At 42.7% G+C, this 576,716-nt stretch overlaps 3 protein-coding genes across 3 annotated transcripts in view; 2 read left to right on the top strand and 1 right to left on the bottom strand.

Moving 5' to 3' along the window:
- The window catches only part of PBRM1 (polybromo 1), a 64,380-nt gene extending 55,936 nt beyond the window's left edge, over positions 1–8,444 (top strand). The window contains exons 26-28 of the mRNA XM_063426974.1: positions 3,695–3,765; positions 5,785–6,001; positions 7,908–8,444. Coding sequence (XP_063283044.1) covers positions 3,695–3,765; positions 5,785–6,001; positions 7,908–8,080 — 461 coding nt within the window. The 3' untranslated portion in view covers positions 8,081–8,444. The remainder of the gene's footprint in view (positions 1–3,694; positions 3,766–5,784; positions 6,002–7,907) is intronic.
- Positions 8,445–101,681: 93,237 nt separating this feature from the next.
- Positions 101,682–114,748, top strand: LOC134568401 (ubiquinol-cytochrome c reductase complex assembly factor 5). The gene is made up of 3 exons (XM_063426977.1): positions 101,682–101,752; positions 106,220–106,384; positions 114,293–114,748. The coding sequence occupies exons 2-3, from the start codon at positions 106,234–106,236 to the stop codon at positions 114,373–114,375; spliced, it is 234 nt and encodes a 77-aa protein (XP_063283047.1). The 5' UTR covers positions 101,682–101,752; positions 106,220–106,233; the 3' UTR covers positions 114,376–114,748.
- Positions 114,749–120,012: 5,264 nt separating this feature from the next.
- On the bottom strand, positions 120,013–546,813 carry STAB1 (stabilin 1). Its single transcript, XM_063426973.1, has 69 exons — positions 546,564–546,813; positions 526,874–527,007; positions 525,718–525,833; positions 498,263–498,348; positions 487,672–487,741; positions 487,408–487,503; positions 484,931–485,047; positions 481,366–481,562; positions 478,810–478,940; positions 475,630–475,757; positions 475,080–475,159; positions 472,328–472,450; positions 451,313–451,447; positions 447,285–447,347; positions 445,966–446,079; positions 442,025–442,078; positions 439,932–440,012; positions 438,814–438,972; positions 437,662–437,718; positions 437,493–437,576; positions 436,274–436,360; positions 435,275–435,386; positions 434,103–434,289; positions 429,775–429,868; positions 423,181–423,339; positions 407,381–407,476; positions 396,125–396,220; positions 393,781–393,828; positions 386,806–386,936; positions 377,260–377,371; positions 370,631–370,708; positions 369,267–369,368; positions 368,737–368,847; positions 361,391–361,522; positions 360,369–360,497; positions 340,895–340,951; positions 331,952–332,044; positions 331,673–331,868; positions 320,695–320,790; positions 318,513–318,558; positions 299,264–299,343; positions 286,748–286,873; positions 282,229–282,302; positions 280,846–280,917; positions 279,956–280,075; positions 278,540–278,587; positions 278,375–278,458; positions 274,190–274,336; positions 266,279–266,416; positions 263,978–264,037; positions 260,795–260,971; positions 253,385–253,471; positions 249,908–250,054; positions 242,925–242,984; positions 230,549–230,720; positions 198,107–198,256; positions 197,185–197,289; positions 195,224–195,331; positions 187,019–187,212; positions 170,428–170,572; positions 169,524–169,657; positions 167,687–167,852; positions 155,119–155,225; positions 151,855–151,974; positions 136,107–136,256; positions 135,677–135,778; positions 133,922–134,065; positions 121,265–121,396; positions 120,013–120,889 (listed from the first exon to the last, which is right to left on the bottom strand). The coding sequence occupies exons 1-69, from the start codon at positions 546,630–546,632 to the stop codon at positions 120,875–120,877; spliced, it is 7,620 nt and encodes a 2,539-aa protein (XP_063283043.1). The 5' UTR covers positions 546,633–546,813; the 3' UTR covers positions 120,013–120,874.
- Between the last annotated feature and the right edge of the window lie 29,903 nt (positions 546,814–576,716).

Genomic DNA, 576,716 nt, shown 5'->3' with positions numbered 1-576,716 from the left:
TCACTGACAGACACACACTCACTGACAGACACACACTCACTCACTGACAGACACACACTCACTCACTGACAGACACACACTCACTCACTGACAGACACACACTCACTCACTGACAGACACACACTCACTCACTGACACACTCACTCACTGACACACTCACTCACTGACACACTCACTCACTGACACACTCACTCACTGACACACTCACTCACTGACACACTCACTCACTGACACACTCACTCACTGACACACTCACTCACTGACACACTCACTCACTGACACACTCACTCACTGACACGCACTCTCTGACAGGCGCGCACGCACTCTCTGACAGGCGCGCACGCACTCGCTGACAGGCGCGCACGCACTCGCTGACAGGCGCGCACGCACTCGCTGACAGGCGCGCACGCACTCGCTGACAGGCGCGCACGCACTCGCTGACAGGCGCGCACGCACTCGCTGACAGGCGCGCACGCACGCACACATTTACACATTCTTGCACTCACATAATTTAATTTATTGTTACCTACCTTTGGGAGCTGGTGTGGGGACCTTCTGTCTGGAGATCTCGTTCCTGCTCCTCACTGCTCTCTCGCACGGTTTAGTGTTGCTGGGTGCCGGAATATGACGTCATAATCCGGCGCCCGGCTTCACTACAGACAACGTGTGCGAGGGAGCAGGAATACTGAGCTCCCTCGCTGCCAATCCTCCCCGGCCGGGTAAGTGTTAGCAGAGTAGGCACCTGCAATGTGGGGAAAGCAGGTGCCTACCCTGCTATAACACTGAGCATGCACTCGTGGCTCGCTGGGCCACAAAGATGGTTCTTGTGGGCCGCACGCGGCCATGCGAGTTTGACATGCTTGGCTTAATGTATTTGTTCTGGTGATTATAGCATGTTCCTGCAGCCTTTTTGCTTTAAATACTGCCTTTTCAGAGATAACACAGTGTTTACATTACAGCCTAGGGACACCTCTGTTGGCCGCTACTCAGATGGCCATTGGAGGTGCTGCACACAGCACCTGAAGAGATGCTGATTGACCATTGCAGTGTTTGTCTCCAACCTCAATCTACCTCCCTGGCTGAGATCATCAAACTTGACTATCTCAGCCAATCCAATATTTTCCTATGGGAAAGCATTATGATTGGTTAAGATCATCAATTCTGATGATGTTCGCCAAGAAGGCGGATGGGGGGTGGACAAAGCACCGGCAGAAATCAGATGAGTTGTACTACCTTGAAGGGGGACCAGGGGGGTAGACAATGATTTTACACTATAGGGTCAGGAATACATTTTCCTGACCATATAATGTTCCTTTAAAGCTATAATATATGAAAATATATTTTTGATTGACTCATTTAATCAAGAGATATTGGTAACAGTTCTGATCATTTCTCATTGACAATTTTTGGATATTGGTTGCTTCTGTCATTTCTTTATTTCAATTGTGTAAGAGACTGGCTTTCTATTTATTGCAAATGTAGTTAGCAGTTTAAATAGAACTGTTCTAATTTCTTTACTGGTCCAGTAAAATCACACATTATTTTTGGAAAGTATCCTAAACTTTCTGATGGTTAAGCTCATAGGCTATTGAATTATTAACATTCTTTATAGGTTTATTAAAGCAGCATGTTGCATCAGGGCACTGAAGGATTGACAGGGATAAATTAAGTTTAATCACATAATAGTAAAGAAAGATAATGTATAATTTCCCTATGAAGATAAAGTTTGGCTCCCTTTTTTATCGTTTTTTTAAATGGCAGGATTTTGTCCTACTCTGGTAAGAATTATGATTTCAACATCACTGTAGGCCCTATTACTTTTTCAACTCAATACATTTGTTATAGTGCCTGGGATCCCATTCAGTTTTTAACAATTTTCTAACTTTTCAAACACTAAACAATGGTCACTGACCACTCACAACCTGGCCCCCCAGATATTACACACCTTTGTTTAGCTTAACCAATTCATACCAGCAATGATTGCTGTGATAGACTGAAAGAAGTCAACTGACACTCAGTCACCCATTGCTGCGAACACTAATGCATTTTCATTACCCCAAGCTTGGGTCTCTCATTTAACATTTGAATATTAAAAAAAAAAAAACTGTTTAACACTGAATGGTAGGATGGCGCCAAAGAACTTCAGATACTCTAACCACTTCAATGAGATGAAGTGGTTGCAGTGTCCATTTAACTATTTCAGAACATGACCACATCCATCACCTAACCTGCAGCAAGTCTCTCTTACCAAGGCAGATGCCCAGAGATTTCATGTGTACTCGTGCATTAACCCTTTGTTGCCATGGAGATTTACCTATTGTAGTTGAAGAAATTATCACATAATATTCTAGAACTGAAAATTAACCTTATTCTGCTACTAATTCTTATTTTCATCTATGTAACATTGTTAGATTGCATTTTCATTAATGCCACCAAACTAACTTTTTTTTCTTCCCTACCAGACTAAAACAATCCTTGTTTAGCGCATGTGTTTATTATTAATCCATTCATATTGCATGTTACTTATGCATGTCTGACATTTGTGTTCTTCAAGGCATGATAGGGGGGTACCCGCCTGGCCTGGCTCCCATGCAAGGCTCTGTTGATGGCATTATTAGTATGGGCAGCATGCAGCCTCATCACCATGGGGTGATTCCACCACCCCATCTCCTTCCACCATGTATGCCTGGCATCTCGAACATCCCACCACAGGGTAAGAATGTTCTAACCATCCCATCATTTTCACCTTTCATAGCTAAAACCACATCCATAACCCAAGCTTGAACGTGTCTTCTTAAAGAACTGATCCATCGGGTCACTTTCTTTTTAAGCTATGTGACCATGTGATTTTATTGTGTGACGGTAGGTATGTGACTGTGTAGACCACATATACAATTAATCTACAGTTTAGACTGTAGTGTAGAAGTTGGTGTATAGTTTGAAATTAAAAAAACATTCAATACTCTTGTATAGCAACACAAAAGGAATAAGCTAGAAGATCTTCTACAATATCGAACAGCGGAACAGAAAATTAATTTTAAAGGCTGGTTATCCAGGAGCAATGATTGGTTGTGTAACTTGGACCCATCTCTATCCTCTCACTGCACAGAGGATAATTTGCTCTTGGGATATGGTACTCTGAATGTGTTTTTATACACAGCACTCTGCATAGTTGTGTGTTGTTTTGTGTTTTATTCTCAATATTAAAAATAAGAAAATGTTCTTTTAATCTGCCTGAGAACGAACGTGTGTTTCACTGCTGAGTAGCAGCTGCACATGTCAATCAGACGGAGCATTACAGAGAGAATAATGTCGGATGATATGACACACATCACTGTGTCATATGGATTTTGAAAATAGGATTTACAGGTTTAAATAACCATTATAATAAAAGGATATTCTCATTTCTGCCATGATGTCCTATAAATACAAAAGTTATTTGCAGCATAACGCCTTATATTGATTTTATATGATTTCATGTTCTATCATTTTTGTCTCCCCTGTTTATTTGTACTTGCTTAAACATTTGACAAATGTTACATGCCTATACATTCTCTACTTACATTCTTATTCTAAAAGTTTGCATGTAAGTGCCATTTTTTTTTACCTTTGTCAACCCTATCACACTGTTTAATTGTGTGTTTGATCAAATTTAAAAGTAAGATTTATTTTATTTATTTATATATTTTTTTAGGTGTAATAGCACAAGGTGTCCCGTCAATGGTTGGCTCATCTGCAACTGGGAGCAACCCTTATAATCAACAGGTAAAGGCGGGCTGTCATTCACAGAGATTGGTACATATACTGCAATAGAAAACGTTACGTATAAATTATCGGAATCATATAATTATAGGGTAAATCAGATACAGTCCATAGAACAAGCGTTGGGCCCGTGATACAGCAATGTGTGTGTGTGTATATATATATTATGTAACATTCAAAAAAAGGTTGTGGTAACTAAATAAATGGTTATGCGAGAGAAAGCTTCACTCACTTAAAACAAGGGGAAAGGTAATTCCAATCCTGGGAATCAGGTAATGGACAGTACACTGAAAAAAACAAAAAACATGCCAAAATAATGTAAATGGGGAGAAAAAAAAACTTTATTGGCAACAAACAAAAAGCAACACGGGGGAGCCATAAAAAATGTTGTAATGGGTTTAATGCCCATAGGTCCTTAATTATAGTAATTAATTGTTTGGTGCAATTAGTAACTAAAGGATCATGGTTTACTTTGATTGCCTCTTCCAAAATTACAAAATTAAAAACTAGATCAGTTGTTGCCCAAAAAAATTTAATTTGTCCCATTACTTGTTTATTTTGTATGTTGGGGGGGAAATGAGGAACTCATCTGTAAGCACCTTCAGGATATGATGAAACGTCTGAATTAAATAGACATTTTCAGTCTTGTAATGAGGTAATACATATTGGCTGTCATTTTAGGGGGATTGAGAAATGGGGATGTAAAATTTTAAAAAAACAAGAAGACTTTTTGATGTGCACTCTGATGAGACTTATTATTTTTGCACAGAATTGATATTAGGCAGTCCAGAAGAGAGTACTAGGCTGCCTAAGTCACGTGTGCCAGGGGGTGTAACTAGCCACCGGCACACAAGTGCAAATATCTAATTGTGCTTTCTTTGGAGCCAAGGCACTGCACATTCAGACTCCTTCCACCATTGCCTAAAAGCAGAAGTGGTTATGGTGGTTGGAGTAACCCTTTAACAGTTTCCTTTTAATAGGACCCAATGGTTTCCTTGCCTTTCACGGTCTCTCCATCATTTCCTGGCTAATTCCTGACAGCTTTACAATATTATTAGCCAAACTCACTCTGCAGCAATGTATTTTGTAGCTTTTAGGGTGTCCGGTAGGGGTTATGAGGGAAATAAACATTTTTATAAACTAGCTGTGATAGAATTTATAAGTTTAACAAAAAAAAAAAGTAATCCATGAACTTTGTTAGTTGTATGGTAAAATGTATAGAACTAACGTTTTATTTGGGTAATTAAAAGGAACTGCATTACACAAATGGTTCTAAAATAAGAGCAAATGAAAGAGGGATAATCTTTAATGCATGCCATTATTGGAGGAAAAAGGGATCAGATAGAAAGCAAGAAGGGAGGTAGCTGTTGTGGTGTTTGGATACAATATGTGTCTGTGTTCTGGTGTCTACAGCCTGTCCGTGTAGGCTTTTTAATGTAACACCTCTAGTGGCAATCACTCAGACAGACGCCAGAGGTGCTGCACATGATGTTCAGCATCTTCACACTCCCCATAGAGGTGCATTGATCCAGTGCTTGACTATGAGGAGATGCTAATAGGCACTGATGTTCAATAGACTCTAAACATTGTATTGGCTGAGATTGTCAAATTTGATGATTGTAGCTGGGCCACCCACACAGAGACCTGCGCTGTGCTGGAAAAATGGTAAGTAAAATACCTTATTCAAGGGAGGCATGGTGGTTCAGGCACATTTCTTCACACTATAGTGTCCCTTTAGTGACCATCTTCACACTATAGTGACCATGTCTGGAATTTTTTGTCCTTTTGTGAGGTCTTTAAAAAGGAAACACATTTTTATTGGTCAAAAAGAACAAAAAAAATTAGGGAGGTCAAATCATATTAGAAACATGTATTTTTCAAAAATGCAGCATCAATGTCTCTGAACAAAATTATGCATTTATCAATTAGTAAAAAAAAAAGCTAATATTTTCAGTGCATCAGTTTATAGTGGTTGATTTTTAAAATGCATTATACTCTGTGACATCTTTGTTTGCTTTATAGATGGGAATTCTTGTTCCACAAAGTCAGCAGGCCCCGCCCCCTTATCCAGGTCAAGTTCCAATAAATCAACCAGTCATGCAGCAACCTTCCACCCCAGTATTTGTGGCTCCTCCTCCACGGACTCAAAGATTGCTACATTCTGAAGCCTACCTGAAATACATTGAGGGTCTGACTGCAGACTCAAATTGCATTAGTAAATGGGATCAGACACTGGCAGGTGAGAATGCATACAAACATAGGTCATTTTGCTTGGAGAAAACCGTAGGTTTTGAATGAGTGAGGAGTGATGTACTATTGTTGAGCAGGTCATCCAGTAACATCCTGGAGATCAAGGTTTTCGGACCATAGACATTTCCAAATTCTCAATATGGTAAAGGAGCACTTAAGCACCATAAAGCTTGGAGTGTGCCGGTGCCAATGAATGATCTGAACACTTCCAGAAAATGTATATAGCTAATCCAGATACAGAATGTACACTTGAGTAAGGAGTAGGCTGAAAGCAGCTGCGTGCATTGTAACCCTTTACTGAGGTACTGCTCCATGGGAATTTTGGCACCATAACCACTAAAGAGAGTTGTAGTGAATATGGTACATCATGCCCCTTTAGATGTATTTAGCACGGAAGACATCACATTACTTGTATATTTATATATTATGAAAACATACATCTCTGGTAAGTGGGATATCATAGGAAACGATATTGTAAATGTGTTTTGATGGCTTCTCGTGTGATTTCTTGTGTGTTATGGGGGGCTGTTTGTGGTGTAGTATGTGTAGATAGATTTATTTATTTTGTGTTAATTGTGTAGTATATGTGTCTATGGACAGTTGAGAGAGGTGAGTGTGTGTTTATATAGGAGATGCAGTGTATTTATGGAATATAGTGTGTTTTTTGCTGGGGATGTAGTGTGTATGTTAAGGAGATGTAGTGTGGGGGAATAAAAAGAGATACAAACCCACAGCCAAATATAATAAGATGCATTCTATCTATATGATAAAACCACAAGCAAACAATAGAGCCATGTGTAAAATAATTATCATAGTAAAGCATGCATAATAATAAAAATTACATTACATACATACGAGAACTAAATGTACTTACCTAGCTCTACATGGATGAACTACAACATAGCATGTCATAAGCAATGTTTCTAAAAAACAAATGTAAGACATATCTAAGTAAATAAATCAAGGCAACAGTTCTGTTTAGTATTTATGATGCTGCAATATTCTTATGCATATGTAATCATCACTATATGATCATATATTAGAGATAACAAACCTCATGGATAAGAATCGGTGAGATAACAAACTGTATTAGGGTCCACTTAATAATAATAATAATAGTAGTGTACGATAAAATTCCATATGACCATATGCACAAATATATAGCTAACGTAAGAAAAAAATAAAACCCCAAAGGACTTCTGAAAGAAATGTGCGTGCTGTATGCCGAAGTAAAAATATGTGTGAAATCAATTGGGTCCGTGACAGAGCACAAAATCAGAGTGCAAGAGAATACAGAGAATGGACAACAGCTCAAGTAGCCTGCCCTTCGATGGGTGGCTGCTCAGATCTCAAGCTGGTTTTAGTTTATCTTGTGCCATTACAAACCTAGGCCAGTTACATGTCAGACTGATGTTACACAAAAGAGCCTCTCTCTCTCTCTCTGCACAAGAGATACCGCAACCCCAGAGGATCATTACAGCCTTGTTGGGCCTTGTCAGTGAGGTATAGCTGATACCCCTCTAGGTACCGTGAACAAGGGGTTCACGTCTGGATTCACTTTTAAACTTAATCCAGAGCAAATAAAAAAACGTGCAAAACAGCTCCGGTAGCTTGCCCTTCAGTGGGTCCGCGCTCACATCTCTGGTGATCCAGTATGGAGAGCTTATAGTCTCACCATCTGCTTGGTGCAGACCTTGTGTAATGGCGCTCACGAGGTCTCTGTACTGCCTTGAGATCATGGAGACATACACCAGATCCGCACCCCGCAGAGAGTGAGACCAGAGGCTGCACTTTCCCGTCCAGCAGTGGACACAATGGGCACTCTGCCCTACCCTAATTGATGCCTTTGATTAGATAAAAATGTAATTAGCATGTTTTTTTTTTTTTTCTTCCAGCTAAACGTCGAGATATCCATTTGTCCAAAGAGCAGGAGAGTCGGCTTCCTTCCCACTGGTTAAAGAGCAAAGGTGCACATACAACTATGGCCAATGCCTTATGGCGTCTGCGAGACCTAATGCTTCGTGACACACTAAATATACGCCAGGCATACAACCTTGAAAATATGTAATTTATGCGAAACCAGGATAAAAAGGAGTATTGTGGAACAATAGTTGTTTTTAGCAACTGGGAAGCCCAGGTCATTTTTTTTTTTAATTGAATTTCTGTACATTGTATACCATTTTGATATAAGGACATTTTTTAATATGCTTATTTTGACTGTCTTGTCATTGTTATATATTGAACCACCATCATCCTTCGATACAGAATTTTTTTTACATCTTGTTTTCTGTTTGTGTTTGACAAGTAATTGGATAATTTCATGTCCTGTACTCTTGTTTTATTGCTATAATAAATACACACAGAGGAACGGGATGGACTTAGCTGTACCTTGCACTGCCGTCATTTTAAATTAAACATTTGTTACTTTACAACGACTTAGACTCTTTTTTGATTGTAAAATGTTGAAAAATTTAATTGTCCTCCTTATTTACATATAGTTCATGCAGAAGGATAAAAAATAGTTTTATAACACGTCTCATATCTCAGTCCCAAGTGGCTGCAAGGACCTTAACCTGTTTGCCCCAAGAATGTTCCTTTATCCACTGGTCACCACAAGATTTTTTTATTTTTATTTTTTTTTACTAAACAGGTAATTGTAGAAAATGTATAAGGAAGCTTATTGTAGTGGTTATGGTGCAAGGAGGCTGTGGCGGCAGTGCTTCTGGTTTATTGTCAAATATTTTTGATTAAAAACAAGAGGATTCCCCAACATCCGGTGTCCTCTGACTCTAAAATCATAATGAGGCGTTTCATCTCCAGATTATTTTTCTACAAATATTTGAATGACCAAGCATGCAATTTGTGTTGATTCCAGCAGCCCTTTACATGATCCCAGACAACCAAAGCCCTTTCTGTCAACAGTGATTTTGCTGTGCAAAAGGAATGCAACTAACAAGTACAACCACATTCTGCTACAGCACTTGCAGCTTATTATTGCAATCCTTTCTTATTCCATCCATGTAGTTATACAGTTAAGGTTTCTGTACAATCCCTCCTTTTTTTTTTTTTTTTTTTTTACTGTTGTCCAGTTGCACCATAAACACTACAAAGCAGGGTTTTTTTTTTTGGTTTTTTTTTGCTTTTTATTGCCTAATTGGAATTTGTGGGATTTTACAATGGAAATGCACATCTAATTAGAAACATACCTACAGTTCTAAAGCGTTTTCCTCTGTGGGTTACCACTGATAGATTGAGAGCAGCAACTGATGCTCTCAGCCTATCACCACAATCTAGGGATAGACAACCTTTGGCACTCCTGATGTTGTGATGCTCTTGCCGCTATAATGCTGGCAAAGCATCAAGAGAGTTGAAGTCCACAACATGTGGAGTTGTGGACTACCGCAGGTTGGCTACCCTTGGTCTATGGGAAGGATTCCACATTTGAGTCTCAGGAAACAGAGGGGCCAGGAGAACGGGCACAGTTGAAAGCATTTTTGAGTTAAACCCCTGATAAACTGTTTAACCCCCAGAAAGGGATACTCGAACCACCAAAACATTAGCTTAACTAAGCAGTTTTGACGTACAAATCTTTGGCCTCTGCCGTTTCACTGCTCAAGTCTCTGCCATTTTGGAGTTAAATCTTCTGTTTATGCAGTATTTGCCACCACTTCCCTGTTTGTTATTCACACAGCCTCCATGAAAAATGGTTTAAGTTTCAATCAGATTTTACAGCACAGTGTTCTTTTAGAAGTTCTTACCTACTGTTATGTTAATTGAACTTTAATCATATGCATGAGGCTCTGGAGCGCTATTAAGAGAGTAAGAGTAGGAAATTCTAAATTACACAAAATGTGCAATGAGGGAAGCAAAATATATTTAGACACTTTTTAGGGCAGGTAGGCCAAGGGAGCTGTGGCTAGGGCTGCGTAATCAAAGTCATTTTAAGGGGACAGTCCAGACCTCTAAAGCACTTTAACTTGCTGAAGTGCTTAATGTTTGAAAAGTGTGTAATCTGTTTTTATTTCTTAATTTTACAAATGCAGATTTCCATTTAAATTGGCACTTTTCTAAACTTATAAACCTTGTTACACTCCCTGGCTGTCAATCCGATGACCAGTCCTGTTACTTCTTAGTTGTTTAGCTCAATGGAGCATAACTCAAGCGGCAGACAATTGCTCAGAGTCTTGCAAAGATTTATAATTGTAGATTATGCTAGCTTTAGTGTACCTATAATCTTAATTTTATTAATGACAGGAGGCGAGTATTTGCTTAAGTCTCTCTTTACTAGAACTCCACAGCAGCACAGAAAAACAACCAATCAGAAAAAAAGTTAGGTATTATAAAACTCCCCTCCCTGTGTATCATTTCCTCTTCCAAGCTGCGACAAAAACAGAAAAAAGGCAGAAAACATAATGGGGAAGAAACGAAGTCTTGGATACGATGAATACAACAATGTCCACCATCCAAGAAGAACTGTCACACCAGATACCGTTGATGGACTGTTAACTGAAACGAGAGAAAAACAGAATCGAACAGGTTGATTATGCAATGAAATGTACTCTGAATAAACATGTAGGTACTCAATGTAGCAAACCAAAATTCCCTTAAAAAGAAGATATCCCAACCCTGCTTATGAAAAACAGACCTAAGAACAGGTGACAGGTAGCAGAGACAACAAGCAGAGTTGCATACGTACCTGATTAATCCAAACTATTCAATTTAAACAAGGGAGTGATAAGAACGGGTGGGAAATACTCGCCTCCTGTCATGAATAAAATTAAGATTATAGGTACACTAAAGCTAGCATAATCTACAATTTTATAACATGACAGGAGGCTTCGTATTTGCTGTTTTAACGCTCGGTCAACAAATCCAACGCTGTTTGTTTCTCGATGAGGATGCCAGCTGACGAAGCATCCTATATACGGAAAAAACACTATCCGCAGATAGTTCCATTGTACGTGGGGTTGCGACCTGTTTCCTAGCAGCCGGTCCATGAGCTGCCAAGCTGACCTCTTAACCATTTCCCTGTAGTTGTAAAATGTCGAAGGTCATTTGCGGACTAAGGGCCGCGAGAAGAAACTGCCACCATGTCTCAACTCTTGATGTGGAAGGTGGCTCCTCCGATCGTGCCAGGGTCACCAGGCGACGTGGCCTTGCAGGCAAATCTCCAACCACAAGGAATGCGTCTAAGTCCACCACCAATTCCGTAACAGAACCGAGTAGGACCTTTCGTTCTCTTATGACTTACCTGGTGAGATGTCTCATCCGAGAATACATTTATTATGCAGGCAAGAGTGTGGTCAAACTAGCCGTATCCTAAGTGATTCCAATATTCTAAATTAACTGTGCAATCCGCAGCTGTGGTAGAGAAAGGACTCCTAAAAGGACGTCCAATCAAGGTCCCAAACTGAACTTGTGTAGTGGAACGGTGACAACTATTCTGGGGATTGTTAATAGCGGAAATATTCAAAAGGATGGGAACGTAAACCGGAGTTGAGATTTCCATCTAGATATGTCATCGTCTAAGAGTGATAAGATGTCCGGATCCAATGGTGATTGGGACCTGTATAACAAGGAAGAGTCCTCACATGCTGTAGTGAGAGAGTAAAATAACCTGATTACCCATTGTACGATCCTGTTCCATGCCAGACTTGCCAAAATTCGTGTAGGGGTTCCTTGGCTACACTCCACCAACAAGATCAGGTCTAATATAGTGGGACCCCTAGTTCCCTGTACCCCTGACTGTCCGGGCACGTATCTTCCAGGGTAGGCCCTATGTCAAAGAAACGAGGAATGTGAGAACCAAAGTCCCGGCCTCCCTATAGAGGGATACCTCCCTTCTTAACTTGGAGTCCCGCGAAAACATAGCGTTCTCTAATACTCAGGCAATGCGTAAAGTCCCTTCACTCTTGACAGGTGGCTCCAGAGAGTAGATAACGAAAAAACAAGGCTCCATTTTCAACCGTCTGGAGCAAGTGTTGTCCTGTTTGAGAATGCCGGTTGCCCTGAGTCACATCCTGAGCAGTACTCCAGCGTTAGCCTGCGTCCCAACTTTGACATCCGTGTAGGAGTCGGGAGCACACCTGGTTCCTCCATAGAGTCCACCGTAGGTCTCCTTGATGGTAGTTGAAAAGGTGGGTTATTGATAACCCAAACCAAGACGGTTCCTTTGACGGCCCTCCATCTCCGAACCATGTTCTCTTAATATGTGCTTAGAGGAGTGGGGGCAGTCCTGTCCTTTTATCCCAAGATTGTAATCACCAGGGAACCCCCGTCAACTGGGGTTCCGGTCTTTCCATGTGATCCATGAGTACGGTGTACCTGCAGATCGGGTAGTGGCCTTCCCTAGTCTTGTTACCCGAGCACGCAGTGCCCGTTTGCTCCATGAAGGCCTCAGGATCTCATGTCCCCTTGACATGGGAAAAATCTGTCTGCGCAGTCTGCTCGCAATGGTCCGGATATCTGAAACAGAATGCAATTGTCTGTTAGATATAGCGCAGAATATATGAAAACCTGCACTCTTAATACCCGTTGCTCATCCGTTAGCTGTACCGCCTCCAGGAGTGTGTGTAAATACGCGGGAAATCTCCCCCCGTAATACCTGTGGGATACAGTGGTCCAGATCCAGTAAATCCATTATAGGAGGTGAAATAGAGGGATCCAGTCTAAATATGTATACCCTGCATGATTAGGCAGCCCTCTATAACGAAAATCGGTAGCACGGCCGTTAGGTATAATAGAATGCAGGAGGGACACATGCAGTCATCGTTGTCCTGTACAGGTACAAGCCTGTGTGATGAACAAATGGACGGTACCGTAGTGCGTTGAGTGTGTGAGAGAGCCGCACTCTCTAATAATGTGACCGAACTCTGTGTCAGCGTCCGGCTGATAGTATGAGCGGGCCCGACCCGTTAATAACCAAACATTAGAGTGTACATCCGTGTCCGGTTCCCTCTACGAGAATGTGTCACTCAAAACGTGTCCTCTGCATCCAGCTCAGTATTCGGATGAGGTAGAGGGAGGGCCGCGCCCTCTAATAACAACTCAGTGTCCGGTTCCATATATGAGAGGGGTTCGTTCTCTGCGCATGAAAATAAAAGATATCAGTCTCGGGTCGAGGAGATGGGGGCTGCACCCTCTAGTAATCCAGATTAGAGTCCTTTAGAGACTCAGGGTGACCAACAGCAGGGGTACACCATTTACTAATACCAGCATAAGACTGAGGTGGGTCTCTCTGTGACCACGAGACATCTTTGAATCGTTCACCTGAGAGATGGAATCAGCTGGTAATAAACCAGACCGACGGTAGATGGAATAGTATACAACCTCGCCCGTATCCATCCTTATAACAGAAAGAGATGTTGAGAAAATTCAATCTTCGGAAACAATGATGGAAACTACCAACGGACCGCCCGGATCCCGTGCACGTGCGCGGGATCCAGGATGACCATCGGTAGTCTGAGGAAAGCTGGAGACGTTCTCCGCGATCCACGAGAGCTCGGGAGGTCAGAGGAGGTCAAGTCAGGCCTCTCGACGACCCGAGCGCTAGGAATATAGGAAGGCACGAAAACAAAAATGTAGATATAGGACAATACGTACCTCAGCGAGTCGGTAAATAGCAGACCTGAAAAGCAAGTCAAGTAAACTCAACTGAAAGGGCCAGAAGCTAAACATGACGTAGGAATAACAACCCATACCTAAGAATGATACCGGAAACTATGCTAAAGGGTAGTTTTCAAAGGTAGGGAAACCGTGCTCCCCTGTCGTCGTCCGAGCACTGGACCCTGCTACTGCGAGAATCCCCTTGGAGATGTGCCGTCGCCGGGTTGGAGTAAACCATGGCTGTGTGCCCAGGATCTTCATAAAAACCTTACCCCCCAGGGCATGAGGTTTAGGGCCTTCACCCTTCCAATCATACTCAGGTGCCCCTAAACTGGTGTCCTTTTAGATAGCATGGCAGTAGTGTTTGCCTGGACATCCACCCATCTCCATGTCAATAGTGGGTACTCAGCTCTCCTCCATGATATTCCCCCAGGCCTGCGGCCAAAAGGGGGCTGGGCATAGATAGATCAGGCCAACGATGGGCACAGCCATAGCAGGGTAATCAAATGGGCACAGACATAGCAGGCCAATCAAATGGGCAAAGACATAGCAGGCCAATCAATGGGGCACAGACCTAGCAGGCCAATCAATGGGGCACAGTCATAGCCGGCCAATCCTGGTTGCGTCTAAATGAGTAATAAGGGACCCCTGTTTAGGCAGAGACCCCTAAATATCTGTAAATCTACAGGGTACCCTGTGACCTAGGACCCCCAGACGCCAACCCTCTTAGACAGTGTAAACTGTGCGAATAAACCTTAACTGGGACTAGCAGTCCCTAAATACCCAGCAGGCAAAATAGTGGTATTCCAGCTGTAGTGGATATATGTAGTGATTATATTGTCCATTAAATCACAATATATTGGCGATTTTATTTATTTTTAACTGTGAAACTGGGTATGCATATGAACATGCTGACCTGTTTGATATTCTTCATCAACATTATGCATCCTCAGCATACCACCTGAAGGGTATTGCACCCATGGTATATTACAGTAGTAGGGTAAACAATTGCCAACTCGATGCACCCCCTTATTGGGCTTGGAAGGGACCACCTTCCAACTCCCTTAGTCACAGAAACCTGATAAAATTGAATTAATGTCAGCAGAGACTGGTCTCCCATACCAGTTGGAGCCAGAGACAGGTTTTGCCAATGACAGTGAATATCATACTTGAATAGTCTCATCTCCGCTACAGAGATGAACCAGGGCCTAAATGTTGAAGCCCAGGGATTGGGACATAAGAAACCCCTGATTAACCCCTTAAGGACCAAACTTCTGGAATAAAAGGGAATCATGACATGTCACACATGTCATGTGTCCTTAAGGGGTTAAGTGTGCAACCTAAAATAAGACTTTCACACATCCTATGCTTCAGTCTTATCCAACTGGTAAAAGAAGTGCACAAAGTGTGCCTTAATAGAACTTGAACACTTGGATATAGACACGGTGGATCCATTAACCTAAATAAGAAAACCAAATGCGATCTATCTGGCAAACTGGCTCAGCATGCACAGCCAGGATCCCCGCGGGAGAAAAACCCTTGATGTCCGACCACCGGTCGGATCCACGTGGCTCTGTGAGGGAGCCGGCCGTGAGGTGGCCACGTGCGCGAGCTGGTCCGGCCGCCGGGAAACTTGCGTACGGCCGCGAGAGACCACGGGCGCCGGCATGCGGCTAGTCTCCTGACACCCCGAGCGGAGCGCCCGTAGCCTGGCTAACAGAATGGCGCCATGGAGTGGGGGCGGGCAAGGGGGAACAAACTGACAGGAACCCCCCTAAAACCACCACCTGAAGGAAAAAAACATCCCCAAGAACAGGGGAAGCAGGAGTAAAAAAAACGGGTATGTTCATATCTACTAAACAGTGGGGTAGTGAACACATGGCTCAAGACGTCCAAACAGCCACTGACGGGTAATATTAATAACTGTCATTACGATGGCATGTATCAAACAAACCGTCGGTTCTTGAATTTCATGTTTTGAAAGCAGGAGAAATTTGCAAGTGGAAATATCTGAGTGACTTTGATAAGGGCCATATAGTGATGGCTTAACAACTTAATGGCAAGTCTTGTGCGGTGTTCCTAGTATGGAGTGGTTAGTATAAAGCAAAAAAACACAAAATATAACAACTTGAAAATCAGCTTCCCAAGGTGGCCCTTCCGAAGGAGCCAACTTAAACCGGAATCGGGTAAGGTGTAAAATAAATGAATTTTTACACCATTCCTGATTCGTTTGGCTCCTGGAAGTCCATAAAGAGCAGGAAAAGGAAAGTCTTATTTAGCCACGCAACTCCACCCAGGGAGGCATCCTACAGACGACTACATGCTGTGAGCGTGCAATCTCAGCGTGTCATACCTTGTATTACTAAACAATTCTACACTATTCTGTTTGTTATATTTTCTTTTACGTACACAGCTGTATCCCATATTTTGCTATACTATTGTATATTTATGGAATCGTTCGTGCCTACCAAAAGTGGTGCAGGTAAGACAACAGCTGTCAGGGTCATGGGTGTCCAAATCAGACATTGTAGTCAATGGAGTATATTTGAAGCATGGGCTTGTCACCAGTGGGGTACCTCAGGGATCTGTACTTGGACCCATTCTCTTTAATGTTTTTATTAGTGATATTGCAGAAGGTCTTGATGGTAAGGTATGTCTTTTTGCTGATACTAGATATGTAACAGGGTTGATGTTCCAGGAGGGATAAGCCAAATGATTTAGGTAAACTAGAAAAATATGGCATTTAATGTGGATAAGTGAAACTGGCATTTAATGTGGATAAGTGCAAGATAATGCATCTTGGACGTAAAAACCCAAGGGCAGAGTACAGAATATTTGATAGAGTCCTGACCTCAACATCTGAGGAAAGAAATGTAGGGGTGATTATTTCTGCTGACTTAAAGGTAGGCAGACAATGTAATAGACCAGTAGGAAATGCTAGCAGAATGTTTTGTTGTATAGGGAGAGGTGTTAGCAATAGAAATAGAGAAGTAGAGAACATTGGTGAGATCTCACTGGGAGTATTGTACGCAGTACTGGAGACCGTATCTCCAGAATGATATTGATACTTTAGAGAGAGTTCAGAGAAGGGCTACTAAACTGGTTCATGGACTGCAGGATACAACTTACAAGGAAAGTGTAGCGGAGAGCTGATTTCTCACAGCTATTCTCCACTTTGGATCCCAGGGAGGCTCAGGAACAAGTCAATAGTAAATCCACAGCAGAGTTTCCAGCAGGTAAAAAGGTACAGCAATATCCCCACAGCACTCCCAATAACTGGACGACACACAGTTTCAGGAGTAGAACTGACAATCGTTTATTCCAAGGTTTCTTATAAAGCCTGCTCCCATGCAAGGGAGGGAACTACAGTAATTAGGACAATAACCAATACAGTGCTTGTTACCTCCCACACCTCTCCTCCCCTCAGAGTGAGTCATAATCCCCTTAACTTGTACAGTACTTTACCCCAAACCTGGATGTACCCCTAAACCATCACATAACATTAATATTAGGGTACCGCTAGGTAGCCCTGATCTGGGTGAATATAATATCCAAAATTCACCCAGATCGGACCAGTGGTTCGGTAGTTACGGGAAGGTGAAGTTTGACCGACCGCACACGAGTTGGTATCCGAAAAGGGTTCCATGAGATTGGGCCCTGCGGTCGGTCTCCGTTCGGCAGTTAAAACAGACCTTTATAATTGCCATCCATACTTTAATTCACATAGATAGTGATTCCCTCATTCGGTACTTTATTACTACCGAATGGGGATTCGTTATGTCTCTCCGTTCGGCAGTTACGGAGCTCTGGAGGTCTCAGCGGTGTTTGGTTGTCGAGTGTCTGGAACTCAAATCGGACACTCAAACAACCGAACACCGCTGAGATTTTCATGCGTAAGATGGCCGCCGCCACGTGTACGCATGCCGAATGGCGGCCACCCAGATACAATGTTAATGAGCCGGTTAACTTGCGGTTTGGAAAGAATGTGAACCTTAATTGCTGGCACACTTCTCTCCGGGGTGGTCCCTCCGTTCGGTAGTTTCCATAAGCATATAGTACGGATGGAAACTACCGAATAACATACAATTCACATATTAAATAGACGAATAGCAATTTCAACATAGGAAAAAATAGAACGAATACAGTCACATAGACATTTTGCAGGACAGGCTTACTGCATTCCGCTACAGAAAGGTTAAAGGAACTTAACATGTATAGCTTGGAAGAAAGACGAGGCAGGGGGGATATGATAGGAACATTTAAATACATAAAGGGAATCAACACAGTAAAGGAGGAGACTATATTTAAAAGAAGACAAACTGCCACAACAAGAGGACATAGTCTTAAATTAGAGGGGCAAAGGTTTAAAAATAATATCAGGTATAGAGATGTACCTCACCCCTCCCCCCCCCCCCCCCCCACAAACCCAACCCATCTCAGTACCCCTCTGGAAATACACACCACAAGGCCGCATAGTGCTGTCAAAACTGAAACTCCTCTACTTGAAACACCTACCGACCCATATTTTTGGGAACGAGAATGACGACTGACCGCAACACTTAGCATTTAAAGTAACGATATTCCAGCCTATGTGACCTCTTTTCATAAAAATAATGATTGACTCACTGTATTGAAAGACTCGTATTTGTACCCCATCCCTCTTTTACATTCTGTATCCCTCACATACGTCTGAAAGACTTAAAACTCTGAAAATAAAGAATTTATAAAAAAAAAAAAAATAATATCAGGAAGTATTACTTTACTGAGAGAGTAGTGGATGCATGGAATAGGCTTCCAGCTGAAGTGGTAGAAGTTAACACCGTAAAGGAGTTTAAGCATGCGTGGGATAGGCATAAGGCTATCCTAACTATAAGATAAGGCCAGGGACTAATGAAAGTATTTAAAAAAAAAAAACTAATTGGGCAGACTAGATGGGCCGAAGGGTTCTTATCTGCCATCACATTCTATGTTTCTTGAAGAGCTACTGTAGCACAAATTGCTGAAAAACATAATTCTGACTATGAGAGAAAGGTGTCAAAACACAGTACCACACAGTTTGCTGTGTATGGAGCCACAGACTGGTCAAAGTGCCCTTTATTCATCGCTGAAAGCGCCTAACATGGCGACGTAAGTGTCAGAATTGTACTGTGGAGTAATGGAAGAAGATTGTCTGGTCTGATGAATCACGTTTGTGTTGTTTTTATTAGATCAGGTGGATGTTTGCATCATTTACTTGGGGGGAAAGATTGCAGCAGGATGAACTATGGGAAGTAGGCAGGCTGACAGAGACAGTGTTATGCTCTGGACAATGTTTTGCTGGGAAACTTTGGTCCTCGTATTTATGTGGATGTTATTTTGACACATACCACCTACCTAGAGATTGTTACAGACCATGTACAGCCAGGGCCGGCCTTAGGCGCCTTGTGTGAAAAATCTTCGCAGCGCCACACACACACAGGTACAGACAGACCGTCACATACATACAGCCACACATACAGTCTCTCTCACACACACACAGTTACATTCAGACAGTCACACACACGTACTCACACACCCAGAGGCAGACAGCCACACTCACACACACACACAGAGGCAGACAGTTGCACATACACACATACTCACAGGCAGTCATACATGTTTACCTCTGTCCTTTATGGTCTGGGAGGAGTGAAGGCAGTGCAGGCAGCTCCTGGGGCCTGTTTTTTTGTGAAGCAGGGACTCCTTCCTGCTTCCCATGCAGCCGTCATTTTAGCTCCTTCCCGTCGTTAATTAGCTCCGCCCCTACCGCAAGGTAAGCCCCGCCGCAATGCTGGGAGTTTTTTTTTTTTTCTAATCCCGGGTGGAGAATAATGAAATCCTCCACCCGGGTAGCCGGCCATGTGTGAGCTGTATCGGCCACAGGGCTCCCCCTGCTCCACGGCGTCCTGTGCGGCCGCACAGCTCGCACACCCCTAAGGCTGGCCTGTGTACACCCCTTTATGGCATTGGTGTTCCCTGATGGAAGTAGCCTCTTTCAGCAGGATAATGCACTCTGTAACACTGCAAAAATTGTCCAGGAATGGTTTGAGAAACATGACAAAGAGTTCAAGGTGTTGTATTGGCCTCCAAATTCCACAGATTTTAATCAAATGAGCATCTGTGAGATGTGCTGGAACAACAAATCCAATCTAGACTTAAAGGATCTGCTGCTAATGTATTGTTGCCAGATACCACAGGAAATATTTAGAGGTCAAAAGGGTGACCTATACGATATTAGGCAGGTGGTATTATTGTTGTGCCTGGTCAGTGTATATTTCTACTAAATAAAACATGCTCTATTAAATATATGCCCCCCTACACCTCATGACATAAGAGGGAATAACTTCCCTATATAAATTGAATCATTCACACAATAGCAGTATGTATAGGGACAGACTTCCTGAACCTCAAACGGTGTTTCTCAGGGCCGGACTGGCCCACCGGGATACCGGGAAATTTCCCGGTGGGCCGTCGGCACCTGGGGCCGGTAGGCCATGTGGGTGTCCTGCGGCCGCATGGAGAGCTTAGATGTCTGCCGCAGGGGAAGCTCTTCTTGCAGCCGCTGGGGGAGCAGGCTGTTCTGTCTCTGCTTCCCCTCCCTCGCGCGCTAGAAAGAGACCGGGGCAGGAATATGACATCATATTCCGGCCCCGGTCTCATTAAGCTGCACGCGAGGGAGGGGGAGCAGAGACAGAACAGCCTGCTCCCCCAGCGGCCGCAAGAAGAGCTTCCCCTGCGGCCAACATCCAAGCTCTCCATGCGGCCGCCAGCACAGCTATCAGTGCCCACCCACAGGTACCAAAAAGTATGTATGTCAGTGGGAGTGTGTGTGTGTCATGCTGTGTGTGTCTGTCTGTCATGGTGTGTGTGTCTGTCTGTCATGGTGTGTGTGTGTCTGTGACATGGTGTGTGTGTGTGTGTGTCTGTCTGTGTCATTCTGTGTGTGTCTGTCTGTGTCATGCTGTGTCTCTGTCTGTGTCATGGTGTGTGTGTGTGTCTGTCTGTGTCATGCTGTGTGTGTCTGTCTGGGTCATGGTGTGTGTGTGTGTGTGTCTGTCTGTGTCATGCTGTGTGTGTCTGTCTGGGTCATGGTGTGTGTGTGTCTGTCTGTGTCATGCTGTGTGTCTGTCTGTGTCATGGTGTGTGTGTGTGTGTCTGTCTGTGTCATGCTGTGTGTGTGTGTGTCTGTCTGTGTCATGCTGTGTGTGTCTGTCTGGGTCATGGTGTGTGTGTCTGTGTCGTGTGTGTGTCTGTGTCATGGTGTGTGTGTCATGCTGTGTGTGTCTGTGTCATGCTGTGTGTCTGTCTGTGTCATGGTGTGTGTGTCTGTCTGTGTCATGCTGTGTGTGTCTGTCTGGGTCATGGTGTGTGTGTGTCTGTCTGTGTCATCCTGTGTGTGTCTGTCTGGGTCATGGTGTGTGTGTGTCTGTCTGTGTTGTGTGTGTCTGTGTCACAGTGTGTCTGTATCATGGTGTGTGTGTGTCTGTGTCATGGTCTTTGTCATGGTGTGTCTGTCATGGTGTGTGTCTGTCTGTCATGGTGTGTGTGTGTGTGTCTGTCATGGTGTGTGCGTGTGTGTGTGTCTGTCTGTCATGGTGTGTGTGTGTGTGTGTCTGTCATGGTGTGTGCGTGTGTGTGTGTGTCTGTCTGTCGTGGTGTGTGTGTGTGTGTGTCAGTCGTGGTGTCTGTGTGTGTTTTTAAAAAAATAGTGTTTTACTCACCTTTTTTTTTTCCAACGTCGTGCTGGTCTCTGCCTCTATGACTGAGATCATCAAGCTTGATGATCTCAGCCAATCTGCACTGACACAGGAAGCGCCTCTAGTGATCGTCTGAGTGTCTGTCACTAGAGGTGTCACTAGGAAGCAATGTAAACACTTCCTTTTCTCTGAAAAGTCAATGTTTACATTCAAAAGCCTGCAGGGACAGGCTACAGACACCAGAACCACTACATTAAGCTGTGTGTGTGTGTGTGCCTGCTAGTGAGTGAACTTGCTTGCATGTGTGTGTGTGCCTGCTAGTGAGTGAGCTTGCTTGAAGGTGTGTGTGTGCCTGCTAGTGAGTGAGCTTGTGTTTTTATGCCAATGAGCTTATGTATATTAGTGAAATTGTTTGTCTATGAGACTGTGTATCAATAAGTCAGTGAGATTGTCTGTGTCTGCATGTGAGTATGCTTACTGTATAATTAAATGTTTTACTCTGAAAGGACCAATATTTTATATTAGAAAAAAACTATATATATATATATAGAGAAAGAGAGAGAGAGAGAGAGAGAGAAAGAACAAAAAGTTAACTGTGGTGCTATATTACACAGAATACCTAGGGTTTTTAAAGTGTTCCCTTATAGACACTCACAATATAATAATGAAAGAAAAGAAAAAAAAAACCAAAAGGAAAAAAAACGTGTGATTCACCATAAAGTGATAATAAAAATTGATACAAACTGGATATCTTAGATGTATTCAATATGAATATCTATAGAAAGAATATAAAATATATATAGTGTAATATGGTTAACACATATGAAAGGTGGGGGTGGTAGAGAACTCACAAAATCAAGATGAATTCAGGCGTATCTCCCCTAATAGGGAATAATAGCGATGGAATGGACTTCCAGCGATGTAACTCCTGATGTAGAATGATCAATATTCTTTGCTCACTCAAAGTAAAGGAAGAGAAATGATGGTGCAGATTGTATAAAAAGTATTACAATTTATTACAAATATTGCACTTACAATGTTGCAAATAAAAGACAGCTTGTCTCCACACCAAGGTGGTCTCCATGCAAATCAGCCAATCGGATCACGGCAGGAAATAGCAGACAGTTGCAGCAGTCAAAATTAAAATAAAGTAAATAAGTAAAAACAAAAGTTCATGTGAACTAGATGAACAGGTCCAACGCGTTTCGTCCTTCTTGGACTTCCTCAGGGATATGAGATGATACTCCAAAGGGGGTTCTTCTTATATGACCGCCGGAAAATGAAGAAACCGCTTATAAATGATGGCGTGCGTTCCACTCTGGAACGCATTCGGTACTTCCGGGTGACGTCATTTCCGCTATTGCGGACCAAGTGTAAAGCTTTCTATCGGATGTTTCGTCAGAACAGTGTTGCGAAAGTGCATGCGAGAAATACAAATACAATATAGTAATACAACGTATTTGATAAGTATTGGGCCAGCTTTGCCAATCTTTATGTTTCCCATTGGGAATCCTGTCATATCGCATTGGGCCAGACTCTTTAATTAATATAGATTGTGAGAAACTACTTGCTAAATCAAATGTCAATACTCTAAAATATTCAAAAAACTTATATTCCTATATGACCGCTGGAAAATGAAGAAACCGCTTACAGATGATGGCGTGCGTTCCACTCTGGAACGCATTCGGTACTTCCGGGTGACGTAATTTCCGCTATTGCGGACCAAGTGTAAAGCTTTCTATCGGATGTTTCGTCAGAACAGTGTTGCGAAAGTGCATGCGAGAAATACAAATACAATATAGTAATACAACTTATTTGATAAGTATTGGGCATTTTAACATCTTTAGTTCATTTGAAATAAAGACAGATCAGAATTAATATATTTTCTCAGTGAATTTGGGAATATGTGGATTTAAGAAAGATTATACAGGAACACATTACATGCAAAAAAATTATATATAAATAAATGTATGCATAAAGAGTTACAGGGAATGTATATATATATATATATATATATATATATATATATATATATATATATATATATATATATATATATAAAAATACACATACACATATCTACAAATCACATGCACATACTTGTATATACATAAATCCTCCAAAAGAAGGCATATATTCCTGCATATAAAATGATATTCATATAGAAAAAAATCCTTATCCACAAAAAATATATATATATATATATTATATTTTATTTTATGTTATATTTTTATATATTTGATGGAAAATCTCTATAAAAAGGGAGGGGGGGAAATAAGAAAGGAGAGGGGGAGAAAAAATGTGTATTGACTTATAAAGGAAAAAGAGAGATATTATCATGCCCAACACTTGTACAGAAGACATGAGGGAATATACTTCATAATACATCAATGTTTCAAAGGAGATAAATAATCTATCTGTAAATAGAGAACAGGTATTAGTTTCGTCCTTCGAATATATCGGAAAAATGAATAAAAACAAAAAATTAAAATGAGTTATATTTAAGATGAAACAGGCTTGAAGAACAGGCGTATAAAACAGGCTTATAAATCAGGCTTGGAAAACAGGCTTATGTCTCAGGCTTATGAGTCAGGCTTAGAGATCAGGTTTAGATATCAGATTTAGAAATCAGGCTTATAAGACAGGTTTAGAGATCAGGCTTATAAAGCCGACTCATAGAGCAGGCGTAGAGAATGTGTCTCATAACATATTAACGTTTTAAACAATGAGGCTTAATTGGTTACACATGCTTATAACACACAAAAAAAAAAAAAAGGAGTTAAAAACTAAAATGTTTCGCCAGCTTATTGGGTGCTTTAGATCTGAAATGCCAGGGGATTGTAAGTTGCGGCATAGTAAATCAGGATGGGCTCTACTGCAGGTGGCCCTTGGTGGTGAGGGCGGCAGGGATGCCTGACAGAGTGGTTGCGACTGGGCAAGGGGCTGGTAATGCTTTCCTGATAGGTGTAGTCCCCGGGTCAGTCCGTGCCGTCAAGCCCTTATCTCTTGTTGCTGGGTCGTTCCGTCTTGGCTGGAGGCTAGGAAGGGCTGGAGCAATATGCTCAGGTGTCGTACAGCCGCCGCTCCTTTCTGTGTGCAGGTGCTTGGCATTTAGGGGAGTGAGTGAGGCTTCTTGTCGTAGGGCACTCTCCCCTGATTGCTTCTGTGGTTTGGTTGCCACCAGCCTCCTCAGTTTCTGCTGCTCGGTCGCTGCACAGCTCCTGTAAGCCGCTTGCTGCATTGATATGTGAGTCAGCTTTGTCTGTTTGAGATTTCGTGATGAGGGCTGCCGCCATCTTAGACGTGTGGCCTGCGGTTGTGTTCAGGAGAGTGATGGTGCTTTCCACACGCACAAAGAAATTTTTCCGCCCCACACATAAGCCACTAACCTCACTTTGTGTAACGTAGTGTAGTGAGCTGACACATCCCTGCAGCAGGTTACTGTGGTGCTCAGATGGCGCTGGATGGTGTCCTCTGTGTGCAAGTTCCAGTCTGTGGGTACTTCAACATGTGGCTGGCGTGCGGCGGCCATCTTGGGAGGGTGCTGCCGGTGAGTTTTCCCCAGCAGGGTGATTGTTTGCCGCCTGGCTTGGGGTGATAGGAGTTGCTGGTGTAGATGTAGACCGGGATGACCCCCCCGGTCCAGAGGGGGGGGAGGAGGCCGGACCCCAACCGGAGACCCAGGAGAGCGGCCGTCTCTTCCCGGCTCAAGCTCCAACACGCTTCGGGCCTTCTTCGGGTTACTGTAGGTCCCAGGTAGGGTCTTGAGGGGTATCTCCTCGTACCCCAGGGTCTGGGGCTCCGCTTGGTCTCCGTTGCCGGTTGATAGGGAGAGTTTGCCTCCAGTTTGCGCCGATTTTCGGTCCCCCAAAGCGGGAGCTCAGACAGAGCACGTCTGATCCCGTTGGCGGTCCGGCCCCGCCCCCCAAAATTAAAATGAAAATAAAAATAGAATAAAAATACAATAGAGTTATGAAATGAGAATGAAAATAATAAAAAATAAAATAAAAAAATAAAAATAATAATAAATATAAAAATAAATATAAAAATTAAAATTAAAATTAAATATTAAATAAGTCCAGCTAGATCTATTTCTTGGTTTAGGCCATATTTTAAAGTCTTCAAATTAAAGATCCACTGAGCCTCTTTTGTATTAAGCGTAGTTATAATGCTTCCTCCTCTCCAGTGTTTTTCTATTTTGTCTATCCCAATTGCCAAAAAAGTATTCAATTGAAATTGTGGACAGTAAGTGCAGTGTTTTGATACACTATGATCTAGTTTTTTATTTCTTATATTTTGAAAATGTTCTAATACTCTGACATGAAGTTTTCGAATAGTTCGGCCAATATATTGTGCTCCACAACCACATTGCAATAAATAAATTACATGGGTGGTGGAACACTGAATACATTTTTTTATATGGTATGTTTGTTGTGTATATGTACCTACAAAAGTGTTGGTATTCTTTTTTTGAAAGGTACACGTGGAACATTTTCCACATCTATAAAAGCCTTGTAATATTTTATTAGAAAAAATCTGTGTGGGTTGTGTAGGAACGGTTTTAACTGCAGGAAGTATGCTTGGAGCCAATTTGCTTTTTAGGTTGTCAGCCTTTTTATAAATTATGGTTGGTTTATTAGGTAGAATATTATTCAGAAGATTGTCTTTTTTCAAAATATGCCAATGACGATTGATTATATTTTTGATCTCTCTAGCTTGGGAGTGGTACTTGGTGACAAAAGCAAAATCAAACTTATTTCCATTTTTATTTTTGTTTTTTGAATATTTTAGAGTATTGACATTTGATTTAGCAAGTAGTTTCTCACGATCTATATTAATTAAAGCAAGTTCTGATTCCTCAATCATTTTTGGATCATATCCTTTTTCTATATATCTCTTTTTTATGATTTGTGATTGGGTTTTGAAGGTGTCTATATCTGAACAATTGCGTCTTAGACGTGTAAATTGTCCTTTTGGGACATTTTTTAACCACATAGGGTGGTGAGAACTTGAATAATCAATAGCAGTGTTGCAATCTGTATTCTTAAAGAAAGTTTTAGTTTTCAAAATGTTATCTTCTATATAGATAGTGAGATCAAGAAAATCTATATGTGTGGTATGACAAGTAGAGGTGAAACTTAAGTTATATTCATTATGATTAATATATGAAATGAAGTTGTCCAAACTGGTCTGATCTCCCTCCCAAACAATAAAGACGTCGTCTATGTAGCGTCGCCATAGGACAAGATTCCCCCCCCAGCGTCTGGCCCAATGCGATATGACAGGATTCCCAATGCGAAACATAAAGATTGGCGAAGCTGGGCCAATACTTATCAAATACGTTGTATTACTATATTGTATTTGTATTTCTCGCATGCACTTTCGCAACACTGTTCTGACGAAACATCCGATAGAAAGCTTTACACTTGGTCCGCAATAGCGGAAATGACGTCACCCGGAAGTACCGAATGCGTTCCAGAGTGGAACGCACGCCATCATTTATAAGCGGTTTCTTCATTTTCCGGCGGTCATATAAGAAGAACCCCCTTTGGAGTATCATCTCATATCCCTGAGGAAGTCCAAGAAGGACGAAACGCGTTGGACCTGTTCATCTAGTTCACATGAACTTTTGTTTTTACTTATTTACTTTATTTTAATTTTGACTGCTGCAACTGTCTGCTATTTCCTGCCGTGATCCGATTGGCTGATTTGCATGGAGACCACCTTGGTGTGGAGACAAGCTGTCTTTTATTTGCAACATTGTAAGTGCAATATTTGTAATAAATTGTAATACTTTTTATACAATCTGCACCATCATTTCTCTTCCTTTACTTTGAGTGAGCAAAGAATATTGATCATTCTACATCAGGAGTTACATCGCTGGAAGTCCATTCCATTGTTATTATTCCCTATTAGGGGAGATACGCCTGAATTCATCTTGATTTTGTGAGTTCTCTACCACCCCCACCTTTCATATGTGTTAACCATATTACACTATATATATTTTATATTCTTTCTATAGATATTCATATTGAATACATCTAAGATATCCAGTTTGTATCAATTTTTATTATCACTTTATGGTGAATCACACGTTTTTTTTCCTTTTGGTTTTTTTTTTTCTTTTCTTTCATATATATATATATATATATATATATATATAACTCAATCATCTGGGGTGGCAAGACATAGCCCTACATATTACATGCGACAATATATGGCACAATGACTTATGGGGCTGGCATAGATTTTTTTTTCTAGGGCTGCTTTGTATCCCCAGTCCGGCCCTGGTGTTTCTACACCATCGGAAACCTTGTCTTTCTGTTGCGGCCTACAGGAGACGGAGCTGGGGAGAGGCTGACGATCTCCTCACTTCACAGACCCTGGTTTGGCTCAGCTATACTCCTGCCTCCCCCCCCTCTGGACCGGTGGGGGATATCCTGGTCCCCACTGGACACACTGGAGTTAACTACCTTATCTACTCTGTACTTCAGGTGGAAATAAGCAACACATAGCCTGCACTTGGTAATCAAGATGGCGACTGCCCTATTGTCCGACCAACAGGGCATACAAGCGCATCAATGTTACTCAGCTGACCTCACCTCGCAGCGCCTGGATGCAATATTCCAACACTTTTGGCAGAAGTTAGAGCAGCGTAACCAAGCTTCTGAGAAAGAGTGGAAAAAGGCTGCGCACATCAACAAGCCACCGGACTGGAGTGTTCCTTCACAGAGAGAAAGTGCACAGCAAGCTCCCAGGCGCAAAGATACCCGCCAACCTGGGCCGAGAGCTACTCAAGGCCTCCCCACCAAGCATCAACCACGAAGCGGAGGAGCAACCACAGAAAGCTTCATAGACCATCCAGACCCCCTGCTCTTCCCAGAGGGAAGATAACCTTGGTATTGGAGAGGATCTAAGCCTACAAACAAGGGATGATAGCCCTCATACAAGCATGGGGTTGGAGGAAAGCAAAGATATGCTAAAGCATATTTCCCGACCGTTCCTGCACACGCATCAACCCTGCCGATTGCAGGAATTGGATGATCCTTGGACTGCACCTATATTCCGAGCCTTTCTCAGACAGCGGCGGAGCTGCATACCCAGATGACTCCTCATTGCTTTTCATGTTTCAGTTTTCTGCTATCGGTTTTAAATTATGTTTATTGTGTTCCCTTATATTTCATACCTAGACAAACACTATCCCTAGTATGGAGTATCCTTGCATTAGCGCTAGTACGCCCCAGGGTCCAGTGGCCTTAAGCGTTAACTGTAACTCAAATGACCACATGTGCTCATATGATTACCTTAGGGTAAACATGCGATACCACCATGATCTCAGTTTGTTCCCTGCATCATAACTCTTTCCAGTTATACCTGCTAGTCGTTACACTGACTGCAGGATTGAATAACTGAGCACACTGTCTTACTCAAGCCTATTAGTTTCTACAGTTATTGAATACTATGGTGCATATAATACTGTGGTGCATATAATATGTAAGAGTTTTATTCATATGGTGACCGCTTAAATGTGCTGTCTTATATGTACACTTCATCTGTCTGACAGACCAACTACTGGCTATTTACTCAGTGTATTTTGTATGGCATACGTTGTTCCTATGCATAGCAAAAATAAAGATTTTTTTTTTTTTTTTTGTCAATCTGTATTTTATTGAGGCATGGTAGTTAGGGTACAGAATAGAGAAAGGGAAGTGTGCATTTAGAATACAGTATAGGGTTCGCTAACAATGGTAACTAACATTTCCTGAGTATTCGTGCCTCTTTTTTATATATTATGGTTCAACGTCTGCAGGCAAGCAAAACAGTAAATAGTATTAGCAGAGTCAAGCATGGTCTCGGCTAGCTAGTATTAGTGAGTGTTTCAGTCGTTTAGTTCCAGTAGCTGAAGGGTGATATAATTTGTCGCTTTAACTTTGTCGCTTTAACTTTAGACGCTTTAACTTTAGACGCTTATACATTCGTTGCTTTGTCCTTAGTCGCTTTAACATGTGTCGCTGTAACGTGTGTCGCTGTAACGTGTGTCGCTGTAACATGTGTCGCTCTTAACATTTGTCGCTCTTAACATTTGTCGCTCTAACATTTGTCGCTCTAACATTGGTCGCTCTAACATTGGTCGCTCTAACATTTGTCGCTCTAACATTTGTCGCTCTAACATTTGTCGCTCTATCTATTGTCGCTCAAACATTTGTCATATTATCGTCAAACTTTTTAGTAGCATCAGAGCTTAAAATAAAATAATAATTCTGGTCCAAGCTATGATGTAGCAGAGAGCGGTAAAAAACGGTTATATCCAGTTACCAATAAAACAAAACAAAACAGAAAAAGGGAAATAGGGAAATACAAGCACAGAAATCATAATCATGCATGGCAGGTCAAAATGCTCGTTAGTTTCATAGTCCATACGGGACCGGTTGTCCACAGCCGCGGATCGGTAAGTCCATGGGACGCATGGTGAGACTGCCCTGCTACACAAGTGAGCCGTCAGCCTATGCCCTGGGTCGTGAAGCTTAGCGTGGGCAGGTGTGTATTCCGGGTGGTGCGGTCTCTGTGGGTGTTGGCGCGTGTTTGCATCTTTGTTGGAATTGCTGTCGGGTTTTGTGATGTCTCCAGCATGGATAGTTGTGCAAGCCGGTTTCCCCTTTCAGGCTGCGTAGTGGGTTGCAAATTAAGTCCGTTCTCTGGGGTCGACAATGCCCGCGTGTTCAGTGACTGCCACCGGTGCGTTGTGTGTTGCTGTATGTGCCACCATGTCGGGGCGTTCTCCCTTGCCGGTGTCCGCCTCTGCAGCAGGTGGTTCCGACCACTTGTGGGTGAGTTCTCACTGCTATGTTGGTGGGAGGTCAGGCCGATGTGCGTCCGCCTGTGTACTTGCCGGTTCTCTGGGGCCTTTGGCGTGATCCTGTAGCCATGTTCAGGTAGAGTGCTGGGCCTTGGGGCCTGTTTGGTTGGGTTCTTTGTCTGTGATAGGAGGCAGGTGTGTGTGCCTGGTTCGTGATCCCGCCGTGCCGGCCTTTGATGTTTGCGCGGCCTGGTGGCCGCCTGGAAGGCCAGAGCTGGGTGTGCATAATGACGTCTGCGGGTGGTTGGTCTCAGCCACGAGGCCACTAATTGTGTAGCCCGCTGGTAGGTCACCCCCCTGTCCACCAATGTTGTGCAGAATTTCAGGCACAGCTGATCTAGGGCCACCAGAGGGTGGAGTGCGGCATGGCTGACCGCTGGCTTTTTTCTGTGTCTTAGTTGGGTGGCCATTTTGGCTGGGCCTCAGGTGCCTCGTGCGTGTGCAAGTTGTGTGGTCTGGGTATCTCGCTCACCGTTTAGGTTTGCTTGGGTCAGACGTATTGTGTCCGTCGCTTGGTGGTACCGGGATATCCCTCACCGGCCAGGGGGGGTGAACGGGGTCTGGAGGGTTGCAGCGTTTTCCCGCTGAGCTGTTGGCGCGGAGGTCGGCCGCCTCTCTCGCGCCTGCATAGGTTGGTAGGCCGCAATCCTATATCTGCCCTATGCCGCTTCTCCGAGCTCGGCGATCCAGCAAATTGAGTTTCGGGGGTCACCCCACTACTATGCTGTGTCGTTGTGGAAGGTTTGGTATGGTAGTTTTGGGGGAATGTCGCTTGTTAGCCGGTTTTCGCGGGAGCTCTGCTTGAGTGCGACCAGTCTGCTCGGCAGTCAGGCCCTGCCCCCAAGATTTTTTTTTATTAAGTGTAATTATACGCGGTAATTAGTGAATAGTTTTTCAATAATATTGAACAAGATATGGCATAGTACAGTATCACAATCTCAGTAAAGCAATTTTAAGCTAGGATAGGATTGTTCATTCATGACAAATTCAATCAACCGGGTTAGTATATGGAATATGTTCTTAATACACTATTGATTGAGACAATCAACAAATAGAATGTTACTATTTGTCACATTATAGGGAACCATATGAGTTTATCAGCATATGGATTATTTTAATTTTAAGACAGAATTTTGCAGGAGTTTTTACTTCTTAGTACAACTTACAAACACATATGGATTGTTTGCTTATTGTAAACACTAGATTAGCTGGACAGAGATTAGATTTAGCTGGACAGAGTTTAGATTTAGCTGGACAGAGTTTGTTATTTATTCAGGTGATCTATACACAAAGTTCTATGACAATGTCGTATCAGCAGGCCACATAAATTTTAACCAGCTCAGTGCTGTTTCAGAGTAATCAATTATGAATAATTCATCCAGTAACTAAATTCTTGCAGGTTTAGCTAAAACAGTTCTTATCTGATAAATATTTCCTAGATTGTTATAGGAGTAATATTTCTCTGGGTAACTTGATATTCTATTTGTTTTATTTCATGATTTCATTAATATTCCAGTCTGCAGTTTGAGATATCAATCTTTATCATGAGCTATCATAAAACCCAATCTGGCGGATTTCGTATCAGCTTTTACCCAGAAAATAGAGGAAAATGTATTCATACTTACCGTAATTTTCTTTTCCTGGTCATAGGCCATGGCAGCACAACAATGGGGTAGCTCCTCCCCATCCCTAATTAGACAGGAACTAATTAAAATAAGGGTATAAGTACCCCCTCCTACCACTCCTACCCTCAGTTTTGTATTCCAGCAAAATCCCTGGGCGGGATCTTTGTCCTGCCATGGCCTATGACCAGGAAAAGAAAATTACGGTAAGTATGAATACATTTTCCTCTTTCCTGGCCATAACCATGGCAGCACAACCATGTGTAATACCCAAGCACAACCAAGGGAGGGGGAAAAAAAATACACGGACTCAAAATATTTCGTAATGCAAGTGTATTAGCACATCTAGAAGTGAAATCATACAAAAGGAGAGACATTAGTTGGATGCTGAAAGGACACTTTTACCAAACTTGTCCCGTTGACCCGCTCTGACACCTAGTTGATAATGTCGAATAAAGGTGTTCACCGAAGACCATGTAGCTGCTCTGCAGATAAGTTCTGGAGAGACTCTCGCTGCGGCTGCCCAAGAGGAGGAAATGGACCTGGTCGAGTGAGCCTTTAGGCCGCCAGGTACTGGATCCCCACTGGCACGGTAAGCATGAATGATAGCGGAGACAATCCATCTGCTCACGGCCTCTTTAGAAGCTTGGCGACCTCTCCTAGCCCCATTCGGGATGATGAATAGCTGATCCGAAGAATGCCAGCCAAGAGATCTGTCATTATAGATTCTTAAACATCTTACCAAATCCAGCGGAGAAGCACTATGTCTTAATTCACATGAAAGGCCGTGGTTACCTTATCGGGGATGGTTCTTAGAATCACCCTGACTCTGTGAAACACCGTGAAAGGCTCTTTGACTGATAAGGCACTGGGCTCCGAAACCCTTCTCCCTGATGCTAACGCCACCAGCAAAACTGTCTTGATGGTAAGAAGATGAGGAGAGATGGACTCCAAGGGTTCGAAGGGAGCTGACTTCATGGCTACCAGTGGTAGATCCCATGGGGGAGCAAATGGCTTGATCGGAGGTTTAATCTTGAGTACTGCAGAGAGAAACCTGGATACATCCGGATTAAAGGCCCATTTGTGGTCAGTGAGAGCTGAAAGAGCGGAGACATGTACCTTTAAGGTGTTGTAGCTCAAACCCTTATAGAGACCTGTTTGTAGAAACTCCAAGATGTCTTTAATAGCAGGATGCTGTATGTTCACCTGCTTAGGAGAGGCCCAGGAAGAAAATGTGTCCCAAATTCTATAGTAGGTAGAGGAAGTGGAACGCTTCCGAGCCTGTAACAGGGTATCTGTAACTACAGCCGAAAAACCCTTCTCTAGAAGCCTTTCAACCTCCAGGCCTTCAGGTTGAGTGATGCTGGGTCTGGGTGTATGATAGGACCCTGGTGCAGAAGAGAAGGAACTGCTGGAAGGTCCCGTAAGGTTCTTCTGTGCCCAAGACATCAGGGGAATCACCAACCTTACCATACTGCGACTTCGGGTACCTCCTTAATGATTGATATGTGCTACTACTGTAGCATTGTCCGTTCTCACCTTCACCCACTTGTGCTGTAGTAAACACTGAAAGTGTTTTAGTGCTCTGAAAACCGCCAGAAGTTCCAGAAGGTTTGAGTGGGTCTCGTGTGTAGGAAACTCCCATTTCCCCTGGGTGACTTTGTTCTGCAGGTAGGCTCCCCAACCCCAGTGACTGGCGTCTGTCGTTATAGTAATCCAGGGAATGTTCCCCAGGGGGAACCCTGAGAACAGAGCCTTCTTGTTCATCCACCATGTTAGGCTTAGGTGGACTCCTCTGGAGTGTTCTCATTCTCCATTGCGCCCATCTTGTCAAGCCTATGATGACATGGATCCTAGCAGGCTCATGACTTTCTCTGCTGTGGCGACCTTGACTTGTCGTATCTCCTTCACCTTCCTAAGGAGTTTTACTCCTCTTTCTCTTGAGAGCTGAACTGTCCCCGGTGCAGTGTTGAACAGGGCTCCTAGATAAAGAATGGACTGTGAAGAAATAAGGTGACTCTTTTCCCCATTTATCTTCCAGCCGTGTACCTGCAGGAACTGAATGCAGATCTGTCCCTGTTGATTGAGAGTGTACCTGTCTTCTGACAGCACCAGGATGTCCTCCAGATAATGAAAAATTGCAATACTCCTCTTTCTTAATTCTGCGATCAGGATCACCAGGATCTTTGAGAAAGTGCAAGGAGCTATACTGAGGCCAAAGGGAAGGACTCGGAACTGGAAGTGCCCTCCTTCTACTGCGAATCTCAGATATCTTTGATGCAGTTGAGCGATCTGAACATGGAAGTAGGCATCTTGCAGATCTACAGACATCAGCCATTGCCCTGGGAAGACGGCTTTGATGATGGCCTGAAGCAACTACATTTGGAATCTTCTTACGTTCAATCGCTTGTTGAGAGTGTGAAGATCTAGGATGGGTCTCCATGCTCCTGAGGACTTCCTTGTGAGGAATAGGTGAGAATAAAACCTGTGTGTTCTTTCCTCCTTTGGAACTTCTATAATGATGCCTTCTTGCTGCAGGGAAGAAATAAACTCCAGACGAGCCAATCTCTTGTCTCTGTCTCCCGGCCATCTTGTAAGTTGAAAACTGCGACGAGGTGGGGCATCTCTGAATTCCAGAAGATATCCTCTTTTGGTGATGTCCAGCACCCACTTCTCTTTGGTAGAAGACTCCCATCTCTTTTGGAATAGGAGGAGGCGCGCTCCTACCCCTCCAGGCTGGGAGATCAACCCGTCATAAAGCTCTTGTGTTCTTGCTGAATGCGGAGCCTGTGGATCTTCCTCCTCTGACTGAAGACTGCTCCCCTCTCCAAGGCTGGGATCTTCCATATTCTCTACCTGGTCTGTAGGATTTGAAGACTGATCTGAAGGTCTTTTGGGTCAAAATGATCTCTTAGGCCTACGATCTTGGGGTAGAAAAGCATTCTTGCCATATGCCGCCTTCTTCATGCAATCATCCAGGTACTCACCAAAGAGCATGTCTCCATAGAATGGTAAGGAGCAGAGGCTGTTCTTAGATGAAGCACTTGCTGACCAGGATCTAAGCCACAAAGCCCTTCTAGCTGAGATGGAAAACGCCATGTTCCTGGCCACTGCTTTGACCATATCCACTGAGGCTTCAGTAGTGAAATCTACGGCCAGCTTAATGTCTTGCAGACTCCCCATGAGGTTGAAACTGCTTCTGCCCTCTTTGATATCCTCCTCCAAGCCCTCCAGCCAGATCTTCAAAGCTCTGGAGACCGAGGTAAGGGCTACCGCGGGGTGGAGGCCTGTGCCTGCTGCCACATAGGCCCTGGACAGGTTAGAATCCATCTTCTTATCCATGGAGTCTCTTAGAGATCCTGCATTATCCACTGGCAATGTGGTGCGCTTGGCCAGTCTTACCACCGCTGCATCCACTTTAGGGGCTGACTCCCAGTGACCTGCGTCATTTTTGTCAAAAGGGTAGAGGCGAGAAATTCTCCCCTGATTGGGAAGTTTCCTCTCCGTCTTGGACCATTCTTCCGTAATGATGCCCTTAATTGCCTCGTGAACCGGGAAGGTAACCCTCTTTCTTCTGAGGTCAGAAAAGTAGCGACTGGATGTAGAAGGCTCTTCTCTTGAAGATTCCTTCATGCTCAGAGACTTGCAGACCCTGGAAATTAAGTGATCCACTTCGGTTGGGTCCAAAGTGTCAGGAGCGTGCTGTGTTTCCTCCTCCGAGGAAGATGACCTCTCCCTGTATGTCTCCTCCATTGATACATCTGAAGAGTCGTATTGGAAGTAGTCGGGAGGATCTGGATATCTAGGCCTTTTGTGGGCTCTTCTCGAAAACGGCATGACGCGAACAAACTGTTCGCGCATGCCCAATATCGAAAACCGGACGCCAAGCCAGCAAGGAGACCCATGGTTTCCCAAACTATTGCGGTCAGCCAGAACTGCGGCGTAAATGCCGCAAATAGGGACAGGGGGGAACCTAGATCACCAGGGAAGCCCTTGCACTCCCTCAGAAGGGAGAAATAGACACCAGGCAGAGAACTGCAGAAAATAAAGAGGAGGAATGCCTCCAAATCAGAGAGAAGGCAGGATTAACCAGGTAACTGAAATTGAAGGTAGAAGGGGGTATATCCGTAATGCTTATGCCTTGCCCATACCTGCTACCCCTAGGGTCACAGCAGTCAGTAGGGTAGTGGCTCCTTATGCTTGCTACCCCTAGGGTCACTGCAAGCTTTCCCCGGTCACTGGGGGGTTCTCCTGGGGGACACCTATGCACAGGGCCGTATACTGGAGCTTCCCAAGGAAGAGAGGCTTAACTCCCCTGGGGCCATGGGTAAAGACCCTTAAAGTAAGCCATTAAAAAAAATAGTTCTCAGTCTGAAAAGACTAATCTGTCCTAGGGATAGGACAGGAACAAAAGACTGAGGGTGGGAGGGGGTACTTATACCCTTATTTTAATTAGTTCCTGTCTAATTAGGGATGGGGAGGAGCTACCCCATTGTTGTGCTGCCATGGATATGGCCAGGAAATTAGCTTTTAGCTATGTAATTTTATAACTAGTATAATTGGCTTATATTTACTGATAGATGTTCTGGATGTTATTTTTAAGATTGTTTCAAGATGTCTTCTTGTCTGTCTCTTGTGTACTATCTCCGTTCTCCTTCTGTGTGTGTCTCTGTGTGTATCTTTTGGGGTTATATGTCATTCCTTATCTGTTAGTCTTCTGACCTGGTCCTATGAAATTTTGGGGCAAGTCATTATGTTAATGGTTATTGATGTAATTTTGATATACCGTGGGACCTCAGTTTACAAACGCCTCGGTTAACCTAATTTTCAGTTTACAAATGAAAATCCATTAACAATAATGCCTCTGTTTACAAAAAAAATTCGCAATACAAAGCAAGTTTCATCAGGATGCATTGCACCTGGGAGATTTATTTCTATATGTCTTAAATGGCAGGTGGAGTTGTTGGTCTATGTCATGAGTGTTACCAGCTATTATCATATAGGGTTAATTCTTGTTCAGGACAATTTAGGAATGTTTAATTTCAAGATGCTTTGGTCAGCGTTTCTTCTTTTCTCTCAATGTGGACATTGGTCTCAAACCAATAAACCAATGTGTCCCTGTTCACCTAAGCATTATGGCAATTTCAGGATATTTAAGCTAACTTAATTTATCTCATTACTAATTAAATTTTTATATGTATATAGTTTATATATATATGTAAATTGCTAACTTAGGATATATTTTATTGACACATGTATTTACTCAATGTCTGGCTTTTTTAGCTGACAGGGTCATACTTTGAGAAAAACATCTTGTTTCTTCATTTTAGCAGCTCATGGCATATTAGCTAAATTGTGTTTTTGCTATTTTGCATGTATTATTTTCATCACACACTATATATGTATTTCCTTCCTATATAATATCTCTGACAAGAGCCAGGAGTCTTTGTACTGCAATATCTCTACAGCCACTTGACAAACAATACAGAAAATGTATTTATACTTACCGTAGTTTTCTTTTTCTGGTTATATATCTGGTTATATCCAGGGGGAATACAAATCTATCAACAAATCTTTTAATGCTCAAATTATTTATTTTCAAAAGGTAACAAAGGGTGACATTTTTGCCAAATTCAGTAGATTTTGGGTTCTCACATCCAATGCATAATGAAGGTATTAGCTGATGCCCGAGTGGCTGCTCTGCAAATGCTGTCAGTTGCAGTGTTAGTTGCAGCTGCTCAAGAAGATGGCATTGAGCTAGTAGAGTGTGCCCTCAACCCAGATGAAACGGGAACTAATTAAGCCTGATAAGCAGCCGAAATAGCCAAAGTGATCCATCTACTTAGAGTTGACTTTAAAGTTGGCATTCCCCTGTTCTGACCTGAAAAGTTTACAAAAAGCCTGGTAGATTGTCTCTGCTCAATTTTGGATAAATAAATAGTAAGACATCTGGCAACATCAAGTGAGTACCATCTTTCCTCTTTCTTGATTCCTGGCATCTTGAAAAAAAGTAAGGCAATGTAATCTCCCCATTAAGATGGAAATTTGAGATTACCTTTGGCCTAAATTCCAGAATTGTTCGAAGAACCACCTTGTCGGGGTAGAAGATGGTATAAGGCTCAAATGGACAAGGCCCTTAACACCAAAGGCAAAAACGAATGAAAGCGGCACTGTCAAGCCGAACTTACCTTTCCTCAATTTCTTCCTCTTCTCCCCCTCTCTCGGGATCTGTTCTTCTTTTCTTCCTGTCTTCTTTAGTTTTCTTTAAAATCATAAGACAAAGTAGGGATTCTTTGCCTTATGGAGGATTCCTCCGCTTGACCAGCTCTGACCAGGATCCCTAGCTTTCCTCCCTGTTCCCACGATCCTTCCTGTCATTTTAGCCGAAACTGCCGAATTGCGTTCTAACTGAATGAGAACAGTATGTTCGTTTGTTTTAGAACGCAATTTGGCACTTTGTTCGGATCGCAATTTCATTCAAATGAATGAAACTCCGATCCTATTCATCTTGCAGCCGCTTAGTAGATAACTCCCTAATTCCCACGGTAAATTGGTCATCTAAATTGGTCTTTCAGCCACATTTAATAATACTAAGTAAAGATTACTTAGTATTAGTAAATTATGCCCCTACTCGCTATACCGCGAGTAGGGGCATGTATATTAAACAGAGTGCTCTGTGTCATTTTACACAGCGTGGGAAAGTTCTTTGGAATTTTCCCACGCTGTGTAAAATGACACAGAGCCCTGTGATTGGATGGATTTCAAGCCATCCAATCACAGTGCTCTGTGTCATTTTACACAGCGTGGGAAAGTTCTTTGGAATTTTCCCACGCTGTGTAAAATGACAAAGAGCACTCTGATTGGCTTAAACCCACCAATCAGAGTGTTCTTCGCCTAATTGCAGGGCGGGGCAAGGCTTTATAAGCCTTCCCCCGCTCTGCGGAGCTCAGTCTGCGCGGAGCCCTCCATGGGTGAAGATGGATTATTTTTTGCACTCGGGGTTTTTTTTTTTTTTTTTTTTTAAGTTCAACGGGTATAATGGATTTTTATTTGGCCTTTTTTGGGGCTGAAAAATGAAGATTTTAGAAAAAAGAAGACGTTGAATGGTAAGTTTCATTTTACTTTACAGGGTAGGGAGGACAGTAGGACCCCCCATTATCCTTATGGCCCCCACCCGCCGCCCGGGGGTGGTGGCCGGGGGGGAGGACAGTAGGCCCCCCCTCATTATCATTATAGCCCCCACCCGCCGCACAGTGGTGGGGGCCTGGGGGGGAGGACAGTAGGTCCCCCTCGCCCTCATTATCATTATGGCCCCCACCCACTGCCCAGGGGTGGGGGCTGGGGGGGAGGACAGTAGGTCCCCCCCTCATTATCATTATGGCCCCCACCCGCCGCACAGGGTATGCGGGCCTGGTGGGGGAGGAGAGTAGGTCCCCCCTCATTATCATTATGGCCCCCACCCGCCGCTCAAGGGTGGGGGCTGGGGGGGGAGGACAGTAGGTCACCGTCCCCCCATTGTAATTTATGGCCCCCACCCGCCGCGCCTGGGTGGGGGCCGGATAGTAGGGATTTTATTTTACAGTGAGCAGCCGTGAGCATCGTATAGCGAGTGTGTGCATTGGGGAGATTTTAGTCTCCTTTATACTATTATGGGGGTCATATTGACCCCCATAGAGTGAGGGGGGGACCTGGGGGGGCTTATGAAGTGGTGGGGAGCACTGCTCCCTGCCGCTTCTATTTTTACATATTACAAGGAGGGAGCTGTGTGCCGGTAGCTCCCTGCTTGTAATAAACTGAACTGATTTTTTTCTATTCATTCATTTGTCTGTCTGACGAATTAATGAATAGATGAAATTCCCGTTCGCAGGTCCAGGTGTTTCACTGGGCATGTGCGGGAATCTCAGTGCTATCTAGTGTGGGCAGATGACGTGTCCCACAGGGACTTCACCTACCCACACAAAGATGGCGGCGCCCTGAATAAAGATCGGGGCAGAAAATACAGATTAATAAATAGGTAATCTGGGGGGCTTAGGGACATTTGGGGGTCAATTGGATGTAGTGAAGGCGGGAGGGGGGTTAAAAAAAAAAAAACGGGATTCGGCATGACAGTGCCGCTTTAACTGCAGTGAGAAAATGCGCTACCATGGCATCCAATATCCATCTAGTCCCAGTTAATGCAGATAAAGCTGAAACCTGAACTCAAAGAACTCAATCTGAGACCCCTGTCCAGACCAGTCCAGATAAAATCAAAGATGTTTGAAACTGTAGGAGATGAACATGATATATTATGTGTCTTGGCCCATTCCATGAAAGCTGTCCAAATACGGTGGTATGTAGTAGATGTTGACTGTCTTCTTTACTGTAACAGGGTCTAAACCACTGATTGAGAGAAACCCCTAGATGTTAGGGGTTCAATTACCAAGCCGTCAAGTGTAGACTGTTTGGTGCTGGGTGGACTGTAGGAACTTGAATAAGAAAATTTGGAATCCTTGTGAGCTTCCACCAAGGGGTTACAGACATTGACCTGAGGAGAGGAAACCAGGGTCTTTGTGGCCAGAATGGAATGACTCCACAACCTGAAGATGTTCCTGTCTAATCTTCTTTAGAGTTTTCCAAATTAGAGGAAAGACATTGGTGAGAATATACCCCTACACGCAGAATCCAGCTAAACAGAAGGCAGTACAGAGGAGAGATACGTCTACCGGACCTTAGAATGTCCGGACTCGACGTATATAGGAGAAGTACAGAGTCAGGAACAATCCGAGGTCAAGGGCACAAAGAGACAGCGTAAACGAGGACTAGCCAGGGTCTGGTACACAGGAAACAGCAAGCCGGCAAACAGAACAGACAAGGATAAAGTGAAAACGAAGTCAGAATACAAAGCCAAGGTCAAATACGGAGGAACACAACTGAACACAACAAGCGCTAAAGGGAACTGAAACAGAAACCACGATAGGGCAAGGAACTAAGGGAAAAGGGTAAGTATAAGTAGCTTCAAAACTAATGTGATTGGCTCCTGTCACTTCCACACCCCCAAAAGGTAAGTGTATGGGGTGTGTGGGATGACAGGGGCCAATGGGAGCCTTTTGGCAATTTAGGCACCCACTGTCTCTTTAAGAGCGCGCCCGAGACTCGCGGCGCGCTCTTAGATTCAGGCGGGACATGTGATCGCATCTCGCGGTCCCTGCCCGCCTTCCTGCCAGAAGCGTCGGATGAGCCGCGCGCGGCTCGTGCAGCCGCAGGACCGCGTGCGGCTTGAAGAGAGGACCGCGGCCGTCCCCTGGGAAAGGTGAGTAGCTACAATTGGCTAGTCTGAATGACCACTAGACACATAGAGCATCTATTGTCAAGTAGAGATGTCCATGGGCAAAAAATTTGGTTTGGCACTTCCGAAATTCAGGACTTCAGCAATTCGGCACTGTGACGGTAGTCACCATCACTGGGATGGAAGACAGACACTATGGGCGGGCTCCCAAACCTTTTGTGTTTTGTCACATTGTGCCTATGTTTTGTGCAGGGTATGTTGAATGTATTGCTGCTCTGTGCATCTCCCCCTTCCCCCTTTTTCCTGTCCTCTTATTTCCCCAGCAGGGCGTTGTCCCAGGGACACTGCCAGACCAGTTTAAACTAGCTGTTCTGTCCCTCCTCAATCTCCCATCAGCCCTTGCTATTGTCTGTCCTCACCCTTCCTTGTACTATAGTAATCTATGTAACCTTTTGTATGTAAATGAGGCTGAAGAGTTGCTGTTTAACCTTCACCATGTGTCGTCTGGTGTTTGGTCCAGAGTGGAAAAGGCCATAAGTGATCCCAGTCAAGCCTCGGCGTCTGGGTCTGAAGTGTTTCAGGGTCCCTGGAAGCTACAAGGAAGCAGGCTTGGCGGAGGTACTCGGTTGGAGTACTGGAGCTCCGTTACAGGCACTTTGGTTCGGTTCGGCACTTCCAAAATTCAGGACTTCGTCAATTCGGCACTTTGGTTCGGTCCGGCATTTCTCAAATTCGGGACTTCTGAAATTCAGGACTTCGGAAATTCCTTAACCCAAATCCTACCCGTAACCCTATCCCTAACCCTAGATGTGTAGATTGCCAAGGCCCTGGGATGAAATGCTCAAGAGAAGAACCTTTGAAGCTGAGAATTGGAACCGGTTGCCATAAGGTCCACTTTTGGATTGCCCCAATGTTGTGTCAGATGACTGAAGACCTTCGGGTGTAACTGCCATTTGTTGAGGTCTAGGTGATGGCAACTCAGATAATCTGCTCTGGAGTTCTCTTCTCCCGGAACATACATAGCCACAAGCCCCAGAACCATTACTTGAGCCCAATTCATGATTGGTTCCAGTTCTTGAAGCAAGAGTTTGCTGCGTTTACCCCCTTGCCTGTTTATGTATGAAACTGCTGTATGGTTGTCCATCTTTATCTTTACTCATTTCCCCTTTTCATCCTGGAAATGCAGAAGAGCCATCTAAGCTGCTATGAGTTCGAGAAGGTTCACTGGAATATCAGAGGCCTTGTGATTCCACATGCCTTGAAAATTCCAGTGACGTAGATTTGCTCCCCAACCTGTACCGCTGGCATCCGTGGTAAGAGTTATCCATTCTATCTCCCCTAAAGGGAAACCACTATATCCACAGACGGGGATTGTTCCGTCCACGCACATAAATCTGGAGCTGAAGATAAGCTCCAGAAAATTGAAAGTGCAATTTATTTTTCTACATTTAACTAGATTTATAATATACTACACTATATTACGTTCTCTCTTCTTGTTCCCTATACTGCCTTGGATCTAAGAACAACACTACACGTGCTGCTTCCCTGCACCCTTCTTTGCACATTAACTACACTACCAGAATGAAGAGACTTTGGTTTGGGTAGCACAAGCTGCCACACATAGAGAATGCAAGCGCCAAAAATTTCACTCCCTTACAATCCAAAGATTTACCTTGTGGAGGTCCAAAATCAGCACCAAGCATAGGATAGAACCAAGCATAGGATAGAATATATGTGTAATGAACTGGAAATAGACAATGTGCTAAACTCCCTCTGAACAGACTATTCTACAAATTCACCTTTATTTCGTCCCATTTTCACAGAACGTCCTACAATTCCCTTTGGTCAGGTATTTTCGTTTAACCGAAAACTGACCACCCCCCTGGCTCTTTAACTTCAAATCAACCACAAAGGTTGGCCATGATTTGTGTAACTGAACAATACGTGCTTGTTACGACACTCACCGCCTGGGGAATGAAGCCGCCGTTTAGTCGATAATCCCCTTTCTCCAGAAATGCAATTCCAGTATAACCGATCATAAAACTCCCGAACGGAGCATACGAATGCGGTAACTCCCGATCAGCAATCCATCCGAAATCCTTCCACAGCTAGAAATAAACGAAAACGCTGTCCCAATAGTCAATCCCTCCACAAACGAGACAAAGCTCCGTTTTGAAGGTCAAGCAGTAGTGTGTTTAATGGGGGCTACCTGCCCAGTATTTATGCAGGTCTCCACCAGGTGGACACTCCCCTAGGGGACCTGGTGGAAGACTGTAAAACATTTGAGACAGTAGCCAATCACAGTGGCTATAACACAAGCCCTTCCCATTTTACCCATAATACACCTTTTCCTATCCCGGAGATAATTAGAGAGAAACCTAATTAACTCCGAGGATAGGAACCATCGCCATTTTAAAATCAAACACAAAAAATGCAATAAAATACATAAAATCAAAAGTACCGAATATATAGTGTTCGTGCAACGTATCCCCAGATAGCCTGGATCTGAGGGCATATTCCTACCGAATAGCGCTCAGGTCCGATGTACACAGTCCAATCGCCATGGAGTCAAAGTCTCTCATAAGTCCTTCGGTATACGAATGACTCCATGTGACGGCTATCTGGGTAAGTTCATACGGATGAAAGAAACTCCCGAATGGAACAGTGTTCGTATGCCTCCAAGGGAATAGAAGGGGAGACAGCCGTCTCTAGCGGTGTTCGGTAGATAAAGAGTCAGTTTTTAGATCCATGGGTTTTGCACCGAACACCGCTGATTCGCCTCGTGTCCAAAATGGCCGCCGCCTCGTGTTCGGCATACGAACGACGACCACCCGTACGGATGGAATGGAGAGGTGTTTGCGGTTAACCACAACGTTCTAATTTGTGGTCAAGGTGTTAATGAGCCGCACACTCCTCTCCTGGGTGGCCGATGTTCGGTAGTTTCAATCGGTACTTTAGAAAACGTACGAACAAAAGCGTACGGACAGGAAATCCATGAATCCAATGCAAACAGACGAACCAGCAATACAGGTCTATGCAGCAGGGTTCGTCACAGTGCTCTATTAAATGGTGGCCATTTTGTCTCCCGAATGCAGGCAGCGGGACTTGGTCATCGAGTGCCTGGAACTCTATTTTGGACACTATGCCTCGCGAACACAAGGAAAACCATACCGTTGACTGCTCCATTCCCAGACAAGCCAGAAGAGCGCCTTTCGGGGAAAAAAAAACCCTGAACGAGGAGAACATTTGCTACTTACAGACCGGGGGAAATTTTGTTTATGTTTATATAGAAACTCCCGAAAGTGGTCAAAACTTTACCCCGGTGGTGATTTGGCTATACTACACCAATTCAAGTGCTATTTGTACAACTTGGGAGCTTGGATCCGGGCCATCACAGTTGTGGGGGTTCCATTCATTCTTTTGGGATGTTTTATGTTTTGTAAGGTACCTTGAGAGCCTGGCAGATAATTAGTTTAATCAAAAGCCAGCTCTCTTATCTCCCAGACACAAAGGCCAGGACGGGCTTACTGTAAAACTGAATAGAGATCCCATGCTGGGGGTTTGTGTATATACCTTGTAATTTGGCCCTAATAAAACATTCAGATTTACCCTTCATCAAGTCTTTGCTAATGCTTGGGGGTACTAAAGCTATAACACAATTTTACTCTGCGGGACCAGGGAGACTGTAACAAACCCCTTGTATTTCGTATGGTACGTTTGTTCGCACACACCCAAACTGCTAGAGGCTTGAGTGATTATAGCCCGTTTGCATAGTACACTAGTTCGTACTCTTCTAAAATCCAAGCAGGTTGTGGAAAAATCAAGCATTTCGTAGTTCACATACCCTAACATCACTCGCGACTTGCTTAAGGGTACAACTGGAATGGTTTTATTATGGCCAGATGGCCCACTTTTATAGACAGACCCACAGCATGGGGTCTCCAGCAAAAACATAGTAAAACACAACCAGGCGTCTCTGTGTGTGGTAGATAATTGAGTGTACTTTGCATAAAATAATTATCTCCCAGGCACTAGAGATACAAAATATAAAACATAAAATACCCTAAAACATACATAATATTAATAGGGACCCCCACAAATCCTATATCCCCATATAGCCTGGATCTGAGTGCCCAACATGTCCAAATAGTGCTCTGATATAGCCAAATCGCCACTGGGTAAAAGTTTTCACCGACCGTTGAGTCTGCCCAAAATAGTTCCATTGAAAAATTGTAGCGGTCGGTCACTTTCGGCAGTCCCCATACTAACAAAATACTGAACAGTTCCCCTGGCGATTGTTCCTCTTGTTTGTGCGTACCTTTTCACCAAATAGTGCTCTCCTGGCTTGTCAAGAATAGAAGCAGGCGTACGTACAAAATCACCAGTGTTCGCTAGGTCGAGTGTATGGCTTTTCGTTCCAGACACTTGATGACCAATTCCCGCTGCCTGCTTTCGGGAGACAAGATGGCCGCTGTTTTCCAGCGCAAGTGTTGTTCGGTTATAAGAACTGTGGCAGCCCAGGGAGAGCACTTAATCTTGTTTTTACTTTGAAGTTAAATGAGCCAGGGATGGTTCAACTACTGAATGCAGGAAAAAATTTACTGGGGCCAAGGAAATACAGAGTTTGTCACAGAGACTCTTCAGCGGATATACTTAGGTGGAGCATACATTGGAGGCAGTGGCGGGATGTTCTCCCTACAGTTCCAAAATCCCGAACAGAGCCGAAAGTGAATGGACCAGCGATACCACAGAATGGAACAAACTACATTAAAGGAACTACTGGAGGTTAGAGGACGAGTGGCCAGCAATAAATAGAAAGCCACACTCATCACGGAACTTTCTGGGTGGCTGCCATTCATGTAACCGAAAAACACGTGCTCTAGTAAATTGAACTCTATTTCAGACACTATGCCTCGTGAATAATGAATGAATAATGAAAACTCATAATCCGTTCCCAGACAGGCGAGAAGAGCATTTTTCTGGAAAAAAACAACCTCCAGAACGGGGGAACATTTGCTACTTACGAGCCGGGGGAGATTTAGTTTATGTTTATATAGGAACTTCCGCTACCACCTTTTTCTCTGGAACTATTTTGGGCAAAATTTTACCTTAGTGGCGATTCGGCCATACTACACCGAGGCGAGCACTATTTGTACAACTTGGCCGCTCGGATCTGGGCTATCCAGGGATTTAACACTTGTGTGTATTTTGGGGTGTTTTGTGTATTGTAAGGTACCTCAAGTGCCTGGGAGAATATTAGTTTAGACATGGAGGCGCCTGGGTGTGTTTACTGTAAAACTGAATGGAGACCCCATTCTGGGGGTCTGTGTATATAACCTGGCAACTTAGCCCTAATACAACATTCTGAGTTACCCTTCTTCAAGTCTTCTTGGCTGATACTTGGGCATAACACACTTTCACTCTACAGGACCAGGTAGACTCTTCAGAGGATATACTCAGGCGGAGTATAAGGGATCCATTACAATATGCTTTTGGTTCTTTCATTGACAGGAACCTTTGTAATAACCCTGTCTTGAAGAAGCTTTGAAATGCCTGTTTTTTTAGAAGATTCTTTGGAATTTCTGATCTGATGAAAAAATTGTGAGAGGGATAATCTTGAAACTCCAGACGATACCTGTAACAAAACCTTACCTTTTGCCTGGGAATACTTATTGCTAAACCGGCCCTTTAACAACTAACCAGAGAGGACACAACCCTCCATATGTACCGTGAAATAGCTGACAGTGGGGGGGGATGAGCGGGAACATTTTGTATGGGATAACGACAGATTGTACAGATTGACCGAAGGTAGGAAGAGAGGCTGTGTCCCTTCGCAGAAGCACCAATTAGTGGTACCCAGAAAGTACCGGTTGGAACTTCTGCGAATTGGCCATGATATCCCCTTAGCAGGACATTTGGGGGGTAACCGCACCACCTACAGGATCACCCAGACCTTCTTTTGGACGGGGATCTCGAAGGATGTGCGGCATTACTGCAGCATGTGTGACGTCTGCCAACGAGTAGGGAAGAGAGGGGATCACCCTAAGGCTCGACTGTCACCTATGCCCGTGATCGAGGAACCATTTAGCAGGGTGGCAGTCGACCTGGTAGGACCCCTACCTAACCCCAGTCCCTCCGGTAAAAAATATATTCTTACCGTGGTGGACTATGCTTCCCGCTACCCGGAAGCCGTCGCTCTGACGAATATCCAGGCTGGCACTGTCGCCAGTGCTCTAGTCGGGATATTCACCAGAGTGGGATTCCCTCAAGAAATACTGTCTGACAGAGGGACCCAGTTTACCGCTGACTTAACCCAACAGTTATGGAAGGTGTGCGGTATTAAGAGACTGGGAGCGATTCTTGCCGCACCTCTTGTTTGCATATCGAGAGGTGCCGCAGGAATCTACTGTGTTCTCCCCGTTCGAGCTGCTCTATGGAAGGAGAGTTCGAGGCCCTCTCAACCTCATCCGGGAGCACTGGGAAGGAGAGATGGAACATGAGGGGGTCCCCATTGTGCCATATGTTCTGGAGATGCGGGACCACATGGAGCACTTAGCTCGGATGGCACGAGACCATCTCCATGCGGCCCAGGGTCGACAGAAACGTTGGTACGATCGGGGCACCCGTCAAAGAACATTCCAAGTGGGACAGAAGGTTCTGGTGCTTAGACCCGTTAAAGGGAATAAACTCCAGACCTCCTGGCAGGGCCCTTACAAGGTAGTAGCGCAAGTCTGTGACACTACCTATGTGATTGCCAGTAGCAAGGATGAAAGGATTCAGAAATCCTTCCATGTTAATCTGTTGAAGGAATATCAAGAGAGGCCAGAGGATATTGCAGCTATATGTATTCCTGCTACTCAGGATCCCGACAGCCTACTTATCCCAGATCTTTTAGCACGCACAGAACCCAATAGCTTGCTCAGTACAGTGCAACTAGGGGAGCACTTAAACCCAGCAGAAAAGGGTCAGATCAGACAGTTATTAACTGCAAAGGGATTAACGTTTGCCCAGGAACCAGGATACACCACGCTAGCAACCCACTACGTAGAGACCCCAGGACAAAACCCTCTTAGACAGACTCCCTACAGAATCCCTGAGGCAGTGAAGGAGGAAATGAGGAAGGAGATCCAGGAGATGTTGAGACTAGGAGTCATAGAGCCGTCCGATAGCCCCTGGGCCTCGCCAGTTGTACTAGTGCCCAAAAAGGACGGAACTACCAGGCTCTGTGTTGACTATAGACGCCTCAATGACTGTACAGTGACGGATGCCTACCCAATGCCCAGAGTAGACGAACTATTAGATCGCATTGCCAGGGGGCGATATCTGACCACCATTGATCTGTGCAAGGGATACTGGCAGATTCCCCTGGCCAAGGAAGATATCCCCAAGTCGGCGTTCTTAACCCCATTTGGCCTGTACCAATTCAAGATCATGCCATTCGGGATGAAGAACGCCCCAGCTACATTTCAGCGCTTGGTGGATAGACTCCTTGATGGCTTCCAGGACTTCGCTTGCGCGTACCTGGATGACATTGCGATCTATAGCGAAACTTGGGGAGAACACTTGAGACATGTAGAGGCCGTACTGGATCAGATTCGGGCCGCAGGCCTAACTCTGAAGCCAGAAAAGTGTCACTTCGGTATGGCCGAAGTCCAGTACTTGGGACACAGGGTAGGGTGTGGGAAACAGTGACCAGAACTACGGTTGAGGCTTTGGCCAACTGGCTCACACCCCACACCAAGCCTCAAGTATTGGCGTTCTTATGGACGGCCGGGTACTACAGAAAATGTTTCCCTGGCTATAGAGCCATCGCTAAACCCCTGACAGACCTAACTAAAAAGAACCTGCCTAGAATAGTCCTGTGGTCTCCCGCCTGTGAAACAGCATTTCAAGCCTTAAAGAAAGCCCCCGTCCCTAACAAAAGATGCGTCCATGTACGAACTGGGGGCAGTTCTAAGCCAGATCGGGGAAGATGGAGGGGAACACCCTGTTGCGTACCTGAGTAGAAAATTGTTACCCAGGGAATTGAGCTACGCGGCAGTAGAGAAGGAGTGTTTAGCCCTGGTCTGGGCTTTAAAGAAACTTACACTGTATCTGTATGGTCAGGAATTTACCCTTATTACAGATCATAATCCCCTGGTATGGTTGAACAGAGTGGCTGGAGATAATGGACGCTTGCTGAGATGGAGCCTAGCGCTACAACCATACAATTTCTCCATCCAATACCGCCCTGGCAAGTTCAACGGGAACGCGGATGGACTGTCCAGGCAAACAGAACTTCTACCCTGACAGCCGGCCGGACAGCCCCAAGTTGACCCGAAAAGGATCAATCCGGGTCTGCCGGAGTGTTCCACAAAAGGGGAGCAGTGTAACAAAACCTTACCTTTTGCCTGGGAAAACTTATTGCTAAACCGGCCCTTTAACAACTAACCAGGTACATGTACAACAACAGAGACTATAGACACAATGGAATATGCTTACCTGGTTCATGTGGATTATTTTTATCACAGTTCGGGACTTTTACCAACATTCGTCTATTTATGCAACCCATACGGTAGAGACTCAGCCTGCATAAAAAACAAATACAAACTACCGAACATCGGACCACCCTGCTATTCAATTATGTGGTATTTTACCTCCCAGATCGGCACATACCATCCGTATGAAAAACGCACAAACTCTTTGTTTCAGTTCCTGGGTGGCCGCCATTTCGGGACTTTTACACGTGTTCGCGGCCATCTTAGTTCACGAACAACGGTGATTTGCCGTCGAGTGTCTGGAACTAAAATCGGACATTCGAGTAGGCGAACACTGCTGAGACCTCCATAACACCGTAAATTCGTGCTGAAACTACCGTCTAGACTATACAACATACAGGGATTCCAGCGACCATCAGGAGATTCACGGATGGCAAGATTTTCATGCCTTTTCACCACATGAACGAGGACCGACCGCAAGGCCAAAACTTATGGAACTTATGGAACTATTTTCGGTTATAAATTTAAGCTCTGAAAAAATAATTAGAGGAAAACCTGCTCTAAAATAGTCAGGGCCTTAGAGACTAAGGTCAAAGCCACTGCTGGTCTGCAAGCAGCACCAGCTGCCACATAATTTTGCATAGACATTGTCAGTTCTGTGGTCCATATTCAAAGCTGAAGAATCTCTTATTAAAGGGATACATTCTTGACATTTTACCCTAAACAGTGACCTTTTTCTGGGGCTTTTTCCATTCCAAGGTAAAGAGATCTTTGAGGGCATCATGGACCGGAAAAGATGACCTTTTCTTTCTTAATTCTGGAAATAAATTCGAGGAGGATGGCCTATCCTGTTCTGAATTTTCCAGTGTGTGTGAATATATATATATATATATATATATATATATATATATATATATATACATATACACACTGCTCCAAAAAATAAAGGGAACACAAAAATAACACATCCTAGATCTGAATGAATTAAATATTCTTCTGAAATACTTTGTTCTTTACATAGTTGAATGTGCTGACAACAAAATCACACAAAAATAAAAAAAATGGAAATCACATTTTTCAAACCATTGAGGTCTGGATTTGGAGTCACACTCCAAATTAAAGTGGAAAAACACACTACAACTTTGATGTAATGTCCTTAAAACAAGTCAAAATGAGGCTCAGTAGTGTGTGTGGCCTCCACATGCCTGTATGACGCCTACAACGCCTGTGCATGCTCCTGATGAGGTGGTGGATGGTCTCCTGAGGGATCTCCTCCCAGACCTGGACTAAAGCATCTGCCAACTCCTGGACAGTCTGTGGTGCAACGTGACGTTGGTGGATGGAGCGAGACATAATGTCCCAGATGTGCTCAATTGGAATCAGGTCTGGGGAACGGGAGGGCCCGTCCATAGCATCAATGCCTTTGTCTTGCAGGAACTGCTGACACACTCCCGCCACATGAGGTCTAGCATTGTCTTGCATTAGGAGGAACCCAGGGCCAACCGCACCACCATAATGTCTCACAAGGGGTCTGAGGATCTCATCTCAGTACCTATTGGCAGTCAGGCTACCTCTGGCGAGCACATGGAGGGCTGTGCGGCTCCCCAAAGAAATGCCACCCCACACCATTACTGACCCACTGCCAAACCGGTCATGCTGGAGGATGATGCAGGCAGCAGAACGTTCTCCATGACTTCTCCAGACTCTGTCACGTCTGTCACATGTGCTCAGTGTGAACCTGCTTTCATCTGTGAAGAGCACAGGGCGCCAGTGGTGAATTTGCCAGTGGTGAAGCACAACCCCCACCTGTGGATGTCGGGCCCTCATACCACCCTCATGGAGTCTGTTTCTGACCGTTTGAGCAGACACATGCACATTTGTGGCCTGCTGGAGGCAGGGCCGGTGCAAGGATTTTTGCCGCCCCCATGTGACATCACAATGCCCCACCCATATGATCTGCCATATGAACTAACGCCAGTGCTGCACACTGCAGGGACAGGCTATAGACACCAGAACCACTTCATTAAGCTGCAGTGGTTCTGGTGACTATAGTGTCCCTTTAATGTGAGGTTAATTAGAGATTAGTGTCACTAATAATATACTAGATCGCCTACTTACAACCAGATGAAGATGGTGATGGGCACTTGCTGCAGTTTGGCTTCACTGGTCTGGTGTAGAACAGGATCCCTGGAGGCTGTTTGTAACTGCGGTCACAAAATTAAATGTTCTGGGAGAACAGGAAGCAGCTCCATTTTGTGAGGCCCTTACACAGCTCAATGTCTGGTCCCCAGGGCCTGACGGTGAGTATGCCCATAAGGCCCACCCATAAGTCCACCTATATGTTCCACCAATTAAATTCGCTCACACGGAGTGTAGTGTGTAGGGGATGTGTTATGTGTTATTGTAGAGGATCAAAATTGTGTGCTTATGGAATGTAGTGTATAGGCATACCAGTGTAGGTGATGCAGTGTGTGTTTGTGGTTGTGTGTAAGGGATCCATTGTGTGAATCTGTGTTTGTATGCATAAGGGATGCAAGGTGTGTGTCAGTAAGTGTGTGCATTGAGTGTGTGTAAGAAATGCATTGTGTTGGGGGCGGAGCTTGGCGTCCAGGCTGCATGGACGTGCTGAAACAGAGCTCCTGAGCATAATGGCACGATTCGGGGCAAAAACCCCAATAAAACTGCACGCACAGCACCTGGAGGGTGACAGCATAGTCGGGGACACCCGGGCAAACCGATTGATACCAGTCTTTAAACTGCTACTTACCGGGAACCGGCACCAGCACCAAGAGGCCTACCCGAGGCCCTGTATGGGAGAGGCGGCCGCTCTCCTCGCGGGCGACCCTGCGGATAGAACCTCCACGCTACTTACCTCTTACCCCCCCCCCCCCTCTGGACCGGCGGGAGTCATCCCGGTCCGCACTGTGTGTTCGGAGCCACCAGCTACACGAAGTCGCGAAAAAAAGATAAAGCAGTGCTGGCGCCCACACGGCTCTCCCAAGATGGCGACCATCAACAAGCTGCCTGCACTGAATCAGCTACAGCAAACGATGATCCTACAAGACACCGCACAGCGCCTGAATGCAATATTCAGCCGCTTCTGCGCGCAACTCAGAGACCGCATGAGAGAAGCACAAATCACACAGAATCCTGCACGGACGGCAGGTAAGAGAGGCAGCTGGCGGCGGGGACAGGGAAGTGTACCCTTGGGCACAGCGACAGGCGACCCACACACCCCCAAACCACAGAGCCCACCCGGGCTGAAGGCCAAAAGGGCGAAGACCGGACGCATCGCCCACACGCAAGGAGGCTTTATCGCCGCAAGTGGCCAAAGCCCATCAGGCCCTCCATTGCCCCCATCAGGGGAAGAAACTCAGGCTCCAGTAGTTGCAGAGTTTGTGGCGCCGAGATGCAGGCCTACATAACAGCCTGGGGCTGGAAGGATATCTTCACACTGCCCACCGCTGCTGCAGCCTTCAACGCCACACAAATCAATGCTCGCTGCTTCGCAAGAGACGGCATCGGCTGATAGTGACTCTCTACACAAAGCCTCCAGACAGGTCAGCGCCAGGCCCATCATCACTCAGTTTAAGCCTGTTAAACTAGGTGTCCAGGACTGACAACCATGGAGAGCAGAAAGCATGAACACTCACAACTCCGGGCCACAGTGCCTTACAAGCAAACAGTAATGCTTAATGACGAGCAAATGTTATATATATATATATTTTTTCTTTTCTGTCTACTGTTCTGATCTCACATCACGCAAGCTACACAAGCAAAGCATCAACAAAGCATGTTAACCACATAATTTCTCACTATGTCTAAGAGTATGTATAGCTAAGTACCTCTCTCTTAATCGCTAATTTAGAACCTTACCGACAGCGCTTTTATGTTTTGCTCTATGTATCTAAGCTACCAGAATCTTAAAGATAGCGTAACAAGCAACCATTTCATCACTGCATAGGCAGACAAGTGAGAAGTAACACTATAAAGTCAATTATTAGAATACTCTTATATGTACATTCTCTGCACAAGCCATGTTTTCCTCCTTTGTCTCTCCTCTACTTCTCCATGGCATGTGCATTATGCTAACATATTGAAAACTAAACGTAAACCTAAACTACTGTAATATTATAAAAATGTGCCTATATAACGAATGCCATGACATGTAATACCAATGTTTACCTATTCTACTGGATGTCACTGTTGTGGCGCATACCGGCTATTTGTTTATTCTGCGCACACCCAAAATAAAGAATGAAATAAAAAAAAAAAAGAAATGCATTGTGTTTCTGTGTGTATGTAAGATAAGCAGTGTGTGTGTGTGTTTGCATGTGTGTGTAAGGGATGCATTGTGTGTTTCTGTGTTTGTATAGGGATGCATTGTGTGTGTGTGCGCATAGTGTGAAAGAGCTCTCCCTTCTGTCCCTTAGAGCTCTCCCCTGCACCTTAGTGGTCTCTCCTCTCCCCCACCCTCCCCTAGGGGTCTCTTCTCACACCCACCCACCCTCCCTGTGTTCTCCTCACCTCCCCTTTTCCTCATCCCCTCTCCTGTGTTCTTCTCACCTCCCCCCGTGTCTTCTCACCTCCCCCCGTGTTCTCCTCACCTCCCCTTCTCCTGACCCTCCTCTCCCTGTGTTCTTCTCACTCCCCTCTCCCTGTGTTCTTTTCACTCCCCCCTCCCTGTGTTCTTCTCACTCCCCCTCCCTGTGTTCTTCTCACCTCCCCTTCTCCTCACCCCCTCCCTGTGTTCTTCTTACTCCCCCCTCCCTGTGTTCTTCTTACTCCCCAATTCCCTCTTCTTACTACCCCCTCCTCCTTTTTACTCCCCGTCCCCCCTTTCTTCTTACTCCCCCCTTTCTTCTTACTCCCCTATACCTCTTCTTCTTACTCCCCCCTCCCCTCTTCTTCTTACTCCCCCCACCCCTCTTCTTCTTACTCCCCCCACCCCCCTTCTTACTCCCCCTCTCCCCCCTCCCCTCTTCTTCTTACTCCCCCCTCTCTTCTTCTTACTCCCCCCACCCCTCTTCTTACTACCCCTACCCTTTTTACTCCCCCTTCTTACTCCCCCTCCACATGTCTTCTTACCCCCCCACCTTCCCTCTTCTTCTTACCCCCCTCCCCTCGTTCTTCTTACCCCCTCCCCCAGTTCTTCTTACCCCCTCACCTCCCCCTCTCCCAGTTCTTCTTACCCCCTCACCTCCAGTTCTCCTCCTAACCTCCCCTTCCCTGTAGTGTGGCCAAGCTCCTCTCCACCCCGCGGTACGGGAGTTTCTATTTCCTGTACCCGGCTGGACTGACAGGAATCCTGTCAGTCTGGCCGGGACCGCGGACCACAGAGGAGCTCGGCCACGCTACAGGGAAGGGGAGGTGAGGCAGTGCGGCAGCCGTCTGAGCGCTCAGGCGGCTGCAGCATTTAAAGGGCCAGCAATGGGGGCGCAGGGCGCCCCCTCCTATATGGCGCCCTAGGCGGCTGCCTAGTTCGCCTTATAGGAACGCCGGCCCTGGCTGGAGGTCATTTTGCAGGGCTCTGGCAGTGCTCCTCCTGTTCCTCCTTGCACAAAGGCAGAGGTAGTGGTCTGCTGCTGGGTTATTGCCCTTCTACGGCCTCCTCCATGTCTCCTGATGTACTGGCCTGTCTCCTGGTAGCGCCTCCATGCTCTGGACACTACGCTGACAGACACAGCAAACCTTCTTGCCACAGCTCGCATTGATGTGCCATCCTGGATGAGCTGCACTACCTGAGCCACTTGTGTGGGTTGTAGACTCCATCTCATGCTACCACTAGAGCACCACCAGAATTCAAAAGTGACCAAAACATCAGCCAGGAAGCGTAGGAACTGAGAAGTGGTCTGTGGTCACCACCTGCAGAACCACTACTTTATTGGGGGTGTCTTGCTAATTGCCTATAATTTCCACCTGTTGTCTATGCCATTTGCACAACAGCATGTGAAATTGATTGTCACTCAGTGTTGCTTCCTAAGCAGACAGTTTGATTTCACAGAAGTGTGATTGACTTGGAGTTACATTGTGTTGTTTAAGTGTTCCCTTTATTTTTTTGAGCAGTGTATATATATGTATGTCTGACAGCTTTTATTAATTTCTCCACAGTTTTAACATCTATCTGGGCCTCTACCGATACCAACTCGTCCGAGCAACCAATGTTCTCGAAATCCACATAAGGAATGTTCCATGGGCATGTCCACTGTCATCTGTATCCATTTAAACATGTCTGGAGGAGGGTCTTTGGAATGACCATCCGCATCAGATAGGCATGCACCACAACACTTCTTTCCCTCTAAGGCTTTAGCATCACAGGCTATACATCTGTCTGATTTATATGTTTTCTTTCCTCCTCCTGATGTCTCAGATCAAACATATTCATGGACACTGCAATGAATGTGAAAGGTTCAAATGAGTAGGGCTGAAAGTGCACTCTTTTCCCTGGTTAAAGAGGCTAAAAAGCTTACCTTGATTGCCTAGAAGGGAAGCACCTTGAAGATCTTGAAGCAGACATAAAGACAGCTGTATGTAAAAAAGAAGATAAAAACTATTAGAAATCTGTCCATTCAAACGTGCCCCTGTCTTTGTGCCAAAGTTTTGTTAAAGTGAGCATGCTCAGAAAACAGAAACATTATAAGACACATAAAATAAGAGAATTCACCTAAAAACAAATGAACAAATTCATGGGAAAACTCACAAATTTGAAATTCATATAAACCCAAACGAACACACTGTATTCGTGGGAATATAACGCTTTATTCAGCTAAAAAAAACCCAAAAAAACAGATTACCTTTGTGGAAAGATAAAGACTCACGAATGCTCCATTTGGCAAAATGAAATACCCATAGGAAGGGATACATTTGCCTTCTGTAACCCGGAAATAGTCCTAGATGCTGACCAAGATGGCGTATTGGCGCGCAAGAACAGCAGACAGCAACAAAAGCAGGTAAGAAAATATGAATACCTTAAACATAGTATAAAATTGTAGAAAGGGGTTCAACATAGAAATAGAACATCAGAGATATATCTAATGAATGTATTTCCATATAAATTCTCTGCTTCACACATGATCACTGTGGATAAGGCTGTCCCATAGTGAGTTATTAAAACAGTTCAGTGTGAGGCTCCCTGCCCGTTTGCCTTCCACCGCGGCTTCGGCTCCCGCAGTCCCCATCAGCATTCCTCTTGACACTACACGCTTGCGTGCAGTGTGTTTAAATATGTGCCCGAAGGAGAATTCAACCATGGCACACAATGATGACGTCCAGGGTCAAGCAGGGCATTCAAATACCTTCCACATGTTGTAGTTAATTCTAAATGGAGATTAACTATCAGAATTAGCTTATACATATTTAAGCTTACCTCTCCCGTGCCTTGTTGCCCTGTTGTGGTATTTTGATAGCTCAATAGCGCGTTTGATTGCTCGTTACCGGCTTTGTCTCACGTTTATCTTGCTCTCTCTGATCCTTGACCTCGGCTTGTTCTATCTTTGTTCTGTATCCCTGTACTCTGCTGTAATCAGCATTTATTCTGACTACTCTCTATTTTGCATAGTCCGGACATTTTAAGGACCGATATTCATTGTGTTGTGATCTGTCTGTGTGTTTTGGTTCTGGACCCGTGACATTACAACAGGGCCACATGGGACCTACGGACATATTGCAACAGTAGGCTAATCAAGACTCCAGGAAGGATAGTCTTGACCATCGCATGGACCAGTTTGCCCAAGCATTGCAGACCATCTCATTACGTACTGGTCACTTGCAACCTGGGGCGCAAGACATTGCTGCTGCTCCACTCTGATAAACCATCTATTGGGTAGCCTTGGCATGGGCCAATCCCATTTGGGAATCTGATTCCTCTATGTCTTATGCTGAGTTCCTATCTGCCTTTTGATATGCTGTGTAGAGTTAGCTCTGCTAGTAAACCCCTGTTGAGGATAAAACAAGGATCCAGATTTGTGGCAGACTATGCCATCGAATTTTGTACCCTCTATTCTCTATTCGTGTGTTTTCCCCATTCACTGCATAAATATTGAATATTGGTTCGGTAGTTTGAAACTACCGAACACCGACCACCCTCCTGGCTCATTAAGTTCAAAGAACTGACTATTAAGTGCTCCCTGGCTGGCCGCTGTTCGTATAGCCGAACGCCACGTGGAATAGAAAACGGCGGCCATCTTGTTCGCACGAGGGGAGTCAGCGGGACTTGGTCGTTGAGTGTCTGGAACTAAAATCGGACACTCAACCTCACGAACCACCGCTGAAACTACTGAACGCCAGCTTCTCTTAATTACCGAACAGCCAGAAGACCGCCATTCGGTAGTTCTGTTCGTATAGACAAGGGGAGCAATTGCTCCTATGAGCCAGGAGGATCCATTCGTTACTTTGTTCATTTTTTACCTTTTTCTCAAGTGACCGACCGCACACACTGAATTCGTAGAACTGTTTTGGGCAGGAGCCTCGTGTGTGGTCGGTAAAACATGACTTCCATACTTTTTAAAAAACCCTGAACCGATCTGGGTGAAATTTGGATATGTTTGTCCCCCAGATCGGGGCTATCAGGGGATATGTAATTTATTTGTGGGGATACCTTGTGGGGAAAGGGGTGTTCCAACTTTTGGGAAAATTGTGTGCCCTCTGCCTGGAGATAATTGATTTACTCCTTAACTTATCTCAATATCTCCCAGGCAGAGGGCAGGTGTGTATTACTGTAAAACTGTATGATGATTGGCTAATGTCTTTGCTTGCTGTGGGAGGTCCTCTTGCAGGAGGATTTCTCATAAAAGCCAGTGTGTTTTCAAAAAACCTTATTCCTGTTACACCTTTCATGAAGTCTAGGCTCATGTTTGGGGAATATTCTATTTGCTGGGGAGAATCGTCTTGGAAGCTGCATTCATCTACACTATTCCTCTACTCCCTGCTGCAGCTACAATCACTTAAACTCAGCTGTTGGGAAAGGAATAGAAGACCGCAGTACCATAACCAGGTCTTGACAACTGGTAACCACTTTTCAGAAGGGCTACCCATCCTACTTGAGGACCTTATAAAGGGAAAGGCATACTCGTAGAGAGACCCAGAAGAGGTTATACACTCATCCAATCCTTGCTCTGCCCTCCACGACCTTGCTTGCTCTACCCCCTCCTAACCCTCCACCTGAACCCATGCAATTGGGGGCTGCTAAATTAACAGAAGCCAAGAAATCATATAGAAGAAAGGGGGGTTTGTGCCTTTATTGTGGCAAAAAGGGACATCTAAGAAAACATTGTCCTAGTCTTCAAGGAAACTCCAGTGAGGGGCTGGCCTTGGGTGTTATGACTTTATACCCTTTTGCTAATACAAACAGACCACTCATTACAGTCACATTGCAGATTAATGGTAAAACCATCACCACCACAGCCCTATTCGATTCAGGTTCCGCGGATAATTTAATGGACCAGGAATTTGCCAACTCCGCTGCCTTGTCTCTGATTCAAAAGGCCACACCCTTGGCCGTTGAGGCCATAGATGGTAGACCCTTAAAAAAAAAAACCTGGTCACACACCAAACCCAGGAGTTGTAAATGTCAGTAGGAGTGCTACACAGAGAAAAAATATATTTTCAGATTTTACATTCCTCTTCTTGTTCTATTGTTTTGGGCTTCTCTTGGTTGGTTAAACACAACCCTATGATTGATTGGGTAAACGCTTACATATTGTCTTGAGGAAAGGAATGCCATGCGACTTCTGTACCTCCGCAGTATGCCGACCTCGCAGAGTTATTAGAAAAAAGGGAGGCTGATAAATAACCTCCACATCGCAGATACGATTGTTACCAGGTACTATGCTTTCTAAGGGTAGGGTCTACCCACTCCCGAGAATAAGATTATAGAGGAGTATATACAAGCCTCCTTAAGAAAAGGAATTATTCAAAGATCCTCATCCCCTGCTGGTGCAGGATTCTTTTTTGTCTCGAAAAAAGAGGGAGATTTGAGACCCTGTATAGATTATAGGGGTCTCAATAGGATCACGGTTCGTAATGCCTACCCCATTCCCTTCATTACTGAACTCTTTGATCACGTAAAATGATCAAAGTATTTTACTAAGCTTGATCTTAGTTGTGCTTATAACCTGGTAAGGATAAAGAAAGGGAACAAGTGGAAAACTGCTTTCAACACTTGTAGCGGGCATTACGACTACCTGGTGATGCCTATTGGGTTATGCAATGCCCCAGCAGTCTTTTAGGATCTGATTAATGATGTATTCTGTGATTTCTTACATTCATGCGTTGTGGCTTATTTAGATGATGCAACGGAACTGCTGGCATCCCAACTGGGTACCTTCTGTTGACGGATGCTCCTAGTGCTTTCCGAAGGCTCCAAACACTCCATCAGCCACCATAACCACTGCAGACCCCACGAACCGCTGCAGCTTGGTTGGGGTCTCACCGTCTCCACCAACTCTGGATCCAAGACCAGGGTCCAGCTTCCAGTAGGTCGACCTCTCTTAAATCCAGAGAGCAGGAACAGGAACAAGCTCTTACCAGAGCTTAGTGATTATACCATGGGGAGTATAGTGATTATAGCAATCCACAGAGTGTAGTTCTCCAATCCCCCAAACATGAGCCAAAACTTCATAAAGGTGCAAGTTGATCTGTTTAATGAGCACAAAGGCATTTCTTTTATACACATTTTCAGGCCGGAGGCACACCCCCTGGACCTGGTGGTAAACTGGGACAAAAGGGACACAAACCAATGGGAGCAAGAATTAACATAATAACACTCTCACATACACAGTAAAATCCCTCCCCTCTATCCTGGAGATAATTGGCTTAAGTGGCTGTAGTAAACTCAATTATCTCCAGGTACAGAATATATTCCTAAATTAAAACTGTAACAAAAACACATTAAAATACATAACTTATGTTTCACAGAACTGAACCCCCACATGTAGCTGGGATCTGAGCACCCAATATATTCAAACAGCGCTCAGATCCTACGAACATAGTCAAATCGCCATGGGGTTCAAGTGTCTATGGAGGTCACTTTTGACTGACAGCAGCATAGCTTTCCTGCCCAAAACAGTTCCACAGAATTTGGCTGTGCGGTTGGTCTATTTTCCATGTTAAAGTCAGTTCAAATAGACGAACGGCAACCGTTCAAATGTGCAAATGTCAATGTTAAAGTGGCGTTCGAATTGTCGAATACCGTTCGACTCCCGTCAAAGTTCAGAGAACGTAAAGTTCAGCGGTGTTCATGCAGTCGCGTGTCCGATTTGAGTTTCATGAACTCGACGACCAAACACCGCCGAACGCGTTCGACTAAACAAGATGGCCACCGCCATGTGTTTGACTATATGAACGGCGACCGCCCAACCATTCGTCAATTAGCTGCGGTTAAGCGCAGCTCCTGGTAGGTAAATGAGGGACACACTCCACTTATGTGTGGTCCGGCTGTTCGCAATTCCACTTTGAAAGTTTAAAGGGGCATTGTACCAAGTCACAATATGCCCCAATAGTGTACTTAAAGGGTAATACATCCCAGGGACCATAGTCACAGGGCAAGAGGCTGGCAAGCAGGCCTCTCCAAATTCCAGTGACGAAGGGGCTTTCGTCACAGATGACAGCCTAGTTTTTCTTCAGATTTTAACACACATCACCAACATGTAAGGATGGTACTACAAACATTGCTTCAGAATGTTAAACAAAAAAGTGGAAAAACACCCAGCAAACTTAGAATATTCTTAGGACAACCTGGGAAATAAAATATTTTCCAGGTTGTCTTTAGAATTTTCTACGTTTGCTGGGTGTTTTTCCACTTTTTTGTTTAATATTGTTTATTAGGTGTCAGTGAGGTACACCTGGGGACACTCCAAGTTAAACGTTTATATATTTTGTCTTTAGTGTGTATACTCCCTCTTCTCTTACTATATTGCTTCAGAATGGGCTGTACTGTAAGCTGGAGAAATGTCTCTTTGACCAGACTACAGTGAAGTTTCTCGGGTACATCATCTCCGAGAGAGGATTCTGTATGAATCCCTCTAAACTAGAGGCGATTACATCGTGGCCCCTTCCCCAGGGTCTTAAGGTCATCCAAAGATTTGTTGGATTTTTAAATTATTATAGAAAGTTCATAGATAACTTTTTTTATCTATAATAAGTCCTATAACCAGGATGACAAAAAATTGGGTAATCCCCAAGATTGGAAGCCGGAAGCTCTCAATGCATTCAACACAGTGAAAACTGCGTTTTCTAAAGCCCCAGTATTGCTCCATCCTGACCTCATGTTACCATTTATCATTGAGGTGGACGCTTCTGAATCTGGGGTGGGAGCATTTCTCTCCCAAACTAAAAACCCTAGTGAACCCCTGCACCCATGTTGTTTCTATTCCAGGAAGCTCTCAGATTCTGAAAATAATTATTATATAGGGAATATAGAACTTTTAGCCATAGTATTAGCCTTCACAGAATGGAGTCATAACCGATCATAAAAACCTTTCGTATATTGCTGAAGTCAAACAATTGTCTTCAAGACAGGCCAGATGGTCTTTATTTTTGTCTCATTTTCAATATACTATTACATATAGACCAGGTTACCGGCAGATGCCATCTCTAGACAACATGAACCTATCGAGATAGCACCTACAGTCCCTGAAACCATTGTTCCTTTTGCTAATATTATTGCTGCTACTCGACTTACTGTTTCTTCCGTTCTACTCGATAAAATCAAGACACACGCTCCTCCTGAAAAAGCACCTGGTTTATTATACGTGAAAGAAAACGACAGGAAAAAGGTTATGGCTTTGTTTCATAAAGCAAAGACAGCAGGTCATCTGGGTATAAAAAAGACATACAAAAACATTACGAGACAGTTTTGATGGCCTTCTTCTACGCAAATCATTAGGGATTATGTTAAAACATGTGAGATTTGTATTAAATCCAAGTCTCTTTCACATAAACCAGATGGCCTTCTTTTGCCTCTTTCCATACCCAAAATGCCATGGACACACCTTTCCATTGATTTTATAGCGGCAAAAAACAAGCAAAAAGGAGATAATCCGCACCTATGGTTTAGTACAGCCTCATGTACATAAAAGTGTATATATACATACATATATGCACCAGAATCTTGTTTGTAGATGAATATCTTAAAAAAAAAAAAGACAGAGATAACTAAGAATTTAAGAGTAGTATAAAGATTAAAGTTGGAATAATATATTTCTATTGACAGCTCACTCACACTTTCAAGAGCTATATAGAGCTGTTGAAAGCGTGGACGGTATAATCCCTGTCTAAGGGTGTAAATATAGCAGTGGTGATGGTGCAATCAGCAGTGATAATGGTGCTTTTCTTTAGTAGAGTGTGATATGAAAAGACATAGACAAGAATATCCAGTAGTGTAATATGTTTAGCACTATATGTATCTTCAAGAAAAGTAAAAGGTATCTCACTCACATTTTTCAGAGCATGAACCTGCTCTAGTACGATGGAGCTTTAGTGGTATGATCCCCACTTGGGCTATGCAGGTCCAGAATTGCAGTAAAATCCAGGAAACCAAAGAAGTAAATACCAAATAAATAATACAATTTCAAGGAATAAACTTTATTTAACAAATAAAAAGGTATATATAAAATATATATTTAAAATCCAAAAAGGGTAGAAGCACACTTAACACGTTTCACCATGGGGTTTCATCAGAAGTATTTTACAGTGGACCTTCCTCCCTCTAACAGTTTCAAACAGGTTTTCCAGAATGGCTCACTTAAATAAACTCCTCTCTGCTGCTCAACTGGCCAATGTCTTTGCCAAAGAAGTATTCAGATTACATGGCTTGCCGGTTGATATAGTCTGAGACAGGGGCCCCCAGTTCATTTCCAGGTTCTGGAGGGGGTTTTTGTGCAGATTTGGGTATCACTCTTTCTTTTTCCTCCTCCTATCACCCACAGTCAAATGGTGCTGCTGAAAGGGCGAACCAATCCCATGGAACTCTACTTGCGCTGCTTTGCTAATGAGCACCAATACAATAGGTCTGGTCTTCTCCCATGGGCTGAGTTTGCCAGGAATACTGTTTGTCATTCCTCTACTGGCTTGAGCCCTTTTAAAGTTACATAGTTACATAGCTGAAAAGAGACTTGCGTCCATCAAGCATCAAGTTCAGCCTTCCTCACATATGTTGTTGCTGTTGATCCAAAATGTCAGGGTATTTATATCGGCAGACATTTTGTGCAATGATAGAAATTAAAATGTATATTGTCAGTCACTCTGAACAGAGCAGACTCCATTTTGTTATTTTCAAGTTAACAAAGAGACTCAAAATGTCTATCCTTTCTGTTACACTAACCTTAGCTTGAACCTAATAGAATGTATAGTATAAACAAACCAAGTGATAAGAGACTGTCTAAAATGCTAATGGAATAGAATAAATTCTAAACCCAGACATAGGTGACAGAGAAGATTAAATAATTTAATTTTACTTTCTATATGTACAAAGTCCCATTGTAAGTTTTGAGGTCATACTTAGTTATAACTGTCATATTAGGAATTACTACAGAAAATGGAGACACATAGTCTGACGAAAGCCCAAAGAAACGGTTTGATCTGACAGAAAACGTGACTTATAGGCAACATATAGATAAGCCAAAATGATGTCAAAATAACCACCAGGAAAAGTTAACTCTTTCCTGGATAGGTATGTTTAGTGGGACAAGACTGCCATCTATAGGCCAAATATTAAGTTGCTATCTAAACGATAATCACACCTCTAGTGTTGTGATTGGTTTATTAGCTAGTGACGAACAGAGAATCTGTTCCTTTAAAAGTTAAGACAAAGGGAAGAGAGGAGTCAGAGAATCAGCATTCAGAGAATCAGGCAATCGGCAATCAGGGCAATCATTAATCAAGAAAGAGCAGGTGAGGAATGCAAGGGTATGCAAAGGAAGCAAAGAAGTGAGCAGTCGGGGACAATGCAGAGAGGCCTATGACACTCAGACACTCTTACACTCCATGCAGAGAAAGAGACCCATGACAAACAAGTTCCTGAGACTACCTACCAATCTGATGAAATATCTACTTACTGGTAATTATACTGGTTTAATTTAATTAAATTTAAATTAATTCATATTTTCTAGTAGCATGATATATGACTGGATAAATCACGATCAGATTTCGATATTTAGAAATCTTAGTCAACTAAGAAATATATATATATTTATAACCATTTCATGCTGCAGATGGAATTGGGATAAGTGTGTATTTCTGTGACATATCACATGTTAGCATATCGTGACATTTATCCAGCTGTATTGATTTGCTATAAAATAAGATTAGATATCTGTTTAGGCAAATAAAAATAAAAATATCAGCTTATAGAACATGTTAGATTTCTTTTTATTGGATGGATCCAGGAAATGACTAATGAACTGGGTTAAATGTTATTTTATTTAAAATTACATCAGAATAGATCTTAAATGCCTAGAAGAGGTCTAGCCAGCATTAAAAGGGTTATTCTGTCAGCTAAAGTTTTTACGACTTTACGCTGCACTTTGAGGAATTCTGTTCTCTCTGTGAAACTTTTTCTTTCTCTGTGAAGCCTATCGTAAATCTTTTTTTTTTTTTTTTGACAATCTTTATTTTCAAAATTAAATGAGTACATTACATGTGAACAAGTTGAGCTGTAGTGCACACTTAACATCAAAGACATAAAAGAGTAACTCCGGTGTGTGGCATAGGAATTTACAACACAGCATAATTAAAGCGAGTATGAGCCACATACGGAGCCTTCCATATTAAATATAGTGAGCAACTGGTAAACAAGCATATTAGTACATCTGCAAGGAACCATGATAACCTGCGTGTGGTCCGGAGTACGCAATGGTAGAAAATTGTGGGTAACCTCGAACCATTGGTGCGTACAGAAGTAAATCAAGAGTGGAGTGTATTATACAAATAGCATCACGGGCTGGTGGGAGTCAACGTTAGTGAGCTTCTGTTAGGGTTGGTAGCCCATTATAATAGATTCTTGTAGGAATCACACGTGGGGCATCTCAGCTTTGGCATAGTATGAGTCGAAATTCCCTACTATGTGAGTATAGGCTGTGACAATCAGCAGGCGGAGTATGGGGTACAAATTAAGGGATAGAGGTAAGCGCCTGTTTCGCAACACCTGGTCGAGAAACGGCTACGGGGTAGTATGGTGGGTGTGGGCTGGGGTCGTCAGGTACAGTAGTCTAGGGATCAGGGTCATTCAGGGTCCGACAGGCCGGACAGCCTACGTGAGTGGGGTCAGTGTCGTCAAAGATGTGAGGGGTCAACGACCCTGTGTCCGAGGCCGGATAATGAATGACAGATGTCCAGGGTATGGCAAGGCCTGGGTGGTATATGGCCAATACTTCATAGCAGCTGAGTAGGGAGGGGAGGGGAGGGAAGAGGGGATGGGGACGGGGGGGGGGAGAGGGATCCACGGTCCTCGGCCCCGTCCATCATGAGGTACCACAGCCATGGCATCCAGGTAAGGTCGCACCTCTCTAATCTGCCCTGCAGGGCTGCCGTGAGTGACTCCATGTGGTGTATCTCCCCTACTCTGTCTAGCCACCGCTGGAAGGTGGGTGCGCCCTTTTGTCTCCACTTGGCGGGAATTAACGCTATGGCCGCAGTCAGGAGGTGTCTGACCAAGGATTTTTTGTAGGCAGAGATAGACATGTCCGTATGGTGCAAGAGCATGGTGAGAGGGTGGAAGGGAAGGGTGATATCCGTTATGAGATGGATCGCTTCTCTGATCTGCGTCCAAAAAGGCACGATATCGGGGCAATTCCACCAGATGTGGAGGAAGGAACCGTCTATGCCACCGCATCTCCAGCATTCCTTAGGGGATCCCGGGTCTATGCGGTGCACAACGTCAGGGATTCTATACCAGCACGTGAGGATCTTAAAGCCTGTCTCCTGAACCTTAGAGCTGATGGAGGTTTTGTGTGTTAGTGTAAAGATCTTGTCCCAGTCCTGGACCGTGAGTGTGGTCCCTGTCTCTTCTTCCCATTTTGCTACATATCTGGGGTGTGTCTGATGTTCGCTATCAAGCAGTGTCGCATAAAGCAGCGATATTACCTTGTCCGGGTGGGTTCGGGAGGTGCACAGGGACTCAAACTGTGTGGGGGGTCTGTGCAGGCACTGTTTGTTTGAAAAGGTGTTATAGTAAGCCCTTATCTGGGCATAGTGGAAGTGATCTAGTCCTGTGGGAACCTTGTCACCCAAGATGTCAGTGAGGGGTCTAAGGTGTTGTCCCTGTAGGAGCTGTCGGAAGCTGAGCCAGTCGGAGTCGGTGAAGGAGCGCAGGTCTGCTGGCGTGAGACCCCCGCCCACCCTCGGGTTGTGGGTAATGGGTGTAAGGGGGCCGTCGGTGGTGGTGAGCTGATGTGTATACCGTAATGAGCACCAGACCCGCAGTGTAGCGTCGATCAGAGGGTTGCCCGTTTGCAGCGATGTTAAAGTGAGAGTGCTGAGCCACAGGCGGGAGGGGAGAGCGCCCCTAGCCTGCGCTTGTTCAATGGGGATCCACTGCTTGGCCGTGGGATGGGCATGCCAGTCTATCATCCTGAGCAGATGTGTCGCGTGGTAGTACCCCTGAGGGGATGGGAGACCTTTACGTTTGGGGCGTTCTAATAGTGCCCTGCTGACCCTGCTTGCCTTCCCATTCCATACGAATTGCCGTATGGCTGTGTTCAAAGATTGAAAGTATGTCCTGGGGATAGTGATAGGGATAGCCTGGAACAGGTACAGGAGACGCGGGAGTACATTCATTTTTACCACGTTAATTCGTCCGAACCAGGAGACGTAAAGATTCCTCCAGCGTTGTAGGTCCGATTGTATTACCGCGAGTATGTTGAGGAAGTTCAGTCGAAATAGGAGTGTTAAGTCGTTGGGCAGCCATACGCCAAGGTATTTAAGTTTGGAGTCACACCACGAGAAGCGGAACTGAGATTTTAAGTGAGCGACCCTCTCAGCCGCGAGTGATATCGGTAGGGCCTCCGATTTGCTCATGTTGAGTTTTAGATTGGATATGTCACCAAAGGTCCTGAAGGCACAGAGGAGGTTGGGGAAAGAGATTGTGGGGTTGTCTAAAAAGAATAACATATCGTCCGCATAGGCCGCTACTTTATGTTCCGTATGGTGGAGTCGGTATCCGCTAATGCCCCCATCCCGTCTGACCGCCTCTAGGAAGGGTTCCAGAGTGAGGGCAAACAGGAGGGGGGACAGAGGACACCCCTGTCTAGTTCCGTTTCGGATGGAAAAAGGGGCCGAGAGAGCGCCGTTCACCCGAATGCGGGCCGTGGGGTTTGTGTATAGGGAGAGGATCCATGAGCGGATGTGGGGGCCAAGTTGCATATGGCGAAGGGTAGCTTCGAGGTACAGCCAATCTACCCGGTCGAAGGCCTTCTCTGCGTCTGTGGAGACCAGAATTAGGTTCCTCTTCATCGACCGGGCAGAATGGATCATGTGTAGGGCCCGGATGGTGTTATCACGCGCCTCATGTCCCGGAACGAATCCTACCTGATCCGGGTGGACAAGGGTAGGGAGTGCTCGGGAAAGTCTCATGGCTATGGCTTTGGCGAAAAGTTTGAGGTCTGCGTTGAGGAGAGAGAACGGTCTGTAGCTCCCGCATTCCGCGGGATCTTTGCCTTCCTTCGGTATGACCGTCACGGTGGCGCGTAGGGTATCTGTTGGGAACCGACCCTCTTCCAGCAAAGAGTTGAAGCCTAGTACTAGGCGTGGGAGCAGCACGTCCCCAAACTTGCGTAGGTACGAGACGGGCAGACCATCCGGGCCCGGAGCCCTGTGGGTTTTAGATCTTTTGAGCGCAGTGGCTAGTTCTTCCACTGTGAGTGGTTGTTCTAGTTCCTCAGCCAGGCCTTCTGGGAGCGTGCGGCCTACGTGTTCCGTAAGGAAGTCCTCTATTTTGCGCAAGTGTTGGGGCGCATCAGTACGTCGGGTGGTATTATCTATGTTATAGAGCTCCTCATAGAAGAGCCTGAAAGTCTGCAGAATATCAGTCGGTGTCCTTTTCATAGTCCCGTCTCGTCCCTTGACTTGGTGTATGTGGTGTTGTCTCTGTCTCTGTTTCAGGGTACGTGCTAGTGTCCTACCGCATTTGTCCGAGAATTCGTAGAAGTGTCTGTTGGATTTGCGAATGGTGTGTAGTAGGTTCTGGGATAGGAGGTCTTTGAGCTGTCTTCGCGTGTCTGTGAGGCGGCGATAGATATCGTCTGTTTGGTCAGTCTTGTGTCGCGTCTCGAGGGTAGCTATTTCGCGTGTCAGGTCCTGTATCTTGGCGGTATGTTCCCTCTTTCGTCGGGTGCATAGACTGATCAGGTGTCCCCGTATGACGCATTTATGTGCCTCCCATATAGTGAGGGGGGCAACGTCCGGTGTGTCATTGTCATCAAAGTATTGGGTCAGTATTTGGGTCACGCGTGTGGTTGTTTCACTGTCCGTCAGAATGTTCTCATTAAGTCTCCAGTGGCGTTCACTGGGTTTAAAGAGCGGTGATTTGAGTGTAACCTGGACCGGTGCGTGGTCCGAATCGTGTTGTATGCCAATGGAGGAGTCTATTAGGAAGGGGAGGTATTCTTGCGCAAGGAAGATATAATCTATTCTACTGTATCTGGTGTGGGCTGCCGAGTAGCAAGTGTAGTCCCTGTCCTCGGGGTGTACCACCCTCCAGCAGTCAATCAGGCCTGATTTAGCTAAGGATTGTTTAGCCTGACGTATACAATGTAGGGGGATGGTGCTGGTGCCCGCAGATGAGTCCATCCGTGGGTCCAGGGGTATGTTGAGATCTCCGGCAAGGATCAGTGTGCCCTCACGGAATTTTTCTAACAGTGTGAGGGTTTTTGTTAAGAACCGGTGCTGTCCTTTGTTTGGGCAGTATATCGTGGCGAATGTGTACTTGTGGTCGGCGATTTCGCCTTTAACAAATATGTACCTGCCCAGGGGGTCTGCCTGTGAGGCGGAGCTGACAAAGGGGGTGCTGTGGGAGAAGATTATGGCGACCCCAGCTCGTTTGGCGTTGGGATGTTTGGCGTAATAGCTTAGGGGGAATCGTTTGTCCCTGATCAGGGGGGCGTCCCCGCCTTTTAGGTGTGTTTCCTGAATGAATGCCACGGAGGTCCTCTGAGCCCAAAGGGAGCGTAGTAAATGTCTCCGCTTTTCGGGGGTGTTGAGGCCTCGGACATTATGTGTCCTAAGGATTAAAGGCGCGGGCAGATAGCCCGATGTCATGGCTGAGCACTGGCACGAGACGCGGGGAGGGTCGGACCGTGGGATTCCGACGGGGGGGGTGGTAGGAGAAGGAGAGGTAAGGGGGAGGTGAGGAGGGGTTGGTAGGTGGGGGTGGACACCTAGTTGGAGGTCAGGGGTTATAGGCAACCGTGTCCCTAGGTCAAGTGGGGATGACCTTATATACAGGTGGGTCGGCTGCTGGGGGTCTGGAAGTCGAGTGTGTGAGAACCGTCTGGTGGCACCGGGTTTCACGCTCCCCCGGACCACATTGGGGTGGGTGAAGTGTCGTTCAGGGGTCATTCTGGTCAGTGCAAGAGGGAGGGCAACATTAGTGAAGTTAGCGGTCTGTTTGAGGGGCTGTAAAGGCGTCATGCGTCGGGCTATCCGTGTGGGCTTGTTTGGTGCGAGTCAGCAGTCAGGGCTATGGGACAGCGGAAGTCGGAGGGGGGCTTAGTCGCGTCAAGTACGTTTCCCTGGGGGGGGCTTCTCCTGGACGACCCAGGTATGGCGGTGGGGGTGAGGCGGCAATGGTGGCTTCCTCGTCCGGGCAATGTGGTAACTGCAGTCGGCTGAGCAGGGGCGGGGGGAGGGGGGGGGAGAAAGGCGCAAGGGGCAGCTGGTGGGGCAGAGAGGGTGCATACATTCTGACGAGGGGCGCACAATTTTGCAGAGAGCATACAATTCAAACAACATATCACAGATAATACAACAATGGAACCATGGCCAATCTCCCCGTGAGCTCACAGGGCCCTATGTCTTAGCTACTGGGCAAGGGAAGGTCTGCAAGATCCTTCGGGCATTAAAGACGTGCGGGGCAGTTGGTGGGTTAGGAAATCTGCGCGCAGTCCGATGAGAGGAAAGCAACTTTGCAAACAGCTTACGAGGCAAACAACATTTCACATAACATACAGCAAATGAGGCATGGTCAAACTCCCCGTGTACCTACATTTCCCCCATCTTAGCTACTGGGCAGAGGGGGGGTCCGCCATGTCCCTCGGGCATTAAAGACTGCGGCAGTCTGGTAGCGGGAGTAGAGGCTGGCCTGGGACTGCATGGTGCCCGGTGGGGCGTAGGCGGGGAGTGCGCTATCTTACATGTCTCGCTACGTGCCACGTGAAATACTCAGGCGAATGCTAAACCTCTCACAGGCCCCTCACCCCCCCCCCCCACCCCCCAACCCAGGAGCGGAGCGGCCGCCCCAATTCTAATCAGGGGAGCGTGACGGGATCGGGGCATGGTAACAACAGCATAGTGGCATAAATGGCGGCCGTGTGGGCTGTAGGTCTCGGGGAGAGCGAATTTACTGGTATCATACATAACGGGCAACAGAACAGTTGACATGCAATATAACACACATAACCATATTCTCCCAAGTCCCCCCCTCCCGCCAGCACCCAACCCCAACCTGGCACTGGGTCCCCCCTATCTAACAGTTGAGAAAGGGAATTGTTCCCGGGGGCTCTAAACACTTGTGGGGAGTCTTCCAGTCGACATGGGCAGTCGGGCGGTTGGTCGGCTGGATCTTGGGTAGCGTCCCGAACCCCGGCTTTGGCGGTAGTAGGTGCCAAGGGAAACGGTTTGCACCGGCTCCCCGAGCATGAGGAGGTCCGTTAGCGGCCGTCCTGGAGCAATAATATAAGGGCCCACACCCGTACCCCACCCAAAAGCCATAGGAAACGTGGAAAGTAGAGTCCCCCCCAGTTGCCTTGAGTGTCCCAAGTTTCCGACCCCGGGCTCCCACGGTCTGTGTGAGAGAGAAAATAACAGTGTACCCCTTGTGTAGTGTAACATGAGTACTTAGCTGTCATCGAGGCCGTGAGGTAGGTACGTCCGCTTACAGGAGCAATCACAGCGGGTCAGGCGACACCGGGGCCGGGGTTGATACGAGTTCGATTATTCTTCGGGCCCGTTAGGGCCTCCCCATCGGAGAGGCTGTGTTTCTCTACGTGCCTGGTTGCGTAGCTGTGCAGGTACCTCCGGGTGTTCCGGGCGTGGTGGAGGTTGGTCCAGTATCCAATTGCGGATGGTGACTGGCGGTAGGTCCAGTGATCTCAGGAAGCTGGGTATGTCGTTGGGCCATCTCAGGGAGCACCATGTGTTCCCCCGCTTGGCTTGGAGGCTGAAGGGGAAGCCCCACTTGTAGGGTATGCGTTTCTCCTGAAGGATGTGTGTGAGTGGCCGCAGCGCCCTCCTTGCCTCCAGGGTAAGGGCCGATAAATCCTGGTAAAGCGAGACTGCGGCATCTTGGAAGATGATAGTCTGAGCACGTGCCGCCCTTATGATGGCGTCTTTGAGTTGGAAAGACAGGAGACAGCAAATGACGTCGCGCGGAAGGCCATCTCTTCTGGGGGGGCGAAGGGCCCTGTGGGCTCGTTCAATCTGGTAGTCATCCGGGGCATCCACACCCAGGATATGGGTAAAGAGCTGCTTGAGAGCTGTGCCCAGGTTTTCCTGCTCAGCCTCCGGTAGGCCTCTGATTCTTATGTTGTTTCGTCGCCCCCTATTATCCAAGTCTTCCACCTGTCTGCAGAGCTCGAGTAGAACCGAGCCCTGTCTAGCAGTGGCATGGTCAGCGGTTTGGGAGTGCTGGATGGCTCGGATGTTCTCTCCCTCCAGCTCAATGACTCTTTCCTCCAGGGCAGTGAGGTCTCTGCGCACCTCCTGGATTTCCTCTCTGATCGCCGCCCTCAGTTCCGTTACAAGCGCAGTTTTGTCGCTTTTGGAGAGCATGTTGGCAGATATAGAGGCCAGTTCAGCGGTGATGTGTGTTAACTGGTCACTCCCCACCAGGCCCGATTCCAGGCCTGCGTTATTGTCCAGGTCCGGAGACACGGCCGCCATTTTGTCCGCGTGTCTCGCGGCTCGGGGGCCGTCCGGGTAGGCAAGGAAATCATCCAGCGGTCCGGAATTTTTCCTCGGTGGGCTAGAGCTTGAGGGTCCTGGGGTGCCCTGGCGTTTCGTTTTCCCCATTTTAGGCGTGAAATGTCGCATTTATAAGGGGCTTTGTGGTCCGGGTTCGCGGAGCTCCGGCAATGTGCGACTCACTCCATGCACGGCAAGCCACGCCCCCCCCTATCGTAAATCTTGTCTTGACGGCTAATGTGTAGATTAAGACTGTCTTAGCCATTAGGAGATGTTTTTATATTACCATAGTGTATTGCATACTCCATTTCCATTGATTATTATCACGCATGTTACTTATTATTATTTTAAATTGTTAAAAATAAATGTATCTATTTTTATAAACAATTTGTGATTTTATTTATATGGTATACATTTCACTTACACGATACGTTCTTTGGGATCTGAGAATTTAACCCCTTAACGCCGTTACGGCGTTCTATGCCGTCGCGGCTTTAAAGGGCTTTAAAGCCGTTGCGGCGGCATAGAACGCCGTAACGGCTTGCAGCCCCAGGAGCAGAGGTGTACTCACCTCCGCCGCGATCCTCTTCTGGGGGGCTGTCTGAGAGCCCAGGCAGCCCCCCTCCGGCAAATGAGGCCCCCGGGGGCCATGTGATCGCTCTCAAAGAGCGATCACATGGCCCCCTATAGCTGGCTATGGATCTGCCAGCAGGGGGACTGTTTAAAATATTAGACAGTCCCCCTGCTGGTAGGTAGTGTAAAAAAATAAATATTAAAATGTTATAAAATAAATTAAATGCCTTTTTATATATATATAATATGTATATATATTATATATATAATATATATACATATTATATATATGTAACGTCATACGTAATGTATTTTAATATTAATATTAGTATATATATTAATATTAAAATACACTTAGAATGACGTTACATATATATAATATGTATATATATTATATATATAATAGATCTACATATATATATTATATATATATACGCATAATTACAATAATAAATAAATAAAATAATTAAATAAATAAATAAAATATTGAAACAAAATATAAAATAAATTATATATTCATATGTAATTTCATTCTAACTGTATTTTGTTATTAATATATATATATTGGAAACAGAATACACTTAGAATGACATTCTATATATATCTATCTATATATAAAATACAAATAACCGCAAATATATATAGAGAGATAAATACATATAATTACATAAAAGATTACATTAGTATACACGTAGAATTTATATACCTATAAATGCATATATATTAAAATTCTACGTGTATATTTAAGTAATTTTTTAACATAATTATGTCATTTGATTAATTAAAATTTGATTGACATGCCTGACAACACAGGGAGAAAGTGCAGAGAATTTAATTCGCATGCACTATATTAGACCCTGTAACTCTCCAAGACACCATAGAACCTGTACATAGGGGGTACTGTTTTACTCGGGAGACTTCGCTGAACTCAAATATTAGTGTTTAAAACTGGTAAATTGTATTACAACGATGATATTTTAAGTAAAAGTGACGTTTTTTGCATTTTTTACAAACAAACGGCACTTTTATGGACTATATTATTGTTGTAATATGTTTTACTGTTTTAAAACACTAATATTTGTGTTTAGTGAAATCTCCCGAGAATAACAGTACCCCACATGTACAGGTTTTATGGTGTTTTGGAAAGTTAGAGAGTCACATATAAGGCTTGCATTTCATTTTTTTGACATTGAAATTTGCCAGATTAGTTATGTTGCCTTTGAGACCGTATGGTAGCCCAGGAATAAGAATTACCCCCATGATGGCATACCATTTGCAAAAGTAGACAACCCAAGGTATTGCAAATGGGGTATGTCCAGTCATTTTTAGTAGCCACTTAGTCACAAACACTGGCCAAATATTAGTTTTTTGCTTTTTTCACACAAAAACAAATATGAACGCTAACTTTGGCCAGTGTTTGTGACTAAGTGGCTACTAAAAATGACTAAACATACCCCACGTTCAATACCTTGGGTTGTCTACTTTTTCAAATGGTATGCCATTATGGGGGTAATTCTCATTCCTGGGCTACCACACCGTCTCAAAGGTAACATTACTAATCTGGCAAATTTCAATTTGAAAATGGAACGTTCTATATTTGACCCTGTAACTTTCCAAAACACCATAAAACCTGTTAATGGGGGGTACTGTTGTACTCGTGAGACATCGCTGATTACAAATATGTGCATTTTGTTGCCGTAAAACCTAACAGTATTATGACATTTACAGCTAAATTGTGAGGCGGAACTACAAATTTAAAAAAAAAAATCAAATTTCTCAGTTTTTTTTAATTTTATTCATAATAAATTGTTTCAAATACAAATATTTTATATGAAATGAAAGCCCTGTTTCTCCTGAACAAAATGATATATAATAAGTGTGGGTGCATTTAATATGAAAGAGGGGAACTACGGGTGAACAGACATATAGCGCAAATTCCAGTTTTTGTTTACGTTTTGTTTTGATCAGAACGTGTACTATTGACTCCGTCCTGAAGGGGTTAAATACTGGGAAATTCTCTCTGTTTACTATTATAAATATCCCCACAAAAAGAAGGCAAAAAAACGAGTCTGAAGCGCTTCCAATTTTGCCACAAACTAGGAAAAAATTCCTTATTGACCCCAAAATAGCAGTCAGATGTCTCCTTGGATCAAGCAGCTGTTACCCCACTAATTAGAAATTATATCCCTGTATGTTATGTTTTTGTAAGTATTTATCCAATTGCAGTTTAAACATCTGTAGTGACTCTGACAAAACCACCTCTTCAGGCAGAGAATTCCATATCCGTATTGCTCTTACTGTATAAAAACCTTTTCTTTGCCTTAGATGAAATCTCCTTTCTTCCGGCCTAAATTTGTGACCTCGTGTCCTATGTATAGCCCTGTTTATGAAAGTGGCTTATGGTATACAGCCTAGCGCCCTTCCTGGTGTATTCCCTGAAAAGTGTATACCTTGGATGCCCACCTTAAGGGGGACATTCTTCCTCCCCCCCAATGGTTTTCTCAGAGAGAACATCATCATTAAATTATCTCTCAGGTACAGAACATGTACAATTGTTACATCCCAAGAAACATATAATACAACCAGGTACCCCCACAAGTCCTATATCCCTGGATAGCCTGGATCTGAGCGCTTAAGATATCCAAAAAAGCGCACAGATCTCACGAACGCAGCCAAAACGCCACCGGGCTAAAGTTCTGACCGACCGCACAAGAGGCTCCTGTCCAGAATAGTTCCATAAGTGTGTGATGGATGTAGTGTGTGTGTGTGTGTGGGGGGGGGGTGCATTGTGTCTGTGTGTTTGAAGGGATACAGTGTTTGCGTGGGGGGTATAGTTTGTTTATTGAGGAGGGCAGTGTGTTTGTGGGGGCAGAGTGTGGTTGAGGGGTACAGTGTGTGGTTGAGGGGTACAGTGTGTGCGTGAGGGGTACAGTGTGTGTGTGTGTGAGGGGGGTGTGCATTGTGTCTTGTATGTTTGAAGGGATACAGTGTGTGCGTGGGGGGGTACAGTGGGTGTGTATTGAGAAGGGCAGTGTGTTTGTGGGGGCAGAGTGTGATTGAGGGGTACAGTGTGTGCGTGAGGGGTACCGTGTGTGTGTATGGGGGCAGTGTGTGTGAGGGCTACAGTGGGTGCGTGGGGGGCAGGGTGTGTGTGTATGGAGGGCAGTGTGTGTGTACAGGGGGCAATGTGTATATGGTGATATGGTGTGAGGGTAGATTAATAAATATATTTTTTTTATTAAAAAAAACAACAACAATACTTTTCATATACCCCCTCCCTGCGTACCTTTGCCTGGGAGGGGGGCAGTACGAATCCCTGGTGATTCAGGTGATGATAGTGAACTCCAGTAGCCTCATGAGTTCACTCTTGCGAGATTCGGGGCGTTGCCGTGGTAACGCTCCGAGCGGATAACCCGGCGAAGCTGCAGGTTAGGACTCCCCATGGGTCCTTTCTCCCTCTCCTGCTGACTGCAGCATTGCTGTACTAACGGGCGAGGGGAGAGGGAAGCACAGTTCCCAGTGCTATGATCACATGATCATATGATCATAGCACTGGGGAAATATCTGTGGGCTGTTGTGGCGCCCTGGCACACAGTTTCGGAACCGCTGGCTTAGATAACACTTTCTTAAGTAATTAATTGTTGCTTGTTTTCATGTACACATGCGCAGTAGACTTATGCTATAAAAAATATGCAATGCTCTCCCAATTAAAGCTGAGAGGATATTGAGCTACAATGAAGTGAGTCTGTGGTTTTATTATCGGTTCTCCTGAGCGCTCAAACATCTAATTAGGAGCCTCTGGTTATCTCTCGGATGTTCTTACCCATGATAAATTTCTATATCACCGCTGTTATATAGGATCAGGTAAGGACCACCCGGTGTTAAATAGGTTCAGGTAATGTCCACCCGGTGTTATATAGGTTCAGGTAATGGCCGCCCAGTGTTATATAGGTTCAGGTAATGGCCGCCCGGTGTTATATAGGATATGGTAATGGCCGCCCGGTGTTATATAGGATCAGGTAATGGCCGCCCGGTGTTATATAGGTTCAGGTAATGGCCACCCGGTGTTATATAGGTTCAGGTAATGGCCACCCGGTGTTATATAGGATATGGTAATGGCCGCCCGGTGTTATATAGGATCAGGTAATGGCCACCCGGTGTTATATAGGTTCAGGTAATGGCCGCCCGGTGCTAAAACAGGATCAGGTAATGGCCGCCCGGTGTTATTTAGGATCAGGTAATGGCCGCCCGGTGTTATTTAGGATCAGGTAATGGCTGCCCGGCTGTTAAAGAGGATCAGGTAATGGCCACCCGGTGTTATATAGGATCAGGTAATAGCTGTCCGGTGTTATATAGGATCAGGTAATGGCCACCCGGTGTTATTTAGGATCAGGTAATGGCCGCCCGCTGTTAAAGAGGATCAGGTAATGGCCGCCCGGTGTTATTTAGGATCAGGTAATGGCCGCCCGGTGTTATATAGGATCAGGTAATGGCCGCTCGGTGTTATATAGGATCAGGTAATGGCCGCCCGGTGTTATATAGGATCAGGTAATGGCCGCTCGGTGTTATTTAGGATCAGGTAATGGCCGCCCGGTGTTATATAGGATCAGGTAATGGCCGCTCGGTGTTATATAGGATCAGGTAATGGCCGCCCGGTGTTATATAGGATCAGGTAATGGCCGCCCGCTGTTAAAGAGGATCAGGTAATGGCCGCCCGGTGTTATATAGGATCAGGCAATGGCCGCTCTGTGTTCTATAGGATCAGGTAATGGCCGCCCGGTGTTATATAGGTTCAGGTAATGGCCGGCCGGTGTTATTTAGGATCAGGTAATGGCCGCCCGGTGTTATTTAGGATCAGGTAATGGCCGCCCGGTGTTATTTAGGATCAGGTAATGGCCGCCCGGCTGTTAAAGAGGATCAGGTAATGGCCACCCGGTGTTATATAGTATCAGGTAATGGCCGCCCGGTGTTATATAGGATCAGGTAATGGCCGTCCGGTGTTATATAGGATCAGGTAATGGCCGCCCGGTGTTATTTAGGATCAGGTAATGGCCGCCCGCTGTTAAAGAGGATCAGGTAATGGCCGCCCGGTGTTATATAGGATCAGGTAATGGCCGCTCGGTGTTATATAGGATCAGGTAATGGCCGCCTGGTGTTATATAGGATCAGGTAATGGCCGCTCGGTGTTATATAGGATCAGGTAATGGCCGCCCGCTGTTAAAGAGGATCAGGTAATGGCCGCCTGCTGTTAAAGAGGATCAGGTAATGGCCGCCCGCTGTTAAAGAGGATCAGGTAATGGCCGCCCGGTGTTATATAGGATCAGGTAATGGTCGCTCTGTGTTCTATAGGATCAGGTAATGGCCGCCCGGTGTTATATAGGATCAGGTAATGGCCGGCCGGTGTTATTTAGGATCAGGTAATGGCCGCCCGGTGTTATATATGATCAGGTAATGGTCGCCCGGTGTTATTAAGGATCAGGTAATGGCCGCCCGGTGTTATATAGGATCAGGCAATGGCCGCCTGGTGTTATATAGGATCAGGTAATGGCCGCCCGCTGTTAAAGAGGATTAGGTAATGGCCGCCCGGTGTTATATAGGATCAGGTAATGGCCGCCCGGTGTTATATAGGATCAGGTAATGGCCGCCCGGTGTTATTTAGGATCAGGTAATGGCCGCCCGGTGTTATATAGGATCAGGTAATGGCCGCTCGGTGTTATATAGGATCAGGTAATGGCCGCCTAGTGTTATATAGGATCAGGTAATGGCCGCCCGCTGTTAAAGAGGATTAGGTAATGGCCGCCCGGTGTTATATAGGATCAGGTAATGGCCGCCCGGTGTTATATAGGATCAGGTAATGGCCGCCCGGTGTTATTTAGGATCAGGTAATGGCCGCCCGGTGTTATATAGGATCAGGTAATGGCTGGCCGGTGTTATATAGGATCAGGTAATGGCCGCCCGGTGTTATATAGGATCAGGTAATGGCCGCTCGGTGTTATATAGGATCAGGTAATGGCCGCCCGGTGTTATATAGGATCAGGTAATGGCCGCCCGGTGTTATATAGGATCAGGTAATGATGTAGATTAATTTAGAAATAAACAAATATGTTTAAATGTCTATCTGTTCCTGTCCAAATCTGAGATGATTAAACTGCGTATACGCAGAAGTAAATTCACACTGACACACGGAGTTCAGGTTAAAATAACTTCGAGGAAATTTAATGGCATCTGAAGAAAAGCGGGCTCGCAGACCCTTATAAGAGCGAAATTACATCATCATTGATTATCGAGATATCAGTAAATAAACATCATTAATTGGATTAAATGTTAAGTGGCTATGTCAATGTCCACCCATCAATATTATTAATTGGCTCTAGAACTAAGTGGTTAGCTAGGTGTCCTCCCACCGGGAGGTGGTATTGTTCTGGACACGGGTGTGGACAGATGGCTCAAGCGCCATCTTACCCAGCACGAGGCTTACTCGGTGGGAAGGGGGGCTTGAGCGTCATTTTGGGTAGTTAGTGATGTCAGTCTCGTGGTCAGGTGCAGGGTTCTTTTATGAATAGAACATTTCATTAGGCCAGCTTCTCATGGCCTTCAGATTATACTATGTTGCAAATTACAGGAGATTCAGCAATTCCGGGGTTAGTCATGTCTTCATAGAAAATACAGTCTCTATTCATTATACTAAATGCTGTTAGGAAATTCTGTCATGTAATGTAGACAAAATGGAGGGTCTGTCATAATGTGAGGTTAAAATGGAGTTAGTGCAAAAATTCAACACAGGTTCAATACAGGCTTTTAATAATTCTACATCAGTCCCCCCTATGAAATGTTAGATTCTAAAAAGATAAACTTTATTTGTTAATACCAGAAGACGTGTTAGCCCAAAGGCACAGAAACCCCGTGGCCGCTAGCTAGGTGTTAATGCAAAGTGCAATTCTGTCCCTAGTAGGCTAACTCATCCGTCAGCATGGCTCTCGAACACTTCACTCCCATGGGTGGCCCATGGTGGCTTGTCCACCACTTCTCCACACGGGGACTTTACCCATTACTGACGGATGCTGTCCCTAAGCTGGTCCCTTCCTAGAACTCTTGCACTTTATCAACAAAAGGGATAGTATGCAGCGGTATACAGGGTGAGTTGAGATCTTGAAAATCTTGGTCATCAACTGCCAGATGTGCAAAAGTTGGTGTTGCTTGGTCTACAGTCTTCTGTAGGAATTTTCTCAGACAAGGGAGGACACAACAAACGAGAAGAGCAAAGATAAAAAGAGAAATTAGTATTGCCATACCAATATGCATTAAAGCTTTTTGCCATCCTGTCATCCAACCAAACCATCTTTCCCAGGGATCTTTTATCCCAGAATTTCTTTTTAACTCTTCAGAGAGCTCATTTAATTTTTCTATGGCTAAGGTGACTTTACCATTAGGGCCTGTGTTTTCTGGGATGTAAGTACAACATGTCATGGTGTCGGGCAAAATTTTACATACACCCCCTTTTTCAGCTAGAATCATGTCTAAGGCCATTCTATTCTGGAAGGACATTTGGGATGTAGCCTGCAGCTGTTCGGCTAATCCCTGGAGGGCATCCCTGGTGTAATTAACAAAGCGTTGTTGGTTGTAATAAATGTAATTTATCCAATTCAAATTCTTGTTTGCAGTAACTATGGTAAAAAGTGATTCAAATCCTACAGCAACTTCATCTCTTGCTTTAAATTCATTGGGCACCCCCCCTAGGCACCCCAATGGCATCAATATAAATGTGAGGGTCAAAACTGCCCTTTACTGGGGCTTCACGCTTAACCTTGGCTGGTGTGTGTTTGGACTCATGTGTGTCAGGGTGTGTGTCAGAGATAATATGTATAGGCATGATGGCTTTAGCCAGAGTACACTCCCCCCACCATTCCTTGTCCATCCTGGATCTTAGCTGTAAATCCCCACACAACCAGTAAATATCCCCCAATGACCTAGTATGGAATTGCAGCATGTTCATGCATACAGTTCTGTAGGTGGCACAATACCCTTTAGAGAAGTTACCCAAGAATTTACCAATCCCATCATAATTAGCATAACAAGTGTAGTTACCTTTATAAACTGTAACACCATCTGGGGGTTTGACATCCTTGGCTAAGAGAGGATATTCCACTGTCCATGCTTTGCAGAGGGACCTATTGAAATTTAAGTGGTAGGCAAAAAGACTCAAAACACATTCTTCTATATCTACTGGCAAGGTTAAAGGTACGGTGCCGAGGTGAGGCCGGGCACCACCACACACATAGCATGCGGTTCTGTTATGTTTGTTGGCATTATATTTAATCTATTCCAACCATAGATTAACATCATTAAAACCTGTTTCAGCGGCCATGGTATCTTCAAAGGTGGGGTTTGCAATGGTCATCATGTCTTTAAAGGACTGGATGTGTGGTTTTAATGGATTTGAGACCATATGGGTGGCCCCTTGCCACTCTGGAGAGTGGCACATATCTTTAAGGTAGAAGTGCCCTAACTTGTTATAGGAACCTTTCTTCCAATACATTCCCATTACATACTGATCTGCATCTGTTGGACTGGGATGCTCAATATTTAGGATTAATTTCATGGGTGTGCCTCCTCCAGGCTTCCTTAGGGTCATTCTTTGGAGGAGGGATCTACCATGGTCATCTACTTTAGATAAGGCAGTTTTTGGTTTGTAACCCCAGGCAGGCCCGGCATTCCATCCCGCCGCCCCCCAATGGTTACAATTGTGCCCCCATTGTTTGTCAACTACACAAACATAGGGGTCCTTTGAATGAGGAATATCTCTATAGATATTTTGAATCTGTGATGTAGGGAATGGGCATTCTACAATGTCACAGTAATCAAAAGTATAAGTAGCCACACGGGTACATGAAGAATTGTACCAGAAGGTATACCCACTGGCATCTTTGGTGATGGCTACTTGCTGGGCCTTAATTAAACTAATTAAGGAGAGGATGTACCAGAAGTACATGGTTGTGCGGTATCTGCTTCCTCTGGGGCAGGAGTCTTTTTGCAATGGGAAGCGTGGATCCAATGTGGCCTGCCGGCCAATTTGACGGAGGTTGCAGTGATCAGGAGAACTTGGAATGGCCCGTCAAATCTTGGTTCCAGGGTGTGTTTCCACACAAATTTCTTGACTAGAACCCAATCTCCGGGAAGCAAGTTGTGGGTACCCGTATCAGATTCGGGATCTGGAATTTAAGAGAAAACTTGGGCATGTATTTTGTTTAAGGCATTTGCAAGTTCAGTTACATAGTCTACTAAAACATCAGTTTGAAGCTGCAACTGTTGCGGGTAATAACAACCTAGTCTGGGTGCAGTCCCAAATAGAATCTCATATGGGGATAGTGAGTGCTTCCCTCTAGGTGTGTGCCTAACACTGAATAAAGCTATTGACAGGCTTTCTGGCCAGGGCATCTTTGTTTCTTGTGACATTTTAAGCATTCTGGCTTTTAGGGTGCCATTCATGCGTTCCACTTTGCCACTACTTTGTGGGTGGTAAGGGGTGTGAAAAGCTAGGGTCACCCCCAGTGCATTCCAAATTTCTTTAGTCACTGTTGCTGTAAAGGCTGGGCCCTGGTCACTTTCAATGACTTCTGGAAGTCCAAATCTACATACAATATCTGTAAGTAGGCGTCTTGCCGTTGTTTTTGCAGTGATATTGGCCACTGGGTAGGCTTCTGGCCAGCCTGAGAACATGTTACATATTACTAGTGCATACTCATGAGGCCCACTCTTGGGCATTTGTATGTGATCAATCTGAATTCTCTGGAATGGGTACATGGGCTTAGCCAGGTGCTTCAAGGGCACCTTGGTTGGTTTTCCTGGGTTGCATTTTGCACAAATGACACAGGCCCTACAGAAGCTGTTGATCAATGTTGTGATTCCAGGTGCTTCATAATTCTTTTGTATGAGGGCGGCCATTAAGTCCTTTGACAGGTGTGCAGGTCCATGTGCCCATTGGACAACTGCTGGATATAAATTCTTAGGAAGGCAGAATCTAAAGTTGTTGTAATATACTCCATCCTTTAGGACTGCTCCTTTCTTCTTCCATTTCTGTATTTCTTCGGGGGTAGTTGTAGCTTGCTGTTCCCGTAAGATTCTTAGGTCAGTAGGAAGAGTCTGCAAGGAAAAAATAGGAATTTCTTCGTGTCCGGACACTTCTTCATCCACTTCCTGCAATTTTCTTGCTGCTTGCTTAGCAGCCTGATCAGCCAAATGGTTGCCCCTTGCTTCATCTGTATCCAACTTCCCATGTGCCTTCACTTTCAAGATGGCCACTTCTTCAGGGAGTAGGAGGGCATCCATTAGTTCCTTGATTGCAGAGCTGTGTTTTACTGGCGTACCGGCAGTGGTAAGAAATCCTCTTGTTTTCCAAATTAGGCCGAAGTCATGTGCCACACCCAGAGCGTATCTTGAATCTGTGTAGATGTTGGCACGTTTTCCTTCGGAGATTTTGCATGCTGAAGTCAGGGCTTGCAATTCAGCTTCTTGTGCAGACATTGCTGGTGGTAAAGATGATGATTTGATAACTTCATCTGTTGTGGTTACGGCATATCCTGTGTGGTATTTTCCTTCTTCATCAGCATACCTTGAACCGTCCACAAACAGGGTGAAATCAGGATTTGTTCATGGATTCTCATGTACAGTTGGTAAGTGTATTGTCTCCATTTTCATCTGTTCAACACAGTCATGAGGTGTCTCTGGGTCATAATCATTCACTATGACCAGATTTTGAAATTCATTTTCCAGGAAGTGGCGTGGCCATGCTTCAAGATGGTCAGTTGTTGGGTATTTGACAATGCCATTTTCCTGTAGCTGTGATTCATCCATGGTGGCCCATAATTTTGCCATGGGCCCGAGATCATTCCATGATTTTGTTTTCAGCTTGGTGACAGGGACATGTGGAATGGCAGTATCCCAATGACGGTACAAGTATTTGAGTTCTCAAGGTAATTGAATCAAGGCCATGCTGTTGCCTTCAGAGTAACAGTAAAAGTCTTGGGCAGTGAGTTTCACCTCCACTAGGTGATAAAGCTCATCTTCGTAGCAAGGCTCAGGAGTGCTGTTTGGCTTATACCACATGGTACAGAAGGCATATCCTGGTCCCTCGCAGAGAGGGGCTTGTCCATCATGAAAGGATAAATCAGGATGCATTCTCTTGATTGAACCAGCAAGAAGGTAGATGTAGGTTTCATCCATGACAAACCCATAGTGGATACCTCCCTCAGGTAGTGGGAGAAGAGTGGACGGATTGAGAACTTGACATCTTTGTATGGTAATGTTGTCAGGTAACAGGAGATGACATTGGAGGCGTAGGTGTCTTGCAGGAGACACATGCTTGAGTTGTACTTGGTTGATGATGGCAGAAATGTCATGAGGGGCCAAGACAACTAGAGGGTGGCCAATGACCAGGTCTGCAGTTCTTTCAATGAGTTATCTTGCTGCAAAAACTGCCCTAAGGCAAGAAGGGGTCCCTCTGGCCACGATATCCAGCTGGCAGGAGAAAAAGCCAATAGGCCTTTGACGGCCTCTTAAGTCATTTGTTTGGGTAAGGACTCCTGTAGCATGGCCTTGTCTTTCAGAGACAAACAATTTGAAGGGTTTGGTGTAGTATGGTAGGCCTAGAGCAGGAGCAGATGCAATTGCACGTTTTAGTGTATTGAAATTATCCAGTGCTTCATTGGTCAGGCAGAATGGGTCTGACTTGAGTGCATCATAGAGAGGTTGCATGAGCAGAGAGGCTTCTGGGATCCATGCTCGGCAGTAGGAAATGAGGCCTAAGAAGGCATGTAGAGATTTTGAAGTCCTGGGAGGTGGAATATTCAGTACTGCTCTAACTCGGTCCCGAGTGAGATGTCTGGTGCCTTGGGATAGGCAATGTCCAAGGAAGATTACTGTAGGTTGACAGAATTGCAGCTTGAGAAGGGATGCTTTGCATCCTTGTTCTGCCAAATAGCAAAGGAGACTAATTGAACATTCTTCAGTTGTTGGTATGTCATCTCCACAGAGCAGTAAATCATCCACATACTGGAGCAGGACAATGTCTGGGTGGTCTGCTTGCCATGGATCAAGGATAGAGCACATGGCCAAGACATGATGGCCATTGCAAACTGACTTGGAGAGTTTTGTGCCCCTTGGGGCATGACAGTCCACGTGCATGTGTGAAAGCAAACAGGTATTGGCAAATTGGATCAAATCATTGGCCAAATCAATGACTGTGAAGTACTTTGCTGAAGGTGGGACCCCAGAGAGCAGAGTGTGTGGGTTAGGCACAATAGGGGTGTCCAGGACTGTTGCTTCATTGACTGCACGGAGATCCTGAACCATTCTATACTTCTCTGGTTCACCTTTTGGAGTTTTCTTCTTCACGGGAAATAATGGGGTGTTGCATTTTGATTCACATTTCACAAGAGCACCCTTCTCCAAGAGTGCTTTGATTTGAATTGAAATAGCTGCAGCTTGAGCTGGTTTTAAAGGATATTGTGGTTTTCTTGGTAACTTTGCTCCTGGAATGAGCTTTACCACCACAGGTGGAACCTTTAGGTGACCTATGTCCTCTGGGCCTGAGGACCATAATTTTGCAGGTACCTTTGTCTTTAGTGCATCTGGAAAATTGGACCTCTGCTCCTTTGCTTCCCCACGGGGTTCTTCTAAATGCAGCATCAGAGGCAGGGAGCACAAAGCCGAGGGAGCACAAAGCCGAGGTAGACAGTTCTACTTGTCCATCTGGAGTGAAGATGATAGATGCCTGCAGGTGTGAAAGGACATCAGCGCCTAACAGGTTAATTGGGCATGTGGAGGATACCACAAAACGAGCAAGCAAGCTAGGGTGCCAACTCGTAATGGGGTTGTTAAAGGACTGTGTCTTGGTTGGCCATCCACTCCAACACAAGAGACATCAATATTTGACAGAAATGATGGGTCTGGCAGGTCTTGTTCTCGTAGAACACTTCGGGCTGCACCTGTGTCAACAAGAAATGTAGTAGGTTGTCCTTCAATTGGTAGAGTCACAGTGGCAAGTGGCCCCCCCTTATCCCCTGAAGACACTGCCATGAGAGGGGTTAATGACACAGGCTTGCCAATTTCCTAATCATCAGGTTCCTCAACTATTGGAACAGTTTTTGAGGCCTTGGGGCTAGGGGCAGGCTTGGACACCTTTTTTGGTTCAGGGCAGTCATTTTTGAAATGTCCTTTGGCTTTGCAATTGAAACAATATCCATCCTCGGGTTTGGTGCCTTTAGGGACAGGTCCGGTGCGGGACACCATGAGAGGAGCTGAATTGGGCCTTCTAGGAGTCTGGGCGGATTCCAGACCCCTAGCAACTAGAAGTAAGGTATCCAGAGGGACTACCTTATATTCAGGGCGTGCAGCAATGATTCCCTTGCGTATGGAGTCTTTAACACCTTGGACAAATGCACCAGACAGCATTTGAGAATGGATCTTGTCTGTAAGATCAAATCCCAAATCTGTAAACAATTGAAACAGTCTTGCATGAAACCTTTCCACTGATTCTCCTTTGTCTTGCACAATATCAGTAAGGCCAGCAGCCTGATCTGCAAGTTTGTCCTTAGCCCATTCTTTTAGCTGGTTACAAAAAGTTACTCCGGAGGGGTAATCAATGTCACTTATAAGCAGATCTGTACTGAGGTGGCGGGCCATGCTGGGCCAGTATGCATCCCCGGCTTTAATAGCACAAATGCTCAGTAAATCACGCCATGCTGCAGAATAAGTCTTTTGAATCTGAACTATACCTCGGTAAAAAGGCATAGGCTGCTTTTCTGGGTCAGGGAGTGATTTCATCAGGGCACTAGCCTGAGTAGGATTAAAAGCTACATATTTAGGAGGGGCCCGATCCCCCCGGCCCGTATGTCCGAAAGGATCATCGAGGGAACGGCGGGGCGGGGGCCCCGTGGCATCCTGAGAGCCCTGGGATCCCTCCTCATACTCATCTTCATCTGTGGCCTGGACCCCTCTGATTAATGGGGCCATCTGAGGTGTCAGAACCGGGGGAAATGAGGGAATCCCAGAAGCTGGAGTGGCCAGTGGATTATGAGCTTGGGGTGAGTAATCACCGGGAAGTACCGGCATTAAGGGTGCTGGATGACTGGGGGCCGCCATATTGGAGGCGTGGAAGGAAGCTGCGTTAGGGTTAAGGGAAGAAGTGGCGGCCATGTTGGATGTGGGCACATCCGGGGCAGACTGTGCCGGACTGGGCATGACCGGGGTCTGGGGAGTGGCTTGGGAAAGGAAGTAGGCTTGGTTTGGATAGGGCAGGGCTAAGGGGTAAGGGAGGGGGTAGGGCCAAGACAACTGGGCAGGGTTTTGGGCGGAACCTGGGGAGGGTGGGTTAGTTGGGCAGGGATTAGGGAAGGAAGTGGGACATCCGGGATACGGATATGAAACTGAAGGGGTGGGAACCTGGGCTGTGGGAGGAGTGGGAAGGGGAGAGAGCGGAGAGGGATTAGCAGAGGCAGGTGTAGTAGGAGGAGCCGGAGCGGGTGTAGTAGGATTGACAGTAGCAAGAGAGGAGGGGTTAGTGAACTGGGTGGATGCAGACGGGAGGGTAGGATTATTGACGGAGAGAGAGTGTAGAGAAGGAATGGCAGATGAAATGCTTGGATTAGGCAGAGAAGGTAGTGCAGGGATGGATGAGGATGATGGGAATGTTAGGGATGATGATGGGGAAAATAATGATCCATCAGAATTCAGGACCGGACAAACAGGGGAAATCACGGGATGGGTGTTGGGAGGATTGGGAGCGGGGAACATGGTCAGCTGGCTGTCACTTATTGCTGACTGAACCTTGGGGATGGACATCCCCTGGGCGCCATTTTGGGGCGCTGGCTGAGGGAATGCCCCAGCAACACAATTATTATGGTACACAAACAATTTTACACCTTTGTGATTTATTTCTTCCTCAACCCAACCTTCCTGCTGAATAGCCTTCGCTACTCTGTACCATGCTTCAGCAGTACGCAATAAATCATTATCTGTAAGTTTGCCTTTCTTCTCTGTCAGTAATCTACGCCAGCTTTCTGGCTGCAATCTACCACATGAAGGCACAGCAATTTTACAGACTTTAGCAATCTTTTCAACTCCTTTAACCATTTCTTCACCCTCTCTATCTTCAACTAAATCACACGCTAGCCAGCCCTTACTGGGCTTACTCAATTCCTGTCCCATATCCCCCTATAAAAGGCGTCCCAGATATAGGGAAAGGAAAATGAAACAGAACGTCTACAATGCTCGACTGCCACTAAAGAAGGGTGGGTCCCCCTCAAGTGCGTCTTCCCAAAACGTAGACTAGTCACTGAATCCGCCTACCCGAGGTGGTAGTCACGGATTGGAGCGGGGTGAGAAGTGTGTGACCAATCACTTCTCTCACAAGAGAAATAGGAGTGGATAGTGTAAATAATACAGGAAGTAGAGTAAAAGTAAAAGTAAGGTGAAATTTTAGAGACAGACACAGGAGTTTGAATGAGTCCCAATTAAACAACAACAATACAATTGAAATACAGTGCATGCATCACAGTTCAAATAAAATCAACAGTAATCCCTTTCCTTTACTCATGTGAGCAAAGTCACCTCCCTCAATCTCGTAGTGTCCCCGCTCGGAGAATGACTTCCTCAAGTCTCACTACCAGCGGCCAAGGATAATCCATATGCCTCCCTCGTTACAGCAGTCCACTAAGTGTGGCCACCACTACCCTCACCCTCGTAGCGCCCCTATGAACCCACTCATAAGCCTCACTACCCCGTGGTGATGGAGACAGCAATGCCTGCCCGAATCCACGCACCACAAATAACAATTGGAATGCCACCAGCCTCAGCGCTCGAAGCTGGAGGGTACCACCTCTCTGCAAGCAGAGCTATGTGCACAATGAGGCTAGCTAGGCTATCAAAGTGACACCAGAAGGACCCCCAGGAAGCTATGAGTCTACACAACCTCCACAGATCCAACACCCTCTTTTTCCCTACAGCCACAGCCACGAGGCTCCTAAAAGAGGTAAACAGGCAAAGAAGACCCCCAGGAAAACTTCCACAGGTCCACCCCCCTTTTTCCCTACAGCCACAGCCACGTGGCTCCTAAAAGGGGTAAACAGGCAACAGAGGACCCCCAGGCAAACACCACAGGTCCACCCCCCTTTATCCCAAAAGGGGCACACAGACAAACAGAGGACCCCCAGGCAACCTACCACAGGTCCACCCCCCTTTATCCCAAAAGGGGCACACAGTCAAACACTCCACCCGGGCACTTAAGCTAAACAAGCCAGTACAAACACTCCCAGGCAACAGATAGACTAAATGCAGGTAAACAGGTGGGTAACAACAAGACACCGGGCAAGATATTACCTGTCTTTGATGTCCTCCCGGTAGCAGTCACAGACACGTGGACGGGTCAATCAAAGGGGCTGGAACATACCGGATAAACTCTGCAGTAGTCTCTACCGTGTACAGGGAGGTGATCAATCTCCTTTCCTTCCCCCCGGATTCCTCCGTCCAACAGCGTCTTCCTTAGGACGGCTTACCGGCCAGAGGCCATAGCCCGGTGCCCCACGTTGGGCGCCAAATTGATGTAGATTAATTTAGAAATAAACAAATATGTTTAAATGTCTATCTGTTCCTGTCCAAATCTGAGATGATTAAATTGCGTATACGCAGAAGTAAATTCACACTGACACACGGAGTTCAGGTTAAAATAACTTCGAGGAAATTTAATTGCATCTGAAGAAAAGCGGGCTCGCAGACCCTTATAAGAGCGAAATTACATCATCATTGATTATCGAGATATCAGTAAATAAACATCATTAATTTGATTAAATGTTAAGTGGCTATGTCAATGTCCACCCATCAATATTATTAATTGGCTCTAGAACTAAGTGGTTAGCTAGGTGTCCTCCCACCGGGAGGTGGTATTGTTCTGGACACGGGTGTGGACAGATGGCTCAAGCGCCATCTTACCCAGCACGAGGCTTACTCGGTGGGAAGGGGGGCTTGAGCGTCATTTTGGGTAGTTAGTGATGTCAGTCTCGTGGTCAGGTGCAGGGTTCTTTTATGAATAGAACATTTCATTAGGCCAGCTTCTCATGGCCTTCAGATTATACTATGTTGCAAATTACAGGAGATTCAGCAATTCCGGGGTTAGTCATGTCTTTATAGAAAATACAGTCTCTATTCATTATACTAAATGCTGTTAGGAAATTCTGTCATGTAATGTAGACAAAATGGAGGGTCTGTCATAATGTGAGGTTAAAATGGAGTTAGTGCAAAAATTCAACACAGGTTCAATACAGGCTTTTAATAATTCTACATCAGTAATGGCCGCCCGGTGTTATATAGGATCAGACAATGGCCGCCCGGTGTTATATAGGATCAGGTAATGGCCGCCTGGTGTTATATAGGATCAGGTGATGGCCGGCCAGTGTTATATAGGATCAGGTAATGGCCGCCCGGTGTTATATAGGATCAGGTAATGGCCGCCCGGTGTTATATAGGATCAGGTAATGGCCGCCCGGTGTTATATAGGATCAGGTAATGGCCGCCCGGTGTTATTTAGGATCAGGTAATGGCCGCCCGGTGTTATTTAGGATCAGGTAATGGCCGCCCGGTGTTATTTAGGATCAGGTAATGGCCGCCCGGTGTTATATAGGATCAGGTAATGGCCGCTCGGTGTTATATAGGATCAGGTAATGGCCGCTCGGTGTTATATAGGATCAGGTAATGGCCAGCCGGTGTTATATATGATCAGGTAATGGCCAGCCGGTGTTATATATGATCAGGTAATGGCCGCCCGGTGTTATATTGATACCGGAGAAACTGACGGAAGCAAAGCACAGAGAGATGGACACAGGTTTCTTCAGGAAGGAAGAGATTCTTTATTGGATCACCGATCGGGACTCAGAGGGACTAATGTCACCAAAATACAGCAAGTTCTGAGCCCCGGACAATAGTGCAGGCTCCTTATATAGGCATATAACTCCTCCCATATTAAGCTCCACCCGCACATTCTTTTGACCAATCAATACAAATAAGAATTAACTTCCTGCTTGACCGCATGGCTTGTCCAGCATAATGGAGGAGGGGAATACTACATCCTGTATTCTTGCACATGCTCCGTACACTACTGATCGTATCTTGCCTCGTGCAACCAACTGATCGATACGTCAGCATATGCACGTACACATGCCACGTGGTAATCTCGGCCTACTAAATTTATTTTTACCGAGATTCCACCACATTCCCCCCTTTGATGCCTCTTGATATTTCACAATTACTTGAGGCATCACTTAACCTTGGTTTGCATACACCGCAAGTTACCTTGAACCAGACCAGACTTATCTTATGATGTGAATCTTCAACACTCATCTTCCTGCATTGGTTCTCCCTGATCTAGAGCCTTATATTTATAAATTGCCATTATCTGTGCGGCAGCCTTCCTCTCTGCTATATTTTCTATCAGGCTTTGCACAGACCTAACTACTAAGGGTATAAGACACGGCAGGAGCAGACACAACATTAAAATCAGTAGGACTCCATCTACCACTGCCTTAAGCCCTCCAAACCACTCATACCAGCTACCAAACCAACTGCTTGGATTATACCCTTTCCATACCTGAGTAGGCACATGCGCTAGTTTAACCATATGGCTAGTAAGCTCAGCTATTGCTTGCCCTTCGTCATCTATTTGAAGACAGCAATTGCTCAGGTTAAACTTCCCACATACACCTCCCTCTACTGCCAAAAGGTAATCCAAGGCTAATCTATTTTGGTATACTGCTGTCCTCATCCTGGTATTGTGCTTCGCTAGAAGATTGAGGGCTTGTCATGTCTCGTTAGTAATGATCTCAACCACCGCCTGTAATCTTATAATACGGTTGAGCATATAAATTGGGGTTCTATAACCAAAGGTACCGTCCTCTGCCCACGTGGCTGGCCCATAATAATCTATAATACGCTGGGGAGGCCATTCATTATCTTCCCAGGCGCCTATCTCTATGGGTCCCCTTTTCTTCCTATGATTCACATCATACACTTTAACACCTAAAGTCTCACCTGTTTCAATAGGTAACAAGAAGAAGGATGGTTTGAGCATACCCAACACACATGCCCCTTCCCAGTCCTGTGGCAACTCCGAATAGGCTTTCTTACCACAGATCCAGTACAAATTTGCTGGGGCTCTCCAGGTAGATGTGATGGATAGGTCAATCCACACATCCTTTAAATTGGCGTATCTAGCAAACGGGTTAGATGGTTCTGAGACATTTGAAGCCGACCACCAAGTTGTATTCTTTGTATCATCATCATAAGCTTTTTGCCCTAGACAAGTTAATTCTCCTACAGAAGTATTATACATCATTCCTTTCCTTGCTATGCAAACATAACCTATGATGGAGGTCTTTAATCTCCACTCAGATTTACCTCTAACACTCATATGATAATCGGCTTGTGTAGATATTAATTGGTCAACTGCCTCAGAACCGGACATTACCTCCTTTGCTTCCCAAGGCCATTGGTCTCCCATGTTAGTACCTCCACACACATAGCAGTTGGTAACATTAAGACTACCGGCAATACTCTCGGCTAAATCAATAAACAGGTTTTTAGCATTATGGGGGATCTTATTATCTATGCTCATCTCTTCATAAAAGGAATGGTATACTTGATGAGTCTGGGAGGATACCGTATCAGTCTCTATCCCTATAAACAATACGGTCCCAGGATCTAAACCCGTCCCATATATTTGAAACCCAAATAAATTACCATATTTATCTAAGAACTTGTCGGGGTTATTTATAAGTATATGGATGGGATTGCATTCCATAGACTTACAATATGGGCTGGTAGGCAACTTAGTCACAATCATGTCCTTGTCTACTGTCTGTCCCCAAGTTGCCCACCCCACACAAGACCAATATGGGCAAAAGTTATAATCTCTATTTGGGCATCTAGGACTCACATATTTATTTTTACTACTGGGACAAATATATTTATCGTTAGACCCATACGTCCTCTCCCATCTAAGATCCCCACATACATTCCACGGCTTTCTACCACTTGATATCGCCTTACACGCATCAAATAGCAGAACACCCGAAGAATGTACAGATTCTAATACCGTCTTATTAATTAGGGTCCCCTGAGGATCTCCATTCCTGAGAGTCAACCAAATTGTACGAGGTTGATACTCTGGACTGAAGCACTTAGGTTCTCCTACTCCTAAATGGCACACACTATATTCTATATTTAGGTATCTACATCTTGATACATCTCCTTTACACTCGTATTGTGAATGCCAAATTAGGGTTTGGGAAATATGGTTACCTGTTCTTGTAGTCTTAATGCATACCTCACAGCTAGGAGTGTCGGTACCTCTACCTTCCTGAATATAAAAATACACATATAAAAACATTATTAAGAACACATCTTTCGTCGTCATCCTCAGTCTTCGTCCGTGCGAAGGCACCTCAGCTTCCAGGATGTAAGGGCTGCAGGGAATGGAGTTCTGCTCGTCTTCACAGGGGTCCCTTCGAGACTTTTCCTGGCTTATATACTATACGTCGGTGAGCGGACAGGCTTTATTATGGCCTTCTCACTCACTTACCAAATCTCTGAAACAATAAAATTTGTAATCCACAAAGTTCCTCGTCACTCCGACTGAGTCGTGCGTTTTAACCGGATCTTGCAGGGATTCTCTGGATCTGCTGTAACTTGCCAAGAATCGACTGCTGCTGGTTTAACCCTGGAGTGATGTATCCACGGAGTCACTTCGGCTACTTTTATCGCTGTAGGGGTAGACAAAAGAACAACATAAGGACCTCTCCACTTGGGCCCTAACGGTACATTATTCCACTCTTTAATCCACACTTGGTCTCCTGGGTGGTAACTATGAACTGGGGGATAAATATTCACAGGTAATCTATCTTGTACCCATTTCTGTACCTCCTCTATAGTCTTACCCAACTCTACAACCTGCTGCCGGGTAATTCCTTCTCCCAACTGACTCAAATCCCCCCTTAAGTTACCAAGTACGGGAGGTGGTTGCCCATACATGATTTCAAAAGGAGAGAGGCCCATCCTTCTGGTAGGTATACTGCGGATTCGCAATAGAGCTATGGGTAAGAGAACGTTCCACTTAAGTTGGGTTTCCTGACGTAGCAGGAATCTCACAACTTCTCCTGCTTTCTCTGTACGGGTAGGACATGCTTCTACCCAGCCTGAATAGGTACACACAACCACCAGCAGGTAGCGATGTCCACCAGATTTAGGCATCACTGTATAGTCAATTTGTAAATCGGACATGGGGAGTCCCCCCATAAACTGAACTCCTGGTGGCTTTACTGGTCCTTGCCTTGCATTATTTTTAGCACACGTTACACATCTTCGTACAATGGCCTGAGTCAAGTTGGACAATCTTGGTATGTAGAAATGTTTTCTGAGAGATTCTTCTGTGCTGTCTCTCCCAGAATGTGTCCCGTTGTGATAGTTTTGGACAATTTCTACCGCTAGTGATGCTGGAATGACTATTCTTCCATCTTCTAACTGATACCATTTGTTCTCCAAATACTTTCCAGGTTCAGTCTTTAACCACTCCTCTTCTTGAGCTGTATAAACTGGAGTCCATTGAGACAGTGGAGTTGGTATAAGAGCAGCTATATGCCCCACATACTCCTGTCTTCCCGATTCAGCGGCACGCTTAGCTGTACTGTCTGCCATCCGATTTCCTTTGGTTACATCACCATCTCCTCTCAGATGCGCTCGACAATGTATAATACCGACTTCTCTCGGCTCCCACACTGCTTCCAATAGTTGTAGGATTTCAGCTGCATACTTGATTTCTTTGCCTTCTGAATTCAATAGTCCTCTTTCTTTATACAAAGCTCCGTGGGCATGAGTGGTTAAAAACGCATACTTGGAGTCCGTGTAGATGTTCACTCTTAAACCTTCAGCCAATTGTAACGCTCGTGTCAGTGCTATCAATTCTGCCTTTTGTGCTGATGTTCCTTTTGCCAGTGGCCGAGCTTCTATCACCTTGTCTATTGTTGTTACTGCATATCCTGCATAGCGGATCCCTTCTTTCACATAACTACTGCCGTCGGTGTAATATTGAACATCGGGGTTCTGGATGGGAAAATCACGAAGATCGGGTCTACTTGAAAATACTTCATCCATTACTTCCAAACAATCATGTTGACTTTCAGTAGGTTGTGGCAAAAGGGTAGCTGGATTTAAGGTGTTTACAGTCTCTAAATGCACTCTTGGGTTTTCACACAACATTGCTTGATACTTGGTCATACGGCTGTTACTAAACCAATGATTTCCTTTGTAATCCAACAACGTCTGTACTGCATGTGGGACTCGTACATAAAGTTCTTGACCTAGAGTGAGTTTATCGGCTTCAGCTACTAGCAGGGCGGCTGCAGCTACGGCTCTTAGACAAGGTGGAAGTCCGCTGGCCACTGCATCCAGTTGCTTAGACATGTAGGCAACAGGTCTTTGCCATGATCCCAAGTACTGTGTCAATACTCCCACAGCCATTCTTCTTTGCTCATGTACATACAGGTAGAATGGTCGTGTGTGATCAGGTAGACCTAATGCTGGGGCACTCATCAAAGCCTTCTTCACATCTTCAAATGCCGTTTGCTGTTCTTGAGTCCATAAGAAGGGGTCGTGCTCTGTACCTTTGATAGCTGCATACAGAGGTTTTGCCAGTATCGCGTAGCTGGGAATCCATATCCTACAGAAGCCTGCTGCCCCCAAGAATTCTCGCACTTGTCTTCTATTCTTGGGTATCGGTATTTGGCACACAGCTTCTTTTCTCTCTGGCCCCATAATTCTTTGACCTTCAGAGATATGGAATCCCAGATATTTGACAGTTGGCAAACACAACTGAGCCTTCTTTCTAGACACCTTGTATCCTGCCTTCCAGAGAATGTGTAGTAGATTGTGCGTTGCTTGCTGACATATTTCCTTTGTAACTGCTGCTATCAACAAGTCATCTACATATTGTAACAATACACACTCTCCTGGGATGGACTCGAAATCCAGTAGATCTTGACTTAGAGCTGAACCAAATAGGGTAGGTGAATTTTTAAACCCTTGGGGCAGTCTTGTCCAGGTCATTTGGCGTTTTGAGCCCGTTACAGCGTTTTCCCATTGGAAAGCGAAGATACATTGACTTTCTGCGGCAATTCGGAGGCAAAAGAAGGCATCTTTGAGGTCTAGGACTGTAAAGTAAGTAGCCCCGCCCGGAATTAAAGCAAGCAGGTTATATGGATTGGGCACAACTGGATGTATACTAACAACCGCATCATTGACTGCTCTCAAGTCCTGCACAGGTCGATACTCATCTGTACCGGGCTTTTGAACAGGCAGCAATGGGGTGTTCCAGGGGGAAGTACAGAATTTTAGGATACCATACCGTATGAACTTATCCAGATAAGATTGGATGTTCTTCTTAGCCTTCTGCGGGATGTGATATTGTCTTAGGCTCACTGGATAAACCCCAAGTTTTAGTTCGATTTTAATAGGTGGAATATTGCGGGCCAGTCCTGGTGGGTTGTTCTCTGCCCAAACTCCTGGTATGTTGAATAAGGATTCATCACTCCTAGGGTTTTGGCTAGTCAACGCTGTATAAAGTCGCCACTCTTCTTCCTTTGGCACGGATAATGTCATAATACCTGAAGGTCCATTAAACTTTAAGGATGTTGTTCCATTTGGTAGGAACGTAATCTGCGCTTGTAACTTAGATAGCATATCACATCCCAGCAATTGGACTGGACATTCAGGCATATAAAGGAATTGATGTTTTACTACGTGGCCTCCCAATGTACAGAGTCGACTTTTAAGAACCGGTTTTGCAGCACTTCTTCCAGTTGCTCCTATTACAGTAATAGTTCTTCCAGATGGAGGAGCAACTAGGTCAGTCACCACCGAATGTTCAGCACCAGTGTCGATCATGAACGCACTCCTTTTTCCCCCTATTGATACATCGACCATAGGCTCCATGACCGTGTCAGCCAATCCTACAAAGTCCCTACCTTCTCTATCGCGGGACCTTTGCGCTGCTGGATAGTACCTATCTTCCCTTACACTTCCTCTGTTCCCATTACTCCCTCTATTACCATTGCTCCCTCCGGGGCCTCCTCTACCTCTCGCTCTGCCTCTAAAGTTTCCATAACCTGTCCTAGGTCTGTCTCTCTCATACTGTTCTCTTCGCGGACACTCACTTCTCCAATGCCCTTCTTCCCTACAGTATGCGCACTGATTTCTACTCAGAGGTTCCTCATTCCACTTACTATCGCCTCTATCTGGGCCCCGTCTATCTACGCCTGCGATCGCTACCGCTAACATATCAGCCTTTCTACGCATCTTGCGCTCTTCCTCTTTCTTCGTCTCTGTTTCCCTGTTCATATATACTTTATTCGCTACCTCCATTAGTTGGGTGATAGACATACCTGCAAACCATTCTAACTTTTGTAGCTTGCGCTTAATATCTCCGTAAGCTTGGCTGACAAAGGCGGAGTTCACCATTCGGGAATTATCTGCGTCTTCTGGATTAAAGGGGGTATACAAGCGGTATGCCTCCAATAATCGGTCATAAAAGACACTGGGCGCTTCATCACTTTTCTGAATCACCTCAACTGTCTTCGACATGTTAATAGCTTTCTTCCCTCCGGCTTTCATGCCAGCAATTATAGCGTCTCTATAGGCTCTGAGTTGAACCATATCTGCGCCATTTACATTCCAATCGGGATCGGTATTAGGGTAATGTGTTGCGGCCCATGCTGCTGGATTGGCTTGATTCAAAGCACGGGCTCTATCCTCTAGCGCTTTAATGGCCGCTTGATTAATCCTTGTCCTTTCCTCATTATTAAACAAAGTCATTAATAACTGCTGGCAATCAGCCCATGTTTATTGTCTGAACTATCGAGGATTATTGTCTGGATTATGTGTCTGAACTATCGAGGTGAACAGATCGGTCACAGCTTGTGGTTTCTCATTGTACGAGGAATTGTGGGTCTTCCAATTCAAGAGATCGGTAGTAGTGAACGGGACATATACGAAGACTGGGTCAGCATGTGCCATTTGACCTGCGGCATCGATATAGGCTGACCCGGGATTCAGACGAAGAGGCATCTGATAATGTTTTAATTGTTGGGTACCGGTCAGTTGTCGGGTTAGTATGGGGCTACGTGGAGGGGCGTCAGTTATGGGTTCCAGTCGGGGAGAAATAGGGCATGAGGATGTGAGAGCTTGATTTTGGGAAAAGTTAGTAAATAGAATACTCCCAGCCGAGCTAGAAGAAGCTTGACCGGAAGTTTGAAGTGGCGCCAAATCAGGATATTTAGATCTAACGGGGGTTGGTTCTGGTTCCGGAAGGGGAGGTTTAATACGAGGGGGGGTGGATTCTGTACTGGAGGAGGAAGCGGAAGTGGATGAGGGTAATGAGGGGAGGGGTATAGAACTTCCTGCATTCGCGTCATTTCCTCTTAAAGGGAAGTAAGGGGGCGGCAAAGGGATCTCGGACTCAGGGGGCGTGTCCAAAATGGGCCTAACCACCGTCCTAGTGAACAAACAAGTCCTGGCCACCATGAGGCGACATTGCTCCTCGTGGCATATCTGAATCCATTTTGGCGAGTCGTTTACGGCCTGTCTCCAACAATCAATATATGGAAACTGTCCGTAAAGTTCAGGCCTACCTGACACAGCCACGTGTACACGCTGTATCAGGGTTGGATCCAAACTACCACGTGGCGGCCATGCCGCAACCAAAGTAGGCCACTCCCTAGTGCACAAAGTGACCAAACGTACAGGAGACATTTTAACCCCAAAATCACATGTTTTGAATCCCTTTTTAAAATTCTTTACCATACAACCTAAGGGATCCGGAATCGTTGACTCCGACGCGCCCATACTTATCAATGGAACGTCGTTGACAACGAATACTATGCACGCGTACTATTCAACAGTCACACCCGTTTCCTCTGGCAACAGCACCACGTGGTACGGTTACCAAGTGAAACGTACACAATAACACAATAAACACTCAGGGAATTCCCGTACACACACAGCTGTTACACCAGTCACTAGATAATCAATATTATGCCCTTTGGCGAAACTATACAGTCACCCACGCTATAATTCTCTATATATGAATTACCCGTCTATAACACACCCCAGTAACATCGTCTTTTACAAATAGCGGTTACAGTACGGTTAGCATAGGTCAAAGCACAATTTAAGGTCACAATACAATTATTAGTGGTTATGGTGTTAAACATGCAATGGACGACAGTGATTAGTACTTATATACAGTGTCAGTAAATATACAGGGTTATGGTACCGTGCACTATGATACAGCAACACACTATTAACACTCTCGCTAGACGGCTGAGCTCGCGCTATCTAACAAGATATACACTTTACTAAACAATCTTTAACACATTTACAATCCCAACTAAACTATTGGCCAGTACCTTGAATGGACTACCTAAAACTATCTACATCCGTTTTGGTTAGCCACACTGCCCAAGCACCACATATAGCGAGCTAGAGGACCGAATTTACACAGACGCCTCTTAGTCGATTACTATCAAAAATCTAGTGGGTTTCAAATTTACACGCCTTCCCACTTAGCCAAGATAGGTTGAGAGCTAGCGAACCGAATTTACACAGACGCCGCTTAGTCTCCCGGTCCCTCCGACCTAGCGAACAAAATATACACCCTAGAACGCTAGTCTAGACAAGACACCGGTGTCCGGCTAGGGCTATTTACACCAGAACCCCGCCTGACTAACCAAATCAAACGGTCTTACTAAAGAGCGTTCGATTGAGCGGTGCGCCTTCGCTCCTTCCCTCCGACAGAGGGGGCAGATTCCATACACAATTCAAACCCCTTATGGGCCTACCGCACAATCGGTATACCCCTAGTGGGTCTGCCGTCTAAAACAGCAGTTGTCTTACCTCCTCGTTCCTGAACCTGAGTTCACACTCATCGACGGGGACACCCCAGCACTTCTTACGTAGAGGCCGATGATCTCCTGGACAACAGACCAGTGGCGCCGAGATGAAGGGAGGTCCACGCAGAAGTTCAGGGGTGCAGCCGTAGAGAACGTGGACTCAGAGGGACTAATGTCACCAAAATACAGCAAGTTCTGAGCCCCGGACAATAGTGCAGGCTCCTTATATAGGCATATAACTCCTCCCATATTAAGCTCCACCCGCACATTCTCTTGACCAATCAATACAAATAAGAATTAACTTCCTGCTTGACCGCATGGCTTGTCCAGCATAATGGAGGAGGGGAATACTACATCCTGTATTCTTGCACATGCTCCGTACACTACTGATCGTATCTTGCCTCGTGCAACCAACTGATCGATACGTCAGCATATGCACGTACACATGCCACGTGGTAATCTCGGCCTACTAAATTTATTTTTACCGAGATTCCACCACAATATAGGATCAGGTAATGGCCGCTCGGTGTTATATAGGATCAGGTAATGGCCGCCTGGTGTTATTTAGGATCAGGTAATGGCCGCCTGGTGTTATATAGGATCAGGTAATGGCTGCCCGGTGTTATTTAGGATCAGGTAATGGCCGCCCGGTGTTATATAGGATCAGGTAATGGCCGCCCGGTGTTATATAGGATCAGGTAATGGCCGCCCGGTGTTATATAGGATCAGGTCATGGTCGCCCGCTGTTAAAGAGGATCAGGTAATGGCCGCCTGCTGTTATATAGCAGGGGTTCCCAACCCAGTCCTTAAGTACCCCGTAACAGTTCAGGATTTAGGTTTTACCCAGTTTTGTATTTTTTTTTAAGAAAAAAACACTTTAGACACAACAGGGTAATCCCTAAATCCTGGACTGGTAGGGGGTACTTAAGGACTGGGTTGGGAACCCCTGCTATACAGGATCAGGTAATGGCTGGCTGTTATTGGAAGGTAATGGCAGCTGACTCCCCTGCAGCTCCCTAGGGCAGTATGAGGAGGATTAATATGAGGTAAGGCTATGTCCCCTGAATTGTGTTTCCCAGGGTAATGTTATGGTTGTCCCCTGAATTGTGTTTCCCAGGGTAATGTTATGGTTGTCCCCTGTATTGTGTTTCCTAGGGTAATGTTATGGTTGTCCCCTGTATTGTGTTTCCCAGGGTAATGTTATGGTTGTCCCATGTACTGTGCTCTGCTTTGCTAGGGTGTTGTCTCCTGTATTGTTTCCCAGGGTAATGTTATGGTTGTCCCCTGTATTGTGTTTCCCAGGGTAGTGTTATGGTTGTCCCCTGTATTGTGTTTCCCAGGGTAGTGTTATGGTTGTCCCCTGTATTATGTTTCCCAGGGTAGTTTTGTGGTTGGCCCTGTAGTGTGTTCTGTTCTCCCAGGGTAATGTTATGGTTGTCCACTATACGTACCATGTGATATTATTTAGCGTTTCCCAGGGTAAGGCGATCGTTGTCCTCATACCACGTGACCTGCTCAGTATTCTCCCCTCTGGTAACTGTCAGTATGTTTCTGGATACAGAATGTTTCTAGATCATTTAGAACGTTCTCAGAAGGGAATTTTCCCTGTCTCTGCTTCTATGGCTGGATCTGTGTATATGTATTGCTGTCTCTCTGTGTCTCTGCATGCATGGCTGCTGCCTCTGTGTGATGTGTGTCTCTGCATGCATGGCTGCTGCCTCTGTGTGATGTGTGTCTCTGCATGCATGGCTGCTGCCTCTGTGTGATGTGTGTCTGCATGCATGGCTGCTGCCTCTGTGTGATGTGTGTCTCTGCATGCATGGCTGCTGCCTCTGTGTGATGTGTGTCTCTGCATGCATGGCTGCTGCCTCTGTGTGATGTGTGTCTCTGCAGAGCGTTTGTGACCCCAGTTATTTATGGGATTCCTTCGAACTGTGCTGGAAACATGGCTTACTTGGAGAATGTCTGTTACCATCTTGGCTTGAACTCTGCATTGCACTGGTGAATTCATGATCTTTCATCATTTATATATCATCAGTGCATACTGTATGCTGTATTTGACATCTGTTCAATATTGTGTTCAATTCTTGTCACCAAGGATGCCTGACATTTGTATAATGATGCTGTTTAATGATGAATAGCGAAATACATGTTTAACCAGAAAAAAGATTCCTAAATTCTGCAAATTTTGGGGGGGGGAGTGCAAAAAAACTGATTACTGAGTGGGGGCCCGCCAAAGGCTAAGCATTTTGAGCTAAAATATTAGTAAAGTGCTGCACACATAGTTACATAGCTGAAAAGAGACTTGCGTCCATCAAGTTCAGCCTTCCTCACATTTGTTTTTTGCTGTTGATCCAAAAGAAGGCAAAAAAAAAAAACCCCAGTTTGAAGCACAATTTTGCAACAAGCTAGGACAAAAAATTCCTTTTTGACCCCAGAATGGCAGTCAGATTTATCCTTGGATCAAGCAGTTATTACCCTACATTGGCGCACCCCACATAACTATGTAAGGGCACTGGAGCACTATAGTGGAGGTACGCAAACTCCCCCATACCAATCACAGGTACAGCTCCATGGGCATCATAATGTAGGATAAGATATACATTTATTGTCGTCAAAAGGATAAAGAAATAAGATACGTGTCAGCCGTGAGGCCCTAATCGTGTATACAGAACTATGGTGAAGCAAACACTTAATACCTAAGGAGACTAACAAATCAAAAAGACCTCCAAAACCGCTATCTCTACTTGAGTGGTGTCACACACCTGTGAAACAATACTGACATAGAAGCAAAGAAACAAAAAAACAACGTAGAAATAACAGGCCTAATAGGAGCTAAAGGGCAAAGTATGAGGACCAAGCACAAATCAAAAATGTTATCACAATGTGTGGACAGCACCTGGGATTGAGAAGGCTGAGGAGAGGGTCAGAATCATTATGAATGAACATCACTAAATAAACAAAATGGTGCAAACTAAAACAGAAAAACAGTGGTCCGGAATTGGGTTGCCAAGCTTTTGTGAGCAGTCTGTTCTCAGTATTCTTTTGCACCCTGTTTTTGTTTTTGTTTTAAATCAAGAGTTTTGATCCACAATAAAAAAGACTGGTGGAGATCTATTTTTCAGATATATTGCCAACAAACTCCTTTCCTTTTCACATATTATTTGTATGCTAAGACCTTCTTCTTTCAGTACCTCGTGTCTACCAGCCCCGTTAAACATCCCACCCTCTAAAGCACAGCTACCTGAAGTGCTCTAGAGGTTAACACATTTTTCCCTCTTTTACACTTTGCAAAAGTTTGAATTTCAAACCTGCAGAATTTGTAAAAGTTTGAATATCAAATTGTATCATCAGAGTGGTCAGTGAAAGAGGGGTGCTCTTCCTGATTGTTTTGTGCTCTAGGGAAGCAGGGATTTCAATGCTTCTGCGTGAGCTCAGTGCGACGATTGCCCCACATGTGCCCTTTCTCCAGTGCTTCTCGATGAGAAGTATTCAATTGGCAGGGAGATCATCTGTACTGATGATCTCCCAGTGGGTGGAGTAAAGCTGCAACAAATGACCCTCTCGTAGCTACATTAGAGGTTAACTATTTAACTGTTAAAGATGGTGTAAAATGGGTCAAAGATATTTACGAACAATCCTTTCAGGGTTATAAATAAATGTTACTTATTTATAATACTGGAGTACTTTTAATTAGAGATTGTTTTAGCCTTCAAGCCAAAGAAGCATCTTTTGCAACTGCTCCATGATTGTGGACTGAGAATCTGAAAATCTTTGGTCTTTCACAGTTACTATTATGAGCTTTAAAGGAACACTCCACAATGCAAATGACTAAAAAATATATATCGGTTTTTTTTGGTTTTTTTTTAAATCACTGTTTAGTAGAAATACCATGCATGTATTCATTGTTGGTAAACCTTAAAAGATATTGCAAAAACTGCAGCTCTTATTATCTGCAGCCCCCTCCCCTCCAGTTTGGGTGCTCCTGCCACATCCTTTATTTCAGTGGAGCAAACAGAAGCCGGAAGCAAACCACTGGCTGTGATGTTTCATTATTTAATTATAAAAGTACAGATTTTTCATACAAATCTGCACTTGTAGTAAGTGTTTTTTAAATGGGATACTCCTCACACATAAAGCAAGTCAGCAAACTGATTTATGGCTGTGAAGTACTGTAGTCCTTTAGGGGAGATAAAATAAAAAAATAAAAAAAACATCCACCAGGCAGTTTACTTCCATCATGTACAAAAACTAAATTATAGACAGACAGCTGTGTGTGACGCCATGTGTAGTGTTTGTCATTTAGGAATTTCTGTAGCATAGTTGTCTGTCATTGTAATGGCATATCATGAACGCACCCATAACACAGGGCTTGACAAATTTGGTTGAAATCTAGGAGCCAGATTATTATTATTTTTTTTTACATAACTTAATTTTCAAACAGCAAAAATACAATTCTTAAAGGGACACAGCTTAGTGGTTCTACTGTCTGTAGCCTATTCCTACAGGCTTATTAACCCCTTAAGGACACATGACATGTGTGACATGTCATGATTCCCTTTTATTCCAGAAGTTTGATCCTTAAGGGGTTAAAGGGACACTATAGTCACCCAGACCACTTCAGCTCAATGAAGTGGTCTGGGTGCCAGGTCGCTCAGGTTTTAACCCTTCAGATGCTATGTTTACATTTGGGGTTAAGCCAGCCTCTAGTGGCAGTCTTCCGGACAGCCGCTAGAGGCGCATCTGCGATGCTGGAGGCATATTATGCCTCCATCAAGCAGAGCGTCCATAGGAAAGCATTGAGAAATACTTTCCTATGGACACTTTGAATGCGCGCGCGGCAGTGTTTACATTGCTGCCTAGTTACATTTCTAGTAGCAGTCACTCAGACGGCCACTAACGTGCTTCCTATTTCAGTGCTGCAGTGTGCAGCACCTACATTCAGCGTCTTCACGAACTGCATGCAGGCTCTGCACATTCCACATAGAAATGCACTGATTCAATGCATCTCTTTGAGAAGATGCGGTTTGGTGCAGTATTTTAACACACCTGCATAATAGGCTCCTAGTGGGGGCCAGCTGCGTCTCACAGAGTTAGAGAAAAAGTGAGTAAAAACACAATTCCCATGAGATCGGTGGGAGAGTCACCTAAACAGACACACTACCTGACAGAAGTTTATATCCACACAGCCTCCCACATTATGATGGATATTGTGCTCATAACTCCATGTCTATTTACATGCAGATTTAATACCAACATACCCCCTGATTTCCTAGTGCCTAGATTTCGTGTGTGGGTTGCATATTCACTATTTCCTGCCTGTATTTATTTTTTGAAGTGGAATTTGAACATTTAAATACAAAATAAACAGTTTGAGAATATTTTGACGAATGTTCATTGAACATATTTACTTTCTAAGCACATAAGTTAATGAGTTGCAAAACCTACCTCCGCTATAGTCATAGTTTGTCCTTCGGGGATGCTGTGATCTCCCTCCTCTGTTCCATTGCACAGTTTAATGATGCCAGGGCCAAATGACGTCATATTTCTGCTCCCGGCATCACTAAACTGTGAGAGGGAGCAAAGCAGGCATATCACAGCTCCCTCCCTCGCAGCCAGACCCGCCTCCACTCTCCCCATGCTGGCACACCTCCACTCTCCCCATACCAGCCTGCCCGCCTTCACTCTCACCATGCCAGCCGTCTGCCTCCGAGGGGTCTGGCTGACAAAACCCAGGCGCCAGTACACAATTCTTAGTCACCATGGCGACCTGGCACCTGGGATTTGTCGAGCCCTGCGGCATAACATACTTTTTGCATTATACCCAAACAGACCCCTTGAGTTGCATATCTTAAGGCTTCATCACACATTCTCGTCCTTCTTTGGATTCTTCTGCAGTGGGTTTTGCTGGCAGTGTGACCATAGCAGTGTTATAGTACTGGTGAGATATGTAAAAAAAACATTATTACAGCATTAATCTCTAATTTTCTTTCCTACTAGAACCTTTCCTTAGTATGGCAGATAGAAGCAAATTACATGCCCTGTTTGCTCTAGTCCCAGGGAAACAGCGATTTGGCATTTACCGATTCCTTCCTTTTTTCGTTGTACTTGGCGGTGCCATGGAATGGTTCATGATTAATGTTCGAATTGGCAAGGAGACATTTTGTAAGTAAAATACAAATAGCTATTAGTGTCTGTTTTGAATACTGTAGAAAATGCTTCAGAGGCTGATCTAGCTCCCGTGTTTTCTGTTAATGTGGGCACCAAAGAACTTGCATTTTGACCGAAATTCTCAGATGGGTGTGCGTCCATAGACTTAGTGCACAGGGTGTTTGATTTTTGTTTTGTTCATTGAAATAAATACTTTATTGAAAGGACCACTGAAGTCACTCAGGCCACTTCATCTCAATGGAGTGGCCTGGGTGTAATATTCTTGTCCTTTTTAAGTTTCTTAGAAACTGCAATGTTTTATTTATTTATTTATTTATTTATTTTTGTAGGGCACTAGTTGCATTGACAAGATATAGGCATTTAAAGAGGTATCATAGATATAGGTATTGTCATGCTAGACTGCACTTTTTATTAAAACATAGTAAGACGTGGAGACTTAACCTAGACAGGAATGTGCAATGTTTATTTTGCAGGTTTAAATCCACCTCTAGTGGTTGTCATTCTGCCAGCTATAATAGGCTCTTATTTGGCACTGATTGAGTAAAAAAACAAAACAAGTCCTGCGCTCAAAACCCATTGCTCCTAGGCGACCATAGTACACATCAGCTCAAATACATACAGTAAAAACCAAAGAAAAAAGTCACCTGCACTCTTTACCAAATCCCTATGTATATTTAAACAAATGGAGGTTTTTAGTTACCTGCAATGGCCATGAGAGGGTATGCCCACCTGCCACGTCAAGGCAGACCTCTTAGGTGGGTCCTAACTCTAACCATTCGCCTTGCTTCCTTGAGCTTCTGGCAAAGATATATCTAATGAGACAAAAATTGGTGTTTTTTTACAGGGAGTGCAGAATTATTAGGCAAGTTGTATTTTTGAGAATTAATGTTATTATTGAACAACAACCATGTTCTCAATGAACCCAAAAAACTCATTAATATCAAAGCTGAATATTTTTGGAAGTACCGTATATACTCGAGTATAAGCCGACCCGAATATAAGCCGAGGCCCCTAATTTTACCCAAAAAATCTGGGAAAACTTATTGACTCGAGTATAAGACTAGGGTGAGAAATGCAGCAGCTACTGGTAAATTTCTAAATAAAATTAGATCCTAAAAAAAATATATTAATTGAATATTTATTTACAGTGTGTGTATAATGAATGCAGTGTGTGTGTATGAATGCAGTGTGTGTGTATGAATGCAGTGTGTGTGTATGAATGCAGCGTGTGTGTATGAATGCAGCGTGTGTGTATGAATGCAGCGTGTGTGTATGAATGCAGCGTGTGTATGAGTGCAGCGTGTGTATGAGTGCAGCGTGAGTGTATGAGTGCAGCGTGAGTGTATGAGTGCAGCGTGAGTGTATGAGTGCAGCGTGAGTGTATGAGTGCAGCGTGAGTGTATGAGTGCAGCGTGAGTGTATGAGTGCAGCGTGAGTGTATGAGTGCAGCGTGAGTGTATGAGTGCAGCGTGAGTGTATGAGTGCAGCGTGAGTGTATGAGTGCAGCGTGAGTGTATGAGTGCAGCGTGAGTGTACGAGTGCAGCGTGAGTGTACGAGTGCAGCGTGAGTGTACGAGTGCAGCGTGAGTGTACGAGTGCAGCGTGAGTGTACGAGTGCAGCGTGAGTGTACGAGTGCAGCGTGAGTGTACGAGTGCAGCGTGAGTGTACGAGTGCAGCGTGAGTGTACGAGTGCAGCGTGAGTGTACGAGTGCAGCGTGAGTGTACGAGTGCAGCGTGAGTGTACGAGTGCAGCGTGAGTGTACGAGTGCAGCGTGAGTGTACGAGTGCAGCGTGAGTGTACGAGTGCAGCGTGAGTGTACGAGTGCAGCGTGAGTGTACGAGTGCAGCGTGAGTGTACGAGTGCAGCGTGAGTGTACGAGTGCAGCGTGAGTGTACGAGTGCAGCGTGAGTGTACGAGTGCAGCGTGTGTGTACGAGTGCAGCGTGTGTATATGAATGCAGTATGAGTGCAGTGTGTGTGTATGGGTGCAGTGTGTGAGTGTGTGTATGAATGCAGTGTGTGTGTATGTATATGAGTGTGTGTGTGTGTGTGTGTGTGTGTGTGTGTGTGTTGCAGAGCCTTGGTGGGGGGTGGGCAATTTTTTATTTTAATTTTTTTTATTATTTATTTTATTTTATTATTAATTATTATTTTTTATTTAATTTAATTATTATTATTGTATTATTTGTTATTTAATTATTATAATTATTATAATTATTTTTTTTTGTCCCCCCTCCCTGCTTGATATATGGCAGGGAGGGGGGCTCTCCTTCCCTGGTGGTTCAGCATTGGCAGTTCAGTGGGGGGGGGAGAGGGGGGCTGGCAGAGCTGTAACTTACCTGTCCTGCAGCTCCTGTCAGCTCTCTCCTCCTCCGCGCCGTCCGTGCAGCTCCCTCTGTCAGCTCACACTGTAAGTCTCGCGAGAGCCACGGCTCTCGCGAGATTTACACTGGGAGCTGACCGAGGTGCTGAACTGACGGCGCGGAGGAGGAGAGAGCTGACAGGAGCTGCAGGACAGGTAAGTTACAGCTCTCTGCAGCCCCCACAGCCCCAGTCTGTATTATGGCAATGCAAATTGCCATAATACAGACTATTGACTCGAGTATAAGCCGAGTTGGGTTTTTTTAGCACAAAAAATGTGCTAAAAAAACTCGGCTTATACTCGAGTATATACGGTAGTTTTTAGTTTGTTTTTAGTTTTAGCTATTTTAGGGGGATACCTGTGTGTGCAGGTGACTATTACTGTGCATAATTATTAGGCAACTTAACAAAAAACAAATATATACCCATTTCAATTATTTATTTTTACCAGTGAAACCAATATAACATCTCAACATTCACAAATCTACATTTCTGACATTCAAAAACAAAACAAAAACAAATCAGTGACCAATATAGCACCCTTTCTTTGCAAGGACACTCAAAAGCCTGCCATCCATGGATTCTGTCAGTGTTTTGATCTGTTCACCATCACCATTGCGTGCAACAGCAACCACAGCCTCCCAGACACTGTTCAGAGAGGTGTACTGTTTTCCCTCCTTGTAAATCTCACATCTGATGATGGACCACAGGTTCTCAATGGGGTTCATATCAGGTGAACAAGGAGGCCATGTCATTAGATTTTCTTCTTTTATACCCTTTCTTGCCAGCCACGCTGTGGAGTACTTGGACGCGTGTGATGGAGCATTGTCCTGCATGAAAATCATGTTTTTCTTGAAGGATGCAGACTTCTTCCTGTACCACTGCTTGAAGAAGGTGTCTTCCAGAAACTGGCAGTAGGACTGGAAGTTGAGCTTGACTCCATCCTCAACCCGAAAAGGCCCCACAAGCTCATCTTTGATGATACCAGCCCAAACCAGTACTCCACCTCCACCTTGCTGGCGTCTGAGTCGGACTGGAGCTCTCTGCCCTTTACCAATCCAGCCACGGGCCCATCCATCTGGCCCATCAAGACTCACTCTCATTTCATCAGTCCATAAAACCTTAGAAAAATCAGTCTTGAGATATTTCTTGGCCCAGTCTTTTTTTTTTTTTAATTCTTTATTTTTGTGTGCAAAAGGAAAAAGCAGTTACAGAGGCGTGTGCCATGTTCCAACAGCATGAGCACTCGATATAACAATAAACAGCGTTGTATCAAAGCATGGCTTGATAACACATTGCACATTTTTTATGTGGTAGAGAATTGCAGGAAATGACATTCTAGGATTTTAAGTAGCTTAAACATTCGGTTATTCAACGTAAATTTTACAGAGTAAACTCGTGTGGCGCGCTGATGCGTCATCACTATGGATAACTATGCAAACTACTGCGCGTTTTGGTTCCGTTAGGTACCGGCTTTACATGTTTTATGCTTATATTGATTGGTGGTAGTGGTATACATGTATGGCTTAAATGGATTATGGGTGCAGAACACAACAATTGAATTAAGGGACTACATGCGTGTGCGTGAGGGTGGTTTGCTAACATCGTTAGAACAATTTTGAGACATTACTTGGAACAGTGCTATAAATGTTGTACCAGAAAGCTATTAATTGGCGCAGGCTATTGCGGGTAGACTATTTGGCTGCTGGGGAACCTGCTAGTCAGCTGCACTTTAACGATAGGTGGACATAATGGGGATTATAAAGTCGCAGAGGAAAGCTTAAACTACCTGGCTCTGAGCTAAACAAATAATAACGAGAGGTAGTCTATGGCATATTTTGCAGCATCTCTGGATAAAAAAGAAAAAGAAACTTTAGTCCAAGTTATGAGTAGGACCATGTCCATGGGTGTTGGCTTGTTACATTTGTCCGTCAGGTTAAGTGGCTTTTTCTGGGTCCACTACGCCGATTTCATCACCGGAGCTAGCCTTCAGGCAGACCGGGTCTTACCTCCCTTTCATTCGATGCCCAGTCTGCGGGGAGGAATGCGGTCACGCTGCCATGGGTTTACTGTGTTCAGGCAGCATAAGGCAGCCCTCTGGCGTCTGTCATGCTGCAGGATGAATACCGCGCTGTCCAGCGTGCGGCGTCTGCTGAAGGCCATTGATAGTCCAAGCTGGGCCGCTGGTTGGTGAGCAGGTATTGATGGATGTGCACTTCGCTGGACGTTGGCTCTTGGGGCTGGTGAGTAATTTGTGTGGGAGGCCTGCTTAACAGTCGTGTTCTCTCGTGTGTGAGGGTACTTGCGTTCGCCCCTGCAATATGGCGCCGCCTCCCGCCCTAGGGCTCGATGGCGTTTGCGGGGTCTTGATGCTCTTCTGGGTGATTGTAGTGGATGCCTGTAATGGCGCCTCCTGGTTACTGGACGGACCCACGTGGCCACTAGTTTCATTGCTAGATGGCGAGCCATTCCTTGGTCGCTCAGCATTGACCAAAAGCTTGCACAGAGTCGGTCAAAGTCCTCCAAGGGGTTCATGGCCGGCTGGGCCTGCGTGCTTTGCCGTTGGGGCTTTCCCTGGGCGGCCATCTTAGCTGCTTCTCAGTGACCCGAAGCCTGCCAGCTCTGTGCTGGTTTAGTAAGGCAATCCCCACTGTGTCTTTGTCGGTGCGTCTTCAGGCTTTAGGTGCCGGGATAACCCTCTCCGGCGGGGGGGGGGGGGAGGAAGTATACCGGGGAGCCCTCTAGGTCAGTGGCTTCAGTCTCTCCCTTTGGCTGGGTAAGCCTCCGGTAGGCCTCAGGCCTATCCCCGGGTAGGGGGCCTCCGATTTCAGCCGGAATGCTTGGCTCTTGGTTCCTACGTGCAAGGGCTCCTCTCACCGGATCGCCCATGCGTCGTTTCAGCAAGATTTGGCAAGATTTTGCCCTGGTTTTGACTATTTGAGAGCGTTTTTTCACGGAGCTCGTCTCCAGTGCGACCGCTCAGCATGGCCGCTTAGCTCCGCCCCCTTCTTGGCCCAGTCTTGACGTTTCAGCTTGTGTGTCTTGTTCAGTGGTGGTCGTCTTTCAGCCTTTCTTACCTTGGCCATGTCTCTGAGTATTGCACACCTTGTGCTTTTGGGCACTCCAGTGATGTTGCAGCTCTGAAATATGGCCAAACTGGTGGCAAGTGGCATCTTGGCAGCTGCACGCTTGACTTTTCTCAGTTCATGGGCAGTTATTTTGCGCCTTGGTTTCTCCACACGCTTCTTGCGACCCTGTTGACTATTTTGAATGAAACGCTTGATTGTCCGATGATCACGCTTCAGAAGCTTTGCAATTTTAAGAGTGCTGCATCCCTCTGCAAGATATCTCACTATTTTTGACTTTTCTGAGCCTGTCAAGTCCTTCTTTTGACCCATTTTGCCAAAGGAAAGGAAGTTGCCTAATAATTATGCACACCTGATATAGGGTGTTGATGTCATTAGACCACACCCCTTCTCATTACAGAGATGCACATCACCTAATATGCTTTATTGGTAGTAGGCTTTCGAACCTATACAGCTTGGAGTAAGACAACATGCATAAAGAGGATGATGTGGTCAAAATACTAATTTGCCTAATAATTCTGCACTCCCTGTATATACATCCCCATTCCTACATGCTTATTAGCCGTTGGACTTGTTTTTTTTTGTATTTGTATTCACTTTTGTATCACACAGCTTTGTTACAATGCTGCTGCCCCATCCCATGTGTTCCCTATTAAGGGTTAATAAGCATGTAGGGATGTATATAAAAAAAACACAAATTTTTGTCTCATTAGAGATATCTTTGCCAGAAGCTCAAGGAAGCAAGGTGAATGGTTAGAGTTAGGACCCACCTAAGAGGTCTGCCTTGACGTGGCAGGTGGGCATACCCTCCCATGGCCATTGCAGGTAACTAAAAACCTCAATTTGTTTAAATATACATAGGGATTTGGGAAAGAGCGCAGGTAACTTTTTTTTGTTTTTGTTTTTTGTTTTGGTTTTTACTGATTGAGTAAAAGCATTGGGCTGGACCATTGCACAGAAGGCAATGCCTCCTCCATATTGTTGCAGAGAGCAGAGAAATAAGCAGTGTCAAGGGAGTTTCTGTGCTGGAAAAAGGTAAGTAAAAACATGTATTAAATGTTAAAAAAGTGGGGGGGGGACTTCTATAGGTAAGGACAGGAACAGTATAGTGTTAGGAATACAGGTTTGTATGCCTAACACTTTAGTACTCCTTTAATTTGAGGACCTGTCACACATTACCTCTTTGAGAAGCTAAATGTCTATATTGAATTAGACCATGAAGTGTACATTTTAGCCATGAAAGTCAAGCAAAACATAGACCTGAAAATCTGTGTATCTTATTAACATCATCAAGTTGGATACTGTATTTTAAAGTAAATCTCTTTCATATGAGCTGTTAGTTGTGGAAACACCCAAAACCTGTGCCTCATCTATATGTGTCACAATTCTCATAAGATAAAAATGACAAAGCCTGTGCCATAGTTGATTGTCCAGTATGACAGCCAGGGCCTTTCTGGAACATAACATTTTGCAATTATTTGCGTTGCATTCAAGCTTTGCCATAGGAAAGTGATCTGGGTGACTATGGTATCCATTTAAGGGGTAAGTCTAAGGACTTTGCATTACTGCAAAGTTTTACTGAAAGTGGCTTAATGGGGCATTTTTAGCAAAAAAACTACTTTAGCTAAATTTAGTCGCTTTAGTTTGTATATCATGTCCGTGCAACCAGGGACACCATCTAACACACCTCAAGGTCTGGGTCCTCGGAGGTCTGCCTCCAAGCCCACCCCCAAGTCCAGCCTCCAAATCCACCCACAAGGAAGCCGTGTTCGTAGAGTGGTTACAGGATGTGTGTTTTGTGGATGCAGTGTGTATTTGTGTATTGGCTGCAATGTGTGTTAGTGCATGTGTAGTGGATGCACTGAGTGTATATTGTGTGTGTATGTATGTATATACAATCTCTCACACACACAATTTGTGTTTGAATGTAAGCATGTTTTTTTTTTTTATATGGTCCATGTGTGTGAATGTTGGTGTTTGAATGCAGGTGTGCATGTGTGTGTAGTGGATACACTTACACATACACTGACACATTTTGTCTGCTTTCACTTCACCAGCTGTCACTTCTTCCCAGCACTAGTTGCGGCTGACATTTTTAAAGGGACAAGGTCACGCTATTATATGGCCGCAGCACTGACTGGGCCCCTGAAAATATTGAGCCCATTGGCTAGGCCCATCTTATCTCTTCGGACTGTGACACAGCTTCCCTACAAAACTCCTGAAATAGAAGTCTTAGTTTTAAGCTTCCCTTATTGCACAGTGTTAAATATTGTTACCACTTAACTGTTAACAGAGGAGGAGATAACTTCTAAATTAACGTGCCTTAGCCACACCACCTTTGGCTGTGACTCACGAAACCTAAAAAAAACAACAAAGTGCAGCCCTAGGCACAGCTTTTTAATTTAAATATTTCAATTATACTTTGCTTTAAAGTCTTGCTTTTATTTTCATCAGATGATGTTTACAGAAGAAAACAATCAGAGCGACAGCAGGAGTGGAAAGTAGAAGAGAATTTGATCGAAGAGACTCCAAAATAAAGAGACTTATTGGATTTTCTGTTAACTGAAAAACATATACCAGTAACGTGGAAAAATCTTAAAATTAGAATTTATTACATTAAAATATTTACTATATTTGTAAATGCTAGAGCTTTTTCGAAACTCAATGATAACAGGGGTGAATATGTACATTTGTGCTGGTGCAGATGCCTGTAAGGGAATGTGAAGACATTTATGTGGACAAGAGTTCATGTGTGTTTATATGCGTAGAAATGCCACAAAGAGAACCTAAACATTTATTTTGGCATGGTCAGTAGACCAAAACACACAGGGTTATTCAATAAAGTGAGTATTTAACGTTAATTTAAAATTTAAAGGACAACTGTCACCTCAAAACTATTTCTTAAAAAAAAACTTTTCAAAGTATATGTTAGGGATCTAGAAGAAGAAATGGTGGTAAATTGGCGCTAATATTGGTGTAGGATAGTGCTGCTAAAAACCACAGTGAAATCAACCACTTAATTCCACACAATACATACAATGAAACAAGGCAAAAAATTGAGGTTTAGCACTCTATATAGTAAATACAAGAGAAATGTGCCCAGTTTACAAAAAAGTGCAGTAGTTAGAATTTATACATACACTTTAAGTAGACTTTATCCAGAGGAAATTCTATAAGACAAAATAGCTCACATAGGGCAATATAGTCTATGTGGTGACCACACTGTGACTAAAATATTATTACAGAAGTTGCATCCTACTCGCATTTTCATGACCCTTTATAGTAAACTGGCTCAAATAAGCATAGGTAGGATGTAAAGGTGTACTTCCTCAGCTTATATAAAAGCACAGCAAACTACAAACAAGGAATCTTCCTAGATAAAACACAATGCGTTTTGGCTGGATGCCTTCATCAGGTGTATATTGGTAGTGTTCTAGTGTCTCCTCTTTTATTGCAAAAATTTTGCGCTGCAAATTCATAATCAGCCCGCCCACTTTAATCGCGTCACTTCCAGTCCGGCATGACGTGTACTTTCGGTTTCGGCCAGGTGTCGGTAGTAGCTTTCGCGCCTTCTTAGTACACCCTGAGGGACCTCCCAGGGTGTACTAGCTTCCCAGACAATGCTCTTTAGTCACACAGGTCCATGATATCTTCAAGGACCACTGTAGTGCCAGGAAAACACTCGTTTTCCTGGCACTATAGTGCCCTGAGGGTGCCCCCACCCTCAGGGTCCCCCTCCCGCCAGGCTCTGGAAAGGGGAAAAGGGGTAAAACTTACCTTTTTCCCAGCGCTGGGCGGGGAGCTCTCTGCCTCCGATCCTCCTCCGTTCCGCCCCGTCGGCTGAATGCGCACGCGCGGCAAGAGCTGCGCGCGCATTCAGCCGGTCGCATAGGAAAGCAAATGCTTTCCTATGGACGCTTGCGTGCTCTCACTATGATTTTCACAGTGAGAATCAGCCAAGCGCCTCTAGCGGCTGTCACTGAGACAGCCACTAGAGGATTTGGAGGAAGGCTTAACCCATTTATAAACATAGCAGTTTCTCTGAAACTGCTATGTTTATAAAAAAAAAATGGGTTAACCCTAGCTGGACCTGGCACCCAGACCACTTCATTAAGCTGAAGTGGTCTGGGTGCCTAGAGTGGTCCTTTAACTATTAACAAAATGACCGGATTTTTGATGGGACAAATCAAAGTATGTAGTTAAGGCGGGAAAACAGAAAAGAAAAGGCAATATCGATACATACAAAAATATAAAGTGTACATATATTATTTTACACATACCCCAAAACGAAAAAGAATAAAAAACAATAACTTAATCGATCTTAAACATGCAGTAAAAAAGGGTGATAAATAAGAAATAGGAGAAGAAATAAAAACCTATATTAGAAAGGAGATATTTTCTAAATGGCTAAAATTGATAGGTTTTAAAATATATTCATGCCAGCAGGAGATAGTGTCCAACTCAAAGATCTACCTCATCTCAGTTTTATTCAAGGTCTTAATAAAATCTCCCCCTCTCCATGTTTTTTTTTTTTTCACTTTTTCAGTTCATATAAAATGTAAGCATTTTGGGTCACCATTATGGTATTAGGCAAAGTGGGCGGATACTCAATGATTTTGTACTATTTTCTTAATATTACGAATATGCTCGCCTATTCTTATTTTCGTCAGAATTTTTTCCACATTTCCTTAAAACTAGTAGCATGAAAACTTTTGAGAAAGCATATATTAAAGATTTAAAACAAATTAAACCCCCAAATAAATTTCAACAAAATTTTACTGTAAAAAAAAAAATAGCTATTTTACAATCCTCTACAACAAGCATGTCAAACTCATAGGCTAACACGGGCCAAATAAACAAGGTTTACGTTTATGTGGGCTGCAAAAAAACAAAAACTTCAGTTTTCATAGAAACGTAGGTTTATTTCCCAAAGTACAGTATAAAAAAAGTACCTAACTTACATTGGATGTCTTCATGCTCGTAGGGTTTCAAAATAAACAAAAGAGTGATTTTTTTTTAGAATAGGTGCATTTGCATATAACCAATTTTATTTATGAATTTATTAAATATTTTACCAGGATCCAGAGGTCGCAACTGCAACCGGGCTCGGGAGTTCCGTCTGTCAGGGTGGCCCATTGGGGATAATGGCAGCAGGCAGCTTACTTTACTTACAAGCCTGCTTTTACTCTGCATAGAGTCCAGCGCCAGACTCCACTCCTCTATGTATCCCTAGTGGTCCAGTGGTCTGGTCCTCTCCCTCGCTGCTCCAGAGCTCACTTACTGAGTCAGAGCACAGCTGAGGGAATTCCCAGCCTGCACTAAGTGTTGAAAACACAAAGGAAAGTATATCATATAGGATTACAGCTGGGGGTATAAAGTGTCATATACACCACCAGACCAACAGGGAAGCTTGGAAGAGTGAAATCATGATAGTGGACCAGCAAGGATATAGGCAGGGCAGCAGGCAGGCTCCTTTGTTGCCAAACACACCAGGGTCTAGCCATGGGTGTGAGCAGGACTGAGAGAGAGGGTAAGTGTATATGTATCAGTGTATTTATCTGTGCATATGTGTCAGTGTTTGTGTGTCAATGTATGCACCTGTGTATGTGTGTTTGTGTGTGTTAGTGCACGTATCTGTGCATGTGTGTCAGTGTTTGTGAATCTGTGCATGCTTGTCAGTGTAACGGCTACCCAGGTTGTGAGAGGGTATCAGCCGTTGGAGACGTCCTTTTTCCCGGCAAGTTGCTGTATAGTAATGAAGTTGGTTATTCCCATCCACAAGATCCAAGAGGAGAGTCAGGTTCAGCTGTTAAAAAGTAAAGTAATAATGCAGTAAAAATCCCCTTCCAAGAACGAGACGAGGCTACGTTTTGAAGGGTCAAGAAGAACTGAGGTTTAATGACAGGGATTCTCCTTTTATGCAGTGCTCCCATGCAAGGGAGACGCCCACAACCAATTAGACGTTAACCAATCAAACAATGGTTACAACCCACAGATCCCCTCCCCTCTGCTTGGGAGATAATTGAGTTTCTTACTGTATCTACTCAATTATCTCCAAGCTAAAATTTATATTTTTTTTGCATTTTTATAACTTTCCCATTTTACATAGTACATGAATAAAACTTAAATTTTTATGAACAACATAACTTGTGGAACAACATATTCAAAATTCGTGAGAATCCGTCCAGTGGTTCCAGAAATATTAAAAAGTATCTTTGGACCGACTGCACGCCTGTTTGCATGCCCAAAAACAGTTCCACAGATTCAGGCTGTGCGGTCGGTCTATTTCTGCCTTGAAAATAACAAAGTCCCATCCGAAGGCGGCGTTCGAATCGTCGAACTTACTTTGACTTTTGTGGAAGTGTCGAAGTGGAACCGGGGCGCGTTTTAGCAGTGTTCAATAGTCTAATGTAGGTCTATTTTACGCCAAAATGACAAAGTCCCGTTCGAACGGGTGTTCGAATCTTAGTCTCCAGCCGCAGTGTCGAAGGGTAAGGGAAGGTACAGGTCCGCGTTCGACTGGATTAAAATGGCCGCTGCCACGTGTTCGACTGTTTAATGGCGGCCACTTAGACTACTTCGGCACTTCGGCTGTATCCGAAGTTCCATATCAAATGTACCAATCCTTTGTCCAAAAATAGTTAATGGGCCAGACAGTCTTTCTTTAGGCAATGTGGATAATGGTAAAAGCAAACAAAAGGTAGAGGTTCCCAGGCAACATGGTAGGGGTTTGTTACAACGGTTAAATGTCCCAAACTGTGTTAAAAGTAATCCACATGAACCAGGTAAACACATTCCATTGTGGTTATAGTCTCTGTTAATGTGCAGGTACCTGGTTAGTGGTTAAAGGGCCGGTTTAGTAATAAATGTTCCTAGGCAAAGGTAAGGTTCTGTTACAGTCAGTATGTGTCAATGTACTTGTGTATGTATGTCAATCTGTGTAACTCTGAATAGATCTGTGTGCAAAGATGTCTGTGGGCAGGGCCGGCCTTAGGCATTTAGATGCCCTATGCAAAACATCTTCGCAGCGCCCCTCTCCCCTGTCATCCACTTATAGTGTGTGTATAGAAGTGTAGTGATTGTATAGGGGATTTATTAACTTAATAATGATTTAAAAATAAATATTCATTACACACACACACACACAGTTACAGGCAGACAATTACAAACACACACAGGTACAGATGGACAGTCACATACATACAGCCACACATAAAGTATCACACACACAGACAGACAGACACACACAAGCAGATAGACACAGACATCCCCACACACACACACACTGGCAGACTGCCACACACACACACACAAGCAGACAGCCACACACGCAGGCAGAATGCCACACACATGCACACAGGCAGACAGCAACACACATGCACACACACACAGACAGCCACACACACACACACACAGGCAGACTGCCACACACACACAAGCAGACAGCCACACATGCAGGCAGAATGCCGCACGCAGGCAGACAGCCACACACACACACACAGGCAGACAGTCACACATAGTTACCTCTGTTCATTATGGAGGTGGAAGTAGTGCAGCTGCTGGATTCTGGTTGTTGGGGAAGCAGCGACTCCTTCTGCTTCCCACGCAGCAATTACCCGGGACTTCTACCCCCGCCCCCACCGGCATTTAGCCTCGCTCTTGTGTTGCAAAAACACAATATTCAGGGGTATTATTGTTAATTAGTGGGGTAATAGTTTCTTGATCCAATGAGATATCTGACTACTATTATGGGGTCAAGAAGCAATTTTTCCCAGTTTCTTCATCTACCTTATGTTGATCTGAATGGGATTACATACCAGCCTTTTTGAGGATATGTATTGGTGGTTTATTATTTCCTCCCTTTTACGGAGGAATTAGTGGGTTGACCTTATTCCTGTCACTTTTTGCCATCTGCCTTTCATATATCATTCCCTTTCGTTGTCCTTATTGATAGACTTACTTAGTTGTGGCTTATTATATATATATATATATATTCCATTCTATGTGTATTTTGATATCTATATATGACATATATAAATATCAAAATACACTTAGAATGAAGTAACATATTTTTTCATTCACCTTCATGCTCCTGATTATATTATGTTATAGCATAATAGCAGCCCTGTTTGCTATAAAATCCAGGGGTAGTAAAAGTAATAAAAAGAATAAAATCACAGAACCATTGTGTTTATTTAATTTAAAATGTACAAGATTGAATCAAACAAATAATTTTAACAAATCAGCTTTGATTAATCAGTAGAATCACGTATCCAAATATACTTTCAGCAAAACATTTTTTTAATGCCTTTCTAAAATGTAGAAAAAATTAAAATGTAGTTTTTTTTTTTTTTTAGTGATTTCATTAATTCGGAATTCTGTAGTTACATGTTTTAACAAAAAAAATCAGTCTTTTCATAAATCTTCTGCATGGGATATACACCTAGAAATGGCAAAATAGTTCAGGATTATGTAGTTTATTTACCATATGAGGTACTGTAAAGAAATAACAAGGATATTTTGAAATAGGCTACTATAGCCTAAGATTTGTAAAGAGGTGAAGAACATGCCCAGTATCTGGTTAGTTTTTCTTTCAAACCCCTGGCACATTTTCTATAATTCCTGTTTGGTGAAGTATCACTTAACATTTTAAATTAAATTACAGTGCAGACACCAGGCAACAGTTTGACTTGCTGGATGGTATACATATTATATTGCCATCATATTACTATGTCAAGAAGATGAACTCGGTTGAAAGAGGCTACGTTTTTAAACACGGTTAGGAACAGTGTCATGCTACTTGTCATGTGACTCGGTGTGATTTTTTGGAATAATACAAATTTGTAAAAAAAAAAAATCCTTGGTGCATATGTAAACAGTGTTTGGACTCAGAACCAAATATACGTTTATATTTGTTAAGTAAATATCCGTCTCCCATAGTTTTCATTGGGAACACAACCATTTTTCCAGGTTCTGTAATAAATGAGGATTGAGGTTCATGGTTAAATTTCCTTGTTTCCTATTTATCCAAGCCTATCATTCACAGGAGTCCTAGAAAGGAAAGTGCACAGTATTAGAGGACAAACTAACACCAGTAACTATTCAGTAGAAATTCAAGCATGATTTATTTGTATGGATTGGTATGCATCTCAACAATAAAGTATAGGTTTAGTGAACAAATGTGGCAGATAAGTTATAATTACTTCAGAAAGGTTGCAGTTGAATTTTTTGTAAAACTGCTAGTAGTCGGACACAGTGTATACATGAAGTATTAATATGTAAAGTTGTGTATCATATCAGGATTGACCATTAGATGACCTACAATGGCTGCCTAGGACTCAGAGGTGGGGCAGGAGCCCTCTTCTGTAAGCTCAGCTTCATTCACCATCCCTATAAGTAGAGTATAATCGTTGGGTATAATATTACCTCAAAAGGTTCGTAGAAGAAGTTGCCGTCTCCATACATTGGATTTGGGATTGACACCAGCGGAGGGTTAGCTTGTCTTGTCGTACCTGAGCCTCCATTATCAAAATCATCATCATCGTAATCATATTCAGACTAGAATGGGAAATAATATTCACGATAAGTTAAAGGAGCTATGCAATTCCAATATTTATCTAAATAGCTTTGGAACACTTTACACAGATACCCTATGACAATCGCTTCGCAGCAATCAAAAAAAAATCTTATCACGGAGAAGTTGTATTATTTAAATTTTACTGTTTTTTAAATGATATGTTAATGTATTAAGAAGTATATTTGTGTTTTAGAAAAATACCTTTTTGTTTGTATAGATCTAGACTTTGCCACTTAAAAAAAAAAACAGAATCTCACCATGACTATTTAAGAAATACAAAATACTCCAAACTGGAAATTAATTAAGAAACAGTTTGGTTGGGGGGAAAATGGAACCTTTGTTCAGATAAAACATTAGGTCCTCCCATTTATTTAATTAGGGTCCCCATCTGCCGCTCATAGGTGGGGACCTGGGGAGGGCATTAGGTCCCCTCATTATTTATTTAGGGTCCCCACCCACCGCTCATGGGTGGGGACCAGGGGGGACATTAGGTCCCCCTGTTTGTATATCCCGGACCCATGGGGGAATAGGGGGACCTGTACCAGGTCCCACCTTATTGCACTAGTGACTGGGCAGCAATAGTTTTAATGCAGGGGTGTGGGGGGTGGGGGTTGTAATTAATATTATTACAAGGAGGGAGATGGTAGCGCTGCCAGCTGCCTACCTTTTTTTTATTTTTTGGCGCATGCGCACTGTTATTTCTCCATGCTGTGGAGGTTAACTGCCCTTCAGCATGGAGTCTATTAACCCGATAAGACTGGAGGGCGTACAATTACGCCCTATTTTAAGCGGCTCTAAACGCTGCCGGGCGTAATTGTACGCCCTTCGGTCTTTTCTTACTTACCCACGCCGGCGATCGCGGTTGGGGGGACTCCCAGGGAGCCCCCCGAGGCAGATCCTCCCTCCTGGGAGCCCCCCGGCCATGTGAGAGTGAGGTCCTTTGCAGGACCTCACAATCACATGGCCGGGATAGCTGGCTGAGGCATTGCCAGCAGGGGGACTAACTGTAATGACAGTTAGTCCCCCTGCTGGCTGGAAATAAAATAAAATGTAATTAAATAAGTGTAAAAAAAATATATATACTTAGATCATATATATATATACTATATATACAGGGAGTGCAGAATTATTAGGCAAATTAGTATTTTGACCACATCATCCTCTTTATGCATGTTGTCTTACTCCAAGCTGTATAGGCTCGAAAGCCTACTACCAATTAAGCATATTAGGTGATGGGCATCTCTGTAATGAGAAGGGGTGTGGTCTAATGACATCAACACCCTATATCAGGTGTGCATAATTATTAGGCAACTTCCTTTCCTTTGGCAAAATGGGTCAAAAGAAGGACTTGACAGGCTCAGAAAAGTCAAAAATAGTGAGATATCTTGCAGAGGGATGCAGCACTCTTAAAATTGCAAAGCTTCTGAAGCGTGATCATCGAACAATCAAGCGTTTCATTCAAAATAGTCAACAGGGTCGCAAGAAGCTTTTGGAGAAACCAAGGCGCAAAATAACTGCCCATGAACTGAGAAAAGTCAAGCGTGCAGCTGCCAAGATGCCACTTGCCACCAGTTTGGCCATATTTCAGAGCTGCAACATCACTGGAGTGCCCAAAAGCACAAGGTGTGCAATACTCAGAGACATGGCCAAGGTAAGAAAGGCTGAAAGACGACCACCACTGAACAAGACACACAAGCTGAAACGTCAAGACTGGGCCAAGAAATATCTCAAGACTGATTTTTCTAAGGTTTTATGGACTGATGAAATGAGAGTGAGTCTTGATGGGCCAGATGGATGGGCCCGTGGCTGGATTGGTATAGGGCAGAGAGCTCCAGTCCGACTCAGACACCAGCAAGGTGGAGGTGGAGTACTGGTTTGGGCTGGTATCATCAAAGATGAGCTTGTGGGGCCTTTTCGGGTTGAGGATGGAGTCAAGCTCAACTCCCAGTCCTACTGCCAGTTTCTGGAAGACACCTTCTTCAAGCAGTGGTACAGGAAGAAGTCTGCATCCTTCAAGAAAAACATGATTTTCATGCAGGACAATGCTCCATCACAGGCGTCCAAGTACTCCACAGCGTGGCTGGCAAGAAAGGGTATAAAAGAAGAAAATCTAATGACATGGCCTCCTTGTTCACCTGATCTGAACCCTATTGAGAACCTGTGGTCCATCATCAAATGTGAGATGTACAAGGAGGGAAAACAGTACACCTCTCTGAACAGTGTCTGGGAGGCTGTGGTTGCTGCTGCACGCAATGTTGATGGTGAACAGATCAAAACACTGACAGAATCCATGGATGGCAGGCTTTTGAGTGTCCTTGCAAAGAAAGGTGGCTATATTGGTCACTGATTTGTTTTTGTTTTGTTTTTGAATGTCAGAAATGTATATTTGTGAATGTTGAGATGTTATATTGGTTTCACTGGTAAAAATAAATAATTGAAATGGGTATATATTTGTTTTTTGTTGTTGCCTAATAATTATGCACAGTAATAGTCACCTGCACACACAGATATCCCCCTAAAATAGCTATAACTAAAAACAAACTAAAAACTACTTCCAAAAATATTCAGCTTTGATATTAATGAGTTTTTTGGGTTCATTGAGAACATGGTTGTTGTTCAATAATAAAATTAATCCTCAAAAATACAACTTGCCTAATAATTCTGCACTCCCTGTATATGATCTAAGTATATATATATATATATATATATATATATATATATATACACACACACACACATATACATACACACACATACACTGTCTATGTGTATTTTACTATTAATATATATATATATAATTATATATTAATATCAAATTACATGTAGACTGATACTGATTAAATATATATAAATAATTATATATATAATACGTAAAAAAAATGAAAAATAAATTCTAAAAAAAATATATAGATGTGTGTTATTTTGTTCTAACTGTATTTTGATATTAATATATATATATTTATATCAAAATACACGTAGAACGAAATATATATATCTATATACATAAATATATACGTATATATCACTATATATATACCTATATATAAATAATAATATAAAAAAAAAATTCAATATATATATATATATATATATATATATACACATATGTATATATATATATATATATATTAATTCTACACATATATTTATGTAATATTTTTACATAATTAGGTATCCTAATTAATTACAATTAGCGGGACATGCCTGACAACCCATGAAAGTATAGGGAATTTAATTTGCTAGCACTTTATTTAACCCTATAACTTTCCAAGACACCATAAAACCTGTACATGGGGGGGTACTGTTTTACTCGGGAAACTTCGCTGAACACAAATATTAGTGTTGCAAAACAGTAAAATCTATTACAACGATGATATCGCCAGTAAAAGTGAAGTTTTTTGCATTTTTCACGCACAAACATAACTTACACGGACGATATTATTGTTGTGATACTTTTTACTGTTTTGAGACACAAATATTTGTGTTCAGCGAAGTCTCCCGAGTACAACAGTACCCCTCATGTACAGGTTTTATGGTGTTTTCAAAAGTTACAGCATCAAATATAAGGCTTGTGTTTCATTTTTTTCACATTAAAATTCGCCAGATTGCTTACGTTGCCTTTGAGACCCTATGGTAGCCCAAGAATGAAAATTACCCCTATGATGGCATACCATTTGCAATAGTAGACAACCCAAGGTATTGCAAATGGGGTATGTCCAGTCTTCTTTAGTAGCCACTTAGTCACAAACACTGGCCAAAATTGGCGTTTTTTGCATTTTTGACACACAAACAAATACTAACGCTAACTTTGGCCAGTGTTTGTGACCAAATGGCTACTAAAAAAGACTGGACATACCCCATTTGCAATACCTTGGGTTGTCTACTATTGCAAATGGTATGCCATTATGGGTGTAAATTTATTTCCTGGTCTACTATACAGTCTCGAAGGCAACGTAACCAATCTGGCGAATTTCAATATCAAATGTAACACGCTATATTTGACCCTGTAACTTCCCAAAACACCATAAAACCTGTACATAGGGGGTATTGTTTTACACGTGAGACTTTGCTGAATACAAATATGTGTATTTTATTGCAGTAAAAGCAAACAGTATTATGACATTGACAGTTAAAATGTCATGTAGAACTAAAAAAATAACAATTTCTTATTTTCTCCCATTTTTTCCACATAAAATTATGTTTCATAGATAAATATTTGATATTAAATGAAACCATGTTTCCCCTGAATAAAATGATATATAATAAGGGGGGGTGCATTTAATATGAAAGAGGTGAATTACGGTTGGACAGACATAGAGCGCAAATGCCAGGTTTGTTTTGTTTACAACGTGTACATTTGGCTCAGTCCTTAACCCCTTATGACCGGAGGGCGTACTATTACGTCCTTTTAAAAGCGGCTCTAAACGCCGCAGGGCGTAATAGTACGCCCTCCGGTTTTTAGTAACTTACCCGGTCGCCGACGGTCCCACGCCGGCGATCGCGGTTGGGGGGACTCCCAGGGAACCCCCCCGCGGCACATCTTCCTCCTCCGGTCCCTCCCGGTCATGTGAGAGTGAGGTCCTTGCGAGGACCTCACAATCACATGGCCGGGATAGCTGGCTCAGGCATTGCCAGCAGGGGGACTAACTGTAATGACAGTTAGTCCCCCTGCTGGCTGGAAATAAAATTTAAACAAGTTAAAACAGTGTAAAAAATAATAATATATACTTAGATCATATATATATATATATTATATTTATATGATCTAAGTATATATATACACATACACATACACACACATACACCGTCTAGGTGTATTTTAATATTAATATGTATATAATTATATATATATATTAATATCAAATTACACGTAGACTGATACTGATTAAATATATATATAATTATTGTTATATATATATTTATAAATAATATTAAAAAAATAAATATGTAAATACGTAAAAAAATTAAAAAAATAATTCAAAATAAAATATTAAAAAATATATAGATGTGTTTTATTTCGTTCTAACTGTATTGTGATATTAATATATATATATATTTATATCAAAATACACGTAGAACGAAATAATATATATATCTATATACATAAATATATACGTATATATCACTATATATATACCTATATATAAATAAAAATATTAAAAAAAAAATATATATATATATATACGTATATATACACATATGTATATATATACATATATTAATTCTACACATATATTTATGTAATAATTTTACATAATTAGGTATCCTAATTAATTACAATTAGCGGGACCTGCCTGACCACCCATGCCGAAAGTATAGGGAATTTAATTTGCTAGCACTATATTTAACCCTATAACTTTCCAAGACACCATAAAACCTGTAAATGTGGGGTACTGTTTTACTCGGGAGACTTCGCTGAACACAAATATTAGTGTTTCAAAACAGTAAAATGTATTACAACCATGATATCGCCAGTAAAAGTGACGTTTTTTGCATTTTTCACGCACAAACAGCACTTACACGGACGATATTATTGCTGCAATACTTTTTACTGTTTTGAAACACAAATATTTGTGTTCAGCGAAGTCTCCCGAGTACAACAGTACCCCTCATGTACAGGTTTTATGGTGTTTTCAAAAATTACAGCGTCAAATATAAGGCTTGTGTTTAATTTTTTTCACATTAAAATTCGCCAGATTGCTTACGTTGCCTTTATGACCCTATGGTAGCCCAAGAATGAAAATTACCCCTATGATGGCATACCATTTGCAATAGTAGACAACCAAAGGTATTGCAAATGGGGTATGTCCAGTCTTTTTTAGTAGCCACTTAGTCACAAACACTGGCCAAAATTGGCGTTTTTTGCATTTTTGACACACAAACAAATACTAACGCTAACTTTGGCCAGTGTTTGTGACCAAATGGCTACTAAAAAAGACTGGACATCCCTTATTTGCAATACCTTGGGTCGTCTACTATTGCAAATGGCATGCCATTATGGGTGTAAATTTATTTCCTGGGCTACTATACAGTCTCAAAGGCAACGTAACCAATCTGGCGAATTTCAATTTCAAATGTAACATGCTATATTTGACCCTGTAACTTCCCAAAACACCATAAAACCTGTACATAGGGGGTACTGTTTTACACGTAAGACTTTGCTGAATACAAATATGTGTATTTTATTGCAGTAAAAGCAAACAGTATTATGACATTGACAGTTAAAATGTCATGTAGAACGAAAAAAAAAAAAAAATCGTATTTTCTCCCATTTTTTTCATATTAAATTATGTTTCATAGCTAAATATTTGAATATATGAAAGCCCTGTTTCCCCTGAATAAAATGATATATTATAAGGGGGGTGCATTTAATATGAAAGAGGTGAATTACAGTTGGACAGACATATAGCGCAAATGCCAGGTTTTGTTTACGTTTTGTTTCGTTCACAACTTGTACATTTGGCTGCGGTGTTAAGGGGTTAAGGGGTTAAACGAACGAAACGAAAAGGTAATGCATGTTGTTTATATTTCGTTTATAGGGCTTTAATTTACGTTTTAGTAAACAAATGCGAAAAAAACTGAATCTTATGACAAAATCGTATTCGTATGAAACAGCACTATAAGAGTCAGCATATTGCAGATCTGGAGCAATAAAAGACCTGTACATGACCAACGTTTGCAAACCGAATCTCTGACAAAGATCAATGTCCCCATTCTACTTCTTCATGACAGCAATGTTTAGACAACTCTCTCTTTTCTAGATAAGTCTACAATGACTGCCATAATATAACTGCATATTTCACTAGTGCCATGTTGCAAACAGGAAAACAGCTCCCCTGGTTGTGACTGACACAGCCGGTATGAAAACAAAATTGTTCAATTTTCAATGAGGTGTGACTTACTTTAACCCCTTAAGGACCTTGGATGTATCAGGTACGTCTGACAAAAAACGGTACTTAAGGACGTATCAGGTACATCCGCAGAGTATTAGAGCGCTTGATCGCTTCCAGCAGCTTTAACGGTATTGCAGGGATGCCTTCATATCGAGGCATCATGCAATATCCACCCTCACTGTCCAGCCACCGGGTGATCACTCCCCCGGAGCGATCACTTCCGGGTTGTATCACTGTACTCAGTAGATGTTGCTGAACACATATTGGGGTGTTCTTTGGCAGTAACCCTTAAAGTTCTTAGTACATGTATTCTTAAATTTCTACGTGTGTAAAAAAATCACCCATTATTATAATTTGTTTTAAATTTGGCATAGATTGGTGGTAAAATGGTTGCATGAAAAGAGTCAAAATACCCCAAGTTTAATACCTTAGGTTGTCTTCTTTTCAAAAATATATACATGTGAAGGGTTATTCAGGGATTCCTGACAGATATCAATGTTACAATGTAACTTGTGTTAATTTTGAAAGAAAATGGTTTGGAAATAGCCAAGTGCTACTTGTACTTATAGCTCTATAACTTAAAAAAAAGCTAAGAACATGTTAACATTGGGTATTTCTAAACTCAGGACAAAATTTAGAAACTATTTAGCATGAGTGTTTGGCGGTTGTAGATGCGTAACAGAATTTGGGGGTCAAATGTGTTTTTAAAAAAATTTTCATCATATTTTATATTTTTTTATAGTAAATTATATGATATGATGAAAATAACGGTATCTTTGGAGATACCATTTAATGGCGAGAAAAACTGTATAATATGTGTGAGTACAGTAAATGAGTAAGAGAAAAATTACAGCTAAACACAAACATAGCAGAAATGTAAAACAGCCCTGGTCCCAAACGGCAAGAAAATTTTAAAACGGTCTGGTCACTAAGGGGTTAAACATTTTTATCGCTAGCTGCAAGAGTGAGCGGTCGCACCAAACGAGAGCTCCGGGCACAAAGCTAAAAATCGGGGGCAAATACCCTCTAAACGGACCTCCAAACGAAGGCCAGGGCCCTCCCAGGTTACCCCCAACGAAATGGGTCGGAAAAATATGAAAACAACCCCGGACAAACCATCCCCAGGGCTTACCATCGGAGAAATGTGGCGGCAGGCGCGAGGCCCAAGCGGACCTAATATGGCGGCGCTCCACGGAGGCTGCTCAGACTTCTCTGAAGATGAATCTGGAGAGGAATATCTGACAACACCTGCAACGAGACAACCCCCACAACAGCTCAAACCTAACCCGGACTCAGCTCCGGTAACTACAGCGGTCTTAAAGCAACTACTGAACGACCTACAAACGACACTGCAAAAGGACATCACAGCGGTGCGAGGAGACCTGAAGGGCCTGACGATCCGCATGGGCGCCCTTGAGAAGACATCCATAAGCAACACCAACGATATAGGGGAACTTCAGCGGGCGGTAAATGACCTGCATACAAGACAGCGTAGACAAGAACTTCGCCTCGCGGAATACGAGGACGCTAGGAGGAGAACCAACCTAAAGGTGCGTGGGGTCTCGGAGGCTATACCCGAGGCAGAACTCCCGCGAATAGTTGAGCAATTGCTTGCTACTATAATGGCGCCTTCGAACACCATCAACGTTCGCCCTGAACGCGTCTTCAGGATCCCCAAGCCACCTAAAGCGCCGACCGAGGCCACCAGGGACTTAATAATTGTCTTTCGCAGCACCCGGGACAAATTGGCAATCCTTACGGCCCTTCGGGGTAAGACACCCCTTCAATTCAATAACATGACGCTAACCTTTTTCACCGATCTCTCGAACGAGACACTGGCGTGGCGACGCACCTTCCAGCCGCTCACCATGCTACTCCGCAGACATGATATACTGTATAGCTGGCGGCCTTTCCACACGCTAGTGGTACGGCGGGGAACGGAATCCCACAGACTACAAGACCCAGCAGACTCGGCGCAACTACTGCAGGCCTTGGGCCTATCTCCAGACTCCTTCAACCAGGTAGCCCAACAAGGCACCGATTCGCCACAGCACTCCTGGGACCTGACGAGAATAGTCCCATTCCTACCTCAAGGACTGACGCCCGATCCATATGTAGCGGCCACTACATGAACGGAGACCGGCTAAGACACCAGCCGGAACATTGCTGATCTGGATCCCTGAAACCGACACAAGGCCAGAGATCCACTCGTTACCCTTAGTTTCTCACTCCTCAACAGAGAAACCCCCACTGAGCTCCCGTTGAGCCATACCACCTCACTATGGAGTTGGCCTTAAGGCTTTCACCAGCTTTCCATTTGTTTCAAGACGCCTCAGATCCCGATAGGAGACCTCATTTTTTTTTTTTCACCACAGACTCAGACCTCACCGGGACGTTTACAAACTGTATGTACAACTGACCCTCTCAGATCATCTCACTGTTTGTTCTCTGTACTTAGGTTGACCATATCTGGACTGCATAACTAAACGTTGCAAACACCTTCGCCCACAAAATGGTGTATATGGGGAAGCAGCTAAGACCCATTGTATTGCTTGGGGATGCGGGCCAGAATTTGGTTTTCTCCACTGATTACTCTGCTCTAAGGGCATGTTGTTGCTACTTCCATAGCTGCTATTGAGACTCAGAGACACAGTCGCAGTATAGTCAGACATTTTATTTTATTTCAGCATGTTTATAATTGCTAGCTCACCCAGTTGATTAATGGCAAAGCAAAGTTTCATACCATATGTTTTATGTTTAGTCACTCAAGATAAGGACAGCTAGGATAGCCGGCATTAAAATCCTCACTAGCTAAATGACTCCACACACTACCACTCTGCATCTAGGTAGATATAGCTAATTGATTTGCATTTACGTTACTTGAATTGTTTATAGCGTGATTATAGCACCGTTCTCACGTACTTATAATTCCGATCTGTGTTTAAAGCCAAATGTTTCAGCTTGATTTCAAACTAAAATATGTGTCGCACGCACTCTAAAGCGAGAGACAACCTGTCATACACACACTGAAGCGAGAGATAACCTGTCACACACACACTAAAGCGATGGACAACTTACCACACACACACACTAAAGCGAGAGACAACCTGTCACACACATACTAAAGCGAGAGATAACCTGTCACACACATACTAAAGCGAGAGATAACCTGTCACACACATACTAAAGCGAGAGATAACCTGTCACACACATACTAAAGCGAGAGATAACCTGTCACACACATACTAAAGCGAGAGATAACCTGTCACACACATACTAAAGCGAGAGATAACCTGTCACACACATACTAAAGCGAGAGATAACCTGTCACACACACACCAAAGCGAGCGAGGACATGTCACGCACACACTAAAGCATTGTTCCTATCTACTAATCGTGCTCGCCCAACTATCCCGCTGAGGAGTTTATCCTCAACCCATGACAAGAAGCGGACACTACTGAATATACCTGTATATCCCACTGCTTAACTCGATGACCTTCGCTATTTGTAATTCTTTAGAGAGCACAGACGCAGTATAGGTACAACCGTTTCAAATGGAACCTGTTTAATACGCATCTACGTTTACTTGTGTTACTCTGATGTTAGATCGTTTACTTAATATAAAATGAGGCTTCTACATATAGGAGTTGACGAAATGTGTTAGCATGTACCCAATCTGTATATCTATCGTGTACTCCCTCCTTTCCATTCTGTATCCCTAATATTGTCTGCCTCAATAAAAGAAAGATTGACAAAAAAAAAAAATGTATCTTCTCTTCTGTCATTTGAACAGTAATAAATAAGGAAGGATTCTGCAAGTTCTAGCACGCTATTAAAATGCAGGAGATAGGGAATTCTGAATTAAACAGAATTTGCAATAAAGGAAGTATAAATATTAGATGTCTTCATACAGGAAGTGTTTAGGAAGGCTGTGCAAGTCTTATGCAAAGAGGTGTGCCTAAGGCTGTATGAACAAAGAGATTTTTTTTATAAATTCTTTATTTTGAAAGATTTTTGTTTTATGGGGTGGGGGTACAGAAAAGAAAATTGGGAATTGGTTTGTGGTACAGTGTTTACATATCATCCATCTACTGTTATAGCAGTCGTTCACCATGAGTATAAGTGCTAGTCAACAGTCTTAGTTACAACAGTTGGGTATTGCCTTTTTTTTTTTTTTTATAAATTCCTTATTTTCCAAGGTGCTTATTTAGGCTTACGTACAGATCATGACATGGTGGTACATCAATTAAAGCCGGTTTCCTAACACTGTCTCGTTGTTCATGGTAGTGTTGCTGTTGCTAGCTGCTGAGCCTAAACAGTTCACAAATTTATCCCATGTCCACTCTGATTGATTTGTGTACATTATCCTTTTAACCGGGTAGGGTACTTGGTCCCGGGGTCTATGAGCTTCTCTTGTTGACAGTATCTCTTCCTGTTTCTGTTGGGGTTGTGGGGGAAGGGGGTACCGTAGAGGAGGAGGGAGAGAAAGGAGGGGGAGAGGAGAAAAGAAGAAAAAAAAAAAAAAAAAAGAGGGGGGGGGGGGGGGGAGAGAGAAGCCAGGGTCAGTGATTTGTTGTGGTGCGCTTGGCTGTCCGCCTAAGCGTGTCGGTGGTGGGGGGGGGGGGGTATTCTCACTGTTTGCTTCTTCCTTGGTTGTGTGTGGGGGTGTTTGAATGTGTAGTCAGGGGGGGCCTAGGGTGGAGGCCTAGTGTCTTCGGGGTTCTTCCCGTCGTTGTGCGGTGCGGGATCCCGCCTCTGGCCTCGGTATCTGGTCTTTGTGGACCATTGCCATGCCTGTTGTAATGGTTGGGGCCGTGGAGCTGTGCCGTGTTGGGTCCTACCTGTCTGGTGCTGAGGCTCTGGGCGGGTGTTCGTCTTGGTTGGGATTCCCATTTTCGTCCCGTGGGGTGGCAGTAGTTCGGTTGTTGTGGTCAGGGGCGGGTATGGGATCTGTCCTGGGGTGCCCCCTTTCTTTCCTGGGCTTCCTCCTCCTCTAACAACTGGGGAGTCCTGTGGTGGGGTTGTGGGTATTGTTCCCCCCGGCCGCCCGCGCCCGCCGGGGCCCCACCCTGGGGGGGGGGTGAGGGGAGTGGGTTTGTGGGGGAAGGGTGCAGACGTTGGTGGGTCCGCTGTGCGGGGTATGGACATGCCGCGAGGTCCGCCAGGTGGTGGGGCCGGCTGTCCGATGGAGCGTTTACGCTCTGACCATGGTGTCCAGCGTTGGGTAGTTTATGTCCCAGGGATCCCAGGTTCGGTGAAATGCTTTGTAAGAGTCGTGGATCTGCGCGGTGAGCTCGTCCAGGTCTCGGGTTTCTATTATCTTGTTGATGATGGTTGAGAGTGCGGGAATTCGGTGGTCGGCCCACCGCTCCGCGATCGCTCTTCTGGTCGCTAGTGTTATCCTTGCGGCTAGCTTGTTCTCGCTCCTGGTGAGGGTGTCCAGCGGTTTGTTGAGTAGTGCCGTCCACGGTAGCGCCGGGTAAGGTTTGTTGAGTATTTATGAACAAAGAGATTTGACTCCTAAATGTCAGATAATTGGGCAGTAATACATTGGGCATGATCTATACAGCAAAAATGGGTTTATTTATTATACCTTACCATCATTGACATACCTTAAAGTGACTGAATCGGAAGCCTTTACTTTGTTGCCTGTACCAGAAGAAGCCAGCCCCAGCAGTAACAATTAGTAATAAAGTCAACAGCGCTGCCACCAAACCTGTAATTATTGGATGAGTGACTTGGCTATCAGGAGTTTCCTGAAAACCACAAAGTCATAAAGTGAAAATGAAGTTAAATGATGGCAACATATATCTATATATGACTATCAAACATTGGCATTAGCACTAGCAGTCTTGAATATCTATTTAAAAGTCTCACTTAAAATCCTTTTTCTGACCACCTGTCTTTATGCAAGTGACACAAGAAAACATAGTTTTAAAGCTAAGAAATTACCAGGTAATAAATAAATAAATAAAAAAACACAGTGCACTAGTATGCACAATGAATGAGAGATCTCTGCTGCAATAAAACACTTGAACTGTTGAGAATTCAGAGTGACTCAAGTTTTAGGCCAAAATATCCAAACTAGAGGCCTTTTCCAAGTCAGCTAAGTGGCAGATCCAGAGCCTGAACTCAGAAGGTACAATGCCTGATTTTGAGGCAGACTTAAAAAAAAAGTGGACAAATACATCCATACAAACACAGATACATAGACTTATTAAAATGCATACATTGCAAATACCTACAACCAAAACGCATATACGCACCCATACACATACATATACAGCAATGCAGAGATAGATACACAGAATCACACATACAACATGACTTCCGGCACTTGGAGACAGGGAAGTAGTGGTCATCCATTCAACTCCTGTTTTCAGCCAGACAAAAATCACCATGGCTTCTCGAGGCAGAAGTTTCCCTGGTGCTGCCCCTGAATCTTCTACAGAGTTAGCTATGTTTTCAGTTTGGCTGTTTTGAGCTAACATTTTAAATGCACTTTGAATTCCTGATAAATCTCACGTTAGTAATGTATAATAAATATGAATACACTCAACAGCACAGAATTTGTTAGTAATGTGCAGTGTGAGTGAATTGCATAAACTCCGGACTACTATGTGCTCAACATTAGTGTATCAGAGTTCCACAGCAATAAAACTTGCAAACTTGTTTAATACGCATAAGAGCATTAGAGTTCAACAGCAATAAAAGTTACACTAAAGTGACATATGTATGTGTTTCATGGAGCTCAACTAATGTCACAGTAATGCATCTTCAGCATTCTAAATATAGAAATCTGCTTAAAGGGATACTCCAAGCAACATTACCATTAGTTTTGGTGCCTGCAGCCTATATGTGCAGTGTTTAACTTTAAAACGCTACACATACAGAGTTAAACCCATTTGCTGACACACATGTAAATCCACTTCCAGCAGCTTCATTGGGGTTTCATTAACCAGCCCGTGCTGGCTAATAAAAATTCTGTGAATACTGGACGTCTGTCGTCAGCACGCACAGCATGCTGAAAATAGGCATCCAATGGTGCCATGGGACTCCTCCCTCTGTGCTAACCTTATCCTCTCCCTCAGCAATGGGGAATGATGTCAGAGACAGAGAACTTGGCCCCGAATCTGGAACAGAGGTGTTAACAACCCCTCCCCCCCCATCATTAGTTTTAATGAAAAACAACTGGATTATTTCCATGGATTTCAAATTTCATAAAATTCTCTAAAATCCAAGTTTCAAATGAGTTTGTTACTGAACCCAGATTACACCCAACATTTTATAACGTTTTATACATGGCTTCTGGAGGTAGCAGGCAGTTGCCCTGGTGCTCCCCCTTGGACAAACAAAAAAAAGATTACCTGAACAAGTGGTGCTTTCAGAGGCCCCTTGATTATATGGATTATTCCATTGAAAGCTGGTATGTCCCACTGAGTAATTACTTTGTCGTTTACTTTCAGGCACTAGGAATTACAAAATATTACAGGATAAATATGCAACAAAACATAAAATGGCTAACTTGAAAAAGAAAGAGTTATAAAACCAAATATAATTATTTACAAAAAGGGACACTCTAGGCCAGGGTTGACCCAAGTAGCCGTTGAATTAGGCCCGCGGCTGATCACCCAAGCGCTCACTATGCTGGGAGGAAGTGACTGAACTTCACTTCTTCTTGGCTTCCAAACAGCAGAGGAGCTGGAGAACAGACAGCATGGCGACTGTCTGCAGGGACCTGCATGTAGAAGGGAATTCTCCCCCATAGTTGTAAATCTCTCTAGTTCAGATACTTACTGTGGAGCCAGTGCAGTTAGAGACGACAGCTGATATGGAAAGGTTGGAACCTATTTTAGAAGGTAGAACAAGACCAATAGTGAGATTTGCATATGGAAGCAGAATGTCCATCTCAGAAACATGATGTTCCAAGTCACGCCATGATAAAGTCTGCAAATTCAAGAAAATATTCACTGAAGGAATTAATACAATGTAGGTTAACTGTAACAACTACGCAATGGTCAAGTAATGTCACAAACATTTTAGTAATAGATATAACTATAAACCAGTGCAATATATATATATATATATATATATATATATATATATATATATATATATATGTGTATAAATATACACAGCTTTTGAGGAAATGCCATTATTTTTTAATTTGTTACATTTTGCTATTCCACTGATAATTTTTTCACAGGATCATCATGGAATTGTATAATCTGTTTGAATTTGTTAGTAAGTTTGGAAAAAAAAAAAAAAAAAAGCATGCTGCCCTGAGGAAAGTCCCATGCTGGGACTGAAACGTTGACACTTTGTATCACTACACACACTTTATTGAGTAAAATTTTTATGAAATGAAGAAATAAACGCTATGTTTTAAAGTGCAGACTACTACTTATTATCTTTTTGTATAAATATACACCATACTTTGCTGTTCAACTGAGCCAGTTACTAGGCTCCAGGCTTGTGAGTATTTTACCTATTTATACAAAAATATTTGTTACCAACGGTAACAAAATATTTGTATCACACTATATATACATCTCTTTCCTTGAGATACTTCATACTACTGCTGAATACACAAGAAAACTCCTAAACTACTCTTCATAAAGAAAAAGGGACAGGTCGCCTAAACGGACCTACAGGTAAATAACTTCCAAAACTAGGTTATAGCTCTGGAATATGTGAGTTTTTCAATTTATGTGTATATCACACTTGTGTACATAAGTGTACTGCACTATTTCTGTTTTTTTTCATGTTTTTCTTAGAGGTAGACACAACATTGGATGTTCAAGGATATGTAAAAATACGGTATTTATACATTCCTTGTTTGCCCAAGGTGTACCATTAAGTTTTATTCACATATTTAAGCGCTCCACTGAATTTGGTACAAAACAGCTCAATTTCTTTGTATTCAGCCTTTGATAAAGTGTGAGTACGTAAGAAACGCAGTAGGCTGCTAATGTCCATGCTATTATCATTATTATTATTTTTATTGGAGGATTGGAGGAAGGCAGATGTGGTGCCTATATTCAAAAAGGGTTCAAACTCCTTGCCTGTAAATTAAAGACATGTGAGCTTAACTTCTGTGGCTGGGAAAATATATGAAAGGTTATTAAGGGATAATATTCAAGAATTCTTTGAGAACATGGTTATCAGCAAAAATCAGCATGGCTTTATGAAGCACAGGTCATGTCACTAACTTGATTGCATTCTACAAATAAGTATGTAGAAGTATAGATCAGGGTGTTGCATGTGATCTATTTGGATTTTGCCAAGGCGTTTGATATGATTCCCCTCAATAGATCAGTGTTCAAACTCAAAGAAATTAGCCTAGATGAAAATTCTGGTTCTTGGGTAGAACATTGGCTTTAAAATAGAGTGCAATGAGTTGCCATTAATGGTAAATTTTCAAGCTGGACATAAGGGGGCAAGTGGTGTCCCTCATGGTTCTGTTCTGGGACCCCTTCTATTTAACGTGTTTATAAATGATCTTGAAAACAGCATTGAAAGTCATGTTTAGTGTTTGCAGATGACTCAAAACTCTGTAAAGTACGTTAGAAATATATTATACTTTGCTGCATAGGGATTTAGATAGGCTGGGGGACTGGGCACTCAAATGGCAAATGAAATTTAATGTAGAAAAATGCAAAGTTATGAACTTCGGCGTAAAGAAAACACAAGTAACTTGTACCCTAAATGGAAGCAAATTAGAGATAACAACACACGAGAAAGACTTGGGAATTGTTATAGACAACAAACTATGCAACAATGTGCAATGTCAATCAGCAATGGCTAAGGCCGGTAAGGAATTGATAAATGATCTTGAAGACAGCATTGAAAGTCATGTTTCAGTGTTTGCAGATGACACAAAACTTTGTAAAATAATACAATGTGAGCAAGATATTACTTTGCCCAGTCCCCCAGTCTATCTAAATCCCTCTGCAGCAAAGTAATATCTTGCTCACATTGTATTATTTTACAAAGTTTTGTGTCATCTGCAAACACTGAAACATGACTTTCAATGCTGTCTTCAAGATCATTTATAAATACCTTACTGGCCTTAGCCTTTGCTGATTGACATTGCACATTGTTGCATAGTTTGTTGTCTATAACAATTCCCAAGTCTTTCTCGTGTGTTGTTATCCCTAATTCACTTCCATTAAGGGTATATGTTGCTTGTGTATTCTTTACGCCGAAGTGCATAACTTAGCATTTTTCAATATTAAATTTCATCTGCCATTTGAGTGCCCAGTCCCCCAGTCTATCTAAATCCCTCTGCAGCACTCAAATGGCAGATGAAATTTAATGTTGAAAAATGCAAAGTTATGCACTTCGGCGTAAAGAATACACAAGCAACGTATACCCTTAATGGAAGCGAATTAGGGATAACAACACACAAAAAGGACTTGGGAATTGTAATAGACAACAAACTATACAACAATGTGCAATGTCAATCAGCAGTGGCCAAGGCCAGTAAGGTATTGTCATGCATGAAAAAGGGCATTCATTCTCGGGACGAGAATATCATTTTGCCTCTTTATAAATCACTGGTAAGACCACATATTGAATATGCTGTGCAATTTTGGGCACCTGTTCTAAAGAAGGATATTATGGCACTAGAAAAAGTGCAGAGGCGGGCTACAAAATTAATAAAAGGAATGGAACAGATCAGCTATGAAGAACGGTTAACAAATGTAAACCTATTTAGTTTAGAAAAACGTCGCCTGAGAGGGGATATGATAACATTATACAAATATATTTGGGGCCAATACAAACCATTGTGTGGAAATCTATTCACAAACCGGACTTTACATAGGACACGAGGCCATGCGTTTAGACTGGAAGAAAGAAGATTTCGTCTAAGGCAAAGGAAAGGTTTTTTTACTGTAAGAACAATCAGGATGTGGAATTCTCTGCCTGAAGAAGTGGTTTTATCAGAGTCCATACAGATGTTCAAACAGCTACTAGATGCATTCTTGCAAAAACAGAATATTCAAGGATATAATCTTTCAATGTAGGGTAATAACTGCTTGATCCAAAGATAAATCTGACTGCCATTCTGGGGTCAAGAAGGATTTTTTTTTCCTAGCTTGTTGCAAAATTGTGCTTCAAACTGTATTTTTTTGCCTTCTTTTGGATCAACAGCAAAAAAACAAATGTGCGAAGGCTGAACTTGATGGACGCAAGTCTCTTTTCAGCTATGTAACTATGTAACTATGTATTGTCATGCATGAAAAAAAGGCATTAATTTTCGGAATGAGAATGTCATTTTGCCTCATTATAAATCACTGATAAGACCACATCTTGAACATACTGTGCAATTTTGGGCACCTGTTCTAAAGAATTATATTATGGCACTAGAAAGAGTGCAGAGGCGGGCTACAAAATTAATAAAAGGAATGGAACATTTTAGCTATGAAGAAAGGTTAACACATTTAAACCTCTTTAGTTTAGAAAAATGTCGCCTCAGAGGGGATATGATAACATTATACAAATATATCCGGTGTAATAAAAACCATTGTGTGGAAATCTATTCATAAACAGGACTACACATAGGACACGAGGCCATTTAGTCTAAGCCAAAGAAAAGTTTTTTTTATACTGTAAGAACAATAAGGATGTGGAATTCTCTGCCTAAAGAAGGGTTTTTTATCATTTTTATCAGGGTGGAGCATTTGGAGAGTAGGGCGAGCCGGTGCTCCACTCCTCAGTTTACAAGTAACTGGGAGACATAAGGTCCAGGCTGTGAATTCAGGCTGTCTCCAACCCATTGCTCAGCTGCAATTAATCAGCTGCAGCAGTGGGAATAAACCCCTCCATGCTAGGCAGGTAAGGGGGATTTATGGTTTCTCCTTTGAAGGTTGGAAGCAGCAGGCTGGCTTGGAGCACTGGAGTGCAGAAAATAGATAGAAAATAAGGTTGGTGGAACCTATGTTTTGTTAAGTTTAACCCTTGATAGATAGGGATCTAAAAGTCAGTAAGAGCTCAGACGAGCTAGGTTTTCATTTGCAGGGAATTCAGTTACATTATTGTTTCTATTGTATTGCTGCAGTCTCTTGAGCGGATTTCTCAATAAATTGCCTGGAGTTATATTATTCCCAAGAGCAGGCATAGGCAACCTTCAGCACTCCAGATGTTTTGGACTACACCTCCCATGATTCTTTGCCAGCATTATAGGTGTAAGAGCATTATGGGGGATGTAGTCCACAACATCTGCAGTGCCGTAAGTTGCCTATTCCTGCCCTAGAGGACCGTGCTAATTGCAATACAGGATCACAATATGGTGGAGAATGCGGTCAAATTAGCACATAGAGGGTCTGTGGGTGTGCCAGTCATCTGTTAGTCTGCTTATTGAGGAATTTTGTTTGGCAGACCTGTTAACAAATAAGTAGCACTGTGCCTTTAAGACTGTTATCTGCTTTGTACTAAGATGGAGGAACTGGTGAAGGCTCTGGTGCAGGCGACCGCTGTACCTCAAGAGGCAAACAGTTTACTGGCTGCATAAGTTGAGAACCTGAGGGATGCTCAACAGGAGAATAGAGCTGCCCTTACTGAGGTTTTGCAGATTGCCCACTGCAGGGAGCCTGGGGACAAGGGATCCTGTATCCGAGCAACTGACATCCTGCATAAGATGACAAAGGCAGTAAAAAGAGAAATGGATACTAACACACTCATGAAAGAAGCTTAGGATGATGACTTATCTGTCACAATTCAGACTGAAGCAGCACATGAAATGGAGATAAATAAAAGTGAACCAGTTGAAGCAAATGCAGAGGCTGCACCTGATAACTTGGAGAAACAAGAAGTCTTCAGCAAGCTGAAAAGCATGGAGGCAGCAAAGTGTGATGTTGAGATACACGTAGAAGAGAAATTGGAAGGCAGAAAGGAAAAAGATGAACCTGAAAGTAGTGGTAACATGGAAGAGGGTGAAAAGCCAGCTGGAGCCTCCAATGACCAAAAGGGAAAAAGAAAAACGAGAAGAAAAAGCAAGGTTTTTGACGATGATGATGATTAAATTTTAACAAGGGTTTGAAGAAAAAGCGTAAAAATCAGGCTATTAAAAAGCCTCCTGTCACTAAGGTAGCAAAGAAACCAACTAAAGGAAAGGAAAAAGCGGAATTTTCAGGAGACCGTGATGGGACACTGATGACATCGGCCAAAGTAAGAAAGGGCAGAAGAAGAATCAGAAGAGAGAATGAGACAAACAGATTGCTGAAGTTGACAAGTGTTTATTTGAAAATCAAAACATTGCAGCGTCACTTGAAAGCCGCAAACTTGCTCTGGCTGGCATCACAACAGATAAAGGCCTTGAAAAAAGAGTTAAAGACAAACATTTTTTTTTCAAGCTTAGAGACTGAATCTTGCATGTTTCACGAGAAAGCTGGAGAGACTTTGGAAAACAGAGAGGTGTTGATAAATTCTCCCAAGGCAACAAAAGAAGGAAAAAAAAAAGGCTGACTGAGGCCAGCAGTGTTAAGCTGGTATGTGCTATAAAAAATGAGACTAGTATAAATATGCAGTTTAAAGGTGAAGAAACTAAAGCATGCAGAACCATCCTAAAAAAAACCTGCAAAGGTGAAAAAAATTGCATGCAAGGCAGAGTATTGGTGGTAAGCAAAAACCATCCATAAGGAATAAGAAAGCTAGTGGATACAGCCAGGGAAAGAAAAATTAAGCAGAAGCCACTGATTTACAAGTCAAAGGCATTAAAAGCAGACTGACTGGGGGAGTCAGAGAAGACAACCGCAAAGGAGCTGATCAAAATAGAGAGAAGCAAAGCACCATAGTTGAGCTAAGCAATGCTGTGCATTTTTTTAGCAGCAGGCGCTACCCAAGAATGCCGACCAGCTGTAACTCTGTTAGACTGAGAAGAGCAAGGCAGAGAAGTAGTGGAAAAACTAAGTCAAAACAAGAAAGGCAAAGTAGCCATTTCTGATCTATGCCAAGAGAAAGCAACTGTAACAGAACCAAGCTGTGATGAAAAGTTAGGCACGTCTGCAGCTGAGACTGAGGCGAGAGTGGCAGAGTAGGTGAAATTGGCACAGCAGAATTACATATTTCTGAGACACCTGGAATTGCTACAAAGACTTTGCATGATTGTCCGGGAGCCGTAGAACTGGATCTGCTGGCAAAGTCTACATCTACAGTGTCAGGGTCCCTTCTGTGGTGACCAGGGTTGCTCCTCATGGTACTTCACATGATGTTGCAGGTCCCCTTCATAAGATAACAAGATACGTCTTACTGGGCCTTAGAATGGCCAGACTTGACATGGACAGGCAAAGACAGAGTCAAGAACAAGCCGAGGTCAAGGGAACAGAGAGACAGCGTAAACAAGAACTAGCCAAGGACTGGTACACAGGAGTCAGGAAACCGGTGAACAAGACAAACCAGGGATAAAGAGAAAAATGGAGTCAGGTACAAAGCCAAGGTCAAGCACGAAAAAAACACTATTACACAAAACAAGCACTAAAGGGAACTGAATCAGAAACCACAATAGGGCAGGGAGCTAAGGGAAATGGGAGTATAAATACCTATTAGTTTAATTTGATTGGCCCTTGTCATATCCACGCCCCCAAAAGTGAGTGTATGGGGAATGTGGAATGACATGGGCCAATGGGAGACCTTTTTTTTTTTTTTTTTTGCTCCCACTGTCTCTTTAAAAACGCGCCCGCTACACAGTGCCAGGCAAGTCACGTGGCCGTTTCTCGCGGTCAGTGCACGCCTCCCCGTCGGACGAGCAGTTGCAGGACCGTGCGTGGCGGGGAAAGAGGACCTCGCCTGGCCCCTGGAGAGGGTAAGTACCGCTACAGTGACGTGCCGCCAAAATGTTCGGATTATGACGTTTTGGGGGCATGGCTACCATCCTTACAAGGCACAGTATAAAAAGGATTCTAAGGGTTAGGTTCCTTGCCCTGTTGTGGTTCATTTTTGTTCTCAATAGTGCTATTCAGTATTCTGTTTTTCAGCTTTTTGATCTTGGCTTTGTTTGCGAGTATTCTGCTTTCTCTACTCCTTGACCCGGCTATGGCTTACTCACTTATCCAGATTTCTGTACTTCTTGACCTCTGCTTGATATTGACTACCCCTTGTGTTTATACGTTAGTCCGGCCATACTAAGGTCCAGTATACGTTGCCTTTTATCAACATTCTGCGTGTTGGATCTCCTTCCATTCCTGACATTACAACAGGGCCTTATGGATCCTGCAGGTGTAGGTGCTCAAGGGGCTCCATACGATACCCGTTTTGGTGGAAATGGACCATCGTATGGATCAAATAGCGTTAGCCCTTCAAACCCTCATGAATTGACCCAACTCCAGTCCCGAGGAAGGTGGTAACCTTTCCCCGGCTCCGGTACCCTCGGGTTTAGAGGTTGCTACTGTTGGGGCTTCCTCACATGTTACATCACCATTACGGTGGTGCACCTGATGCATGTTGGGGTTTTTTGAACCAGGTTAGCATCCACTTTGAATTACAGCCTCGTTCTTATCCAACTGATAGAGCTAAAGTTGGTTTTATAATAACCCTATTAGCCGATAAAGCCGATTAGCTCTAACCTGGGCCAATCCTCTCTGGGAAAACGAAAACCCGTTGGTTTATAATTATTTTGCTTTTGTAGCTGCATTCAGATGCACTTTTTTTTTTATTTTTTTTTTATTCTTTATTTTTGCAGTGCATATAGACGGTACAAACAGGCCTGAGGTGCCCCAAAAGCAGTCCCCAGACGTTTCTTCGCTTAACATGTGGGACATAAAGTTAACATGCACAATTTTAAAGTATTTAATAAATACATATAGTAAACAGGGTTAAGCAGTACAGTGCTAGTCAATGATAGATTCAGGTAATGCTGGTTTGCAACGCTAGTGACTCAGACAGGCTAGTGCTATTATAACTTAAAATGACGTTCAAGCTATACACATTTTTGTAGATATAACTGTAGGTTATGACTAAAACAAAGAACAGCTTGAAAAAGACCTTTGTTGGTCGAAACGTTGCTTGGCGTTGCATTTTTTCCTAATAAATCTGCATACGGTTTCAATTTGGAGTGCCTGTGGTCCTTTCTTCTTTCGTGTAAAACAATGAACAGGACATATAATTTGTGCACATGGATCGTGCAGGTATGTTTAGGTTTCGTATTCTGCTCTTTGCATGCTATGGTACCAGACTATTGTTATACAGGTTCGTTTCTGTAGTTGAGCAATCAGCAAGAGCTAAGTTCACTCGCTGCAGATACTCAGGCTTGTAAGACAATGATTACTCCTTGTGATGAAGTGTCACATAGAGAAAGCTAAGTGTAACCCTTAGCATATGCAGACCACGTTGGTCGGGTTTGTGAGATTTGTTTACAATTACAACAAATATAAAGTTATACGATTGGGAACAAAGAGTATCAACTAGTTGCGTGCATTATATGTTTGATGCACTGCCCTGTCTATAGATTACGTTTTAACATCAGAAAACTCATGCTTTTAGAATAAAAGTAAAATTGAAAACACATTGTTACTTAGGCAGTAATAATATACTAAAAAGCAAAATATAAGTGAGTAGCCTGGATACAGTCTCGGACTGAAGAGGGTAAAACTGCGGCGAGCTGTAGCTTGGGGGGTCAATGTTAGCAGTCCTTGGTATTGTTGAGGTTAGTCGGCTGGTTGGTCGGGCAGATGAAAGGTACTGCGGGTGGTCCCGGCTATCTGATATGCAATACTGTTGCCGAACCCGGCAGGCGTGCGTGCCTTAGTTGATCGATGGTGTTGCCAGGATTGGAGCATGGGCACCTTGGCTTTGTTAGGTGGTGACCGAGGCGTATGTGACCGGTGTGGTGTTTCATGGTACAAAAGAGGCACAGTTCGCTGGGTCCCAGCTGTGAGCCGGGGTGGTGGGGGCTCGGTGATCCGCTTGGGAGAGAGAGTCCTCAGATGCACTTTTGATCCTCCTGGTAGGAAGGCTAATTCTGCCAGAACCTTACTTCATCTGAAACTGGGTACTAGATCATTGATTGATTATGCCCTGGAGTTCAGATCCTTAGACACTAAAGTAGCTTGGAACAACCAAGCCTTTGTAGATGTGTTTCTTAGTGGTTTGTCCGATGTAATACTGGACGAGATAGCTACCAGGGAACTCCCAGAGAATTTAGAAGATTTGATATCTTTTTTATCACGTATTGACGAACGTATGCGGTTTAGACAGAATACCCGAGACCGTCCTAGGAGAGCTTCTGTCCATTTGGCTCCCCCTGATTGAATAGCATTGGCTTTACCCGAACCTATGCAATTAGGGGTTACTAGGTTGTCCAAAGCAGAGAGACAGTACAGAAGGAGGGAAGGTTTATGCATGTACTGCGGACAAAGAGGACATCTCCGCCTGCACCTAAGTTCCATTGGAAGACAGGCCTTGGGTGTTTTCTCTTTGTCCTCCTTTAAAAAACATGAAGATCTCAGGCTTCTAATCACCTTAATCTGGGAAAAGAATAGAGGACAGACTATGGCGTTGATAGATTCAGGGGCAGCAGAATGTTTTATTGATCTGCTGCTTCACAATCAATCCCTTCCCGGTTAAGGAATATATCCTTGGCTGTTGAGGCCATAGATAGTAGACCACTGTCAGTGCCTGTGAGTTCTCATGAGACTATTCAATTGCATGTGATTACCGAGGTTTTACACCATGAGATGGGTGTATTTCAACTTTTCCTCTCCATCTTTTCCGGTTGTATTGGGTTTCCCCTGGTTGCTAAAACACAACCCAGTCATAGACTGGGGAAAAAGGTGATATCATATCTTGGAGTAAGAGTTGTCATCAGGGTTGTGTTATGAAGGTACGCACAGCTAGTCTTATCAACATACCTACTATGCCTCCTTTATCTACTGAAGTACCCAAACCTTTAGGTTTAAAGGCAATATTAGATAAAGGAAAAGCAGAGTTGTTACCTCCACACCGATCCTATGACTGTGCCATTAATCTTCTTACTAGTACCATGCCTCCTAAAGGTACAGTTTTCCCTCTTTCTGCCAAGGAAAACTCGATTTTAGAGGACTATATTACAGAAAACTTAAGGAAAGGTTTTATTAGGAGGTCTTCTTCTCCAGCGGGGGCCAGGTTTTTCTTTGTGTCCAAAAAAGAGGGTGTATTGATTACAGAGGATTGAACAAAATTACTATATCTAATGCTTACCTTATACCTCTAATTACTGAATTGTTTGATACACTCAAGGAAGCCAATATCTTTACCAGGCTAGATCTTAGAGGAGCGTACAATCAGAAAACGAGAAGGGGATGAATGGAAAACTGCCTTCAACACCCGTTTGGACATTACGAACACACTGTTATGCCTTTTGGGTTGTGCAATGCCCCGGCTGTTTTTCTGGACTTCATCAATGACGTGTTAAGAGATTTTCTACAAGACTGTATCATAGTTTACCTGGATGACATATTGATTTATTCTAAAGATAGGGAGACTCATCATAGACAAGTTAAAAAGGTCTTGTCTAGATTGTTACTAAACTGACTGTATTGTAAACTTGAAAAAATGCCTTTTTGATCAACACCAAATCAGCTTTCTTGAATATGTAATTCCAGAAAAAGGGTTTTCTATGGATCCCCAAAAAATGGATTCCATACTCCAATGGCCTCTACCTAATGGGTTAAAGGCTATTCAGAGATTCATAGGCTTTGCTAATTATTATGGACGCTTTATAAAGGGTTTTTCGTCCATAGTCGCTCTCATAACTAACATGACTAGAAAAGGAATGAATCCAAAGAAATGGGATGCTAATGCTTTAAATGCTTTTGAGGCACTCAAAACTTTTTTTTCATCAGCCCCTGTTTTAGTACATCCTACTCCTAGTCTCCCTTTTTTGTTAGAGGTAGATGCGTCCGAGACTGGTCTAGGCGCAGTGTTGTCACAACGACCAAGTCCTGATCTACCCCTACATCCTTGCGTGTTCTATTCTAGAAAGTTATCTGATGCAGAGAGACAATATGACATAGGAGACAGAGAACTCCCTGCCATAATTCTAGCCTTAAAAGAATGGCGACACCTATTAGAAGGTACAGTTCTCCCAGTGACCATCCTTACGGATCATAAAAACCTATCCTATATTGGAGAGGCCAAATGTCTTTCTGCTAGGCAAGTCAGATGGTCTCTTTTTCTAACACGGTTCAAAGAATTAAAAAGCCGAGGCACTATCTCGTCAGTATAAACCTGTTACAAACTGCCATTTGTAACTAGCCCTTTAAATGACAAATTGCCCTGCTTCCCTGGGTTGTGGAGAAGCCTATTTGCCAGCCTCCTTCCTCATGACTATGGCCCCTGGGAGATTGTGCCCCTGAAAACGTATGGACTTTTATTGGGTCTGTATGGCCCTTTAAGAACCGTCTGGGGACATATTGTGACTTTGGTGAACAATGCCCCTTTAATACTATGTCCCCAGATCTGTAAAATAACTTGTTCCTGGCTTTCTCCCACTTGGTTCAGTAAATGGGGCTTACTGTACCAAGTACCACACAGGCGGACCACCCAGAAGGGGAAGTGTGCAGGCAATTTACCTCCCAGGCTGGGAGCCTGCTGTAGGTAAATTGCCGAACGCTGGGTGACCGCAGTTCGTGCAAACCAACACGTAGCGGCGGCCAACTTTGTTCATTAAAACGAGGTCAGCGGTGTGTGTAGCCAAATTCATGGAACTGAAATCGGCTACACATTTCACCGAACACCGCTGACCCTTACCTTCTCCTACACTGAACTTTCAGCTGCAGAGACCTGTTCGAAGATTTTCTGCATAAAATTGACCGGCCGCACAGCCCAAATCTATGGAACTGTTTAGGGCAGGAAAATGTGCTTGCGGTCGGTCATAAAGGACTTCCGTCTAACTTTTTATCCACTGGAGGGATTTGTGTGATTTTTGGTTATGTTTATATTTAAAGTGTGCTGATTCTGAATATGTAATTTATGAAGATTGGATGTATGGTTTTAAAGTTATAGTACATGTATAAAAACTGAATTTTTCCTGCCTGTGATAATTATGTTAAACCATTGTGTACCATAATTATATCACAGGCAGAGGGGGAGGATTTTGTGTGTAATTGCTGGGAGTGTTCTCTGTAATGTACGTGTGTTATTGGTTGTTCTGTAAAACCCTGTGGGTGGTCCTATCTTAGGGAAACCTGCATAAAAGAAAGCCCTTTTGGTGCCAATAAAACAGAATGACTTGACCCTCTAACTTGCAGCCTTGACTCATGTTTGTAGGGGACAGCTATGCTCTTCATACTCCCTTAGCTAAGAGCTCTTGTTCCTGATCCTGCTTTGCTCTACAGAAGGAAGAGGTTCACCTACTGGAACCTGGTCGTAGGTCCAGGGTGGATAGCAGACGGCGAGATCCTAGCCCAGCAGCGGCGGTGGAGTCTGCAGTACTTATGGTGTCTACGGTGCTGATGGTCCTTTGGTGAGCGCTAGGGGCATCCTTTCTACGGTCCAACTTCCAGCCAGCCTGGAGGCAACCGTAACAGAACCTATTGTCAATCCTACGTTTGATGTATCTTCTGTAGTCCCTAAACAGAATATCATAGCTAACACTAGTATCAGTCTCCTTTAGTGATGGATATTGTTACTAAACAGGCTCAGGCGCCTGGGAATGTTCCAGAAGGATGTCTAGATGTTCCCCCTGAGCATCAAAATTAGATATTCATCCACTGTCATGACAGTAAAACTGCAGGTCATCCAGGTATTCATAGGACTTATTCTCTGATTGCCAAATAATTCTGGTGGCCTTCCTTGAGAAAGGATAGCAGTGATTATGTTAAGGCGTGTACTGTTTGTGCAAGAACCAAACTATACACTACCCTTCCATGTGGTTTGCTTCAACCCTTAGACATTCCTAACAGACCCTGGAATGGTTTAGCCATGGACTTCATTGTTGACTTACCCAATTCTGAAAAGAATACTGTTATCTTGACTGTCGACAGGTTCTCCAAAATGGCGCATTTCATACCTTTGGTAAAGCTGCCCACATCCCCTGAATTGGCAAAGATCTCTGCCAGGGAAATATTCCGAATCCATGGGATACCCGGATATGTTTTATCGGACAGAGGGTCGCAGTTTATCTCCAAGTTTTGGAGGGCTTCGATGTCATGACGCTAATGAGGTCACGTGCCGCCGAAATGTTCGGATTATGACATTTCGGGGGTCGTGGCTACCATCCTAACAAGCCACAGTATAAAAAGGATTCTAAGGGTTAGGTTCCTTGCCCTGTTGTGGTTCATTTTTGTTCCCAATAGTGCTATTCAGTATTCTGTTTTTCAGCTTTTTGATCTTGGCTTTGTTTGGGACTATTCTGCTTTCTCTACTCCTTGACTCGGCTTTGGCTTACTCGCTTATCCTTATTTCTGTACTCCTTGACCTCTGCTTGATATTGACTACCCCTTGTGTTTATACGTTAGTCCGGCCATTCTAAGGTCCGGTATATGTTATATATTCCTGACATACAGTGCCTGTGCGCACTGACCATCTGGAAAAGCTGCCAGATTCTGAGAGCACTGGACATGAAATTAAGGATGTTGTAGAATTAGAAGAGGGACTCTGACACCAGATACTTGGTGTTGGGGCTGTCATAATCCAGCTAGAGGCCATGTCTGCATGTCTGGACACCACCAGAGAGAGAGCAGGGAGGCCGCTAGGCAGCACCGAGGGAGATACCCAGGGGTTCACAGAACAGACTAGGGTGTTTTGGAGCCCTTCACAAAGGGACCTGTTCCAGTGGAGGCTGAGCTGGTGACAGAACCCTGTCTTGAAGAGGTTGAGCAAATGGAAAGTTCAGCTCATAAAGGAATTAGACGTATAGGAGATACAGAAAGGCTAATTACAAGTCAAGCCTTTGTAGAGTTTGAGCTACTAAGTAACTCAGACATTGAGAAAATGTAAAACCAGAAGCTGCTGCGCATGTGGAAGCAGATTATGATTGAGAGGAATTTAGCCTCTAAGGAGCCAAACCGTATTGATCCTCAGCCTAAGTCCAGATCCACTAACAACCAGATAAGCAGGGAAACTGGAAATAAAGGACAAAACCATATACTGAGCGTGGGACAGTATGGTTATGGTGGTAGAACGTACCAAAAAGTCCCATTATGGCTACAAGACCAAACAATGCAGATGCTTCAAATGCCACGAGCAAGGACTTATTGCATGTAACTGTCCTGAGCGTGAAGAGTCAATGCAGTGTGACATAGGAATAAGGGCTCTGCATAGAATTGTATAGACTTGCTTAAAGATGTGTGGGGTGACTAGTGTTGTTGTTACAGCACAGATAAAAGTGTTGATTGTGGAAGGGAAGAGTGTACAAGCATTGCTTGATTCTGGGAATGGAATTACTTTGATAAAATGGGTTCTTCTCCGGCCAGAGAAATTAGATACCAGGAAAATGCTTGATATTGTTTGTATACATGGTAACAGGCACACATACCACACAACACTCACAGAGGTAGGAAGAATCAAAAGTCCTATAGGGGTTGATGCCCCTGTTATACTATGATGTGGTGTCAGGAAGGGACATCCCCCACTTATACCCCATCTGGGAAAAACCCTTAGCTCACCCGGAAATGTGCACTGAGGAGACACATGAGGTGGAGGGAGTAGATAATTTTCCTTTCTTGTATAGTGATTGTGAATTGGGTATCGAGCAAGAGACACCCTTGGGGTGTGTGGGTAATGAGGTAGAACCTACACATACTTAAGCCCCTATAGAACATGCAGCTCAAATGCAAGAGCGATTGGGTAAGGCCTTGGATCTGACAAAAGGGTATTGGCAGGTTCACCTGACATAGAGAGCAAAAGAAAGGAAAGCATTTTCTACTCCTGAGGGGTTATTGCAATATAAAGTACTGCCATTCAGGCTGCATGGTGCACCAGCCTCTTTTCAGTATATGATGGATAGGATACTTTCGCCCCACAGAGAGTACACAGCTGCCTATCTTGATGTGGCGATTCACAGGGCGGATTGGGAAAAACACCTGATGAAGGTCCAGGCAGATGTGAATAATGTAAGGGCTGCCAGTTTGACAGCTAACCCCGCTCTTTAGGATTAGAAGAGTCTAATTATCTAGGTTACACAATCGGGCGGGGGCTCCTTAAACCACAAGTGAGCAAGGTAGCAGCCGTCTCCGTTGGCAACGTCCTGAAACTAAGAAGCAAGTCAGGGCCGGTACAGCCCAAGGTAATGCTGATGGCCTCTCCCGAGTTCACGGTTTATGGTCCAAGGCCACTCACCCTGATGGGTCTAAACTGGGGAAGGGGATACCTGATAAAGTGCAGGGTGTGATCAGTGAAGGAGTTAGCGAGCATCTGTTTGTAATATATTGTTTGCTGCCTCGTAATTGGCGAAGATCTGGATCTACATGGTAATAAAGTATCTTTCCTTTTTAAGCAGTTTAATTTTTTTTGATCCAATGCAAATGGATGCAGTCTGCTACTTTGGCTTTGTTTTTTCAATGTTAGTATTTGGACTTTAAAATATGATATATAGCCACATGTGCCTTGTGTTTTAGTTACCTACCGAATTATTCTCAAAACTGTCATCGTGAGGCACAAATAAGGTTTTCAACGAGGTTTCATTTGAGAGAAATTTAAGAAATTCTACCCCTTCATCCGTGGTATTGGCATAATTAAGCAACATCTAGAAATTGAAAGATAAAACCAAACAATATTAAAAATTTGTCATTTAATATACTTTATAACATGATTACCCTTACTGATTTCTGAAAAAAAAAATGTAGAATAAAGATGTTATTATAGCTTCAGCGTTTCAGCCATTCGTCCTCATATCTTACATTTGCTCCAGTCTGTTCACACCACCTCTAACAATTCAAGCTCTGCACCTATCTCCTCTCTAAGTACTACTCACTTTATCTACCCATTCCCACTGTTTTCTTCTCTCTATTTATCCAGCCTAGCTGCAAATCTTACTTTTCTCTCCTATGCACTATTTCTCCATTCCATAAATAGTCCATTCCTACAACAATGCTCTTCTACCATATTCATCTCTGTCCACCAGAGATTAACTGTGACCACACAGGACCCTAAGAAGGTTCACATAGGGATGGTAACTCATGAGCTCTGGAAGCATACAATTCATTAGAGTGGCCATGCAAATTCAGTGTTCCAGAGCCCATCGGTTAGAAAGGGAATTTGTCTGATGAGTAAAGAGGGGGTCCAAATCGGTATCATGCAAGAAGCTCTCTGCACTGAGCTAGCCATGGCAATGCAGGGCTTGGCTCATTGCATGAGAGGCCTCAACCAACACTATCAACCTATGAGCTGGAGTGCAGGATTTGCCAGGCTCTCCTGGTGTGGTGCATTGTGGACCCTATAAATCTGTGTTTTAGCTAGCGGTGTTCATTTAAGCAGATTGACGTGATGTTGCAGCTCGCTAGTAATAACTTCAAATTATGGTTACCATACTACCATACCATACTCTCAAAATATTGTAAAGCGCTACGGAATCTGTTGGCGCTATATAAATGGCAATAATAATAATAATAATACTGATGTTTCAAATCAATTGAGCATATCCAAATGCATCATCTAAGGCAGGGGTGGGCAATCTGTGACCCTCCAGATGTTTTGGATGCCCGGCCACCCTGCGACCCGGTATGTATGCCAGTGTGGCCACATTTTGCCAGCCTCTTCTCCTGGGGGGCCCACGAGCTGGCCACCTCAGGGCCCCCCCGAGGCTGGCAGTGGCGTTACATGGTGGGCGCGCGAGGGAGCATTCTACCATGAGCTCTCTCTGCCCTGCTCCCTAGCACGCACCGCAGTGATGCCGGAGCCAAAATATGACCTAATTCGGGCTCCGGCATCAGTAAGCTGAACAGGAGGATCAGTGCTCCCTCGCCGCCTGCAGGACTGGCCGCCCAGCAGCCCCTCTGGACCCCAGGGAAATCTGGAATCCCCTCAGCACTCCCAAAGGTGGGGAGGCTGGGGGATTAAATATAAAAAAAATAATTAGTGTGTGTGTGTGTGTGTGTCTGTTAAGGAGTGTGTTAGTTTGTGTGTGTCTGTTAGTGTGTGTCTGCTAGTGAGTGTCAGTAAGTGTGTTAGTTTTTGTGTCAGTGTGTGTGTGTCTGTTACTGAGTGTTAGTTTGTGTGTTTCTGTTATTGAGTGTGTCTGCTAGTGTCAGTGTATGTGTGTGTGTCTGTCAGTGAGTGTGTTACTGTGTGTGTCTGTCAGTGAGTGTGTTAGTTTGTGTGTGTGTTATTGAGTGTGTGTGTGCTAGTGAGTGTCAGTGTGTGTGTGTCTGTCAGTGAGTCTGTTTGGTGTCTGTTAGTGTGCCTGTTAGTGTGTGTTTGTCAGTGAGAGTGTATGTGTGTGTCTGTCAGTGAGTATGTATGTCTGTCACTGTGTGTGTCTGTCAGTAAATGTGTGTGTGTCGGTTAGCTAGAGTGTATGTGTCTGTTCATGAGAGTGTGTGTGTGGTTAAAACCCCTTCAGCACTTACCTTTCTTCAGCGCCAGGCTCCCTTGGCGCTAGGGATCTCTCCGCCCCGATCCGCCTCTCAGCTTCGAATGCGCGGCAAGAGCCGTGCGCGCATTCAAACCGCCCATATGAAAGCATTACTCAATGCTTTCCTATGGACGTCCAGCGTCTTCTCACTGTGATTTTCAGTGAGACAGCTACTAGAGGCTGGATTAACCCTCAGTGAAACATAGCAGTTTCTCTGAAACTGCTATGCTTTCAGCTGCAGGGTCAAAACTAGAGGGACCTGGCACCCAGACCACTTCATTGAGCTGAAGTGATCTGAGTGCCTATAGTGGTCCTTTAAGTGTATGTGTATTTGCATGCACTGGCGTACATACCGCGGTCACAGGGGTCACAGTCCTGCTACCAGGTGCCTGGCATCATGTGTAGCGGCCCCGGCCCGTGCAGAGTAAGCGCCGGGTGGTTGGAAGGGGGCCCACGGATCAATTTTCGCACCGGGGCCCCATGGATCGTGTGTATGCCACTGCATGTGGTATAATATATCATTAGGTATAATATATCATTACAACTACATGTCTGTTCGTCCACACATTGTAAAGCGCTGCGGAATTTGACGGCGCTCTATAAATAATATAATAATAATAATAATTAGAAAAACAAGTACTTGACTCCATGAGTCAAGTCAAGACTAGAATGCACCTGTACAATCTAAAAGATAATTATGGAGATTAAGTCAAAAAGTAAAGGGAAAGCATAGGCGGCCACTTAGGGCACGGCTTAGACAAGGGTGTCTGAGATGTTGTAGTGCAGCCCACGCTCTGAGTCAATGACTGTGAGAGAGCTATTAAAATTCAATATCTTTGAGGATTACAAAAGCTCCCCCATCAAGCCACCAGGAGTACTAAACCGTATGGCTTCCACAAACACAACACTCAAACAGAACACACAAGCATACTCAACCTCCCTCCACATACATACACAACACTCAACCACTACATACACAATATTCAGTCTACCCCATACATATACAAACACTCAGCCACCACAAACACCAAACATTTACAGAACAGAGCCCATGATTCTAGGAGAAGACCCCTATCTGGTATCCTGCACAGGGCCCTGGAAACCTTAATCAAGCTCTGGTTACAAACTGCCTATGAGTGAGAGGCATCAAATCTAAGATATCAGAACTCACTGTTTAGCAAATAAACCCCTATGATTATTAATAAAAACAATAAAAAAAAAAAAAAGCTAAATGATAAGTGTTTAAAAAATTTCATGCCTATTACACCTTGATTTGGTTTAGTTCAATATATTGCGATTTTAATTTGTAATACTCACTGAGTAGAAAACAGACAGATATGGAGTGGCTTCCAGCACCTCCAGTAAATTCCCATTGCAGAATTTCCCATCACCGACATACCCGTAGGGGCAAGAACAACTGACATCTGAAAGAGAGTAGAAAATTATGGCATACAATCCGCAGTAAGATGTTTTTGATTTCATGGCACTCATGATTTAGTTAATAAAGGGACACTATAGTCACCTGAACAACTTTAGCTTAATGAAGCAGTTTTGGTGTATGGAACATGCCCCTGCAGCCTCACTGCTCAATCCACTGCCATTTAGGAGTTAAATCCCTTTGTTTATGAACCCTAGTCACACCTCCATAAACACTTCCTGTAAAGAGAGCCCTATTTAGGCTTTCTTTATTGCAAGTTCTGTTTAATTAAGATTTTCTTATCCCCTGCTATGTTAATGGTTTGCTAGACCCTGCAAGAGTCTCCTGTATGTGATTAAAGTTCAATTTAGAGATTGAGATACAATTATTTAAGGTAAATTACATCTGTTTAAAGGTGAAACCAGTTTTTTTTCCATACAGGCTCTGTCAATCATAGCCAGGGGAGGTGTGGCTAGGGCTGCATAAACAGAAACAAAGTGATTTAACCATGTTAGCGGTATTCCCGAGCGTGACTCGGGGTTAATTTTCGCTGCCAGAAGCGGTAACCCCGAGTCACGCTCGGGTTAGATAACAGAGCTGGCAGCGGAGTCTCCTTACCTTCTCCTTGCGATCCAGCGATGTCCCCGCGCTGTGATTGCCGGTGAGAGCCCCGGCGGATGCCTCCATCTGACTTCCTGGTTCCGTCTCTGTGAGCCGCAGAGGCTCATGGGGGCGGAACTGGGCGGGTAATTCAAATGTTTCAAGCATAAAAGTGACACACACACATAAAGTTAGGTGATACAGTGAAATCCTGTCAGATTACATTGTATCACCTCAGATTTGACACAGTATCACCTCAGATTTGAAATGTGATCATCCTACACTGCCCTGCCTGCCCTTTTTGCTGTAATTTCTGCCCATAAAATAAATTTTTTACCATGGCATCAAAGCGTCACTTTAGCATCTCCAAAGCGGGTTTGGATCAGATGAGTGAAAGCGGCAGCGACACAGAGCCCCTCGCAGAATTGAGCGACTGCGATAGCGATTCGTGGCAAGATTCGTCATCCGACTCTGACAGTGACCAGAGAAGTGGCGACAGCGACGATTCTGCACCCGAGCTCAGTGATGTGCGCACTTGGTGCCTTATTGATTGCGGTATGGATGAGGTACCGCCGCCAAGATTTCCGTTTACTGGATCACCTGGGATGAAGGTAGACGTTGAGCACAATGATCCTTTGGCATACCTAGAATTATTTCTCACAGATGACGTCATTGAAAAGATTGTCACAGAGACAAATCGCTACAACGAGCAGCAATCAGCTACTCTGCATAGCAAGTTTTCCAGGAACAGAAAATGGGAACCGGTATATTATTTATTAGATTATAATTCATGATTTTATGTTTCGAACTTTATCACATCTGAGAGTACTTTTGGTCAGGTTTAAGAAAGTAATTACTGGCCTACAATACATAACACCAAATTTCCATGCAAAAAAATGGTACCGCTTTTGGTACAAAATTCCTGACATAATCATACCGCCAGGGAGGTTAACTCCTAAATGACAGTGAATTGGGCAGTGAAATTGCAGGGGAATGATCTATACACTAAAACTGCTTTATTTAGCTAAAGTAATTTAGGTGACTATGTTGTAGAATTATTAACCCCTTATAACCTATATCCATTATTAGACCCCTTATAACCTATATAATCCTTACTGGGCCCCTTTAATATTATATTCTCATATTCAGCTCTCAGGCCTCAGCCTTACAAGATTCCTTTGTTCGTAGAAACAGCATGTCAGCAGAAAATGCTAGAATCTTCTGATTCAAAGAACACACTGTAGCAGATAGTATTGATAGAGTGTATAATTGCCAAAGAGGCCTTGAGAATACTGAGGATACTAACCTTGAAAGACTAAAGGTACCAGCTACTCTTTATGGATAGCTGCCAAAATGCCCCCTCCCATCGAGAGAACTCCTCGTGCTAGCAAGATGGCGCTGAAATCTGGAGGAGAACTTTATGACATCAGTTATGATGTAAGACGTAACACCCAACAGGGAGGGCATTTAACTAACCACTTCTTCTCTTAGCCAATCGACAATGTTTATTTGCTTATATCTTGATTTTTACAATGATGTAATTCTACCTTTAAAAAGGGCTTGCAAGCCTGCTTTTGTTCAGATGCTAATAAATTTCCTGAAGTTCTTTCATTTAACCTGAACCTTGTGTCAGTGTGAATTTACTTCTGCGTATACGCAATTTAAACATCTCTAATTAGGACAGGAACAGATAGTCATTCAAACTTCTACGTTTGCTTAAAAGAATCCTTTATCAACTATAGTGTTCCTATATTCTAGAAGGATCATCTTAGGTATATCAAAGCCTGACAAAAAGCCCCTGCAGAGAAACAGAACAGCAACGTGTTTTTATGACACATTCATTTTGTTGTAGTTATTAGTGGCATAGTCACCAGCTGGATACCAAATAATATATTAATGGTTTTCTACAAAACTCATATAAAATGATAATAGCTCAGTGGTGGATCCAGATCTTACTCTTTGAAAGAGCAATCAAATATTATTTAATTGAAGAAGAAACCCCCACTCGTTATTTCTGCGTAAATATACATTGACACTCACATTCTCTCACAAACACCCATACATACACATAGAAACATAGAATGTTTTTATGCCCAAGATGCATTTATCTTGCACTTATCCATATTAAATGTCAGCTGCCACAGCTCTGACCATTTTTCTAGTTTACCTAAACATTTGCCATTTGGCTTATCCCTCCTGGAAAATCAACTCAGTTACAACACTTTGTATCATCAGCAAAAAGACACACCTTACCATCAAGACCTTCTGCAATATCACTAATAAAAAGATTGAATAGAATGGGTCCAAGTACAGATCCCTGAGGTAATTCACTGGTAACAAGACCTTGTTACGAATATTCTCCATTTGCTACAACCTTATATTGCCTGTCACTCAGCCACTCCCTTACCCATTCAACAATATTGCAAACCAAACTTAATGATTGCAGTTTATTGATGAGCCTTCGACTTAGTACTTGTTGGCAAAACCCTTGTAAGCAATCACAGAGGTCATATGTTTCTTGCAGTTGCCCACCAGGTTTGCACACATCCAGGAGGGATTTTGTCCCACTCCTCTTTGTAGATCCTCTCCAAGTCATTAAGGTTTTGAGGCTGACATTTGGCAACTCAAACCTTCACCTCCCTCCACAGATTGTCTATGAGATTATGGTCTGGAGACTGGCTAGGCCACAACAGGACCTTAATTTGCTTATTCTTCAGCCACTCCTTTGTTACCTTGTCTGTGTGTTTTGGGTCATTGTCATGCTGGAATACCCATCCATGACCCATTTTCAATGCCCTGGCTGAGGAAAGGAGGTTCTCACCCAAGATTTGACGGTACATGGCCCCATCCATCGTCCCTTTGATGCGGCGCAGTTGTCCTGTCCCCATAGCAGTTAAACACCCCCAAAACAAAATGTTTCCACCTCCACATTTGATGGTGGGGATGGTGTTCTTTGGGTCATAGGCAGCATTCCTTCTCCTCCAAACACTGCGAGTTGAGTTGATGCCAAAGAGCTTGATTTTGCTCTCATCTGACCACAACGCTTTCTCCCAGTTCTCATCTGAATCATTCAGATGTTCATTGGCAAACTTCAGACGGGCCTGTACATGTGCTTTCTTAAGCAGGGGGACCTTGCGGGCACTGCAGGATTTCAGTCCTTCACGCCATAGTGTGTTACCAATTGTTTCCTTGGTGACTATGGTCCCAGCTGCCTTGAGATTATTACTCCTCCCGTGTAGTTCTGGGCTGATTCCTCACAATTTTCATGATCATTGAAACTCCACGAGGTGAGATCTTGCATGGAGCACGAGACCGAGAGAGACTGACAGTTTTTTTTTTTTTTTTCCATTTGTAAATAATTGCACCAACTGTTGTCACCTTCTCACCAAGCTGCTTGGCGATGGTCTTGTAGCCCATTCCAGCCATGTGTAGGGCTACAATCTTGTTCCTGACATCCTTGGACAGCTCTTTGGTCTTGGCCATGGTGGAGAGCTTGGAATCTGATTGCTTCTGTGGACAGGTGTCTTTTATACAGGGAACGAGCTGAGATTAGGAGCACTCCCTTTAAGAGAGTGCTCCTAATCTCAGCTTGTTACCTGTATAAAAGACACCTGGGAGTCAGAAATCTTGCTGATTTGATAGGGGATCAAATAATTTTTTTTTCTGCTTACTATATGTGCGACAGTATCAAAAACCTTACTAAAATCTAAGTAAGCAATGCCCACTGCACCACTGTGATCTATTATTTTAGTTACACAATCAATTTGGCATGCTCTCCGTGAAGTAAACCCATGTTGTCTCTGATCTTAAAATCCATGTGATTTTTAGATGTTTAACAATCCTATCCTTTAACATGGTTTCCATCACTTTCCCCACTACTGAAGTAAGGCTTACTGGCCTACGGTTGCCCGACTCCTCCCTATTACCTTTCTTATGAATAGGTACAACATTCGCTAATTTCAAAACTTCTGGGTCTACTCCCGTTAACAATGATTGGGTTAATAAATCCGGTAATGGTTTTGCTAGTGTAACACTAGCTCACATTATTTGGAAGCAGACTCTATTAAGTAGACTCTTTCAAGTAGGAGTTAAAAAACCAGGAGTTGGAACTAACTAGGGGTTTAAACTATCAAGGTAATTTTTAATTTTTTTTATTTATATATATATATATATATAGATTTTTATTTTTTACTTATTTTTTTTTTATCTGTATCTGGGGAAATGAGTGTTAGCAAGATTGTTAGTTTAACTCAATGCACATCTTGTTGCATGTATGGATGCCTGGATGTACCCGTCCATGGTCCATACCTCTGTGATGGTTGTGTGCGAGTGGCTTCTCTGGAAGCTCAGATTGGAGATCTTGAGAAGCAAATCGCAACTTTGAGGGAGATCGACAATCTTGAGAGGAGTCTGCTGCTGACTGAGCAGAGTTTAGTGGGGACAGGTAGTGGAGAGGGAGGAGATATGACAGATGGGGAACAGGCATGTAGCTGGGTGACAGTGGGGCGAGGAAGCAGGGGGGGAGGGAAGAGGAAAGGGCTAGCTAGTCCTGATTTGGTGCAACCTAGCAGATTTGCCCGTTTGAGGGAAGATGTTGGGAGCATCAGCTCAGGAGTAGCTGTATTAGAGGAAGCTGTTACTTCTAACAGCCGAGGTGACAGCCCCTCTAGTACGGGTGGGGATCAAAATGTAAGGAAGGCAAGACAGGTTGTGGTGGTAGGGGACTCTATCATTAGGAGAGCAGATAGGGCAATCTGCCACTCTGATCGGCTCAACTGGACAGTTTGCTGTCTCCCGGGTGCTCGGGTCCGGCATGTTGCTGACAGAGTGGATGGATTATTGGGAGGGGCTGGGGATGACCCAGCGGTCATGGTCCATATTGGTACCAATGACAAAGTAAGAGGAAGATGGAAGGTCCTAAAGAATGATTTCAGGGAATTAGGTAGCAAACTCAAGAAAAGGACCTCCAAGGTGGTATTCTCTGAGATATTACCTGTGCCACGTGCTACAGTGGAAAGGCAGCGGGAGATTAGAGAGGTTAATGCGTGGCTGAAGTCTTGGTGCAGGAAGGAGGGTTTTGGGTTTTTAGAGCACTGGGCCGACTTTGCGATTGGGTACAACCTATATAGTAGTGATGGATTGCACCTAAACGGAAGGGGGTCTGCAGTGCTGGGGGATAGGATGGCTAGAAGGTTGGAGGAGATTTTAAACTAGTAGTAGGGGGGGAGGGTCATAGCAATCTACAAAATGGAGATAGGACAGAAAGGAGATGGGCTTTAGAACAGTATAAGGAGGGTGGAGACGGGGGGAGGGGCAAGCTCAGAACAGAGAAGCTATGTAATGTTGGTAATTCACAAAATAAACAAGAGACGCATGATATTAAATGTATGCTTACTAATGCAAGGAGCCTAAATAACAAAATGGGGGAACTAGAGGCATTAGCATACACTAAACAATATGATATAATAGGCATAACTGAAACATGGTGGGATGAGACACATGACTGGGCAGTTAACTTAAATGGGTACACATTATTTAGGAAGGATAGGAAAAACAAGAAGGGTGGTGGGGTATGTTTGTATGTCAACCATGATTTAAAGCCAAATCTTAAGCAAATTGAATGCGATGAGGAAAATGTGGAAGCTTTATGGGTAAATATCTGCTTGGGGGAAAAGAAGGGAAACCAACTATTGGTTGGGATATGTTATAAACCACCTAATGTTAATATTGACGAGGAACAACAGCTGTTTGAGCAAATTGAGAAAGCTGCAAATCTTGGTAACACTTTAATTATTGGAGATTTTAATTACCCAGACATAAATTGGGACATAGGGACTAGTAGCTCAGCAAAGGGAATTAGGTTTTTAAACTTGTTAAATGACAACTTCATGTCACAACTTGTACAAGCACCAACTAGAATGGACGCTTGTCTGGACCTGGTTTTAACAAACAACGTTGATCTTTTGACCAACATTCAAGTAGGTGAGCACTTGGGAAATAGTGATCACAATATAGTGTCCTTTGAAATAAACTCAAAAAAACAAAAGCACATGGGGTATACTAAAACATATAATTTTAAAAAGGCCAATTTCAATAAGATAAGGGAAGCTTTACAATATATTGACTGGCATAAACTCTTTAGTGAAAAGAACACTGAGGATAAGTGGATCATCTTCCAACAAATATTAGAAAGGTACATTTCTCAGTATGTACCATTGGGAAATAAGTATAAAAGAAACAAATTAAAACCAATGTGGCTTAGTAGAGAAGTAAAACAAGAGATTAAAAATAAGAAAAGGGCATTTAAAGCATTTAAATCAGACAAATCAGATGCATCTTATAAAAGATATAAGAAAGCAAATAATGCGTGCAAAAAGGCAATTAAACTTGCAAAACTTCAAAATGAAAAAATGATAGCTAAAGAGAGCAAAACCAACCCCAAAGCATTTTTTAAGTACATAAATTCCAAAAAACCCAAAAATGAAAGTATAGGTACACTTAAAACTGAAACGGGGGTGTTAGTTAATGAAGACCAAGAAAAGGCAGGAATTCTAAATAACTATTTCTCCTCCGTATATATTAAAGAAGAACCCATGGCAATAGATGTGCAAATGATTGCTACTAAAAACTTGCAGAATAATTGTAATTGGTTAACTCAAGACAATGTGCTGCAGCAACTAAAGAAAGTTAATATAAACAAAGCTCCAGGGCCTGACGGTATCCATCCACGTGTACTTAAGGAACTAAGTGTAGAAATAAGTGAACCTCTGTTTTTAATCTTTCAAGATTCTTTTCTTTCAGGAAGTGTTCCGGAGGATTGGAGGAAGGCAGATGTGGTTCCTATATTCAAAAAGGGTTCAAAATCCTTGCCTGGAAATTATAGACCTGTGAGCTTAACTTCTGTGGCTGGTAAAATATTTGAAAGGTTATTAAGGGATAATATTCAAGAATTCCTTGAGAAGAATATGGTTATCAGCAAAAATCAGCACGGTTTTATGAAGCACAGGTCATGTCAAACTAACTTGATTGCGTTCTACGAAGAAGTAAGTAGAAGTATAGATCAGGGTGTTGCAGTGGATGTGATCTATTTGGATTTTGCCAAGGCATTTGATACAGTTCCACACAAAAGATTAGTGTTCAAACTCAAGGAAATCGGTCTAGATGGAAATGCTTGTTCTTGGGTAGAACATTGGCTTAAAAACAGAATACAAAGAGTTGTCGTTAATGGTAAATTTTCAAGCTGGACAGAGGTGGCAAGTGGTGTCCCTCAGGGGTCTGTTCTGGGACCCCTTCTATTTAACATTTTTATAAATGATCTTGAAGACAGCATTGAAAGTCATGTTTCAGTGTTTGCAGATGACACAAAACTTTGTAAAATAATACAATGTGAGCAAGATATTACTTTGCTGCAGAAGGATTTAGATAGACTGGAGGACTGGGCACTCAAATGGCAGATGAAATTTAATGTTGAAAAATGCAAAGTTATGCACTTCGGCGTAAAGAATACACAAGCAAGGTATACGCTTAATGGAAGCGAATTAGGGATAACAACACACGAAAAGGACTTGGGAATTGTTATAGACAACAAACTATGCAACAATGTGCAATGTCAATCAGCAGTGGCCAAGGCCAGTAAGGTATTGTCATGCATGAAAAAGGGCATTCATTCTCGGGACGAGAATATCATTTTGCCTCTCTATAAATCACTGGTAAGACCACATATTGAATATGCTGTGCAATTTTGGGCACCTGTTCTAAAGAAGGATATCATGGCACTAGAAAAAGTGCAGAGGCGGGCTACAAAATTAATAAAAGGAATGGAACATATCAGCTATGAAGAAAGGTTAACAAATTTAAACCTATTTAGTTTAGAAAAACGTCGCCTGAGAGGGGATATGATAACATTATACAAATATATTCGGGGCCAATACAAACCATTGTGTGGAAATCTATTCACAAACCGGACTTTACATAGGACACGAGGCCATGCGTTTAGACTGGAAGAAAGAAGATTTCGTCTAAGGCAAAGGAAAGGGTTTTTTACTGTAAGAACAATCAGGATGTGGAATTCTCTGCCTGAAGAAGTGGTTTTATCAGAGTCCATACAGATGTTCAAACAGCTACTAGATGCATACTTGCAAAGACAGAATATTCAAGGATATAATCTTTCAATGTAGGGTAATAACTGCTTGATTCAAGGATAAATCTGACTGCCATTCTGGGGTCAAGAAGGAATTTTTTGTCCTAGCTTGTTGCAAAATTGTGCTTCAAACTGGGTTTTTTTTTTTTTTTTTCTTTTGGATCAACAGCAAAAAACAGGTGTGAGGAAGGCTGAACTTGATGGACGCAAGTCTCTTTTCAGCTATCTAACTATGTAACTATGTAACAGACTGCTATATTTTGCTGTTTGCTTCAATTATTGAGATCTTGAACTTTGCCCTTTCTCCGGTCATGTGAGGAGGAAGGGCTAAAGTGGCAGGAAGAAGAGGACAGGGGAGAAGCCATGTTCTCTGAGTCTGCATAAGGAAAGTGTTCCTATCTGTCTCAATTAGCTATTCCTGCTGGGACAGTGACATAAAAACAGGGGAAGGCTAGTGCACTGCTACTACAAGAAGTAGTACTGCTCTGCTAGAAGAATTAGAGGACTTATTTTATGTTCAGCTCCCTGCAGATTGTGCAGTAGTGTGAATGAGCTTTTGCATCCTGTCAGCAGAAGGCAGAAAGGATTGCTGTTCTGGTGCTGTCCTACATTCTGCTGGATCTTTCTGGAGATATCTGCAGTTACAGAAGTCACTCATGGGTACTGTCTCCAGAGATTGCTTCAGGATTCTCCCTTATAACTGTACCTGGGTAGCGCTACCTACACCTAAGGGCCCCAACGTTGTGCACATAATGTATCTGCAGGTACCTATGAGTTTAACTGTTCAGGTGTAGTTATTGAGGTTGTGGCGAAACCAACTTCGCCACTGTGAACTGGAGAAGCCTGGTTGCTAGCCTCCTGCCCTGCGACTATGGCCCCTGGACATATTGTACTATAAAAACTATATTTGGGCATGTAATAATCTATATTACTGCTATTGGGCCTTTAAGGGCCATCCGTGGACCTATTGGGACTTTTGGGATACTGTACCTTTAAGACTGTGGAGCGTAGTACAGTAATCCTGCCTTTAATACTTTAATGTCATGTATGTATTTATGTGTGCAGTTAACCTGGGTTATATATATGCAGCATTCATCTGATTGTTCGGTAGAATCACTCCATTCATTGTATTGAGGAAACTACCGAACAACCAGACCACCCAGGACTAAGTGTGCCTCCAATTACCGTTTGCAACAATGTTGCAAATGGGTAATTGGCAATCAGTGCAGTGGGGTCTTTGTCCTCTGGGTGGCCGCCATTCAGGAAACCAACACGTGGCGGCGGCCATCTTTAACTACCGAACAGCGGTGTTTTGCCGTAGAGCGTCTGGAACTAAAATCGGACACTCGACTAGGCAAACACCGCTGAGACCTCCAGACTTCCAGGATTTCGTGGGGAAACTACCGAACGGCCCGCCGTTCGGTAGAAAGAAACTCATGAACTAGGGGATTCATGCGAATCCCCCTTAGTCTCTATAACACCAGTAATTCGTCTGTTTCATTCACTTGTTTGTGACCGACCGCAGGGCCAAAATGCATGGAACTGTTTTCGGATACTTTACCCATGCGGTCGGTCAATACTTTAAAGTCCCATAACTCCCGAACCGTTTATCCGAATGGGCTGATTTTAATGTATGTTGTTCCCCCAGACTAGGGCTATCTGGAGATATTGGATTTGTGGATGTACCCCAAGTATTTAGGGTACATCCAAAACTTGGGTAAAACTATGTCCCTGTTAATTGTGTTAACAGATATGTTGGAGGGAGGAGATGTGTGGGTTGTACCTTAAACTGGATTGGTGTACTGTAAACCCCTCCCTTGCATGGGAGAATCTCATATAAGCCTGTGTGTGAATAAATCAGTGTTGTTGCTGTTTAACCCTGAAGCTGGAGTGTGTCTCTTTCTTGGGGGAAAGGGGACTGTATGTCGACTGCCAGGAGTGTAAGCTGTTTGTATTGCTTTTCCTGTTCGGCTGCTTCCAGGGTTCGTGTGTCTGCTGTTCGAGAGTTGGTGAATCCGTGCAGTTTGGGAGTTCGGGAACTTGGTGCTTATAGTAGCTGCTGGTCTATCTACAGGGGATTATCGCCTAAACGGATTTTTCCCCTTTTATGCTGAAACGGTCCGTTACAGAGGTTAAGGGAAGTTTGTTGTCTGCATTCCTGCTAAAGACTCTTGTGACTGTATCATTCCTACATCAGGGACTTTACCACCATTTAACATTCGCCAGGACTGCATTGTTAATTCTGCTGTTATATGTGTACCAGTCTGTATTCCCATATCTGTATTCATTTCATGTTTCTGAGGTATTATTAAGTAGAGGGTACTTATCTACTCAGTGCGGTGGGTTCCCCATAAATAGAAGTTGCACTGAGTGGAGGCACTGTGTCAGAACAAGATGTCCCAAAATCCCAACTATAGCGGAGGCCCAGGATCCCTGTCAGCAACAGAAAAAGGTGTAACTGCTGCTATTTACGGCTTGTTGCAAGGAGCAGGGCAAAAAGGGGTTACACTAGTACACCATTAATTTTATAACTTTGGGTGTATCCCATCAGGCCCCATCGACTTATTTTTATTTACTTTAGACAGGTGAAATATAACCTCTTCCTCTAAACTCACATTAACAAATGACTATCTTTTTTCCTAATTGAGGTAAAAATATGAATTGAGGCATTCAGCGAAACATTCTTATGTTTACGTCTAACTAATCCTTGTTTTAATTTCCTTTTCTCATTTATGAATCTAAAAAAAAAAATTTATTCCCCTTTTTCACTGACTGGGCTATTTTCTCTACTGTGGGTGCTTTGGAGATTATAACGTGCTTTGCCTCTTTCTGCTTAATCTTACAGATTTGTCTATTTTCCTCACTCTATTTTAAATAATCACTAAATGCTAACTTTTTTTTTTTTTTTTTTACTTTTATGGCCATTTCTGTGGAGTGCCACAGTGGTTTCTCAATTTTTTTGCTCTTACTGACAAGCCTAATGACATTTTCTGTTGCGTTCTCTCTCACTCTCACATAATCACACATACACATCACATTTTGACTCCAAGCTTTACCACAGGTTGCCAGAGGGAGCTGTGCACCCAGAGCAAACTTATTTATTAGATCCTTTGATGCTGCAGCCTCGACTAACCCAGTACATTTGGGCAGAGTAGGAACCTGCCATACCTACTCAGCCATAGTGAACAATCTAAAAGTACAGAACAGTTTTTGCTTCCCCATTCTCGTGGGACCTAAGGCAGCTGCTTAGGCAACCCTAGGTGTCAATATGGGTGTATTTTTGTGGATGCCCACTGTGTGTGAATGTACGGTGTATTTGTCTGGAAAGTCAGGATATGTGTATGTGAATGCAGTGTTGTATTTGTTTGGAGTGTTGGCGTGTATGAATCCAGAGGTGTGTCAGTATATATGTGAGGTGTATAAGTAACTGTAATTGTATGGCCTGTGAATATGTAAATGGTAATTTAGGGCTGTTCAATTTGTTACTTGTCAGTGGTCCTCTTTATGCCACTTTCTCTTCCAAAGTTACTTTTCCCACATTCTTGTCACTGTAACTCCCCATGCCATTTCTTCTCTTTAAGTCAACTCTCTATAATAATTTGGATTTGGCACTTAACATCCTCACTGCGCTCAATACTTTCTCTCTCTAAGGCACACCTTCTCTTTCTAACCATTTTAGTATTGGCGGCCCGCCTAGATCTGTATTACCATCCGTTCAAATGGATTACCTTCTACGCGATAGCAAAATACATTCCACATTTCACTCTGATTGGTTCTTTGTTTATAATCCACTATTCCAACATGGTTCGAACCACAGCCTGGACTAGGATAGGTTGTAGGGTAGCCAGCAGTCCAATTCTGGAGCCATCCTACAGTGCACAGGTGGAACCCCAGCTATTTTATAGTATTTATTGGAGAAAAACACAAAAATAAAGATTTAGAAAGCACATTTAATTTTTATTTTTAATCAGTCAGAAATCTAAGTCCTCTTAGAAATGCTAGAAATCATGTTTCTATGACTATCACAGAGCCACTATCGCAGAACTGGGCAGCTTGACGTGAAATGAGCACAGGCAGGCATTGTGTTGCAGACTTCTTACTGCATTTGTACAGATTCTTTACAAACCACAACAATGTCAATGATTTATAAGTACCAGAAACCAACCATGGACTATGATTTTGACATTGTGGGTCTCATCAGCATGGTACTGGTTCTGGTCTAGAATTTTAAAGGTTCTCAAAGTATATAGAAAGGAACCAAAAAGATTTTGGTGAAATCTTATAAGATATATCATAAGACTTCCCACAATGCATCTACTGCATAAATCAAGTTGGACTTTGAGAAGTTCTATTAACCACAGAAACTCTATAAACTATGTTTCTACAACTATCCCAGATTTCCCAGCTTGGCCTGCAAATGAGCAGACATGCATGTTTTCTGGTCACTCTTCCTTTTGGATCATAATCCATGCTTTGGTTTTAAAAAAAAAAAAATGTTTAAAACAGCATCCATTGCTATGGATAGCTGCAGAAATAGAGTGTGAAGTCTAAAACAAGTTGCCTGTCCGTGATCATATGTAGGAGGTGTATAAAAGGGTTTTCTTTCGATTTGCACCACTGGGAGTTTTATTGATGTTTGGCCTCACCACAATGTTCTTGGTACCTAACTGTATGCCGTTTTAAATTTTTAAGCCAAAACCAACACTATGCTGATGAGATAACAAAAGTCAACATGGCAATCTATGGATGGTTTCTGGTCACTGGTCCTAAATCATAGTCCATGCTTTGGTTTTAAAAAAACAAAAACAAACAAACCTGTGTTTAAAACAGTGTCCACTGTTAAGGGTATCTGCAAAAAAAGCTATATGATGTTTGTAACATGATGCCTGTCTGTGCTCATTTGCGTCTTAAGCTGGGAACTCTGAGATAGTCATAGAAACATAATGTTTTGAGTTAATGTGCCTATAAAGACTTCTCAAAATCCAACATAAGATTTGTAGTGGCTGTAGAGAGCAACCTAGACAAGGTTACTTTAGATCAACCTGCTGAGAAGCGGAGATAAGGCTCAACAAGGCTATACAAGGTTAGGGTTTATTTAGTGGGCTGAGAAAAGCTAGCTCACTGTGGCTATGTTAAAGGATAACTGTAATTTTTCTGGAATTTACACCATTGAATAAAACATTGAAAATCATCTACGACTTGTGTTCTATAAATTGTGTTAATCGTTGTTCATGAGATGCTCACATTTTTTATTGAAGATTTAGAAAATGCCAACATAATCCAGTTCAGACAAGGCAAACATGGGGCAAACATTGCTGATAAAGAGGAGAAACAGAAATTTTCATTTTTCTTCTTCTCTGTATGCTTTCTCTATGCTGACTGCCAGGTGTTATAGTGTTTGTAACCATGGTTGACAGGAAACTGGATGGAGTCACAGTTACAAGATGAAAAGGTGTGGATTTCTACATTTATTTATTTTTTCATAACTCACAAATGCATATTTGCAAAATATATAGATTAGCGCATATTAATTATTAAAAGTGGCAGTTCCCCTTTAAGGTTTACCTGCTGGGCAGCAGACAGCTGTTTAAATGTGGCTATAGAGGCGCCTTCTGATTCACAAGCCTTTTCTGCTTCTGGGTATGTGAGCAGGTATTTTCCTTTTGGTGACTGGAAATGGAAAACTCCAGCAGTTTTTTCTAGAAATCAGATAGTTATAGACATTATGATAATCAATCATTATTATCAGTGACATATGTTGTGTGCATGTTATCATTATCGTTATTCTATTTTTTCTATAAACATTAATTAGGAACATTTCAGAGCAAGGCACCGAGCTTAGGATTCAATTGCACAGAATGTGCTTTCTGTTCATTTTAGGAAAGCCTTTGGTTTTGTCTTTGGTATTGTCTGCATCATCACTGTAGTTAATTGAAAGTAAAGGTTGCAATGGAAATGTATATTTAACATTTTCCTGATGCAGGTAATAGTGAAATGAAAATAGTGACTGAACGAAGAGCTTATTCAGCACAAATAGAAATGATCTTTGTGATAGTACTCTGTAAGAGTGTTTCCCTGTCCAAAGAAAGCATGGTGAATTACTTTGACTTTTAGTATTGATAGAACTTGCTATTTATGGATGCTGAAGAGTCTGTATGGATCCTTTGACCATTCTATAGTTCCACTGCAAACATGTGGATGGTTCATGATCCCTGCAATAATTTGAAATGTAAACAGATCTTGCACAGATATCCAGGTGCTCCATGCCCAGGGTTGGCAAATCCCAATTTAGCAGATAGGAAGAAAGTCAAGTCGAGGTTCTCAAAAAGCATATTTATTGGAAAAAAAAGAAGCAACGGTTCAGCTTTTTGAGAACTCCGGAGTGCCTTGACCCGACTTTCTTCCTATCTGCAATATTTTGAAGATTTAAAATACATCTATCTGTTCAATGCCATGTATTATTGCAAACCTTGAAAGTGAAGATCTGTGCATGTTGCCACTAGGTGACATTCTCCGTTTTCTTCTAGGCAGCGGTCCAAGGGAGGAATAGCCTTCTCTAGACACTGGACCCCATTCCCTACATAACCATCATGGCATTCACATCTTCGGGTGTTCTGCAGAAGAGAGAGAAATACAGACAGACGATGGGGAAACATTGGAACAATGGAATCATGAGTTATCAGAAAATGACCACACGTTGACCGGTATTGATACTGACATATGATACAGGAAAAATGAAGACCAATAACTACATCAATGATATCACAAAAAATACCAGGTATTAGCTTTCAGTATGTTTGTTCTAATAGAAGCTTATTGCCTGGAGTGCATGGGATTAAAAGTCAGATTTTATTCATGACAAGTCTATATAGGCAGATTTATATGTCATCAACTGTTGCTTACTCTCTGGGTCGCAAATATTCTGGAGATATATATTCAGTAATTCTGGAGAATTACTGGTTTATTTCCAGCAAAATAATATCTAATAAATTGCAAAACTTAACGATTAAAAAACCCCACCTCAAAACGATATAATGATATAACAGACAAAATGCACAATGCAGTGATCTATATATATAGTGTACGTAGTCATGCCTATTTACTAACATCACATTTTGTCAGTATGGCCAAAACTGAGTGAAAATGGCAGAATTCTGACAGGATTGGCAATTCTCATATTTACTAATTCCAAACTTAGTTGAAACGTAGTCATTACCCATCTGAATCCTATATAAAGTATATGATCCATTAATTTAGAAATAAAATTGGGACCAAATGCATATGTTAGGATATACATTTGCAGGATGTGGGCAAGTCTGCTAAATGGTTTGTAGCCAGTCCACCTCCATCCCATCTGTGTCCAGGCTTAAATTACATTTTTTGTGTCCCGCCCTCCCCCTGGCCTCATGGGCGGTGGGTGGAGGCTATAAAATATTCCAGTGGGCATATGCCATTTGTCCACTCCAAACACGAGCATTGAGTGTGGATTTTAATAAAATAAATGAATCAATATAAAATTAGATCACTGCACAAATCCCCACATGTATAATTTTGCCATAGTTTTACTGGATTTCAACCGTTTGGACAGACAGATCTGATTCAGGATCATTCAGAATCTTGTTTGCAAAATCCAGACATTGCTAAATAAAGTGAAAAATCTCTCATTCAGGCAAATAGTATTGCCCAAATGATACATCCCCGAGGAAGTCCAGAACGGTACGAAACTCGTAGGATTTTAGGATTTCAACTTTTACTTGTCCACAGACTTTTATTTCTTTTATTTTGTATCTGTGATCCGGATTGCTGCTTTATCATCTGCTGAGAATCTGGATACCACTGTGATGTGAAGCTATGCTGTTTATCTTTTGATACATTGTAAGTGCAACTTGTAGAATAAATTTGTAATATTTTTATACAGTCTGCACAATTTCTTTTCTCTCCTTATCTTTTGAGTTACTTAAGAAGATACATCTATACCAAGATTTTATGGCTGGAAGATTCACTGTATCTAAACTCCTACCCTAATATTGAGTGAGAAACGCCTGCATTTACTACTTTCTAGTGAGTTTTCTACCACCCCACACCCCCTGCTTGTGCTTATTTTATTGCACCATATTTGTTTTTTATTCCACCAGATATACTGTGCTTATGGTAGATTCTACCGACCACTATACAGGTTGTATTACTTGTTATCACTTCTGATGATTTTACACACATTTTTTCCTTTTTTTTTTTTTCTTTGTATTACTTCTAATTACGAACACTTTAACCTAAGGTGTCTTGTGTGTCTCAGAGCGTGTGTATAGTGAACATTTTTCTTGTGTTTTAAATAGAATTGCCCCACTTAAATGGGGCCCTTCAGACTCAGGGCCGCCATCAGGGGGTGACAACCATGATGGTGGTCACAGGCCCGGTGGCCCGGGCCCCACGTGTAGAGGCGAAACTGCTGCCAGTACAGCTGCACCTGGGCCCGCATGCTGATGGGGCCCATCGGGTGGCCCAAGCATTTATGGCCACTCTGTGGCAGGACCATTGCCTGTCTGTGAATTGCCTTCCGATATTATGTGTGTTTCCCCATCCCTTTGTATATTGTGCCCGCTCCCCATTCGGGAGTGCCTCCACAAAATAAATTTATTCGCCTCCCGAACAGGGACCAAACCGATACCTCATTTAGAATGTTAGTTTAGAACCTTCACACCTCGCAACATATGTGTCAAAACTGCAAAGGGAAACAATTAATGAATGCTTCCTTGGGTGGCCGCCATTCGTACAGGCAAACGCCACCAGGGGGAGCTTTTGTGGATTGTTTCCCACTTCGTTTATATCCCAAACGGGAGCCTTCCCGGTGTCCCATTAGAACGTTCACACCAATTAATCAGAGCGTTCGCACTCGCAACCTAGGTGTGAAACTGCAAGGGAACTAATAAATGAGTGCTTCCCGGGTGGCCACTGTTCATACAGACAAGCGCCAGCCAGGGGGAGTACTCATACCCCGAAAGGAGACGCTTCCCTTGTCTGGGTTTCACACCAGGATCTCGCGAACGAAGACTAGTGAGCAAGGGAGGGTCCCTGAGATTGGTGTGGGCACTCTTTGGGCACTGGCAAGTTTGGCGGGCTCTCATGAGCCTGAGGGACAAAGTGTCAGGATTACTAGTTGATCCAGCACGTAGGATTGTGTCACAATGAGGACTAATAGGTAACGTATTACCTGGCCTTAGAAAACTTATTATCGCACCCAGGGCCGGCCTTAGGCATTTAGACGCCCTGTGCGAAAAATCTTCACAGCGCCCCCCCCCGTCATCCATGTATGCTGTTATGTTTGTGTTGTCTGTGTATGTAATAGTACGTGTGATGACTGTGTGTGATATGTATGCTATGTGTGATATTTGTAATGGGTATATTAACAGTGTGTGATATGCGTGTATTGGTTGTATGTGACACACACACACACACACACACACAGAGTCAGACGGCCATACACACACAGGAAGACATCCACACACACACAAGCAGACAGTCATACACACACACACACACAGACACACACAGGCAGACAGTCAGTCATACACACAGACACACACAGACAGTAATACACACAGACACACACAGTCATACACACAGAGGCAGACAGTCATACACACACACACACACGCAGACAGTCATACACACAGACACACACAGGCAGACAGTCATACACACAGACACACAGAGGCAGACAGTCATACACACAGAGGCAGACAGTCATACACACAGAGGCAGACAGTCATACACACAGAGGCAGTCATACACAGTCACACACACAGAGGCAGACAGTAATACACACAGACAAACACACAGAGGCAGACAGTCATATACACACACACACACACACACACACACACACGCAGACAGTCATACACACACACACAGACACACAGACACACACATGCAGATAGTCATACACACAGAGGCAGACAGTCATACACACAGACACACACACAGAGGCAGACAGTAATACACACAGACACACAGAGGCAGACAGTCATACACACAGGCAGAGAGTCACACTCACCTGACAATCACACAGTTACCTGTGGAGTTCATTGTTGAGGCAGTGCAGCTCCTGGTGACTGTTTGGTGGGGAAGCAGGGACTCCTTCCTGCTTCCCCTGCAGCAGTTTTCCGGCGCTTTTAGCTCCGCCCACGCTGCAAATTAAAAAAAAAAAAATATATATATATATATTTTTTTTTTTTAATCGGCTGTGCGGCTGCACGGCGCCCCCTGCTCCATGGCGCCCTGTGCGGCCGCACAGCTCGCACACCCCTAAGGCCGGCCCTGATCGCACCAAAGAATAGTCAGCGGACACAGAATGAGACACAACGTTAAGGGAAAGCCAGAAGTCAGGGATACCAGAATACAGGGAAGTCAAACAAAGCCAAAGTCAAAAAACAGAATTTAAATGCTCAGGAACACACTCTCCGAAAACCACAAGGGAAACCATGGCAGGGCAATGAGGAAAAGTAATTTCGAGCTTAAATAAGTGCTTTACATTTCTGATTGGCCGAGAATGGCCTTTGACTCCAAAACGTGCGCACGCGTCTCCTGCGTGACGTCCTGCGCACGCCGACATCGTCATTAATGTGGGTGGACGTGGGGGTATAATTTGGGGTGGATCCACAGGGGCCGGCGTCCAATAATATGTTGCAAGAGTCATTTGTACAGACGCACGGCCGCTGGGGGGCAAATACCGCAAGGTGAGGAGGAATATGTTACACAAAGAGATGAGCTCTTTTCCCTTGGGTGGGCTTTGGAGGCGGGTCCTGTGGGCGGGATTTGAAGGTGGGCTTAGAGGCGGACCCTCGGGGGGCCCAGACCATGAACTGTGTTGGGGGCCCTAAAATTTCTGATGAGAAATTTGGAATTTACGTTGTATATTCTGTTTATAAATTACTGCATTCATATGTATTATACAAGTAAATTGTAAAGGCTAGAAACGTACAAATATTTGCTTACAATTAGCAGCCAGTGAGAGCTTCAGCCGACACTCCAAATTATCCTGAGCAGAAGAGGAATGGGGGGATCCAGGTACCAGGGGACAGATCTTTAATGTCAAACTATTTGATTACATTGGAGGATTTCAGGCACCATTACCACTCAATTGACATACCCTGTCCTAATCAATGCTGTAATGTTTATGGTGCTTAAAGCATCCTTCTAAAGTCACCAACAGTGATTCTGAAGTGGCATTCAAAAATGTGTTTAATACCTGTGGAAAGCAACAGAATAATCCACTCTTAATACTTATTTAATAATTTAAACAACTTCATTCACAACATACTTTTTCTCCTTTTTTATATATTGGATGAAACTTTGTGTATGATATATATATATATATATATATATATATATATATATATATATTTGTTTTTTTCCTGAGTATATCATGCTATGAGTTGGGATGAGGTTCCTATTATGACAATGTATAAAGAAGATAGTATTTTATCATGTATGGACGTTTTGGTTTATTTATTTAAGAACATTAGGTAAAGCTATTACTTTTACCCGAAACTGGAAATTCATCAATACAGAAGGGGACATGACCTTTGACCCGGAAGTGCCCCTTGAACACACAACGTAACCGGAAACCGAAAATCAGGTGACCGAGAGTAATACATAGGGTCACTTGGCAGATATGGATTGACACCTATCCTAAAGATCCCTGATACACACTGACACAGAGCAGAATAGGGACTGTTCCTCCTACATAGGGTCACTTGGCAGATATGGATTGACACCTATCCTAAGGATCCCTGATACACACTGACACAGAGCAGAATAGGGACTGTTCCCCCTACATAGGGTCATTTGGCAGATATGGATTGACACCTGTCCTCAAAGCCCCTGATACACACTGACAGAGCAGAATAGAGACTGTTCCCCCTACATAGGGTCACTTGGCAGATATGGCGTGGTCGTGGGAGGAGGAGGATGACTTTCACCTCTTCCCCTGTTAGATTCCCGTTGTGCTGTGACATCACCCTTATAGGCTGTGTAAAGCATACGTTTTAATTTATTTTGCAAATGCTGCATCCTTTCCGACTTGTAATTCGGTAACATTTCCGCCACTGTCTGCTTATACTGGGGGTCTAGTAGCGTAGACACCCAGTACAGGTCATTCTCCTTCAGCCTTTTTATATGAGGGTCCCTCAACAGGCACGACAGCATGAAAGACCCCATTTGCACAAGGTTGTATGCCGAGCTACTCATTTCCCGTTCCTCCTCCTCACACAGAGCAGAATAGGGACTGTTCCCCCTACATAGGGTCACTTGGCAGATATGGATTGACACCTGTCCTCAGGGACCCTGATAAACACTGACACAGAGCAGAATAGGGACTGTTCCTCCTACATAGGGTCACTTGCAGATATGGATTGACACCTATCCTAAGGATCCCTGATACACACTGACACAGAGCAGAATAGGGACTGTTCCCCATACATAGGGTCACTTGGCAGATATGGATTGACACCTGTCCTCAAAGCCCCTGATACACACTGACACAGAGCAGAATAGGGACTGTTCCCCCTACATAGGGTCACTTGGCAGATATGGATTGACACCTGTCCTCAGAGACCATGATACACACTGACACAGAGCAGAATAGGGACTGTTCCCCCTACATAGGGTCACTTGGCAGATATGGATTGACACCTGTCCTCAAAGCCCCTGATACACACTGGCACAGAGCAGAATAGGGACTGTTCCTCCTACATAGGGTCACTTGCAGATATGGATTGACACCTATCCTAAGGATCCCTGATACACACTGACAAAGAGCAGAATAGGGACTGTTCACCATACATAGGGTCACTTGGCAGATATGGATTGACACCTATCCTAAGGATCCCTGATACACACTGACACAGAGCAGAATAGGGACTGTTCCCCCTACATAGGGTCACTTGCAGATATGGATTGACACCTATCCTAAGGATCCCTGATACACACTGACAAAGAGCAGAATAGGGACTGTTCACCATACATAGGGTCACTTGGCAGATATGGATTGACACCTATCCTAAGGATCCCTGATACACACTGACACAGAGCAGAATAGGGACTGTTCCCCCTACATAGGGTCACTTGGCAGATATGGATTGACACCTGTCCTCAGAGACCATGATACACACTAACACAGAGCAGAATAGGGACTGTTCCCCCTACATAGGGTCACTTGGCAGATATGGATTGACACCTGTCCTCAAAGCCCCTGATACACACTGGCACAGAGCAGAATAGAGACTGTTCCCCCTACATAGGGTCACTTGGCAGATATGGATTGACACCTGTCCTCAGAGACCATGATACACACTGACACAGAGCAGAATAGGGACTGTTCCCCCTACATAGGGTCACTTGGCACCTGTCCTCAAAGCCCCTGAAACACACTGACACAGAGCAGAATATGGACTGTTCCTCCTACATAGGGTCACTTGGCAGATATGGATTGACACCTGTCCTCAGGGACCCTGATACACATTGACACAGAGCAGAATAGGGACTGTTCCTCCTACATAGGGTCACTTGGCAGATATGGATTGACACCTATCCTAAGGATCCCTGATACACACTGACACAGAGCAGAATAGGGACTGTTCCCCTTATATAGGGTCACTTGGCAGATATGGATTGACACCTGTCCTCAAAGCCCCTGATACACACTGACATAGAGCAGAATAGAGACTGTTCCCCCTACATAGGGTCACTTGGCAGATATGGATTGACACCTGTTCTCAGAGACCATGATACACACTGACATAGAGCAGAATAGAGACTGTTCCCCCTACATAGGGTCACTTGGCAGATATGGATTGACACCTGTCCTCAGAGACCATGATACACACTGACACAGAGCAGAATAGGAATGTGGAATAGTACCTGGGGAGCTGGGGGGGTGCCGTTGATGTGGAGCAAGACGCAGCAGCAGAAGAGGACTCAGCCGAGGAGGTTATGGAAGAGGATGGAGTAGGAGGAGTAGAGGAGGTGGCAGCAGGCCTGCCTGCAAGTCATGGCGGTGTCACCAACTCCTCTGCAGAGCCACGCATTCCATGCTTGGCCGCCATCAGCAGGTTTACCCAATGCGCAGTGTAGGTGATATACCTGCCCTGACCATGCTCTGCAGACCAGGTATCAGTGGTCAGATGGACCCTTGCCCCAACACTGTGTGCCAGACATGCCATTACTTCCTTTTGCACAATCGAGTACAGGTTGGGGATTGCCTTTTGTGAAAAGAAATTTCGTCCGGGTACCTTCCACTGCGATGTCCCAATAGCTACAAATTTTTTGAACGCCTCAGACTCCACCAGCTTGTATGGTAAAAGCTGGCGGGCTAGGGGGGGGCGTGTCCTAACTACTGAAGCGAGAAGTCGCCATGCGTACGCCAGGCATACCGTACGCAACATGCAGGAGGCAGAGGGAATCCTGGGGCAACTGGGTCTCCCCCCGGACTCGCTACTCACATCGAAGCCTCCAACAAACTCCACGCTCCCTCCATATTGGGGCAACGCCGAGGCTCCAACATTTGTCCCTGGAAACCTAGCCGGGACATCATGTGCAACTTGAATGGAAAACGGGACTAACAGGTCAACACTGCTTACGGAGACTCTCAGGTCATTGATCATGTCAAGAGGAGGGGAACAACTTCAAAAATAGATTCCTGGCAAATTCTTAAAAAAAACGTGCAAACATGAATCCTGAAAGTACAGAAAGAAAAAACCACAAGAAGAATTTTTTGAAGACGACAAATAGCTGTGTGATATAATGTAGAAACATTTAATTCACCAGATAAAAAGAAAACAACCGACTTAATACAGTTTTTTACAACTTTGCTAGTTTTGCATTGAATTTTTTAGCCAGTACTTCCTTGAGATATTGCACTGAATATAGTAAACTCTGTAGTATGTTAATTTTAGTTGCCAGAAAAGCTAAATAATAGTTTTCACGTTTGGTAGATAGCTTGTGTGTGCTAATATTCATACTTGCATGTTGAATTTTAAGGCAGTATTTCTTTTTTATAAGCAGATTTTGATATTTTTGTATCTTTTTAAACATATATTTTCTCAAGCCGCTTTGATAGATTAACCCCTTAAGACCGCAGCCAAATGTACAAGTTGTGAACGAAACAAAATGTAAACAAAACCTGGCATTTGCGCTAAATGTCTGTCCAACCGTAATTCACCTCTTTCATATTAAATGCACCCCCCTTATTATATATCATTTTATTCAGGGGAAACAGGGCTTTCATTTAATATCAAATATTTAGCTATGAAACATAATTTAATATGAAAAAAATGGGAGAAAATAAGATTTTTTTTATTTTTTTAGTTCTACATGACATTTTAACTGTCAATGTCATAATACTGTTTGATTTTACTGCAATAAAACACACATATTTGTATTCAGCAAAGTCTCACGTGTAAAACAGTACCCCCTATGTACATGTTTTATGGTGTTTTGGGAAGTTACGGGGTCAAATATAGCACTTTACATTTGAAATTGAAATTCGCCAGATTGGTTACGTTGCCTTTGAGACTGTATAGTAGCCCAGGAAATAAATTTACATCCATAATGGCATACCATTTGCAATAGTAGACAACCCAAGGTATTGCAAATGGGGTATGTCCAGTCTTTTTTAGTAGCCATTTGGTCACAAACAGTGGCCAAAGTTAGCGTTAGTATTTGTTTGTGTGTGAAAAATGCAAAAAACGCCAATTTTGGCCAGTGTTTGTGACTAAGTGGCTACTAAAAAAAACTGGACATACCCCATTTGCAATACCTTGGGTTGTCTACTATTGCAAATGGTATGCCATCATAGGGGTAATTTTCCTTCTTGGGCTACCATAGGGTCATAAAAGCAACGTAAGCAATCTGGCGAATTTTAATGTGAAAAAAATGAAACACAAGCCTTATATTTGACGCTGTAACTTTTGAAAACACCATAAAACCTGCAAAAAAACTTCACTTTTACTGGCGATATCATCGTTGTAATACATTTTACTGTTTTGAAACACTAATATTTGTGTTCAGCGAAGTCTCCCGAGTAAAACAGTACCCCCCATGTACAGGTTTTATGGTGTCTTGGAAAGTTATAGGGTTAAATATAGTGCTAGCAAATTAAATTCCCTATACTTTCGGCATGGGTTGTCAGGCAGGTCCCGCTAATTGTAATTAATTAGGATACCTAATTATGTAAAATTATAACATAAATATATGTGTAGAATTAATATATGTATATATATATATATATATATATATATAATTTTTTTTAATATTTTTATTTATATATAGGTATATATATAGTGATATATACGTATATATTTATGTATATAGATATATATATATATATATTATTTTGTTCTACGTGTATTTTGATATATATATATATATATATATATATTAATATCACAATACAGTTAGAACGAAATAAAACACATCTATGTATTTTTTAATATTTTATTTTTAATTATTTTTTAATTTTATTTTTTTACGTATTTACGTATTTTTTTATATTATATATAAATATATATATATAACAATAATTATATATATATTTAATCAGTATCAGTCTACGTGTAATTTGATATTAATATATATATATAATTATATATATATTAATATTAAAATACAAAATATGGCATATACTGCGCCCAAGTTTAATACGTACATACACCTCTGCGAGGGAAAGTTGGTAAAATACCTCAGAGTAATAAAACAGAGAAAAATTATAGTGCTATACAGTATATAACAGTGCAAATATTTGTGCTGGGTAACTGTAAGAAAAACACTCACATACGGTAGAGCTATATAAGAGCTCTACTTTGTTCAGTGTGGACGGTATAATCCCCGTCTAAGGATACAGGATGGTAAAGGTGGTACTGGTCCTCCAGATGCAAAATGGGGATAAAAGAGAGAAACGCTCTGATAGTGTAGTAAGTACTATAAGACCAGGGTAGTAGGATAAAGTAATGTACTTATAATTTGTAGAGCAAGACCTGCTCTAGTTATCACAGCATGGGTGGTACTATCCCCACCTAAGGATATGATGGCACCAGGTAGTCAGCAGGACATCAAAAGCAAATAGAATAAAATAATAAAAGATAGATGTCTAAATGTAATAAAATAGACTATTTATTATAAAATATAGCATATAAAAATATAAATACAAATGTCCAAAAGAGAGGGGTGTCCCACTTGACGCGTTTCGCCTCTCCAGAGGCTTTATCAAAAGTGTGGACACTTTTGATAAAGCCTCTGGAGAGGCGAAACGCGTCAAGTGGGACACCCCTCCCTCGCAGAGGTGTATGTACGTATTAAACTTGGGCGCAGTATACGCCATATTTTATATTTTCTGTTCCACCAATACACAAGGTTTGGGAATCCTTGTATTGTATACAACAGCCCCCACTGTTATTTCACGTTATAGCGAGCGATCATATACTTAGATCATGTATATATATTTTTGATCTAAGTATATATATATATTTTTTTTACACTGTTTTAACATTATTTTATTTTATTTCCAGCCAGCAGGGGGACTGTCATTGTCAATAGTACGCCCTCCGGTCTTAAGGGGTTAACATTTCTTTATTTTATTAATCAACGTGCTTAATCGTATTGCTGTACTAATTTCCAGTATATCTAAAAATGTTTTACATATTTTCTGATTTTAATTGCCATGTGTACCTTTCGTATGCCCATGTGAAACGTTTTACCATTTAGGGCCAAGAGTAGGGTCATTTAAACAGATCATACCTCGAGTGCAGAGTGCGTTTAATCCGACTCGTTAATGTTAGTTATTCACTAAGCTTAGTGAAAACATAGTTGGCTTAAAGATGTTTTCTATTCAAGTTCTTGTGCCCCACAGTTAAAATTAACATTCAAATTACAATTCATGACAGATCACACAAGTGAATAGCCCTGCCAATGTGTCTCAGAATTTTTTGGTTATCTAAGAAGAAATAAAAATGCATATCAACGAAAAATGCTTTTCCTAGCTGTTATGGTATTGAAAGCCAGCTGTGATTTCCCTATGCACAATTAGCAATGCTAACTGCTGTATGACGCCCCCTAGCTGTGTACACATAGTTTAACTTTTATAAGTATTATTCCAACTAGGTACTACTATACTAATCATCAGTCAGCTGTTAACTACTTTTCAATGCTTTTCCTGTGCCTAGTCAGGGTAACAAGATCTTTTAATATTTTATACTATAGTTAGCGATGTTACACTTGTATTCAAGTGTCCTAGATCAGTTAGATAAGCCAGTGCCTAGATTGAATGCTCCATAAAGATTATAACGCATTGTGCCGCCAAGGTTTTGTTAGACCTGCTCAGCTAAACTAGGACCACATTTTAATTGTATACTCAGTGTAATGTGTAAATGTGGACAATCTCGACATAGATAACTAAAAAATGTGCACGGATTTATGAAAACCCCATTGTTAAAAATGTTGATGATCAGCGTGAGGAATGCTATTGGGGCACCACACGCCTGCTGTTATGATTTTTTGCACTGCAAAAAAAATAAAAATAAATAATAAAAAAAGCTGGCGGGCTAATAGTTCGGACAAGCCAGCTGTCAGACGCTGGGCAAGGGGGTGACTTTCTGACATTTGCTTCTTACGCTCAAACATGTCCTTGACAGACACCTGACTGTGGGCAGATGAGCGGAAACTGCTCAAGGTGAGAGACGGAGTGGCGGATGGTTGAGAGGGGGCAAGGAGGACAGCAGTGGTTGACGTGGTTGAAGATGCTGGACCAGGAGGAGGATGGCGGCTTTGAGTTTGTGTGCTGCTTGTACTCATGTGTTGATCCCATAGGCGTTTGTGATGTGCGATCATGTGCCTACGCAAAGCAGTTGTACCTAGGTGGGTGTTGGACTTCCCACGACTCAGTTTCTTTTGGCACAGGTTGCAAATGGCATCGCTGTTGTCAGAGGCAGACACACAAAAAAAATGCCACACTGCTGAGCTCTGCAATGACGGCATTCTGGTGGTGGACACAGCATGCGTTGATTGGCGTGCTGTCGGGCTGACCCCGGGTGCCGATGCATGCTGTCTGACTGTGCCACTAGCTCCTTGCGACGACCTCCCCCTGCTTCCAACTCGTCTCCTCCTCCTCTCTGTCTCCCCATCTGAACTTTCGTCCTGTTCTTCTTCTTGCCGAGCGGGCACCCACGTGACATCCATGGACGCATCATCATCATCAACATCAACCGCTTCACTTGTATCTGACAACTCAGCAAAGGAAGCAGCAGCGGGTACAACATCATCATCACACCGTACGTCCATGTGTGTAATGCTGCCTGCCTGAGACATAGACCAGATATGAGTGGCACTGTGCAGTGGCAGAGGTTGGCAGAGTACACGCTGTAGGCCTGACACACCCGCTTGAAGACAACTAACTGCTATTCAAATTCAATCTATAACAGTGAAAAAAGTTTTTTGTTTTTAAATGCACGCTATTGTGGCACCAGATATGAGTGGCAAAGTGCACTTGCAAAGGTTGGCAGAGTACACGCTGAAGGCCTGACACCCGCTTGAAGACAACTAACTGCTATTCAATCTATAACAGTGAAAAAAAGTTTTTTGTTTTTAAATGCACGCTATTGTGACACCAGATATGAGTGGCAAAGTGCACTTGCAAAGGTTGGCAGAGTACACGCTGAAGGCCTGACACCCGCTTGAAGACAACTAACTGCTATTCAATCTATAACAGTGAACAAAGTTTTTTGTTTTTAAATGCACGCTATTATGACACCAGATATGAGTGGCAAAGTGGACTGGCAGAGTTTGGCAGAGTACACGCTGAAGGCCTGACACACCCGCTTGAAGGACACTGACTGCTATTAGCTTACAGTGAAAAAGTTTTTTCTTTTTAAAGGCACGCTATAGTCACACCAGATATGAGTGGCAAAGTGCACTTGCAGAGGTTGGCAGAGTACACGCTGAAGGCCTGACACCCAGACGCTTGCAGACAACTAACTGCTATTCAATCTATTACAGTGAAAAACGTTTTTTGTTTTTAAATGCAAGCTTAAGCTATTGTGACACCAGATATGAGTGGTGGCACTGGGCAAGTGGGCACAGTATCCACTGTGAGCCTGACACAGAAGCTGGCAGACAACTAACTGCTATTCAATCTATTACAGTGGAAAAACTTTTTTTCTTTTTAAAAGCACGCTATTGTCACACCTGATATGAGTGGCAAAGTGGACTGGCAGAGGTTGGCAGAGTACACGCTGAAGGTCTGACACCCGCTGTGACGAACTGCCATTTGCCACTGGGCATTGGAGAAGACTTATTGCTAACCTCCTGCCCTGCGACTATGGCCCTGCAGTGTAACAGAACCATACAATTACCTGGTTCATGTGGACTAATCAGGAGAATTCGTATTTGATGTTGTAAAAGAACGAACCGGACTACCGAATATCGGACCACCCAGGAGAACAGTTAAGTGATATTTTACCTCCCAGCGTTGTTGCAACCGTTGATTTCACACAAATTCTTTGTGCTCTGAATAGATGGCTGCCATTTTGGGACTTTACACGTGTTCGCGGCCATCTTACGCACGAACAGCGGTGTTTGCCCGTGAACGCATGGAACTAAAAACGGATACGCAAACAGGCGAACACCGCTGAGACCTCCATGAGCCCATAACTTCGTGCTGGAACTACCGAACAACCGGCCGTTCGGTAGTTATACTTAAGCTTACATAGGGATTCCAGCAAACACCAGGAATACTATGGATGGCAAGGAGTTCGTGGGGTTTTAATTCACGAACAGAGACCGACCGCAGGGCCAAAACTTATGGAACTCTTTTCGGCTAGAGAATCTGTGCGGTCGGTCAAAACTTCAAAGACCCATAACTCCCGAACCCCTCAACCAAATGAGCTGGAATTTGGATATGTTGTGTTCCCCTGAATGAGAGCTTAAAGGTGTACCCCCTGTTTTTGGGGTACATCCAGAACTTGAGTAAAATTGTGTTTGTTTTAATTGTGTTACATGTTTATCTGAGGGGAGGAGACGTGGGGGTTGTACCATGTATGTGATTGGTTATTGTAGGTGTAGCCCCTCCCAGGGCAGTATTGCATAAAAGGAGACCCCTGTCAATAAATCTCAGTTCTACTTGACCCTTCAAAACGTAGCCTCGTCTCGTTCTTGGAGGGAATTTATTGTACCATTATTCTGTTCCAGATTACAGCAATGCCTAACCCTACCCTTTGATTTCGTGGATGGGATTAAGAGCTCTATTACTACACAGCAGTTTGCCAGGAAAAGGACTTCTCCAACGGCTGATACCCCTTATTACCTGGGTAGACGTTACACCCGCTTTAAGGACACTGACTGCTATTAGCTTACAGTGAAAAACGTTTTTCTTTGTGAAGGCACGCTATAGAGACACCAGATATGAGTGGCAAAGTACACTTGCAGAGGTTGGCAGAGCACACGCTGAAGGCCTGACACCCAGACGCTTGCAGACAATTAACTGCTATTAGCTTACAGTAAAAAACTTTTTTACTTTGTAAAGGCACGCTATAGAGACACCAGATATGAGTGGCAAAGTACACTTGCAGAGGTTGGCAGAGTACACGCTGAAGGCCTGACACCCAGACGCTTGCAGACAACTAACTGCTATTAGCTTACAGTGAAAAACTTTTTTACTTTGTAAAGGCACGCTATAGAGACACCAGATATGAGTGGCAAAGTACACTTGCAGAGGTTGGCAGAGCACACGCTGAAGGCCTGACACCCGCTTGAAGACAACTAACTGCTATTCAATCTATAACAGTGAAAAAAGTTTTTTGTTTTTAAATGTCAAGCTTAAGCTATTGTGACACCATATATGAGTGGTGGCACTGGGCAAGTGGGCACAGTATCCACTGTGAGCCGGACACAGAAGCTGGCAGACAACTAACTGCTATTCAATCTATTACAGTGAAAACATTTTTTTTGTTTTTAAATGTCAAGCTTAAGCTATTGTGACACCAGATATAAGTGGTGGCACTGGGCAAGTGGGCACAGTATCCACTGTGAGCCTGACACAGAAACTGGCAGGCAGGCAACTGCAATTAGATTACACAGGAAAAAAAAGCAGACTGATGTTCTAGCCCTAAAAAGGGCTTTTTGGGGTGCTGTTCTTACAGCAGAGATCAGATGAGTCCTTCAGGACTGTAGTGGACACTGAATACCCTAGCCTACCTATCAATTTCCCTATCTAATGAGCAGCAGCTACACTTTCCCTCCTCTATCTAAGAGTGCAGCTTCAGAATTAATCTAAAATGGATGCTGTACAGGAGGTGGGAGGGTCTGGAAGAGAGGGTCTGCTGCTATTTTTTCTGGAATGTGTCTGCTGACCGTGAGGCACAGGGTCAGAGTTTGCTCAATGATGACAAATAGGGGGCGGATAGAACCACGCATGTGTTCGCCCGCTGCTGCGAACGCGCTATGTTCGCCGGGAACTATTCGCCGGCGAACAGTTCGGTACATCACTAATTATGACATTTAGCACTTTGATAAAGACCATAGCGGTCGAAACGCGTTAGTGCAATTGTATTTAGGAGATTCCGTTTTATGCTGTTATTTATGCAAATAAAGATTTTGTTCCTGTATTTATTTTCCACCTGGTGTTTATCCAAACTATACAAGGGGAAATTTTCCAGTGAACATCCTGATTTGTGTTCCAGCATTGTGGTCTCCAGATTATTGAAAAGGCGCTTGTAGTCTGAGCCACTCCTTACGGCTCAGCACCACATGAGTGGGAGATTTTATATCTACTTTTATTCATTTATTACATACAGGCTATGCTATGTTCTGTATTTTATATTTTTAGGACATATGTTTAGAAAGTCCACAGATATATGGTAAAATTGCATGTTTCATATATCTTTCATTATCTACACTTGGTGTACATATTTTGCTCTCACCATATCATTTGTTTTATTTTGTTGTAGTTGGTAATAGGCAGACAGCAACATAGGATCACAATTTATAATATGAGCATGACTGTTTATTTTACTTACTGGACCAGTGTAAATGCATGTAGCGTGTTCACTGCATCCTCCATTAAAGCCATTTGCACAAAGATCAATTGGGATGCAAACAAATCCATCTCCGTCGTACCCAGTAAAACAATCACATGTAACGGACACTCCAATCTGAGTGCAGTTGGCATTGGTACTACAGCCTCCATTGGCATTTTGGCATTGATCTATGACTGATTCAAGAAAAAAAAATTGATTCAATACATTATAAGAAGGTCCATTTAATTACCCTGACATTAACCCCTTAACACCGCAGCCAAATGTACAAGTTGTGAACAGAACAAAACGTAAACAAAACCTGGCATTTGCGCTATATGTCTGTCCAACCGTAATTCACCTCTTTCATATGAAATGCATCCCCCCTTATTATATATCATTTTATTCAGGGGAAACAGGGCTTTCATTTAACATTAAATATTTAGGTATTGAACATAATTTAATATAAAAAATATATAAAAAAATGGGAGAAAAAAAGATTTTTTTATTTTTTTTTAGTTCTATGTGACATTTTAACTGTGGATGTCAAAATACTGTTTGCTTTTACTGCAATGCAATACACATATTTGTATTCAGCGATGTCTCACGTGTAAAACAGTACCCCCTATATACAGGTTTTATGGTGTTTTGGGAAGTTACAGGGTCAAATATAGCGTGTTACATTTGAAATTGAAATTCGCCAGATTGGTTACGTTGCCTTTGAGACTGTATAGTAGCCCAGGAATTAAATTTACACCCATAATGGCATACCATTTGCAATAGTAGACAACCCAAGGTATTGCAAATGGGGTATGTCCAGTCTTTTTTAGTAGCCATTTGGTCACAAACACTGGCCAAAGTTAGCGTTAGTATTTGTTTGTGTGTGAAAAATGCAAAAAACGCCAATTTTGGCCAGTGTTTGTGACTAAGTGGCTACTAAAAAAGTCTGGACAAACCCCATTTGCAATACCTTGGGTTGTCTACTATTGCAAATGGTATGCCATCATAGGGGTAATTTTCATTCTTGGGCTACCATAGGGTCACAAAGGCAACGTAAGCAATCTGGCGAATTTTAATGTGAAAAAACTGAAACACAAGCCTTATATTTGACGCTGTAACTTTTGAAAACACCATAAAACCTGTACATGTGGGGTACTGTTGTACTCGGGAGACTTCGCTCAACACAAATATTTGTATTTCAAAACAGTAAAAAGTATTGCAGCAATAATATCGTCCGTGTAAGTGCTGTTTGTGCGTGAAAAATGCAGAAAACGTCACTTTTACTGGCGATATCATCGTTGTAATACATTATACTGTTTTGAAACACTAATATTTGTGTTCAGCAAAGTCTCCCGAGTAAAACAGTACCCCCCATGTACAGGTTTTATGGTGTCTTGGAAAGATATAGGGTTAAATATAGTGCTAGCAAATTAAATTCCCTATACTTTCGGCATGGGTTGTCAGGCAGGTCCCGCTAATTGTAATTAATTAGGATACCTAATTATGTAAAATTATTACATAAATATATGTGTAGAATTAATATATGTATATATATACATATGTGTATATATATACGTATATATATATATAATTTTTTTTTAATATTTTTATTTATATATAGGTATATATAGTGATATATACGTATATATTTATGTATATAGATATATATATTATGATATATATTATTTTGTTCTACGTGTATTTTGATATAAATATATATATATTATTATCACAATACAGTTAGAACGAAATAACACACATCTATATATTTTTTAATTATTTATTTTTAAATATTTTTTTAATTTTATTTTTTTACGTATTTACATATATATTTTTTTTATATTATATATAAATATATATATAACAATAATTATATATATATTTAATCAGTATCAGTCTACGTGTAATTTGATATTAATATATATATATATATATATATATATATATATTATTTAAATACACGTCGTGTATGTGTAAATGTGTGTATGTGTATATATATATATATATATACTTAGATCATATATATAAATAATATATATGATCTAAGTATATTTTATTTGTAACTGTAATTTTTTTTATTTATTTTTTGAACTAATATTTTTTTTTTTTTACAGGACAGGGGGCAGAGACAGTGTCAGCCAGTGATGTCACATCACTGGCTGACACACAGGATCAGTGATCACAGTGACTGCCTGTCACTGTGATCACCTCCTGCAGATTGGGTAATTGACCACAGGGGGGAGTGCCTGGGTGGTACAAGCACTCCCCCCTTCCAATCTGCAGGGGGATCATTGTGCCAGTTACATGTGTCAGCCAATAGGCTGACACATGTAACACTGATCGCAGTGACAGGCTGTCACTGCGATCAGAGCGCTCTGAGATCGCAGTGACAGCCTGTCACTGCGATCTCAGACCTAGCAGATCGCGGTCACTGACCCCAGGGGGACTGCCTGGGGGGCCAGGTAAGTCCCCCGACCGCGATCTGCAGAAGGGGAAAGCAGCCGGCCGCATGTGTCAGCCGATTTGAAATCGGCTGACACATGCTTAATACTGGTCGCAGTGACAGCCTGTCACTGCGATCAGAGACTGCAGATCGCGGTCACCGGCCACAGGGGGGGTTGCCCGGGGGGCCAGGCATCCCCCCCGACCGCGATCTGCAGCGGGAGAATACCGCCGGCCACGTGGGCGGCAATAAAAGCGAGGACGTACTATTACGCCCGCCGGCGTTTAGAGCCGGTTTCTGCGTGGCGTAATAGTACGTCCTCCGGACTTAAAGGGTTAAAAAAAATCATTGCTATTCTATAACTATGTACACAACAGCGAAGGTGAGTAATAAATGTATACAACCTGTATGTAAATTAATAAAAACAATATATCAATATATATCTGGGGAAGAAATATTAATTATAGTTCAGTATAATCAGCACAGGAGTAGGGGTTGAGGGTGGTTGAGAACTCACTAGATGGATGGAAAATCAGGCATATCTCCCTCTCATACAAAGAAACAAGTCCTGCGCTCAAACTTCCATTACACCTGGGCGGCAGCAATGACCATAGTACACATCAGCCAAAATACATATAGTAAAATCCAAAGAAAAAAAAAAAAAGTTACCTGCGCTCTTTCTACATACCTATGTATTTTTAAACAAATGGAGGTTTTTAGTTACCTCCAATCGCCATTAGAGGGTATGCCTACCTGCCTCTCAAATGGGTGAGAAACTAGATGGAGGAGATCTTCAAAGAGTGTCTTCACAAATTATTATTTTATCAAAGATGTCAAATGACAATCAACATATCTCCACACACATCCAGACTTCAGTAGATCGCAAGAAGCTCCAAGGATCAAATGTGAAGGATGCCAGATACAAATGCTAATACAAATAGAAGTCCTATGCGTTTCGTCCTATTAGGATTTCCTCGGGGATGTATAATGATGGTTCACAGGGTTCCTCTTAAATCCTCATTGTATGTCATTGTATGTGTGTCTGTGTGTATTGTGTCCATGTGTATCTGTGTACATGAGTGTCTGTATCTGTGTGTGGGAAACTAGGTGTCGTGTGTGTCTGTGTGTATCGCTGTGTCAGTGTGTGTATTTGTGTGTCTGTGTCTCTGTGTGTGTAAGTATACACTGCACACAAATGTGCACCTGCATTCAAACACCAACATTCACACACATACTCCATACAAAAACATGCTTACATTCAAACACACATTGTGTATATGTATTTTTTATATACACAATATACACACACTGCATCTACTACACATGCACTGCAATGCTAGATCCCCAGCTGGAATTGCATTGTGGAAGTTCTCCGACAGATGGGGATCTACCTTTTGGCCACACTTACACTAGAGGGGGGCCCAAAAAACTCTTTATATTAGTTTCACCACTGGGAAACTCCACGTGAGGTAACTGGATGAAAGAGCGGGACACAGCACTTCTGATTCTGACTGAGTCTTTGAACAAGCTGTTGTATGCCTCCAAAACTGATTGCCATGATATGCCAAGTTTCTGCCTCTAAAACTGCCATGATACCCAAAATTACGCCTCTAAACCTGCCATGATATGAAATTTTTATGCATCTAAAATGTGGACATAGCAATACCAGGGTACTCTTTATATAGAAAAGACAGGGAAGGCAAGAAAGGGGGAGGGGTGGCCCTGTATGTAAAGGATAGCATAAAATCTAGCCTAATAAAGGTTAGTGAGGCGAACATAGAGTCCGTTTGGGTTACGTTAGAATTTGGTAATCACACAGTAACTCGTGTAGGTGTGATTTATAGGCCCCCAGGACAAATTGAAGAGTTAGATAATCTACTAGTTGAAGAAATAGCTAAAATGACAATGAAGGGGGAAGTTATCATCATGGGTGACTTTAATCTTCCTGATGTGAATTGGAAAACAAAAATAGCTACTTGTGCCAGGAGCACACATATTCTAAACTCCCTACTGGGATTGTCTCTAAAACAAGTCGTTGAGGAGCCAACTCGTAAAGAGGCCATACTAGATTTAGTGTTAACAAATGGAGATTTGGTATCAGATATTACTGTAGGTGAAAGTTTAGGATCCAGTGATCATCAGTCAGTGTGGTTTAATATAAGAACAGTGACTGAGTCACACCACACAAAAACAAAAGTTTTAGACTTTAGAAAAACAGACTTTTCTAAAATTAGAATATGTGTAAAGGAGTCATTATCAGACTGGAGCAATTTAAATGGAGTCCAAAAGAAATGGGATTATTTAAAAGTTGCACTACTGAAGGCAACAGAAAATTGCATTAGGCTTGTCAGTAAAAGCAAAAAATTCAAGAAACCACTGTGGTACTCCGCAGATGTGGCCAAAATAGTAAAAAACAAAAAGTTAGCATTTAGTAATTATAAAAAAACCCAGAGTGAGGAAGACAGAATGACCTATAAGATTAGGCAGAAAGAGGCTAAACAAGTTATAAGAGCTTCCAAATCACACACAGAAGAGAAAATAGCACAGTCAGTAAAAAAGGGGGACAAAACTTTTTTTAGATATATAAATGAGAAAAGAAAAGTAAAACAAGGATTAGTCAGATTAAAAACAAAAGAAGGAAGGTATGTAGATGAGGATAAAGGTCTAGCTGACTGCCTCAATGAATATTTTTGTTCGGTATTTACAGATGAAAATGAAGGAAAGGGACCTCAGTTAAGAAAAAGGATAAATGAGTCATTTATTACACGTGGGTTTACAGAGGAAGAGGTTCTATTTCAACGGTCAAAAGTAAAGACAAATAAGTCAATGGGACCTGATGGAATACACCCAAAGCTATTAAAAGAGCTTAGTGGTGTACTAGCAAAACCATTAACAGATTTATTTAACCAATCATTGATAACAGGAGTAGTCCCAGAAGATTGGAAGTTAGCGAATGTTGTGCCCATTCACAAGAAAGGTAATAGGGAGGAGTCGGGCAACTATAGGCCAGTAAGCCTTACTTCAGTAGTGGGGAAAGTGATGGAAACCATGTTAAAGGATAGGATTGTTGAACATCTAAAAACACATGGATTTCAAGATCAGAGACAACATGGGTTTACTTCAGGGAGATCATGCCAAACTAATCTTATTGATTTTTTTGATTGGGTAACTAAAATTATAGATCAGGGTGGTGCAGTAGACATTGCTTACCTAGATTTCAGTAAGGCTTTTGACACTGTTGCACATAGAAGGCTTATCAATAAACTGCAATCTTTGAGTTTGGATTCCAATATTGTTGAATGGGTAAGGCAGTGGCTGAGTGACAGGCAACAGAGGGTTGTAGTCAATGGAGTATATTCGAAGCTTGGGCTTGTCACCAGTGGGGTACCTCAGGGATCTGTACTTGGACCCATTCTCTTTAATATTTTTATTAGTGATATTGCAGAAGGTCTTGATGGTAAGGTGTGTCTTTTTGCGGATGATACTAAGATATGTAACAGGGTTGATGTTCCAGGAGGGATAAGCCAAATGGAAAATGATTTAGGTAAACTAGAAAAATGGTCAGAGTTGTGGCAACTGACATTTAATGTGGATAAGTGCAAGATAATGCATCTTGGACGTAAAAACCCAAGGGCAGAGTACAGAATATTTGATAGAGTCCTAACCTCAACATCTGAGGAAAGGGATTTAGGGGTGATTATTTCTGATGACTTAAAGGTAGGCAGACAATGTAATAGAGCAGCAGGAAATGCTAGCAGAATGCTTGGTTGTATAGGGAGAGGTATTAGCAGTAGAAAGAGGGAAGTGCTCATGCCATTGTACAGAACACTGGTGAGACCTCACTTGGAGTACTGTACACAGTACTGGAGACCCTATCTTCAAAAGGATATTGATACCTTAGAGAGAGTTCAAAGAAGGGCTACTAAACTGGTTCATGGATTGCAGGATAAAACTTACCAGGAAAGGTTAAAGGATCTTAACATGTATAGCTTGGAGGAAAGACGAGACAGTGGGGATATGATAGAAACATTTAAATACATAAAGGGAATCAACACAGTAAAGGAGGAGACTATATTTAAAAGAAGAAAAACTACCACAACAAGAGGACATAGTCTTAAATTAGAGGGACAAAGGTTTAAAAATAATATCAGGAAGTATTACTGAGAGGGTAGTGGATGCATGGAATAGCCTTCCTGCTGAAGTGGTAGAGGTTAACACAGTAAAGTAGAGTTTAAGCATGCGTGGGATAGGCATAAGGCTATCCTAACTATAAGATAAGCCCAGGGACTAATGAAAGTATTTAGAAAACTGGGCAGACTAGATGGGCCGAATGGTTCTTATCTGCCGTCACATTCTATGTTTCTATGTTTCTATGTTTGCCATGGTGTGCCAACTTTATGCTTTTAAGACTATTTGCAATGGTGTGCCAATTGTATGCTTCTAAAGCTGATTGACATGATGTGCCAAGTTTATGCACCTAAAGCTGATTGCCATGGTATGCCAAGTGTATGCCTGTAAAGTGGATTGCCATGGTGTGCCAATTTTATGCACCTAAAGTTGCCATGATGTGCCAAGTTTCGGCCTCTAAAACTGCCATGATACCCAAAATGCTGCCTCTAAAACTGCCATGATACCCCAGAGAATTATGCCTCTAAAACTACCATGATATGCCAATTTTATGCATCGAAAACTGATTGCCATGATGTGCCAATTGTATGCCTCTAAAGCTGCCATGATGTTCCAATTGTCTGCCTGTAAAGCGGATTGCCATGGTGTTTTAAAATCTGCATTAAAAGCAAGTGGGTCTCAAACAATTACCATTTTCAAAAGTGGGTCTCTGCCCATAAAGGTTTAGGAAGCCCTGTTCTTCGGTATGCCGTTTTAATAGGGGACACAATTTTCTTTGTTTGTATGCAAGTTTATTGTACTAGTGGTGGTATTAATAGTATGTGGGAAGGGGTGGAATGTGTATAGCTGAGCGATCAACATACAAAAAAAAACCTTTTAGTTAGCTTTTTCTCATTTGTACATCGAGTGTGAGACCCATATTTGGATGAAAACCGTATTAATGTGCAGCAAATGTTTTTAGAATATTTGTATTACCACAGTCCACTTAGACATTTAATATCTGCTTGCATGAAAATAAAAAGAAAACACAAATTTTATCAGTGAATGTTAACAATTCGTCATGTACTATAGTAGGGAATCAAGAGTAAAGCAACACGGTCAATTTCATTAAATGTCCAATGCAATCAAAATTTATACATAAGACCCTCAGGTAAGTACTGTTTTAAGAGAAAGCATGAAGCACCTTCTGTTGTCACATCTTGCCATTATCACAGATGATGGGAAAAGGCGAAATATTGCATGTTGTGCGAGATCATCTCTGTAGGATTTCTTTGTCTTGCAGGTCTTTAACTTGGTAGGAGTGATCTATGCAAGTTACAGTTTCACTTTAAAGGAACACTCCAAGCACCATAACTGTAGTGGTTATGGTGCCAGAGGTGTCCCATTGTAAAGAGACAAACCATTTAAAAATAATTTCACGTTTTACCTGGGGTTCACAATATGCTCTTCCATGCCTCCTCTACCTCAACAAGAGAGCTGGATGCTCTCTGTTTGAGCTACGCCCTTCGCCCTGTAGTGCGTGGCTAACTCATTGGCAGAGAGCCTTAGTTGAACTAAGTCCCTCCACTGTAATGAGTATGTTTCTTGAATTGTTCCCTCATATTACCACCTATTGCAGGAGATATTTCTTGTCTTACCAGTACACATTATTCCATCACCCTCGTAATGCAGGTTACATTCACACATGTTGTTGGCATTGCAAGTGGCATTGTCATGACATGCTGGTGAGCACACAGGTTTCAACTCTGAAACAAAACAGATTCACTTCACTGTTACTTCTCAAGATTTTTAATGATATTACTATATTTAGCAAGTATATATTTATCTAAAAAAAATTAAGACATTATTATTATTATTATTCTTATTATTATGCCATTTATATAGCGCCATCAAATTTTGCAGCGCTTTACAATGGGTGGACGAACAGACATGTAGTTGTAACCAGACAAGTTGGACATACAGGAACAGAGAGGTTGAGGGCCCTGCTCAATGAGCTTACATGCTAGAGAGAGTGGGGTAAAGTGACACAAAAAGGTAAGGATAGTATTAGACTAGTGACAGTTGCAGAAGAGGAGTCAGTCGGGAGCTATTAACAGTTTAATTGATACGCTTTTATGAATAAGTGAGTTTTCAACGATTTTCTGAAGGAGTGGAGACTGGGTGAGCATCTAACGGAAGAGGGAAGCGAGTTCCACAGGAACGGTGCAGCCCTCGAGAAATCTTAAAGGCGAGCATCAGAGGTGGGAGTACGGACAGAAGATAGACGTAAGTCTTTAGCAAATCTTAAGGGCCTAGACGGACATACTTGTGTATAAGGGAGGATAGATAGGTGGGAGCAGCATTATGTAGAGATTTGAAAGAAAGAACCAGAACACTTAAATATCAACATCAACACTTAAATATCCTGCAGTTGGTAGTCCTTGTCTTAGCCACTTGTCAATAATTATTATAAACTCTGTCCTTTGCAGTCGGCAGTTAACATAGATCAAATCATTCCGTGAAGATCTACTTCATTAGCAATGTTTTACCATGCTTTGTCTTATGTGAACTAGATTATGATTGTATTTTCTAAATCTTTAAAGGAAGACTAAAGGCACCAAAACAACTTTGGCTTAATGAATCAGTTTTGTTGTATAGCTCACGCCTGTGAAGTTTCACTGCTCAACTCACTGCCATTTAGGAGTTAAATCACTTTTGTTTCTGTTTAGTAGCCCTAGCCACACCTACCCTGGCTGTGACTCACACAGCATGCATGAAAAAAAGAATTGTTTCACTTTCAATTAGATGTAACTTACTTTAAGTGTTTATCTCCTGCTCTGTACATTGCACTTTAATTACATGCAATAGGCTCCTGAAGGGTCTAGCAAGCTATTAATTAATTAATAGAGCAGGAGATACAGAATTTACTATAAATTAAGTATAAACATTAGATGACTCTTTACAGGAAGTGTTTAGGAAAGCTGTGTAAGTCACATGCAGGGAGGAGTGACTAGGGTTGCATAAACAAAGCGATTTAACTCCTAAATGGCAGAGGATTGAGCAGTGAGACTAAAGGGGCATTCTCTATACACTAAAACTGCTACAAGCTAAAGTTGTTTTGTTGACTATAGTGTCCCTTTCAAATAAAACTATTAATAGAACAGAACAATTAAAACACAAGTTACCGACCTGAGTTAGTGAGGATAGCTCAAATGTAGATCAATGCTATGATGTAATATGTACAGATGTCTAAACTTTCTATGACTTGTGCCAATACACCGCGCTCACCGTCTGATGTCAATAATTGTCAATACTTGTCAATAATTGTTTATGATGTAAATATAAGTATAAGTACAACCGGCCTACTACACTATACAGTTTTTTTTTTGTGCTTGTTTCATTTCATATTTGATCACGACTGAGGATTTCCATAGGTGCTGCTCCCTCCATCTGTATACATTCTTTCTTTGACCAGGACATGAGAGACTCTGGTTTGGGTGTTGTTCCAGCTGCCTTCCATTACCAACACAATATGTGCTAGAAACATATCTGTCTGTCTTGCTCGTATCTATTATATTTATTTAAACATTCTCTGTAAAGTTACATGGTCTGTGCTTACCTAACTTGATTTCACATGTTTCACCAGACCATCCTTCTGTACAGAAGCAAGTTCCATCCCCAGAGATTCCATCATTACACTTTCCATTCTCTGTGCATTTACAAGCTGCAGACAAGAACCCAGAGTCTGAATTACTCATTAAGCATACCTGAACTGGAAATGTTTCACACAATCCATTAGAGAGTTGACATTTGAATAACTATTGAGGAAAATCAGGCATTTGAAGCAAATTTCCACCATTTTCAGACATACCGCTTTCAGCCTCAGCCTGAATCAATTTAGAGGAATATCATAACCACTAGAGCTTGCTGTGTGTATATGTGTGTGATTGGTTTCATGCTTTTTTTTGTGTGTCTAAATATGTATATGATGGTATACATATGTGACTGTGTATGCTTGAGAGTGTGTAATTCAATAGTAGATTGCTTAGTAATACAAACTTAAATCAAGTGTGTTTTTTTGTGTGTCTAAATATGTATATGACGGTATACGTATGTGACTGTGTATGTTTGAGAGTGTGTTTATGGTTGTGTGTGACTAACTTACACAAACTGACTGTGCCGGTGATTCTGCATTTATGTATGTATGTGACTGTGTGCATTTGTTTTTTTACTTTTGACTCTGTGTGATTGTTTTTGTAGATAAGTCATTATGTGTATTGATGTATGTGACTGTGTGTATATAGCGGAATGTTTTTTGTCTTAGCATGGAGAGCAAAGTAAAGTTTTGAGAGGCCAAGGGTGCCAAAAACCTAAAGAGATCATGCTTCAACACATAATAATATTTTTGCTTATCAACATTAATAAGAGATGATCTAAACATGACAGAAATAGAAACAAGTCAAATCTATGTTTATCTAATTACAATCAAATAAATTAAAAAGTATAAAAGTAAATTAAAATATATCACGTTCTCAAAATACCTTTGCAACTTGTACCATATCTGTCAGGAGAGCACAATTCACAGGCAGTCCCTTTGAAGCCCTCTGAACAATCACAGCGCCCAGTTCCAATCATACCATCATTACACCGCCCATGGTTGCTGCATGGTGCTTCAAGCCCACCAGGACAAACTAAAATATTAACACATTTATTTAAACTCATTAGAAAGTGTTTAAAACAATTGGAATGATTTGACAGGAAAACAAAATGTGTCTGTATACCACAACAACTATTTTAAAAGAACAAGAACCATAAATACTACACAGATAGTGCCCCTCCCCCCACATCCCCACCCATTGTAATGAGTATAAAGCTTTCGGACAATGAGCCAATAACCAAAGCCCTTCACTGCAGGGCTTGCTCGGGATAGCTAGTGGAAATCCCTGCTTCAGAAATGGTTTTAATTCTCACAATGGAAGGGGAACATAGTATAGCAGGGATGTGGAACTGCACTCAATCCAAAGTAGTATGTATCCGGGTGCAACCAGGCCAATCACAGTACCAGGGACCATACCACGGTCTCCTATTTGTTTTGATGATTCATAATTATCACCAGAAGACAAAATAGAAGAAAGCTCCAGGCACTCCAGGATACAAAAAGGCAAATTTATTGAACCCACTGCCCTTCACAACGTTTCGACCTACACGGTTGACAAAGACAAGTTTTCACTTTTGGATCCTGGAGTGCCTGGAGCTTTCTTCTATTTTTTCTTCAATGGAAGGGGAACAGGCACTGCTGTAACCATCTGTACTACAGCACCCTGTAGTGCTTATTGTGCTTGGGGTGTTGCATCATGTATCTTGCTCAGCCCCAGGAAAGACTGGATGAGTCATGTACAAATGTGGTTTCCAAAGTGTGCCCGATATCTAGCACTTACAGTGACAAATATTATTATAGCAGCTGGAAAACACACGTGGGAATTCCCTGCACATCAAAATGATACTGTACAAGTAATTCAATAGTAGATTGCTTAGTAATACAAACTTAAATCAATAGCTTACCCTTATGTCAGGGTACAGTCGGAGTAGGAAACAAATATATACAAAAGAAAAACAAATATAATGCACATTGTAATTACTATACATGTGCTTATGGATGATAATTGAATCCACTCACATGGACTGGAGCCTAAGTCTATTGGCTCCGTAATTCGCGCCTATGTGCTTTTAGGGCAGCAACACAACCCTCTTCAGGTGAAGATGTACCTCCAATTAAAGCACAGGAATAAAAGAAAACCCAACAGTGTACCAGGGCCAATCCTAAGGTCACGGACACCTAGGTGCAAAAATATTTTTGGCACCTCCTGGTGAACGTGGCTTTATTGCGAACTCCTTCCGTTCACAAATGTAATACTTCTAGACACACCAATCTTCTATTAAAACCACTCCACATCTTTGGGCCCCTCAACTTAACCAGGTAACATGTCACCCTCTTCTTACGGCGCCATAATAATGGACATTTATGGACTGAGAGCACTTTAAGATCTAATAATTTAGCCCAGGGAGGAAATACCGAGATCGATGTAAGAATTATGGGTATGGTAGTTCTGTAAAAAATGTAAGTGACTATGCAAGTGAGATTGCAGTGCCACTTCCGATGTTACGCAACGAGTGGGGAAGAATGGAACACATTACCTCGGACCACACTACAGCTGAGGACATTGAATATGATAGGATTACAAGTATGGAAGGCGGGACTGGCCCTCTTTGTGCGCACGCGGCCACAGGTTACCGGGGAGGGGCCCGCTGGCTGTTGACAGCAATGCAGGGTAGGCACCTGCCCAAAACGGTGTATATTAAAAATATTTAATATACACAGCACCCTTACTGCCGCCCCCCACACACAGCACCTCTACCCCACCACTCAGCACCCCTACCCCACCACACAGCACCCCTACCCCACCACACAGCACCTCTACCACTCCCACACACAGCACCCCTACCCCTCCCACACACAGCACCCCCTACCCCTCCCATACACAGCACCCCTACCCCTCCCACACACAGAACCCTTACCCCTCCCACACACAGCACCACTACTCCCACACACAGCACCCCTACCCCTCCCACACACACAGAACCCCCATCACACATCACCCCTACCCCACACGCACACACAGAACCCCCCCACACAGCACCCCTCACACACACACAGCACACACAGCACAAACAGCACCACTACCCCCCCCCCCACATACAGCACCCCTACTAAGAAGAAGGGAGGGAGGGAGTGAGGGGGGGATAAATATTTAATATACACAGCACCCCTACTGCCGCCCCCCCACACACAGCACCCCTACCACACCACACAGCACCCCTACCCCTCCCACACACAGCACCCCTACCCCTCCCACACACAGCACCCCTACCCCTACCACACAGCACCCCTCCTACACAGCACCCCTACCCCTCCCACACAGAACCCCCCACACACACAGAATCCCCCCAACACACACATAATCCCCCCCACAGCACAGAACCCCCCACACAGCACCCCTACCCTCCCACATACAGCACCCTACCCCCCCCCCCCACTGTATTCAGAGGACTGTGTGTGTGTGTGTGTATTCAGCGGACTGTGTGTGTATTTAGCAGTCAGTGTGTGTATTTAGCAGTCAGTGTGTGTATGTATTAAGCAGTCGGTGTGTGAATGTGTTCAGCAGTCTGTGTGTATGTATTGCATTTGTTAGAGATACTAATAAATAGAAGCTTAATTTTATCTATTTATATCATTTAAAACTTGTATCATTGAACTCTCTGTTGTGTTTTTCTTTTAAAACAAAAAGATGTTAATTAGTACGGACAACTGAACGAGTTGTTTTTTCAAAACTTTTTTTTTTAATTCTTTATTTTTTGAGTGCATGAATAAACAAAGCAGCTTACTCTGCCACAACAGCGTTCGCAAGCGTGGACATATCACATTAATTTAACATTTATGGCATTTAAGCAGTGCACGATTTTTGTATATAAATGCATGAACAGAGCGTTGATTTATATTGATTACGCATTGCTGTTAAGTTTGCTAGCTTAATCTGTGCTTTTTATGAAAAGTACAGTGCTAGCAAGTTAACTGTGGGGGACATAACGTGAAACTTAACGTGAGTTTAAAGGTTCAAATAACACCACCCAGCCACACCAGCATCCTAGCTCAGCATGCATTAAAAGAACAGGTAAGTAGAGATGTCGCGAACATAATATTTTCCGTTCGCGAACGGTGAACGCAAATTTCTGCAAATGTTCGCGAACGGGCGAACCGGGCGAACTGCCATAGACTTCAATAGGCAGGCAAATTTTAAAACCCACAGGGACTCTTTCTGGCCGCAATAGTGATGGAAAAGTTGTTTCAAGGGGACTAACACCTGGACTGACGCATGCCGGAGGGGGATCCATGGCAAAACTCCCATGGAAAATTAAGTTGATGCAGAGTCTGGTTTTAATCCATAAAGGGCATAAATCACCTAACATTCCTAAATTGTTTGGAATAACGTGCTTTAAAACATCAGGTATGATGTTGTATCGATCAGGTAGTGTAAGGGTTATGCCCGCTTCACAGTGACAGACCAAACTCCCCGTTTAACTCACCGCAAACAACCGCAAACAGTCCATTTGCACAACCGCAAACTCCCCATTTGCACAAGGTTGGATACCAAGCTAGCCATGCCCCGTTCCTTGTCCTCACTGAAGTCATTGAAGGTCTCTTCCTCCACCCAGCCAGGTACAACACCAAGGTTCCCCGAAAGGTGACAACAAGCCCCCTGGGACACCTGCTGTGTTTGGTCTTCCACCTCCTCAAAGCCACCTTCCTCTTCTGACTCCTCTTCTTCAGACTCCTCTTTCTGTGTTGCCTCTCTCTGCGTTATTATAAGGTGTGTTAAGTAGTACTATTCCTATCAGTTTAATCCCTGTTACGTCCCCTATCAGGGGACGTGTATATGGCATCGATTTTAGGAACCGGGAGATGGAAAAAGATGCTTGGTCGGTCCTCCTACTTCAAATTTGGGGCACTGCGCGTGTAATCTAATGTGCCACCAGATAGGAGTGGTGTGTTAAGTAGTAGTCAAGGGGTTCATCGCTCCTCAGATTGTCGATATCTGCAGTTAAGGCGAGGTAGTCTGCTACCTGTCGGTCGAGTCGTTCTCTGAGGGTGGACCCCAAAGGGCTATGGCGATGCGTAGGACTTAAAAAGCTCCGCATGTCCTCCACCAACAACACGTCTGTAAAGCGTGCTGTCCTTGCCGGCGTGGTCGAGGGAGGAGGAGGACTACTTTCACCTCTTCCCCTGTTAGATTCCCGTTGTGCTGTGACATCACCCTTATACGCTGTGTAAAGCATACTTTTTAATTTATTTTGGAACTGCTGCATCCTTTCCGACTTGCGGTAATTCGGTAACATTTCAGGCACTTTCTGCTTATACCGGGGGTCTAGTAGCGTGGACACCCAGTACAGGTCGTTCTCCTTCAGCCTTTTTATACGAGGGTCCCTCAACAGGCACGACAGCAAGACCCCATTTGCACAAGGTTGTATGCCGAGCTACTCATGTCCCGTTCCTCGTCCTCAGTGATCTCACTGAAGGTATGTTCTTCCCCCCAGCCACGTACAACACCACGGGTACCAGATAGGTGACAACGAGCACCCTGGGATGCCTGTTGTGGTTGGTCTTCCTCCTCCTCCTCAAAGCCACATTCCTACTCCGACTCCTCTTCCTCACAATCCTCTTCCAGTGTTGCCGCAGGTCCAGCAAGCGATGCTGATAAGGCCGTTTCTGGTGGTGATGGTGACCACAACTCTTCCTCTTCCTCTTCACGCGCATCTACGGCCTGATCCAGCACTCTTCGCAGGGCACGCTCCAGGAAGAAAACAAATGGTATGATGTCGCTGATGGTGCCTTCGGTGCGACTGACTAGGTTTGTCACCTCCTCAAAAGGACGCATGAGCCTACAGGCATTGCGCATGAGCGTCCAGTAACGTGGCAAAAAAATTCCCAGCTCCGCAGAGGCTGTCCTAGCACCCCGGTCATACAAATAGTCGTTAACGGCTTTTTTTTGTTGGAGCAGGCGGTCGAACATTAGGAGTGTTGAATTCCAACGTGTCGGGCTGTCGCAAATCAAGCGCCTCACTGGCATGTTGTTTCGCCGCTGGATATCTGAAAAGTGCGCCATGGCCGTGTAGGAACGCCTGAAATAGCCACACACCTTCCTGGCCTGCTTCAGGACGTCCTGTAAGCCTGGGTACTTATGCACAAAGCGTTGTACGATCAGATTACACACATGTGCCATGCACGGCACATGTGTCAACTTGCCCAAATTCAATGCCGCCAACAAATTTCTTCCTTTGTCACAAACCACTTTGCCGATCTCCAGTTGGTGCGGAATCAGCCACTGATCCACCTGTGCGTTCAGGGCGGATAGGAGTGCTGGTCCGGTGTGACTCTCTGCTTTCAGGCAAGTCAACCCCAAGACGGCGTGACACTGCCATATCCGGGATGTGGAATAGTACCTGGGGAGCTGAGGGGGTGCCGTTGATGTGGAGCAAGACGCAGCAGCAGAAGAGGACTTAGCCGAGGAGGTTATGGAAGAGGGTGAAGTAGGAGGAGTAGAGGAGGTGGCAGCAGGCCTGCCTACAAGTCGTGGCGGTGTCGCCAACTCCTCTGCAGAGCCACGCATTCCATGCTTGGCAGCCATCTGCAGGTTTACCCAATGCGCAGTGTAGGTGATATACCTGCCCTGACCATGCTTTGCAGACCAGGTATCAGTGGTCAAATGGACCCTTGCCCCAACACTGTGTGCCAGACATGCCATTACTTCCTTTTGCACAATTGAGTACAGGTTGGGGATTGCCTTTTGTGTAAAGAAATTTGGCCGGGTACCTTCCACTGCGGTGTCCCAATAGCTACAATTTTTTGGAACGCCTCAGACTCCACCAGCTTGTATGGTAAAAGCTGGCGGGCTAAGAGTTCAGACAAGCCAGCTGTCAGACGCCCGGCAGGGGGGTGACTTTGTGACATTGGCTTCTTACACTCAAACATGTCCTTGACAGACACCTGACTGTGGGCAGATGAGCAGGAACTGCTCAAGGCGAGAGACGGAGTGGCGGATGGTTGAGAGGGGGCAAGGAGGACAGCAGTGGTTGACGTGGCTGAAGATGCTGGACCAGGAGGAGGATGGCGGCTTTGAGTTTGTGTGCTGCTTATACTCATGTGTTGATCCCATAGGTGTTCGTGATGTGCGATCATGTGTCTTCGCAAAGCAGTTGTACCTAGGTGGGTGTTGGACTTCCCGCGACTCAGTTTCTTTTGGCACAGGTTGAAAATGGCATCGCTGTTGTCAGAGGCAGACACACAAAAACAATGCCACACTGCTGAGCTCTGCAATGACGGCATTCTGGCGGTGGCAACAGCATGCGTTGATTGGCGTGCTGTCTGGCTGACCCCGGGTGCCGATGCATGCTGTCTGACTGTCCCACTAGCTCCTTGCGATGACCTCCCCCTGCTTCCAACTCGTCTCCTCCTCCTCTCTGTCTCCCCATCTGAACTTTCCCCCTGTTGTTCTTCTCTTCTAGCGGGCACCCACGTGACATCCACAGATGCATCGTCATCATCAACCGCTTCACTTGTATCTGACAACTCAGCAAAGGAAACAGCAGCGGGTACAACATCATCATCATCACACCGTACGTCCATGTGTGTAATGCTGCCTGACTGAGACATATCCCTGTTATCTACATCCTCTGGCAATAATGGTAGCGCATCACTCATTTCTTCCAACTGATGTGTAAATAACTCCTCTGACAGATCAAGTGAAGCGGCTGTGGTGCTAGTGTTGGTGGTGGCGGCAGGCGGGCGAGTGGTAACTTGAGAGGTGCCCGAAGCTAAGCTGGAGGAGGATGGTGCGTCAAGGTTCCGAGTGGAAGCTGTAGAAGATTGGGTGTCTTGTGTTAGCCTGTCAACTATGTCCTCAGAACTTTTCAAGTTCAGGGTACGTGGCCTCTGAACACTGGGCATTATTCTAGGGCCAAAGGGAATCACAGCACCACGACCACGACGGCCCCTGCCTGTCATTTTTTTTTCGATTAGTGGTACTATGCGTGCAAGCTACTGTGACAACAGATATGAGTAGCACTGTGCACTGGCAGAAGTTGGCAGAGTAGACGCTGTAGGCCTGACACACACGCTTGCAGACAACTAACTGCTATTCAATCTATTACAGTCAAATTTTATTTTTATTTTTTAAATGTACACTACTGTTACACCAGATATGAGTTGCACTGGTGTGACACTGTGCCCTGGCAGGCCCTGAAACGCACACGTGTGAAGGAAACTGACTGCTATTATATTACAGTCAAACTTTTTTTTTTTTTACATGCAAGCTATTGTGACACCAGATATGAGTGGTGGCACTGGGCAAGTGGGCACAGTATACGTTGTGAGCCTGACACACGCTGGCAGGCAGGCAACTGCAATTAGATTACACAGGAAAAAAAAAAAGCAGACTGATGTTCTAGCCCTAAAAAGGGCTTTTTGGGGTGCTGTCCTTACAGCAGAGATCAGATGAGTCCTTCAGGACTGTAGTGGACACTGAATACACTAGCCTAGCTATCGATTTCCCTATTAAATCAGTAGCAGCTACACTGGGCCTCTCACTAAGAATGCAGCTTCCGAATGAATCTAAAATGGATGCTGTCCAGGAGGTGGGAGGGTCTGCTGCTGATTGGCTGGAATGTGTCTGCTGACTGTGAGGTACAGGGTCAAAGTTTACTCAATGATGACAAATATGGGGCGGACCGAACATCGCCGTGGCGAATGCGAGCAAGCTATGTTCGCCGGGAACTATTCGCCGGCGAACTATTCGGGACATCTCTACAGGTAAGTATGTGTCGCAAAAGCACGTATATAATTTGCCATTGAGATTTACATTTTGGCGCCACAGTACTGCACCTTTTTTCTTTTAAATGATTTGTTAGAGGCTATACATTCTAACTTCGTAGGTTTTACCTAGCATACTAGCACACTATGCTTAGAGGACTAATCCTATCAAGCTAAATTAACGATACACAAAAGCTTTAGTAATGCTTAAGATTTTCCACCCCAGGTTAACTCCCCAGCTGCCAGATAAGGGTCAATAGTTTCTTGCTGTGGGATCTGTCTATGAAGTATATTGGCATCATATGGACGGTAGCCAGGGTACTGCCATGTGAGGCTCAGTCCAGGTAAATGGCTTGGGGACAGTCCCCCCTTGGTGTACTTGTGATTTTTAATCCTGCGCTTGTCTCTGGTGGGAGCCAGTGTCCTGCAGCCTTATTGGTTGTCAGGTTGGGAATGCACTTTTTTAGTTATAATGTCAATCTTCCCCCTGGGGTATGGCAGGCTGTGTAGGGGCTCCTCCCGGTGAGCCACCAGCTCGGAAGAAGGGTGAGCGATCCCATCTGCTGCGCCGTCCTCGTGGGCAGCTCGTCCAGCCGGGTTACCAGCGTTCTGCTCCCGGTGAGTCTCCGGTCCTGGGTGCCGCTGCAGGATAAGGGTTTCTTGGTGCTTGTTGTCGCATGGGCCAGGTCAGGTAGTGCGCACATACTGCAGTGGACTCTGCGGTCTTGTTCCCGCTCTCTTAGCTGCCGCCATCTTAGGTTGGGCCCTGGGCCTGCTCGATGATCTGGCAGTACCTCCAAGTATGGCTTAGTGACTCGGACCAGGATAACCCCCCCGGCCCAGAGGGGGGACGACCAGGACCGGGTCCACCAGTGTTCCACTCGCTTGTCAGGCTCTGTTGGGCAGGATAGTGGAGCGGGCCCCCACCTGGTGTAGCAGGGACCTCTCCTCCGAGGGACTAAAACCCCAGCGGCAAGCCTCTCCTCGTCTCCGGTAGCCCGTGCGTGTCGAGGGTCGCGGATGGTCGCGGATTTCCTCCAAAAAAAAGATTAATGGGTCAATTGTGTCATGTTGTGCGGGAGCTGGTCTCTCCTGCGACCACTGGGCACTGTGGCCCGGCCCCCCTGTTTTTTCTAAACTTAAAGCTCAGTATTTAGGTTTAATTGCCGTGTTGGCACTTTGAGGAAAAAAAAGTTGGCATGTTTTGCGGTTTGGGCACTCGGGCTCAAAGAGGTTCGCCATCACTGGCCTATACCGTGAAACGGCTCTACTACATGTGAGTTTATTTTCAAAAGTTTATTCAAAATATAAATTATCAACAGTACTACACTATGTTTTTATGTTTTTTGTTTTTCTTGTTTTCACATATATTTGATTTTACTTTCATTGAGGGTTAAGTCCCTATCATATATTCATAAGTGCTGCACTCACACTTTAAGTATTAGGCATGTATCACCTAAACATTGTGTGCATATTTTGTATAGTCATTGTTGGTGGGTTGTTTTGTAGTGCCCACATCTCGTTATAACAAGCAATGTTGATCTTTTAACCAACATTCAAGTAGGGGAGCATTTGGGAAATCGTGACCACAATATGGTAATTTTTTTAAAAAAACTCTAAAAAGCAAAATCACTAAAACATATAATTTAAAAAAAGCCAATTTCAATAAGATAAGGGCAGCTCTACTACATATTGACTGGCATAAACTCCTTAGTGAAAAAAAAAAACTTAGGATAAATGGAAGCTCTTCAAACATTACCCAATGGCACATCTCAGTATGTGCCATTGGGTAATAAATCTAAAAGGAACAAATTGAAACCAATGTGGCTTAGTAGAGAAATAAAACAAGAGATTTAAAATAGGAAAAGGGCGTTTAAAGCATTTAAATCATACAAATCAGAGGCATCCTCTATAAGATATAAGGAAGCCAATAATGCTTGCAAAAAGGCAATTAAAGTGGCTAAACTAGAAAATGAGAAACGTTTTTCAAGTACATCAATTCTAAAAAAACAAAAAATTAAAGTGTAGGTACACTGGAAACATGTGGGTCTGTTAGTTAATGAAGACCAGGAAAAGGCAGAAATGTTAAATAACTATTTTTCTTCAGTATATATTAATGAGGATCCCATGCAAGAGATATGCAAATGATTGCTGCAAGAAACTTGCAGATAACTTGTGATTGGATGACTCGAGACAAGGTGCTATAGCAGTTAAAGAAAATAATGTAAATAAATCTCTGGAGCCTGACGGTATTCACCCACGAGTGCTTAAGGAGCTAAGTGGGGAAATAAGTGAACCTCTGTATTTAATCTTTTAAGATCCTTTTGTTTCAGGTATTGTACCGGAGGATTGGAGGAAGGCAGATGTCGCTCCTATTAAAAAGGGTTCAAAAGTCTTGCCTGGAAATTATAGACCTGTGAGCTTAACTTCTGTGACTGTGAAAATATTTAGAGAACTATTAAGGGATAATATTCATGAATTCATTGGAAATAACTTTGTTATTAGCAATAATCAGCACGGTTTTATGAAACATAGGTCATGCCAAACTAACCTGACTGTATTCTATAAAGAAGTAAGTAGAAGTATAGATCAGGGTGTTGCAGTGGATGTGATCTACTTGGATTTTGCCAAGGCATTTGATAGAATAGGTTAGTCTTCAAACTAAAAGAAATTGGTCTAGATGAATATTTTTGTTCTTCGGTAGAACATTGGCTTAAGGATAGAGTACAACGAGTTGTCATTAATGGTACATTTTCAAGCTGGACAAAAGTGGTAAGTGGTGTCCCTCAGGATTCTGTTTCGGGACCGCTTCTATTTAACATATTTATAAATGATCTTGCAATAGGGATTAAAAGCCAGGTTTTAGTGTTTGCAGATGACACAAAACTTTGTAAAGTAATAAAATGTGAGCAGGATATTGCTTTGCTGCAGAGGGATTTAGATAGATTGGGGATCTGGGCACTAAAATGGCAGATTACATTTAATGTAGAGAAATGCAAAGTTATGCACTTCGATGTCAAGAATGCACAAGCAACTTACACCCTAAATGGTAGTGAATTAGGGATAACCACACACGAGAAGGGTTTGGAAATTGTTATAGACAACAAATTATGCAGAAATATGCAATGTCAATCTGCATTTGCCAGTAAGGTTTTGTTATTTATATATAGAGGCATAAATTCTAGGGATGAAAATATAATTTTGCCTCTTTATGAATCGCTGGTAAGACCACACCTTGAATATACTGTGCAATTTTGGGCACCTGTTCTAAAGAAGGATATCATGGCACTAAAAAAAGTGCAAAGACGAGCTACAAAATTGATAAACAGAATGGAGCATTTTTGTTATGAAGAAAGGTTAAAAAATGTAAATCTCTTTAGTTTGGAAAAACGGCACCTAGAGGGCATATGATAATATTATACAAATATATTCGGGGCCAGTACAACCATTATCTGGAAATCTATTCATAAACAGGGCTATACATAGGACACGAGGTCACACATTTAGGCTGGAAGAAAGGAGATTTAATCTAAGGCAAAGGAAAGGTTTTTTTTACCATACAAACTAAAAGGATATGGAATTCTCTGCCAGAAGAGGTGGTTTTATCAGAGTCCATACAGATGTTTAAACAGCAATTGGATAAAAACTTCCAAAACCAAAACATACAGGGATATGATTTCTAATAAGTGGAGTTATAGCTGATTGATCCAAGGAGATATCTGACTGCTATTCTGGGGTCAAGAAGGATTTTTTTCCTAATTTGTTGCAAAATTGGAAGCGCTTCAGACTGTGTTTTTTGCCTTCTTTTGGATCAATAGCAAAAACATATGTGAGGAATTCTGAACTTGATGGAGCAAGTCTCTTTTCAGCTAAGTAACTATTAAAAAGGATATAAATCCAATGGCTCTGAAGGTTTGGTAAAGAGAGCTGAAAATTAAACCGTATATATATATATTTATATATATATATATATATATATATATATTCCTATAATAGAGTAATCATGATTACACACTCCTTGAACCTTATAGAATTATATTTGGTGGCATTTAGTTCCTCTGAGAATGAATCAAATGTTTCCGAATGTAAATATGTCTTTTTGGGGATGTTTAGAAGCCGATGGTACTTTCTCACATGTTTGGTGGAGCTGTGATAAAATAGAATGATGGGAGAGAACCTTTGAGTTCATCCTTGACACCAATACAGATCAATCTCCATATATAGCTTTTCTCCATTTAAACTGTCCTCTTCTTTCTTGTATAGATGACATTTTAGCAGATGCATTTTCTTTCTGTTAGGTTGTCCATACCCCCCTTGTTTATTTCCCGAATGGACAATGTGAGGTCCCCCTTTTATACCTCCATGAGCACCGACCAGCCCTGGCTGTTAACCGCAATCAAGTAATTAACTTGAGTGCTTTCCCTGGGTTGCCGGCATTCGTATAACCGAACGCATGCGTTCCAGTGAATGGTGCCCATTTTGTCTCCAGAACACAGGCAGCGGTACTTGGTCGTCAAACGCCGACCGGAATGGTGATTCCGTTCTGCCAAATGGATCTAAGAGCTATTTGGACAACTTGGGCGATCAGATCCGGGCTATTTGGGGATATAAGACTTGTGGGGTTCCTGTGAAATATGACTGTTTTTGGGGTGTTTCAGGAATTTTTTCATGTGGTTTCCTGTAAGTTTTCACTCAATTATCTCTTAGACACAGGGACGCCTGTGAGGGGTTTGTATGATTTTGATTAAAGTCCCCATGCTGGGGGTCTGTGCATAAAAGGCCGAGTTTGTGTGGAATAAATCAGTTGTACTCCCAGAACTGTGTGTCGTCCAGTTACTGGGGAGGGATAGAGCTATTCGCTTCACAGCCCCTTGTTCCAGAGTTCCTGTCTTCATGGATCCACGGAGGAGAGTCCTGGTCAGGACTAGTGCTCTGCTACAGAAATATTAACGACTCATTTATTACTCACAACCAAAATGGTGATAGCCAGACACTGGAAGGTCGAAGGTTATTGTGGCGGGACTGCTAACTATTAGTGAATTGCTGTATGACACCCCCATGTTTTGCCATATAACTATGTGTATTCATGTGTTTTGCCTGCTCCCCATTCGGGAGTACCCATACGAACGAGTTCTGTTCGCCTCCTGAAAGGGGACAACCTAGATACCCCATTTAGAATTTGTGTTTAGAACAGAATGTTTGTTTAGAACGTTCACACCTTATTAGAATATTTGCACCTAGTTAACGAGGTGTGAAAACCACAAACCGCAAGGGAAACCTCGACCATGGGTGGCGGCCTGTTTATTAAATGAATGCCATCCTGGGGGAGCATTCGTGGATCGCTTCCCACCCCATTCGATTCCCAAACTGAGACCTCCCCAGTGCCCCTTGGAGTGTTCACACCAATCAAATAGAATGTTGGCAGTTCACAACATAAGTGTGAAACCGCAAGGGAAGTAATTCATGAGTGCTTCCCTGGGTGGCCACCAATCATATAGATGGACGGCGGCCAGGGGGAGCATTTGTGTCCTGAACGTGGACGCTTCCCTTGCCTGGTTTCACCCAGGAATCCCACATACAGAGGCAGTTACCATTCGGGGGATTCCTGAAGTTGGTGGGGACACTCCCTTGGGAACAATAGCGTTTGACGGGGTTTATGTGCTTGGGAATCCCAGAGGTGGGAAACTTTCATGCGCTGGGCCTGCCCAGTACAGAGGCTCATGGGATGAAGACCCCTGGCCCCCGGAGGTGGGAAGCCCTGGGGATAGGTGGCGGAACAGTGCACAAAGGGATGGGAGTTCCGTTTCTAGCAGGGGACCCTGGGAGGGACCGCTGAGTGGCGGGAATAGAGGACAAAGGGACTGGAATTTAGGATCCATTATACGACCCCTGGGAAGGGACATTGTCTTTGTGTGTCATCCACCCCTTGCCTGGGGAAAAGTATAAAGCCGAGTGTGGCCAATGTAGTTGTTGTTGTACCCCTGGAACTGTGTGTCATCCAGTTACTGGGGAAGATGGGTCACCCAATTCTTCTATAGCGGAGGTAACCGGTTGGGTTTCCAGGTGTCCTGCTACAGTAATATCCTGTGACATTAGTCCAATGATGATTAGTCCAAAGATAATCCAAAGATGATTTTGGACACTGAGCTTCCTCCCCCCCCCCCTTTGTCATTGAATTAAACTAAAGATTAGCTGTGATTAGTTGTGATTACATGGTGTGACAAACCCTGTAATTTCTCTTGCCCCAGTTATTTTTCCTGCATTCAGTAATTTGATATACTGAACACCGACCACCCCCTGGTTCATTTAACTTCAAAGTAACCACAAAATTAAGTGCTCTCCCTATGCAGCCTTGTCTCCCAAAAGCAGACGGGCGTAGTTAGTCGTTGAGTGTCTGGAAGGCAGACACTCGACCCTGCAGACACTGGTAACTTCACGAACGCCTACTTCTAATCCCCGACAAGCCAGGAGAGCGCTATTCAGTGAAAAGGTAGGCATGAACTAGAGAAACTATTGCTACCTACGTGCCATAATATTATGTATGTTTTGGGGTGTTTTATGTTTTATTTTCTATACCTCTAGTGCCTGCGAGATAATGAGTTTAAGCAAATTACACTCAATTATCTCCCAGACACAGAGACTCCTGGGCATGTTTTACTATACTTTTGCTGGAGACCCTATGCTGGGGGTCTGTGTATAAAAGTGGGCCATCAGGCCATAGTAAAGTATTCCAGTTGTACCCTTCATCAAGTCTCAACTGATGTTTGGGTATGCAAATGACGAAGCGCTTGATTTTTCCCATGAGCTGCTTGGATTTCGAGAGAGTACGAATTAGCCTACTATGCGAACGGGCTATAATCACTTAACCCTCTAGGAGTTTGGAACAGTGCTAATAAACGTACTATACAAAGTACAAGGGGTTCATTACACATGGTCTGTGTTGTTCTTTTATTTCTTTAAGACAATAATACGTAGATTTGTAAAGATATATTCACCACTTAATGATGCTCTACTCCAGTCTTAGGTGAAATAAAGATGGGTAAAACTAAAAAATAGGTTTTTAGTTTTTTCAATACCTCAGATGAATAATATACAGGATTATTCCCAAAGAGAAAATGCCATTAAGGCTTTATTGCGTGTAAAACTACTAAAGTTCCCAGTATGACTCCCTCCTCTCTTCCTCCCCTGTGGCTTCTGGTGGTTGCTGGGAAGAAGTGACCAGGGCAGTCATCACAGGGGGCCCGGTCGTGCTGTTAAAGCGCCGCAGCGCTGACCGGGTCCCTTGGTAATTCATTGCCATTGGATGGCCCTAACAGCATGGGCCACCTGATGGGCCCCTTCAATGCGGCCCCCGCGTGGCCGGGCCCCCTGAAATGATGGGTCTGGTGGCAGCTGCGACCCCTGCAACTGCGGTAGTTCTGCAACTGGGTAAGATTCATCTATAGTAAAAGTTTATTGATTGCACAATATATATATGTGTGTGTGTGGGAGTGTGCTGTATATGTGTGTGAGTGAGGGTGCTGTGTGTGTCTGAGGGTGCTGTGTGTGTCTGAGGGTGCTGTGTGTGTCTGAGGGCTGTGTGTGTCTGAGGGTGCTGTGTGTGTCTGAGGGTGCTGTGTGTGTCTGAGGGTGATGTGTGTTTGTCTGAGGGTGCTGTGTGTGTGTCTGAGGGTGCTGTGTGTGTGTCTGAGGGTGCTGTGTGTGTGTCTGAGGGTGCTGTGTTTGTCTGGGGGTGCTGTGTGTGTGTCTGGGGGTGCTGTGTGTGTGTCTGGGGGTGCTGTGTGTGTGTGTCTGGGGGTGCTGTGTGTGTGTGTCTGAGGGTGCTGTGTGTGTGTGTCTGGGGGTGCTGTGTATGTGTGTCTGGGGGTGCTGTGTGTGTGTGTCTGAGGGTGCTGTGTGTGTGTGTCTGAGGGTGCTGTGTGTGTGTGTCTGAGGGTGCTGTGTGTGTGTGTCTGAGGGTGCTGTGTGTGTGTCTGAGGGTGCTGTGTGTGTGTTTGAGTGCGCTGTGTGTGTTTGAGTGCGCTGTGTATGTTTGGGTGCTGTGTGTGTCTGAGGGTGCTGTGTGTGTCTGAGGGTGCTGTGTGTGTCTGAGGGTGCTGTGTGTGTCTGGGGGTGCTGTGTGTGTCTGAGGGTGTTGTGTGTGTGTCTGAGGGCGCTGTGTGTGTTTGTGTGCTGTGTGTGTGAGTGTGAATGTATATTTTATTTACATTTAAATATATATTTTTTATTAATAAAAAAAAAAAAGTTATATCCCCCCCTCCTCCCTTCTTTTAGCCTGGAAGGAGGGGGGGATCTGTTCTGCCTGTGGGGAGAGGGGGATCCGTTCTGCCTGGGGGGTGGGGGGGTGCCGTGCAGCTTCCTTCCCTGGTGGTCCAGTGGTGAGAGTGAACTTTAGCCTGAAGGCTATAGTTCACTCTCGCGAGATCTGAGCGTTGCCGCGGTTACCGCGGCAACGCTCAGACCTCGCTAGAGGACCCGGCGGAGCTGCTGGCTAGAGCTCCGCCGGTCCTCTCGCCTGCCTCCCTCCCTCACACCCTCTCCTGCCGGCGGCCGCCTGTCAGTGTCTCTGGGCCGGTGAGGGAGATCTTTGATCTCCCCAACGGCCCATGGAGACACAGCAGGGCCGGTGCTCGGGTAGCGCTGGCCCTGCAGGGGCTGGCAGGGGAGATCCTGTGATCTCCCCTGCCGGCCTCGGCCCCACGGCCATCGCGGCCCACCGGGCATTTGCCCGGTATGCCCGATGGCCAGTCCGGGCCTGTGCAGGAGTTTATGTTACGTCAAAGACCACAACCATCCGCAGTAAGGAACACAGCAACCACCAACAATACAGAGGGTAAGACAAAAACTCCTTACCAAGCTTTTAAAAATTATGTGGAGGCAGAGGAAGACATAGATGCTTTCCTCCAAGATTTTGAAAGACTGTGTGCCTTACATAAAATCAGTACTGAGGATTGGGTACCTATTTTGGCTGGGCGGTTATCGGGGAGGGCAGCAGAAGCTTATAGGACTGTGCCAGATGAGGAGATCCGGGTAAAAGACAGCCGAGTAAAAGAGATTATATTGGCCCGGTATGCCATAACACCAGAGGCATACCGAAGGCGGTTCCGAGAATTGAAAAAGGCGGATAAAGACTCACATGCCGAGTGGGCTTGTAGGTTGCAACGGGCGGCCCTTGGATGGGTACAAGCCAGCAAAGGCCGGTCCATGGAGGATGTTATACAAATGTTGCCCATGGAACAATTCTATGATGGGGTAGCAACTGAGGTACAGGAGTGGGTAAGAGACCGTAACCCTAAATCCCTCACAGAGGCTGCTAGGAAAGCAGATGATTACTTGGATGCACGCAGGTCACAGAAACCGGTAGCCCCAAAAGTCACGATGAAATCCTTTGGGGGGACAAACTACCCCACAGTACCACCATGACAGCTACCCCCACCACCGCCTGCTGTACAACCACGTTTCCGTCAGTCTAGCTCAGGGCCATGTCATCACTGCCAGAAGTTGGGACATTACAAAAGAGAATGCCCACAACTCAGAGACCGATCCTCATGGATCCGACCGGGACCACCACCACCACCGAGAGCTGCTGCACATCACTACCAGGGGGAGCCACCGGCCGCTTATAGCTCCGCAGTTCCTGTCACCACCATAGAACAGTGGGAGGTACTACACAAAGCCAACCCATTACAAGCACACGCTGATAATCGCCAGCACCACAGACAGACTGTATATCTGGAGGGAAAAGCCGTGCAAGGGCTCCGAGACTCAGGTGCCACTATAACCCTGGTAAAAAGCCACTTGGTCGCTGACAAGGCTAAACTAACCGGACTATAGCAGTCAGGGTTGCTGGGGGAGCCGTCTACCGGGGCTGGACACTGCGAACGTCCATTTGCATTGGGGAGCGGGGGCAGGGAATGTGGAGGTGGGGTTGATGCCACAGTTACCCACAGAGGTGGTACTGGAAAACGATTTGGGAAAGCTCACATCTGCTTTTGAGCCCCAAACCACAACCACTGAGGAAGCACACCCAGTGGTCACCAGGCAACAGGCCAGCACCCAGGACTACAACACACTGCCGGAGGTCCAGGTAAGAGAACCTTCCCCTTCCCTAGACTGTGTCCCTTGATCCCCCCCTAACGAATTTGCGGCAGAGGTGACAACTGACCCTACCTTGCAAGTGTATAGAGATAAAGTCACCTCTGACCACCCTGGAACAGAAGGGGAAAGATTTGTATGGGAGGGGCAGCTGTTATACAGGGAGTCAGACAAGCAAGTAGCTGGGTCAGACCCGATTGTATTAAGACAGTTAGTGGTACCACAGCGGTACCGAGCCGAATTGCTGCGGATAGCGCACGATATTCCGCTATCCGGGCATTTGGGGCTTAGTCGGACTAGATACCGACTGACACAGAATTTCATTTGGCCGGGGGTTAGCCAGGAGGTACGGAAGTATTGTAGTACCTGTGACATGTGCCAGAGGGTGGGGAAGAGGGGAGACCGGCGGTAGGCAAAACTGCATCCGCTACCTATAATTGAGGAACCCTTCCACCGTAGATTACGCTACCCGATATCCCGAGGCAGTGGCCCTGACAAATATCCACGCCGAGACCGTGGCCGAGGCCCTGATGCAGATCTTCTCCCGGGTAGGGTTACCCAGGGAGATCATCTCGGATCAGGGTACTCAATTTACTGCAGAGGTCACCCAACAACTCTAGAGGCTGTGTAATGTAAAACCCATTATTAGTGCCCCCTACCACCCCCAGACCAACGGGCTCTGTGAAAGGTTCAATGGCACCTTAAAACAAATGCTCCGAACCTTTGCCGAGACCCATAGGTACTGGGAGCGATTCCTGCCTCACCTCCTCTTTGCTTACAGGGAGGTGCCTCAGGAATCAATTGGGTTTTCCCCATTTGAGTTATTATTTGGGAGGAGGGTAAGAGGACCCCTAGATCTCATCCGAGAACATTGGGAGGGAGACCGGAGTGCAGACGGTACACCCCCATTATACCATATGTGTTGGCGCTTCGAGACCGACTGGAGGCCCTAACTAAGACAGTAGGAGAAAACCTCCAGGCAGCTCAGACGCGTCAGCGCACCTGGTATGATCGGGCGCCAGGGACCGTAGCTTCCAGGTGGGACAGAAAGTTTTAATTTTAAAACCTGTCCGACATGATAAGCTGCAGGCTGCCTGGCAAGGCCCTTATAAAGTCGTGGAACAGAGATGTGACACCACTTATATAATTGGCCCCTGCACAGGAACTGGAGGGCGACGCATGCTCCATGTGAACATGCTAAAGCCCTACCGAGAACGCTCAGAGGAGGTGACCGCAATTTGTGCACCCAACTCTGACGAGTGTGACAGCCTTCCCCTTCCCGACCTGCTGGGAGACGGTAGGCTGTCTGGGGATTTAGGAGAGGTTGTACTGGGGGACCGGCTGAGCCCACAGGACCGTGCCGAGGTACAGCAGCTGTTGCGAGAGAAGCAAGAAACCTTCTCTAATGTACCAGGATACACTCCTCTGGCTACTCACCGGGTGGAAACCCCAGGGCAACTACCCATGCGCCAGACCCCCTACCGCATCCCAGAGGCGGTGAGGGAAAATATGCGCAAGGAGATCAATGAGATGCTCCAACTGGGGGTGATTGAGCCCTCAGATAGTCCATGGGCTTCTCCTGTAGTCCTCGTGCCGAAGCGAGATGGTACGACTCGCTTCTGTGTGGACTACAGGAGATTGAACGAGAAAACCGTGTCAGATGCCTATCCTATGCCCCGGATAGACTAGTTACTGGATAGGATGGCCAGGGGCCAATACCTCACGACTATTGACTTATGTAAAGGATATGGGCAAATCCCCCTGGCCCCAGCCGCCATCCCGAAGTCGGCCTTTGTCACCCCATTTGGCTTGTACCAGTTTAAGGTCATGCCATTTGGGATGAAAAACACCCCAGCCACTTTCCAGAGGATGGTGGATCGACTCCTGGATGGGTTCCAGGACTATACCTGTGCCTACCTGGACGATATTGCTATTTTTAGCAATACGTGGCAGGAACACTTGGCCCATATAGGAGCTGTACTGGACAGGATTAGGGAAGCTGGTTTGACCCTGAAACCGGCCAAGTGTAGTATAGGGATGGCTAAGGTGCAGTACCTGGGACATAGAGTGGGGTGCGGCAAACAGAAGCCCGAACCCGCCAAAGTAGAGGCCGTAGCCCAGTGGCCCACCCCTAGGACTAAGACCCATGTTCATTCGAATCCTCCTTAGGCTCCATAGCCCATGCCATTCGTCTGTTTTATTCCCTTGTCTGTGACCGACCGCAGGGCCAAAATGCATGGAACGGTTTTCGGATACTTTACCCATGCGGTCGGTCAAATCTTCACTTGCTCATAACTCCCGAACCCCTGGTCCGATCTGGGTGATTTTTGAGTATGTTACTCACCCAGATCAGGGCTATCAGGGGATGTGTCATTTAAAGGGGTAACCCTAAGTTTAGGGGTACATCCAGGAACTGGGGGAATCTGAGTACAGTGAAAAGGGGATTATGATGTAAGCTGAGGGGAGGAGAGACGTGGGAGGTTACTGTTCCAAGATTGGTTACTGTAATAATTGTGGAAAACTCCTCCCTTGCATGGGAGCATGCTTTATAAGGCACTGTGGAATAAAGTTTGTCAGTTCTGCTCCTTAAACTGTGTGTCGTCCAGTTATTGGGATTGCTGTTGGGATATTGCTGTGTTATTTTGCCTGCTGGAAACTCTGCTTGTTGATTTATAATTGCCTTGTTCCTGAGCGCTTTTAGGAGTTATATAAGGTTTATTGTGGTCATTAGCTTGGCTAATATAGCTTGGTTGCTACTACTAAGTGCTGCTTCAAAGTGTGTGATTGGAGATATTCTGGAGAGAAACTGGAGGTAATCTGAGGTATACAGGAGGAAAAAAAGATTTGGTTGATTTAAATTACTCACCTCATTAAAATGGCAGACTTAGTTCAGTGTAATAGTTGTTATGCATTTGTTTCACGTTCCACGTTTTGGAGATTTGGATGGTGTCTAATCTGTAGACAGTTCTCTGTCTTGCGGCAGGAGATTGTATTTTTGAAGTCTGAGATTTGTAAATTATCTGGTAAACAAACTCAGGCTGGAACTGTTGCAAAGCCACTGCCGCAGAGATGTAGTAGGTATGGCAGATGGATTACTGTAGGATCTGGTAGACTTAGAGTTGTGGATAAAAGGCATATTGCACAGTCTGTTGCTCTACATAATTCATTTTCAGCACTTTCAGAGTGTAATGGTGATATGGAGACAGGCTCAGGCACTGAGTGAAGTGATGTTATGGAGACAAGCTCATGCACCGAGTGTAGTGGTGTTGTTGAGACAGGCTCATGCAACTGGATACTACGATAGATACTAGGAAGGCACACCTGACTAGGTCGCGGTATGACAAAAGCCTTATATTCAGATATCACTTTTAAACTCTAGCAACGCACAGCAAATATGATGTTCTACTATTACCTGCGCTCAGAGTTAACCTTATGTGTTACTCATTATTAGTTTATATCCAGCAAAGCTTAACTTGCATCACTTCTTGGTATTCTACTTTTACTTAACATGTATACTACACTTTATTATGCATACTCATAGGGTAAGATAAGATTGTTTATGAGTCACAAAAACAAAAAATTGTGCATATACTCATGCCACTGTTTAACCTGTATACAATGTGTGCGCTGTTGTGGCGTTTGATCTTGTAATGTACACACCTTCACAACAAAAATAAAAAATTATAAAAACAAAAGAAGGAAGGTATGTAGAAGAGGATAAAGGTCTAGCTGACTGCCTCAATGAATTTGTCCAGTATTAACAGATGAAAATGAAGGAAAGGGACCTCAGTTAGGAAAAAGGACAAATGAGTCATTTGTTACATGTGAGTTTACAGAGGAAGAGGTTCTATTTCAACTGTCAAAAGTAAAGACAAATAAGTCAATGGGACCTGATGGAATACACCCAAAGTTATTAAAAGAGCTTAGTGGTGTCTTAGTGGTCTATGACCGAGGACCCGACACAGGAGGGGGCCGGCGGCGTGCACACAATGCCGCCGGGTGAGAGGCCCCTCCTGTCTGTCTGCCCTGATCCTCAGTCTGCAGCTCCGCCGGGAGTGAGCTGCAGACTGAAGTATCTCGCGATCTCCAGCCTGTCAGAGCGTTGCCACGGCAACGCTCTGCCTGGAGATCGCGAGACTCACCATGTCGTCTGCAGCTCACTCCCGGCGGAGCTGCAGACTGAAGAGAGAGGGCGCCCACTGGACCACCAGGGCAGGTATTTAAACCCCCCTCTGCCCCTTGTCACTCACTGCCCCCCCACCCTGCCTCTGCACCCATACCCCCCCTAACCCCTGTCCCTAGCCCTCTAACCCCTGTCACTTACTGCCCCCCACCCCCCTAACCCCTGTCACTACCCCTCTAACCCCTGCCACTACCCCTCTAACCCCTGTCACTACCCCCCAACCCCTGTCACTACCCCCAACCCCTGTCACTACCCCTCTAACCCCCTAACCCCTTTCACTACCCCCTTAACCCCTTTCACTACCCCTCTAACCCCTGTCACTACCCCTCTACCTCCCTAACCCCTGTCACTACCCCCCTAACCCCTGTCACTACCCCTCTAACCCCCTAACCCCTGTCACTACCCCTCTAACCCCCTAACCCCTGTCACTACCCCTCTAACCCCCTAACCCCTGTCACTACCCTCTAACCCCTGTCATTACCCCTCTAACCCCTGCCACTACCCCTCTAACCCCTGCCACTACCCCTCTAACCCTTGCCACTACCCCTCTAACCCCTGCCACTACCCCTCTAACCCCTGCCACTACCCCCCAACCCCTGTCACTACCCCTCTAACCCCTGCCACTACCCCCCAACCCTTGTCACTACCCCCCAACCCCTGTCACTACCCCCTAACCCCTGTCACTACCCCCTTAACCCCTGTCACTACCCCTCTAACCCCTTTCACTACCCCTCTAACCCCTGTCACTACCCCTCTACCTCCCTAACCCCTGTCACTACCCCCCTAACCCCTGTCACTACCCCCTAACCCCTGTCACTACCCCCTAACCCCTGTCACTACCCCCCTAACCCCTGTCACTACCCCCCTAACCCCTGTCACTACCCCCCTAACTCCTGTCACTAACCCCCTAACCCCTGTCACTACCCCCCTAACCCCTGTCACTACCCCCTAACCCCCATCACTACCCCCTAACCCCCGTCACTACCCCCTAACCCCATCACTACCCCCTCTACCCCCTGTCACTACCCCCCTTAACCCCTGTCACACCACTCTACCCCCCTAACCCCTGTCACTGCCCCTTTACCCCCCTAACCCATGTCACTGCCTCTCCAACCCCCTTAACCCCTTTACCCCCCTAACCCATGTCACTGCCTCTCCAACCCCCTTAACCCCTGTTACTGCCCATCCACTCCCCCACCCCCTGTCACTGCCCCTCTACCCCAACCCCTGTCATTACCCCTCTATCCCCTTAACCCGTCACTACCCCTCTACCACCCCTAACCCCTGTTACTAACCGTCTACCCCCGCTACCTCCTGTCACTGCCCCTCCACCCCCCCACCTCCTGTCCCTCTACCCCCCCAACCCCTGTTGCTGCCCCTCCACCCTCCTAACCCCTGTCGCCCACACAGTGCACCCCTCACAATCATCCACACTGTACCCCACACACACTGAATCCCTCACAATTACACAAACTGTACCCCTTACAATTACATACACTGTACCCCTCACAATCACACACACTGCACCCTTCACAATTACACCACACTGTACCCCTCGCAATCACACACACTGCACCCCTTACACGCTGCACCGCTCACAATCACACACACTGCACAGCTCAGCTCACAATCATACATACACTGCACCTACGTATACTTGTATTTGTGTGTGTGTATGTATATATATATATATATATATATATATATATATATAATGTATATGTGTGTATATAAAAATACATATACACGCGGCGTGTGTGTTTGTGCTTTAGGGTGCACACCCTAATGCAACAGGCTGCGCACGCCTATGGGTGTACTAGCAAAACCATTAACGGATTTATTTAACCAATCATTGATAACAGGAGTAGTCCCAGAAAATTGTAAATTAGCGAATGTTGTGCCCATTCACAAGAAAGGTAGTAGGGAGGAGTCGGGCAACTATAGGCCAGTAAGCCTTACTTCAGTAGTGGGGAAAGTGATGGAAACCATGTTAAAGGAAAGGATTGTTGAACATCTAAAATCACATGGATTTCAAGATCAGAGACAAAATGGGTTTTCTTCAGGGAGATCATGCCAAACTAATCTTATTGATTTTTTTGATTGGGTAACTAAAATAATAGATCAGGGTGGTGCAGTTGACATTGCTTACCTAGATTTCAGTAAAGCTTTTGACACCGTCGCACATAGAATGCTTATCAATAAACTGCAATCTTTAAGTTTGTATTCCAATATTGTTAAATGGGTTAGGCAGTGGCTGAGTGACAGGCTACAGAGAGTTGTAGTCAATGGAGTATATTCGAAGCAAGGTCTATATACCAGCGGGGTACCTTAGGGATCTGTACTAGGACAAGGACAAGGGCAAAGCAAACAAGGCATTTGCCTTGGGCGGCAATTTCCAAAACGCAGAGTGGCTAGGTGGATTTAAACAAACAAACAAAAAAAGTAATCGGTTAATGTTTGGGGAGGGGAGGGGGGCTGTCAATGTGTGTATGTCTGAGTGATTGTGTGTGTCTTGCTGTCAGTGTGTATGGCTGTCATTGTGTATGTGAGTGATTGTGGATGTATGTCTGTCAGAGTGTATCTGAGTGATTGTGTGTGTCTGGCTGTCAGTGTGTGTATGTCATTGTGTGTACGTGAGTGATTGTGTGTGTATGTCTATCAGTGTCTCTGTCACTGTGTGGCTGTCTGTCATTGAGTGAGAGTGTGTGTGTCTGCAGGGAAGTGTCTTCCGCGAGGCAAACAAGGCATTTGCCTTGGGCGAGACTTTGCAGGGGCGCCAAAAAATGCCGGACCCCAAATGCCCAGGCAGATCCCTTGCTTGCCTCGCGTCCTGGGGGGCTCAAGAGCTGGCCGGCTGGCCACTTTTGAGCCCCCCCCCCAATGTGGACAGCGGGCAGCGGGCAGAGAGGGAGCATACTTACCTGAGCACTTCCTGCTCAGCTCCCTCGGCGCCGCTAAATTAAGCCAGGAGCCGGAATATGATGACAGACCGGCTCCCGGCATCACTAAACGCCGCCAACTCAGCCTGTGTGCCCCCTGCCTGCCCGACCAGCAGCACCACTGGACAGCTAAGCAATTCACTCCAGCTCTCCCAGGGAAGCTGGGTGCATTTAAAATAAAATAAAAATAATAATTTGTAAGTGTTGGGAGAAATGTGTATGTGTCTGTAAGTGTGTGTGTGTGTGTATGTATCTGTAAGTGTGTATGTGTGTCTGTGAGTGAATGTGTGTGTGTGTGTGGGTCAGTGAGTGCGCGCATCTGTCAGTGTGTGTGCATCTGTCAGTGTGTGTCCAAGTAATAGTGTGTGTGTGTATGTCATTGTTTGTCAGTGTATATGAGAGTGTGTGTCTGTCAATGAGTGTATGCGTCTGTCAGTGAGTGAGCATCTGTCAAAGGGGTGGTGAACATTTAAATTGGGGGGGAGGATGCCCAAGCACCGTCCTGCCTGGGGCAGCCCAAATCCTAAATACAGCACTGACTAGGACCCATTTTCTTTAATATTTTTATTAGTGATATTACCGAAGGTCTTGACGGTAAGGTATGTCTTTTTGCTGATGTTACAAAAATATGTAAGAGGGTTGATGTTCCAGGAGGGATAAGCCAAATGGCAAATTATTTAGGTAAACTAGAAAAATGGTGAGAGCTGTGGCCACTGACATTTAATGTGGATAAGTGCAAGAGAATGCATCTTGGGCGTAAAAACCCAAGGGCAGAGCATAGAATATTTGGTAAAGTCCTAACCTTAACATCCGAGGAAAGGAATTGAGGGGTAATAATTTCAGATGACTTAAAAGTAGGAAGACAATGTAATAGAGCAGCAGGAAATGCTAGCAAAATGCTTGGTTGTATAGGGAGAGGTATTAGCAGTAGAAAGAGGGAAGTGCTCATGCCATTGTACAGAACACTGGTGAGAACTCACTTGGAGTATTGTATGCAGTACTGGAGACAGGGGCGTTTTAGCCGCATGGCAAACAAGGCATTTGCCTTGGGCGGCATTTTCCAGGGGGCGGCAAAAAACGCCGCCCCCAAATGCCCAGGGCAAGTGCCTTGTTAGCCTTGCGGCTAACTGGGCTGCCGGTCGGGCTGATGGGCTGGTCGGGCGGCTGGCGAGGGAGCTCTTCCTCTGAGCTCTCTGCTCAGCTCCCTCGCGCGCCGCAGAGTGAGGCTGGGAGCCGGAATATGACGTCATATTCCGGCTCCCAGCCTCACTCTGCGGCGCGCGAGGGAGCTGAGCAGAGAGCTCAGAGGAAGAGCTCCCTCGCCAGCCGCCCGCCCAGCAACCAGCCCAGCAGCCCGACCGGCAGCCCCACTAGACCCCAGGGAGATAGAGAAACCCCCCCCCAGCATTCCCAAAGGTAAGGAGGCTGGGGGGTAGGTTAAATTAATTATATATATTATATATATTATATATATTTATTATATATTATATTATATATATTATTATATTATATATATTATTATATTATTATATTATATATATTGAATTATATATTATTATATTATTATATTATATATATTATATTACATTATATTATATATTTTATTATATATTATATTATAATATATTATATATCAGAGAGTGTGTGTGTCTGACAGTGAGTGTGTGTGTCTGTTAGTGAGGTGTGTGTCTGTTAGTGAGTGTGTGTGTGTGTGTGTCTGCTAGTGAGTGTGTGTGTCTGCTAGTGAGTGTGTGTGTCTGACTGTGTGTGTGTGTCTGTTAGCTAGTGTATGCGTATCTGTCAGTGAATTTGTGTGTGTGTGTGTGTATTTAGAAGGCGGGACGGGGGGGGAAGGGTTGGGTGGGGGTGTCGCGGGGGGGGGGGGAGGTGGGAGAGGGGCGCCTGAGTTTTGTCCTGCCTAGGGCAGCACAAAACCAGGATACACCACTGACTGGAGACCATATCTCCAGAAGGATATTAATACTTTGGAGAAAGTTCAGAGAACGGCTACTAAACTGGTTCATGGATTGCAGGATAAAACTTACCAGGAAAGGTTAAAGGAACTTAACATGTATAGCTTGGAGGAAAGACGAGACAGGGGGGATATGTCAAAAACATTTAAATACATAAAGGGAATCAACACAGTAAAGAAGGAGACTATATTTAAAAGAAGAAAAACTACCACAACAAGAGTACATAGTCTTAAATTAGAGGGGCAAAGGTTGAAAAATAATATCAGGAAGTATTACTTTACTGAGAGGGTAGTGGGTGCATAGAATAGCCTTCCAGCTAAGGTGGTAGAGATTAACACAGTGAAGGAATTAAGCATGCATAGGATAGGCATAAGGCTATCCTAGACTTAAGATACGGCCAGGGACTAATGAAAGTATTTAAAAAATAGGGCAGACTAAATGGGTTATTTGCCGTCACATTCTATATTTCTATGTTTCATTAACAAATTTGTTATAATCACAGGCTATAGTCCCCATGCTCTCCCATAATGGATTAGCCCAAGCTAGAGCTTTACCAGATAGTTGATTAATTAGGTACCCAATTTTAGCTCTATTAGATGGAAAAGCAGGAAATGCTTAAAAGTGATACTTATGGACGGGGCACTATGAACACCAAACAAACACTTGAGCAAACTGATCTATGTAATGATCAAGTTCCTCTACCATTGCCTCACAATTCAACATTTGTTGACTTAAGCCTGCAGGGTCCATGGCCCTATTATAATGCCAGGATAGACAAATGCCCAACGCGCAGAACTTAAAGGACCACTTTAGTGCCAGGAAAACAAACTATTTTTCCTGGCACTATAGCGTCTTTAGGTCCCCCCACCCTCAGGGTCCCACTCCTGCCAGGCTGAAGTGGCAGGAAGGGGTTAATCACTTACCTTTCTCCAGCGCCAGGCTGCCTCGGCGCTGGGGAAATCTCTTCCCTCTTCCAACGTCAGCGCTGAAAGTGCATGCGCGGCAAGAGCCGTGTGCGAATTCAATCATTCCATAGGAAAGCATTACTCAATGCTTTCCTATGGACGTCAGCGTCTTCTCACTGTGATTTTCACAGTGAGAAGCGCAGAAGCGCCTCTAGCGGCTGGATTAACCCTAATGTAAACATATCAGTTTCTCTGAAACTGCTATGTTTACAGCTGCAGGGTTAACCCTAGATGGACCTGGCATCCAGACCACTTCATTGAGCTGAAGTGGTCTGGGTGCCTATAGTGGTGCTTTAAGTTAACTAGATAAAATATAATTATAAACTCTAAAACAAATTAGTGAACCTTAGAATGGCAAGATTTAACGTAAATGAATAGTAAAGAACAAGCCAAGTTCAGGGAAACAGAGGGTAAGTAAATGGTTAGCAAGCCAAAGATCAAGGAATTCAGAACAGTCAAAGTACAAGCCGGGGTCAAAATACACTAGAATCAATACAAATAATGCACTCTCAGATATCCATATAGGAAACCACGATAGTGCCCTGAAAATGAGCTATTTTAAATAGCCTACAAAGGACTCTGATTAGCCCATAGGATTACATGATGCTCGAACATGCATGTGTCATCATTCACAACCTGAAATAGGGGCTGAGAAGATGGAGCCTTAAAAGGCTCCAATGTGTAGCAGCCTGCACTGATAGAACTATCAGAAGCTGTCGCCACAGAGGTGCATGCAAGGACATTTTTGGGAGCGCGCCCGGTGGGTGCCGTCACGGCCCAATAATATGCACCCACAAGGAGCCTAGTGCAGAAATATCCATATCACTGTTCTCAATCTTTCAGGATTCTTTTCTTTCAGGAAACATAATAGAGGACTGCTGAAAAGCAGATGTTTATATTTAGGGGTTCAAAAGTTCAAGCCAGAAACTACAGAAACATTATTTGCAGGGCTGTTAAGGGATAATATTCAAGAATTAATTTTGAATAATATCATTAGCAGGAATCAACATGGTTTTATGAAAGACAGATCATGCCAAACTAAGTTAATTGTATTCTATGAAGATGTTAGTAGAAATATAGATCAGAACGATCCAGTGGATTTGATTTACTTGAATTTTGCAAATTTTGCGATACAGTTTAATTTTTTTTATTCCATAAAACAAAAGAGACAGGTTACACAATATGTATACCAATATGACTTTCCACAATATTTTAGAATTATTGTGTACACACAAAGTGTAGAGTGAAATATCTACAATAAATATTGTAACATAACTCGTGCAGTAGAATATTTGATATTGATATTGATTCTTCTTCTTCTTCTTATTATTATTATTATTATAATAAGACAGAATTATTCTTTATAATTCTTAAAGGAAAACTCCAGTGCCAGGAAAACAATCTGTTTTCCTGGCACTGGAGGTACCCTCTCCCTCCCACCCACCAATCCCAGGTTACTGAAGGGTGAAAACCCCTTCAGTCACTTATCTGAGGCAGCGACGATGTCCCTCATCGCTGTCTCCTCCTCCGCGCCGCTCCTCCTACTGTCTCCGTCGGCCGGTGGGCGAGACTGATCCCGCCCACCGGCCCGAGGACCTAATGCGCATGTGCGGCAATGCCGCGCATGCGCATTAGCGCTCCCCATAGGAAAGCATTGAAAAAGATTTTCAATGCTTTCCTATGAGGAAATGAGCGACACTGGAGATCCTCACATAGCGTGAGGACGTCCAGCGACGCTCTAGCACAGATAATCTGTGCTATGAAGGAGGAAGTGCCCTCTAGTGGCTGTCTACTAGACAGCCACTAGAGGTGGAGTTAACCCTGCAAGGTAATTATTGCAGTTTTTAAAAAACTGCAATAATTACACTTGCAGGGTTAAGAGTAGTGGGAGTTGGCACCCAGACCACTCCAATGAGCAGAAATGGTCTGGGTGCCTGGAGTGTCCCTTTCAGCTCCCAGAAAAGAAGGCTTAAAACCTTAATGTTACAAACATCTTAAGTGAATTTCACATAGTAAAGTTATAACTTATATATCAAAAAATAAATAAATTCATAAATAAAAAGGAGACAAGCGCTTGGAGGGAGAGATGAATTGATCTTGCACCTTCTCCCTTCTACAAATTGGGAAGAAGGGGGTCATGTTTTTATATGGAATGAGACTATGTGGTTATGGGTTATTTACCAACTTACTTATCCCAGGGTTTATAGGGTTTGTGAGATTTAGCCCTGAGGTATATCCTTGCAGTATTTATACCACACCGACCAAGTTTTTCTATAAGGTAAGATCCTGACATAATGAACTGAACATGGAGTCTGCAGAGATATACAAGCTGCACATCTCCATTGCTCAGCAAGTGACCAACCTGCTCCAGACTGTTCAGGAGGTACAGAAGGATGTATTGGCATTTAAAGGAACAGTACACCCAACCCTGGAACCTGCATACCCAGAACCCTTTGTAATAATGCCTGACAGGTTTGACGGTTCCCGTTCCTCTTTCGCTACGTTCAAGATGGATTGCGAACTCCTGTTTGCTTTAAAACCAAGGACCTACGTCAACGACTTTGTCAAAGTCTGCTCTGCTAATAATCTGCTTTCCGGACGGCTGAAGGCGTGGGCATACCAGCAGCTGCAGGAGAAAAGTTCTGTATTGGACGACTGGGAGTCATTTATAACTGCGATGGACTCTCAGTGCCTTACCTCCAAGAAAGCTACTCTCAAGCCTACTCCAGGTTCCCGCAGATCTCGGGTACCTAGAGAAAAAGATGACTCCATCCTGTTCCAGTACAAGCCCACCTTCAGCGACCGGCCTTGTCACCCTGAGTGTACCCAAGTAAGCCGTGAAACTCCAGGGGACAGTGAGGAACCCATGGAGATTGGATTCATCTGAACTAGGTTGCCTCCTAAAGAAAGAGACTGTAGGAGAGTCCATGGCCTGTGTTTTTATTGTGGAGAAAGAGGGCACATAATCTCTCTCTGCCCAACTCGTCCACCTAGGCCGAAAGCTCTTCTATTGGGTACCTTACGGACCCGTCCTGTCATCCCGGCAACACAGCCTGGAAACTGCCAAGGTTGCTGCCAGCCCTGTCCACGTTCCATAACACAAAAGGGTACCCAGACTATGGTAAAAAACAAACCCAGTACTCCTGAGAAGTCTACACCTTCTGTTCCTGAGACATCGGCACCTCATCCTGTAAATACTTCTATGGATACCATCATTACTTCCTGCCAGAACAAAGAAGACCTACTTTCAGATTGTGCCTTTGCTTCTAATGGTACTATAGTCCATAATAAACATTTACTACAGTTTGAGAAGGCATTGCAAGCCATGAATTCAGCTCCTGCTGAGGTATGTGAAGTACTTACCACCTGCATCAAATACCTTGACTGCTCTCCAGCTGTACCAGAAGCTGATACTATGGAGCACCTTTCATGCACAGCACCCGTGCACAGTCCTGGTGGTTTATAACCTTGGACTGTGCATATCTGCAAGGGTGAGCACAAATCTCTGCCTACTGGATTCCCACCTCAGTTAAGACCTTGACAGTCACCACCCGATCTTGCTTTGACATATCCAGATTGATCATTAAGGATTAAAGAAGGAATAACCTGACCAAGTCTGTCTGTTAAAAAATTTGAGAACATTTTTATATTTAGATTTATCAAAGAGATCGGGCGGTAGTTGCTTATAAAATTAGGGTCCTTTCTAGGATTTAGAATGGGAGAGATTGTAGCATCCAGTAAGTCAAACAACAATTTCTTAGATTGGGTTAGTTCACTAAAAAGTTCACATAATATTGGAGTAATAATTCATTTTGAAGGATTTATAAAAAATAGAGGTATATCCATCAGGGCTGGGAGACTTGCCATTCTTAAGGTTCATAATTACTTTTTTTATTACTTTAGTGGTTATAGGTTTATTTAGTTATATAGGTTTTTCAGGTTTAATATAAGGAAGATTGAGTTTAGCAAAAAATTATTTGAGTTCTGGTTGTGTAAATTTAGCTGTTGGAAGATTATATAATGAAGTGGACGCCAATTGCGGCCATGTGACCGCTCTTTCAGAGCGATCACATGGCCTGCAGGGGCCTAATTTGCCGAGGGGGGGACTGTCTAGGCTGTCAGGCAGTTCCCCCAGACCGGGAGCAACACCAATCGACAACTGGGGAACGGCGGCGATCGGGTAAGTACCAAGGAATACCGCAGACGTACTAGGTACGTACCTAGTTTTTGTTGGACGTACCTAGTACGTCCGCGGTCCTTAAGGGGTTCATATAGAAAACATAGAGTAGTTGTAAATAGAAAAAAATAGGTTTAAAAATGAGAGAAATGTCTATTGCCTTTGTGTAAATAACTATTTACTGTTTAGAGCACTGTGCAGGTATAAATATGGAGCTTTACACTTCTCACCATGGCAGTCCTTTCCATAATGGTTTTTGCAGCACTTTGGTTTCCAAGTAACTGAGTAACAGGTCCGTTTGCAATACGTTGGCCTATAATATCTATTAGTCGAATAAGGGCGTCTAAATCTTGGTGTATAACGTCTGCGATTAAATGCAGGAACACAGACTTCAGTTTTCCCCTGCAAGAAAAACAAAACAAAAAAAACAGCCTGCATGTGAAAGCTTTGTTTATTATCCTCTCAAAATTACATGTATATTTATCTAGCCTACATATATAAAAAAACAAAGCAACATCACTATAAAAAGGAAAATGTATTCCTACTTACCATACTTTTCATTTTCTGGTCATAGGCCCTAGCAGCACAACACTAGGTAGCTTCTCCCTGTCCCTAATTAGAGAGGAACCTAATTAAAAGAAAAGGTATAAGTAACCCCTCCTATCCGCAGTCATTTTTCCAGCAATATCCCAGGGTGGGATATTTGTACTGCCATGGCCTATGACCAGAAAATAAATTTAGGGTAATAAGGAATACATTTTCCTTTTTCCTGGTCATATCCATGGCAGCACAAAAATGGTAATGCCCAAGCAATAACCAATGGGGAAAAAAAAAATACACAAGGCTTCTAAATTATGAATGCAAAGTGATGACACACACACATTATAAGGCGATTGGAAATTAAAAACTGATAGATTCCAAGAAATAGAAATAGATCCCAAGACATCTATCTAGGACAAGAGGGGAAAGTCATCATTCCAATCAATAGGCTTTTAGAGCTGGAAGAAACATTTGATGATTTTTCTATTTTGTTAAAAACAGCAAAGTGTTCAATGCAAAGTAGTGCTTGAAGATCCGATATCCTTCTGCCCAATGTTAATGTCACCGATTGAGCTAACCTAATATTAAGCAAATTAAAAGAGCTGGAGTTTCATGGTTAAAAAAGGAGTGAAGATTTCTGAGCCCTTAAAAACTAGGGAAGCAATGGTTAACTGAGGCAACATATATTTAGATACCTCCATATCAAAGTCCCTTTACGAAAAGAGAGATCAGAGAGAGTGCTGAAACATGTACCTCTGAGGTGATGTGGCTAAGTCCTAGATGAGTCCTGGATTTAACTCTATAACATCATCGGTAGAAGGTATTGTAATGATCACCTGGTTAGAAATAGACCAGGAAGAAAGGCATCCCAACTCTTTAAAGTTAACCAAGGATATAGGTTTCCCTGGCCTTCAGAATGGTATCAATTACTGCAGCCAAGAAACCCTTGTACTTAAGCCCTTCTTTTAATATCCAAACCTTCAGAATGAGGAAAGTAGCACTGGGACGGACGGAGGAGGGAAGAATGTTTTTGGGAGATTCCATGGAGAAGAAGAAGATAAGCAGAAGTGGAAACCATGGACTGGGTACCAATATGGAACTGTCAGGATAATTAATATTGGCTCTTGCAACCTACGCAGAAGAGGTGTTGGATGTTAAGGATGTCCCTTTCCTGAACGTATTTAATTTTGGAGAAAGTTCCTCAGCTCCAGTAGATGGGGTTCATAGTTATCACTGTCCAAATGATTTCTATAGGATAGTTAACCTCCTCCTTTGTGCCCATCTTATTAGACCTATGGGTGGAGGACCTGGATCAAAACTCTCTATGCTGATGTAATATGACAGTTAACATCCTTTACTTACTTGATACTGCACTTTCTGAAGAGAGCTATACCATGCCTTGGACTGTGTCAAACTGTATTCCCAGCTATATCTTGAACTTGGAGGGAGCAATATGACTTCAGCACCATGAAGATGTAAAAATAAAAGTCTTCTTCCACTGCAATTTGAGAAATCTCTGGTTTTGTTGGACAATGGGTACATGGAAATAAGCACCCTGCAAATCTATAGACATTGTCCAATGTGTTAAGAATACTGTCTTTATGATGAATGTTCAAGAGACCTGTAAACTTACGTAGATCAAGAATAGATCTACATCCTCCTGTTAGAAATAGAATCTTTGTATTCTAGCTGTTTTAGAATGTCTCACAATAGGTTCCTCTAATTTAAGAGAAGCCATGAAATTCACAAAGCATCTCTATTTTCCTCTTCTCTTCCTCTGGCAGAAGTATAACCCCTTCTCAAAGTTGAGATCTACTATACTCTCTTCCTGGTGTGAAATACCTGGGTCCTGGAAGGAATGGAATAAGAGTCCTTGGATTGAAAGAGTCTCCTGAAACTTAGGTCTTGAAGTACACAAGCTTTCTGCCTTCTGTCGTTCTCTTGATCCAGTCATCTAGGACAGGGCTTGACAACTTTGCTTAGAATCTAGGAGCCAGCTAAAAAAAGTTAGGAGCCATTTTTTTTCAACAACAAAAATACAATTCTTCAAGGGACACTATAGTCACCAGAACCATTGTAGCTTAATGTAATGGCTCTGGTGTCTATAGCCTGTTCCTGCAGGCCTTTCAATGTAAGCACTGCCTTTTCAGAGAAATTTGCAATGTACAGCACCTTCATTCAGCGTCTCCACACTTTGCATGGAGGTGTTGAACGTTCCCCATAGGGATGCATTAATTTAATGCCTCTCTATAAGGAGTTGCTGACTGGTGTAGCATTTTGCCGCACATGTTCAATAGCTTCCCAATGCTTTCCTATAGGAAAGCATTGTATTGGTAGAGGTCATCAAGAATGATAATCTCAGCTATGGAGGCGTGCCAGCCATGGCGAGATTGGCACACCATTGGGAAAAAGGTAAGTAAAAACACCATTCCCATGCGATCGGAGGGGAGCTGGTGACCTAAACATACTCACTCACAGGCAGATACACACATAAACAGACTGACACACAAACAAACACACACACATACATATGTACACACACTCACAGACAGACAGACAGACAAACAGACACACACATTCTCTCACACACTTACAAAGTATTTTTTTATTAATATTATTTGATACACTAAAATAAATACACACACACACACACACACACACACAAAGATTTATAGATACACACAGACAAATACACATACAGTCATACACACATGACAGATATACACACACACACATAAAAAAATAAATACATATTTTAGCCACCCTCCTGTTTCCTACTTTGTGGGTGAAGGAAGATGGCTTTCCTGGGGTTGAATCGGACTGGGCAGCAGCAGGTTACAGTGGGGCTGGATGCAGCTTATGGGAGCAGGCTGCCACTGGTCCAGACTCTCCCTTCTGTCTATATCCCTGTGCAGCTCTATGCACCGGGAGATAGTGAAGGGAACTGAACTACTTCCTCCGAGTGCTGAACCAGTACAGTGGAATGGGCAGGTGGGTAGCTCGGTGGAATAGGTGGGTGGGCGGCTCTAAGGAATGGGAGTGCGGGCGGCGAGCAGAGACATCTGGTGCCCTGCCTGCTTGTCATTCCCCTGCGGGGCCTCAGCGCCTGGAGGAAGTAGTTTAGTTCCCTTCACTGCCCCTTTACTTCCTACCCGGTGGGCAGAGATCGTGAGACGGGAGGAGGAGGGAATGGGCTGACAAATTCCAGGAGCCAGGACAAAATTGTTAGTCTCCATGGCAACCTGGTCTAGAGGGATGCATCTGTGGACCAGATACTGAGCCAAAGAGCTCGACTAGTAGACACAGAGAGAGTCATATTTCTGGCTAGAGTAACACAACCTATGGAGACTTCTGAGCTGAAGACTATTTCCAGCTTAATAACGTGCTAATTGTCAACAGATAAAAGTAAGATTACCTCCGTAATAAGGTCCTGCAAATTATCCATACCAATCTTAGATTCTTAGAGATTGAGGAAAGCGCTTACAGCAGGATGAAGGGCTGTGACATAGGCTTTAAGAGAGGATCAAGACCATCTATACTCCATGGAGTCTAAGAGAGAACCCACATTGTTTATAGGCTGGGTGAAATGTTCAGCCAGTCTAACTACTGCATCGTCCACTTAGGAGTAGAGTTCCTGGTACTAGCGTCTGAAATCCCAATGAATAAAGATGTAAGATGTTCCCTTGTATTGAAAACTTCTCAGTGTAGAACCATTCCTCCAAAATAAGGATCTTAAAGGTACCGGGAACTGGAAAGATGCTCTGTTCCTTCTGACATCCGAAATAAAGGCTAGAAGTAGAAGGCTCGACCTTAGAAGATTCTTAAAAATATAAGGACCTACGGACTCTGGAAATCAAATGGTCCATTTGAGCTGATTCTGGAGATACTGAAATAGGCTGAATATCAACATCTGAGGATGATACCATATCTCTGAATGTATCCACCTCCAAGGATTTCTCAGTGGATTCATTCTGAGAATTGTCTAGAAGATCCGAGCTTTAATTATTATTATTATTATTATATTATTTATAGAGCGCCGTCAAATTCCGCAGCGCTTTACAATGGGTGGACGAACAGACATGTAGTTGTAACCAGACAAGTTGGACACACAGGAACAGAGGGGTTGAGGGCCCTGCTCAATGAGCTTACATGCTAGAGGGAGTGGGGTAAAATGACACAAAAGGTAATGGCTTCCATGATGTCTTAAAGTACCTCCTGTTTGATATTGTTTGATATTGTTTACTATATGGCACAGGGGTAGATGGGCCTGTAGCCACTTTCAGACAGTCTGTGCAGAGACTTTACTTTTACAAGGCTCTTTTATCATATGCCTCACAAAGGATCCTTTAGGCCGTCTTCCCAGATGATTTTCTTCCCATAGTGCTATCATCACAAAGAATTCCAATTTTTAATAGGCACGGTTTTGTTTGGTAATGACAGAGAAAATAGAATGGCTTGCCTATGTCTCTTAGAGTGTGACCCTTTTCCAGAAGCAGAAGGATCTCAATCCATAGCTGCATAAGATTCCATCCTTAGATAAACAAATCTCTGCTAAAAAAAAAGTAGAGATTGATTGATAGATACAGAAAAAGATGTAATAAAAAAAAAAGAACTTAACAAAAAATGGTCTTCAAAATAAGATGAAAACTGCACACAAATCTACTTAATTAATTTAGGTAAAAACCTGTAAGAAAATGTTTTGCTTTTGGTTCCTAAAACGGGGGAGTCAATAAAACACTGCAACAACCGCAACCAGACTAACATTTCAGAATACGCTTGCGCAAATTGGAAGTTCACGCATGCGTGTAAACTGCATGGCGCGATCATTTGATTTGCGCCAGCACATTCGCGGGGATCGAATGACGAAGGAAAAATTTTAATGGCCGTGAAAGTAAGTATAGAAACTTTCGGAACCTATAATTAAATGGCGAATCGCTGCGAAAACGACCCTAGAGGCACAGATGCCCCGAAATCAGAACACAAAGCTGCGCATAGCCGCGAGTGCACTGAAACAGGTTGAAAGGCTGAGATAGTGGAACAAAGCAGCGAATAGCTGTGAATGCCTATTACCTAGTACAGATGCATAGAAATAAGTTAATACAGCGGCAAATAGCCTCGAATGGCTAAAACCAAATATAGAGACATAGAATAAGACAATAAAAGTGTTGAATAGCAGCGAAGACGTAAGAAAAAGCACAAGGATAAAAAGTCACAGAAGTCTAGAAAAAAGTGGCGAATGGGCGCAAATGCATATTAAAAGACACAGGCCTAGCAATTAGTGAATACAGCATCTATATCGGCAAGCACTGAGACTTAGGAATAAGTGAATCCAGTGGCTATATTAAAAAGTACGGAGGCCTAGGAATAATAACAAAGGTACATTCAGATATTCTCTGATATATTAAATGGCACAACAGAGACCTAGGAATAAAAGGCATGGAGGACTAGAAATAAGATATTAAAAGGCAAATAAGAAAAAGTGAATCCATCTGCTATAGTTAAAGACACTGAGGCCTAGAAATAAGTGAATCCATCAGCTATATTGACTCAGATGTCTAGGAATAGAAAGATTGAGATTAAAATTAGCAGGAAACTCTTATTGTTCAGATAAAACCAATGAAGGGTAGGAGGGGTTTATCCATATATATATATATATATGCCCTGTATGTGCCTGTCCAGCCTACTACCATTTGGTCACTGCAGGAAATTTGGTGATTGCATAATCTTGCTACCCCTAGGGGCACAGCAAGTAAACCCCCAGTCACTAAAGGTGTATCTTCAGGAGATCACATTTGCACAGGGCCGTGCACTAAAGACTTCCCAAGGAAGAGAGGATGAACTCCCTTTAGGTAGAAGGAAACAATCTTCAAGTAAGCCAAAAAGAAAAATGATCTAGTCTTCGAAAGTCTGTCCTAGGGATAGAACAAAAATACTGAGGGTGGGAGGGGTAGGAAGGGTTACTTATACCTTTTGTTTTAATTATATTCCTGTCAAATTAGGGATAGGGAGGAGCTATCCATTGTTGTGCTGCCATTGATATGGCCAGGAAAAAAAATGTAATCCTAGACATGACATACAGTAAAGTAGCTCTATGAATTAGCAAAAGCTGTTGCAGAGTAGCCGACATTGAGAAAAGTTCGAGTTCAACTTTTAACTTTTCAATCTATGTGTTTCTAAAACAGACTGTGTGTCCATCCAAATATATTCCATACCAGATTTAGTTTAAACACATTGGGTGGGTGATTTAGTTGTGCTTAGACTAAGCTTAATTTACGGGTTATGTCAGCTATTGAGTGCTCTCTATAGCTGAGACTTACGTGCATATACACAGACGCATGGTAACATATGCCTCTAACTTTTTTTGGTTATAAGTTAAATGCTGATCCTAGGGGTATTTTATTAATGTTTCTGAACATGAAAAAAAAAAAAGGGGGCAGAAAAGGATAGGACTAGTTGAGGTGAGAATTAAGAGCATAATATATGGGAGAATAAAGACTGAAAAGGAAATGTGAAAGAGAGGTGTGGAGTGGAGTCTAGTAGAGTACTGACAGTAAGACTGGTGAGGAAAAAAGACTGATTCATAGACTTCTCTCCTCCAATGTACTCTATCTTTTACCTAATTTGAATTTCACACTATCTGCCAATGTAAACCCACTCCTTTAAGAATTGCCATCACTTATCACTACCCTTGGTCATCACAGCCTATTCCTCTCAAACACTTTATATCCTGGCTTCCCCACGTCCTCTCTTCTAGCACTTCTTCTCTCATCCTTGAGACTTTAATATGCCTCACGACTGCTCTCTGTAACCTCCTCCTTCAGCTTCACTTCATACTCAAATTCATACCCATACCTATCTCAAATCTCATATAACTTAGCTCTGCAACTTATCTCTCATCTGAAATAGACAGCATGGTACCTTCTACATTTATAAGTGACCCCAGATACAGAAATGCTCCAGAACTGCTGAGAAAGTCTCATTCCACATCTGATTTCCTCCACAATAAATTCATGCTATTCTCATTGTCACAGAATCCCAATATCACATGGACAAAAAGAGCTATTATCACTATTGAAAGGGGATATGGAGACCCCCTGGATACTTATTCTGCCTCCCAGCCCAAATTGGGAACCTCTGGAGATTGCCTGGTTCCATCCTATGCATTGAGTACCTGAACGGGAGATACCCTGAAATTCTCTGAGAATGTGATCTGGTGAACATTTGATCTCCCCAGACCTCCAATCGAGGATGCTTTTTGGAAAGCATGGGCGCCCGGTGAAGAGCCATCCAGGGACATATAACATGTGGGGTACCGGCACCCCTGGAATCCTGTTTTGTGAGCCCAAAACAAACCAGCCGCATGCCTGGAACCCTAAGTCGGATTGGAAAGTGTCTGCAATCTGGTCAAAATTCAACACACTGGGGGCGGGGCCGGACCGCCATGCTAACCGGTCGCATGAAGGAGAGGCTCCGGAGACACCGGGCCTCTTAAGCCATTTAACGCGGATTCCCGCATATAAAACAAGCCCACGAGATACCCACGGCTGTGGGAGAGGTAGCGGACCCCAAGAGGAAGCACGGAGCTTCGGGGGCTGCGGCCTACTCGAGAGGGGAGCGAGGTGGACGGCCGCTGCCGCGTCACCCTTCCCTACTACCACACGCCGACTGCCTGATTTGCTTGCCGGCCCCGTTCCCCCCCCCCCCTTTGGACCGGGGGGGTCATCCCGGTCCCCACTGGAGAGAGCTGGATCGAATGGAGATCGAGGCGCACGAAACCCGCAAGGCTCCCCTCGCAAGATGGCGGCGGTTCGCGGCCCTGTGCCACCTGCTCCTACACCAGGCAGCCTCTATGAGACGCGGCTGCATCACCTGCCATGCCGGAGGGCTTTAACCAAAATCTAACCGCTGGAAATTACAGATCAATGCTGTCTGGGAGAGAGAGACACTTATTGCCCACAACGGCTGTCCCATGGCGGGGCCGGGAGCAGGAGGCGAGGGATGAACTCAGCGAGTAACGGCCAAGTGGACTCCCATGTACACCCACACACAGAACAAGCGCTGGACTCATCAGACCACCACCGAGCCTGGCAGGGGGAGTTCCACCACACATGGATGAGTACCTGTGACTACCAAATCAGTGAAGCACAAAGACTCTTACAACCCCACAGACTCAACAGGGTGCAACAGCCTCTCGTGTGCCACTTGCCATGCTCTGATATACACCCCAGCCACGTTATGATGCCCAACATTAATATCTAATATTGCAGGAGCCCGCTCAGCTCCAGTGGCTGCTTGCTTGTCTGTTTGTTTAGTTTAGTGAATGCTGTCGAAGTGAGGTGTTCAGACACAACTCTGCTACCCTTGAAAGCCCACATTCACTTACTTCTGCAGAAATAAATGTTTAATGCCGCAAGCTTGTAGACCCAAACGTGAAACTTCAAAGCTCGTTGTCTAAAACTCACAGCACGCTTACTATTTGATATAAACGTCTGAAGTCCCATAGCCTGTTAATCTTATAGTATAGCTTGATTCCTATTGTATATGGATGTCACAGGGTGAGCCAATCTCTTGTTCAATATATATATAAAAATGTGCTTTTTGATCTGCCACAATATGTAAATCGATATGTTATAAATCTGCTTGTTACGGCTGTTGTGGCCCTGCAAGCTTGATGTTATTCTGAGCACAAATAAAATAAAGAATAAAAAAAAAAAAAAAAGCTTTCAGGAAAAAAAATTAAAATAAAAATTCAACACACTATAACTTGGGTGTGTATTCTCCGATAAGAGCTATCCAGGGACATATAACATGTGGGGGTACCAAGAACCATGTTTTTGTCAGACATGGACAAACCAGTCCATTGCCTGGAACACTGAGGTGTGCAGATTAAAGTTTTGTCCTATGCAGAATGGGCCCATGAAATGCAGCAGGGCACAGACAACTGAATGCAGGAGTGTAAGGTAAACAAACTGGCCAATGCAACACAGCTGATCCTTCTGGAACAATTCTTTGATTATGCACCACCAGTGGGTTCATACCACCGGCCCCTGACCTCCGGCACCTGACTGTGGAACAAGCCGCAATCCTCACAGATAAGTAAAGGATGCATTGGCAGACTTGACTGGCCGCGGACCTTCTGGAGACCAGTGGCACCCCCTCCATGACTACCAAAGGCACCCCAGTTGTACCCCAACCAGTGCCCCCTGGGCTCCTGGGGCACGTATCAAGCAAGTGTCCCCAAGCAAGAAACCACCCCTCCTGCAATCACACCATCCCTGGATCCCCAAGAGCAGATGGCCCTACCCCCGCCAACAAGATTGGGTGCTCTATTGCCATGAGGATAGCAGGGGGTAATGTGCACTTGCTACCCACTTCCCAAGTTCACCTAGACTGAATTAAAGGAGCCCATGAGGTACAGGTGGGAATCATGAGCAACCTGCTAGCTGCAGTGCTGTTGGGAAACGACCTGGGCTGGCTCACTTGCTCACATCTTTCTGAGCCAGCGGCCACAGCCTAACCAGTGACCACTCGCCAGCGCCACTTGGATAGGACCCAGATAAGACACAATTTCACATATGTTGTCTGGACAATCCCTACCTAGACATTGCCATCCTCAGCTGACTTTGCCCAAGAATTTCAGGCAGATTTGACACTAGCCTCATACCCGAGTAGGGCAGTGACAGGTTTGAGTGGGAGAAGGGACTTTTGTACCAAGTGACGGAGGGTCACGGGAGTGCCAAGACAACATTTAATAGTACCCCAGAATTTTAGGCGGGAACTATTACAAATAGGGCATGACATACCTGTGTCCAGGCGCCTTGGACACCACCGGACCAGGCATCGTCTGACCCAAGCATTCTTATGGCCAGAGATAATGAGGGACAAATGTAACTTTTGTAGGACATGTGATGTGTGCCAACGGGTGGGGTGCTGTGACACTTTACAACCCATGCCCATAGTAGGGGAGCCCTTTAGCGGTTGACAGTGGGACCATTACCTGACCCTGTAGAACTGGAAAGAAGTAAATCGTAATGGTTGTAGACCTGGATGCCACCCAGTACCCAGAAGCTGTCGCACTGTCCAGTGTTCAGCCAAAGACAATCTATGATGCTCTGCTCAGGATATTTGCCAAAGTAGGATTTATTCAGCAGATTGTATCTGATCAAGAGACCCAGGTCACCAGGTTCAATGGAACACTGAAGTAACTGTGTTGGGCTTTTGTGGCCGCTCACCTTTGCCACACCTCCTGTTTGAACACGGGGAGGTTCCGCAGGAGTCCACCTGGTTCTCTTTGTTTGAGTTGTTATACGGGAGGCGGGTAAGAGGGCCCATAGATCTACTCCAAGAAACACTGGGAAGAAGCTTGGACTAGTGAGGTGGCCCTGATTGTCCCCTATGTATTAGTATTTAGTGATCACTATATATAGGGTGAGGTAGAGGCAAAACATGCCTACAAAATTCAAAATATAAACAAAGAACAAGTTAGACCTTTGCTGCAGATACTCCACACTGAAGTCCCAACAGTGTATATACAACCAAAAAACAAACACGAGTCCACAAAAGTATAGGTTTGCACAACCAGATGCTACCACAATTTATTTAAGGACAAAGTTAAAACAGCAAACGTTTCGAGCACCAGCCCTTTCTCAATGCTAATGCTGCTGCTCGAAAGGTTTGCTGTTTTAACTTTGTCCTCAAATAAATAGTGGTAGCACATGGGTGTGCACACCTATACAGGATGCGCAGGACTCATGTTTGTTTTTTGGTTATTAGTATTTAGTGAATGGCTCAAGATTCTGACTGATATAGACAAGGAGAACCTGCAAGTCACTCAGGGAAGGCAGAAACGGTGCTATGAACGTACTCTTGAAACTACACATTCCATGTAGGGAAAAGGGCGCCAGCCCTCAAATCCACTGAGCAGAGCAAGCTGCAGACTGCCTGGCAGGAACCCTGCAGGGTAGTAGAGCAGCTCTGCAATACTACCTACTTAGTAGGATACTGTTCAGTTGAAAGGATCCACATAACCTTTCATGTGAACATGCTGAAAGCCTCCCATGAAAGGGAGGGAGCCATGTCCACAGTCTGTGCCCCGACCTCTGAGTCCTCAGAAAGCCTCCTGATGCCAAGCCTGTCAGAGAGGGATAGCCAGGGAGAGCCATCACACACAACCAGCTAGGAGATGGGCTAGTGTGCACTAGCTCTTCAGTCTGCCATGCGTCCAATTCCCTTACCTCTTCCCTTACCTTCTCTACCTAGTTCTCTTAGATCCCCAGTCATATTCCCCTCTACTGTTATCATTAGGAAAGTGCAGACTTCACCAGGTGACACCATCAGACATCACCTCAATTAAGTGAATATGCACAAAGCAGGTTACCATTTTAAAATACTAAAAGCTACTACCTATGTCCAAAGCAACCAGTGATATATGTAAAGAGTTGATAGCTAATAAGCTGGTTTTTAACTTCAAGAATGCTCCTGGTACTCCGCAGCCATCTAAGGGAGGAATTTGTCAATATAACTCTACCTACCCTAAGTCAGGATCAAAAGCACTGTCTTACAGAACCAGTTACTATAGAGATATTGTCATCCTTCGTGAAATCATTGCCACAAGCCAATGCCCCAGGGCTGGATGGCTTCTCGAATGCCTACTAAGAACGATACTCTAGGACACTAACTCCACACAACTCCCAGAGATTTTGGCTGCGCTTATAGTTACTCTACCAAAACCGGGGAAACACCTGCCCATTTTAGAGTGGCCTTTTATTGTGGCCAACCTAAGGCACACCTTTGCAATAATCATGCTGTCTAATCAGCATCTTGATATGCCAGAACTGTGAGGTGGATGGATCATCTTGGCAAAGGAGAAGTGCTCACTAACACAAGTTTAGACAGATTTGAGAATATTTGAGAGAAATAGGCCATTTGTGTACATAGAAAAAAGTCTTAGGTCTTTGAGTTCAGCTCATGAAAAATGGGGGCAAAAACAAGTGTTGTGTTTATAATTTTGTTCAGTATATATATGTGTATATGTGTGAATTTAATTGATATGTTAAGTCTACTCACCGCATCTTCATCAGGACAGGGAGGCTCATGTCCACACAACACACAAGGCTGCAAATAATACTGTAAAAAAAATAAAAAAATAAAATCATGTTATATTATATTAAACATATATAATGATAAATAGGATCATGGGCTAGTCTCTTCCATCTTATTTAAGCTGCGTCCTGTGCTTTTCTATTCTCATTTCGTTATTTTGGGTTCATAAATATGATATCAAAATATTTTGTAGCTTTATATTTAGTACAATTGTAAGCATAGACTATTAGGAGTAAACACTATTTTCAATCAATTCCGTTTTGGTGTGTTGTATGTTCAGTCTCTATCAACATGTTCTTTACATAATGGCTTATGTTTTCTTTCCTAATGATGATCAGCAAACCTTTTTATAAAGCATAACAGCTCACTTATTTAACAAGGTATAGTGTTAGTCTGTGGGAATTGTAATCACTTGTTTGACTCTATCTGTGACTCTTCAATAGCTATGAACAATCCTATATATAAAAAAAAAACAAAAAAAAAACAGACAACAATGTAAAGCCCCAACCAAAGTTTTGGCCAAGCATAAGCTTTATGATATTCGGCACATTTTACATTTGTAAGTAAGCGAATACATAATATTCACACGTCCAAAATTCTTATTCCAGAATTGCTGTTTTTTTTTTTATATATTTATGTTTTATTGAAGGTTTTACATTCACATACATTGCAGAGTCATGTTGTAGTTACAGTGTGGGACAAGATTACAGTTGAAACAAGATATCAGATAACATAGTCACATGTACATCCGAAGTCGTCCATATATCGTACAAGGGGATATAGTGATGTGAACATTGCGTTATTATATAAACAAAGTAACACGTATCAACATAATGAACATCTTGAACATCTAGGTCTGAGGTAAAACGGTCCAAGGTCCAGTAGTAGTACTAAGGCCCCGAAGGGTCCGGGTGGTCCCCCTGTCGGTCTGTAAGTGGCCCTGTTATGTATCTCAAGCGAGAGGAAAATGTTTCATTACCTGTGAGTAAAGATGCGGCATAGAGCAGTCCCTCGTTTAGAGTGTTTTGGCTATAATGATGGTTGGGGAGACTATGGGAGATGGCACACTGGGTGCAACTGTCAACTGGGGGTACTACAACTGCCATCATTAGAGCTTGTCAGGGACAGCCATGGAGCCTGGAATTTCTTGGTTTTGGTCGAGGAGTCTAGAGACATACGCTCATATACATAATACTGTTGAAGATTGTCCTTAAGCTTGGTGAGGGATGGACACACCAGGGATTTGCAGTGCATTGCAATCAGATTACGGGTTGCAAGTATAGTAGGGGCCACCATTTGGTGTCAGGAATAGTGGACGTCACTGTCAAATAACAGTAGAAGACAGTAAAGACAGTCATCGAACCCATACACTTCTTATTTCTCCAGTAATGACTGGACTTCCGTCCATAATGGACATATCCAAGTGCAGGTCCACCACACATGGAGCAAGGTCCCCTCCTCCCCCATGCATCTCCAACATTTCGTGGGCACCGCTGGATATATTTTGTTTAGTTTGTGGGGAGTCATTTACCAACGGTAGAGGAGTTTTCTATGCGCCTCAATATGGGTATAACATTTAGTCCACTTTGACAAGTGGTTAAGTGCCCAAAGCCATCTAGCCTCTGTTAATAATCCTCCACTATCCCTCTGCCAGTGGGATCTACAAGGTCCTCCGGGTTGTAATTCTAGTCCCGCTATATAACAGAGGGACAGGGCCTTTAGTTTAGTCGGAGCGGCTAGACACCTCTGCAACACAAGTCGGGGTTTAAGGGCGGAGGGTCGGCCATAGTGGTGGCGCCTGTGTGAACATGCGATATTATAATGCTTTGCACCTGTAGGTAAAGAAAGGTGTCACGCTCAGTGAGGCCCCAAACCTTCTTCAAGTTGTGGAAAGTCCCTCTAGTAAATGGTATATCTGTGTGATACCCAATTTTTTCCAACTGTCTAGGGAACCCACTGGGGATATGGTTTTAATCACCGTTATCGGCGCCTTAGAATGAATCTTATCCCTGTAACCCAGCTTGGTTAGGAAGTCATGCCATACTCTTAAGTCTAGTCGTGTAGTGGGGAGCAAGTTTTGTTCTGGGTTACGAAGGGAATTGGGGGTCCACATATAGTGAGTCATGGATTGGTTCCTAAAGTAAGCCCCCTCCAGATCTACCCATTGTATCTGCCCACTCGGGGCATGCAAAGCAATGCTCGTGGCTAATAAGGAAGCTCGAAGATATAGTCTTATGTTTGGTAGGCCCACCCATAGCAGGAGATTTCTGCAATAGAGCAAGTGATAATCTCGGTCTCTTACCACCCCATATAAATGAACTGCAAACTGACTGTAGGACCTTACACCATGAACTTGGGATTGTAATTGGCAGTATGCGAAAGACATAACAGGCACGGGAGGGTCATTATTTTAAAGGTATTAATTTTACCCATCCAGGAGAGATTTGCAGTTTTCCACCTTTGAGCATCATTTTTGCACAGCTGAATTAAGGGAGTTTATAAAGATATAATCTGCAAAGAGGGCAATTCGGCAAGCCTGTCCTTTTATCTGCACCCCATGGATGTGCCTGTGATTCCATATTTTGTGTGCTAAGGGTTCAAGGGACAGAATGTATAGCAGGGGGGGGGGGGGGGGGGAGAGGGCAGCCCTGCCGGGTCCCATTAGTGATCAGAAATGAGTCGGACAGAAAGCCACTGTAGGAAACTCTAGTGGCTGGGGCAGTGTACAATGCCATAATTTGGGTTCTAACCTGTTCGGGGAAATTAAACTTGGTGAGAACTGATTTCATATGTAGCCAATTCAGTCTGTTGAAGGCCTTCTCCGCATTGAGTGCTAGGAAAAGGCCTCCGACACCCAGCTGCTCTATCTCCACCAGGATGTCCAAGACCTTCCTGGTATTGTCTGAGCCCTGTCGGCCCCTCACAAATCCTGTCTGGTCATTGTGTATTAGATTTGGCAGGAGGGGAGCTAGCCGATTGCTAAGAAGTTTCGCATATATTTTTGCGTCACAATTAAGCAGGGATATTGGTCTAAAGTTTTTACCTGGTTTGGGTAATGTTGAGATATGAGCCAACAACATTTCCTTAGGTAGGGTTCCCTGGGCTGCACTGTGTTGGAAAAGAGCCAGGAGGTGTGGGGAGAGTATTTGACAAAAAGTGCGATAGTACACGTTAGAGAGGCTGTCTGGGCCTGAGGATTTATGGGCTGGGAGTGAGGTTATTATTGCTGACACTTCTTCTATAGTGAAGGGCCTAGTGAGGTATGTTATGTCTTCTGGGAGTAGTGTCGATAGGTGCAAGTCAGAAAGGAAGGCATCTATGGCGTCAGTGGTGGGAACAGCAGTGGACTGGTCATTACTTAGATTATACAAGGATTCGTAGTAGGTAGCAAACTCGTTTGCTATGCCGTTAGGGTCTAGTATACGAACCCCTTGAGAGTTTTCGAGGTAGGCGATCCTGGAAGCGACTGATCTCTTTTTAAGTTGGACTGCCAATTTGGCTCCCGCCCTATTGCCTGAAGCAAAGAAGTTATGTTTAATTTTTTTCAGAATATAGGTTGTCTTAGAGAATTCTAGGTCTCGGAGTTGTGACTGTAGTTGTAACATTCTGGAATGACTAGAGGGGGTTGGTTTATGTTTGTTGGAGTGTGTAAATGTTGTCAGTTCCATGAGCATGGCTGTATATTTTTCTAGGAGCTTTTTCTTAGCGTAACTGGCATGTTTGATAAAACTGCCTCTAATGACCGCCTTGTTCAACAGCCAAATGGTATCAGCTGAGGAGTCAGGTGTTTTGTTTTCCAGGAAGTAATTGCGTAGGTCTTGTTTTACCTGTGCCACAATAGCTGGGCCTGTGAGGAGGCGCTCATTTAAACTACCTTGGCCCCGGTTGTTAAATTGCTCTTTCAGTAACAATGTGATTGGGGCGTGGTCTGACCACTTGATTAAGACAATCTGTGTGTCTTGTACCTGTGGGAAGGAGGTTGCGAGGATCAGGAATCTGTCAATCCCAGAATAGCATCTGTGTGGTGCCGTGTAACAGGAGTAATCCCTCTCTAGTGGATGGGACAGCCTCCATGGGTCAATGAAATTGTGGGACATCAAGCTATGGCGGATGCGGGAGGACTGAACCTCTCTGTGCTTCCATGTGGGGGCCAGTATGTCTCTATGCTGGGAAGAGTCTAAGTCAGCATCCAGTAAAAAATTGGTGGCGCCTCCAATAATCACCTCCCGGAAAGAATGGGCACCAGCCAATGCAAAAACATTATCCATAAATACAAGTTGGTTTTCATTAGGGCTATATACATTAATAAAATTGAAAAGGTTATTGTTGACATAACATTGCAGAATTAAATACCTCTCTTTTTTATCGCTGATTTTCCTGACTAGGGAGAATGTAACATCTTTACTGATTAGAACAGATACCCCTCTTTTTTAGTAGTATAGCAGGAGTGGAAATCAAAAGGAATATATTTGGAAGTAAATTTGGGTCGATGGCCCCACATGAAATGAGTTTCTTGGTAAAAGGCTATATGTGCATTTTGGGATCTTATATAGCCGGCGTGTAACCTGATACAACGTGCTAGCTGTTTTGATGTGGCTAATTTCGCTTTGTTAAGCCCTTATTGTAGATCACTTACAGTGATTATCTCCTCTACTTTCACTCAGGTAATATAACCGTGTACTATAATACTTCCCTCCTAGTGGTAAAACCACCTTGTTATAGCCAGTAACTAACTCTTCCAGCTGCCTTTAATAAATATTAAGCTATAGTCGATCGACAATACTCAGAATTAGCCTGTGTAAACTAGAACAATGTGCAAATGTTTAGGCACTAAGCCTTTCTGTTCAGACCCTGTACTTGCCGTCACTTAAGCTCTCTTTTACAACATGCACTGTGATGAATAACATGTTATTAACCATCTGATAAACAAGGCACACAGCATAAGGTTATTTTGGAGTATTTTTCTTTGCTTTTAATAATTTCCTTAAATTTAAATTGCGAAGTTTATAATTTATTATGCTACATCAGCAAGCTTCACGGCAAACACATTTGCCTTGGATACGCAGATGTGTAACTACCTGTTTTTTAACTTTAAGGCAGATTCGTTGGGCCGATATTCCTATAAGTTTGAATTCTTTCCTAATAACGCCTTACTTCGAGTCAAATTTCACCTTATGTCAATTACCGGAGCTTGCATCAATATGTTTATTACTCGAGTGTTATACTGATATCTATAATGAAGTGCAATTGTCCCACATGCCATGACACTATATACAAATGTTTGACCATGTTAAGCTTGTAGACGCTGTTGTGGAGCTACCAGCCTGTATGTTATTTCCTTATTGCACACCAAAATAAAGAATTAAAAAAAAAAAAAGAAATAGGCATTGAAAGCCATGTTTTAGTGTTTGCAGATGACACAAAACTTTGTAAATTAATGAAATGTGAGCAGGTTATAACATCTCGTGGGATAGCGGAGTTGTGCTGAGTGCTCTCAGGGCGCAGTGAGTGCGGTCCATCAGAAGGTCCGCTGCGGAGGCCTCGGGCAGGAGGTTTTGGAAAACCGAGGTAAGAGAGTCTGGGAGCAGCTCAATTGAGACTGTTTCTGGCAATCCCATTACCCGGATATTGTTCTGGCGTGTCCTGTTATTAAGGTCTTCGTTGGATTCTTCCAGGGTGCGTATTTGCTCTCTCAGTTCTTGGATATCTGTGTTGTGGGTATGTACAGTCTCCACCACCTCCTTCATCTTGGTTTCTGTGGCTTGGGCCTGAGCCGCGAGGTCCGCCATGCTCGATATTTATATTCATAAAATATTTTACCAGGAAAGATACATTGAGATTTCTCTCGTTTTTAAGTAGATAGAATAGGGCTCAGTGGTAAGTATAATAAAAACTTACTAGTAGTCTCCTAAAATTGGAATGTTATAATATTCTTCCAGAGATCTGTTGAAACAAAATACATAAAAACAAAAGGAAAAAATATATAGTGTGATACTGTAGCACTTATAATAAGTGAGTAAGTGAATGAAAAACTCACAAGGAGAGAGCAGTACAAGTCTGCTCTAACTTGTATGCTATACTACAGTCCTGAGCTTGTATGGCTTGGGTCCTAAGCTTAGGACTGTAGTATAGTAGATGACCAGGACGGCAACTGGATACGAAGAAATTATTTATTTCCACACAATAATAAAAGATCACATATCAGTGATGCAGCTCGTTCTCCCTGACTAAGTCCATACCCTCAGCTTTACAGTCTTTCAAAGAGCACTTGCGGTTTTCAAGTTTTTGTCACAGTGGGGAGTTCTTTCAGGAACCTGAGCATAGTACGACGACGTGATGACGTTCTACGTACCAGAACGTGACAACGCGTTTCACCTGGGCGACTTCTTCAGATTACGTCGTATTCCAGTTGTCCTGTTCTATTTAAGTCCGCTTTAGCAAAATGTCCCATTGTATTTAATTTCCAGATCTTACCGCTGTATTCTTTATACAGAATACATTATCTTAATTTATCTGTTACACATGTTTTCAGCACCTTATAGTGCACTGATATTCGCACTGTGTTGCACTTTATATACACATCGTGCAGGATTTTAAATGCATTGTGCACCTTTTTTACCTTGTATTGTTAGTTTTTATGGTGTATTTGGGCTTTTTCACTGTAAAGGTGCAGCTTTCCTTTTTAATACTTACAAATATTACCACGTTATCTAATTATAAGTGCCTCCTTTGCTTGTAATTTTTTTGTACAATACTATATACAAGCTACCGTTTTCTGCATCTAGTACCATACACAAGCAACTTGTAAATTCACAGATTTCAAACAAATCTTCTTACGTACCCAAGTGGAATGAATAAGAGCCAATACATGAAAGACCAAGATTATTCAAATTAATCTAATCAGATCTTTGGAGTGGTATTGCAATACTCCATCTTCAAAAACTTACCGGTGCATCTATTTTTTCAAAGTCATCACAACGGGCTCCAATATCAGGCGGTTCCAGCAAATTATTAATCCCATGAGCTATTCCATTATCAAACTCAATGTTCCTTTGGATTATTCTAGCATTATTCTCATCCACCACAATATCACCCTATGTGAAAACCGGAACATTAACAAAAGGCACTGTATGTATGTCCTACATAAGCAAATCCTTTTAAAAAAGAAAATGTAAAACTCAAATATTATATGGTTATTATTATTCCTTATGGCAATATATGGAAAAAAAAAATCAAACCTGCTGATTCATTAAATGTCTCACATGTAATTTGGTAGGTTCCAGACTTTGATTCTGTCTATGGATATAACCTACGAAACCTGTTTACACTATGGCATACTAAGTTCTGTGCTATCATTCTGTTAGCTTCTCCATACTAAAAATGGATGCACAGTTAATGTCATGTGCTAGGCAAAAGTAGATTAAGTAGAAGAATCCATATGTTAATAGCCACAGACAGCAAATCCATCTCACTTCAACCTGCCCATTATGCGTACATGTCTTCTAATAGAGTGACACTCCTATATATACACTGAACAAAATTATACACGCAACACTTTTTGAGCTGAACTCTAAGATCTAAGACTTTTTTATGTACACAGAAGGCCTATTTCTCTCAAATATTGTTCACAAATCTGTCTAAATCTGTGTTAGTGAGCACTTCTCCTTTGCCGAGATAATCTATCCACCTCACAGGTATGGCATATCAAGATGCTGATTAGACAGCATGATTATTGCAAAGGTGTGCCTTAGGATGACCGCAATAAAAGGCCACTCTAAAATGTGCAGTTTTATCACACAGCACAATGCCACAGATGTTTTGAGGGAGCGTGCAATTGGCATGCTGACTGCAGGAATGTCCACCATAGTTGTTGCCCATGAATTCAATGTTCAAAGGCGTTTCAGAAAATTTGGCAGTATATCCAACCGGCCTCACAACCACAGACCACGTGTAGCCACACCAACATCTTCACCTCCAAGATCGTGTGAGACCAGCCACCCAGACAGCTGCTGCAACAATCAGTTTGCATAACCAAAGAATTTCTGAACAAACTGTCAGAAACTGTCTCAGGAAAGCTCATCTGCATGAGGTACTGTGACGAGATCCTGAAGGCCATTGTTGTGCCATTCTTCCACGACCATCACCTCATGTTTCAACATGAGAATTCACGGCCCCATGTTGCAAGGATCTGTACACAATTCCTGGAAGCTGAAAACACCCCAGTTCTTGAATTGCCACTATTCTCACATGTCACCCATTGAGCATGTTTGGGATGCTCTAGATCCAGTGGCGTACACATGACCCATGGGGCCCCGGTGCGAAAATTGATCTGTGCCCCCCCCTCCCCCACCGCGCTTACTCTGGCGGGCCGGGGCCGCAACACATGGCGGCGGGCACCTGGTCGCAGGGGTTGCAGGGCTGCGACCCCTGCGACCGCGGTATGTACGCCAGTGCATGCAGATGCACACACACTTAAAGGACCACTACAGACACCCAGATCACATCAGCTCAATGAAGTGGTCTGGGTGTCAGGTCGCTCTAGTTTTAACCCTGCAGCTGAAAAAACATAGCAGTTTCAGCCGCTAAAGGCACTTCCGCGATTCTAAGACACTGAACATCCATAGAAAAGCATTGAGTAATGCTTTCCTATGGGCGGTTTGAATGCGTGCACGTCTCTTGCCGCGCATGCGCATTTGGAGCTGAGAGGCGGAGGGATCCCCAGCGCCAAGGGAGTCCAGCGCTGGAGAAAGGCAAGTGCTGAAGACACACACACACTAGCTAACAGACACACACATTTACTGACAGAGACACTCAGCGACAGGCAGACATACACACTCACTTACAAAACATACACTCTCACTGACAAACACACACTCACAAACAGACATCAAACAGACTCACTAACACACACACGCTCAGTAATAGACACACAGTAACACTCACTGACACTCACTAGCAGACACACTCAACAGACACACTCACTGACACTCACTAGCAGACACACACACTCTAACAAACACAAACACAAACACTCACACTCACACGTTTTTTTTTTTTTACATTTAATCCCCCCAGCCTCCTTACTTTTTGGAGTGCTGAGGGGATTCCCTGGAGTCCATTGGTGCTGCTGGGCTCCTCGGCGGCTTGTCACTGGGCGGGCGGGCAGGCTGGCGGGCGCGCGCGCGAGGGAGCACTCTCCCCTGAGTGCTTCCTCTTCAGCTCCCTCGCGCGCCGCATAGGGATGCCGGCGCCGGAAGATGATGTCATCTTTCGGCTCCGGTATAAGTACGCGGCGCGCGAGGGAGCTGAAGAGGAAGCACTCAGGGGAGAGTGCTGCCTCGCACGCCCGCAGGCCGTGGGGTGACAGCAGGACCAGCCTCGGGGGGCCCTGAGGTGGCCGGCTCCTGGGCCCCCCAGGAGAAGAGGCTAGCCACAGTGGGTACATACCGGGTCGCAGGGGCGGCCGGGCCCCCTGGTGGGCCGGCCCGGTTGCAGCCGCGACCGTTATGTACGCTACTGTCTAGATCGGCGTATACAACAGCTTGTTCCAGGTCCTGACAATATCCAGCAACTTCGCACAGCCATTGAAGAGGAGTGGGCCAACATCCCACAAACAACCTGATCAACTCTATGCGAAGGAGATGTGTTGCACTGCGTGAGGCAAATGGTGGTCACACCAGATACTGACTGATTTTAAGACCCCCCCCCCCCCCTCCCCCATACAGTAAAACTGCACATTTTAGAGTGGCCTTTAATTGTGGCCAGCCTAAGGCACACCTTTGCAATAATCATGCGGTCTAATCAGCATCTTGATATGCCACACTTGTGAGGTGGTGGATTATCTCGGCAAAGGAAAAGTGCTCACTAACACAGATTCAGACAGATTTGTGAACAATATTTGAGAGAAATAAGCCTTTTGTGTAGCTAGAAAAAGTCTTAGATCTTTGAGTTCAGCTAATGAAAAATGGTGGCAAAAACAAAAGTGTTGCGTTTATAATTTTGTTCATTGTAGAAAATCAAAATAGAAGATGATATGTACTCACACCTACCACAATTGAAATATGGATGGTAAATCCCAATAAATATAGTAATGCAAAAGGAAAATGAAAGAACCACATGCTCACCAATATAACATTTAATGTCTCTATTCCACCCTTAGGGATATAAAACGGATCTGCGACAAGATCCTTTGGTCCAGAACCTCACAAAGCATTAGTTGGTACAATCGCAAGAAAATAGTGCCTGAGGTTCATTGATTTATTTTGGAAACCTCTGTTAAACAGAAGATATAGTATAGTTTCTTTCAGCCTTCCAAAGAGTTCATTACCTGCTAATACTTTCATATAAACAATGCTCGCTTAGTAAATACATCCATTGAGGATACATATGTGAAGTGATACATTAATAAAAAAATGGATACTCACAATGCTTATTGGGCTGCACGTAAAGGAAATCGTTGATCCATGCATTGTGCGTAACGATTTGGCTTGGGGAAGGTTTGCAGCAATAATCTAAGAAGAAAAGAGGATTTCTATTTTTGCTTTGTGTGTAGAAATATAGCATTTTTCCAAATATACAAAAAAAAGTAAGCTTGCTGTAAATACATTCACTTTAAATAAAGCAGGATATATTACGTACTACTTGTTTTGTTATTGATACCACAGACACAACAAAGTTAAACAAACCTCTGAGTTTACGACATTAGGGCATCTATCTGCTACTGATGGGACAAATATGTTGGTCTCTTCTGGTCTAGTCCCCACCATCTCCAAATGTTTTGGTATTGCAGAATTTACACTTCCAACTCATCAATATCAAATACATCCAGTATGGACTGCAATGGTAGGGTGAGAATGTTTGTCTAACACACCCTCAGGGTTTCCAGACAATATTGATAATGTAGTGCAATTTCTGCATTACTAACATGGCTGGAAAGAAGGCAGATTATCTGACCTTGGCAGAGTCCTACCTACAATGATCTGAGATGTAGTGATTATTCTGTTTGAAGTGCCTCTTTAGAATTGTGAAGGCACAAGTTCAGATAATTCTTGCTATTGTTAGTGGAACATTTATGCCAAAGAAGCATCTGCTGATGCAAAAAGACAAATATGCAAAAAGAGAACCACAAGCCAACCCTGCCAATGTGGTGTTTTGTAAAGACCATGATGAAACCATCAGCCAGATTAAAAGGATTATCACCAGAATTGAGTTTGAATAGTTTGTTCAGCAAAGTCTTACTTTTTGACAAGTTGGCAAAATGTTTTATTTCACCTAATTATCGATATAAATAAAATATTGTTTTAAATGAACATCCTCCTCCAGCCTCAATTTAATATTTTTGGAAAAGCTTTTACAATTATTTGATATAAAAAAAAAAAAAATCTTTTTTTTCTCCTCTCTCTCTTTTTTTAAAGAAGAAGTTTCTGACACAATACATTTTTACTTCCAGATGTTTCCGTGGACTGTGTACGCCTTTGCTGTGGCACTGCCTCTGTCACTCATCTAGCACCAGTGTATTGAACCAGAAATGTTTTGTTTTATAGGTCACATGAAAACGAAGAATTGTTCTCAAATGCCTAGGCTTCCCTCCCTTATGCGAAAATGAAAATAGCTTGGGAGAATGGGTACAATGTGATTTTAAAGAAACACTCCAAGCACCATAATTATTACAACCTGTTGTAGTAGTGATTATGCCAGAAGGTCTCTGGCAGCCTCCAAGAGGACGTAGTCAAACAATTTGAGAATGATTCGACAACTATACTGGCCTCTGCTACTGAGCACCATTTTCTGTAGTTAGAAACTCCATTAGCTCCACTGAGCTGTCCATTGGCAATTTGTTCTTAAATAATCAGAAATAAATTAATAGATTTATACACAAAGATTTTGGTGATACCAAACATGATACAACTGCAAATTGTGCATCCTCTACAAATCTCAACTAGAACTTGGTAAAAGTCCATCTTTGGCGCAGTAATTCAAATAGATCACAAATGTAGCTCAATATTCAAATGAGCATACACAGGCATCACCAGAAACTAGAGATGTTGCGAACATAACATTTTCCGTTTGCGAATGGCGAACGCGAATTTCCGCAAATGTTCGCGAACGGGCGAACCGGGCGAACTGCCATAGACTTCAATAGGCAGGCGAATTTTAAAACCCACAGGGACTCTTTCTGGCCACAATAGTGATGGAAAAGTTGTTTTAAGGGGACTAACACCTGGACTGTGGCATGCCGGAGGGGGATCCATGGCAAAACTCCCATGTAAAATTACAGTCTGGTTTTAATCCATAAAGGGCATAAATCACCTAACATTCCTAAATTGTTTGGAATAACGTACTTTAAAACATCAGGTATGATGTTGTATCGATCAGGTAGTGTAAGGGTTACGCCGCTTCACAGTGACAGACCAAACTCCTCGTTTAACGCACCGCAAAAAGTCCATTTGCACAACCGCAAACTCCCCATTTGCACAAGGTTGGATACCAAGCTAGCCATGTCCCGTTCCTTGTCCTCACTGAAGTCATTGAAGGTCTCTTCCTCCACCCAGCCACGTTCAACACCAAGGGTCCCCGAAAAGTGACAACAAGCCCCCTGGGACACCTGCTGTGTTTGGTCTTCCACCTCCTCAAAGCCACCTTCCTCCTCTGACTCCTCTCTCTGCGTTATTATAAGGTGTGTTAAGTAGTACTATTCCTATCAGTTTAATCCCTGTTACGTCCCCTATCAGGGGACGTTTATATGGCATCGATTTTAGGAACGGGAAGATGGAAAAAGATGGTTGGTCGGTCCTCCTACTTCAAATTTGGGGCAATGCGCGTGCAATCGAATGTGCCACCAGATTGGAGTGGTGTGTTAAGTAGTACTATTCTTATCAGTTTAATCCCTGTTACGTCCCCCTCATCAGGCATTTTTTAGTCGAATGTATCGCCCATTGTCAGTCCCTTCGGGATCCATGCCTCATTCAATCTTAATAAAGGTGAGGTAATCTAGACTTTTTTGACCTAGGCGACTTCTCTTCTCAGTGACAATACCTCCTGCTGCACTGAAGGTCCTTTCTGACAGGACACTTGAAGCGGGGCAGGCCAGAAGTTCTATCGCAAATTGGGATAGCTCAGGCCACAGGTCAAGCCTGCACACCCAGTAGTCAAGTGGTTCATCGCTCCTCAGAGTGTCGATATCTGCAGTTAAGGCGAGGTAGTCTGCTACCTGTCGGTCGAGTCGTTCTCTGAGGGTGGACCCCAAAGGGCTGTGGCGATGTGTAGGACTTAAAAAGCTCTGCATGTCCTCCATCAACAACACGTCTGTAAAGCGTCCTGTCCTTGCCGACGTGGTCGTGGGAGGATTACTTTCACCTCTTCCCCTGTTAGATTCCCGTTGTGCTGTGACATCACCCTTATATGCTGTGTAAAGCATACTTTTTAATTTATTTTGGAACTGCTGCATCCTTTCCGACTTGCGGTAATTTGGTAACATTTCAGCCACTTTCTGCTTATACCGGGGGTCTAGTAGCGTGGACACCCAGTACAGGTCGTTCTTCTTCAGCCTTTTTATACGAGGGTCCCTCAACAGGCACGACAGCATGAAAGACCCCATTTGCACAAGGTTGGATGCCGAGCTACTCATGTCCCGTTCCTCGTCCTCAGTGATCTCACTGAAGGTATGTTCTTCCCCCCAGCCACGTACAACACCACGGGTACCAGATAGGTGACAACGAGCACCCTGGGATGCCTGTTGTGGTTGGTCTTCCTCCTCCTCCTCAAAGCCACATTCCTCCTCTGACTCCTCTTCCTCACAATCCTCTTCCAGCGTTGCCGCAGGTCCAGCAAGCGATGCTGATAAGGCTGTTTCTGGTGGTGATGGTGACCACAACTCTTCCTCTTCCTCTTCACGCTCATCTACGGCCTGATCCAGCACTCTTCGCAGGGCACGCCCCAGGAAGAAAACAAATGTTATGATGTCGCTGATGGTGCCTTCGGTGCGACTGACTAGGTTTGTCACCTCCTCAAAAGGATGCATGAGCCTACAGGCATTGCGCATGAGCGTCCAGTAACGTGGCAAAAAAATTCCCAGCTCCGCAGAGGCTGTCCTAGCAATCCGGTCATACAAATAGTCATTAACGGCTTTTTCTTGTTGGAGTGATACCGGAGAAACTGACGGAAGCCAAGCACAGAGAGATGGACACAGGTTTCTTCAGGAAGGAAGAGATTCTTTATTCGGTTCACCGATCTGGACTCAGAGGGACTAATGTCACCAAAATACAACAAGTTCTGAGCCCCGGACAATAGGGCAAGCTCCTTATATAGGCACATAACTCCTCCCATAATAAGCTCCACCCGCACATTCTCTTAACCAATCAAAACGAACAAGAACTAACTTCCTGCTTGACCGCATGGCTTGTCCAGCACAATGGAGGAGGGGAATACTATATCCGGTATTCTCGCACATGCTCCGTACACTACTGATCGTATCTTTGCCACGTGCAACCAACCGACCGATACGCCAGTATATGCACGTACACATGCCACGTGGTAATCTCGGCCTACTAAATTTATTTTTACCGAGATTCCACCACAGGAGCAGGCGGTCGAACATTAGGAGTGTTGAATTCCAACGTGTCGGGCTGTCGCAAATCAAGCGCCTCACTGGCATGTTGTTTCGCCGCTGGATATCTGAAAAGTGCGCCATGGCCGTGTAGGAACGCCTGAAATGGCCACACACCTTCCTGGCCTGCTTCAGGACGTCCTGTAAGCCTGGGTACTTATGCACAAAGCGTTGTACGATCAGATTACACACATGTGCCATGCACGGCACATGTGTCAACTTGTCCAAATTCAATGCCGCCAACACATTTCTTCCGTTGTCACAAACCACTTTGCCGATCTCCAGTTGGTGCAGAGTCAGCCACTGATCCACCTGTGCGTTCAGGGCGGACAGGAGTGCTGGTCCGGTGTGACTCTCTGCTTTCAGGCAAGTCAACCCCAAGACGGCGTGACACTGCCATATCTGGGATGTGGAATAGTACATGGGGAGCTGGGGGGGTGCCGTTGATGTGGAGCAAGATGCAGCAGCAGAAGAGGACTCAGCTGAGGAGGTTATGGAAGAGGATGGAGTAGAGGAGGTGGCAGCAGGCCTGCCTGCAAGTTGTGGCGGTGTCACCAACTCCTCTGCAGAGCCACACATGCCATGCTTGGCCGTCAGCAGGTTTACCCAATGCGCAGTTTAGGTGATATTATTATTATTATTATTATTATTGCCATTTATATAGCGCCAACAGATTCCGTAGCGCTTTACAATATTTTGAGAGGGGGGGGGTGTAACAATAAATAAGACAATTACAAGAAAACTTACAGGAATAATAGGTTGAAGAGGACCCTGCTCAAATGAGCTTACAGTCTATAGGAGGTGAGGTATTAGAAACATTAGGATAGGAAATATCAAGTAGGAGTGAAGCAGAGCTGGAGGAGAGAGCAAAGCACTATCCCATAGGGACAGGTATGTAAGGGAGAGATTACTCTGGGAGGCCATACGCTTTCCTGAAGAGATGGGATTTAAGGCCCTTCTTAAATGATTGAAGACTAGGGGAGAGTCTGATGGCAGTAGGCAAGTTATTCCATAGGAGAGGAGCCGCCCGTGAGAAGTCCTGCAAGCGTGAGTTGGCCGTACGGGTGCGAGCAGCGGTCAGGAGGTGGTCGCAGGCAGAGAGGAGGGTACGAGGAGGGGCATACCTCTGGATCAGTGAAGAGATATAAGAGGGGCTGGAATTGTTCAGTGCTTTAAATGTATGGGTTAGCACTTTGAATTGACTCCTATAGGATACAGGGAGCCAATGTAAGGACTGGCAGAGGGGCGAGGTGTGAGAGGACCGACTGGATAGGAAAATCAGTCTAGCTGCAGCATTCATTACAGACTGTAGCGGGGCAGTACGGCTTTTGGGGAGACCAATCAGGAGAGGGTTACAGTAATCCATGCGGGAAATTACTAGAGCATGGACAAGCTCCTTGGTAGCATCTTGCGTAAGAAAGGGGCGGATGCGGGCTATGTTTTTGAGTTGGAACCTACAGGACTTGGCAACAAACTGGATGTGAGACTCAAAGGTGAGACCAGAGTCAAGTATGACGCCAAGACAGCGCGCTTGTAGGGATGGACTTATGTGGATATCACTGACTTGAAGGGCGAGTGAGAGAGGAGGATGAGTATTAGGAGGAGGAAAGACAAGGAGTTCAGTTTTAGAGAGGTTAAGTTTGAGAAAGCGTGACGACATCCAGTCAGAGATGGAAGAGAGGCAAGCAGTGACATGTTGCAGGACGGCCGGGGAGAGGTCCGGTGAGGAGAGGTATATCTGAGTGTCATCAGCGTACAGGTGGTAGTTGAATCCAAAAGAGGCAACCTGCCTTGACCATACTTTGCAGACCACGTATCAGTGGTCAGATGGACCCTTGCCCCAACACTGTGTTACTTCCTTTTGCACAATCGAGTACAGGTTGGGGATTGCCTTTTGTGCAAAGAAATCGTGCCCTATAGTGGTTTCTGTATAGATCCTTGCTTTGTGCTCCAAGTGATTCCCTAGTGATTTTCTGTGTTTGACATTGGCTTTGTATTGACCTTGTGATTTCTAGTATCCTGACCCGGCTTTGTCTTGACTTTGTGTTTTTCTGTATCCTTGACCTTAATTGTTGCTGTATTAATACGTTAAGTCCGGCCACTATAAGGCTCGGTAATACGCCTTTTGGATTCACCTATTGTGGGTTTCTTGGGGTACAACCCATGTGACATTTAGTCATTAAATGTTGTATATGTAGAGATAAATGAAGAGGAGTTGGAAACAATTATATAAGCTAGGCACAAATGTACAAACTAGGCACAAAAAGTATTCATTGCTTTCATGTATAAAAAGGGGTTTTAATTCACATGATCCAAATATAATTTTACCTTTTTACAAATCACATCTTCAATATGTAGTGCAATTTTGAACATTAGTTTTAAAGAAGGATTTTGCAAAAAAACGTGCAGAGGCACACTACAAAACTAGTAAGGGGCATGGAAAACATTACTTCTGAGGAATGTCTAGAAAAGCTAGAATTATTTTCTTTAGGGTATATGATCGTACTATACAATAATATACAGGGTCAGTGCAAATCACTATGTGCTAATCTGTTTATTAGCAGGGATAGACAACAAGAGACCACCCACAAAGACCGGAAGAAATGCATTTTTGCTTACAGCAGATGAAAGTTCTTTACAGTAATAATTATCTGCTTGGAGAGGTTGTGTTATCAGATTGTGTATATAAATTTAAAAAGGCTTGGATGCTTTTTTGCATAAAAAAATATTCAAAGATATAATCAATATATATGTAAACAGGTTGTTTATTCAAGGAAAAATTGGATTGCCATTATGGAGTCAAGAATGATTTATTTTTTACTTTTTTGTGTGGCAAAAATGAAACTGGTTACAATTTTTGTTGCCTTCCTTTGGATCAACAGCATAAGAGAATGGGCTTTGCAGTTGAACTTGATAGGCTTTAGTCCTTTTTGGACCTAGACAACTACAACTAGTAACTATAATCTCAGAAACCAAAAGATGCAAATAAAACATTGCTGCATTGCTAAGGTTGAACGCAGAAGTACAAGTGAAGTCTGAAATATGTTGCCTGTCTGTGTTTATTTCTATGTCAAGCTGGGAATTCTAGGAGAATTCTGGAATAGATAATTTCATGGAATTTCTGTGCCTTTCCAAGAGTCCAACTGGAGATATAAAGATGATACGCAATAGTACATTTAGTAAAAAAAAATATATAAATACAAAATATTGAAGTTTCAGAGGACATTACCTTTGTATTTCTAATCATATGAACTCTGAGATAAGCCACAAGCTTGTCCCTGTGGTCCTCATGGTATAACCAATTCTTTCTCTCCTCTGGAAGAGATTCAAAAGCTTCATTCGTTGGCCAAAGCATTGTGAATGGTTTGTGTATTTTGTCGGTGACCAGGGATAACAGTTTGGAATCCTGTTTTATAATTCACATATATTAGAAACAAAAACGACTTTATCATTAAGTTTGCAGGATATAGGTACAGTTCAAAGCCATAGATCAGCATATTTAAAAAAAGTAATAATAATAAAAAATCAAAAGTAATCACCAACACGTCTTAAGAACCAACCTCCTCACCAATGTACCAAACTGGATCCAGTAGGGTACATGTATCAATATAAACAGATGGGAATGCAGCCAAGGATGAAAGAAACATACAATAATGAAATACTGTTAAGCATATATGTAGCTGGCAAGTAAAATCACTGGATGTAAAGGACAAATAAGGCTCAAGGGGGCTTATCCACTAAACCACTTTCTTGGGCTCCAACATCTTCACCAAAGGAGAATTACGTGGGATTTTTATTGTCCAGTAGGGTACAATTCTGTTTTCATGGGACAAAAATACTTAAAAAATTATTTTTTTTAATCAAAACAGCCAACTGAAAAGAGAGCTGTTCTGGAGAATTTCTCAATTTGGGTATTTTGGCTAAAAAATGTAAAAGGTACAATTCACACTTTATTTTCCTTAACTCTCGTGATTAAGGGTAGTTTCAGCTATTCACATAAATTAGTGAGGCTTAAAGGACCACTCTAGTGCCAGGAAAACACTCGTTTTCCTGGCACTATGGTGCCCTGAGGGTGCCCCCACCCTCAGGGTCCCCCTCCCGTCCGGCTCTGGAAAGGGGAAAAGGTTTAACACTTACCTTTTTCCAGCGCTGGGCGGGGAGCTCTCCTCCTCCTCCTCTCCGCCCCGTCGGCTGAATGCGCACGCGCGGCAAGAGCTGCGCGCGCATTCAGCCGGTCGCATAGGAAAGCATTTACAGCCTCTAGCGGCTGTCAATGAGACAGCCACTAGAGGATTAGGGGGAATTAGGGGGATTAGCTCTGAAACTGCTATGTTTATAAAAAAAATCGGTTAACCCTAGCTGGACCTGGCACCCAGACCACTTCATTAAGCTGAAGTGGTCTGGGTGCCTAGAGTGGTCCTTTAAGATCATGATATGCACTACAATGTATAAAAGGAATTAAGTGCCATGGAGAGATTGAATAAAATCCCTCTAAGCTTTTGAGGATCCTTCACCGGGGCAGGTAGGGCAAAACTGCACCAATTTGTTGCAATACAAAATTTTAATAAATTGAAAAAAATATGTTAGGCATTTTAACTTTGTACATTTTCATGTTTGGTCAGTTTGAACAAACATGTGTTTCTGTCCCTTTAATGAGTAATAGAGCCGTTCCCCTTCTCTCCCCCTAATTGTTGGTTCTCTGTTGCTCCTAGTATGAATAAAGTAAGCATATGCAGATTTTTTGTAGTTTAAAAACAAAACAAATTGTGTTGTTTACACTGTAGGATCAGGAATGCATGTTTATGTTCCTGGCCCTATAGTGTTCCTTTAAGACAGGCAACTCTTCCACCATCGGGTGTTTGCCTTAAAATATGATTAGAATTGGGACCACTGCCACCATGCTCTGACACTCCATGATTACCTCCCCTTCATTCTTTGCCTCAATGTGTATTTACTATAGCACATTTTCATTCATAAGGTGCCTACCTTAATATGCTTAGAAGAGGTCCCCCAAGTCCTGCCTGCTCCATGCCCTGCACCATGAGAACTCACAATCGAGTGCCTGCCATCTTAAAACGACACTGTCATGCCGAACCTACCTTTCTTTAATTGCTTCCTCTTCTCTCCCTCTCTCAGGATCTGTTCTCTGTTTCTTCCTATCTTTCCTGTGGTCAAAGCAATTTCCCACAATTCTTACCTTTCCTCCGTGAACTTGCGATGCTTCCTGTCAGTATTCCAGAACATCCTTACAGAACGAGAACAGTTTGTTCATTCATGTTGGGAAGACAATCGGTACTTTTAGGCCGGTTCAAAATTTCATTCAAATGAATGAAATTCCGATCTGTGCTGCAGCTGCATCTTGCAGCCGCTTAGTAGATAGCTCCCTAATTCCCACAGTATCAGGGAGTTATTTACCAAAAGGCTGAAAGACCTAAATTGGTTACTTAGCATTAGTGATTAATCTGCTATATCGTGAGTAGGGGCATGTTTAATAAACAGTGAGCAGCCACAGGTTGTTGTAAAAAAAAAAAAAATAGAAAAATAACTAACAGGGACATTTGTCTTCCTGGCGCCACCCATGAGCGGAGGGTGGTGGCCCTAAATAGGGGGGGGGGGGGGCGCTATTCTCCTCCCCCCGGCCCCACTCATTTAAATGAAACTCCAGTGCCAGGAAAACAATCCGTTTTCCTGGCACTGGAGGGTCCATCTCCCTCCAACCCACCAATCCCCAGTTACTGAAGGGGTGAAAACCCCTTCAGTCACTTACCTGAGGCAGCGGCGATGTCCCTCGCCGCTGTCTCCTCCTCTGCGCCGCTCTTCCTTGTCCTTCCGTCGGCCGGTGGGCGAGACGGATCCCGCCCACTGGCCGAGGAGACCTAATACGCCGCGGATGCGCATTACGTCTCCCCATAGGAAAGCATTGAAAACGAATTTCAATGCTTTCCTATGGGGATTTGAGCGATGCTCTAGCACAGGTTTCCTGTGCTATAGAGCAGGAAGTTCCCTCTAGGAGTTATAGAAAACTGCAATTAATTACACTTGCAGGGTTAGGAGTAGTGGGAGTTGGCACCCAGACCACTACAATGAGCAGAAGTGGTCTGGGTGCCTGGAGTGTCCCTTTAACGGTGGGTGGGGGCTCTAAATGACAATTGGGGGGAACCTAATGTCATCCCCCACGGCCCCCCCATTTTGATTTAGGGCCCCCACTCGCCGCTCATGGTTGGGGGCCGGGGGGAGGACAATAGGTTTTTTATTTAGGGCCCCCACCCGTCACCCATGGGTGGGAGCAGGGGGAGAGGATTAAAGGATTATAGGATTAAATGTGTTGTTTTGCTTTTTTTACAGAGGAAGTCGAGAACTTGGCTAGAACTTCATTCAGTGGATCATATGAACATGGGACTATAATATTTACCTGTAATAGTTTGCCAAACATTGAATACCCATAGAAATTAGCAGATTCTGTAATGTTTAACTGCAACAAAAATAAAGAAATTGTTATTATATTACCACAAATAATTATATCCAATTAAAAAGAAAACAAAGTAAAGGTTTTATGGAACATTAAAAACACTGTTTTTGTATAATTGTAGCAAAATATCACATATTGCAAAAGTGAAATTCAAAGTAGTTTCAAAGCATAATTTAGGCCACACTATCTGAATTGCAATAATTGTCCAAGTGTGTTTTTAAGTATGTTTGTTTTAGTTTGACTGTTTTTGACACAACATGTACATTTCATTTGAATTCACTTTCTCAATCCCTCACACTTATTGTTATTGAGATTTATATAGAACTAACATATTCCACATGCCTTTGGAATTTTAATGTTGGAATATATGGAGATATAACAGCAACTATTACAAATATATACAAGAAACAGGTTACTGAGGACTCTGCTTGAATGACCTGACAATCCAGTAAATAACTCTGTTAAATGAACACTTAATAAAAAAATTTTGTTTTTTAAAACAACAATTTAATATACCCCAAAGAAAGCATGCACGTAATAGTAGATATACTCCCAAAAAAGCATGCTGCTGTCTGCAGCCTTTGAAAGCTCTCCCCTCTTTCCGCCACACAGACTTTCAGTTTATGTCAGGAAATACACCAGTCAGAGGCGGTTTTCCTATGCTTCTCATTGAAAAGTGGGTAGGCTGGCGCTTGTTAGCTTTGTGTAGGTAATGGAAGTGGAAGAAAACCCTGCCATTTATTGTGACAGTTATAATAGTGCTAATACAATGTACAGAGAATGTATATCATAGTGTAATATGTGTGAGGATGGCAGTGTGTAGAGAGAATATACATTGTACATGTGTGTGTCAAATCAGTGTGTGTGTCTGTCAGTGAGAGTGTGTGTGTGTCGGTCAGTGAGAGTGTGTGTGTGTCTGTCAGTGAGAGTGTGTGTGTGTGTGTGTGTGTCTGTCAGTGAGAGTGTGTGTCAAATCAGTGTGTGTGTCTGTCAGTGAGAGTGTGTGTGTGTGTGTGTGTCTGTCAGTGAGAGTGTGTGTGTGTGTCTGTCAGTGAGAGTGTGTGTGTCTGTCAGTGAGTGTGTGTGTGTGTGTGTGTATGTGTGCGTCTGTCAGTGAGAGTGTGTGTCAAATCAGGGTGTGTGTCTGTGTATCAGTGTTAATTTTTTGGGCAAATTTCGATTTAGTTTTAGTCGTATTTTAGTCATCTAAATTCTATTAGTTTTAGTAGTATTTTTGTCAACTAAATTTCCAGTAGATTTTAGTAGACTAAATCTCTAATAGATTTTAGTTGACTCAACTAAAATCTAATGGGTTTAGTTAAAGCCTCTTCTGTTTCTTTTTGCCCTTCCTCAGCTCCTCTGTGTCTCTTTGTGTCGCCCCAACCCTCTAGGTGTCTCTCTCCTAAGCCCAGGTCTGTATCTTTTGCCCCTTCCACAGCCCCTCTGTGCCTCTTGTGTCACCCTAGCCCCTCTGGGTGGCTCCCCTCCACCCCCAAGCTCCAGTCTGCTTTTTTGCATCTTTGCAAGTCCCTCTGTTTGCCCAACTCCCAGCTCCTTTGCGTGTCTCTTTCTCTCCATAGCCCCATTTGTGGGTCTATTACCCCAGCATCTTGTCTTTTTCTCCCTTAGCTCCTCTATGTCGTTTTGTGTCCCCCTCCAGCTCCTCCATGCATATCATCTCCCCCACGTGTTTCAATCTCCCAGCCGCCCATGTGTCTCAATTCCTCCCTCAGCCCCTCCACATGTTCATTCCCCCAAGCCCTTGACGGACTATAGTGTCCGTTTTCATAGAATTATTTCCATATGGACCAAACCTGGTATCTAGTAAATAACACAGTGAGAGTCCAGCATGAAAGCAAGTTTGTATGATGCACTTTGTTGTCTCCTAACATTTTCTAATGGAGAAGCAAAAAACACCTCGTCAGTCGGGAATTAGTATACACGGTTAGTAAGATTTTACAGTATAGAAACATCTGATACTCACTAATTGTAGGGACACCCATTTTAAGAATTAACAGCTTGTCAGCAAACCTTAGAAACAAGACCTAAACTGGGAAATGTGTAGAATTAAAAAAAAAAGGATATACAAATTTTAAACCAAAGTAGAAAAACGTCTAGTTATAGCATTTTCCAGTTTCGCTATTTTGGCCTAAATTTTGCAATTGTACGGTCATTTTACGAACAGTTCCCAGTTTAGTGAATAAATTCCAAAGAGAGAAGAAAGTCAACTTTGTGATAACATACCTCATCCACATGAGTAGTATCTCTCATTCTGGGCTGAATTTCTGGATACAAAACATGGTCAATAAGATGGATAACACCATTGGTTCCCATGATATCACTTTTTGTAATTTTAGCAATATTATTTAAATAAACAACATCCTATAAAAACAAAAACATCAATGAGATAACAGATAGTTAGATTTTATACATTATTTAATGCACAAAACAGGTCAAAATCTGCTTTTTCAACCATAAAATAGTACAACATACAGTAGTAATTAACTCAAAACGCCTGTGAGGTATCCCCTTCACCTACATCTATACAATAGGTGGAGCTATGGAAATACTGACCTATTTGTCTTAGTATAACAGTATATGCTGCAATACAAACAGAGGGGCACACAATAGTGCAGATTAAACCTTATATAACATGTGTAATCAAATATCGTATAAAGGCACACTCACAAAGATAGAGCCATATAGTAACCTGGCTCTAGTGTGTATCTCCTTAGGATCCTTATGGATACAAAACACAACACAAAAATACATATTTTTACACAAAATATCATTAAATATTATAAAGCTTTACTTAATTATTCCTGTGAGAGGGACAAGGATAGCTAGGACTGGGGGGCGGAGCCTGACGTGCTCGGCAAGAGCTCCTGCATCTGGTCCCTATAAATCGAGATTTACACTCAGGTCACTCACCTAGCAGACCGTTTTCAGCACCTATCTTACCGAGGGAGTCACGGTACACCAGAGGATACTCGCCGTGAGCTGATCCGACCCCGGTACGTCCTGATAGCAGTCAGCGGCCTACGAAAGCTTGAGCTCTGGAGAGACGGCCGCTCTCCAGGCTCCTTCGTTGCCTGAATGGCCCGGGTAACCGAAGCTATGCTCCTTCCCCCCCCCTCTGGACCGGCGGGGGTTATCCCGGTATCCACTGGCTGGTGCCCCTGTCAACCCTGCACAGCTCCCACCTCCCGACGCATGATCGTGGCTGATCCACCTAAGATGGCGGCCGGGCCCCTGCATCACCATCAGGGCCTACTGCAGCACATGGAGACACGGGAAGGTGCTGCAGAATATGTGCTAGAGCGACTGGATGCCACCTTTGCGGACTTCTGGGCCAAATTGGAGGCATTATTTGCAGCAACACCAAATCATTCTCCAGAGGGAGATCAACCCAACGAGCTATCCTACAAACCTGCAGAAAGCCAGGCAGTTCCAGGAGGATATTCTACTACACGAAGCGGCAAGCATAACCCCCCCCCCCCGCACAACTAACAAACGGAGAAAGCGCAAGAAACCACAGTGGCGAACAAAACTCCGCCGACCAGGCCAGCTGCATGGACACTACTACTCACCTCGACCACGGAGCTCCAGACGCCCGCAACAGGGGCAAAGACCCCCAGAGGCGATCTCCTTAAGCTGCCTGCCATACAAAAATGCCAACCCATGGAGGTCACGATCCTCACTGGCTCAACGCCGCACATGGAAAGTGCAAGAAGGGGGAGCAGCTAAGGCTGCGCCTGGCAGCTTATTGGACTCACACAACTGGCACCACCGATCCAGCCGCGAGGCCCGAGAGGCCAACACGCATACCAAGTGCAGAGCTGGCGTCGGTTGACTCAGGGCTACACAGCGGACTATAGCCACAATTCCGCCCGAGCACTGGAGAAAGCCAGGCACTATAATATGAACATCCAGATTGCCTTGTTACCATAGGTTGACCAGGTGTCTCCTTTTTGTATCCGTCTGTTCTCTTCTTCCTCCTCTTTCCAATATCCTTCTGTTCCTATACCAGGAGCACTGTATGCTCCATATCTAAAGCCTGTACACAGCAAGAGCACCATTGCTATAGATAGTATCACTCAGCCTGCATTTAATGTGTTTTATTAATCCTAATGTTTCAGCTTCGAAACAACAAACATGTGAGTTATTATAACCAGTAGTTTAAAGTTGCAGTCAGTTTCTAGTACTAGCCTGTAGTACTCACCTGAATTTTTACACATGCATAATCTATGATGTCAACTGATCAGCGAATATGCAGACTAAGCCTGAATATTGTTTTAAGCATACACTTTAAAGTCGATTACGTAAGCAGAATATAATAGAACTCATGTGGTCAGACGTTATTGTACAGCCTGTTGTGTTTTCTTAATTTTCTTACTCTTAATGCTACAGCTTAGAACCAACAAACGTGCGACTTATTATAACCTGTAGTTTAAAGTTGCAGGCAGTTCCTCGTACTAGAAACAAAGGAGCACCGAAATGCCAGGTTCCCAAAAAGGGAACTAGAGTGTGTCTGCAGAACTCAATAGGGGGTAACCCTTGTATATATACACAGAGTAAAGAAGATTGGGCGTATTCCCTAGCTTGACAAGCTTTGGGAGCGCCAGGAGGGGGAGTACTGCAGCTGTTGTACTGCTTTAAATAATGGTCTAAAATATTTTAATCGAGGGTATCATTAAAAATATGATCCCTAATGGAAAAAATAATAAATGAACAAATAAAACTTAATGTACCGTCACCGTTATAAACACACTGGGGTTGGGTCTGTACACTGAATCAGTAGCACACACTGGAACTGGTGCTGTGGCAGGGATGAACCCGTTACTAGTGTTAAATAATGCACTAGCAACTTGTTTCCCTCAGCATAAGTCTGTAGAAAAACCTATTAATGAAGAGAAAACGAGTGGCTCGATCTCTAGGTGTGACTGCTGGGGAGTACCGTATCCCTGTGTATCTAGAGGGACACAGAGTTGCCGCCTGTCCTGCTATGGATACAACGTAATAACCCAACAATGGGGCTAACTGAATGGTAGCAGTGGATTACTCCGATTTGATAGCGGAACTCTGTGAACCTGCTACAGAAAGGAAATATGACTCCTCCAATACCGGCCCACTTGAAACCCAAGGCTGACAGCACTCACTTGCTGCAATGCTTGCCCTTACTGTGTGAGGAGCAATGGTTAGGCCACAGTGGAAGGAAAAAAGATTACTGCTCTGTTCAGAAACCAGTGACTGATCTGTAGCTGCCACTGCTTGGGGAGTACAATATCCCTGTATATCTAGAGGGACACAGAGTAGCCGCTTGTCCTGCTGTGGATACAATGTAATAACCCAGCACAGGGGCTAACTCAGTGGCAGCAGTGAATACTCCAATCAGAATGCGGACTCTGTGAGCCTGCTACATGAAGGAAATATGACTCCTCCAATACCGGCCCAAATCAAACCAAAGGCTGACAGCACTCACTCGCTGTAATGTTTGTCCTCACTGCATGAGGAGCAATGGTTAGGCCGCTGTGGAAGGAAAAAGATTTCTACTCTGATCAGTGACTGATATCCGTGTATTCTAACGTCGGTTAGCAGAGATAACGACCCAATACCCTCACCCAATGGTCACATCAAAACGTGCTGGTGAATTTAAAAGAAAGAGGTCGTTACCTTTCACGTTTTTGTTGTGCAGGTAGGTACAGAATATCAGCAAACACCACAACAGCGTACATCACGTATAAAAGACGGCACAGAGGAACAGTTTGAATTGTACACACCAACTGAAGAAGCCACATTGGGCGAAACATGTTTTGGTGATTATTGGTGTCCGGTTTCAAAACGGACATGTAAGACTTTTTTGTTTATTACTGGCCCTTTAAGTGAACTTCATGATTTTCTCCTCTAGTGGCCTCCCTAGCCACTAATCTATTCACTCACATTCATAAACTCACCTGGATTAACTAATTATGAGGCTTGATAAGTCTACTCCCGGCACACAACAAGGCCTTGACATTGAAGTCTATGCTCCAACCAGCCTGCTCACGGGAGGAACACAGAGCCTCCCAGGTCCTTCCCTCCCTCTGCTGGAACAAAGTGCCAGCGGGCCAGTGAGGGAGATCTTCGAGAGGGCTTACTGCAAGGCTGGCTCTGCATGGGCCGGCAGGGGAGATGAAATGGTCACCCTGCCGGTCTTGGTCCATGGCCATCAAGGTCCACCGGCGTTTTCTGCAGAACCCACCACCGCCCACCTGAAATCTCAAACTGCCCACTAGGGACCAGGTCGACTACCCATGCTCTAAGCAATATACCCACTATAGTTCAGTGACTAATCACTAGGTACCATCTCCCTTTTCTTTGTCAAACTATTTGGGAGTGCTTTGATAAACACTGTGGCTTCCCCAATCACCAAGAGACCACCTCCTCCTTGTTTGTACTGATATTGCAAAATTTGTATTTCAGCATTATTACAGGAACGCTATAACATACCTGTATTCCTGATGCTATAGTGTCCCTGTGCCTAGCTCTACATAGGTCCTCCCCCCGTCTGCCATAATAAAAAAAAAGTTTAACCTTCCCTTTTCTAGTGACAATGTGCATTTAACGCTGTCCACCTCTCCTTCTCAATGAAATGGAGTCATGGGCGAAGGCAAATTGGACTGGGTGGCTCTAGTGTCCCTTTAATGACTAACAATGCTTTCTCAAACTTCTTATAAACATAGAACCTTAGGACAATTCCCAAAGAAAACTGACAACATAACCACTACACTTATTGGTTGTTCAACTAAAAACATGTAAGGAATTAAATCTGAATGGCAACATTTAACAAAATGGCTGATTTGGGGAAAAAAATCTCCATTTCAACTATAGCTTCCGATTTCATTTCAGTATTACTAGTTCAGTGACCTCTTTTAAACTAGAAACTGTTTGGAGTTGACCACATAATATAAATATTAGGCAAAAATAGTAAATTTTCAAGCAATCAGTTTTGTGGGGGGAGGGAGGGGAGGTTTCCAGCTCAGTTCAACTTTCAGATCATTTCCGGTTATAGACTTCAGACTAAACATGCTTTATCAAACAAAATTACAAAAGTCATAATAAATGAGATCCAAGTAATTGCATGCTAATATTATAATAATTAGGTTAAAGTGTGGTGGAAATTAGATCAAAATATACCTACACAAAATAATGGAAGAAAAGAGAAAATAGAGAAAAAACAAAAACAGGACTAAAAGATTGGAAAAGATGTATTAGTACAGCCATGATAAAAAATAAGGTGCACTGTACCATTAAATAAATAACATTATAAATTATTGCTTACCACTTGCTTATTTTTAAGATTATGCCCAATGACAAAAAATATACTAGTAAAAAATATGCAAATAAGTGTGTAACATTTTTAGCAACAAGCACACTGCTTAGTTAATAAGTCCCTATGTGTAAATACATAACCTTTTAACTGATAGTGATTATATATATATATATATATATATATAAACAAAATTCCAAAGCCAGGCACTCCTCGGTGTTTGTAGTTTAGGTATTCTGAGCCTAGGTGCAATCCCGCGTTCTATATATCCAAAAGTAGTAAAGGGAGCACACTAGGTCTTGAAAGTTGTGCAAAAAGTATTTATTGCATTCAAAAGGAATACAACGCTGTGGTACAGCAAATCAACGTTTCGACCCTGCTGGGTCTTTATCAAGACCCAGCAGGGTCGAAACGTTGATTTGCTGTACCACAGCGTTGTATTCCTTTTGAATGCAATAAATACTTTTTGCACAACTTTCAAGACCTAGTGTGCTCCCTTTACTACTTTTGGATATATATATATATATATATATAGAGAGAGAGAGAGAGAGAGAGGGAGAGAGAGAGAGAGAGAGAGAGAAGAAAAAAAAACTCACAAAAGATGCTTTAAGGGGGATAAAAGTAGAAACACTTATAAAGCAAAAAGAAAGGAAAAAACACGTAAACACGTATAAATCTGTATAAAACAGGACATAAAGAGGAGATTAAATGGCACTCACAAACAGGGAGTAGCTGTGTACTGCTCAAAACAAGTTTTGCTGTGATAATAGAAGTATCAGGTCCACATGAGAGATTTGTAAAAAAAAATAGCCTTATTTATGTCCTGTTTTGCACTTTATAATTATCTCTTACAAGCAAAATAAATTGCAAAAAAAAAACAAAAAACTGGTTGCGATCACTATATATAATGTTATTTATTTTAAGGTACAGCACACCTTAGTTTTATATCAATCAAATAGTGTTTTTACTGTATGAGGTTGCTGTTGATATTAATTTATATTGTTGCATATAGAAACGCAGTTTATTCACTTTGCATCACACGATTACTTTACTAAAAATAAATATAATCCCTAAAATCATACTTATTATCTGAGGTGTGGGGTCATGGCGTGACATTTAAAATGGTGTTGCATGTGATAGTATGTGCTGAAAAGTATGGTATACGAGATCATGAGGTAAAATGTTTTTTCTTTTGTCAATCTTTATTTTAAGTATGCAAGCGAGTACATATTAGCGTACAGCGCCACAACAACATCTGCAGGCTCTTCAGATTATGATATGGTAACATGGTTGATAAACATTTGGATATTTTGGTTTATATTAAAAAGAGAGTAAGCACCATGACTGAGTGAGGCACAGTTCAACAGATATTGCCGTGGTTCAATCATGGCTTTTGCAGAATGAGCTATAACGGGCTATGGCTGAGCAGTAACTTGTGTATAGACATTTTGTGGTCTCTTAGAGAGTAGGCAAGCCTCATTTTTAGTAACAGAAAATAGCCAAAACGGGCTGAATAAATTATTTATTTAAACTGGATAAAATATAAGCTTATCGGTTATGCAGGCTTGGATATATTAAACATGTGTCTGTACTCTTGGGCCTGGTATGTAGGTTTGGCTTGAAGGGTCATAAACTTAATGGGTGAGTACAGCTCATATGCATATTAAGAGATGCTTAGCAGTATTATTTATTTATAACATATTTTACTAGGAAAGATACATTGAGATTTCTCTTGTTTTCAAGTATGTCCACAAATCATTGCATACTATGCAATCATAGTATACTATCCAGGCATGGCGTATTATGTAGCCCAGGAGTGGGGCTGTGGTCTGAGGGTTGTCCTCAAGGTGCTCAAGGCCCAGGAAGGCTGTCGCAGCGACAGGACTTAGGTTCCATGAGCAGAGGCCGGGTCGGCCGAGGCTGCTCTGCTGTTTAGTAAATTTGTGTAGCACCAATAGTCCAAGGTTAGGAGTTGGGATGGTATAGCCCGGAAGGTCACTTGAGTGCTGGTAACGCTGTCGGGCCCATCGTATGCCACGTGGCCATCTTGTCGGCCGGGCGCTGAGGTCCGTCGGCTGAGAAACTCTGCACAGATAGTCCACATAGCATTGGCTTCCTCCAATAGGGACCGGGATAACCCCCGCTGGTCCATAGTGTGGGTGAACTAGGGCCTGTGAGGGGGATCACACAGCCGTTGAGTGATTGCCAGGCATGTGAACAGGGCAGTGTCCGTCTGCCCCTCTCCTCTCCCGGGTAGGTCACACTCTCCAAAGCTTTGTACCATCCGTAGGGCCCCTAAATTTCCTGATCTTGGAGTCCACAGTATCACCAGCAGCTGCTTGCAAACTTGGATACACTACACAGCTTGATTGTTAGCAATGAATCTAGGGCCTCTGCTGAAAACGCCAAATTCAACAGGAGCCTCTACAACATGCGACCGGTCAGCATGGCTGTCAGGCTCTGCCCCCTGAGGTGAAATGTTTAGTATGGTATATGATAGATATCATGAGAAAATATTATGTATGGTATATGAGATCATGAGGTAAATTATTAAGTATGGTATATAAGATCATGAGGTAAAAAGTTAAGTATGGCATATGGCACTGTGGGGGTCAAGAGGTAAAGTAATATGGAATGTGAGATGGAGTCATATTACATTAGTGAATGCCCAGCCTGCTGAAATCAAATCTTTCATCTAAACCTCTTCTCTTTGTGCCACTTGTAAGGGCACCAAATAGGTATATCTCTAACTATATGAAGCCCTGGCAATGTCAAAGAGCAACAATTTTTTACTGTTTTCTGTTTCCAGAAGGTGAATATAGACTTTACTGTCCCTCACAGTTTACCTGCTGTACTGATATTTTCACTTGTCCTCCTGATAATGTTGTTAACGTAGTTCCTTCGTAAAAGTCACTGACAAGCATCTTCCGACAGCCTACCATATGGTTGCGAAGTAATTGCTTTAAGAGATTTTTGGATTTCCATTCTGCAAACTGAGAATCACATACTGTAAACTTACATTACCATGTTAAATAAACTGAATATTAGTATACATTATAAAACATTTACTTGCCATGTTAAATTAGTGATAATGTTTTTTTTTGTGTGTGTTTATTTTAAAATCAGGTAACATGAATTTTTGTATACACAGATGCCCATGTTTTGATCTGGAATAAAGTTTAAGATAAGCGAAGAAATTATTAATCTGCAAGGTACGAGATCCCAAGAAAAAGGCAAAATGCAGTTATAAGATATACACTGGGGATAGCTATATCATTAAATATGGGCTCCTTTACTAATATCAATAACAAGGTTCCAGGAGTGTCTGGATGTTTTCACAAGGTATAAAAAGTAGCAAATTCAGTACAAAGGGAAATGTGATCTATCACTGCAGGCCCACATCAGTGGACTCATTGTATATAATTATATCATGTATGGCTGAATATTGAACACAATAATATTTTGAGTTTTGTCTACAATTTCCAAAGGTTACTAAAGGCACAATTTGGCACAGAGTGTTACCACAGAATGTGGAAAATCCCTGTCAAGCACTGTGTTGAGATAACAGAGGTAACTGAAGGACACATGACGGAAATATTGCGTCATGATTCCCTTTTATTCCAGAAGTTGTGTCCTTAAGGGGTTAAAACCACAGTGCAGAGTTATAGCACTTCTGTGTACAATGTGGGAATAAGTATATATACAAGGAAACATACACTTTTAAGGAGATCTCTTTCCAATGGTATTTCTACAAAAGAAAAGCTCACATAGGGCAATATAGCATGTTTGGTATCCCCAATCCAAAATATATATGCAATATAGTGTTATCCTACTAACATTTTCATGAGCCTGTAAACAAACTGGTTTAGGTATATATGCATGAGTAGGATATAAAGATGAGGTCTATCAGCTGCTGTATTTCTCCCCAGTATTCATACGGTGAAGATAATAGGCAGAGATTAGAGGTAAAATGTATACATTTATTACAAAATCAAATAAAGGTTCTTACATATAAAAAGCACAATAAGCTGCATCAGAGAATTTCTCCATAAAACACGCACAACGCATTTTGGCTGGATGCCTTCATCAGATGCATATCGAATATGTCTCGTATAGACACGTCCACCTCAGACGCGTCTCATCACTTCCGGCGGTGCTGGGCGCGTACTTACGGTTTCGGCTAATCTCTAGTCCTTTTCCCTGCGCCATCTTGCCGCCACCGGAAAATACCTTGAAGAGGAAATTACTCCTAGAGGCCTAAGGTTTAGTAAATTTCCCACTTTTGATTAAGATGATGAGAATTTTTTTACTAACATTTGGGATAAAGCACTTCAATAATTTTCCTTCACCATGATGAGAATTGTCATCAAACGTAGATCATTGACACTTAGAAAATTGGATGAAGGGATTAAAAGTTTAAAAGAGAAACTTAATCATTTTGTAGGTACAAAAGACATACAACAGAAAATACCCAAAACCTCAGAGGGAAAGATTCAACTCCATAACACAGAGGGATAGAAATCAAACTCAAAGGAGGCAAGATAATAGTGTTTGGGAATCTAGAACCTGTGTTTCTAGAAATAGATATGAACCTTTAAGATCAGTTAGAGAGGATGATTTTTTAGAGACTCCGAACCGGGATACAATATGGGCAAAAATTGCTCGTTCACCACTAAAGAGAAGAAGTGAGAGAGAGTCTATAGAAGAGGAAAGAGAGGAGGGAGGAAGGAAGGGCGAGAAAATTAAAGGACCACTATAGGCACCCAGACCACTTCATCTCAATGAAGTGGTCTGGGTGCCAGGTCCATCTAGGGTTATCCCTGCAGCTGTAAACATAGCAGTTTCAGAGAAACTATTATGTTTCCATTAGGGTTAATCCAGCCTCTAGTGCAGGCATCGGCAACCTTCGGCACTCCAGGTGTTTTGGACTACCACTAGAGGCTGGATTACCATGCCTGCACTAGAGGCTGGATTAACCTTAATGAATACCATATGAATACTGGGGAGGAATACAGCAGCTGAGAGACCTCATCTTTATATCCTACTCATGCCCATTTACCTGAGCCAGTTTGTTTACAGGCTCATGAAAATTTAAATAGGATCAGGGATGTGTCTACCGCAAGGCAAACAAGGCATTTGTTTCCAAGGGGCGTCAAAAAACGCCGCCCCCGAATGCCCAGGCAAATACCCTGTTTGCCTCATTTTATGGGAGCCCAAGAGGTGGCCAACTGGCTCTCTGCTCAGCTCCCTCACGCGACCCACAATAATGCTGGAAGCCGGAATATGACGGCATCACTCTGTGGCGCACGAGCAGAGAGAGCTCAGGGGAAAGTGCTCCCTCGCAGCCTGCACGTCCGGCCGCCTTCCTGCCCAACAGCCCCACTGGACCCCAGGTGAGAAATCCACCCACCTATCCCAAACGTAGGGAGGCTGGGTGGATTTAAATTTTAAAACAAATAATAATAATTGTGAGTGTGGGGAAATGTGTGTCAGTGAGTGTGTGTGAGTGTGTGTCAGTGAATGTGAGTGAGTGTGTTTGTGTCAGTGAATGTGAGTGAATATGTGTGTCAGTGAATGTGAGTGAATATGTGTGTCAGTGAATGTGAGTGAGTGTGTGTGTTTCAGTTAATGTGTGTGTTATAGAATTTGAGTGAGTGTGTGTGTCGGTCAGTCAGTGCATGTGTGTCGGTTGGTCAGTCAGTGCATGCGTCTGTCAGTCAGTGCATGCGTCTGTCAGTCAGTGCATGCGTCTGTCTGTCAGTGCATGCGTCTGTCTGTCAGTGCATGCGTCTGTCTGTCAGTGCATGCGTCTGTCTGTCAGTGCATGCGTCTGTCTGTCAGTGCATGCGTCTGTCAGTCAGTGCATGCGTCTGTCAGTCAGTGCATGCGTCTGTCAGTCAGTGCATGCGTCTGTCAGTCAGTGCATGCGTCTGTCAGTCAGTGCATGCGTCTGTCAGTCAGTGCATGCGTCTGTCAGTGAGAGTGTGAGTCTGTCAGTGAGTGTGTGAGTCTGTCAGTGAGTGTGTGAGTCTGTCAGTGAGTGTGTGTCCGAGTAAGTGTATGTCTGTCTATCAGTGTGTCAAATCATTGAGTGTGTGTATTTAATTCTTTGTCAGTGTATATGAGAGTATGTGTCTGTCAATGAGTGTATGCATCTATCGGTGAGTGTGTGCGTCTGTCAGTCAAAGTGCGGCCTTGACAGGAAGTGGTGGGAAAAATTTAACTTAGGGGCAGGTGCCCAAGCCTAGGGCAGCACAAAACCTAAATACACCACTGAGTAGGATACCACTATACTGTATATATATTTTTGGATTGAGGATACCAAACCTACTATATTGCCCTATGTGAGCTTTTCTTTTGTAGAAATACCATTGGAAAGAGATCTCCTTAAAAGTGTATGTTTCCTTGTATATATACTTATTACTCTGCACTTTGGTTTTAAGTGTACTATCCACTTTGTATCTATTTTCTGTTTATATATTGTGTGAAATTGTGTGGTTGGTTTTACGGTGGTATCAGCAGCACTACTGATTTTGACACTATAGCACCACCTTTTACCACTATACATTTCTTGTGTACAAATCAATAGCTATTTAAGAAGTGGTCAAAGGCGGAGACTTCGTATTGATCATTATCCTTTAAGGGACTGGATAGACACCCAGATCCCTTAATCTCAATGAAGTGATATGGGTGCCATGACCCCCCCAATTTTATCCATGCAGCTGAAAACAGTACTGCGTGATTGGCAATGTTTCCACTGCATGGTTAGCCTAAAAGCTTTCCTATGGAAAGGCATTGGATTGACTCCTTTTCACTTCAGGAGGATACATGGGGGAAATTGCCATTCTTTGTCTACGTACAACTGAGACGTCAATTCAGCCCTTTAGGCATTGTATAGCAGCCAGGGACCAAGGTAAAGTAGTTAACATGGAGCTACAGGTGTCACTTCAAATCATTCTCGCACTATGCCACTAAAAGAATAACATCAGAAAATGAACTCAAAATAACTGTAGGAAACAAGGTTATATTACCGTGGTACTATTTAGAAGAGTTTCGTCTTGTGGCACAAAAACTGTGAAAGGTCCTTCTCCACTTAAGTCTTTGATATATTGCATCTAAAGTGAAATCCATATGACATTAGATTATATTCAGAAGGTTATTTTAGCAGTAGAACTTCTGTATCAAGAGTTACTAACCCGCAAATTTTGAGAAAATGCAGCAGCTTCCTGGTTGTATTGCAGAACCTAGGAATTGAATTAACATTTTTTGTTAATGATGGCAAAATGCAACAATTTTATTGGACATTTTCAAAGAGTTTAAATGGAAATATTCTTCCACATACATCTAACAAGTGTAATCTTACATGACAAACAATGAATTAATGTCAGTATTCTTTAAATTATATTCCCTTTCAGATGTAGCTTATAGGAAGTCCTGTGTTCTAAATGTTATGGGTCCCATAGACGTATCCAGAATGTCTCCCAAACTTTCCATTTTCTGTCATAAGAAAGCAAGGTGCCATCAAAGTAATGGGGCATGTATTCCAAATGATACTGGTGCTAAATGTAGAGTTTAGAACTGGTCTATTTAGGATTTTACCTCTAATAACATGTGACAAAAGAAAATGTTTTGGACGCAGAAGTGTTATTACTTTTGAGTGGAAAAAGTCACCACCCCAAAAGTATTCAGAGCACAACAAATAGCTAAATGGGAGGACAGACTTATACCCCTGGTATACTGTGTACTCCTCAACATTACTCTATGTTATTATGCACTTCCAAGACATGGCTTTAACACTTTTATCAGCCGATAGCACATACCAGTAATTCTAAAAAATTAAGCACCTCTCTCTGACAGCCTATGTTGGAGGAGCACAGAGGAGGAACGTGCCTTGCTTCACAGTTGGTTGACATGTTCCAGGAATAAACTGCATAAAAATATTAAATGAATTACAGACCCACCACCCTCTCTCTCCCTGGAAGCACTGCAAAAAAAGAATCTATCATCCCCCAATTACTTGATACCATCAAAGCGATTATTACACACTACAAGTTACCTTTCTTTCTCTGAGTGTTTGCTTTCTGTAGAACAAATTAGACAAATCAAGGAACTCCTCTACCTCTTACATTGGCTACATAGACTCACACAATAAGACATGGTTCTTTTGACTAATGGACTTTACAGAGTACATACACTAACACTAAATGTTAATCTGATCCACCTGCTAGGTCTTAACCAATTACGCTATTGCTATTGCTATGTAGCATCCTTTATAATCTAATTGATTGCTACACATGTCTGAAATATGTAGCTACATATGTCTGAAATTACTTGTATATGATATTGTATGTGAAAAATTGCCCATACTATTCAAAGTGCCCGCATGGAGCTTTGCTATGTGAGTTCCATACCGAAAAAAAAAAAACATTTATGATTTTCCACTGCTCGTGTTACTCCTATAATGTTCCTCTTTAATCTCAATAATTTTGCACTCCCATTTCACTCTATCTAGTAGCCTTACTTAGTAGCCAAATGCTTTCTTTGATCCACAATGTGCACTGAAAATCCTCCCCACAACGTCACTGAACCCAAAGCCCACTTCATAATAGTACCTCATTTATTTTTCCCACACATGTGAAGCCATCTCCAGTAAAGTCCACTTTACATGTGCACCTCATCACACCTGGTCCCACTGGTAAGCAAACCGCATATGGACTACAGCCTCCATTGTTCTAGAAATAAGAAAATAGTAAGTTGGTCTTCTAAAAGAGAGAGACTGCTATTAAAAAAAAGTAAAACAATGGGTGGGGGTGTGATATTTTACAATGCAGTGCGGTTATTAGAATAATACTTAAATATACAAAGGTCAGTCACCATTTCTGGAAAACCAGTTGAGCCAATAACTATATATCACAGGACATGGACATGGACTCCACAGACTTCAACAGAGACTCTATAATTGAAATCTGAGGGATCATTTACTAAAATAAGAATTGAGGAAAACAGCAGGAGTGCAAGTTTCTGTCAAACAAGTGTAAAAAAAAAAACCTCTTTGGGGATTACATTAATTTGCATGGTATGATCAAGCAGTGGAGGACATTGAAATTTCTAAAATAAAAACTGATTTTTTAACCAGCGCAATTCATAGGTTACATTTAACTAGCTATTGGGTTGTGCATACCTCTCCAATATGATAATTCTACTGTAAAAGCAGCTGACAGTGGAACTTTAAAACAATGGCTCTCTGTCATACGAACTTAGAACTGAAGAAGGATTGGTAGAATTATATTTGTGTATTAAAAAATAAAGTATTTCCAATAAAACCTGGCAGATGGATTAGCGTTGAGCAATCAACAACAAATATAATATTCATTCACTAATAGCTATCCCTGCACTGAACCCCTGTATCCGAGGCTGAATACTCAGGAATAGCCTCACACCTTACATGGTGATAATGTGTCGTGTCTTATAAATAGACTTCCAAAGTTGTGTTTTATTGTACCTCTTTGCACAAGTTGATTGGCTGACATTGCATACCATCCCCTTCATATCCAGGTAAACAGTTGCAAGCAACCTGCAAAAACAAACCAGATTGATCAATGATTCTAGAATGTTATAGAAAGGTTATTAATGTAGTCACTCAAACCACTTAATCTCAATGAAGTGGTTTGGGTGCAGTGCCCCCGTCCGTATAACTCTGCAATATAAAACTTTGATTCAATGCTTTCCTATGGTTACGTTTGAATATGTGCATGCTGTGATTGCACGTTAGGTCCCCAATGCTCCTCGGTGCGGTGCATTGGATTGGACCACATTGGTGAATGCCATGCTGAGTCTGAGAAGTAGCAGTGCCAAGGGATCCTCGTCGCTGGAAAAAGGTAAGCAAAACTTTTTTTTTTTTTTTAATGCACCTGAGGGAGGGGCCTGAAAAAGAATAGGGACAGGCATACTAGAGTGTTAGGAAGACAGAGTTGAGTCACTTGATCCTGCTGACAAAGTAAAAAGCTTTCAAGAATCCATCACAAAATAGGCAATTGATGGGGAAAATGCATTGTTGGTATATTGAAAGGTGAATAGCACATTGAACATTCAAAAGGAAGAAATGGAAAATGACAGGACTATTGAAAGGCAGACAGAGGAAACTGGAAGAGGAATGGCAGATGTTGAGAAGCAGAATAGAATAGATTAGTGTAGTGTAAGACTGGGAGGGTGAATAGAGAGATGCTAGGAGAAGTGAGGTGAAGAGATATGGTTAGAAGAGGAAGAGGGTTATGACGAGTGATGAATTGCTTAAAGGACATAAAGATGATAAGATGTACAATTTTTAATTTTGGAAGCATATTTAAGTCTATTATAAAATATTTACAGTTATATAAAAACTATTAAATATTGCTTCACAAACCATATCTTGAAGTTAAGGAATTAAATACAACTAACGGGATTATCTTTAACAGAAGGTAAAAAAAACAACAACTCTTTGAGCATTAACATTTAAATGAGCACCCCAAGCACAATAACCACTACAGTACACTGGCACCCCATTGTAAAGAATCAAACCAGAAGCCCCCTGGGTCCGGCGGTGCAGGGTTTAGCTCATTGGCTGACAGCAACAAGCTGACACTTTGAGCCAAAGAGTGAGACCTACATTAAAGGGCTTAGCTCGAGAAAAGCAACATAAGTGCCTGTCAAACTCTCTAGTGGAAGCAGAGCAGGCAGGAATTGGTGACTGGAAATCCATAGGTAAGAAATCAATCCATACTAAGGTGGTTTGGCTATGTACAATGGGAGAGGGGGGTGGGGGGTCCAGAGCACGGTGTGCTGGAGTTTTCCTTTAACAGTGTGCAAACAAAAACAAATATATAAAAGTAACATAAAATGATCTTACTTTGCCAGGCCCAGTTTTAATACATTCTGCGTTAGAATGACATCCACCATTATGCTCCAGACATGCATTGATTTCTGAAAGAAAATAAGTATCAACACAGGATTGTGTTTATATTTCTGTGCTTTCCGATGGCAGTTGGAGGCACAAAGGAAAGCTGGGAATACTTAAACCATTGATAAATAAAATCTGAAAATCTAGAAAGTCAAATTGTGGCTTCGAGCTGTGCTCCTCAACCTTCTCCTCAAGGCACACCTAACAGTCCAGGATTTACTGATTACCCAGGTTACCCTCTCCCTCCATTACCATGTACTTACCTGATCGCCGCCACTCCTCCTCCGGCAATCTGAGTTCTTCTTCATTGGGGGGACTATGCGACTGCAAAAAAAGCACCCTAAGGGCCATGTGATCGCTCTGCAAGAGCGATCACATGGCCGCAATAGGCGTACATATTGCTGCCAGTAGGGGGACTGCCTGAACGGACAGGTGAAATAAGTTAAAAAAAAAAAAAAAAAGTTAAGAAATTAAAAAATATAATGTACCGGTATATATGAGATGTATATATACATATATTATATCTATGCATTGGATCTTAGCTCTGTAATTTTCCATTAACCTTTGTGATAACTCCTATGTGGACTTGGGCAGGTACAACCCTTATTCTGTGCAGATGTTTCAGTACACAATTCCTGTAGCCCCATGTAGCCAAAGCGCAGCTAGGCGAAAAAAAGGCATTGACAGGGGTCAGGAGGCGGGCATAGGAGGAAGAAAGGAAGGAATGGAGTTATGGGTAAGTAGGCTTGGCTATTTTAAATAGGCATCCATTTTAAATGATTCACTTTTCCTACCTGGCCGAGTTTGTCCCGCCCACCCTCCCTGAGCTTTTGGTTGCAGTTTAGGGTTATCCCGTTTTTTCACAGCAGCGGGATAGGGAGCTGAAGGAGAAGAAATAGGCTCCCCAGGATGAACGTCATGGAGACGAAAAAACTGTGGTCATTGGTGGTTGGTAGGTTCCGAGTCCTGTCGGTGGCTCAGAACCTGGTGGGGCAGGGGTATCCGGGTATACCCCAGCCATGGTTAATTTATGTTTGGCACTTAAAGTTGCTATGTTGGAATATGTTTATATATATATATATATATATATATATATATATATATATATATATTATTTATATGGGGGTAATTGCCTTTTATATCAACAGAAGGATTCAGATGCGAGCGCGGAGTATGGGGTGCAATGACCCATGTTTATTTGTTAAATTATTATTATGTTTATTAATATTGTAATTAATAAATTGTTATTATTCAGGATTGTTTAAATAAAGCTGTGGACAAATTTTCCCATATACCTGCGTGTCAGTGCGTTATTGGGTTAGGTATGTGGGGGGGTTGTCCTGAAATCCGACTGCCCATATGGCGACTGTACACCGGTCAAGCATCTTGGTTGTGACTCAGTGTATACTATCCCTGTTTAACGATTATGTGGTGAATTCCCTTGTGATCCTTGTCTGCAGTTAGCACGGTCCTTTTGGGTACAAACATGCACAGTCTTTAAAAGTAACTTAATTTCAAGCACTTCATTGTTGAGCTTCACTACAGAGACAGCAGCAAATGAAAAAACAATAATGTAACACAAATCCCTATAAACAAAAACCTAGCTCATCTGAGCACTAACTAACTTAAAGGGAAACTCCAGTGCCAGGAAAACGATCCGTTTTCCTGGCACTGGAGGTACCCTCTCCCTCCCACCCCCTTATACCCGGTTACTGAAGGGGTGAAAACCCCTTCAGTCACTTACCTAAGGCAGCGACATGTCCCACGTCGCTGCCTGCTCCTCCCCCGCCGCTCCACCTTCTGCCTACGTCGGCCGGTGGGCGAGACTGATCCCGCCCACCGGCCGAGGAGTCCCAATGCGCATGCGCGGCAATGCCGCGCATGCGCATTGGCGCACCCCATAGGAAAGCATTGAAAATGAATTTCAATGCTTCCCTATGGGGAATAGAGCGACGCTGGAGGTCCTCACACAGCGTGAGGACGTCCAGCGACGCTCTAGCACAGATAATCTGTGCTAGGGACCAGGAAGTTCCCTCTAGTGGCTGTCTAGTAGACAGCCACTAGGGGAGGACTTAACCCTGCAAGGTAATTATTGCACTTTATAAAAAACTGCAATAATTACAGTTGCAGGGTTAAGGGTAGTGGGAGTTGGCACCCAGACCACTCCAATGAGCAGAAGTGGTCTGGGTGCCTACAGTGTCCCTTTACGATTCCCTATCTCTCAGGGGTCACATATAATTCTGTGCATCAGTAATTTTGAAAAGTTGTGAGTGTTGGACAACCTAACCCAACCATCTTAGCTTATCATGATATGATATAACATGTTACACATACCACCCAACATTTAAAATGAGCAAAGAGGGACACTTCTAATTGTAGTCGTGTGAGTATGGGTGTGTCCAGGAGCAGGGCTGTTTTGAGAAATTTTAGGTGACTTACAAATAACAATTTTGGCAATTACAATATACACAGATTCTTTCTAAACACATTTATTGTAGTTCAAGGTGGCTCTGTCATTTTTTTTTTCCTGTTGGTCATGTCTCAATATGCACCATTTAAAAAAAACAAAGAAACAAAAAAAAACTACTTTTTTCCCAATTTGTACATAAAAAAGTTGGGACTCCTTTTGTTTATCTAGAACCATATGGCTGACTACAGTCAGGGCTGCCATCAGATCAAGGTCTCAGGGCATGCCTTCAAGTCCGACCACAAAGATTCAGTGTGTGTAGAGTAGATGTGTGTGTAAAGTGGACATGGTGTGTGTAAGTGCATGTTTAGTGGATGGAGTGTATGTGTGTAGTGGATGCAGAGTGCGTAGGGGATGCAGTGTGTATATTGTGTACAATGTGTGTTTGAATGTAATCATGTTTTTGTATGTGTGTGAATATTGGTGATTGAAAGCAGGCGTGCATTTATGTGTAGTGTAAACACACTCTGATACACATACACACAGATACACAGACACACATGCAAATACACAGATACACAGGTACACACAGACATACAGTTACACACACTGACACATATATAGACACACTGATACACCGATACACACACAAACACATGTCACAGACACACACAATTACACATAGTTACACTCACACAAACAAACACACACATATACCCACACTGACACACACAGATACACAGACACTCAGATACACACTGACACAGAATGCACACACACAAACACAGATACACACACTGACACACAGAGACACACACACACACACAAACACGCTGACTCAAAAGGACACACACATACTGACACAGACATACACACAGATACACAAACAGACATACATACTGACACAGACATACACACCGACACACATACATGCAGGTAATTTTTTGCCACCCTCCAGTTTCTAACCTTTTGGATGCAGGAGGGTGGCTGGGGCTATTGGGAGTCGGTCTGGCAGTTCACTCTCCCCTTCTTACTACCTCTGCACTGCCTCCTCTCTCCTGCACATAGTAAGCTGGGAGGAAGTGACTAGTTGTCTTCCTGTGGCTGCCATTTTTAAAGTTCCCTGTCATGCTGCTAAAGGGCTGCAGCAATGACCACCAGGACAGCCAGGCCTGTGACAACCCCTTGTCACCCCCTGATTGCAGCAATGATAAATGATAATGATAAAGAATGGAACTTTAGTCTAGCTCCAATGCCTTTGTCATTGGCCCAGGATCCGTGTACTCACCTCCCTCCAGCGCTGCTGCACTGGTCCTCTCAGTTGACTTGTGCACGCCAAACTATGGGCAAAAAAATCTTGAAGATGGCTGTGCATATATAGAAGACATTGAGAGACCGGAAACCCATCACAAACAGTAAGTGAAGCCAGTCTCCGGGTTAAAAAAAAATCTTGGGGCATTGAGGAGATCCCTTGGCTGTCATCCTTGGGATCCAAAATGTGACAGGGCTGTTTAAAGACACATTACTGCAAGTATTATTGTTGTGAAGCTCTGTAAACCCTCAGACACACTGATCATCATATGGAGTTCCGAGAAAAGAGGAACAGAGGGACTTGGCCACAAAATAGAGATTGTCCTTCCAAAATAGGGACATTTGGGAGATATGGCAACACAACATCAAAGGTCTAGTACCAAATGTTGTCTTTATTCAGCCATCTTTCACATGCTCATTATCATTTCCATGATTGTAATGCGATAGCAGGGTTTATGGAAGTTGTAATTCAGTTTTTGATTATAAAATGGATGCAAAAGCCATCTTATTATGCCAGATTTCTATAGATAAACAGTAAATATCCTAGCTAGAGGGACTCCTTTTCTTTGTCTCCCCATTTATGCGACTCTGGCAGCCAGCAAAGTTGGGTTACAGTCAGGAGATTAGCAATACACATTATGTGATTATTACACCATCAAGGCTATTGGACTTCTAAGAAAACATGGAAGTAATGTAAAACAATTAAAAAAATTAAATAAAATCGTAATGTGTTCTATACAATATACTCACCTATACAGATCACCCCATCCCCTGTGTAACCCTCGATGCAGGTACAACTGGCTTCTCCTGCTGCCACTCTCACGCACTTGGCAAAGTTTGAGCAGCCACCGTTACGCAGAGCACAAGCATTTATTTCTGAAATCATATGAAAATAAATATTTTAAAGCATTTATAAACATTTAACTTTTACAATTATTTTGATTTTTTTTTTTTTTAAACTCTCTTAGAGTTATTCACTAAAATCCATATGGCACCATACCAAACAATAAAAACCATCTGTCGATGTACAGGGCCATGCGGGTTGCAAAATCACATTGTTCACACTATTTAATTACATTTTGCAGAAAAGGCTCCAATCGAGCCTAAATTTTCCCTGGATTTCAGCTTGATCAAACGCTGCCTGGTTTGTTAAAATCTGGATCTGCTAGATGCATTTAGATCCAATCTTTTCTTTTATAATTTTCTTTTCCAAATCAGTGCTTTGTGAATATTGAGATTCCTATACTTTTTATAATGTTTGGATGTAAAAAGCACTGATTTAATCCAGACACCAAATGCATCTTGCCGAATTCCGAGTGGACTTGGATTTAGCAATATGATAATTGCCTTTCTAGTCGGAACCTAGTGAATTACACTGTGTGAAGGACAGCCCTATCACTATGGACTCATTTCGTGCATTTGGTTCGTTTCCCCCACTTTATTCGCCTATTCGTTTGGTACCCTGTGGCGAAACCAGCTTCGCCACTGTGAACTGGAGAGGCCTGGCTGCTGGCCTCCTGCCCGCTGACTATGGCCCCTGGACGTGTTGCACTTTAGAAACTATATTTGGGCATGTAATAATTTGTATTGCTGCTGCTGGCCCTTTAAAAGCAGCGATGGACATATTGGAACTTTTGGGACTACTGTACCTTTAAGACTGTGGAGCGTAGTACAGTAATCCTGCCTTTAACCCCTTCAGGACCGGCCTGTTTTTGCGATGTTTGTACGTTAAGGACCAGAGCAGTTTTAACACTTTTGTGGTGTTTGTGTTTAGCTGTAATTTTCCGCTCTCTCATTTACGGTTCCCATACAAGTTATATACTGTTTTTTTCACGACAAGAAGGGCTTTCTTTACATACCAGTATATATATTATGTCATATATTGTATTTAAAAAAAATAATAAAATATGGTGAAAAAAAAAAAAAAAACATGTTTTTGGACTTTTACTTGAAAAATCTTTTACTTATCTACAAAAGCTAATGAAAAAAACTGCTAAATAGATTCAAAATTTTGTCCCGAGTTTATAAACACCCAGTGTTTACATGCTTTATTGCTTTTTTTTGCAAGTTATAGGCCTATAAATACAAGTAGGAAATTGCTGTTTCAATATATATATATTTTAAATGTATCAATAGTGACATTGTTACACCGTTATCTGTCATAAATCCCCGAAACACACCTAACATGTACATATTTTTTAAAGTAGACAACCCAGGGTATTCAAAATGGGGTATGTCCAGTTTTTTTTAGTAGCCACCTAGTCACAAACACTGGCCAAAGTTAGCATTTATATTTGTTTGTGTGTTAAAAATGCAAAAAACGCTAACTTTGGCCGGTGTTTGTGACTAAGTGGCTACTAAAAAAAGCTGAACATACCCCATTTGCAATACCTTGGGTTGTCTTCTTTTGCAAATGGTATGCCATCATGGGGCTAATTCTCATTCCTTGGCTACCATACGCTCTCAAAGGCAACCTAACCAATCTGACAAATTTCAATAAAAAAAAAAAAGTAAAATCAAGCCTTATATTTGACCCTGTAACTTTCACAAACACTATAAAACCTCTACATGTGGGGTACTGTTATACTCAGGAGACTTCGCTGAACACAAATATTAGTGTATCAGAACAGTAAAATATATCACAGCAATAATATCCTCAGTGAAAGAGCTGTTTGTGTGTGAAAAATGCAAAAAACTTCACTTTCACTGACAATATCATCGCTGTGATATGTTTTACTGTTTTGAAACACTAATATTTGTGTTCAGCGAAGTCTCCCGAGTAAAACAGTACCCCCATGTACAGGATTTAGGGTGTCATAGAAAGTTACAGGGTTAAACACAGTGCTAGCAAATTAAATTATCTGGACTTTTGGCCTGGGTTGGCAGGCAGGTCCCTCAAATTGCAATCATTAAAATTACTTAATTAGGTAAAAATATTACATAAATATGCACGTAGAATTTTAATATATATACATATTTATATATTTGACGTCTACGTGTATATTTATGAAATTATTTATGTAATTATGTATGTGGACATATGTATATTTCGTATTATTTTTATTTATTTATTTATACATAGATAGATATATCATTACATTCTAAGTGTATTTTGATATAAATATATATATATCAATATCAAAATACTGTTAGAATAAAACTGAATATATATATATATTTTTTTTTTAATTATTAAAAATTTTTTTTATTTTTTGTTATTTATTTTTATTAACATATTATTTGTATTTTATAATAATATATATATACCATATATATAGTTATTATATATATTGTATATATTCGTGTGTAATTTAAATATAAGTGTATTTTTATAATTATATACGTATATATAAATATAAAAATACACTTAGTGTGACATTATATACATGATATATATACATATATTATATATAGGTATATATAGATATAATACATGTATATATAGCATATATATACACATATTATTATTTTTTTTACACAGATTTTTTTTTTACACTTTATTTTGGATTTTTCACTTGCAGGGAGACTGCCTGTCAGCACAGACAGTCCCCCTGCAGGCAGATACACAGACCCCTATTGCGGTCATGTGATCGAGTGATCACATGGCCGTGGGGTCCTGATCTGCCGAGGGGGGACTGCCCGGGCAGACAGGCAACCCCCCTGGACCGGGAGGAGAGCTGATCGCCGCCGTGGGACCGACGGCGATCAGGTAAGTAGCCCAAAACCGTTATGACGGTTCAGGACCGTCAGCGGTCCAAACGCACGTTTTACCGCTGACGGTCCTGAACCGTCAGCGGTCGTTAAGGGGTTAATACTTTAATGTCATGTATGTATTTTTGTATGCAGTTAACCTGGGTTATATATAAGTACAGCATTCATCTGATTGTTCGGTAGAATCACTCCATTCATTGTATGGAGGAAACTACCGAACAACCAGACCACCCAGGACTAAGTGTGCCTCCAATTACCGTTTGCAACAATGTTGCAAACAGGTAATTGGCAATCCATGTAATGTATTATGTGTCCTCTGGGTGGCCGCCATTCGGGAAACAAACACGTGGCGGCGGCCATCTTAAACTACCGAACAGCGGTGTTTTGCCGTCGAGTGTCTGGAACTAAAATCGGACACTTGACTAGGCAAACACCGCTGAGACCTCCATACTTCCAGAAATTCGTATAAAAACTACCGAATGACCAGCCGTTCGGTAGAAAGAACCCCACAAACAAGGGAATTCATTCAAACCCTCTCCAGGCTCTATAACACAGGCAATTCGTCTGTTTTCATTCCCTTGTTTGTGACCGACCGCAGGGCCAAAATGCATGGAACTGTTTTCGGATACTTTACCCATGCGGTCGGTCAAATCTTTGGAACCTCATATCTCCCGAACCATTCATCCGAATGACCTGATTCTTGGATATGTTGTCCCCCTGAATAAGGGCTATCAGGGGATACCTGTTTTGGAGGTGTAGCATATGTATTTGGGGTACATCCAGGAATTGGGGAAAAGGGTGTACGGTATAATTATGTTAAGTGCTAATCTAAGGGGAGGAAATGTGTGGGAGGTACATCCATGTGATTGGTTAAATTCATCCTCCCCCTGGGAGTGTCCTGTATGTACTTGTTTGTAATAAAAGCCAGACTGGGTGTCCCAGTCCAGAGTTCTTGCTTAACCCTCAAAGCGATGTGTCGTCTCGTTCTTTGGGGGAATGGGATTGTTTGCTGACTGCCAGGAGTGTAAGCCGATGTCTGCTTTTCTTGTTCAGCTGTCCCAGTGTTCGTGTGGTTCCAGTCGGGAGAATGGTGTTTGCCGTAGCTGCCTGTGCATCTGGAAAGGGGATTATCGCCTAAACTGGGTTTTATCCTCTTGTAAGTGAAACGGTCCGTTACAATTGGTGGCAAGCGGCGGGATCGTTCCTACAACCAGAGGGACAGCTACAGACAACACTATTTCTGGATTACAAATTGAGGGCAACGCTAGTATCCGTACAGCGACCCTATCTACAAAGGAACTCAGAAAATGGAGAAGAAGCTTCAGGATGTAATGTCCAGTTACGTAGGCCTGTGGGGTGGAGTAGTCCCAGAGGAGGACATGATGAGGTACAGAGATATGGCCAGAGCCAGATTGTGGGACGAAGCCCTGGAAGAAGTACAGTATTCACGAGGGGATCGGCGCCGCAGCAGAAGGCAGCGAATTCTGGCTAGAATGGCAGAGCGGATGCCCCTCCTGAGAAAACAGACCACAGAAAAGTGGGTGACTAGACTCGAGATTCTAGTATACGCAGAACTGACGCTCGACAACGCGTACCAGGCGCTACAGTGGTACGCGGCTCAGTGTGTCCCCAGGATGGCAGAGTATGAGTTCCCAGAAGGCGGAGAATACACTGGCCCCGGTCTATTTTGGGATAATAGTGGTGACGAGGACTTTGGGGAAGATACCGACTTTTGTTTTTGGGACCTGTACGGCATCCGAGAGAACATGCTGGGTCTCTTTGGCGCTATGGACCTCGAGGCAGACCTACGATATTTGGTCACCAAGGAATGGAACTTGGAGGGGAATTACCTGCGACTCATCAATGAGGCCTGGGAAGAGACAACCGGTCCTCCCGCCCAACAGCAACCAGCAGTACCCGAGGTAGCAGAGTTCCTAGACTGGTCCTGTGAGCAACCCCAGGGAGAGGAAGGTGTCGTCCTTCCTCCCCAGCGGCAGTGTGTACCCCAGGGAGATGAAGGTGTCGTCCTTCCTCCCCAGCGGCAGGCTGAGTTACAGGGGGCAGAGGTTGTTGTTCCTGCCCCCCAGCAGCAAAGTGATATGCCAAGAAGGCAGTGTGAAGTGAAGGGAGAGGAGAGCAGCGTCCTCCCTCCCCAGCGGCAGTGTGTGCCCCAGGGAGCAGAAGGTGCAGTCCTTCCTCCCCAGCGGCAGTGTGTGTCTCCGGGAGCTGATGGTGTCGTCCATCCTCCCCAGCGGCAGGCTGAGTTACAGGGGGCAGAGGTTGTTGTTCCGGCCCCCCAGCAGCAAAGTGATGTGCCAGGAAGGCAGTGTGAAGTGAAGGGAGAGGAGAGCAGCGTCCTCCCTCCCCAGCGGCAGTGTGTACCCCAGGGAGATGAAGGTGTCGTCCTTCCTCCCCAGCGGCAGTGTGTACCTCAGGGAGCAGAAGGTGCAGTCCTTCCTCCCCAGCGGCAGTGTGTACCCCAGGGAGATGAAGGTGTCGTCCTTCCTCCCCAGCGGCAGGGTGTGTCTCAGGGAGCAGAAGGTGCAATCCTTCCTCCCCAGCGGCAGTGTGTACCCCAGGGAGCTGATGGTGTCGTCCTTCCTCCCCAGCGGCAGTGTGTACCCCAGGGAGCAGAAGGTGCCATCCTTTCTCCCCAGCGGCAGTTTGCCATCCAGAGAGAGGAACTTGTTACACCCTCTCTCCCACGGCAACCTAACCCACCAAGGGGAGATGTTAAGCCCCACAACTGTGCAGATGGGACCGTAGTCTCTGCACTTACAGCACAAGGGATAGGGACGGTCGGTCCTGTTCCCCAGCCTCAGTGTGATGGATCCAAAGGGGAGACAGTCGGTCTCCCCCTCCAGCAGTCGAGGTGTGCACCTAAAGGGGAGACAGCCAGTCTCCAGCAACCAGGCGCCCACCAGACTACTCCCGTGGTAGTGCTGGCAACAGGACAGAGTACCGCTGGTCTCTGCCCCCTCAGCAACCCACCAAGGCAGCCTACCCGTCTTCCACCCAGCAGTGGTGAAACACCAGAACTTGGACAAAATCCTTCCTCACCCAGATGTAGTAACCGGCTAGTGTGGGTGGGCTGCTCTGTTATTTCTGTTTTGTGGGTGGGTTGCTGGACTAACCAGGGCACTGACCGGCAGAAAGTCAGGTACCCTGTTAGTCTAATTGGCAAAGGGGAGAAATGTGGCGAAACCAGCTTCGCCACTGTGAACTGGAGAGGCCTGGCTGCTGGCCTCCTGCCCGCTGACTATGGCCCCTGGACGTGTTGCACTTTAGAAACTATATTTGGGCATGTAATAATTTGTATTGCTGCTGCTGGCCCTTTAAAAGCAGCGATGGACATATTGGAACTTTTGGGACTACTGTACCTTTAAGACTGTGGAGCGTAGTACAGTAATCCTGCCTTTAATACTTTAATGTCATGTATGTATTTTTGTATGCAGTTAACCTGGGTTATATATAAGTACAGCATTCATCTGATTGTTCGGTAGAATCACTCCATTCATTGTATGGAGGAAACTACCGAACAACCAGACCACCCAGGACTAAGTGTGCCTCCAATTACCGTTTGCAACAATGTTGCAAACAGGTAATTGGCAATCCATGTAATGTATTATGTGTCCTCTGGGTGGCCGCCATTCGGGAAACAAACACGTGGCGGCGGCCATCTTAAACTACCGAACAGCGGTGTTTTGCCGTCGAGTGTCTGGAACTAAAATCGGACACTTGACTAGGCAAACACCGCTGAGACCTCCATACTTCCAGAAATTCGTATAAAAACTACCGAATGACCAGCCGTTCGGTAGAAAGAACCCCACAAACAAGGGAATTCATTCAAACCCTCTCCAGGCTCTATAACACAGGCAATTCGTCTGTTTTCATTCCCTTGTTTGTGACCGACCGCAGGGCCAAAATGCATGGAACTGTTTTCGGATACTTTACCCATGCGGTCGGTCAAATCTTTGGAACCTCATATCTCCCGAACCATTCATCCGAATGACCTGATTCTTGGATATGGTGTCCCCCTGAATAAGGGCTATCAGGGGATACCTGTTTTGGAGGTGTAGCATATGTATTTGGGGTACATCCAGGAATTGGGGAAAAGGGTGTACGGTATAATTATGTTAAGTGCTAATCTAAGGGGAGGAAATGTGTGGGAGGTACATCCATGTGATTGGTTAAATTCATCCTCCCCCTGGGAGTGTCCTGTATGTACTTGTTTGTAATAAAAGCCAGACTGGGTGTCCCAGTCCAGAGTTCTTGCTTAACCCTCAAAGCGATGTGTCGTCTCGTTCTTTGGGGGAATGGGATTGTTTGCTGACTGCCAGGAGTGTAAGCCGATGTCTGCTTTTCTTGTTCAGCTGTCCCAGTGTTCGTGTGGTTCCAGTCGGGAGAATGGTGTTTGCCGTAGCTGCCTGTGCATCTGGAAAGGGGATTATCGCCTAAACTGGGTTTTATCCTCTTGTAAGTGAAACGGTCCGTTACATACCCGAATGGAGACCCCCCTGGAACACCAATTAAACTAACCGACACTATGTATCCATTAGTGAAACCACATCAAAAAGGTTCCGTCGAATGTTTTACTGGGTGTCCGCCATCTCGTGCATACGAACGCACGTGGTGAGAACAATGGATGGCGGCCATCTTAACGCATGAACACTCTCAGCGGGACTTGGTCTTCGAGTGCCTGGAACTGATTTCAGCCAGGCACTCTCCCGAACACCGGTCTACTTCCACGCACGACTCATTCGCATACTATTTCGTGCTCATGGACGACGTTCGGTAGTTATGAACTACCGCACAAGGGGAACATTATCCATGAACCAGTGTTTGTCTAGCTCCTATAGCTTTCATGCAAAAACCCCACGAACAGAGACCAGCTCTTGACACATTTCCTCTGGAACTGTTTTCGGCATACTCATCATGGCAGACCGGTCAAAACTTCTCTGCGATGGTACAGACAAAGTACCAAACGGATCTGGGTGATTTGCAAATATATTGTTCAACCAGATGCCAGGTATTCAGAGATGTAACTTTTGTGGGGTTTTCTTGTATTTTGGGGGTACTTTTGGGGTGTTTTAAAAATACTGTATTTTTCTGTCATGGAGATAATTGAGCTTAGCCCATCCTCTAACTCAATTATCTCTCAGGCTCAGAGGAGGAGTTTGTAAACTGTATAAAAATGATGCTTGTGTGCCATTAAAATTGAGTCCTACCCAGTATTAAGGCTCGGCTCATATGTGGGGGGTTATGCTATGCCAGTGTCTATGTTCTGCCTGGGAGGATTATATGCTGTCTGCTGAGGAAAAGGGGACCCGGGATGGTCAAAGGGAGGTTAGACTGTCACACACTGTCAGAAACGAAAAGGAAAGTCTGAACTTAATGTATGTATGTCTCTTTCCAGCCTATGTAACACTCAGGGCATAACAACTTAAAAGGACACTCCAGACCCTCAAAGTAGCTTGCTGTAATGTTTTATTTGTGAAGAGTGTGTCCTCTTTTTTCATTTTGCAAAAAGTGCAGATTGCAATAAAAATTTACACTTTTATAAATTATACTGGCTAAACCCCCTGGCTTTTCAAGCAGACAACAGGTCCTGTTACTTCCTGGTTTGGTTAGCTTAGTTGCACTTAGCTCAAGAGGCAGTAATTGCCCAGAGCATCTGCCAAGAGCTGCATTGAGCTGTATTGAAAAGTCTGTGATTGGACAGTCACAAAAAGTTTGGGCGGGGTTAGAAGAGATCTGCAGTTTTTGCAAGCTGTTTTAGATATAGCTCCAATGAAAGAAGCATATTTAAATGCATGCATGTTTTCATTTGGGGTATATCTACTAAATAGTACCACAACAAGAGGACAGTCTTAAATTAGAGGGGCAAAGGTTTAAAAATAATATCAGGAAGTATTACTTTACTGAGAGGGTAGTGGATGCATTGAATAGCCTTCCAGCTGAAGTGGTAGATGTTAACACAGTAAAGGAGTTTAAGCATGCGTGGGTAGGCATAAGGCTATCCTAACCAGGGGCGTATTAGCCGCGAGGCAAACAAGGCATTTGCCTTGGGCGGCATTTTCCAGGGGGCGGCAAAAAAAGCCGCCCCCAAACGCCCAGGGCAAATGCCTTGTTAGCCTTGCGGCTAACTGACATGCCGTCTGGGCGGTCTGCTGGGCAGTGCGTGCGGGCGGGCGGGCGGCCGGCCGGCGAGGGAGCACTTCCTCTGAGCTGTCTGCTCCGCTCCCTCGCGCGCCGCACAGTGAGGCTGGGAGCCGGAATATGACGTCATATTCCGGCTCCGCCTCCCAGCCTCACTGTGCGGCGCGCGAGGGAGCTGAGCAGACAGCTCAGAGGAAGTGCTCCCTCGCCGTCCGGCCGGCCGCCCGCACGCACTTCCCAGCAGCCACTGGACCACCAGGGAGAAATAGGACCCCCCAGCATTCCCAAAGGTAAGGAGGCTGGGGGGGTAAATTGAAAATAAAAATAAAAATGTGTTAAATATATGAGTGAGTGAGTATGTGTGTGTGTGTGAATGTCTGTGTATGTCTGTTAGTGTGTGTGTGTCTGTCAGTGTGTCTGTGTGTGTATGTCTGTCAGTGTGTCTGTGTATGTCTGTCAGTGTGTGTGTGTCTGTCTGTTAGTGTGTGTGTCTGTCTGTTAGTGTGTGTGTCTGTCTGTTAGTGTGTGTGTCTGTTAGTGTGTCTGTGTGTGTATGTCTGTTAGTGTGTGTGTGTCTGTCTGTTAGTGTGTGTGTGTCTGTCTGTTAGTGTGTGTGTCTGTCTGTTAGTGTGTGTGTCTGTTAGTGTGTCTGTGTGTGTATGTCTGTTAGTGTGTGTGTGTCTGTCTGTTAGTGTGTGTGTGTCTGTCTGTTAGTGTGTCTGTGTATGTCTGTTAGTGTGTGTGTGTGTATGTCTGTTAGTGTGTGTGTGTGTATGTCTGTTAGTGTGTGTGTGTGTATGTCTGTTAGTGTGTGTGTGTATGTCTGTTAGTGTGTGTGTGTGAATGTCTGTTAGTGTGTGTATGTCTGTTAGTGTGTGTGTGTATGTCTGTTAGTGTGTGTGTGTATGTCTGTTAGTGTGTGTGTGTATGTCTGTTAGTGTGTGTGTGTATGTCTGTTAGTGTGTGTGTGTCTGTCTGTTAGTGTGTGTGTCTGTCTGTCTGTGTGTCTGTGTATGTCTGTGTGTGTGTATGTGTCTGTCTGTTAGTGTGTGTGTGTCTGTCTGTTAGTGTGTGTGTGTCTGTCTGTTAGTGTGTGTGTGTCTGTCTGTTAGTGTGTGTGTGTATGTCTGTTAGTGTGTGTGTATGTCTGTTAGTGTGTGTGTGTATGTCTGTTAGTGTGTGAATGTCTGTTAGTGTGTGAATGTCTGTTAGTGTGTGTATGTCTGTTAGTGTGTCTGTGTATGTCTGTTAGTGTGTATCTGTTAGTGTGTGTGTATGTATGTCTGTTAGTGTGTATGTCTGTTAGTGCGTGTGTGTGTGTGTGTGTCTGTTAGTGTGAGTGTGTGTGTATCTGCTAGTGAGTGTGTGTCTGTAAGTGTGTGTGTGTGTTTCTGTTAGCGAGTGTGTGTTTCTGTTAGCTAGTGTATGCGTATCTGTAAGTGAATGTGTGTGTGTGTGTATTTAGAAGGCGGGGCGGGAAGGGTGGGGGTGGTGGGGGCCCGGGGAAGGGTTGGATGGGGGTGGCGCGGGCGGGAGGGGGGCGCCTGAGTTTTGTCCTGCCTAGGGCAGCACAAAACCAGGATACACCACTGATCCTAACTATAAGATATGACTAGGGACTAATGAAAGTATTTAGAAAATTGGGCAGACTAGATGGGCCGAATGGTTCTTATCTGCCGTCACATTCTATGTTTCTATAGTGATTTTTATTTATTTTGTATTGGGGGAGTGGAGTGTTCCTTAAATCTCAAGGAAGTAGGGTGTAGAAGTCTAGGGCCCTGTGTTACATTACAGTTTAAATATACAAATGTTTCTAAAGCATTGAAATGCCCTGCACTGTCAGATTAGCTCAATGAGAGAGTGCTTTCAGCTCTCTGTAAGCTTTAGTGCAGACAGAGAGCGGTGCCCAGCAGACAACAGGTAATACATCACACTTCTATTGGGGGGGCCAACAGTCTGGAGGGTATTTTTATTGGCCAAACAGAATTTCTTGGCATGCCTTAAGTAGCCTCCTTTATAAAGTTTAGTGCTTTTTTTTGAAACAACATGACACATGCAATTCAATCATGAATTGTGATACATGGGTACAAGAAACTTAAGAACAAATAGTACACAGATCTAATTAGGTCAGTAGAAAAAAAAGAAGAAAATAGACATCTTCCATATTTTGTTTAAATATAAGATTGGAGAATGAGGAGAAAAACAAACAGACAAACAATAGTTTATGCAACGATAACACTTGAAGGGTAGGAGGTAAAATAGCACATTGAACATGCAAACATGTACATATATAAAGATTGCTTTACACACTCTTTAATGGCAACCACCATGGCACTGAGAATTTCTGATTTGGAATAGTGCACAAGTAACTTTTTTTTTTTTAATTCATTTGGGTTGATGAATACTATAACATGTTCTGCTGCCCAAGAGTAATGGGAGTTTGAGAGCACTTTTCTGAGTTTTTCATTTTTTTGAGGTTGAGGGGTATTGCATAGCCATATTACAGATCTACAGCCCACCCCATGTGTTCCCTATCTGTGTTAGTTTGCCTAGATTAACAAGAATACCCCCTCCTATTTCAGTAGAGATTTTGCCTTTAGCTGGAAACAGCAATGTGAATGAGGAACTTAGAATTGATTGAAGAGGTTGGCTTTGAAGTTGCTAAACTAATGGCCATTGCAGAAGTAACAAAAGTAACAAAAAACTCAGTTATTTAAATGGACCTGAAATAGTATACATGTAGCAAAATGTGTTTGTGCAGAACAGACTCTAATAACTTTGAAAAACTGAAGGAAAAAAGAAAAGAGAGATTGGTTGGAAGCTTGCAGGTAGTTCGGGACCATGGAAGAAGTAGAGTTATTACTATAATTTTGAAGATATCTGGATAGCAGCAAAAACAGTGTTCAACTAAAAACTGAGATGTGTGGTAACATGAATCAAAGGAGAAGGAACGGGGACATTGTCACATTCAAAAAACACCCAGGTCTCGAGCCCAAGGTAACATTTGATGACTAGTGTCTTCCTCTCCCTCCCCTTTTTCTTTTCCTTAGAGAAGGACCATTGATGATTGCCACTTCTTATACATGCTCTCACCCCATTTTATATTGCTCTGTTAACCTATCGATTGAGGGAGTTTCGGGGAGAAGGGTGGTTTAATACTTGGTGAAGAAATTGACTTCCAGGGTTAGCTGAAGGTTGCAGATTTTTTAGGTGAAGTGAGATGATAGTTGATGAAGAGTGGAAAGGAGGAAAGCTAATCTATCCTTCCGAATCTTACTGAATAAAGTTATTTTGAAATGCATTTGAAATTGCATGTTGTTTTCTTTTAACAATGATACACAGAAAACATTTGAAAATGTCCTATAAAGATGTTCGAAACAGAGTGGCTGTTATTACCTGTACAGTGAGTCCCATTTCCAGTGAAGCCAGCAATACAGGTGCAAGATGCAGTGGAATTTGAATCGCCAACAACGCAACTATATGGATAAATTATATGAATATTGCATTACAATGACAACCACAATATTATATATATTATAAAATGTCAGCGAGATGTTAAGCTCAATAAGTAAAATGTCAGAGGAAAAAATAGTATATACAAAATCAATACTGTAGGCTGTATGAAAAAGGTTAAACCACTCTATATTACCCAATTATTTTAACATGGAATTTTATTAAAGACACGGAGGCTCCTATTATGCATATCTCTTTCTTTATTACTCTCAGCAGCAAAGATAGAGAAATATAAATATATCAAAATGAAAGAGAAAACTGCATAGGCACACAGGCAACCAATCACAAAACAGAGGAAGTGACTATAAAAGGCCTGTGTCACCCACAATCCCCCTCTTTCTTTGCTGCTCTCAGACCAGATAAGTACTCCTTGTTCACTCTCTGTTCTGATGTGCTATTTATTGCATTTCTTTGATTGTTTTTTCTGTGATTTATGTTTATTCTGGGGCTTCTGCTTACCTTTGCCCCTTCCTGTGCCTGCGTGGTGTGCCCTGCTTAGTTTTCTCCCCTGCCGGCCGGTCGGTTTTTTCCCCGCCGCCCTCGCCCTCTCCTACCCTCTCCTCTTCTCGCTGGGTGGCCTCCTGGTGGGTGGCCTTGGGTGCTGCAGTCGGAGAGGAGTTTGCATGCCTCCGCCCCTCGCGACGGTGGCTCCCTGGGTGCAGACGGGTCGGACCGCATGTGTACCATACACGCGTCCCTCCCCTGCACTTTTCTGTTTTTCCCGAGGTGCTTATACCTCGTGCGGCGGCCATCTTGGATTGCGGTTTTACCGCGATCTTCCTACAGGCTTCCTGGGTTTCCCTCTCCTCCTGCCCGGCCGTCCTCCCCTTGCTCTGTCGGCCTCTGAGGCTTCTTCTTTTCCTGGGCGCTCCACCATTCAGGTACTCTGTTTAATGTAATGTTTAATGTTATTTATTATGCCTAATTAACCGTTTTCTTTTCTCCTATGGGTTACTCAACCCTGTCCTGCTAGGTTTATGCTTTTAGTTTCTTAATGTGTATTTACAGTTTTTCTCCTACTACCTCCCTGTTTCTGATTTTGTATTTTGCCATATTTAATGATGGGAATTGCATGTATGGGTACAGATCACATGAGCCTTTACTTTACTAGTTGTTTTTTCTTCCCAGAGGGACCTGATCTTTCTGAATATTTATTTTATTTATTTTAGATGATTATGTATTCCCTTTATATTTTATTGCAGTTTCTCATGTCTGTTTTTATCTAATGGACAATGCAATTTTCGTTTTACATAACAACCCTCTCCCTATGATGGCTGAGAGTGATGGGCCAGAGTGCCGTTTTAATGATTTTCCTCAGGGGCAGCGGAACTGACTGTCAGACATTAATAGTCTCCTATATGGCGTATCCCATGCCATGAATTTTATCTCTATCCTGGGTGCGGAGTCGTCTTCGCTTTCCCAGTATTTCTGACGCGACTCCCTTAATGCCCCCTGCGGCTACCTCTGCTCTACTGGGTATGGGACCCCCCCCCCGCTGCCTCGCCTCGCCCGGGGCCCATAAGGCTACGGCGAAGGATTATCACCTCATGACTCCCACTCATTGACGCAGGTCCTGCCTGCTATGATGGACTAGCTGAGGCGGTCAAAGATGGCGCGCTCCCACCGCGCATAAGAGCCCTTGGTGGGGCTAAAAAGACCAATGTGGATACGGGCTAGACACCGTACTGAGAGGTCGGTTGCCGACCGGAGTGAGGAGTAGGATTATGTGGTTATGGTAGGTGCCTTCCCATGGCGACCCCTACTGGGGCTACTACCTTCTCAGGTGCTCCCGCTAGGACGGGTATTAGGGGTTGAACCCCTTTTGGGCCCTCTGGGTACGCCCCGTTCTCTTTAACGAGTCGGGCTGATACCTTGATCCCTCTGGGCTCCTCCCTGGAGTATTTCAGAATTTGCTTATGAGAGCGGTGGGTCCCTTTTCCCCCGTACGAAATGTATGTCCTACTTGATTCCGCTACGGCGGGGAATATGAACGCCCGGGTGCATCACCTATTGGCACTATTGGCAAGTTTACTATGGTCGTGACGACCGGACGCCAGAAGGCGATTCCTTGAAGGTTTCCCTTGATTGGCGAATATGGCCATATCCATACCGGCCCTAAGCCGAAGGGAGGCTGTTCAGGTACAGATTTTTTGTCAAGGAACTGGGGTTTTTCTACGTGAAGACGTTCACGGTGATTGCTAAGCCCCAAGTAAATAGAAATGGTTTTGGTGGGGCCGGGCGTGACGGGAGCCGCCCGTCTGGTCGTGATTTACGGGACTCGTTCCGAGAATGCCAAGCTCCTTACTCCCTATGCGGGATTTCCACGAACTCTGGACTCCACTCCTCCCCATCCAGGGGGAGAATATATTAGCCCCTGCCACCCCGTGGTTACTCGTCGGGCGGACTCCCTTCTGGTGGATACCCTATGTTCCCCTCCTCCTCATGGTTTGGCCCAGTTTCTGCTAAAGATGCTGCCCTCGTAGTTTCTCTGAGCGGTGCGGAGCTACCGTCTAGTGTTTTTTTTCTGTCTTTACCTGTTGGCATTTTGGCCCCATTGCGCTTGCCTGTCAGGGGGACAGGTATCGTGACTCTCCACAGAGATCCACGACCTGCTCGCCTTAGGGAAGATTCGAGGGTTACCCTGTGGTTGCCAAGCTTCAGACTTGTATAGTCTTGGTACCTAAATGATGGGGAAGGGTTTTCGCCCCGCTCTACTTCCCCGACCTCTCTTTGTTTTCCCTTTGGTACCACCACTTCCACTGATGGGCATCCACTGCCCCCGGGATCATTTCTAGGAGTTCGGTTTGGTTGGCCCATCTGGAATTGTTATGGTTACTATGAACACGGAATACGGGTGTTTTTCTCCGTTTTTTGCCTGGCAAGGAAACGTTCAGGATTTTTTGCTAGGGCTACTGTTAGGTCTCTCATCGGCTTCTGGATGTCCCACCAAGAGGTACGGGGGATGCCCGTCTGAATGTCTACCTGGAGAACGCCCTGGTCATATCCCTGTCCAGGTACCAGTTACGGTTGCGTGTCAACTGTCCGATCACGATGCTTCGGAGTTTTCCATTGATTTATGAGCGGTTAGGAGCCAGTTTTTTCTGTAGTCCTCACGGTCGGTGGAGTTTTTCTTTGGTTTCATGGTGGAACTCTATCAGACTGTTCCCGTTCCTTCCGGGCTCCGAGATCTAAGCCATTATGAAGTTTGTCATGTAGACTTTTAGAACTATGGTCATGGTGGTCAGGCATTTAGTGAGGGTGCCAGACCTGCCAATGGCTTCCACCCAGGCTACGTCTCCAGGACCACCCTTCAAGTCGGTAGGATTTTTTCTATCTCTGTCCGGGTCACTGTTATGTGGCAAGGCGGGAGTTGGACGTCGGGTCCAGGATCTATCTGATTCAAGGCTTGGCTCATAGGTGGACCTGGATCAGCGGGACCCTCTGTGAGCCGTGAATCTTTTCTTCCAGAGACTAGTGGTCCAAAATCGAGAAGATGTTGCTCTCTGACTATTGTAAATCTTGGCGGGAACATTTTGTTTTCGCGGTATCGCCCGGTCGCACGTACGACTGCATTATGTTTTGATTGGGCTATATGTCGGCGATGGGTTCCATTGACCAGCTAAGGGGCACATAGCGCACACGTGGCTAATCGTAGCATACGGATTCTGGTGAATTTTGTCTTCAGAGTCTCGGTGACAGCAGAACACGTTTCACTGGGACTTCACGTTTATTCAAGAGTTTATGGGGACTGGCGCATACACGCTTCTGCGTTTTTTCTCGGTTTATAACGGTTGTGGAAGCGGTTGGAGGTGGACCTATTGGCACCTTGCCTTTACACCTCGTTACTGAGGTTTTTACGTCTGGAAGGAGATACCCGGCATCTGTAGCGATTGGCGTGTTCGTTCTGGATTGATCGGATGTTTGGATGTATGCATTCCCTCCGTTCGATTTGGCTGCTCGCGGGCTCTTGCACTTGGCCCAGCACTGGGTCGCGTTGGTATTGATTGCTGCTCTGTGAAGATCGCATCCATGGTCCCCTCGATTACTGAGAATGGCGATGATTTGCCAGGTTTGATTCCAAGCGTTCGGAACCCTTCTAGACCGAATGGGACTGCACTTCGTGGATCAAGACCTCCTACATCGGATGACGTGACTCCTTTCAGGACGTTTGGATTATCTTGGCCGTTCTGCGATCAACTCCCCGTCTCCCCTGAAAAACATGGATGGCAGGTAATCGACCGGCCTTAGGTCAACATGACGAGTGTGGTCCGGTTGATGTGTGGGACTACCACTGGTTTTTCCGTATCTAACCCTGGATTTGTGTTTTTCCTAGTCGGTCAACAACCTTCGTAGATCATCTATGTAGCGGATGCACTTTACTAGTCACCTGAAGCTTAAATTTTTACCATACGTTCAGGACGTTTTTGACGATATGGCCGGTGAGGTGTCTGGGAACTTACCTGGAGGTTACACAGCCACTACGTTTTCCGGATGGTGCACTTTGTTTCTTTCCTTTCAACGCTCCCCATCCAATGGGTGTCCACTCTTACGTTGGCAAGATGAGTTTCCTGTCTACTATGTTGGCTGGTATCGACAGGTCGTTTGTTACATCCCACTTGGTACACGGGAGTATGACATCCGAGGCCTTGGAGGGCGGTTGTCGTTTGAAGGATTCACTCCAGGCTGTTCTCCAGTGGCGAGTGTTGAGTTTCGTGACTCCATATTCCAGACCGATTAATCACATTGCATCTCATATGGTGGCTCAGCTTTGAACTTGCATAATAGGAGCCTCCGTGTCTTTAATAAAATTCTCAGATTTTACTATTAACATGACGTAAAGTCATGATTTTATTAAAGACACGGAGGCGAGTATTATTCCCGCCCACCCTCCCGATGTTGGGTTTGGGATGAGATGCTGTTGGACTTACAGGTATGTGGCAATCCAGTCTGTTTATTGTATGTGTTTATTGTGTATATTTACTGAGGGAGTTTCAATTTTTCATGGTTTTGGTTCTAATGGTAATTGTCTCTATTGTAGGTTTGGTTTTCCTAGACTGCTACTGACGAATTTATTTGGTGAGTTTCAGTTTGGAGTTTGGATTTTACCATATTTCTCTCTCTTTTGTAGCTTGGAGTTCGGTTTGTTGCCGTTCCTGTTCTTACCGGTGTGTGATGTCGGTTCATGTTTCCTGGTCTTCGGTTCGCAAGAAAGAGGGGGATTGTGGGTGACACAGGCCTTTTATAGTCACTTCCTCTGTTTTGTGATTGGTTGCCTGTGTGCCTATGCAGTTTTCTCTTTCATTTTGATATATTTATATTTCTCTATCTTTGCTGCTGAGAGTAATAAAGAAAGAGATATGCATAATAGGAGCCTCCGTGTCTTTAATAAAATCATGACTTTACGTCATGTTAATAGTAAAATCTGAGAATTTTTAACCTAAATACATTTAGTTTTCTCTCCTTTCAAAGGAATATATTAATAAGGAGTGGGGAATCCATACTGCCTTCCATCTATCCATTCTTACTGTTGATTTGCTAAGTAGCTAAAATAACACTTCAATGTTTAAAAGATATATATTTCTTATAATTTGGGATATTCTTCTCGATGCAGCTCAATCTGCTCTAGCCAAGATGATCATGACTGATGATCTCTTGTCCAATAGTTTCATTGCTTCTCTGCCTCCTGCTTTAAATTAGGCGTTTTGATTTTTTTGTTGTTTGGTTCTTTTTCTATGCCCTTTCTTTGCAAAAACAAAATAGCCACTGAGCCAGAGGAACCAAGTACTGTGATCTGATGAAGATACTCTGTGCTCCTTGGCTGCAATAACCACATATATGTTTGGAAATACAAAAGAGAAGCATTTAAAGAAAAAAGAACCGTATCTACAGTTAGGCATATATGTAGATCTATTATGCCTTGGGGTTTTATGTGTAACACTGGTGCAGGAATTAAAAGGTAGAAGGAATGCTGAATTCTACTACTTATCAAAATTAGGGAAGATGATCCCACAGTCAGGGAATAAACTGAAGCTGGAAACAGGTTTGATATTTCAACATGACAGCAATCCAAAGTATACGTCAAACTCCACCATGAATTACTTCAATGGCCTTTTCCCCAGACTTGAATATTGTTTAAAATCTTTGGGTTGGTCACAAACATATAGTGTACTGAAGATTACCTAATAATATTGTCATAGGTGTTTTTTTCTTTTTTTTATTAGAAGGCAAATATTAATTAAATATACACAAATAATATTTATTTTTATTCACCAAAAAACATAGTTTTAATAACGTTTTTAAATTAAAAGTTAAAAATGAGTAGAAGATATAAATCTTTGTTCAAAGAGTTGAAAAAAAAAAAAAACATTATTTATTCCTATATGCTATTTTAAATCTAAAATATCCACTTGTTGAACTTATAATATCACAATGTGATCGGGCCACTCCATCCTGCTGTTTTGCCTCCACAGCTCCTTTCTCCTTATGTCATTTGTTGGAAAAGGACTTAACTAAAATGCAACTGCTGCCTGGGACTGTAACTCCCACTACATTACGGTAGGCTGAGACATGAATGTCACAGAGCTACACTGATATCACAGGGTGTTACAAGGTGTGATTGCTTTCCAATACAGCTACAATGCATGGTGTCAGTTAATAGTAATAATCACTTGCGGAAGTAGAGAGGGCCCTGGTGCAAGAATTAACATTGCTTTGACAGCTGGGGACCCACCACTTGCACATCCTTGCAGGGTTGTGTTTAGCAGAGCAAAGTATGCATGTATATACCCCATTCTTGGCATGTCCCACTCTAGTATGCTAAAAGAAACATAGAAACATAGAATGTGACGGCAGATAATAACCATTTGGCCCATCCAGTCTGCCCAATTCTCCCAACTCCCTGGTTTTTCACCCTCCCTGTCACAGGTGCCTCATTGAAAGGCCCTATTTAACCTTGGCCTGCAGAAAATCCCAGGATGAAGCATTTCCCAAGTAAGTGGCTTAATCTCATAAGAGCAGGCATTAGGCTGCTACAGTAGGACCTGCTAAGAATAGTGTACATTGAAATTGTACAGGCATATGCAATGTGTGATCATATACAGTAACTAAACCCCCATAATTTTTTTGCCTAGGCGGGGTGTTTTTTTTTTTAATTCTTTATTTTTGTTGTGCACGTTATACATAGCAATGACATACGCCACAACAGCGTGTCTGAGAATGTACTTAAATTGAACAGTGGCATGAGGAATCTCACAGTTTTATATAATTATAACAATCATCAGATTGGCTAAACAGTGAAGTCATGGGGCGTGGTCTGGATGCCGACCGTGATGGCCGCATAGTTCCAGGGCTCCACAAAATCCACTCTCAATCTAGCACCAGCCACGAGCATCGAGACTCAGTTTGCAGCTGAACATACTCAACAATGCCAGGCACATACTCTGGAGCGAAGCAGAGCACCAAAAAAAAAAAGGGGACAGGAGAGAAACCGGCAAAACGGTGGCCGAAATGCTGACAACACCGCGAGGCAGACAGGCTACTCAAGATGGACGCCAGCGCAGCCCTCACGGATCCCTATCCCCAGCCTCCACAACGGGCAGTGACATACCTGAAACCCAAATCGGGGACTCCACACACATTCTAGCAAAACTGCAGGAGGTCAGAAACTTCCTAGCTAACGAAATTTCTAACAGCACCAGAGAGGTAAAGGCGGAAATCCAAGCGCTGGGCGCCTGGACGGCTGCCCTAGAGGATAAGATGGAGCAAGTCACACGTGCCCACAACTCGGTGGTGTCGCACTCCAGGATGATGGAGCAACAGATTACCGAGCTGGAGATAACAGTAGAGGACCTCGCCAACTGCTCTAGGCGCAACAACGTGCGGCTCCCAGGTCTCCCTGAATCACCAACCGAAGGGAACCTAGTGAGCAAAATGGAGCATTCTTTTAAGCATTTAATACCAGACCTCCCGGATGCACACTGGGCGATAGATCACGCACACAGATCACTCCGAGCCCGCAGAGCGGAGGGTCAGGCCCCAAGGGATATCATCATCCGCTTTCACTATTATTCCACAAAGGAAGCGGTGATTAAATATTAGGGATCGACCGATTATCGGTTTTACCGATATAATCGGCCGATATTCGGTATTTTCGGCAATATCGGTATCGGCCAATAGGGATACCGATATTGCCGATAATACCTCCCAGGACCGCCAGACTCATTACAAGCCCGGCGGTCCTGGGGGGGGGGCGGGCAGCAAGCGTTTACTCACCTCCCAGCAGCTCCTCCAGCTCCCCAGTGTAAATCTCGCGAGACCTGCGGGCAGCTCTGACGGCCGCGGATCTTGCGAGATTTACACTGGGGAGCTGGAGGAGCTGCTGGGAGGTGAGTAAAGGCTTGCTGCCCACCCCACTTCCCTCCTCTCCCCCAGCTAAGCCAATGCCACTGGACCACCAGGGATTAACATATCCCCCCTCCCTGGCAAGGCAACAAGCAGGGAGGGGGGACAACTAAAAATAAATTATAATAATTAAATATATAAAAAAAAAATTGCATTATATACACACACACTATGCAAACACACACTGCATTATATACACACACTGCATTATATACACACACACTATACAAACACACACTGCATTATATACACACACACTATACAAACACACACTGCATTATATACACACACACACTGCATTATATACACACACTACATTATATACACACACACTATACAAACACACACTGCATTATATACACACACACACTGCATTATATACACACACACTATACAAACACACACTGCATTATATACACACACACACTATACAAACACACACTGCATTATATACACACACACTATACAAACACACACTGCATTATATACACACACACTATACAAACACACACTGCATTATATACACACACACTATACAAACACACACTGCATTATATACACACACACTATACAAACACACACTGCATTATATATACACACACTATACAAACACGCACTGCATTATATGCACACACTATACAAACACACACTGCATTATATACACACACTATACAAACACACACTGCATTATATACACACACACTATACAAACACACACTGCATTATATGCACACACACTATACAAACACACACTGCATTATATACACACACACTGTATCCACTACACACACACTGCATCCACTACACACACACTGCACAAACACTGCATCCACTACACACACATACACAGCTCCCCTGTCTAAACACACTGCATCCACTACACGTGGCATGTATATTTTGTGCATTTACCTTTAGAAATAGTTTTTTATTTTCCAAAATGGTAAATGTACAGAATATCGGCAAATTATATCGGCTATCGGCCTGAAAGTTCACAGAATATCGGTATCGGTATCGGCTCTAAAAAATCAATATCGGTCGATCCCTGTTAAATATACCAGACACAACGAGCTGACTTACCAAAACGCTACAATCAACTTATACCAGGACTTATCACCATCCACCCTTCAACGCAGACGGAATTAGAGGCCTCTGACGCTACTTCTCCAAGAGAGAGAGATCAGATACACCTGGGGTCACCCCTTTAAATTGGTGGTATTTAAGTCTGGAGCTACCTACACCCTGTTGCCGGGAGCAGACCCGCTAAAATTTCTAAGGAGCATGCAGATAGAACCGCCGCCGGGATTTGCCCTACCCCGGGAGACCATCCCTGAACTCAACACTATACCCACGGACTGGACCGCCGTCAAAGACGCAGCAGACCGCCACGCCTAAGATCCTAGGCGGGAGCCTCACAATCCCTCACGGACTACACACCTCGCAAACCTGGACTCCGGGTTAGGTAACCAAAATGGCGGGACGACAGGGGGGTCATAGACTAGCTCCAAACACCCATAACAAAAAAATAAAAATAAAAAAATATTATAAACCCCAGATATACATACCACATCAAAACCAGCACAGACACACTCACATATCTCGGCGTCAGACTGACAACAGACCACAACACATTATTCAAGCACAACTACACACCCCTAATCACTAGGCTTAAAACCGACTTAGAAAACTGGACGGACAAACCCGTCACTGGATGGACAAACATCACAAGTCGCCTACACTCTGTAAAAATGAACCTACTACCACGACTATTGTTCCTATTCCAAGCACTCCCGACCCGAGTCACCAAGAGCGATCTAGCTGACATACAAAAGGCAGTAGATGCCTTTATTTGGCAGAGAAAGCGACCCAGAATAGCCAAGACAATACTATACAATCCCAAATGGAGAGGAGGCCTGGGAATGCCCCACCTCCACCATTACTATACCGCAGCTCAAGTAGCACAAATCGCCCACTGGCACTGCCCAATAAATCAACGCCGATGGGTTGACATAGAATCCCTCATGGCGGGAGCGAACCTCCCACAGTTCCACATCTGGACACCAATAGAACACAGAGCACTCTTACGGACAGAATGCCCAGCCATTCTAAACTCCATCAGCTTATGGGACCAAGTCGCACGGAAATTCAAACTCACGGACCTACCGTCCTCAATGACCCCTGTCCTACGCAACAGAGTATTCCCACCGGGACTTAGGGCAAGAGACTTTAAAGGCATAGAAGCCACAGGCCTACAGTGCTACACTCACTTGTATATAGACAACCAACTAGTATCCTACCAACACCTACAAACCCTTGCCCCGCTAAAAACACGCGACTTTTTCCGATACGTTCAACTGAGAGATTTCGCACAAACCAAAGAGGTTAAAACCGCAAATGCCAAACCCACTACGTTCTTTGAACGAATCTGCTTAAAAGAAAAAATGCCAGCGAAATTAATTTCACTACTATACAACCATATATGCTTAGAATCAGGAACATGGGGCACACAGACATACACAGACAAATGGGAAGCAGATCTAGGCCGAACACTAGAGGGGACAGACTGGCAAGACATTTGGGAGGCAAACGCAAAAGTGTCCATATGCACAGCCCTACAGGAACAAGCATACAAAATAATGCTGCGCTGGTACACAACCCCAGTCAAACAATGCCACATGCAACTGAGCCCCACAGACACCTGCTGGAGGCTATGCGGAGAAAAAGGTACATATATCCACATGTGGTGGCACTGCACCAGAGTTAAAGAGTATTGGGGAAAAATTGCAGATCTGACCACCAGAATCCTACAACGACGAATAACACCAGACCCTTGGGCGTGCCTACTGTCACGACCAACAGAGGGACTAGACAAACATGACCAAAGACTACTGAATATGCTTAACTTAGCGGCTCAAAGAGCATTGGCACAATACTGGATTAAGCCCGAAGTACCCCCAATCTCTCTAGTACTCTCCAAAATCAGGGACAATTATTTAATGGACAAGATGACAGCACAGGTCCGCAACACCAACAACACATTCCAAAAGGTATGGGCCCTCTGGGAACAATACGATATAGAATCAAGACGTTTTAGCACTCACTTACAGACAGATATTCACTCGTGCAATACAGGGTAATACATCTAGCTTTACCCCCAGTTTTCTTCTATTTTGTTCTTTTATTGTATATATTTTCCTGTTTACTTAAAGTAAAAGAAAAACCCACGACTTGCAAAGCAAAACAATCCACAACAATGGCTTCTGCGCAAGCCGCTTGAATGGTATCACCAATATATGTTATGCACGCTACTAACCTAACCTTCCTTTCTGTAACACCATTTGAGCAATAGCGGATGACTAGGCTTCTGCGTAAGCCAACAATAATGTCGTACTGAATGCCTGTCGATACATAAATAAAGAATTGAAAAAAAAATAAACAGTGAAGTCATTAGAATAAAGTAAAAAGGTCAACGCTTAACAGTGCTAGGCTAGGTATGCTTTTATAGTTGTCCCCATTTGTAGGCTACCAAGCTAGTGTACGATTTGTGTAGGCATTATAAGCAGGCTTATTGAGTCTTGTAGGGGAGTAACAGCATGCAGTATAAGCTTCAATGAACCACATTAGCCTACATTTAAATATGCACATTTTTGTAATTTTAGATTCTCTTTTACAATGTAGTTACAATGCTGCCTTGCATAGTGGTTTTCTTATTTACAAGAAAATACTGTAAGCAGAGTGTGGGTGGTTATTCAGGCTAGTGTTGAGGTATAGACAGGTTATATCTGTACGTTAGCTAGTCTAAATGTTCCAGCAGTGCATTGCTATGCCGGGTAAACAGGCTGGTGCAGTTTATGTAACAGGTAACAGGTACAGACGAGTTTTAAGTAGCTTATATAGTAATTCAGAGACAAGCAAGTCAGTCATACCTCTAAGTGTATCTGACTGAGCGCAGTTATAGAGAGGCCACCTAAACTGTGTTTGACTCTCGATTCACATTGAAGTTTAGAGCAGGCTGAGTGTTAAGCAATCTATTACCATTAGACCTAGTGAAACACGGAATCGTTGGTTGCAAGTGTTACTCTGGCCTAATCGGTCAATGAATTATGCTAATGAGTATGAGTATTGTTCAATGAATTATAACATAAACAACGTGAACTTATATTGCATGTAGGATCATATTTAGTGTAGTGTACTGCTAGCATTCAAAACATATTTACAAGTTGTTGCACGAAAAGAAACAGCTTTAGGCCAAATAAAGTCCTGATACCTCCTATATGCTCCATAGGAAAGACAGGTGTTAGATATCTTATCAAGATAATAGTAAGAGAGGCAGAAACGAAAAATCTAAATTATACCAATAACGATAACAGGGAGCGGCTAGGTAAGTTCGGCAAGTGCGGGTCTGTGTCCTTTGGTGTTAGGGGACTTGCAGCGTGGATAACAGAGCTGCGGAGGGTTGTTCTGCCACTTTCAGTCGATGCCCTTGCTGTGTGCTAGCCCAGGGTGTGGATGTGAGTTGAGGCTTAGGGAGTCCATGTAGCCCTGTGAGCTCTGTTGGTTGTCGGTGTGTCGGGGACTTGGGGTGATGCGGTGATCCCACAGGTGTGGTTGGTGCCGATCGGCTGCACCCTGCTTTTCCATGTGGGGCTCTGCTTCTTTCTTTCTCCGGCGTGAGCGCAGTGATGTGTGGTCTGACTGGGGCCCATGATCTGGGTACATGGGGTAAGTCTCTGCCGGAACGCTGTGTGGTGCAGCATCGACGTGTTGGGCAGACATGTTTGCGTTGGTGCCCTGCTCAGATGGTCTTTGGTGCTGGGCGATGCCTCAACCGTCGGGCTGTTTGAGGTGGGTCGCTGGGTTGCGGTCGCTTCGAGGGAGCAGGAGGCCAGGTTGGTGGGGTTTGATTCAGCTTACGTTCCAGCTTCCTCCAGAATGCTTCGAAATGGAGGTTAAGTCATGTAAGAATATCATGTTTGTCGAGTGAGTCGTCGGCACATGTCGGATCCGCCATTTTAGGTGGGCCTCCGTTTGTGGGCGACTTTCCATTTTTCAGCTTATCTGGGATAGCCACCCCAGGGTGGACCGAGATCACCCCCGCCGGTCCAGGGGGGGGGGGGGGGGGGCAGCAGGGTTGATTTGTGCGGTTAGCAGCTCAAGGGCGCCTCCGGATCAGGGGAGCGGCCGCCTCCCCTGCCCGGCGTACACTAGGCTGCGATGCCGTTCGTGGCTCCATCTGGCTCCAGTCAGGTAGCAGAGTGGCCCGCTGTGTGCCCTTTATCGTGGGCGACCAGTGGGTGTTCGATACTGCCGGTTGTGTCGCTTGTTTGAGTTGTTTTTGGCTCGTTTTGTGGAGATTGTGCTGGAGCTCATGGAAAACACGACTCTCCGCCATGATGGATAGGCCCGCCCCCCAGGTGGGGTGTTTTTAAGTAAAACTATTACATTATGTAAAACTTTAAATTGCTGTTTAGTGAAGCGAGTGCGCTGGATCTTGTATGCTGTATCAATTGGCCCCAGCAGCACCCTATGATGTATACATGTTCAGCTTCTTGGTTTCATATACACATACAGATACACAGGCACACTGATACACAAACTGACACACATATACAAACACTGAGATACATACAGGTACACAAATACAAACACTGAGACAAATACAGATGCACAGACACAGATACTGCCACACATGCAGATGCACAGACACACAGATGCAAACATTGAAAAACTGACACACAAATACAAACACTGAGACACATACAGGTACGCAAATACAAACACTGAAACACATACAGATGCACAGACACAGATACTGCCACACATACAGATACACTCAATGACATACAGATACCAACACTGACACACATATAGATACACACAATGACACACAGATACAGACATACAGATACACACACTCATCCAGATACACAGATACAAACATTAACATACATACAGAGAGACACACACAATAACACACATACAGTTACACAGACACACAAAAACACATATACAGGTTAAAATGTTAGCCACCCTCAAGTAGGAACCTTTTGAGTGCTGGATAGTGGCTTCTGCAGGCTGGGGTTGTTGGGAGTTAGGGGTTTTGCCCTCTGCCTCCTCCATTCCCTACTATGTAGCTTGGTCTGTGTTAGCCGAGAGAAAGTGACAGGATCTCACTTCCCCCCAGTGCAGTGATATTACACGAGTCTGGTTGCGCTGCTAAAGTGCTGCAGTGCACGACTGGGCCCCTGATGGCACATGTTTATTGGATAACCCAAGTGCATGAGCCACCTGATGGGCCCCTCAGCCCTCATCAGCATGAGGTTGATTACTATTGAGGCTTGGCGTTACTTGTGGAGCACAAACCAAGAAAGTTATAGTGGTGAAATAAGTCACTTTCTTGGTTTGTGCTTCGCAAGTAACGTCAAGCCTCAATAGCAAGCCATTAATCAACTTCATGCTGACTAGTTGCATTAACAACAAAACAGCTGTCCAAGAGTGGCTCACTGGCTTTGCATCTATTCCTAATTTGTGTTTTAAAGCTGCTGTATGTAGCAAACACAAACTCCAAGAAATCCATGTTTAAAATGGAATAATAAGGCAAAAAGGTAATTCTTCAAAAAGATTTAACTCATTTGCACATGCCCATCCAGAATCCCTTGCAGTAGTAACACTGCAAATTTGAGATTTATGTGGGAAAAGCGAGTCTTATGGTTAGACTGGTGTGCAGATCTGTGTATAACAATTTTTTTTTTTTTTTTTAATTCTTTATTTTTGTGGTGCAAATAGTTAACATAAGCTCTTGCCATGCCCCGACATCAGGTACAAGATTGGTAAAATACATACATGAACAAGTATAAGGAAAAAGAAGGTCATTGCACACATTTTTTTAGGTTAAGTAGCTAGGTCACAGGGTAGTCAAACATGTCTAGAGTGTATAGCAAAACATAAGATGTGGTCTAAGTGAGTTATGCAGGCATGTGAGTGGGTATGTGAAAATGAGGTTTAAAGCAAGCTGGTAAGACATGACTGCTGAATGTTGAAAAAGGAAAATAATAAACAGGTACATTATTAGGCAAGCATATGTGTCAGTGTGAGATTAGAGTAATAGACTATCTGAACACATGCCTAGTGGGTGCAATAAGAAATTATAAAAACATAGGATTACAAAAATAAAAGCACACTGGCTACATGCATACAAATGCTGCTGGGTATATGAACATAATGCTTGCCGCAAAAACCCCTTCATGGCATTCTACGGAGCTACACAAATTTATGAGATTTAAATAAACTTAACATGCCATAAACTGTCTCAGGTATTAAGGTAAAATATAGGTAGAGACAAATAGACATGCAAGCAGGATGCAATTTGTACAGTTAAAGGACCACTCGAGGCACCCAGACCACTTCAGCTTAATGAAGTGGTCTGGGTGCCAGGTCCAGCTAGGGTTAAGTAATTGTTTTATAAACATAGCAGTTTCAGAGAAACTGCTATGTTTATCAATTAGTTAAGCCTTCCCCTATTTCCTCTAGTGGCTGTCTCACTGACAGCCGCTAGAGGCGCTTGCGTGATTCTCACTGTGAAAATCACAGTGAGAGCACGCAAGAGTCCATAGGAAAGCATTATGAATGCTTTCCTATGTGACCGGCTGAATGCGCGCGCAGCTCTTGCATTCAGCCGACGGGGAGGAACGGAGGCGGAGAGGAGGAGGAGAGCTCCCCGCCCAGCACTGGAAAAAGGTAAGTTTTACCCCTTTTCCCCTTTCCAGAGCCGGGCGGGAGGGGGTCCCTGAGGGTGGGGGCACCCTCAGGGCACTCTAGTGCCAGAAAAACGAGTATGCTTTCCTGGCACTAGAGTGGTCCTTTAAGGTAGCTTAATCGGTGATATGTAAGAAACCTATATTATGATCTCTATTATCAATAATATGTGCTGTGTAAAAATAAAAGAAGGAAATAAAATTTGACTAAAATGAGGAATAAAGAAAATAAATAATAATAATAAGTAAAATAAAAATAAATTGAAATAAAAAATAATAATAATTTAAATAAAAAATAAAAAAATTAGTAAAAATTACAAAGCATGCTTTTTTAACAGAGAGAGGCCATTAGGACCTTCATGCGGTGGAGTGACTGTATCCACCCTGACTGCGGCCTAGTGCCCTAAAGAGAGTCCATGCAGTCAGCCCACACCCTTCAGTGGTTCAGCAGGGTCCCACAGATTAGACAGATTAGAGGTCTTCGTGCATCCCTTCCGTGCGCCCGAGGGTCATCCTGACTGTCTGCACAAGGAGAGTCCTGGATTCATGCTTCGCGCCAAAAGTGATGTTCCGCTGTTTGACCCAGTGATGTCGAGTAGAGTGCTCCCGAGGTTTGCGGAGTAGCCGAGGAGAGGGGACACCATCCGCACATCCTTTAGGCCTTCGATTTGGTATCCGGCCCACTGCGTGCTTTGCCGGCCCGACCTCCCGCGCATCACCTTCGTCTTGTGGTCGCTGGGGTATGTCAGCGGGTATCCGCTCTTGTGTGGCACTGTGCAATCTGTTGGCCAACTTGGCCCAGAAAGCCCCAATGATGCGATCAAGCTCCACCATGCTGTGGGATAGTTGGCTCGATGCACATGAAGCGGCCGCCTTTTAGGTGGGACTATGCACCTTTTATTTGTGCTTCCAACTCTTGCTGCAGCAGGTCCCAAGGTAGATTTGTGCCGGGATAACCCTCACCGGCAGGGGGGAGGAATAATGGGGGTCAACCGCCAAGATTCTGCTTCCAGGTAGGTCGGAGACCGCGAGATCGGCCGTTTCTCAACGCCTCCACCACTGGGAAGGCCGTAGATAGGTCACTTGAATTTCCACTGCTAGTATTCCAGTGTACAAGAGGGCAATGCTGCTTTAATGAAGGACAAGAGTCTTACGGTGTTGTCACGCTTAAAAGTCAGGAGTTTAGAGTCCATAAAGTAGATTAGTTTCACGAAGCTGTGACTAAGGCCTCTGTGTTAAACCCTGCTTACTATTTGTGCCTGTTGGGACTGGTAACAGGATTAATTTGAACTTTCAAAATAGCACTTCGAACTCCCAAAGCCATTCGAAGTGCCATTCGACCACCTGGCGGTGGTCATCTTGTTTTGTCAAACGCATCCAGCAGTGTTTGGTCGTCGAGTGCATGGAACTCAAATTGGACACTCGACGGCACGAACACCACTAAAACGTTACCTTCCATTGATGTTCGGCTATTCAAACGGCGTTCGGTAAGAAGATGCCCCAGAACAAGAGACATACACAGACTATATCCACAAACAGCTTTGTTCGGTAATTCAAACGTTATTTCACACAGCCTGATTCTTTGGAACTGTTTTGGGCATGAAACCATGCGTGCGGTCGGTCAAAATGGGACACTTCCATAGACTTCCTGAACCCCTAAACTGATCTGGGTGATTTTTGGATATATTGGTCACCCAGATCAGGGCTATCAAGGGATGTAATAATTGTGGGGCTTTTATGTATTTTTGGGGTACTTTTGGGGTATTGTAAAATATGTGTTTTTTTCTGCCTGGAGATAATTGGGTTAATGCAGTATCTGAATCAATTATCTCCCAGGCAGGGAGGAGAGATTGTATGTTTGTATTGGGAGTTTCACTCTTTGTAACCTTGCTGTTATTGGTTGTTAAGTTTGTGTTACTGTCCCCAGCAAGGTCCATGTGGGCGTACATCTTGCTTGGGGACTTGCATAAAAGGCCAGTGTGGCTCCCATTAAAGAGAGATTTGTTTACCCCTTACCCCTTGGCTCATGTTTGGGGGATTGGAGAAATACATTCACTCTGGGGATTGCTATATCACAATACTCCTGTGAGTATAATCACTAGCTCTTGTAAGAGCTGTTCCTGCTACGCTCTCTGGACTAGGAGAGGTCTACCCACTGGAAGCTGGATCCTGGTCTTGGGTCCAGGTTGGGTGGAGGACGGCAAGACCCCCAACCAAGCTGCGGTGTTTCGTGGGCTTTACGGTGGTTATGGTGTTCCAGTGCAGTGCTTATGGTGCTCGCAAGTACAGGCTGTCTGTCATAGTCTATATCCCACAGGCGATGGCCCAAAACAGTTCCAGAGATTTGAGGACAACGACCGGTCTCCTTTCAGGAGTTCCTGTGCGAACACAGAGGAATGCTCCCCCTGGCATTTAGGGAGCGAATGCTCCCCATAGTCGGTAGTTCCTATTTCCCGAACGTCGTTTGTGTAATTGGTCGGGAAGTTGAATGGGCAGCGGTACCATATTTGCCCAGGTTCGCAAGACCTCGTGGCAGAAAATAGGCATTTGACGACCATGTACTGCTGCTTGTGTTCAGGAAACAAAATGGCCATGGACTGGAACACGTGCGTTCGGTTATACGAATGGCGGCCACCCACGGAAAGCACTTGAGTTAATCATCTAATTTGTGGTTAACAGCAAGGGGAAGTCGGTGTTCGGGGAGGTGTAAAAAGTGGGACCACACACCATCCATTCAGGAGACGAACAAGGGGGTAAGGACAACCGAACAAAAGGGAATGAGTCTGCTACAGGGGTTTTCGATCACTTATTCCGCATCATAACTTATTTGGTTTATTCATATTAGAGGGTTAATTATTGAAGAGATATGTAATGGTCACATATTCAGAAAGTGGAGCCCACAAACACAATACCATTTATTTAAAAAAAACACAAAATGTAATTGAAACACTAAATAGGGAGACCAGAAAATAACCACTTACTTGGCATATTCACTGCAGGTGCCATTGCATAAATCATTTTGAATATCTGTAAATGAGTAAAATATGTAATAAAACAAGTAGAATATTCGTGTAGATCTCATGTTCATCCAGTACTAGAAGGACAGAAACACTTTAAGGCAGGGGTTCCCAACCCAGTCCTCAAGTACTGCCTACCAGTCGAGGATTTAGGGATTATCCCTGCTGTGTCTAAAGTGTCTTTTTTTTTCTTTCTAAAAACTCCTTTGACACAACTGTGTAATTCCCAAATCCTGGACTGTGGGATACTATAAGCATCAAAACAACTTTAACTTAATGAAGTCACTTTAGTGCATAGATCCCTTTAGACTCACTGCTCAATTTTCTGTTTCAGTTGATGCAGCCCTAGTCACATCTTCCTAGGCAGTGACTCACACAGCCTGCATAAAGAAAAATTGTTTAAAATATCAGATGTTAACTTGCTTTAGAAGTTTTAATCTCCTGCTCTGTAACCTCAACTTTAATCACACACAGTATGCTCCAACAGGTTGTAGAAGGCTATTCAGAGAGTAGGGGATATGACATTTTCGATTATACAGACTGCAATAAGTTAAAATAGAAAATCTAGTCTGCTTTTCAGGAAGGGTTTAGGAAGGCTGCACAAGTCACATGCATGGAGGTGTAACTATGGATGTATAAACAAAGTGATTTAACTCCTAAATTGCAGAGAACTAAGCAGTGAGACTACAGCAACATTATCTACACACCAAAAGGTTAGGTCCGATTTCAGGCAGGCTGAATGCTGCCAAACTGCTCATATCTGAACCTGAATGATTCAAATCTGGGCCTGGATTTAAAAAAAAAAATCAGGTTTGTATTCCCACACTTGCCCCATATCTACTAAATCTTCATTGCGGCCCAGTTGCTTGGTCTTACCCCATGGAGAACTTTAAAATAAATAATGAGGGGTGGATAGAATAATGTCCAGTGGTAGGGGTTTATTAAAAAAATAAAATGGATGAGATATCCTAGTGTCCCCGCAACCCTCACCCATGGTCAGTTTGTACAGAATATCACCATACCTTACCCGGGCAGTGGGTATAGGTTATTTTAACTGGAGGATGGTTAACTTACTGGAGGGAATTAGGTCCTGATTATTATTAGGGCCTCTACCTGCCACAAAGGGGGCATTATCTCTTCTGTCTAAATCTTATTATTGCCTGCCTTTAGTGATGTCCCGAACTGTTCGCCGGGAACCGTTCGCTGGCGAACATAGCTTGTTCGTGGCGAACGAACATATGCGATGGTCGGTCCGCCCCCTATTTTTCATGGAGGTGGGAGGGTCTGGGAGGGAGGGTCTGCTGCTGATTGGCTGGAATGTGTCTGCTGACTGTGAGGTACAGGGTCAAAGTTTACTTAATGATGACGAATAGGGGGCGGCCCGACCATCGCATATTTTCGCCCGCCGCGTTCGCCACGAACAAGCTATGTTCGCCGGCGAACGGTTCCTGGCGAACAGTTCAGGACATCACTACCTGCCTTATAAATGTTATAATTGCATGTCCAACCCAATGGCTGCCCAGTCGCTAGATTTAACATGTAAGGAGACATGTCCCCTCCTGCGACGTAGCAGGTAAAATACAGTCTTATTGACCCCCTTACCATTTTTATTTACTTTTTTAATGGTAGAAAGTGCTGCCCTGCCATTATATAATTAACCCATGTGCTGCCGAGGGTTTTTAAACAATTTGTCAAAATAGTTGTGAAATCATCAATTTACTTCTAGATGTATTCGGTATATATTAGGTATGATTCCTATGTTTTATATTGGTTTGCATACAGATATATTCAAAATTATTTTGAATGAATGAATCAGTCAAACTAGCTGAATCCTGACCGCAATTGGCTTTAAATTGGTCATTGGTAAATTCGGTCATTTTCACAGGATTTTGTCCATTCAGACAAAATCCAGTGTTTAGCGAATAATCCTGTAAAGTGGGAATTCTCAGTAATCCAAAGTGAATTTAAACTTTTGGTACCAAATAGAAAAATTCAAACAAAGCTGATATTGTAAATGTTTCCAATTCAGATATTTTTTGCCTAAAATTTAAAATTCATTTTGACTTCTTGACATTTCATGCTTTAGTAAATAACCATACGTATGCCTTGTTGCTGTAACCGTTATAAGGGTCAAATACAAACATACCTTTTTCGCAGCTCTTTCCAATCCAGCCTTTTTCACACTGGCATTTCCCATCTCCAGTTAATCCATCATTACATCTTCCATGAACACATTCACATTCTAGATCAAAATAAGCGTTTTAAATAAGTATCATTGTTTCAAATTATGTATAAACATTTACAGAGAATGAACCCCTTAAGGACCAAACTTCTGGAATAAACGGGAATCATGACATGTCACACACGTCGTGTGTCCTTAAGGGGTTAAAGGAACACTATAGTCACCTAAATTACTTTAGCTAAATAAAGCAGTTTTGGTGTATTGATTATTCCTCTGCAATTTCACTGCTCAATTCACTGTCATTTAGGAATTAAATCACTTTGTTTCTGTTTATGCAGCCCTAGCCACACCTACCCTGGCTATGATTGACAGAGCCTGCTTGAAAAAAAAACTGGTTTCACCTTCAAACAGATGTAATTAAGTGTTCTTGCATAGCAAGACCACTTAATGTTATCTCACATATTTATTATTATTATTATTATAGCCAAATTTGCCACCCTAACTCCTCCCACAGTTTTTACACTACATAGACAAAAATTTACCAAAACGTGCAGATTGTTCCCGATCGGATTGCTATTACTTTGTGGAACGTTTTGGCGAATGGTTCACGGAATATCGTCGTTCTTGTGGCGAAATTTGTCCCATAGGAATGAATGGCAAAGCTAGAGTGGGAGCTGGCAAAAGCTGAAAAATCAGGACATGATTTCTAAACTGCCACCACTCCCTCATTTTCAGGCCCATTATATCAAAACGTTCAGCTATCCCTGCTGCCACTAAAAATGTCCACAGCTAAGCCATAGTCCTGATAGTTTTCACAATATGACCATTTGTTTGCAATTCACGCCGTCCATTGACATTCATTGAAACTCCACTCTGCAAAGCTCACATTTGAAGGGCAATTTCTAAACTGTGACTGTGCCTTCATTGTTAATACTGCAGAGACATCAAAATGTAGGTCTGGGTCTTGTGATTCTCACAATATAAAGCTCTTCGCTGTAGGATTTATAGTTTTTAAAATACGACCATTTGAAGATGGCAACCGCCAAAATACTCTGACCTGTGCCAGGCTGCAGCAGCAAGTGATGTCATAGACAGGGCCTTTTGTACACCTGCTAATGTTTTTATAAATGTATGGTTTAATGTAGCTGTGCAACAACGTTGCAATTAAATGTGCTATATAAATGATAACACTTACTCCGCCCACTCCAGTTGTAGACTACTGGTGGAGGCAAGAACACTTCACACAATTTCCCCAGAAATTGTAGCTTTTCTAGTTTACCTTAAATAATTGTATCTCAATCTCTAAATTGAACTTTAATCACATACATGAGGCTCTTGCAGGGTCTAGCAAGCTATTAACATAGCGTGGGATAAGAAAATCTTAATTAAACAGAACTTGCAATAAAGAAAGCCTAAATAGGGCTCTCTTTACAGGAAGTGTTTATGGAAGGCTGTGCAAGTCACATGCAGGGAGGTGTGACTAGGGTTCATAAACAAAGGGATTTAACTCCTAAATGGCAGAGGATTGAGCAGTGAGGCTGTAGGGGCATGTTCTATACACCAAAACTGCTTCATTAAGCTAAAGTTGTTCAGGTGACTATAGTGTCCCTTTAAGTGTGTCTTGTTTAAAATCAATATAGAATAACATGTGCTTTTATAACCCAGAAAGAAATTAACCAAGATAAAAAATAAAAGTTATTTGAAAAGAAAACATTGGCAAATAATTTGATGTCCCACTATAGATAAATGAATGTGAAGAAATAGCAGACAAACACTTTCACCTGGAGCATTTAAAAGAGTTATGCTAAACATCAAAACGGCTTTACCTTAATGGTATATAGGTCATGCCTTATTGCCTATTTATATGCCATTTAGGAGCTAACTCACTCCTTCTACACTGCCTCTGGCTTAGAATAGCACTAAGCCTACACTCACAATAACACAAACCTAGCCCTAACCTTACTCCGAATCTAACACTACTTTAGTAGTAACCCTAAGGAATACCCTTTGCTAATACCAGTACTGATATCAGTAGATGTATTTCCCAGTTAAAACTGTGGAGAGTGACAGGGAAGGGACCCCCAGGTACTGATTGACCCATGGGACTACTTGTTGTGAGCAGGGATTTAACCATGCTCACACCAAGAGTTGCAACCTGGGCGGGTGGAAAAGCTCCAGAAGGACCCCAGTCAAGTCGTGGTGACTGGGGTAGAAGCGCTTCAGGCTTCCTGGTTCCAGCTAGGAAGAAAGCGTGGTGGAGCTACCCAGCCGGGGGTACAGAGAGCTCTGTCACATCTGAGCTCTGTCACACCTATCATAAGAGGTGTGGAGTTGAACAATAGTGGTTTTGTGAGATGTCTTACTAGAGCTACTGCTCACAGAGACAGGAGACATATTTGTAATATTGTTAATCAAGCAAAGTAGAAAGTGGAATTGGATGTACTCGTCCATCTATGGACAAATGATCTGGCTTGCAAAAAAGATTTCAGAGGTAAATTAAGCTTTTTGTGTTCTTTCCAATGAAATATGGCAGGTTGATTCCACACTGTCATTGTCTGAAGTTCTGCCTGAGTATAACATTCAGAATGACAGGCAGATGCATATTAGGGACTTTAACTTGTGGCTTGTGAAATGGTGTCAGGAGCAAGGATTTGGCTTCATTTTTCATGGTAGCTCTATTTGGAATACAAATGAACTGTACAAAAAAGGTGGTTTGCATCTTTCTCAAAAGGGAACAAATGTTCTCAGCGAGCAGTTCAGAGGTTTTGCTAGGAAGTATTTAAATTAGGAGGGGGGACAAAAGGGGTGATAAAACATCAATCCAATTGACCCCAAAAACAAGGACAGAACTTAACTGTAGCAAGTGTGTTAAAAATTATAAGCTTAGAGTCATGTCTACAAATGCTCGCAGTTTTAGGCAGTGGCGTACTAAGGGTGGGTGGGAGTGGGAGGGCAGTCCGCCCCAGGTGTCACTACTTAGGGGGTGCCACTAGGGCTGGACTTAGGTGTTTGCGAGCTGAGTGGTCACACAGGGTCTCATGGCAGCAGAGGTGCCATGCGTCCGACACAGCACACAAACGCAGGGGCCTGGAAATTCAGCAGTAGAACTTTAAAGCCAGTAAGTAAGGAAAGTGGGGGTGGAGCCAAATGGGTAGTGCAGGTGTTGGTTAAGGCTGCCTCCACAACCTGCTGTTACTGCTGCTGCTCAGAGAGGAGCCGAAACTTTGTCGTCACTTCCTTGTTTCAATTAAAAAGACTACCTTATAGGAGAAACCTCAGGTGTGTCTGGATATTCTTTTTTTTTTTCATTTGATGTCTTCATGAAGTGGCCCTCCCATTCTGACGCATGCTGTATTCCCCCTTTTTTAGTGTGTGCATTTTACTCTTGTTTTTTTTTAAACAGCTGTGACTGTGTGTGTGACCAGGGCCGGCCTTAGGGGTGTGCGAGCTGTGCGGCCGCACAGGGTGCCATGGAGCAGGGGGCGCCCTGTGGCCGCACAGCTCACACATGGCAGAAGGAAAAAAAAAAAAAAATTTGCGGAGGGGGCGGAGCTTAGCGTGCGGCGGGGCTTAGTGTGCGGCGGGGGCGGGGCTTAGCGTGCGGCGGGGGTGGGGCTAAAATGCCGTCTTATTGCTGCAGGGGAAGCAGGAAGGAGTCCCTGCTTCCCCCCACAACCAGAATCCAGGAGCTGCACTGCCTGTCTGCCTCCAGAAGGAACAGAGGTAACTATGTGATTGTCTGCTTGTGTGTCTGTGTGTTTGACTGTCTGCCTGTGTGTGACTGTGTGTGTGTGACTGTCTGTGTGTCTCTGTGTGTGTGTGTGATAGCAATAGCCAGAGCTCTTATTCGTTCACCCAAAGTTCTACTTCTAGATGAAGCCACTTCTGCATTGGACAATGAAAGTGAGAAGGTAAGAACACAGAGTATAATATAAATCCCAGTGAATGGTGAAAGAGATCTATTAGAGCAAAACTGTAATGGTTCTTGTCTAGATTAACACCAAACATTCAGAGTTCCGTTTTTCATGTAGCTGAGTTGTTTTTAATTACTTAAGCAGGTGTAAACACTACAAATTCCTGTGACCCATAGCCTAAAAAAGTTTTTCAAAAACAAAAGAATACTGCTCCATTGCCAAATTGTGAGCTCTAATTAATATATTGATTGCCGTACAAATGTGTAGAGTGAGGAAATACAAAACTGTCAAGTCACTATGATGGATGCCTTTAACAGCACTCCAGATAACCAGATCTATGACAAAATGTCTTTGAAAATGGTTCTCTCAGGGAGTACAGACACTGCCAGATGGGAAGAGTGGAATAATTATGTACATTCCAGATTATCCTCATGCACAATCCCTAGTATGATACTTTAACCAATCCTACACTTCTGTTTAGCTACACAAGGACATTAGATAGGAGAAAATTTAAAAAAAGACTGCTTATCTAATTTTTGTGAAATCCTAGCATATCATAACGAAAACATGATTAGATACCTCAGACTTAAAAATTGTGTCCCTTCATATTAAAACAAATATAAATAAACGATTAAAAAGAAAATTAGGGTTCCCTGACACACCCCCCAAAAAATTTCAAGAGGCCCAACAAGGGACCTCTCCTCTTCATCCACCACCACATTGGCTATAGTGTGAAGAATAATAGAAATAAAGGCTCAAGAGATGCTAAAGATCCAGAGGACCTTACCTCATCAAATCCAATATTTTGAAAGCGGGTTAATATACAACAGTGGATAAGAGTATACTCTTTGGTTAATTGATTTCCTTGCGACTACAGTTTGTTTGTCTGTTTAGAAAAGGTTGGAATGCCTGTTCCCGTTTAGTAAAAAATTGACATCAGGCACTCCAGCAACCTTTTTTCGATTGAGTAGGTTTTTTGGGGTAAATTTTGACAACCACATGCTTTTCTTAGCTTAAATGTTGGTCATCATACATGTAATAGTTAGCATGTACAAGTGCATCCTTTGAAGAAAAAATATATTTTACACAGCAACTTCTACCATGCATTTCTGGGCCCAACTCTTTTTAACACACCCATGTATATTAAATCATCCAGACAAAACATACAACATTTTGCATTGTGGATTAAGAAAGAATAATAATGGGGTCACAAGAAATTTCAAAACTTCCCTATCCTTTCAGTTAGACTGATCTCAATTATAGAACTGCTGGCCTTTTCCAAATTGACACTGAATTTCATCTGAAATTTCCATTAGCTGTCTATGTGATTGTCTGCTTGTGTGTGTCTGTGTGACTGACTGCCTGTGTGTGTGACTGTCTGCCTGTCTGTGTGTGTGACTGTCTGTGTGTGTGACTGTCTGTGTGTGTGACTGTCTGTGTGTGACTGCCTGTGTGTGTGACTGTCTGCCTGTCTGTGTGTGTAACGGTCTGTGTGTGCGTGGCTGTCTGCCTGTGTGTGTGCGTGGCTGTCTGCCACAGTGTGTTTGGATGTCTGCATGTGTGTTTGTGTGTGACTGCCTGCCTGTGTGTGTGGCTGCCTACCTGTGTGTGTGTGTGGCGGTCTGTCTGTGTGTGTGTGTGTGTGTGTGTGTGGCTGTCTGCCTGTGTATGCTATTGACTGGGCAGACTAGATGGGCCGAATGGTTCTTATCTGCCGTCACATTCTATGTCTGTGTGTTTGTGTGTGGCTGTCTGTGTGTGACTGCCTGCATGTGTTTGTGTGTGCGCGTGTGTCAGGGTGTGTGGGAAGGGGGAAGTGGGGGGGGCGCTGTGAAGATTTTTCGCACAGGGCGCCTAAAGGCCTAAGGCCGGCCCTGTGTGTGACTGTCTGTGTGACTGACTATGACTGTGTGTAACTGTCTACCTGTGACTGTGTGGGTGACTGTCTATCTGTGACCGTATGTGTGCCTGTCTGCCTGAGACTGTGTGTGACTGTCTGCATGTCACTGTTTGTGTGACTGTCTGCATGTGACTGTTTGATGCTGCCTGTAACTGTGTAATAGTCTGCCTGTAATTGTGCATGTGACTGCCTGTTGCTGTGTGTCTGTGACTGTCTCTCTGACACTGTGTGTGTGACTGTCAGCCTGTAGCTGTGTATATGACTGTCAGCCTGTTGCTGTGTGTGTGTGATTGTCGGCCTGTAACTGTGTGTACTAGTTGAGGAAATAGCTAAAATGAGATTAAAGGGGAAGTTATCTTCATGTGTTACTTTAATCTTCCTGATGTTAACTGGAAATCCAAAATAGCTGCTTGTGCCAGGAGCACACCTATTCTAAACTACCTACTGGGGTTATCTCTATAACAAGTCATTAAGGAGCCAACTTGTAAGGAGGCCATACTAGATTTAGTGTTAACAAATGGAGATTCAGTATCAGATATTACTGTAGGTTGAAAGTTTAGGATCTAGAGATCACCATTCAGTATGATTTAATATAAGAAAAGTCACACCACACAAAAACAAAAGTTTTAGATTTTAGAAAACAGACTTATGAGACTGGAGCAGTTTAAATGAAGTCCAGGAGAAATCGAATTATTTAAAAGCAACAGAAAATTCCATTAGGCTTGTCAGTAAGAGCAGAAAAATTATGAAACCACTGATTGGGTAACTATAATTGATCAGGGTGGTGCAGTAGACATTGCTTGTCTAGATTTTAGTAAGTATTCTGACGTTGTACCACATAGAAGGCTTATCAATAAACTGAAATCTTTAAGTTTGGATTCCACTATTGTTGAATAGGTAAGGCAGTGGCTGAGTGACAGGCAACAGAGCACTGTAGTCGAAATAGTATATTCAAAGCAAGGTCTTGTTACCAGTGGGGTACCTCAGGGATCCATATTAGGACCCATTCTCTTAATATTTTTTATTAGTGATATTGCCGAAGGTCTTGATCATAAGGTATGTCTTTTTGCTGATGATACTAAGATCTGCAACAGGGTTGATGTTCCAGGAGGGATGAGCCAAAAGGCAAATGATTTAGGTAAACTAGACATTTAATGTGGATAAATGCAAGATAATGCATCTTGCGCTCAAACTCCCATTACTCCTGGGCGGCAGCAATGACCATAGTACACATCAGCCAAAATTCATATAGTAAAAACCTTGACGTGGCAGGTGGGCATATCCTCTCATGGTCATTGGAGGTAACTAAAAAGATGTGGAAAGAGCACAGGTAACTTTTTTCTTTGGTTTTTACTATATGTATTTTGGCTGATGTGTACTATGGTCATTGCTGCCGCCCTGGAGTAATGAGAGTTTGAGCGCAGGACTAGTTTCTTTGTATTTATATTCACTTTTGTATCACACAGCTAGGTTGCAATGCTGCTGCCCATCCCATGTGTTCCCTATTAAGGGTTAATAAGCATGTAGGGATGTATATAAAAAATACCCCTTTCTGTCTCATTAGATATATTTTTGCCAGAAGCTCAAGGAAGCAAGGTGAATGGTTAGAGTTAGGACCCACCTAAGAGGTCTGCCTTGACGTGGCAGGTGGGCATATCCTCTCATGGCCATTGGAGGTAACTAAAAAGCTCCATTTGTTTAAAAATACATAGGAATGTGGAAAGAGCGCAGGTAACTGTTTTTTTTTGGTTTTTACTACGGTATATGTATTTTGGCTGATGTGTACTATGGTCATTGCTGCCGCCCTGGAGTAATGAGAGTTTGAGCGCAGGACTAGTGTCTTTGTACTTCTAATATATATATATATATATATATATATATATATATATATATATATATATATATATATATATATATATATATAGGGCTGGCTCTACCTGTTAGGCGGACTAGGCCTTGGGAAGGGGCGCCGCCAGGAGCGCCGGCCCCCCTCATGCTGCAGCTGCCCGAGCGCTCCATAGTACACTTTTTGTTAGACTTGATAACCCAGCTGTAATTCCCTATCTCTATACTATAAAATAATCTACTACTTTAGAATGCACATACCCACACAGTCTATTCTACAACAAGAAAACCAGCTACTACAATTTGTTTTTTGGATGTGTTATATACACAGAATAGATTTAAATATAATAATAATTAAACAGTCCCTAATATAGAGGGTAGTAATAACAGATTAAGTGAAAATAGGTTTAGATTGTCCCAGAATAAATCTATATGTGGGATACAATTGCACATATCTATATGAAGAGTAAGTCTAGTCACACTATAATTCCATGCCCCCAGCGCAAATGCCTATACCACGGTACAGTAATTAAAGGTTAAACTCATATACCCTGTAGTGGTATATATTACAATGCCTAGATACTTTGTATGGATGGATACTACAATGTGACCTTGTTACCTACTCTTGATACATGACCTAGCCCGATCCTTATCTGCATATGATACTGTATGTACACAGTTTGCACACTTTACAGTTTGTCACTTTGATGTTTCTATGCACCTTTGTTTCACTGCACTTATATTCAGCACGTACATAGATGTACACATGCAGACTGTGGGGAGATGGGCTTTGTCTTCCTGTGTATATACGTTGGTAGGCTGGTGTAGCCTCTTTGTTTTCGTTTTGCCTCTATCGGGCGTTTGGTTTTATTCCTTGGACGTAGTCACTTAGTAACTACGCTATTTACGCAACACACATTACGTTTTTACTCCTTGGACGTAGTTACTTAGCAACTACGCTATTCAAGCTATACGCAATACGTCACACACACGATGTCACGTGGTGGTTCTCACTTCCGGGTTTCTCAGTCTACAGGCTGTCCGATCATCTGAATGGTAAGCTTAACACACGATTATGTATAAATTGTAAGTAATTTTCATTTTGCACTGTGATCTTGATAAAGACCCAGCAGGGTCGAAACGTTGATTTGTTTGTATACCACAGCGATGTATTCTTTGGAATGCAGTAAATAATTTAGCATTTTTCTTAAGACCTAGTGTGCTCCCTTCATTACTTTTCTCTCTCTCTCTCTCTATATATATATATATATATATATAGGGCTGGCTCTACCTGTTAGGCGGACTAGGCAGCCGCCTAGGGCGCCCCTTGGGAAGGGGCGCCGCCAGGAGCGCCGGCCCCCCTCATGCTGCAGCTGCCCGAGCGCTCTGTATTGAGCCTCAGGCAGCTGCAGCTTTGCCCGGGCTGGTGCGTCCATGAGGGCGCACCGCCCGGGCGAAGCATGAGGAGAGGGGCTGACAAGAGGGAAGCGCTCAGTGCTCCCTCCTGTCACTCCCTCACTGTAGCGTGGCCGAGCGCTGTATGGTCCGCGGGTACAGGGAGCATCTGTCTCCTGTACCCGGCCGGACTAACAGGAAGTGCACACTGAGTGTGCACTTCCTGTTAGTCCGGCCGGGTACAGGAAACAAAAGCTCCCTGTACCCGCGGACCATACAGAGCTCGGCCACGCTACAATAGAGGTAGGGGGAGAAAGAGAGTGGGGGGGAGGGAGGGGGGGAGAAAGAGAGTGGGGAGGAGGGAGAAAGAGAGTGGGGAGGAGGGGGGAGAAAGAGAGTGGGGAGGGAGGGGGGAGAAAGAGAGTGGGAGGGGGGAGGGAGGGAGGGAAGGAGGGGGGAGAAAGAGAGGGGGAGGGAGGGAGGGAAGGAGGGAGGGAGGGGGAGAAAGAGAGTGGGGAGGGAGGGAGGGAGGGGGGAGAAAGAGAGTGACAAGGGAGGGGGGGAAAGAGAGTGACAAGGGAGGGGGGAAGAGAGGGCAAGGGAGGGAGGGGGGAAGAGAGTGGCAAGGGAGGGAGGGGGAAAGAGAGTGACAAGGGAGGGATGGGGGGAAAGAGAGTGACAAGGGAGGGAGGGGGAGAAAGAGGAGGGGGGAAGAGAGGGCAAGGGAGGGAGGGGGGAAGAGAGTGGCAAGGGAGGGAGGGAGGGAGGGGGAAAGAGAGTGACAAGGGAGGGATGGGGAAAGAGAGTGACAAGGGAGGGAGGGGGAGAAAGAGAGTGACAAGGGAGGGAGGGGGAGAAAGTGAGTGACAAGGGAGGGAGGGGGAGAAAGGGAGGGGGGAGAAAGAGAGTGACAAGGGAGGGAGGGGGGAGAAAGAGAGTGACAAGGGAGGGGGGAAAGAGAGTGACAAGGGAGGGATGGGGCGGAAAAAGAGTGACAAGGGAGGGGGGAAAGAGAGTGACAAGGGAGGGAGGGGGGAAAGAGAGTGACAAGGGAGGGAGGGGGGAGAGAGTGACAAGGGAGGGAGGGGGGAAAGAGAGTGACAAGGGAGGGAGGGGGGAAAGAGAGTGACAAGGGAGGGAGGGGGGAAAGAGAGTGACAAGGGAGGGAGGGGGGGGAGAGAGTGACAAGGGAGGGAGGGGGAGAAAGAGAGTGACAAGGGAGGGAGGGGGAGAAAGAGAGTGACAAGGGAGGGAGGGGGAGAAAGAGAGTGACAAGGGAGGGAGGGGGAGAAAGAGAGTGACAAGGGAGGGAGGGGGGAGAAAGAGAGTGACAAGGGAGGGAGGGGGGAGAAAGAGAGTGACAAGGGAGGGAGGGGGGAGAAAGAGAGTGACAAGGGAGGGAGGGGGGAGAAAGAGAGTGACAAGGGAGGGGGGGAGAAAGAGAGTGACAAGGGAGGGAGGGGGAAAAAGAGAGTGACAAGGGAGGGAGGGGGAAAAAGAGAGTGACAAGGGAGGGAGGGGGAGAAAGAGAGTGACAAGGGAGGGAGGAGGAGAAAGAGATTGCCATCCATCACACACACACACACACACTGCAGCTTAATGTAGTGGTTCTGGTGTCTATAGCCTGTCCCTGCAGGCCTTTTAATGTAAACACGGCGGCACTACAGCACTGGCGTTAGTTAACATGGCAGATCATATGGGTGGGGCATTGTGATGTCACATGGGGGGGCGGCAAACTTTACTTTTGCCTAGGGCGGCAAAAATCCTTGCACCGGCCCTGTATATATATATATATATATATATATATACACACATATGCATACACACACACACACATACAATACATAGATACATTAAGGCAATATACACATGTAATACTTCCTGTTACCTGATTGGCAGTCTTTCCCATAACGTCCAGGCTCACAGGATTCACAGGCTGTGCCATGAAAACCTTCTTTACATATACATTCTCCATTTCCAGCGATACCACCGTGGCAGTCACCATTATTTGAACACACACTGTCTAGCCCACCAGGACACAGTAAGCACTGGGGACCATAGTATCCTTTACAGCATTCTGGCACCTAAGACAAAATATATGATATAGTACAAAACATATAGTATAACAAAATCTATCAATCTTTTGGCAGCTACTGGATATACTTACAATAGATGTATTGATGCAGTAGAATATGCATGATTGACCATTTCTTCTTTTTGCTTCCGACAAACACTTTTCTCTACCAGTTACTGGCGCTTCCTGCGCTTAATAGAAACAATATGTTACTCCATATAATTTTAGGACATCAGGACTTTAGGACTAAATTAATAATTTAAAGTGCTACTATTGAACTATAGTGTCTGACATAAAAATAATAGAAGAAATAAAAAATTACATTTCTTGTTGAGAGCTCTGCATATAAACAGGCCATTAATGCCAATGTAATAGTATACTTAGAAACATTTGTTCTTATAAAATGAGTAGCACTTATAATTTTGGAATATATTTACTAGTACAAATTGTTGCTAGGTAAACTGGCATATCTAGCCACTCGCAATAAATAGGGATGTGCATGGGCAAAAAAATGTGGTTCGGCACTTCTGAAATTCAGCAATTCTGTACTTCGGTTCGGCACTTAGGCAATTCCCTAACCCTACCTCTCACCGTACCCTTAACCCTTACCCCTTACCCCTAACCCTTATCCTGCTCCTAAACCTAACTCTTACCCCTAACCCTACTTTGGTAAGGATTAGGGTTGGGGGTTAGGTTAGGGGTAGGGATAGGCTTAGGGTTAGCGTTAGATTCTGGTCATCATTCCCTTAATTTTCCCTCCCTCTCCTGTTTTGACACTTTTCAGAAATCCGAAGCAGTTCTGCACTTCGGCACTTCCGAAATTCGGCAATTCGGACATTCGGAAGCATCCGAATGTCCGAATTGCCGAAATCTGTCCAAATTTAAATTTGTACCGAAACGAATTGCACAAACCTTTTCATGAAACACTGAAAACACATCAGAGATAAACATGTAATTTTGGTGCAGATCTCGTCCCAAGCTCCCGCCATCTTAGTGGATCCTGGCAGTGAGTTTTGCAAGCTGCCTTTGTGTGCCCTATGATGGACCGCCTGTTTCCCCGACCAGGTGCCTCCATCAATCGATGCTCCTAGTGCTCACCGAGGACCCCAAGCACTCCACCAGACACCATCAGCACAGTAGCCTCCTAGCTGCCGTAACTTGGCTGGGGGTCTCGCCATCCCTTCCAACCCTGGACCACTCCTGGACCTAGCTCCCAGTGGGAAGGTCTCTCCTCCAATAGAGTATAGCAGGTATAGCTGTGAAGCTCTTACAAGAGCTAGCAATAAAGCTTGTAAAGCCGGTCCCTACAGCACAAGGAGAGGCTCTATGTTGAGGGTAAGGCAGGTCCCTACAAACACGAGGCTAGGCTCTATGTTTGGGGTGAAGCAGGAATGGTTTAATGGTAGCCACACTGACCTTTTATGCAAGTCCCCAAGCAAGGGTGACATCCACATGGACCTTGTTGGGGACAGGGACACAAATGTATACACCAATCACAATAGAGTTACAATCTAAGGCACTCCCACACATAATACAATAAGTTTTCCCCTTTACTTAGGAAATAATTGAGTCAAGCAGTATACTAAACTCAATTATCTCCAAACACAAAAAACATATTTTACAAAACCCCAAAAGTACCCCAAAAATACATAAAATCCCCACAATTATTACATCCCTTGATAGCCCTGATCTGGGTGACCAACATATCCAAAAATAACCCAGATCAGCTCAGGGGTTCAGGAATTCTATGGAAGTACCATTTTGACCGACCGCATGCATGGTTTCATGCCCAAAACAGTTCCAGAGAATCAGGCTATGCAGCCGGTCTACTTTGAGGATTCAAAGTAACGTTCGAATTACCGAACAAAGCCGATCATGGATATCGTTAGTGTATGTGTCTTGTTATGGGGCATCTTCTTAACGAATCCCATTCGAATAGCTAAACCTGCAGGGAAGGTAAAGTTTAGCGGTGTTCGCGCCGTCGAGGGTCCGATTGAGTTCCATGCACTCAACAACCAAACATCGCTGGATGCGTTTGACTAAACAAGATGACCGCCGCCACGTGGTCGAAGGGCACTTTGAATGGCTTCGGGAGTACAGGAGTTCGAAGTGCCACTTTGAAAGTTCAAATGGTTCCCCACAGGCACAAACAGAGTCTTTAACCCAGATTTAACACAGGGGCCATAGTCCCAGGGCAAGAGGCTGGCAAATATGCCCCTCCAAGAACCCGTAATGAGGTCCAGTTCATCACATGCCCTTTTTCAAAGTCCGGTGCACTTTAATCCAGACCTTAATTCCATCTTGTGACTTGCCTTTAGTCCCAAGGGCTCCAATATCAGCTCTATTTAAACCCTTGGAGAATTCCTCTCATATGAAACTGATACTCAGGTGCTCCTTTCTAGTTGCCATATCATCAGGAAGGCGAGTATCAGGAATACAAGCCTTTCCTCTGGAAAAAGCACATTGCTTCTACAAAATCTATAAAACAAACATGCTACAGCAATTAAATACATTTAAGCCTTACAGAAGGCCAGATGGTGTTCTCCCACCACTAATGTGTTTAAGGAGCTAATTTGAAAAATATCCAAAGTACTGATGTTTTTAACAGAGCTGTGTTAAGGTGGCCCAGGGCCCAATACATGTGAGTTTATGAAAGGTGAGAGATGTATGGGAAAAAGGCTGAGTGTATCTGTGTGTGCTTGTTGAGCATTGTATGTGTGGTAGTTGAGTGTTGTGTATGTGTATGTTTCCCTTTCCCTTCCTCTTTCCTGATGGTCCAGTGGAGTGTGAGTTTACTGATCTGCACAAATTGTGGGCACAGGTGGTCCAGTGGAGTGTGAGCTTTCTGATCTGCACAAATTGTGGGCACAGATCCTTTTAAGAGTGCCCTTGCACTTTCAGCATTCTGAGTCATCAAAAGAGGGTACCCTTAACCCCTTAAGGACCAAACTTCTGGAATAAAAGGGAATCATGACATGTCACACATGTCATGTGTCCTTAAGGGGTTAAAGTAGTCTGTACCTGTTGTTGGTACAGACCACAATACTCCTTCTGTGAAGTGAGGGAGCGCGAAGCTGTGCAGAAAGTCTTTTTGATCCCCCACTTGGCTCGAGGAGGGATCAGGCCCAGAAAGGGGCCCAACAGGATATTCAATTAAATAAATAAAGAGTGCAGAAGCAGGTAAAATAAATAAATTGAATTAAAGCTGATCTATGTTATAAAAAGATGCTAGAGAAGTAAGTTGCACTGGTTTACTTTGGGGAAAAAAAGGTGTTTCAGCAGAATTATACATACTTTTATGCTCGTAAATGTTAATATATGTCTGCACTGCAAAGATGTTGTAACCACAGTTTATAAGATTAAACTATATGATTGCAATATCATTTTAAATAGAATACCATACTCTCTTGAACATGTCAACATTTCTCAGTCATTAGTTGAAAACATACTTGAAAAACCAGAATAATCTGAATGTACCTTTCCTGGTTAAATACTTTGTTGTTATTAATTATTATTATTATTATTATTATAATATGGTGTGTGGCAAACCTAGCCACTTGGGACTGCCTAAGATAGAATGGTTGTGCCTATTTTCTGTTGTGTACTGCGCTCCGGTATAGTGTGGCGTCTCCGGCTATGTTTAATTTATGCTGTACTGTGTATGTCTGTTCGAATCCTCCCCATCCGTTAGCATTGCTATTAAAACTGACTAAGTTGTATATTTTGAAGTAGAAAGGTAACGGTTTATGTCCTCGTGGTTTTCATTACTGTATGTTACAGCAGGGGCTGATGGGAGGAGGACCTGGAAACAGTAGTCTCCCTCCAGTCCCCTCAACCAAAACCCCTGCTGCCCATCTTTGGAAACCCCTGTTAAGTGACCTGCTATAAATATCAGTTTTTTTAATAAAGTGACAGTTGAGTGACCTGCTTTAAATATCAGTCTTTTTGAATAAAGTGTCAGTTGACTCTCAGACTGTGTTCCGTCTGGTTCTTGGGAGGATTTGGGAATATTGCCTGCTTCCAGCTTTGTACTTGGATTATTGTGTTCTACCAGCGGAGATCCTGGGATTATAATATTGCAGCTCCGCAACAATTGGTGGCAAGCGGCGGGATCCAACCGTACAGCAGGAAAAACGCTGTTTATACAATTGGAATTGACATACTGGAAAGCAGAAGGCAATTGATACAGATGCAGAAGTGAATGGGGACGGACTACACCATATTGAAACGGCAAACGTTAAAGGAGCTGTTGGAAGCCAGGGGTAAGATAGCCAGCAATAAGCCTAAAGCAAGACTTATTGCCGAGCTAATGGAAGGAGACCGAGCTCGTAGTGCTACACCCCCAGCAAACATGGAGGAGACCCCATTTGAACGAGAAATGAGGACAAGATTGGCATTTTGGCCCGCTCCAGTATCTCCAGAAATTATGACCAGAATTTCGGCGGATGCACAGGAGTACGTGATGGCGCAAAGGAATCAAGCCTTCTCACCTCAAGCAGAAACCGCTGCTGTTTCAACTGTGGGCCAGGGAAGGCCAAAAATACCACATCATGCATTTAAAACTTTTTGCGAGGATAAAGACGAAATAGATGGATTCTTGCAAGATTTTGAAAGATTGTGTGACTTGCATGATGTAGAGCAAGCTATGTGGGTACCCTTGTTGGCAGGCAAACTGTCTGGGCGTGCAGCAGACGCCTACCGGGCTGTACCCAGAGAGGACAGCAAGAATTATGACAAGGTAAAGCAGGCGCTATTAGAAAGGTATGCCATTACCCCAGAGGCATACCGGCGCAAGTTCCGAGAATTGAAAAAAGGGGACAAAGACTCACACGCGGAGTGGGCACACAAGCTTGACCAAGCCTCACAAGGCTGGATACAAGCCAGCAGAGCTACCACCATGGAGGAGTTACGCCAGATGTTGCTACTGGAGCAGTTTTGTAATGGCCTGGCGCCAGAGGCTCAAGAATGGGTGAATGACCGAAATCCTCACACCCTAACCGAAGCGGCACGATTGGCCGACCAACATTATGATGCTAGGAGGCATCATAAAAATAATAACCGAGGGTATGCAAAACCCAACCCGCAACCGTTTCCAGTTATTGCTCCTGCCCTAGCGACAGCACCATCCAGACCAGCACTTGTGGGACAACCTCCCCACTCCCGTTATAATGGAAGGGCCAACATCCAGTGCCATGCCTGTAAGCAATGGGGGCACATGGCCCGGGAGTGCACCCAAAACCGGAGCCGCCAGAGCTGGAATCAGCTCCGGCAGAATATGGCCCCGCAGGCAGCTGCCCATTATTATCATACAGAGCCAACTTTGCCAGGAGTGCCGCTTGAGTCGGCTGATGAACCCCTGGGCGTTTTGCACGATGTAATGTCCATCCATGCTACTGACAACCGACAACCACATCGCCAGACCGTGACTCTGGAAGGGAAAGAGGTACAGGGGCTACGTGATTCCGGCGCTACCTTAACTTTGGTTGCCCCGCATTTGGTGTCAGGATCAGCACATACCGGGGGATCGGTAGCAGTCCGGGTAGCAGGGGGTGCCATGTACCGGCTACCAACTGCCAAGGTACATCTGAATTGGGGTACGGGGGAAGGTATGGTGGAGGTGGGGCTGATGCACAAGTTACCAGCTGATGTTGTTTTGGGGTTATGTGAGCGCTTTAACGGTACCTTGAAGCAGATGCTCAGGACATTTGGGGAGTCCCATAAGGACTGGGAGAGGTTTTTACCCCATCTGCTTTTTGCGTACCGAGAAGTGCCACAGGAATCTACCGGCTTCTCTCCATTTGAGTTATTGTTTGGGAGAAGGGTGAGAGGACCCCTAGACTTAATTAGAGAGCATTGGGAGGGGGGGAGCAGTGCAGATGGAGTCCCCATTGTGCCATACGTGCTGGAGTTTCGGGACCGCTTGGAGGCTCTGACCCAAACCGTACGGGAGAACCTCCGGGCGGCTCAGCGGCGACAGCGCCGGTGGTACGATAGGGGAGCCAGAGACCGTAGCTTTCAGGTGGGACAGAAAGTTCTAATTTTGAAACCTGTCCGCACAGACAAGCTACAGGCCACCTGGCAGGGCCCATACCAAGTGGTAGAACAGAGATGTGACACCACTTATGTGATCGGCCCGTGCTCTGGGGTAGGGAAACGACGCATGCTCCATGTGAACATGCTCAAACCCTATCACCAGAGAATAGAGGAGGTAGCAGCCATCTGTGCCCCAGCCACTGAGGATTATGAGAATCTGCCCTTACCAGACATGTTAGAAAAGGAAGATTCTGCAGAAAACGATACAGGTGTGCAGCTGGGGGAGCGGCTAAGTCCCCAGGAGCGTGCCCAGGTACAGGAGTTGATTGCGGCAAAAGGTGCTACCTTCTCCAATTTGCCAGGGTACACTCTGTTAGCTACCCACCGAGTAGAGACCCCAGGACAGCTCCCTATGAGACAAACTCCGTATCGTATCCCTGAAGCAGTAAGGGAGCACATGAGGAAAGAAATTGAGGAAATGTTGCAGTTAGGGGTTATCGAACATTCAGATAGCCCCTGGGCCTCACCGGTAGTGCTAGTACCCAAGAAGGATGGCACCACACGGTTTTGTGTAGACTACCGGAGGCTCAATGACAAAACAGTGTCTGACGCCTACCCGATGCCCCGTATAGACGAGCTGCTAGATAGGATGGCAAGAGGCCAGTATCTCACTACCATTGATCTGTGTAAGGGATACTGGCAGATTCCACTAGCCAAGGAGGCCATCCCCAAGTCGGCGTTTGTCACCCCGTTTGGCCTGTATCAATTTCGGGTCATGCCTTTCGGGATGAAAAACGCTCCGGCTACCTTTCAGAGGATGGTAGATCGGCTACTGGACGGGTTCCAAGAGTACGCCTGTGCGTACTTAGATGATATAGCCATTTATAGCCAGACCTGGTCAGATCATTTGAAACATATTAGTGTGGTCATTGACCGTATTGGAGAGGCAGGGCTGACACTAAAACCTAGCAAGTGTCACATAGGGATGGCAGAGGTGCAGTACCTGGGACACAGGGTAGGATGCGGACAGCAGAGGCCCGAACCGGCCAAGATAGAGGCAGTAGCTAAGTGGCCTACCCCCAGGACAAAGACACAAGTATTGGCGTTCCTTGGTACCGCTGGTTACTACAGAAAATTTGTGCCCAATTACAGCGCCCTGGCCAAACCCCTGACAGACTTGACCAAGAAAAACTTGCCACGACAGGTCAACTGGGCCCCAGAGTGTGAACAGGCATTCCATGACCTAAAAACCGCATTAACTAAGGCTCCTGTGTTAACTGCCCCTGATCCAACTAAACGATTTCTTGTTCACACAGACGCTTCCATGTTTGGATTGGGGGCAGTACTGAGCCAAGTGGGAGCTGATGGCGGAGAACATCCCGTAGCTTACTTAAGCAGAAAATTACTACCAAGGGAAGTAAGCTACGCCGCCATCGAGAAGGAATGCCTGGCCGTGGTGTGGGCCCTCAAAAAGTTACAACCTTATTTGTATGGACAACCATTCTCCTTGCTCACAGATCACAACCCGTTGGTGTGGCTACACAGGGTGTCAGGAGACAATGCCCGGCTGTTGCGCTGGAGTTTGGCGCTGCAGCCGTTTGATTTCACGATCCATTATCGCCCTGGAAAACTGAATGGTAACGCCGATGGGTTGTCCAGACAGACAGAACTTGAGAAATGATCTGTGAGCACTCCCCCGGACATCCCCAAGCCGATCCGTTGGGATCAGACTGTGTATGCCGGCTTGGTTCTGGGGGAGCATTGTGGCAAACCTAGCCACTTGGGACTGCCTAAGATAGAATGGTTGTGCCTATTTTCTGTTGTGTACTGCGCTCCGGTATAGTGTGGCGTCTCCGGCTATGTTTAATTTATGCTGTACTGTGTATGTCTGTTCGAATCCTCCCCATCCGTTAGCATTGCTATTAAAACTGACTAAGTTGTATATTTTGAAGTAGAAAGGTAACGGTTTATGTCCTCGTGGTTTTCATTACTGTATGTTACAGCAGGGGCTGATGGGAGGAGGACCTGGAAACAGTAGTCTCCCTCCAGTCCCCTCAACCAAAACCCCTGCTGCCCATCTTTGGAAACCCCTGTTAAGTGACCTGCTATAAATATCAGTTTTTTTAATAAAGTGACAGTTGAGTGACCTGCTTTAAATATCAGTCTTTTTGAATAAAGTGTCAGTTGACTCTCAGACTGTGTTCCGTCTGGTTCTTGGGAGGATTTGGGAATATTGCCTGCTTCCAGCTTTGTACTTGGATTATTGTGTTCTACCAGCGGAGATCCTGGGATTATAATATTGCAGCTCCGCAACATGGTGCGACAGTGTCTCTGTCTCCAAATCTCTCCTCTGTGTGTTAACATTTAAAATGCACACATATTTATACCTTAGGTGTCTTCATTTTAGGGTTACTATAGTTCATATATGAAAAACTAACACTTGTTCATTCTAGGGACCTCCCTTAACTTGGAAAAAATACAAGGCCATAACTAAAACGTAGGGGTGCACACGTCATGGGAAATTCCCTAACAAGATGGCATCTTAAAGTCTGAACATCTTTATCTATTTAGGGTTAACGCAGTATAATATGTACTGAAAGAGTCGTAGCATAGCCTTTAAGCTTGTTTATGCATTATTGTTATTGTATTTTATCTGGGATAAAATGGCGTAAACATATTATCAACTGAAAATAGGTGAAAGGTTATTGCTTAAAGAAACATGCATGAAAAACAATATGTTCAATTTCTAACAAATTGTCAGTTTGCAATATCTCTTAAAGACAAAGTACACAGTTTGAGAAATACAATATTTTAATTTGCCCATAACAATGTAGTTGACGCAAAAAAAGTGATATACTGTCACCCCTTAACTATACCCCAAGGGGTTAGTGCTTGGTCCCTAGTGTCAGTAAGATGAAAAAAGAAATTGCTTATGAAATAATTTCCAGAGAAGCATTTGCAAAATATCAATATATATATCATGCCTCAATTTTCAATACTCACTTGAAGTGTACTTCCTTCTGGGCATATAACGTCTTTGTTGCATCTTCTACATATTGTCTGCAATACACAAACATATAAAACAGGGAGTTGTACTGATAGTTAACAAAGTTTAAGCATGCATGGGATAGACATAAGGCTATACTAACTATAAGATAAGGCAGGGGACTAATGAAAGTATTTAGAAAATTAGGCAGACTAGATGGGCCGAATGGTTCTTATCTGCCGTCACATTCTATGTTTCTATAGTTGCTGAGTGTTAACTATAGTAACTGAGTGTTATGGGGGATGTTAATTTTGCAGAGGTATCAGGTATTGGAGCAACTATAAACAGGAAATTAACACCAGGAATTTATCTTACCTGGTCTAGCCCACCACAGGATGATCTCCCAGATAATTATAAACAGTTATCACTCTTTTTTTTTTTTATATATTCTTTGGGTTTTGTCATACACAATGAAGTACAAAATATATGTAACATTAACGTACGAAGACTTAACATTTACTCATACATGACACATTCTACCTGTATGGAAAAGGGGGCTAAACAGGGGAGAGCAATTCCTATCTTTTCTTTATATGACTTATCTAACTCAAAAGTGAATGTTTTACTCATATTTTATTAAATGCCAACATTTTATCAAGACATTTCTCTCTTATCATTGTATTCCTGACCGAAGAATTATTTCTCCTGCATACACCCGATTCCATCTTTAATTGGAAAGTTAGTTGTTTTGCCCATTGATAGTAACTAATTTATATGGGTTGTTTCCATTCTCTCGCTATGTGAATCTTCACAGCCAGGAAACTATGTGTAACCAGATAATAAGTTGATGTTGCTAAATCAGGCCAACCCATATGCAATAATGCTGTTATCGGACTTTTTTTTTATTTTAATCTTATCCATATCATAAAGTATTTTTTTTTATAAATTCTTTATTTTGAAAAAGTTTGTTTTGTGGGGTGGGGGTACAGAAAAGAAAACAGGGAGTTAAGGTTTGTGGTACAATTTTCGCAGAACATACATGTGCTTATGATGGCAATCATCATACAGTATTTTATAAACCTGATCCCATATAGTTTTGATTTTTGTGCAGCTCCACCATATGTGAAGATAGCTTCCAACCGCCCTCAAGCATCTCCAGCATACATTTGAGTCACTAGTGCCCATTTTGTTTAATCTGGTCGAAACCAAGTACCAACTGTTACATACTTTAAAATAAGTTTCAATCAGAATTATATTTTGGACATTTTTCTTAACTGTAACTAGGGTTTTACCCCAATCACCAACATCTATGTTAATATTGCACTCCGTTTTCCATTTTTTAAAACTGTTTTATAACAGTAATTTGTGACATAGTTCGGGTCAACATATAGCATTTTGTTAAAAGATTTAACATTTTCATTGGTGCAAAAATTTGTTTCATATAGATGGCATTTTTACTTTTTCCCTTATCAAGATTTTTAGAGACAAGTGATTTGATTCTTAAGTAATTAAATGTTTCAGATTTTGGTAAATTATATTCTAACATTAGAGCTGCAAAATTTTTAATTCTTCCCTCTTTCAGAATATTATTTACATCATTAATTTACTTTTCTTTCCACAAGTCTAACTTTAGATAAATCTTTGAGCAATTCTGAAATCTCCAACTCCTTTTTTCTTAGTTTAAACCACACTGGAACAATTGGGGAGATAATTTTGTTTTTAACTTCTTTCAATATCAGATAACCTTTTTCTTGCCAGACAAGTTTATTTATATCACTTTTTTTATAATAATTGGGTCTCTAATATAAACCAACCTGTTTCCCTCACTTCTTTTTTAGTTAGAATTTGGATATGGTGGATTATACTGGCCTCATAATGTTTTTTCATATTGGGGAAATTCATGCCACCTTGGCTAGGACTATTTGTCAGCTGGTCAAGGTTGATGCATGGTCATTTCACTTTCTAACCAGCTGTCTGGTATGTTTTTAGATGTATAATTTTAAAAAATATGTCCACTTGGGGATAATATAAGCATTGGTGATATTAATTCTACCTAACCATCTCAGAAATGTATTATTCCACTTTTTTAACATTAGGTTTGTTGATCTAATCAGTTTCAAAACATTCTCTTCAACAATTCTATTTGTTTTGTCAGAAAGCGTAACACCTAGATAGTCAAAACTCTTCTCTAAAGCTATGCATTTCCAATATTAGTTTTTTTTTTATATCGACATCACAATTTTTGAACATAACCACAAATGTATCTATATTTATCTTGTAATTACATATCTCACTGTACTTGGCAATTTAATTCATTAAATGCGGGATGGAAGCAATGTGGTCGGTCAAGGTTATTATCGTGTCATCCGCATACATGCACATCTTAAGATCTTTTGAGGCTACTAGAATCCCCCTGATATATGGGTTTGACATTACCCTAGTTGCTAGGGGCTCCATGGATATTATTGATAATATTGGCAAAAGCGGGCATCCCTGACGGGTGCCATTACCCAAAGTAACCCAATCGGTACATAAATCTGCACCCACCACCCTGGCCATATGATTTTGGTATATGGTTTTATTTTTTTATTTTTTTATTATTTTTTTGAGAGAGAGAGAAATTTTAAGTGCATATAATCAATCTTGAGAAGCCTCTTTACTTTATCCTATCCCTTTCTTTGTGTAATTATGCTCTTTAATAAATTTTCCTGCCTTCCCTTTGTTTTTCTTTTCCCCCTTCTTTTCTCTCCCCTTTTCCTTTCCTCTTTCTCCTTTTTCCCTTTACACATAAAACTAAATCATATATACATTTACACAAGACAAAAAATCATAAATCATATATACATTTACACAAGACAAAAAACAAAAAACACTACATTTTGCTGAGAGTTTGGTATATGGTTTTAATTGCTGTTTTCATCCATCCACAAAAAACATGGACTCCAAGGCCCCGAACATATATCCCCATCTGACCCTGTCAAAGGCCTTTTCTGCATCCAATGACAGGGTCAGAAGGGGCTTCCCCGATCTATCTCCCCAATCCAAAATATTCATCAACCTTTTCAAGTTAGCGCTTGCCTGTCTAGTGGGTACAAAACCGAACTGGTCTTCATGAATTAAACTAGGTAAAATATTCCTTATTTACCTTATTTAAGATTGCCGAGAACAGCTTAGCGTCTACATTTATTAGAGAGATTGGGCAATAGTTATTAAGTTCCAAAGGATCTTTCTCTTTTTTAAGAATTGTATTATATTTGCATAGAGCATTTCTTTAGGTCTAGAACCCTTTTCTACAATCTCGTGAAAAGCGTTGGCTAAGTGTTCACACAATATATCTTTATAAACCTTTTAAAATGTATTGGTCATCCCGTCTGGACCAGGGGTCTTAAAAATGTACTAGCCTTTCGATGGCTAGTTTAAATTTTAGTTTAGTGAGAGGGGCATTCATATTATTATTTTGTTCCTGTGTTATTTATTTAGATAATTCTGTTTCCTTCAAATATTTATTTATTTGTAGTTCCTCGGGTTGTTTCACTATATTATTTAAGTCCTCATAATAGGTCTATTGTTTTTGGGTTTCTATGTTCTATCGGATCTTTTTGAATACCTGTTATCTTATTTTTCCCGGCTTTCCTTCTCAGCTTGTTGGTTAACCATTTTGTTATTTTATTATTGTCTTGATAATAGTTCACTTACATTTTTTTCTAGATTTGTATTCAATTTAATAGATTTTAAACAAAAAAATGTTTAGTTGTGTTATTGTTTTGCTGTTTAGAAAGGTTTTATTTATTTTTTGATAGTTTGTAATATTCTATGTATGGCTCTTCCCTCGAGGCCCCTTTTTCTTTATTTATTCTAATTACAAGTTTTATCAAGTATTCCCTCACAACAACTTTGAAGGCACACCAAATCTTTGAATATGGCATTCCTTAAGTTTTATTTTCTTTAAAGTATAATTCTATTAACTTGTTTGATTTGTTTTTGATGTGTTTTTGATGTTCCACTTTGGAGAGGATACTGTCATACAAACGCCAAGTGCTAAAAGGTTTATATTTTTTTGACTTTTAATACAAACAGATTATAGCCATGATCCACCCATAGGTTCTCTCTTATTGTAATTTTTTGAGTCTGTTCTACTAAGCTATTCTCTCCCAATTCGTTTTCATTTGCATGGTACACTCGCCGGATGTCAAACAAATTATTGTCTCACAATATTTCCCAGTATCTTAGATTGTTTCTTTAGTTGTTTTTTTTATTTTTTATTATCTTTAATTTTCTTATTTTACCCCATATCCGGGACACAATTACAATCACCTGTGACAACCAATATTCCCATTTTAACTTTTTCAACCCTATCCATTTTTTTAAGATATTTTATTGGTAATACGTTTGGCAAATAAAGATTAACAAAGGTATATGTTACTGAGTCTATCCCACATACTAGAATTCGGTATCTTCCTTCGCTATCCAACTCTGTATATAATATTTCATTATTAATCCGTTTTGAAAAAATAATTACGACTCCTTTTTTTCCTCCTTCACCGATGCATGTATAACTTCTTCATACATACTTCCATCTAACTTTCTCTTCCCTTTTCCAGTGAGTCTCTTGTATCCTAGCTATGTCTATTTGTTCTTGTCTGAGTAATTTGTAAAGAAGTTTTCTTTTACATGGAGTGTTTAGCCCCTGTATATTCATAGAAATACACTTCAGAATTCTATTCTATTCCTATTTGCTCCCCATCCCTTTCTCAGTCCTCCTCACGGGATCAACACAAAAAACAATCACACAACATGGAAATTCCCTTCTATGGAAGGGATAACCGCATACATCCTCACTTACACAAAGTGTGACAAAAGCCCCCTCTTAGTGTAACATCTAACATTATTCTCCATAATATAACTAGCTAAGATCTTCTGTAAGATCTCCAAGCAGGGGTATTTTTAGGGGTTGACATGGACCAGCACTTCAAATAGTTATTATTTATAAACCCTTTCCCACCATTTATGGCCAAAGAAAGAAAAAAAACAAAAAAACATTATATGAAAGAATCCTGAAATCTACAAGTCTGAACAGGAGGCTGCGGCAAATGTAGACGCGACATTGGAAAGCGGACTTTACACCTATTCAGGTTTATAATCACCCTTTAATTAATTACACCCGTTCATGACACAAATTAGATTTCTCAAACTTATTCTATATTACCTTTAATATTATGTGCCTTTTTAAATTATTTCTCCCCTTTTCCTCCCTTTCCCCCTCTCTCGTTCCTTCCCTTTTTCTATCTATCCATTTCCAAATGGCAAGTGTCTTAGCTATCTTTTTTCTATCTTCAAAGCGAAGTGTTTAAAACATTTCATTATCTATCTTGTGTAAATATTAAAACAAAATATATAATATTGTTTATCATATCTCATATTTGTGAAAACTTCCCTACTTTCCTCTTCTCTCTTCAGTTCTATTTTATTGTGTCTATATTACTTCCTTAATATGTGTCATATAACTCACGAGTTTCAAATTTTTAAGTTTCTAGCTCACTATTTATCTTATCCCTAAACATACATATATACACACACACACACACACACACACACACACACACACTTTAAAAAGAGAAGGAGAGAAAGAAAAGAAAATCTTATTTCTTCTCCTGCCCCTCTTCTTATATTCCTCTGTATATTTCTTTTAGTTTCTTTTAAATCAGTAATTATAGCAACTTCCTCTATTTCCTTCTATTTTTTTCTCCCTTCTTCATGTTCCCTCACTTTATTTGTTTCTTTGCCCATTCCTCCAATTCCTTTGTTTCAGGAAATATATCTTAGTGTCTTTCCAGAACACTGTTATTAATTTGTTTGGCCCCATCAGTATCTTACATTGTGTTGTTCAAGTGGTATCAGGGTTGTAATACATTTCTTTCTCCACATTCTTGTATATAATGATACGTCCTGGTCAGGGCCGGATTAAGAGCACACTGGGCCTGGTGCTGACAATTATGATGGGCCTAATTACGGAATCTTATCGACCAAAAACACTAAAACAGTCATACCTCCCAAGCGTCATGTATCTGATGGAGATGGTGCTGGAGGGAAATGCATAGGGTTCATCTATAAGAAAACACATACTCTATGCTAATCTCTCTCTAATTTATGCTTTCATTTTTCAAGTAAATCCATACCCCCTAACAGCAGTGTCCAGTGAAGCAGGAAGTCAATGGGCTGGGTAAAAGGGTGGGCCACTGGTGCGAATCACGTAACCAGAACTGCCAAAAGGGGAGAACATGCCCAAAAAGGGGACATGTCTGTCCAAAGAATTTGAAGGACAGCCTGGCATGAATGCATGTCAGGCTGCCCGCCAATAATGCAGGCTGTCCAATTAAGGGCATACTATGCAGGCAACACCCTGAGCTTGACATAAATGTGTCTAATGATGCGCTCACTCCATGCTTTCTAAGGACTGTCCCCTAGCACTCGCTGGTCCACTTGTCTCCTTACCTTCTTACTAGCAGGCAGAAGTTCCTGGTATATAGTCTGGGACAGAGAAAAGGTGTATGTAGTAAGTGTAAAAGAAAGGGGACATGCCACAGTGTTAGAGAGACCAACGTCTGCATTACCTAAACTAATTTTATTGTCAGCCAGTCCACACAAGTTTTGTTCCCATACATCCCTCTTAAGCTTCCAAACTTAAAGGGACACTATAGTCACCAGAACAACTACCACTTATTGTATTTGTTCTGGTAAGTAGAATCATTCCATTCAGGCCCTTTGCAATATACACTGTCTTTTCAGAGAAAATAACTCCACTGGCCACTCCTTAGATGGCTGCTAGAGGTGCTTCCTGTGGCAGTACTGCCTAGTGTACAGCACTGCCATTCAGTGTCTCCACCCTCTGCATGCAGACACTGAACTTCCCTCATAGAGATGCATTGATTCAATGCATCTCTATGAGGAGATGCTGATTGGCCAGGGCTATGTTGGACTTGTGCTGGCTTGCCCCTGATCTGCCTAGTTGACAGTATCAGCCAATCCTATGGGGAAGTATTGTAATTTGCTCAGACCACCACTTCCGATGATGTCAGCAGACAGTCAGTTCAGAGGCAGATCCAGCAGCATATTTTACTATATTTAGGGAGTCAAGAAGGGGCCAGGGTGGTTGTTTTAACATAATAGGGTCAGAAATACATGATTGTGTTCCTGACCCTATAGTGCTCCTTTAAGCAAGAGTATGTGAAGAGTAGTTAGGGTTGCCACCTTTTTTGAAAATAAATACCAGCCTTAATCATTTGTATAATCACGAGGAGTGACATCAGAGACAATTCTGTAAAATCACCAACAAACTACTCACAGTTTGATTCTGCTGTATAGATGGATTGCTCCCAGTGTCTCAGTCTCGCAAGTCACCAAGTGTCTCAGTGTCCCTATGTATCACAGTGTCAGTGTCCCCATGTCACCCAGACCCCTAGTCTCCCAGTGTCCCCATGTCTCAGTGTGTCCCCATGCCACTAGGATACTGGGGACACAGTGAGACATGGGGACACAGTGAGACATGGGGACACAGTGAGACATGGGGACACTGAGAGACCCAGGGACACTAAGAGACATGGGGACACTGAAAGACCCGGGGACACAAAGACATGGGGACACTGAGACATTTATGGAAATGGGGACACTGAGACACTAGGGACACTGAGACACTAGGGACACTGAGACACTAGGGACACAGAGACATGGGAACACAGACAATGGGAGACTAGGGGACACTGGGAGATTAGTGGACACTGGGGACACTGGCTGGGAGACAGACACTTGGGGATACTGGGAGACATGGGGACAGTTGTGGACATAGACATGGGGACACTGGGACATATAGGGACACTGGGAGACATGGGGACACTAGGCACACTGAGACACTAAGAACACAGACACTGGGAGACATGGGGACACTGAAACATTTGGGGACACTAAGACACTAGGGGCACAGACATGGAAACACAAACACTGGGAGACTAGGGGACACTGGCTGGGATACAGACACTTGGGGACACTGGGAGACATGGGGACACCAAGACACTAGCGACACTGGATGGGGGACATGGGGACACTGGGAGAAATGGGGACATAGTGTCTCCGTGTCCCTATGTCTCACAGCGTCCCCATGTGTCTGTGTCCCTATGTTTTCCAGTGTCCCCAAGTGTCTCAGTGTTTCCAGGTCTCCCAGTGTCCCCAAGTGTCTCAGTGTTTCCAGGTTTCCTAGTGTCTGTGTCCCCATGTGTCCTAGTGTCTCAGTGTGTCCTAGTGTCTGTGTCTCCTAGTGTCTCAGTGTCCCCATATGTCCCCTAGTGTCTCAGTGTCCCCTAGTGTCTCAGTGTCCCCATGTGTCTCAGTGTCCCCATGTGTCCCTGCTGCCTTTCCCCCCATCCCTCACTTACCTGAGCTGTAGAGCTGCTGTCTGGACTCTGTGCTGTGTAGCTGCTCCCCCACGGATCAGTAAGTAGTAGAGAGAGGCAGGGATATGCTGTAACTTCCTATCCCTGCCTCTCTCCACACACAGTGACCCCTACTGGCCGGTGCTGGTATTGTAGAGTAATCTCCATTTATTCTGAGAAAAACACCTGCATTTGTATTGTAGGTATTACTGCAATATTGGCATGGCCAGGCAGCCTCAAATACCGGCTGTGCCAGTAAAATACCAGTGAGGTGGCAAAGTAAGTAATGTGTAAAAAAAAAAAAAAAAAAAAAAAAAAAAAATTTTTTTTTTTTTTTTTTTTTTAAATGGGCCTATTCCATGGGCCTGGGCCTGGAGCTGCAGCTCCATCAGCCCCTATGTTAATCCGGCCCTGGTCCTGGTACATTACAATATCTTTAAATCTTCCTTCTGTTAGTTTCTTCACTCTACTTGCTTGAATAGCTTGTTTCATTTGAAAATAATAAAAGAAAACTACCAGATCGCTCAGGCTTATTTCTGGAATATTTGGCGGTTTTCTCACACAATATATGTTTTCTATCACACATTCTTCTTTTCTTAAGTTGATGTCTAAATCTAAAAGAAATTCGAGTACAAATTCTTTTGTATTTTCATAAGTAATGGATTCAGGGATATTTTCAGTCTGATGTTCTGTATTCTTTGCCTATCTTCCAGTAGATGTATTCTTTGTTCCAAGGTGTTTACGTCATTTTTTATTCTTTCTTGCACCTCGGTGACCATCTTGTACTGGAACTCCATTTTTTCAAATTTTTCTTCCATCTTGGTTATTTTTGCACCAATTTCTTCTATTTGTAATTTTAATTGGCATGTGCTATTATGAATTTCTTTTTTTAACCCCTTAAGGACCAAACTTCTGGTATAAAAGGGAATCACAACATGTCACACATGTCATGTGTCCTTAAGGGGTTAAATGTTTCAGTTTGACTTTCCGAGTTGATTTTGATAAATTCTTGCAAATTAAACGTTGAATTTCTCCTATCCTCCATTAAAGATTCTTCTGATAGTGAATTGTCTCCACCTTGTTTGTTTCAGGGAGATAAAAAAAAAGCTGATACTCCTTTGCCTTGTTTAGTGTCTTTTTTAAGATCTTTTTTTTCTTGGAATCTTTGTAGTAGCCATTTTATTTCACAACTTAGTTTAGCAGGTCTTTTTTTTTTATTTGAAATCTTAAGATTCTGTTTCTTTCCCCTTTTTTTCATATTTTCTCTTTCCTCCCTCTTCTTTTCCCACCTTCAGCTTCTGCACGCATCTTTGTACTATTATGAGCTGTTGGATGATATTGTAGCATGTAATAAAATAGGGATGTCTTTAGAGGCTTTTTCTGAGTAGTTAATTTTAGGCTGTCATATATTTCCCTCTAGGGATCATATCAAATCAGCTTCATCTTTGTTTCTCTCTCTATATTATTATCATTGCCATTTATATAGCGCCAACAGATTGCGTAGCGCTTTACAATATTATGAGAGGGGGGATGTAACTATAAATAGGACAATTACAAGAAAAACTTACAGGAACAATAGGTTGAAGAGGACCCTGCTCAAATGAGCTTTATATATATTTATATATATATATATATATATATGTCATTATATACCAGTTATATACAAGTTATTAGCTGTTATTTTATTTTCTCAGGTTTTCCAGTTTTAAACACTTATAAGCTTAGTGTTTATACTTGCTTTTAGCTGGTGTTTTCTAGACATTTTTTCATTGTCAGAAAGCTGCCGTTATTTCGTTTTGTCAGATCTCCTCAATGTCTTGCATATTCCAGTGGAGACTACCAGTCACTTTTTGCCCTGCAAAGGGCTTCTAGTTGTCGGCTCTAATCTCCTGCCGTGATTCCCTTTACACAGACGACGTTGCCTCGTGGTGAATTCAGCCGCCAGTCCATTCACCCACAAAAACCCCGCCTCCCGATGCGTGGTTACGGTCATCAAGTTCCCGTGTTTTGTTTTTCATCAAGGACATGTGTGTTATCACTCTTTTATGGGGATACTCCACTCCATTCTCTGTTCCCCACGAAAACCAGGACAGTAGACCTACAAGAAGATAACACAGGGGGGTGTGGCTAACCGCCAAGCTTGCTGTACTGGCTCCAAGAAGGCCAGGCAGACAATCCACATAAACCGAGGTGAAACCAAACATGGGGAACCCCAAAAAAGTCCAAGGCTTTCACAGTACAACTGGGAAGATGCCACCTGGTAAATCACAATCTCTATTTAAATATTTTAGAGATTCAGCTGACCACATGTCGGACCACTGTTTCCAAAGTGGCACCGACGGCCTCTAAACTCTTAAGTTCCGAATCCTGCTTCGTCAGAGGGCTCTGCATTCTCCACAGACCCGAACATTAAGGACCTGCTACGAAACCTACCTTCACAAAATGACCTGGGCAGGATGCTGTGAAAGCTGGAATCCTCTATCCAATCGAAATTGGATGGCTTGGTGACTGATATCCACCAGGTAGGCCACAGGGTACAAGATTTAGAGGACGACAGAGAACTCCTCCATACCCAGATACAGCAACTTAGCTTTACCGTGGACATGCACTCCACATACATGGCCTCTATACAACGGTCTCTGGATGATGTTGATAGCCTTAGGATTAGAGGCCTACCTGACGACGAGAAGGAAGACCTACTGAATATCCTCACTGTACTATTCAACCTCAATATAGGCAAGCCAACAGAGTCCCCTGTACTTATAGACAGAGCACACCACTCCCTGAGGCCTAGAAATACCACAGCGGAAAACCCGCTGTCATATGCCGCCTACATTATTACTCTGTAAAATAAGCTATCATTAGAGAGCTAAGTTCCATGACTACTCCACTATTATTTCATGGTCATCAACTTGACATATACCCGGATTTGTCTTGGCTCACTCTGCATGCTCAGACAGCCCTGAGGCCCATCAAGGATCACTTTAGGAACCAAATTCTCAAGTACCGCTGGGGTTTCCCCTTCGCATTAATGGTGTCCCACAAAGGCTCAACGCACACAATTTCCTCATACCTGGACGTTCAACCTTTCAGAAAAAGTGCTTGTCCTACCCAACACTCAAGATGTCAATTGGTATGCACCACAAATCTTTGCTGCACCATCACAACTTCCTCAATGCCAAAAGTGGCAAACTCCTTTGAAGAAATTGAGAACGGAAGCGACTCCATATCGATCGAGCCCAGGTCATCACTAAAATGATTATACTGGAATTTCATGCTCTAAGTGCAGTCTGTGACTCTTCTTCTGGGCCATTGAATTCTTTAAAATACACACCCCTTTTGTTTATCCTGTATAGACCACATGACTTTTACAGATCTGTATATCCTGCACAGCGCTGAAAGAGGACTGTCTCTACATGGCAGAAAAACTCACAGGAATGTTTTTCCGTTTTCTTGACAGTCATCGCTCAGATCCAGCCAGAGCTCTGACACACCAAGTTTATGACTACTCTTTCGGGCATTTGTATTTCACAACACATCAGACTATCCATACATTCCACATATAAAAGTGCCCATCACTCACACTGGCACATCCTGCATCAACACCAGAGACAGGTCGTACAAACATAAAAATGCCAATTGTTATATTATGCACTGCAATGTTTCTTTATGTTTGCTCCAAGTTTGATAATACTTTTCCCCTGTCCCTCCCCATCACCTCCAACTCTACACCCTTCTAAGACCCCACAAAATATGCTACCCACATAAGGCTCGGTTGGGATAATCAGGGGAACACTGGAGCTCTCAGTCCCTAGTCTCTACTTGCTTAAAGGGAATCTCCAGTGCCAGGAAAACAATCCGTTTTCCTGACACTGCAGGATTCCTCTCCCTCCCACCCCCCAATCCCCAGTTGCTGAAGGGGTGAAAACCCCTTCAGTGACTTACCTGAGGCAGCGACACGTTCCCCCACCACTCCACATTCTGCCTAAGTCGGCCGGTGGGCGAGACTGATCCCACCCACCGGCCGAGGAGACCTAATGCGCATGCGCGGCAATGCCGCGCATGCGCGGCAATGCCGCGCATGCGCATTAGCGCACCTCATAGGAAAGCATTGAAAACGATTTTCAATGCTTTCCTATGGGGAATTGAGCAACGCTGGAGGTCCTCACACAGCGTGAGGACGTCCAGCGACGCTCTAGCACAGAAAACCTGTGCTATGAAGCAGGAAGTTCCCTCTAGTGGCTGTCTAATAGACAGCCACTAGGGGAGGACTTAACCCTGCAAGGTAATTATTGCAGTTTATAAAAAACTGCAATAATTACACTTGCAGGGTTAAGGGTAGTGGGAGTTGGCACCCAGACCACTCCAATGGGCAGAAGTGGTCTGGGTGCCTACAGTGTCCCTTTAAGAAAGCCATATAGACATAGTAGATGCCGATCAAACCTTGTTATTGACATCTTCGCTACTTGGGTTTCATTAAAAGGATTGATCCTTTTACAAGCCCTATACCCCTCCATAGCTAGACCCAGAGGGTGGTACTGTTGCTCAAGCAAGGGACCTAATACAGGGTCTCAGGCTTATCCTAACTGAGGAACGAACAAGGGAGATTCCATACAAACCCCTGACCCATAACGATAACTCACTCTAAAAGCTACTCCACTACCCCATTCCCCTCATCCTCACTGACATATCTGAGATAGCCAACCCATGCCACATCTCTAGATCTCTTAACACTTGGATATGGTCACCATGGTAGAATACACTACTTTATGCAAGTCTAGTGCAGTACAAATACTAAAATTTTACAAAATTTTACAAAATTTTACTAAAAGTTACAATATATTTAAAAAAAAAATAAACCTTTTCTGAGTCAACAATTTTTAGCAAAATAGTACGTACTCCCTTCTTTTGAAAATCGCAGACTGTATCGGGGCAATGCATTCAACGGACCTTTAATCCCTCTCAATACCAGCTCAACCTGTAGACTCAATATACAGCTTGATGTTTTCCAGCCGGCCATACCCTAACCATACACAACTTGACATAGCTATGGATGGCCTCCCACACAGATTAAACCACAAATCCCTTTGACCCTCTTCATAGCAGTGCCAGTCTTTTCTAGACACAGTTACCGTAGACTCGATTAATCGCAGGGATAGACACAATCTGTTTATACCCAACCAATATGACTTCATATACATGAATGTAAACATGCTTATCCAATTCATTTTTTCTGTTTTAAAATAGTTTGCACTACTATGTAGTTACTAACATTATGATGCATAGTTTCTTGTTCTTAGATGTTTTTAGCTGTCCTAAATGGAAAAGCCTCTACACCCAAGTACTATCACAAGTAGCTCTCCATGACTGCCATACAAATCGTATCGCTTAATGCGAGAGGGTTGAAAACCCCTGAAATCGGCTTTGGCCGATTTTCCCAATTTGAGAGCCGAAGTCGTGTTCATTCAAGACATACATTTTCATCAGGACTACTCCTGCTCTTAAAAACAAACAATACTACACTAAACTAGATCACTTTGCTGAAGGATTATTAATCCAATGTGGGGATTTTAACACTTCCCTAGATCGTAACCTTTACACCTCCTCCAACACATCAAATTACCCGGCCTCCACTCGTAGATGAATGCAAACACTACTAGATGATGCACAACTATACTGTGGATGCAGGTTCCTCCACCGTACAGCTAAAGACTACTCTTTTTATTCTCACACATCAGGCTCTTACACAAGAATCAATATGTTTTTCCTTCCAACATCTGATCAAACTTTGTAAATATGGTTCCATAACTTGGTAAGACCATGCGCCTCTGTCTCTTGCCATTGCTATTCCCTCTCGTCCCCTCGAAAATTTCCAATGGAAATTGAATGATATCCTTCTAAACAACCCTAACTTAAAGATGCTATAACTTAATACTTCACTCATAACACATACCCAGATTCGTCCCACACTAGCATCTGGGAATCACATAAATGTACAATCAGATTAACTATTATTAAGATATCTTCAACACACAAACGTAAAAGAGAAGCAAGACCTTCTACAAACTACTGAACTGAATTCATAACTCTAATGGGCCTCCAAACGAAACATAAATTCCTTATCACAAAGAATCTATATTAAACTCATGGAGGTTATAGCGCCCGATTATTAGCCCTTGCTCTCAAAAACAAAAACAGCAAACCAAATTTATTCCTGTCATTACATTACAAGATGGCAAAAAAAAATCTAATTTGATGTCAGACATAACCACAGCCTTTCATACCTGCTACAGACACCCTCTCAGAATCTGACCTTCAGGGTTTTCTACTCCCAAGGGTCTGAAACACCATCTCACAAAACCTTATTCACTCACTTAAACTAATAACCAAGGAAGAGTTTCAAATGGTAACAAACACGCTCCCTTTGAGAAAAAGTCCAGGTCCTGATGGCTTTACAGACAAATACTATTACTAAAAATTATTCATCTCACTCCTAGCAGACCCTTTTATCAAGTCATTCAGCTTCCTACTCAACACACCAAAACTTCCAGCTGACTCACTTGGCCCTCATACCCAAGCCAGGAAAAGAACCACTCCAATGTGACATCTACAGAACTATATTACTCATTAACGTTGATCTTTTCTTCAGTATATCTTAATGAGGATCCTATGGCAAGTGATATGCAAATGATTGCTGCAAAAAACTTAAAAAAAAAAAAAAAAGATAACTTGTGATTGGATAACTCGAGACAAGGTGCTACAGCTATTAAAGAAAATTAATGTAAACAAAGCTCTGGGGCCTGACTGTATTCACCCACGAGTACTTAAGGAGCTTATTCGGGAAATAAGTGAACCTCTGTAATTAATTTTTCAAGATTCTTTTGTTTCAGGTGTTGTACCGGAGGATTGGAGGAAGGCAGATGTTGTTCCTATATTTAAAAAGGGTTCAAAATCCTTGCCTGGAAATTATAGACCTGTGAGCTTAACTTCTGTAACTGGGAAAATATTTGAAGGGCTATTAAGGGATAATATTCAGGAATTCATTGGGAAGAACTTTGTTATTAGCAATAATCAGCATGGTTTTATGAAACATAGGTCATGTCAAACTAACCTAATTGCATTCTACGAAGAAGTAAGTAGAAGTATAGATCAGGGTGTTGCAGTGGGTGTGATCTACTTGGATTTTGCCAAGGCATTTGATACGGTTCCTCACAATAGGTTAGTCTTCAAACTAAAAGAAATTGGTCTAGATGAATATTCTTGTTCTTGGGTAGAACATTGGCTTAAGGATAGAGTACAACGAGTTGTCATTAATGGTAAATTTTCAGGCTGGACAAAAGTGGTAAGTGGTGTCCCTCAGGGTTCTGTTTTGGGACCACTTCTATTTAACATATTTATAAATGATCTTGAAATAGGCATTGAAAGCCATGTATCAGTGTTTGCAGATGACACAAAACTTTGTAAAGTAATAAAGTGTGAGAAGGATATTGCTTTGCTGCAGAGGGATTTGGATAGATTGTGGGACTGGGCACTAAAATGGCAGATTGAATTTAACATAGAGAAATGCAAAGTTATGCACTTCGGCGTAAAGAATACACAAGCAACGTATACCCTTAATGGAAGCGAATTAGGGATAACAACACACGAAAATGACTTGGGAATTGTTATAGACAACAAACTATGCAACAATGTGCAATGTCAATCGGCAGTGGCCAAGGCCAGTAAGGTTTTGTCATGTATAAATAGGGGCATAATCGGGATGAAAATATAATTTTGCCTCTTTATAAATCGCTGGTGAGACCACACCTTGAATATGCTGTGCAATTTTGGGCACCTGTTCTAAAGAAATATATCATGGCACTAGAAAAAGTCCAGAGACGAGCTACAAAATTGATAAAAGGAATGGAGCATTTTAGTTATGAAGAAAGGTTAAAAAAATGAAATCTGTTTAGTTTGGAAAAACGGCGCCTGAGAGGGGATATGATAACTTTATACAAATATATTCGGGGCCAGTACAAACCTTTATCTGGAAATCTATTCATAAACAGGGCTATACATAGGACACAAGGTCACACATTTAGGCTGGAAGAAAGGAGATTTCATATAAGGCAAAGAAAATGTTTTTTATACAGTAAGAGCAATAAGGATATGGAATTCTCTGCCTGAAGAGGTGGTTTTGTCAGAGTCACTACAGATGTTTAAACTGCAATTGGATAAATACTTACAAAAACATAACATACAGGGATATCATTTCTAATTAGTGGGGTCATAGCTGCTTGATGATCCAAGGAGACATCTGACTGCTATTTTGGGGTCAAGAAGGAATTTTTTCCTAGTTTGTGGCAAAATTTGAAGCGCTTCAGACTAGGTTTTTTGCCTTCTTTTGGATCAACAGCAACAACATATGTGAGGAAGGCTGAACTTGATCGACACAAGTCTCTTTTCAGCTATGTAACTATATAAACTATATAAACCTAAAACTGTAAAAAAAAATCGCCTTTGCCCTCTGCTCCTCGGACTGGTCCACCCAAATCAATCCAGATTCATCCCAGGCAGAGAAGCATAAAAACAACACCATTAAATCTAATTCACTGGTTTAAATTTTTTACAAAACCAAAACCTACTCCTTACGATAGATGCCAAGAAAGCGTTTGACAAGGTGGACTGGTCTCTAATTATAGTAACTTTAGAATTTATGGGCTTCGGTCCAAATTGGCTCACATGGTTAAAAGCACTATATTCCACCCACTCACTCAAAACCCACTCAAAACTCACTTTTCCATCATGGCAAACCGGGTGGGGAATACAAAGAATACCATACCTAAAAATACCTCACACTACACACTATACTTGATGATGATTTCACTACAGCATTAAATTCTCTGATACCAACTAATACATACTCAGCACTTCAAAAATTCCACTATAATCAACTGACACACTTCCTCAGATCCCAACATCTCCACCCACTCGCTTTGAGAACCTTTGCTATACACACACTATGAAGAAAAACCAAATCTCAGCTCTTTATAACCTTCTACAAACTACCACACATACTGAACTACACACTTTCACGACCACATGGTCAAGGGAATTTCAGATTCCCTTACCTCTGACAATTGGAAAAACATTTTTCACATTCATACATAAATCCTCCTCCAATTTGGCAACACAGGAAGTTAATTACAAAAGAATAGCTAGGTGACATTACACAACTGCGAAATTACACAGATTATAACCCGCATCACAAAACCTTTGTTGGAGATACAATTAATCTATCAGCATTACCGCCCACATCTGGTGGCAATGCCCAGTCATAAATGCCTTCTGGAAACAAATTGCCCGTTATATGCATACAATTACAGGCTTGGTTCTTCCATTAAAACCAGAAATATTCATTCTTCAAATTATCCCGACTTTTCTTTCCACATTTAAAGTCGTATTAGTGCAAAATCTTCTGAAAACATCAAATCAACTTATTCCAGCATACCCACCACCCATATGGGAATGGATCCAGAAAGTTGAAAACATTAGGCAAATGGAAGAATTCAGCCACGACCTCTGCAAAAAATACCAGCACTAGACATCGACCTGGGAACCCTGGCAAACACTCCTTCAGAGCAGCTCCCATTGAACTAAGGTTACACCTTCTGTAATCACCCACAGGTCTTCTATATTGTTTATGTGTATGTCTATGAAATTATTCCCCGAAAGGCGTTTCATCCTGGACAGCTTCCACTGCCTGTTATATTGTTATATGTATTTTCTTTCATTTTGTATAATGCATTATATTTTATGTTTCACTTTAATTCTACTTTGGCAAGGATGAAGATACCACACACCCCACATAGGATGCACATGTTTCTTCTTGTACCACATACACCCTGCCTACTGGTATGACCACTGTGCTGACCACTTTAATCCCTTAAGGACCAAACTTCTGGAATAAAAGGGAATCATGACATGTCACACATGTCATGTGTCCTTAAGGGGTTAAGCAGAGGTGGGGGCTATTTTAATATTCATGTGGGAGGACCTAATGTCCCACCCAACTCTCATCCATTGGTGGGAGGGCCTAATTCATTATACAATAAGGGGGTGGACATGCTGTATTTCTCCCACACCCCCTGGGTGGCTTGGGGTTCCCTATTAGCCACCTCTAAAATAAATAACCCCACTGACCCGAAATATTGTGAAGGGGGGACAATGTAATATCTGTGGCAAAAAATATTACCCATCATAAGGCAAGTGAATGATAATTTGTGAATGTGCATCTGCCAAATGCATTTGGTCCCTGTCACTTGGTATAGGATTCTTTGCATAGAATTCAGATGTGAAAGCACAAATTTTAACACAGATATTCTCTCAGGCTGAACAAATTGTGACTGCATTTGGCTATATTATATTAGAATTTCCGGTGCAGAAAGGAATTCATAATTTGCATCGAATTTTGTCCATCTGGACAAAATCCAGTGTTTAGTGAAACAATGAAATAGTCATTGTTAACAGTTATAGTTGCCCAGTTTATGCTTATTATTTCCCAGTGTAAAGATTTTTTTAGCACTCACACTATAGAAATATGTCCACTTATTGAGTTTATGTATGCTCAGATGCATTCCTAGGAGTAGTGATAGTAAAAATAGTAAAAGTCATGGATAATTAAGTTGACTTCCAATGATAAATGTATTCCAATGATAACCTTTTGATTTGCTCGGTTTACATGCAATATTATTATGGATAGTTATTTGTCACTTTGGTTGCTATTATTAAGTTGAGTGTTAATCTCCTGACGCCCTCTTTATGTTTACTATGTTGTTTTGGGATTTATTTTGAATTTTGTATAATTACTTTCCCTGTATATTCCCCTTGTATAATTACATTAATGTAACTTATGAATGTTTGCTAAATGTCCAAACTACATAGATTTGTAGCACACCAATAAATAATGTTTCCGTGAAATTAGAGATCTAATTAAAATATGTGCTAATAAAATCTTATTTTCATGGATGTCACTCAATGCCTATGAATTAAAAAAAAAATAAACATTATTTAAAAAATTCAATAATACCCTTTTTATGGTTATTTCCTTTGCATCACAGTTGTTTTTTAATATATGGAGAACTCCAGAGAGACCCAGTATTATTCCATTCTTTGTTTCAAAAAAGGATCCATCCACAGAGACATCATGGACAAAAGTCTGGAAAAGATCAGCAAAAATATAGAGTAAAAAATATCATATACAGAAGGGTTTTCTAAAAATGTAGCATGTGCAAGTTATCTTTTAATACAACTTTAATTATTAACAAACAACAAACAATACATGTTTTTATTTGTACAATAAAAATACTAGATCAGTAAAGGCACCTTGTCATGGCGGATTCATTTTAAGTTATAACATCTTCTTATGCACTGACTACATTAAGACCTTATGATAAGTTATATATTTACGATATGTTAATTAAATACTTACCTCTGTTCCACCTGCAACAAATCCACCATTATGCTGGATCGTTGCGTGTTACACTTACGTAAGAGTAAACACATATCCCGTAATATATTTTTCTTCCCATAAAAGACTAAAGTACTTGAATTTGAACTGACTAAAAGAATCATCTAATGAAAACTTAAGTGGTGATCTAATTTAAAATATGTTAAAACAATATATTGGAATGGAAATTACTCCATTATTTTGATCCCTTATTTATATCATATTCTAATAACAGAAACTATGTTCCTTGGGATACCAATAAATAAAACTGGAAACCATTGATTCCTTTCTACTGTTCCCTAAAATGTCAACAATATATTTTACAGACACAAAAAATATTTTCATGAGAATGATGATCGTGGTTGGCAAACTTGGGCACAACCAGGTTTTGTATAGTCCATCTCCTCTGATGCTTTGAAATGAATATAGCTGTAAGTGCATTTGGGGAGATGTAATCCACAACATCTGATCTGGTGGTAAGGACTGTGATTACAGAATTGTTGTGCTTTACAAAACTCAAAGAGGGCTGCTTTTTTTATTAGAGTTGCTGCAAAAAAAAAAATATTAACACAACATCTTTAAACATGGTAATATCTCAGTACCTGGTTTTCTCGTTTATAAAACATGAGCCAATCAGAGAATCCTAATAGTGTTGCTTTATGAATTCCACTCTTCAATTCTGCTGGTGAAAGCTTCTCTCCAAGAATGATATGGTATTTTAATGTTCGGTTATCCTAACGACAAGAAGCCAAAAAGAAAAGAGGAGAAGAAGTGGCATTATTTTTTAAGGAGGCATCTAATGCTACCTGAATCTGTGAAATATTGTGTGACATTGTGAGATTCTGGGATAGGACATAAGTCTATGAAAGGCTGTGGGAATTTACAAAATTGTCATCAAGGTCTGTATGAAACCAAAAAGTCCTGTTAGAGATTGTGAGCAGAATGTCTGTGATTCGTTCTAAGAGCCATAAGAGGCTATAAAAAAAAATGTCAATTGTGTTGAAAAAGCTGTAAGATTCTGCAAACCAATTTGAGAGTTAGTGAGTTAGTTGAGGTTGTGATAGTCTTTAAATGGACACTTTAGGAAACTTAACAAATTCATTTTATTGAAGGGGTTATGGTGCCTGGAGCTAATGGATGGTAGTGATATACTGAAAGTTGAGCATTTTCAACCTATCACTGCCTCCCATCGCTGGTATGAATTGGTATGGCAAATTATTATTATTATTATATTATTTATAGAGCTCCGTCAAATTCCGCAGCGCTTTACAATGGGTGGACGAACAGACATGTAGTTGTAACCAGACAAGTTGGACAGAGGGGTTGAGGGCCCTGCTCAATGAGCTTACATGCTAGAGGGAGTGGGGTAAAATGACACAAAAGGTAAGGACAGTATTAGACTAGTGACAGTTGCAGAAGAGGAATCAGTTGGGAGCTATTAAGAGTTTAATTGACACCTGCATTAGCTACATCTTCAAGTGGGGAACATATTCTAGAGCAGGGGTCCTCAAACTCCGGCCCCCCATATGTTGCTGAACTACATCTCCCATGATTCTTTGAATTACATAGATAGCCAGTGTAACGGATCGACGGGCACCACGACTGGGTACCTCCATTGAAGAAAGCTCTTAGCGATTCCTGAGGGCTCCAAGCACTCTAGCAGACACCACAACCACCGAACTGGAGAAGCATACGAATGCTCTCAAACATGACGAGACGACACTTCGTTTTGAGGGTCAAGCAGAACTGACGAAACTGGCACATACAGCCTCTTTTATTCACAATCCACAAACAAAGTACGCCCACAGGGTTTTGAAATACAACCAATCAATCCATACAATACACACAGACACTCCCACACAAAATCCTCCCCTCTGCCTGTGATATGATTACTGAACACAATGGGTAATATAATTATTACAGGCAGAGAAATACAGTTTCTACAAAATATTAATAACTTCCAAAATATACATGCCATTCACATAAAACATTTTCAGAATCAGCATGCTTGAAATATACACATACTCAAAAATCAGGGCAATCGGTTCAGGGGTTAAAAAGTTAAGGGAAAGTCCTATTTGACCGACCGCAAGCACATTTTCATGCCCAAAAGAGTTCCAGAAATTTGGGCTGTGCGGTCGGTCAATTTCACCTAGAAAAATGTCTAAGTCCAATTCGAATGCACGAATGGGGCCGTTTGTGCAAATAGCCCAGTCTAACAGTGAGTTCAAATTGTCGAACGCACTTCGATTCCAGTCGAAGCGTCGAAGTTCCTGAGAAGGTAATGGTCAGCGGTGTTCGTGCAAATGTGTTTAGCCAATTTTAGTTGAATAGATTCAGTGGCAATTAAAATGGCCGCCGTGTTCGGTTTTTCGAATGGCGGCCACTTCGACTACTTCGGCACTTCGACTGCATCCGAAGTGACAATTTAAAAGTACAAATCCTTTCTCTGGGAGTTAAAGGGCCAGCAGCAGCACAACAAAAATCCATTATGCCCAAATCTGTTCCTCGAAGGGCAATACATCCCAGGGCCATAGTCGCAGGGCAGGAGGCTGGCAAACAGGCTCCTCCAAAAACCCGTGGCGAGGCTGATTCCGCCACAGCCAGATAATCATTGTAGTTGTAGTTCAGCAACATCTGGGGGGGCGGAGTTTGAGGACCCCTGTTCTAGACCCTCATTCAGGGTTAAACAGATTTAAATTCATCTACAGTGGCTATGGTGTCTTGAGTGTCCGTTTAATAGATGCTGGAAGTCTGTGAAGAGACATGGGATTCTTTGGATGATCATTATATTCTGTAAGAGCCTTTATAATCTATCAAAGTCTGTAGAAGGTCATGTGTTAATGAGAATCAATGAAAATCTGTGAAATGAGATTCTGTAAGAGTGTGGATGGTTGCCGATACTCTACAAGAAGCAGTACTAATATTGGAAGCATTGTAGAAAAGCTGTAAGAAACACTCAACATGGAATCTTTTAAGTTCCAAAAAGTATTGAGAGAAACATCTCAAACAATCACTTAATTTGCCAAGCAAAATCTACACATCATGGCTTTCATTTTCCATTATAAATATAACATTTTAGTAGAAGAAAAGACATGAAAAATAGTTTAGTGTCATTCAGAGGCATAACTATAAACCATGGACCTCGGTGTGAAAACTGCCCTGGGGCCCCAGCGATGTGTCTCCTTTCCCCATGTGTTTCATTCTCTCCCCCCAGCCCCTCCATGTGTCTCATCTCCCCCCACATGTCTCATTCCTTCTACCCAGCCCCTCCACGTGTCTCATCCTACGCAAGTGTCTCATTTCCTCCCCCAGCCTCCATTCGCCCCCTGTCTCTCAGCGAGCAATTACTGCCAGACCCCTTGGCCACGCTACACACAGTGTGATGTGATGTGCTGCTCCCCTCCTGCCGGTTAGCCTGCAACCGTGGGCCCCGGCCTTGCTGCTGTGCACCCTGTGATTGTGGTGTCATTACAACAAAATCCTGTAAGTTGTGAAATGTAACTTCCCTGGCCTTTTCTGGTCAGATCTCGTAGAGATATAATGGTGTCAGTTATATTATGACAATAAATATCTGTAAATCATTCTGTAATTTTCAGACCTTTAAAAAGGTACAACAGTATGACCCCCATGTTAGCATAAGGGAGATTAAAATCTCCCGAATGCCCCTACTCGATATGCTGCGAGTAGGGCCATGTCTACCAAACAGTGAGCAGCCACAGTTAATTTAAAGAATTAATGGGGGAACATAGTGTCCCTCCCATGCCCCCACTAGTGCCCCGCGAGTGGGTTGCTATTCAACTAAACGCATTAGCGCCAGGTGGGGGCCCTAAGTGACAATGGGGATGGGAACCTATTGTCCCCCCTCGGCTCCCACCCATGAGGGGTGGGTGGGGGCCCTAAGTGGCAATAGAGGGGGGGACACCTACCCACACCTTCCCCCGGCCCCCACCTATGAGCGGGAGATTGGGACCCTAAGTGAAAATGGGGGACAAATACATATTGCCATCCACCCTGCCCCCATCCATGGTTAGCGGGTGGGGGCCCTTAGTAACAATGGTAGCTCTGTTTGGAATGGAAATAAAATGTACAAAAAAGATGGTTTGCATCTTTCTCAAAAGGGAACAAATGTTCTCAGTGAGCAATTCGGAGGTTTTGCTAGGATGTATTTAAACTAGGAGGTGATACAACATCAATCAAATTGCCCACCAAAACAAGGACAGAAGGTGCCTGTAGCAAGTGTGTTGAAAAAAGATAAGCTTAGAGTCGTGTCTACAAATGCTCGCAGTTTAGGGAATACGATCCATGAACTTGTGGCAATAATGGCAGCTGATAATGTAGATTTAGTCGCTGTTACCGAGACATGGCATAATGAGAAAAATTACTGGGACATAGTAATACCAGGGTACTCTTTATATAGAAAAGACTGGGAAGGCAAGAAAAGGGGAGGGCTGGCCCTGTATGTGAAGGATAGCATAAAATCTATCCTATTAAAAGTTAGGTGAACATAGGGTCCGTTTGAGTTACGTTAGAATTTGGTAAATACACAGTAACTTGTGTAGGTGTGATTTATAGGCCCCCATGACAAATAGAAGAGTTAGATAATCTACTTGTTGACGAAATAGCTAAAATGACAATGAAGGTATCATCATGGGTGACTTTAATCTTCCGGATGTGAACTGGAAAACCAATATAGCTGCTTGTGCCAGGAGCACACATATTCTAAACTCCCTACAGGGATTGTCTCTAAAACAAATCGTTGAGGAGCCAACTCGTAAAGAGGCCATACTAGATTTAGTGTGGAGATTTGGTATTAGATATTACTGTAGGTGAAAGTTTAGGATCCAGTGATCAACAGTCAGTGTGGTTTAATATAATAACAGTGACTGAGTCCCACCACACAAAAACAAAAATTTTAGACTTTAGAAAAACAGACTTTTCTAAAATTAGAATATGTGTAATTAAGTCATTATCAGACTGGAGCAATTTAAATGGAGTCCAAGAGAAATGGGATTATTTAAAAGTTGCCCTGCTGAATGCAACAGAAAATTGCACTAGGCTTGTCAGTAAAATAAACTAATTTAAGAAACCACTGTGGTACTCCGCAGATGTGGCCAAAATAGTAAAAAACAAAAAGTGAGCATTTGATAATTATAAAAAAAAAAACAGAGTGAGGAAGATAGACAGATCTAAAAGATTAGTCAGAAAGAGGCTAAGCAAGTTGTAAGAGCTTCCAAAATCACACACAGAAGAGAAAATAGCATAGTCAGTAAAAGAGGAGACAGAACATGTTTTAGATACATAAATGAGAAAAGGAAAGTAAAACAAGGATTAGTTAGATTAAAAACAAAATAAGAAAGGTATGTAGAAGAGGATAAAGGTCTAGCTGACTGCCTCAATTAATATCTTTGTTCAGTATTTACAGATAAAAATGAAAGAAAGGGACCCAAGTTAGTAAAAAAGGACAAATGAGTAATTTGTTACATGTGAGTTTACAGAGGAAGAGGTTCTATTTCAACTGTCAAAAGTAAAGACAAATAAGTCAGTGGGACCTGATGGAATACACCCAATGTTATTAAAAGAGCTTAGTGGTATACTAGCAAAACCATTTACAGATTTATTTATCATTGTTAACAGGAGTAGTCCCACAAGATTGGAAGTTAGCGAATGTTGTGCCCATTCACAAGAAAGGTAGTAAGGAGGAGTCGGGCAACTATTGGCCAGTAAGCCTTACTTCAGTAGTGGGGAAAGTAATGGAAACCATATTAACGGATAGGATTGTTGAACATCTAAAATCACATGGGTTTCAAGATCAGAGACAGCATGGGTTTTACTTCAGCGAGATCATGCCAAACTAATCTTATTGGTTTTTTTTATTGGGTAACTAAAATAATAGACAAGGGTGGTGCAGTAGACATTGCTTACCTAGATTGATGATACTAAGATATGTAACATGGTTGATGTTCCAGGAGTGATAAGCCAAATGGCAAATGATTTAGGTAAACTAGAAAAATTGTCAGGGTTGTGGCAGCTGACATTTAATGTGGATAAGTGCAAGACAATGCATCTTGGATGTAAAAACCCAAGGGCAGAGTACAGAATATTTGATAGAGTCCTAACCTCAACATCTGAGGAAAGGGTGTTAGAGGTAATTATTTCAGATTACTTAAAGGTAGGCAGACAATGTAATAGACCAGCAGGAAATGCTAGCAGAATGTTTGGTGGTATAGGGAGAGGAATTAGCAGTAGAAAGAGGGAAGTGCTCATGCCATTGTTCAGAACACTGGTGAGACCTCACTTGGAGTATTGTACGCAGTACTGGAGACTGTATCTCCAGAAGGAAATTGATACTTTAGAGAGAGTTGAGAGAAGGGCTACTAAACTGGTTCATGGATTGCAGGATAAAACTTACCAGGAAAGGTTAAAGGATCTTAACATGTATAGCTTGGAGGAAAGACGAGACAGGGGGGATATGATAGAAACATTTAAATACATAAAGGGAATCAACACAGTAAAGGAGGAGACTATATTTAAAAGAAGAAAAACTACCACTACAAGATGACATAGTTTTAAATTAGAGGGACAAAGGTTTAAAAATAATATCAGGAAGTATTACTTTACTGAGAGGGTAGTGGATGCATGGAATAGCCTTCCAGCTAAAGTGGTAGAGGTTAACACAGTGAAGGAATTTAAGAATGTGTGGAATAGGCATAAGGCTATCCTAGATATAAGATAAGGCCAGGGACTAATAAAAGTATTTAGAAAATTGGGCAGACTAGATGGGCCTAATGGTTCTTATCTGCCGTTACATTTTATGTTTTGTATGTTTCTATGACCTATTTTCCCCCTACGACTCCCACCCATGACCAGTGGGTAAGGTCCTAAGTGACAATAGGGGGGAAGGGTCTATTGCTCCCCCTACCTCTCTAATTGGCAGTATGGGGCAGGACCAATTCCTCCTCCCCCTCTCCCCTGGCTCCCATGAGTGGCGGGTGTGGGCCCTAAATGACAATGTCCCCCACCCATGAGCAGCGGTGACAATAGGGATGGAGGACCTATTGCCCCACCTCTAAGGCCACTCATGGGTGAGGGCCAGGGGTGGAGGCAGTAGGTCCTCCCTTGGTCACTTAGGTCACTTAGACTCCCTTGGTCACTGTTTAGTAGACATGCCACTATTCGCGGCTTATCTATTAACTGGTTGCACAATGCACCCGCGGCACTGACTGGAACGGAATTTCATTCATTAGAATGAAATTCTGAACCAATGAAAAAATACAGAATGTCGTCCTAACACGAATGGACAAACTATACTCATTCTGTTAGGATGAAAACAGTAGTTTCGCCAGCGCCCTGTCTATGTGACAAGACATTTGAACGACGAATGAAGCGAGATCACGGAGGAGAGTGTGAGCATTGTGGGAAAATTTCTTTGACCAGAGGAAATGGAGTTCCTCTTTGGGTCAAAGTCGGTCAATCATATGAAATATACATAAGACAAAGTAGTACCGACTTTGTCTTATGTTTCAAAGAAAACTAGATCAGATACAAAGAAAAGAAGAACAGATCATGAGAGAGGAAGAAAAGTGGAAGCGATTGGGGAAAGGTAAGTTCGGTGTGACAGTTCCACTTTAAGAAGGGTTCGGGAAAAGATAATGCCCCACTTTTATTTATTGATTGTTATAATATAGATTGTACAACCCCCATTAATTCACATCAAAAGGGAAGAAAGGTTTTAATGCATGTGTTTTAATATGCTATTTGAGATCTGCTTTCTTTTTACAAATTTCAAACTTTTTCTATTTTTTATTAGCAGGATTAAAAAAGCACATGTATAAAAAAAAAGTGTTTTGCAAGAAGGTTACAAGAATCTAATATATGGTGCTATGAAGGACATAAAACTACATCAAACATTTACAAGGCTTTAAATACAAAAATAAAATACAATTACCAATTCATCAACTCCAGAATCATTGTAAAATTTCAACATTGCAGAATTGCTGGGCACGAAAATTGTAAACTTCTGTTCAGATGATTCGATTTCTTCAATAAGCCCTAAATTCTGCATTAAAAATAAAATAAACAGACAAAAGCAAAAAAAAAAAAACTATAAACTTCCTGTACATCCAATACATGGAGAGAGATAATCATCATGGTGCAGATTGTCTATCTTTAATACCAAATAAATTAAAATTGGTGGGATCCACTGTAAGAAGTCTAAACCTTGATTGTCAAAAGATGGCCTGGAGATACACAGTCTTGTGGTCCTATAATATAAACCTCATCAAGATTTTAGAAAGTATCTCCAGGCCCCCTTTTGGCAAATTGGCTATTACCTGGCCCCATCAGTATTAAGGGGGTTAGCCTCAAATATACACAGGCGACTAACAATGTCCAGTTATGGTTTTAGAAAACTATGAGACTTACTATTCATTGTTTTCTTTGTATTTACAGATAACCTTTATCAACATTGAAACTTACATTTAATGCTTCTTTAAACATCTTAAATGTTGGAACCTGATCTAATTGCTTTGAAAGTCTTGGTCGAGAAGGAGGTATATTTCCAATTGGTGGCTGCAACACCTGTAAGAAAAATGTAACATTTTTAGTATTACAAGATTGATCAGGGCTAATGTTGAACAACCAGTGAACAGAAATTCTGCCTTTAAAATAATTATTAAAGGGTTACTTCAAGCATCACTGTGGTTATGAAGTCAGGAGTACCCTGGACATGTTACCCATTAATAGATCAAACTGTTTTGCATTGATTATCCCTCTTACCTGGTTCCCTGATGGGAGTTGAGGGTACTCCAATGGTTAGTGATGATATCCCGCTTTTGCAAAACATCAGAAGCTGGAAGTTAATTGGCTAAGAGCATCAGCACAACATATAAGCTAATCAATGCAATGCTGTGCATGGGAATATGCACAGAATTGACATTATTCGGAAGGTTACCTAATGATGCTCAATGACACTGATGGAGTTGGTTACACCGTCAGTAGCACAGGGGTTAAACTGCCAGTTTTTTTTTAACTGAAGTTCCAATAGTAGTCCCATTCGAACTACAAAATCCAGACATTGTCTGGAGAGACAAAATAAGACTTGCCTGTCAGAGCACTCTCATGTGCATCCTCTCATGCACATCGAATTATGAATTTTGTTAACAGTAATGCTTTATGAATCTTCTGAATCCTATAGTTTGTATAGGGTTCAGATGTGAAATCACTGATTTTATTCTGGATGACGAATGCAGCCAGGCTATTGCTGCAGTTACTCTATGGTCTGACCGAATTCGGACTATATTTGCATTTACCTAATATGAGAATTGCCATAGTGGTTGGAATTGTCTGCTTTTAGTAAATAGCCCTATATGTATGTGCAGTGTTACATAGGGAAACACTTCACATATAGTGTCTCCATACATACACTTCAAATCACTGAATTGGAGTAACCCTTTAAGACAAGTCAGAAGCCGTTTCCTTGTTTAGAAAAGCTATTTTCTTATTTGGACATATTGTGATTTTTAGTAGAAAGATAGTAAAAGAGTTGTCATTCTAGCTTATTAATAATGGATCAATAGGGAAAAAAACAAAAACACAACAACATTTTCTCTAGTAGTTAATGCAGGACTAGTAATGTGGTTCACCGTAGTTAAAAAATATTCTGGGCTTCTTCCAGCCCCCATAAAGCTTCATTGAAATGGGTTGGAGTTGCTGGGCAGGGCCGGCGCGTCCATAAGGCGGCACAGCCAAAAATCCTTGCACCGGCCCTGTTGCTGGGCAATATCTTACCAGTCGATGAATTGTTTTCGAACACACAGAAGGTTTGCATTTAAATTACCAACCTTGTTAATTATAAATATGAATCCGTTTGATGCTGGAATGTCACGTCTAATGAAACTTGCATTATGAATCATGATGTTCTGAAATAAAGAGAAAATTAGCAGAATGCTCAACAGTATTAGCAGAATGCTCAACAGTAGGATGTTGCATTATGTAAAACCAATTGTAAGAACTGTTGCTAATTAATTCTAATTTGTATGTAATAAATTAGCCTACAAACACACTGTGAAGAACCAGGGCCGCAATCAGGGCATGACAACCGCAACGGTTGTCATGGGCCCGGCGGTCCTGGGGGGCCCGGACTGCTCAGGTCGTCCGGGCCCCACATTCAGTGGGTACATACCGGGTCGCAGGGGGCCCTGCGACCACGGTATGTACCCACTGGGCCAGCCTCTTCTCCTGGGGGGCCCAGCAGCCGGTCACCTCAGGCCCCCCCAGAGGCTGGCCCTGCTGACAACCGGCGGGCGCGCGAGGGAGCACTCTCCTCTGAGTGCTTCCTCTTTAGCTCCCTCGCGCACCGTACTGATGCAGGAGCCAGAAGATGACGTCATCTCCCGGCTCCGGCATCAGTACGAGGCGCGCGAGGGAGCTGAAGAGGAAGCACTCAACCAGGGAGAGTGCTCCAACGCGCCCGCCAGGTGTCAGGGAGGAAATTTGAGTGAGTGGGGGTGGGGGAGAGAGAGGGGGGAAATTTGAGTGAGTGGGGGTGGGGGAGAGGGAGGGAGGATATTTGAGTGAGTGGGGGTGGGGGGAGAGGGAGGAAATTTGAATGAGTGGGGGGGGAGAGGAAGGGAGGACATTTGAAGGGGGGGGAGAGGAAGGAAATTTTGGGGGGGAGAGGAAGGTAGGAAATTTGAAGGGGGGAGAGGAAGGAAATTTGGGGGGGAGAGGAAGGGAGGAAATTTAAAGGGGGGAGAGGAAGGAAATTTGAGGGAGGGGAGGGAGAGGTAGGAATTTGAGGGGGGAGAGGAAGGGAGGAAATTTGAGGGAGGGGGGAGAGGAAGGTAGGAAATTTGAGGGAGGGGGGAGAGGAAGGGAGGAAATTTGAGGGGGGAGGAAGGAAATTTGAGGGAGGGGGAGAGGAAGGAAATTTGAGGGGGGGAGGAAGGAAATTTGAGGGGGGAGGGAGGAAGGAAATTTGAGGGGGGGAGGGAGGAAGGAAATTGGAGGGGAGAGGAAGGAAATTGGAGGGGGGAGGAAGGAAATTGGAGGGGGCAGAAGGAAGGAAATGAGAGGGAGGGGGAGAAGAAGGAAATTGGAGGGGGAGAAGGCAATGAGAGGGAGGGGGAGAAGAAGGAAATTGGAGAGGGGGGGGGAAGAAGGAAATTGACGGGGGTAGGGGGAGAGAATGACATCCATCACACACACACACAATGCACCCCTTGCACACAGAAAAACACACAATGCATTACACACAGACACACATACACAAGCAATGCATCCCTTCCACACAGCAACACACAATGCACCCCTTACACACACTCAGTGCATCCCTTACAGACACACACACTGCATCCCATACATACACAAATTCACCTTGCAGCCCTTACACATACAAACACAGATTCACACAATGCATTCCTTACACACATCAGGACATCCCCCCCCCCCCCACACACACACCCCTGTGAACAAACTCATTGGTGGAACATGAAGGTGGACCCTGGGACCCAGACCTTGAGCTGTGTAAAGAGCCCTCAAAAAATGGAGCTGCTTCCCGTTCTCCCAGAACATTGATTTTTGTGACCACAGTAACAAACCACCTCCAGAGAGCCTGTTCTACAACAGACCAGTGGAGCCAGACGGCAGCTGAAGCCCAGGGGTCAAGTCCTGGGGAATAAAGTGTGGGAACTCACTCGAGTTCCACCCCCACCCCACTACCAAAAAAACCCAAAAAACTTGTATGCATATATAAACACGTACACACACACTCAGGTGCACACATACACTTACAGACACACACGTACACTCACAGACACACAAAGACACACACACACACAAATTCACAGATAGACACCCATACTCTCACAGACACACACACTCCCAGACACACACACTCACAGACACCAACACACATACATACACTCACACACATACTCACAGACACACACACATACACTCACAGACACACACACACTTCAGTAAATAACCCGGTAAGCAGAGCTCAAAATGTCCTCTCTTTCACTAGCAACTCGGGAGTGAAAGTTCACCCTAGGCAAGCAGAAACCTCCAGACTTGCCTTTCAGATCTGTCTAGTATGAAATGTTGACTCCTGCTGTAAATGTATACACAAGAAATAAAAAAATGTAATTTGTATCATTGCGATACATTTAGTCAATTTCTGAGTTACAAAAAAAAATACAATATTCTCCAGTAATAACGGTTATACATTTTACTTGATATATTTATATATTTTTTTATATATATTTTTTTATATTTATATTTATTTATATTTATATTTAACGCTTAAATGCTGCATTTTGTTTCTTTAAAATGATTGACCTGATTAGAGATTCATATCACATTTTACAGCACAACACAGCTGCTATGGTGATTTTAGCACTTAGCAGACTATTCAACATTATTAAATAGACTTTCCAATAATTAGTCAGTAATACAAAATTAATAAGCAAGTAAATCCATCAACAAACCCCACACACTCCCAGACACACACACACACACACACACTTACACTCCCAGACACACACATATACACAAGAATTATTGCATATTTTTTTAAACTTAAAAATGTCCACCCAGCCTCCCTACCTGGAGAGCTGGCGTGGACCTGTCCCTGGGGTCCAGTGGGGCTTCAGTGCGGCCGGCTCTTGTCTCTCTCTGTCAGACGCGGCGAGGGAGCTGTGTCCTCTCTGCTCCCTCTCGCCGCGCGGGCTGTCTGCTGATGCCGGGAGCCGGAAATGACGCCATATTCCGGCTCCCAGCATCAGCAAACGGCGCGGCGAGAGGGAGCAGAGAGAACACAGCTCCCTCGCCGCGTCTGACAGCGAGACGAGAGCCGGCCGGGGGAGTCCTTCAGGTGGCCATTAGGCCACCTCTTGGGCCCCCCATGACAGGGGGAACACAGGGGCATTTGGGGGCGGCATTTTTTGCCGCCCCCTGAGTGCCTGCAGGACCACAAACGGGAACGGCGTTCCTGCTCTAAAAAAAGTGCAGGAACGCCGTTCCCACGCGTTCCTGCAGGACTCGAGCCCTGTTGAAGCCCATCATCATCCTCATCTGGTTGTAAGTAGGCAATCTAGTATATTATTCGTGGCACTAATCTCTAATTTACCTCACATTAAAGGGACACTATAGTCCCCAGAACCACTGCAGCACTGCTTAATGTAGTGGTTCTGGTGTCTATAACCTGTCCCTACAGGCCTTTTATTGTAAACACGGCGGCACTGCAGCACTGTGTTAGTTAACATGGCAGATCATATGGGTGGGGCACTGTGATGTCATATGGGGGGCAGCAAACTTTACTTTTGCCTAGGGCGGCAAAAATCCTTGCACCGGCCCTGCAGACACTGCATCCCTGTGGGCGGACTCGGGGGTGGGGGGGTGGGGGTGGGGGGGGGGGGACTCGGTTGCAGGCGCCGGGGGGCCCAGACCTTGAGCTGTGTCAAGGGCCCCAAAATTTCTGATGGCAGCCCTGTGAAGAACAGTTAGCAATTCCTTATATATATATATAGTTTATATTTTTATATTTCAAGGTTTTAAATCCACTAAGCTGATGTCTGGCAGAGTGTGACTGTTGTCACAATCAGAAGTAAGCCAGACCTTTTAAAAAAAAAAAAAAAAATGTCTTGTGCAATGCAACTTAGTTACCGTATATACTCGAGTATAAGCCGACCCGAATATAAGCCGAGGCCCCTAATTTTTCCCCAAAAAACTGGGAAAACTTATTGACTCGAGTATAAGACTAGGGTGGGAAATGCAGCAGCTACTGGTAAATTTCTAAATAAAATTAGATCCTAAAAAAAATATATTAATTGAATATTTATTTACAGTGTGTGTATAAAGAATGCAGTGTGTGTGTATGAGTGCAGCGTGTGTATGAGTGCAGCGTGTGTATGAGTGCAGTGTGTGTGTGTATGAATGCAGTGTGTGTGTGTATGAATGCAGTGTGTGTGTGTATGAATGCAGTGTGTGTGTATGAGTGCAGTGTGTGTATGAATGCAGTGTGTGCAGGGCCGGTGCAAGGATATTTGCCCCCCCCCCCCATATGTCCTGACCTCCCCTCCTCCTCCCTCAGTGGTCCTTACCTCCCCACCCCCGTGTTCCTTCACCCCCCTCCCCCAGTGGTCCTGACTCACCCCTCCCCTAGTGGTCCTTACCCTCCCCTCCCCTAGTGGTCCTTACTTCCCCCTCCCCTCCCCTAGTGGTCCTTACTTCCCCCTCCCCTCCCCTAGTGGTCCTTATCCCCCCCTCCCTCCGCTAGTGGTCCTTATCCCCCCCTCCCTCCCATAGTGTTCCTTTTCTCCCCCCCTCCCTCCCATAGTGGTCCTTATCCCACCCCCTCCCTCCCATAGTGTTCCTTTTCTCCCCCCCTCCCTCCCATAGTGGTCCTTATCCCACCCCCTCCCTCCCATAGTGGTCCTTATCCCCCCCTCCCTCCCATAGTGGTCCTTATCCCCCCCCTCCCTCCCATAGCGGTCCTTATACCCCCCCCTCCCTCCCATAGCGGTCCTTATACCCCCCCTCCCTCCCATAGTGGTCCTTATCCCACCCCCTCCCTCCCATAGTGGTCCTTATCCCACCCCCTCCCTCCCATAGTGGTCCTTATCCCACCCCCTCCCTCCCATAGTGGTCCTTATACCCCCCCCCTCCCACAGTGGTCCTTATACCCCCTTTTTTTTATTATTATTATTTTTTATTATTATTTCGTATTTTATTTTATTTATTTTTCGTCCCCCCTCCCTGCTTGATACATGGCAGGGATGGGGGCTCTCCTTCCCTGGTGGTCCAGTGGTAGTTCAGTGGGGGGGAGAGGGGTGCTGGCAGAGCTGTAACTTACCTGTTCTGCAGCTCCTGTCAGCTCTCTCCTCCTCTGCGCCGTCCGTGCAGCTCCTTCTATCAGCTCACACTGTAAGTCTCGCGAGAGCCGCGGCTCTCGCGAGACTTACACTGGGAGCTGACCGAGGTGCTGAACGGACGGCGCGGAGGAGGAGAGAGCTGACAGGAGCTGCAGAACAGGTAAGTTACAGCTCTGCCAGCCCCTCTCTCCCCCGGTCTGTATTATGGCAATGCAAATTGCCATAATACAGACCTTGACTCGAGTATAAGCCGAGTTGGGGTTTTTCAGCCCAAAAAATGGGCTGAAAAACTCGGCTTATACTCGAGTATATACGGTATCATCAATTTAGCTATTTTGAGTAAAGCAGGGGTAGTCAACCTTTTTCTACCTACCGCCCACTAATGCATCTTTCTTGATGGAAACATTTCCTTACCGGCAACCAGTTTTCGCGCAAGTGCAGAATATTTTTTAGAATGAGGGTGTTTAAAAAAAAAAAAAAAAGCACGTACATTTATCTTTTTATTTCTACTTTATGCATGTTTATAATGTTTTTACCTTTAGAAAGTTTAATGAGAAAACAATAAAGTACATTGAAATTACCTTTACTAGTGATTAAGGAGATCCTTGAGGTTAATGCTGCGAGACTAAATATTTGATATCTGGTTCGATTTTCGTAAGGAACAAACAAAGGTCTCTTCTTTCTGTGATATTCAGACAATTTCTCTGTTTGCTCATAATATGATTTCTCATCTGTGCATCAGCTCCCCTCCTCTCCCTCCTTAATTCCCCTCCCCACCTTTTTTTCTATTTTTTTACCTTCCTTATAGCAATGCCCAGTAGGTAGGCTGAGCTATGTAGCCCACTTATTATTATTAGCCAACAACAATTCTCTCCTTTTCCTTTTTATATGTTTTATTTTCCTTCTTTCTCCTTTTTTACAAGTACTCTGCTCCTTCTTTCTCCTTTTTACAAGTACTCTGCTCCTTCTTTCTCCTTTTTACAAGTACTCTGCTCCTTCTTTCTCCTTTTTACAAGTACTCTGCTCCTTCTTTCTCCTATTTTCCAAGTACTCCACTCCCTGCTATCGTGTATTCCCCTACCTACTCCAACTCCACCCCTTCCTCTACCCACGTGTTACACTCATTCACTTTCATGCACCCGCATCTGCAACCTCGCACTTCCTGCTTACCACTGAGTGCGCGAGAGATGAATAAAGCATTCATCTCTCTGGATGGTGGGAGGATTCTGCTAACGCCCACCTGGAATACCAAAATGCCCACTGGTGGGCGGTAGGGACCAGGTTGGCAACCCATGGAGTAAAGGTTCAATAGTAAAATGGCAGCAATGTTGATGTGTGGAATAAATAAATGCTACCAGCAATGACTACCTATTGTGAGCGGTTGGTTTTAAACTGCCTTTAATTCTTTGCCCCATGTGGGATGAATTGATGTTTGGAGTGCTGGAAAGCAAAATATGATAGGGGAAGTCTTTACAATAATCTTATTTGCACATGGACCTTCAGTATACACAGAATCCATCTCAATAGGGAGCTTGATAAATTAGTTTCATTCCATACTGGACTTTATCACATATAATTTTCCCAGATCTCCTTACCCCATGTAAACTTTCAACTTCCCATTTTGTTCTTGGATCTAATGTAGATAATTCTTGTCCAATGTATTGCTTGAGCTGCTCAGAATGAAATGATCCTCTAAGAAAATGTGCTCTGCAATAACAAGAAATAAAATAAGATTTACTTAAATAAAATAATCATTCAAAGTGCAGTATGTATATGTATATCTGTCTCCAACATCAGGTTTAATACATGATGATATATCGCAAATACAAAATCGTTCACAAATAATTTATGAAAAATGCATCTTGGAATAAATAAAGATGAACCTAAAACATATAGTAGGTTTAGAAAATAATTTTTATTTATAGGTTGTATATGGCAGGCACCAACCACTCACTGCTTATTGGGTAATCACAAACTAAAGATACTGAAACAAAGGTAGGAAAATGGTTAAACATGTGGGGTGAGAGAAACCCCAAATTGGAGACTTCAAATATACATGGGTGGCTGATAACACTGAAAGGATGTTACAAGTAGAAGATAGGATGCAAATTGGTGTAGAATGGATACATATGGAAAGGATGGAAGCATGGATACCTGGAAAAAAGGAGCAGAACTAGAATCCTGTGAAACTGGAGGTTAAATTTGTCTTAGCTTGAAATAGGGCAAGGTGCACTTTTATTGCAGCGCTGGGGAGTATGTTGGAGCTTTATAAATGGCAGTAATAAATACATTTTAAAAAAAAATGCATTAGAGTCTGGAAATTGAATCAGCTAAGGTTATGTGGAGGAAGACATAAAAATGCTTGTCAAGTGGATGTAAAATATGTATATATATATATATACTAACAGTCACTGGCGTAACTACCATGGTCACAGGGGTCACAGCTGCGATAGGGCCCGTCACTCTATGGGGCCCAGCTGCCTCTGCGACTGTGGGCTGCCTCTGCGACTGTGGTTAGCAGGTTAACCGGCAGGAGGGAAGTAATGTGCTGTGCTGTTCCCCTCACTGACAGAGCACTTCCTGTCACACTCAGACGGATACCAGGCCACGGCAAACCGGTTGGGGTGGGGAGAAATGGAGGGTGTGCAGGGGAAAGGGGGAATGTAGAAATGGAGAATGTGCAGGGGAAGGGGGGAATGTAGAAATGGAGGATCTGCAGGGGAAGGAGGGGAGAGAAATGGAGGATGTGCAGGGGAAGGGGGAGAGAAATAAAGGGTTTGCAGGGGAAAGGGGGCGAGAAATGGAGGGTGTGCAGGGGCGAGGGGGAATGGAGAACTGGAGGATCTGCAAGGAGAGGTGGACCTGTTTTTGCATAACTGCTAGAATTAAGGGGTTTATACATGCACGGTGTCTATATATACATTTGCATGCAGGGGTGAGTCCCCACACACCATCTCCTGGAAATTCTGGCTTGCAAGCCCCAGGTGTGAACCCCTTGTTTATGGTATCTGACCTCACTATTGGAGTTCTAGAGGTGAGTCCCCTTTATGGTACCTTTATGGCTGAGCCCCCTTTTCTGATTAGAGACTTTCCAATGAGTGTTTCTCCATTACGGTCAAGGGTAACTCCCTTTACATTATTGGCCCCTCATACATTTACCATCAGTCCTATCCTACTGTGTGCGTTTTGCGCTGCCTCCTCTAGGTGAGCCCCAATTGTACTTGGCAGAAGGACACCCCCCTACGTGCCCTGTTACATTCCTGGCTAGCTAACACGTGTTGCTTATACCACCATCCCCACCACAAACATAGGATTTGCAGTACATGATGAATGCTACGTTGGCAGCCTCCAGGGACAAGGCTCTATCCAAATTCCTGAAGTAATCTTCGCCTGAGATTCCTGCTCAGGGAGCCGTTTCGACACCGCCATTGGCTTGGAGGCATGTATCAAGAAATTGCCTCCCTGCCCAAACACCACTGGTAAGGAATTTCTTCTGTGTCCTCCAGGTCAAAAGGGAAGGTGCCAGCAAAACATTCTAAGCATGTGGCAGTGCCAGATATGCCTCTTCCAGTACCATCCTCTCAGGAGGAGGATGGTTACCTTTTACCACACACTCTGCATCCACTGCACTAACACACACTCTGCATTCACTACACTAACACACACTCTGCATCCACTAGTAAACACACACTCTGCATTCACTACACTTACACACTGCATCCACTGCACTAACACACACTCTGCATCCACTGCACTAACACACACTCTGCATCCACTGCACTAACACACACTCTGCATCCACTGCACTAACACACACTCTGCATCCACTGCACTAACACACACTCTGCATTCACTGCACTAACACTCTGCATCCACTACACTAACACACACTCTGCATCCAATGCATTAACACTCTGCATCCACTACACTGACACTCTGCATCCACTACACTAACACACAGTCTGCATCCACTGCACTAACACACACTCTGCATTCACTGCACTAACACTCTGCATCCACTACACTAACACACACTCTGCATTCACTACACTAACACACACTCTGCATTCACTACACTAACACACTGCATCCACTAGTAAACACACCCTCTGCATTCACTACACTAACACACTGCATCCACTACACTAACACACACTCTGCATCCACTGCACTAGCACACACTCTGCATTCACTGCACTAACACTCTGCATCCACTACACTAACACACACGCTGCATCCACTGCACTAACACACACACTGCATCCACTACACTAACACACACTCTGCATTCACTGCACTAACACTCTGCATCCACTACACTAGCACACACTCTGCATCCACTGCACTAACACTCTGCATCCACTGCACTAACACACACTCTGCATTCACTGCACTAACACTCTGCATCCACTACACTAACACACACTCTGCATCCACTGCACTAACACTCTGCACCCACTACACTAACACACACTCTGCATTCACTACACTAACACACTGCATCCACTAGTAAACACACACTCTGCATTCACTACACTAACACACTGCATCCACTAGTAAACACACACTCTGCATTCACTACACTAACACACTGCATCCACTACACTAACACACACTCTGCATCCAGTGCACTAACACACACTCTGCATTCACTGCACTAACACTCTGCATCCACTACACTAACACACACTCTGCATTCCCTACACTAACACACTGCATTCACAACACTAACACACACTCTGCATTCTCTACACTAACACACTGCATCCACTACACTAACACACACACTGTATCCACTGCACTAACACACACTCTGCATTCACTGCACTAACACTCTGCATCCACTACACTAACACACACTCTGCATTCCCTACACTAACACACTGCATTCACAACACTAACACACACTCTGCATTCTCTACACTAACACACTGCATCCACTACACTAGCACACCCTTTGCATTCACTACACTGACACATTCTGCATTCACTACACTAAAACACTGCATCCACTACAGTGACACACACACTATGCATTCACTACAATAACATACACTCTGCGTTCACTATACACACTGCATCCGCTACACAAACACACACTCTGCATTCACTGCACAAAGTAATACACACAAACACTATATCCATTACACACATTCTAATTTACTTCCACTATACACACCACATTCAGTCCTGCATCATTTTCAGCGGACTAGGTAGGAGCCCTGTGGGCGGACTCGTGGGCAGGCCTGGGGGGGTGGGTCCAGACCAGGGCCGGCCTTAGGGGTGTGCGAGCTGTGCGGCCGAACAGGGCGCAATGCCAACAGGGGCGCCGGGCAACCGACACAGCTCGCACAACCAGGTCCTGCCCTACCTCAGGGCACCCTGGTGGGTGAAAAATTGCGCCCTGGCCGGCCCTTACAGAGTGCGCTCTGCTTTGGTATTGGCCGGTGAGGATATTGAGGACCTCCCTCACCGGCCCGTTGTTTGGATGATGGGAGCGAACAGTGAGCGCTTTGATTCGGTCCTCCTCTCGCAAGCTCGGCATTCGGAGTGTTGCCGCGGCTACGCTCTCATACTATCAACGCGGAGCTCGCGAGAGGAGGGCTCCGGTTCTGCAAGGTGCCGAACTTCAGGAGCTGGCAGAGACCGCTGGACCACCAGGTAATCGGTATTCTCCAATCCCTGCCCAAAGGTATGTAAGAGGGAGGGGGGCAGAAAGGGGGAATCAACAATTAATTTAAGAAAACAAAACCTAAAATTGCTCTCCCACCTCCTAATTTAAAGCCTTTTGTCACCTCCTCCTACCCACAAATCATCACTATCCCACCCTTACTTTGTAAACTACACAGACACACACACACACACTACATAATCCACACACACACACTACATAATCTACGGATAAGGATATTGATACCTTAGAGAGAGTTCAGAGAAGGGCTACTAAACTGGTTCATGGATTGCACGATAAAACTTACCAGGAAAGGTTAAAGGATCTTAACATGTATAGCTTGGAGGAAAGACGAGACAGGAGGGATATGATAGAAACATTTAAATACATAAAGGGAATCAACACAGTAAAGGAGGAGACTATATTTAAAAGAAGAAAAACTACCACAACAAGAGGACATAGTCTTAAATTAGAGGGACAAAGGTTTAAAAATAATATCAGGAAGTATTACTTTACTGAGAGGGTAGTGGATGCATGGAATAGCCTTCCAGCTGAAGTGGTAGAGGTTAACACAGTAAAAGGAGTTTAAGCATGCGTGGGATAGGCATAAGGCTATCCTAACTATAAGATAAGACTAGGGACTAATGAAAGTATTTAGAAAATTGGGCAGACTAGATGGGCCGAATGGTTCTTATCTGCTGTCACATTCTATGTTTCTATGTTTTTATGTTTATATCTACTCACACACACACACACACACACACACTACATAATCTACTCATACACACACACACACACACACACACACACACACACTTTACATAATCCACACACACACACTACATAATCTACTCATACACACACACACTACATAATCTACTCACACACACACACTACATAATCTACTCACACACACACACAGTACATAATCTACTCACACACAGACACTACATAATCTACTCACACACACACACACTACATAATCTACTCACACACACGCTACATAATCTACACACACACACAAACACACACACACACACACTACATAATCTACTCACACAAACACACACACACTACATAATCCACTCACACACACACACTACATAATCTACTCACACACACACACACTACAAAATCTACTCACACACACACACACACTACGTAATCTACTCACACACAACGTCCCTTATAGACACACTATGTTCTCTACACACATACACACTAGATAACTCACAAACACTACAAAATGTACATACACACTACAGAACTTGCACCCATACACACTACATTCCCTATACACACATACTATGTTCCCTAAACACACAAACACTACATACCATACACAGACACACTACATCCCCTTTACACACACACACACACATTACATAACCTACACACACTACATAACCTACACACATACACACTGCATGCCCTACACACACACACACACACACTACATCCCTATCCCACACCACACTATTTTCCCTACACACACTGCATCCCTATTCCACACACAACATAATGGCATGGCAACTTCAGGGAGACAGGACACTCTTGTTAGAAATTTGTTTTTACTCCTAATGCAAATCTATACATGCGGGAGGAATTCTTCTAGCCCATATATATATATATATATATATATATATATATACATATATATATATATACATATATATATATATATATATATATATATATATATATAGATAGATAGATAGATATATAGATATATATATATATATATAGATAGATAGATAGATAGAATGTTCTGCTCTTTAAAAATACCAGAAATTGTGTGTACCATAATAAGTACAATTTAACATGATTTCGTAGAGTAATATTTAAATATACATGTATATTAATATGGGTGTATTATTATTATTATTATTATATGTGTTATTACGCCTATAACATTTACAAATGTATTAATATACGTGTATATGCATGATATGCCCAGAAATCACATTAATACGTAACACCTATGTAATGGAGGCTTAGCACTTTTTACAAGATGGACGAGGGCATGTGACCATGGAGGGGCGCTGTGAATATTTTTCACACAGGGCGCCTAAAGGCCTAAGGCCGTCCCTGGCCCAGACCTTGTGCTTTGTCAGGGGCCCCAAAATTTCGGATGGCAGCCCTGAAAGTAAGTACAAAACCTGCTTAAATTTTGCATTAAGGCTTTTGATAAGGTTCCACAGAAAGATAATATAGTACAAATTAATATATTTGGTTTAGATGAAATCTCTTTCTGTTGGACTGAACCTTGGTTTAAAGACAGAATGAGCAAGTAGTTAAAGGAATATTTTCAAGTTGGACAAAAATGTTCTGGGGAGTTAAAGGTTCTGGGTCCACTTCCCTTTAATGTGTTTATTAACGGTTTTGGAAAAGGTATTCAAACTCAGTTTGCAAATGACACAAAAATGGGGTAGTGTAACACAGTGTGAGCATATACAGCCATGAAAAAAAATAAGTACACCCTGATTAAATTCCATGGTTTTACATATCAGGGGATAATAACAATTATCTATTCCTTAGCAAGTATTAAAATTAGGAAATCACTGCTGGTCCGTGAATTGCTTGTCTGATATTATGTATGTTTCCCCATCTTTTTGTATCTTCTGCCCACTCCCCGTTCGGGAGGGTTTCCACAAAGGGAATTATTTCGCCCCCAAACGGGGAACACCCCTATACCCCATTTAGAATGTTGGCTTAGAACCTTCACACCTCGTAACATAGTGTCAAACCGCAAAATGCAAGGAAAACAGTTAATGAGCACTCCTCCAGCTGGCCACCATTCGTGCAGAAAAACGCCAGCCATGGGGAGCGTTCGAGGATTTTTTCCTGACTCATTTGTTTACCGAACGAGGAACTCCCCAGTGCCCCATTAGAACGTTCACACCAATTAATCAGAACGTTTGCACTTGCAACATAAGTCTGGAACTTCAAGTGAAGTAATTAATGAATGCTCCCCTGGGTGGCCGTCATTTTGTACAGAGTAATGCCATCCAGGGGGAGCCTTTGTGTCCCAAAAGGAGATGCTTTCCTCGCAAGCGGAGTCTGGTTGAGGAAGGTACCGCTGCGAGGGTCCCTGAGATTACTGTGGGCACTGGTGAGTTTGGCGGGATTTTCAGTGCATGCTAGGACAAAGAGACGGGCAGGCTCTCTGTGCCTGGGAGACAAAGGGGCAGTCCTTTTTACCCATACTTGGTCTCCCAGGCACAGATGCTCATGGGATGAAGACCCCCCTGTCTCCGGATGTGGGAAACCCTGTGTTTGGGTGGCGGGCTTTTGGAGACAAGGGCACAAGGCCCTTTCCTGTGTTGGGATCCCGGGGAGGGGGAGGATCCTGGGAGGGGGCATTGTAGGCTGTGTGTTACACCCCTTGCATGGGGTTATGCGTAAAATCTGTGTGTGGCAAATAAAGTGTTGTTGTACCTCCAGAACTGTGTGTCATCCAAACAACTGGTTCCTGTTCAGCTGAAGGAAGGTAACTGGTCAGGTTACCGGTGTCCTGCTGCAACTGGTGGCAAGCGGCAGGAACAGAGCCAGCGTTCAAGAACCGAACCAGCTCATGGACTACACGACTCTAATGAGGCTAACACTACAAGAGTTGGTAGTAACCAGAGGGCAATTGGCTGGAAATCGCACAAAGGCTAAGCTGATTGCCGCCCTTATGGAGGACGATCGCTGAAGCCGCCATGCCACAGCCACAGAGAGGTCAAGGGAGGCTCTGTGCCAAGATTGGCTTGGCGTCTAGAGTTCTACAAAGAAACTCCCTCGGAGGAAACCATGACAAAGATTTTCTCTGAGGCTCAAGCCTTTGTCCTGGCTCACAAGCATAGAGCGAACCCCCCACAACCAGAGGGACAACGGGCAGAAGAGAGGTTCCCGGGGGGAGGCCAGCAACACCTGCCCGAAAGCACAAACTGCCCTTTGACGCTTTAAAGGAGTTCAAGGAAGCGGTAGAGGGTATTGATGACTTCCTGCAGAGGACTTTGAATGCTAGTGCCTCCTGCAAGAATTCACCCACACCGACTGGATCACCATCTTAGCTAGGAAGCCAGCGGGGAAGGCACCGGAAGCCTACCGGGATGTACCAGAGGACCAACTCCGGGAGTACTCCTTTGTGAAGAAGGTCTTACTGCCCAGGTATGCCGTCACTCCGGAGGCATACTGCTGGAAATTCAGGGAGACCAAGAAAGGGGAGAAGGACTCCCATGTGGAGTGGGCCTGCCGCATCACCAAAGCCACCCAGAACTGGATGAACTCCCAGCAGGCAAAATTACCCGAAGAGATCCTCCAGCTGTTTAGGCTGGAGCATTTTTATAATGGATTTACTACCGAAGTGCAAGAATAGGTAAGGGACCGGCAACCCAAGACTTTAACTGAGGCAGCCCAGCGGACTGACAAATATGCCGATGCCTGGTGGTCCCAATACCCTGCTACTTTTCTCAGCCACTGACTACCCTTGCACCAGGCAGCCCCGACCTACCCACCCCCAAGAAACCACCTGGGCCCGGGGCCACACCTGATGGGACCACTGCCCCACGGGCTCCGGGTGCCATCACCACCACCAACCTGGCCACTTCAAGATAGAGTGCCCCCAGGTTAGAAGCTGACCCCAGTTTGTTCACCCAGTGACTGTCCAGGCTCCATGAGCCGCAGCCCACTGCTATCAGGCTGCACCCTTGTACCCACCGATCCCCAGTGAAGACACCTGGCTTGTCCTGCATGAGGCAGACCCCTCCAAGCTGTCCATGACAACAGGGCCCAACAGAGACAGCCAGTCCAGCTGAACACGCACCGTTCAGGTGCTACGAGACTCTGGGCCACCCTAACTCTGGTACAAAGCTAGCTCATTGCAAAGGCGGAGAAGAAGGGCGGAACAGTCTTTGTCTGAGTACTCGGGGGAAAGGTCTATCTTCCCACGGCCCACGGCCACCTAGACTCGGGCAACAGAGACAAGAAGGTGGAGGTTGGGCTCATGGATTACTCGGAAACAACCTGGGCCACCTCACCTCCACTTATGTGCAAACAAAGACCCCTGGCACTGGAGTTTCCCAACTCGAACCGATTCCTGGTGGAAAGTTTGTGTACGTACTCGCTGCTTTCACTATTTCTAATTTTGCAATTTCTAGCCCTGGGCGGGTGCTTTATAACCAGTAGCAGCTGGCATCAATGTACACTTTCTCTGTTTCTTTTTAAAGTGGTATCTGATAAGTAAGATATACAGTATTTTATTGTGTCCTACTTGCTTTTTTAGCCTGCTACCTTTTCTTTAATAAATAAAATGGCAAGGTGTCACTTTTTAAAGAACAGCATTTCATGTTCATCTGTCTTGCCGTTACTTACCGTTACTGCTCCTGGCAATGACAAAGATTCACTTCTTGTTTATAATGGCAATCCCACAAAATCCCTGCACTACAAACCCATGTACAAATGGCCAGGAAACTTTGAAACAACTTACCTTATGAAAAAAGGCAGCATGTATGAATCAAGCCAAACTTTTTTACGCTCTTCAGAAAGTGTTTCCATTGCCAAATTGGATGGTATAAGCGCAGTGGCATTCATTTCTTTAGGGATAATGATGTGAGAATTCTGTTTATCAATCACAAAATATAAAAATGTAATACAACTGTTTGAAATAAAAAAGCAATATTAATGATTTTAAAAAGCATCTATATTTATTTTTCTATCTATATGTTGCATTCAAGTAAGCTTATTATCAAATATATAATATTTTCAGGTTATTATTTTGTAAATAGAAGAGCGATTTACAATTACAGAAAAAAGCAAGCCTACAATCTATGACGATTCGAGGTGGGCAGGTAAATATCATTAGGTGTTTTTCCTAAAGAACTGGGATTCGATCCTTCATTTTCCAGTATTAAAGGGATTTTTTAGTGCCAGGAAAACAAACCAGTTTTTCTAGCACTATAGGCTCCTGCAGTGACCTCCTCCCTCGCTCCCCCCCCCCCTCCCACGGTGCTGAAAGGGGTTAAAAGCCCTTCAGTCACTTACCTGAATCCAAGGCCAATGTCCGTTGGCGCAGGGACAGGCTACGCCCACGTTCTACTGAAGTCGGCGGGGGAGACCTAATGCGCATGCGCGGCAATCGCCGAACTAGAATTAGGATTTCCCCATAGGAAAATCTGACGCTGAGGGTCCTCATTCAAGTCCCTATTTTATCTCATAATATATATTGACTGGCTCAGAATTTCAGTGAAATTTCAACACAGTCAATAATAGTATTTAATAAAGAGGCGGGGGGGGGGGGGGGCAGTGCCTCCCTTCTCTGCCATATAAGAGTAAAATTAATATGTTTATATGACCATAGCCACTCCACTTCTGGCTGAGACAAACATTAAAGGCTCCATTAAAACATGTTTTTTTGTTTGTTTGTTTTTTGTTATTCTATATTTTTTGTGTACATAGGATTAACAGACATGTTTGCAATGCCACAACAGTATTGGCCGGAAAGATTAATCAGACAAGGCATACATGTACATGGCATTTGAGTGTTCCTCACTTTTGTTTTCAATTTAATGTAGGCTAAGCATAACATGCCTAGCTTAATGATTGAGAGAGAAGTACTATGCTATGCAAACTCATGGACATGGTGAGAAATTAGTGAAAGTAAAATGTAAAACATGCTTATGTTGGTGTACAACTAGGCATGTAGTGGTAGAGTATGGCATCATTCTGCTGTCTTTGCATAAAATTAATCTAAGCATATATTAAGCATATGGAACAGAATTAATACAATTAATGACTGTTAACTGATATTGTATAACTAGATATGAGGATAGCTTATAAGGACCAGGCTACATTGACAGATGGTTTGAACATAGTTTTAACCATTGATGAACAGAGAGCATAGTTACTGTCCCGCTATGGTTTAATCACTGGTGGGTGTAGTGCCAGTCAGGACATTACAGGTAGGGCACATGGTATGGGACATAATGGGGCAAAGTGACTTTGTGTACCACATACATCCAGGCTTTGCTTCTGGATTTACCCAACCCTTGCCAAGAGTGTCCCATATCTGTACTGAGTCCCAGCGGTCTGTGCTCGGTCCCTCCGCTGGCCTAAGTCCAATTAAAGAGCCCTTGTGCAGTTCCCACTGCCTCAATAACTCTTGGTACCGGGAGCAGGATATTGGACGGCTGTGGTTACAGGATTGCAGCATTGAATCATCCTCCAAGGGTGTGGGGTAGGCACTGGGATTATCTCCCTCGAGAGCCTCAGCCTGGGATAGCAGGAGCGGGTCTTGGGCCGTGCTGGTCTCAGAAGTGTGGAAGGATGTCGGGACCCTTGTCACCGTTTTTTCCGATGCTTAGTAACCAACCCGTTGCACTTGGCTTTGGGAGGTAAGTGTTGTGGCAGGCTTACTTCTCTTTGCCTCTCCTCAAGCTTGTGCCAGAAGGCGGTGAAGATGGCATCTAGTCGCGCCAAAGTAGTCTCCAGTAGGCCTTGTGGTGTGGTAGGTGTTGTGACGTCCGCCATCTTGGCTCCAGTAAGGGGCCGAGTTTTACACCGCAGGATTGTGAGCTAAGTTGCAGGGCCACCAGTGACAGGTGAGTAGAGCCTGGATGCTGAGGCCGGGATAACCCCAACCGGCAGGGGGGGAACGGGAGTCCTGCTGACGTGCACGTGTTGAAGCAGATTAGCCCGCCGGGAAATAGGTTGTGTCGCCAACAGGTGGGCCGCAATAGCGTTTGAGGCTTAGGTCGCTGTCAGGAAGCCGAGAAGAGTCAAGGTGTATCAGGGTTGTATGCTGCTCGTCTCCCGATGAGATATGGTATAGGTTGTTGCGGTAACTTCAAGATTAAAACCCTACATTGGGTATCTTTCACGGAGCACACTGTGTATGTGACCTATCAGTTCGGCAACCAGGCCCCTTGAAAACATGGTTTTATATTTAATAGGCATGTACATTCATTTCAGAAGAACAACAAAATTAGTGGAAATTGCAATACAAACAACTGAATGAATGGGTCACGGAATGAATGAATTAATCAATTAATCAATTAATTAATGGGTCACTGAATGAATACATTAATGAATGTATGAATGAATGAATAAATGGGTCACTAAATAAATGAATGATTGAATGATTGAATGAATGAATCAATCAATCAATCAATCAATCAATCGGTCCCTGAATGAATGCAATGGCATTTGTTAATTTGTTCATGGCATGTACAGGAAGTTGCAGCAACTAGTATTTTCTGACCAATCGTAGGACCACAATTAGGGCTATTTTGATATAGATTATTTTATAAGCCAATCAATGTCAAAATTAGTCCAGTCTTGAACACGAAATGGGTGTCATTGAAAATCTTTAAATAGGACGGACTGTCAGTTTTAATTTCTTGATGCTTGAATACTGCGACAGTGAACTATGTTGGTTGTTGGATTATGCTCTGTTTTTTGCAATGTACAGGCTTGCTTAAAGAAGTTGAATATTAAAGAGAATTAATATTTTCAGTAGTTTTAACCACTGGAGATTTATTTTCTCCATTCTCCAGCATTTATATTGTTTTTTTTTGGTTTTTTTTGATGGATAAAAAAAACAAACTTTTAATAACGAATTAACTAATCAAAATGAAAATTGTTGAGGAGGCGGAGCTTGAACGCTGAAGTGACTAGACGCATGCAAAGGGAGCTCCGAGCCCCAAACGGCGAAAAACAAGCAAAATTCCCCCCACATTTACCCTTACTTGCCAGCGAACACCCCAAGGCCAAATGGGGAGAAAGGGGAAGAAAACGGCACCACACAAGCCCCCATCGGGCCTGACAATAGGGGAGATGTGGATGCAAGCACGCGGTGCCTCTGAAGCTAACATGGCGGCCCAACACGGCGGGTGCTCGGATTTCTCCGAGGACATATCCGATGCGGAAGAAGGGGGATATCTACTGCTCCTAGACCCACTGCGGAAGGCACAACACTGTGGCAAAGAGGCAGATGCAGAACCGATCACTGTAGCGGTCATGAAGGCGCTCATGGCGGACCTGAAACACATGAGGAAGTCAAAATGCTCTGCGCAGACCTGCAGGGCTCTTCAATGTCCCACACCCAGGACGTCACCGTACTCCAACACACGGTACAAGGCCTGGAACAACAGAACCGGCAACTCGAACATCGCCTTGTGGCGCTTGAAGACGCCAGGCAGGCATCCAACATAAAAATAAGGGGAGCTCGTGAGGACATTGCCAAGGCCGACCTACGTCAACTAATTGAACGGATGCTACTCGCAATCCTACCACAAGGAAAGCACGCAACGATCACCCCAGAAGGGATCTTCAGAATCCCCAAACCACCGAACGCGCCATCCAACACCACAAGGGATGTCATCCTGAGCCTCCGCAACAGCGGACACAGAGCGACGATTTTATCAGCCTTCCGAACCAAGACCTCCTTCCGATTCGAGAACATGGACATCTCGCTCTACTCGGATCTATCCAACAGCACCTTAGCATGGCACAGATCGCTGAAGCCACTCACCCTGATCCTCCGTGCCCACAAGGTAGACTACCGGTTGTGACCCCCCAGGACACTAACAGTCACGCAAGGAAAGGACTCTCACACCATCCAGGACATCCGAGACGCCCCGGCCTTTCTCCAGCTCCTGGACTTACCTCACGAGATGCTGACCCCGGCGGGACCAGCCACCACGAACAATCACAGCTCCCCCAACCGCACTCATGTATGGGACCTGGACAGGAGCGTCCCGTTCATCCCCCAGAGCTCCACACCGGAGACGTATGCTGCGATCACGACATAGAGACACCGGGACTAACACGGCCTGAACCAGGCTGAACCCGCTACATAAAAGTAGCACCTAGTATATCGGACCGTGGCATGTTTTATTCTGCTCAACCAATGGCGGGTTGTATGTTACCTTAACATGTGCAAATTGTCTAGTTTACCATATCTTACTTTGACAGGGTACAGGACACCCAGCATGGTGCATCCTATTTTTTCCTTATTAGTGCTATACCAAATGTATGCGTTGAATTTACCGTGTTATGCAGGGCCTTAACCGAACCTCACATAGCCTGGAATGTTGACAAACAGCTAGACATAATGAGAATATAGCATGAGACCCAAGTATAGTTATCAGTTTTGTTGTTTATGTTAAGTTACTGTTTTTTCTTATACCTCGCTCAATGCAAACAGCTGCCTCATATTGACAATACTGACAGTTAGCGTAACCGGGTCAATCAATACCAATTACTTCCCACGAGACAGATGTTAATGTGCCCGTAGGTGGCCACAGTGCATACTTATGTGGTACTTAATGCACAAGACCCTGGTTAACGCGAGCAGTCCGTTACATATGCTAATTCTGAGAAAGAGACCCGTCTTCTATCACAGTCCGGCTCCACAGGTTCACAGCACAAGTTACCCTCTAACACAGCTCACTCCCCTGTAACGCATCAAATACTGTTATGTACTTTATTATGTGCCTTTGAATTCACATAAATTACAAATGAAAGTCTTCCTGCCATAGGGGACAGCCTAAGCTCCACTAATCGAGCGAGGTTATTTCACAAGACGACCAAGCGGTCGCTGACCTTTAAAATCTCTACACTGACAAGCTACACACCCAGCTGACCAGTATTCACAGCTTATAGCAATGATATGACTGCTAACGACTTACTCCTGTTTAACCCCCCTGTACTACACAGGCTGTAGACTCTTGATACCCTTTCTCTCAGTTAGGCTACCAAGTTGACTCACACAGGCGACCACAGAGGGGACCTTGCTTACCTGCAGATTATATAGGGTCAATGCTGATGGGAATTCAACTTAAACATGTATGTAAGCAAATTAAAGCTATAACTATTGGCCAAAACTTATGTCTGACATATCTCGCTTTAAACATCTTTAAACATCTATATCTTAATAATTTAGTGCTCCATAACTCAATGTTTAAGCTAACCGACATACTACACTGTTGCAATCTTCTTATGTTTTTCTTTTTAACCAAAAATGTGCCTGACCATTGATAACCACGACCTGTAAAGTAAATGTTTCGAATTATACTCTGATGTCGCTGTTGTGGCGCACCGGGGCTTACTGTTCTTTTTGTGCACACTAAAAATAAAGAATTAAAAAAAAAAATGAAAATTGTTTCCGTGCACGATTCTAGTTTTCAATCCACATCTGACAGCAGTGTATGTTTCCTTAAGAAGTTCTTATCGCCTGCTCTGTTAATTGAACTTTAATCACACAGGGTAGGCTATTAACAGAGCCAGAGATAAGAAATTCTAAATTAAATGCAGTGTGCAATAAGAAAAGCTAAAAAGGTCTTAATATAAGCTCCACTGAGGGTAGGTGTGGCTAAGGCTACATAAATAAAGTGATTTAACTCCTAAACGGCAGAGAATTGAGCAGTGATCTACATACGAAAACCACTTCATTAAAGGGACACTCCAGGCACCCAGACCACTTCTGCTCATTTCAGTGGTCTGGGTGCCAACTCCCACTACTCCTAACCCTGCAAGTGTAATTATTGCAGTTTTTTATAAACTGCAATAATTACATTGCAGGGTTAACTCCACCTCTAGTGGCTGTCTACTAGACAGCCACTAGAGGGAACTTCCTACTCTATAGCACAGAAAACCTCTGCTAGAGCGTCGCTGGATGTCCTTGCGCTGTGTGAGGACCTCCAGCGTCGCTCATTTCCCCATAGGAAAGCATTGAAATTCGTTTTCAATGCTTTCCTATGGGGACACGTAATGCGCATGCGCGGCATTGCCGCACATGCGCATTAGGTCTCCTCGGCCGGTGGGCGGGATCAGTCTCGCCCACCGGCCGACACAATCAGAAGGAGGAGCGGCGCGGAGGAGGAGGCAGCGACGGGTTTTCACCCCTTCAGTAACCGGGGATTGGGGGGTGGGAGGGAGAGGGACCCTCCAGTGTTTTCCTGGCACTGGAGATTCCCTTTAAGTTAAAGTTTTTTTGGTGCTTAGGGGGTCACTTTAAATTTTAATTAGGTCAACAAAAAACACCATAATAATTCTGTATTTGTTAGTGGCATTTATCAAAGTCCTCTTGGGGTCAATTTCCCTTTTCTTTGAATAGTTTGGCCAGCATTTTACACACAAAACAATGATCTACAGCCAGAAGCGGATTATTAATTCTATCATACAAAAAATAAAACCTTAACGACTTAAAGGATCTAATCTATTCTGTTATCATGAATCTCAAATGTAACTTTGTCTCAGGTTTAGATCAACACGTTTTGTTGAATGTAGCTGTAGGAGGGTTTGCAAATACATGTACACATAGGCTTTTATTTACTTTACATTATTTCGTATTCGGTTGAACATGTCTACAAAGTACATGAATGTATAAATGTGTAGCTGAATGCTTATTAAAAATATATTGTAAATGTACATAAGCATCATATTATTAATCTTAGATACATACCATTAACCACTGGTGAAACATAGTCAGATTAGGGTTCCGTGACAGTTCCTATAAGTGAAAATATATAATTATCACAATACAATAACAGGGTTATTCACTAAAGTGAGAATTCAAGGTGAGTTAAAACTGAATGTCAAATTTAAGGCCAGAGTAACTGGTGGGGATATTCACTAAAGCATGAGGAATAAGGAAAAACTATCCGGCTGCTTCCTGGGTAATTCAGACTACAAAATCCGGAGATGGTTCATGCAATTTAGCAATGTCCCGGATATTGTAATACAGGGCCCAAAGGGGCCTGAATCTGGTCTGGATTTCAGTCGGACCAAATGTCACCAGCTGGCTGAAATCTGGACCGAACGCTGTAAATTCTGAGCCAGAGGATTCAAATTCCAGGCCCATATTTAAAAAAAAATCAGAACTGTTTGTCCACTTGCAGCGCTAGCAGCCATTGGGTAAATAGTTAAAAACCCTAGACGTAGCGAGGGATAAATATGTGGCAGCTAGCCAGCGCTTGCCAACTGCCATATTAAAAATAATAAATAGAAAGCCTATTGGGGTCAATAAGACCCCAATATAAATGTAATGTAGGTATTTTACCTCTCTATGCTCCCACTTGCCCCATATTTACTGACTTGTTAAACTAGCAAATGGACAGTCATTGCTGGCCAGCCGCTATAAAAGGCCCTATCCCATAGGTATGGAGCCTGCTAAATATTATTAGTAAGTACATAAGTATGTCTCCTTTTTTTATTTTATTACAAGTGCCTACCAACTGGCCATGGGTGGAGACAGGGGGTTGACAGTGATCTGTCAATCCTCCATTATGTATTTAAAGCTCCCCCGTTCAATGCTAATGGTGAGGGTACAAGTGGGGGGACAATGTCCTTCAACGTTATTTCCCAGGTCCCATTCCCATGCACTGTGGCCTTTCTACTGACTGGACAGCGATGGCTTCCAAGTCGCTAAGTTTAAAAGTTTAGTAAACATGTCCCCACCTGACACATGGTTTACTGAGCCTTATGGACTTCTTATTTATTGATTACTTTTTTGTTTTTTTTATGTGGGTGCCGCCATATGGTTAACCCTCACACTGCCTAGTTGTTGTTTTTTTAACTATTTGCCTGCTGGCTAGCTCTGTTAGCAGGCAAATAGTAACTCAAATTATAATTTATGTACATAAACGCAAGTGAATAATACTTTGCGAATGTGCATCCTGTCCGATGCATTTGAGCCCAAATTTTATTAATATGAGTTCTTTGTGAATCTTCCGAATCCTACAGTTTGTATAAGATTCGGAAGCCAAATGCATCGAGGCGATTGCATCAGATTCGCTTGGGCCAACTGAATTCCAACCACATTTTGCTTTAGTTAGTATGAGAATTGCCAGCATGGTCAGAATTCGGTTATTTTCACCAGATTTTGTCCATCCAGACAAGTCCAGTGTTTAGTGACTAACCCCATGAGTCTTTCAGTGCTGTGCAATGCACCTGCAACATATGTCATAGGTCTGGCACTTTTTGGAACAATTTCCAGTAAAGAAATATGTAATGTGTTGCATGTGCAATTACATATCTACATTTATGGCAATATATCTCTTTTTATTTAAATAACATTGTTTATAAATTTATACCGATAATTTCACTGTCAATGCTATTGTTTCTTACAGGATTATTTACTAAAGTGAGAATTGTAGGGAATTTAAAGTAAATTCTAAGTGCATTTCAAATGCAAGGCCAAAGTAGACAAATTAATATCACCGCTGAATTGGAGAACATGAAAGTTTGGCTACTTTAGCCTTAAATTTGAAATTCAAGAGAAAGCTATTTTAATCATATCCCAATAATGAACGTAAAAATGTAAACACTCTTAATTGAGAAAATAACATTCCCAGCCTCAACTAAAACAAAGGCATAGGTGTTGAAGGGTGTTTTTCATGTCAAGTGTAAAGGATTTGAATCAAGAAAGATTTGCCTGGGAATATCCAACAGTATGGCCTTGGGGAAGTAATCACCATGGCCCAGGGATTGCTGACAACTTGATCCATGGAAGCTGAACACCTTCTGATAACATGAGCATGGGTTAGCTCTGTTCCAGGGCATGCAATAACAGCACATCACATTTTGCATTGATTTAATAATACTCTCTCTATAATTTGTGCCAGACGTCCTAAAACTTATAAGCATTGTTTTAGAAAGTCTATACGGGTTTATTGGATTTTAAGCATGTTGCATTATGTTTTTACAATATCTCATATATACCTCCAGATACATCCCATGTAGTGTGTAGTATGACTTTTCTCGCATCACTTATATTGCCAGCAAATAACACATAACGTAATACCAACCATTAATATATCTCCATAACAATCCAGCCCGTCTCCTTCGAAACCTTCAGGGCACTTACAAGAATGACCTCCTGTTGTGAGTGGTGTGCATTTAGCCTAAGGAAAATGAAGAGCAATATTATATTCATTGAAGATGCCTTGTATTAAGAAAAGGCATTAAAGGAAAGATGTATATAATCTAGGGTATTAAATGAACACTTCAAGCACCAAAGACACTATAGCATTCTAGCTCAGACAGAGACTAGGGCTTAGCTGATACTCCCAGGTAATGAGCTAGTCATGCACTGCAGTAGTTACCTTAGGAGAGCTCACATATATTAATATTAAAATACACTTAGAATGAAGATATATATCTATTGATGATATGTATTAAGGCTTTTGCCTGTAATTGTGGGAGGGGCATGATTTCCCTACTTAAAGCGGCACTGTCATGCTGAATTTACCTTTCCTCAATCTCTTCCTCTTCTCCCCCTCTCTCGGGATCTGTTATTCTTTTCTTCCTGTCTTCTTTAGTTTTCTTTAAAATCATAAGACAAAGTAGGGACTCTTTGTCTTATGGAGGATTCCTCCGCTTGACCAGCTCTGACCAGCGAAGGAGCAAAGTGTGCTTCATTTCCGCTGGTCAGAGCAATTTTCCCATGATCCCATGATCTTTCAGCCAAATTTACTAATACTAAGTAAAGATTACTTAGTATTAGTAAATAATATACCCCTACTCGCTATATCGCGAGTAGGGGCATGTCTAGTAAGCAGTGAGCAGCCTATAGCTGCTCACTGTAAAACACCAAAAACCTAATAACCCCCCCCCCCCCCCCCTGCGCGGCTTGTGTCCTAATAAAACAATAAGGGGGGGGACCTACTGTCCTCCCCCCTGGCCCCCACCCCTGCGCGGTGGGTGGGGGCCCTAATAAAACAATAAGGGGGGGCCTACTGTCCTCCCCCCCTGGCCCCCACCCCTGCGCTGTGGGTGGGGGCCCTAATAAAACAATAAGGGGGGGACCTACTGTCCTCCCCCTCCCCCCACCCCTGCGCAGTGGGTGGGGGACCTACTGTCCTCCCCCCCTGCGCGGTGGGTGGGGGCCCTAATAAAACAATAAGGGGGGGACCTACTGTCCTTCCCCCGGCCCCCACCCCTGAGCGGTGGGTGGGGGCCCTAAATAAAGATAGGGGGGACCTACTGTCCTCCCCCCCCCAGCCCCCACCCCTGAGCGGTGGGTGGGGGCCCTAAATAAAGATAGGGGGGGGACCTACTGTCCCCCCCCCGGCCCCCACCCCTGAGCGGTGGGTGGGGGCCCTAAATGAAACACCCCCCCCTTCAATCAAGGTGACTAGGGGTCCCAAGCCCCTAGTGACGCCCCCCCCCAAAACAAACTATCCTCTACCTACCCCCTCACCCTAAAAATAGTGAGGGGGGAATAAAATAACTAACCTGTAAAAAAAAAAAATTAAACTTACCATTTGACGTCTTCTTTTTTCTAAAATCTTCTTTCTTCAGCCCCCAAAAAGGCCAAATAAAAATCCATCATACCCGTCGAACTAAAAATAAAATAAAAAACCCGAGCGCAAAAAAAAACCGGACGAAAAAGAAAAAACCCGAGCGCAAAAAAAATAATCCACCTTCACCCATGGAGGGCTCCTCGCAGACTGAGCTCCGCAGGGCGGGGCAAGGCTTATAAAGCCTTGCCTCGCCCTGCAATTAGGCTAAGAACACTCTGATTGGTGGGTTTAAGCCAATCAGAGTGCTCTTTGTCATTTTACAAGCGTGGGAAAATTCCAAAGAACTTTCCCACGCTTGTAAAATGACACAGAGCACTGTGATTGGATGGATTTCAAGCCATCCAATCACAGTGCTCTGTGTCATTTTACAAGCGTGGGAAAATTCCAAAGAACTTTCCCATGCTTGTAAAATGACACAGAGCACTGTGATTGGGTGGCTTTCAAGCCACCCAATCACAGTGCTCTGTGTAATTTTTCACAGCGTGGGAAAGTTCTTTTGAATTTTCCCACGCTGTGCAAAATGACACAGAGCACTGTGATTGGATGGATTTCAAGCCATCCAATCACAGTGCTCTGTGTCATTTTACAAGCGTGGGAAAGTTCTTTGGAATTTTCCCACGCTTGTAAAATGACACAGAGCACTGTGATTGGATGGCTTGAAATCCATCCATCGGGGCACGCACTTCAACCTACATGTTTTTCTCACTTATGCAACGATATGCATGGGCCAACAAGAGGTTTGACTCTTTGTTTGACCCAATGCATGGTCTCACTACGTATACTTTCAACAGTTTAACTTCAATTACGATACATGCTCATTTACGGCCTTCCTGTTTACGTATTCTCTGGCCTAGTATTAGTACAGTATATTAACGACACATTTTCCATGTTTTTTTTTTTACTACGGTTTGCTTTTTGCCACCTTAAACTTAATTATCACACAAACCATCAAATATATCTCATTCATGAGATATGTCAGAACATTAATCAAGAAGACCAGGCCTTAACCCTTCCATTATTCTGGTTACTCTTTATAGGCGGCATCCATGGCTTCAAGCAGGTTTATACCAGTACACATAATTAAACATTAGGTCACTGTAAGTCCTCAGCCTATTCACAGTACATTCCACAACCAGTATAGAAACTTCGTCAAGCGTTATCATATAACCTTGTGTATAAGTATGTATGTTGATTGTTGACTACATTAACCATTTTTCTGTATTTCTCCTTTTTGCCCTCTTTATTTTACAGGCCTACCAGCATTGTCGGTTCAAGCACACCTAAACCGACTTTTTCCATTCTGTATTATGATATTCCTATATTTCTCTCTATAACTCTATACATACATATATATATATATATATATATATATATATATATATATATATATATGTGGAGATGGCAGCACTCACGGTCTCCAATATAATTCTTCTTTCTTTAGCAAGATTAAAACATGGGATCAATATTTCAGTCCCTAAATGGGACTTTCATCAGGATCAATATTATTGAGTATTGATCCTGATGAAAGTCCTATTTAGGGACTGAAACGTTGATCCCATGTTTTAATCTTGCTAAATAAAGAAGAATTTTATTGGAGACCGTGAGTGCTGCCATCTCCACTACTATCTGTATATTAAAGTCCCAGGCTAAGCACCCGGCAAGTATTTATACATATAGCCTGAGTGCAAGGATTTATCACAGTATATATATATATATATTAAAAACAGTGAAATAAGGCTGCACTCATGGTCTTGTAGAGAGATATAAAGTTCTTTATTGAGGGCCCAGGGATTAACGTTTCAGTCCCAGAACGTGACTTTCATCAGGATCAGGATAACAAGGTAAGGTAACATAAATATATATTTATATAGGAATAGATGAAGATAAAAATGTACTACAGGTGTGTGTATGTGTATTTACTGGCATCTGTGTGTGCCCAGTGGGCAAGCGTGCGGTTGGCTCCACCCCAGTACTGATGCAATGAGTGAACGTGCGTAACTCTGCCCCCGCAAGTGCTGTGTCTAGCTCCGCCCCAAAAGTGATGCCATAAGATCAGCATAGCAAATATGTACTGTTGCCATGGCAACACATTATCGCTATGGACAGAGTGATGCTGTTATAGTAAATTCTATAAATTATTGTGCATGTGATAAAGAGTAAGCATATATAAGTAATGGCTGAAAACATAAAAAAAATAAGCAAATTAATGGAAATATGTTTGTAACGGAGCTCCCTGTATCCCTGGCTGGGTACCTCCGCCAAGGACCGCTTCCTAGCTGAAAGCCGGGGCTTGACTGGGGTCCTGGGACCGCTCCCTCCTGGAGCCGAATGGGGAACTCGCTCTATCCACCCCCAGGCACTGGACGACACTCAGTCCTGGGAGCTATAGTCCTTACAAGGACTTTCCCCATTGAATCCTCCACACTGGAGAGGGCTATTGGATCTTCACACTGGACACTATAGCCCCAAAAAGCCTGAATGGAAATATGCTATATTATTCATTCTTATAGCCCATGCTTGTAATTTGTTTTTAATATACCTGTTAGTGTAAACAGCGGGGATACAGTTATTAACCTAAAATATTAATTCCCTTTCCCCCGTTTTAAATGTTGGGGTTCAGAGAGTGACATTATAATTTATGTACTATTGCCATTATTATACTGGAATCATTCCCTCTCCCCCAATAGTTTGGGGTTCTAAGAGTGATAGTATAATTATTATCATAGATATATTTATTTATATACTGTTATACATAAAATTACCTCATAAGGTACTCAAGTTAAATCTTCATATTAGCTGTAACTTTTATAGGTCATAGGCCATGGCAGCACAACAATGGGGTAGCTCCTCCCTATCCCTAATTAGACAGGAACAGAATTAAATCAGGGGTATAAATACCCCCTCCCACCAATGATCCCTTAGTCTTGTTAACAGCAAAATCCCAGGGCGGGATCTAAGTGCTGCCATGGCCTGTGACCAGGAAAGGAAAATTACGGTAAGTATGGATACATTTTCATCTGGGAGGGGGTATTTATACCCCTGATTTAATTCTGTTCCTGTCTAATTAGGGATAGGGAGGAGCTACGCCATTGTTGTGCTGCCATGGATATGGCCAGGAAATATATATATATATATATATATATATATATACACACACACACACACACACACATACATATACACACACACATATATATATATACACACATTGTGAACTTCAATATCATATTGGCATAATATCTAATTCTATTTATCACTTCAACTTGTGTATCCAAAAGTGTCTCTTAAGCACTAATATATTTCCATTCATTAATTTATTTTTTTAATGTTTTCAGCCATTGCTTAAATATGCTCACTCTTTATCACAGGCACAATAATTTATGCCATTTACTATAACGGTAACACTCTGTCCATAGCGTTGCCATGGCAACAGTACATATTGCTATGATGATCGTATTGCGTCACTTTCGATGGCGGAGCTACGCACGGCACTCTCGGGGGTGGAGTTACCCACGTTCACGCATTACGTCAACACTGGGGGCAGAGCCACCCGCATGCATGCGCACTGGGCACACACAGACGCCAGTAATCACACCTACACACACCTGTGGTAAGTTTTTCTCTTTATCTTTTTTTATATAAATGTATATGTTACCTTACCTTGTTATCCTGATCCTGATGAAAGTCCCGGTTAGGGACTTTCTAACTGTATTTTGAGATATATATATATATATATATATATATATATATATATATATATATATATATATGTTATGGTATAAAGGAGTACCCTGTGTTTTAACAAAGTGTACAGAGAGTAGTAAGAGTGCAATTGGAATTTAAAGTGATAAATGATTACATAAGTATACACATAGACTTTAAATACAAATATATGTATATATATCTTACAAATCTACGTGTATATTTATAATCTTTTAACATAACTGTGATTTTATTCATTAAAATTTGAGGGATGTGCCTAACAACCCAGGCAGAAGCTCTAGAGAATTTAATTTGCTAGCACTATATTTAACCCTGTAACTTTCCAAAACACCCTAAAACCTCTACATGGGGTGTACTGTTGCACTTAGGAGACTTCACTGAACACAAATATGAGTGTTTCAAAGCAGTAAAATGTATTACCATGGTGATTTCATCAGTGAAAATGTAGTTTTTATGTGAAAAATGCTAAAAACTAATATGAACGCTAACTTTGGCCAGCGTTTGTGACTAAGTGGCTACGAAAAAAGACTACACATACTACATTTTGAATATCCTGGGCTGTCTACTTTTTCAAATGCTATGCCATGATGGGGGTAATTCTCATTTCTAGGCTGGCATATCGTCTCAATGGCAACATAACCAATCTGGCAAAATTTAATGTGTATAAACTGAAAAAAGGGAACATGCTATATTTGACCCTGTAATTTTTCAAAAATCCATAAACATGTACATGGGGAGGTGGGGTCTGTTGTACTCTAGAGACACCACTGAACACAAATATGTGAATTCTATTGTAATAAGAGCCAACAGTATTATGACTTTCACAATTAAAGTTTTATTTTATTCATATTAAATTATGTTTCATATATAAATATTTGATATGAAATGAAATCCCTGTTTCTTCTGAACAAAATGATATATAATATAATGTTTGCCTCATTATTCCATTTTAAACATGGATTTCTTGGAGTTTGAGGTTGCTGTATACAACAGCTTTGAAGCACAGCTCACAAAGAGATGCAATGCCAGTGAACCACTCAAAAATGGGATTTTTGTTTAACTAATTTACATATGTCCACCCAGAATCCTTTGCAGTAGTAACATTGCTGTTACACTGCAAATTTGAGATTTCTGTGGGAAAAGCAAGTCTTATGGTTTGACTGGTGTGCAGATATGTGTTTAACAATGTATTGACTATTCACTTAAAATAAAAACAATATTTAGTAGTCAGCACTGTTACACACTTTATTTTTCTTATTATTTCAATCATGATCTATTCACACATATATCATTACTCCTTAAAGGGACACCATAGTCGCTATAGTCACCAGAACAACTATAGCTTAATATACGTGTAATATTATACATATATAATATAAAGGTATAATGATGATGATATAATCGTCATTATACATTTTACTGCTCGTATTTGTCTTCAGTGATGTCTCACGAGTACAGTACCCTCTATGTAAAGGTTTTATGGTGTTTTGAAATGTTACAGGGCCAATATTATTATGTCAAAATAAAGATACATACACAAGGAAATATATATTTATATATATATATATATATATATATAATTTTATTTTGAGTGTATGTTGATATTGTTGTGCCACCCTAACGGTGTTAAAGCCCTCCTTTTGTAGGACGGCATTGCATACCCTAACGTCTTTAAGGGGTTAAAGCAGATATAGGAATGGCTCTGATGTGTTGGGGGAATTCTTACACAGCTGTGCTTATTCCAGCACATAATTTCGGGGAGGAGTAGTTATGCAAACTGCGGCAAAAATAAATTTTTCAGGAACTCAAATGTTGAATTCAACACTAAAAGGTGCATAGGCGTGCGCACGGGGTGTGCCGGGTGTGCCTGGGCACACCCTAATCCCTGCGGCACGTCTATGGATTGTCCTGCAGGAACAGCGTTCCTGCACTGTTATTTGCGCAGGAACGCCGTTCCTGCAGGCACTCAGCGCAACTTAATGTCCCCCTTCCTCCCCCTGTGTCCCCCCTGTCCTTATCAACCTCTCTCTCCATATCAGCCGCGGCGAGGGAGCTGTGAGCTATCTGCTCCCTCTCGCCGCGCGCTGTTTGCTGATGCTGGGAGCCGGAATATGACGTCATATTCCGGCTCCCAGCTACTGTAGACAGCCCGCGCGGCGAGAGGGAGCAGATAGCACACAGCTCACAGCTCCCTCGCCGCGGCTGATATGGAGAGAGAGGCTGATATGGAGAGAGGCGCCCGCCCCACTGGACCCCAGGGACAAGTCCATGCCAGCACTCCAGGTAGGGAGGCTGGGTGGACATTTTTTTTTTTTTTTTATTAAAAAAATAATAATTTGTGAATGTGTGTCTGTGAATGTATGTGTGTGTGTGTCTGTGAGTGAGTGTGTGTGTGTGTGTGTCTGTAAGTGTGTGTGTGTCTGTATGTGTGAGTGTATGTGTGTGTGTGTGTGTGTGTGTGTGAATGTGTGTGTGTCTGTGAATGTGTGTGTGTGAGTGTATGTGAGTGTGTGTGTCTGTTAATGTCTGTGAGTGTATGTGTGTGTGTCTGTGAGTGTATGTGTTTGTAAGTGTGTGTGTGTGTCTGTGAATGTATGTGTGTGTGTGCCTGTAAGTGTGTGTGTGTGTGTGTGTGTGTCTGTGAATGTATGTGTGAGTGTATGTAATTGTGTGTGTGTCTGTGAATATATGTGTGTGAGTGTATGTGTGTGTACGCGTATATATATATATATATATATATATATATATATACAGAAAAATGAAAAATCAAAATGCACTCACAGGTCTTCTTAAGTGGAACACTTAGTGCTTTATTGTTTCAAAACTGGTGTACAGAAATCAATCGACGTTTCGACCCTGCCGGGTCTTTTTCAAGATCGCAGAGTACATGACAGTGAAGTGTTTATATATGAAATACAAATCTAAATTAATGTGCACATTGGAGATTGCTGAAAAAAGAGCCAGAGAACGCTTAGATTCTAGCAATAACAGCAAAACCAAGGAGACTCCATTGTTTCTCCCTATGACCTACCATACAGCAACCACAAAAATAAAAAACACGATACACAGGCATTGGGATGTAATTCAAGCCGATAAGAATCTCCCGTCGATTTTCCAACAACGTCCTATGATCAGCTACAAAAGAAACCGTAATTTGAGGGACTTATTAGTTCGGAACGATCCCACACAATGCTATACCAAGAAAACATGGATAAAAAAGAAAGGCTGCTTCAAGTGCACTGGCTGTGTAACGTGTAGCCATATGCTGACCAGCACCTCCTTTGCCCACCCACACACGGGCAAACGGATACCGATTAAGCACTATATCACCTGTACGACAGACCATGTCATCTACATGGTGACCTGTCCATGTGGACTATCGTATGTCGGGAAGACAGACCTCACATTACGCGATAGGATGAGGGGTCATCGATCCGGGATAATGACGGCATATCGGGACCAAACCACGGAAAAACCCGTGGCTAAACACTTCTTGGCTATGCAACACCATCTTCCCACACTTAAATTCATTGGGATTGACCATGTACCTCCTTTAGACCGAGGTGGCGATCGATCCAAAATCCTTTTACAGAGAGAAGCCTATTGGATTCATTTTTTGGACACAGTTACACCTAAAGGACTAAATGAAAACATTGTATATTCTATGTTCTTATGAAGGTGGGCATTATTATCACCATATGTTAGGTTGTCCTAGTACCATTGAGACACGTTTACCACGTATTTACACTAACATTCCTTATTTGACATGTATGTAGCAATTATACGCTACATCTATGATTCTACAAGATAGACCCCAGTATAGATTAACCACATAGAGTTCCATGTGGTCCCATTAGACGTGATTGTCTGATCAGCATTAGATTTGGTTTGTTATGTTTTGATTTATTATTAGTTTGCTCATTTGTACATAGCAATCATATGCTGGTAGTATCGTATTACCATTTGGCATATCGGACTTAAAGTTTGGTTGGTCTCAGACAGTCAACTGAGTGTGAATATCTGGCACTACGCTAGATGCAGTTACTAGTGGCATTTGGTCACTTATGGATTTATCTTCCTGCTCTATTATCTATTTGTTCTGACATGGGACTTTGACCAGTCCAGGGGTACCTCAGACTACTCCATGTGGGGTTAGTTTGTTACTCAAGGGCTGTCCCCTTTATCCTTTAGACATGATATTCATTTGGAAAATATATAGAGTGATGGGAGTTAGTCTGTGTCACCATTAGAGTTTATGATTTTGTTTATGATATATTTCGTAGTACTAGATCATCACATTAGTAGTACATCGTACAGCATGCTCTAGTGCATTAATCATGCATACATTATGTATATAACATTGTTTATTAAGTTGTTCTGGTATGGAACTTATGCATACAATAGCATGCTTGAGTGTATAAATCTCATATATATATTTTGCATATAATATTGTTTAAATATATGTCGTTCTCTGCTTTGATTTTAACCTTTATTCACGATGCCAGGCTTTTTGTGTTGTCTCACTGGTTAAATTTTTTTTGGTTTGGCACTCTTTTCACATGTGTGTTTATAACTCTTAACACGTTAGTACACTACACTGGTTAGTCCACCAGCACTCTTTCCTGGCATCTGGGTTATACAGACTGTGTGGTAGTCTATACTTCCCACTCTGTTCTCCACAGCGTTTCACTTGCGCCCGGTATCTGAGTTTTCTCTGTGTTTACCGTTGTCTTGACAACCACTTTTCTTCCGTCCGACGTCCCGATCACGTGACGTCCTATGCGGCTTCCAAGCACTTCCGGGTTCCAACGGGCAGACTCACTCCACCTCACTTCACCATTGGGTAAGTGCACATTAATTTAGATTTGTATTTCATATATAAACACTTCACTGTCATGTACTCTGCGATCTTGAAAAAGACCCGGCAGGGTCGAAACGTCGATTGATTTCTGTACACCAGTTTTGAAACAATAAAGCACTAAGTGTTCCACTTAAGAAGACCTGTGAGTGCATTTTGATTTTTCATTTTTCTGTATATATTTGACGCCAGCAATTTGCACCCAGGCATATTAAGACACGTTTATTGCCTTTGAGGAGAGTGCCAAGCTTTCACTTGTATATATATATATATATATATACACACACACACACACAAGTGTATATTATTTTTTTTGAGGGGGTGGGAATCACAATCCCTCCAAACATACAGCACCCACACACACATACAGCACCCACACACACACACATACCTACACACATACAGCACCCTAACACAAACAGCGCGCGCACACGGCACCCTCACCTACACAGCACACAAACAGCACCCTCACACACACAGCACACAAACAGCACCCACACACATACAGCACCCACACACACAGCACACATACAGCACCCTCACACACAGAGCATCTTCACACACACACACACAGCACACTAAGAGCACCCTCACAAACACACACACACACACACACACAGCACCCTTACAAACACACAGCACACTAACAGCACCCTCACAAACACATACAGCACCCTCACACAAACAGCACACTCACACACAGCACACTAACAGCACCCTCACAAATACACGACACAAACAGCACCCTCACACACACATATCACACAAACAGCACCCTCACACACAGCACACTACCAGCACCCTCACCCACATAGCACACTACAAACACCCTCTCTCTCTCACACACACACACACACACACATCAGTATATGTATGTGTGTGTATGTATATATATATATATATATATATATATATATATACATGCGCTGTGTGTTTGTGCTTTAGGGTGCACACCCTAATGCAATTGGCTGCGCACGCCTATGAAAAGGTGTATGTGATATATGTAACTATTCACTATACAGTAGTTTGTGCTGAATTGACTGCTTTTAAAACGTCAACTAACCTCTGTGCAAAACTCACAAACATTTACCTAACCTTTTAGTTGTTTAGAGAATAAACATTTGAACATTGAGTTCTGTTTGCACATTGTTTTAGCAGTTACGGTAAGGTTCACTAACCATATCATGACAGCCCCCATTATCTTCTAAACATGGATCTAGTGGATCGCATGATAGTCCATCTCCAGCATATCCTCTCTTGCAGGTGCATTCATTCTGTAAAGACAAACATTTAGTAGAAATATCTGACTACGTAAGCACAGCCTTTTTGCACAAAAGCAGAGACGGATGTACTTCTCAGTACCTTAAATTATGTTTTACTAAACATAATTGGCTGATATACATTTTTCAATTTACATCTCAATTAGCAGCTTCTCCATTCTTCTTATGCATTAGTCTGAAATATTACAATAGACATAGTCCTATATAATCTATTTTCAAATACTATTCACTTTGTAACAAATTGATAGACAGTATTTAAACATTTCGATGAATATAAACATAATAAAATTAACAAGAAATGTATAAAAGGAACAAATGGGAAAGGATAAAATAAAAAGGAGGATGGAGATGGGAATGGGAAGGGGCTTGCCTTATAAAACAAACATGCATTACCCCGATAACAAATTGTACCATAACAAAAGTAATCACATCAGACAAAATAACATGATTTCTCATAAGAAATTTCACAGTATTTGACCATAACACATATATATGTTTTAACAAAAAATATATACTCTTTCTTTTTATTTTAACACTTTTGTCCCAGGAGTCCTATATCTGTCCCGATTGTGCATATATTGCAGACAATTGTCTAATTATCAAATTAGAACACTTATTTTCAGTGATCAGTGATATAATTTCTTTTTTAGTCAGAATATTTGAGGATTTCCAATACCTTGGAATAATCAAAGTAGATGCAATTAATATATGAGATATTACAAATTTCTCAGGTCTCCTCAGTGCCGTTAAAGATAGCTTAAATAGTCCCAACAGCATGGAAAAAGTCACAACACTAGGGTCAATAATTTGTAAAGATAAAATATATTCCCAGAATATCTTAATTTAGTGCAGTTACACCAGCCATTGGACAATCTCACTATTTTGCGAAGAACAATCAAATAAATGCAAAATTAAAATGATAAGCTAGAATTGTAAATGTAAGTTTATATATGTTCAAGTATTTTAGATGCTCATTAACCCCTTAGTGACCAGACCATTTTTCTATTTTCTTATCGTTTGGGACCAGAGCTGTTTTTACATTTCTGTGGGGTGTAATTTCCCTCTTACTCATTTACTGTACCCACACATATTCTATACCGTTTTTCTCACCATTAAATGTTCTTTCTAAAGATACCATTATTTTTATCATATCATATAATTTACTATAAAAATTATAAAATATGATGAAAAAAATAAAAAAAACACTTTTTCTAACTTTGACCCCCAAAATCTGTTACGCATCTACAACCGTCAAAAAACTCCTGTGCTAAATATTTTTTAAATTTTGTGCTGAGTTTAGAAATACCCAATGTTAACATGCTTTTTTGTGTGCAAGTTATAGGGCTATAAGTACAAGTAGGACATTGCTGTTTCAAAATATATATTTTTAAAATGTATCAATAGTGACACTGTAAAACTTATCTGTCATAAATCTCTGTATTACACCTCACATGTACATATTTTTTTAATGTAGACAATCCAGGATATTCAATATGTGGTGTGCCCAGTCATTTTTAGTAGCCACTTAGTCACAAACACTGGCCACAGTTAGCATTTATATTTGTTTGTGTGTTAAAAATGCAAAAAAAAACATTATGCATGCTAACTTTGGCCAGTGTTTGTGACTAAGTGGCTACTAAAAAAGATTGAACATACCCCATTTGCAATACCTTGGGTTGTCTTCTTTTGCAATTGGTATGTCATTATGGAAATAATTCTCATTCCTGGGCTACCATACGCTCTCAAAGGCAACATAACCAATCTGACAAATTTCAATGTGGAAAAACAGAAAAGCAAGCCTTATATTTGACACTGTAACTTTCAAAAATACTATAAATCCTGTACATGGGGGGTACTGTTATACACAGGAGACTTTGCTGAACACAAATATTAGTGTTTCAAAACAGTAAAACATATCACAACAATATCAGTGAAAGTGCCGTTTGTGTGTGAAAAATGCAAATAAACTTCACTTTAACTGACAATATCATCGCTGTGATATGTTTTACTGTTTTAGTAATTTGTGTTCATATTTGTGTACAGAAAAGTTTCCTGAGCATAACAATTCCCTATGTACAGGTTTGATGGTGTTTTGGAAAGTTACAGGGTCAATATAGGGCGTGCCCATTTTCGTTTGCCAGATGGTTTGCTGGGTCTATGTTGCCTTTTAAGACCATATGGTAGCCCAGGAATGTGAATTTACCCCATCATGGCATACCATTTGCAAATGTAGACAACCCAGGGTATTCAAAATGGGGTATTTCCAGTCTTTTGTAGTACACACACACATATACATATAATACGTGTGTATCTAATATGTGTGTGTGTGTGTATATACATTGAACAAAATTATAAACGCAGCACTTTTGTTTTTGCCCTTATTTTTAGTGATCTAAGACTTTTCCTATGTACATAAAAGGCCTATTTCTCTCAATTATTATTCAGAAATCTGTCTAAATCTGTGTTAGTGAGCACTTCTCCTTTGCGAGATAATCCATCCACCTCACAGGTGTGGCATATCTAGATGCTGATTAGACAGCATGATTATTGCACAGGTGTGCCTTAGGCTGGCCACAACAAAAGGCCACTCTAAAATGTGCAGAGGGACTGCTGGGGTCTCGGGCAGGCCCCCCCTGACCGAGATCGCTGCCTATCGACGGTCCAGGTAAGTACATGGGTCATTTTTGCGTGGACGTACTAGGTACGTCCGTGGTCCTTAGTGACCGTTTTTTTTCCGGATGTACCAAGTACGTCCGCTGTCATTAAGGGGTTAAAGGTATATTCTAGACCCTGAAGCACCTTAAGTTTCATTTTACTATATTGCAGGTTTCATTAGAAATTGGCACTTTTGTAAATGAACCTTCTTACAAAACCATGGCTGTCAATCAGATAACTGGTCATGTTACTTCATTTTTAGCTCAGGGAAACTTGACTTCTGAGGCAGCAATTACCCAGAGCACCTACCTCACAAAGAGTTCTCATTGAACTGAATTGGGAAGTCTCTGATTGACAGTGTGATGGGAAATATCCTGGTCTGGAAAAGAATTCCAGATTCACTGTTGGAATGTGAGAGTGTCACAGATATTTAGGAGTAGGTTTGAGTTTGGGAGGGGGGCCATGGCAGATTCACCAGATACACCAGGTTCTCCCCTTCTCAGTCTCCTCTTATGTCTAAGTCACATTGTTTTTATGAGGGGCACAGGGTAACCGGGAAACCGAGTCTGGCATGCCCAAACCAGATGTTGCGGTCACCGGCCCGCCGAGCCTCACGGTCGTGCCCGACCGGCACGACCGCTCCGACTACACGAGCTTACCTGCTCGTCGGCGAGCCGGGAACCGCGCGTGTAGTTCTTCCGGGCATCACGCCCGAATCCAATATGGCGCCGACCACGTGGTCGCGTCTATGGATAGCCCCGCCCCCGAGAATTATACTAACGTGTGCGTGACGTCACGACGTCAACGCACACGCACGTTCTGGGGTCAGAGGTCGCCCTCTGACCAATCATAGCTTAGAGAGGGGTATTTAAACCCCTAATTCACCCTAGTACTTTGCCATGTCGTGGTTTCAGTTCCCTGGTTTCCTGAAAGTGCTATTTTCGTGTTTCTGATTTCCTGGTATCCTGATCCTTGGCGTTTCCCTGGTTATTCTGATCTCTGGTTTCCCTGACTTGGCTTGTTGTATCGGTATTGAGTATTTTCTGGCTTCCTTGACCTCGGCTTTCCCTTTGACCATTCTCTGTCTCTAGCGTATTAGTCCGGCCATTCTAAGGTCCGGTTTACGCTCTGTCCTGTTATTTTTCCTTTTCTGACTTATGTATATGTTTACATAGTTTCTGCGTGCTGGACCACATTACTAGTCGTGACATTACGACATGGCACTGGATCCTGCAGAACTATGCAAACATATGATCGCCTGTGAAAATAGGGTGGAGGATATGGACCACAGGTTAGACCAATTTGCTCAGGCATTTCAGACCTTGCTCCAGAGGACTGCATATTTAGAGGTCCCTCCTGTACCACCTGTGGTTCCGCCACCTGTAGTGGTTCCCGTACCACATAAACCACCGTCCATAACTTTGTCACCGCCCCCTCGTTATGGAGGTGATTCTAAGGAATTTAGAGGTTTTTTAAACCAAATAGAATACCACTTTGAGGCCTCCCCAGGTTCATTCCCAACAGATAGATCTAAAATAGGCTATCTGATGAACCAATTAACTGGAAAAGCCTTGACTTGGGCTAACCCCTTATGGGAAAGTGGTGACGCAATAGCCAGTGATTACAGTACCTTTCTTACGGCCTTTAAGGCTACATTTGAACCTAAAGGCAGGGAGAAGAACGCTGCCAAAGCCCTTATGAGAATCAGGCAAGGCAGTCGTTCTGTAGCCGATTATGCAATAGAGTTCAGGACATTAGCGTCTGAGGTTGATTGGACCAATAGCGGTCTGGTGGCTGCTTTCTCTGAAGGTTTAGCTGAGAATATACAAGATGAAACTGCAGCTAGAGACCTTCCGGTTAGTCTTAATGAGTTTATTGCCTACATGATAAACATTGATAACCGGCTCAGAGAGAGAGAGAAAAACAAACAACGTAACAGACGTTCTAATTTGTCCATAGCTCCTCGTTTCTCTAACCCAGTGGTGAGTAGCCAAACGCCTCTTCCAGAACCTGAACCCATGCAATTGGGTAGTGCTAAACTCACTGAGGCAGAGAGACAACACAGACGTAACGAGGGGTTATGTATGTATTGTGGCAAGAAGGGACATCTAAGATCGTCATGCCCGGTTCGGCCGGAAAACTTGCACACCTAAGGCACGTACGGGGACCGACCTTAGGTGTGATGTATATGTCCCCTAAATTGACTAAGAACCGTTTCCTGGTCAAAGTAACCTTATCTTTCGAGAACACTACTGTTCAGTGTGAGGCTATGATTGACTCTGGGGCAGCGGAGAATTTCCTAGACAAAGAGTTCTCTGCTAAACATCTCCTGCCCTTAAGACATAAAGAGAAACCTATAGCAGTCGAGGCCATTGATGGAAGGCCTCTTACCCAGCCTTTCATCACACACGAAACTCTGCCAATCACTGTTTCAGTGGGTATTCTCCACTCTGAAGAAATTACCTTTCAAATCATATCTTCACCTACAGTTCCGATAATACTCGGTTTCCCTTGGCTCCTGAAACACAATCCACGTTTGGATTGGATTGAAGGAGAGATTGTGAGTTGGGGTGAGAGATGCAAAGGTGTTTGCTTTAAGCAAATCCCACAACCTATTGGCACCATTAATGTTCCTGTTACACCTCCCTTGACCACACAAATTCCACAGCAGTATATGGATTTGAAAGAGGTATTTAACAAGGTCCAGTCAGAAGGGTTACCTCCTCATAGACCTTATGACTGTACTATAAACTTATTACCAGGGACTATGCCTCCCAAGGGAGGAGTCTATGCCTTGTCCCCCCAGGAAAATCTTTGTTTGGAGGAATATATTAAGGATGCTCTCAGAAAGGGTCATATCCGTAGGTCCTCCTCACCAGCCGGGGCTGGATTTTTCTTTGTCTCTAAAAAAGAAGGAGACCTACGCCCTTGTATTGATTATAGGGGTTTGAATAGGATTACCATAAAAAATGCCTACCCTATTCCCCTTATATCAGAGCTATTCGACAGATTAAAGGGAGCTCGAGTCTTTACCAAGCTCGATCTCCGAAGTGCCTACAATCTAGTCAGAATTAAGGACGGTCACGAATGGAAGACCGCATTTAACACCAGAATGGGACATTACGAATACCTGGTTATGCCGTTTGGATTATGTAACGCTCCAGCGGTATTCCAGGATTTTATCAACGATGTCCTAAGAGAGTACCTTCACATGTTCGTTCTAGTGTATTTGGACGACATTCTCATCTATTCCCCAGACCTAGAGACACATCACGAACATGTGAGAATTGTACTGAAAACCCTGTTACAGAACGGCCTTTACTGTAAACTGGAGAAATGCCAGTTTGACCAAACGGAGATACAATTCCTTGGATACGTTATATCTCCGTCTGGTTTCCAGATGGATCCTCGTAAACTGGAGGCAGTCTTACAGTGGCCATTACCCAAGGGCCTTAAAGCTACTCAACGCTTTATAGGTTTTGCGAATTACTACCGCAAATTCATAAGGGGATTTTCCTCCGTGATTTCCCCTATAACCAATTTAACAAAAAAAGGAGCAAATTGTATATCTTGGCCCAAAGAAGCAAGAGAGGCATTTGAACGATTAAAATCTTTATTTTCCTCAGCACCTGTCCTGACCCATCCTGATCCATCCAAACCATTTATCCTAGAGGTGGATGCATCAGAGACAGGAGTTGGAGCCATTCTGTCTCAAAGAGAGAGTCCTGATACGCCTTTACATCCCTGTGGATTTTACTCTCGCAAACTCACACCTGCAGAGAGGAATTACGACATAGGGAATAGGGAACTTTTGGCCATTGTACTTGCCCTTAAGGAATGGAGGCATCTCTTGGAAGGTTCCAAAGAGCCACTTTTGATCTTTACTGATCATAAGAATTTGGCTTATATTGGGGACGCTAAGAGACTGTCCTCTCGTCAGGCTAGGTGGTCATTGTTCCTCTCACGATTCAATTTCGTAATTACATACAGACCTGGTACTAAAAACACCAAGGCAGATGCACTTTCTCGGCAGTTTGAGACAGATGAAGTTCCGGAACAGGTGATATATCCTATTGTACCTCCTGAATGCCTCATTGCCACTACAGTTTCCGAAGTGTCTTCTCCACTCTTCTGTGCCATAATAGCAGATCAAACTCAGGCACCTGTGGGAAAACCTCCGGACAAACTGTATGTGTCACCTCAGTTTCAAAAGAAGGTACTAGATTTGTTCCATGACAGCCTCACAGCGGGCCATCCTGGAGTCCATAAAACTCTCTCTGCCATCTCCAGGAGATTTTGGTGGCCTGCTCTTAGAAACGATGTCAAAGATTATGTTGGGGCATGTCAAATATGTGCTGTTTCTAAAGTTCCTCCCAGGTCACCTCCTGGACTATTACAACCACTGCCCATACCTAGTGCTCCATGGACCCACTTGGCCATGGATTTCATTGTGGATCTACCCAGTTCAAACGGGTTTAATACAGTCCTTATGGTCATTGATAGATTCACGAAGATGGCACATTTCGTCCCACTTAAAAAATTACCATCTGCTCAAGATCTAGTTCAAATATTCTTGAGAGAGATCTTTCGGTTGCACGGTGTACCCAAAAGCATAGTATCTGACAGAGGTACCCAGTTTGTTTCTAGGTTTTGGCGTTCCTTTTGCAAACAATTGGGCGTCGAACTCTCCTTTTCGTCAGCATATCACCCTCAAACAAATGGAGCAGCAGAGAGGGCGAATCAGTCTTTAGAAGCCTATTTACGTTGCTTTATAAATGCCAATCAATCTAACTGGTACGAGCTCTTACCCATGGCTGAGTTCGCCAGAAACAACGCCACTCATGAATCTTCTAATCACAGTCCATTCTTTGTTAATCAGGGTTATCATCCCACTTTTTTTCCTTCTGCATTCTCAGACACAGAAATCCCCGCTTTGAACACCCGTTTAGATTCGATTCATGATACTTGGGATTCCGTCCATTCAGCTCTGCAAAAAGCCTCATTACGAGCGAAGGTCCAAGCTGACAAGAAACGGGGCGCTAATCCTGTATATATTCCAGGTGACAGGGTGTGGCTCTCCACAAGACATATCAAGCTTAAGGTCCCGTCCATGAAATTTGCCCCTCGGTACATTGGTCCCTTTCGAGTTACCCAACGTATTAATCCAGTGACCTATACTTTGGCACTACCGGCTCATATGAGAATAGCGAATACTTTCCATGTGTCTCTGCTCAAGCCCCTTACTTGCAATCGCTACACAAGGGTATCCACTCCTCCTCCGCCCTTGGTAGTGGGTGATCAAGAGGAATACGAAGTCCGTTCTATCATGGACTCCAAATTATCCAGAGGTGTCTTGTCCTATCTCGTTGACTGGAAGGGTTATGGTCCCGAGGAACGTTGTTGGGTTCCTGCTGACCGGGTCCATGCGCCCCGTCTTATCCGGTCATTTCACAACCGCTTTCCTCTTAAGCCGGGTCCTTCCCGCTCGGTGCGCGGTCTTCGAGCGGGGGGTACTGTTGTGGTCACCGGCCCGCCGAGCCTCACGGTCGTGCCCGACCGGCACGACCGCTCCGACTACACGAGCTTACATGCTCGTCGGCGAGCCGGGAACCGCGCGTGTAGTTCTTCCGGGCATCACGCCCGAATCCAATATGGCGCCGACCACGTGGTCGCGTCTATGGATAGCCCCGCCCCCGAGAATTATACTAACGTGTGCGTGACGTCACGACGTCAACGCACACGCACGTTCTGGGGTCAGAGGTCGCTCTCTGACCAATCATAGCTTAGAGAGGGGTATTTAAACCCCTAATTCACCCTAGTACTTTGCCATGTCGTGGTTTCAGTTCCCTGGTTTCCTGAAAGTGCTATTTTCGTGTTTCTGATTTCCTGGTATCCTGATCCTTGGCGTTTCCCTGGTTATTCTGATCTCTGGTTTCCCTGACTTGGCTTGTTGTATCGGTATTGAGTATTTTCTGGCTTCCTTGACCTCGGCTTTCCCTTTGACCATTCTCTGTCTCTAGCGTATTAGTCCGGCCATTCTAAGGTCCGGTTTACGCTCTGTCCTGTTATTTTTCCTTTTCTGACTTATGTATATGTTTACATAGTTTCTGCGTGCTGGACCACATTACTAGTCGTGACACCAGACTTCCACAAACTAATCAGCTATTAGGGCTCCATGCACTCAACCAGGACAAACTTAGAAAATCGGTGGAACTGCTGGCACAACCCACTGAAACTTTAATCAAATGTAGTTTAAAACCCTTGCAACTGATACAGGTTTTCTACTGTTACAGGTAAGATGCATCTGTAGGAAAAGGGTACTGATTGCACAAGGTTTGATTTCCTGTTGGTATTTATAAGGCATTTGATTTGATTAGTTAGCTACTTGCTATTGATTGCTGTTTAAATTAGCTATTGTTTGCAAATAAGCAGAGGCCTACCCAGGTGTTAAACATTCCTAGTGGGTGGTGATTTTAGGAGTTATATGAGGGTTGTTGTCATTAGCTTGGCTAATAGAGCTTGGTTACATAGAAACATAGAAACATAGAATGTGACGGCAGATAAGAACCATTCGGCCCATCTAGTCTGCCCAGTTTTCTAAATACTTTCATTAGTACCTGGCCTTATCTTATAGTTAGGATAGCCTTATGCCTATCCCACGCATGCTTAAACTCCTTTACTGTGTAAACCTTTACCACTTCAGCTGGAAGGCTATTCCATGCATCCACTACCCTCTCAGTAAAGTAATACTTCCTGATATTATTTTTAAACCTTTGTCCCTCTAATTTAAGATTATGTCCTCTTGTTGTGGTAGTTTTTCTTCTTTTAAATATAGTCTCCTCCTTTACTGTGTTGATTCCCTTTATGTATTTAAATGTTTCTATCATATCCCCCCCGTCTCGTCTTTCCTCCAAGCTATACATGTTAAGATCCTTTAACCTTTCCTGGTAAGTTTTATCCTGCAATCCATGAACCAGTTTAGTAGCCCTTCTTTGAACTCTCTCTAAGGTATCAATATCCTTCAGAAGATATGGTCTCCAGTACTGTGTACAGTACTCCAAGTGAGGTCTCACCAGTGTTCTGTACAATGGCATGAGCACTTCCCTCTTTCTACTGCTAATACCTCTCCCTATACAACCAAGCATTCTGCTAGCATTTCCTGCTGCTCTATTACATTGTCTGCCTACCTTTAAGTCATCAGAAATAATCACCCCTAAATCCCTTTCCTCAGATGTTGAGGTTAGGACTATCAAATATTCTGTACTCTGCCCTTGGGTTTTTACGTCCAAGATGCATTATCTTGCACTTATCCACATTAAATGTCAGTTGCCACAACTCTGACCATTTTTCTAGTTTACCTAAATCATTTGCCATTTGGCTTATCCCTCCTGGAACATCAACCCTGTTACATATCTTAGTATCATCCGCAAAAAGACACACCTTACCATCAAGACCTTCTGCAATATCACTAATAAAAATATTAAAGAGAATGGGTCCAATTACAGATCCCTGAGGTACCCCACTGGTGACAAGCCCAAGCTTCGAATATACTCCATTGACTAAAACCCTCTGTTGCCTGTCACTCAGCCACTGCCTTACCCATTCAACAATATTGGAATCCAAACTCAAAGATTGCAGTTTATTGATAAGCCTTCTATGTGCAACACTGTCAAAAGCCTTACTGAAATCTAGGTAAGCAATGTCTACTGCTCCACCCTGATCTATAATTTTAGTTACCCAATCAAAAAAATCAATAAGATTAGTTTGGCATGATCTCCATGAAGTAAACCCATGTTGTCTCTGATCTTGAAATCCATGTGTTTTTAGATGTTCAACAATCCTATCCTTTAACATGGTTTCCATCACTTTCCCCACTACTGAAGTAAGGCTTACTGGCCTATAGTTGCCCAACTCCTCCCTATTACCTTTCTGGAGAGAAACTGGAGGTAATCTGAGGTATTCAGGAGGATAAATAAAAAGTTAAGATTCGTTTGATTTAAATTATTCACCTCATTGGAATGGCAGACTTAGTTCAGTGTAATAGTTGCTATGCATTTGTTTCACGTTCCACTTTTTGGAGGTTTGGCTGTTGTCTAATCTGTAGACAGTTCTCTATCTTGCGGCAGGAGATTGTATTTTTGAAGTCTGAGATTTGTAAATTATCTGGTAAACAAACTCAGGCTGGAACTGCTGCAAAGCCACTGCCGCAGAGACATACTAGGAATGGCAGATGGATTACTGTAGGATCTGGTAGACTTGGAGTTGTGGATAAAAGGCATATTGCACAGTCTGTTGCTCTACATAATTCGTTTTCTGCACTTTCAGAGTGTAATGGTGTCATGGAGACAGGCACTGAGGGTAGTGGTGTTGTGGAGACAGGCACTGAGGGTAGTGGTGTTGTGGAGAGAGGCACTGAGGCTAGTGGTGTTGTGGAGAGAGGCACTGAGGCTAGTGGTGTTGTGGAGACAGGCTTGGAGACTATGGTGAGGCCTAATAGAAAGCAGTTGTTGTTGGGGGATTCCATCATAAGAGGTGTGGAGATGGACAATGGTGGTCTTGTGAGGTGTCTTCCCGGAGCTACTGCTCACAGAGACAGGAGACGTATCTGTAATCTTGTTAAGCAAGCAAAGCAGGAAGGGGAATTGGATGTACTTGTCCATCTAGGGACAAATGACTTGGTGTAACGAAAATATACCCCAACACGCAGGATTCAACTAAACAGAAGACAACACAGAGGGGAGATACGTCTACCGGACCTTAGAGTGGCCAGACTCAACGTATATAGGAGAAGTACAGAGTCAGGAGTGATCCGAGGTCAAGGGCACAAAGAGACAGCGTAAACTAGGACTAGCCGGGGTCTGGTACACAGTAAACAGCAAGCCGGCAAACAGAACAGATAAGGATAAAGAGATAACGTAGTCAGAAAACAAAGCCAAGGTCAAGTACGAAGGAACACAACTGAATACAACAAGCGCTAAAGGGAACTGAAACAGAAACCACGATAGGGCAAGGAACTAAGGGGAAGAGGTGAGTATATATATCTTAACAACTATTTTGATTGATCCCTGTCACATCCACGCCCCCAAAAGGTAAGTGTATGGGGAGTGTGGCATGACAGGGACCAATGGGAGGCCTTTGCCAATCTAGGCTCCCACTGTCCCTTTAAAAGCGCGCCCGAGACCCGCGGCGCGCTCTTAGAGTCAGGTGGGACACGTGACCGCTTCTCACGGTCACTGCCCGCCTTCCTGTTGTAGCCGTCGGATGAGCAGCGCGTGGCTCGTGCAGCAGCGGGGCAGCTGCGGGTCGAACAGAGAACAGAACAGAGAGTTAGATAATCTACTAGTTGAAGAAATAGCTAAAATGACAATGAAGGGGGAAGTTATCATCATGGGTGACGTTAATCTTCCTGATGTGAATTGAAAAACAAAAATAGCTGCTTGTGCCAGGAGCACACATATTCTAAATTCCCTACTGGGATTGTCTCTAAAACAAGTCGTTGAGGAGCCAACTCGTAAAGAGGCCATACTAGATTTAGTGTTAACAAATGGAGATTTGGTATCAGCTATTACTGTAGGTGAAAGTTTAGGATCCAGTGATCATCAGTCAGTGTGGTTTAATATAAGAACAGTGACTGAGTCACACCACACAAAAACAAAAGTTTTAGACTTTAGAAAAACAGACTTTTCTAAAATTAGAATGTGTGTAAAGGAGTCATTATCAGACTGGAGCAATTTAAATGGAGTCCAAGAGAAATGGGATTATTTAAAAGTTGCACTACTGAAGGCAACAAAAAATTGCATTAGGCTTGTCAGTGAAAGCAAAAAATTCAAGAAACCACTGTGGTACTCCGCAGATGTGGCCAAAATAGTAAAAAACAAAAAGTTAGTATTTAGTAATTATAAAAAAAACCAGAGTGAGGAAGACAGAATGATCTATAAGATTAGGCAGAAAGAGGCCAAGCAAGTTATAAGAGCTTCCAAATCACACACAGAAGAGAAAATAGCACAGTCCGTAAAAAAGGGGGACACATTTTTTTAGATACATAAATGAGAAAAGAAAAGTAAAACAAGGATTAGTTAGATTAAAAACAAAAGAAGGAAGGTATGTAGATGAGGATAAAGGTCTAGCTGACTACCTCAATGAATATTTTTGTTCGGTATTTACAGATGAAAATGAAGGAAAGGGACCTCAGTTAAGAAAAAGGATAAACTAGTAATTTATTACATGTGAGTTTACAGAGGAAGAGGTTCTATTTCAACTGTCAAAAGTAAAGACAAATAAGTGAATGGGACCTGATGGAATACACCCAAAGCTATTAAAATAGCTTAGTGGTGTATTAGCAAAACCATTAACAGATTTATTTAATCAATCATTGTTAACAGGAGTAGTCCCAGAAGATTGGAAGTTAGCGAATGATGTGCCCATTCACAAGAAAGGTAATAGGGAGTAGTCGGGCAACTATAGGCCTTTAAGCCTTACTTCAGTAGTGGGGAAAGTGATGGAAACCATGTTAAAGGATAGGATTGTTGAACATCTAAAAACACATGGATTTCAAGATCAGAGACATGGGTTTACTTCAGGGAGATCATGCCAAACTAATCTTATTGATTTTTTTCATTGGGTAACTAAAATTATAGATCAGGGTGGTGCAGTAGACATTGCTTACCTAGATTTTAGTAAGGCTTTTGACAGTGTTGCACATAGAAGGCTTATCAATAAATTGCAATCTTTGAGTTTAGATTCCAATATTGTTGAATGGGTAAGGCAGTGGCTGAGTGACAGGCAACAGAGGGTTGTAGTCAAAAGAGTATATTCGAAGCTTGGGCTTGTCACCAATGGGGTACCTCAGGGATATGTACTTGGACCCATTCTCTTTAATATTTTTATTAGTGATATTGCAGAAGGTCTTGATGGTAAGGTATGTCTTTTTGCTGATGATGCTGACATTTAATGTGGATAAGTGCAAGATAATGCATCTTGGACGTAAAAACCCAAGGGCAGAGTTCAGAATATTTGATAGAGTCCTAACCTCAACATCTGAGGAAAGTGATTTAGGGGTGATTATTTCTGATGACTTAAAGGTAGGCAGACAATGTAATAGAGCAGCAGGAAATGCTAGCAGAATGCTTGATTGTATAGGGAGAGGTATTAGCAGTAGAAAGAGGGAAGTGCTCATGCCATTGTACAGAACACTGGTGAAACCTCACTTGGAGTACTGTACACAGTACTGGAGACCGTATCTTCAGAAGGATATTGATACCTTATAGAGAGTTCAGAGAAGGACTACTAAACTGGTTCATGGATTGCAGGATAAAACTTACCAGGAAAGGTTAAAGGATCTTAACATGTTTAGCTTGGAGGAAAGACGAGACAGGGGGGATATGATAGAAACATTTAAATACACAAAGGGAATCAACACAGTAAAGGAGGAGACTGTATTTAAAAGAAGAAAAACTACCACAACAAGAGGACATAGTCTTAAATTAGAGGGACAAAGGTTTAAAAATAATATCAGGAAGTATTACTTTACTGAGAGGGTAGTGGATGCATGGAATAGCCTTCCAGCTGAAGTGGTAGAGGTTAACACAGTAAAGGAGTTTAAGCATGTGTGGGATAGGCATAAGGCTATCCTAACTATAAGATAAGGCCAGGGACTAATTAAAGTATTTAGAAAATTGGGCAGACTAGATGGGCCGAATGGTTCTTATCTGCCATCACATTCTATGTTTCTATGTTTCTATGATCATGGGACTATTTTACCAGCTAAGGTGCTCAGGGATGAGCTATCCAAGGTGACCATATGTGTGGGGTTTAATAACGTATAAATGTATGTTTTTGGGGATATTCCGTTTAGTCGCCCTGTTGCCTGGAATATAATTAGATTAGCAGTGCTTGATCTACTTATCTTCCAGACACAGAGGTGCCTGAGTGGGATCTCCATTGTTCTAGTTAATGACCCCCTATAGTGATTGTCCATATAAATGTGTGCCTGTGTGCCAATAAGGTGTGAGTGTTTTACCCTTCACCAAGTGTCGTCTGGTGTTTGGGGAAAGGGCTATAATCATTCAGCGCTGTCTTCTCCAGCGGGAGGAAACTTTTAACAGAGGACCTCAACCTGAGCACCGGAGCTCCTTTACAGACAGCCACAGAAAGTCTGGGGTAAAGGGGGAGTGCTTCAAAGGATTCATTTTTATTTCATATGACCAGCACTGAAAATATCATCAGAGGAATATCCTACATGTGGGGAGTTTAAATACCACTGTATGCTGTTTTAACTTGAGCTGGTTATAGCTCCCAAAAATGTGAGTTAGCATTTCTTAACCTCAGTGTTGTCTTTGGCCATACTCCTTTAAGTTCCTGTACCATTGGTCCCCTCTGTGTGTTTTTTTCTTTCATATATGCTGATGAGGATTTGACCCAAGACGTCTTGAGAATTTCTGAAGAATATACCTGTGAATTAGAGATTTTAATTTGCCTGTTTCCCTGGTATTTTTTTTTATTTATGTTATTTATTCACTTTGTTCTTGGCGCACCCTGTACTTGCTGTTTTCTGTTATTCCAGTCCTTTGCAGGGTTTTGAGTGTTACCCTTCCTTTCAGGCGTGCAGCCTCCCCCTCCCCGTTGTGATCAGATTGGATAGCGCTGTTCCATCCTTCTTTTTTCTTTATTATTACCATTGTTAGAATGGTTTGACTTCTTACCTGTGGCCTATTGGGTGATGCTCCCCATCTGCACTATTAACTCCTTAGTAAATTTCAGCTTTCCGTAGTAGTGGAGGCCAGGAGTGATACCCAGCAGATGTCAGGGATGAAGTCAAACCATTTTCAAATTGTGTGACTACTTACAATGGGGGTGCCAGGGCACTCCTGGCACTAAAACCACTGAAATGTACAGTAGTGGATACGCTGCTTGGAGTGTTATTTCAAGGTACTGCTTTCAATTTTTTATTCTTGTTTGTTTTTTGAATTTTGAATTTTATTTTTACAGTTAATACCAATATGAGCTTCACATTCTGTGTTGGTTTGTAGTGAATAAGAAATTACCTGTCCAGGTTGGGTAAAGATGCAGTCAGCATTAATGTGGCACCCCCCTCTGTTTTCCATTACACAGTTGTCTACAGGTGAGCACTCAACGCCATCTCCAATCCAACCAGGGTTACACTGACAGGATACAATGCCAGGACCAATATTTGTACATATAGCCTAATGAACAATAAAACACAGTTATAACATAATACATGTGTGTGCTAGGAAATAGATGGACTCTTTCAGTTAACATATACACTTTTGTGCATTGAGCTAGAACATAAATCTAGAGCCAAACATAAGTCTTTTAATTTTGCTTGTGCTCTGTGGCTCGTACCTTAAAGGGACATCACTTTCATTTTTTTTTTTAATTAACAATAGAGAGAGAAATAGAATGTGTAAGTAGGAGCTGATCCAGAAGGCTGGTGGATTAGCTCCAAAAGATCCCACTGCCACTCTCACAAAGGATGGGGAATAACCCACAAATAGTGTATGAAAATAACGGACTGGAAATGAAGTCCTAAATATGAGAGTGACAATAAAAAGGAAAGGGTGCCCTATCTTGAATAATTCTAAGGATGAAAAAATAGCGGGTAGATAAAATACAGTATGTGGGGATAAAAACACAAATATACAGCTTTGGGATGTCTAAGCATACCTTAGTCCGACTGCAGAAACACTCAGAGTGTCTAAAACTCAAATCAAATGTCGGGACCCTTGCTCAGCACATCCCTAGCATGTATACCAACAGCAAGTATAGCAGAGGTAAAGAAATAGGGAGGGAGGTGGAGGGGCCAGGCCCCAATAACCACAAACCAAAAGGCTTTAATAAGTCTATCCCTGTAGTACCTCGGCACAGCGGACTAACCAGTAATGCCTACCTGAACCAATCTCCCTGCCTGAAAATAAAAAACAAAAAAACTAGTGCATATTAAAATAATGTGCTACCAAGTGTAGTGAAGGAACAAACAAACAAACAAAAAATCAACAAGAAAACCCTTTTAAACAAATGTAAAAACCGAAATAAAAGGTTTGAAAAGTATGTAATAAATGTTTATAAACATACTTTAAACTTTGTCAGATTGCATTGTTGGGTATGTTTTTTTTTTGTTTTGTTTTTAATTCTTTATTTTTGTTGTGCTTAAGATGATACATACTCGTGCACTGCCCCAACAGCGGTGGCACAAGAATAAACATACAACGTATAACAATATAGGGCATTAGATAAGTCTGCACATTTTTTGTAATGGTAGGATTTGATGATGCATACAGTTGATATCCTATACGCTTGATGATAAACATTCTTGGCAATGCATGCACTAGCTATTGAATATGCTTAGCAACCATTACTCGTGATATTGATTATGCTGGACAACAAATACGCGTGGTAGTGATAGTAAATATGCTTGGCCACAGATACGCGTGGGAATGAAGTTGCGTAGTGGCACATAAGCGTAGGGTTGAGTATGCTTGGCACCATTTACGCGTCTATATTAAATATGCTTGATGACAGCTGTTCTAGATAGTGAATGTGTTCGGTAATATATACGCATGAAGTGCTAGGTTATCACCTAGAAAGAAAACAATAACAAAGGCAAAAGCTCCCTAGGAATTAAAGTAAAACATTATAACATAACTTAGGAGCATGTAAAAGACTCTCGCTGTATACCTGTCTAGCATATGAACATGACAGTCTGATCTTGGCTCCATTTTAAAGGTAAATTTGTGATTCGCTTAACGTAAACTGCACATAAAGCAAACATAATTGTGATGTACAAGGTTTAAACAGTTGAGTGTCATTCTAGGCTAGTTTGTCTAGTTTCTTGATGCTTTAGCTGTAACTGGCTCTGACATTGGCATTTAAATGGTTAGTACTATGTTTTAGGGAATATATGTTAAAACCACTATGGAAGCGGGGCACAATACACGTTTGTGGGGCACGAGTATATGATAAGAAAAAGGAACAGATAAATCGCCGGGTAGTCAGGCTTGTCAGTATAAAATCAGTAGGTGACAGGCTATCTCGGAACATGTCTAGTGGGCGTAATCAGGCGTTATCATGTTGGAAAAAGAATATTTTAAGAAGTGCAAAACCAAATAGAAATGAAAAAACAATGAAGAGCACGTAGGAGTTCAATGTTGTCCGCTAGGATAGGCCAAGGCAGCGGTGCCATCTGTGCCGGTGCCAGGAGACAGTCCGTGGCCTCTTACCCGTTCATCCAATGCCTTGTCTATGTGGTGATCGGAGGTCGCCTGGCAGTGGGTAAGTATCATTCGTGTGGGCTGTACAGCCGTCATCTCGTAGTGGGGAGCTGCCGGCATTCTAGTGGTCTTGTTAATTACAGTTCCAGGGATGGGTGAGTTGCAACAGTGAGCGCTGATCAATAGTGGTATTCGGGGTTAAATATGACATCCTCGCGTAACTTGCGGTGTGGCCCCAGTCGTTGGGAGCATAAAACATAGTTCAGGTAGGTTGTGATAGGCTGTGTAATGACTGTCTCGACTGCAGCTTGGGTTTGGTATGCTGGAAGTTCCATGTGCCTATGCCTGCCTTCGGGACCGGTGAGCCGTGCGGCCGCCTGTCGCAGGTCAGTTCAGGTGGTGATGGTAGCGTATGGGTCTGGTGTGAGGCCTTGTGGGACAAATGGGACAGTCCTGGTTGGGTCCCATCTGTGTCGCGGGGAAACTTGGCTCGTCTGGCTTTGTGGTTTGAGGGAGTCCATCGTTAGGCCTAGAGATTGTAAGAGTGGGACCGCGTCACTCGGTTCTCGTATCTGGTGTAAGTCAGTACCTTGTTGGACCGTTAGGGTGTGGGATGGTCGCCAGCGGTAGCTAAGGCCTCTTTGACGGATGAGAGTGGTCAGTGGTTGGAGGGATCTTCTCCAGGCTAGGGTGCCGTTGGAGAGGTCCGCGTAGAAGCTCAGAGCCCTGCCATCAAACTGCGGGGGCGTTTTGCCCCTTAGGGCGTCCAGTAGCGCCTTTTTGTCAGTGCTGCTCCGGAAAACAAGTATGGTGTCTCTGGTGGACCCGGCAGGCGCCTTAGGTGACTTGGGGACCCTGAATATGTTTTCTGGGTGGATGTTCTCTGCCTGTGCTGGCGGCAATATCGTTTTGAGCAAGCGGTTGATGACCTGTGGAAGGTCTGCCTCCGCTGTATTCTCTGGGAGCCCCCTTAGCTTTAGATTATTACGCCATCTGGCGTCTTCGTTCTCGGCCATGCGGTGTTCTTGAGAGCGTTGCAGTAGTTGGAGCTCCAGGACAGTGCTTTTGAGTTCTTTAATGTCCTCAGTATTTGTGTCGGTGAGGGTCTCCACTGTAGTTAGGCGGCTTGTTGCTCCCTTTAGGTCCCCCCTCAGCGCTGTGATCTCCTTGTGTATATCGTCGTGGTGATCCGCCAGCATCTGCCTGAGGATTGCCACTGTTACCGGTGCGGAGTCCTGAGTGGCGTTAGACGGTGGTGAGGGTCGTCCAGCTGTGTGGGTTGGTATATATTCCTCCCCTGAGAGGTCGTCGGAGAAGTCCGAACAACCTCCGTGTAGCGCCGCCATGTTAGCTTCGTTTGCGCCTCGGGCCTGCCGCCACATGTCTCCGATGGTGAGTCCTGGGTTGTTTTTCCCCAGGTTTTTTTTGGTGGTTTTGCGACCCATCTTGTTACGATGCGGGCCTGGGGCAGTTGCCGTGGTTCTGTAGCCGTTTAGGTGGGTTTTTGTCCGTTTTTGCTCGCTTGGGCCTCGGAGCTCCAGAAGAGTTCGACCGCTTGTTTCGGCTGTCAAGCTCCGCCCCCGAGCTATTGATTATTTGTGTTGGGTATGTTTTATAAGCTAGTTACACTTTATACGAATACACTTTAGCACAAGCACTCCACGTTTGAATTAGTGTAGGACCAACCAATATGATGATACTATGAAGTAGTGGTGGGCTTAACACAATATGGCCCTATGGTGGAACTGAATCCCCATATTAGTTTGCCGAGATGTGATTTTAAGCAGCCTTGTAAAACTGTAGTTTTATGTGTGCGCTGTTCCTTCTGTATAATGTATAAATTGTGGTCACTACGGCAGCACCATTCCTGCAAAATGCATGTTCCAGGTGTGCCCCCAGTTCCCTTTTTGTCTTTACTTTCTTTGTAATACTATTGATATGGATGACGCAGTGTAAAACTTAAAAGTAACACTGTCATTGAGAATTTTTGGCAAGAGAAATCAAACATCATTCAGTCATGCATGGTATATCAGGAAAGGGTAAATAGTAATTTGCATAACAACATGTTGGATAGGCTCAAGATATCATATAATATGTTAAACTATAATATGAAGAGTATTTTTCCGGAGTTCCCTGTACCCCAGCTGGGTACCTCTGCCATGGACCGCTTTCTAGCTGGAACCGGGGAAAACCTCAGCGCCTCTATCCCTGTCACTGTGGCTTTACAGGTGTCCTCCTGTAGCCTCTCCATCCTGGAACAGGATAGGGGACTAGCTCTATACCCTCCCTGGGACTGGACGACACACAGTCCTGGGAGCTGTAGTCATTACAGGAACTTTCACCTCCGAATCCTCCACGAGCTGGAACAAGGTGCTGAGCAGTGATTAGCGCTTTCCCCTCCCAGTAACTAGATGACACATAGTTCTAGGAGTACAACTGATTTTAATCAGCCAAACTCTGCTTTTTATGCACAGACTTCAGCATGGTGTCCCCACTGTAGTAAAAACAAGCCCGTCCCTGGAGTCTCTAAGCCTGGGCGATAATTAGATAAGACAGGTAAGCTAAATATCTCACAGGAACAGAGAGGAAAACACAAAAACATAAAATGTAAAAGTACCCCAAAACATCATAAAAATATATGGGTACCCCACAAAAAATACATCCCCAAATAGCCCTGATCTGAGTGCCCGAATTCTCCAAATAGTGCTCAGATCCATGCAGTGTAGGGGAAACGCCACCAGGTTAAAGTTCTGACCCTCCGCACACCTGGTCCTATGCCAAAAATAGTTCCGGGGCGTTTGTGTGCCTCTGTTGGTCAACTTTTGATAGCTCCAGCATCCGAAATATGGGGTGCTCCATCTGGCTCTCAGGTAGCATTTGTTCCCCTTAGTCTCAGGCACCTTGCTTCCAAAAATCGATCTCCTGGTGGGTTGCAAAGTGGTTCAAAATTCCAGACCAAGTTGTCCGGGAACTGCACGATCATCTCATACTGAATACAGTTACATAACATTCGCATCCAAATCCAACTGAGGTGACCGGGGACCCACAAAATCCTCATGCCAAAATTAGTTCCATAGCGGTCGCAGCCAAGTAGCGCTGAGGACCATTTGTGTGTTTGGTTCATGCAAACGGCCAGCAGGGAGCTAGCATTTGATTAAATTTGTAAGAAGGGAAAGTGCCGAACCAGGGGCACCCAGGGAAAGCTGCTAAAGGTGGCTGGGCAGGGTAACTCCGAAACGGTGTCTCCTTCTCCTCAGACGTCATTGCGAGGGAGCACCATGCATGCATTAGGCCTTCCTAGAGGAAAGCATTGCATCAATGCTTTCCTAGGGGGGTTTAGAAGACTGCATGCAAAGATTGAGATCTGGGGAATTTGTAATTGAACTCTTTGTCATGTTCTTCAAATCTGAACAAGTTTTGCAGTGTGGCAGGGTGCATTATCCTGCTAAAAGAGGTCACTGCCATCAGAGAACAATCTCTAGGTAGGTGGTACATGATATCCACATGAATGCCCTAAGCTAAGGTTTCCTAGCAGAACATTGACCAGAGTATAACACTGACTCTGCTGGCCTGCCTTCTTCCCATCGTGCATCCTGCTGACATCTTTTCTCCAGGTAAACTACACACATGCACCCAATCTACCTGATCTAAAAGAAAATGTGATTGATCAGATCTGGCAACCTTCTTCCACTGCTCCATGGTCCAGTTTTGACGCTCATGTCCACTTTGAAGGCACTTTTGGTGGTGGGGGGTCATCATGAACTCTCTGACTGGTATGTCACTCCCACATGCATCAATGAGCCTTGGGCGCTCATGACCCTGACATCAGTTCACCAGTAGTCCTTCCTTGCACCACTTTTGTTAGGTACTATTGACTGCATACCGAGAACACCCCACAAGACTGGCCTTTTTGAAGATGCTCTTACCCTGTCCTGTAGCTATTTGGACCTTGTCAAAGTTACTCAGATCTTTTTGCTTGCCCATTTTCCTTGAAAATTCAAGAACTGACTGTTCACTTTCTGCCTAATATATCCCACCCCTTGACAGTTACCAGTGTAATGATATAATCAATGTTATTCACTTCATGTGTCAATGGTTTCAATGTTGTGGATAATGAATGTATATATTGCTCAACAGAACGGGTAAGAGATTTGGGAGCACTGCTAGAGTTCAGCCAAGTTATTAACTCCTCACTCCATTGCACATGAGGGGAAAGTGGGTTAACACAATAATACAAAAAATCCCTCTCTGGTTCCCAGTTTTTTTTCTTCAGGAATGCCACATCATCACACTCTCCTTTTCTTATCTGTGTTGTTATTACATCCATTCTGTTATTCCATGTCTCCATAAATTTAGTTGCATTGTGATGCTTTCATATTATATTTTATTTCTGGTATTAGGAATACTTACATCTTCTGAACAGCCTCCTCGATCTGGCTTTCTGCAAAAATTAGCAGGTTGACAGGAGACACCATCTCCTTCATAACCAACATTGCACACACAACTGAAAAACATGGGTAGGCATATCAGATAGATTCCACAATGTTCTATGTTACATTTAACTTAACAAAAATATTGCTGCTCTATAATATTTCAGTTCTCTGTACTCAATAGTACATGCTCTAATTCCTGGTCAAAGGCTACCTATATTGAACATGCACAACACTAAACCTTAAATAGGTAATCAAATACCATATCATGGACCAATAAAATTATTATGCACATCTTAGTGTGCAAAGCATCTCACCAATTACGTAATGTAATGTGTAAAATAATAAAAACTATTGCTACCGTGCCTCATGTGCTGCTTGAATACATTTAGAGAGATATAGGGAAATATTTATCAAGTTAAATCAGGTATTATTCTGAGTGCAAAATGACAAATGCTGAGAGACCTTATCTTGCTCTTTGCCCCAGCATAGCACCTATTTTTGCCTTAAATGATTTGAAGTGATTTGAAATGGTCATCGCATCAACTAAATGCCAATGCTGGTAGAAATTACTCAGTATATGCAGTTCAACATGAACTGCAAGGGAAACTTAGCCTCCCCTCTTTCCCATCCTGTGTTTTCTCTCTCCTGCCTACTGCCAAAATAATATTATTTTTTTAAGCCTCCCTACTCCTTCACTCTATTCACAGGCTCAGAAGTTAAGTGTGCAATCTCAAAATTGAGACTGGGCTCAGCGCCTGGCCCAGATGGGTTAATCAATCAATATTAATCACTCTGTAAGAGGAGATTTCTAACTACCTGTCCCAAACATTAAATTAAATTAAGAAAGTAGGTCAAGCTCACCCGGAGCTGTTGGAAGCAAAAATAATTACAATTTCTAAAACAAATAAATCAACACCAGAATGCAGTGACTTTAGACCTATATCTCTGCTCAATGTGGATATAAAGATTTACGCTAAAATTTTAGGAGAGAGATTGAATCAATATATCCACAAATTGATCAATTTGGATCAAACTGGTTTTATTCAGGGGAGATTGGGCTCTGACAATATCAGGAAATTTTTAAATCTAATTTCAGTGATCAAATATAAAAAAATAGCAGCAATTTTCGTAGGACTCGACGCTGAGAACGCTTTCGACAGGGTGGATTGGGACTTTATGTTCCTCACCCTGTCAAAATATGGTCTAGGTGAATTTGCCGCCAAGGCGATAGCTGCATTATATTCTTCCCCGACTACTATTGTAATTGGTCAAAACTTTCTATCGGGGAGGTTTGGCATTTCAAATGGCACTAGGCAAGGTTGCCCATTATCCCCATTAGTTTTTGCCTTAATTATTGAACCACTGGCGAATGCGATTAGGGAATCGTCGGATATAACAGGAATAGAGCTAAACCAAAGGCACCATGTCATTTCCCTTTATGCGGATGACGTAATAATAACAATAGGAAATCCTGAAAAATGCTTAAAAGCTCTTCAACATATCATAAACAAGTACAGTGTAGTTTCCAATTATAAGTAAAGAAATCTGAAGCACTGTCGTTTAATATGGGGCAGTTTGAGAAAAATACATTAATTCAATTATATCCATTTAATTGGCAACACTCAATAACTCATTTAGGGATAAAACTCTTTGTTGAAATGAAAAGAATACTGACAGTTAACTATCAATTAGTTTACTCTAATATAATGCAAATCTTGGCTACATGGAAAAACCTTAATATCTCCTGGTCGGATAGAATAGCAGCGATTAAGATGACAATATTACCTAAAATCACCTATATCATGCGCTGCATACCCTGGCAGTGTCCCATTTATTTGCTTATCCATCAGAATAAAAGAATGCGAATTAAGATACCAATTATGGTTAAAAAATTCTCTAATAGAGGGTTAGCATACCCAGGCATTAAGAGATATCAGGAAGCTGCCCTCCTGGCACATATGCTGAGATAGGAGGAAGAGGAAAAGAACAGTAATTGGATGTCGATAGAAGCTTTTATTTTTTTTTTTAAACAAACACATCTGAACTCAATCTATCGAGATGATGTATCCGGCGTCCTAGTGCACAGTAAAGCTTCGACAACTTGGTATATTACTAAAAGTTGGTTGAAATTGAACTGTAAATACTCTCTGATCCCATTCCCAAGCCCTATTACTCCTATTTCTTGGCTTTGGGAAAATATTCATTCTCCCTTGCTTGAGAGGCGTTGGAAACTGGGTTGTAGACACTTAAAGGACTTATATGTTAACAATGAATTTCTTTCATTTGATTATCTACAATCTAATTTTAAAGTTCCTACTAGTTTATGGATGGAATATAACCAGCTGAAGTCTAAGATTTCATCCTCAAGTTATCATTCAAAAAGCAGTTTAGACAATTGACAGCTTGTGAAAAAATAATATGTTCAACAAACAAGAAGCATTTGCTGTCAAAATGTTGCAGTCTTTTAAGAGATAGGGAGTTGGATACTAAATCTCTAAGTATAAGAATTTGGGAAGAAGAATTAAGTCAATCCTGGCCCATAGAAGTATGGGTGGGAGCCTTTACCTTAATGGATAAATTATTTAAGCATGTTTCATATAGGGAAACGTTCTTTAAAATCTTAAATAGATGGTATGTAACTCCACTTAAACTTTGGAAAATAAAGAAAGATGATACATATAAATTATGCTGGAGAGGATGTAATCAAGTAGGTTCAGCAATGCACATGTGGTGGTCCTGCCCTTACATTCAAATCTACTGTCAGGAGGTAAAGCTTGGGTTATCTCGAATTGCAGGTAAAAATATTAACTTAACGCCAGAATTGGCTTTGTTCCACCTTTTACCTAGTCACTGTATGAAAGAATTAAAATCCCTTCTCCTTCAGAGTCTATCGATAGCGAAATGGATAATTGCTGCAAAATTGGAAAGGAGGAAAGCTCCCAAAGTGGTCAGAAGTGGAGAGGGTAATGCAGAGAAATAGAACATTAGAAAGAGAAGATGGGCACTTAGGCGCTTTTATAGATCCGAAGCATAGATGGGCACTCTGGGATTTGACCCTTGGATAAAACTCATTATAGTTACTCCTCTTCGTCAGCCCACCTCCCCTTTAGATCCTTGGAACAATGAATGTGGTATGTGTGTGATAGTTAAAGTATAGGTACCCAAAGATACCTCATGTGGTTTGTTTCATTCCTAGGGTTACATTTTTTTTTTTTATTTTTTTTTTAACTCTTATATATATTTATATAGCGTCTTCCTTTCTAGTATAGAAGATGGCTATATTTCAGCTTATCCTCCTTCTAGGGTATGGGCGTAAAAAGTGATTAAGATAGAGGCTTGGGGATTGTGTTTGATATAGGGGAAGTCGGTTAAGAGTTGGGATGAGGACAATATGTTGAGGTAGTTGATAGACATAGGGTATTACCTGTACTGTGTTATAATAGTATAGTAATATATTGTTAATTGAGAGGTCGATTGTTTTGTAAGTAAAAAAATAATAAAAAAAACACGATCTGCAAGGGAAACTTAGCCTCCCCTCTTTCCCATCCTGTGTTTTCTCTCTCCTGCCTACTGCCAAAATATTATTATTTTTTAAGCCTCCCTACTCCTTCACTCTATTCACAGGCTCAGAGTACGTGCATGCGCTCTAAGCCAGCAAAACGGATCCACTCACAATCATCTCTATGAGAAGCCTCTGATTGGACCTCACGTGGCTGCCCTGACATCACAAAGAGCCATGGACAGCAGCTTCACTCGTCACTGGAATCCAGGTAAGTTACAATGTTATTTTATACTTTTTGTGTGTTAAGGGGAAAGGAGATCTAAAGTATAATGCCCAGAGAATTATACTTTGAAAACAAAAACATTGCAAAAAAGGTTGGAGTAACTCTTCGCTAAATCTCCCCCAGCACACTTAGCAGACAATACAGAGACTCCCTGCCAACCGAGCTTTTAAAATTCTAAAGTCTCAATCTACATCACACTGCTGCAGTTTAAGTTGTACGTAAATAAATAAAATACAAAATAAAAATCCAATAAAAGGTGGTTGTTCAGAAAATAGCGGCAGAACAATCCCAGGAATTGATAATATTCTACAGCCTTGGGATAAACATATAACACTAGAAAACATCTGTTAACAATCTTGACTACAGTTACAACTTATTTGAAGGGTTAAGGGTGAATACTAGTAAAATTGGGTTCCTTCTGAATATATCAACAAAAATAAATAAATAAATCCTATTTTAATTAGCATAAAGTTTAGAGCTTTTTGCATAGAAAAGCTAAGCATGGAATTGGAGAATTAACCTTGTGCTGTTGTCAGTTGATTCACATGAAGCATTGATATGGCAAAATTGGGATAAATGTAACTCTCCACACGATTGGGATGTTTGGTCACAGAATCTTCCAGTGTACCCTGGCTTGCAGCGATAACCCTGACAAACGCCTCCGCTGCCTGGTCTGTTATCACACACCCCATGGACACATTTACAATCTGCAATTACAAAGGAAGAATGGAACATACTTTAGGTTTGGCTTATCGAAAACAAACTGTATTTCAATCGATACAATAATCAGGAAGATAGGAGAGATCGAAGAATTAGTAGGCAACAGTTACAAGCAGGGACAAAGAAGAAAGAAAATAACAGGAAATAATGGACTGATGACAAATTGGAAGAGAGGAAGCATGAGACAAGTCAGGGTAGGGGTGATCAAACAATAGATCCCCAAGGATTACAACTCCCATGATGCTTTGCCAACTTTAAGGAATATTATAGGGCTTTACTTATAATAGATATTCGTAATTAATAGCTACATCTGATCGTCTTTATTGGATCAGGATATAGCAATATTTTGAATAGTCATTAGAGGGTCTTGATAACCGTACCTCTCTAAAAAAAATCATTAATGGGTCAAGATATGGCTGTATCTCTTATAGTCATCAGTATCCCATTGTACAGCGCTACGGAATTTGCTGGCGCTATATAAATAATAATAAATCGTACACACATAGATACTGCAATATTTCCAATAGTCACTAGAGGGCCAGACATATACAGTTATATCTCTAACGGTACCTAATGGGCCAGGATACAGCTGTATCTCTAATTGTCACTAATGGGCCAGGATACAGCTATATCACTGATAGACACTAAAGGGATTTGTGGATGGGAATGCACAAATGCAATCTGTCACATAGTTACTCTCCCCCCACACACAAACATACATACATTCCAGACACACTCATACACCATACACCTTGCCTGGGCAGTGGAGAAGCAAGGGAGCCTAGGGCAGAGAAAAAAGGAAAGATGGGGCAGAGAAATAACATTTTGCCAATAAGAGGGGTACAATGTATGGATATGGGATGCAAAGTGGTACACTGGCCTATTGGATTAATAGTTAATAGTAGGTTATGATACATCTATAGCTTGAATGTGGATTTTAACTTTAAAAAGGTTTTGGCATTTTCTGTTTACCTTCTTCACAATACTCTCCATGTTTGTTTGGATTCGAGCAAATATGACAAGCGATTCCTTTGAACTGCTCAAAACATGTGCACTTGCCAGTTCCATGAATTCCATCAACGCACTGTATTGAAACAGCAGGGTAATACATTGCAGTTATCAGCATATTGTGAAAAGTATACCAAGTATGGATAAAGAGTAATTATTTGAAGCTTTATTTTTACGGTTACTAAAATGTTAATAAAAGTATACAACACAGGGTTTCTACAGTTACCAAGACATTGGAAACTAATGTCATTGTTATCAAAAAGAGAGGGTTTTTAAATTATGGAAGAAAATATGGGCATGGTTATTAAATTACAATAATCTGAAAATTGACCACGGAATACAAAAATGTAAGTTGAAATATCCAAGCTGGATATATAACGGAGTTGGAGAATTTACAAATTACGACAGAGGTAAGCAACCTATGGCACTCTTGTGTGGCCATAGCATGGGGTGAGGGGCAGTCCTCAATTTACTGCTCATACACTATATAACACAGGCTACATATTAAAAGAAACCTATGCACACATTTTTTTAAAAAAAAAATAGAATTGGCATGCAAGGGACTTCAAAGTCTTGTTTTGTTTTTGCACAGTGATGTTGTAAGGTGGCCTCCCCCTGGCCTACAATATGCAATTCTTTGGTGAATTCCTGGCTGTATTCAGTTTCCCTTATAAGCCTGCAAGTGACAGAAGAAAGCTTTATAGAAACTGGTGTCTTGTAGTTTAAATTTGGTGTCTTACAATGTGTGGATCTGAAGGAGGATTTTGCATTTGTCACACATTTTTTAGCTCATTCCGTTTATGAAGATTGTATTTGTGTCAATATGTTTATGGAAATTGCCATTAAAAAAAGTTATGGGGTTTCATGAATAACATCAAAAAAAAATAATAATAATTAATTGCAGCTAATACAATTTCATTATTTCTATAGACTAATATAACAATAAATATTGGAACAACTTACAACCCCTCTGCCATAGCATGGATTGGTAAATCCTGCTGGACACGGTAAGCAATTAGGTCCATAGAAGCCACTGCAACATCCAAATTCCTGAAACAGAAACACCCATTTATTAAAAGAGAGAATGGGGGGAGCAGTTTTATGAAACAAAGTTTTGATCAAGATGCAAAAAAAAACAAGTCCCTACAACACTGTAATTTCTATGAATGTCTCCTGTCTCATATCATTGCAGAAACGAGTACACACAGTGGGCCTAGAACAAGGGTCAGCAGGTATCAGGTCCAAAAATGCCCAAAAATCCAGTGACAAGCGACCAAAGGCTTAGGAGACTGCCATTGCCCTGCATTTTGTGGAAGTCTCTCTTGGCAAAATAGGCACCTAGGCACCTGCCTACATGTTCAGCCTACATGTGCCTAATCTGCCCAAATATTTGTTTTGGGGTTTTGGTGGCAAAGGGCTAGTATACCATTGTGTTTTTCTTGCAAAGCTACTTTGCACACACCGCAGTAATGCTGGCAGCAGAGATATGATGTCACCTGGTCCCGACATCACTTCAAGAATCACATATGTGTGTGTGTAAGTGAGTGAATGTGTGTGCTTGTAATGATTGGGTGATAATACACAGAGCAGATTTGTGCAGTCTGATAGCCCTAATTTCCAGGATACTGGGACATAGGTGTAGGAGTCACACTCCCAAGTGGTACCATCTGTCATAAAAAGCTAAAATAGCAGCCACCAAGGTGAAAGACAGGACTGGAACAGTCACAGGGCTGTTACAGTAAAGGCCTCCCCATATCCCCTATTCTACTCTAACACATTGCACCAAACAGAACTATAAACCTTATATTAACATGAAATACCTATACATCAACCCCGAGACTGACATGAATCCTTAATATTTCTTAATATAATGTATAATTTGTAATAATAAAATGTATAATAATAAAATGTTTAAACCGGTACAGTGTGCATTAGGGGAACATAAATGCCATATTTATAAACCATTAAACAGACTGGATGCTTGGTTAATGTTACACATCTGACTGTAATTAGGGGTTCTAAACAGACTCGACTAACTAGAAGTGATAGCAGATGGTCGACCCAGTAGTCAATTCCCTTCATTAAAATAGATCACAGTACAAATGTGTATCTCAATGCAGGACTCTTAAATATGCTGCTAGAATCCAAAATGTTTTCAGTTATTGACTCTTGCTGTACTTACCGTAATCGTACGATTGCAGTTTCTGGCACAGCCTAGAGTTGTATTATTAGCAGATCCAAGGCTGCATTCTCTATCTATTGTTCCCTGAATGTTGGAATACAAAACAAGAGATTGGGTATGTTTCTTGTTTGGTTAGTGATTTATAGTGACTTATATTGACATACTTTACCATATCAATAGTGTCATCGGGGCACGTTGAGATTAAATCACAAGCTGAGCATTCACCCTGAAAAAATATATATATTATTTTTAATAAAGCAATCCATTTTGCCAAACTTTATTTTGTAAATCTTATTAAACTGACTGGGAGTTTTTGTGTGGAATGCCAGTGTGTGTAATTTAACACAGCAAATGTGATGTCAGCGTGTGAAATATAAGCCATGGATGTATTTATCTGGTATGTCAATAAGTGCAGCAGCAAATGGACTGTTAGGGTAATGTAAACAAAATGGGTGCGCTGGGCAAATTTATTACAGAAAACAGGTTCCCCGCAGGTAATCCCAGCAGGGTTGACTCAGACCTTCATCCTTCTGAGGTAGATAAAATGAGTACCATTAAATTGGGTGATAGTAACAACCCCTGGATGTTGGGCTAAGGTAGCATCCCCAGGATGTACTTGGAAACCAGAGTAATCTGAATGTACCTTTCCTGGTTAAATACTTTGTTATTATTATTTCTGTGCCTGGCAGTGTGTATATGTGTGTTTGTCTGGGATGCACACTTGTATGTGTATTTTTGTTTGAGAATTTATATTGGTGTATGAGCGCGTGCATGTGTTTATTTGTGGGAATTTGTGGGTCTCTGTTAGTGGGTTTCTGTGTGAGTTCTGTTGTACATGTTTATTTGAGAATATTATGGAGGCCCAACCAGTGGCTTTGTAAAGGGCCCCAACTTTTCTAAAGTCGTTCTTGTTTATACGTAATTTGCTGCATTTGATTACTGGGCAATGAATAAGTTCTCAAAAATAATAAAGACCACCCATTAACATTGGGGGAATAATATTTACCTAGATAGGGCTGTGTGTAGAAATTACCAGGGTTTCTTTCAGAAAAAATAAGATCAGGCCAAGTTGTATGCTTAGCCTGACTAGGTCACATGCACTAATTTGACAACATTGCACAAACAGCCTGAAAAGCAGCATTCTGGCTGCTTGATTGACAGTTAACATACTATACAAATTTATTTTCAATAATACAAAGAAGTGGGAGTAATTAGAATGACCCTTCAAATGTATAATTAAGTCAATAGGTAAAAAAAAAATATATATATATATATATATATATATATATATATATATATTTCATAAGATAATGAAACTAACCTTAATAATTTCATAGTGTGTTTCATTGCAGCGATGAGGTAGAATTGGCAGTATACTTTTTGGCATTAAAATTCCATCCAAAGTGTGAATGACTCCATTAGAAGCAATTATATCACTGCGGTCAATTGGTATTCCAGATTCTCCCAGTAAAATTCTCCCCTGTTTAAAGACAAAAAACAATGCATGTTGAACTTTCCTGGGTTATTTACCCCCTGCTAGAGTTGTCAACTGGTCCTGCATCCTGTGCGGTTCTGCTTTTTTTCTCAGTTTTTTGTTTTGTTTTACAACTGTCAAATTGTATATTATAAAGACATTGAAGAGAGTATACAGAAAACACATTGATGTTGGTAAACTTACAGATAAACTCATTAGAAAGTAGAATATACAAATACTAAAAAAATAGAATTACTTAAACTAATCTTTCTTTATATAAAATCAATATAAATGTGTGGATCTAAATGATACAATGTAAAACACATGAGCATAAATGTGTGACTCAATCTATTGTGTAGACCCTCTCGTGCTGCCAAAACAGCTCTGATGCATCAAGGCATGGATTCCACAAGACTTCTGAATCTGTTTTGTGGTATTTGACACCATTAGTAGTAGATCCTTTAAGTCCTGCAAGTTGCGAGGTGGGGCCTACTTGGATCAGATATGTTGTTCCCACACATCCAACAGATGCTCAAATGGAATGAAATGTGGGCAATGCTGGTGAGATGGCTCAGTGGGCTAATGCATCAACACTTGAATCTGTTCAACTCTTTGTCGCAGGTCCATATCCTGGCAGGGTCAACTCAGCCCTTTATCCTTCCCAGGACGTACTTGAAAACCAGAGCAATCTGAATGTACCTTTCCTGGTTAAATACTTTGTTATTATTATTAATTTGGAAGCCAAGGCAACATCTGGAACTCATTGTCATGTTCCTCAAACATATGAACAATTTTGCAGTGTGCATAATGCTGCTGAAAGAGGGCACTTCCACTGCATCAGGGAACAATACATTAAACTTTATAATAAGTTATATATATATATATTTTTTTTTTTTGCAAATATAGTAGTATAGTACATAATAGAATGTGCTTGATTATTAAAAATAAGTACTTGACATACTTACATTTGCAGTGATGTTAATTTTTATCATCTCATTGGCAGAAGTTAAAATGTGAGGCATTGTGAGGAGTTTATCTATAGTGACCTGAAACATAATGTAAGATTGTTGAGACATGTGTATACAGTTACAGAGGGAATTTCCATTTACAAGACTATAACATGTGTCTCGCCAAGTGTTGTATTTCCTCCCACCCAGCCCTACATGTGTCTCATTCCCCCCAGCCTCTCCATGTTTCTCATCCTCGCCACAAGCCTCTCCATGTGTCTCACCCTCCATGTTTCTCATCCTCAACACAAGCCTCTCCATTTGTCTCACCCTCCTTCTCTCCATGTGTCTCTCACCCCTCCACTCAAACCCCTCCATGTGTCTCTCTCTCTCACCCCTCCCCTGCAGTTTCTCCATGTGTCTCGACCCTCCCTGCGGCCCCTCCATGTGTCTCCCCCCTCCCTGCGGACCCTCCATGTGTCTCTCTCCTAAATCCCCTGTGGCTTCAACATTTGTCTCTCTCCCCCCTTCCCCTTGCAGCCCCTCCATTAGTCTCTTCCCCTGCCCTCCAGCACCTCCATGTGTCTCTCTCCCTTTCTGCAACCAATCCATGTATCTCTTCCCCTCCTCCCCTTGCAGCCCCTCCATTTGTCTCTTCCCCCTCCCCTCCAGCACCTCCATGTGTCTCTCTCCCTTTCTGCAACCAATCCATGTGTCTCTTCCCCCTCCTCCCCTGCAGCCCCTCCACTTGTCTCTCACACCTTTCCCCTCCAGCTCCTCCATATGTCTCTCTCCCCTCTCCCCTGCAGCCCTTCCATTTGTTTCTCTCCCCCTTCCCATCCATGTTTCTCCCCCCCTATGGTACCTGCTCACTGCAGTAAAAGTACCCATCTGACAGGAACTGCTCTCTCAATGAGCTCTTCCTGTTAGACAGCTCGTCCACGGTATACACAGCAGCAGGAGGGGAGCAGCAAAGCACAGTGCTTCCCCTCCTGCTGGTCAGCCTGTGATCCTATGCCCGGGCTGGTGCTGCAGTGCACAGGTCCTAAAGGTATGCCAGTGCCCCCCTGGATGACCGGATGTTCTGAAGTCTAATGTACTGCAGGATTGAAACAACAGGCAGTAATTGTGCAGGGCCTTGTCCATCCTATCACTGTCTTGGTCTGTGCCTTGGCTTGTGGCCTACACTGTCAGTGCTTTCCAGGCCTGGATTGGTCATGGTAATATTTCCTGGTGGACTTAAAGAGTCTGGGGCAGACCGGCTGACAGACTATAAGTATGTATGGTGTCCTACCTCCCCTGACTGTGATTGACACAGCCTGCATAAAAACAAAATGTTTTCAATCAGATGTAACCTTTTAAACGTTCTCATCTCCTGCTCTGTAAATTGAGCTTCAATTACTTACTGCAGGGTCTAGTACTCTATTAGCAGAGCAGGGGATACGACATAATTAAACAGAATTTGCAATAATGTGTCTAGGAAGGCTGTGTAAGTCACATGACTAGAGCTGCATTGATTTAACTCCTTAATGGCTGGGAATTGAGCAGTTAGACTGCAGGGGTATGATCTATACACCGAAATTGTTTCATTAAGCTAAAGTTGTTTTGATGACTATAGTGTCCCTTTAAAGCATGTGTTAATCTACATTGGGGACCATAGATGTGTAGGAATCCTGGGGATCTTTAGAAATTATGTTCATGTCACGTTCATAAAATTTGCAGAATTATTTGTTGTTATAACTACTGACTCCAGCAACCTCTACCTAGCGCTCCCATTTATTCCAAACAATGTGTGAGTAGGACCATCAACACAGATCTGTGAGTTCTGAAAAAATATACAAAACAAATAAAAAAAATACTTTTTTCCCTGACCAAAATATACTCTACAGACAGGAGCATGATGTTGATGCATAGAGCCTCCATAGTGTATTTTATAGAGCAGATGTATATATACTTGTTGCAATAGATCAGAGGATGTACTGAGGATTCACAATGTTGCATATGATCTGTGTCGTACCAAGGAGTTGCAGGGCTTTAGCCAAGCCTTCGATTTTTGCCGTTCTCTATCACAGTGCATTATAATGAGACATATATTTCTGAGATGTACTTACAGCTCCTGATATAAAGATATGGTGCTTTACCAACTCCAACAGTTTGTGTTTGCCCTAAAAAATAAGGTTAAATTAATTTCATAATTTGTATGTGACCATTTGCATATCATTAAAATAGTTAATTAACTAATCACAGCATACAACCTTTTGTAAAATGGCAAGTACATAACGAAACAAGTGAGTTGATATGTAACATACAAATATACTATAAAAATACAAATGTAACATACAAAGAAACTTGTAATATAAGTTGTGCAAATGTTCATAACTACATTAATTATATCGCAAGTTCTGCACTTGTCGTGACAATGAAACAGTATGCATGCCGAATCTCATGGAGCTGTTTTTCAGACTTTTTTTTAACCCCTCTTGGTAGACTATAATATGAATCATACATTTTGGGTATTTATGCAATAAAAGTCAACAAATCTGCAGGAATTAACCCCTTCAGGACGGAGTCAGTAGTACACGTTCTGATCAAAACAAAACGTAAACAAAAACTGGAATTTGCGCTAAATGTATGTTCAACCGTAATTCACCTCTTTCATATTAAGTGCACCCACACTTATTATATATCATTTTATTCAGGGGAAACAGGGCTTTCATTTAATATCAAATATTTATATATGAAACATAATTTATTATGAATAAAATAAAAAAAAAAATGTGAGAAATTTTAATTTTGTTTTTTAAATTTGTAGTTCCGCCTCACATTTTAGCTGTAAATGTCATAATACTGTTAGGTTTTACTGCAAAATGCACATATTTGTAATCAGCGATGTCTCACGAGTACAACAGTACCCCCCATTAACAGGTTTTATGGTGTTTTGGAAAGTTACAGGGTCAAATATAGTGCTTGTGAATTACATTTTCTGCACTTTCTCCCTGTGTTGTCAGACATGTCAATCAAATTTTAATTAATCAAATGACAATTATGTTAAAAAATTACTTAAATATACATGTAGAATTTTAATATATATGCATTTATAGGTATTTAAATTCTACGTGTATACTAATGTAATCTTTTATGTAATTATATGTATTTATCTCTATATATATATATTTGCGGTTATTTGTATTTTATATATAGATAGATATATATAGAATGTCATTCTAAGTGTATTTTGTTACCTATATATATATATATATATATATATATATATATATATATATATATATATATTAATAACAAAATACAGTTAGAATGAAATTACATATGAATATATAATTTAAATATTTTCTTATTGAGTTTAACATGATGTGGTTGGCTTTCTAATGCCCTGATGCCATGCTTTCAAGTCAGCTTGTGTCCCACAATAATGCAAATGGAAGCTTAAATTCTCCCTGAGGTAATTATAAAGTTAGGTAAGATGAAGATATAATGTGCCTTACACCTGTACGGGACATAAATAGAACATTCAGGTTACAAGACCACATTAGTCAAAAAATCCACTTCAAAGACACCTGTCATCATATTGTCTGTTAATTTTTAAAAGTTCATTGCATTTAATGAAATTTAATAATCTATTTATTTTTTTTTTTAATTCTTTATTTTTGTTGTGCAATGACAAAATGACAGACAAGCTCGTGGTGCCCCAAGAGCAATCCTTGAGTGAATATTCACTTGTAACAATAGGAGCATTGGGTTAAACTACACAATTTTTTATAATATGATAACTTTAGTGTAGCCAGTACGTTTGATAATTCTGCGCTTTAGGTTTGGCTACACTTTCCTTGGTTCTCGTTAACTTTGCGACCTAGTATATCTCATTAGGGTATTGAGACTGATAAAGGGCACATTGCTCTAAGCTGTACTTTACCGTCCCTACTCTTGTTAAGGCATTACTAGGATACATACTGCATCATGCGTGATTGCAAATAGTAGGCTATAAGCTTCATGCAATTAAGTGACATTTAGAATTTGGCGCTAACAGGTATAAACAGTAGGAGAAACATGCTAAATTAGAACTGGTGAGGCAAACAACTAGGAAATGCCACTGGGCAATAGAAAACATGCTTCAGCATACATTCCTTTAAAGTCCCATATGTGTTGTAAACATAGTGCTGGGTAGGTTGCAACATAGCAGACATGTCTTGCGGGCCCGTCAGCCTATGCCTTGTGTCAGGTAAGTCCCGTCTCCGCTATCTCCAGCCTCCTCGATGGGGTTCCTCTCCCCTGCTTTCGTGCAGTAAGGCATGCTTTGCCACACTTGGGCAGGCTGTCTCTCGACAGTGTCTCGAGTTTGCCCACCGCAGGTCACGTACCTGCAACCGCATGGTCGGTAGGCTGATAGAGCAAGTGAGCTGTGTCGGGATACAGTGTGTTCGGATGTAGGCCTTCTTCCTGAATTACGTCTCAGCTGGGTAATGCCGCAGTGGTTCAGAGCCGGGAGTCCTCTCCCGCCCTGGAGCTGTGCGAGAGCTGGTGCTAGTCGGCCGTGAGCTTGGGAGCCATCGTGGCCCAGGCTCAACCCCTTCGGGGTGGTGCGGGGAGTCTTGCCAGGTCGCTTGGGTGGTCGCTGCTTTGTACTCCGCCGGTGTGGCCGGCACCTCTGGGGAGCGCCCCGTACTGCTCTCAGCCCGGGAGGGCCACGGGTGTGTGATGTGGTAGCGTGGGTCTTAGAGTGGCCCTGAGGCGGACTCCCATTCCTCTGCTTACTTGCGACTCCAGCCCGTATGCTAGGGTGTCGGCAAGGCTCTTCAGGCTGCAAACACGCCTGCAGCTTGGCCCAGAAGCGTTCGAAGATCGCAGTAATGGGGTCTATTGCTTGGTTCCCGGTATCTGCCACACCATGGTGTTGTTGTCGTTTGTTAGACACTCTTGTGACTGCTTGATCCGCCATCTTAGGTGCACCCTTCTCCCACTCGCTTGTGTAGGTCTGTATGCCTGTCGTCGGGTGTGGGGTTCGGGGCAACCCACCTGGCGGGGACCAGGATATCCCCCACCGGTCCATAGGGGGGGGGGGGGTGCGTGGTTTGCACTCGTGCATTGCGGGTGGCATCTGGCGGGAAGGCGGCCGTCCTTCCCCCGCACCTCCTCTAGGCCTCAGCTTGCTGCCACTTTTCCCGGTCGGGTCGGGCGTTACTTGTGGTGTCGGCATGACCGTGGCTGCCTTCTCTTGCCCATGGGCTGGTGCTTGAGTGGATCGCAGCATTTGGTCTCGGGTAATCCGTTAGTTTTGGGCCTGCACTGCGGGAGCTCGTGTAGAGTGCGTCCAGTCTGTTACTCGGCTCGGCTCCGCCCTAATAATCTAATTTTTTAATGATGTATATTTATGTTTGAGGCTATTTCACAGTGTTTTAAATCTGGCTAAGCAGCCATGTTTGGTCAGGTTCTACAGTTATCTGACCAACTGCTTCTCAACCAGTTTACCTTCTTTTTAGGTTAAGCAGCTGGCTGATACCAGTTATTCTTTAAACACTTTACCTAGTGTTATGTGTATCTTCCTTCTCTTTATTCCACACCTAGTTACTCACCTAATACACCACGAACACTCCTCTCTTCTACTCAATTATCCCTCTCCAGTTTTATTTCTTCCATATAACCCACCTACCCTACATTATTCAGCTAATATCTTCTTCTTTAGCTTTATTTGTTAGCAACACCTCCTATGTTATCTTAAAATACTTGGACTACGGTAAATGGACTAAATTCCATCCTCTTCAGTCTTAATCCTCCTCAATTTCTCCATTGCCATTTTATTACGTCCACAAGCTTCTCATCATATCACCTCTCCCTTACCTCTGCGGGCATTTTCCGGCATCCTTATCCATCATTTAGCTTGTCATTTTCTATTCCTTATTCCCTCCTATGCAAATGTCCATGTTTACGCTTTCTATATATCCTAGTATCATGTTATTCATTTTGTTTGAGGTGTATACCCGAATTGTAGCTAAACTTTGTATCACATTGGGTTTTTGTTACACTCTATTCTTCTTACCTTAGTTAAAAGATAAATTAGGCGCCCGTCTCTTATAGAATCCACTGCATTATTGCTAGGAACGAACACAGTGAATGATCCATGACCATTTAATATTGAGGGAAGATCGCAATTCTGCAAAAGCAAAAAATTGGATTGGTGAAATACTATTTAAGCAATTATTTTTTAATGTACTGTTCTCTAAAAGTTGGGACATAACGAATCCCTGATCTGAAATACTCAAAATGAAGAACTGTACAAAGTGATAATATGCACCGCTATATTTGTGGCTTTTTAAGTGTTCATCCATCTCGGAACCATTTCAGAAATGTGTGAGACCTTACAGCCAGGTTGCTTCTAGTAAGTAAACTTTTGGCAATAGCTCTTTTGCCAACTCCTCTTGCAGGAGTTCATTACTAGGAGAATGGCTGTTCCAAATAGAAGTCATTGGCCAATAGTGTAACTCCCACCAGCCTCACACCATGACTGTATTACTCTGTAATGCCTTATGATTAACCAAACCCATTATAATGTCACCAGAACGTATCATACGTTTACATACAAACATTGGCCGAACCATTCAAGTCCTTCATCTGGACCTATTGCTAAACCCAGGTCTGCTTGGTGTCATACATACACACAGCAACCCTCACTACATCCATCCTGCAAGTGACTTAAAATGTCTGCTGGCCATATATGTAAAATTCTGCATTTTTACTTTCTCACTGTTATTGTAATAATTGTGGGTGTATACTGTAATAATTTTAGGTGTTCTTCTTTGCTTAGCTCTGCTCCATATCAATAACCATCAAGCCTGCCCAATTGTAAGGCTCTCTCCCCTCAATAATTGTTTACAGTGACCTCCTTTCTCTTTCTCCTCAAAGCAGATAGATAGCCTTTAATCATCTTTCATTTATGCTCTCTTTAGCTCCAGATTTCTTAATCTCCTGGCTCTTAATGTAACATGGCTCTCCACCTCTGGCTGTCCAACTCTTGCCTGCCTGTCTTATGGCAGCACACAGGAGCTCACTAGTATTTACTAGCAATGTGCCCTGCTACACTTTTTCTTTTGCCACTAACATATGTAAACACTGTATTTTGTATTCATTAATTATTTGTGACTAAGTCAATGCCATAACTCATCATGCTAAATTGTTCTCTGTTGTGTGGGGCAGAGATAACTCATTTGGGGCAGAGATAACTCAAAACCAACGTTATGCCTTCAAAACCAATATATTCGTTTGGCTAAACAAGTACAAGCACAATGCAAAAATATAATTTTCCTGATATTTACTTGTCTACTACATATCGCTAAAATATTAAATAAAAAAGGAAATCACCTCTAGCATTGTTTCAAACCGGCTGAACTGTTCATTTGTAGCAAGAATGTTTCCAATCGTCATCTAGATAATGTAAAAATACAATTAAGAAATGCAATATAGGAGATATACTAGTTTATTTTGCAGAACATAACTAGTTATTAAAGAGAAATGTTTATATTCAGGAAGTGAGGAAAAACAGAAAAATAACTGGTAAGACAATAAGCTAGAAATGTATTGTTTGTCTATGGTACACATTTTGAGTGGCTTATTTTATATAATTATGTTTTTAAAGGGACACTATAGTCACCAGAACAACTACAGCTTATTGTATTTGTTCTGGTGAGTAGAATCATTCCCTTCAGGCGTTTTGTTGTAAACACTGTCTTTTCAGAGCAAATGCAGTGTTTACATTACAGCCTAGTGCAGTGCAGTGTTTAAATTACAGTGATAACACTGGCCACCCCTCCGATGGCTGCTAGAGGTGCTTCCTTAAGCAGTCCTGACTAGTGTGCAGCACTGCCATTCAGTGTCTCCACACTGAACCTTCCTCATAGAGATGCATTGATTCAATGTAACTCTATGATGAGATGCTGATTGGCCAGGCTCTGCCCCTGACCTGCCTCCTTGACAGTCTCAGCCAATCCTATGGGGAAGCATTGTGAATGGCTCAGTCCACCACTTCTGATGTCAGCAGACAGTTCAGGGGCAGAGCCAGCAGATACAGACTTAAATACCAGTAAGATTTTACTGTATTTAGGGGGACAAGAGGAGCCAGATAGTGGTTTTAAAACAATAGGGTCAGAAACACATGTTTGTGTTCCTGACCCTATAGTGTTCCTTTAATTAGATTTCCAATTAATTAAACCTAAAAACTGTGCTCAGCAACCATGGGGGTAACAGCCAGGGAAAAGGGGATTGGGGAGGCAGATCCTCCCCGGATCATTTTTGGGGGTTGGGTGGGTGTTAAAGGAAGGCAGATCCCCCCAGTTATGGACCTCCTTCTTAGGTTTCCCATGTCATACAGCAATGTTTTTATACCTAGGAAACATAATGATCTCCACTTTTTAAATATAGAGATATGTACTGGTTGCAGAGATTAGAGATCTCACTAACTGTCATCCCAATATTACCTTAATAAATCTCTAGTGAAGTTTGGAAATTGAAGATAATGCTTTCGAATATAATTATGAGGAGGTTGAGGGGTGAAAACGAGTTCTAGATGTGTTGAAATGATAGAGGCAATGACACAAATGAGGGAAATGTAGGGAAAGCATGGGTGGGAGTTTATTCTAGGGATGGATGATAGACATTAGTGAGGGTAGATTGATATAGAATACACAGTATAGTTCCCTTTACTAAATTGCTCAAAAACACCTTTGTGAGATCCCCTTTTCCCACACCTTAACAACACATGAAATACACACAATAGCAAAAATCTTTTTTATTATGGCAATAGATATATACCATATTATTTATACATTATTGATTGTTGACAAATATGTATAATTTCCTGTTATTATCACTTTGAAAAAATAATGAAAAAATATTTGAAAGAAAAAGAAAAATCGAGAAAGAGTAAAAAAAATAGCGTTCAAAATCCTTGCCTAAAAATTGCAGACCTGTGAGCTTAACTTCTGTGACTAGGAAAGTATTTGAAGTTAAAGAACATTAATGTAAATAAAAATCCGGGGCCTTGCGGTATTCACCCATGAGTAGTTAAGGAGCTAAGTGTGGAATTAAGTGAACCTGTGTATTTAATCTTTCAATATTCTTTTGTTTCAGGAATTGTACTGGACAATTGGAGGGAGGCAGATGTTGTTTCTATATTTAAATAGCGTTCAAAATCCTTGCCTGAAAATTGCAGACCTGTGAGCTTAACTTCTGTGACTAGGAAAGTATTTGAAGTTAAAGAACATTAATGTAAATAAAAATCCGGTGCCTCGCGGTATTCACCCACGAGTAGTTAAGGAGCTAAGTGTGGAATTAAGTGAACCTGTGTATTTAATCTTTCAATATTCTTTTGTTTCAGGAATTGTACTGGACAATTAGAGGGAGGCAGATGTTGTTTCTATATTTAAATAGCGTTCAAAATCCTTGCCTGAAAATTGCAGACCTGTGAGCTTAACTTCTGTGACTAGGAAAGTATTTGAAGGGCTATTAAGGGATAATATTCAGGAATTAATTTGGAATTACTTTGTTATTAGCAATAATCAGCATGTTTTTATGAAACATAGGTCATGTCAAATTAACCTAATTGAATTCTACGAAGAAGTAAGTAGAAGTATAGATCAGGGTGTTGCAGTGGATGAGATGTACTTGGATTTTGCCAAGGCATTTGATACAGTTCCTCACAATAGGTTAGTGTTTAAACTAAAATAAATTGGTCTAGATGAATATTCTTGTTCTTGGATAGAACATTGGATTAAGGATAGAGTACAACCAATTGTCATTAACCCCTTAAGGACCAAACTTCTGGAATAAAAGGGAATCATGACATGTCACACATGTCATGTGTCCTTAAGGGGTTAATGGCAAATTTTCAAGCTGGACAAAAGTGGTAAGTGGTGTCCCTCAGGGTTCTTTTTTGGGACTGCTTCTATTTAACATATTTATAAATGATCTTGAAATAGGCATTGAAAGCCATGTTTTAGTGTTCGCAGATGAAACAAAACTTTGTAAAGTAATACAATGTGAGCAGGATATTGCTTCGCTTCAGAGGGATTTAGATAGATTGTGGGACTGGGCACCACAATGGCAGATAAATTTCAACGTAGAGAAATGCAGTTATGCACTTCGGGGTAAAGAATGCACAAGCAACTTACACCCTAAATGGTAGTGAATTAGGGATAACAACACACGAGAAAGATTTGGGAATTGTTATAGACAACAAATGAGGCAGCAATATGCAATGTCAATCTGCAGTTGCTAAGGCCAGTAAGGTTTTGTCATGTATAAATAGGGGCATAAATTCTAGGGATGAAAATTTAGCCTCATTATAAATCGCAGGTAAGACCACACTTGAATATGCTGTGCAATTTTGGGCACCTGTTCTAAAGAAGCATATCATGGCACTAGAAAAAGTGCAGAGACGAGCTACAAAATTGATAAAAGGAATGGAGCATTTTAGTTATGAGGAAAGGTTAAAAAATTTAAATCTCTTTAGTTTGGAAAAACGGTGCCTCAGAGGGGATATGATAACATTATACAAATATATTCAGGGCCAGTACAAACCGTTATCTGGATATCTATTAATAAACAGGGCTATACATAGGACACAAGGTCACACATTTAGGCTGGAAGAAAGGAGATTTAGTTTAAGGCAAAGAAGAGTTTTTTTACAGTAAGAACTATAAGGATGTGTAATTCTCTGCCTTTAGAGGTGGTTTTATCAGAGTCCATACAGATGTTTAACCCCTTAAGGACCAAACTTCTGGAATAAAAGGGAATTATGACGTGTCAGACATGTCATGTGTCCTTAAGGGGTTAAACAGCAATTGGATAAATACTTGCAAAAACAAAACATACAGGGATATAATTTCTAATTAGTGGGGTAATAGCTACTGGATCCATGGAGAAATCTGACTGCCATTTTTGGATCAAGAAGAAATTTGTTTTTTCTAGTTTGTTGCAAAATTGGAAGCGCGTGAGACTGGGTTTTTTTCCTTCTTTTGGATCAACAGCAAAAAATATATGTGAGGAATTCTGAACTTGATGGACGCAAGTCTCTTTTCAGCTATGTCACTAAGTAACTTCTGAGAGTGCTGGGCTAACCTGCCCAAGCATTTTCAGTGAGTCTCCATTGTCCACTGAGAATTAAACTGGCATTGATAATGTGAAAGTGTTAATTGAAACCTTTTCAAGTGGTCCTACTCATCTTTTGTCTTACATCCATACCCCCCAAGGAAGGTATGATTTGAAACAAGTGACCTATGATTACTTAAATTATTGGATTGCCCAATCAATGCATAGTTTAGACTTTTTTACACTTCTTTTAAAAATTGTATTTCTCTCACCTGTTACATTCACAAAACATTAAAAATGAGTACCTTTTGATTTCCTAAGGTTTCCATGTTACCCAGAGTAATAGGCTGGTCAATAAAATGAATAACTCCATTGGATGCAGGCAGATCACTTTTAATTATTGTGTAGATTTTGTCAGGTTCAGATAGCTTAGTAAATTTCTGGGGAGAAAGGTTTAACACATATTTATATATCGAGAACAGCTAACACCATTAAAACATTCTTAACTGTTATTTTTTTTTTTCTTTTCTTTTTTTTTTACATTAAAAAGCCTAACTTGGTCGCTAAGGGTTTTGGAGTCATAAAAAAGCACATGAGATCAAAAGTCCAGGGATTATGACGGTTATTTTCCTCTAATACATTTTTAAACAATATTTATATTTTATGTGACACACTTGTTTTTAAATAGTATATAGCTAAAATTATAGTTTGGGGTAAGAGCCCTGTACTAAGATTAGAGACCCATACTACAAAGGGTCCTTTTGCAGAGAATACTGTATGAATTGCATCACTAATCATGCACACACAAACTGTATGTATTTGTACAGAGAACATAGAGACAAAGAAAGAGTAAGAGACACAGGCAAGGTTATTCACCAAATTCAGAATTCAAAATAAATTTCAAATTTAACCCCTTAAGGAATCAGCCAAATGTACACGTTGTGATCAAAACAAAAGGTAAACAAAAACTTGAATTTACGCTATGTCTATTCAGGCGTAATTTACCTCTTTCATATTATATGCACCCACACATATTATTTATCATTTTATTCAGGGGAAACAGGGTTTTCATTTAACATCAAATATTTAGGTATGAATCATAATTTAATATGAATAAAATATCAAGAAATGGGAGAAAATAAGATTTAAAAAATAAAAATAAAAATTAGTTCTACGTGACATTTTAACTGTGAATGTCATAATACTGTGTGCTTTTACTGCAATAAAATACACATATTTGTATTCAGCGATGTCTCACGTGTAAAACAGTACCCCGTATGTACAGGTTTTATGGTGTTTTGGGAAGTTACAGGGTCAAATATAGCATGTTACATTTCAGTTTTTCACATTGAAATTCGCCAGATTGGTTACTTGCCTTTGAGACCGTATAGTAGCCCAGAAATGAGAATTACCCCCATGATGGCATACCATTTGCAATAGTAGACAACCCAAGGTATTGCAAATGGGGTATGTCCAGTCTTTTATAGTAGCCACTTGGTCACAGACACTAGCCAAAGTTAGCGTTAATATTTGTTTGTGTGTGAAAAAAGCAAAAAACTAATTTGAACACCAATTTTGGCCAGTGTTTGTGACTAAGATATTAATGTTAGACCAATCTCGTTGAGTGAAATTAATATTTGTCCTATTGCTTCTATGTGTGTGATTGTATCCTTTTCTTAATTTATAAACATCTCTTTTCACCAAATTAGTAAATATATCTATTGAGGCATTCACACTATGGGGAGTGAACGTGCTCTTAGGTTTCAAACCTGTATTCAGGGAAAGGACCGAATCTTGTTCACCCTGAGAAGATTGTAACGCTGTAACCTCTGTATTCCCTTCTTCCCGGGAAAGTGATTCACTAACATTAATAACCTAAAGATGGGTCGATCCATCATGATCAAACCAGCCGACAAGGGGGGTGCACTTGTAATCATGGACCGTACATACTATATTAAAGAGATAGAAACACAGCTTAGGGACAATAGCAGGGCTCGAGTCCTGCAGGAACGCGTGGGAACGGCGTTCCTGCACTTTTTTCACAGGAGGAACGCCATTCCCCCTGCAGGCACTCAGGGGGTGGCAAAAAAAAATGCTGCCCCCAAATGCCCTGTGTTCCCCCTGTCTCTCCCCCCCCACCCCCCTCGGGGGACAGCTCTCTCCCTGTCACACGCAGCGAGGGAGCTGTGTCCTCTCTGCTCCCTTTCGGTGCGCGACGTTTCTGATGCAGGGAGTCAGAATATGATGTCATATTCCGGCTCCCTGCATCAGCAGACAACCCACGCGGCGAAAGGGAGCAGAGAGGACACAGCTCCCTCGCCGCGTGTGACAGGGAGAGAGCTGCCCGCCGGGGGGGTCCATCAGGTGGCCCCCATGACAGGTTTCCTAAAAGGTAGGGAGGCTGGGTGGGCAATGTTAATTTTAATAGTATTAATAATTTGTATATATGTATGTCTGTTAGTGTGTGTGTGTGTGTGTCTGTTAGTCTATGTATGTGTGTGTATTTCTGTTAGATTATGTCTGTTAGTGTATGTGTGTGTTTGTGTCAGTGTGTGTGTGTGTGTGTATGAGTGTATTTACATCTGTTAGCGTATGTACGTGTGTGTATGAGTGTCACGACTAGTAATGTGGTCCAGCACGCAGAAACTATGTAAACATATACATAGGTAAGAAAAGGAAAATAACAGGATAGAGCGTAAACCGGACCTTAGAATGGCCGGACTAATACGCTAGAGACAGAGAATGGTCAAAGGGAAAGCCGAGGTCAAGGAAGCCAGAAAATACTCAATACCGATAAAACAAGCCAAGTCAGGGAAACCAGAGATCAGAATAACCAGGGAAACGCCAAGGATCAGTATACCAGGAAATCAGAATCACCCACTACCAAGGGCGGAGGAGGAGTGGATAACCTGGTGTAGCGATTGCAAGTAAGGGGCTTGAGCAGAGACACATGGAAAGGAACTCTCAGGAAATCAGGAAACTGAAACCACGACATGGCAAAGTAATGGGAAAAGCTAGGGGTTTAAATACCCCTCTCTAGGCTATGATTGGTCAGAGGGCGACCTCTGACCCCAAAACGTGCGTGTGCGTTGGCGTCGTGATGTCACGCACACGTTGGTATCATTTTCGGGGGCGGAGCTACTCTTAGGCGCGACCACGTGGTCGGCGCCATGTTTGATTCGGGCGTGATGCCCGGAAGAACGGAAGGAGCGGTTCCCGGCTCGCCGACGAGCAGGTAAGCTCGTGTTGTCGGCGTGGCCGTGCCGGTTGGGCACGGCCGTGAGGCTCGGCGGGCCGGTGACCGCAACAGTACCCCCCACTCGAAGACCGCGCACCGGGCGGGAAGGACTCGGCTGAAGAGGAAAGCGGTTGTGAAATGACCGGATAAGACGGGGCGCATGGACCCGGTCAGCAGGAACCCAACAACGTTCCTCGGGACCATAACCCTTCCAGTCAACGAGATAGGACAAGACACCTCTGGATAATTTGGAGTCCATGATAGAACGGACTTCGTATTCTTCTTGATCACCCACTACCAAGGGCGGAGGAGGAGTGGATAACCTGGTGTAGCGATTGCAAGTAAGGGGCTTGAGCAGAGACACATGGAAAGTATTTGCAATTCTCATATGAGCCGGAAGTGCCAAAGAATAGGTCACTGGATTAATACGTTGGGTAACTCGAAAGGGACCTATGTACCGAGGGGCAAATTTCATGGACGGGACCTTAAGCTTGATATGTTTTGTGGAGAGCCACACCCTGTCACCTGGAAGATATACAGGATTAGCGCCCCGTTTTTTGTCAGCTTGGGCCTTTGCTCGTAATGAAGCTTTCTGCAGAGCTGAATGGACGGAATCCCAGGTATCATGAATTGATTCCAAACGGGTGTTCAAGGCAGGAATTTCCGTGTCTGAGAATTCAGAAGGAAAAACAGCGGGGTGATAACCCTGATTTACAAAGAATGGACTATGATTAGAAGATTCATGAGTGGCGTTGTTCCTGGCGAACTCAGCCATGGGTAAGAGCTCACACCAGTTAGACTGATTGGCATTTATAAAGCAACGTAAATAGGCTTCTAGAGACCTCTCTGCTGCTCCATTAGTTTGAGGGTGATACGCCGACGAAAAGGAGAGTTCAATGCCTAATTGCTTACAAAAGGAACGCCAAAACCTAGAAACAAACTGGGTACCTCTGTCGGATACTATGCTTTTAGGTACACCGTGCAACCGAAAGATCTCTCTCAAGAATATTTGAACTAGATCTTGAACAGATGGTAATTTTTTAAGGGGGACAAAATGTGCCATCTTTGTGAACCTATCGATAACCATAAGGACTGTATTAAACCCGTTTGAACTGGGTAGATCCACAATGAAATCCATGGCTAAGTGGGTCCAAGGAGCACTGGGTATGGGCAGTGGTTGTAAGAGTCCAGGAGGCGATCTAAGAGGAACTTTAGAAACGGCACATATTTGACATGCCCCAACATATTCTTTGATATCGTTTCTAAGAGCAGGCCACCAAAACCTCCGGGAGATGGCAGAGAGGGTTTTATGGACTCCAGGATGGCCTGCTGTGAGGTTGTCATGGAACAAATCTAGTACCTTCTTTCGAAACTGAGGTGACACATACAGTTTGTCCGGAGGTTTTCCCACAGGTGCCTGAGTTTGATCTGCTATTATGGCACAGAAGAGTGGAGAAGACACTTCGGTAACTGTAGTGGCAATGAGGCATTCAGGAGGTATAATAGGATATATCACCTGTTCCGGAGCTTCATCTGTCTCAAACTGCCTAGAAAGTGCATCTGCCTTGGTGTTTTTAGTACCAGGCCTGTACGTAATTATGAAATTGAATCGGGAGAGGAACAATGACCATCTAGCCTGACGAGAGGACAGTCTCTTAGCGTCCCCAATATAAGCCAAATTCTTATGATCAGTAAAGATCAAAAGTGGCTCTTTGGAACCTTCCAAGAGATGCCTCCATTCCTTAAGGGCAAGTACAATGGCCAAAAGTTCCCTATTCCCTATGTCATAATTCTTCTCTGCAGGTGTGAGTTTGCGAGAGTAAAATCCACAAGGATGTAAAGGTGTATCAGGACTTTCTCTTTGAGACAGAATGGCTCCAACTCCTGTCTCTGATGCATCCACCTCTAGGATAAATGGTTTGGTTGGATCAGGATGGGTCAGGACAGGTGCTGAGGAAAATAAAGATTTTAACAGTTCAAATGCCTCTCTTGCTTCTTTGGGCCAAGATGTACAATTTGCTCCTTTTTTGGTTAAATTGGTTATAGGGGAAATCACGGGGGAAAAACCCTTTATGAATTTGCGGTAGTAATTCGCAAAACCTATAAAGCGTTGAGTGGCTTTAAGGCCCTTGGGTAATGGCCACTGTAAAACTGCCTCCAGTTTACGGGGATCCATCTGGAAACCAGACGGAGATATAACGTATCCAAGGAATTGTATCTCTGTTTGGTCAAACTGGCATTTTTCCAGTTTACAGTAAAGGCCGTTCTGTAACAGGGTTTTCAGTACAATTCTCACATGTTCGTGATGTGTCTCTAGGTCTGGGGAATAGATGAGAATGTTGTCCAAGTACACTAGAACGAACATGTGAAGGTACTCTCTTAGGACATCGTTAATAAAATCCTGGAATACCGCTGGAGCGTTACATAATCCAAATGGCATAACCAGGTATTCGTAATGTCCCATTCTGGTGTTAAATGCGGTCATCCATTCGTGACCGTCCTTAATCCTGACTAGATTGTATGCGCTTCGGAGATCGAGCTTGGTAAAGACTCGAGCTCCCCTCAATCTGTCAAACAGCTCTGATATAAGGGGAATAGGGTAGGCATTTTTTATGGTAATCCTATTCAAACCCCTATAATCAATACAAGGGCGTAGGTCTCCTTTTTTAGAGACAAAGAAGAATCCAGCCCAGGCTGGTGAGGAGGACCTACGGATATGACCCTTTCTGAGAGCATCTTTAATATATTCCTCCAAACAAAGATTTTCCTGGGGGGACAAGGCATAGACTCCTCCCTTGGGAGGCATAGTCCCTGGTAATAAGTTTATGGTACAGTCATAAGGTCTATGAGGAGGTAACCCTTCTGACTGGACCTTGTTAAATACCTCTTTCAAATCCATATACTGCGGTGGAATTTGTGTGGTCAAGGGAGGTGCAACAGGAACATTAATGGTACCAATAGGTTGTGGGATTTGCTTAAAGCAAACACCTTTGCATCTCTCACCCCAACTCACAATCTCTCCTTCAATCCAATCCAAACGTGGATTGTGTTTCAGGAGCCAAGGGAAACCGAGTATTATCGGAACTGTAGGTGAAGATATGATTTGAAAGGTCATTTCTTCAGAGTGAAGAATACCCACTGAAACAGTGATTGGCAGAGTTTCGTGTGTGATGAAAGGCTGGGTAAGAGGCCTTCCATCAATGGCCTCGACTGCTATCGGTTTCTCTTTATGTCTTAAGGGCAGGAGATGTTTTGCAGAGAATTCTTTGTCTAGGAAATTCTCCGCTGCCCCAGAGTCAATCATAGCCTCACACTGAACAGTAGTGTTCTTGAAAGATAAGGTTACTTTGACAAGGAAACGGTTCTTAGTCAATTTAGGGGACATATACATCACACCTAAGGTCGGTCCCCGTACGTGCCTTAGGTGTGCAAGTTTTTCTCTATTTTTTTTTCCATAATTTTTTTCAATTTTGTATATATACCTTTTTCAAATGAGAATCACTAAGGAATTGATCCATCGGAACATTTATTAACTTATACACAGTATATATGTTGTATCTAATTAATGTATATAATCGTACATATATAATGTATATAATCGTACATAGCTAAAATTAACCCCAGATCTACGCGATCGCTGGGTTAACGCTCCTCCGGTCTGCGTCAGTATTCGAGGCAGACCTGGAGCACCCGATCAAACTGTCCCTGCAGCTGTGATCACTCTGACAGGCTGTCAAGCGAGCACATGTGCTGCAGGGACTTCTGGTCCACCTCCCTGTGCTTCCGTGGTCAGTGTGAAGTGTAGGGAGAAGGATCAGTGCTGCTGATCTTATATATATGAGCGTTTTGTACTATAGATTAATTATTAAGGAGTTTATTTATTTCTTTCTGTGTACCATACATGTAGTGACTAATATATGAGTGATTTACCTACTTTGATGAATTGGTTCAGATAACCAGTAAATTATGAAGGAAATCATCAGAAAACAATAGTGTTTATATGTGGTTGATGAATTAATTTAGACAACTAGTGTATAATAAATCAATTTCACTTTTTTTGCATATCAAATAGAGACTCTCTTATTATTTTTTCATGCATATGGTTATGCATATGAGTGCGGTATTTAATTGATGTTTTGTATATATTATCGAGGTCCTTGATGGGGAATATCTCTAATACCTGCACCCGCCGGCGTTTATAGCTGGGTCCCCAAGGATGGCATAGAACGCCCACCGTCCTTAAGTGGTTAAGGCCAAAGTATCAGAAATATAAACATTGTTGACTTTTTCCAGTTGAGCTATAATGCCATTAAATTTGAAATTCACATTCATATTTTCTCAAGTATCCACTGATGGCTTTATTTTCCAATAAACCTTGATCTAATGTGATTTTTTAAAATGCATTCTCTATGGATACAGGATAACAGTGAGCTGTCCATTTTAGAACAATAATGACAACTCAGGATGTTACACACACCATATTAAAGAAAGTGAAGGTTTTATATACAGTGGGGGGGGGGGGGGGGGGTATTTGATCCCCTGCTGATTTTGAACGTTTGCCTACTGTCCTGACACCTCAAATAATGTTTTTTTCTTGTTTTGTTTTACTTCAATACCAGTTTTCACCACTAGTGGCCTCCCTAGCTACTAGCACAGTCTCTCACACCGACCTAAACTGATCTTCTGAATGTGCTATAAAAGGTCACACTCAACGAAAGGAGTTCCCTTTGTACATTGAGAGAAGTTATTGTTCTGAACCTGACAAGTCTTCTGCTCCTGGCTCTTACTGAAGAAAACCTGCTCTATTCTTACTCACTTTGAACCATCCCGATCTACTCTACAATCCTGATTTATTCCAACCAACCTGCCAACCAACCTCATTTAATTCTGGACTTTGAAAGCTTTATCGCTTTGCTAGTACCTACGGCTCTCCTACCTGAAACACAACCTTCCTGTATATTACAGACTTTCCTTTTTTTGCAAGTATCCTGAAAGACCCTAATTATAACTATCTGAACATGCAGTTCTGATTTCAAACCAAAGAGGCTGATCACCTCAATTGCTAACTTAACCTGTATTACTTTATCCTTTATGTTCCTGTTCAGTTTTATTTAATTGTATCCCTGTTACCTTAAACCTGCTTAGGGCATATTTCCTAAACCTTCACTTCTGTTCCTTCTATTAACTCTAACCTATAATTCCACGTATAGGTTCATCTTCTTCCTCCAGCCTATGATTTCTCTTATAGGTTTTCCTGTTTACTTAATAATCCTGTCTGGGGCTTATTGCCTAAACTCTTGTTTTCTGTTATCTCTTAACCCCTTAATGACGGACCCGGTCCGTCATGCGCTAAAATTAACCCCAGATCTACGCGATCGCTGGGTTAACGCTCCTCCGGTCTGCGTCAGTATTCGAGGCAGACCTGGAGCACCCGATCAAACTGTCCCTGCAGCTGTGATCACTCTGACAGGCTGTCAAGCGAGCACATGTGCTGCAGGGACTTCTGGTCCACCTCCCTGTGCTTCCGTGGTCAGTGTGAAGTGTAGGGAGAAGGATCAGTGCTGCTGATCTTATCCCTGTAACAAAAAAAAAAAAGTTAAAGTTAAATCCCACCCCCCTTTTCTCTGCTTTATTAAAATTAACCCCTTCACTGTCATTTGATCACTGACTACAGTGATCAAAATACAGATTAGAGTATGTTACTATGATCTGATTTTTTTTCTTTTAAACCACTTAAGGGTTAAAGTTATTTTATTAATTTTAAATATTTTAAAATGTATATATTAGCTGGGGTGGGTGGAAGTTAGTGGGGAATTTGGTGTTAGGCTAGCTAGGGGTTAACGTTAAAAGCTTTTTTTAAAAAAATGTTTTAATAACGTGTAAAAAAAAAAATATTATGAACAAATATCCCCCCCCCACCCAGTCCTAATAAAAATTACCCCTTCCCTGCCAGTTGATCACTGCTTACAGTGATCACAGTATTATACTGTGATCTGTATTTTGATCAGATTTTTGTTTTGTTTTTACCCTCAGGGGTTAAATTTATTTCATTAATTTAACCCCTTAAGGACAGAGCTTCAGAAGCTTGTCTTTCACTTAATGACAACGGCATTTTTTGCATTTTTTGCTATTTGCGTCCAACTGCAATTTGCATTTTACTAATTTATTGCACCGACACATATTATATACCGTTTTTTAAAGGACAGAAAGGGCTTTAATTTGATGTAACACACATATATATATATAAATGCTTATTTATTATAAAAAAAATACAGAAATATGCAAAAAAATGAATTTGTGTGTTTTTTTTACAGTTTTTGCAATAATAATGTGTACATAATTAGTGCAGGTTAAGGAAAGTAATTAAAAATAAATTCATTTAGTTGTTGTGAATGACAGAATATATAATGTGTCTGGGATTTTAAGTTTTTTTTGGTAGTTACAGGTCACAAAGCACAAGGAGTAAAATAAACTTTTTATGTGGAGCGATTTTAGAATTTGGTATGTTTGTCTTGTAAGCCTAATAGCCATAAAAGAAAACAAAATTGCCACACAAAAGTATATATTTATATAAAGTAGACACCACAGGCTATTTACCTAAGGTTGTTTTGACACTTTCTACGTAGCCATTTTACCGCCAACCTCTGCTAAATATTGGAGTAAAATTGTGTTTTTTGGGGGTTTTCGCACACAAACTTATAACAAAGCACTTCTCATGTGTATTTTGTAAAGTTGGTGTGTGCTATTCCTGTACAAAGTTTTATTATGTGTTCAGTTACTTCTGCTGAGTACAACGGTACCCCCATTGTATGTCTTTGGCACTATTTCGTGAAGCTACAGTGCCATATAGGAGACCTGTCCTTTTCAGTATTCACAGTAGAATTTTGAGAGACGGATTTAATGAGCCTATGCTTCCATTTGGGGTATTATAGTAGTTTGACTGTTCAAAAAAACCCCACAAAGGCCTACCATTTGTAAAAGTAGACACTCCAGGGTATCTCATAAGGTGCATATTGTGCCTTAACATGCCCCCATTTTTTACCATTACATGCCAAAGTATGTGGTAAAAAATAATTTTGTGCATTTTTTACATACGGATTGCATTTTTGCTGGGCATTTTGTATATTTCATGTGTGCCACTAAGTTCAAACCCCCCAAATTATGCTCAGCTAAGTCTTCTGAGTAAAAGGACACCCCCATTGTATGTCTATGGCACTATTTTGTGAAGCTACAGTGCCATATAGGAGACCAAGCCATATCAGTTTTGACCGAACTTTGAATTTTGACGCCGGGCCTATGTGCAATTTCCAAGCATCTTTGCAGGTTTTAAATTCAAACTACCCCACAAAGGCCTACCATTTCTTAAAGTAGACACCCCAGGGTATTTCAAAAGGCATATTTTGAACCTTAGCGTGGGATCATTTTTCCGCTAGCGTGTACCAGGTGTAGTGGTTATAAGCGTTTTTTTCTGCCTTTTTGACACACAAAGTGAGTTTGCACAGTATATTTTGCAAACCATATGTGTACTACCACTGTATAATACTTCATATTTTGCTCAGCTATGTCTGCTGAGTACAAAAATACCCCAGTATGTACCTTTGCCAGGTATATGTGGACATCGGAGGGGCACATTTGGGACACAGCCATTCCATTTTTTTTCACATTTTGAATTTTTACGCTGTGCCCATGTCCCATTTTAGAGTATTTTACCAGGCTATATAATCCAAATACCCCATAAAGCCATACCATTTCTTAAAGAAGACATCCCAGGGTATTTCAAAAGGCATATTTTGAACCTTAGCGTGGGATCATTTTTCCGCTAGCTTGTACCAGGTGTAGTGGTAATAAGCGTTTTTTCTGCCTTTTTGACACACAAAGTGAGTTTGCACAGTATATTTTGCAAACCTTATGTGTACTACCACTGTATAATACTTCATATGTTGCTCAGCTATGTCTGCTGAGTACAAAAATACCCCCGTATGTACCTTTGCCAGGTATATGTGGACATCGGAGGGGCACATTTGGGACACAGCCATTCCATTTTTTTCAAACTTTAAATTTTTTTACGCTGTGCCCATGTCCCATTTTAGAGTATTTTACCAGGCTATATAAACCAAATACCCCATAAAGCCATACCATTTCTTAAAGAAGACATCCCAGGGTATTTCAAAAGGCATATTTTGAACCTTAGCGTGGGATCATTTTTCCGCTAGCTTGTACCAGGTGTAGTGGTAATGAGCGTTATTAAATGTATTTTTTTACTTTTTAAAACTTTTTTTACTTTTTAAAACTATTTTTTCAACTTTTGTTTTGATTATTCATTTTTTTAAAGTTTCCTAAACTTTCGTAAAACTTTTTTTTACAGATTTAACATTTTTCTAAGTTTTTTTTTTTACGTTAACCCCTAACTAGCAGTAAGCAGCACTAACAGTAAATTCCCCATTTTCCCATAACTCCCACCCAACCCAGCTAGCAAAATATTTAATTATACAATATTTAAATTAGTTAATTAAATAAATTTAACCCCTGAGGGTTAAAAAATAAATAAAAGTTAATCGGCAGGGGTTAAAAAATAATTAGAACAGTATAATACTGTGATCTGTATTTTGATCACTGTAGGCAGTGATCGACTGGCAGGGAAGGGGTTAATTTTTATTTGGACTGGGTAAAGGGTTTATTTTTTTAAATTTTTTACTTAAACGTTATTAAAACTTTTTTTTTTTTTTTTTTTTTTAATTCTTTATTTTTGTAGTGCGGGTGGGTACAGAGTTACTTCAATCGCCACAACAGCGTGTATCAACATATAACAGCATATATAAGGATTTGTCTGTGGCATGCATAATCGCACAATTTTTCTTTTTTGTTTTAATACAATCGCTAGGTTTATCAAGCAAAGAAAGTGCACATACTTCCAATATATAACAAGCCCGTAACTTATGATTAATGATGTATATAGCATGCATAAACATAATATATAGCCTGGTTTAAAGAGTAAATAAAAAACAAAAAGCGATAGTTGCTGTGCTATCTAGCTAAACATGCTTTTCTATGTGGTAGGCAAAATAACCTGGTGGAATCAGGTTACAGTGGGCTAGTAGGCAACTTATGTGACATAGTTTGGAGAAGTGAATCAGCACATGCATTGAAAATGCGTTAAACTTCTAGATATTTGTATCAGCAGTCGCCAAGTTAAGGGCACTGAGACACAGTTGTGACCAATCAAATTATACATTTCCAGTGTTATGTAGTGGAAAGCAACTTTCCTCCAGTACACCCCTGAGAGTCATTATCGTTACAGTCAGTGTGGTTACTGCTAACAACATTCAGAGGTGTTGTAGGCCGTTTACCCAATTCCCTGCGAGGGGAGGCTGCATGAGCCGTCGTGCCAGAGTCCAGCAAAGGTGAGCCGGGAGCTCGTCACCTGTGGGGTGCATCTTCGGTCTGGGCCCTGTGATCTGCTCGCTTCGGTCGGTGCTGGACGGGTAACAAAGGCGGCTGTTCGCCGGGGGCAGGGTGGGTCCTCCCTCCAGCCCCAGGCCGGTATGAAGGCCGACATCTTTGTGCCACGAGCCCTATCTCTTCCAAGGACCGGGTCCTTCCCATAGCGGGAGTGACGGAGGGATGCGAGGGTTTGTCGCCGTCTGTGGCGGCCGTCTCTCCGTCCGTGTGGGCGATGTCGTCGGGTCAGACCCTTGGTGGCCTTCGGCCCAGGTGGGCCATTAGTGAGAGGTGCAGGCTTGTTTCGGTGCTGTAGGCCCGAGGGGGTCCCTTGTTCCCTCCGGCTCTTGCCGTCCCGCTTCTGGACTCGAGGTTGGTGCGGCTTAGGAAAGAATAGGGTTTCCAGTTTCCTCCAGAACCGTTTAATGTGCTTATTCAGCCGCTGTAGTGTGCGGTCCACGGAGCAAAGGACTGGGGCACATTGCTCTCGTGTCTCCCCATCATGCCACGTGTCAGGCGCCATTTTCGCTTCGGCCCTCTCCATGTGGCTGTGCTCCGTTCTGGGTCTATGTGCCGATATCATGTTGCTTGAGTTAGGCTGTCGAGCGTAGACCGGGATGACCCCCACCGGTCCAAAGGGGGGGGTAGGAGTGTGTCTATTCTCGTGGGGTACCTGGAAGCAGGGAGGTCAGCCGTCCCTCCCCAGCTCCGGTATAGTAGGCCGCAGCGGCGCTCTCCCAGTTTCCCGTGCCCGATCCGCTTTGCAGAGTCTCAGGGTGTCTCGCTGGGTCCCCTCTGGGCTCTGTGCTGCCCGTCAGTGGGGTCAATAGCTGTTTTAGACCGTTTAAAGGTGGTTTGTTGGCCTTTTCAGCGGGAGCTCACAGCATGCACGTCCACTCTCCTTGAGAGCCAGGCTCCGCCCCCTAAAACTTTTTTTTAACTTAATTTTTTAACTTTTTAAAGCTTATTTTTAAACTTTTTTTAACGTTAATCCCTAGTTAGCGTAATACTAAATCCCCCAATTCCCCACCCTCCCCAGCTAGCTAAATTTATAATTTTAAAATATTTAAATTAATTAATAAAATAAATTGAACCCCTGAGGGTTAAAAAAAAAAAAGAATTAACCCTCAGGGGTTAAAAAAAAATCAGATCTTAGTAAAATGTAATCCCTGCCAATTGATCACTGTAGTCAGGGAATTGGCAGGGAAGGGGTTAATTTTTTATTAAAATGGGTAAAGGGGGGGTAAAGGGGGGTGGGATTTTAATTTTACTATTTTTTTTTCCACCAGGGGGCAGGATCACTGAAGATCCGTCTCCCTGCACTTCACACAGAACCAGGAAGTGCAGGGAGGCGGAGGTGAGTATAGAGAGCACATGTGCCCGCTCAGACATGCTGTCAGAGCGGGCACATGTACTGGGGCAGCCCGATCCGGTGCTCCCGGTCTGCCTCTAATGCAGAGGCAGACCGGAGCACCATTAACCCCACGATCGCCGCGATTGCGGCGATCTGGGGTTAATTTTAACGGGTGACGGACGAGGTCCGTCACTCGTCATTAACGCATTCCCCTGAGTGACGGACCTCGTCCGTCACTCTTCGTTAAGGGGTTAAATCATTTAAAATTATATATTTTGCAAGCTGGGGTGAGTGTGCGTTATGGGAAATTGGGGAATTTACTGTTAGTGCTGCTTACTGCTAGTTAGGGGTTTACGGGGAAAAAAAAGTTTTTAAAAATTTTAAGTGTAAAAAAAACATGTAATAAGTAAACAAAAAAGTTTAAAAACAAGTTTTAAAAAGTAAACACAGTTTAAAAAAATACATTAAGCTTCCTGTGCAGAAGGGAGAAGGGGAACAGGGCTACTCCACATACACAAAGGCTACACTGCAGGTATGGCGCAGATGCACGGGGAGGCACTCTCTAACAACATACCCATCACCACTGCTCCCACTCACTTATAACACAGATTTCTCACCAGGGCTGGACCCCACGATATTCAGGACTCTAGTCAGGGACCCACTACCCAGACTGAGACATGTCTGCTCTACACAGGGGTTGAGGGAACTGACGGACATCAGCAGAGACACAGACCACACCTTTCTAGCTCAATTTAGATACGAACAGATGCAGAGCTTCGTAAAGACTCTCCCACAGGGTCAAGCCCTGAACCGAGAGCTTCTGCGAGTCCTCAAATCCCGGGGCCTGCACGCCAAAGCCTCTACTCAAGTACCATGCCTATAATGCTATATTTCTTCTCAATGCGGGACCTGCGAGTCCCATTGTTATTTCTTGTTTTGAAAATCAAATAAATATTATATTTACAAAAAAAATACATAAAAAAATGCTCATTACCACCACACCTGGAACAAACTAGCGAAAAAATAATCCCACGCTAAGGTTCAAAATATGCCTTTTGAATTACCCCGTGGTGTATTCTTTAATAAATAGTATGTGTTTGTGGGGAAGTTTGAATAACCAGCTAAACTACTCCAAAATGAATCATGGACATAGCGTAAAACTTCAAATTTAGAAAACAACTGAATGGCTGCGTCACAAATGTGCCCCTTCAAAATCCACATATATCTGGCAAAGGAACATACGAGGAGGGTATTGTTGTACTCAGACGATATAGCTGAGCAACATATGAAATATTATACAGCCGTTGCACATATAAGATTTGCAAATTATACTGTGCAAACTCACTTTGTTTGTCAAAAAGGCAGAAAAAATGCTTATTACCATTATACTTGGTACAAGCTAGTGGAAAAATTATACCCTGGGATGTCTTCTTTAAGAAATGCTATGCCTTTTATGGTGTAGTTGGAATATGTCCCTTGCTGAAGTGCTCCAGAATGGAACACGGAGCTATCAAAACCAACTATGACAATTCCCACTTAAAAACCTGAACTTGTCACTTCTCTTTTACAGCACTGTAACTTCACAAAATAGTGTCTAGGTCATACATTGTGCATATTGTTTTACTCAGAAGATGTATCTGAGCATTATTTGGGGGATTTTATGACAGTGGCACATATCAAGGGTAAGAAATACTCAGCAAAAATGCCGCATGTATGTAAAAAATTACTTTTTTTTCTTCACCGCAAACATTGACATAAATTGGTGAAAAAATGGTGACAAGTTAAGGCACAATATACACCATATAAGATACCCTGGGGTGTGTGCTTTCTCAAATGGAAGCCCTTTGAGGGTTTATTATAACATTGAAACTGCAATAATGCCACAAAAAGAGACACAGGCCCGTCAAATCAATATATGAAAATTCTAACTATAGAAACTGAAGTAGCCTTGTCTCTTTTATGGCATTGTAGCTTCACAGAATAGTGCCAAAGGCAGATATAGCTGAACACAATATGTGGTTCTGTGCAGGAATAGCACACACCAACTTTGTGAAATACACATTAAAAAACCTTGTTATATGTGTATATGCCAAAATAGAGAAAAAACACAAATTTACTCCAATACTTAGCAGAGATTAGCAATGAAATAGCTATGTAAAAAGTGTCAAAAAACCTTAGGTAAATAGCCTGTGATGTCTACTTTATATAAATAAATATTTTTGTGTGGCAATTTTGTTTTTGTGATGGCTACTAAGCTTATAAGACTAACATACCAACTTCTAAAATTGTTTCACATTGAAATTGTATTTTAGTCCTTGTATTTTGAGACCTGTAACTTTCAAAATAAGCTGAAATCCTATACATACTATGTTTTCTATAAATCAAGACACATAAATTAATTTATTTTGAATTACTTTTCCTAAACTGGACATATTATGCACACATTATTATTGCATGTCAATGAGTGAAATAAGTATTTGACCTCTTCGACTTTGTACTTGGTGGCAAAACCCTTGTTGGCCATCACAGAGGTCAGATGTTTCTTGTAGTTGGCCACCAGGTTTGCACACATCTCAGGAGGGATTTTGTCCAACTCCTCTTTGCAGATCCTCTCCAAGTCATTAAAGGACCACCATAGTGCCAGGAAAACAAGTCCCTATAGGGTCATTACGTCCCCCCAACCCTCAGGGCCCCCCTCCCACTGGGCTGAAGGGGTTAAAACCCCTTCAGCCACTTACCTTTCTCCAGCGCTGGGCTCCCTCTGATTTTCACAGTGAGAATCATGGAAGCACCTCTAGCGGTTGTCAGTGAGACAGCCACTAGAGGCTGGATTAACCCTCAGTTAACCTCAGTTCTCTGAAACTGCTATGTTGCCAGCTGCAGGGTTAAAACTAGACCTGGCTCCCAGACCACTTCATTGAGCTGAAATGGTCTGTGTGCCTATAGTGGTCCTTTAAGGTTTCAAGGCTGATGTTTGGCAACTCGAACCTTCAGCTCCCTCCACAGGTTTTCTATGGGATCAAGGTCTGGAGACTAGGTAGGCCACTCCAGACCTTTGTTGCCTTGGCTGTGTTTTTGGGTTACTGTCATGCTGGAATACCCATCCACAACCGATTTTCAATGCCCTGGCTGGAAGGAGGTTCTCACTCAAGATTTGATGGTACATGGCCCCGTCCATCGTCCCTTTGATGTGGTGCAGTTGTCCTGTCCCCTTAGCAGAAAAACAACCCAAAACCCATAATGTTTCCACCTTCATGTTTGACGGTGCGGATGGTGTTCTTGGAGTCATAGGCAGCATTCCTCCTCCCCCAAACACGGCAAGTTTAGTTGATGCCAAAGAGCTCAATTTTGGTCTCATCTGACCACAACACTTTCACCCAGTTCTCCTCTGAATCATTTAGATGTTCATTGGCAAATTTCAGGCGGGCCTGTACATGTGCTTTCTTGAGTAGGGGGACCTTGCGGGCGCTGCATGATTTCAGTACTTCACGGAGTAATGTGTTATCAATTGTTTTCTTGGTGACTATGGTCCCAGCAGTCTTGAGATCATTAACAAGATGTAGTAAATATGTAGTTCTGGGCTTATTCCTCACTGTTCTCATGATCATTGAAACTCCACGAGGTGAGATCTTGCATGGAGCACCAGACCGAGGGAGACAGAGTTATTTTGTGTCTCTTCCATTTGTGAATAATCGCATCAACTGTTGTCACCTTCTCACCAAGCTGCTTGGTGATGGTCATGCAGGCAATTCCAGCCTTTTGTCATTCTTTGTTTTATTGAGGCATATTCGGTTACGGGTACAGAATAAAGAAGGGGAGACAATAATAATTGTACAAATTGGGGGTTTCACAGTGTGATACATATTGTCTTATAAAATCGTCAGCCTCTTTTTATGTAAATAACAGGCATATATTAACTTTGCTAACAGAGCCTTAAACAGTACTTTTCTAGGCAAACTTATTACAATAGAGAGTCATCAGGCTACATAACATTGTAGACCCATTTGAGATGATTAAATTTGCTGGTTAAACATTTAAGAGGATTGCCTGTTAGGTGGCTATCCTGGAACTCAATAAGGGGATAAACCACTTGCAAGGGGGTTGTTGCTTTAAACAAGCGTCCATTGGGGGTTAACTGTATGGCTGTGTGAGTGTACTAAGAGCGTTCGTTTACAATATATTGGGCTCACGACAGGTGTGCACTTATGTATAAGGCGCCCTTGAGTGCTAGGCTATGTAGATTGGGCATATGCCCTGATTCACCTTGTGGGTAGAGTAGTCTAGAGGGTCGAGGCGTAGTTCCCATACGAAATTGGGAAAGAACTTAAAATAGAATAATAGCAGAATCATACTAGTAGCTGTTGTACGACTACACATGGCGTTAAGGCTATTGTGTGTGTCTTGAGGTTTACCCCCCTTGAGCCGACCCAGAGCCAGATTCAGCCTATGTCCATAGGGGGTACCATGTAGGTTGAGGGGTTGCGCTGCCCAGATTAACGTTTTAGTTTCAATGAGAGAGAGGTATACAGATATTCTAACCATATGTGACCTTGTTATGAGCGCGGTTCCCTAGGTATGGTTGTGGTTACCAACGCGTTCCTGTCAGTTAAGCAAGGGGCATGGGACTATCAATACACCCACATCATAATTCATCTTATGCCTTGATTTTATGCCTTGTGAAGCCCCCTGCATAGACAGAGGCTAACTATCCTGGTTGGGGCGTGTGTAAAGGGTTGTCCTTTACAGGTAGCCAGGCATAGTACTAATTACTCACAGGGCGCAGGAAGATTTTCACTGTATATCTAAACATAACATATTGACTCTGTATACAAAATAGCTAAGTCACTGCGTATGGGTCGAGAAAAAATAAAATAAGACATAAACATAAAACATTACAGTAGTAGAACATGCACAAATTTGGGGTCACCCAGGCTGGAGTAAATACGTGTGTGGAGTGACTATTGTTGGTGGAGATCACAGCATATGTACTTAGGGCAGACAATAGCTGGCTAGACTCTATAGTATGTTATTATCTGTATATTACACTTATATACTGCTAGGAGAGAAATAGTCCGTGGAGGGACAGATCTCCAGTTTAGAAGGATTGGGCTATGTTGTCAGGCCCTGTGGGTAGAATAGTTGGAAGCAAGCAATTGCATTACAGGTTAGGGTAGGGCTTCAAGTGGGCATAGGGAGTAAGCTACTGTGGCCCGGCGCACACAGTCAAGGTAACATTAATGAGAGATCCGCACAGGGACGACTGACTAGTCCGCCAGCGAGTTTCAGGGAGAGTCAGTCATGCCTGAAAAGATGGTTGCCATGTAGACTGGCCGTACTGATGAGCGCGGTTCGCTGCAGTCCAGGGTTACAAATAGCGTGTGGGGTATACTTCAATCCAAGTGTCTCAAAAGGGCCCATCGGGGTAACTTACATGCAGTGTCCATAGGGCGTATGGTACCCGGGGAGCTGTCTTCAGGTGGTGACCGCCGCATAGGACTCAGGGGTTGAACCTCTCGGGACAAAGGGGTTTATTTTTGCCGGGTCCCAGGTCCGTGCCAGGGTGGTTGGTTGAGGAGGTCGTTCCTGGTCGAGCAAGGTCTGTTGTATGCCCAGGGTCCGCAGGAGGTCCGGTGCTTCCTCCATGCCGTGCACCAGATGAGATCCCGTTTCTGTCTGTACACTGAGAGCTCTGGAGTTCCGCCAGCGGTAGGCGACACCGTGCTGTTGGAGCAGTGTGGTGAGCGGCTGAAGCGTCCTGCGCCAGGCCAGGGTGCTGCCAGACAGGTCAGCGAAAAAGGTTAGACCCCTGTTTTCAAACTGCATAGGGGTTTTACCTCGGAGAGCCGAGAGAATCGTTGCTTTTTCTTTGACGCTTCGGAAAGTGATTATAGTGTCTCTCGTGGCCATTGGTGGCGCCTTGGGAGGTTTCAGGGTTCGGAATTGGTCAGCCGGGGTGATGGTCCTAGCCTGTTCGTGTGGCAATATGGCGGCTATCATACGCCGTACCACCTGCGGCAGGTCGGTCTCGGGTATCTCATCTGGAAGCCCTCTGACCTTTAGATTCTGCCTTCTCCTGCTATCTTCTTGAGCCGCATAGCGGTGTTCATGTATCTGGTTCTGTTTTTGCAGGTCCAGTACTGCCTGTTGTAAGGTCTTTAGGTCCTGCTGATGTCCCTGAGACGTTGTCTCTAGTGTGTTAATGCGGCCTGTCAGGCCCTGCAATTCTCCCCTGAGGGCTGTTACGTCTGCCAGTATATTCCTCTGTAGATCAGCCAGAAGCGCCTTCATGACCCCTGTGGTTACCAACTCCCCGTCGGTACCCGCTGGTTTGGCCCTTCGTGTGATGGCCGGGGCTGTCATGTAATCCTCCTCGGCATCTCCAGAAAAATCGTCCGAGAAATCGGAACAACCGCCGTGGAGGGCCGCCATGTTAGGCTCTATCGTGCCTCGTGCTTGCCTCCACATATCGCCGATCGTCCGTTCTGTGGTATGTTTGTCCGGTCCCGGCTTTTTATTTTTCTTCCCCATCGAGCTGTACAGTAGGGGGATCTCCGACTTCGTTGTTTGGGGGTCCGTGGGTAGTTTTTTGGGGATTTTATTCGGTTTTTCGCCATTTGTTGCACGGAGCTCAAGGTTTCTGCGACTGCTGTGCTCGGCAGTTCGGCCACTCCCCCAATTCCAGCCTTTTGTAGGTCTACAATTTTGTAGCTGACATCCTTCGGCAGCTCTTTGGTCTTGACCATGGTGGAGAGTTTGGGATCTGATTGATTGCTTCTGTGGACAGGTGTCTTTTATACAGGTAACGAGCTGAAATTAAGAGAGTGCTCCTAACCTCAGCTCGTTACCTGTATAAAAGACACCTGGGAGCCATAAATCTTGCTGATTGATAGGGGATCAAATACTTATTTCACTCATTGACATGCAAATCAATTTAGAACTTTTTATGACATGCGTTTTTCTGGATTTTAATTTTTTTTGTTATTCTGTCTCTCACTGTTAAAATACACCTACCATTAAAATCATAGACTGATCATTTCTTTGTCAGTGGGCAAACATTCAAAATCCCCTCGTTGTATATGTTTAAAATGCCCAGAAAAAAGTCCGGGTCTGGGTCTGAAACATTGACTATTTTACTTTAATTTATTTTACAATAAAGAAGTTTGATGGTGCTCCTACCATTGTAGGTACATTAAGCTTTACCATTAAATACTTATAGTACATTAAGCTGTTATCCAATAACCTTAGTAGCAAAAATATTGGGCATAAATGCAGTAATAAAAGCAATCTTACTTTTTGTAAAAATTCCAAGACCTCCCCACTGAGTGTCCATAGTTGTTTTCTTGTCAGCATATCAAATGTCAAATGCTGACCTGGAATGATGTGGAGTTTGCAGAATTCTTTTGTTGAAGTTTCCTGTGCAGTGAATGAGGTACATTTGCTGTCATAAGTCATACAGTCACTGTTTTTTTTTTTTTTTTTATCATATCAATCCATGATACTATAATGACACATATTCTCATATGGTTACTTAAATAATTTATAGTCCATAATATACTATAATGAAACATATTCTCATATGGTTACTTAAATAATTTATAGTCCATGATATACTATAATGACACATATTCTCATATGGTTACTTAAATAATTTATAGTCCATGATATACTATAATGAAACATATTCTCATATGGTTGCTTAAATAATTTATAGTCCATAATATACTATAATGAAACATATTCTCATATGGTTGCTTAAATAATTTATAGTCCATAATATACTATAATGAAACATATTCTCATATGGTTGCTTAAATAATTGCAGTGGCTTATATCTGTTTTCTGGCAAACCATCATATTTAAGTCTAATTTCATATTTTCAAGGTAAGGCTGGATATATAAAAAGCTTATTGTGTACATGTGGTAAGGAAATTGAGAGATGGAAGAAATACATAGATGGGGATAGAAGTTAAAAGTGGGGAGAGGCAGGGGTGGGGCCTGACCGCCGAGCGGGAAGGACGTGGGGCGCCTCGGCTCCTCAAAGAAATTACAGCAATCAGGCAGAAATTACCCTTTTATGCCTCCGTTTGGCGAGCAGGGGCCACAGGAAGGCAAGGAGGACACAAAAAGCCACTCGCGGTGTCAATCTCAGCCCCCGTCCTGACAGCAGAGCGGACCACTGGGCAAGCGGGATTGAGGCCTGCCGCGAGGCCCTGGCGGGAGAAACGGCCGATCTCCCGCGCTTGGTCCGGCGGGTCGTCTCATGCGCCTACTAAGGGCCCCGTTCCCCCCCCTGTGGGCCGGGGGGGTTATCCCGGACCCCACTGGAGAGAGGCAGTGACCGCACTCACTATCCAAGCGGCAAGGGGATCAAAGCAGGTCCGCACGGCAGACTCCAAAATGGCCGCCGCGCCCATTCCTAACCAAGTGCTCACATCCAGCTGAAGCTGCAGCTCCCTGTGCAATCGGCAGACCAAGGGGTTCTTACCTGGACTCCCACTTTGCTCACACAGAGCGGGCACAGCACGCAGGCTCCCTCAGGTACCCGAGACTGATGCAGGCAAAGCATAACAGCAACTCACACATGACCAGAAAATCGCAAACACAGAAACAAGCTAGCACCCAGCGGGAAACAAGCGACCTAGAGAGGGCTGAGAAGCCAGCAGACCCAGCACAGCTGCAGCAGCAGCAACCAAGCGGAGGCTAACCACACAAAATGAAAATCCTGCAGAGTATTGTACATACTTGTGTCTTGTACTGACTTTTCACTACCATTTATGTGTGTAACACAAACGTTTTCATCACTGCAGGGCAAACAATTGCACCTGTCTATGCCTGAAAATATGCATTGCCCGGCAAGCTTAGTGGATCGCTGCCCCCTGGTGGTCAATATAAAAAATGCGGAGCTATCTACACCTAACGTTGTCTGATATAAGTTGCATTTTACTAATCTATGTTGTTAAGCATGCCATTAGCTTAATTACTGCTCCTATCCTGTGTATTAACTATTGGTAGTATATCAGACCTGTTCTGAACCATTTGTCCTCGACTCAAATCTATAAAGCAATGTCTTAGCATGTTTATCTACTCCTACCTTTCCCAAACGTTTATTTCTTCTTGAATATCTTAAAAAAAAAATGTGCAACTATATTCTGCCACAATTGTAAAATCTTGTTTTAATCTGATACATGCTACTGCTGTTGTGGCAAAGCATGAAAGCTTGTAATATTAACTCTTGCACGAAAAAATAAAGAATTAAAAAAAAAAAAAAAAAAAAGTGGGGAGAGGGTTTAAGTTTAATGTTATGGATCAGCACTGTAAGATGCTACAGACAGTGTCCTTTCCACAACTCACATTAGACATACGTAAACCAGATTGTTTTTTTAACTCTCGGCATTGTTGACTTAGAAAAGGCAGTGTTTGCATTTCCCCCTAGGAACACCTCCAGCGGTCACTCCTCAGATGGCCACTGGAGGTGCTTCATGGGGCAGTGCTGCACAGTAGGCAGCAGTGTTGTTCAGCGTCTCCACGCTCTGCATGGAGACACTGAATTTTCATCATAAAGATGCATTGATTCAACGCATGTCTATGAGGAGGTGCCGATTGGCCAAAACAGCGATTGGATCCGTTCCCATCCCGCCTCCTTGCTAATTTTAGCCAGACTAAAAGTCTGGCTAAAAGTCAGACATTCTGATGATGTCACCAAGGAGGTGGATTGGGGGCAGACCTGCGTGAGTTGAGTTTTAACCCGTTCTAAGGGGGAGAAGCCACCTAAATGGTGGTTTTAACACTATAGGGTCAGGAATACCTGTTTGTGTTCCTGACCCTATAGTGTTCCTTTAAGTGTTCCTTTAATCCACTGATTCAACATCTCGGATAGCATCTGTATTAGTATCCACTACCTTAGTGAGTTTATTATGTTTCTTACAATGTAGGTCTGTCTCTGCTAGCAAATGTTTACATTTGCTCCAGTATACCTACCACTGACAGATATTGCAAAGTGTAATTAACAAGGTATGTGGTTTATTATCATATATCTACTTACATTCATCTGCTTGATATTCATATAAGGAACAAAAACTGTGAAAGGGCCATATTTCCTCAAAGTCGATCCACAAGCGTCTTCTGTTGGAAAACATTGCATTTATACTTTATGTAAGTGTTCAGTATAACACTACAATACATTTTTACATATGTAACTAAATTGTGTAACATTTATTGTAATGAAAAGCAGAAACACCAGGTTTGTAAAACAGATCTTTTTTTATTTGTAGAATTAATTTACCTGCTAGGAATACACACCTTGTCTTGCACATTAAGGAAAATATAAATTAAATTCCTATTTATTTTTTATTTTTTGCTGACTGTGAAAGGCTAGATTACCGGAATATCATTATTTTTTTTGTTAAATGACATGCACAGATCAATAGGTCAACAAGCAAATGCACAATAAAATTAAGTAACATGTTGGCCAGGTTTACCATACATTTTACCAATAATGCTACTTAATAGTATTTGTAAACCATAGAATTAGATTATGCAAGTGGATTAATGGTGCCATGCACATAACATTTAATAACATTAATGTGTAGTACCTAATAACCTTAAAGCACCGGGCTGTTTTCTCATCTGGGTATCCTCGATACTGAACTTGTTGAGTTGATACAATATACTTCCATAGCAGGCCTTGCCATCCCCAATCTCCCCTTCATGGCAAACACACCTAGGATATTCAATATGGTTTAAATCGTTGTGATCCACTTTGCCGTCACCATTATTTCACAGAATAGCAGACATATTATAGAATATAAATAGGAATATGCTAATAAATATTGTTTGGAAAAACATACTGCTGGTATGAGGTGACGTTAGACTTACCAAAGTTCAAATACAAGGCCGTGTGAACCTTTCAACCCATAGCCCTCATAATCATATTGCGACCTGCTGCCCTATAGATCTGGTTAATCAAAGGCCCCTGGCCCGTGACTCATTCACCCAGCCTCACATATGTAACCCCATCCCTATCCAATCACCCCAAAACCTATAATTCCATGATCCCTGTCACACTCTCCATATGCCAATCCCCATAATTCCCCTGCCACAACCTTCTCCCCAATACAATAATCCCTGCATCCCTAGCACCAGTCACTTCAATCCATGTAGTCCCTTTATCACTCTACACAATTAAACCTTAATGCTAATAATCCTGTAATCAGTGTCAGTCCCTATCAAGTTACTCCATTCCCATAATACCTTACCTTATCACATTACCCAATTTTATAATCACAGTCCCAAATACATTAATGTATCCTAATAATGCTTGCCCCAATCCATTATTGCAGCCCAAATCACATTCCCTTATGTACATAATTCCCCTATCATCAGTTTTAAAATCCTATCACCCATAATGTCACCAATCACATCACCCCAGCCCCGTAAGCGGCTCATCAGCTAAAAATCACATAAAACTTGGCCCCAGCTCCAATAAATCCCAGTAAACCAATCCTTACTTCCAAAAATAAACCCAGCCACAAGTAATCCCAGCCAACTAGTGCTCTGTTCCCAACATTCACTCCACCCCTAATCAATCCCAAACAGATAGTACCCCTGTCCCTACACAATACACTTTACACTACAAACCAAAACTAGTTTGTAGCTTGAGAACCGAGTTACAGGATCAAGGGTTGCAATATTGAGGTGAAAATAGCTGTTACTATCAGGCTTATTCACTCAAGTCTCAGTACCAAATGGGCAACATCACCCAGTTGCGTAAGGGTCTATTCGGAATGCAAAATCCAGATATTGTTCGTGGAATTCAACAATGTTCAGATTTTGACGTTGTCCGAATGACAGCTGACGACTGAAATCCAGACACAATAGCTGCAAATTTGGGCCTTAATTAAAAAAAAAAAAAAATCCAAATGGTTTGCCCACTGGCAAAACTATCAAATAGCAGACAAATAATTAAAAAACAGCGTTGTCAGTGCGAGGGTTAATTATATGGCAGTTGCCCAGTGCTTGCTAGCCAGCCAGCACAGAAAGCTAATAATTGAATAAAGTATGGAGGTCAATAAGAATCCCATATTACTGTAATGAAGCTTTTAAACCTCAATGGCTGCGGCACCATTTTTTTTTTTTTTATAAAGGGGCCGGTCGCGCTATACCACGGCCGCAGCTCTGACTGGGCCCCTGAAGAAATGGGGCCCATCGGGTTGCCCTAAGTGCATGGGTCACCCGATGGGCCCCATCAGCGTGTGGGCGCCGGTGCAACGGCACCGGCGGCAGTTCCGCTGCTACACGTGGGGCCCGGGCGGCCGGGCCCGTGACAACCGTTATGGTTGTCACCCCCTGATGACGGCCCTGAGTGCAGACATGCACATTGAACCGATTACACAACAGTCACACTCTGCAGGGATCTTATTTTGTGAGGGGTTCTTGGGTGACCACACTGCAACTTGACTTGTTTCATCCACCCACCAGGGACCTGATCTATTCTACTGGGGATGGAGCTGGGGGAAGGTGGACGATCTTCTTGACCTCATGGTCTCAGTTTCACTGCACTCCTACTCCCTCCACCCCGACTGATGGTGGTTATCCCGGTCCCCACTGGACACCCTGGGACTGCTCACTCTGCCCTTACCTTGTGCTTCAATGTGACCACAGAGAGCATATCTCCCAAAGTACACACTCAAGATGGCAGCTGCCCCCTTGGCCAACCTCCCTCCCAGAAGCCTCATTGTTGAAGCTGCCTTACAACAACTGGACACAGTCTTTGAACGCTTCTGGCTGAAACTGCAGGAATGTTCACTGGCAACCTTACCTAAGCAAAAGGGAGGAAATGTTGGGAGCCGTCCTGCAGGAGCAGATCAGTACTCCTCTGGATAGTATTGTTGTACAAGCATCTTCCTACCCTACTGCTCGCCTGCCTGGGCCGAGAGCTCCTAGAGGCTTCGCCTTCATGCATAGCCCATGGAAGCAGAGGATCACCCACCGGAAACAGAGTTTACCACACGATCTCTCTGCTAACCCCATACAGGGGAAGGATTTGACCCTTCGAGGTTCCTGAGTCAGTGGAATAAAGATGGCATGGGGCTGTGGGAGCACTTTGCTCTACTGTGCTTTCGATGTTCCCTACCTGAACTCTTGCCTCTGGCGGGGATCGGCTGATCTCACTACTGAGCTCGCACCCAAAGCTCTAAGCTGATTAACGCGGTAGCTGAGTAAGATTCCATACTAGATGGGCAACGTTATATTTCAGTTGACACTTTTTTTCATAATTTTTTTTTTTGGGTGCTCTCGCTAACCTAATCTTGTCATATGTCTATTATAGGGCGCAGTACTCGTTCATTAACACTTAAGTACTCCGGCATCCAGTGATTTTTCTTATATTCATTATTTAGTTAAGTTCTTAAGCATGTCATTCTTTTTATTTCCTTATATTTTCCTGGTTTAAGCTACTTTTCATTTAAAAAAAAAAAAAATAAGTGGTTGTATTTCTTTATTGACTGCTGTTTTGATATGCCTTGTCTTATGTTGCTCACTTGTATATGTATCTTGGGATAACTCTGACCTATAGGTTAACCAAAAAAGTAGAAATAAAATTTCACACGTAATAATTAATTTTATTTGCACACTTCCTTTTGACACCACTAGTCTGTATTTCTTTATGAAGATTAAACTGACATGTCATAAAGGATTGAAGTCAAGGATGTGGATCATAAACTTCACAGTATGCTCAATGTCACAATGCTTATTTTTTTTCTCGATCAACTTACATAAATGTTCCAGAAGAAAATGGCTCACATAATGCAGATTTATCACACGAATATAGACGACAAGGATTTGGTGCCTGGCAACCTTTAGATGCGTCAAAGCTTCTCATTCCCGGAAGACAACTGCAGAAAGACTAAGTAACAAAACAGGTCAACCCTTTTCATCTTTGGTGATCAGTCTATCAACCAAATAAACTAAATGAATAAGAGTGTTATATATAAGAAATATGCAATAAATACAAAACTTATATATATTTTTGAAAGAGTAAGCCACACAAAGCAATGTGCTCTTTTAAGGACACCCCTTGCTGTGTGTCATGTATTTCTTTTTAAAATATTACAGTGCATTTAAATATTCAAAAATAACCAAGCCTAAGTAACAAATATATTAATATATTTATATTTACATTAAAATTTGCAAGAAATCAACATATTTCAGATTATCTGACTTGAGCTCTATCCTCTTTATTAAACGGGACCAGGCACTGCCATTAGTTCCCCTTCTCTCGCAAAGCTGAATGTGACATCCCATCAGCAGTAGAAGTGTATATTAACAATTTCCCTATATTTTAAGATAGTGAGATAAGTACCATGCTGACCCCAGGAGATGTCCAATCTTCTTGGCCCCTTGTAATTGCCTCTATTAGGGGGAAAGTTGATGGTCCTAGCCACCACTTAAATAGCCCGTCAAACTAATAACATTTATCAAGAACCCCAAAAAACTCAAGTTAGAAGGTGATCACAGCATCTGACTGCTGTGATCCCCAAACCAATCACAGTGCTTCTTCTGAAAATGTAAAGCATAGGGAAGGCCTTTATAAAGTAATTTCCTATCTCAGTTGCCACTTGAGTTCTAAATTGACTTATATGGATGTGATTTTTCTGTGATTTCTTTTTAATATCTTCTTTTTGTGGTTTGGGTGATTTTTATTTTCTGTGTAAAAAGTTTGTCAGTTTATTATGGTTTTAGATTTATCATTGTTAAGCCTAAAATACAAAGCAGACTTCAGTTGGTGTGTATATTAACTATTTCTCATACAGTTATTTTTTCTTTTATTGTGGCCCTCTTTCTAGGGACATTTTAGGATTGTAGCATGGAGCTTGTGTACCATAGCTACTGGGAAAAATCATTTTAACTAGGCACCCTAATAGGGGCAAATATATTGTCCAAGGAGTCTGGGCATCTCTTGGATGCCCCTTGAGTGGGTCACACACAAAGGGACTCAGAGCTAGGTGCACATGTAAACAGCCCAGGAAGGTGGGCATCACCTAGGCCCAATTTAATAACCCTACATCTTGCCACAAATGTAGCCACATAGGCTACACGTCAGACCCCTACCCTATGTTTTGGGGATCTTGAGGACCCCACATTTTTTTTATTTTATTGAGTAAAACTGCAGATAACTGATAAACCCTCAGTGAGGTGGTCAGTGCTATATTATGACATAGTAAAGTCTGCAAGATCTTCAAATATCTATTTTTAGCTGATACTTTTTTTAAGAAGCAGAAAACAGTGGCAAAGTGTTGATGTTTGCATATCTGTAATATTTTTAAATCTGCCATCCCTTTTAACGAGAACTTGGAAATCTAATCCCCTTTAGTGTGACCTAAATACAGTAGGTTATTTAATTCTGTTGGAGTTTCCAGTAGATCTTGTGAAGTATACTATGTCTCATTGTGTTATTTCTTTGTCCTTTCTCTATATAATCCACTTCTAGGTTTATAAATGGATATTTTACCCACTACTGTATTTATTTTTTTATGACTCATTTTTATGATGTAAGTATAAGTGACACAAGCTTGTCGGTTTCTTAGTGTGTTCATTCATGAAAGTATGAAGTATAGTTCGTTCCTGTTCTAAAAGTATAACAGGAATGAACTATACTTCAAACTTTCATGAATGAACACACCAAGAAACCGACAAGCTTGTGTCACTTTAAGAACACTAAGATCTGAAAAAGGTAAAACTATATATAAGTGGTTCTTATCGTTGCTGCCTCTTATCTTAAAAAAGCCCGGTAATAGCAGGTAAAATCTGTGGTTATGTGTATATGCATGTTTAGTTGTTTACTAGATAGCTCCCTAATTTAGTATCCTTAAATATGGCAATCCTCAATAGGATAACAAATAAGGGAGGTATCTACTAAATAAATGAAGTAACAACATTAAGAAAAGGGCTTTTGGAGTTTTATTATATAAATTAATTATATTATATATTTTATGTGAGGCCCAAGACATTTCCACTTCGCTCAACGTGGTGACTAGGGAAGCCAAAAGGTTGGGCATCCATGTGCTACACTATTAACACTTCAGCATGTTTATCAGTAGACCGGTTGCCATATATGGCCCTCATTGCAGTTGACAGCCCATAGCCTTCAATTAGGCAATAGTTGAATGCAGATGCTGAATAGTGCTGATGGAGTAGGTGGAGGTGATGGTGATGGTTTGGACACTGGGTTCACAAAAATGAAATAATTAAATAAAAAACAACATATAACTTTCCATAGAAAACTTTAGGATAGAATTGCATATAAATCACTGTATGTATGATTGACACACCTTTCCTGGACTCCTATATGTACACTTTGTTGAATTTTCTAAGCATCCTCCATTGTTAATCAAACATGGATTAAAAGCAGGGCACATCACACCATCTCCATAGTAACCATCTTTACACGTACATTGACTTTGGCCTGGACCCAATAATGTGCAGTCAGCATTGATGGAACATGGCGATGGTTTGCAGGGATCCTTGGCTAAAAATCAAAACGTATTAAGAAGTTTAAAGTATAGAAAAAAAAGTCACTTTAAGGATTAATTCTTCATGTCATGACTATTTACAAATACACATGTCGTCGCTAACCATAGCAGCATATACTGTACAAATGTTTTATGTTATGGTCAACAGGCCATTTGTGCTATTCTGTAAGCAGAGCATAACTTTACTCTACTAGTAGAAACCAGCTCTGCATCTTGAAGGACCTTCCATGTATGTTTCTGTTACCCTACAGTCTCCTTAATGTAATCACCCCTATACTTTATTTTTCTTTGCTACTTCCTTAGACTCAGAGGTGTTGCTAGGGGGGAGGGGGCCATGCCCCCCCCCCCCCCCCCCCCTGCTCCCCAATTGAAAGTGAAGTTACTGCTTGCTGAGCTGGGCTCCCTGGATGTTACTGTGAGCCCAGCCCCTGAGCAGATGGATCCTGCAGGCAGGGGAAGCCAGGACGTGACATGGTATCCTGGCTACCCCCTGCCTGTAAACACTGACACACATTGGCTCACTGTGCACTGCTGTCCTGCTCCCCAGCAGTAGAAAGGGGAGACTTTCTGCAGGCTGGAGAATGGTTCCTCCTCCACAGCACAGGTGTGGCCCACATGGAGCCTCAGGGGGCTAATGGTTTGTGTGTGTGTAAATAAAGTGTGACTGTGAGTGACATTGTGAGTGTGTGTGTATTTCAGTAAGAGTGTGTGTTAATGAGTGTGTCAGTGATATTGTGTGTACACTTAATAACAGCGTGTTCTAATAAGAGTGTGTGACATCGTAAGTATACTTAATATTGTGTGTTAGTAAGAGTGTGTGATGTGTGTATACTTAATAATAGTTTTCGACAGTGTATGTATACTTAAAAATAGTGTGTGTTAGTGTCGTTGGCATTCTGTGTATACTTAATAATAGTGTGTTAGTGAGAGTGTGTGATGTTGTATATATACTTCAGTATGAGTGTGTGTTAATGAGAGTTTGTAAGTGACATTGTGTGTATACTTAAGTAAGAGTGTGTGAGTGACCAATTGTGATCATAATGCACATTATAGATTATATTGAAAACTTGTTTTACTTACAGTGAACCTGTCAGACAGGTTCACTGTAACATTAATTAAACTAGGTAAACTCATTAATATAAATTAAATGCCACAATATTATAAATACAATCCCACCAAATTAAATAAACCTTTTTTTTTTTATCATAGCTATAAATGATGTATTTCATGTAAAATGTATGTATTAGGCAGTGTGCATATATGGATGGATGCATTAGGCAATATGTGTGTATAGATGCATGTATAGGGTGGTATTATGTGTATGGGTATATGTATTAGGCAGTGTGTGTGTATGGGTATATGTTTTAGGCAGTGTGCGTGTATAGGTGTATGTATTAAGCAATATGTGTGTAAAGATGTATGTATTGGGCAATATCTGTGTATGGGTGTATGTATTGGGCAGTGTATGTATGGGTGTATGTATTGGGCAATATGTGTGTATATATGTATGTATTGGGCAGTGTGTGTATGGGTGTATGTATTAGACAATATGTGTGTGTGTGTGTGTGTATGCATTAGGCAATATGTGTATATAGAAGTACCCATTGAGCAGTATGTGTGTGTATGGATGTATGTATTAGGCAGTGTGTGTGAGTGTGTGTGTGTGTGTGTGTGTGTGTGTGTATGGATGTGTGGATGTATAGGTGAATGTATTAGGCAGTGTGTGTGTATGGGTGTATGCATTAGGCAATATGTGTGTAAAGAAGTATGTATTGGGCAGTATCTGTGTATGGGTGTATGTATTTGGCAATATGTGTGTATATATGTATGCATTGGGCAGTATGTGTGTGTATGGATGTATGTATTAGGCAGTGTGTGTGTGTGTGTGTATGGATGTGTGTATGTATTAGGCAATATGTGTGTATAGGTGTATGTATTAGGCAGTGTGTGTGTATGGGTGTATGCATTAGCCAATATGTGTGTATGTATTAGGCAATATGTGTGTATAGATGTATGCATTGGGCAGTATGTGTGTGTATGGATGTATGTATTAGGCAATATGTGTGTATGGATGTATGTATTAGGCAATATGTGTGTGCATTGGGCAGTATGTGTGTGTATGGATGTATGTATTAGGCAATATGTGTGTATGGATGTATGTATTAGGCAATATGTGTGTATGGATGTATGTATTAGGCAATATGTGTGTATAGATGTATGCATTGGGCAGTATGTGTGTGTATGGATGTATGTATTAGGCAATATGTGAGACAAGGCAGCCTGGAAGGTAATCAGTGAAATTTTTTGGACTGCGTCACTTGTGTCACAGCAATCAATAGTCCATTCACAGCTGATCTGCAGCTGGGTATCAGCTGTCTCATGACATAAGACCACTGTGATTGCCTTTCAATATGGTATTATAGCTTGTAGGAACCACTGGCGTACATACCGCGGGGCCCCGGCCACCCTGCGACCCGATATGTATGCCAGTGTGGCCACATTTTGCCAGTCTCTTCTCCTGGGGGGCCCAGTAGCTGGCCACCTCAGGGCCCCCCGAGGCTGGCAGTGGCGTTACATGGCTGGCACGCGAGGAAGCATTCTCCCCTGAGCGCTGAGAGTGTCAGTGTGTGCGTGTGTTAGTTTGTGTGTCAGTGAGTGTGTGTGTTACTGTGTGTGTCTGTTAGTGAGTTTGTTTGGTGTCTGTTAGTTAGTGTGTGTTTGTCAGTGAGACACTTAGCACTTACTTTTCTCCAGCACCGGGCTCCCTTGGCGCTGGGGATCTCTCCGCTCCGATCCGAGACTCAGCTCCAAATGCGTCAAGAGCCGCGCGTGCATTCAAACCGCCCATAGGAAAGCATTACTTAATGCTTCCCTATGGAAGTCCAGCGTCTTCTCACTGTGATTTTCACAGTGCCTGCCACCATGTGTATCGGCCGCAGCCCGCACAGAGTAAGTGCTGGGGGGGAGCCCACGGATCAATTTTCGCACCGGGGCCCCATGGATCGTGTGTACGCCACTGGTAGGAACCATTCAGGTTGTTGGCTGTCCAGTAATGGTAAGTACATGCCACGATCACCGTGATCATGGTACATACTGTTCTTAATGGAGGCATCTGGCTGTCTCAGAGTGATTGGCCTAGTGATTGGTGGAAAATACATGGGGGGCCTCTACAGTGCTAAATCTATGATGTCTCACTAACATCCTGGAAGCCTTTTTAATGGTTGTTGTATAGGGCACAGTAGCTGTCACCAAGTGCAAAAGTGGTTACTGTAATATTAGGCTATTTTAACAGAATCAATAAATTCTGACAAATTTTGACATTTTTAATGTCACCAAAATTACACAGGTCCATCATATGACTTACGTTGGCAAGTGTCTCCTTTCTTAATATAGCCAGGCATACACTGACATTGAAGTTTTCCTTTGATTTCTATGCAACGGGTATTCTGCCCACACTTTAATGCTTTACAGGAAAAAGATTCTAGAAGAAAAAAAAAAAGAACTGACATTTTAATATAGAGCTTTGAGTCTAGAAATTTCAGGTGACTCTTATGAGAAAAATGCAAGGTGTCCTGATGTTTATTTCATCTGTAGCAGAGACAATCTCTCTTACAATTCAATATATATTTAATGGGTCACTCTAAGCATAAGCATCATCACAAAATCAACTTAACTGATTTATTTTAAGACCAGTACGTTTGATTTAATTATTTAGTTGCATATATTGTTAACATTATAATAAATTCAAAAACAATGACATCCTTTTTGGTCCCTTTAAAGTTCTTTGAGTATTTCAACTATAAACTTGCAACATTAAAGTGACACTGTAGTCACCCAGATCACGTCAGCTCAATTAAGTGGTCTGGGTGCCAGGTCCTTCAGGTTTTAACCCTTCAGATGCAAACATAACCGTTTCAGAGCAACAACTATGTTTACATTTGGGGTTTCATCCAGCCTCTAGTGGCTGTCTTCTGAGCAGCCACTATAGACGACTCTGTGACGCTGGAGGCGAATTTCGCCTCCATCGCACAGAGCGTCCATAGAAAAGCATTGAGAAATGCTTTCCTATGGACACTTTGAATGCGCTCGCGGCACTTGCCGCGCATGTGCATTCGGCTCCAGTGACGTCGGACGGGGGAGCTGACGTTGGACGGGGAGGAGGGGTAACCAGCGCCGAGGGAGCCCAGCACTGAAATAAGGTAAGTGGCTGAAGGGGTTTCAGCGCCACGGGAGGGGGACCCTGAGCGTGGGGGGCACCCTTAGGGCACTATAGTGTCAGGAAAACCGCTTTGTTTTCCTGACGCTATAGTGATCCTTTAAAGCATACTTGATTGGTTTGTCCGGTGATGTCAGGCTCCATTACGTGTGACCGGTGTCTTGATCAATTTTAAAACCTACATTCTCAACACATTATTGCACATGCTAAATTGAAGAAACTTAGCATACGTTGATCAGCCACAACATTAAAAGCACCGACTTAGATTTTATTGTTACAATGGCACCTGCCAAAGGCTGGGATATTTAGGCAGCAAGTGAAGAGTCAGATCTTGAATTTCGTGTGTTGGAAGTAGGAAATATGGACATGTGAAAATATCTGACTAACTTTGACAAGGGCAAACAGTAATGGCTAGATGACTGTGGTGTTTTCCCAGTATGCAGTGGTTATTACCTACCAAAAGTGGTGCAAGGAAGGACAAGTGTTGAACCGGCGTCAAGTCGTGATTGCCCATGGCTAATTGATGCGAGTGGGGAGTGAAGGTTAGCCTGTCTAATCCTATTAGACAGAAAAACTACTGTAGCTCAAATTGCTGAAAAACTTAAAGAGACACTATAGGTACTCAGACCACAGCTCATTGAAGTGGTCTGGGTGCAGTGTGCCTATTGAACTTGGTAGTAAAAAGTAAAGCATTGCAGTTCCAGAGAAACTGCAATGTTTACATTGCTGCACTAAGTCACAGACATTGCTACCCACACATACAGACACACATTCATACAGACACATACAGACACACAAATGCAAACACACACATATACAAAATGTTTTAGTCACCCTCCGGTTTCCTACCTTTTAGATGCAGGAGGGTGACTTCCCTGGGGTCCAGTGGTGGCTCAGCCTGATGCGAGTCAGAATTCCCACTCTGACTCCCTACTCCTTCCCCCTGCGCGGTTCCCGGTGGTTGCTGGGAGGAAGTGACCTCATTGAGGAGAAGGGAAGGCAGGTGGGCGGGCGGGCATACTAGTGGAGTTAACATGTGATAGAAAAACCTATCTGGCTGTCTGGTTGGCAGTCAGGGAGGTATTCAGCTCCCAGTTATAAAAGTTTATTTTGAAATCAGCACTTTTATAAACTGTCACAAACATGACAGACACCAGTCAAAGTACTTTATATGTGTGGAATATTGCTCAAAGTCAGGGGTGGGGAACCTTTGGCCTACATCTCCCATAATGCCCTTACAGCAATGATGCTGACAAAGCATCAAGTGAGATGTAGTCAACAACATTTGAAGGGTCGAATGTTCTTGATCCCTGCTCTAAGTGAATAACCCTTATTTTTTTTTTTTGTGAGTTGAAAGATATGATAGACCTCCTTACCGCCCCCCTCACCCCCTATTTTCTTTTTTTCCTTTTTTTTTTCTTTTACCCTTTCTCCTTTCTTTCATTTTTTACATTTTCTTTTAAATTATTTATTCAAAATTACATTATGTTTTATAAAAAAAATATCAATCAAAACTAATTGAAAAGAATATGCACACTAAAATCTAGAAAGAAATACAATGAAAAATGAAAGGCAATTTTTTTTTTTTGCAATATGAACATAATCTCAAACATCTTTCGATCTACCTTCATTACATTTCGCTCCTGCGTATCCTGCTTCACAGATGCAACTCCCATCTCCAGAGACCCCATTCTTACATAGTCCATGATTACATTCACAAACTGGAACATATACAATTAAAACAGTTTAAGCAATCTCCTTAGTCAAATCCCTGATTTATACAATATTTATATTTTAATAAAAATATTTTAAATATTTATGTTTAGTACGGCACAGTTTTGGCCTTTGGAGGTGTTGTCTACTAAATATACTTATGAACTAAAACTTACCATCAGCACATTCTTTGTTATATACATGTTCATCTGCACATTTATCACAGTAAAATCCAGTAAACCTCTCCTACATGTAAACAAAGTGTAAATAATAAAGATTAGAACATGTCTATTTCTTTTCTTTTTTAATTAAAACACTTCTTTCTGTAACTCAAAAAAAAAAGTATACCACGTTTCAAAATAAACATTTACCTAACTACATATTTTTTGTTAATGTGATTTATACATTTGAATACATTCAGTCAAGGATTTTGTTCTTTTTTTTTTCAATTGTTATTGAATTTTAAGGTAACACATCAGATTAGCAATTATCAAGGTACATACATTGATATATATTTCAACAAGGTGCAGTTGCGAGTTCATACATTTTACAGTATCACGAGAATTCATGACAATATATCTATAATATAATAGTAAAAGATGCAATACCACTTACACCCTTATTGCCCAGGATTCTTTTGCATGTACATCTATACATTCCCATAAAATGTGTTGCATGGTACCCTCACGGTGCTTACATCTCCAGCAGGAGGAAGAGGATGTGGGATATACCTTAGCTCATTTGGAGGGGACCAAGTACGATCTCATTAGTATATCAACAAAATAAAGTGTCAGCGCTATACTTGAAAACCTAATTTAGGTGATCACTCTCAATCTGAAGTAAAACACTTATAAATGCGGATTCATGGAAATACTTCCAAGTGCAATAAAATATAATACAATAAAACAGACCAGCATAAGTGTAGTACTCAAATAATCATAAACAGTCTTGCTATAGGGTCCAATAAATCTTGGGTGATGATCTTTTACAGGGTTAAGATTAGTCTTGCAGCTATGTCACAGCATCTGTAGGTACATTGTTGCACTGTGGGCTTTTAACATCAGCAAGTTGTGGTACTAGTTTCCAAGACACCACGATATAAACTTTAAAATATAGAGGCTTGGCAGCCGTTACCATCAGTGCACACTCCCACCCGATCTCAGTGCTGATAAAATGAATATTCAAACGAAGAGGAGGCTGTGGCTGGCAAACAATGCTGACAGTTAGACGTGCATCCACCTCTGGCAGCAGGAAGCTGTTAACACATTGACGCGTTTCGCCCACAATACCAGGCTTTCTCAAGATCTTGAGAAAGCCTGGTATTGTGGGCGAAACGCGTCGAAGTGTGAACAGCTTCCTGCTGCCAGAGGTGGATGCACGTCTAACTGTCATCATTGTTTGCCAGCCACAGCCTCCTCTCCGTTTGATCTTGAGAAAGCTTGGTATTGTGGGCGAAACGCGTCGAAGTGTGAACAGCTTCCTGCTGCCAAAGGTGGATGCACGTCTAACTGTCATCATTGTTTGCCAGCCACAGCCTCCTCTCCGTTTGATCTTGAGAAAGCTTGGTATTGTGGGCGAAACGCGTCGAAGTGTGAACAGCTTCCTGCTGCCAAAGGTGGATGCACGTCTAACTGTCAGCATTGTTTGCCAGCCGCAGCCTCCTCTCCATTTGAATATTCATGTTATCAGCGCTAAGATCGGGTGGGAGTGTGCACTGATGGTAACGGCTGCCAAGCCTCTGTGTATTTTAAAGTTTATATCGTGGTGTCTTAGAAACGAGTACCACAACTTGCTGATGTTAAAAGCCCACAGTGCAACAATGTACCTACAGATGCTGTGACATAGCTGCAAGACTAATCTTAACCCTGTAAAAGATCATCACCCAAGATTTATTGGACCCTATAGCAAGACTTTTTATGATTATTTGAGTACTACACTTATGCTGGTCTGTTTTATTGAATTTAATTTATTGCACTTGGAAGTATTTCCATGAATCCACATTTATAAGTGTTTTACTTCAGATTGAGAGTGATCACCTAAATTAGGTTTTCAAGTACAGCGCTGACACTTTATTTTAGTGATATATTATGTGTAAAGTTTTTAAATATCTTTATATGTGTATAGCTGCTGAATTTACTCACATTCTTATTTATACTTAGTTTTATTTACTTTTAAGATCTGCGCTCTCCTATTTTGTCTACGATCTCATTAGTATTTTGCAATATGCCTCCCAATGTGAAAGGCTGTGAGAGGACATACGTGTCATTTGTAACGGCTGCAGCCATAAGGGCAGAGGAAATGGTTTTCCAACTTCTTTTTTCCACATCAACATATACGGGTGTTTATCTGTTTTGTCCTCATTATTAAGGGCATTATAACAGAGAGAAAGTGTTTTAAGTGTTGTACCTTGGCGTATGCACCCATGACCAGAAATTGTTAATTGTGGTTCAGTGCAAAATCTTATTTTGGCAAAGCGTGCAAGGTGCTTTATTCTAATATACGTAAATAGTTCCTTAGATGGGAGGGAAAACTCTTTCTGTAGGTCTGGAAACTGTTTAAGGTCCATTGCAATGTATAAAGTGCTAACGGTTGTTATTCCTCTATGGATTCATGACCCTACTGGAATGTCCTGGGCTATAGTGTTAAGTGTTGTCATGGGGGCAAAGTATAGGAGATTCTGTGGTCCTATCAGTTCACTAGCCCATCTCCCCCAGCTCTGCAATAAGAAGGTGGTGCTACATAGCTTGTTACCTACATTATGCCCCAACTGCGAGAAAGACCACAACATGGCCAAGACCTCCACTTCTTGTGATAGTACTGATGCTTTATAGTACATTTTAACATTAGGAATTCCTAGGCCTCCTTTAATCATTGGTAACCATATTAGTTGCCTAGTTATTCTCTGAGCTTATTTCTTACAGATATATGCATTAAAGAATGACTAGAATTTCTTTAAAAGATTGGAACAGATATAATATGTGGGGTAATGCCATCATTTTGACATATGGATATGCCCCAACCATGAGATCTTCAAACCCTGCCATTTGTCTAATTGTGACTGAAGTGTGTGTGTAAGTGACATATGGTTCTTATTAATAAGCTGTGTGTTTGTTTTTGTCAAATTTATGCCCAAATATTTTAGGGAGGATTTCTTCCGATCAAAGGGATGCTGTGTTTGCAATGTTTGTGTAGTGTTCAGAGGAAGGCCAAGAGGCAGTACTTGAGTTTTTTGTTATGTTGTTTTTATAATAGGATATTTTCCTGTATTGGTTGAGTAGATCCATTAATGCCGGGAACGATGTTTGGTTGGGTGAGGAACAGTAGCACATCGTCTATAAATAGTGCTATCTTCTGTGGGCCTGCTGAGGTGGTGAGACCCGTGATTGCAGTGTGTGATTTAATGTGGCCCACTGGGGTTCCAAACACAAAAGGAAAAAGAGTGGGGAAAGCGGACATCCCTGCCAGGTACCATTGCTAATAGAGAAAGTATTGGATAAAAAAAAACTTTGGCTGAGGGAGTCATGACACATTTTAGGAAAGAAGAGGAGAACCCCATTTTAGTCAGAGTAGCTTGCATGTACTCCCAGTTCAGACGATCTAACGCTTTTTCAGCGTCAATTACCATAACTGTCCCCTGAGATTGATGTATTAAATTTATAAAGTGTCTGGTATTGTCTCCAGCTTGCCTGCCTGTTTTGCAGAGACCAGCTTCGTCCGCAGTGGTTTAATGCTAGATGCTAAAAGCTTAGCATAGAGTTTAACGTCCGCATTCAGTAGGGAGATGGGACGGAGGTTCTCACATGCCGTTGGTGGTTTACCCGGCTTAGGTAGCGTTACCACGTGAGCCTGCATCATTTCACTAGGGATTGATCTAGTAGATTTAATGTCATTAAAATGTTTTGTGAGAAAGGTTTGACCGGTTCAAGTTTTGATATAGTAGAAATTAGAGAACCCATCTGGACCCGGCGCTTTGAATTTAGGTAAGTAGAGAATGGATTGGCGAATTTCATTTTCCGTCAATGGGTTGTCTAGTATGTCACTTTGTTGTTTCGATATTTGTGGTAGAGCTATATTAAGGAATTGGCCGATGGAATCTGTGGTGGGTTGGGGAACCGATGGGTCATCTTTCAAGTTTAGTGTAGTACTTCGCTAGTTTATTAACAATATAAGATGGGTTGTATAATTTAGTTTTTTGGCATGAATGAAGGGAATTTTAGATTGGAGGCATTTCGCCTTCAGTTTGTTAGCTAGTTTTATTGCCTTGGATGTAGTATTGCAACTTAAAGGACCACTCTAGGCACCCAGACCACTTCAGCTTAATGAAGTGGTATGGGTGCCAGGTCCAGCTAGGGTTAACTAATTTTTTTATAAACATAGCAGTTTCAGAGAAACTGCTATGTTTATCAATTAGTTAAGCCTTCCCCTTTTTCCTCTAGTGGCTGTCTCACTGACAGCCGCTAGAGGCGCTTGCGTGATTCTCACTGTGAAAATCACAGTGAGAGCACGCAAGCGTCCATAGGAAAGCATTATGAATGCTTTCCTATGCGACCGGCTGAATGCGCGCGCAGCTCTTGCCGCGCGTGCGCATTCAGCCGACGGGGAGGAACGGAGGCGGAGAGGAGGAGGAGAGCTCCCCGCCCAGCGCTGGAAAAAGGTAAGTTTTAACCCTTTTCCCCTTTCCAGAGCCGGGCGGGAGGGGGTCCCTGAGGGTGGGGGCACCCTCAGGGCACTCTAGTGCCAGGAAAACGAGTATGCTTTCCTGGCACTAGAGTGGTCCTTTAAGTGCCCTCATCCGCCTTTCTGTGTCCTGCAACAAGAGGGAATTGAGCACTTTTTGTATTATACCCATATGTTTTGTTAGTGTTTTGGATTTGATTTTGTTTTGTGTGAGGTCCTCTAGCTCTCATGCCAGGTGGGTTTGTTAATCTGCGGCGTTCCTTTTACGTCGTGAACAGAGGCGGCTCTCTAATTAGGCGGTTTAGGCGGCCGCCTAAGGCCTCGCGCTGGCTGGGGACCTGACACCAGGAGGACCTGACACCGAGGACCTGACACCAGGAGGGGGCCAGGCGGCTTGCCCGGTATGCCGCCGGGTGCGAGGCCCCTCCTGGCTGCCGGCCAGCCACCGCAGACACTGGTCTGCAGCTCCGCAGTGTGCAGAGCTGCAGACCATGTGACTCGCGAGAATTGGCCAATCAGAGCGTTGCCGCGGGTTACCACGGCAACGCTCTGAAATCTCGCGAGATTACACGGTCTGCAGCTCTGCGGAGCTGCAGACCGGAAGTAATGGCCACCGGACCACCAGGGAGCCCACTGGACCACCAGGGAAAGGTAGGCTCTCCCTCCCCATCACCCCCCACCACCATCACCACCCCCAGCCGTACCCCCCCACAGCCTCACCACCCCCATCACCAACCATCACCCTCAGCCTCACTCACCATCACCCCCCACCACCCTCAGCCTCACCCTCACCATCACCCCCCACCACCCTCAGCCTCACCCCCCTCACCATCACCCCCCACCACCCTCAGCCTCACCCCCCACCCTCATCACCCCCCACCACCCTCAGCCTCACCCCCCCACACCCTCAGCCTCACCCCCCCACCCTCACCCCCACCATCTTCAGCCTCACCCCCCCAGCCTCACCCTCACCCCCCCACCCTCACCCCCCACCCTCACCATCACCCCCCCGCCACCCTCAGCATCACCCCCCGCCACCCTCAGCATCACCCCCCACCACCCTCAGCCTCACCCCCCCTACCCTCACCATCACCCCCACCACCCTCAGCATCACCACCACCCTCAGCATCACTCCCCCCACCCCCCTCAGCATCACCCCCCTCAGCCTCACCACCCTCAGCCTCACCACCCTCAGCCTCACCCCCCACCACCCTCAGCCTCACCACCCTCAGCCTCACCACCCTCAGCCTCACCCCCCACCACCCTCAGCCTCACCCCCACCACCCTCAGCCTCACCACCCCCCACCACCCTCAGCCTCACCACCCCCCTCAGCCTCACCACCCCCGCCACCCTCAGCATCACCCCCCCGCCACCCTCAGCATCACCCCCACCGCCACCCTCAGCATCACCCCCCCGCCACCCTCAGCATCACCCCCACCGCCACCCTCAGCATCACCCCCCCGCCACCCTCAGCATCACCCCCCTCAGCCTCACCACCCTCAGCCTCACCCCCCACCACCCTCAGCCTCACCCCCACCACCCTCAGCCTCACCACCCCCCACCACCCTCAGCCTCACCACCCCCCTCAGCCTCACCACCCCCGCCACCCTCAGCATCACCCCCCCCGCCACCCTCAGCATCACCCCCACCGCCACCCTCAGCATCACCCCCCCGCCACCCTCAGCATCACCCACCGCCACCCTCAGCATCACCCCCCCCTGCCACCCTCAGCATCACCCCCCCCTGCCACCCTCAGCATCACCCCCCCTGCCACCCTCAGCATCACCCCCCTGCCACCCTCAGCATCACCCCCCCTGCCACCCTCAGCATCACCCCCCCGCCACCCTCAGCATCACCCCCCCCGCCACCCTCAGCATCACCCCCCCGCCACCCTCAGCATCACCCCCCCGCCACCCTCAGCATCACCCCCCCCCCCGCCACCCTCAGCATCACCCCCCACCACCCTCAGCATAACCCTCCGTCACCACCCTCAGCCTCACCCCACTCACCATCACCCCCTCCTTCTCACATCACCCCCTCCTTCTCACATCACCCCCTCTCACTCTCACATTACCCCCTCTCACTCTCACTTTACCCCCCTCACTCTCACTTTACCCCCCTCACTCTCACATTACCCCCCTCACTCTCACATTACCCCCCTCACTCTCACATTACCCCCCTCACTCTCACATTACCCCCCTCACTCTCACATTACCCCCCTCACTCTCACATTACCCCCTCTCACTCTCACTTTACCCCCCTCACTCTCACTTTACCCCCCTCACTCTCACATTACCCCCCTCCCTCTCACATTACCCCCCTCCCTCTCACATTACCCCCTCCCTCTCACATTACCATCACCCCCTCCCTCTCACATTACCATCACCCCCTCCCTCTCACATTACCATCACCCCCCGCTCCCTCTCACATTACCATCACCCCCCTCTCCCTCTCACCATCGCACCCCCGCTCCCTCTCACCATCGCACCCCCGCTCCCTCTCACCATCGCACCCCCGCTCCCTCTCACCATCGCTCCCTCTCACCATCGCACCCCTTCTCCTTTTCACCATCACCTTCCCCTCTCACCATCACCCCCCACAACACACTTCAAGCAGCTACCCCATACACATAGGGTCTCAGACAAAAACGCAAACATGCTCACAGAGACATACATTCAGACACACAAGGATACTCTCTGTCAGACACACTCTCAGGCACATACACAGGTAGACAGCGCATCAATGTGTATATGTGACACTTTTTTGTTAGTGGGGCCTCATGTTTGCATTTCGCCTAAGGCCTCATAAAGTCTAGAGCCGCCTCTGGTGAACCACTCTGAATTAAAACCCCCTTCATAACAGCTTTGTGAGCCCCCCACAGGGAATGCAGAGCAAGTGAGTGAGATTTGTTTTCCCTGAAATAGTCTGAGGCCGCTTTCGTGACCATAGACAGGGTGGTGGCGTCGTCCAACAGTCCAACAGTCCCCCATTAAGTCTCCACTTCCCTCTCCCTCTAGCCGGGTAGAGTGTGTGAAACGTGACCACAACCGAGGCATGGTCTGACCAGGTTTGTGCCCCTATGACTACCGCCTCTATGTTTAATAAGGTATGTTTATCCACGAGAAATAGGTCTATATGAGAGTAAGTCAAATGGGCTTGTGAATAATATGTGTAATCTTTCTTTGAGGGATATTTAATTCGCCAGGAATCATATAAGTTATAAGCAAACACTAATTTAGAGAATAATGTGCTGTTTGCATTGCAAAGGGCAGAGGGTCGTATGTTTTGTTCTAGTCAAATCTAACTCAGCGTCTAAAGTTCAGTTTTTTAGTGCCTTATGGATGAACGATATCTGAGCCTTGTTGGGGGCATACACGGATGCTATGGTGATGAGAATCCCATTTAGAGACCCCACCAGAATCAGTAGATGTCCCAACAGATCCACATATTGTGCGCTTTACTGGAATACCGAGTCTGAGTGAAAGAGTATAGAGACTCCTTTTGATTTGTGTGGGGAGTAAGCATGATATGCTTGGGGGTATTTTCTTGTATGTATTTGTGGGGGTTTACGGGAGCAGAGATGGGTCTCCTGAAAGCAGACTATCACCTCTTGGGATATGTGCATATCTTGGACAGCTAGGCAATGTTTGTGTGTGCTGTTGAGGCTTTTAACATTTAAAGAATACATTTTGAATGTTGGACTAGTCATGTCTAGGTTATAAATCGGAGGTGCGGTTTCCTGGATGGACAACTGCGCTGCTGTACTAGTTGGAGGAAGGTGTATGGATGGTCCGGTGCGCCCCTCAATGTAAGACCATACCTGTTGGTCCATGTTCCATTGACATCCCCTGGTCCACACATATCAGTAGAATAGTGTTGCCACTGATTGGATATGTGAAAGGATTTCATTCTTTTATTAATAACATTTACAGAATCACTCACTTCTACTCAAATTACTGTATACCAGGGGTGCCCAAAAGATAGATCCCAGGATGTTTTAAAGGTGCGGCTTTCATTCGAAAGACATTCCAAAGGCATGCTTCCACTTCCATCTCAAAAACATTGCGCATCATTAAACAATAAAAGATGGTTCTCATCAGTATTTAATTCAGGTATGTCTATTAAATCACGTTAGATTACATAGGACATTTCTGTGTTGCATATTGGTTAATTTACTAAAATTGCTGTACACACTAGTATAGAAAATGCTATATTAAAACTGAGACAACATAAATCCGAGCAGTGAATTTGTGTGAAAGAAAGACTGGTACCTCTATTAAATGAGATCTCTTGTTTGGAGCTAGCTAATGATGCTCCAGTGATGCTGTGGGAGGTGGAGTTACACCGCCAGCAGCAGAGGAGTTAAACAGCACAATTCAGATGAAGAGTTTGCACCCAAAATGGAGGAATTAAACAGAGAAGTGTGTCAGGAAGAAAAGCTCTGCTCCAGCAAGGGTTTAGACCAGGGGTAGACAACCTTTGTCACTTTAAATATTGTGGACTACATCTCATAATGCTATTAAAGCCATAATGCTGGCAAAGCATTATGGGAGATGTAGTGCAAAACATCCCTGGTTTGCAAACTATTGTATTATTGTGGTACAGAATAAATTACTTTGCAAAACCTAAAAGAATAGTCAAGCAGTCCAGGCTAAGTGATACAAGTATACTAATGGAAAGGTTCAAGGATACAGAAAGTAGTCACTATTACAGGGATTTCTGGAGAAACCAAAGTTAAAATTCACTGTCAAAATACAAAGTTCCCAAGTAGAATATTAGGCAATGATTAAGGTACACACACACACACACACAAAAAAAACAACAACAAGCAAACAATACAAAACAGCCTAAAATAATGACTGATGTTTTATAAAGTATCAGTTAACAAGCAGCTATTTTCAGTCACAGAATCAATGGAAAAAAATAATGATGATAGTTAACATGGGTATTAATAGTACAGTATGAACCTACATCAGCCAATGATGTTAAAGCTAGTGTAATGTTATGTAATGTTTGAAAACTGATGAAATACAAGACCAATAATTGTTTTTACAAATCACAACATAATCACGTGATTATCCTGATTTACATATGTTTTTGAACCATATATGTTTATGAACAATATCAGGAAATATCATGAACCAGAACACTTACGCCAACTAACATGACCATTTCAGTGATATTGATAATTGTGTGCTATGCCAGCACACATGGGAAATTGACAGCACACACGTGAAATAGGCAAACAGGAACTCTGTTCTGTGATGCCAATACCAGTTCTGTGCAAAGTTTTTGTCTGTCGTCAGAGGGCACTGCATGCTGCTGCCGACAGACATAACAATCTTCCCCTTGCAGACAGAGCACCAGAAAGGGGAAGCTATCTCTCCCTCCCAACCCTCCCTCCCTTTAGGATCTCCCTCCTACTTCACTATATTCCGAAAATGGGAGAAATTCCATCACTGACCCAGAGAGAGTGAATGTGGTTGGGGACTGTGATTTAGTTCAATCACAGCCTTTTCCAGGAGAAGCTGGTGATTGGACTGTGTGAGGCCCCTGTGCTATCAGAGTGGGTGAGGATCCCAAGTAAGTTTAAACTTTTTTGCAGCTTATTCTGCAAATCGAAGGGGGGGGGGGGGGGGAGGGAGGGAGGGAGGGGTGACACCTTCTTCATATTGCACAGCAGGGCATTTTACATAGTACATGCCCCCACTTCTCAAGGGTTGGAGTAGTAGAATGTAATGAGAAGTAATGTGTACCCAAACTGGAATATTCATTTGTAGCTGCGCACCAGTCCTCCCCTGGTTGACAAAAGTTGATCTCCGAACTAGCCTTTCAGTCAATGTAATAAAAGGTTAATATAGCACAGGGATTTAAAAATGATTTGGGTGTGCATCCATAAGTAAAAACATAATGGTCAGAGTAGATTCTCCAATTGTTTTTTTTATATGCTAAAAAGCTACATTTTGAAACATTAAAACTTCAGATTTGATACAGCTATGCAATTTTTTGTTCTTAGTCTATTAGTAAATTCAGATTAGAATTTCACGATAAAGAATTATTGTGTGCATGTATTTAAATATGTTACTTACATCACAAATGCATGTCCCATTGCCATTTTTTCCATCCAGGCAGGTACCGTGGCCATTGCAAGGATTTCCTGCTCCTCCTGGACATTCTGATATTCGAGAGTATTGTTAAATTAAGACAGTAATAAAGGTACAATTTAAAAATTATACAGAAATGACCAACAACAAAAATTAAGTACAACATTTTTATATAATGAAGTACAATAACGTCTCACCAAAGGTACAATTCATATATATATATTTTTTTTAAAGTATGTTGACCAATTCAGTGATGGAAATTAAGTAGACAAAGTCTAGGTGTGGGTGTGAGAGATCAGAGGATAGGAAAGGAAGTAGTAGCATGTGCGTAAAAACGTGATCACCATTATTAATTATTTATTAATTAACATTATCTAAAAAAAAAATCTAGTTATTTGATCTTCATACTCAGTCTGGCACAACCTTTATTCATGGCTCTAAATCTGCAACTAAACGCATGGTTTAGTTAATAACCCTATAGATCATCCGACAAAACATTTATATCTCCCTCTTAGTTCCGTGCAGTATCAGTTTGCAATCAGACCACAGTCCACTCAAAATTATTATTTTATCATACATTTTCACAATAAAGACGGAAACTACACTATCTACCACACAATACATGGGATTCCTGGTCAAACTGCACAATTAGTTTGCGTGCATCATTCAATGGTTGGTCCCACTCTAGAGACATGAGATTCTACAACAGAAATAATGAAGTTGTTTCTTTTTTAAATATTTTTTATTGAAAGGTTTTTATTTCTGACAATAGCAATCATTGTAAAACAATGAATAAGAATACATATAAATTAAACAAACAAAAAGAAACAGAGGGGGACATATCCATCCATTATAAAATTGATAACATGTGCTTTATGAAAACCACTACATAGTGTCAAAAAAGGTGAAAAAAAAACACGTTACATGTACTGGCGATAAATAGTGTACAAACAGTTGCGTATACAAACAGAAAAAGAGTAAAAGGAGAGACACAAACTACAATCATAAAGATTATCATCATAAAAAATATTTTCATTTGACATTATCCTCCCTTATGTTCCACTGGTAAGTTAACCCTTTAAGGACGGCGGGCGTTCTATGCCGTCCTTAAGGAAGCGGCTCTAACGCCGCAGGGCGGCATAGAACGGCCAAACCATCCTTTGTACTTACCCGGTCGCCGGCGATCCCACACCGGCGATCGCGGTATGGGGACTCACCTGGGAGCCCAGGGAGTCCCCCTCCGTTCTCTTCGCCCCCCCTGGGCCATATGATCGCGAGGTCCTTGCGAGGACCTCGCGATCACAAGGACGGCATAGCCGTCCAAGGCCTTGCCAGCAGGGGGAGTGCCTGTAATGACAGGTACTCCCCCTGCTGTCTGGAAATGAAATAAAACATGTTAAATCAGTGTAAAAATAAATAATATATACTTAGATTATATATATATATATATATATATATATATATATATACACACACACATACACATACACTGTCTAAGTGTATTTTAATATTAATATATATATTTAATTATACATATATATTAATATCAAAATACACGTACAATGATATTGATTAAATATATATATATATATATAATTATATAAAATATAAAATAAATCTGTAAATACGTTAAAAAATGTAATAAAAAAAAAATATATATATATATTGATATCAAAATACATGTAGAAGAAATAATATATATATATATATATATATATATATATATATATATATATATATATAAAAACAGAAGGGAAGGCTGCTCTCCGGACTTTTAAAACATACAAATTTATTCAATTATCATTAAAAACGACCAACGTTTCGGTCCCCGTTCGGGACCTTCCTCAGGGTCAAAAAATAGAACAGCAAAACAATACAGTACAGTGCATCAGTGACCAATATATACCAAAATATTCAATTAGCTTACTCACTCAGGTGTGTTCCCGTGGGTTCCCGCCGTCACCCTGTGCTCTTCCGGGTATGTGCACTTTCCCATTGTACACTTGTAGACTCTTTCATCCTGTTGATCACAGCACTGGTTTCTATGAACGGGCTGTTTGTTGACATGGTATCCAGGGTGATGGGCAATCCGATACGTAGGTACGTAATGGAGAGGGCGTGACGCGCATGGATGCGCGCGCATACCCGGAAGAGCACAGGGCGACGGCGGGAACACACGGGAACACACCTGAGTGAGTAAGCTAATTGAATATTTTGGTATATATTGGTCACTGCTGCACTGTACTGTATTGTTTTGCTGTTCTATTTTTTGACCCTGAGGAAGGTCCCGAACGGGGACCGAAACGTTGGTCGTTTTTAATGATAATTGAATAAATTTTTATGTTTTAAAAGTCCGGAGAGCAGCCTTCCCTTCTGTTTTTTCTACATTACTTGGAGGACTGCCTTTCAAGCGTGAGTGCAGGGGATACATCTATTTTCTATATATAGAAAGTCCAGGGAATTTAATTTGCTATCACTATATTTAACCCTGTAACTTTCCAAGACACCATAAAACCTGTACATGGGGGGTACGGTTTTACTCGGAAGACTTCGCTGAACACAAATATTAGTGTTTCAAAACAGTAACATGTATTACAACGACGATATTGTCAGTGAAAGTTAATTTTTTTGCATTTTTCACACCCAAATGGCACTTACACGGACAATATAATTGTTGTGATATGTTTTACCATTTTGAAACACTAATATTTGTGTTCAGCAAAGTCTCCTAAGTATAACATGTACAGGTTTTATGGTGTTTTCAAAAGGTAGAGAGTCAAATATAAGGCTTACGTTTTAATTTTTTCATATTGAAATTTGTCAGATTGGTTACGTTGGCTTTGAGACCGTACGGGTTTTTTGCATTTTCAAATATTAACACTAATTTTGGCCAGTGTTTGTGACCAAGTGGCTACTAAAAAGACTGGACATACCCCATTTGCAATACCTTGGGTTTTCTACTTTTGCAAATGGTATGCCATCATGGGGGTAATTCTCATTCCTGTGCTACCATACGGTCTCAAAGGCAACGTAACCAAACTGGCGAATTTCAATGTAAAAAAAAACAAACATTTAACATGCTGTATTTGACCCTGTAACTTCCCAAAACACCATAAAACCTGTACATAGGGGGTACTATTTTACATGTGAGACATCGCTGATTACAAATATGTGTATTTTATTGCAGTAAAATCAAACAGTATTATGACATTCACAGTTAGAATGTCACGTAGAACTAAACATTTTTTAAAAATTCTTATTTTCTCCCATTTTTTAATATTTTATTCATATTAAATTGTGTTTTATACCTAAATATTTGATGTTAAATGAAAGCCCTGTTTCCCCTGAATAAAATGATATATATAATAAGTGTGGGTGCACATAAACTGAAAGAGGTGAATTACGCCTGAACAGACATATAGCGCAAATTCCAGTTTTTGTTTACGTTTTGTTTTGATCACAACGTGTACATTTGGCTCAGTCCTTAAGGGGTTAACAGACATATAGCGCAAATTCAAAGTTATGTTTACGTTTTTGTTTTGATCTGAACTTGTACAACTTCCTCACCCCTTAAGGGGTTAATGTTTCTGTTGTGTTTGATGGCAATCTGAGGTGCATCTCATAGCACCCACTCTGTCTTTTCTTCACTTTTTTTTTTTTTTTACAATATCACTTTTTTGTGTGTATCTTTTTGGTGTGCCATCCTTTATACGAGTGGTACAGAAACAATATGATTTTACATATTAGATAAACAAGTTGATTACATTTTCTGCTTTTTCATGTGCATTTAAATTAACTTCTGACCTTTGCTTTCTGGATGACATTGTATTTACACCAGTTCAGCCCCCAGCTAAACCTAACCACAAGTTTATGTTTCCTGATTCCCATGGACTTGATGACATAAATAACTACACTGTCCATTTTCCCTGAAACAGTATCCTTTCTCAGCCCTTTTTTCCTCTATTATGTTTCCTCTTTTTTTCTACTTATTAACCCCTTAAGGACACATGACATGTGTGACATGTCATGATTGCCTTTTATTCCAGAAGTTTGGTCCTTAAGGGGTTAAAGGGACATGCATCTCATTGAAATGTTTGAGACAGTTGCCTTACTTTGCAGGCTGTAAAAAAAAGCGAATATGATTTTGTTTTTATACTTACCTGCTTCCTCTTTCTTATGTTTTCGAGTCCCACTAACCAATCAATATAATATCCAATAAAATTCACTCATGTGCATTTGGAAGATCTCTCCACCTAGCAGTGTCCTGACAGGTGATCAGAGTAGGGATAAGAGGAGGCTCTGATGTCGAGTTGCTCTCTTCTGCTGATGCACAATACCATGGACCCTGCAGAATGTGCTCTGGCTACTCTCTTCAAGGTTCTGCAGGTTCGAGGTAGCCAGACAGGTTTCTTCTGTCCTTCAGTGGGCAGGTCTGTCTCTTTTCTGGGTGAACCTGCTCATTATAGGCATCACCAGTAAATCATGTCACTGGTGAAGTCCCCTCTCAGGCCGGCCTACCCTTCACTATTGTTGGGAGGCATGAAAACCGTTATATTCCCCAACTGGAAATGAAAACAGGCATTTCGAGGTCTAATTGAACATTTGTCCATTGTTTTACTTTGTTATATTGATATAAATGATGTGTTTTGCATTACAGTTGTGCCCCTTTATTTTACAAGCCTACTGGCATGTCGGTTTCCGCACACCAGAACCAACTTAGATGCATTTCAATGTCACATTTTGTTATCACCAAAGAACAATAAAAACGTCAGGCTTAACCGGTGTTTCCACCTTCTAAGCCTTCAGTTTCTAAGAGTGCAGCGCTGTATTATATGTTACCCTTTATGTTTTTTTCTCAAACGTAAAGGGTAAGTGTTTTTGAACTATTGGAAAAACACACTTACCTCACATATAATACAGCGCTGCACTCTTAGAATCTGAAGGCTTAGAAGGTGGAAACACCGGTTAAGCCTGACGTTTTTATTGTTCTTTGGTGATTGTCTATGTATGGTGGGTTTTGAGGAGTACCCATAGAGTGTATACAGCAGCTTACATTTACTTTTCAACTTATACGTTTAACTATATAGCGCCACCTATTCCACATCTTTTGTATATAGTTATATAGCTGAAAAGAGACTTGCGTCCATCAAGTTCAGCCTTCCTCACATATGCTTTTGCTGTTGATCCAAAAGAAGGCAAAACACCCAGTCTGAAGAGCTTCCAATTTTGCAACAAACTAGGAAAAAAATTCCTTCTTGACCCCAAAATAGCAGTCAGATGTCTCCTTGGATCAAGCAGCTATTACCCCACTAATTAGAAATTATATCCCTGTAGGTTATGTTTTTGCAAGTATTTATCCAATTGCAGTTTAAACATCTGTATGGACTCTGACAAAACCACCTCTTCAGGCAGAGAATTCCATATCCTTATTGCTCTTACTGTATAAAAACCTTTTCTTTGCCTTAGATTAAATCTCCATTCTTCAAGCCTAAATGTGTGTCCTCGTGTCCTATGTATAGCCCTGTTTATGAATAGATTTCCAGATAATGGTTTGTACTGGCCCCGAATATATTTGTATAATGTTATCATATCCCCTCTAAGGCGCCGTTTTTCCAAACTGAAGAGATTTAAATTTTTTAACCTTTCTTCATAACTAAAATGCTCCATTATTTTATCAATTTTGTAGCTCGTCTCTGCACTTTTTCTAGTGCCATGATATCCTTCTTTAGAACAGGTGCCCAAAATTGCACAGCATATTCAAGGTGTGGTCTTACCAGCGATTTATAAAGAGGCAAAATTATATTTTCATCTCGAGAATTTATGCCCCTATTTATACATGACAAAACCTTACTGGCCTTAGCAACGGCAGATTGACATTGCATATTGCTACCTAATTTGTTGTCTATAACAATTCCCAAATCCTTCTCGTGTGTGGTTATCCCTAGTTCACTACCATTTAGGGTGTAAATTGCTTGTGCATTCTTAACCCCGAAGTGCATAACTTTGCATTTTTCTACGTTAAATTTCATCTGCCATTTTAGTGCCCAGTCCCCCAATCTATCCAAATCCCTCTGCAGCAAGGCAATTCCCTGCTCACATTTTATTACTTTACAAAGTTTTGTGTCATCTGCAAACACTGATACATGGCTTTCAATGCCCATTTCAAGATCATTTATAAATATGTTAAATAGAAGCGGTCCCAGAACAGAACCCTGAGGGACACCACTTACCACTTTTGTCCAGCTTGAAAATGTACCATTTATGACAACTCGCTGTACTCTATCCTTAAGCCAATGTTCTACCCAAGAACAAGAATATTCATCTAGACCAAGTTCTTTTAGTTTGAAGACTAACCTATTGTGAGGAACCGTATCAAATGCCTTGGCAAAATCCAAGTAGATCACATCCACTGCAACACCCTGATCTATATTTCTACTTACTTCTTCGTAGAATGCAATTAGGTTAGTTTGACATGACCTATGTTTCATAAAACCATGCTGATTATTGCTAATAACTCAATAATATTACATTTTGTTATGCTTTTTTTTGTAGTAAAAAATAAGCGCAACTCACATTTCCCAAGTAAGTGGATTCATCTCATAAAAGCAAGCATTAGGTTGCTAGTGTAGGACCTGCCAAAAATGGAGTACATTGACTGTGTGGCAGGCTTATGCAATGTATGATCATACACTGTAACTAAACCCCCATTAATGTTTTGCCTGGTGTTTTAAATAAAACTATTACTTTCTGTGAGACTTGAAATTGCTGTTTAGTGAATGAGTGAGTGATATACAGTATCTCACAAAAGTAAGTACACCCCTCACATTTTTGTAAATATGTTATTATATCTTTACATGTGACAACAATGAAGAAATGACACTCTGATACAATGTAATGTAGTAAGTGTACAGCCTGTATAACAGTGTAAATTTGCTGTCCCCTCAAAATAACTCAACACACAGTCATTAAAGGGACACTATAGTCACCCAGACCACTTTAGCTCAATGAAGTGGTCTGGGTGTCAGGTCCCTCTAGGGTTAATCCTGCCGGATGTAAACATAGCAGTTTCTGAGAAACTGCTATGTTTATATCTGGGGTTAAGCCAGCCTCTAGTGGCTGTCTTCCAGACAGCCACTAGAGGCGCGTCGGCAATGATTGCATATTGCATATTATGCCTCAATCAAGCAGAGCGTCCATAGGAAAGCATAACAAAAAGGTTGACGTCGGCGGGGGAGGAGAGGTAAGGGAGCCCGGCGGGGGAAAAGGGTGAGTAGCTGAAGGGGTTTTAACCCCTTCAGTGCCGCGGGAGGGGGACCCTGAGGGTGGGGGCACCCTCAGGGTACTATAGTGTCAGGAAAACCAAGTGGTTTTCCTGACACTATGGTGTCCCTTTTATGTCCAAATCGTTGGCAACAATGTCACCTAAACAAATTTAAAAGTACTAGTGACTGGGCATCACTAATGCAATAAGGGGGGACGTGGCACAGGTTAAAAATCCTGCCGCATGTGCCAGGTCCCCCGTGTAGTAGGGGCATGTCGCCTAAACAGAGAGCAGCCAGTGGCCAGTGGTCATTTAAAACTAGATATAAAATTCAGTATTTTATAGAGAGCTACGGTATATCTGGGGTTAAGCCAGCCTCTAGTGGCTGTCTTCCAGACAGCCACTAGAGGCGCGTCGGCAATGATTGCATATTGCATATTATGCCTCAATCAAGCAGAGCGTCCATAGGAAAGCATAACAAAAAGGTTGACGTCGGCGGGGGAGGAGAGGTAAGGGAGCCCGGCGGGGGAAAAGGGTGAGTAGCTGAAGGGGTTTTAACCCCTTCAGTGCCGCGGGAGGGGGACCCTGAGGGTGGGGGCACCCTCAGGGTACTATAGTGTCAGGAAAACCAAGTGGTTTTCCTGACACTATGGTGTCCCTTTTATGTCCAAATCGTTGGCAACAATGTCACCTAAACAAATTTAAAAGTACTAGTGACTGGGCATCACTAATGCAATAAGGGGGGACGTGGCACAGGTTAAAAATCCTGCCGCATGTGCCAGGTCCCCCGTGTAGTAGGGGCATGTCGCCTAAACAGAGAGCAGCCAGTGGCCAGTGGTCATTTAAAACTAGATATAAAATTCAGTATTTTATAGAGAGCTACGGTAAGAGTACAATTAACCAAAAGTTATAGCAAAAACTATAACAATGTTGCAATATGAAAAAGTAGCTATTTAGATCTAAATAGCTACTTTTTACAGGTACTCTTACAGTAGCTCTTCTATATAGGATACACTTCTATATAGGATACATTTATATCCAGTTTTAAATGACAGCTGTCATAAGCTAAATATAAATCAGTATGGGGGTAACTATGACCCCCATATTGATAAAAGGGAGGTTAAATCCTTTTGCATGCCCCTACTTGCAGCATGCCACGAGTAGGGCATGCTGCAAGTAGGGGCATGCAGGAGGTCATTTAAAACTACTAGTGACTGGGCAGCTATTGCTGCCAAGTCACTAGTGCAATAAGGGAGGGATCTGGCACAGTTCCCCCGTTCCCCCATGGTGGGGATCACAAATAACTAAAATGGGGGGGCATAGGTCTATTAATATAAATGGGGGAAATTAGGGTAGTGACTCTAATTAATTAAAGGGGGGACCTAATGTCCCCCCCAGGTCCCCACCCATGAGCGGTAGGTGGGGACCCTAAATAAATAAATAAATAATGGGGGAGGGGACCTAATGTCCCCCCCCCCAAGTTCCCACCATGAGCGGTGGGTGGGGACCCTAAATAAATAAATAAATAATGGGGGGGGCCTAATTTCCCCCCCAGGTCCCCACCTATGAGTGGCGGGTGGGGACGCTAAATAAATAATGTCCTCCACAGGTCCCCACCCATGAGCGGCAGGTAGGGACCCTAAATCAATAAAAAATGGGGGGGACCTAATGTCCCCCCACGTCCTAACCCATGAGCGGCAGGTGGGGCATGCGGGAGGATTTAACCTCCCTTTTATCAATATGGGGGTCAGATCACATTCTTTTGATCACATTCCAGAGGTTGTCAATTGGGTTCAGGTGTGGAGATTTGTCTAGCAATGACAGGGACTTGAACTTCCTCCACAGCTTGATTGGCATGGCTGTATGGGGACATTGTTAGTGCAGAAGAAGCATGTTTTCATCCAAGATAACCTTGAATGTGGCTTGATTCATGCCTTCTTCAGAAAAGATGAATCTAACAATTCCAGCCTTGCTGAATTACCCCCACATAATCACTGATCCTCCATCAAATTTCAAAGTGGGTACAAGATACTGTAGTTAGTAGGCCTTTCTTCATCTCTACCTAACCATTAGATGACCACGTGTCGGGCAAAGCTGAAAATTGGTTGGATCAGAGATGGAGACCTTACTCCAGTCCAATCCTTATGGAGTTATGCAAACCTCAGCCTGCCTCTTCCTTGCCCATCATTGATTAGGGTACTTTTTAACTTTGTCTGACTCCAGCCCTACCCCTAGGAGACTGTTTTGTATGATCAGCGCAGTGAACTTCACCACAGCTGCCATTTGCCATTCTGCAATTCTTTTTGTAGGTCATACTGAATGTTGAGTGACATTCATATTAGTTGGAGGTCATCCTGGTCAGTGGAAAGTAATTTTTGCCTTCTACCATTCTGTTGTCCCTAATGTCTGTGGCTTGATCTTGTACTTATGAACTACCTTTTTTGAAATTTTGAGGATGGAAGGATGGAAGCACCCTCACATTCACTGTAGCCCATTAATAGTGAAGCCATAATTTAACCTTTTTCCTCACTCAAAAGGTTTTTTTTTTCAACTCTTCAGCATGTTCAACAGTTATTATTTTTATTTGTTTATTCCAATTACTGGTATTTGTAACTAATCACACTGTTTTTGTCATCTGGCTGGTCCTCTTGGAAGATGATAATGCTGACCACTGCATTTGGTTTTATTTTTATTTGTACAAGATACAGAATGCACACTATAACAACCACTAATAATAATATAAATCCTGTATTTAAACAAATATAGTCAATGCATAAAACAAAAAGACAAAGCGACAAAAAAGGCATCTCACAGGAATTACCTAATTTCTATAGTCCTACCAAGACAGAAATAGGAGCCACCAATACTCCCCAACGCTTCGGCACCAACTGGCTGTCTTTATCAAGGGTTTTATTTAACATTTTAAAAATGTTTTTCTCATTCTTCCAGGTGGTATTTTTGTGTAGTCCTCATTTTCAGGTTATTTACCAGAGGCCGGTGAGTCTGAGGGTTTTGTGCAGTATCTTAGCTGTTCCTGGAACTACACCATTCTGGACAGTGATTTCAGATGTCCTACTTGGAATCTGAAGAAGCCATTTGCCCCAATATTTCCTATCACAACTGTGACTACTATTACTTCATCTTACACATCCTTTCCAGTTCCCCTTTCAGTATTTGATCACCTTCTCATGTTGATTCTTCTTGATGTTATGGTCACAGGGTATAGCCACATTCACCACAATTGGAGTATTCTGCTCCTCGTCTTCCACCAAGAAGTTGGTTGTCCAATACTTGCTTATCTGTCTGAATCAGGAAGTCCCCACAAGATCTTCTTGAATACCCTTTATGTAACTCCTATCTGGAAAGAGGCAGGTCTAGCCCATATCCTGCGCAGATGTCTTGGTACACAATCCTTGCAACTTGATTGTGCATCTCATTGTTTGCTGTCTCTTCTAACATTTTGTACACGGCTGCTTGGTGCTGAGTTATCTAAGAAGCTGTTTTGCACAGTCTGTTCCTTAGGTCCTGGTGTTGTAGACCCCATTTCTTTTTTTAAATTCTTTATTTATATTGTGCAGATGGTTACAACTAGCTTTTATTGCTACATCAGCTTCAATAAGCCTTATACCGTCATACATTTTCAAACAATAACATGGCAAGTGAAGGAAATTGCACTTTTATTTTTTAATAAGACATGAGAGAACAGTTAAGCATAAGCATGCAGTGAGGTTGGTAATCAGAGGTAGCATAACATCTAAGGAACACTGCTTTTGTTAAAGAAAATTATTAGACATCATGAACACAACATGGGGTGATTTGGGTTGGAACTCAACTGCAGCTTGTAAACTCCCTAATTACAATAGTAAAGAAATGGAGAATCCTTAAGTATCAATACTGTAGCTTTAAGAAAAGAGAGAATCACTGGTAACTTGATTCAACCGAAGTTTTAATAAGAGTTAAACTTAAATGAATTGCATTTAGGCAATAATCCATTAATAAGAATTGCAAGTAATTCAACAACACAAAGTTCTGTATTCAGTATTTCTTCAGAGATGCATTAAGTAACATTAGTTCATGAGAATAATCTTCAATAGGAACAATAATCAATTAGCTGAGAATAGTTGCAAAGCAAGAACAGTTCATAGTGAATAAGCATGGTGGTAGTTGTCCTTCATGCGATTAGTAACTTGTAGCAATCGAAGTATATGCAATGCAAGAAACAGTTCATAGAATAAATGATTTTGTAATCAATTAGCTGAAAGATATACTTAAGGTTTATATGGGTAGTCCTCCAATAGTCCAGACATATTGTCCACTTGTAAAGTAGCAAAGTTTCCTTTCTCCAGTAATCCTTTATGGCTTGCAGCAATCCTTGCATTTGCTCAAAGGCTGGAAAGGTTTGTCTGGTGCTAGTTTCCCAGTAGCTGACCTTATGGAGCTCCAGGAGGCAGCTCACACGTTAGCTCAAACAATCAATCACCAAGCCCCCTCCCTCTGGCCCAGTCTCCCTAAATACTGTCAGAGCTGTGTCAGAGGGGGTGGAGTCAGGCTCCTAACTGCTGAGAACTTAACCCTGAAGTGTTACTCCATGACAGTAAGACACTGGGGTATCTACATGGAAAACAGATACCACTGGGTAAGTAAAATTAACTATGACTGAGAGTACAGTAGAGTATACGTTAGTGAAGTGTGTAGTAACAGGGAGTGTGGCAGAGAGCTTATTATTCAGCCTATACTCTTCACATAGAAACTTCTGCCCCAGCATGGTGAGTGATATGGGCCTCCCCGATCAGCCACCCTATTCCCGCAGAACTCTGCACAGTTCAGCACTACATTCTCTAGGGACCCCTCTTTAGCTGTTCAGGGTTCGAGATCTGCCTTCAGGCTGCTTCCTTTCACTCTGGGAGTTGGTTTTCTGGGCAATGGAAGGGCCTCCAGGGGAGTGTCTCTATATGGACCACAGCCCGGGTGTATGTCGGATCTCTACAGGTTGGGGAATTTGGTGGGCAGGGGCCCTCTACCGCGCTCTGTTGGTCCATTGATCAGGTCTCTTTTAGTGAGTTGATGTTTGTTGCACCATCTGGGAGGGCCAGTGGGGGCCACACTTGTCACCGCAGGTGTCTCCGCTTGAGGGAAGACCGAGCTCCAGAAATTTGTCCAGAACCGCTTAAAGACATGGACTACGCGGTCTTCACACTGTGGGTGCTCAGCTTCAGACTTTCCTCCGGCGGCCATCTTGGAGCACATGTGGCAGGGCGACAGCTCCATGTGCACTGTTGTGTCTTGTGGCTGCGAGCTAGGAGATGCCCCAGTGGGGACTGGGATAACCCCACCGGTCCAGAGGCGGGGTTCGGGGCTGTAAAGAGGCTTTCAAGCAGTGTGCTCAGCGGGTCGGGAGATCGTCCGCCTCCCCAACACTGGGCACAGAAGGAGCAGAGCCAATTTCAGATGAGAAAAAGGAAGGGTAATAGGCGCTCACTATAGTAACCAGGCAGCAGTATACAGGACAAGGATTCCCCAACCTTGTGAGTGAAATAGCAGAAAAAGAGAGGGCGTATACCGCGCTTATTGTATTAAAAGTAAAATATACAAAAATACATACATATGTTCTTGGATATTCCAATTAATCGTGACCTCAAAGAGAAATAGAAATAAAAAAATAATAGCGCAATACAGCAAATATAGTTAAAGAAATAGATGTAACCAAGTACAGTCCACTCACATGAAGTAGAGCTATAACAGAGCTCTACTGTAAAGCGCTTGGACGGTACAATCCCCGTCTTGGGATTTGTGGTGGTTGCCGCAGATGTTTTCAAGGTGCCAAGTGTATAGTTGGTATAAAAAGAAAAGATAGCAGCAATATGGTGAAGTAAGTCCAAATGGTAAAATAAATAGTAAATAGTAATGTACTTACACTTTCCAGAGCATGTAACCTGCTCTAGTGTAAACAGCTTAGGTGGTATGATCCCCACCAAGGATATACAGGATACCAGGAAATGAAGATGATAAAAAAAGTAACTTAAAAGTATACTTTAATGTAAACAGACTAAACAATGAAATCTAAAATATAGTAATAAAATAGATATATAATATAGTCCCACTTAACGCGTTTCGCCTAATAGGCTTCTTCAGAAGTGTGGTGTGGAGTTCAAACAGTCCGTTTTTATATCTTCATTGATGAGTAGATGATTTCCTGGTGAGATGACTTCCGGGTTTCGGCTTTGTGCTGATACGCATGCGTCAGACCGGAAGTGGCGCGACATCTGTGTCGCACCGGAAGTGATGCGTTGTTCAGATTCAGGCCGGGAATGGCCGCGGCGTGTCCATAAGGGGAGGGAGCGTGATGTCGTGACGCTCTTGGGACGCACGCATTACCAGGAAGTGGTGTGCGTAGCATTCCAGACGTCACTCACCTCAAAGTCCAATCTTAAAAAGAGTATGGGCTGTAGTAATAGGATTATGGCGTGGCGGCCATATTGGATAAGGGCAGTAGTCCGTGGATATATAAAGAAAACACATAATAACACAATGTTAAACGATAATAGTTATGCAGGCAATGATTACAAGGGAGGTCAACAATAAAATAATGTATATTAACATAGATGAAATAAATAAAAATCATAAAAGCAAGGATCTTATAATCAGAATATAAACAGGGATAAAGGGGCAGCCTCACTAAATGGTGAAAATATCTAAGATGGATTTGGTAACAATAGCTTATACAGATAAGGCTAGTAATCATACACAATTCTCTGGATACAAATATTGGGAATAAGTGCACCCAATTTATAGATATTGGAGCATATTCTGAGAAAGGGTGGACAAATAATAATGGAGTAAGGAGAAGTATACAAATCAAAACATATGGCTTAAAACCATAAAATGAAAAAATAATATTTGTTAAAACTGTGTATTATATAAAAGCAGGTATATTTATAGATATCTGATAAGGAAAAATAAAAAATAAAAAGATAAAAGAATAAACATAAAAATATATAAAATACAAAAAATTGAACATTATCTTTAAAAACTTTAATTAAGAATATAATTATAAAAAATTAAACAGATCGAAGTCCACATTCAACCCCTTGGGGTGTAGGGTATCTAGTTGGTATACCCATTGCATTTCAGTTTGTCCAATCTTTCTTATAATATCTCCCCCTCTCCAGTGGTTTTTCACTATTTTAATTCCAATAAAAGTAAGGTGTTTAGGGTCATTGTTGTGCATGCAGAAATGTGCTGGTATTGAGTGGTTTTGTACACCTTTTTCTATATTTCTGCAATGTTCTGCAATTCTGGTTTTCAGTGGTCTGATCGTTCTGCCCACATATTGAAGGCCGCACGTATATTCTAGTAGATAAATAACATTTTTGCTATTGCATGAAATAACCTCTTTTATATCATATATTTTATTTGTATTATTTGATTTAAACTCAGTAATGGTTCTTTTAGTAGTTTTTGTTTTCTTACATGCCATGCAACAGTTACATTTATAAAAACCTTTTTTGTCCATACAATTATTTATCTTATTGGGACTATTTTTTGTAAAATATTTTGTTAAATGCATTCTAAGGTTAGGAGCTCCTCTGAATATTATTCTTGTTTTGTCAGGGATTAGTTTACCTAAAATTTCGTCTTCCTTCAATAGGTGCCAGTGTTTTATTAGAATTTTCTTTAATTGTCTGTTTTTATTATTATAATCTAATACGATTGGTAGGGTGAAATCACAATTGTTCTGATCCGCTGGAGTTTTAACCTTATGTATGAGTTGGTTCCTATTGGTTGTGGTAATTTGGTTAATAGTTGAATCAATGTGATTACCATTATAGCCTTTTTGTATAAAACTTTTCTTCAATGTATTTGCTTGCTCTAAAAACACAGAATTATCTGAACAATTTCTTTTTAGACGCATCATTTGGCTTTTGGGTATATTGTCCAGCCATATTTTATTGTGACAACTTTCGGTGCTTATATAGTTATTTACATTTACCTCTTTGAAGTGTGTTTTTGTTTGTATTTGATTATCTTTAATGTATATATTTAGATCTAAATAGGTCACTGCAGTACTGCTAAAATCAGCTGTAAAACTATTCCTTCTTCATTTTTGTTTAAAAAAGAAATAAAATCCTTGGCCGAACTCATAGAGCCCTTCCAGATGAATAAGAGGTCATCTATATATCGGGAATAGGATACCAGGCTTTCCACCCAGTCATGCCCCCTCCAAACGGCTCGATCCTCCCACTCCGCCATATAGAGGTTGGCATAACTGGGTGCAAACCTGGTACCCATAGCTGTTCCTGTTTTCTGTAGGAAGAAGCTATCTTTGAACCAGAAATAATTATATTTTAAAATTAGATCTATGTTCTTGAGGCATGGAGTCATCTCGTTCTAAAACAGATCTTATTGCTTGGCATCCCTTATTGTGCTGAATAATCGTGTACAATGACTGCACATCACACGTAATGAGTATATAATCATTATTCCAGGCTATAGTTTCCAATTTTTTCAAAAGATCTATTGTGTCTTTTAAGTAAGATTTTGTTTGTTTAACGTGAAAAAGAGGGGGTAGGAAACCGCGCCTTAGGTGTATAGAGCTAAGTGAATATACAGAAAAAATATATACGTACACAGTATTGGAAGTAGTGGTCTTCTTATACAATATGACCTCAAAAAAAGGAACATACAAAGGATAATAGTGCAATATGTTAAGTACAATGAGTATATAGGTGAAGAGTAATAACAATTTACCACTCACATATCCCAGAGCTAACCTAGAGCTCTGCCGTTAGTGCGCCTGGACGGAATAATCCCCGTCTGTGGATATGTATGAAGTGGTCGTGGCCTCGAGCGTCTCAGGTTGGATAATATGTGGAGAGACAGAAGAATCTCGATAGTGCAATATGTATTAGTAGAATGAGGAGTGAATAAAGTGATATAAAATCAATACTCACATTTACTAGAGCAGAACTTGCTCTAGTTTCTTTAACGTAGGTGGTATAGTCCCCACCAAGGAGCAGGATGGTGGCCGATACTGGCAGTGATGATTCTTTTATACAATATGACCTCCGAAATAAAGGGGATATACACAAAATAATAGTGTAGTACGTTTGGTACAATAGATATATAAATAGATAGTACTAATAGTAATCCACTCACATATCCCAGAGCTAACTTAGAGCTCTGCTGTTAGTACGCCTGGACGGAACAATCCCCGTCTAAGGATATATGTGAAGTGGTGGTGGTCCCAGTCGTCTCAGATGAAATAATATGTGGGGAGACAGGAGAATCCGGATAGTGCAATATGAATTTATAAAATAAAAGGTGAATAAAATAATATAAAATCAATACTCACGTTTACTAGAGCAGAACTTGCTCTAGTTTTTTTGGCATAGGTGGTATAGTCCCCACCAAGGAACAGGATGATAACCAGGATGGAAGGAATAAAATTCAAATGTAAAAGTACAAAGAATTTATTTAACAAAAAAGATAAAAATAGATAAAAAGATATATTATAAAAAGTCTTTCAAAGTCCACTTAACGCGTTTCGCCTATCAAAAAGGCTTCTTCAGAAGTGTGGATATGTCCTGAAAGAGTCCGTTTATATATGAAATTCTTAAATGTAGATTCCGTCCTGGTGTGTCTTGATTGGAGTTTCCTGTTTCCTGTATCCATTGGTGAACCGCACGCGTCACGCCGGAAGTGACGCGGCGTGGAGACATCGAAATTTGCTATGCGTTCCACCAGTGGAACGCAAATGCTACCAGAATGGCAGCACTGCGTTCCGGTGGAGTTAGGTAATAAAATATTACAGGTTAGATGTATTCAAAAGTATAAACGAGCTGTGCATTGTCTTAAATATCAGTGTGAGTGGGAGACAGTAAATGGCGCGCCGGAAGTGACGCGGCACTACGGAAATCAATCTGACTTGTGCGTTCCAACTGTGGAACGCAAGTGTATGGATATGTCTAGCTATGCTTTCCATCCATGGAATGCAAATAATTTTGCATACGGATTTATATTAAAGTTACAAATGAATATAAAAAATGGATGTTAAAAAGATAAAAAGCTAAGAAACTATAAGTTGGCAATATAAATTGATCGAATTATAACAAGCTTTAATCTATTTAGAAAGATATATACCATACAGGATAATAATAGTGTACAGTCTTTGGTGTATCAAATGGTTAATATCAAGGCATGCAAAATATACACAGATAGTCCATATGGAGAAATGGGAGACCCATACATAAAAAGAGATGTATATATAAAAAAAGAAATGTAGCATAAAAGGATACATAGCACAATATATATGTATGAGGTGGGGAATATGATTTCAAAGAGTATGATTTCTTTGATTTCAAAGAGTAGGACAACTGAATACATATCCATACACTTGCGTTCCACAGTTGGAACGCACAAGTCAGATTGATTTCCGTAGTGCCGCGTCACTTCCGGCGCGCCATTTACTGTCTCCCACTCACACTGATATTTAAGACAATGCACAGCTCGTTTATACTTTTGAATACATCTAACCTGTAATATTTTATTACCTAACTCCACCGGAACGCAGTGCTGCCATTCTGGTAGCATTTGCGTTCCACTGGTGGAACGCATAGCAAATTTCGATGTCTCCACGCCGCGTCACTTCCGGCGTGACGCGTGCGGTTCACCAATGGATACAGGAAACAGGAAACTCCAATCAAGACACACCAGGACGGAATCTACATTTAAGAATTTCATATATAAACGGACTCTTTCAGGACATATCCACACTTCTGAAGAAGCCTTTTTGATAGGCGAAACGCGTTAAGTGGACTTTGAAAGACTTTTTATAATATATCTTTTTATCTATTTTTATCTTTTTTGTTAAATAAATTCTTTGTACTTTTACATTTGAATTTTATTCCTTCCATCCTGGTTATCATCCTGTTCCTTGGTGGGGACTATACCACCTATGCCAAAAAAACTAGAGCAAGTTCTGCTCTAGTAAACGTGAGTATTGATTTTATATTATTTTATTCACCTTTTATTTTATAAATTCATATTGCACTATCCGGATTCTCCTGTCTCCCCACATATTATTTCATCTGAGACGACTGGGACCACCACCACTTCACATATATCCTTAGACGGGGATTGTTCCGTCCAGGCGTACTAACAGCAGAGCTCTAAGTTAGCTCTGGGATATGTGAGTGGATTACTATTAGTACTATCTATTTATATATCTATTGTACCAAACGTACTACACTATTATTTTGTGTATATCCCCTTTATTTCGGAGGTCATATTGTATAAAAGAATCATCACTGCCAGTATCGGCCACCATCCTGCTCCTTGGTGGGGACTATACCACCTACGTTAAAGAAACTAGAGCAAGTTCTGCTCTAGTAAATGTGAGTATTGATTTTATATCACTTTATTCACTCCTCATTCTACTAATACATATTGCACTATCGAGATTCTTCTGTCTCTCCACATATTATCCAACCTGAGACGCTCGAGGCCACGACCACTTCATACATATCCACAGACGGGGATTATTCCGTCCAGGCGCACTAACGGCAGAGCTCTAGGTTAGCTCTGGGATATGTGAGTGGTAAATTGTTATTACTCTTCACCTATATACTCATTGTACTTAACATATTGCACTATTATCCTTTGTATGTTCCTTTTTTTGAGGTCATATTGTATAAGAAGACCACTACTTCCAATACTGTGTACGTATATATTTTTTCTGTATATTCACTTAGCTCTATACACCTAAGGCGCGGTTTCCTACCCCCTCTTTTTCACGTTACTCTCTCACAAGGTTAGGGTCCTTGTATTGGTTACTGCGGCCTATTATTTCATATAGTGAGCGCCTAATCCATCCATCTTTTTATCCATTTGTTTGTTTAACGTATGGTTGCAGCATTATGTCGATATACTCAGATAGGTTGGAGAGAAGGGATCCTATTCCTGACACAATAGGGCGTCCCGGTGAGTTGTTTAAACTTTTATGAATTTTTGGTAAAAAGTATATCACTGGGGTTTTAGGGAATTGTATTTTTATATAATTATACTCCTTCTCATTCAAAATTCCAATTTCTTTTCCTCTATTTAAATAGTCATAAAATTTAGATTTTATATCTCCTATTGGGTCACTGTCCAATTTAATGTAAGTGTTGGGGTCATTGAGCTGTCTATAAGCTTCTGTTTCGTATTTGTCTTTAGATAAAATGACGAGACCTCCGCCTTTATCGGCTGGTTTGATTACTATTGAAGTATCGTCATATAATTCTTTTAATATTTTTATTTCTTTTCTGTTCATATTTGGTCTGTCTCTTATTTTTTTAGTATCTAGGATTTTTAAATCCTTACATACTTTCTTTTCGAATATATCTAAAGCACTTGATTTAAAATGTGCAGGGTAGACAGTGGATTTGTTTTTTAATTCACTATCTTTATAAACTTTTGTATTTGTGTTCGCTGTATTAGCTGGTTGGTTAGTTTTACTTTTATCAACAAAAAAACGTTTTAAGGTCGCATTTCTAACAAATTGATTCACGTCTATGTAGGCTAAGAAAGAATTGTATGACTTTGTGGGGGCAAATTTTAAGCCTCGTTTTAAAATATTTGTTTCTGTTATACTCAGGATTTTATCAGATAGGTTGAATATACCAGTAGGTGTCTCCTGTGTTTTTTGATCTAAAAGCTCTCTAGTCTTCCTTTTTTGGTATCTTCTACCTGATCTCCTCCCTCTAAGCATCTCTTGCGGCTTTTTATAGGTGAAATGTTGAGTTGGTGAGTTTGTCTCTCTCTGTTGGAGGGGATCTCTAAAAAAGATGTCTCATCAAATTGGTCACAAAAAGATAAGACATGGTATTTATTATTCTTGGTTTACCTCAAAGAGGTAAATGTAAATAACTATATAAGCACCGAAAGTTGTCACAATAAAATATGGCTGGACAATATACCCAAAAGCCAAATGATGCGTCTAAAAAGAAATTGTTCAGATAATTCTGTGTTTTTAGAGCAAGCAAATACATTGAAGAAAAGTTTTATACAAAAAGGCTATAATGGTAATCACATTGATTCAACTATTAACCAAATTACCACAACCAATAGGAACCAACTCATACATAAGGTTAAAACTCCAGCGGATCAGAACAATTGTGATTTCACCCTACCAATCGTATTAGATTATAATAATAAAAACAGACAATTAAAGAAAATTCTAATAAAACACTGGCACCTATTGAAGGAAGACGAAATTTTAGGTAAACTAATCCCTGACAAACCAAGAATAATATTCAGAGGAGCTCCTAACCTTAGAATGCATTTAACAAAAATTTTTACAAAAAATAGTCCCAATAAGATAAATAATTTTATGGACAAAAAAGGTTTTTATAAATGTAACTGTTGCATGGCATGTAAGAAAACAAAAACTACTAAAAGAACCATTACTGAGTTTAAATCAAATAATACAAATAAAATATACAATATAAAAGAGGTTATTTCATGCAATAGCAAAAATGTTATTTATCTACTAGAATGTACGTGCGGCCTTCAATATGTGGGCAGAACGATCAGACCACTGAAAACCAGAATTGCAGAACATTGCAGAAATATAGAAAAAGGTGTACAAAACCACTCAATACCAGCACATTTCTGCATGCACAACAATGACCCTAAACACCTTACTTTTATTGGAATTAAAATAGTGAAAAACCACTGGAGAGGGGGAGATATTATAAGAAAGATTGGACAAACTGAAATGCAATGGGTATACCAACTAGATACCCTACACCCCAAGGGGTTGAATGTGGACTTCGATCTGTTTAATTTTTTATAATTATATTCTTAATTAAAGTTTTTAAAGATAATGTTCAATTTTTTGTATTTTATATATTTTTTATGTTTATTCTTTTATCTTTTTATTTTTTATTTTTCCTTATCAGATATCTATAAATATACCTGCTTTTATATAATACACAGTTTTAACAAATATTATTTTTTCATTTTATGGTTTTAAGCCATATGTTTTGATTTGTATACTTCTCCTTACTCCATTATTATTTGTCCACCCTTTCTCAGAATATGCTCCAATATCTATAAATTGGGTGCACTTATTCCCAATATTTGTATCCAGAGAATTGTGTATGATTACTAGCCTTATCTGTATAAGCTATTGTTACTAAATCCATCTTAGATATTTTCACCATTTAGTGAGGCTGCCCCTTTATCCCTGTTTATATTCTGATTATAAGATCCTTGCTTTTATGATTTTTATTTATTTCATCTATGTTAATATACATTATTTTATTGTTCACCTCCCTTGTAATCATTGCCTGCATAACTATTATCGTTTAACATTGTGTTATTATGTGTTTTCTTTATATATCCACGGACTACTGCCCTTATCCAATATGGCCGCCACGCCATAATCCTATTACTACAGCCCATACTCTTTTTAAGATTGGACTTTGAGGTGAGTGACGTCTGGAACGCTACGCACACCACTTCCTGGTAATGCGTGCGTCCCAAGAGCGTCACGACATCACGCTCCCTCCCCTTATGGACACGCCGCGGCCATTCCCGGCCTGAATCTGAACAACACATCACTTCCGGTGCGACACGGATGTCGCGCCACTTCCGGTCTGACGCATGCGTATCAGCACAAAGCCGAAACCCGGAAGTCATCTCACCAGGAAATCATCTACTCATCAATGAAGATATAAAAACGGACTGTTTGAACTCCACACCACACTTCTGAAGAAGCCTATTAGGCGAAACGCGTTAAGTGGGACTATATTATATATCTATATTTTATTACTATATTTTAGATTTCATTGTTTAGTCTGTTTATATTAAAGTATACTTTTAAGTTACTTTTTTTTATAATCTTCATTTCCTTGTATCCTGTATATCCTTGGTGGGGATCATACCACCTAAGCTGTTTACACTAGAGCAGGTTACATGCTCTGGAAAGTGTAAGTACATTACTATTTACTATTTATTTTACCATTTGGACTTACTTCACCATATTGCTGCTATCTTTTCTTTTTATACCAACTATACACCTGGCACCTTGAAAACATCTGCGGCAACCACCACAAATCCCAAGACGGGGATTGTACCGTCCAAGCGCTTTACAGTAGAGCTCTGTTATAGCTCTACTTCATGTGAGTGGACTGTACTTAGTTACTTATCATCTATTTCTTTAACTATATTTGCTGTATTGCGCTATTATTTTTTTTATTTCTATTTCTCTTTGAGGTCACGATTAATTGGAATATCCAAGAACATATGTATGTATTTTTGTATATTTTACTTTTAATACAATAAGCGCGGTATACGCCCTCTCTTTTTCTGCAATTTCAGATGAGAGCCTTTTGGTCCCTATAGAATGCAGGCTTTCGGTAGGTGCAGGTAGGTGTAGTGTCTGTCCACAGCTACAACAGGAGGGTCACCTAGTCATTTAAAGGCAATTTAGCCCGTGATTATGCAGTAGAGTGTCAGAGCTATGTAAAAACACGTCCGGCCATCATGCTAGTCAGGCCCTGTAGACCCCATTTCTATTGATCTGGTACTGAGGCAAGTGAAAAACTCCGAACAGCTGCGAGGAGAAAAAGTGGAGGAAATTGATTGGTGCAGTGGATGGGAACCCCACAATGCACACTGGAGAGAATCAGGAACTGTCCTATTTAAAGCAACACTATAGTCACCTAAATTACTTTAGCTAAATAAAGCAGTTTTAGTGTATAGATCATTCCGCTGCAATTTCACTGCTCAATTCACTGTCATTTAGGAGTTAAATCACTTTGTTTCTGTTTATGTAGCCCTAGCCACACCTGGGCTATGATTGACAGAGCCTGCATGAAAAAAAAACTGGTTTCACTTTCAAACAGATGTAATTTACCTTAAATAATTGTATCTCAATCTCTAAATTGAACCTTAATCACATACAGGAGGCTCTTGCAGGGTCTAGCAAGCTATTAACATAGCAGGGGATAAGAAAATCTTAATTAAACAGAACTTGCAATAAAGAAAGCCTAAATAGGGCTCTCTTTACAGGAAGTGTTTATGGAAGGATGTGCAAGTAACATGCAGGGAGGTGTGACTAGGGTTCATAAACAAAGGGATTTAACTCCTAAATGGCAGAGGATTGAGCAGTGAGGCTGCAGGGGCATGTGCTATACACCATGTTCTATACACCAAAGGGCTTCATTAAGCTAAAGTTGTTCAGGTGACTATAGTGTCCCTTTAAGGGAATGAAGTTAAGAGGATGGGTAGGATGACTTATTGTTACTGATAATGTTTGATCATTGTAACTGTGTGAAAATTGGTCCCTGAGGAAGTTCCTAACGAAACGCGTAGGACCGACGACCAACTATTGCTTTTATACATTTACATTTTTTTTTATTCTTTTACAACAAATAAACCATTTTTATACTTACCTATCCGGTTCCTGATTTTGATCCAGAGAGCTATAGGCCGACAGAGGATCCTGACCTCCCTCTTAAGGGAAGACAACTTTAAGGCGCTGAATTACTTGGAGTCTGTGAGTTCCATTATAAGTGGGGGCACTGTTATTATAATCATACAGTGTTGCACTATTATTTGTTATTTCTTATTTTAGGCATCCAGCTGTATCCCATATTTTCTATATCATATCTTGTTTATTTTAGGTCACCAACAGGGAAGGAACCTTGGGAAACTGTACATAATAACTAAGTAGCTTTATCCATATACTTCACTTGTTCACATGTTTAGTGGATATCTGTTAGATCTTGTACTGAGTGCCTGTTCCTGTGTTGCTAGAATTGGTACTATGGCGGAGATTCATAGACGGCATTTTAATAATTTGGAAAGGTTTGGAAGAGGAGTTTAAGGCTTTTTTTTAGAATATCTACACAGAAACCAATTTAATTTAAATTTTAAATGGAAATGGAATAAAATGGAAATACGTTTTCTAGATGTGACACTTTCAAATACAGGAAAAGATATTCATTACAATTTTTTTTTTTTTTTAAGAAAATGGACGGAAATAGTTTTGTACATAGCAAGAGCTGTCATCATGCACCTTGTCTAAGTGGGATTGCGAAGAGCCAAATGGACAGGGTTAGGACAAATTGTACAAATACAATTATAAAACACAGGCCGATATATGGAAAGATAAATTAATTCAAAAAGGATATAATAAAAACAGTGAGGAAAAAGAGATGAAGGTAGTTATGAAAAGGGAGAGAGATGACCTGTTAAAGGGTAAATCAAGAAGTAATTCTTGCCAAACTAATCTTGATTTTACATTTGTCACCAGATATAACGTTAAAGGACCACTCTAGGCACCCAGACCACTTCAGCTTAATGAAGTGGTCTGGGTGCCAGGTCCAGCTAGGGTTAACTAATTTTTTTATAAACATAGCAGTTTCAGAGAAACTGCTATGTTTATCAATTAGTTAAGCCTTCCCCTATTTCCTCTAGTGGCTGTCTCATTGACAGCCGCTAGAGGCGCTTGTGTGATTCTCACTGTGAAAATCACAGTGAGAGCACGCAAGCGTCCATAGGAAAGCATTATGAATGCTTTCCTATGTGACCGGCTGAATGCGCGCGCAGCTCTTGCCGCGCGTGCGCATTCAGCCGACGGGGAGGAACGGAGGCGGAGAGGAGGAGGAGAGCTCCCCGCCCAGCGCTGGAAAAAGGTAAGTTTTAACCCTTTTCCCCTTTCCAGAGCCGGGCGGGAGGGGGTCCCTGAGGGTGGGGGCACCCTCAGGGCACTCTAGTGCCAGGAAAACGAGTATGCTTTCCTGGCACTAGAGTGGTCCTTTAATCATAGAGCTATACAAAAAGGTATGTGAAAATATTAGCCAATTATTAGCCATTATCCTCCTCAAGATACAGTGTTAGATCAACTTTTACCAGAGCGCCCCTGTCAATGGTGTATAAAAGATATGGGAATTTAAAAAATGCATTAGCAACTAGTTACTTTAACAGAGACAAGAACATGAGACCATTAAATGAGTCAAGACATGGTTTTAGAGGATGTAAATGTTGTAAGGCTTGTGGTAGGGCTTGTGCTCCGACAGTAACACAATTTCTTAGGCAAGTGTAGGGGGCGGAATCTACTATAAAATCCAGGATTGACTGCCACACAGACTGTAGTTTATTAATTGCAGTGTCCATGCAGCAAGCAATATGTGGGGTAAACTAAGACACAACTTAGAGTGCGCATTTATGTAACATCTGTAAAAATCTTACTACTCATTCGGTCCCAGTCCACTGCAACTCATGCTCTGATTTTAATCTCAATCTCTGATTTCTTTCAAAGGCAAGAAATCAGGCCTTCAGGAGCACTCCATACGTCAGTTGTGAAGTGCACTAACTGGCCACCAACCTTTGCTAGCTCCTCCTTTAACACAGGAATAGTACAGTGAAGACATTGTATTCCTTATGTTTGATATAACTGTGTATTGGGGTGCAACAGCCTCCATAAACTGCTTGAAGGTTTGCCCTTCTACCATATTAAAGGGAGCACCTCCAACTGCTTAAGCTAGCCAATCAGCCAAGTAATTTTGCAAGACAGCTACCTGAACATTCCCCAAAAATAAAAAACAACTTAATTGTTCTGGGGTGGGCTGTACAGCCTGGGATGGCTGATGACACTAATTTACTCCTACTTGCCCTATTAGTGCTAGGTGGAGAAGCCACATTATTTTCTTGACTTCACAAGACTGCCTCGTGGTGTGTGAGAAGATATTAGGTTATCCAAGAGTTAGTAAGATGATCCAACACTTTCCCACTGCTGACTTCCATTCCACGCAGTTTTAATTTTGCCAGATGCCCATCACCAATTATGAAATATTACTACACTTTGGAACACCACGGGTGGCGAAGATTCTACCTGCCTTGTCAAATGTTGATGGAAGACTTAACATTAACAACACTGGCTTGCCACTCTTCTCATACACATCTGGAGAGGTGATTTTTTTTAGAGCCTGAGGAGACCTATGTGGTAATGTATGCTTAAGAGAGAGATCCTCAGGCTCCCCGTAGCCTAGTTCCTCACAGTTTACACTTAAAATGACACACCATGAAAGAAATTAAAAAAATGTAAATAAATCAGTGTTTAGTATATATTCCCTCAATGAAAATTATTATGCATTTTATTATTGGGGGTGTATATAAAAGTAGCGTGCCATCCCCTTCTAAACCAGCCCAGACCTTCTGTGCATTCCAATTACAGACTTCCTAATTTAGGTTAATGAGAAGTCTTTGCAGGGTAGGTGATGAGAACAATTGCCTGCCTCTTGTGTTTAGCTCCACTGCGCTAAACCATCTGAAATTAACAAGACTGGTTGTCTGATTGACAACCAGAAGGGTGTGACAAAGTTAATTTCTAAGAGTGTAATTTTCTATTGAAGTCTGTACTTTTTAGAAAAAAAAAAAAAAGAACGGATTCACTCTTTACACAGCAAACTTTTGTGCTTTAGGGGTCTCACATGTCTTCCTTGCTCCTAGGAACTGCTAGAACTTTGTCTTGTGGTCTACTAGTAGTAATTGTAATGCTGCTACCATCAGTTGTGGTGGTAGAAGTAGTAATGGCAGTTGTTTGGAAACTTTGGGTCCTCTCATTCATGTGGATGTCATGTTGACACCTACCTAGAGATTGTTGAAGAACAGGTACACCCCTTCATTGCAATGGTGTTCCCTCTTTCAGCAGGATTGTGATTGGACCACAATCAGGCATTGCTAATGTCAGAAGAGGAATAGATGTTAGCGCCAGGAGTTTCATCCATCACTGGATTCCAGGTAAGTAAATAAACATTGTTGCAGGCGTATTGCAAAATTTAAGGGCAGGTGGTTACTTAATAGTCCCAAATAGAGCACTTTAGATAGAAAACTGTCCCTTTCCCCAAATGGGTTAGAGTAACCATTGAAAACATTTAGAAAGTTTTTCTAACATTATTGAATCATTTGTAAAGCTTATTAAAACAAAGCCTTAGCTCCTTAATTACTCATGGGTGAATACCATCTGGCACTGTGGCTTTTTTACATTAACTTTATTTGGTTAATGTTGCATCTTGTTTATTTCATTGTTTCTGCCTACATTGTTTCTGCCTACATTGTTTCATGCATAAAACACTTACTCAAGATTTCTCTACAATATGAAACCAATGATAAACTGAACTTTACATACCTATACATGCTGATCCCCAATATCCTTTACAGCATTCAGGAGTTATCTGGACAGTTTGACAAGTGTGGGTGCAACCTGTCAGAGATAGAATAACTCCTCCCATATCCACTGTGTAACTAAAAAAAACAACAAAGAATTAATCAAATGTACTAATCATTAATTAGTTACTAAACAATATGTTTAGATTTATGCATTCCAGTTTGTTTAGTCAGCTACTAACACATATATTTCTCTCGCAAGTGACAACGTCATAACGACAATGCATTTGTCATTAAAAGGAACACTTCTACTTCCATAGCAACTAGATATTATGGGGCCTTGAGTGTCTTCAGTGGTGAAACCGACAGTCTTAGCCTATCACTGTCTACCCATTGAGAAACATGGTTTGTACCATTACACTTAATGGGTGGCCACTGGCCAGCCATTCAGCTGTTGGAAAATTGTTTAACTCAGGAAGGATTTTTATTTTCACATTTTGTAATCTATAATACCAATTGTACATCTCTACAGAATCTGATGGTGCTAAATAAATGATAAAATAATAATAATAATAATAATAATAATATCAATGGTATGTTATCTATACAATTAGTTTAAAAAAAAAAAGGCTGATAGCTAATTTAAATAATTGACAAGTAGATGAATAAAAGCACTCGTATTGATAACTGCTTATTTTTTTGGTATTTTTTGCGGGTGGTACCGGAACATTATGACAAATATGCCATCAAGACTGTTGCACACATACTATAAAAAGTACAATGTTGAGATTAACCACACATGTTTATATAATATAACATCTAGAACTAAGCTAGTCACAAAGGAGCACAAGATGTGTAGACTTTTTTGCCTTATGGCCAACCACATACGTGTTTAGTTAAACTAATCCTTTGGTGACTAATACGGACTAAACTGTAGCTCCTAGTGGAGTCAACAGAACCTAACCCATGGAGGGAGGGGGTGGGGGCTATCCAATATACTTAACTCAGGTATTTATGCCTGCACATCAAGAAAAGCCTACTTCGGCTGCACTTAAATCAGGTAGGTATCACCTACAAGGTATCTACAAATTGACTGTGGCCTCTGACAGCTATTTTAACTTCATGTCAAAATCCATTAAAACTAATGATGCACAAAAAGCTATTATTGGCAATCTTACCTGCATCCCCTATTTCCTATTCCCGAAGTAATTTTTGTGCCTTTGGGGCAAGCCCTCCTGATACCAGCTGCACATGAGGTGCATTCTGTTTGCGTCTTGATTACAGTTCGTATATCACAGCGTTTTTGCTTTGGCTGTATAGAGAAAGTAGTATTTTTCAGTAAGAAGTAGAAAAGGTTATGCATTTTCTAGTACCACATATTATTGTCTTAACAACTTAACCATGCAACATTACTGTAAAAATTGTCTTTCAACAGTCTATATTTTTAAAATATGGACTGTCTTTCAACAGTCCATATTTTAGGAGGGCCGTCACAGTTTCGGGGTCCTGTTACACAGTCCTGATTTTGTTTCCTGATGTCCCACATGTGCATATGGTGTATTAGGGTAGTGTAGGGTTTAAAGGTTGGGATAGTGTAAGTGTTAAGGCAAATGGAGGGTGAGGGTTAGGGGGATTGTATGTGTTATGGTGGTGATAGTCCGGATTTAGTATAAGTGTTATGGTAGTGCAGGCATTCAGCATATGTGCTAGTGTTAGAGTTGTATCCATTCAGGGCTGACCCGTCCATTGGCCCCAGTGAGGCCTTGGTTGAAGGCGGCACTTTTACAGGGGTTGGCATTTTGCTGCCCCAGTACACTGTAAAGTACCTGCTGTGGAGCCTGGGCCATATATATATATATATACATATATACATTCATGGGCGTCCGCAGGGGGGGGGGGCAAGGGGGGGCACTTGCCCCCCCTGGATTCTTCAGCTTGTTCTGCTATTTTTCGTGTGAGATTTAAAATGAACTGCAATACCGGCGCCGGCCAGTAGGTGTGTATGGAGAGAGACAGGGACAGGAAGCTGCATCTATCCCTGCTTCTCTCTACTGAGTGAAACCGCAGGGGAGCAACACATGCAGACAACAGAGACAGTCTACAGATCAGGTAAGTGAGGGATGTGGGGGGCTAAAATAGCCTACAGAATAGGGGAGTGAGGGATGGGGGGGCAGCCTATATATTAGGGGAGTGAGGGGTGGGGGGCAGCCTATATATTAGGGGAGTGAGGGATGGGGGGGGCAGCCTATAGATTAGGGGAGTGAGGGATGGGGGGGCAGCCTATAGATTAGGGGAGTGAGGGATGGGGGGCAGCCTATAGATTAGGGGAGTGAGGGATGGGGGGGCAGCCTATATATTAGGGGAGTAAGGCATGGGGGGCAGCCTATATATTAAGGGAGTGAGGGATGGGGGCAGCCTATATATTAGGAGAGTGAGGGATTGGGGGGGCAGCCTATATATTAGGGGAGTGAGGGATGGGGGGGCAGCGTATATATTAGGGGAGTGAGGGATGGGGGGGCAGCCTATATATTAGGGGAGTGAGGGATGGGGGGGCAGCCTATATATTAGGGGAGTAAGGCATGGGAGGGGCAGCCTATATATTAGGGGAGTAAGGCATGGGAGGGGCAGCCTATATATTAGGGGAGTAAGGCATGGGGGGGGGCAGCCTATATATTAGAGGAGTAAGGCATGGGGGGGCAGCCTATAGATTAGGGGAGTAACGCATGGGGGGGCAGCCTATATATTAGGGGAGTAAGGCATGGCGGGCAGCCTATAGATTAGGGGAGTGAGGCATGGGGGGCAGCCTATAGATTAGGCGAGTGAGGCATGGGGGTGGGCAGCCTAAAGATTAGGCAAGTGAGGCATGGGGGGTCAGCCTATAGATTAGGCAAGTGAGGCATGGGGGGAGGGGGGGAGGCTAAATGAAGAGCCAGCAAGGAGCAGGAAGGGTCTGCAAGGAGCAGGGGCAGCAAGGAGCAGGAAGGGTCTGCAAGGAGCAGGGGCAGCAAGGGGCAGGAAGGGTCTGCAAGGAGCAGAAAGGAATCAGAATGAGAAAGGAGCAGAAGGGCGCAAAATAAGCAGAAAGGAGCCGAAGGAGCCAAATATAGAAGACAGTGTCAGAAGAAAAAGAAGACTGTCAAATGAAGGAGAAGAAAAGGAGATTGGAGCAGGAAGGACAAATTAAGTGAACCCTCCACTTTATTCTGGACACCACATCATAAGGCTTTGGTATCTGGGCCTGGCAGGGAATCTCTGAACCTTCTCATCTCCCCAGGTAAAAAAAATATCAGTGTTAATGTGTTCACTTTTATTTACTTAGTGTCAGGAAGCACAGAGTGCTGCTGGGTAGGGGTGTTGCTGATTGGCTAGAGCGGCCAGCTGGCACTCTAAGCCAATCAGTAGCTCCCCATTCATAAAAATGTTTAAAAAAATTATGAACCGTGAACTAGCGATTGGCTTAGAGCGTCAACTGTCAACTCTAGCCAATCAGCGGCACCCATGCCTGACGTCAATCTGCACTTCCTGACACTCCATCTCAGATGCCATTTCAGATACTACTGAGGGACCTGGAGCTGGAGGAAGCCTTTGGGGTTAAACCATTTGAGAGCGGTTTAACCCCTTAAAGGAAAGAGCACCCAGGGGCTTCCTGGCATCATAGCATTTTCATTTAGATGAAGTTGTTATGGTGACCAGAATGTTCCTTTAATTTGCTTAAAGGAACACTATAGTGTCAGGAATACAAACATGTATTCCTGACACCATAGTTGTGAAAACGCTATTCACCCTGGCTTTATGTGATAATCACTATGCTCCTCCCCTTCATGACACTGTCAAAAAGGGGCCAAGCATAGATGTCATTACAATTATGCCCCCCCTGGAAAAATTCCTGTGGACGCCCATGTATACATATGCAGTTTTGGGCCCCCACTACCTACCAGAAGTCCCTCCTGTAACTTCATATCTGCTCCTCTCACAAACCGCAAGAGCATTGCCGCAGGTTACCATGGCAATGCTCAGGCATGCATTACATGCCACGAGGAGTGTTGCCTTAGCAACCTGTGGCAATGCTCTTGTGGCTTGAGAGAGGAGAAGACATGAAGCGTCAGGAGGGAAACATCAGACTTCTGGGCCCCCATTGCCATAGGACACAACAAAATGTGCCACTGGACCAAATAAACTGATCACCCCTCACAGCCCTACTACACACATTGCACACACTACACATAAACACTGCTTACACTACACGCACTACACACAGACACTGCATCCACTACACACAGATATTGCATTCACTAGACACACTATGTACAGACACTACACACAGACACTGTATCCACTACACACAGATATTGCATTCACTAGACACACTATGTACAGACACTACACACAGACACTGTATCCACTACACACACTACATGCACTACACACATACACACTACACACACTACAAACACTACATGTACTACACACAGATACTTCATCCACTACACACACACTACATGCACTACACACAGACACTGCGTACAATACACACACTACATGCACTATACACAGACACTGCATACACTACACACACTTCATACATAATTGCACACACTACACACAGACACTGCATGCACTACACACAGACATTGCATCCACTACACACATTACACACACAGACTGCATCCATTACACACAGGCACTGCATCAACTACACACACTGCATCCACTAGACACTACATGCACTACACACAGGCACTGCACCACACACACTACATGCACTACACAGAGATACTGCATACATTACCTGCACTACACACTGTCACTGTATCCACTACACACATTGCATACACTGCACACACACACTACATGCATAACACACAGACACTGCATTCACTACACTTCACACAATACACAAACACAGACACTGCACCCAGTACACAAACACAGACAATGCACCCACTACACAACATTCACTACAATGACACCCACTACACTGCATCCACACACTCTGTATCCACTATACACACTGCCACTGGCGTACATACCGTGGTCGCAGGGGTCGCAGCTGCGACCAGGCCCGTCACTCCAGCGGTCCAGCCGCCCTGTAGACCCTGCAAATGGGTACCCGCTGTCATGTTTTGTGGCCCCAGCCCGCGTGGCAAACCTCAGTTCAAGGGGGTCCATCGGGTGGCCCATGCTCATAGGGCCACCCGATGGAGATGGATTTTCAGGGGGCCCGGTCAGCGCTGTGATGATATCAGACATAGCTGGTAGGAAGTGACTGCCCCGGTCACTCCCAACAATTATCAGAGAGCCACGCTGTAGGAAGGAGGGGAAAGTCACCCTCCTGCAAAAGGTAGGAAACAGGAGGGTGTCTTAAATATTTTGTATATGTGTGTGTCTGTATGTGTATGTACGTGTCTGTGTGTGTCTCTGTATGTGTGTGTGTCTCTGTATGTGTGTGTGTCTCTGTATCATACAGACACATACATACAGACAGACACAAACAGAGACACACACATACACACAGACTGTATGTATGTATGTGACTGTATGTATGTATGTGTGTCTGTCGGTGGGGGGGTGTCTGTCTGTATGTATCTGTCTGTATGTATGTGTCTGTCTGTGTATATGTGTCTGTATGTGTGGATGTATGTGTATGCCTGTATGTATGTGTCTGGGGGCAGGGCCCTCTGGGGGCGAGGGGAAGGGACACACACAGATCAGTTTCGCACCGTGGCCCCATGGATTGTGTGTACGTCACTGCACACTGCATACAATACACACACTCCTGGATGTACGTGAGGTTTGGGGGGCAGCATTTTTTATACTTCGGCTGTCACTTGGAAGTCTTAAGCCATTCATAATAATAATAATAATAAACTATATATTCATAATAATAATTTACTCTATATTAACCCCTTAAGGATTGAGCCAATTGTACAAGTTGTAATCAAAATAAAACGTAAACAAAACCTTTAATTTTCGCTATATGTGGTTCAACCATAATTCACCTCTTTCATATTAAGTGTACCCACACTTATTATATATCATTTTGTTCAGGAGAAACAGGGCTTTCATTTCACAATAAATATTTATGAATGAAACATAATTTATGAATATGAATACAATTTTAAAAAGTGTTAGAAATTAAGATTTATTTTTTATTTTTCAGTGCCATAATACTGTTGGATTTTACTGCAATAAAATACACATATTTGTATTCAGAAATGTCTCACAAGTACACCAGTATCCTCCATGTACAGGTTTTATGGGTTTTTGGAAATTTACAGGAGTCAAATGAAGGGCTTTCCCCTTTTCCATGTTTGCACATTGAAATTTGCTAGATTGGTTTGCTGGGCCTATGTTGCCTTTTAGACCATACGGTAGCTCAGGAATGAAAATTAACCCTGTCATGGCATACCATTTGTAAAAGTAGACAACCCAAGGTATTCAAAATGGGGTATATGTCTAGTATTTTTTAGTAGAAACTTAGTCACAAACGTTGGTCAAAATTAATGTTCATATTAGCAGACATCCCAATTAGCAAAAATGCATTCACCAGCTTCGGTGCCACCCACCCCCACGCATGCGCGCACCCTCCTCCCAAACAGGCATACACAGCCCACAAACATGTATGAACACCTTGACACAGAGATACATGCACTGGCACATTCACAGTGACACACAGATACACACATTGAAACACACACTCAGATACACACACTGGCACATACACTGAGATACACACACTGGCACATACACTGAGAACCACTCACTGGCACATACACACACACACACACACTCACACAGATGCACACTGACACAGAGATACACACACTGACATACAGATACACACACACACTGACACAAACACACAGATACAGATACATACACTGACATACAGATACACACACTGTCAGACCTTCCGGCATTCGCTAACCGTGGACTTCCGGGTTCTCGGAGCGCGGCCACTCCCCCTCCTATGACGTGGTCGTTCCCAGGGTTCATAGAGAGACCGCGTCAACACCACAGTGCTGGATCAACTCGAAAGCTCCCGCGAACTTCAAACTGAATATTTACTACTTCTACTGTGTATCGGACCCGGACTGTTTAATCGTTTACCCTCCTTCTCCTCTCCTACGACCTCGGACTGTTTTTGGATATTCTCTTGCCTGCTGCAACCTCGATTCTCTGTGGAATCTCTATCACCAATTTGGATTATCGCTCCTTCATAAGTTAAGTAAACCAGATTGGCTCAAGCTTAATATATAACCATCCTAATTCTAAGTGGTTCGCTATCTGCTCCACCTAAACTCCTAACCTTGTTTTCAACACCTACTAATTAATCATCTGCATCCTAATTTGGAACTTCTCGCTGGTTGTGTTAAATTTGCCTTATCTTAAAACAACTTCAACTCCGCTGCTGTTTATAACCTGCCAGGAATTAAAGAGACAGTTCAAATTGATTATCTTTTTTATTTAAAAGCAATAAACATTATCAAGCTCAGAAATCTGCAGTTGTTTCCATCTTATCAACAATTGAGCATTACAGATTGATCCAGCCTAATTAATGGATACAGCAGATCTCACTTCTGAAATCACCAGATTAAACCAAAGAGTGGATACTCTTACTCAAGGCATGCAAGATCTACAGATCACCAATGAAAGAATCCTTACTTATGTAAGGGACTTGCAAACACATACTCCTCACACAGTTACACACTCGGCTAGTGACCCTGCTGTCTCCAACCCCGAAAAATTCTCTGGAGACAGGTCCCAATACCGAGAGTTTATCAATTCTTGCAAGTTGTTGATTGCATTAAAACCCCGATCATATCCCACTGAAAGATCTAAAGTTTGTTCTGTTATTTCATTTTTGAGAGGTGAACCCATGGCCTGGGCTCATTCCTTTCTTGAGAATGATGATCCCATATTGGATTCTCTGGATGAATTCTTTGAAGCCATGTCTCTTCTTTACGAAGACCCAAACAAACAAGCGACTGCAGATTTAACCATTAGAACACTGCAGCAAAGAAACCGGCCTGTCGAAGATTACATTGCTGAATTCAAACGATGGGCACCAGAAACTCAGTGGAATGACATAACTCTACGTAACCAGTTCCGTATTGGGTTATCTGAAGCTGTCAAGGATGAGCTCTCCAGAACTGAACTACCTACTACACTAAATACACTTATCCAACTGTCAATCAGTATCGACAGAAGACTTAGGGAAAGAAAAGCTGAGAAATCACTCACTAGCTCTCTATGGAAAAAACCCTTCACCTCTTCAAAGGCACCGGAGAAACCTATAACTCCCGCTGAACCTATGGAAATAGGGGTTGTGAGAAGTCCTCTTACTCCAGAAGAGAGAACCAGAAGAAGACAAATGAACCTCTGCATGTACTGTGCTTCGCAAGAACATGTGGTCCCAGACTGTCCCCTATTGAAACGTCCAAGAGGCGGTAAGCATGGTTCTACCACGACTGTAATGAGTGTACTTCCTTCTAAACCAACCTCTCATTTCTCCTCTGTTTCTCTCATATTACAGTGGGACAAAGAAAGAATTACGACTAAGGCCATTATTGATTCCGGTGCTAATGGGGTGTTCCTGGACTCATCCTTTGTTACAAAAAATAAAATTCCTTGTGTTCAAAAACGTAATTCCGTCTCTGTCAGAGTTATTGATGGCTCCTTAATCTCCTCGGGGCCCATTCGCCTTGAAACTGTCCCTTTAAGGACTACTACTAATTATGTCCATTCTGAATTTCTTGTTTTTGATGTCATAAATTCTCCTCTTTATCCAATAATATTAGGGATAGACTGGTTACGGACTCACAACCCACTTATTACATGGGCTCCTTTCTCTCTCACGTTTAACTCTGCATATTGCCAGGGAACATGTCTACAACACATCCCCATTTTGCATGTTACTGGGGAATCCACTATACCTTCCAGCTATTCAGAGTTCGCTGATGTGTTCAGTAAAAAGGAAGCAGAGACACTTCCTCCTCATCGACCCTATGATTGTCCGATTGACCTTGTTCCTGGTGCTCCTATCCCTTTTGGACATATTTATCCTCTCTCTGAATCAGAGTTAAAAACCCTCAAGGAATACCTGGATGAAAACCTCCGTAAGGGGTTCATTAGACCTTCCTGTTCACCAGCCGCTTCCAGCATGTTTTTTGTAAGAAACAAGGACCAGACTATACGGCCAATCATCGATTACAGGTCTTTAAATAAAATAACTATCAAGAATCGTTACCCTCTTCCCCTGATCAATGAGTTGATTGAAAGATTAAGAACAGCTACCATCTACACTAAACTTGACCTTCGTGGGGCATATAACCTTGTTAGAATCAAGGCCAATGATGAATGGAAAACGGCGTTCAGGACCCGATATGGTCTTTACGAATATCTTGTCATGCCCTTCGGGCTATGTAACGCCCCTGCAACCTTTCAGCATTTCATTAACGATATCTTCCGAGATCTCCTAGACGTTTGTGTCATCATTTACTTAGATGATATTCTCATCTACTCCAACAACCTTGAAGAACACAGAAAACACGTGAGATGGGTATTATCCAGATTAAGAACACACAAATTATACGCAAAACCAGAAAAATGTATATTTGAAGTCAATGAAATCACTTTTTTGGGATATGTTATCTCCCCTCATTCAATAAGTATGGATACCTCCAAAATAGATTGCATTGTCAACTGGTCTACTCCTACTAATACTAAAGACTTACAACGTTTTCTGGGATTTGCCAACTTCTATAGGAAGTTCATTAAAAATTACTCCAAGGTTGCTCATCCCCTCAACCTGCTCAATAGCAGTAAACGGTCCTTTGCTTGGAACGATAAGGCTCAAGCAGCCTTTGATGAATTAAAACGGAGATTCACAAGTGCTCCCATTCTTCAACTACCTAATCCTGCTTTTCTCTACGTCATGGAAACGGATGCTTCTGACACAGCTATCGGGGCTGTCCTCTCTCAACACCAAACGCCTCAAGATCCTCTCCATCCAGTAGCTTTTTTTTCACGATCTTTGTCTCCTGCTGAACGAAATTATCCTGTAGGAGAAAAAGAATTATTAAGTATTAAAGCTGCATTCGAAAACTGGCGTCACATACTTGAAGACACAAGCACTCCTGTAATTGTTTATACCGACCACAGGAACCTTGAATATCTTCATTCCAACAAAACACTCTCTGCCAGACAAGTACGCTGGAATCTTTTCTTTTCCCGTTTCAATTTTCAAATCATCTACAGACCTGGATCCAGAAACAAAAAGGCAGATGCCCTGTCCAGAATTCACCAAGATCTTCCTGTAAACGAAACTCAACCTCCTAAAATCATAGGTATTATTTCGTCATTAATTGATGATATTAAACATCTTAAAGAAGAAGATCTTGAACTTCCCAAACAAGGCAATCTATCAAAAAAGGACGGTATGTACTACTTCAAAGACAGGTTATACATTCCTCCCTTGCTTAGGAATAAAATACTCTCCTTGATTCATGATTCCCCTCTGGCTGGTCATCCTGGTACAAGGAAAACACTGGAGCTGTCTAAAAGATATTACTGGTGGCCTCGCCAGGACAGAACCATAGAATCTTATGTCAAAAACTGCCCAACCTGTCTGAGATCAAAATCTGACCATCATCCACCATTCGGTCAATTACTGAGCCTACCTGTTCCAGAAAGACCTTGGCAGTCCATCTCAATGGACTTCTTGGTAGAACTCCCTCCTTCGCAACATCATACCACCATTCTGGTAGTGGTAGACCGTTTCACCAAGATGTCCCATTTTATTCCTTTAAAGAAATTACCCTCTTCATCTGAACTTGCAAAAATATTCATCAACAACATCGTGAAACTCCATGGTCTTCCTGAAGAAATCATATCAGACAGAGGAACACAGTTCACCTCCAAATTCTGGAATGAGATGTGTTCCTCCCTCAACATTCAACGTAAATTATCTTCAGCCTATCATCCCCAAACCAACGGACAAACAGAGAGAGTTAATCAATGTGTTGAACAATACTTGCGGTGTTATTGCTCTCATTTACAAGATGATTGGATCACGTGGTTACCAATGGCAGAGTTCTCATACAACAACTCGGTACACGCTAGTAGCAAAATGACTCCATTCTTCTCAAATTTTGGATTCCATCCTTCTTCATTCCCCGATCAAGGACTTCCTTCTTCTAATCCATACGTCTCCAACCATAACTCGTTCATGTCTGCCCTCTTCCTCAGGTTACGTGATAACCTTAAAAATGCATCATCTGCTCAGAAAAAGTTTTTCGATACTGGTAGACGACCTTCCCCTACTTACAAGGTTGGTGATCTAGTATGGCTCTCTTCAAAAAACATTGTCACCAACCGTCCCTCAAAGAAACTGAGTTCACTCTTTCTTGGCCCTTTTCGTATATTGTCGCTTATCAACGAAAACGTGGTTAGATTGAAACTTCCACCTACCATGAAACTACATCCAGTCTTCCATGTGTCATTGCTTAAACCACACCACTCCGACCCTTTCATGAGGGATGTTCTTACCACTCCTGATCCCATTCTGGTACAAGGTGAAGAGGAATACGAGGTCCAGAGGATTCTCGATTCACGAATCCATCGTGGTTCCTTACAATATCTTGTCCGGTGGAAGGGCTACGGAGTTGACGAAGATTCATGGGTGTCGTCCTCCGCGGTGCATGCTCGTCGACTTATCAATGCGTACCATGCTCGCTACCCATCCAGACCTCGTTGACAGCATCCGGTGGCTGCTTCTTAGGAGGGGGGTTCTGTCAGACCTTCCGGCATTCGCTAACCGTGGACTTCCGGGTTCTCGGAGCGCGGCCACTCCCCCTCCTATGACGTGGTCGTTCCCAGGGTTCATAGAGAGACCGCGTCAACACCACAGTGCTGGATCAACTCGAAAGCTCCCGCGAACTTCAAACTGAATATTTACTACTTCTACTGTGTATCGGACCCGGACTGTTTAATCGTTTACCCTCCTTCTCCTCTCCTACGACCTCGGACTGTTTTTGGATATTCTCTTGCCTGCTGCAACCTCGATTCTCTGTGGAATCTCTATCACCAATTTGGATTATCGCTCCTTCATAAGTTAAGTAAACCAGATTGGCTCAAGCTTAATATATAACCATCCTAATTCTAAGTGGTTCGCTATCTGCTCCACCTAAACTCCTAACCTTGTTTTCAACACCTACTAATTAATCATCTGCATCCTAATTTGGAACTTCTCGCTGGTTGTGTTAAATTTGCCTTATCTTAAAACAACTTCAACTCCGCTGCTGTTTATAACCTGCCAGGAATTAAAGAGACAGTTCAAATTGATTATCTTTTTTATTTAAAAGCAATAAACATTATCAAGCTCAGAAATCTGCAGTTGTTTCCATCTTATCAACAATTGAGCATTACACACACACACAGACACAAACACTCCATTGGATCTGCTTAGTGATTGGCTTTTAAAGGGCTGGCACCCTACCAGATCTGCTTAGTGAGTATTAGGAAGGGGGGCACAAATCATGTGTAGTATCCTGGAAAACCAATACATACAATCTGATTGTGACAAAACCAACCTCGCCACTGGGCATTGGAGAAGCCTGTTTACCCGCCTCTTACCTTTGGACTATGGCCCTGGGAGATTGGGCCCTTTAAAAACAGTGTTCGGCCCTAACAGAGTGCATGTCACTCATTCTGGCCCTTTAATTACTGTGGGAGAAGGATTGGCACTTTTTATATGGCACTTCGGATGCTGCCGAAGTTGCCGAAGTCACCGAAGTTGTCGAAGTCGTCGAAGTGACCGGCATCGGACAAAGGACCACGTGGCGGCGGCCATTTTAACGCCGAACACCGTCGACCCTTACCATCGCCTCCGCTTCGACACTTCAACTAAAGTCGAAGTACCGGCAACCCTTCGAACGGGACTTAGCCGTTTTTTATGCAGGAAATTGACCGACCGCACAGCCCAAATCCATGGAACTGTTTTGGCCAAGAAAATGTGCTTGCGGTCGGTCATAAAAGGACTTCAGTGTAACTTTTTATCTACTGGAGGGATTTGTATGATTTTTGAGAATGTTTATGTTTAACGTATGCTGAGTCTGAATATGTAATTTATGGAGATTGGATGTATGGTTTTAGAGTTATGAAAGTTGGGTAAAAAGTATGGATAAGGGGAGGGAATATGTGGGATGCAACTGTGATATGATTGGTTATTTTATCCCTCCCTGTGGGCGGTCCTGTATTTGCAACAACTGTAATAAAAGCCAGACTGGGTGTGCTAGCACCTCAGATCATCTTGGACCTTCATGAAGTTTCGGCTCATGTTTGGGGGATTGGAGAACTACACTCTGGGGATTGCTATAATCACTATACTCCCCAGGGTATAATCACTAAGCTCTGCTAAGAGCTTGTTTTTGTTCCTACTCTCTGGAATTCAGAGAGGTCCACCTACTGGAAGCTGGACCCTGGTCTTGGGCCCAGAGTGGGTGGAGACGGTGAGACCCCAACCAAGCTGCGGCGTTTCGTGGGGTCTGCAGTGGTTATGGTGTCGGGCAGAGTGCTTGGAGTCCTCGGAAAGCACTAGGAGCATCCGTCAGCGGAGGGTACCCGGTCGGGGTGCCAGCGGTCCTGTTACACTGATATACATTGCATGTCAGATTGTGTGTGTGATTTCCGGGGTATTATACATGGTGTGTGGGTGTCAGGGAGCCACATGCAAAATGCAGGAGTCTCCCAGAACTACCGGGAGACTTGGGATATCTGTATTAGTTTTTCTGCATTTTTCACAAATAAACTGCCTTTTCATCAATTATATCATAAACATTATACATTTTACTACTCTAAAACAAACATATTTGTATTCGGAGATTATAACAGTATCCCCATGCACAGGTTTTATGGTGTTTTTGAAATTTACAGGGTAAAATATAGGGCTTGCCAATTACATTCTTTTGACTATCTGCAGATCCCTCAAATTATATTTAATAAAAGCACGTAATGATGTAAAATGAATAGTTAAATTAGTTATTATGAATAGTTAAAAAAAACAAAAACGGTGTGTGTGTGAGTGAGAGTGCTGATAGTATCAGGGGTGCAGTGTGTGTGTGTGAGTGAGGGTGCTTTGAGTATCAGGGGTGCAGTGTGTGTGTGTGAGTGAGGGTGCTGTGAGTGTCAACGTGTAGTGTGTGTGAGGGTGCTGTGAGTGTCAGGGGTGCAGTGTGTGTGAGTGAGGGTGCTGGGAGTGTCAGGGGTGCAGTGTGAGGGTGCTGTGTCAGGGGTGCAGTGTGTGCGTGAGTGAGGGTGCTGTGTCAGGGGTGCAGTGTGTGCGCAAGTGAGGATGCTGTGAGTATCGGGGTCCAGTGTGCAGGCCCGGACTGGCCATCGGGCACACCGGGCAAATGCCCGATGGGCCGCGGTGGCCATGGGCCGAGGCTGGCAGGGGAGGTCCCAGGATCTCCCCTGCCGGTCTATGCAGGGCGCCGGCCCTGTTGTATTCCATGGAGGGCCGGTGGGGAGATCAAAGATCTCCCTCACCGGCCCACTTGGACAGACATGCGGCTGGGGAGGGAGGGAGAAGACCCGGCGGAGCTCTCTCTCGAGATCGGGGGCATTGCCATGGCAATGACCGGATCTTGCGAGAGTGAACTCTAGCCCGCAGGCTAGAGTTCACTCACCACTGGACCACCAGGGATGGTGTGCGAGTGCCAGCCCCCTCCCAGGCTAAAGGTAAGAAGGGAGGGGGGGACATAATGCCTGCTTATTTTATTTTTATTTTTTTACCCCCCCCCCCCACACACACACAATCCCTTCTATCATTCACACACAGCACATCACACCCAGCACACCCATCACACACAGCACTCTCACAACCATCACACACAGCACTCTCACACACAGTACCCCTCACACGCATCACACACAGCACCCACACACACAGCACTCTCACACCCATCACACACAGCACTCTCACACCCATCACACACAGCACTCTCTCACACAGCACTCACACCCATCACACATAGCACTCTCACACACAGCACTCTCACACTCATCACACACAACACCCTTACACACACAGCACCCTCACACACATCATAAACAGCACCCTCACACACAGCACCCACACACACATCACACACAGCACCACTCAAACACAGCATCCATCACACACACATACTGCACACTTCACATACACACTAGATCCCTCACAGACACCCACTGCACACCTCACACATACACACTGCACCAAACACACACACACAATACTTCTGGTATCAGGGCTGTCCTAAAAGACTGTAATATTATTGCAATTTGTGTGTTATTTTTGTTCCTATGGTTAAAATGTATGTGGGATTCGTGTAATTGTTCGGTAGTTTCCAACCGTACTCCATACGAATGTAAACTACCGAACCAATAGACCACCCCAGAGAGAAGTGTGTACCTTATTAATCGTTCACACTTCTCTAACTGCAGGTTAATCGGTACTTTAGTGCTGTATCTGGGTGGCCGCTGTTCGGTATACGAACACGTGGCGGCGGCCATCTTACACACGAAAATCTCAGCGGTGTTTGGTCGTCGAGTGTCTGGAAACTCAAATCGGACACTCGATTACCCGAACACCGCTGAGACCTCCATGGCTCCGTAACTCCCGAACGGGAAGGCTAATCAGTCTCCCGTTCGGTAGTTTCAAAGTACCGAACAAGGGGATTCATACGAATCCAAGATTAATCGTGGATGGCACTATTTGATGTGTATTTTACCTCCCGAACGAAGACTGACCGCAGGGCCAAAACCTATGGAACTCTTTTCGGATACCACCTCGTGTGCGTCGGTCAAATTACACCCTCCACCTAACTCCCGAACCCCTGGACCAATCTGGGTGATTTTTGGATATGTTAGTCACCCAGATCAGGGCTACCAGGGGGTACCCTCAGCATTATTGTAACTGCTTGTTTTGGGGTACATTCAGAACTGAGGGAAAACTACAGTATGTGCAATGGGATTAAGTGTCATACTGAGAGGAGGAAATGTGTGGGAGGTAACGGTTATATTATTGGATACTGTCCTAATTAATGTGAATCCCTCCCTTGCATGGGAGAATGCTTTATAAGGAGACTGTGTGGATTAAAAGTCAGTCCTGCTCCTGATGCTCTGTGTCGTCCAGTCATTGGGATCTGTATGGGGATATTCTTGGATTACTTTATTTGCTGGAATTACTGCTTCATGGTGTTTTTACTACTTGTTCCTGAGCCTCACTGGGATCTATAGTGGAGTTAACCTGTGGAATATCAGGCCTCCGCTACACATACACACACACACTACAGCACCTCTCACACACATACTGCACTCCTAAACACATTACGTTCTAGACACACACTAGATCCCTTTATACACTCTGAATACTTATAAACACACACTCACTAGATCTCCTACACATTCTGGGTTCTTCAAACACACACTAGACTCCTGTATACACACACACTACATTCCTAAAATACACACTCTGGATCCCTTATAAACACACTAGATTCATTGTAAACAAACACATACTACATCCTCTACAACCCTTACAAACACTACATCACCTATATGCTGTGTGTGTGTGTGTGTGTGTTTGTGAGTGTGAGGGAGCTGTGAGTGTCAACGTGCAGTGTGTGTGTGTGTGAGGTTGATGTGAGTGGGAGGGAGGGGGGACCATGCTGCCATCCCTGGTGGTGCCAGTGGTGAGTGAACTCTAGCCTGTGGGGCTAGAGTTCACTCTTGCGAGACCGAGAGGGTTGGCATGGCAACTCTCCGAATCTCGCGAGAGGAACCTGGCAGAGCTGCAAGATAGAGCTCTTCCGGGTTCCACACCTGTCTCATTTTTTCTCTTCCCTGTCGGTGGCTGCAATACACTACATGTGGGCCGGTTAGGGATATTTTTGATCTCCCCACCGGCCGATCATGGATGCAGCAGGGCCGGCGCTAGGATAGTGCCGGCCCTGCATAGACCGGCAGGGGAGATGTTGTGATCTCCCCTGCCAGCCTCGGCCCATGGCCACTGCGGCCCACCGGGCTTATGTCCGATTCCCAGTCTGGGCCTGCTTCCCCCAACCCCACTCCCTCTATGCTCATCCGTACCCACTACAGCTGAAAAATGTTCTGCTCTGCTCCTGTACTCCCGCCCCAAAACCTGTTCCCTCGATCCTATTACCTCATACCTCACCTGCACTCTGTCTCCCTCTCTTGCTTTCCCTATCACTAACATTTTCAATCTCTCCCTTTCCTCTGGCACATTTCTTTCACTCTTCAAACATGCAACCGTAACCCCAATTCTAAAAAAGCCCAGCCTTGACCCCAACTCCCCACCCAACTACCAGCCTATCTCGCTACTGCCATTTGCTTCCAAGATCCGTGAGAGAGTTGTGTATGCGATATGGACTTCCTCAAATCCAACTCGCTGCTTCAACCGCTTCCTTCTGGATTCCACACTCTGTTGAAACGGCTCTGACAAAAGTATCCAACGATTTAATCGCTGCTAAATCTCCCCGCCATTAATCTAATTCACCTTGATCTTTCTGCTGCCTTTGACACTGTTGATCATCACAGCTTCTTCTCATTCTCTATAAGGAGAGCAGGATACTGCTCCCTCCTGGTGCTCCTCCAACCCCCTCTCTGTTTGCATTCCCCAAAGTTATGTCATTGGGCCCCTACTGTTCTCTATGTATACTGTCTCCTTGGTAAACTAATCAGCTCCATTGGCTTCCATAATCATTTATATGTGTATGACACGCAAATTTACCGGTCCTCTCCTGATCTCTCTCCGCCCATCTTGACTCATGTCTGACTACTTCTCTGCGATTTTCAACTGGATGGCTGTTCACTTCCTTAAATTCAACCTATCTAAAACAGAACTTCTGGTCTTTCCTCCCTCAAGTGTAACTACTCCCGTGTCTGTCTCCCTTCAAGTCAATAGCGCTACCAATACCTCGCAGGCTCGCTGCCTAGGTGTTCTCATCTTCCTATCTGCCTGCACCTCCCATGCCCCCTCCTCTTCCAGTAAGATATAAGGCTCAATTTAAAATTCTGGTGCTTGCTTACAAGTCCCTACATAATGCTGCTCCAACCTACCTAACCTCCCTAATACACAGCTATGTCCAGTCTAGGCCCCTGCACTCAACCGAAGACCTACGTCTATCCCCTGTCCATACTCCCACCTCTATCCTCTGTCCATACATCTTCAAGACTTCTCCAAGGCTGCACCTTTTCATGTGGAACTCACTTCATGTCTCCATTAAACTTTTACCCAGTCTCCATTTTCATCCCCACACCCTGAGTCCTCTCCTGTCACTGTCAAAAATAATGTACTAAGCCCTCAAGAAATAATTTTCTAGGAACCTACTTCTTTACTTACCTACTTTTACCATTGTGTCACTATACCCCACTCCCTCTAGCATGTAAGCTCATTGAGTAGGGCCCTCAACATCCTCTGTTCCTGTGCATCCAACTTGTCAGGTTACAATTACATGTCTGTTAGTCCATCCATTGTACAGCGCTGCAGAAATTGATGGCGCTATGTAAATAATAAAATAATAATAATATTTTTTTTTTTTTTTACCATTAGGACAAGTAGTTTGTCCAACGTTTTGCACCATTCTCATATTGTTACATTCTGTACTGTGTTGTGTCTGTTGAGGATCTGGGTCTGTTGAGGGAAAGTATGGCTAGAAGGTTGGAAGAGTCTTTAAACTAGTAGTAGGGAAATGACACATACATCTACAAAAAAAAAGGTAGAACAGAAAGGAGGTAGGCTTTAGCTCAGGGCAAGGAGGGTGGAGATGAGGCAAGGTAAGATCAGAAAAGAGGAAGTGTGTAATACAATTTTGCACAGTAGTGGCTCATGGCAATATTAAATGTTTGCTTACACATGCAAGGAGCCTAAATAACAAAACAGGGGAATTGCTGGCAATAACATATTCTAATCAATATGACATAATATGCATAATGGAAAGGTGGTGGGATGAAATACATGACTGGGCAGTTGACTGGTTACACATTGTTTAGATATCTGCTTAGGACAAAAGAGTGGAAATCAATTAATGGCTGGATTATAAACCAGCTAATATTAATATTGATGAGAAAGAACAGCTGTTAAGGCACACTGGGAAAGTTGCACATCTGGTATCACTTTAGTTATTGGAGATTTTAATTACCAGACATACATTAAGATAGAGAGACTAGTACTCCAGCTAGGGGGTTTGAGTTTTGAACCTGTTAAATGACACCTTCATTTCACAGCTGGTAGAAGCACCAACTAGGAAAACAAAAAAAAGTTTTAAGGTAGATGAATTTGAGTAAAAAATATGAAATTGTAGTTTCACTGAAATCAGAGAAGGATGTGTTAGTAAATACTGTACAGGGAGTACTAATGAAATATCGCTGTACACAAATATAAGTGGCTTCAAGCAGTAAAAACAAAATGGCGATTTTTGTGTAAAAAAAGGTAAAACTAATATGAACACTAACTTTGGCAAGGGTTTGTGACTAAGTGGCTACTAAAAGAGACTGGACATACTACATTTTGAATACACCGGTTGTCTTCTTTTGAAAATGGTATGCCATGATGGGGGTAATTTCCATTACTAGGCTGGGATACGATCTGAAAAGCAACATAGGCACAGCAATACAATCGGGCAAATTTTAATGTGTATAAACTGAAAAGAAGAAGCCCTATCTTTGACCTTGTAACTTTACAAAACCTCAGAAAATCTGTACATGAGGGGCACTGTTGTAGTTGTGACACAATGCGGATCACAAATATGAGTGTTTTATAGCAGTAAAATATATAAGGAGGATACCCTCAGTGAAAGTTCAGTTTTTGTGTGACAAATACAAAAAAAAAACATGACCACTAAGTTTGCCCAGGGTTTGTGACTAAGTGGCTACTACAAAAGACTGGACCCCATTTTAAATACCCTTGGTTGTCTACTTTTGTGCCTTGATGGTAGTGCTACATGGTCCCATGTTGTGCCCAGCAAACCAATCTGGCAAAATTCAATGTGTAAAAATAAAAATTGACAAACTGTATATTTGGCCCTTTAACTTTCCAAAACACCATTAAACCTGTACATGTGGGGAATCTTGGTACTTGTGGGACATAACAGCATACAAATATGTATTTTATTGCAATAAAAGTTGAGTGTATTATGACATTAACAGTTAAAATGCCATACAAAACTTGGAAAAAAATAAAATAATTTCACAGTTTATTTTATTTTATTAATATTAAGTTATGTTTTGTATATAACTATGTGATGTGAAATAAAAGCTCTATTTCTTCTGCACACAATGATATGTAATAAAAGTGGGTGCACATAATATAAAATAGTTAAATTATGCCTGAACATAGCTCATATAAAATATTTCTCAATAAAGAATAACAAACAAAAACCAAACAAAAAAAACACAGCGTTACATATTCCAGAATAATATGCCAAAATAAATTAACCATTTAATTTTTGCTGGCTACATCTTCTGCTACGACCATCTACTCTGCACAAACTTAATTCAAACAAGAAATTGTCAGAGCAGAATCCAGACATTCTCCAAAACAAGAAAAAAATCAAAGCTGAGTTAAGGGAACAAGCACATTACCCGTAATTCAGTATACGTCAGAGTAATAACATCCAATACATACATTTCTGAATCAGTAGGAAACCACAAAACAGCTTGTTTTAGGCAAACTTAAGATTTCATAAAATGAGTGTAACTTATTTCTTATATAATGATATGCTTCCAACAAAATCAAGTAATATATTCCTAATTTCATGCAGTTATTGAAACAAAGCAAAAAGATAAAATAATATTGCTTACCGGTGCTAAGAAAGCCAAGCATGTCGCTATACAGCTCATTAAAAAGATATGGTGGAATATTATATTCATCTCTAATTAGGTAGTTCATGGGCTGTTGCTGTTTGTTCTGTTGGTCTGAGAATGAGGTGACGCACAGTCCAAAATTTGTAAATGTCTTCGATCATTGTTAAACTATATATCTGTTTGTTCTTCCGGTTTATGTACTAATGCTAAAATTGCAAATCTGCTGGATTTTATCTACATACCACAACCTTTTCATTTTGAAAACTTAAAGTCAAAAGCAGAAAAAAAAAAAAAATGAAGAAAAAAAAGTACAACAAAACAGGAAGAACTGAGGATTTCCTTTTTCATATCAGTTTAAAACAAATGGAAGGAAATCCCAGTTTTCTAGTGACCGGAATGGAAAAAATGCACCTCTTGATTATTTGCAAAATGATGAGAATGCAGTTTGTGAATCAGTCAATTATTTTCTTTTTTTTTTTTAAATGGTGTAGGTTATGTCATATGATGTTAAAGGACATTTGAATAATAGGAATGCTTACAAACTTCCTATTCTGATAATATATTTAAACACTTACTGTAAAAGCAGGTTGAAGACTAGCACACTACTGATTTGCAATGTTGAGGCATCTATCCACACATTCTTTGTAGCAGTCAAAAGCTGTGATCTTCCCCAATCGGAGTTTATTTACTAAATAAATATTAAGCAGAATTGTCAAGGTAGTTGGAATTCATGCAAAAATGCTTGGGTGGAAAATATGGAAAATTAAGTATTTTTCATTCTCCACAGTTCCTGGTTTTCAGAATAAACTTTAGATCCTATTCAATAACTCACCGATTTGTCCTCAATTAAGAAAATCACCATCATAAGAGCAGACATTAGGCTGTGAGAGTAGGGCCTGCCAAAGATGGGGTCCATTGACGTTGTGGCAGGCTTATGCAACGTATGATCATATAATGTAACTAAACACCCATTATTGTTGCCTAGATTAGGTGTTTTAAAAAAAAAAAAAAAAAACACAAATAAAATCTGTCAACATTGAAGGTGCTGTTTAGTCAGGGCCGGCGCTACCATTAAGGCGAATAAGGCATTCGCCTGGGGCGCCGGCCTCTAGGGGGCGCAAACCGAGAGGTTTCCCGGTGGGCTGCCCTGCTGTAGCTGTCTGGGAATGCTGTGCTGGGTGAGCGGCTCCTTAGCCACCCCCCAGCGCAGCCACTCACCTGCTGGGCTCCCTCTGCAGCCGATTACCTTCTCGGGCAGTGGGGTTTGCTGTAACCCCATCCCCCGAGCAGAGCACTGTGCTTCCTGCAGGCAGGGGGAGCCTGTGAACACCGGAAGCACTGTGAAGGGAGCAGGAAGCAGGCTGTGCTCACAGTGCATGGCTCTCCTGCTCCCCCAGGAGAAAGAGCAACATCCTGGATCCTGCAGCCTGGACCTCTTCTCTTCACAGTACCCAGGTATGGCATGGTTAAGGGGGATTGCTTATTGTGTGCATGTTTGTAAATGGGGGAGTGTGTAAATTGTTTTGTTTGTGTGTGTAAATAAAGTGTGACTTTATGTAAAGTTTGTGTTTGAGTGACAGTATGTGTGTTAAAGAGTGTGTGAGTTACATTGTGTGTTAAGGAGAGTGTGCAAGTGACTGTGTGTGTGTTAGGGAGAGTGTGCAAGTGACTGTGTGTGTGTTAGGGAGAGTGTGCAAGTGACTGTGTGTGTGTTAAGGAGAGTGTGCAAGTTACTCTCTCTGTGTGTGTGTGTGTGTGTGTGTTAAGGAGAGTGTGCAAGTGACTCTGTGTGTGTGTTAAGGAGAGTGTGCAAGTGACTCTGTGTGTGTGTTAAGGAGAGTGTGCAAGTGACTGTGTGTGTGTTAAGGAGAGTGTGCAAGTGACTCTGTGTGTGTGTGTGTTAAGGAGAGTGTGCAAGTGACTGTGTGTGTGTGTGTTAAGGAGAGTGTGCAAGTGACTCTGTGTGTGTGTTAAGGAGAGTGTGCAAGTGACTGTGTGTGTGTGCGTGTTTTAAGGAGAGTGTGCAAGTGACTCTGTGTGTGTGTTAAGGAGAGTGTGCAAGTGACTGTGTGTGTGTGCGTGTTTTAAGGAGAGTGTGCAAGTGACTCTGTGTGTGTTAAGGAGAGTGTGCAAGTGATTCTGTGTGTGTGTGTTAAGGAGAGTGTGCAAGTGATTCTGTGTGTGTGTTAAGGAGAGTGTGCAAGTGATTGTGTGTGTGTGTGTTAAGGAGAGTGTGCAAGTGATTCTGTGTGTGTGTGCGTGTGTGTTAAGGAGAGTGTGCAAGTGACTCTGTGTGTGTGTGTGTGTTAGGGAGAGTGTGCAAGTGACTCTGGGTGTGTGTGTTAGTGAGAACGTGCAAGTGACACTGTTAGTGAGTATGTGTTAGGGAGAGTGTACAAGTGACACTGAGTGGTGTTAGAGTGTGTAACTGACAATGTGTATGCCAGTGAGAGTGTGTACAGGTGAGAGTATGTAGGTGACACTGTGTGTGTTAGTGAGAGTGTGCAAGTGGCACTGTGTAGGTAAGTGAGAATGTGTATGTGTTAGAGTGTGTAAGTTAGTTAGAATGTGTAAGTGTGTATGCCAGTGAGAGAGTGTGTATTAGTGAAATTGTGTAAGTGACACTGCAAAGGTAATTATTGCAATTTTTAAGAAACTTCAATAATTACCGTTCAGGGTTAACTCCTCTAGTGGCTATGCACGGGGACGTCCAGTCACGGAAATACCACTGCAAGCGTGGCCAATGAGGAGCGAAGGCGGAACCAAGCCAGCACAAAAGACTGCTGGACCCAGGTAAGTGACAGGAGGTGTTTTAACCCCTGCTGCACCACAAGGGGAGATGCGCTTGATGGAGGGGGAAGCTATAGTGCCAGGATAACAAGTTTATTTTCCTGGCACTATAGTTTCCCTTTAATATCTACTCAGTGTGCCTCTTTCCCTAAATGTCTCTTTAGTGTAATTCAGATATTAGTGAATAAGCCTTTGAGGGAATGTAGCTGCGTTCATAAGGGGGGCGTCCAAATGTAGTCTTGCCTAGGGCGGCAAGAATCCTTGCACCGGCCCTGTGTTTAGTGGATAGGTGAGTGCCCTGGATTTTGAGGTTTTTGTGTATTGTATAAATTGGCCCCCAGCAGCACCCCATTTATGCATGTTCAGGTGAGTTCAGCCCCCTGGTTTAATATATATATATATTTGGGAGTATAGCCAACCCCTTTGTTTTGCACCCCTCCCTGTCACAGGTGCCTCACCCCAGAGCCCTATTTAGCCTTGTACTGCTGAGAGCCTCAGATGGAATTCCCTCCCACCCCCCCGTTAATCTCATAAGAGCAGACATTACGCTGTTAAAGTAGGACCTGCCAAAGATAGGGTACATATGCATTGTATGATCATAGAATGTAACTAAACCCCCCATTATTTTTGCCTAGATTAGTTGTTTTTAAAAAAAACTAATAAAATCTGTCAACATTAAAGTTACTGCGTAGTAGATGGGTGAATGCGCTGGATTTTGTGTTTTTGTGTACTCCATTAAATTGATTAAGTAAATTAAATTTACAGAATGTCAATCACTCAGGAAAAAATGTTCCTTCACCTTAACACTTTAGGGGCCCTTAAAATACTTAAGAAATTCTCACTTTAGTGAATAACCCTTAAATTAAGGGTTATTCACTAAAGTGAGAATTTCTTAAGTATTTTATAAGGTATTACAATTGAATTCAAATTTAATTTCAAATTTAGGACCACAGTAGCAGAACTGGACACATAGCTGACTTAGAGAATTTTTCCAGTTCAACTATTATAACCTTAACCACTTAAGGACCAAGGCTATTTTGAGATGCCTACTTTGCACCTTTCTCTTTATGTGAACCCATACATTTTACATTTACATTTTTTAATAATAAAAAATAGTGATTTCTTTTTATACCGTATATGTATACATAACATTAATACATATTAATAAAATATTACATAATTCAAAAGATGACATTCAGTTTTACATTTAAAAATGTCTACAAAGCCAGGCAACCAAAGAAAACGTACTCAAAATAGATTCACTAATTAGTCCTGAAAAAATATTGCAAGAGGTGAATTAGGGTTTTAAAACTTTGTAAAATTTGGCATGCTGAGATTACATCTTTTATAGTAGCCACATAATCAAGCACCAAGGATATTTAAGATAATTTAAGAGCATTTTGACATTTATAGTTTAACCATTTCATCATGAATCTCAGTCAAAAAAAAAATATATATATATTTATGTTCCTTTGCTAATGTCAGTACTGAGATCAGCAGAAGGTTTTTCCAGCTAACCCAGTACAGAGTGCCTTGTGAGCACTCTGCACTGTGTGATTGCAGCATGCCCTTGAAACAGTGATCAATGCTGGACAGCTGGTAAAGCTGATCTCTGATCACTAGGCAGAGGGACATGAAAGGAGACCTCAGCTGCTGCAAATGAAAAGGATGAACAGTGAACACAAGTCAACCAATAGCAGTAAGGACTTCTGAAAGCAATCATTCACACTAGGAAGCTTAATTAAAATACACCACACACTTCTCAGCAAACCTTTCTACCTGGAACTTTTACAATTCATCTCAACTTCCATTATTTGGCAAAGTTCCTGCATTTCATACAAGACCTCCAAAATTTTAGTAATTTCTAACTCTGCCATACCTAAATCTTATCTACCAGAAATGGCATTATCTTGAGACCCATAAACTTTAGCATGTGCTATTGCATTCCAGGGCCCAGGGCTACAATAGACAAATCCCTGATTGGGAAGTAGACCTTTGGCATTATGATGCATTTGTAATGGGCTCTGCAATATAAAGCTCCATGCTGCTTTTCCAAAAATATTTTATCACAAATCTAAGAGTCCAGCTGCTCAGTAGACTCATGGGGAGGTTTATGTCTTGCAAGGATTACTTAGATTGCTCTCCTGGTTATGCCTTTGCTGGTAAGGCACTAAGGCTGTTACATAGGGCAGCCATTGAAATGTGGGATCGTTTCCATTAGACTTCTCTAAACTTAATGGTAGACTAGCTGGGTACCATACCTCAAATCAGTCTGTGCCCGAGTTAATCAGAAAAAAGTTAATTCACACTCAAACTCTTTACAAAGTCCACTCAATACCATTTCAGTTACTGCAGGAGGCAAAAAATGTGCACCAGTGGGCAGCCATTGAAAGGTGGGGAAGCTTCCTATACAGCTTACAGCTTGTTGCCTAAATTGCATAATTGGCATCCCATTCCATAAATGAACCACATACAGATATGCGGTTAAGGAAACAATGTGAAAACAGGCAAAAGCTTAGAGAAATTCAGTAGCGAGTCCTTGATTAGTCCCTGTTCAGGTCTCAAAAAATGTTTTTCTCACGTGTGATATTACAAAGAGAACCTACACATTTGCATATCAGACGGCCCCATACATAAGAGCAGTACAGAGCAGAGATACATCAACACTGGACAATAGTTTCTGCCTTTTTTGGGTCTCGTCAGCAAGGTATATCTGCTATTCCTCTAGGCCCTGTGAGCACTGTCATCTTTTAACCGATTCTTATCATGAAAGAAGATGCACAGAGAGACAGACACAGTGTTAAAGGGAAACATTCAGTTTACAACTAAGATGTTAAAAGAATACTTTTATAGCCAGGCGATGCTTCAAAGAGAATAAACCTTCCATTTTATATTGTGCCATCACATTTTAGGAAAATGTGTGCATACAAAGTGATTGCAGAAGACATTTAGGGGTCTATATAAATATAGACTGGCTAAAACTGATCTTTGCTGGGTAATATTGTTCTTGGTCTGTGACATCATAAAGACAGCATGACATCACACAACTTTGTATGGCAAATGGAACACTGTGGATGAAATTCAGAACATTTAGTCTACACATAAGATGTTAAAGAGACAATGCACTGTATATTCACTCGGATATTTTGCCTAAAATGTAATTGCTCATGTGTCTTTACTGTCATGGATCAAAACCCCAACATGCAAGCCAGAGGGTAACAAGTTTACTATACTATAAAAATAATGTAAGAAAAAAAATTGTGCGCTATCCTAAATCCAATAATGTAAGAAAAAAAAAATTAATTGTGCACTATCCTAAATCGCCATGCACATTTAAATAACTGGAGCATTTTAGTATCACTCCAATGGATATTAAAGTGTAAGCTCACCTGCCACGTCAAGGCAAAACTTCTTAGGCGAGTATGACATTAGAATTCACCTTGCTACTTTCAGTTAAAAAGGCTAAATCTCTAAATGAGAGGATTACTTTTTCTAAACCCCTACACACTTATTAATGTAACAGAGACGAGAACAGGGCGAAGAGAAATGGTCAGTATGACCTTATAATAGTCCTGGGCTGCTTTTAATAGGCCTGCACCAAAAATGACAACAGCATGTGCGGCATGCATTTTTTGATTGACGCAGATTGGTTAGGTGTCAAAAATTATGAAGTCATGGGGATTATATACAGAATGCCAGAGCGTTCCTCATGAATATCAATGCCAGAATGACAATTGGCGATAGCAATTGATCAAAACTAGATAAAAACTGATAAAAAAAAAGTATAAACTGGAAAAAGAGTTTTGTTGGATATTAATCTTTTTGATCAGTGACATCACAAAGACAGCATGACATCACTTAATTTTGTGTTGCAAATGGAAAACTGAATATTGTATTCAGAACAGCCATTTAAAGGGACATTGACATTTTTTTTAAACCAGCAAGCAAGCATTTGTACACAAATATACAGACTAAAATAAATAAATAAAACATTTGAAAGGTATGTAAAAATATTTAAAACTTATAAGCTTTGTCAGTTTGCTTCCTCTGATACATCTATAAAATAGGAAATTTTCTTCCTAATCCCACTTTATCCGCAGTACCTCATTGCCCTTGCGTGGTTTCCTGTTTCCCAGAAGACTCCTTGTTCCTGTGTGTTCCTGGTTCCTGACTCTGGCCTTGTTCCGGACTTCGCTGCTCTCCGTTCTCCTGATCCTGGCTTGTCTGACTACCGGCTTTGGTGCCTAACCCCTGCTTGCCTCTTGGACTTTGCTTTTGGTTATTACTTTATTTTCTATTTATTAATAAAGGTGTTTTTGCATCTAGTTCTGTCTCTGTCTGGTTCCTGGTCCCTAACAATTAGTAATTAGTAGTAGTGTAGTAGTATCTTCAAATGCACTCTCGACTCGAGGAAAATGTATCCCTGTGGTCTGTACTTCAATTGGTAGTCATGACAACAGTCTGAACAGGATTTCCACAGCAATAGAATTTTAAAAACTATAAAAATACAATAGTATAAAATATATAGAGGTGCTAAAATAGGTAATGGTATACAGCATTTATATATACACCCAATAATATTACCATACAAGTGGTTCAAATGTTCATCTTTTTAGTAGACTAGGGAACATAAATGCAGAGTACAATGTTCTGGTAGAAGAACTAAAATCAGTTGAATATGTATGGGGCTGCTAAACAGTCAGGTGGACTCTGATACATTCTGATGTGAATATGGCAGATATCCACATGTAAAGCATTACCCAAGGACGAGATAGAGCTACAGTAATGTCATAATGACAAACTAAGAAGTATCTCATGCAAAGCATACAAAGCATTACTGTATCATCTAGCTTAGGTCAAGGTACTATGTAACCAACACATTTGGTAAGGATAGAAGCAGGCACCTTTGAATTAGCTGTATATAAATCTTGGGTAGCATGAGACAAGAGTTTCAAGTTAATCACTAGTAAAATAGAACCAGGAAAATGATCACTTGGAAATATATAATTTCCCGTCTTACATAATAATATATCAATAATGCCAGGGTGAGTATATTTCTACCTATGTGTTGAATCACCTTGAGCAGGGACTCAGACCTGACTAAGGTCTTAGTAGTTAAAGCCAAGTGGTAGTTAAAGCCTTGGGCCTTCTGTTCAACTAGAGTCTGCCACCATCATGAAAACAGAGCAACAACCATATATCAATAGCTCCAAAAAAGAAACGGATCAACTCCTTAGCAAGGGATAGAAACCTTGTTATCAGACCATCAGACAAAGATGGGAATAACTACTCCCACAACTGGAGGATACCAGTACATAAAGGGAAAATACCCTTACCCTTGGATTATGCAGATGACCCATGTAATCCTACAAAGGGATATGGAAGCCAATTATTTTACCACCAATCTACAAACTTTCCTCTTACAGATATCACCCAGTACTCCTATAATCTACACATTACGTAAGTTCAGAAAAATGCTGTGACAAGACCAATCTCGCCACATTGCATTGGAGGAGCCTGGTTGCCCACCTGTTGCCTCTAGACTATGGCCCTGGGAGATTGGGCCCTTTAAAAACAGTATTCGGCCATACCAGAGTGTATGCCACTCATTCTGGCCCTTTAACCCCTTAAGGACACATGACATGTGTGACATGTCATGATTCCCTTTTATTCCAGAAGTTTGGTCCTTAAGGGGTTAAATACTGTTGGGGAAGGTTTGGCACTTTTTATATGGCACTTTGGATGCAGCCGAAGTGTCAAAGTCGTCGAAGTGGCCGCCATTCGACAAAGGAACACATGGCGCCGGCCATTTTAATTTAGTCGAACGAGGTCAGCGGTGTATGCTAAAGAATCTGTGGAACTAAAATCGCTATGCAAATACACGAACACCGCTGACCCTTATCGTCGCCTCCACTTCGACACTTAAAAGTCGTAAAAGTCGAAATACGTTCGACAATTCGAACATACTGTTTTAATGTGCTATTTGCATGAATGGACCGGTTCGTGCCTTCGAAGGGGACTTAGCTGTTTTTCTACAGGAAATTGACCGACCGCACAGCCCAAATCTATGGAACTGTTTTGGGCAGGAAAATGTGCTTGCGGTCGGTCATAAAGGACTTCCGGCTATCTTTTTATCTACTTGGGGGATTTGCATGATTTTTGAGAGTGTTTATGTTAAAAGTATGCTGAGTTTAAATGTGTAATTTTTATGGAGATTGGATGTAGGGTTTTAAAGTTAGAGGGTATGTGGAAAAACTGTATTTTTACTGTCTGGGATAATTATGTTAAACCATTGTGTAACATAATTGTATCACAGGCAGAGGGGAGGCTTTTGTGTGTAAATGCTGAGAGTGTCTTCTGTAATGTACGTGTATGATTGGTTATTTTGTAACAAATGCCATCTATCCCCCTGGGAGACCAAAAGTCTCACCAAAATGGGGACTCATTCCAAAGTAACTTGATTTCCTTTTTAAACAAACAATAGAAAAACTCCCGACTTGCATCAAGGATACTCTCAAGTTATTGAAACTCCAAGATGACATTTCACTACCAGAAACATCATCATACCACACAAGGAAGGCAATGAAGCAATGTGTTCAGTCCTAAGTGAGTATGTATTAGAACTTCTTGAGCTTGTACTTTTCAATTACTTCTGATTTGAAACTAACTGGTATAGACAAATATCTGTAACGTCTCTGGGAGCAGCAATGACGCCATTTTATGCCAATGGCTATATGTATGTTTTTGAAAGTAATAACATCCTGACGCCCTACAACAACAAAAACATAATATTCTACCGTCGATTTATTGACGATATCCTGATAATCTGTAAGGGTACATGGATTCAGCAACCACTATGATAAATAATATCAATAGATTACAAATTCACCAGTATGATTGACCATGAATGCAAGTTTAGAGACTGTGTACTTTTTAGATGTCAGTCAATACAGAACATGTACAGAGAAAGGATTGGGGGCACACCCGAGACCTGCATATTGCATGAAAGGTGCTGCCGCAGTGACCAAACTTCATAAATGAGAAAATATATAGTTGCGGCGCACTCAGACTACAAAAAATATAACACAAAGAAGGCTACTAAAATGCCTATCTAAGAATAAATATGGGGATTTGGTTCCACCATATGGCCATATGTTGTTAAGCCCACCACTACTTTCAAAGTACCCCAATATCAGTGGGTCCTACGCTAAAATGTGTGGGACAAATTAAATAGTACTAGTGTTAAAAATAAAAGGTGTTAAATTAAATTGTAGTAAGATTTGATATCCAGAACAGATTCCTTTGGGGTTAAGCACCCCGCCCAGGCCCCCCAGCTTCAGAGGCTCCTTTACAGGTGGCCACAGGTGTATATATAGGAGGAGGTTTTCAATAGTCAGGTCACTTTTATTATTTTCTCCAGTCAGCACAGATATCATCTGCAATAGTGTGTATACTCATTTTAGCACCAACACGTTACTTGTTTAGTTTTAACACTGTTTTTAATTGCTTTCATCACTTATTTTTGTATACTCACTATGCTCTTACTAGGATTTAATTTAACACCTTTTTTTTTAATTCTTTATTTTTGTAGTGCTTAAGGTTACATACTCGCGTGTATCGCCACGACAGCTGATACAAGCCATTGGAATAACAAGGAATTAACATTTGCATGGCAGTCATTGACAGCACCATTTTATAAAAGGAAGCAGGCTAGGTAGAGATGTCTATTATATTAAATTTGATAGAGCTGGTAGCTGCAAACAGTAGGATAGACATTTTGAGTATCTTTGAAGACTTACAACGGTTAACATATACTATACAGGCTTAGGTAGAACGCCTCGGATCCAGTGCAGCATTTCATGCCATTAAACATAAACAGGCTAGTCTGACCATCTATTGTTGCCTACTAGTGATGTCCCGAACGGTTCGCTGGCGAATAGTTCCTGGCGAACATAGCGTGTTAGCGTTCGCCACGGATGGCGAACATATGCGATGTTTGGCCCGCCCCCTATTTTTTTTTTAGTCTTTCAGCCAAATTTACTAATACTAAGTAAAAATTACTTAGTATTAGTAAATTGTGCCCCTACTCGCAATACCGCGAGTAGGGGCATGTCTATTAAACAGTGAGCAGCCTGTGGCTGCTCACTGTTTAAAAAAATAAATAAATAAAAAAAGGGTCCCCCCTCCCTGAGCGGGTGGGGGTCCTAAAGTAAAAAAAGGGTGGAGGACCTATTGTCCTCCCCCCTGGCCCCCACCCCTAAGCGGCGGGTGGGGATCCTAAATACCAATGGGGGGACCTATTGTCCTCCCCCCGGCCCCCACCCCTGAGCGGCGGGTGGGGGCCCTAAATACCAATAGGGGGGGACCGATTGTCCTCCCCCCCCGGCCCCCACCCCTGAGCGGCGGGTGGGGGCCCTAAATACCAATAGGGGGGGGACCTATTGTCCTCCCCCCCGGCCCCCACCCCTGAGCGGTGGGTGGGGGCCCTAAAAAAACAATAAGGGGTGACCTATTGTCCTCCCCCCCGGCCCCAGCCCTGAGCGGAGGGTGGGGGCCCTAAATACAAAGGGGGGGACCCTAATCACCCCCTACCCCCCAAAAAATAACAATTATCCCCCTACCCACCCCCCTCACTCTAAAAATAATGAGGGGGGTACCTTTAACTAAAAACCTGTAAAAAAAATTAGATAAAAACAACTTACCATTCGATGTTTTCTTTCTTCTAAAATCTTCTTTTTTCAGCCCCAAAAAAGGGCAAATAAAAAAACATAATAACCGACGCAATTTAAAAAAAAAAAAAAAAACGAGCGCCAAAAATAATAATCCATCTTCACCCATGGAGGGCTCCACGCAGACTGAGCTCTGCAGGGCGGGGGAAGGCTTATAAAGCCTTGCCACGCCCTGCAATTAGGCTAAGAACACTGATTGGCTGGTTTAAGCCAATCAGAGTGCTCTTTGTCATTTTACACAGCGTGGGAAAATTCCAAAGAACTTCAGAACAGAGGAGGTATGTAATATTGATTCACAAAAAGTACAAATGACTCATGGTAATATTAAATGTATGCTTACTAATGCAAGGAGCCTATATAACAAAATGGGGGAACTAGAGGCAATAGCATACACTAAACAATACAATATAATAGGCATAACAGAAACATGGTGGGATGAGACACATGACTGGGCAGTTAACTTAAATGGGTACACATTATTTAGGAGGGATAGGAAAAACAAGAAGGGTGGTGGGGTATGTTTGTATGTCAGCCATGAGTTCAAGTCAAATCTTAGGCATGTGGAGTGTGACGAGGAAAATGTGGAAGCTTTATGGGTAGATATCTGCTTGGGGCAAACAAAGGGAAATACGTTATTGGTTGGGATATGTTATAAACCCCCAAATGTAAATATTAATGAGGAAGAACTGCTGTTAGAGCAAATTGGTGCAGCTGCAAATCGGGGGAACACATTAATTATTGGAGATTTTAATTACCCAGACATAAATTGGGATAGAGGGACTAGTACTTCAGCTAGGGGAACCCGTTATTTGAATGTGTTAAATGACACCTTTATGTCACAACTGGTACAAGGACCAACTAGAAAGGATGCTTGTCTGGATCTCGTTATAACACACAATGTTAATCTTTTAACCAACATTCAAGTAGGGTAGCATTTGGGAAATAGTGATCACAATATGGTAACTTTTGAAATAAACTCAAAAAAGCAAAAGCATGTGGGGTATATTAAAACATATAATTTTAAAAAAGCCAATTTTAATAAGATTAGGGCAGCTCTACAACATATCGACTGGCATAAACGCCTTAGTGATAAAAACACTGAGGAAAAATGGAAACTATTCAAACAAATATTAGAAAGGTACATTTCTCAGTATGTACCATTGGGTAATAAATATAAAATAAACAAATTAAAACCAATGTGGCTTAGTAGAGAAGTAAAGCAAGAGATTAAAAATAAGAAAAAGGGCTTTTAAAGCATTTAAATCGGACCAATCAGATGCATCCTATATAAGATATAAGGAAGCCAATAATACTTGCAAAAAGGCAATTAAAGTGGCTAAACTAGAAAATGAGAAATTGATAGCCAAAGAATGCAAAACCAACCCAAAACATTTTTTCAAGTACATTAATTCTAAAAAAACAAAAAATGAAAGCGTAGGTACACTGAAAACAGAGATGGGTCTGTTAGTCAATGAAGACCAGGAAAAGGCAGAAATTTTAAATAACTATTTTTCTTCGGTATATATTAATGAGGATCCTATGGCAAGAGATATGCATATGATTGCTGCAACAAACTTGCAGATAACTTGTGATTGGATAACTCGAGACAAGGTGCTACAGCTATTAAATAAAATTTATGTAAATAAAGCTCCGGGGCCTGACGGTATCCACCCACGAGTACTTAAGGAGCTAAGTGGGGAAATAAGTGAACCTCTGTATTTAATTTTTCAAGATTCTTTTGTTTCAGGTATTGTACCGGAGGATTGGAGGAAGGCAGATGTTGTTCCTATATTTAAAAAGGGTTCAAAATCCTTGCCTGGAAATTATAGACCTGTGAGCTTAACTTCTGTGACAGGGAAATTATTTGAACGGCTATTAAGGGATAATATTCAGGAATTCATTGGGAAGAACTGTGTTATTAGCAATAATCAGCATGGTTTTATGAAACATAGGTCATGTCAAACTAACCTAATTGCATTCTACGAAGAAGTAAGTAGAAATATAGATCAGTGTGCAGTGGATGTGATCTACTTGGATTTTGCAAAGGCATTTGATCCGGTTCCTCACAATAGGTTAGTCTTCAAACTAAAAGAAATTGGTCTAGATGAATATTCTTGTTCTTGGGTAGAACATTGGCTTAAGGATAGAGTACAGCGAGTTGTCATAAATGGTAAATTTTCAAGCTGGACAAAAGTGGTAAGTGGTGTCCCTTAGGGTTCTGTTTTGGAACCGCTTCTATTTAACATATTTATAAATGATCTTGAAATGGGCATTGAAAGCCATGTATCAGTGTTTGCAGATGACACAAAACTTTGTAAAGTAATAAAATGTGGGCAGGATATTGCCTTGCTTCAGAGGGATTTGGATAGATTGGGGGACTGGGCACCAAAATGGCAGATGAAATTTAACGTAGAAAAATGCAAAGTTATGCACTTCGGGGTTAAGAATGCACAAGCAATTTACACCCTAAATGGTAGTGAACTAGGGATAACCACACACGAGAAGGATTTGGGAATTGTTATAGACAACAAATTAGGTAGCAATATGCAATGTCAATCTGCCGTTGCTAAGGCCAGTAAGGTTTTGTCATGTATAAATAGGGGCATAAATTCTCGAGATGAAAATATAATTTTGCCTCTTTATAAATCGCTGGTAAGACCACACCTTGAATATGCTGTGCAATTTTGGGCACCTGTTCTAAAGAAGGATATCATGGCACTAGAAAAAGTGCAGAGACGAGCTACAAAATTGATAAAAGGAATGGAGCATTTTAGTTATGAAGAAAGGTTAAAAAATTTAAATCTCTTCAGTTTGGAAAAACGGCGCCTTAGAGGGGATATGATAACATTATACAAATATATTCGGGGCCAGTACAAACCATTATCTGGAAATCTATTCATAAACAGGGCTATACATAGGGCACGAGGTCACACATTTAGGCCGGAATAAAGGAGATTTCATCTAAGGCAAAGAAAAGATTTTTTTACAGTAAGAGCAATAAGAATATGGAATTCTCTGCCTGAAGAGGTGGTTTTGTCAGAGTCACTACATATGTTTAAACTGCAATTGGATAAATACTTACAAAAACATAACATACAGGGATATAATTTCTAATTAGTGGGGTAATAGCTGCTTGATCCAAGAAGACATCTGACTGCTATTTTGGGGTCAAGAAGGAATTTTTTCCTAGTTTGTGGCAAAATTGGAAGTGCTTCAGACTAGGTTTTTTGCCTTCTTTTGGATCAACAGCAACAACATATGTAAGGAAGGCTGAACTTGATGGACGCAAGTCTCTTTTCAGCTATGTAACTATGTAACTATGTATTACCCTATTTGCAGCTAAGCTTGTTGCATACTACCTTGCTGCCTAACATTCAGGGACTCACCAAGACATTTACGGTTACCGCTTCCAGGATCAACTGTTAAGCCTTGTTTTGAAATGCAATAATTTAGCCTGATATCCAATACTCAAACGCTTATGTCTTGAATCGTTACTATTCTATTTAAAAACTATATGTGAACCCAACATGCCATAATTCTGTTTTGCTATGACCATAAAAATCGAGCCTGCTGATGCTTTTGTGGCGACACAGGCACTGTTGTACTTATATGCATATTAAAAATTAAGAATGCTAATAAAAAAAAGGTGATTGTTTAATTTAAAATAATTTTTAAATAAATCATGTTAAAAATTGTTTATAATTGTTATAAACTTTTTCTATATACTATATGAGTAAAAAGTGAAATAAAAATTAAATATAAATATTAAAAAAAACATTTAGGGGGGCGGGGCCTGACCGCCAAGATGGCCGGACGTGCTACATGAGGGCTCCCAAGCCATCGAGCGAAAATCTGAGTATCCTGCACGATTCAATCATGCCAGCAGCACAAAGTGCCCGGAAACTGACGCTAGACTACATGGGGAACAGAACGATGCCTGTCCCATGTCGACACGCCAAGCGAGCACCCTCACCGGCCATGCGGCCTACACCGAAGCGGAGCCTGAAGCGCGGGGGAGGCGGCCGATCCCCCAGCACGGAAACTGCTCCGATGCTCCACTCGGAGGTTGCCCCACTGCCCCCCCCCTCTGGACCGGCGGGGGATATCCCGGTCCTCGCTGGGGACGACTACCCCCACAACGCGACTCAACCAAGTGATAAAACCCGCAAAGGCGCGGGATTACAGGGGCGCACACAAGATGGCGACTCGAACCACCCTCCTTGAACCACCTAAGTGCACCCTAGCTTTCCACTACCGGCTGCGCTCCAGCCTCTGGTCATCGCTCCACTCACAGGGTCGGCACTTCAAGCTGGCGATGAAGAGTGTTGCGGCGTGGATCCGCCCAGCTACTCGACGCCTCCTGAGCAGAGGCCCATTCCGAGCCTCCAGACAGCGCCTTCCTCGAAATTCAAAACAGCGGGAAACGAAGGCATACCTCCCAGGCAGAGGCTGCCGCTCTCACACGCACCAGAGAGAGACCAAGCCCGCACACTTCTCCTGCCACTCGACAACGACGGAATCCCCCGGCCAAAGAAAAACGGCATGGCCTCCAACTGGCGACGGAGTCGGGCGAGGAACCTCACCAAGGCATACAGGTGGCGAACTCTTGCCGCAGCGCCAACACCGCAAGTACCCACAGCCCACCTGCCTAGCCGCAAGGGTTGGTATCGGCTGACTGAGATACCATACACCAGAGATGGACTGTGCTCATACAGGGACATTACAAGGTCTTATGGTACATCCCAGATCTCTAAGTGAACTGACCTATTCATGCCGACATAATCGCTGGTAGACAGCCTAACACAGTGGATAATATCAGTGCCTTATTGTGTTGTGTTTTGTTTTCCTATTAGCTTAGCTATGTCTAAAACGTTCTACAACATTTATACATGTAGCACGTAATGACTCTCTTCATCTCTTATCTAATCAGCTGTTAAGCAAAGCGTTACCGTAATAACTCATTGTTTGCTAACATTTATTATTTACTCTAATCTCTTATCTTTTGCTTGTACTGCGCTACACACTTAAACGACCACCCAGCTCCAAATCTTCAGTGCAATTAACATTGTTCTATACATGCCTAGATTAGCCTGCCATAACATGAAAACGAGGTTTAATAGTCTGATACTCTCATTTATTATACACAGTCGTAAATATGGTATAAGCGTCAACGTCTGGCCTATTCGGACATGCAATACCATAGGTAGGACGTAATATTTCACACGATCTTAATCGCGAATAAACCACACACAAGCTTGTCTAGCCTAACGTTAGTAACCTCGCCTAATATTGTTACACAGCCTGTTATTTTCATTTTAAAACAAAAATGTGCAAACCTCTCATGCCACTACTAATCCTATGTTCAACCATTCATGCACGCTGTTGTGGTGTATGTTTATGCTTTGTAATCACCTGCACGACTAAAATAAAGAATTAAAAAAAAAAACAAAAACATAGCCTGTTAGGTAAAAACTTTTCAATGTATAGATCCAAAACCCTTCTCTTTGTCTTAATCTCCTGATTAAATCCCCTCCCCTATCATCAAGGGATACCCTCTTTAAGCCTGTGCACAAGAAGTTCTCGAGTTAGAAGTAGGGGCATTTATTACAGTGGACAAGTACTGAATTAGTTGTAATGTTTTTCTATATGTTGTTAAAATGTTCTATAAACCTAATTTTCAATGCTCTACTGGTCCTGCCTACGTATTGTATGCTACAGCCACATGTTAATAAATAAACATTTGTGGTGTTACAATTAATGTGTTCTTTAATCTCAAACTTCCCCCCGTTTGTTTTCTCTTAAAATTATTAAGTCCATTTTAACACATACGTTTTTTTTTTTTATTATTCTTTATTTTTGTTGTGTAAAAAATCAAGTAACAGGCAAGCTGATTATGCCACGATAGCAGAGTTCAGCATACGTTTTTTGATTTTTAATGATGATTTTTATTTACAAATTAAGGGCATCGCCATAGGTTTGAAGGTCGAGCCTAGCTACGCTAATATTTTTATCGACAGTTGGGATAAATTCAACATCTGGGCCAACAACCCTTATGGCACTAACTTGGTAGGCTGGAGGAGATAAATAGATGATATTTTAATAATTTGGAAAGGTTTGGTTGATCTTTTACATGATTATTTTTAAAGTTTTATTAACAACAATGATCAGTCCCTATTTTTTACACCACAAATTAATCCTAATAGTAATAACCTTTTAGATTCAACTATTTATATTGAGGACTTTACAATAAAAACCAAGACGCATTTTAAGCCAACTGATTTCAATTCCTTCATTGATTTAAAGAGTGGCCACCATCCTAATTGGCAATGCAGCGTCCTTAGAAGCCAATTCATCAGATTAAAAAGGAACTGCACAGAATGCACAAAATGCTTTTGAGAAGAAACAGAGATTTTAAAAAGGAAATTTATTGAAAAAGGGTGTTCTCGATCTTTTATTATTCAAGAAATAAATCGTTGTAGGAATATAAATAGAAATGATTTCCTAGTGGATAAAAAGATCAACATTGCCCCTTACAATAATAATTATGGTTTGTCTTTGATCACTCAATACATAACAATTATGGTTTGTCTTTTATCACTCAATACAGTGCTCAGCCAGCCTAGCTGATTATGATGCTTGTCTGTTGACTCCTGGGATTCTGTATACCCCATCGATATTGGTTTTTCTTTGCTGTTGCCGGGGTTAAGATCATCGCCAGCAGCCTTCTCACAAAGACATACATACACTGACATTCATACACACATAATGACATGCATATAGATAGACATACATGCATACAGACAGACATACACACATTCATACAGACAGACAGACATACACACATTCATAATGACATGCAGACATACATACACTGACAGACATAGATACAGACAAACACACACACAGACACACACAGACATACATACAACAGACATACACACAGACAGACATACATACACACAGACAGACATACATACACACAGACATACAGACAGACATACAGACAGACATACACACAGACATACATACATACACACAGACAGACATACATACAGACAGACATACATACACACAGACAGACATACAGACAGACACAATGCAAATGAGACAAGGTGGGCACACTCGACTAAATGACAAGATAGCCCCAGGAAAAGGCTAAATAAGTCAATGCTGGGTGCTCACCCACATAAGGCGCTATCCCCTAAAGAACCCAAAATACATAACAATGTGAATAGAGTAAGGAGCACAACCATAAATCTTTATATATATATATGAAAAATCTTTATTAAATGGGTATATACTATAGGAATGTCTCTTTAAATTTTATCAACAAAGATACAAAGTCATACTATTGTAAACCATTTACCAGTTTAAAAAAATTCTGGACATATATAGACGCGCAGTACGTGATATATAAATGAAAGAAGTATCATGCAAACAGACCACTGTAATGCTAGTATAATCAAAAACCCAAACATATAACAAAATGCAAAAAACCATACCAAGTTCAGTGAGAAGCAGGGACAGAGTCAATCAAAAAAAAAAAGACAGACATACACATAGACAGACAGACATACACACAGACACACATACAGACAGAGATACAGACAGACAGACAGACAGACAAACATACAGACAAACATACAGACATACAGAAAAACATACAGACAGACATACACACAGACATACACACAGACAGACATAAATACACACAGACATACACACAGACAGACATACAGACATAGAGACATACAGACAGACATACATACAGACATACATACAGACAGACATACATACAGACAGACATACACACATACATACACACAGCTCATTTTCCAGCCACCCTCCTGTTTCTTACCTTGTCATACAGACAGACAGACATACAGACAGACATACAAGAGGACATGGTCTTAGGTTGGAGGGACAAAGGTTTAGAAATAATATCAGGAAGTATTACTTTACTGAGAGGGTAGTGGATGCATGGAATAGCCTTCCAGCTGAAGTGGTAGAGATTAACACAGTAAAGGAGTTTAAGCATGCGTGGGATAGGCATAAAGCTATCCTAACTATAAGATAAGGCCAGGGACTAATGAAAGTATTTAGAAAACTGGGCAGACTAGATGGGCCGAATGGTTCTTATCTGCCATCACATTCTATGTTTCTATGTTTCTATACATACAGACATACATACATACACACAGACAGAGAGACATACAGACAGACATACATACAGACAGACATACATACAGACAGACATACATACATACAGACAGACATACACACATACAGGCATACATACATACACACAGCTCATTTTCCAGCCACCCTCCTGTTTCTTACCTTTGCAGGAGGGTGGCTGGCTGGGGCTGATGGGACTGGCAGTCGGCTGGCTCTCCCTCTTCATGTCGGGCGCGAGCGCTCCTCCCGCGTGGAGTGAGCTGGGAGGAAGTGACCACTTTTTTTTTTAAAGGGGCCCGGTCGCGCTATAACACGGCCGCAGAGCTGACCGGGCCCCTGAAGATATGGGGCCCATCGGGTGGCCCTAAGTGCATGGGCCTAAGTGCGGGCAGTTCCGCCACTACACATGGGGCCCGGCCGTTATGGTTGTCACCCCCTGATGGCGGCCCTGCCCACACCTCCCACACCTCCCACGCCTCAACCTTCTGTCAGTTCCCACATTGGCTTCCTATAAGATATAGGGCTCAATTTAAAATTCTGGTTCTTGCTTTACAATCTCTACATAATGCTGCTCCCACCTATCTATCCTCACTAATACACAAGTATATCCCGTCTAGGCCCTTACACGCTGCTGAAGGCTTACGTCTATCTTCTGTCCGTACTCCCACCTTTGATGCTCACCTTTAAGAGTTCTCCAGGGCTGCACCGTTCCTGTGGAACTCACTTCCCTCCTCCGTTAGATGCTTACGCAGTCTCCACTCCTTCAAAAAATCATTAAAAACCCACTTCTTCATAAAAGTGTATCAATTAAACTGTTAATAGCTCCTGGCTGATTCCTCTCTTGCAACTGTCACTAGTCTAATACTATCCTTACCTTTTTGTGTCACTTTACCCCACTCCCTCTAGCATGTAAGCTCATTGAGCAGGGCCCTGAACCACTCTGTTCCTGTGTGTCCAACTTGTCTGCTTACAACTACATGTCTGTTAGTCCACCCATTGTAAATCACTGCGGAATTTGTTGGCACTATATAAATAATAACATAATAATAATAATAATAATAATAATAATAATAATAATAATAATAATAATAATAATAATGTTTGTAGTGGAGGGGTAGTCAGAGGCAGAGTAACAAAATGAGTAGGCACCTATGGCAACCCTAACAGGCATGCCCTGTTAAGTTGAGGGGAATCATGAAGAGCCAAGTTGAAAGGAGGGAGGGAGTCAAGGATCAGTGTGCAGAAATGGGGAATCATAGCACACACTAAGGAACAGAAGAAATAATTAAGAGGGAAACACCAGGTAATGTAAATGTAGAACTGAGACGAAAAAGGGACAAAGGAAGAGACTTAAGGACATAGCTTGAGAGATCATGGTACCACAAGGAGAGGAAAAAATAAAGAAAACTCAGAGAACTACAACATTAGGAAGAATTTTAAAAAAGGTGTTCAGTAGGAGCTATTAAAACAGTGACTACCCTATTCTGATTAGATTTACATACCAAAAGAGTTGATTTGATTTGTTATTTTTAAATTTTCTGCATTTTTCCACTCGTATAGTGATTTTACTTTGCATTAGGTGCTGTTTTATGCTACTGAATAGATATGCCTGCTTGTAATTGGCAAAATAGAGTAAAAAAACAGCAACCCTCCCCTCCCACTGTTTCCTACATCCATAGCTCAAGCTGTTTGCAGCCCCATTTACTGTCCAGGCAGGATACGAGAGTCATATCAGTAAAAGTCAGCTGAGCAGTGTGAAAATAATGGGATTATTCAAATAGAAAGCCAAGAGCAACATTTTACTGTTACTGTATCTGAGTCCCTGCTCACCAGTTTGCTGATTTAACTCTTAAGAAATGCATCTACTAGAGATTAGATCTGACTGTTTATGCAGGCAAGCAACTGGAATCTGTTTAGCCCAGTTAACTCACTTGAAACAGCCTGGCTGAGAATTCTGAGAGTTGCATAGTTCAAACAAATGGTTTCCTCTGACAGAAACTAGTTGAGAAACAAGTTAAGTCGTCTTTCGGATACTTCTGTGTTTAATATTTTTCCCCCAAAAGATTATACATAGAGATGTTTGCAGAACAAGCACTTCCATTGAATGAAATACCGAGAACTGTCGAACAAACATGTCCATTATATGACCCCTGTAAAAGATGATTCAGCATTAAATGTAGAGAGTTAAATATATAGACACATGCATATAACTAGGCTTGTGTTCAGTTCCTGTCAAGCACCAATAACAAGGGTGGGACGCAAGGTCAATAGGGAGCTCTCCTAAAGCAAAATGAAAAGCAGTTACGCAGATTAGGCAGTAACAAGGTGGAAAATTATTAATATGTATACCAAATTACAAAAATGGGAATCATGAGTAAACTTAGTAAATACAACCAAGCCCTGGGTAATTCATGCTTGGGCCTGTAACTGCTAGCACGAGCACCCTTTCAAGGTTTGCGGGGGATAAAGGAGGTTGGGGGCCCTGTCCATTGGATAGGGGGAAGCTGTTTAAACTCTTTGTTCTGCTGGCCCCTCCCGATGGCAGGACTGGATGTTTTCTCTCTCTCTCTGTATTATATATACCATATTTTATATCAAAATGCTGGGCCTGTAGTGGTGGAAGTGGCTTGGGTACCCTTTTAAGGGACTCCCATACTGTCTCCCATACAAATCTCCAATCTCCATTACTTACCTTGACTCCACATGGACCCTCTCCTGAGCTTCAGATACTTTGTCAGCAAAGACCTCCTTACCTTAGCCCTGGTCTTACTGGAAACCTGCTTTTTCTGGCTCATCGAAGCTTGAGGGTACTTTCTGCACCATGAGTAATAAGCCGCAGCCATTGCACCTCAGTTGCAGGATCACAGTGTCATTATGGTTTGGCTCTATTCTATTACTTAACTTTGCTCATTATTTCTTTATGTTAATTTGTTAGTTTCGGTTCGATTTGTCCGATTTAAAGGCTTTGAATGCCCTTCTCTCCTTTTTTTAATTTCTTGATTCACTTTCCCACTAAGCCATATTGGTATCAATTTGTTTTCTTTTATATTTATTACCCAATGGTACATACTGATAAAGGTGCCTTTTTAATATTTGTTGTAAGATATCCTATTTATCCTCAGTGTTCTTTTTGCTAAATAATTTGTGCCAATCAATATATACCCCATGTGCTTTTGTTTTTATTCGTTTATTTCAAAGGACACTATATTGTGATCAGGATTTCCCAAATGCTTACCTGCTTGAATGTTGGTCAAAAGATCAGCGTTGTTTGTTAGAACCAGGTCCAGACAAGCATCTTTTCTAGTTGGTGCTTGTACTAGTTGTGACATAAAGGTGTAATTTAACCAGTTCAAAAACCTAATTTTGTTTGCTGGACTACTAGTCCCTCGGTCCTAGTTTATGTCAGGGTAATTAAAATCTCCAATAATTAACGTGTTACCCAGATTTGCAGCTATCTCAATTTGCTCAAACAGCTGTTGTTCCTCGTCAATATTAACATTAGGTGGTCTATAACATATCCCAACCAATAGGATATGTCCCTTCTTTTGCCGCAAGCAGATATTTACCCATAAAGCTTCCACATTTTCCTCATCACATTCCACTTGCTTAAGATTTGGCTTGACATACAAACATACCCCACCACCCTTCTTGTTTTTCCTATCCTTCCTAAATAATGTGTACCCATTTAAGTTAACTGCCCAGTCATGTGTCTCATCCCACCATGTTTCTGGTATGCCTATTATGTCATATTGCTTAGTGTATGCTATTACCTCTAGTTCCCCCATTTTGTTATTTAAGCTCCTTGCATTAGTAAGCTTACATTTAATATTATCATGAGTCACTTGGACTTTTTGGGAATTTTGATCAATATTGCATACCTCCTATGTTCTAATACAGGACAGTAAAACAATGACTTTGCAGTTTTAAATCCCTTGTCAGTTTAAACTCCTGTTTTTTTTATCTCCTACTTGAAAGAGTCTACTTAACAGAGCAGAGATGATCAGAGCGGCAGATTACCCTATCTACAGCTCAAAAGGTGAAAAACCAGTGGAAGCTTGTGAGATAATCCCAGTTCTTTCCGTCTTTGTCTACCACAATATCCTCCATTACAAGCACATTTTATTTTACTGCTGTCAAGGATATATCCTTCCATTGGCGCCAACAGGGTGGACTCCCAGATAAGTAAAGTACACTTGTTCTATGGGGGAGATTCTACCTCATTATCGAGGCACACCAATGGTGCCTCTTGCTCAGTACCTGATTCTCAATCAATATTGGAGAAAGTAAAACTTTTATGTATTTCCTCTACCACTTGCGCCTCCCCAGAGCGTGTTTCCGGATGAGCCAAGGGTTTTCCTCATATGTGGGGGTATTGGGGGAATTTCACCTACATGATATTTGACATTTCCTACCTCTGTGATAAGCTCTACTTCTGTTGTCGGATGTTCGTGGGTGTATACACACAATATCAATCATTTGCCTGGTATCTAATTTCTAAGGCTGGAGCTGAACACTTTTTTATCAAAGTAACCTCACTCCCAGAATCAAGCAGTGCTTGTAAACTCTCCTCTTCCACCCTCACCACTTATAGATGTGTTGTATCAACAGCACTAGTAACCACACACATCTTTGAGCAAGTCAACAAAGTATTTTTACTTCACCCTCTGGACATTTGTGTGCAAAATATTCACATTGTCCCAGGCTGGGTACAGGGTTTTGTCCTTTGTTTTCAGTTTTTTTACTTATCCATTTGTTAGGTGATCTGGACTTGGGTGATCTGGACTCTGTACCTCTCAAAGAAGCACATCAAGCATATCATTGCTTCGGTATCCTTCAGGTACCTTCGTCTGACCCATTGTCGCAGTCCTGTTGGAGGATCTCACATGCCAGCCCATGCAGGGCCAGTGCTATCCAAGTGCCAACTCTGCTGTGTTCCATGACAGGCCGGTGGGGAGGTCAAAAATGTGTTGTTCCAGAATATCCCATGCTCAGTCAGATTGAGGTCTGGGGAATTTGACATTTTTGCAGTGTGACAGGGTGCATTATTCTGTTGAAAGAGGCCTCTTGCATCAGAGAACATGATTGTCGTGAAGGGGTTACGTAGTCTACAACAATCTCTAGGCAGGTGGTAAATGTCATATTAATGTCAAAGTAATATCCACATGAATGCCAGGACCTAAGATTTTCCAGCATAACATTGTCAGGAGCATAACACTGCCTCTGGTAGTCTGCCTTCTTCCAATAGTGCATCCAGAAGCACCCATTACCCATGTAAATAAGGCACACTCCACCGGCAATCCATCAGATCTCAAATAAAACGTGATTCATCAGATCAGGCATTCTTCTTACACTGATTCATGGTCCAATTTTGAAGCTCACATCACCATTGAGGGCGCTTTCAATAGTGAACAGGGGTCATCATGGGCGCTCTGTCAGGTCCGCAACTACTCAGCTCAATATGCAGCAAACTGTGATGCACTGTGTGTTCTGATACCTTTCTATTATGGCCAGAATTCAAGTAATCCATGCTGTTGGCCTACGTTTCTGACTATTAACCTTGGATTTTGAAGCTACATCTTTATCTCCTGTTCTCTTATTTAGTTATTGTCTTCTCAGGAACCCAATCTGCTTTTATTATTTGTATTATTTGTATACACTTTGTTTATTACTGTTGCCAAAACAACTTTGTAACAATTTGTATTTGGGATAAGGCTAATAAGTAACCAGTAGAAGTGATTTGATTATTTATTTCAATGTTGCAATAACCAATCATGAAGATCTGACACTGATGGGCAGCCTAACACCATCCAAACATGGATTTCAATTTATCCTTTTCATTTTTTATGGTGTTGTACTTGGGGGGATTTTAATAAGTGTTATTAGATATTTATGAAATTGTCAGTAAAGGTTTACCAAATAGTCTGTTTGTTGTCCCTTTAGGGTACTTTAGTCACAGTCCTACGTAGTTAGCCTGTTAGGTCTCTCACCATCAAGCTTAGTTAATTTGATTTGAGGATACTGGAATCTTTTCACTAAGATATAATTGTCCAGTGTTACAATAATCAGCTTATTCAGCAGAAAGCAAATAGTATTACTGTATCTGATTTATTGCTATTCAGGATGCCTATTTAAAGAATAACTAAAAGCACCCACGCCACTTCATCTGAATGAAGTGTTCTGAGTGCAGTGCCTGTGTTGCTTTAGCCCTGCAATGAAACACGTGTTAATTGAAGGGTTAAACATGCCTCTAATGGCTGTCTTCCTGATTCAATGCTTCCCAAGAAAAACATTTGATTGGTTGTGCGCACAGTGGTTGCTGCATATGCACATTTGTCATCAATGCATCTCTATGAGAAGCATTGGATTAGACAATCATTGAGGAAGCGATGCCTCCAAGATGTGGCCGGAGGAGGAGCAGGAGGCATGAGTGAGTCTTGGCACTTAAAAAAAAGACAAATACATTCACTGTTATAAGCTCTGCCCTTTTCTGTCATTGACAGGATTTTGTGGAAGTGGAGAAACATGGCCTGGCTGCGCGTGGACTGAATGGGATTGGGACTACAGTTGTTTGCTGAGAAATAGTTTTGTACTCTGTCAAAGTGGATAAAAAAAATGTTTTCGGGGCGGGGCCTGACTGCGGAACGGAGCAGTCGCATGTCGCTGCTGCTCCGGTTTTCAACCGTGCTCACTGCCGAATACCGACAGATTGAGGCTGTAAATCACACTACAGCAGCTCCCAAACGACTGGGGCCACCGTGACCTACACGTAGACACCCGGAAAGCTGAACTTACCACCGATCCCGACTCACACGAGGATGCGGCCTACGAGCATGGCGGCGGAGGGAGAGACGGCCGCTCTCTCGCCGCTGAAACAAGCTACGGGACAAGGTCTGTTCCTCCGTCCCCCCCCTATGGACCGGCGGGGGTTATCCCGGTCCCCACCAACGGGACATACGCGAAATTAGAAACTGCAACCTCCCACCTAAGACGGGACTCCGGAGGATCTGGGCCCAGACATTTAACGGGCACCTCAAAGAGCACACTCCTTAAGCCGCCCAGAGACGCACTAGAGTTCCTAAACCAGTTAGGCACACGCATGTGGGGAGGACACATGCCCAAGGGACTGCCTTACAAACGAGAGTTCAGAGCACTGGCGGCCTGGATTCGCCCGGCCGTCCGGCGCCAAATGAGGGTACTCCCCACACGAGCAGCCAAGGCGGTATCCCAGCGGAACCACGGCCTAAGCGAAGCCTCTCCAAAACATGCCGGCAAACACGGGGCGGATGCAAGACCCGACTCATGCGAGCTCCTGAGTGCTTTCCAAGCAAACCGCCAAACGCACCCAGCCACTAAAGGGGCCACACGCTCTTCTTCCGAGCTGGGGGTTCATCAAGAGGTAACCCTCCCAAGCCACCCATACACCCGAGGAGACAGCCGAGCACCGGCAAGCCCTTGGGCCCACGACCCTGTTGATGGGGTCAATGGAACTGTGGCAAGAACCCCTACTAAGGCCTCGGGCCGAGGACACATGGTCCCCAGACACCAAGCAACAGGACAGAGCGAGCAGAGAGCGGGGAATCAGAAGACACTAGGCAGACACGATGCCGAGAGTACCGTCTCTATGGAACAACCTTCCTGGCTACTGGGCCTTTATCCGACGGGCATGGGCTGAACCATAGACTTTCCGCAACCTACCAGCCACAATGACTAGACTTCCACGGACATACCAAATCTTTTCCGAACAGCGGTATTTCTCACTCTTAACATGTTTTCGATATGCTACCTAAATTTTACGGGCCTTGCATGCATGTATAACTTACCCATTGATTGCCCCACGCTAATACATATGAGAATCTTTACCTAATGTGGCCCACGTGAGAGGAGGGCTGATGTGAGACTAATCCCGACACCAGCTAATCGGACTCGGCAAATCCACCAGCCCAGGATGAGAAGCAAGTTATTTAAGTGTTCTAAGTTATACCATACTGACTGTCTCACCTACTTTATGCCTTTTATTTTTTATTTTTCTGTTCGTGTGTCACACATGTCAGCCAATGCCGGTGAACTAACACACACACAACTATCATCCTACCACTAGGGTACCACATAAATGAGCTGTGCATTATATATACACATATTGAGAGCAACAACACTCACCTATAGAGTCCCCAGTGTATATAGAGTCCCCATGCATGTACAACAGGTTACGAGTTCTGAGCACCTTGCGTTAGTTAACGCTCTCACGACTACTAGTTCCAGTGGTTTTATAGTATGTTTTATATTCTGTTAGCTATATTTTGTCAGTGCAAATTATATATAGGTGTCTATGTATACTCCCTCACGTATAGGAGAGACTGGAAGCCTGCTGCGATTAATCATAACGTGGTAACTCATATTTTCTAGCACTCAATATCTGACCTACAGCAACTGTTATACTTACTTTGCCAAACTATCCATACTTATGTTTAGTCAAAGCTCTCAATTTCATGTTTTACGCTTGATTATATAATATAAAACGAGGCTGTTAACACTATAAAAATTTAAAAAACGAAGCATCGCTATCCTAGAAATGTAATAGTTTAAAGATGATAATGTTTTAACCCTCTACTGTATTCAAACTATACGTTTCCCCCCTTCTCTTCTGTACCCCATCAACAATGCTTCAATAAAAGAAAGATTGACAAAAAAAAAAAAAAATGTTTTCGACTTTCGGTGATATACCTATTCTGTTCAGCCAAAAGTCATTTAACATTTTTATTCAACTAAGTACAGAAAATCATTAATTGCTATTGGAATTAAGACAGACAAGATTAATTAAAAATTAAACACAAAATGAAATAAAAAAAACAAAAATTAAATACAAATAGTATTGGTAAAGAAAGGTTAATGGCTGGCTCACTGTCTTCTAGTGTTTTTGGCTAAATAGCTATGCAATTGGCATTGCATTATTAATCAATATTGTACATGCATTGCACACTTTGCACATCGCACACACATAGACAGATAAAAATAAGAATTGGTCAAAGCCTATGGACAGAGTTGATAGACCTGCAAACCGATAGTTAATATAATATTATCAGGAGTCAAGACCCTGTAAAATATCTAACCACCATGACCACTTCAGTGATTTTAAGAGGTCATGGTGATAGGAGTATGAATAAGCAGTATTTTAATTTGAAACACTGCACTTACAGAGTAATTTGCACTAGTGTACCAGGGGCTAGTTGCAGCCCCAACACACATGACTTGTGTTATGGGGTACCTGACATCAATTCTGTGCATAAAATACTCAATTGCCAGAATGTACAGCACACTTGCGATGGACATATTGAACTTCCCCTGGCTTTTTTTTCTCCCCTCCTTCCCAACAAATTTGCTAGTTAAAAAAAAAAAATCCTATTTGTTGGAGAGGTGGTTGGTTCTCCTACTGCTGTGCCTAGCCACTTGTAATACTTACACCAAATCTGAGGTAAAAAATATAGCCTGTGTCATCGATCCTAGACTGGTGTGGATACTTTTGTTCCCAGCCCAGTCCCAACACCCCCTAAAAGGGGACATTTTACATTTTACACTCAGAACAGTTGTAGAAGCCTTTTGGCATAAACCCACTCAGGGCTAAGCACTGTAGCCCTACTTTACTCCCATCAACCCCTAAAGACAATAATATTCTCTCAGAACAGCAGTAGCAGAAAATTATGAAAGCTGTATGCCTCAATCATCAATCTGCATCTGTATTAATATGTAGAGAATGGTTCCAAAGCCTGGCTAGGTTGAATTAAAAAATTCAATTTTTTCAAAAGATGGGCTTCACAGCACACACCAAATAAATCCCTTTTTCACCGCACTGGCTCCCCATCACTCACTACAAAACCCTTATGTAGTGTACTGCCTGTCCAACCACCTTTTCAAGCATAACTTGAAGAGCTGCCATAATATTAGCTGAGCTGTTTCCGCATATAGCGGAAACAATCTGAACCCTGAACTGAAATTGCTCATGAGACCTGATGGGTCAACTGCTGCACAGGGAACATTTGGCTGCCACCGAATGTGGTGTCCCCTTGGGAGTACTCCATATGTCTGTGGTGAAGTGCACATTATGTCCATCTGCCTTACACATCTCCTCCTTTAAAACTGATGCACACAATCGTTACAGAGAGGGTACCGTTTTCTGTAAGACTGATGGCAACTAGGAACTGAATCAGTTGCTTGAATGGCTCACCTTCTACTAGGGCTAAAAAAAAGCTTATTCAAAGTTTGGCTGATACGTCTGGAGTTGTATTTTTTGACCCCCGTCCCACCATTTCTGTCGACTATATTGAGCTCCCCATTCACATTAAAAATGAGCAGAGGGTGCTGCTGCTGCTGATGAATCTTCTTCTCCTCCTGCAACAGAACAGTTTGTTGGGCAGCCCTATGCTTGTTAAATGTCCCTAATATAGACATGTGCAATTCG

This window comes from Pelobates fuscus, chromosome 7, assembly GCF_036172605.1.
Source record: "Pelobates fuscus isolate aPelFus1 chromosome 7, aPelFus1.pri, whole genome shotgun sequence".
Classification (NCBI taxonomy): Eukaryota; Metazoa; Chordata; class Amphibia; order Anura; family Pelobatidae; genus Pelobates; species Pelobates fuscus.
This window is presented reverse-complemented; position numbering and strand designations above follow the sequence as displayed.

Excerpts from the sequence above, each read along its gene's own strand:
- LOC134568401 (XM_063426977.1), top strand. The coding sequence starts at position 106,234 with ATGGCAGATAGAAGCAAATTACATGCCCTGTTTGCTCTAGTCCCAGGG. Across the intron at positions 106,385-114,292 it reads AATTGGCAAGGAGACATTTT|ATGATGTTTACAGAAGAAAA; the intron begins GTAAGTAAAATA and ends TATTTTCATCAG.
- STAB1 (XM_063426973.1), bottom strand. The coding sequence starts at position 546,632 with ATGAATATAATATTCCACCATATCTTTTTAATGAGCTGTATAGCGACA. Across the intron at positions 475,758-478,809 it reads TTTTCTTCTGGAACATTTAT|GTGTGTTTGCCATGAAGGGG; the intron begins GTAAGTTGATCG and ends TGAATATCCTAG. Across the intron at positions 370,709-377,259 it reads AAGTTGAAAGTTTACATGGG|AACATCATGATTCATAATGC; the intron begins GTAAGGAGATCT and ends TCTTTATTTCAG.